The 537259-nt window shown below is 39.7% G+C and overlaps 15 protein-coding genes across 20 annotated transcripts; 7 read left to right on the top strand and 8 right to left on the bottom strand.

Annotated features, from left to right (window-relative positions):
• Positions 1-14206: 14206 nt before the first annotated feature.
• LOC117303916 (cell division cycle and apoptosis regulator protein 1-like) lies at positions 14207-48672 on the top strand. 3 transcript variants are annotated; one of them, XM_033788373.1, is made up of 20 exons: positions 14207-14351; positions 16601-16658; positions 17818-18113; positions 18537-18748; positions 19923-20037; positions 21410-21545; positions 23364-23721; positions 24185-24410; positions 25247-25527; positions 28900-29128; positions 31324-31401; positions 31528-31743; positions 32273-32458; positions 33475-33573; positions 34181-34291; positions 35615-35699; positions 36441-36634; positions 40440-40596; positions 42359-42553; positions 46817-48672. In XM_033788373.1, the coding sequence occupies exons 2-20, from the start codon at positions 16607-16609 to the stop codon at positions 47131-47133; spliced, it is 3543 nt and encodes a 1180-aa protein (XP_033644264.1). In that variant the 5' UTR covers positions 14207-14351; positions 16601-16606; the 3' UTR covers positions 47134-48672. The 3 variants fall into 3 exon arrangements, with proteins under 3 accessions (XP_033644264.1, XP_033644265.1, XP_033644263.1); XM_033788374.1 differs by having other exon boundaries at positions 21407-21545; positions 28900-29116; XM_033788372.1 differs by having other exon boundaries at positions 21407-21545.
• A 3499-nt stretch (positions 48673-52171) lies between these two features.
• LOC117303915 (leucine-rich repeat-containing protein 40-like) lies at positions 52172-57896 on the bottom strand. The gene is made up of 5 exons (XM_033788371.1): positions 57809-57896; positions 55883-56003; positions 55244-55387; positions 54562-54732; positions 52172-52823 (listed from the first exon to the last, which is right to left on the bottom strand). The coding sequence occupies exons 2-5, from the start codon at positions 55947-55949 to the stop codon at positions 52660-52662; spliced, it is 546 nt and encodes a 181-aa protein (XP_033644262.1). The 5' UTR covers positions 55950-56003; positions 57809-57896; the 3' UTR covers positions 52172-52659.
• Positions 57897-58220: 324 nt separating this feature from the next.
• On the top strand, positions 58221-65116 carry LOC117303913 (UPF0602 protein C4orf47 homolog). The gene is made up of 8 exons (XM_033788370.1): positions 58221-58455; positions 59492-59662; positions 60590-60809; positions 62276-62413; positions 62723-62798; positions 63354-63533; positions 64118-64293; positions 64750-65116. Exons 2-8 carry the CDS (start codon positions 59551-59553, stop codon positions 64793-64795), a joined length of 948 nt encoding a protein of 315 aa, XP_033644261.1. The 5' UTR covers positions 58221-58455; positions 59492-59550; the 3' UTR covers positions 64796-65116.
• A 7698-nt stretch (positions 65117-72814) lies between these two features.
• Positions 72815-91639, bottom strand: LOC117303863. Its single transcript, XM_033788256.1, has 6 exons — positions 91479-91639; positions 89452-89524; positions 88771-88893; positions 88008-88183; positions 85113-85186; positions 72815-73852 (listed from the first exon to the last, which is right to left on the bottom strand). Exons 1-6 carry the CDS (start codon positions 91520-91522, stop codon positions 73149-73151), a joined length of 1194 nt encoding a protein of 397 aa, XP_033644147.1. The 5' UTR covers positions 91523-91639; the 3' UTR covers positions 72815-73148.
• A 457-nt stretch (positions 91640-92096) lies between these two features.
• LOC117303626 (renalase-like) lies at positions 92097-99699 on the top strand. The gene is made up of 7 exons (XM_033787842.1): positions 92097-92318; positions 93097-93202; positions 94288-94439; positions 95372-95641; positions 96260-96433; positions 98007-98182; positions 99412-99699. Exons 1-7 carry the CDS (start codon positions 92198-92200, stop codon positions 99586-99588), a joined length of 1176 nt encoding a protein of 391 aa, XP_033643733.1. The 5' UTR covers positions 92097-92197; the 3' UTR covers positions 99589-99699.
• A 2779-nt stretch (positions 99700-102478) lies between these two features.
• On the bottom strand, positions 102479-118866 carry LOC117303627 (marginal zone B- and B1-cell-specific protein-like). The gene is made up of 5 exons (XM_033787843.1): positions 118658-118866; positions 117280-117411; positions 115075-115187; positions 113775-113879; positions 102479-104262 (listed from the first exon to the last, which is right to left on the bottom strand). The coding sequence occupies exons 1-5, from the start codon at positions 118769-118771 to the stop codon at positions 104082-104084; spliced, it is 645 nt and encodes a 214-aa protein (XP_033643734.1). The 5' UTR covers positions 118772-118866; the 3' UTR covers positions 102479-104081.
• An 8136-nt stretch (positions 118867-127002) lies between these two features.
• Positions 127003-147655, bottom strand: LOC117304128 (ras association domain-containing protein 2-like). Its single transcript, XM_033788630.1, has 9 exons — positions 147446-147655; positions 139082-139201; positions 137831-137912; positions 135958-136467; positions 135294-135447; positions 134657-134775; positions 132668-132765; positions 130018-130074; positions 127003-128228 (listed from the first exon to the last, which is right to left on the bottom strand). The coding sequence occupies exons 2-9, from the start codon at positions 139138-139140 to the stop codon at positions 128141-128143; spliced, it is 1167 nt and encodes a 388-aa protein (XP_033644521.1). The 5' UTR covers positions 139141-139201; positions 147446-147655; the 3' UTR covers positions 127003-128140.
• Positions 147656-148929: 1274 nt separating this feature from the next.
• LOC117303776 (inactive ubiquitin carboxyl-terminal hydrolase 54-like) lies at positions 148930-198189 on the top strand. Of its 2 annotated transcripts, XM_033788127.1 has the most exons (17): positions 148930-149122; positions 155802-155964; positions 157774-157866; positions 160654-160788; positions 161426-161539; positions 165496-165575; positions 169259-169364; positions 171387-171444; positions 173176-173270; positions 173833-173982; positions 182694-182856; positions 183595-185172; positions 186282-186408; positions 188001-188422; positions 194655-194664; positions 195890-195936; positions 197643-198189. In XM_033788127.1, exons 2-16 carry the CDS (start codon positions 155815-155817, stop codon positions 195933-195935), a joined length of 3327 nt encoding a protein of 1108 aa, XP_033644018.1. In that variant the 5' UTR covers positions 148930-149122; positions 155802-155814; the 3' UTR covers position 195936; positions 197643-198189. The 2 variants fall into 2 exon arrangements, with proteins under 2 accessions (XP_033644018.1, XP_033644019.1); XM_033788128.1 differs by lacking the exon at positions 194655-194664.
• Positions 198190-222209: 24020 nt separating this feature from the next.
• LOC117303718 (dual 3',5'-cyclic-AMP and -GMP phosphodiesterase 11-like) lies at positions 222210-379135 on the bottom strand. Of its 2 annotated transcripts, XM_033788015.1 has the most exons (20): positions 378042-379135; positions 354091-354258; positions 335270-335359; positions 318452-318589; positions 301379-301414; positions 296597-296667; positions 283391-283451; positions 282948-282995; positions 279980-280123; positions 277764-277856; positions 264218-264268; positions 245563-245709; positions 242898-243005; positions 232511-232620; positions 231196-231283; positions 229009-229109; positions 228521-228662; positions 227048-227122; positions 226459-226542; positions 222210-223507 (listed from the first exon to the last, which is right to left on the bottom strand). In XM_033788015.1, the coding sequence occupies exons 1-20, from the start codon at positions 378837-378839 to the stop codon at positions 223313-223315; spliced, it is 2748 nt and encodes a 915-aa protein (XP_033643906.1). In that variant the 5' UTR covers positions 378840-379135; the 3' UTR covers positions 222210-223312. The 2 variants fall into 2 exon arrangements, with proteins under 2 accessions (XP_033643906.1, XP_033643907.1); XM_033788016.1 differs by lacking the exon at positions 301379-301414.
• LOC117303719 lies at positions 344834-345687 on the bottom strand. Its single transcript, XM_033788017.1, has one exon. It carries the CDS (start codon positions 345496-345498, stop codon positions 345004-345006), a length of 495 nt encoding a protein of 164 aa, XP_033643908.1. The 5' UTR covers positions 345499-345687; the 3' UTR covers positions 344834-345003.
• LOC117303720 lies at positions 378867-381441 on the top strand. Its single transcript, XM_033788018.1, has 2 exons — positions 378867-378966; positions 380968-381441. The coding sequence occupies exons 1-2, from the start codon at positions 378888-378890 to the stop codon at positions 381369-381371; spliced, it is 483 nt and encodes a 160-aa protein (XP_033643909.1). The 5' UTR covers positions 378867-378887; the 3' UTR covers positions 381372-381441.
• A 9120-nt stretch (positions 381442-390561) lies between these two features.
• Positions 390562-461046, top strand: LOC117304126 (transcription factor A, mitochondrial-like). 2 transcript variants are annotated; one of them, XM_033788627.1, is made up of 8 exons: positions 390562-390711; positions 397464-397582; positions 412801-412871; positions 425376-425525; positions 427335-427427; positions 447901-447957; positions 453273-453358; positions 458909-458995. In XM_033788627.1, exons 1-7 carry the CDS (start codon positions 390602-390604, stop codon positions 453342-453344), a joined length of 672 nt encoding a protein of 223 aa, XP_033644518.1. In that variant the 5' UTR covers positions 390562-390601; the 3' UTR covers positions 453345-453358; positions 458909-458995. The 2 variants fall into 2 exon arrangements, with proteins under 2 accessions (XP_033644518.1, XP_033644517.1); XM_033788626.1 differs by lacking the exon at positions 453273-453358 and having other exon boundaries at positions 458909-461046.
• Positions 409347-411261, top strand: LOC117304127. The gene is made up of 4 exons (XM_033788628.1): positions 409347-409945; positions 410105-410360; positions 410472-410714; positions 410869-411261. Exons 1-3 carry the CDS (start codon positions 409634-409636, stop codon positions 410486-410488), a joined length of 585 nt encoding a protein of 194 aa, XP_033644519.1. The 5' UTR covers positions 409347-409633; the 3' UTR covers positions 410489-410714; positions 410869-411261.
• A 17625-nt stretch (positions 461047-478671) lies between the features above and the next one.
• LOC117303975 (carbohydrate sulfotransferase 11-like) lies at positions 478672-482125 on the bottom strand. The gene is made up of 2 exons (XM_033788444.1): positions 482105-482125; positions 478672-480739 (listed from the first exon to the last, which is right to left on the bottom strand). Exons 1-2 carry the CDS (start codon positions 482123-482125, stop codon positions 479912-479914), a joined length of 849 nt encoding a protein of 282 aa, XP_033644335.1. The 3' UTR covers positions 478672-479911.
• Positions 482126-505802: 23677 nt separating this feature from the next.
• LOC117303973 lies at positions 505803-509951 on the bottom strand. Its single transcript, XM_033788443.1, has 2 exons — positions 508397-509951; positions 505803-506002 (listed from the first exon to the last, which is right to left on the bottom strand). Exons 1-2 carry the CDS (start codon positions 509949-509951, stop codon positions 505803-505805), a joined length of 1755 nt encoding a protein of 584 aa, XP_033644334.1.
• Between the last annotated feature and the right edge of the window lie 27308 nt (positions 509952-537259).

The raw sequence follows: 537259 nt of genomic DNA, 5'->3' as shown, positions 1-537259 counted from the left end.
AGCCTGCTATCGTCAACTGCCGTCATGTTAGTCACAAAAGTATAGCAAGGAGGTGCATGAGTTGCTTAAGCTACAGTATTCGGTGAGTGATCTCCGGTATTCTTATTTAATCAAAATCGGCAACCGGCACGATAACAATCTATGCCCTCTTTCACATAAATTCTTTCTTGGGAAAAGTCGTTACGACATTATAGTCTAGGCGGATTTCTGAAAAAAGTAACTGATTGAGGCATTTTGGGGTAAAAGTGCGGAACCAGACTTTCTAATACATTTTTGGTGTGCTGAATCCGAAAAAAATGGTTCCCAAGCAAATTTTTGAATTTTTGACCATCCAATTTGCATAATCATATTTTTGACCTTTTGGAACAATTTTAAGCAAACCTCTGTAACCAGGCAAGCACAAATTACAAGCGATGAATCTGTACCTAGATGTTGAAGGTCACAGAATAGGATTAAAACATTTCCAAAGTAATAAGTGGTAATTAATAATCATAAATATGCAAATTAGTGCCGCCATTACAGAAAAATCATTTTTCTTAAATATCTCGGTGACTAGGAAAGCAAAGATGACAATTGAAGTACTACACCCATGTTTTGAAGATCTCATAAAACAATTAAAAAATGTATGAAGTTATTATTAGTGGTAAGCAACCATGATAAAGAAATGTTTTTACCTATGTTCTGAGGGTCAGGCAATGCATGTAGTGTGTTCATTGGCTTATGCAAATGAGTTGATATAGCTACACGTGCTTATTATGCAAATCAGCTAGTCTGACTACCAATACATTTCACCATTCATCACTTTTTGCTCAATCGATGCATCCCTACAATAGAGTTCTATTGCAGTTATGCAGTTTTAGCAATGATTGTAAAGACAAACCCAGGAGAACTATCCTCTTCTAAACGGACTCCTACTGCTTGGTTTGATGCGCCAAACCCTGTTTTAAACTGATTGGTAGAGGTGTAAAAGGCAATTTTAAATGGTGCCGAAAAAACAGATCATTTCGAGCAGGTTAGGCTCGTCAGCTATGGTTGACAGGCCACCTAGGAGAAGAAAAACTCTGATCACAATTCCGGGTAGGTAGAACTCGTAAGCCTAGATTGGTAGTATACCTAAGAGAAGGACCTCTTTGACCACCATTCCAGGTAGGTAGAATTCCTTAGCCTAGATTGGTAGTCTACCTAGGAGAAGGACCTCTCTGGTCACCATCCCGGGTAGGTAGAACACATAAGCCTAGATTGCTCCCTAGGAGAAGGACCACTCTGACCACCATCCTGGGCAGGTAAAACTCCAAAGCCTAGATTAGTAGTCTACTTTAGGAGAAGGACCTCTCTGATCACCATCCTGGGTAGGTAGAACTCCTAAGCCTAGATTGGTAGTCTACCTAGGAGAAGGACCTCTCTGGTCACCATCCCGGGTAGGTAGAACACATAAGCCTAGATTGCTACCTAGGAGAAGGACCACTCTGACCACCATCCTGGGCAGGTAAAACTCCAAAGCCTAGATTAGTAGTCTACTTTAGGAGAAGGACCTCTCTGACCACCATTCTGGATAGGTAGAACTGCTCAGTCTAGATTGGTAGTCTACCTAGGAGAAGGACCTCTTTGACCACCATCCTGGGCAGGTAAAACTCCAAAGCCTAGATTAGTAGTCTACTTTAGGAGAAGGACCTCTCTGATCACCATCCTGGGTAGGTAGAACTCCTAAGCCTAGATTGGTAGTCTACCTAGGAGAAGGACCTCTCTGGTCACCATCCCGGGTAGGTAGAACACATAAGCCTAGATTGCTACCTAGGAGAAGGACCACTCTGACCACCATCCTGGGCAGGTAAAACTCCAAAGCCTAGATTAGTAGTCTACTTTAGGAGAAGGACCTCTCTGACCACCATTCTGGATAGGTAGAACTGCTAAGTCTAGATTGGTAGTCTACCTAGGAGAAGGACCTTTTTGACCACCATTCTGGATAGGTAGAACTGCTCAGTCTAGATTGGTAGTCTACCTAGGAGAAGGACCTCTTTGACCACCATCCTGGGCAGGTAAAACTCCAAAGCCTAGATTAGTAGTCTACTTTAGGAGAAGGACCTCTCTGATCACCATCCTGGGTAGGTAGAACTCCTAAGCCTAGATTGGTAGTCTACCTAGGAGAAGGACCTCTCTGGTCACCATCCCGGGTAGGTAGAACACATAAGCCTAGATTGCTACCTAGGAGAAGGACCACTCTGACCACCATCCTGGGCAGGTAAAACTCCAAAGCCTAGATTAGTAGTCTACTTTAGGAGAAGGACCTCTCTGACCACCATTCTGGATAGGTAGAACTGCTCAGTCTAGATTGGTAGTCTACCTAGGAGAAGGACCTTTTTGACCACCATTCTGGATAGGTCGAACTGCTCAGTCTAGATTGGTAGTCTACCTAGGAGAAGGACCTCTTTGACCACCATCCTGGGCAGGTAAAACTCCAAAGCCTAGATTAGTAGTCTACTTTAGGAGAAGGACCTCTCTGATCACCATCCTGGGTAGGTAGAACTCCTAAGCCTAGATTGGTAGTCTACCTAGGAGAAGGACCTCTCTGGTCACCATCCCGGGTAGGTAGAACACATAAGCCTAGATTGCTACCTAGGAGAAGGACCACTCTGACCACCATCCTGGGCAGGTAAAACTCCAAAGCCTAGATTAGTAGTCTACTTTAGGAGAAGGACCTCTCTGACCACCATTCTGGATAGGTAGAACTGCTCAGTCTAGATCGGTAGTCTACCTAGGAGAAGGACCTCTTTGACCACCATTCTGGATAGGTAGAACTGCTCAGTCTAGATTGGTAGTCTACCTAGGAGAAGGACCTCTTTGACCACCATCCTGGGCAGGTAAAACTCCAAAGCCTAGATTAGTAGTCTACTTTAGGAGAAGGACCTCTCTGATCACCATCCTGGGTAGGTAGAACTCCTAAGCCTAGATTGGTAGTCTACCTAGGAGAAGGACCTCTCTGGTCACCATCCCGGGTAGGTAGAACACATAAGCCTAGATTGCTACCTAGGAGAAGGACCACTCTGACCACCATCCTGGGCAGGTAAAACTCCAAAGCCTAGATTAGTAGTCTACTTTAGGAGAAGGACCTCTCTGACCACCATTCTAGATAGGTAGAACTGCTCAGTCTAGATTGGTAGTCTACCTAGGAGAAGGACCTCTTTGACCACCATTCTGGATAGGTAGAACTGCTCAGTCTAGATTGGTAGTCTACCTAGGAGAAGGACCTCTTTGACCACCATCCTGGGCAGGTAAAACTCCAAAGCCTAGATTAGTAGTCTACTTTAGGAGAAGGACCTCTCTGATCACCATCCTGGGTAGGTAGAACTCCTAAGCCTAGATTGGTAGTCTACCTAGGAGAAGGACCTCTCTGACCACCATTCTGGATAGGTAGAACTGCTCAGTCTAGATTGGTAGTCTACCTAGGAGAAGGACCTCTTTGACCGCCATTCCAGGTAGGTAGAACTCCTAAGCCTAGATTGGTAGTCTACCTAGGAGAAGGACCTCCCTGACTGCAAACTCCGGTTTGCAGGTAGAGCTCGTACGTAACTAAGGTACTTTCACATCCTAGTGCGGACAAGGGAAGCAACCAGGGTAGTCCTGAGAGGAGTGGTGCCCCCCAAATCTTATTATAGCCTTTAAAGGAAGCTAATGGTAAATCGTATGGCAAAGCATTATGGCTACCTTCAACAAACACAGTGAGGAAGGATGCGAGGGTCAGAGTTATGGACCACTGTGCAGTGATCTTGGCAGGAGTCATGAAGGGGATACCCTCCCCTCAATTCATTTTCATCATTGACTTCGCCCTCAGACGTGCTTTTGGCAGACACAAGGTGGATCTTGGATTCACATTGATGCCAAGGAGATCGAGCCTCTATCCCATAGCAGCCATGCCCGACCTTGACTTTGCTGATGATATCAGTCTCTTATGGTGGCTTTAAAGGGACATCGCAAATATATATTGACGCCAATATTGACGCCAATATTTGCGACTTTTACCCCAAGTTGCAAATATTGACGCCAATATTGACGCCAATATTCACGACTTGGCCCAAAGTCGCAAATATTGACGCCAATATTCACGCCAATATTCACGACTTGGCCCAAAGTCGCAAATATTGACGCCAATATTGACGCCAATATTCACGACATGGGCCCTATGTCGCAAATATTGACGCCAATATTGACGCCAATATTCACAACATGGGTCAAATGTCGCAAATATTGACGCCAATATTGACGCCAATATTCACGACATGGGCCCTATGTCGCAAATATTGACGCCAATATTGACGGCAATATTCACGACATGGGCCCTATGTCGCAAATATTGACGCCAATATTGACGATAATATTCACGACATGGGCTACACGTCGCAAATATTTACGCCAATATTGACGCCAATATTCACGACATAGCCCAAGTCGCAAACCCACTCAGGCGTGAATTTTTTTTAAAGCAACTTGGGGAGTCAGAGCGCGCGAGCGAGATCGGGACCAGTGCGCCAGACTATTTTCTTGCCCACCCAGCTACCTAGGTTGCTAAAAAAACAATGAATACTCATGCCTGAGCGGGTTTGCGACTTGGGGCCCATGTCGTGAATATTGGCGTAAATATTTGCGACTTGGGGCCCATGTCGTGAATATTGGCGTCAATATTGGCGTAAATATGTGCGACGTGTAGCCCATGTCGTGAATATTGGCGTCAATATTGGCGTCAATATTTGCGACTTGGAGGCAATGTCGTAAATATTGGCGCCAATATTGGCGTCAATATTCGCGACTTTGGGCCAAGTCGTGAATATTGGCGTCAATATTCGCGTCAATATTCGCGACTTAGGTCATGTCGTGAATATTGGCGTCAATATTGGCGTCAATATTTGCAACTTGAGGCTATGTCGTAAATATTGGCGTCAATATTGGCGTCAATATTTGCGACATAGGGCCCATGTCGTGAATATTGGCGTCAATATTGGCGTCAATATTTGCGACGTGTAGCCCATGTCGTGAATATTAGCGTCAATATTGTCGTCAATATTTGCGACATAGGGCCCATGTCGTGAATATTGGCGTCAATATTGGCATCAATATTTGCGACTTTGGGCCAAGTCGTGAATATTGGCGTCAATATTGGTGTCAATATTTGCAAGTTGGGGTAAAAGTCACGAATATTGGCGTCAATATTGGCGTCAATATATATTTGCGATGTCCCTTTAAAGCCACCATAGTCTCTTCTTTAACACCACAGCCCAGGCACAAGAACTTCCACTCAATACTAGAAAGACAGGTGATTACATACAACCTCCCAGACCATGCACCCCTGACCACATTAGAGGTTGAGCTTTGTCATTGTCCTGATGAGAGATGCTGAGGCAGAGACCACAGCAGAGTTGGCTGCCTGCATAATGGACAGGGAGGCTGAGAGACGCCGCCGGAGATCCCGCCTGCCCGCGACATGATGATGGAGCAGGTCGTCCAGTTCACTTGCCGGTTGTCCTAAAGCATGTTGGGCTTCTGCCAAGTCCACTTCACTTGCTGAAAAGTTTGAATTTATAAGGAACTAAAGACAAACTTTGCTGAACCTACCAAAATGTCCTCCTGGAAAATGTCAATGACGAAACAAATTGCTGAAGTCGGAGAGTGCCAGCAATGGGTATCACTGACCTCGACTGCACTGATGGCATCCTCTTCTACATGGCGGACTTGGCACGAGAACTACTTGCAGCTCCAATTTAGCAGAGTATGACTTCATAAGAGAAGTTGATGTTAAATCTGACTTCAGTTGAACTTAAGGAAGACCAATGCGATGGCATTCATCTCAAAGACGGTAAGGACTAAATGGCGCTTCTGTCATAGGATGGATTGAGCGACATAAAAGTGAGGAACTCTTTGGAATGGAAGGCACTTCATTATGGCATTGGCGAGTGTATGGAAGAGATCTGGTTTGACCAACAACACCAATATATTTATTTGTATGGCTTCAGTTGAGTCTGTACCTCTTTGATTTGATTCAAGGTGTAAACTATGAAAGATTGATGCTCCCGGTTTCAATTTGATGCGTACTTCCTATCAATCATTATTTGGTGAATGTTCACTGTATCATATACCTGAGCTTCCTGGGTCCATGTACAATGGATGGGAACATGGTGACTCAGAACCACAGCCCATACTGATGTCAATGAGTCAAATCCCTAAAAGTTACCTGTTGGAAGATACTTTGTGTTCATGCCAGAGGCATGGGTTTCAATGCACATCAATGTGTGCATTTCAGCAACAGATTGGTGATGAAACTCGCTGTATGGCTACATGTTCCTAGGCAACAGCAGTTCATTCTATACCCAACTTAACATGAGAGATTGGTGAGTGACACCAATTGCTCTTTCGGGCTGTATTAGCATCAAGTAGTATTTCGGTGTAAAGTTAAGGAGCCTTAACATTAAGCATTCATTCATGAATTGTTATGAAATTCATTGTTAGTCATACTAGCTGATTTGCACAAATAAGCATTTTGAGCTATTTTACTAGGCTCGTTTGCATAAAAAGCATCTTGCTTATCATTGATCACATTGGTTCAGCCTCAGAACTAAGGAAAAACACTTCGTTTATCATGTTTGCTTGCCTAGCTACAGAGATATTGAAGAGAAATCATGTTTTTGTAATGGCGGCCACTAGTTTGCATATTCATGAGTACTAATTAGCACTAATTCAGAACTGTTTTAATCCTACTCTGTGACCTTCAACATCTAGGTACTGACGCATCACTTGTCATTTTTGATTGTCATGTTACAGAGATTTGCTTAAAATGGTTTTAAAAAGGTCAAAAATATGATTATGCAAATTAGATGGTCAAAAACTCAAAATTTCGCTTGGGAACCATTTTTTTCGGAATCAGCACGCCTGAAATGTATTAAAAGTCTGGTTCCCTGCTTTTACCCCAAAATGCCTCATTCACCTTAATTAGAGCTCTTTTTCAGAAATCCGCCGAGACTATTAGTTGCTAACAATTCCTGCATTTTTTTAAAACAAATGTGCGAACATCCTGAAATTTGTCTTTCACAATATTTAGAATGACTATCTTTATTGCCTTGTGGTCGGCCATCAGATAATTTAGTTAACCATTAATTTCTGGTCCTTATTTATTCGGCTTAGTGTGAGAATACTCTAAAAACTGAAATTGCATAACAACTTGGGTTTAGGTTATTAATGCCTCCTACCATTGCTATTCAAATAAGTAGTTGTATTATAGTCGTACACGTGCAGTAATTTATCTTTACAAACTCTGTCCAGCTCCAAGTAGCCATCATGGCTGTCCGTCCAGCAGTCTATGACCACTTTAGGTATATGTGTGAGCCACAAATAAAGCTTTGGTATTCTATACAAAGATAGTAATTTCATTTGCAAATAATGAGTTGTATGTAATTAATTGAATGTGTGTATAAGAGACTATTAAAAGTAAGAAACAATTATTTATTTATTTAGTATATACAGCGAGACACTTTTAATAATGTTCGAAATACTCGTTGTAGATATACAATGTTAAAGGCACTGGACACGTTCGGTAACTACTCAAAATAATTGTTAGCATAAAAACTTAGTTGGGAAACGAACATGGAGAGCTGACGATAATGGGAGCATTTGGGACGCTAGGGGGCAGCAGACTTACCAGGTTAATTTCCATTGTTTACGTAGTTCTGAGCGTGCGCACATGACCGAAAACAAGTGGATTTTACCAATTGAGTTCAAATTTCGCAGGTTTTTTATGTTATGCATTTGTTGAGATACAGCAAGAGAGTAGACTGATCTTTGACAAACGAAAGTGTCCATCTTTAATAAACTGTAAGGCCCTAACGTTTACTTGAAACCTGGGGGAAATGTTTATGTCAAAGATAAAAAACATGCGAAAGCCCAGCGAAAGTAAAAGCACTGTACCTCAATGTACTATTCATTACAGCGATATTGTTAAGTGGTAGATTAAACCTAACTCATAGTACAAAGTGCACGTCAATGCCTTTAAAGGCAGTGGACACTATTGGTAATTACTCAAAATAAATATTAGCATAAAACATTACTTGGTAACAAGTAATGGGGAGAGGTTGATAGTTTAAAACATTGTGAGAAACGGCTCCCTCTGAAGTAGAGTAGTTTTCGAGAAAGAAGTAATTTTCCACGAATTTGATTTCGAGACCTCAAATTTCGAATTTGAGGTCTCGAAATCAAGCATTTGAAAACACACAACTTCGTGTGACAATGGTGGTTTTCTTTCAATAATATCTCGCAATTTCGATGACCGATTGAGCTCAAATTTTCACAGGTTTGTTATTGTTTTGCATATGTTGAGATACAGCAAGTGGGAAGACTGGTTTTTGACAATTACCATTAGTGTCCAGTGTCTTTAAGTTATATTTTGTGGATAACAAGTCATCTCTATCATGTAATGTAATGACTGTCGCTTTGGATTTGTTTATAAATTGTGAGTGACATCGAGTATCATAATAAATTAACTTTTACACATCAATAATTTGTTTTGTCTTTGAATTCTAAAGTTGTCCCTGGCCTTCCTGCAATATAGCTTTCAAGATTGGTTACATTTTGCATGTTTGTCTTTAATAGTAACAATCACGAAAGCGCGGCACTATGTCTTTAGTACACCCAAACAACACAAATCAAATCTCAAAAGAATTTCACTTTTAAATTAAATCGAATATCAATAATATGGATATTATTGTATATCCACCGAGTAGTAGGGTAGATGGCCAAAATGAAGCACATTTTCCCGAAAAAGAATTTCACTTTTAAATTAAATCGAATATCAATAATATGGATATTATAGTATATCCACCTAGTAGTAGGGTAGATGGCCAAAATGAAGCACATTTTCATGCTGCGTGACACCATCCGAAATATTTCACGCGCGTGAAACGTGAACGTCAGAAATTGTGTCGTAAAAAACTCACGTTTTTAGCATACATGAAGTTACCATTTTTTCACGTAAAGTACAGATAAAACCTCGCTACTGTTTACATGGTACCTTTTTATTAGCACGATAAACAAAACAAAAGAATAACTTCATAAGTTATCGCACAACAATATCATGTACATTTTCATGATACGAATACTAATGTAATACCAGTACCATATGTGTAGATAATTAAGACCTGCTACGTGAAAATGAGTCAGATGTTGACAATTTCAAGAATTGAGTTGTATGCATGGCTGGAAAGAACACACCAGCAGCAGTAATTTGGTATAAGTCTAAGCTTCTGGGTGTGTCGCGTTGCTGAGTTACTCCCGTTTGAAATTAGCATATACATATTTTTTTCTGCAAAACGAATTACAAGTAAAGTGATGTTTTAAACTACCATTGCGCGCGAAAGGATACAAATAAGACATTAGTATGATCACAAAATTGTTGTTTTTTTTGTTTTTTTTACCACATTAAACTGTCCATAAATTAATATGCATTGGGCGACATCTGACTCATTTTCACGTAGCGGGTCACATTTAATCTTCCTGTTCAATGTGATCCCGGGTATAGGTCCAGTGGGGTCTGATCCATTTCTAGGTCAAAATTATGACCAGTACTCTGTGTCAAAGTGACCTTCAAATTGGTCAAAATTATCCTTTGGGACACCATCAAAGAACATGGTTAGAAAATTGTATTTGTTTCCAACATTACCTGTTTTAATTTGCAGGATGAAGGCAACAAATCGGTAGTATACATGAATTTGTTACTCTAAAATTAAATTACTTATTTGATTTCAGTTGATGTGACATCCAAGCAACTCCAGTGCTAAAGAAACTCCTCCCATCAACACATAGGCTCAATACGCACTATGGTAGCCACGATGCTCTGGTTAAACATTATTTGTGACTTAGATCGTGGGATCTTCACTGTTATCTTTGAATACCTGCAAGTATATAATGAATGTGTACATTTTAGTGATACCTAATATAAATGGGATTTCTGTAAAGTGTTAGTTTACACGCGTGGTATGTTTGAAATGGTTTTTTTTTAAGCATTACGTCTGTGTTTTGACATTAATAAATGTTGTAAACTTTCGATTCAAAACTATTTAAAATCTACTTCTATTCAGACCAATAACATAGCATCCATTTCCTTGTTTTTCAAACAATTTTTTTTACAAAAAGCCTTTTAAAAACCAACAACATCAACAGTTGTCTAAAGTGCAAATAAACAAAATCAAGTGCTTTTCAAGTGTATGTCCGCTGGATTCGAATACTTGTCTTTTAAAAGGAGTCCAACCAAACCATTGTTTGATTTGCTAGATTTAATGTGTTTATTTCAAGTTGAACTTCAATAGTGAAACAAAAAACAGTAGCCCAATCCAGTTATTTTCCAGGCTGTAATAAAGGCATTTTTATGCTGTGCATTTTATACTGTGAACAAGGATTTGAAACTTTGCATGGTGAACTCTGTGAAATTTTGCAACGCAAATTAACGCTTATTGAAAATAAAACAATGTAAATAAACAAATACAAATTAGAGGGCCATAAATCTGTGCAATTATTAATACCGACGCACATCTTAAGATCGATATAATCTCTTTGTGAAATCGAGCTCAGAAACCACTTTAAAGCCATTGGACACTATCGGTAAACAGTACTGGACACTTAGTGTATCACAACTTATATTGCTTTTCCCCCCATACCAATGCTAACTTGCCGCTGAGTCTTCCAGGAAGGATACGTGACGCAGTGTTCAAAACCATAATAGACGGACAAAATATCTAACCCATTTTTTTGGCTACTAAGCCATTTCTTTTACATTTTTGTTTTCGGTGGCGTAAAGCAGAAAATCGTTTTCTATAAGGTACAGAAATATACTCGCCATGCAATCATTTTTGGTATTTTCAAGAACATTTTTCCTATTTGAACGTTTTTATAATAATAATATTAAGAACACTTATAGTGCGCCGGTATCCACCACAAGTGGGTTTCAAAATTTCAGATATTTGTGTCTCAATGTAACGGTTTCTTGCCTACCAGTTACTTATTTCCTGACGTATAAACACATCCACGCCTATATCCTCACAAAAGACACTGGACACTATTGGTAATTGCCAAAGACTAGTCTTCTCACTTGGTGTTTCTCAAACATTATGCATAAAATAACAAACCTGTGAAAATGTCGAAGTTGCAAGATAACCGTGAAAGAAAACGCATCCTTGTCACATAAAGTTGTGTGCTTTCAGATGCTTGATTTCGAGACCTATAATTCAGATTTTGAGGTCTCAAAATCAAATTCGTGGAAAATTACTTCTTTCTCGAAACTACTTCACTTTAGAGGGAGCCGTTTCTCACAATGTTTTATACCATCAACCTCTCCACATTACTCGTTACCAAGAAAGGTTTTATGCTAATAATTATTTTAGGTATTACCAATAGTGTCCACTGCCTTTAAGTCCCCCATTGTTTCGTTTAGTATGAGAAATTCATTTCCAACCATTTTTTTCCCAAAACAAATATCAATGCATTCTTATTTCGACTTATCCATATGAAATAGTTTGAATACATTACCTGACAATGCAGACACCATCAGAAAAGCAAGCGCAGTTTCATCCATTCTCGAACACTCAACACCAGCTCAGCTTGTGGGCTTGTGGGTAGATGTACACTGCAAGCACCCACTTGCTCAGCATCCATTGTCGAACTCTCAACACCAGCTCAGCTTGTGGGCTTGCGGGTAGATGTACACTGCAGGCACCCACTTGCTCAGAAGAGCGCATTGTCAGAGTATCCAATCAGGAAGTCACAGCTTCGGGAGTCAGACGCAGTGGATTTTCATTGGTCAAGATCTTTCTAGCCGTAGTATACTACCTTTTACGAGAGGTGTTTTAACAAAAAGTTTCCGGAAAGACGCAGTCAGCTAAAATAGACCGACGACATTGTATTTGCAACGAACCGTTTCTTCTGAAGGATCAGAACCAACAAGGTCAATAAAAGAAAACACTGATTTAAAACGTTGTCTACATGTTAGCCTTGCTCACCAGCCACCATCATACATTATATCTGACATGCTACTTCCACATACCTCACCTCAGAGAGCCTCTTGCGGCCGAACATCGCACCGTCTCAGAGCTGGTTGTGCTTTTTGTACTGCTGCTCCAAATCTATGGAACTCATTACCATCACATCTTCGCCATGCAACATCACATTAACAATTCAAGAAACTATAAAGACTCACTTACACAGAAATAACTGAATGTTTTATTTCACTTTACATTGAAACATCTTGAGTTTGGACTTCTTTGTTACATCTTCTGTAGGCGCTTTGTAACCTTGGGAAAAAGCTCTCGAAATCAAATTTCGTGGTACTTCTTTCTCGAAAACTACGATAATAGAGGGAGCCGTAAGTTTCCCTATCAACAGCTCTCCATTGCTCATAAGTTTTTACACCAACAATTATTTTGAGTAATTACCAATAGTGTCCATCAGTGCCTTTAAGGAGCGTTCATGTACTGAAAACTAAAAACAATTTGTACTGAAAACTGAAAACAATTCTGCCGTTACCCATACACCGATGTGTGTTAGCACTGTATACTCAGTACTTTCCCGAGTCCTGTGAACAAACATCACAGGCATGTTACTCGGGAGGGATTCGAACCCACGACCTTTGCAATTCTAGAGCAGTGTCTTACCAACTAGACTACCGAGGTTGCCCGGTACCTAGAGGCAGTTCGAATCCTATGTTTTGGCAGCGGGTACCGCAACGATATAATGATGTTAAATTTGCATCGGGTATAAACAATATTATTATTATTATTTTTTTTTACCCATACACCGATGTGTGTTAGCACTGTATACTCAGTACTTTCCCGAGTCCTGTGAAAAAATATCACAGGCAAATCACGAGTGATTACGTAATGGAGCTTTTCGCGAATCTTTCAGCACAAGCACTCACTTGATAATGGATTCAAAATAATTGTTTTTTTTACACAATTAAATTATATTATTATAGTCATATGACTCGATTTCTTTTGAAATGTATTTTTATGGATCAGAACTTCAGAAGTACTTTACCAAGAAGAAGAACTTTGAAGTGGATGCGTTGGTGAAGACGCCAATGAAGAGAGCCAATGATGGGTGTGTGATGATTGTTTGCATATTATGTTTCTGCTTTAAAGGGTATATGTACCTTTTCCTAACAAAAAACACCATGTCCACAGATTTACATTAAACTTACACAGTTTGAAGATTATGGTAGTAGAAAGCTTCCCTTAAAATTTTACTTACTGAGGTGCTGTAGTTTTTGAGAAATGAGTAAAAGTAATAATTTTCGTCTCAGTTAATTTTAGCATGTAACAAAGTATTAACCAGTTATGCTATCGTTTTGGTATAATATCATAACTGGTTAAGGGGATTTTACATGCTAAAATAATTTTGGTCTCATGAGACCAACATTATTTCGTGACTTGTTTTACTCATTTCTCAAAAACTACACAACCTTAGTTAGTAATATTTGAAGGGAAGCTTTCCACTATCATTATCTTCAAACCCTGTAAGTTTAATGCAAATCTGTGGACATTTTGAAAAAGTACCCGAATCCTTTACAACAAAATTACAAAAAGTAAGCATTTGCATATGCTACAAGCATAGGCTGGCCTAGTTATATCGGGGGCAAATCATATAATACGAGTTTATTTTATAATAAATAAATAAATGATTCAAGTCAAGGTCTGATGCGATGATGTGGAGCTGATCAATACCAGAGTGTTCAGTAGTCATTATTCACTGTCAAGTTAAAGAAGATCTCACCATGGAGGTATGATCTCACTTACTAGCTGTTAGTGTTACCGGTGAAAAGTAATAATATAAGGGCATTGACATCCTTATGGCCCTTTTCGAAACCCTTTTCTCCTGCAGTCTCCTCATTCAGGGCTTGAGCGCTAAAAAAGCTCTTTTGACAGCGCCCTCTAAAATCAAATTCCTTGTTGAACGTATGGGTGGGGTAACCTTCTAATAACGACACTTACATTGAAATGGTATGCAGGGGGGGGGGTAACCACTAGCCAACCTACTTACCTTTTTTATATTTGAGGTAACGCTTATTCAAAAACAAATGATAAAAATACGTTGCTCGAAGACCTTACGGCTCATTTCAAGACTACTGGTCAAACGGGTATTACGTGTATACGTCATGCCTAATTTGCATAAATGAAACCTAAATCACAATCATGGCTGCCGTGCTTGAAAGTGGAATTCAGTGATAACAATGTTACCTATTTCTTCTGAAGACAGAAATCGTTTGTGGTAAACTATATTATTCTGTTATATTTATTGGGTCCTCCTTACCAAATTGTGGAGATAAACGGGTGAGTATTCAGTTTAATATTGAGAAGCACGGACGAAAAAGGGGTCCTTTTTCTCTCTGGCTAAAAAAAAAATGACGAGCTCGTGGCTGCCCGAATTCCGGACAATTGAATGCATTGTTATCATTCGTCTTGTTTTTGTCGGGAATACTCTTTTTCCAGACCTGTTTTGAGGGGGTTTGGGTTAAGTTCAAAGTAATCTGAATTTAATTAAGTGTACCGTCTTTGGGAAATGTTTGCAGGTGTCCATAGGAATAGGATTTATTAATATTAATTAATTTAAAGTTTAAACTTTAACTTTAATTTTAAACAAACCCCAACCCTGCCCAAAAATGAATATAAACATGATAAATATTAAATCAAAATCATAAATTTTCAAAAGGATAACTTTCTATATGACGCAACCACTTTTTCACTAATTTTTTACGGAAAAGTTTCCGCATGGCGCCACCACTTTTTCATTCGATATGAAATAATATAGTATCTAATTTACCTCATTGATATATCCCTTTTTGTAAAAATGAGTGAAAAAGTGGTGGCGCCATACGGAAAGTTACCCTTTTTTACAAAAAGGGGTATCTCATTGGGTTGAATTAGATTAGGCCATGAGAATGAAAGTTTTAGATTTGCGTCCGGGCTTTTTTTCATTTTTCATTATTCATTATTTTTCACACGAAGATGCGCAATCTTCAAATTAAGCAAACTGTAGCTCAATACATTAATTTGCCTATGTATTAGTATTGTGCATGGCGCAAATTAAAAATTTCGCAAAATATCTTTGCACAAATTTGTTGATTGCGCTCGAAAGCAGATGCATGTTTTACTGCAAATAAATCACGATCGCGGCGGAATGTCTGCCTTGTATAGTACTACTACTAAAATGCGTAATAACCTTTTACCCTTGTTCGATGATTTGAACTTGAACATTTGTGATGCAGAGTCTTTTATGTGAAAATAATGAAATTTTGTGAAAATAATGAAAATTTTTGGCGGTAGCTTTCAGAGCATGCGGGCGGTGGATGCAAATCTATCATTTTCATTCTCATGGCCTTACTATATTGTTTCATATCGAACGAAAAAAAGGTGGCGCCAATACGGAAACTTTTCCCATAAAAAATTAGGAACGGTCCCAACCGCTAGAGGGCGCTGTGCGCGCTGCACCAATTTCCATGAAAGAGAAATTGCGCTGCGATCTCACTTTAGTGTGCTAGCCCTGTAGTAGAATGTCAGTCAGTGCCGCCACTGGACTGACGTCCTGGGAATAAAGCTTTGCGAACAAGAATTTGAATACAATTTTCTTTATTTTTTTAGTTGAAATTACGTTTATATATTCGTACTCCTTAGTGTCCTTTAATACACTTTCAATGAGTTCACAGCTAACAAATATTATATCCATGGAAGAAATTATTTTCGAATATAAGTCCTGTATTGGCGATGTGATCATCATGAATAGACCTTATGCATTGACGTCATCCAGCGGCCATCTTAGTGGAAAAACGGTGATGAAACAATCAAAACGCACAGATTTGTACGTGCGGCGCACAGGATTGGCCAATGAACAACCTCCTTTTGACCTCTAGGTGAGGGCGCCCTACTGAAATGACGTCATGTGCACAAGGTCTATTGATATTGTGATCCCAAATGCGCATGGCTTTGAGTACAGTGCTGCAATTGGCATTATCGTGCAGTTAATCGCCGTCAACTAGTTAGGTGCCGTCAACTCGCCTTCAACTCCTCCAATAATAAACATTTAAAATCTAGGAGGCATAAAACTGCAACGTAGTTCAGCTCAAATATAATTTTCAGGTTAAATTTTTTGCCTTTATGCAGAAATTATTTCTAAGCATCAAAGCAGACTGCCGCCATCTTGCTTTTACAGGGCTTGTACATAATATGGACAACAGAGGGCGCTTTCCTGCATATGGAATAGTCTTGTGAAGATGTCAATGCTCGGTACCGCATAGTATACTATGTTCTGCGCTTCGTGTAAATTGCTCGCTGACGTCTTGGGTTAAGACTAACTCATCTGCTTAGTGGATGGTTGATGCGAGTTCACAGCGATTTGGTTGCAAATAGTAGACCGCCATTGATCAATGCAAGAAAGTGTTTACACGTAAGTTAGTGCATGATGTGCCTATGTGAAACATGTATGCTAATAATTAGTTTGAGTAATTACCAATAGGCCAAGTGTCCAGTGTCCACTGCCTTTAACATGTTTTAACCCATAATTACATTTCAAACCTTGGTTGCAGACAACCATGGCACATTACGGACAAGCAGCAAGGAAAGATCCTCCCTGGTCACAGCTAGGTGAGTGAGATCTCTATTGTATAAAGGCCCAGTCACACAGGCCTCGATAACGTCAGCGAGAATGTTAACAATGCGGGCCCTCGATTGGTTGAATGAGCGTCCATAGGCGTATCTGCGTGGAGCAATTCAACCAATGGAATGCGTTCTCTTTGCGTCGTTATCGTTATCGCTGCAGTGTGATTTGGCCTTAAAGGATTCGGGTACTTAGTCAAAAATGTCCACAGATTTACATTAAACTTACAGGGTTTGAAGATAATGATAGTGGAAAGCTTCCCTTCAAATATTACTAACTGAGGTTGTGTAGTGTTTGAGAAATGAGTAAAACAAGTAACAAATAATTTTCGTCTCAGGAAGACGAAAATTATTTTAGCATGTTAAATGCCATTACCCAGTTATGATATTACACCAAAACCATAGCATAACTGGTTAATACTATTTAACATGCTAAAGCTGAGACGAAAATTATTTGTTTTACTCATTTCTCAAAAACTACAGCACCTCAGTAGGTAAAATTTCAAGGGAAGCTTTCTACTATCATAATCTTCAAAGTGTGCAAGTGTAATGTAAATCTGTGGATATTGTGTTTTGTGTTAGGAAAAAGTACCAATTAATGCAGGGTTCTGCCCAGAATTTCTTTAGTGGTTGAAAAATGTTTCCCTGGAAACCATTGCGAAATGGATCAGTTACATGGTAGACAAATAGGCCTAGATAGACTTGAATCAAAGAAGTGCTCAAAATTCATGGCTTATGATAAATACCCAATTGTATATTTTGTTGAAATCCTTTTTGCAGGTCTGATGTGCTTGAATGTAGGCTTGGACGACAAGTAAATTTTACTGCGCGACCACAAATAGTTACGACTTTGACACTAGTCGCGACTAATTTTGAATTCCCAAGATCCATTACTGCATAATATTTTCTGACAAACCTGTAGAAGTTTGAGATTGATCGGCCACCTGGGTCACAAGAAAAAAGTGAAAACCGATTACACATTTTGTATGACATAAACTCAAAATAGGAAATTAGTTTTATTTATTTATCATCAAATATGACCTTTCAGACAGAATGTTTCAAGGGATGTTTTCTACTATCATCATCATTTTTTTCTTACTAATTCTGCAATGTTCCTTTAATGTTTTATTTGTGCATTTGTTTGTAGGTCAAGCAGTAATGTCTGCTCAGGGGCCCACTCTAATTGGAAATCCACAAGCTGGTGGTCCGGCTGGTGTCTACGCCCAGATGGGAGCGCCAGGGGTAGCACAGGGTATTCCCCAGGCTAGCGCTTATCAAATACAACAACAACAACAGCAGCAGCAACAACAACAACAACAACAACAACAGCAACAACAACAGCAGCAACAACAGCAGCAACAACAACAGCAGCAGCAACAGCAGCAGCAACAGCAACAGCAACAACAACTTCTGGTTCAACAGCAACAAATGCAGGTCAACCAGGTAATGGCAAAGTCAAATGGGAACTTTAAAAAAAAATCGCACCCATTTCAGACAGGCGCGCCAGAGTCGCGCCAAAGCAAATAGATTAGGAGCGACTTAAGGTCGACCCAAATAAATTTTGGTTTCAGTCAGGCAAACTAAACGTAACATTTACGTTAGGTTCGACTCATAAACAAGACCAACGTCTGAAACCAAGACGCTCCACAGTTGTACCGGAAGACTGCAACAGTCTATCTTTCAACTTTTAGCGGGTCCTGTTGCTTTTAACTGTTCAAGACGTCAAACTTTTCATGTACTTAATGTACTCATGCGGTTTGGTGCCTGTATAATTAGTACATGATGTTTCAAACAGAGAAGGTTGGTGGGGAGCATTTTGTTTGGTAAAGTACATTGTCTAAATTAAAAGTAACTGTTACATTTCAGATGAATGCCCTGCAGTCCAACATGGCAGCACCTGCAATCGCCCAGAATAACCCAGCCGGAGTAGGAGGAAATGCAGCCCAGCTGACTGTAAGCTACCCAGCACCTCGCTCCACCCAGGCCCCTCAGCCCAAGCAGAGGGTGTTCACTGGCACTGTCACCAAAATGCATGATACATTCGGCTTTGTGGATGAAGATGTGTTCTTTCAAATGACGTACGTACTTAATTGTCACAACAGTTATCAGGCCTGGAATTTCATCTTTGAGAGGGCATGGTTATTTCGGATATAGCACTTCCATTGGAAACCAAGTCGTTGAAGGGGCACCAAGGTCAAGACCAGAGGCTACAGAAGGCATGGCCTTTGTTTCCTTAAAGATGCTATGTCAGATTTTTGGTCGATTTGACCCAAGGTATTTTGATGGGGGTCGAGAAAGTTACAAGCTTTCATTTGAGCCATTGCTCGAAAATTAGTTTTTGTCGGGATCCCGACAATATATCACGTGACCAATTCTTATGTGTTTTATAAAAAAACGTTTTAAATTTTTGTCATGGTTCCTGACCATTAAAAGTAAAAGTTAAGCTTTTTTTTGTTAGAGCGGGTGATACTCTTTGCAATACCATTCACTCAAAAAAATATATTTTTTAATGTTTGGGTCCAAAAATCTTACATTTAGCATCTTTAATGTACATTGTAATTCCAGGCCTCTAATATGCACTATTGTTACTAGAAAAGCTGGGGGTTGTTCCATGGGGCATTCTGAGCCCAAATTGGTTAAGTTTGGCTAGAGCATGTGGAACTGCAACAAGGTCCTCAGAATGTTTCTTACTTTGTTTTTACAAGCCCTTCTGTGCAGTCTGGCGAAGTTTAGACACTTTTTTGTAAGCGTTTTTTTAATTTTTTATTTGATCTGAAGGCTCAATCATTTGTTTTAGTTGGTTTTTGTATCGACCGCAATTTGAGCATATCAGCACGCCATTTGCGCATGATGCGCATATCGGCCCGATATGCTTATTATGCGTATTTGTGCATGAGGAGACCCCTGACTCAGGCCTGTATGCTTTGATTCTGAAAGGGCAAGGGCACCAAGGTATTTTCTCTTAGGTAAAGGGCACCCTATTTGGAATTGTTAATTTCTACTTTGGCATTTTAAGGGCACCATGTCAGTGACCAGGGGGCATGGAGGCTATTGCCTCTGCTGCCGCCGTGAAAGATCAGACCTGCTGATTTCTATATGCTAATTACATTCAAGCATGCGTACAGACAAGGGTCACAACCGGGATTCGAACCCTCATTTTGCCAACCAAAATGTTAGTACACACGCGCAATTTATCGTTCCTTGGAAGGGTACAATATCAATAATTTATTTCTCTTTTCAATTTCTTGATAGCTCTGTCAAAGGACCTCTGCCCAAAGTCATGGAGAGAGTTTTAGTGGAAGCTACATACAATCCAAATATGCCCTTCAAATGGAATGCAACTAGAATTCAAGTTCTACCCAGTCAGGTAAGACAAAAATCACATATCCCCTTTCTTACCCTAAACCCTTATGGACAATGCCAGCGTTACATAGCGGTGCCAGGTGATATAAGGGTAGCTTCGAAGGAGATGGAAAAGATCGAGAAGTACCAGGACCTGGCCAGGGAACTTCGTAAGATTTGGCAGGTAAAGGTAAAAGTAGTCCCCGTGGTGGTTGGAGCACTTGGCACCATTCCCAAAGCACTGGGGAAACATCTAGATGAAATAGGGACAAATGTGAGGGTAGATCTATTACAGAAGGCAGCGCTTTTGGGAACAGCGAGGATCCTGAGAAAGACCCTTGAGATCTAAGGCTACGGGACGTAGCCCGGCTCGAGGAGTTACCGGCACAAAGGAAAATGAGATCTTTCTTTTGCATGCTGTGATAAAATGAAATAACAACAACAACAACAACAACAACAACAACAACAACAACAACAACAACAACAACAACAACAACAACAACAACAACAACAACAACAACAACAACAACAACAACAACAACAACAACAACAACAACAACAACAACAACAACAACAACAACAACAACAACAACAACAACAACAACAACAACAACAACAACAACAACAACAACAACAACAACAACAACAACAACAACAACAACAACAACAACAACAACAACAACAACAACAACAACAACAACAACAACAACAACAACAACAACAACAACAACAACAACAACAACAACAACAACAACAACAACAACAACAACAACAACAACAACAACAACAACAACAACAACAACAACAACAACAACAACAACAACAACAACACAACAACAACAACAACAACAACAACAACAACAACAACAACAACAACAACAACAACAACAACAACAACAACAACAACAACAACAACAACAACAACAACAACAACAACAACAACAACAACAACAACAACAACAACAACAACAACAACAACAACACAACAACAACAACAACAACAACAACAACAACAACAACAACAACAACAACAACAACAACAACAACAACAACAACAACAACAACAACAACAACAACAACAACAACAACAACAACAACAACAACAACAACAACAACAACAACAACAACAACAACAACAACAACAACAACAACAACAACAACAACAACAACAACAACAACAACAACAACAACAACAACAACAACAACAACAACAACAACAACAACAACAACAACAACAACAACAACAACAACAACAACAACAACAACAACAACAACAACAACAACAACAACAACAACAACAACAACAACAACAACAACAACAAGAAGTGTATTATACAACAAGGCATAAAAATGATTTATATAAACAGCAAAATCCTTTCTTTTTGAACTTTTAGCAGCAGCAGAGCATACCGTTATTGAAAGCTCCTCCCGGCCAAGGTCTAATGGGCCAAGCTCCCCCCTCTATGATGGGTATGCAACCTCAGGTTGGAATGGGACAAGGGGTAGCTCCACCTATAGTACCAACAGGACCTGGTAAGTTTATCTCTGAACATTTTACATTTAACTTAAAATGCACTGGACACTATTGGTATTTACTCAAAATAATCGTTAGCATAAAAATCTTACTTGGTAACGAGCAATGGAGAGCTGTTGTTAGTATAAAACATTGTGAGAAACGGCTCCCTCTGAAGTAACTTGGACAATGGAGAGTCTGGTCGGATAAAAATGTCAGCTACTTGGCTGCCCGCACAAGAAAATCATCATAACACAATCTTCCTTTAAGACCTGCTTGAACGAAAATGTCAAGTCGTGAACTTTGCTGAATTCCACCTAAAATGTTTTTGATGAATAAGGAAATCGAGTCATATGATTATAAATAGGTTTCAATTGTGTGAAAAAACAATCATTTTGTATGCCCTTGTTCAGAGCTTTTCAGCGAGATTTGCGAAAAGCCCCGTTACGTAATCACTCTCAAAACGTCATAAATAGATAAAGCCGCTTTGTTGCAGCGTGGATGTATAACAAAGCAAACTCCCACAAATGACGTCAGCGGCATTGTCCTTTGACGCCCGCTCTCAACGGCAGAAGTGTTTTTAGTTTTTCAAAAAACCTTTAGGTAGGGCCTGATTTTTAACTCGATAATTACGAAAAGTTCAGAAGTGTACACATATCAAAATTACATTAAAATGGTGAACAAGTGCATTATAAACAAGTAAAAATACAATTTCTGTTGAAAACATTCCGCTCAGGTAACTGTTTAAAGCTTTTGAAAAATAAATTTTGGGTAAACTTTGTTATAGTAAATCACTTGCTCTTTTCAAACTAAAAGCTAAAGTATGCTTTAATCCACCAGCTGTTTCAGATAACTCTTTTAACCTATTTTACTGTTGCTGGAAACACCCCCCCCCCCCAATTTTGATATCGACGTACACGTTAACTGTTACTTGTTGTGGTACGTGTTCTTGTTTTATGTTTGTTTTGTCCATTGTAAAGCTTTTGATTTGTAGGCTGTTCTTTGACGAGCTACGCTTTTTGGAACATGCCTCCACATTCACATATATTATTGCCTGTACTTTTTGATGATGACATTGAATTGAACTGAATATCATGTGAAGTGTTGTGGCCTGCATGTTGTTGTTCCTTCCTCCTATTGCTACGGTGTTTTGTTGTGGGTGCTGTTGTTTTTTTGTTTTGGGGGGGAAAAATGTCTTTTGTGTGCAGGGGTCTGGTTTTACACAGCTTTTGGTGACAGGTTTTATACTTTTGTTTTAACCTTGACAGCCCCTGTACAACTTGTACTTATTGTGTATGTCTCAAGATTTTAAATAAAATAAAAATAAAATAAAAGAACTCAAAAAGAAAGTGTTCCTGGCTGTAGCTGCTGATTGCGTCGTAGCATCTTGTAAACCCTTTTAAGGTGCTACCTAAATGGGTCTTAGTATTCATAACTTTAGTAACCTATCTTTCTGTAGCATACTAACATGACTTTAGTAACCTATCTTTCTGTAGAATACTAACATGACTTTAGTAACCTATCTTTCTGTAGAATACTAACATGACTTTAGTAACCTATCTTTCTGTAGAATACTAACGTGACTTTAGTAACCTATCTTTCTGTAGAATACTAACATGACTTTAGTAACCTATCTTTCTGTAGAATACTAACATGACTTTAGTAACCTATCTTTCTGTAGAATACTAACATGACTTTAGTAACCTATCTTTCTGTAGAATACTAACATGACTAAGCACCTTGGGTACCTTGTTGGTAGATACGTGCGCTATTTAAGACTTTAATATTATTATTAATGAAGAATTAACTGACCAGTCTTTAATTCTTTTCACGTACAGGTGGACCAGGCTTACTTGCCCACCCTCATGGCCCAATGCAGGTTCAGCGCCGACCTGAGCCTGTCCGCACTGACCCACTGCGTACTTCTTACGACCAGCGAGACCGCGACAGGGAATCGCGAAGACGCGAGCGGGAACTGGAGCGAGAACGAGACAGGGAACGGGAACGAGAACGCGACCGAGAGAGAGACCGAGAGAGAGAGCGGGAAAGAGAACGTGAGCGCGATCGACGACGTATAGAGCGAGAGAAGACGCCCCCTGCACACCACCGTTCCTATTCTCCTCGACGCTCACCAAAAAGGACTCGCAGACCTGCACCTCGCTATGTTGTACAGATTGCAAAACATTCCTTAGACATGTAAGTATATATTATGTAGGATTCGCATTCACCTAGTACCGGGAATTTCAACATTTTTGCTTACAAACAGTATTATTTTTCAAAACTTTTGTAATAATTTGTTATGACAGTTGTCACACAAAAGAAATGACTTAACCAAGTAGCAAAAATGAACAATCTCATGAAATCCTTCTCATAGAAATGCTTTCTGCCTGTTTGATACAAACTTTCAAGTCACAAATTTGGAAAGAATAATTCGTAACAGTTGTGCTTTGCTCAACTCCTGCGAAACATTTGCTTGCGAAAACAGCTCTGTGAGGTCAAAATTCACTTCTCATTCGCAGGGAGTATAAATTGGGCTTTAGAACACGAGACACACTAATAATACATGCGTTATTAGTAATAACATCAGCAGTCGTTACACCACAATATCATCGGTTTAATATCATTATACTTCTGATTTGTATCTTTTGCCAATATTCAGCTCGAAAACAAATGTCATCGAACTCCGTAAGCGTTACAGTAACATGTATATCCCAAGTGATTTCTTTGCGTCTAACTTCACCTGGCAAGAGGCTTTCCCCTTGCATCGTACTCTTGGGTTAGGCAACAGTTGTAGCTTCCATGTCATGAGTAAGGACGTTGAACCCCTGGAGAAGAACTCTGCGGTATTGGAACCGTCTGATGCAAGCTACAAATACAGTGCGAAGGTTTGTTGTTAATTTTGTTTAATGGTTTTGATATCTTTTTGTAGATCAAGATTTGGAATCATGAAATGAACCCTTACTCACGGTGAATGAAGATGTATGTAATAAAATTAGTATGTAGAAGTTTCAGCTTCGTTAGTCGTCAAGTTTTGGTGAACAAAAAGTGAAAATCACAAAGCAATGTTAAGTTTTAACTGTCTCTGCGCGGAATTCTCCCGCATAGTCATGGAGGGAGGGCAGTTTATCATGCTGTTTGACCTTAGCAGAGGTCTCCAATTCAATTCAAGTATTTTAGTAAGAAATTAGTTCTATCTCAAAAACTATGTCACTTCGGAGGGAGCCGTTTCTCACAGTGTTTTATACTATCAACAGCTCTTTATTGCTCGTTACCAAGTAAGTTTTTATGCTAGCAATTAGCTGAGTAATTACCAAAAGTGTTCAGTGCCTTAAAGGCAGTGGACACTATTGGTAATTATTCAACATAATTTCTAGCATAAAACCTTACTTGATAACGAGTAATGGGGGAGGTTGATAGTATAAATCATTGTGAGAAACGGCTCCCTCTAAAGTAACGTAATTTTCTCCGAATTTGATTTTGAGACCTCAGATTTAGAATTTGAGGTCTTGAAATCAAGCATAGAAAGCACACTACTTCGTGTGACAAGAGTTCCTTTTTTTTCATTATTATCTCGCTATTTCGACGACCAATTGAGCTCCAATTTTCACAGGTTTGTTATTTTATGAATATGTTGAGATACACCAAGTGAGAACACTGGTCTTTGACAATTACCAATAGTGTCCAGTGTCTTTAACATCTACCCTTATTTCTGCCCACCCAGGTCATGATGATGGCATCAAGCAACCTGGAAGACTTCTACGAGCAGTGTTGCTCAAGGCCACAGGACTCCAGCGATGTCCGCGAGAACTTCCAACATCCGACCCGTCTCATCAACTTCCTTGTCGGTCAGAAGGGTAAAAATGAAGCCATGGCCATCGGGGGTCCCTGGTCCCCGTCGCTAGATGGTCAGGATCCTCTGAACGACACCACTGTGTTGATCAAAACTGCTATCCGAACAACCAAAGCGCTGACCGGGATCGATCTGAGTGATTGTCTTCACTGGTATGTATTTATTTTTATTTTTTCCGCCAATAATTTATCTATTAAGACATTCACTTTAGTTCTTTCTTATGCAACATTCCTGCATGCATGTGTTCCGATAACTATGGTGTATCTGAAAATAGTGGTGTGTTCTTATCGAGGTATTGTAGATGTTTAGAGGTCAGGTCATCGCATCTTAGTGTGGTTCTCCAGAGATATGCGGTCTGCAAGACGCCTCATCCACGGTTTGTTTTGATGTTTATTTGAGGGTAACATTAATTCATGGAGGAATGGTTGATTACACCTTTAGAGCTAAGGGGCCATTCAGAATAGTAAATGTTAAACAAACAAATTAATTAATCCAGGAAAAGGCCACTGAATGTGACTGATGCTCAGGAAATAGAAATAAAGTTCATTAGAGGCATTACTTTGTTCTTTAGTGTATAGATGATGGGACCTGTGACATCACATGTTTACAAAAGAGCCACCAAGCCTGGACTTCCTGCAGGCATGATTTGTACACAGCCTTATGGAAGAAAACATAAAATCTTATATTTTATGGAGATTGCACTGTCCAATTTTTATCAACTTTTGATATGATAAAAGGGGGCGCATCTCAAAACTTGTCCAGCTTTTACTTTCATAACTCTTGGATTTATGTGGAAATTATGACACAAAGTGTAAACTTTCCCATATGACCAGTGCAGTATCTTGCCTGCCAGACTAGCCAAACAATGTGCAAGGTCACACTTATTTTAAACAGAGTTCACATGGTCTATAGATTATAATTTGGGGTGGATGGGTCAGTCATACCCATTATTTTAAACAAAATGTTAGAAATAACTATTGACCCTTTCTAATGGCCCATAACATCTTTCATTGTAAGGCCTCAACAGCAACCATGATTCGTGGTATGAAAGGTGACTGCTTAAACGAGAAAACTCTTAATGTTTACTAATGCCTCTGTTGACCTCGATGCGCAATTCCTCAATTTGTGAACTACAGTAGGCACAAAAATATTCTAGGAGAATAAACAAGTGCAATAAAAGATCATTTCCCATGGAGATTAAGTAAGAGAATGTCACTATGCGGAACTTTTATTACGGCCGACATTCTGTAGCAAAGCAAACATTTAAAAAGGTAAGTTTGAGTTGGATTGCAACAGCAAGTTGGAGTCGGCATGTAAGCATTGGGAGTTAGTGAAGTGAAGACCATGCTTTACTTGTTGTAAAGTTTGTTTATGGTAAGGATTCACCCGGAAGTAAAGCTACCATCAAGTCGATCTAAATTATGCAAGTACGCCCCAAACAAGGCTAAAAGCCACTCTAGGTAAGGGACTACAAGAAGAAAATGATTAAACATGAAAATTACTCAGGAGAGCTGGAGGCAGGAATTGATATTCCTTTTAGTACAATCTAGATTGTAGGATGGAGGGAAACATGCACCAGGCAAGGAGTTCCAAAGAGATGCAGTACAGTACGTAGAATAAAGCTGTGGGAATGACCCTCTGTTCTATGGCGGAACCATCGGGATCAGGAAGACAATTTAACGCTCAGGTCAATCACAATTGAGAAATTGTTTGAATGTCGTAGAACAAGAGTAACCCTCGGTAAAACCATGCTCGTGTCACCTACGATCAAAGACTGGTTGCTAAAGTGCGTTCGGAGTAAATGAATGTTGCGCGCAAGCTTATGCAGGCACTTATAACACAAAACACAATCAATGCATATGGTAATCAATGTTAAATCTCTAGACTGGGTTATTTGAAATGCATGTTGCGCGCAAGCTTCTGCGGACAGCAAAAAGGTACGCACTTATTACATTGTTTTTTTTTATACAGGTTGATGTTTGAGCAATTAACATGCTTTCTCATTGTGTCCACGATTGATTTACTTAACATTTCGTATAACTTTAAATATTGCTGGCTCTTTAATGAATGTGTATTGATGACTTGAAAATTGAGTTCAGCGGAACTAATGTAAGTTTTCTAACATTGTGTTTGTAATCTCGTTCTTTATTGAACAAGGATCATCAATTAAAGGGAAGGTACATGTTTGGTAGTTACTCAAAACAAATATTAACTTAAAAACTGACTTGGTAACAAGCATTGGAGAGCTGTTGATAGTATAACACATTGTGGGAAATGACTCTCTCTGAAGTAACTTAGTTTTTGAGAAAGAGGTAATTTCTCACTAAAATAATAAAAGACTTCTAGCTAGAAGTCTTTTATTCCTATCTGAAAGCACACAAATTCCTCCAACAAGGGTGTTTTTTCTTTCTTCATTTCCTCGTAACTTCGATGACCAATTGAGCCCAAATTTTCACAGGCTTTTTATTTTATGGTTACGATGAGATACACCAAGTGAGAACACTGGTCTTTGACAATTACCAAACGTGTACCTTCCCTTTAAGAATGACAAATGACATCAATTTTACTTTTTTTAAGTGGATAAGATTGTTTATGTAACAAAAAACAAAATACTACTGGGGGACAAGTCGATTAAAAAGTTATTTTGTCATTTCTTTGGTTAAAATTCTTCAAACTCACAGTGACATTAAAAAAAAGAATAATTTAATTAACCAAGTTATAAAACATTCATGGGGTACACTGGAGTTTAATTTAACCTCAGTATAAGGAAATGTTCATCACTTTAATTACCTCTGTAGATCAAGCAATAATCAATACATTGCATGCTTAATACTTCATGAAGTCGGTAAAGGCAATCACCTCTATGCCCCCTCAATGATGCCTTGATGCCTCTTGAAATGTCCCAGTAGATTTGTAACGTGCCCTTAATGTAGGAGTGCCCTTTTGCCAGAGGCCTTGCCCCCACAACAACAAAGTATCACTGAGGCCTGTTAATCACAAAGATTGGCTATATTTCAAAATATAAATTTTTGATTTTCATCGAGTATCTGTTTTGGAGACTCCTTGGTAACAGCACTGCTAGGTAATCATGTGTATTGCGCATAGATGCTCCCGCATTATGCATTTATAAATGTTTGTCATTTCATGTAGGTGTATATGGTTGATAACACAAAACTTACTGTCTGTGACTATTTTTTTTAGATCTACCAATCCTGTATTCTACCATTAACATTGAAACAGTTGGGTTCGTTCCGTTTAAAGTATAACTTTGGGGGCATAAAGAGGAACAGAGATGGAAATTTAAATTGTCCTCCTCACTTGTAACAAAAAAACAATGCCCTGTATTCTAAAATGTCACCAGCTTTCATATTTAAAATTCATTTCGACTCCAATCCTAGTCTTACCATTTTTAACCTCACTCATACTTTTTTCAAATGTACATCTAGACTATAAAAAAGACCCGCAGCTATCCCTTAAAAGGGGCTCGGGTTTCGTTAATGCACTGTCATTCAAACCCCCACCAGGTTCCGGTTTCTTGAGCTGCATTACCATCGCCCAGAGAGGATCTCCAAGGGCCAGCTTGTCCCCGCCTGTGTTGAAACTGTGGTTATTTTCCTTCCGGATGTATGGCATCTTTTACCCACCAGGGCGGAGTTCGAGGGGCTCGGAGCCCGTTACAAGCAGAAACTCCAGGAGCTGCAACAACAGCCTCCGGGGAAGACACCGAGCAGCGACTTGCAGGCACAGAAACTAGTATTTCTACACACTCACTTTTAACCCACAAAAAAATCATTTTCAACACATAACTTCTTTAAAAAAAAAACCATTTTTAATCTTTCCCCAATGTATTTCTATTTTATTGAAAACCAAAAATACCTTAACAAGTTTAATACCTAAATGTTTGCTTGTCCGAGCAGCATTGATACACCAATATTTTTTTAACTTATATTAATTAAAGTCGGATTACTATTTGAGGGGTCTTGTCAAAATTAATCTAGGACAGGTAGTCCGAGAACAATTCTCTGATGTCAAATTTTCGTTGGATTTTCGTCTGACTGTATTTCTATTTGAGACACGTTTGTTTTTCACTGAGCGGCATACAGTTCTCCCATGCACTAAAGACATGCCACTTAGCGCTCTCTGCTTACTGGCGAATTCTGCCCTGACAATCACCATTCTCTGCGTGACGTCATGCGCCCAATTTCTGCGCTAGCTTCGTAAGCGTAGAATGCCTAGTAACATGGAGTAAACATGTGCACAAGCCAAACTTACCCGAGTCTTGAAATATGTTGACGTAAGCACAGAATTCCCTTCATTTGGCCTGCGCCGATGTATGGCTTACATTAAGTAGAGCTATGAAATTTGGGCCTAGATTGGTTGTAGTAGAAACAAACTTGCGGATAGTTTGGATGTCATTCTATTTCAAAACTAAGATCTTAGGGTCAAGAAGTTGATTAAAGTGAGCCATCCTGCTTGTTTTCCTACAATACAATTGGTGGCCGAGTGGTTAAGAGCACCGAATTCAAACTCTGATGTTTCTGATCAGCAGAGTGTGGGTTTTCTTATCCCAAGCCATGACACTTGTGTCCTTAAGAAAGGCACTTAACCATTGCTTTGTCCTTCGGATGGGACGTAAAGTCGATGGCCCCATGTGTTGTGTAAATGCATGTAAAAGAACCCAGTTCACTTATCGTATTTAGAGAAGGGGTTCGCCCCGGTGAGCTTTCGCCGACACCCAATTTCAAACAAGGGGAATTTACAGCAGGTAAAAAAAACCTTGCCCTGGATGGTACTGGATCACTTGGTTGTCCTAGACTAATTTTGACATAGTCCCTTATTCATCTCAACATACAACCGTTGTCACCACACATCAATTTTAATGGAGCAAAACTATGCATTCGGAAAGATTTTACTCCTGAAAATTTTGACTGCTTTTTTTGTTCAGCGACTTTCTAAAACAACATGTTCTTCAAGCTGAATCAATTTGTTGCTTAGCTGAATGATAAAGTGCAACTAGATCAAAGGGGGCTAAGCCGGGCATTAACCATTCAAACTCATCTTTTCTTATACAAAGTAGGCATATACAGTATTTTTTTACAGCTATTCTACAGTCGGAGTGAGTACAAAGCTTAAGGCTTTCCGTGGTTCTTTCAGTGAGCCAATTTGAGCAACTCGTCAAAAATCTTCCAGGCATCATAACTTTTTTCCCTTTTTTCGGAGCACACCTTCAATTTAGATGGGTCGGGTTACAACAAAAGTTTTGTTTAACTTGGTTGATCTTTTACCATTTCATTGGGGACAATTTTGTCAATTATTTTTTTTTATTATTTTTATTTTTTATTTTTTATAATTCTAATTCTCAGCTTTGCTGGTAGCATGGGGAATAACACTTTTAAAATAAAAACACAATTGGACATTTGTTTGTGTTTTGAATACGAAGGGATGCCACTTTATTCATCGCAGAACTGAGGATCTATCTGGAAAGCATCCCATTGTCCACTCAGGACATGATCTTTAACTTCACTATTATATCCATCTCACTGACAGATAAGACACGACCGATTCCATGGCCTCTCGGAAATATGTAGACCAGCTTCTCACGAGAATATTAATATCTATAAATTCTAATAAGCTTTCAGAAAGAAACTCCTGAAATTATTAATCTACCAAAAAGAGTCCTTGGACTCAAACATCACAGTTCGCTTATTTTGTGAACCAAAAAAACAACAAAAATAAGCTTTTTTCCAACCAAGTATAAAAATATTGATCAACAACTATTTGTAGTTTTGTTTAGTTATATAATTAGCTTCTCCAAAGCTTCCTTGTCAAGAGAACATCTTATCCTTCTTTAGACATGTTTCGTTCATTTAAAAAAATAGAGTGAATTGATGTCTCATTTTAAAAATGGACCAAGTTTTGACATTTTGCCTTTTCTTTCCTCTTTTTAGGAGGAGGAGGAAGAGTCCGAGGCATCGGTTACCATGACGCCAGTACACTTCAGTCTTCTCGATCCCAAGACTATGAAGGTGAGTTTGAAGTCAGGAAATGAACCGGTTTTGCTTTATGCCAATTTGTGTATACATGCTGCTCTCACACTACGGAGAATAGGAATATTTGGCAACAACGGTTTTCTTCATTCGTCCTTTCTAAAGGTGAATGACCTTCGACAGGAGTTGGAGTGCCGAGGTCTGAACTCCAAGGGGCTGAAGTCACAACTTATCGCCCGCCTCACTAAGACGCTGAAGATGGAGGCCGAAAGGGAAGAAGAAGGAGAGGCTGCAGTGAGACCTCCAGGGACTGAAGATGATGTCACGTTCAAAGATAACACTAAGGACGAGGAGGAGATGGAGACAGACTTACAGAAAGAGGTTAGCATTTAATTAAACTGTTGACCCCTTTCATGGCACGCTTACCTTTTTGGTGGGCAATAGGTTTACGTGTTAAGTCGCCTAACGCACAGTGACATTGCCCACCAAATGGCGCTTCCAAGATTATTCTGATGATGACGTCGGGTGAATTGGGTCAACACAGTACCCTTGATATAATAATAATAATATTGAAGTCTTATATAGCGCACATATCTACCAACAAGGTACTCAAGGCACTTGGCATACATTTTTACAGAAAGATATATTGTTGGAGTTACGAATTCTGAGACCCAATTATGTATCACTTTATAAGAGTTTCTAAGGTGCTACTGCGCATACAGCCAGGAACACTGGGGCGAACCCCTTCTCTTTTCGATAAAGTGTACTGGGTTCTTTTACGCCTGTTACACAACACACGGGACCAATGGCTTTAGGTCCCATCCGAAGGATGTTCTGCGCCTCAGAATAGGGTTTTGTACACTAGATAGATGGCTCATTGTAAATGCATTTCTTCTATTTTTATTATTAGGACAAGAAGAAACTTGATGAGAAACAGAAGAAGGATCTGGAGCGTAAATACAGCTTACCAGAGAGTCCCTCTCTAATAGTCCATCCCTCCAGCACTGCAAAGAGTGGAAAGTTTGAATGCAACGTTGTGTGTCTGAGTGTTCTCCTAGATTACAGGATTGAAGACAATAAAGAACATTCATTTGAGGTAAGCACTTTTTTTTAAATATTAAGCTTAGCAGTTTTCAGTTGGGTAAAGGCCAAGTCGCACTGAAGCGATAACGTAAACGATAACTATCACGATGCGAAGAGACCGCATTCTATTGGTTAAATGAGTGGGGCGTGTTCTGCTTGGAGCACTTCAACCAATAGAATTTGTTCTCTTTGCGTCAGGTAGTCTGATAACAATTCTCATGTGTTAAACTGTTGATGGATTACCAACATCAAACAACGAGAACCATTAACAATTCTCATGTGTTAAACTGTTGATGGATTACCAACATCAAACAACGAGAACCATTAACAATTCTCATGTGTTAAACTCTTGATGGATTACCAACATCGAACAACGAGAACCATTAACAATTCTCATGTGTTAAACTGTTGATGGATTACCAACATCAAACAACGAGAACCATTAACAATTCTCATGTGTTAAACTGTTGATGGATTACCAACATCAAACAACGAGAACCATTAACAATTCTCATGTGTTAAACTGTTGATGGATTACCAACATCAAACAACGAGAACCATTAACAATTCTCATGTGTTAAACTGTTGATGGATTACCAACATCAAACAACGAGAACCATTAACAATTCTCATGTGTTAAACTGTTGATGGATTACCAACATCAAACAACGAGAACCATTAAAACGCAACCTTGACATGTTAAAGCAATGAATGTAGAACCAAAGTGGTCCCAAAATTACAACAACAAATTTGAATTCACATTACAAACAGTTTTTATTTGAGCAAGTGTTATTAATTTGCCTAATCCAAGAGAGAGATTGATCAATATACAATCCTAAAAGTTGTATACAATGGGTGTTTTCGATTTGTGTGTTATCAATAAAGATGCTTCTTGGAGACCTCCATCCTCACACAAAATTCTACTTATATTTTCCTTAATCATGTTAAGTTAATGTAAATTATATCACTTTTCTTTGTGTGTGGTGAAAATGAATGAATAAATGAATATCTTTGTCTGGCTTTTTTCAGGTATCTCTGTTTGCAGAGTTATTCAATGAGATGTTACAACGAGATTTTGCCTTCAATATCTACAAGGCATTATACCAAGCACCAGAAAAGAAGGAAAAGGTACATTACTAATCATCCTATAGACCTTTACATGCTTGCTGCCTCTTGTTCTTGTCCTCATATCCAATAACAATAATGAATGCTAATAATCATTTTGCATTTAGGAACCAGACTTTTTTGTTCTTCCAGCTTCGGTGTGGTAACATTGATATCAATGGGAGAAATTCAAGATGGCTGCACCGTGATAAGGGTCTATTGATTGTCGTGCAAAGGCCAAGCCGTCAAGCGCACTGGAATCAATCTTGGGTATTTCTGATCAGCAGTGTGTTGGTTCTAATCCTGGTCATGACACTGGTGTCGTTGAGCAAGGCTCTAAACCTCAACAATTGCTTCGTAAAAAGTTAAGAAGGTAGTGCATTCTGCTCTACCAGCCAGGCTCTAACGGGATGATACCCATTCCTATCCTAACGGACTGTGAAGGGGTAAACCCTGTATCAGCCGCAGGAATAGGTGGCAACGTGCCCCTGGTAGCAGTTGATTTGGGTCTACAGCCCAAATTAGTTAAGTGTAGACCGAACATTGGAGCGGCCGTTCGGCCTTGTAATAATAGGTGAACTTTTATAACGGCAAACTAAAAGTAACACATTGTGTTATTGTTTTTTTTTAGGACAAAGACAGAAAAGACAAGGATGAGCCAAAAGCTAAGAGACGGAAGACGTCTAGTGATGATAAAAAAGATGAGAAAGCAGACAAAGATGACAAAAAGGAAACAGAGAAGGTAAAACTGGTTCCACTTTATTTGAATTGAGATTATCCTAGGCCTGGTAATGCAAGAGACTCGTGACTTGTGCGCAAGGTGGATCCAAATACGAAAGTCACGCACATGCAGTTTTTTTCATGCAGGGTTTATTTGAATGTGTTTACTTGAGATTTTTGAATTATTCATTTAATATATGACCCCACTTTTAAAGGCACTGTACATAGTTGGTAATTGTCAAAGACCAGTCTTCTCATTTGGTGTGTCCCATTATAAGGATAAAATAACAAGCCTGTGAAAATTTGGGCTCAATTGGTCTTTGAAGTTGCGAAAAAAATGATGAAAGAAAAAACACCCTTTTTGGACAAATTTGTGTGCTTTCAGATAGGAATAAAAGACTTCTGGCTAGAAGTCTTTTAATATTTTAGTGAGAAATAACCCTCTTTCTCAAAAACTATGTTACTTCAGAGGGATTTTATTTTCCACAATATTTTATACTGTCAACAGCTCTCCATTGCTCGTTACCAAGTCAGTTTTTTTTTAAATATATTTGTTTTGAGTAATTACCAAACGTGTACCTTCCCTTTAAGATTGTCAATGATTTGTTTATATGTCGCTGGTTTTCATGATGGGTCTTTTTTCCAGGACCTTTAAATTTCACTGATTTGAATCTTTCAGGGATTTTATTGGTCATGTTTTCTTGAGTTTGTTGAATTATTCAGCTATCGGGTTGGTCCTCGCTGTCTACCTCTAGGACCCCTCTCTGAATCATGCCAGGGGCACTGCGTGGATTTGGTTTTCCCTTGAATAATTCTCTGGGGTTTTCCTCCCACATGTCAAACTGAAACTTCTTCTCTCCATGAGTTTCTTGGCTAGTACAGTGATTAAAGAGACTGAACACTATTGGTAATTGTCAAAGACCAGTCTTCTCACTTGGTGTGTCTCAAAATATGCATAAAATTAAAAACCTGTGAAAACTTGAGCTCAATTGGTTGTCGAAGTTGTGAGATAACTTATGAAAGAAAAAACACCTGTGTCACACGAAGTTGTGTGTTTCAGATGCTTGATTTCGAGACCTTAAAATCTAATTCAGAGGTCTCGAAATCAAAATCATGGAAAATTGCTTCTTTCTCATAAACTACGTCACTTTAGAGGGAGCTGTTTCTCACAATGTTTTATACTATCAACCTCTCCCAATGACTGGTTACCACGTAAGGTTTTCTGATAGTAATTATTTTGAGTAATTACTAATAGTGTCAACTGCCTTTAAGTACTTTTTTTTACTGATAATCCTGTGGCTTCACAACCAGAATAAATGAAATAAAAATGCAATTATTGTATCAGGATGAAGACAGAATGGAGGATGATGAAGATCAGGGAGATGATGAAGAAGAAGATGGAAAAAGTGACGCAGAAGAAGAGGAAGAATGTAAGTTTGGAATCACTGTCAATGTTTCTTGCCCTGCCGTGTTGCTGAGTTTTAAAACGTTCAGCCCAATGGCGTTAACTGTGCAACGGCAACTTTAGTGGACTGTGGGCTATACTCTACTTGACCCCCAATGGTGATTTGGTTATCAAAACATGTTGGAGCAAGTTTTAGTTTTGGCAGGAATGCCATTGGTCCTCTATTTAGTCCTTTAAAGACACTGAACACTGTTGGTAATTGTCAAAGACCAGTCTTTTTACTTGCTGTATCTCAACATATGCATAAAATAACAAACCTGTGAAAATTTGAGCTCAATCGATCGTCGAAGTTGCGAGATAATAATGAAAGAAAAAACACCCTTGTCACACGAAGTTGTGTGCCTTCAGATGCTTGATTTCGAGACCTCAAATTTTAAATATGAGGTCTCGAAATCAAATTCGTGGAAAACTAGTTCTTTCTCGAAAAACTACGTTACCTCAGAGGGAGCCGTTTCTCACAATGTTTTATACTATCAACCTCTCCCTATTACTAGTACCAAGTAAGGTTTTATGCTCATAATTATTTTGAGTCATTACCAATAGTGTCCACTGCCTTTAATAGAATGTACCCCTGCTTCTTATTGTTTGCATTGATGTGGAAAGTAAATGAAGGAATGAAAGTAGTTACCAAAGCATACCGGCTCTCAAAGTATAGATACGATTAAATAAAAATACTCAAATTTCCAACATTTTCACAAATCCCCAGCTGACGATAAAAAGAAATCTGACGACAAGAAGAAAGATCCCAAGAAGAAATCAAGACGTCCAAAGCTCGAGACGACAGACCCCAATCTTCTCCTGTCCTGTGTTTACTTTGATCAGAATCACACCAACTACTTAGTGGACAGAGACACCGAGGAAATCATACATAGTATTGGTCTACATCTGTCTAGATCACAGGTAACCTCCTTTTTGGAACCATTCAATTGTTTTAAAGCCACTGGACACCTTTGGTAGTTGTTAAAGACCAGTATGCTCACTTGGTGTATCCAACATATGCATGAAATAACAAACCTGTGAAATTTGGACTAGATTGGGCATCGAAGTTGTGAGATAATAGTGGAAGGAAAAAAAAACCTTGTCACACGAAGTTGTGTGCTTTCAGATGCCTTGAATTTAAGACCTCAGCTGAGGTCTCGAATTCAGTGCAAATATGTTATTGAAAAATAACTTCTTTCTTCAACAACTACAATACTTCAGAGGGAGCTGTTTCTCACAATTTCGTATACTACTAACAGCTCTCCATTGCTCTTAACCAAGTAAGTTGTTATGCTAATTATTTCAAGTTATATTCAAATATAACATGGTTTGAGGGTGACTAGTCGATATTAGCTCCCCGAGGTATTGGAGGTTGACAAACTAGTTTGTCAATTTCCAATACTGAGGGGAGCTCATCGACTAGTCACCCGAAATAAACCATGTTATAGTTGTTTTACTATACTTCATACATATTCAGTTACCGGAACGTGAGTTTTGAGCAAGAGAAAATGATGACTGTGAAACAAAATGCACATGATAAGTTTGTTCATGTGTTGGATGTCGCTAAGAGAGCACTGCCGTGCGTGTATACAAAACAGTACCACGACCGTAAAGCGCATGACCAGTAGAATGGCGCCCGGGGATGACGTCGCGCAATGGTAGTGCGCATGACAAGTAGAATAGCTTCCGGGGAGCTATTACTTGTCATGCGCATTTACCACTTGCGTGAATACTCAAGTGCGTCCTTGGTAATAAGCAAATTTAACACCTGGCACGTGGTGATGAATTTACCAATGAGAACTCGACTCTTGGTCATGAATATGTATGAGGTAGAGTAATGACCAATAGTGTCCAGTACCTTGAAGCCTTTCTGTGAAGTAGCCCATTGGGCCAATAGTGTCCAGTACCTTGAAGCCTTTCTGTGAAGTAGCCCATTGGGCCAATAGTGTCCAGTACATTGAAGCCTTTCTGTGAAGTAGCCAATTGGGCCAATAGTGTCCAGTACATTGAAGCCTTTCTGTGAAGTAGCCCATTGGGCCAATAGTGTCCAGTACATTGAAGCCTTTCTGTGAAGTAGCCCATTGGGCCAATAGTGTCCAGTACCTTGAAGCCTTTCTGTGAAGTAGCCCATTGGGCCAATAGTGTCCAGTACCTTGAAGCCTTTCTGTGAAGTAGCCCATTGGGCCAATAGTGTCCAGTACATTGAAGCCTTTCTGTGAAGTAGCCCATTGGGCCAATAGTGTCCAGTACATTGAAGCCTTTCTGTGAAGTAGCCCATTGGGCCAATAGTGTCCAGTACCTTGAAGCCTTTCTGTGAAGTAGCCCATTGGGCCAATAGTGTCCAGTACATTGAAGCCTTTCTGTGAAGTAGCCCATTGGGCCAATAGTGTCCAGTACATTGACGCCTTTCTGTGAAGTAGCCCATTGGGCCAATAGTGTCCAGTACATTGAAGCCTTTCTGTGAAGTAGCCCATTGGGCCAATAGTGTCCAGTACATTGAAGCCTTTCTGTGAAGTAGCCCATTGGGCCAATAGTGTCCAGTACATTGACGCCTTTCTGTGAAGTAGCCCATTGGGCCAATAGTGTCCAGTACCTTGAAGCCTTTCTGTGAAGTAGCCCATTGGGCCAATAAATAAACTCTGCATTTTACTTGCCCCCTGTAAATTTTAGTAGGCTGGAGTTTAATCATATATTGTGGAATGCCACAGTTAAAGGGTCTAGGTACTTTTTGCAGGACAAAAAACACAATGATCTCGTATTTATACTAAACTAACACAGTTTGAAGATAATGATAGTAGAAAGCTTCCCTGAAAATATTACATGCTGATGTGCTGTAGATTTTAAGAAATGAGTAAAACAATGGAAAACAATTTTTGTCTCGGAGATCATGAGACGAAAATTATTTTAGCATGTAAAATCGTATTTTCGTGCGATTGTTTTACTCATTTCTCAAAAGCTACCTACCTCAGCAACTAATATTTTAATATATGCTTTCTGGTATCATTATCTTCAAACGGTGTAAGTTTAATGTAAATCTGTGAACATTGTGTTTTGTGTTACGAAAAGTACCCAAATCCTTTAAGTGCCTTACGATGTTTGTCCTCAAGGAACCCAAGTCTCGACACTCATGGGTCGACAGCTCCTTTTCTTCAGCTGTGCCGTGCATCTAGAACTCTCTACCACTTCATCTTAGATCCCGCTTTAAACGACAAAATTTAAAACTTTTCTCAAAACTTATCTTATGCCACAGGTTTCAAGGACTAATTTGGTTGTGTCCGTTTTCTTAGGTTTGTTTTGTTGTGCCTTGAACACCCAACAAGTCTTCATTATTACAGGCATGAGAATCTTCCGGGTTAAACCGGAATTCCGTTTTTTTTCCTTTCAAAATTGTGGTCTCCGAGTTCGATGTGAATTTGCTATAAAATTCGGGGGGTAGGTTTTTGGCGGTATACATTTGGATTTCTCTAATCCCTCTTCTCTAGTCAGACAATGTCAGTTTACCTTTGTAATTGTTATTATCGCGGATCCACACGTACTGCGTTCATGAAAAAAACGGCACCTAAAAACTAAACAATAAATTGCCGTCCAGCAACTGGCCCAGTTTACGGCTTGTGGTCTTCCTGGCATCGCCCATGCATGCAGCAGCAGCGACAGATGTATAAACTTGCCTCATTCCATGCTTTGTTTATAGTGGTACGGTTCAATAATATTTGCGTGTAATGCGCTTGCTGCTGCAGCAAAGATAACACGTGTGGAGACTTTTGAAAGTCTACTGAAAAAACAATGCACGTGTTTGCACACTGTGTACTGTGTACTGTGTACTGTGTACGTGCAGGTTTGTACACGAACCAATGAGCGGCGCGGCATGAATCTGAGATCCCCGGCAGGCTATGGAAAACTGGTACCTGTTATTGCCTCACAACCAGCGAAAGATATATTGGGAACCAGCGAACACACTGTACGTCCGGACGACGTGCTTTCGTCATTGGTTCTATTTCTATGTTGGGGGTCTAATCTCAACCTCGTTCCAGTTATACCCTATGCTGAATAACAACCTCTTTCTCAAAAACACATCGCTCTCGCCAAATATATAGGCCTATATATATTTTAAAATGTGCGTCGCCGACGGATCGTTAAAATCACAAACATTTAATTGCAAAAGAATTTCTTTTACACGGCCGAATTTCAAATCAAGAACCTATACAAATGGTTGTTGGTGAGAAAAAAAGCATTTTCAAGGGCAGAAATAAGGGATAAGATCGTCAGAAAAATTAAAATATTATTACTATTATTTTTTTTTTTTTCCTTTCTTTTTCCGGAATTGTTACAAAATCGCAGGCGAACCCAAAATTGTTTGAATTGTTTGAGCTTTACATTCCTTATTTTCCCTTAAACCTATTTAACAAAAAAAAAAGGAAAAATCACACAAAAGTAGCTCACTTCTACCTGGAAAAATAGGTGTCAGAAATGTATCAGAGACCACCACAGAGCTTCTAAAATACCCAGAGCTCCCAGGGCCCTTAAGCGGGCCCTGGACCCCGGCCGTAGGGGACTTCGCGCTGCGCGCTTCGCACACAAAAATGATGGAATATTGACATTTCCGATCAACTGAATTTTTTTCCTGTTTTTTTATCATCACCCATTCTCATGCCTGTTATTATAACATTATAATATTTTTTATTATTAGGTAGCCATTATGTTACCACGTTAATTTTTAATTCGTTAGGTTCGGAAGATTGTTCAGAAAGTTGTCTCTCGAGACTCCATGTCCAGGGAGATCTTTAACTATCGCAAGCTGACGGATAAATCCACAGAAGAATCTGAAAGCAGTAAAGCCGAACAGCAAATAAACGGCAGTGTTTCTGACTCACTGCTGGCCAAAGGTAGGTGTACAACCCAACACCAGACGTCTCTTTGTCTTTAGTTCATTAAAGGGTTTGGGTACTTTTTGTACGACACAAACATCCACAGTATCGAACTTACATGGTTTAAAGAAAGCTTCCCTTAAAATATTACTCGCTGAGGTGCTGTAGCATTTGAGAAATTGAAAGAAAAATCCACTACCTTAAATTTTGTCTTGGTGAGACGAAAATTATTTTTGCATGTAAAACAGATTTCCGCGACTGTCCTGAAAACAATGCTAAGTGATTTTCACTTTTTTCTTTTAAAACTTGACGACTAATGAAGTTGAAACTTCTACAGGTAAATTAAATTACATACATTTTCATTCCCAGTTAGTAGGGATTCATGTAATAGCCACAACATTGATCTGCAAAAGGTACCAAAACCCTTTAAAGGAACACGTTGCCTTGGACCGGACGAGTTGGTCTATTAAAAATGTTTGAAACCGTTTGTTATGAAATCCATGGTTAGAAAGATGTTTTAAAAGTAGAATATAATGATCCACACAAGTATCACTCAAAATTGCATGGTTTTCCTTTAACGTCGCGAACTATCACAGTCGGCCATTTATGGTAGTCAAACTTTTGACTCCCATAAATGGCCGACCGTTTTAGTCGACGAGGTAAAAAGAAAACAACGCAACTTCAAGGCATATTTGTGTATATCATTGTTTTCTACTTTTACAATATCTGTAAAAATGATCCACACAAACTTGCCTCGAAATTGCTAAAGGAAAACCTTGCAATTTTGAGGTATGTTTGTGTGGATCATTGTATTCTACGTTTACAACATTTTTCTACCCACATGCATTTTATAACAAACGGTTACAAACGCCTTCCAAAGACCAACTCGACCGATCCAAGGCAACGTGTTCCTTTAAGTTTCATTCCCTTCTGGCAGGCATCCTGAACAAAGATATTGACATAGTAGGTAGGCCACCAACATTGGGCTGTATACTAGCTCAGTTGGTAGAGCACTGGCACGTTAATGCGGAGGTCGTGGTTTGAAGTCCAGCTCTATTCATTTTTTTTTGTTCAACAAAAAATTATGTTGTCTTGCGGTTCGTTACTTTTAACCTGAATTCATGTAACTGCAATGGGAGACTTTCTGGGACGATAGAGGGCAGCAGACTTACCGGGTAAATCCATTGTTCTCAGAATTATTCGCATGTTCAGAACTACGTAAACAATGGAAATTTACCCGGTATGTCTGCTGCCGCCTAGCGTTGGAAAGTCTCCTATTACATGTAGCTTAAAGACCAACGCATTTGCTGTACGTCGCACCGCCATTGCTGGGGTGATGGCAGCACAAGGGTTTTGTACACTTTTTATGCAAATTAAATGACACTGGGTGGAAACTGCTGAGATGTACTTTAAATGATTATTTTATATTTGGTTTGCGGTAACACTATGTGTGTGTCTACATGTCAGGTAGATTATGTTCTTTTGAAAACATGTCTTGCTTTTATATACTTAGTAGATATTCAGAATTTGGGAGACTTCTCAGTTCTTAAAAGAACTGTCCTGCTTTTTAATTACTACCTTGGTGGAAAGTAGAAAATCGACCAGGACTACTACTTTAAATGATCATCAAATGAATTTTATGTTTTATTTTGTCAATCTCTTTGATAAAAACAGGTAATTATGAACTGTTGAACACCTGTGAAAGGTGAGGTGGAAATTGCTAAGATGTACGTAAAATGAATTGTGTATTTTATTTTGTCAATCTCTTTTATAAAAAAAGGTAATTATGAACTGTTGAAGGCGAGCACTAAGACCTCACCAGTCAAGACTAAGCAGGATGAAGACGATTCAGCATACTTGGTAACTTACCAAGGTAGCGTCATTGACATCCAAAACCTACTCCTCAAGGTTGAGAAGAGTGAACAGGACCGTCTTATGGCCGAGCGCAAAATTGATGAAATGGAATTCATTGTTGGTATGTCGTTACTTGGTTTATCATGTCGGTTTTAAGGCCGTTGTCAAGTATGTTTTGGGTTGACCTTTTGGCTCTCCTCCACTTGGCCCTGTCCATCGCGCCTCCAAGCAGATCCATGTCGTTTGTCATGTAGCTCTGCCTTGTATTGCGCAGTCGGCCAACAGGTGCTGGTTGAAGTTGATTAAAGGAACTGCCTTGGATCGGATGAGTTGGTCTATAAAAAAGCGTTTGTAACCGTTTGTTACAAAATGCATATGGGTAGAAACATGTTGTAAAAGTAAAATACAATGATCCTCACAAACATGCCTTGAAATTGCACGGTTTTCTTTTTACTCCGTCGACTAACATGGTCGGCCATTTTTGACCGACCGTGTTAGTTCGCAAAGTAAATGAAAACCAAGCAATTTCGAGGCAAATATTAGTCTAGGTTCCTAGACCATTGGTGTTGCGTGGTCACACACAACCAACGTTCCGATTATGCGTTACTGTACACGCTTGTAATGAACGAACGCTAGCGGGCGCTCTGTTTCTCTGATTTCCTGTGCTCACCAAGGTCTAGGACATTTGCAACGACGGGTCTTAACTTTTTTGTTGTTTTTCGGCAAATCTCCCCCGACTTTCCGGTGGAGCCAATCAGAGGCTGCGTTGCGGTTGGCTCATGAATAATTCATCAGTGTTGTGCATGCAGTGTAAAATGCATGCAGTAATGCGTTGCATGACTTTTGCTATACTCTGCATGTGTGTGTGGGTATATGTTTTTATCGGAGTATAATAATGTCCAGATCAGTAGGATTTGAAACTTTGCCACATGGTGGAAATACGATAAAGAAAGGTTTGCGGTACCACCACAAACCTTTCTATGTATAATATCCAGATCCAGACTACTGCATTGCCATGATGCAGCTTGAAATGCGATTGTGGCGTTATGCTCCCGACGTGCCAGGGCCCACACTGATGAAGCCTGTATTGGCTAAACAATTTGCTTATAGTTAGCACAAAATAGTATTGCTTAGCAGAAACTGGTTACCAGCCAATTTTTAATTAAATTTGAAATGTTGTAGACTTATGCCTAGTGCCCACCTAAATTTTTGGATAGTAAAGAAATTTTGTACAGTATTTTCTGCCAAACAGATATTAACTGGTGGGCCCTGTAGTGTTATTCACAGTGAAAGTTTTTTAATCTTGGGGGAAGGAAATCTTGAGGGATTCAAAAGCGTCTTTGTGAGAATGTATTTTGAAACGTAACCGTAGCTGCAGATCTTGGAACGTAAGCGTAGCTTGACTCGGGATTGAAAGCGTACTTTTTGATATTGTAGCGTAACCTAAACGTATCTTGGAGTGTATAAGCGTAGCTGAGTAGCTGCGTAGCTTAAAACGTAACAGTATCTTTTGGAGCGTAAGCATATCTTGGAACGTAATTCGTAGCTGCGTATCTTGGAACGTAAGCGTAACTTGACATGGGATTGAAAGCGTACCTTTTGATATTATAGCGTAACTTGAAGGAACATAAGCAGATCTGTAAGCGCAGCTGAGTAGCTGTGTAGCTTGGAACGGTGACAACTTTTGGAACGTAAGCATATCTTGGACTGAAGCGTAGCATCTTGGAACATAAACGTAGCTGCGTATCTTTGAACGTAAGCATAGCTTGACTCGGGCTTGAAAGCGTACCTTTTGATATTATAGTGTAACTTGAAGGAACGTAGACCTAAGCGTATCTTGGAATGTAAACGTAGCTGCGTATCTTTGAACGTAAGCATAGCTTGACTCGGGCTTGATAGCGTACCTTTTGATAATATAGTGTAACTTGAAGGAACGTAGACCTTAGCGTATCTTGGAACGTAAACGTAGCTGCGTATCTTGGAATGTAAGCGTAGCTTGACTCGGGCTTGAAAACATACCTTTTGATATTATAGTGTAACTTGAAGGAATGTAGACCTAAGCGTATCTTTGGACGTAAACGTAGCCGAGTAGCTGCGCAGCTTGGAACGTAACCATATATTATTTTTTGGAATGTAGTCGTAACAATATCTTTTGGAAATTGCGAATTTTGATTGCTTGTCGGGTGGCGACTACTGCTATTCAACTCCCAGTTATTTGAGGCGAATAGTCAGGTCATAAATTCCACTAGTTGCCCAGTTTAATCATTACCTCAAAAATAACTCTTCATTCACAGAATTAAAAAATAATACTTTGTTTGGCAAAATTATGCTTTGAGGGAATTTTGTTTTAGCATTATTTTTATTTCAACCTTTTATAAAAAATTCTCATAATATTTTTAAGCTACTCACACAATAACACTGTCAATATAACCATGGAGGTAGATGCGATATTTCTACGTTTTGACATCATCAAAATTACCTGAAACTCTAACAAAAAGAAATTAGGGGGCCATGAATCAAAATGGAGCATATTGGAACGTTGCGATCATAAGAAACAACGGAGTCGACACCCGCAAGCTGGGAGTTCATAGCGCCCGGGATTTAACACCTCCAACCCCCACGAGACACGGCATGGGCGGTACGTGATATTCCACAAGGCTTATTTCACGTTCCGATTGCTCCACGCCGTGGGGCCATACAAGCGTCCGTTACACGGACTCTCTGAATGCATGGAGCAATAAACTAGTTTATTGCTCCATGCTGAATGCTAATCTTACGTTCGATTTTTGACCATTATTTACGATTTCAAATCGTCACGTATCCATAATCTGAATAGGTAGTCTATACTTAAAATTTCACTGTTTTCCTTTTAATAGGCCTATAATGACCACGGAATTACTCTTTGAGCAAAGATTATTAAAAATATCGCGCCGATCACATTGACCTTTGACTCGGTCTAGTTTGAATAGTCATCTTCAACCCGTCACGTGATATGAATAATCGAGTCATTTGCATAGTCTGGCCACGCCTTCAATTTGCAAATGTCCTAGACCTTGGTGAGCACAGGACATGGTGAGCATAGGAAATCAGAGAAACAGAGCGCCCGCTAGCGTTCGTTCATTACAAGCGTGTACAGTTTTTGCCGTGCATAATCGGAACGTTGGTTGTGTGTGACCACGCAACACCAATGGTCTAGGAACCTAGACTAGGCAAATATGTGTGGATCATTATATTCTACTTTTAAAACATCTTTCCAACCATATGCATTTTATAACAAATGGTTACAAACGCTTTTTTATAGACCAACGATCCAAGGCAACATGTTCCTTTAAAGGCGTTGGACACCTTTTATAATTGGTTTTAACAGGCATGATATTTCTCCTACTTTCGTTTGACTTCAGATTTTTTGCGCTATTTTATTTAATAGCCTGAAATGCCTTTTGTCTAGGGTTCTTTCCTTTTTTCCTTTTTCTTCTTTTTGTATGCAAGTTGCCAGACACACCAGGCCTGACAGCCACTTCTAGGTGTGGGCTACAACAACAATTTCCAGGGGGTCGTTGCCACATACTCCTAGGGCTGAAACAGGTTTGCCTGTTAACAGTCTATACGGATGGGTAGGCTTGGGTATTATCAATCAGAAGACTGGCAGGTAGTGCAGAAAGTTCTTTACTTATACCTCCCCTTGCACTCGGTAAAGGGTTCCTACTGTTTTCCAAGGATTAAATATCATGCCTGTTCATAAGAATTACAGTGTATACTTGTTATCAAAGCGTAAGGGAATAAAAGGGTAGCAACTAGCTCTAAAACAGGCAGGGGCGAATTGCTGTATGATAAAGGCCGGAGCCGAAGGCGAGGGTTTATCACACGTCAATTCGACCCTGCAAGGTCTCAAACGGCCGTGAAAGAAATAGTAGCTACCCTTTTATTCCCATTCATAAATGCCTTTTTGGTTAAAAGGCGTAATAAAGTAAGAAACTCTGTAAAACTTATCCGTTTCCGACGTGCTTGAGCTCTGCTCTGTACATGTATGTTTCTACCTCCATGGTATGTATATGTACGACGTCTGTTTGTTGCATTGTTATGACTGAGACACCTATTTCCGTTCGTGCGCATGCGCATAATATAGTCTTGGTGCAGCGCGTTCTGGTTTTCCTTTCACACGCAGTACGGCCAACTCACCGACAGCGCCTGCATCGCCCGTAACAAGAAACGTCTTGCACCAAGACTAGCGCGGAGTATCCGCTCACAACCGGTTATAAACACTGGTCATTATCAAAGGTTTAAAAAAAAAAAACGTGACGCGCTCTTCACCAATTGAAATAGCGAAACTGTCTGAGGTATTTATGAATAATAGTTTTTCTCTAAATGGTTGTGATATCTACAGATAGTCTGAGAACCAATGTGTCGTCGTCCGAGGCCAATGCTCAAGGTATGGTGGCGAACTTGGACGATATGCGGAAACGTCTCTACACCACGGAAAAACAGTTGAAGTCTGCCGAGAAACAAGCGCAGATGTACAAGGACGTCCTTCACTCCTCTAAAAAATCCCTGGGATCGGTCATGGGTAAGCTGGAAGAAGCTCTCGCCGACAAGAAAGCCGACGGAGACAAAGACGGCAAAGATAAAGGGAAAACTGAGATCAAGAAAGAGTTTGAAAGTACAAAAGATAAGGATTCAAAATCTACCAAAGATGATAAGTAAATGTTTTTCATGGTTTTTTTTTTTTATGGGGAGCCTCAGTTAGGTGAAAAAGTTACATTAAATTTTGTTATATTTTAATGTGTGTTAAAGGTGTTATACAGGATTGGGAGAGCTGACAAAATTGTTGCAGACAGCGTTCATGTTTTATGTGACTATCAAAATACATACAATAACAAAACTGAAAATTTAGGTGTAATCCATTGTGTTAGTCGGGAGAAAAAAGTTTAAAACATATTGGAAACACATTGTCCTTAATTTTGGTCGTAACAACCAAAATCAACTGTTGCGTTTTTTTGTATTTTTAGGTTTTCAGGTACATTTTTTGTGAATACCACTTCCTTTCAGAGGGGAACATTTCACTGAACAAATGTTTTCTGGAATGAACCTCATTATCAGTCAGCTTTCGGACAAACATTTAAAAATGATGTTCGCTATCCTTTCACAATCCTCTATGATACCTTTAATAAAGAATGTTGATTTGAAATATTTCAAAATATTGAATTTACTATAATTATTCAGTGAAATATCTCTTGTCCTGTGGTGCATATTGGTCTTATAGAGATATTTTTGCAGTCTAACAGTTTGTTTTTCCTTTTATCAGCTCAACAAACCATCCGTTGATCGATAGCAAAAATATGTAAGGCATATTTAAGAGTTTACTTTTTTTTTTTTTTAAACATGTAGGAATGATGCAGTGGTGGTTCAAAACTTGAAAGTATCTTTTGATTATGAGTATTAATTGTTACCTTACCAAGTATGTAAGGTTGTTTTTTAAGAAATTAACCAAAAAACATCCACCTGTATCCTTCAAAAAACTAAAGTGTCCTGCTGTTTCAATGTGATTTCATATTTCCAAACATTTGATATGACTGAAATATAAAGGTTTTTAAGACTGAGGTTAATATTTAGCATAATTATTCTGTTTCAAAGACGTTTCAATTTAGAAATGTGAGGGTGGTCATAGTATGATGTCGGAGCCAAAGAGATATTTTAATTATAAACAGATAGTGCTAAATCAAGTTTTTATAAGCCAGGTTTCAAGTTTAAGTAGAATGCCATTTTTTTTTTCACTAAAAACATCTCGACAAATCATTAATAGATTTTTCTTATGAAAGATAAAACTTCTGATTTTTACCCAGGGCAAACAAAACAAAAACAGGAAAGCAGACTAAAGTAGGCAGAGTATCATGCTAGTTTGGTTGCCATGTATTGTTGCTTCTGTTTGTGTACATGTACTGCATTTAGTTGAGAGGTAATTTGACAGTTATTGTGTGGGCTTGTGAGCTATAACCATACGTGTATACTGAAAATTGTCAGCAAAGTTCAAGCAAGGAGTTAGGTAGTTGAGTCAGTCAGTTCATGCTGTAGTTACAAGGTGCAAAGGAAATAATATATGCAAATTAGCTCCAATCCTTCCCCCATTCGGTGGAATTGTAACATTCTTGGCCTCTTCATGTAGGGGTTAATAAAGGCAGTGGACGCTATTGGTAGTTACTCAAAATAATTATTAGCATAAAACCTTACTTGACAAGGGTGTTTTTTTCTTTCACTATTATCTCGCAATTTGACGACCAATTGAGCTCAAAGTTTCACAAGTTTGTTATTTTATGCATATGTTGAGATACACCAAGTGAGAAGACTGGTCTTTGATAATTACCAATAGTGTCCAGTGTCTTTAATGGAGCTTTGCCATAATGGTAACGACTTGAGATGCTCCCTAGGCGAATAAGCGAAGAATTGCTACACAAACTTGTTTCCAGTTATACACAAGATAATTTCCCAAACTTAATGTTTCATTTGCTAAGTTGATTGTAATATTCTACTTAATCAATAGAATCAAAGTAGTTTCTAAATATTTTACAGTCAATAAAGTGTGCAAAGATAATTTCGATCTTTCTGTTGTTGTTTCTATAGAAGTGAGCATTTCAAGAGAAACTGTTGCACAGTGGGCCAGAATTGAATGAAAGTGCGCCAAAATTATATCTCAACATATTTTTGATGAAAATTTTATTTAAACATATTTATGATGGAGAGTTGGTTGTACGGGGTTTTCTGATACGTAGAATTTGATGGTCATGGTTTTAAAGGTCTATGACGTCATCTTAGTCCTGTATCGTGATTGGTCAGCAAGAGTTTAATAACTACTAATATTTCATTTTTTTTTCTTCAATTAAACCTAGGCATATTAAAGAAACAGTTTGTGAACAAATTTTTGCGATGCAAAGTGTGTTTTCATAAGGGTTTTCTAAAAGCGGTACTCATAAATGGTGGTCTTTCTGTGGTGCTGAACAGAGAAATACGACCGCTGACACACGCACGAGTCGTTACAGGTGGTTGAGTCAAAACAGGCATTTCTCACAGGGGTATACAACTTCAAAATTGAATAATTTCCAAAGTCGCAAAAAGTCGCAACCAAATTTGGTTTTAGACTGTTCCTGAAGGTTCAGGCTACTGAAAAAAGTTAGAATTAGAGGGGGAATCGACGGCATTTTATATTTCCTATGTCTCTGATTGAAATGAATGAAAATTAGGAGGCATTTTATGGGATTTATCAGACCTTTTCAAACAGTAAACAGAAATTAAACTAATTATTAATTTAATTTTCATGAAATATAGACTATAAACAACAATCGACACGGTTTTCATGGCATTATCTTTTATGAGCTGTTCAGGGCAGCAAGTTAAAATACCCATTAAGTTCAACGGTTTTGCCGCACTTTTTTACCATTTTGACTCGGGAAAGTACTGAGTATACAGTGCTAACACACATCGGTGTATGGGTAAAAACTAAAAAATTAATATTATTTATCCCCGATGCAAATTTAACATCTATTATATCGTTGCGGTACCCGCTGCCAAAACATAGGATTCGAACTGCCTCTAGCTGCCGGGCAACCTTGGTAGTCTAGTTGGTAAGACACTGCTCTAGAATTGCAAGGGTCGTGGGTTCGAATCCCACCCGAGTAACATGCCTGTGATATTTTTTCGCAGGACTCGGGAAAGTACTGAGTATACAGTGCTAACACACATTGGTGTATGGGTAAAAACTAAAAAATTAATATTATTTATCCCCGATGCAAATTTAACATCTATTATATCGTTGCGGTACCCGCTGCCAAAACATAGGATTCGGACTGCCTCTAGCTGCCGGGCAACCTCGGTAGTCTAGTTGGTAAGACACTGCTCTAGAATTGCAAGGGTCGTGGGTTCGAATCCCACCCGAGTAACATGCCTGTGATATTTTTTCACAGGACTCGGGAAAGTACCGAGTATACAGTGCTAACACACATCGGTGTATGGGTAAAAACTAAAAAAATTAATATTATTTATCCCCGATGCAAATTTAACATCTATTATATCGTTGCGGTACCCGCTGCCAAAACATAGGATTCGGACTGCCTCTAGCTGCCGGGCAACCTCGGTAGTCTAGTTGGTAAGACACTGCTCTAGAATTGCAAGGGTCGTGGGTTCGAATCCCACCCGAGTAACATGCCTGTGATATTTTTTTTCACAGGACTTGGGAAAGTACTGAGTATACAGTGCTAACACACATCGGTGTATGGGTAAAAAAAAAAAAAAAAAAAAAATTAATATTTTTGAATTCTGTCTTGTAGACTTGAGATCCCGGTACTTAGCTTCTATGTTTAGCATTAGAGCGGACAGCTATTCTTTTGGTTAGTTGACCTTTCCTATTTGTCATGGCATTACAGTCAAGTACAATTACAGTGGATATTTAAGAATAGTTAATAATTACAAAATGAGTCTTGAATGCTGTTGAAATTAATATTTTGGATATTAATAATTCCTTAATTTGTTCTTAGAAACACTCGCACCAATAAGACAAAAAAATGTCGCAGAAACCATAAATTAGAGAAAGTAGATTACAAAGATGTGGGCCAAACTCTTAGAATAAACGACACAAGGCAGATTTTATGTCAAGAAGCAGGTTTGAGAAATTTTAATTGGTTTGTACAAAGACAATTTACTGACAACAAAATAGCTGTGTCACTTCAGAGGAAAAAACAAAATAGTTAGTGGCCCGATATTTCTACCCTAGCAGAACCTTTCCAGAAGGCTTCAAGAACGAAGATTGATTTATAAATGCAATTCATAGGCAGTGGACACCATTGGTAATTACTCAAAATAATTATTAGCATAAAACCTTGCTTGGTAACGAGTAATGGGGAGCTTGTGATAGTATATAACATTGTGAGGACAGGCTCTCTCTGAAGTAACGTAGTTTTCGAGAAAGAAGTATATTTACACGAATTTGATTTCAAGACCTCAGATTTAGATTTTGAGGTCTCGAAATCAAGCATCTGAAAGCACACAACTTCGTGTGACCAGGGTGTTTTTTCTTTCATTATTATCTCGCAACTTCGACGACCGATAGAGCTCAAATTTTCACAGGTTTGTTTGATACATATCTTCAGGTACACCAAGTTAGAAGACTGGTCTTTGACAGTTACCAATAGTGTCCAGTGTCTATTAAACAATGTTTGTATGAGGGAGATTGGCTGTAGCCAGCTCAGCGTTAATATCCTCTTTTGGGAGTTTGCCAAGTTCCCTTGATTGGAAAATCAACAAACAAACAGGCAAACTTTTGGTAAAAGTTTTCCACAATGTCTACCTCAAAATAAAACAGTTCATACCCCAGTCTATCAAATTGTACATTTATATAGTATAAAACCCTGTACAATGAATACAGCGTTATACATTTTTAATATAAAAAATATTAAAATACATGCCTTGCTCTACTTCTCCCAATTGAACTCATGATTTGAGCTTTGCACCTTTTATTACAATCTAGTATATATCTGAAACAAAAAGTCACATCCCCTTAAGGTGATCCCTGTCTGCCGCTTCCCAGGTTGTATCGTTACCTTGGTGTGATCCCTGGCTACACGGCTGTTTGCGGTTGAATGGCTTCTGGCAGGCACCCCCCGAACAAAGATATTGACTAAATAGGGACACTGCCAATCAAGGGCTAGATAGCTCAGTTAGTAGAGTGCCGGCACGTTAATCCGGAGGTTCGAATCCCACTCTAGTCAATTCTTTGTTCAACCCCCAAAATCTAGTATAATGTCTGATTGATGTTTTTTATTAAAAAGTATGAGTACTTTTAAGGTTCCTTGGACAAGTTGTCTTATCATAAACCAGAAAGGAAACTGACTGCGTAAATGTTTGCATCCCATGAGGGTTGTTATCGCTAAACCTCTAACGTAATGCAAACACTACAGAGACGCTGAGGTTACACGCATGTTTTTGCGCACAAAGAATAGATACCATCCAACGATTTGTCTCCTTTAGCCTCAGTGAGGGCGCTTTTTAAGAGTGAGACTTCATATTCAAGGGTCTATAGATCTACTGCTGTTAAATCAGGTAAGGGGGAGGGGTGGAGGTTGGCTGGCTTGACAGACCAAACATGGATGTCGAGCTCAATAAAGTTCTTTTCAATAACTCATCTGCTGATTAGTTGGTTGGTGGAGGGGGTGAGATGTAGAGGTTGGCTGGCTTGACAGATCATCAGTCCAAGCTGTTGTAATCATCGTCTGGTTCACTTATTTTGATATTGACATCCGAAACATTTTGAAGGATGATTCTCGTTTCAGTAGATAAAGGGTTCATCTCCAGATTAATGTCAACGAGGGAGTTCCCAGAAGCTGAGACTAAGGACTGGCTGTCCACATCTGTCAATAAATTGGAATCAAACTACTTTGATTATGTAGAATAGAAATTGCAAGTATAGTTTATAGTTTATAGGGTAATATAGCCGAGTGTTTAAGAGCATCAAATTCAAGTTCAGGGCCCAATTTCATAGAGCTGCTTAAGCAAAAAAATTGCTTAAGCAGAAACATCCTTGCTAAGTAAAATCAGAGTACCGGCCAAGAATCAACTCATTTGTTAAATGCTCAGTAAACAACAGCTAAATACCAGTCAAAGCAATATATATGGCATGACATTTGGCCAGTAACATGTGTAAAATAAGCAAACATTTTTGTGCTTGAGCAAATTTTTGCTTTTAAAAGCAGCTCTATGAAATTGGCCCCTATCCGAGTGTGGGTTCGAATCTCAGTCAGGACACTGGTAGAGCGAGATGCTTTCCTAGAATTGCTTCTCTTCACCAAGGGGTTTAAATGGGATACCTGTTAGGGTAGAGGTTGAAATTGGCTTTGTGACAAATGCCTCGACTGTTTTATGTAAACCCTACTTAATTGTTTCAGAGTACTTTCAGCTATTTGTATTTTGCTTTTAGTACAAGTTTGCATCTTTAATTTAGCTCCTTTAAGTTAGCTAGAAGTTTTGTGCAGACTAGAGGAGGGTCTCAAGAGGGTGCCAAATTATATTTAAAATGTAAGACTCCAGAGAGGGCAGTATTTAGGGTGGTGCTATGAAGGAATGTTGGCATCTACTTTTATTGTTGTTAGGAAAGGGTTATTTAAGTATTGCATATTGTTCTGGTTGGGTGTACACCCACTGCACAGTGGAATTCAAGATGTACCAGCCAGTCTTAGGTTGAAGTTGGAGGAGAGCAGTCTGTCCTAATATTCACCAAAATCCAAGGTCCTGTGTGGGCTTTATATTTTAAAAGTTTGCCATCATGTGTGGGTTGAGAAGGAAAACTTCCCAGCGCTTTTCCTGTGTGGATTTTGTCGTTTCTGGATTCTTCAGAACTGTTTTGTGTGGACCCTCGTTAGCCCTTGAAGGACATCAGTCAGTTGCATGCAACGGAGGAATCCAACGTGGGCTAGACCCTCGCCAGAAGCCAAATACTGAGTGGATTTAGGCGAGGATACTGTAGACGAGGCGAGGTAGACTAGACCAACCATCCCCAACTCAAAGTCGTCAAAGACTTTAACTACATGTAGGACTTCATGCTGGAGTACAACAACACACCAAACATTCGTCTCCAGGAGGCTGGCATAAAGAGTTGCATAAATGCTAGAAAGAGATTTGACCAAAATGAAGGGAGAGAAGAGGGAAGCAGCCAAGGAGTCTACACCCAAAGCTACACAAAAAGGAGACTGGCAAGTAACACAATTTTGCGCATTCATATCTAACGCTTTTTCTACTGTAACCTTATGTACTGTCCTTCCGACACAAGAAGAGGCCCAGGAAGAAATACGAAAATTTCCGTATCCTGCCACCACTTTTTCACTAATTTGTACAAAAAACATTAAGAAAGGAATACCTTGTTTAGGTAAATTTGATACTATTTTCGGAAAAGTTTCTGGATGGCGCCACCGCTTTTTAATTCGATATGAAATAATACAGCATCTAATATACCTCAATGAGGTATCCTTTTTTTGTAAAAGTTAGTGAAAAAGTGGCAGCGCCATATAGAAATTATCCCTATTTTCTTTCATAGCCAAGGAAAAAGTGGTGGCAGGATACGGAAACTTTTCTGAATGAAATAATTTTATCTACCTGAAATTCTGTTATTTTGTAGATTTAGTTCCTCTATCTTTGGTAGATTTGAAACAACTGATACAGGAAAAACTCTCAAGCAGTTATTAGATGCATCAAGTTTGCGGAGAGAAGTCAGTTGGTCCAGGTTCTCTGGAAGACTTTCAAGTTTGTTGGCAGACAGGTCAAGAACTACAAATTAGAGAAAAAATTTAGCATTAAAAACTTCAACAGCATATATTTTCTTAGTTTAAGTTTTGTTGTGAAGCTAAAAAAATGCTATATAAATAAACCTTGAGGGAAACTGACCAGGGAAATTGTATCAAACTGTATCAAGTATCAGCCCTGGAATTAAACCCCTGGTTTTGGCCTTAGTGCCCCTAGAAAAGTTGCCCATGGGCATAGACTTAAAGAGGTTATGAAGAAGTGCCCTTTGAAAATGAAAATTGTCTTGTTGCCCCCTTAAAGGTGAAACCTCATGCCTGCAGTTTTTGAAAAGGGTACTGTTCAATTCAATTCAATTTAATTCAATTTTGTCATCACAGTTTACAAATAAATAGTGAAATTTGTTTTCCCGCTTTGCACTAAAAACATTAAACGATTACAAAGTTGAAGAAAAAATTACAAATTACAAACACAATACAATAGTCAATACTGGTACAACAATAACTTTAGCAATGTGCATTGTATTTGATTGTCCTACCTGTTAGAAGAGTAAATTTCTTGGCAAATTTAAGGGTCAGTTTCTTCAGCTCGTTATGTGATAAGTCACAAGACTCGACAGTTGCTTGCCTTGTCAGATGGAAAACGGCATCAGGGAAAGATGTCAGCAGACAGCGCGACAGGTCTGAAAAAATGCGTTGAAAATAAAAAATAATTAAAAAAAATGTTTTTTTCCATTGTTTTTTTGAGCAGCCTAGATTGATAATATTAGTCCAAAATATTATTACCATAAAAACTTCTTGGTGAGAAGCACAGCTGTTGATAGAATGTATTAGATTGAGAAAGGATTCTCTTTGAAGTATGGTTTGAATGATTATTCACCCCAAAATACGCTCGCATGAATCGCTTCTCAGATTTCTGTTGGTTGTTGTCTGTTCAGGAATGCTGCGGCCAGAGATGCGTTTGTTACCTGATAGATTTGACGTTCTTGTGACTTTTGTCACCGTTTTCTCAACAAGTAGGCACACTGTGCTGTATTCAACCGAAAGTTTTAAATGTGACTTTTGATATATTTTTGTTACAGCTTTAAATCAAAATACATTGACAAAAACCAATCGTTGCCCCTAACTTTGAATGCAACTCTGAAATATAAAGTAAACAAACAATGCTTGTCTCTCACCTAGTTTTCCATCTTCATTTGCCTGCTCACATCGGTGAACAACTCTTGTAACCTCTTCAGCTGCCATTTGTTAACCTTTTAAACCCCAATTGACGATGTGTTGTTTGATTATATTTTGCTTCTGTACAATGTAAAACAGATAATGGGGCTTTATCGGTAGGCATTTAGGCACACCTTTACAGTATACACCATCTTGATCAAGGGTAGTTGCGATAATCGTAACCCTCCATCCTCCTGATGGTCGGAGGCCATGGTCATGTTTACTTTGAACATGGGTTGCCATCAGCGCCTGCCCTTGGCGTGTATGTCTGAGCGCAAGCCACAAAGAGTGTTCGAAAATAAACAATGCCCCTCAATACTTGAACTATGGTGCATAGCTTACTCACTGTTCGTTGCGATAATCACAGTCTTCTTTTTCTTATACCATGGAAGGTTCTTACCCATTCTTACTTACTTTTCCTAGAATCCCAGTCTTTGCTTGTTTTATAAATATAGATTCAATCAATAGTAGAAGCAAATTCATAATTCAATTCAATTCAATTCAATTAAAAAAACTTTATTTATCCTTATAAAAATATTAAGAGAAATATACAATATACAAAAATATAAAAATATAACAAATATTGACAAAATGACAAGGCAGATATGTACAAATTATATACAAGTGAATACATATAAAAACATTAAAATTTGAACAATATTAAGAACCACAAAACAATTGCATAAACAGGTAAACAGTGGCGAACCAGACCTCCAAATAGTTGACATCCCGCACACAGTTGAAAACAAGTGCAAAACGTCAACCATTCAGCAGTCTGGTTGCCACTGGAGCGAAAGAGAACTTCCTTCTATTTGTTTTGCAAAGGGGGAGTTTAAAACGACGTCCTGAAGGAAGGAATTGAAACAGTTGTTTGAGTACATGACTATCACTGGTTAAAATCAATTGTGCTTTCCTAAGTACCTGTTGCTCACAGAACTGGGTCAGATCTCTCTGTGGCTCTCCGATAATTTTAGACCCAAGTCTGACAATTCTTCTCAAACTGTTTTTGTTCTTTACACTTAAGTTAAAATACCAGGAAATGAATGAAAAACACAACACACTCTCAATGAACGACTGATAAAAAAGACTAAGGATAGTTGTGTCAACAGAGAAGGACTTTAACTTACGGAGAAAATATAACCGTTGATGACATTTTTTAACAACTAAATCGTCCCATCTGAGTTTGTCATCAAAAATAGTGCCCAGGTATTTGTATTTAGCAACAATTTCTACTGCTTGATCGTGAACAATGGTCGTAGGGGCAACTACACTCTTTTTTCTGAAATCCACAATAAGTTCTTTGGTTTTCTGAACATTCAATTCCAAGTACGAGTCATCACACCACTCAACGAATTCTTTGAGAGCATCACCATGACTATTTTCTGGCCCCGTAAGGAGTGAAATCAGAGAACCATCATCAGCAAATTTAACTAACAATCTATCGTCATGGCTACTTCTACAGTTGTCTGTGTACAAAATGTACAAAAGTGGTGACAACACACAACCTTGCGGTGAACCTGTGCTAGTGAATATTACATTAGAAAGTTTACCAGTAACACAAACGGTTTGGGAACGACAAGAGAGAAAATCAATTATCCAAGCAGTAAGTTGGTCACTAAGATGAAAGTCAGTGATAAGCTTATTGGCTAAAATGTAAGGTTGCATTAAATTGAAAGCTGATGAAAAATCTGCAAAAAGAATCCTAGCATGACTCCGAGAATATGGCTTATCAAGATGAGTGTACAGTTTATTTAACTGAATAGCTTTATTTTTTTAGTTGTTTTAGTTCTAACTTCTAAATCTAGTTTAAATAAACTCAACTGCACTCAACAAGCATTTTTTTAATTTTCTCTTTTATCAACTTAATCCATCATCAATTTACTTACTTCATGGTTCATTCAGAAAAGAGTGTAATCCAATCCCTTTTATTAACTGCAGAAACTTGTTTACCACATTCGTGACATTCCACTGGTGTTTTTAGTTTGTTGTTGTAAATGTCGCCCTCTGTTGTCCTAATTTTTTCCAAAACAAAAAAATAAAACAGCGCCCTCTTGTGCCTAGAAATAATATATTATGTATATTTTAAATGTCGCCCTCTGTTGACATATCTTTTTCCCAAACTACAAAATTTGAACAGCGTCCTCTAGTGCCTAGAAATATAGCTGGTACCCATTACAGTGGTAAGCGTGCTTTTATTTCGGACACCATTGACAGTGTTGCCATGCGACAATGGTAAAGATTTAGATGTGTTTACTATTTACAAAGACCTCGTCGCCGGCGCCCTAGATCGTGATCTCGAGCGGCCATATACACACCACACACTGCACCGGTCGTTAATGCATTCTTTACGTGTACATTTTGATGGAGTGATGTAAAACAAATTTCTGAACACGATTTATAGAAGCAAGACCACAATATATATACGATTTGTCTAACTATATCTTCTTGCAGCACTGTATTATAAGATATACATTGAGAAAGAAGTCGCACCGTCGATTAGAACTGGTTTGGTTTTCTGGATTTGTCAACGGCGGTAAGTAAAGAATTTAGATGTTTAGCTGGTATTGGGGGGAAGTGATTTTAGTGAGTCAGTGTGCGAACAATAGCCAGCGCAGTATGACTTGAGCGGCCAGTGCATATCCACCACGGGCACAACTTCCTACCCTGGCCTACCCACTAACACTAACCACTTATTTACTCTCTTAAAAACTTAAGTTTATAAATAGACTGTCAGTCAGACTGACTGAGTCAGGCTGTAGATGGGGAAGATGTTTAACATGTTTAAAACTTTAATACACTTGACTTGACTGGCATCAGATCGGGGTTTTAAGCCTACCTATATGATATGGCGGGCCCGTCTGTAGTAATTTGTAAAGCATGTAAAGTATTGTATGGACCAGTCCATTATGAGGCGGGTAAGTCAGATTTAGCAATAGAGGGCGGGCGTCATGCACTGTGCACACTGCAGTGAAGGTCTTCACATGAAGCCCGCCCTCTGTTGTTGATAAGTGCTAAATCTATCCGTATCATAATGGTCTGGTCCGAACACGGTTTTTAAGCCAAGATGGCGTCCGACCGCTTTCCGTGCAAGTGAAGTTTTTTTCTGGGTAAAAAATACACACTTTTCGTGCAGTTTTTCCATTAAATTTATGTTTATATTACAGAACACACATAGTTCTAATATATCTATGGTTTATTTGCCATTTTTGAGGTATTTAAAACTTGTTGGCAGCGCTCTGGACTTTTTGTTGGCGTTGTCGGCTTGTTGTCGGCTTTGAGTAGGGCCGAACAATAACAAGTGCTTTTTAATTCCGCTTTTTTGTTAGACACGCGTCAATAATGGTAAATTATGAATATGATTAATGCCTAAGTAATGACCTCTTACTTTAAATTAGATCCTGCAACCACTGACATGTCTGACTTTTTGAGGAGCAACATAATTATTGTGGATGCTCTCTCAATCAAACTTCCAGTCTACTGTGAATTCTTAATAACTCTGTTTAAATATATTATTTAAAAGAAAACCTGATTATGATTGTTGATGTTTTACTCTTTTTCTTGATACCCAGGTAGAAAACCCCAAAGGGTAGAAACTTCTGGTGATCGGGTGTAAACAAACAGCTTCAAGATGGCCCCGGGTGAGAAAACCACAGGAGGAAAGACGGATATGGAGCGCATTGGGTTATTCCAAGAGATGGAATATGTTACCATTGGCGACAAGTACAAAATGGCTGGAAAAAGTGAGTTTTTTTGTTTTTATGGAGATTTCAGTTTTTATTCTCATCCTTTATGAGGTAACCTACGAGGGGTCGATTTACCAAAGAAAGTCCTAACTTAGAACTAGTCCTGTGAGTTAAAAAAAAACTTAAGGCTAGTCCTCTGAGTAGGCGGAGTTACTCATCCTAACTCAAGATAAGACAATTCTTAACTCTTTGTGAAATCCATCAAAGGGCCCAGTTTCATGGCTGATTTCTGCAGAATTCTGCACTTGCTATCACCATACTTTGCCAATGGGGCAAGGGCCCTATTTCTGCTCTACCTTTGAGAGCAAAGAATGGCTATTAATGTGGAGTATGCACATGCTCAGGCAAAAATTTGCTGCTCGCTAGAGATAAGTGCAGAATACCCTGTAAATTATGGAAACCATTCACAATTTTCAGCATGTTAACCATAGAGTTATATATTAAAGAACTAGAGGGCACACTGGTGATGCTTCTTGCACAAGTGTGACAGGACGGCAAGGGGACATGCCATTCTGTACGGGCGTTGAATATGAAGTACATGTTGGAATTTGGGTTTATTGAACGCTGACGCGATGCCTGTTTTGTCAACTTAGAAAATGGCCGCCTGCGCATGCCGGGTCGCCTATATAGGCCAGTTCGCCCTCTAGTTCTTATATATAACTCTATGATATTAACACATTGTCCATCCTTTGTTTTGTAACAACCAAAATCAGCTGTTAGCTTTTGTTAGGTTTACAGATACAGTTTTCTCGAATATGACTTCATTTCAGAGGGCAATATTTCACTGAATAAAATGATCCTCGTACGAACTTCATGTTCAGTAAGCTAACAAACTGAAATTAAACAATGATTTTGTTTTTATTCTTACCAATGCTGTACAAAAACCTTTAAAACAAATGTTTGATCACTTTTTGCATTTTGTAGAAGAGTTCAACACCGCCGCGTACAAGGGCAAACAGATGTTACCTGGAGGAAGTAAGACCCGGACGGCAGGGCAGGGAGGCTACTTCAGTGAGAAATTCACAAGGGTCATGGAATCAGAAGCTTACAGTGACCCGGTTAAAATGAGGAGACAGTACAAACTTAAGGAGAGCAAAAAGAACTTGGGAAAGGCGTTCTTGCCAAGCAGTGGAACAAAGATGCAGTAAGTTTTTCTGACCTGTATCAAAAAGGAAGGTGTTATTATTAGTCCAAATATGTATTTGGTGCTTTATATTTGGTATACTAGAAGGTCAGGGAACGATTTCATCTGGTAATTTTGCAAAGCGAAATATTTTGACTGAACAGATTTTGTGCACAGTGATTGCTAATGCTGAGTAGCAAATGGTAATTTTTGAGTAGCGACTGACACATTTTGCATAGCATTTTGCTCTGCTATACAAAGGAAATCGTTCACTGAATGTACTCCCTTGTTGCTCTTTATAAAAACGAGAGTTAAAAACGAGAGTTGACTGTATTAGGAAATAAACCGATACCTACTCGGTGTTGTGTCGTGGCCTAGCAGTTAAGAGCACTGGACACAAGCTCTGGTGTTTCTGATCAGCAGTAGTGCTGGGCGAATAGTGAAATTTTGTTATTCGGATACTGCTGGCCAACTATCCGAAATTAACCGGATATTCGAATAGTTTTTTCGCCGCTAGAGGGCGCTATTATAAAAATTATAAATAAAAAAATATAAAACAATTATTTTTTTTTGCCGCTAGAGGGCGCTGTTCGTTTGTGAATGAGATCTTATGGGCGGATTGATATTAGTTTTAGACAGTGTCACTCGGTTCATTCATAAAAATGACCGGATCTAATTTAAAGATGGGGATTTGCTTTTTCTTTTGATCGTGATTGACTCTACAAGAAGGAAAACTTTTGTAATCTTTGAACAAAATACGTCGGAAATGTCATTGTTTTAACTCATCACGGAGGTGAGCATAGTTCAATACTTAATTTATGCTGTTTTATGCTGTCTTAATAGAACTTTCATAAGGATTCAGACAAAACATTCATATCAGTTTGTCGCCCGACGTCCGCGGATATTCGGATATTAAAGAATATCTCACTTGGTTGTAATTACAGAACTATATCCGGTTTATAAATAGGTATTCGCGCCCTATGCGGATATCCGGTTAAGAAAAAAAAGGCATTCGCAGTTACGGATAGGAAAACCTATTCGCCATTAACCGTATATTCGAATAATTCGCCCAGGCCTAATCAGCAGAGGGTGGGGGTCGAATACCAGTCGTGACACTTGTGTCCTTAAGCAAGACACTTGACCATTGTTGCTAAGTCCTTCGGATGGGACATAAAGTCGTTGGTCCCAATTGTTGTGTAACGCACATAAAAGAACCCAGTGCACTTATTGTAACGAAAACGAGTTTGCCCGGGCGTTCCTCAGTTGATTGCACCACAGCACCTTGTAAACCTTTGCAAGGTGCTGTTTATAAAGTAGGTCTCTTAATTCAAAGTGTAGCCTTTCATACCTTGCAGGAATATACTGAATGTTAAAGCGCCTTGAGCGACACTGAGTGACGGATATGACCGCTATATAAGATGCCACTATTATTACTCAGTTTGATGCAACATTTCTTAATTACACACAAATTTCTTTTTTTATTACAGGAGTGGTCTTGGGAACCATTATGGAACCTTAGGGGGTGCTGTAGGAGCCTTCAGCCCAGTCAAGAAAGCAGGAAAACCCTACAAAACAGACGGCAGAAACTTCACAACCAATCCAGGAAAGATTGGAACAGGCTACGGGTAAGTTCATTTACAAATTTTGTTTCAAGTTAAATGCCAAAGATGCCAATTTGTCCAATGCATAGGCCTGATGCTTCGCGGGGGCAACAAAGGCGATTGCCTCCATGCCTCCTGGTCATTGCCTTGGTGCCCTGGAAATACCAAAGTAGAAATTTACTATTTCCTCATTTATAGGATGCCCTGAAAAACTGAAGCATACAGGAATGGATGCAGTCATAACAAGAATTCACTAAGTCTTTCATCATAATCACTCTGAATTCAAGAGATTATTTTAATTTAAACAGCTTTTCTTTAATTTTTTTTTCACAGATACCCAACATTAACCATCGGTAAAGGCTACACATATTCCTCAAATCCATACAACAAAGGAAAGGAGTTGAGAAGGGTGAGTGAACATCACACGAATATTCGATACAATGTCGCAGAATATATTCGCGAGGTGTAATCTGGGCTTTTCTTTTTCACGAGGCAAAGCTTTAGTGAAATGGATAAGCCAGATTTCACACAGTGAAGAGCAGGCTCGTTGAAATGTTAATACAGTCAAGTTAATAGCAAGAAGTATTCTCGATCCACTCAGCGAAAGTAGTAGTCCCGGCTGATTTCCAAACTCCCCAAGCAGTATTGATCAATGGGCAGTTCTTTTCAGAAGGAGGTAGTCACCTAAATTCAGAAATCTACTCCACAATAGATTATATAGCAAGACAAGTTCTCAAGAAAAAATATCAAAGCAAAGTAGATATATACACACATAGTGTTACCACAAAGCTAAAACATTGATACCTCACCATGCAATGCCACAAACCCACTACATTCCCAATGATCCATTTCAGACCTTATCACACCATGTTTTTTTTTTATATACCCAACACATTTTTCTTTCTGTTTGTGTGTAAACAGTTTGATATAATATCTGTATTTCTTTTCACTTTTCTACCAACAGAAAGAGCTGGAAGCGCATAAAAGCCAAACAAAAGGTGGCGCCTTCAAGCTGGGGATGCACCCAAGGTCCATGTTCGATCATAACCCGTATGCTACCGACAAACCCTTGCCTCCTATCAAGAAGACTGGCACACCGAAGAGGGATGTCAAGCCGTTCAGACCTAGCCATCCTGCAAAAGCAGTAAGTAGACTTTTTCTGAGTTCAGTATTTGACCCTCTGGGGAAAAATAGGGAGTTTATTATTGAGTGCAAGGGGCTGACATTGATGTGCGTATGATGTAGGCTTTTGTTAGACAAAACTATTTATTAACAATTTTGCTTTTTTTTTAGGGCTAAACAAATTAGAAATCAAATAAGAATTGGAAAAATATCATGCTTGCAAGTTGAACACTCATCAGACCTAATGCATGTGTAGTGCTTAACTTTTGGAAAAGGCGGGGATAAAGGCTCTTTCTATGAGTAAATCGTAATAAAAATCAGAGTGTTTCCCCCATTGTGGGTTTCCTCTCACATCTAAAACTCGGCATTTCTTCTTGTTTTCTATTCTTGATTGTGTACTAAAATTCAATTTTGAAAAGTGCATTTTAAAAAGTTGAATGTACTGAATGTAAGTTGATTGTATATAAATGAATGAATGTACACAGTTTGGCATTATAATAGTGTTATTTCTAATGTTATAAATACAAACTGTTAAAGTGTCACAAATAAAATAAAATAAAAATTGTAGCATTATCTTAACAACATCTACCCCTTTTTGTATTGCAGATCGGTGGTTCTAAAGCTGGCACATTTGACCCGTATCCATCACATTCTAATGACCCTTATAAACCAAAGAGGAAGAAGGGACCACCTCCAATGAACAGCACTGGCAAGATATTCATGCCATCACCAGGTCCAAAAACTGCCACCACATCGTCAATTATCGGCCAGAATGTTGTCAAGTAAGTTAAAAATTCTCTATTGTTTTTCAGGGGGTTTGGGGTTTGTTTTTGAGCTTATAACAACATCTGATCAATATATCACAATCAAGCCTGGTTCATGCGAATTTCGACATCACAAATTTGCAACAAACAATTCGCATCAGTATACTTTTGCTCAACTCTGCGCACCATTTGCTGTGAAAACAGCCAGGTGACGTCAAAATTCATACAGTAAATATGAACTGTAGCGATAGTATGACGTTGAGTTAGATTTGAACAATGACTTGCTTAGTTACAAGAATACATTTGAATACATACCACAGACTATAGAGACAACTTCTAAGTCAAATGTTTCTGGGCAATATTCCGATCTACTTATTGTAGTCAAAAACAATGTGAGCTCCAGGAGAAGAAAATATTAAGTTAATAACTTAATAAAATATTAATATGCCTCTCTTTTTTCCCCTTTTTTTTCAGGAGCATCAATAGTACAAATTACAGGCAAGTCGTTACATCGATGTAATTCCAGAGCTGATGTAGATTGCCATCTTGAAACTCTACTTCCCTACGACAGAATATCATGTGGATTCCGCATCCTGTCTTCTAGTCTCCTAACTAAAGTTATCTAAAGGAATGCCTTCCATTCGACTTGTACTAGTCCATCCGCTGTTTGTTGATCAGCTGTGTAACATCTTCCAGTAGAGATTATGTGTTTGAGTTCTGTGGTTAGAAGTATCTGTACCCCCTTCCACTCAGATAAAGCTTCCTAAACGGCACTGGACACGTTTGGTAATTACTCAAAAAATACATTAGCATTAAAACTGAATTGGTAACGAGCAACGAAAAGCTGTTGATAGCAACTGGTTGATAGTATTAAAGACAGTGGACACTATTGGTAATTACTCAAAATAATTATCAGCATAAAACCTTACTTGGTAACGAGTAATGGGGCGAGGTTGATAGTTTAAAACATTGTGAGAAACGGCTCCCTTTGAAGTGACAAAGTTTTCGAGAAAGAATTAATTTTCCATGAATTTAATTTCGAGACCTCAGATTTAGAATTTGAGGTCTCGAAATCAAGCATCTGAAAGCGCACAACTTCGTGTGACAAGGGTGTTTTTCTTTTATTATTGTCTCGCAACTTCGACGACTAATTGAGCTCAAACTTTCACAGGTTTGTTATTTTATGCATATTGTTGAGATACACCAAGTGAGAATAATGGTCTTTGACAATTACCAATAGTGTCCAGTGTCTTTAAACATTGATTGAGAAATGACTCCCTCTGAATTAACGTAGTTTTTTAGAAAGATTTCAGGCTTCAAGCCTTTCTCTGGCATCTAAAAGCACACAAATTTGTGCAACAAGGGTGTTTTTCTCTTATTATTTATTAGCAAAACCGATGACCAATTGAGTCCAAATTTGTTATTTGATGCTATTTGAATACACCAAGTGAGAATACTGGTCTTTGAAATTTACCAAAGGTCCAGTGCCATTAACCACTAAGCGTCAGTATGTTTTTTTTGTATTGAGTAACTATTACTTTCCTTTCAAATTATTATTTGCGGAAAAAACACATCATTCGATGACCGACATAAAGTGGTTAAATTATGAACAGTTAAAAATTCTTTTCCATGTGTTATTTACACATGTACAGCCATACTTTAAACAAATTTAATAACTGTTTTAAAACTATTATTTGAGCTGCATTGAATCAAATGAAGCTTGTGGATTGCATACTTTATATTGCTTCCTTAATTAAGTCCAAAATAGTTTCTGTCCTTTTTTACTTGCGCGTTCTTTGAAACAATAAGGACTAATATGTAAATAGTAAATATAAATTGTACATATTTATTTTAAGTACCTATGATACGGTTCCGTCCTTTTTAATAGTTTTTTTTGTACAATTCATAAGTCTGTTTGTATAAAGAGTGTTCAATCATTTCATGTTTTACATAACTAGCATGCACAATATTTGATTTGAAAAAAAATTAAATGGTCCATTTGATTTTTTGATTCATCCCATGTTTTCGGTTATGCCTAGCAGTACTTACAGTTGTAGAAAAGGGCTTCATTTACAAAACTTTCAAAGATAAGACTTGTGGCTTAAATCACGTGTGTGTAAAAGCCATTGGACACTTTCTGAACAGAACAAAAATTTAAAGTTCACAGATTTACAAATAACTTACAGGGGTTACAGAATGGTGAAAGACTTCCCTTGAAATTTTATTCCATGAAATGCTTTTTGAGAAAACATTAAAACAATTATCAATTCTCGATATCGAGAATAACGGATTTATTTTAAACACATGTCCTGACATGGCGAAACGTGCCGAACAAGGGTGGGTATCCCGTTACTTTCTACCGACTCCGATGACCGATTGAGCTTAAATTTTCACAGTTTGTTATTTTATATATAAGTTGTGATACACGAAGTGTGGGCCTTTGGACAATACTGTTTACCGATGTTGTGCGATTGCTTTAAGCATTTTTGGCAAAGTTTTGTGTCTTGAGATGCAGAGGTGAATAGGCAGATGGAGAGATATTGACCTGGTTGGAATTGGTGGCTGTGGCTTACGGCTGGATCAAGGCATTGAAGCACGAGGCAATTTGGTGGCTGTGGCTTACGGCTGGATCAAGGCATTGAAGCACGAGGCAATTTGGTGGCTGTGGCTTACGGCTGGATCAAGGCATTGAAGCACGAGGCAACTTGGTGGCTGTGGCTTACGGCTGGATCAAGGCATTGAAGCACGAGGCAACTTGGTGGCTGTGGCTTACGGCTGGATCAAGGCATTGAAGCACGAGGCAACTTGGTGGCTGTGGCTTACGGCTGGATCAAGGCATTGAAGCACGAGGCAACTTTTGCAGGCAACCAACTACAGTTCATACTAGTCCTAAGTTAAGCGTCCTAACTCAGATATGACTAGTCTTTGTAAAATTCACCCTGGGACTCCTTTGGTAGCACATTAGTAATCTTACTATCAGTGTCTTCAGATTCCCAACAAAAATATATGAACATTGAAATAAGAATGGATTTGCTTCTTTGAGATTGTCTGGAACTGGTTGCCTGTAAACTGCCTCATGTGACATGGCTCTTAGACATCCTCTTAGAAGTTTAGTACAGGTCTACAACCTGGGAACCAGCAGAGGAAATGCGACTTTTCAAATTGTTCACAAACGGAAAGCCCAGTCCTAATGCAATCAACTTCTACAATTTGTTATATAATTACTGGTAACGAGCCTTAAGTTTTCTACTAACAGGGATATACATTTCAACATGTAACATTTAAATCCAACAACCTATCATGTTAGATAAGATTTGTGGGTAAAGAACAAAAACTGTTCCTTTTGGAAGAATGAAAAGTACTATTAAAAACTGTGTACTGTATTGAAATACAATTTTAATTGTCAGTCTCATTTTTTCTTCTTATAAGTTTAACTTATAACGTCAACGTCTACTTTGACCTTATTTTGCACTTAAAACAAAATAATTAAGGCATGTGTATGCTTGTTATGTGTGACACTTGTCCCTTGTAAATGAATTGCTTCTTAACAAAACTTTTTAGTAAATTTGCTCTTCAAGGTCGTAAACACAGCCATTTCTTCCTTCACAAGATCCATGGTACTGTTACTTATATTAATGATTACACCCCTACGTTTGCACACTATTTTCCTACTCCTAGCGCGTAAATCATGAGAGATTTTATGAACACCTCGACAAAATTGCTAAGCTTGCTCTATGTGATTTTATCTCCGAAAAAAAACTGCATTACAAGGGTTATTATCCTCATGATTTTATCTCAAAGCAGTCAAAAATCAACAACATTGCAACCCTTGTGATTTTATCCCACAAAAAATGTCAAAAGCAACACTTTAATATTTTAAAGCAGTTGAAAGAACAAAATCACTAAGGCTTACCCCTTGTGATATTAATTTTTAATAACATTGAAATCGTGTGAATTTATCACCCCCTTAAAAAGTTACATGAAGAAAATTGTTGTGCTTTTGTAAAAAAACATTTGAAAATGTCATTTTATAATTGAAAAATATACACCTACAAACAGTTTTCTGAATGTAGGGGGTATGAGAGCAGCCTCCCTTTATACTAGGAACAATGTGAACAGTAAAACAAAGGAAACACAAAGCAGAAATGAGATGTTACCTCTTTATATTTATAGTAAGCTCTTTTTAACAAGACCCGACTGTACATACATGAAAGAACGGTAGAATTACAAATTAATTTATTCTACATTTTTCTTTTATTTTTAGCAACCCATGGAAGCAATTAAGGAAACATTTGATAATTTAACTAAAGCAAGAATTTCCTTGTAATAACGTTTGGTACCGATACTACATATTTTGACAAGCAACATCATGAACATCGAGTGGCATTGTCAACAAAATCACTTGGGCAGTCAGGCCTAGAATTTCATCGTTGAGAGGGCAAGGCCATTTTATTTTTTGTAAAGGGCACTTCCATTTGAAAATCTTCAACTCTATGGGAAACTTTTTAAGGGCCACAAAGGCCAAGACCAGGGCAACAGAGGTCATGACCTCTGTGATGGCCTCCGTTAAATTCCAGGCCTGGGCATTAATCAATTTAAAGGAACATTACAGAATTGGTAAGAAACAAAAATCATGAAGATCACATATCTACAAAAAACTTACACGGTCTAATGATGATGATAGCAGAAAACATCCTTTGAAATATTTCTGTGTGAAATTTAATATTTGATGAGAAACAAATAGTCTAATTTCGTGTTTGGAGTTTATCGCTCAGGGAGCGTTTTATTCATTTTTTGTTTTGGCAGCGATGCAATGCAAAATTTTGATCGGTTTTTCACTATTCTCTCATGACCCAGATGGCTAATCGATCTCAAACTTCTACAGGTTTGTCAGTTTATGGTGGATTACATAAAGTGCTTATCCTGCCAGCAACCTTTTTGCAAGCAAAACCAATTCTGTAATGTTCCTTTAAATAAAAAAAACAAGTTGTTTCTGTACAGTATAAAATATGTGACGGAATCTGCATTTACATGTAGGCCATCCACCATTGGACAAAATCACTAGCTGGTTGTCTTTATATCGTGGTGTACCAAACATCTATTTATGTTGGGAAAATTTATGCGAATAACTGTGGCAGGTTTTTCATCTTTGATTTATAATCATGACCCAGATAAAAACTACATAAAGGTATAACACAGCAATAGTTGTTCAACCATTTAGAAACCATTATAATAACCACAAGCGTCTGTACCAAAATGCCCATTAACTGCCACAAAATGGCCGCCAGGTTTGACCTATTTCCATTCATATAAAGGGTGCGTTCGTTTAGCTTCCCTAGGTTGACCCGGTGTGTGGCGGTTTTTTCTTCCAGGACGAACGTGGGTAATTACTCAAAATAATTATTAGCATAAAACCTAACTTGCAGGTAACGAGCAATGGGGAGCTGTTGTTTGTATAAAACATTGTGAGAAACGGCTCCCTCTGAAGTAACATTGTTTTCGAGAAAGAGGTAATTTTCCTTGAATTAGATTTCAAGACCTCAGATTTAGAATTTGAGGTATCAAAATCAAGCATCTAAAAGCACACAACTTGTGCGACAAAGGCGTTTTTCTTTCATTATCATCTCGCAACTTCGACGACTGATTGAGCTCAAATTTTCACAGGTTTGTTATTTTATGCATATGTTGAGATACACCATGTGAGAAGACTGATCTTTGACAACTACTAATAGTGTCCAGTGTCTCTAACATAGCACCCCAATTTATAAAGACAAAACTAAATTTGCTGATTCGTGTACATTTGCTGTCGACATTTTTACTGAAAATAATGATTTCTAAAGGGAAAACGCAATTTATAACTTCCATGCTCCAATAAAACAGTGCGTGTTATTGTGCTGAATTTTTAATTCCACCAGATACTAAAATTAAGAAAGCAATCTGATCAAATAAAGTTAACATTTCATGTTAATTTGTGGAAACAGTTTTTATGAAAAAATCGCCTGTCATACTTTTAAAACTGTGCAGGGAATATGCAAATATGTGATTTAAATATATTATTTAAACTGAGATAATAATAATAAATAAAATTTTGATCATTTGAACTGAAACAAATTGTACAATCTTTAACTTTAGAAATATTAAATAGCTATAAAAAGTTATCTTACTGCTTACAATTCAACCATGCACTATTTGCTGGCACAATATGATACATGGTGCTGTATCACTAGAACAGAAACTACTGTGATACCCTGATCCCAAACAAAAGCTACATATTAAACGTGGATGGATTTGACGTTCGTGTGATAATACCACAAGAGTTTTACTGTTTTCTCAGCGAGTAGAAACTGTATTCATCTGAAACTTTCACATGTGACTTTATTGTGCCGTTCTATATAATTTTGACTAAAAAATATCACTATGCTGACAAAAACCAACCTATGACCCTCCACCTTTAAGTGGCACTTCTTATGATATGTCCTATAACATGAAAGCGCAAGGTAGGTATAAAGAGGTACACTGTATGCATCATGATTTAGGATGCAATGTCAAACACTAAGTAACACCCGGTTCAGACAGGCGCGCCGAACCAAATAGATTACGAGCAACTATAGGTCAAGACCCAAATAACTTTTCGTTTCAGACAGGTGAACTAAACATAACATCTACATTTGCTCGGCTCATGACAAGATCAATATCTGAAACCAAGGCGCTCCAGAGTCGTTCCGAACGACTGCAACAGTCGATCTTTGGACTTCTAACGCATCCAGTCGCTCCTAACTGTTTCATGTACTTAATTCAGAATTGGGCTCAGGGCTACTCTGGAGCGCCTGTCTGAAACAGGTGTAAGCAGCACATTAATTTGAGATCAAGAATGGTTCAATCACACCTTGTGTAGTTTCACTTGATACTAACACATGCCTGATGCTTTGTTCTTGAAACGGCAAGGGCACCAAGGCAATTTTTCTCTCTTGACATTGTAAATTTATATTTTAAGCGTTTCAAGGGGCACCAAGGCAATGACCAAGCACCAAGATTTATCTTATGACGAATTGTCAGTATTACCACAGTGATGTGTACTGTGACATCACACTTTACTTATCAATTTAGATTGATGCACAGTTAGGAACAATCTTATACACAGTAAATTTTGCGAGTACAGCCGTTTGTTAATCGCTTATTTTTTTACCAATCCTGTTTAATACCTTTTTAAATAACGTGTTTATTGCCCGAGCACCAAGCAAGAAGTGTTCACCATAAATGTACCTCACAATGGCATATCTGTTAAGCAATGGTTTTCTGTGTGCAGCAAAACTTGGTTAAAGACAGTTGACACTATTGGTAATTGTCAAAGATTAGTCTTCACAGTTGGTGTATCTCAACATATGCATAAAATAACAAACCTGTGAAAATTTGAGCTCAATCGGTCGTCGAAGTTGCGAGATAATAATGAAAGAAAAAACACCCTAAAACACCCTTGTCACATGAAGTTGTGTGCTTTCTGATGCTTGATTTCGAGACCTCAAATTCTAAATTTGAGGTCTCGAAATCAAATTTGTGGAAAATTACTTCTTTCTCGAAAACTACGTCACTTCAGAGGGAGCTGTTTCTCACAATGTTTTATACTATCAACCTCTCCCCATTACTTGTAATCAAGAAAGGTTTTATGATGGTAATTATTTTGAGTAATTACCAATAGTGTCCACTGCCTTTAAACATCATCAATCCAGCGATATACAATAGAATAATAGTTTTCATGTTGTCAAGGTTACTCTTCCAATATATTATGTACATTTGCATTTAAAAATTGGACAACAATGGAGTTATTATATATTTGGTTTGTGGGTGTGTCTACTTGCCAATAGAGTTTGTTCTTTAGAGAACTGTCTTTGTTTATTCTACTCCCGCGGAGTAGATTTATCGGATGTTCGGGATATTTCGCAGTCGAAAATTGGCTAGGACTATTACTTTAGCTTTACATAGGATCGTTATTAACTGCGCTACGGCGGAGTCGGTTCTTGAATTTTTATCAAAGTATATAGGATTTGAGGAATTGCATGGTGAGGTATCAATATTGGTTTGCGACAACGGAGTTGTATGGATTCTCAGTTCTCGTTAAAGGGAGGGTATATCTTTGGTAGTTACTCCAAAATTTAATGACCAGAAAATCGTACTTATCAAAGGAACATTACAGAATTGGTTTTTGCTGACAAAACAGTTGCTGGCAGTGTAAGCACTTTATGTACATGTGTAATACACCATATACATAAACTGACAAAACCTGTAGAAGTTTGGGAGCGATCGGTCATCTGGGTCACGATATAATAGTGAAAAACCGATTACCAATTTTGCATTGCATCGATGCAAAAAAAAAAATGAATAAAACGCTCACTGAGCGATAAACTCAAAACGCGAAGTTAGATTGTTTATTTCTCATCAGATGTGACATTTCAGATAGAAATATTTCAAGAGATGTTTTCAACTATCATCATCATTAGACCATGTAAGTTTTATGTATCTGTGATCTTCAGGTTTTTTGTTTCTTACCAATTCTGTAACATACCTTTAAGAAGCACTGCAGCTGTTGATCATGTATACATTTTTGAGAAACAATTCTCTTCTAAGGAATGTGATTTTGAAGAGAAGGATAAAACAACTGTTCAGAACATTTCTTAGATTGTGTATCTAAGATTATTCTTCCTACTTAAAAATAACCGCCTAAGATTTTCTGTGATATCCCAAAAACCCTACCACCTTTTGATATGAAATTTCCACAGTACAAATGTAATCATTCACATCGGCTTAAATCAATTGAACAGCTCAAAATGAACAGCTCAAAAAACCAAACACTTTGCCTTTAAAATGAAAGAATCTCATCATTCCAGATCCAAATCTTCCAAGAACTTGTCAAAGTCAAAAGGATCTTCATCTTCAATTTCAGCAGCAGCTGATTTGTTCATTTCTGTCGATTCCTCTGTTCTGTTTTCCGATGACTTTGCAACTGATATGTTGTTGTTGACAGCATGTGAAGGAATTTGCTTATCATCTTGGGTTTTTGTAGATGCAACGCCATTTAATTTTGACGACTTTGTCTCGGATATGTTGTTGACAGGCTGTGAAGGAAGTTGCTTGTCAACTTCGTTGTTTGTCAGTACGATGCCATTTAACTTATTAGGTTCATTAACAGATTGCACATTGATCAGTTGTGTCATGTGACTTTTTGTCTCCTCGATCTCGCCAATAGTCTCTGTAGTTTCATGAGTTACAGTTTCCCCATAATGCATCTGAGCCTCAACGTCGGTCAGATTCGTTAACGGGGACGGCTGAGAAAAATTCAGTGCCTGAGACGCTTCCGTCACATGACTAGTCTGTAAGTCTGGCGTCGATGATACGCCTTCCAATGATGCACCGACAAAGTCTGGGACCCAGTCTGAGTCTGATTCCACCTGCTCACTAGGTGCGTCCTGAACACTGACTAATCCTTCGGAGTTACTGTTTGGAGTCTTTTTGGTTGGAAGAGGAAGGCGATCGTCAACACTGGAGCTCTGCGTAGTTGGGTATGAAATGGCTGCCAAACCAGCTGTGAAGAAAATATTAATAAAATGAAAATAAAATCGTCATAGAGGTTTGGTTGAGATTTGATGTTGAGGGCTTTGAAAATATGTTTGTGGAGTGAAGGAACACCTACCGTACGTATGTTTAGATAAGACTTATGGCAATGCATGGTGGAAAATACTAAGAAAGATTTGCAGTGACACCATGTAAAATCTCTTGTGAGTAGTGGTGGCTCTCAGAAGAGCCAGTTTGTACCGACATGTTGGTCAGTGTATACTGTTCTCTGATTGTCTTCTGGAAAATGCTGCTAATATTTACTTCCAAATCCTTTTAATGATCATTTTTCTGTAGGAGTTCATTTTCTCTCCAACACGCTCAATATTAGAAAAAAACTAGTTAAACTTGCGTGTGCAACTTAGTATAAAACTCATTCAAAAAAGTTCTGGGAAGAACCGATGTTGTCTCGACATTTCAAACAATATAATACTCTGCGTGTTTTAAAGAGAATGCTAGACTTCTGATGATGCTAAGGTTTTAAGTAGGGATGCAAATTTGGTGGGAAGGGTCCAAGCGGTTTTTGACTGGAGGTGCATGGGAGTTGACTGCTGGGCTGGATGTACTGCGTTGGAGTGTGACATTGTCGTAGTGAGGTGCTGCTGGAAGGATTAGCTTGTTGAGTAGTGGTGACCTGATGTTGACTTAGAAGCTAATGGTTTTTTTGGAACTGTGTTGTGTAACTTGAATTTGATGGCTTGACTCGGTGTTGTCAAAGCTAATAATTCTCCCAAAATAGTTTATACATGGATTCAGGCCTCATTTTTCACAGCGGCAATGAAGGCACCAAGGCCCCTGGTCAATGCCTTTGTGCCTTTGAAATGTTCCCGTAGAAATTTACAGGCCTGTTCTATACATATTTGGTTATAGTTGCACCCGCAGTTTGCCTATTTCTCTTATGATTTACACCATGCAAGCTTCAAACATCGCTCAATACTAATAATAAAAACTTCCATCTGGATTCAACTTACTTCAACAACATAATTATGCCGACAGATCATCAAGACTAAACATGCAAAATAATACAACATTCAACATGCTTTACAATGCACTTTATTTTTTTGATGAACAATGTAATTTAGTTGTCTCATAAATCTTTATGCATCTTGCTTTGAATTTTAAGTACTTACGTGTATGGAATCAGATTTGATGTGTCAGTGTAATTATTATGTCGTACGATAGAGTGAAACTTTTTTTCCCATATACATGTATGCATATAAGCAAAGCAAAAGAGTATGAAATTTCAAATGTTTTGCAAGATTCTTGAAATGTTTCAACAGAAATTTACAATTTGCTCATAGAGGTGCCCTTTACCTCTTTCAACAACGAAGCATTAGGCCCTGGTCATGTCAGGGCATACAATCACAATTGTCAATGATTTCATGTTGGATGGGAAGGGTGGTTGTCAATGTGTTTATAATGGTCTTGTTGCTTGTTGGTGATATGAAAAAAGGTGTTGTCAACATTTTTTAACTAATTGCATACATCATAAAGGAAAGCTTTACAGACACTGGACACTATTGGTAATTTTCAAAGACCAGTCTTCTTACTTGGTGTATCTCAACATATGCACAAAATAACAAACCTGTGAAAATTTGAGCTCACTCGGTCGTCGAAGTTGCGAGATACGTAACTATGAAAGAAAAAAAAACTTGTCACACGAAGTTGTGCGCTTTCAGATGCTTGATTTCGAGACCTCAAATTCTAAACTTGAGGTTTCGAAATAAAATTCATGTAAAATTACTTCTTTCTCGAAAACTACGTCACTTCAGAGGGAGCCGTTTCTCATAATGTGTTATACTATCAACCTCTCCCCATTACTCATTACCAAGTGAGGTTTTATGCCAATAATTTTTTTGAGTAATTACCAATAGTGTCCACTGCCTTTAAGTGTCAAGTAACGTCAATTTTTGTAACTTAAAACATCACAGTTCAGCTCACATTCTTAAAAACTCAAACAGCACTGATCATGTGCAACATTATACATCCATAAACAAACATTTGATTGGCAAGCACAAGGGTGAAATGAATCATTCAAATTTGCAACAAATACTTCAAAAATAGACAATGTTGATGAAAGTCAATGACAAACATCCTGCTGAATGTAATAGGATCCATTCTAGTCAGTTGGTGTGACTAAAAAAAGTAAAAGATCTTCAACCCTTTAGAGACCACCCAAGTGGCTCGTTCCAAAATGCCCGTAGCGGTCACAAACAGCGGCAAGATTTGACCAAATTCCACTCAAACAAAAGGGTCAAAGAGAAGTTATTGGACTGAATTGACATATTCAAATGTTTTGCATGTTATCATTGAATCTAACACAAAACCATGTATTTCTGGGAGTTGTTTTTGTTTTTGTTCCGAAGAAGTCTTTCGTGAAAATAAACCAACAAGATCAGCAATGTGTACAGAAATGAACAGACCCTTTTATAAAGGATTAAACTTGTTGGATCTTAATTTTGGTTTTACCCTTACACAAATGTGTGTTAGCACTGCTTACTTATGTAGTACTTTCCCAAGTTCTGTGAAAAAAAATCACCTGTAGGCATATTATTACTTGGGATTCGAACCAACAACCTTTGCAATTCTAGACTCGCAGTGTTCAATTTAATTCAATTCAATGGACATTTATTTTTCATGTCGACAATGTGATGAATGTGTCTTTCCAACTAGACCACCGAGATTGCCTGGTAGCTAGAGGCAGTTTGAATCCTACATTTTAGATTTGTTGAATCTTGTTGCATTCAGCATTGAGGTTGACAACATAAATCCAGAAAAAAATTTCATTCTCCAGAACATGAAGCAACGTTTCCCATCTACCTTGATACAAAATTCATGGCCATTCTACATCAGAATCATCCTCTGAAAGCATTAAAAGTCATTGAGGATAAGAAAGAAAGAGGAAATTATAGAAAAAGAGAAAAAACTCTGGAGAAGAAAAACAGCATGCAGTCATGATAAATATGATAAGATAACCCTGCCACAACAGAAAATTAAAGATAGAATCAAAGGTCCAATTTACTTTTGTGATTCACTCATTTTCCAATGAGTCCTTAAAGGCAGTGAACACTATTGGTAATTACTCAAAATAATAATAATTATTAAATAATAATTAGCATAAAACCTTACTTGCTACCGAGTAATGGAGAGCTGTCAATAGTAGTAAACATTGTGAGAAACAGTTCCCTCTGAAGTGATGTAGTTTTCGAGAAAGAAGTAATTTTCCAAGAATTTTATTTCAAGACCTCAGAATTAGAATTTGAGGTCTTGAAATCAAGCATCTGAAAGCATACAACTTTGTGTGACAAGGTTTTGTTTTGGGTGTTTTCATTATTATCTCGCAACTTCGACAACCAATTGAGCTCAAATTTTTACAGGTTTGTTAATTTAATGCATATGTTGAGATACAACAAAAGATAAGACTGGTCTTTGACAATTACCAGTAGTGTCCAGTGCCTTTAAGAAAATGACTAGGTTACCCTGAAAGTGAATGTCTGCCAGGCAAAGAGTAAGAAATTTCCTTCACCAATGTGATGCATGTAGACCAATCCATACGCGCAAGTGTTGCACGCCGCGCACTGCCATTGCTTGGATGGTGGCAGCACAAGGTTTTATTACAGTGGGGTGTAGCACTTGTGTGTATTGATCGTTCTACACTCAAGTAAATGAATGGTATGAGCAGAGGTTTCCCATTTGCAGAACTACTATAAGTGATCTGGACCTCAAATTTACACCATACATTTCAATTTATATTTTCATTTTCAAATTGAAATACACAACCTGTGATTGTCGTGGGACAATCTTTCTGTTGTTATTATTTTGTGCAAAATTTTTGTGATAAAGTTGCCAGATACACTCTGATAGTTTCTACATTTGGGGGGAACCCGGTGATCCGGTGAAGTGGATTATCTGTGTTTAAGATTACCTTCCTCCTCATAATCCCATTCCAAACCAGTTGTGGAATCTTTATGTGATAGTTTGTTAGTATGGCCCTCTTGTTGATGTGACAACATGGCCACTAAGGGTGTACAAAAATATATAGCAATATAGATTTAAATACTAACAAATTCAACCAGAATCCTAGATGTATTATGCAAAGCCTACCAGTATTTTGGGAGAGCTCGCCCTTAACAAAAGCCCAGCATTACATTGTCTAGTAAAAACTGCTGTGTGCTAGATAAACACTTCTGAACTTGCCCTGTGGGCAACTAAAAAACTGTGCAACATACAACTTGTTTAAACTGTTCATATCTGCAGCACCTTGTAAACCATTACATTTTGCTGTGTGTAAAAGGAATAGGTCTCATAATTCAAACCCACATACCTTGCAGGAAAATATTGTATGTAAAAGCACCTTGAGCGTCACTGAGTGACAGATGTGCGCGCTATATAAGAAGCAACTGATATTATTTCTTCCTTAATGTGAATATTCAACTTATTAATTTATTGTGTGTGAATGTAACTTTACTTTACCATGAAACTGGTTGTGATTGCTACCATTAACACATCAGAATATGACAAGTTTTAAATACGGGCACTAATGCAAAGTGCATTGACGAGTCATATTCATAAATACCTCAGACAGTTTCGCTATTCCTATTGGTGGAGAGCATGTCACGTGGGTGTGTATAAACCTTTGTTTATGGCCAGTAAAAAGTGTTGAGTCCACTTCAGGGGACTCCCTTACCTGTTAAACCTACAATTTGCATATTTCTCTTAGCCTTAGGCTTCCACGCTAGAATTTTATACCACAATAGGGCGCCCTCCATCGTCCGCCCCTGCCCACTGCCAACTCGTCCTCTTTTCTCTAGCGTTCAGCGAAGACAGACGTGTTTTTGTTACGGACGGATCCTTAAGTGATTTTTGGTATTTTCGGAGGAAGTTGTGAGTTTTTCCTTTAGTGATTATACTGTGCTTCTTACGTTTTATATTGTATAGACGTTTACTTACTGTACAGAGTACACTCGTTTTCTGTTTTTGGTAATTAAAATTACACGAGTTGTGTCAGTTCTTTATTTTTGAATTGTGAAAAGATTTCACGTTACATTTTCAGTTATTAGGATGGCGGACTCACGCAAAAGCAAGCGTGGGGTGACGCCCAAAAATTTTGTTCCATGTTCTTCTTGCCGACGTATTAAGCCCCGTCCCGAGCAAGGTTTACATGCCTTGTGCCCCCGTTGTAGACCGTGTAATCGGCAAGTGCCGTGCTCGGTTTGCAAGGACTGGGGGTCAGCAGATTGGGAGGCCGTAGCGGCATGGGTTCGTTCCCGGTCTCCCTCGGGTGAATCGGCAGCCAGTGCGTCTTCCGGAGCTGTGACCAGAGCCAAAAAGACGACATCGGCAGGACGATCGCCGCTTTCCGGGGTCATGCCTAAAGGGTCTCTGGCCACCGGTAAAGCATCGGGCCATACTACTAAATCCGTGCCTGTGAGGCCTCCGGAATTTAGTATAGTCACTGGCGCCGAGAGTCCAAGCAAGATCACTCAATCGGGGGAAATGTCCCAGGCCGTTTTGAGTGATGGATCCGACACGGCGCCCCCAGCCGGGCAGCCCGTGATCGCTTCCAAACGTAAGCAGGGGAAGAAAAAGGGTACTTCCCGGGCCAAAGCTGTGCCTGCGGTGCAGGTAGCGACAGGCCACGTTATCCCCGGTGAAACCGGAACAGACTCCGGTAAGACCGGAACGGTACCCGGAAACACCGGTGCCCGGCCAAAGACATTGGCGGGTGTTTATGTGGCCCCGGCCCCGAGCCACGGACAGCATCGGAGCCGGGATAAGTCCGATGGTGAGGAACGCCACCGGCGTAAAAGACGCCGAAGATATACTAGTTCCAGTTCATCATCCTCATCTTCCCGATCGCCACGGGGTCATCGCCGGCATCATAGTAAGCGGGAAGACCCCACATCGGCCCTTCTATTACAAGGGTTCCGTGAACTGACGGCCAGTATCACGTCACTAATACCCAAGCCGACAGCGCCGGCTCAACCGGTGGCTCCACCGGAGCCAAGGCAGGTTTTACCGAGGACGGAGGACGTAATGTCAATCACCGTCTCGGATAGTTTTTCCGACCCGGGCAGTGTGTCAGATAGGGATCCACGCCGTGTTTCAGCAGCGGTAGGGGTCCCAAACACCGAACAATCCTCGGGAAATGAGGAAACTGTTCCCCTGACACAGAGACGGGATAACCGGGAACGACCCCCAGGGCGGGAGGATGATTCCTCGGGTGATGAATCATCCTACCAATCCACAACCGACCAGCGATTGCGTATGGTCATGAAAGATATGGTACGGGTGTTGCACATACCTTCCAATGAAGAACCAGACCCGGTAGAGGGCGCTAGACAATCGTTTAAGCGTCGTACCGCGCCGGTCGAACCAAAGGAATTTTTTCCGGTTCTTCCAATTGATCGGCTGTGTGCCGATCGTATGAACGCACTTTCGGAAGTGAAAAAGATACGTCCGTTCGTGCGCCGGGAAACTCGCCCGTTCAGAGTACCTCAGGCAGACTTTGATAATTTTTTATCAGTGCCGCCCATGCCCGCTACAGTGCGTGATAAAATCACGGCGGATTCGGGCGGTCGAAGTACTTTGAAGTCACCTTTTCCGTCCAAGGAAAAAAATTTGTTTGAGGAGTCATTAATAAAAATTGATACGGCTTCACGGGCAGGAATTCGGGTGGCATGTTTTTTACAACTCCTTTCCGAATATTTGGTGTGTTCTTGTGAAGCAGATTCACCTGTATCACCAGAGGCAACCGAGACAGCTTTTCGTTGCCTTGACGACGGGCTACGGCTGTGTATGGACCAGTTTATGCGGGTGTCCTTGATGACAATCAATGCACGGAGGACAAACGTTTTGGATACGATTTTTGTTCCCTCTGATGGATTGAGGTCCAACCTGGAATCTCTCCCCCGGCTGAGTTCCGATTTATTTGGAGGAAAATTCCAGGAGGTCATGCAAGCCGAGGCGAAGCGAATTAAAGCCACAGACAAGATTAACCTCAATAAACAATCAAGTCAAGGAGGCAGCTCTCGTCCGGCAAGAGGCAACAGTGGAGCTACTAAGGGCAAGACGTCCCCCCATAAACCGTTGAAGCCGTTTGCTCCAAATCCATCGGGCTCTTCTTTCAAGCCCACTACAACTGTTGGACAGAGTCAGGCTTTTGGGTCGCGTATACGAGGTAGAGCCGGCTTCACCCCCCGCTCCAAAGCTTCGCGCGGAGGTTACCGGGGTGGTGCTTGGCGCCGGTGACGCCCCCCTTCCCACGACCCCCTTTCCAGGGCCCGTGGGGGATCGACTCATTTATTTCGCAAAGACTTGGGCCCTTTTGTGCAACGACGGGTGGGTACAAAAAACGGTAGCTTCCGGCTACAAAATAGAGTTTACAAGTACTCCCCCGTCTGCATACCTACCGAGAACAACACCGATTCCAACCGACCGAACCAAGCGTCATGCTCTGGAGTCGGAGATATCCGCCCTCTTGCAAAAACAAGCCATACGCAGAGTGCAAACAGAGGCTGCGAATCGAGGGTATTTCTCAACCTTTTTTCTAGCTCCAAAGAAAAACACAGGAGAATGGCGACCGATTTTAAACCTTCGGCCATTAAACAAATATGTCCGACCAAAACGGTTTCGGATGGAGTCGCTGCAGACAGTTTTGGATGCATTACCCATTCCAACCTGGGCAGTGTTGATCGATCTAAAGGATGCCTATCTACATGTTCCGATGTGGGCCGAACATCGAGCGTTCCTACGGTTTCGTTACGACCCAAAGGACTTACGAATTTCTGACACTACCGTTCGGCCTTTCCACTGCCCCGAGGGTGTTTACACGGCTGGTGAAAGTCGTAGCGGGAATCCTCTGGCGACGTCAGGTACAGATTTTTGTTTACCTGGACGATTGGCTCATTGTTGGGGAGACAAAGGAGGAAACAAGCTGGGCACTCAAACTAACTGCAAACATCATTTCGGAGTTAGGTTTTCTGATCAACATCGAAAAATCGCAGCCAAATCCGACAAGGCACCCAGTTTTCTTAGGAGCAAAACTGGACCTCCAGCGAGGACTAGCTTTTCCTACCGAGGATCGAGTCCACAATCTTTTGGACTGCATCACTCTGTTCAGAACTGCCAGTGTGGCCCCAGCAGTGGCATGGCTTCGGCTATTGGGCCTAATGGCAAGCATGGTGGACGTACTCCCATGGTGCAGGTTGCGGATGCGCCCGATACAGCTGCATCTACTTGCATACTACCGACCATGTATTCACCATATCCAGCGGCCAGTGCCAATCCCAAATATGATTTGCCCCCACCTGGACTGGTGGTCGCGGCGAACAAACATCGTGGTGGGACTGATTTTCCCACGACCGCGACCTACCTTAACCCTGGTGACCGATGCCTCCAACACAGGTTGGGGGGCACACATTGGAATGGAATCGGTAGCAGGCTCTTGGTCCCAGGCGGACAGTCAATACCACATCAATGTCCTAGAACTGCTCGCAGTTTTTCGAGCACTGAAACATTTTGTCAGAATAGTGACAGGGGAAGTGGTCCTCATAAAATCGGACAACTCAATGGTTGTCTCTTACATAAACCGCCAGGGCCGAACGCATTCCCCGCAGTTGTGCATGCACACATGGGAGCTTCTGCTTTGGTGCCAGGCGAGACAGATCAATCTTACGGCGGTCCACTTAGCCGGAAAGCTGAATATCATGGCGGATGCTCTGTCTCGGGGGAAGGTCCTTCCAACCGAATGGACTCTGCACCCGGCAGTGGTTCAATCGATCTTCCAAGTATGGGATCGTCCTCACATCGATCTGTTTGCGTCGGCACTGAACCATCAGTTACCGGTGTATTGTACACGCAACCAGGATCCGAAGGGATGGGCAGCAGACGCTTTTTCCATCAGTTGGAAAAACATGCTAGCAAACGCGTTTCCCCCGATCTCGCTTCTACCAAGGGTACTGACAAAGATCGAGGCGGAAGAGTGCAGAATCATCCTCATCGCACCATTTTGGCCACGCCAGCCTTGGTTTCAGAAAATAGTTCGCCTCTTGTGCAATCCGCCGATAATTCTACCGGTGCGATCAGACCTACTGCGTCAACCACGGTCCCTGATCCCGCAACCAGGGGTAGAGTCCCTCCACCTAACATCTTGGATGCTGTCAAGCAATCACTGCGATCAGCGGGCCTTTCAGCAGACGCTGCCTCATTGGCAGCCCAAGGCCGCAGACTGTCTACCCGTAGGACTTACGACAGCCGATTACGACATTATCATAGGTGGTGCGAAGAACACACTTATGATCCATGCACAACGCCTCTAGCAGTGGTTGGAGATTTCTTTATGTACCTGTTTCATAAGGATTTGACGATATCCACTATTCGGGGCTATAGATCAGCTATAGCGGCTGTCCATAAAGGGTTCGCAGATGGATCTACTGTGTCCAATAACACTAGCCTGGCTCAGCTCCTGCGGGGGATGTATGTTGAAAGGCCTCCATCTAGGAAGCTGGTTCCATCCTGGGATCTTGCACAAGTTCTTAAGGTCCTGGCGGAACCGCCATATGAACCATTGGCGAATGCCCCCTTATTAGACCTATCAGTCAAAACAGTTTTCCTGTTGGCTACAGCCACAGCTAGACGAAGAAGTGAGCTCCATGCCCTTTCAGTTGAACCAGGGCACATTAGATGGGAGCCAAGTGGAGTAAGACTGGTGCCTCGTCAGGGGTTTTTAACGAAGAATCAATCTCCTTCCTTCCTTCCTCCACCAATTTTCGTGCCGGACCTTAAAAGTTTTTCCTCGGTCCCACAAGATAAACTGTGGTGCCCAGTTCGAGCACTCAAGTGGTACCTGGCTCAAACAAAACCCTTGAGAGGAGACACCACCCAACTGTTTATTTCAACAAATAAACCACACAAAGCAGTCTCTGCAGACTCCATTTCCCGGTGGATAGTTACAGCTATCCAGGCATCTATCAAAGACTGGCCAAAGGTACCGGACATTCGGGTCAATGCCCATGACACCAGAGCCATGACGACATCATGGGCCTACTTTAAAGGTGTCCCCATTCAGGACATTTTGCAAGCAGCAGCCTGGAAAACACCATCAACATTCACATCCTGCTACCTGCGGGATGTTCTCCAAGCAGAAGGAAGGACGGGCCGTACAGCCCTCTCAATAGGAGCATCCAAGGAAGGTTCTACCCTGGAGTGATGGGGGCATTACCTCTGGATCAAGAAAGAATAAGCTTTCTGGTGAGTTCTGTTAGTTTTTTTTTTATTCATACCTTTTGGTATGGGACAACGCGAAGGGACATTAAGTTTTAGGTTTCCCGAGACGCGGTTTTTTGAATAGGCTCGCTCTGAAGCCCACCATCCATTTTTCGGGGCTAGTCTATGCAAATTGTAGGTTTAACAGGTAAGGGAGTCCCCTGAAGTGGACTCCCCCAAATCTAGGTGATTTGGGAGTCCGCGAAGGGACGATACTTACCTGTTAAACCCTCCCTCCCTCCTTCCCCACAGTGGCTCGCCTTACTAAGTTCTAGAGAAAAAGAGGACGAGTTGGCCGTGGGCAGGGGCGGACGATGGAGGGCGCCCTATTGTGGTATAAAATTCTAGCGTGGAAGCCTAAGGCTAAGAGAAATATGCAAATTGTAGGTTTAACAGGTAAGTATCGTCCCTTCGCGGACTCCCAAATCACCTAGATTTGGGGGAAACATGGGCGTGACACGCGAGCTTGCACCTGTTCTTATAAGACAGTTTCTTCATTCCTATTGGTCGAGAGAAACGACTGAAACAGTTGTGCCACATCACGTGATACGCGCGACACGCACAGCATTCCCTTATAAGGAGTTGTTTACCCGAGGGCGTCGGAGGGCTTTACCATTTCATAGCTGGAGGGGTGTTGTGTTGTAAGAAATCATTGAACAATTATAATTTTTGCATTTATTTTACTTTTTGACCAAAAATTGTTAATGTTTTTGACCGAAAAGGAATCGAAGTGTGTTGAATCAGTTTTCAACTAGTGGTTTAAACCCGCCGAGGCCTGGTTCTTGATAATTTACCTCAACTTAGTCTAGGTAAAATTATCAAGAACCAGGCCTCGTTAGGATTAAACCACTAGTTGAAAATCTCTTCACCACACATTGATTCCCTTAGTTAAAAATTAATGCGCTATTTATAAGAACTAGATAATAAGAACTAGTTATTACATTTAAGTTGGTTTGATAACTCACCATTAGCCCTGACTGTCTGAGACCGTGCCTTCACCGACTCAAGGAACATTTCAAAATCATCCTCACCTCCTGCTCTGTTTATGTTAAAACAAACATATAGAAAGACATTAATCAATTGAATCACATTGGGATGCATGCAAATTTGTGCAATAAGGGTGATTTTCTTTCAATTTTCTCTTGCACCTCCGATGACCAACTGAGTCAAAATATTAACAGGTTTGTTATTCAATGCATATGTTGGGATACCCCAAGTAAGGAGACTGGTCTTCGTCAATAACTAAAGGTGTCCAGTGCCTTTAATCTCCTTCTTGTATACATGCAAACTTATATGCATACTCCAGAAGAAAACAACATTCTAAAGCCTGGTTCATACTTCCTGCGAATGCGAAGCGAATGTTGACATCACAAACTTGCAATGAATAATTTAGCAGTGGTTCAACTCTGGTAAATTCACTTACGAATATCACTGCGAGGAGGGTTGTGACGTCAAATTAGCATCGCATTCGCATTCCCATTCGCAGGAAGTATGAACCGGGCTTTAATCATACTGGCAAGGAAAATGCATATTGCTTTCAGTACAAGGCATATCATTTATGCATGCATAGAACTCACACTTTCATGTTTTGTGAACCTTTGGATGGAACATTATATGTGAGTCTTTCCCATAACCTAGAGAACACAAACATGTTTTTTATTTTGAAAAAAAAAACAGCTGGCAAAAACGTGATTCAACTTGTTTGGGTTTTGAGATTTGGAAAACAAAGGTTAGATAATGACAGTCAAAATCTACAACTGTTAATGAAAAACGGTCAGGGGTGGGGTGAGAGAGGTTGCTTTAGACAAAAATGGATTAAGTCTACTTGCAGTGGCATTATTTTCGCACCATCAATGAAATTACTGCATGCATGGTGTTTTTCAGGGAGCTACACATTTTCTTAATAAAGATTTACTTGGACGAAAATGGTGCTCTTTGCAGAAATTCATTTAAACATATTTGAGATTAAAAACGGTTTTGTTCCCACTATTTTTTTCGTGACTCCAATGACCGATTGATCTGAAACTTTCACAAGTTTGTTATTTCATTATACAATTGTTGCACGCTGTGACGGGATCCATGGCGTTTTGTACACCCGAGGGGGAAAATGGCACCCGTGGCGAAGCTACCGAGGGTGTACAAAACCCATGGACCCAAGTCACAGCGTAAAACAATTGTTTTGTTATACCTTGGTAACATTGTTATTCCTCTTCTCGAAGTTCTGTTGTCATCTTCAAACATTATTACATGTAAGACGGAGCAATGTGTAGTTTAATCATGGTTTAATAAGCAGATGAACAGCTCAAATAAGAAACAATTCTTCACCTGTTCCCTCGAACCGGCGTGTGTTTCGTACAGCGCTGGAAATCGACCAACGGTGGGACTGATCAAGGTGATGGACACGAGTGTACATCACTTTTCTTGTTACCCGGCGCGCTGTGCATTAGCGCGCATCTTTAGACATGATACATGCGCATTTGTTGCACGGCACGTGATTGGTTCTCGACCAATCAAACTTCACAATCAGTACAGAGGTATAACAAGTATTAACATTGGGTCACACCATGGCCTTTCTAATTCTCGTTTTGGGCTCCAGCTCAGGCTTAGGATGCCTTTAACTTGCAGTTTGGAGCAGCGCGTATTGCACGAACATCAGAACACGGAGCCTGGAGCCAGACCCTAAGCCAAGGTTTGAGAAAGGCCCAATGTGTGGGTACTAATCTTTGACAACTACCAATGTGACAAATGCCCAAGCCATGACACTTGTGTCCTTAAGCAAGACACTTAACGTAGAGTGTCGCGGCCGAGTGGTAAATAGCATCGAATTCAAGTTCTGGTGCTAATTCACCGGAGTGTGGGTTCGAATCCCGGTCGTGACACTTGTGTCCTTGAGCAAGATACTTTACTATAATTGCTTCTCTTCACCCAGGGGTTTGAATGGGTACCTGCAAGGGTAGAGGTTGATATTGTGAATGAAAAGCTTTCTGAGCGCCACGGCAGCTCGGGGCTGTATACTCCCTAATGGGAGATTAAAGATTAAAGGGATGTTTATTGGCCCAATGACCAGGGGACTAATGTAAAGCGCATTGATACGGTTTATTGTGAAATGCGCTATATAAGAATTTGTTATTATTATTATTGTTATTAACCATTGCTTTGTCCTTCGGATGGGACGTAAAACCGTTGGTCCCATATGTTGTGTAACGCGTAAAAGAACCCACTGCACTTATCGTAAAATGAGAAGGGGTTCGCTCGGTGTTCCTGGCTGTGGCTGCTGTATGCGCCATTATACAATTGCTGCAAGTTGTGACGGGGTCCATTTTCCCTCGAGGGTGTACAAAACCCATGGACCCCAGTCACAACGTGCAACAATTTTGTTTTGTTATACCTTTGTATAATTGTAATTCCTCTTCTCGAAGTTCTGTTATCATCTTCCAACATTATTACGTCGGACTATTCATTGTTTAATAAGCAGACGAACAAGAAACAATTCCCTTGAACCCGCAGTTGATCCGTACACAGCGCGAAATCGACCAACGCTGGGAACGATCAAGGTGATGTACACCGGTGTACATCACTTTTCATGTTACCCGGCCCGCTGAGCCATGTAACATGCGTTTGTTGCGCATTACATGATTGGTTCTCGACCAATCAAACTTCACAGTTTGTTACCGAGGTATAACAAAGCACCTTGTAAACCCTTATAAGGTGCTAAATAATTGGGTCTCAGAACTCATCACTGCAATAACCTTCATTTCTGAAAGTTTGTATATACTCAGCACCCTGAGTACCTTGTTTGGTAGATACGTGCGCTATATAAGACTTCAATATTATTCTTATTATTAAATGCCTGCACTTACACATTCCATTCAGTCTCATTGTCCCCAAGCCAAGATGATTTGGCCGTGCCATTGGCTATGGGTTTACTTCTCTGCTGCTCTAGAGCCCTCGTTTGGCGGGCGGCTCTCGCAGATTCTCGTTTCGCTATATTGTAGGCTTCTTCTTCTAACCGAACATTATCTTCCTGCCTTTTAAGCTGATAAAAAGATTGATAAAACAATTTGTAACATCTATTCATTTTTTAACAAGTTAACGCTGACTGGTTAGGGGAAAAAAAACGTACACAATTTTCTTTAGACAAAACACATTATAATTTTTAAAACTTACCGTTGTTTAATACCCTCTTGCACTGTATAAAACTCCCCTATGAGTAATTACTTCTACTAGTTTAATTTCTATCTTCCAAATTTTGAGATTAAGGGATGCGAGTCTTGGCTGAGAGGTCTTAGATCACCATAATCAAGCTCTGGTGTTTCTGATCAGCAGAGTGTGGGTTCTAGAGTCATGACACTTGTGTCCTTAGGCAAGACACTTAACCTTTATTGCTTCGTCCTTTGGATGGGACGTTTACCTGTTGGTCCCATGCGTTGTGTAGTCCATGTAATAGATCCAAGTAACACTTTGCGTTGAGAAAAGGGGTTGGCCCTGGTGTTCCTGGCAGAGGCTGCTGAATGCACTGAAGCACCTTGTAAACCATTATAAGGTGCTACATAATTGGATCTCAGAATTCATAACTTGAATAACCTATCTTTCTTTAAAAAAAATTAAAAAAAATAAAAATACCTCAGCTTCAATTTCAGCATCCCTTCTCTTCTGGTCTTTGATGAGATCGCTGTATCTCTTATTCAGGAGATGATCTCTTTCACGATCTGTTACCATGTTGGTCTCAGCTTGCTGGGCCAAGTCCTGAGTAGTCAAAAATAAGGTAAATTAGAAAAACATCTTATTAATTTCTTTGGAATATATCCAGGTTTAGGGCTGGTTTTTCCTTTTATTAGCATCAGATTGCATTCCATTACAAAATAAGAAAAGCGATATGATAATAAATTAATAAATCAATTCTCAGTTCTCACATATGATAACTGTCTACTTTCTGAGAAAGATTCAAATATTTTCGGGTGAAAGTTATCCTAACCATCAAAGGGAATCCTTTCTCAAAATAAGTTTTACTTACGTAACCTCAACAGCTGCAGTGCTTCTCATCAAGCTTGTTTTTGTCGGTCATTAATTTTTGGAGTAAATTACTAATCTTTGACCCTACCTTAATACAAATCCAGTAATACAAGTTTAGGTTTTCCTTTCATATATCATAGTCATAACAAATATGAAAACAATTTTGAACATAAATAAACAAACCAATTCTCAGAACGAAAGGCATTTTTAATCAGTGTTGTGCAGGGAGGAACCTTTGCGATTCTGCAATAGTAACAAATAAACAGTGTCAGTCTCTTGATTTTTACTTACGTCTTCGATTAAACTTTCAAACTCAATCCCAACATTGTATTCTTTATATCTTCCCGTGAAGTAACTCGTCTTGCTGTGAAACAAAAAAAAGATTAAATTGATCTCTTCATTGAAAAAAAAAAAAAGGCAGAGAAATAAATGAAAAACAGAGTATGTGTTTGAGCATTATTTGATGCAAGTAATATGGACTAGACTCTTATAAGTCCCCCAAAACAGTCACTGTGTGGGCGCATGTTCATTGCTAGTTGCGATAACGTAACCCTCCATGCTGACGGCGAAGGTGGAGGGTTACGTTATCGCAACTTGAACTTGTTCATAAGATATCATATAACCGGCATCTTGCAATTAATATTGCAGAATCTCCTTCGAAACCAAATTCCAAACAAACTGACTTTTTTGTAGCTTATAAAATGTAAATAGGCCTAATATAAGTGTTATCTTTAACTAAAAAGTCCTTATTGATAATATAGTGTAGTGCTGGGCGAATAGTGAAATTTTGATATTCAGATACCGCTGGCCAACTATCCGAAATTAACCGGATATTCGAATATCTATAAAAAGAATTTTACAAAAAAATATTTAAAAACAATTTTTTTGCCGCTAGAGGGCGCTGTTCGTTTGTGAATGAGATCGTATGGGCGGATTGATATTAGTTTTAGACAGTGTCACTCGGTTCATTCATAAAAATAATCGGATCTAATTTAAAGATGGCAATTTGCTTTTTCTTTTGATCGTGATTGACTCTACGTGAAGGAAAACTTTCGTAATCTTTGAACAAATTACGTCAGAAATGTCATTGTTTTAACTCTTCACGGAGGTGAGCATAGTTAAATACTTAATTTATGCTGTTTTATGCTGTCTTAATAGAAGTTTCATAAGGATTCAGACAAAACATTCCTATCAGTTGTCGCCCGACGTCCGCGGATATTCGGATATTAAAAGAATATCCAGTTACTTGGTTGTAATTACAAAACTATCCGGTTTATAAATAGGTATTCGCGCCCTATGCGGATATCCGGTTAAGAAAAAAAAGGCATTCGCGGTTCAAATAGGAAAGCCTATTCGCCATTAACCGGATATTCGAATAATTCGCCCAGGCCTATCCTAATATAGTGTTTAAATATTTTATATAACGATTAACGTAACCCTCCTTGGCTGTTGGGAGGAGGGTTACGTTACCGCAACTGTATATGAAATTGAAAATGATTTAATCAAATTTACGATTTACTATATTATAAAATAATTTTATAGTTTCATTATTTTATTTTTTGTCAACTTTAAAGTTAAAGTTAAATTAGTCAGCAAAACTGCAATTAACTTTTAAAAAAATGGCAATGTAATTGTAAATGTGGATGCATTCAATCTGACGCAGGCTTCAAAGTTCCCTTTGATTTGAATTATTGTCTTTACTAATTAATATTATAACACACCTCTTGCTTGTTCTGTATTCTGGTTGGCTGAAACACGGTCACGTGGGATGACCTAATAAGGCTAGTGATCGCGCGCGCATGTTTTGCGGGAATAGTACCAGAGCGGGCAATAGTCTTTGAATATAGTGCCCGCGGTAACAGCGCCCTCTCTTGACTTGAACCGTGAACAACAACTACAAAATTCCTTTTTCTGTTCTAATTTGACATTTATTTTTAAGACAAAGCTGTGTTATAAAACACATATTGACTGGCATAATTCGGTACCTAGGTATAGGGGACCAGAAGAGTGACCAGAAGAGGGGCCTGGTGAGTGACCAGAAGAGGGGCCTACCATTTTCTTTCTTATATTTCCCTCGGCTTTCGGCCTCGGGAAATTGGTCGCTCTTCTGGTTACTCAAAGTCCCTCGTGGGAATAGACGTATCCGTTATCAGTCAATATGTGAATAATAATCATGATAACAGGCCCTACTATCGATTTTGATTTATTTTTTTATATTTGCTTATTCTTTTAGAAGTTAGCCCCATCCCATAATTCCATAAACCACGTCCGGGATTTGGGCAAACACAGTAAATTTTAGGAAACAATAATTTACTCACTTTTTTCGAACTGAACCGAAGCAAGACTCCAGGCAGTTCCCCATTATTGTGATTTTCTTTCTACAAAATTATCGATATAACACGATATTCTCATTCAAAATCATTGTTGATTTCCGGATACACAGCACCCGGTGTCAGCATTAAAAATACATAATTTTGTGAAGAAGTTGCTTTTTATAGCCCAATCACATGACTTTACTTATTTTTCACTGTAATGATGTGAGATAGAAGTTTTCAAATAGAGCAAGTTTGGGCGATTGAAACCGCAGTGATGTATCTGCGCGAGGGGCCACGTAATGTCACCTTTGACCTATTTCTTTGTCAACACGTTTCAACTATTTTTTGAAGGGGTAAAGTTTTCAAAAGCTATCAAATTCTCATCAGTTATTACATCGGAATATTATAATCCTTGTTTTTTAAACCATAAAATGTCAATTTTAAATAAAATCCAATGTCTATGGTTTCAAATTTTTGGCAAATGACATGACAGCCAGTGTGTTAAACTTAAACGGCTCTCTTGAAAATAAAAATTACCTTTTTAAGAATGGTAAATTCCGAAAATAACTTTATCTAGTTTTGTAGGTCAAATGGTCACAAACAATCGCTGGGGGGGCCAGAATCCAAACAGTGTGTGTACACGGCCGGCTTTTACACAACACATTAATGTCGGGGTCAATGTCCTCAATGTTTACCTCCTCCATAAAAAAACCAACAACTAAATGATGCCGAGAGTTCTTATAGCTGGTGCAGGGGCAACGGGGGCCCTTTGCGCCAATATTTTGAGGCAGAATTTGAAAAATAAAGTTGAGCTGGTGGTGTGGGACAAGGCGAGAGGAACAGGTTTGGCAGTTTAATTTTTTGATTTATTTATAAAAATAAGTAGATTTTGAAGATACTTTTGTAAAATGAAAATGCGCCCTCAATAGGCCACATTAGAGTTGTCATTTTGTGTTTTGGCAGCCAGCTAGAAAGTGTATGCAATCTTACCATGACTACGAGTCTTTTTGCCCGGTGAAACATGACGTATACCGTGTTTTGTCAGCAGAGGGCAGGGCAGTTTGAATAATAATAATAATAATAAACAACTCTTATAAAGCGCCTTACATTCATGACTGGACCCCAAGGCGCTGTACACATTAAAAATAGCTGCAAACAAGAGCAAAAAAAACCAAAGAGCATACAAGATTTCTAAAAATATAAACCACAAGATGGACCAGCCAATAGTTAAAACCACAAACAGCGAAATTTAAAAAGTTATGGAAAAGCACTACTATAAAAAGATTAGTTAAACTTACAATACTTTAAAAAGGTGTCCATATAGGAAATACACTTACAATTATATCATATCAGGGGTCGATCCCGCAAAGAGTCAGGACCAGTCCCTTTAAGACTAGTCCCAAGAGATATTAAAATGTATGGCCAGTCTTAAAATTAAGACGAGTAACTTAATGTAACGAGTAACTGAATGTAAACATAGGTCACATCGTCTATAGAGCTGGGTGTAGAACCATAGCACTCATCTACACCATCACAGACTAACCATGCCTGACCCTAATTTGTCGCTGCCTACATTACAATTTACAGTATTTAATTTGCCACTTGATGTCTTCTCATTTAGGTGGTCGTATGAGTACAAGTCGAAGTCCTGATAACCCACAGTGCACCGCTGATCTTGGAGCCCAGTACATCACTGTAACACCGGACTATGCAAAGAAACATGAGAGGTACAGCTCCCAACAGTGTAACACACATAATAATAGTAATTATAACACCCCTTGCAAGTATTCTGCCTGCTCATTGGTTTAGAGCGCGTCACATGACATGTCTTAGTTTCGCTAGACGACGGCCGTGTGATAGTGCGTCGGTTTGCCATGCGCTAGTCCGAAGACTAGCACACGGCGCCGTGTGCTAGTCTGACAGACTAGCACACGGCGTGCAGTACCCAGACGTCCGTTGCGTGTACGAGGATGATAAATTAATAGTCTGTAACCATTTCGGATTGCACGACACTACATGCAACACAGTAAGCAAAAGTGTTTGCAATCTGTATTCGCGTCGTCCGTGGATTGTAGCATTCAGGTCTGTAACGTAATAATAATAGTACAGTATTTAGAAATGTTTGGGGTGTTATAAAACAAATATTGACTGCTTTTACTCGTGCAATGGTTAAAAACTATGACTCCCTTGGTGATCCCTGGAGCGTTCTATTTTCCCTCGGCTTCGCCTCGGGAAAATAGAACGCTCCGGGGATCACCTCGGGAGTCATAGTTTTAACCATAGCACTCGAAGCAGTCAATATTTGTATACTAGTGACTTCTTATGTAGTGCTCACACCGTCATACTCTCAGTCAGTGACGCTCAAAGTCTTCAACATTCAGTATTTTTTTTTAAGGTATTGTGGAGCCACACTTTTTAGACCAATTTATTGACAAAGCACTTTGTTATTCTTTACAAGGTGCTGTGGTGCGATATGCAGCCAAAACCATGCCAGGGGTGGATTTCCAAAGAGTTTAGACTAGTCTGATCTCGAGTAACTTTGACGACCAATTGAGCTCAAATTTTAACAGTTGTGTTATTTTATGCATGTTGAGATACACCAAGTGAGAAGACTGGTCTTTGACAATTACCAATATTGTCAAGTGTCTTTAATGAAGACAGGTATGCCTGTACTGTTGTACATGTACGGTAAAATAAACAGGTTTTTTCATCAAGTTACTTGCTTCTTATGTGAAGATCTCTAAACTTTAGAATGACATCAATTTGTTTTAATTTACTTTTTCTTTTACTTTCTTCTTCTCCTTCTCATAAGCTACCACCAGGAACTTTTGACCAATGGTTTATTGCAACCATTGACAGCGACCATTGATGGTGCAAGAGATAGTCATTATGAGCAAGGTACTGTGCACTACGTCACACCTCAAGGAGTAAGCTCAATCGTCAAACACTTCTTAAAGAATTCAGGTATAAATCTTTATTTTTAGTATTTAAAGGAACATTACAGAATTGGTAAGAAATTTTTTTTTCTAAGATCACAGATTTCAGAAAAACTTACAGGGTCTAATGATGATAAAAGTAGAAAATATCCCTCGAAATATTTCTGTCTGAAATGTCACATTTGATGGGAAACAAAGAAAACTTATTTCACAGTTTATTGCTCAGTGAGCGTTTTATTCATTTTCTTTTGTAATCGATGTCATGCAAAATGTGTAATCTGTTTTTACACTTTCTTTCTTGTGACCCAGATGGCAGAGCGATCTCAAACTTTTACAGGTTTGTCAGTTTATGTATATAAAGTACTTACAATTCTGTAAAGTTTCTTAACTTGGATTGTTTTGTTGCTGTTTTAAAGTATGTTTTTTGTTTTAAGTTCAGGCATAATCTTTTGTTTATGTCTCAACACCCCTAACGAGGGGTCTGTCTATGTACTGTGGCCATGGTAACAGCTTCTTGACTTTTATATGTCTTTGCACAATTATGCCCTGGCGCCCACAGCAATTGCAGTGGTGCCCTGTGCTTTTGTTGCGGTGCCCTTGCAAAGTTTCATTACAAATTTACATTTTCATCATAGAGGTGCCCCCTACCAGAGGGAAATTGCTGTGCCCCTTCAGGGGTCAGAGAGTTTATCATAGCACCATTCATTGGGTCTCAGGGTTCATCACTGCAATTTCCTATCTTCCTGAAAGTTTGTATATCTCAGCGCCTTGAGTACCTTGTTTGGTAGATTTGTGTGTACTATAAGACTTAAATATTATATTATTATTATATTATAATAATATTTACTGCAAACCTCACCTAATTATACTCCCACCATGCACATTTCAAATCTTATTGGATGACACAAGTTAAAACCTTGAGATTTTTATTTTATTTTGATAATCCATTTTATATAACAGAATCCGCAGTGCAATATGAACGCCCTCTTGTCAAACTAGAAGCAGTGAACATGAATGATTCCACCCAACCACCGATTCCATCCGTCAAACTCTACATGGACTCTCAGCCCAATGTCATGGAGGGTGATTCAGTGACAGGAGAAACGCAGACGACCATCAAGATCATTGCTAACCCACAGGAAGATCAGTTGGAGGTATTCGATGCTGTCATCTTGACGATGCCAGCACCTCAAATTCTTCAACTGAAGGGTTTGGTTCAAGAAGCACTTGGTAAGAATAATTTGCCGAAAATTTATTATCAAGTAATAAATCATAGCTGCTCAGTCACCTGCATGTGTACATCCCAATATTTGGAGATTGTGCAGTAATTCACCAGAACCAGAACCAGATATTGATGGGGTAAATTTTATAGAATCTTTGGTTAAACAAAGAAAAAAATTGAGGTTTGCGACCTCCAGATTAATGTGCCAGCGATCAACCTTGAGTTTAATTCGAGAGTAATTTTTTTTTTTTTAATGATTTGGGATTGAACAAAGAAAAGTTGACTAAAGCAGAATTCGAACCAAAGACCTCCGGTGTAAAGTGCCAGCGCTGTACCAGCTGAGCTATCTAGGACCTATATTGGCGGTCTCCCTATTTTGTCAATATCTTTGTAAGGATTGCCAGTCATAAGCCACACAATCATTAGCTGTCGTGTAGCCAGGGATAACACCCAAGTTTATAATACAACCTGGGAAGCTGCAGCCAGGGGATCACCTTAACGGAATGCAACTATTAACCACAAGGGAAACTGACTGGGTAAAGAAATTTGGGGTTCTAGTCGCTTTTTGCCAGGTAGAGTTTGTTCTTAGAGAACTGTCTTTTTATTATTATTTCATTTTACCACAGCTAAAAACAGTGGAGTGAAATCAAAACTACAGTCTGTGTCATATTCATCCCGCTACGCCTTGGGGCTGTTCTTTGATCAGGGAACATCTCTGGATACTTCACCGTGTGCTCGCTATGTTCAGAAAGATCCTTGCATCCGATGGATCTCGGTAGACACAGAGAAAAGAGGAGTCGGTAAGATTCAACAATCTTATATTTACAAAAGTTCTCCATCTTAAAGACACTGGACACTATTAGTAATTGTCAAAGACCAGTCTTCTTACTTGGTGTATCTCAACATATGAATGAAATAACAAACCTGTGAAAAATTGAGTTCAATTGGTCGTCGAAGTTCCGAGATAATAATGTAAGAATAAAAAGCAGCATTGTCACACAAAGTTGTGTGCTTTCAGATGCTTGATTTCAGGACCTCAAAATCTAATTCTGAGGTCTCAAAATCAAATTTGTGGAAATTTCTTCTTTCTCAAAAACTTTGATAATTACGGATTTATAGTAAACACATGTCACATGACGCGGCGAAACATGAGGAAACAAGGGTGGGTTTTCCCGTTATTTTCTCCCGACTCCGATGACCGATTGAGCCTAAATTTCCACAGGTTTGTTATTTTATATATAAGTTGTGATACACGAAGTGCGGGCCTTTGGACATACTGTTTACGGAAAGTGTCCAATGGCTTTAAAAAAATTTGAATATGAGAACTGATTCATGCAGGGTGTCGTTGCCGAGTGGATAAGAACACCGAACTCAAGCTCTGGTGCTTCTGTTCAGCAGATTGTGGGTTCAAATCCCGGTTGTGACAATTGTGTCCCTGAGCAAGACACTTAACTATAATTGCTTCTCTCCACCCAGGGGTAAATGGGTACCTGTGAGGGCAGAGATGGTTCTTGTGATTGATTTAGCCGAGTAGTGCATATTAATGTTGCACAGGCTGCATACTCCCCACCAGGGAGCTGAGATGGTTTAAGGAGTGATTTAAGGCCCAGTGATCAGGGGTAATAATGTGAAGTGCTTTTGGAAGCCCTCCGGATGTGAAAAGCGCAATATAAAAACTGGCTATTATTATAATTATTATTTTGAATCGTCTCTCAGATTTCAGAGGGTTGGTGTCCATTAGTGAATGCTGCTGCCATATGTGGTTGGTACCCTGTGTCACCTCGCTAAATGTGGGTGGATTCTACATGTACATTTGTGTAAAAATACAGTGACTGTTTTGTTGCTGTTTTCTGAACAAGTAGACTCTGTATTCAGCTGAATTTTTACGTCCATTGTATCATTCTTGATCATTTTTGCTAGTTAATCACCATTACATTGACAGAAAGCAAAAACTTAACAATGACCCCACCTTTAAAGCCATTAGACACTTTCTGAACAGAACAAAAGTTAAAAGTTCACAGATTTACAAATAACTTACAGGGTTTACAGAAGGTAATGGTGAAAGACTTCACTTGAAATATTATTCCATGAAATGCTTTACGTTTTGAGAAAACATTAAAATAATTATCAATTCTCGATATCAAGAATAACATATTTATTTTAAACACATGTCATGACACGGCGAAATGTGCGGAAACAAGGGTGGGTTTTCCCATTATTTTCTCCCGACTCCGATGACCAGTTGAGCCTAAATTTTCACAGGTTTGTTATTTGATATAGAAGTTGTGGTACACAAAGTGTGGGTCTTTGGACAATACTGTTCACCTATGTTGTGCGATTGCTTTAAGACAATTGTTTTTTTCTACCCTACAGATTCCAGCAAACAAGGACCATCTCTTGTTGTTCACACAAGTGTCCCATTTGGTATAAAATACCTTGAGACGGACAAGGATGAGGTACAATCAATCATCATGCAACATTTACGTCAGCTGATGCCTGACCTCCCAGAACCAGCAAAGGTCAAATGTCAACGTTGGCGATATTCACAGGTAAATATATATATTATATTTATAAGTACTGAGTATACAGTGCTAACACACATTAGTGTATGGATAAAAACCAAAATTAATATTCTTTATCCCGATGCAAATTTAACATCGCTTATATTGTTGCGGTGCCCGCTACCAAAACATAGGATTCGAACTGCCTCTAGCTACCGGGCAACCTCGGTAGTCTAGTTGGTAAGACACTGCTCTAGAATTGCAAGTGTCGTGGGTTCAAATCCCACCCGAGTAACATGCCTGTGATATTTTTTCACAGGACTCGGGAAAGTTCTGAGTATACAATGCTAACACACATTGGTGTGTGGGTAAAAACCAAAATTAGTATTCTTTATCCCCGATGCAAATTTAACAACGCTTATAATATATATACATGTACTGTTGACGCTACTCGGGGCTTATTTGGCTCAAGATGTTGTGGCCACAGGTGTTTTCAATGTTAAAAATTTGTTTGTGCCATCCAGGCCGATCCTGGGCAGCAGGAACATGTGTTGTAGGCCAATGGCATTGAGGTTGTCTATAACCTGTGATATGTTGGTGCAGCGCAGGCTGCTTCCACCCTGTAGAAAGGGTTCAGATGTTTGGTTCTGTGGATTTAAGAAGGCACTGAGAGGCACCGCAGATATACCTACAGGTACTAGGCACAATAAGCCTTGTTGAGATATAGCGGACACAATGCTACAACACTATTACGCTTGGGTCAATTTGTGTGTATACCAAAAACGTTTGGTTACAAGGCTAGATGTACATCAACTTTCCATAGTATCAACCATTTTTACAAACATTTCATTTCAAAGTAATGTTGTAATGTAAAAATGTATCAGTTTTTACTGTTTGAATCTGAGAAGCATTACTGTCAGTAACATTTCTCAGATTGTGTTTTTCCAATAAGCCTTTTTAAAATATGGCGGACACAATGCTACAACACTATAAGGTTTGGGTAAATTTGTGTATATACACCCAAACCACTTAGTACATTCCTATCAAGTCCGCCATACCTCAAAAAGGCCTATTAGCTTCCTACCCGGACATATTCGCCCCTGATTTTCATCAATATCTTTTAAAAACGAATACCTTTTAGTTAGTTTTATTGTGTACATCTACATTATTGGATTGAAACAATCAATCGGACCACAAAACAAATACTTTGCCTTTAAACTGCAACAATGATATCTTTTCTTCACCATTGACATGCAATATTTTGGTGTGCTTGCTAGGTGTCTACTCCATATGAAGGCACCCCTGGAAGTGTGTTCCTGGCCCAGCAACCTACCTATGCAATAGTCGCAGCTGGTGATGCTTTTACGCATTCTAACTTTGATGGATGTATCTCGTCTGCAGAGACGGCGTGTGAAGCCTTGATCAAGTATTTCGAAGAAACAAATCAAGTATAGACGTTATACACTATTGATTTTGATGTGTCATTTGGATGGCATGGCGTTAAAGGCAGTGGATACAATTGGTAATTGTGAAAGACTAGCCTTCACAGTGGGTGGATCTCAACATATGCATAAAATAACTAATCTGTGAAAATTTGAGCTCAATTGGTCATCGAAGTTGCGAGATAATAATGAAAGAAAAAAACACCCCTCCCAAAAAGTTGTGTGCGTTTAGATGGTTGATTTCTAAATCTGAGGTCTCTAAATCAAATTCGTGGAAAATTACTTTTCTCAAAAACTATGGCACTTCAGAGGGAGCCGTTTCTCACAATGTTTTATACAATCAACCTCTCCCCATTACTCGTCACCAAGTAAAGTTTTATGCTAATAATTATTTTGAGTAATTACCAATGGTTTCCACTGCCTTTAAACCCACGCCTCTCACCACTGTGGCCATGGTTCGATTCCCGGCTATGGCCATATGGGAGTAGAGTAATGTGCTGATTCTCTCCTATGCCTCAAGGGATATTCTCCTGTGGCTTCTGGTTTTTCTTTCTCCAGAAAAATCAAACACTTTTGATCTCAAGCAATGTGTCTGGCTGCCGAAGTCGCCCTTAACTGATTGGCCTCTTAAATTATAAATTTTTACGGAGTAAATCAGAAAGGTCAAAAACCCGAGTCCAATTGGCTTGTGGAAGAATAAACTAAGATAAATGCCAGCCTGGTAATTTGTTTTCAGGGCAAGGAAGTTTTTTTCCCTTTGCAGGGGCACCTCTACTTGTGCTAAACATTGCAAGGGGCACCAAGGCAATGGCCAGGAACATGGTGGCACCAAGGCAATGCCATTGCATGCTCTTGCCCTTACAAGGGCAATCACATCCATTGCCTGTTACTGAGGTACTGTATCAACCCTACTAATGCTACCACCTTCATTCGGGCAGGGAAGTTGTTTTCCTTCGCAGGGGCACCTCTACTTGTGCTAAACATTGCAAGGGGCACCAAGGCAATGGCCAGAAACATGGTGACAATCACTTCCATTGACTCTGGACTGAGATACTGTATCAATCATTGTAATGCAATCACCTTTATTAGGCCAGGGCAGTTGTTTTCCTTCGTAAGGCACCTGTTCTTGTAGTAAACATTTCAAGGGGTACCAAGGCTCTTGCCCTTACAAGAACAAAGTAGCTGTGACTGAGGTACTGGGTTAGGCCTAAAATATGTCATCCCCTTCATCAAATGCAAGTTGTTTACTTCAAATACTGCTGATCATTCCAATTCTGCAAATCTTGTCAGGTTTTATTATTGATATTTTGAATGTGCCTTACCTCTAACTACCGAAAAGAATATAATCTTCAGACAAAGCATTACATTGTAGTCTATTAGTAGATTATTTGGTAATTTTCGTCGTCTTCTTTATTTCAATCATTTAGAGTCAAAAACATATTGCTTGAAAACTTACACTTTTAAATAAATTACTGAATTACTTATCAATTATTTTATGAATATTTGGAATGAAATGATGTCTTACTAGAAAAATTTAAAAAGTATTACTACTCTCCCACTACATTGTAAAGAAAGATTGTTTGTGTTTTTATGTACAAATGTGCACCTCACACTACACTATTAAAGTGAAGTACTTTTATTATAAGTAAAATCAAGAATAACAAAACAAAACAAAGCTAAATAAAAAGTAACTATGACAATGTAACCCATATCCACCTGACTGTTTTGTACGTCTTGCCCTTAAATGTGTACGCTTTTCCAGAAAACATGTGGCTGTGTGTAGTTTTGCCTGAAAATGTGTACAAGTTATAAGCCTTGTGTACTTTTTGTGTGAAAATGTGTACTATTTGCAGGAAAATGTGTACAAGGCTACAGCCTTGTGTACTTTTGCTCGAAAATGTATACAAAGTATAGCCTTGTGTACTTTTGTTGTGAAAGTGTGTACAAGACTAATTATAGCCTTGTGTACTTTTTGCACGAAAATGTGTACTATTTTGCGTGAAAAAGTGTATAAGGCCTTGTGTACTTTTTGCGCGAAAATGTGTACTTTCTGGTGAAAAAGTGTATATAAGGCTATATTTAGCCTTGTGTACTTTTTGGGCGAAAATGTGTCAAGGCTATAGCCTTGTGTACTTTTTGCTTGAAAATGTGTATAAGGCTAGCCTTATGTACTTTTTGCGTGAAAATGTGTACTTTTTGCTTGAAAGTGTGTACAAGGTTTTTATTAGCCTTGTGTACTTTTTGTGCGAAAATGTGTACTTTTTTGCATGAAAAAGTGTATAAGGCCTTGTGTAATTGTGTGTTTTTTATAATTTAGGATATGCAAGCCACACCCAGCTAAAACCACACGCAGCTAAAGCCACACCCAGTGAGACACATCCAGATAACATGTTGGCTGTCAACATGTTAATGAGGTAACATGCTATAAATTCATAAAATTCGTTAAATATTTATTTATCACACCCTCTCCTCTGGAAAATAGAATGCAGCAAGAATCATCTCGAGATTTAGTTTTAACACTGAGAGGAGTCAGTATTTGTATACAATGGACTGTATAAATAAACAATCCCAAAACAGTTTGTTATGAGAAACATACAAAATACAAAGAGTTAAACAAAGATAATGCATTAAAGGGAAGGTACACATTTGGTAATTAATCAAAGCAAATATTAACTTAAAAACTGACTTGGTAACGAGCATTGGAGAGCTGTTGATAGTATAAAACATTGTGGGAAACGACTCCCTCTAAAGTAACGTAGTTTTTGAGAAAGAGGCAATTTCTCACTAAAATATTAAAAGACTTCTAGCTAGAAGTATTTTATTCCTACCTGAAAGAACACAAATTCGTCAACAAGTGTGTTTTTTCTTTTTTCTTTTTCTCGCAACTTCGATGACCAATTGAGCTTGTTTTTTTATTTAAGAGAAGTGAGAAGACTGGTCTTTGACAATTACCAAACATGAACCTTCCCTTTAAGGCAATGAAAGTAGTAGTACCACAACAGAGTAAAGTAGCCTCCAAGATTTTGAAGATTTGGTCTTCGAAATGTTTGGTTGACCAGATATAAAGCTCTTTGGCAATCCTACAAATAAGAATTAAATATTGATGTGAATTTAAAGGTACGGTCAAAACACACAAAAGGAGATGGTAAGAGTTTACCCTGTGCGACAATAAATGCCCATGAAAACTTTCATGGTGAGAGGCAGTGTACCTGTTTTTAAAGGATTCCCTTCAAAGTAAAAAGGTTTGGAAAATTTTTCACCCTGAGAAAGAGTTCATAAATCATTTCTCAGATTTATGCACGTTGGTGTCCATTCGCAAATGCTATAAGAGATGTGGTTGGTACACAAATCACCTTGCTATACAACATGGTTGGATTCAATGTTCTTGTGAATATTCTGTGACAGTTTTTCATCGTTTCTCAGCCACAGTTCACATGTGGCTGTTCATGTACCTGTCTTAATATTGTGTCTATAGGCCTACATGTGAATCTACATAACAGTACAAAAACCAATCTATGACCCTATACAATGTACCTTTAATATTTACAAGGAGACGCATATAATCCTTCAAGGCAGTGAATTATGCAGCTTCTGCAGTGGTAACTTCCCAGTAATATGAACAACACTTGAACTTTGATTTAATTTTGGACAACTTAAAAAGAAAATGCAAAAACATACTACACTTTTAGTGAATTCATTTCATCTGCATTTGAATCTGTAAAAGAGTTGCCACAGTAAACAAGTTGTCCGGACAAAACAATATCACACATAATTTTATGTTGGTGAGTCCCAACAGTATTATTTGATCTTGTTTTAAAATAAATTTATTTTAAGTATTTTTTTCTTATGATTTTTACAATTTAATTGTCAACCTACACCCTTTATGAAAGACCTTTGTGTCAACAAGTAGACACACAGTTTCACAATAAGTACACATATCCATCTACCATGTCTGAAGGTATTATACAGGATTGGTAAGAGCTGACAAAATAGTCGCAGACAGTGTTATTGTTTTGTGTGATCAACCATATCAGTGGGTATTCCAATATCATCTCCCTATTGTACAAGCTGACTGCGGAGATCCAAGACGGGAAAAGAAACATAGACACAATGGAACTTCCCAACCCTTCATCTGGACAGTTGACTATCAGCTGCATTTCATACATAAATAACAAACTTCTGAAAAATTGGGCTTCATCGTTGATCGAGTCAGCAGCAAATAGTGGAAAACAATACACAAATTTCAGCATGTAAACACAATGTCCTTCAATTTGGATTTTCACAACCCAAATCAGCTGTTGCATTTTTAAGGGTTTCAGTCACATTTTTCTTGAAAGTTGACCTCATTTCAGAGCAAAATATTACACAGAGAAAAATTGGTTCCAATAAGAACTTCATAACCTGATGACTAAAACTAAACAATGATGTTTCCACCCTTACCAATCCTGTATTAATACCGTTTAGTTTGAAATACCTTACAACAAAAGTAAAATAAAAAAAATGTACTATAATTCCACTTTTTTAGCAGCTTTCTTGGTAGTTTTCTTCTGCTTCTTCTTATCTTTCTTCGCACAGTGGCGTCCCTCCTTGAAGCACAAAAACTCTTTCATCGTATTTTTCTTATAAGTGTCATAGATGGTCTCCTCCTCAAAATCTCCAATATACTGGTTGCATACTTGTTGCATCCTGGGGGGACAATTAACAGAAAAACATTTATAAAACTACACTTAAGTTTTTCTCATAACAAAAACAAGGTGTTCGGCTTCCGGGAGTCGAAAATACAAGCCTGGGGGACAATAAACAAAGCGACAAATCCAAGAAGTAATGAATTTTCAAAGCAGTTTACATGCACATCGGTTTAGACAGGTCAAAAGGTCAAGAGGAGGTCACCAACATACCCATTTTTGTGAAATAATAATAATAATAATAAGACATTTGTAAAGCGCCTAATGCAAAAGCCTCTAAGCGCATTAAAGAAACAATAAAATAAACAATTGGAGAAAGATACAAGATACAAATAGGCAATATACAAAAAAGAAGCTTTAAACAAATGAGTTTTCAACAAGGACTTAAAACATTGTAAAGTATTAGCTTGGCGAATATGCACAGGAAGACTATTCCAAAGAAACGGTGCGGCGTAAGAAAAAGATCTGTGGCCATAAAAAATGGATGAAGCTCTAGTAGCAGAAAGCAATGACTGTTGAGATGATCGTAAAGTCCGAGTAGGGGAATAATGATGAACAAGTTCAGATAAATAAGCAGGAGATTGACTTGTTTGAGCCTTGAAATTTAACTGAAGAATTTTGTAAACTGTTCGAAACTGCATATCGCGCGTGTGTGGCTAGTGGACGGACGTGTTTTTAACTTCCTCCTCGGAGGGTTTTTTGTTTTTTTTAAATCCAGTTTTATCTCTTTTACAAATTTGCCATCCAGTTTTTTAGCAACGTTTTGCTGTGTTTTTAACTTCTTATCTTTGTGGATTCGCGGTTTTGGTCTTCGTAGGTCATCTATTTTGATAGTTTGTTTTAGACGTTTTTATATTGGATCGCTGTGGTGGTAAGTGTGAGTGAATTAGCACGCGCTGGAACGTGAACATGGATCTCAAGCGAACACTGGCTGGTCTTTTCTTCATCACAGCTCTTCTTGCCAAGATCAACACATCCAGCAGACACATACACACATACAGGATTTCCAACTCTACATCCCTGCGATGTCATACCTGCACTCCGGTGAGCTTGTTCCATATTTTATCAAACCTTAACTCTAGTCCCCAAAATGGCGGCCATATTAAAGACCGGTACTTGTTGTACAGCAGTCCCCGTTGGAACATATTTAATAACAGATCTACTGCATATTCATTGACTAGACTGTCAGTGTCAATGGTATTGTTACTTTCTGGTGACATCCAACTCAATCCAGGACCAAGAATGGCTAAATTTCCGTGTGGTTTGTGTGGTAAAAATGTCAATTCAAACCACAAAGCCATGGAATGCGAGGATTGCGAAGTGTGGTACCACACTAGGTGTGTAGGCATGAAAGACATTTTGTACCAGGTGCACAAGCAACACAACTCTTATTCTTGGATATGTTGTCAATGTGGACTTCCGAATTTTTCAAGCTCCATGTTCGACATAGCAGATGTGGATACATCAAACTCTTTTGAACCTTTGTTTAACTTACTCGATGTTAATTATGGTAATGAGGAAAGTTTCAATCCAAATAGTACTGAACAATTAGGAAGCCCCCTACATTCTTCTAGCCCAAAGAATCGTAAACGAGGACAGAGTCCTAAAAGACTGAACAAGAAATCTTCGAAAAAGAAACCCACCGGTAACATTCTGAAGATTCTGAATATAAATTTCCAGAGCATCCGTAATAAGGTTACACAGTTCCAGGCCCTGATGGAGACTGAAAAGCCTGACATAGTGATTGGTACAGAAACCTGGCTTCAGGACTCGACTTACTCTAGTGAACTTTTACCGTCATCATACCAAATTTTTCGCCATGATCGCCCATCTGACACCACTGGCGGAGGGGTGCTGATTGCACTACGCTCGGACTTGGTCGCGATGGTAGAGGATCTACACCCTACACATTCTAGTGAAATGTTATGGACAAGCCTGCATGTAAAAGGTCGCCCTATGCTATACATCGGAGCGTTTTATAGGAAACACCATGGCTCAGTTACTTTAGACCAAAAACAGCTTGCAGACCTCGAAGCCGCCGTTTCCAAACTACCTACAAATAGCCAGATATTCTTAGCCGGAGATTTTAATCTTCCTGACATTGATTGGTCAAAGAACTGTTTTAAACCAGGGGGGAGATACCCCGCAGCTAGTAAACAGATGATCGCCCTTGCTCAGGACTACAATCTTCATCAAATCGTGTCAAGTTCTACTCGGAACGACAGCATTCTGGACTTAGTCTTCACAAACGTGCCGCTACTTGTACAGAATGTTAACATAATCCCTGGCATCTCAGACCACGACATTGTTTCTTCTGAACTCTTGCATTCTTCTCGCAAAATAAAACAACCACGTAGGAAAATCTACTTACTTCAAAAGGGGAATTTCGGACACATAAGCAATGATTTAAATCAGTATGCTGACTCCCTTAGGGATGAAACAGTCAATAACTCAACTGTAAATGATCTGTGGAAAGGATTCAAAGAAGCTCTTAATTCCGCCATGAACCAACACATACCCTCAAAACTTACGACACCAAGCAACAATCTACCTTGGTTTACAGGCACTCATAAGAAACTTAGTAAACATAAAAAGAAGGCGTATGACAAAGCAAAGCATACAAACTCCGAGTCTGATAAGAACATCTTCCGAACCTTGCGTCGATCCCTGGATCGCAGCCTAAGGAAATCCCGTGGTGATCACCTCTGCAATGTAGGTGAGAGCTTGACAACATGCAACACCAAGCCATTCTGGAGATTTGTAAAGAGCCTAAGGCAGAGCTCTACGGGAGTTGCCTCACTTGCCACCGGAAGCGGGATAGCCGCGTCCCCCCTCGACAAAGCAAATGCCATGAACAACCAGTTCCAATCGATCTTTACCCATGAAGATTGTCACAACCTACCTAGGAATAGCAGTACCACATCACCATCCATGGCCCCTATTACATTCACAAGTCAAGGAATTGTTAAACTGTTGAAGGAATTGAAGCCGCATAAAGCACCTGGCCCAGATGGGATCTTACCGTCGGTACTGAAGGAATGTGCCGAAAGTGTCGCACCGTTATTGCAGCAAATCTTTCAAAAGTCCATAGATACAGGAGAGTTACCTGAGGACTGGTTAAAAGCAAATGTCTCCCCAATCTTCAAGAAAGGTAATCGTTCAGAACCAGGTAACTACAGACCCATCTCTCTGACATCCATACCCTGTAAGATATTAGAACACATTATTCATTCAAATATCATGAAGCACTTTGAGAAATATGGTGTCCTCAACGATGAACAGCACGGTTTTCGAAAAGGACGATCGTGTGAAACACAGCTCTCCCTTACAGTCAACGATCTCGCCAAGATACTGGATCACCAGGGCCAAGCTGATGTCATTATTACAGACTTCAGCAAGGCTTTTGACACGGTACCTCACCGGAGACTTCTCCTGAAATTGAAACAGTCCGGCATTACAGGCCCGCTACACGACTGGTTTACCAACTTTCTCACTCAAAGATCGCAGTGCGTTGTGCGCTGGGACCTTTGTTGTTTATCCTCTACGTAAATGACCTGCCTCACGGCATTAACTCCCAAGTACGACTTCTGGCAGACGACTGTATACTGTATCGTGAGATAACGTCAACCGACGACTGCAAGACACTCCAGAATGACATCAATAAACTGTGTAACTTGGAGTCTGTATGGCAGATGAAATTCAACACGAACAAATGTTATGTAATGCATATCACCCACAAACGGAAACCTCTTCAAACCTGTTACAACATGAACGGTGAAGTTCTCAACCCTGTCACAAGTCACACCTACTTAGGCATCGAACTAAACAACAAACTAAGTTGGGCAGATCATGTGAACATCACTACACTCAAAGCAAACAAAGTTCTCGGCCTCTTGCGGAGGAACCTGTATAGCTGTCCCCGGAAGGTGAAGGACATAGCCTACAAGACCCTAGTCCGTCCGAAGCTGGACTACTGTGCATCAGTCTGGGACCCTTATACCCAAGATCAAAAGAACAGATTGGAAGCAGTGCAACGCAGGGCAGCCAGGTTTGTCTGTAAAGATTCTAGGAGGACTAGCAGTGTCTCATCAATGATAGCGGAGCTGGGATGGGAATCCCTTGAAAATCGACGAGCTACCTCAAGACTCACACTTCTGTACAAATCTATTCATCATGCTGTAGCCATTAACTCTGACGGGTATCAATCACAACCTGCCACAGTAGGAATTCAAACAAGGAAATCCTACGCAACCTCATTTCTTCACCCCACAACAAAGAAAGACTGTTATAAATTCTCATTCTTACCAAGAACCATGGCCGAATGGAACCTTCTCCCTGTAAACGTTCGCAAATCCCCTACTATAGACACTTTCAAGACAAGACTAACTGACATGCATATGTCTACCTTTATTCGGGGGGCCCACTACTAATCCACTACTAGCCACCACGCGCCTGCACCATTGATATCCCGATAGTGGAGTTTGTGTGCAGTACCATACAGATACAGAACTTAACTGGGAGCCAATGCAATTGCATTAGTACAGGTGTAATATGGTGAGAACGAGGCAGACAAGAAGAGAGGCGAGCAGCAGTGTTCTGTACACGTTGAATTTTAGCAAGATCTTTATCGGGGAGTCCATACAGAAGTGAATTGCAGGAATCAAGTCTAGTAGTGACGAAGGCATGAACAAGATGAAGAGTAGTCGCTTCATCAAGGTAGCGGCGAATTTGTGATATGTAAACATTATCAACATGTCTACTCATGCACAATGATGAATCCATAATAACACTGAGGTTACGGGCAAATTCAGATGGTTCAATGACAGACTGGGCAATTTGTATTGTTGGCGGCGAAATCTTTTTTGCGAAATGAGATCTCAAAAATAAAATCTCAGTTTTTGAGTCATTCAAAGCAAGTTTATTTGACAACGCCCAAGATTTGACATCTTGAATGCACACTTCAACTTTTGCAATGGCAGAAGCGCGATCAGCTGGATCAAATGTAATGTAAAGCTGGGTGTCGTAAGCATAAGCAACACTAGAAATACCATGGGCAGCAATGAGGTCTTGCAAGGGTGCACTGAACAATATAAATTCAAGTGGCCCAGCTACAGAACCTTGTGGAACACCACACCAGAGATGAAATACGTAAAGCTTTTGTGGTTAAGGAAACAGGAACTAATGAATAATGACGACTTTCATATGATGTATAGATTGTCAAAACAGCTTTTGTGGTTGAGGACATAGGAACTTTTATATAACTGACATACAGATCCCTGTCATTTGATTGGTGGAACTTACTTCACGTGACATTCACTATTACTCCCATCCGCACCGGCTATCAAAAAGACCTATTCGCCCATGGGGAATAGTATTTCCCATTCAACAGTTAGGATCATCCTTGTTCCCAAGGTTTTCGAGCAGTACAGCGCCGCCGCGCAAACAAAGGAGCACCTGTGCAAAAGGTTGTGATCCGATTGCTATTAAATTTGTTCATAGTTGCCACTACGCACCGCTCAATGATTTTTGGTTGTCAAACACAAGGATCTAGTCAGTTGAATAAAACAAATATTGAGTGGCTTTAATTCGTGGAATGGAAGGAATATTATCGCGTAGTCAAATTTGGACTGTTCCATTTCACGAGGCGCTCGGCTTCGCCTCGTGAAATGGAACAGTCCAAATTTTACCTTGCGATAATATTCCTCCCATTCCACTCTGAGCCACTCAATATTTGTATAATGTCACTGGAGGAGAGACTTACTAATCGAAAGGGAAATATTTGTTGAAAACGCCTTGAAAACCAGACTAAAAACTAAGCTATTTATATATAAAGAAAATATTTTAAAAAATTAAAAAATATTAAGTGGCCAAGTGGTCTCCCATCCAAGTACTGACCGGGCCCGATGTTGCTTAACTTCAGTGATCGGACGAGAATCATATTAATCTACGTAGTATGGTCGTAGTCAAAACCAAAAATGGATTTTTTTTTTTAACGAAAATATACAAAAATTTGAACCAGAAGACAAGGTCGAAATGGGGTCTTGTCTGCAAGGTGTTCACTTAGTTTTTAACGACCTTTCCGATGGAGTATGGATTGTATAAATCCATGGTGTGGATCAAAAGTTATGATTTTTTGAAATAATTAACTTTAAATATTCACAACTCAAAAATGGATGACGACATCATGATGTAACTAACACAGTTTTCCTCTCCTAGTGAATATCTGACTATGTACGAAGTTTCAAGTTCATACGAATTTGGGAAGTGTGCTTTTGTTCGAGGAGAAGGGACGGAGAGAAGAAGAAGATGAAGAAGCAACAACAACAAAAACGAACACTAACAATGAATCGTTCGGGCAACGCCTAATTATAATAATAATACGTGTATAGTGCGCCAGCATCCACCACAAGTGGTGCTCATGGCACAAGGAAAGAAACACAAAAACCTAATGAAAATCAGCAGTAAAAAAGTGAGTTTTGAGGGCCTCCTTGAACTTATGAACAAAAGACATGTTACGGATTATAAGGGGCAGATTATTCCAAAGTAGAGGCATGAGAAAAGCGCTATCTCCCAATTTCTTGTGGGTTTTGGGATCAACCAGTAACGAAGACGTGGATGATCTAAGACACCTAGAAGGATTGTAATGGGTAATTAATTGACAATTATACTGAAGAGCAGAACCATGTAAAGAATGAAAAACAAGCAGAAGTAATTTGTATTGAATGCGATATTGAACAGGGAGCCAGTGAAGAGCATTCAAAACCAGAGTGATATGGGTTCTCCTGGGGTACAAAGTGAACACCCAAGCTGCATTGTTTTGCAGTTAATGCAGACATGAGATTTTATCTGTTGTAAAAACAGATATTTGCAAGCCTTGTCCTTAAAGGGAAGGTATACATTTAGTAATCACTCTTAAAATTAATAGCAATAAAAACTATTGGTTAAAGGGAAGGTACCTGTTTGGTAATTACTCAAAACAAATATTAACTTAAAAACTGACTTGGTAACAAGCATTGGGGAGCTGTTGGTAGTAAAAGAAAGGATCAACAGTAGCACAGATCCTTGCCCTAAGGAGGATAATCGAAGGGGTAAAATCCAACAACCTACCAGCCGTGATGACCTTCATTGATTTTAAGAAGGCTTTTGATTCAGTGCATCGTGGCAAGATGATTAATATCCTGAGGGCATATGGTATCCCGGCTAAGCTTGTGGATGCAATCAGCGATAGTTACAACAACACCAGAGCTAAGGTAATATCACCAGATGGAGAAACAGACGAGTTCCCAATATCAGCAGGGGTGTTACAGGGTGATACTCTGGCACCATATCTCTTCATTGTGGTTCTAGACTATGCACTCAGACGGGCAATTGATGGCTCCAGTCATGATCACAGACCTTAATTTCGCAGATGACATCATTCTGATATCTGATGAGATTGAGCAGGCTCAACTGATTCTGCAAAGAACAGAGACCGAATGTGCCAGAGTCGGGCTATTTCTCAACACCAGGAAGACAAAGTACATGATATTTAACAGCAACACTACCACCCCCTTACAGACAACCGTCAGTTCCGAGCTGAACCGGGTAGCAGATTTCAAACACTTGGGCTCGTGGGTTAATGACACCGAGAAAGATGTGAAATGTCGTATCGCTCTTGCCTGGAAGGCACTCAACTCCATGAAGAACATATGGTCAAGTCAGATGTCCCAGTCCCTGAAGGTGAAGTTCTTTACTGCCACTGTGGAATCAGTACTGCTTTATGGATGAGAGTCCTGGACACTAGCCAGTCGTCTAGAGAAGAGACTGGACAGCTGCAATACGAGAATGCTTCGCTGTGTTACACAGATTCATTGGGAGAGGCATGTCACAAACCTGGAGCTCTACGGTGGGCTACCGAGAGTTAGCACCAAGATTAGGGCAAGAAGGCTGAGACTAGCAGGTCACTGTCTCAGACATGCTGAGCTGGCAGCGAGCAAGCTTGTGCTTTGGGCCCCTACTCAAGGTCACTGTTCCCGAGGTAGACCACAAACCACCTATGTGGACACCTTGTGCCGGGACTCTGGACTGCGTCGGGAAGAGCTGCGTACAGCAATGGAGGACCAACGTGTTTGGAGGGCCATCACTGAATGAATGGTGTAGGGCCACTGATTTTCCGTTTCAAAAAAGTGCAAATTCCGTTTGGCAAAAACATGAATTCCGTTTCAGGCACAAAAAATTCCGTTTCATGTTTTTTTAATTAGATAAAAGGTTGTTTAATACCCAGGGACACACTTATAAAAATCAATTTGAGATAAGTTGCACTGTTGACTTCGTAAAATGTTCATTTGAACTGACAAATTTCAAAAAAATACTTTTTTTTATAATTGTGGATTATTTTGTATACTGCTGTTCTAAAAAGGTTGCACTGTGACTGCAGTATCAATGCACATGATGTGATAGACTTGATTCCAAGTCTAAAACTGCAGTTGATTATCTGCATCAGCCACATTGTAGGCTAATGACAGGAATGTATCCACAAGAGGGCGCTGTTTCAGCATGATCAAAGACTTGGGAACAAGTCTATGGACGTGACCATTCTCCATCCACAAACAAAATGTCAGCCATTTTGTTTTCGCTTTGGCGACAGAATGTTGACAGTTTACGGTTTTATTTTAGACCTTTCCGAGATGAAAAAACATTGTATCTGTTCTTATAGATCATAGGTAAGCTAGTTTGTGTATTATTGTTGGTAAAAGAGAGGGAGAAAATGTAATTTGGGTGAACAAAAAATGTTTAAAACGTGCCGCGAATAATGCCCTTCGCTTAACCATGTTAACAACGTGTGTACATCATGTGTGTAAACATTGAGGATGGTGTGAAGTAGAACAGAATGATCCACGGTTACGATCTCGTACTTTTTAATGGTCTGATTTCTGATGCCTTTTTAGTTTAACAAAAAGAATCTTAATAAAGAATGCAATTTCAATAGTTTTGGCGTCAAGGAAAAAAAAAAAAAAAAATCAAATTTTCTGAAATCCCGTTTTCTGTTTCAAAGGGCGGATTCCGCGAATTCCGTCCGTTTTCCGCGATCGCGGAAAATCAGTGGCCCTAATGGTGAATGAAAATGGTAGTATAAAACATTGCAGGGAAACAACTCCCTCTGAAATAACATAGTTTTTGAGAAAGAGGTAATTTCTCACTAATTCCTATCTGAAAGCACACAAATTCGTCCAACAATGGTGTTTTTTCTTTCATCTTTTTCTCGCAACTCTGATGACCAATTGAGCTCAAAATTTCACAGGCTTGTTATTTTATGCTTGTGATGGGATACACCAAGGGAGGACACTGGTCTTTGACAATTACCAAACGTGTATCTTCCCTTTAAAAGCCTACAGCAGCTTTTGGTAGTATGAAGCATTTTGAGAATTAGTATTGGGTTATGTAAAAGTATTATGTGGAAAAAGTTTAATGCCCCAAAATCTGGGAAGCATTACTGCGACTCTGGAGCGCCTGTCTCAACCGGTTTTAACATACCTTCCAGGCCACTTGCCACCTCCTTGCATTATTCCAGGTACATCTTTGGTGTCAAGTCCAGGTCCAGATAATCTCTTCACTCCTTTGATTTCTTTTATTCCAATTCTGTCAAGAAAATAAACCAATAATGAATTTAGTTGAAATAAGACTTTGTTGTTTTCTTGTTAATAATAATAAAGACTTGTGATGAGCACATATCCACCCTGCTGGGTGTTCAATGTGCGGTAAAACAAAAGAAAACAGACACAACTAAATTAGTCCATGAAAACCTATGACATAAGATAAGTTTTGAGAAGAGATTTGAATTTTGCGGCACAAAGACAATATCTAAAATTATGTGGTAGAGAGTTCCAGATGAATGGTGTAGCTGAAGAAATAGAAGTCATTCACATACATGTACATAAATAATATGGTGGCTTTATGTCAGTTACCAAAACCAACCTAAATTCAAATTTATTTCCTCTTTAAGTCACAAGGATGTTTCTTGTCTGGTCAGTTCTTTTTTGTTTTGTTTTTTTTTGGGGGGGGGATTTTATAAAAACAGGATTATCAACTAAATTTCCATTTGTTGCATATTGCTTAATACTCAGTCAGCTGTTGTTTGCTTATCCTGAAAATCACATGGCAATTGGGCTGGTTATCCTGTTTTTATCAAGGAAGAAATTTCATGCTAAGCAAATTTTTGTGCTTAGCAGCTCTATGAAACCCCATAGACTTAAAGATTTTTCAATGGAAGTGCCCTTTGAAAAATGAAAATGGCCTTGTCCTCCAACCAGGCCTGATTATGCAGGCGCAATACCTGCCCCTTAAATGAAAATGGCCTTGTCCTCTCCAACCAGGCCTGATTATGCAGGCGCAATACCTGCCCCTTAAATGAAAATGGCCTTGTCCTCTCCAACCAGGCCTGATTATGCAGGCGCAATACCTGCCCCTTAAATGAAAATGGCCTTGTCCTCTCCAACCAGGCCTGATTATGCAGGCGCAATACCTGCCCCTTAAATGAAAATGGCCTTGTCCTCTCCAACCAGGCCTGATTATGCAGGCGCAATACCTGCCCCTTAAATGAAAATGGCCTTGTCCTCTCCAACCAGGCCTGATTATGCAGGCGCAATACCTGCCCCTTAAATGAAAATGGCCTTGTCCTCTCCAACCAGGCCTGATTATGCAGGCGCAATACCTGCCCCTTAAATGAAAATGGCCTTGTCCTCTCCAACCAGGCCTGATTATGCAGGCGCAATACCTGGCCCTTAAAAGAAGGTGGAAAATATAACTTTGACCTGTTGAGCACATAGACACTTACGAATTAAAATCATTGGTGCAAACATCCTCAAACCCATCAAGAATGTCCGACTCTGGGAGATTTTTCTTCAGCGATGGTCTCTTTGCATTCATCTTGTCAAACTTTTCTTGAAACTGCAGGGAGAAATGTTTTGGGATTGAAACAAAAAGAGAGCTCAGAGAGATTAATGGCAAGGTTAATTTGACAGCTACTTTAACAGTTCATGCATTTCTGTATGTTTTTTTTCCCAAAAGTAAAGCAACTGATATTATACAAATAGGCCTATTAGATTCATGTGAATGCATCGCTGCAGAATATAATCAAGAAGTGAAACCTGGAGTTATTTTTATAATATTTACGAGAGATTGGGGAGATTTATATTATTTATGAGAGATCGCTTAGCGGCTACTTCAGAGTGAGGGCTACACTTAAAGAAACCAGTGCCTTGGATTGGTCGAGTTGTTGACGAGGTAAAAGGAAAACCACGCATATTCTAGTGATACTTGTGTGGATCATTATATTCTACCTTTAAAATATCTTTCTAATCTAAATGCATTCTATAACAACTGGTTACAAACACTTTCCAAAGACCAAAGTGTTCCTTTAAACTATTTGGGCTGTCGGCCCAAACCAACTGCAACCACACGCAGGTTGCCACCTACTCCTGGGATTCCAACAGGGTTACCCCCTTCACAGTCCATTGGGATGAAGGCATGGGTATCATCCACTAGGAGCCTGGCTGGTAGAGCAGAATGCACTACCTTCCCAACTTATAACAAAGCAATTATGGGCACAAGTGTCATTACTGGGGTTAAAAACCAAACTCTGCTGCTGACAACACCAGGGCTTAGGTTTGGTAAAATAAACTGTTCAGCCTTGACACACCACTAGATGAAGCCGATTGAAAAGAAAAAAACAGATTTCACTGAGCCAATAATGCATGTAAATTCAGTAGACAGTATCAAATCTAGACAAGAACACTCCTAGGAAGAAACTATCGATTAAATAGTCAACTTGTGGGTGCAACCAAGTGAACATAATTTTGGGGGGGAGTGTTAGCTCTAAAAAGAGCCAGAGTACATGGTCTCGACGCATTGAACAGTGTACTCTGCTCATCTTCAGGAAAATGCTGGTGGTGGTTGAGCTTAACTATCGCTGGAGGGATGTTCATTTTGGTGAAAAGATTTCAAGCTTTTCTTGACCGGTATGGCTCCATGGTTGTACCCACACATTTACTGTTTATTCATAGTGTATTCCTAATTATCCACACCATGTAAAGCTTTGAACAATATATAAGAACTCTTCTAGCTCCATACTGCTAATACACTGACTCTCTCGTCTGACGTATTAGCAATATTTAAAGGGGCTAAAACTCACCATATGAGCCAGTACTAGGCAAGCATCACACAGTAGCTGGTCCGAAAACTCACCATATGAGCCAGTACTAGGCAAGCATCACAAAGTAGCTGGTCAGAAAACTCACCATATGAGCCAGTACTAGGCAAGCATCACACAGTAGCTGGTCAGAAAACTCACCATATGAGCCAGTACTAGGCAAGCATCACACAGTAGCTGGTCAGAAAACTCACCATATGAGCCAGTACTAGGCAAGCATCACACAGTAGCTGGTCAGAAAACTCACCATATGAGCCAGTGCTAGGCAAGCATCACACAGTAGCTGGTCAGAAAACTCACCATATGAGCCAGTACTAGGCAAGCATCACACAGTAGCTGGTCAGAAAACTCACCATATGAGCCAGTACTATGCAAGCATCACACAGTAGCTGGTCAGAAAACTCACCATATGAGCCAGTACTAGGCAAGCATCACACAGTAGCTGGTCAGAAAACTCACCATATGAGCCAGTACTATGCAAGCATCACACAGTAGCTGGTCAGAAAACTCACCATATGAGCCAGTACTAGGCAAGCATCACACAGTAGCTGGTCAGAAAACTCACCATATGAGCCAGTACTAGGCAAGCATCACACAGTAGCTGGTCAGAAAACTCACCATATGAGCCAGTACATAGGCAAGCATCACACAGTAGCTGGTCAGAAAACTCACCATATGAGCCAGTACTAGGCAAGCATCACACAGTAGCTGGTCAGAAAACTCACCATATGAGCCAGTACTAGGCAAGCATCACACAGTAGCTGGTCAGAAAACTCACCATATGAGCCAGTACTAGGCAAGCATCACACAGTAGCTGGTCAGAAAACTCACCATATGAGCCAGTACTATGCAAGCATCACACAGTAGCTGGTCAGGCATATGCATAGAGTGCTGGTCTTCATCGTCAAGATCCGGTGTAGTGTAGGACAATTTACCGGATGATGCAAAACCAGAATCATAAACCTATCAAAGCAAAATTAGTAGGGCCAGGATTAAGTATAATTTCAGGGTTGCACTGATACGTTAGTATCACTTCTGAAGTCAAAATTTATTGGGTCTAGTAAGAGTGTCCCAGTTACTGGGTCATAATTATAGTAGAGCACCCCAGTTCAGTTTCTTTGTCTAGTGCGTAAATTATGTAACCTTCAATTACTTCTAGAAACTACAGGGGAGCCAACCTTAGATTTTTTTTACAAGATTAACTTTTTGATGGCGCCACCACTTATTTCACTAATTTTTAGAAAAAGGGATATCTCGATGAGGTTAATTAGATACTTATTGAATGAAAAAGTGGTGGCCACTAAATGGTAAGAAGTTTTAACAGTGTTTTTCAACCAACAATTTTAAACAAAAAAATTATAAATTTCGCAGACAACCTTCAGGAAAACAGCCACAATTTGTTTGCTGATGATGTTTGGCACCTTATTTTGGGTTTGTTGGTTTAATGGGTGTTAATCTTCACATTTATCAACAGAAATTGGTAATAATGAGAAGTGATATAATTATTTGGTTATTGCAAAGTTGAAGTGATCCTGAACCGGTCAATGATCCCGAACTGGTCAAATGACTGTAGTGTTTGATGAAACTTTTTCGGTTGGCAAATATTTTTATATGGCCTCAACATTATGACATATATTTGTACCTTGTAGAAATGCCTGAAAATAACAAACTTTTTGCATTTACAAGTGCAAATAACCAGTGGAGCCTTACGTGTTTCTAAGTTTTGGCCAAGGGAGAGGAGACTCGTTGCTTGGCAAAAAAAAAACACAATTTTTATCTAGGGACTGTTTACATATCCATCGCACAAAGAGAGGTAAAAGGTTTGCCACGATTTTAGGGACACCTCGAAAATAGGACCTCCTACGATACGTTTTTTTGTTTTTTTAATGCTAGCCTACCACCTGTGGTAGGATTTATCTGTATCTGTACCTGTGAAAATCTGAAACAATCTCCACAGTGACCGTCACCAGGTCACTGGTTCTGGGGTGTCACGAACTAGTTGCTGGATGCAACAGTTGCTAAACTGCTAAACCACACTCCCACAGGTAGCAATAGCATTTAAATACTTTATAAATAGGCTTGCAATTTGCATTCATAGGTCAATACACCAACAATAATATCTCTTGTATCCTCGCAGCTAAATAATTGACTAATAAATACACGGTGGACATTTTATTATTTTTCACGGTAAAAACGTAACCGTGCTTACCTCGGCATTTTCATCGGGCTCAAACTCCATACCTCCCCCGGCAGCCACACGTCCAATAACACCAAGACTCATCATCGCAAACATTAACACTACGACACTGTTTTGTTTCGCCATTTTTCAGACGGACTTTTGGCAAGGTTCAGATATTTATTGTAACTGAAATTTTGACATTAACAGCAGTAGCAGACGGATAAACTACGCGTGGACGAATTACATTGGGACACGTACGCGCTCACACTGTTTATGCAGCAGGTGGATCGAGGCTATAAAAACAAAAACCAATTACCAGAAGTGCGCCCTCTGTTGTCACTCTTACTACAAAGTGGGTTGTTTCGCCACGCGCGCCGGCCTTCGGGGATCACCACTTTGAATTTGCATGGTACCTGCAGGATGTATTCAATGCATAGGTAACCATGGAACAATGACCAGTGGTTGACAAAATGGTCGCCACCCGAACTTGCCCAGTTGAACACCATAAAACAAAATACATCTTGAACACTTAAAGGCAGTGGACACTATTGGTAATTGTCAAAGACTAGCCTTCACAGTTGGTGTATCTCAACATAAGCATAAAATAACAAACCTGTGAAAATTTGAGCTCAATCGGTCACCGAACTTGCGAGATAATAATGAAAGAAAAAACATCCTTGTCAAACGAAGTTGTGTGCGTTTAGATGGTTGATTTCGAGACCTCAAGTTCTAAATCTGAGGTCTCGAAATCAAATTCGTGGAAAATTACTTCTTTCTCAAAAATTATGGCACATCAGAGGGAACCGTTTCTCACAATGTTTTATACCATCAACCTCTCCCCATTACTCGTCAGTAAGAAAGGTTTTATGCTAATAATTATTTTGAGTATTTACGAATAGTGTCCACTGCCTTTAAAATCGAATACGAGTATCCCGTTCAAATTAACTGTGCCGACGCGTGGTTTCGGCAAAGTTGTTTTCAACAATGCCCGTGACCCCCATCACAGGCATTGCATGCACTACATGTATATACTTCACACTACACACCACACACACTAAAAACAAACCACACACCCACCAACCTCCAACGAACACCGACCAAACCACTAAGAGATACTTTACAAAAGTTAGCAAACAAGAGTAGTGTCATTCAAAACAAAATAATACCAAAAATAACAACAGTTCCATTCCTTCTTTGTTCAATTCTCCTCTCGCTCCTTCCATCAAACTTTCCCCTTTTCCCTTCACACAGGAAAGTTGTTCAGGATGCTCAACTTGGTCGATTTGCACCGTAAAAACGCGATTTTCAGAGTTAATTGACTATTAGAAAAACAAGATGGCCGCTCTTCCCTTTTCACTGCCCGGGGAATAAACTTTTTAGAGCCACCCCGAAAAGCCGAATTACCGTGATTACTTCTTGCGGATACCTAATAAAACTTCGGTTTATAGTTCATTCAAAACCATTTATATGGTGGCTTCTTATAAGCCTCCTGTATCGTATTATTTAACTTTATTTAATAATAATAATTATAATAATTATTAATAATGATTAAATCAAGTTTTCTATATCATGTGTAAAGTGTTCTTTTATATACCTTTGACAACTGTCTTGATCCATCTGAATCATGGCTCTGAATCATGGGTTTCTTCCGGGATCTCTCTCAAATTAAACTCGCACTATATAGTTCATTCCAAACAATTCATATGATGGTTCCTTATAAGCCTCCTGTATCGGATTGTTTAACTTTTGATAATTATATATACCGATTATTCTATATAGTAAATCATTGCATTGGGTACATAGCTGATGCATTTTAATTTCACTCTATAATCAAAACTGTATGACGTATCAGTCTTGAAGATAAAACTAGTTAAAGTGTAATGTTATACGATTATTTTCAACTTATAGTAACTCCAATACTTATTCTTAATGGTTCGTAAGAATACAAGCATCCGAGTTTAGTGTTACTATTTTCTGATCTGAGGTACACAAGCTTGCTGTTTTGCACGATGAGGGAGTGCCGTAGACACAAATACATCTTCTCCCATTTGTATTGCATTTGAAAGGTATAACTTTGGGATGAAAACCGGGGAGTAATATTATCAGCAAGTCAGAAATGACTGTTATTGAACCATCTCTGAAGATGTCCGTTTTTGATATGAGAATAAAGAATGGATAGCCCATTTCTTTTTGGCAATTCAGAAATGTGGGTTGTGTCATCTCATGTCTAAAAAGTTATGACAATTCCAATGAAACAAACACGCTATTCTAAGATCCAAAAGGCTAATCGGACCCCAAATTTGTCAACTACTTTGTTTATACTGGTGTCAAGAGAAATTGGTTCTTTTTGCATTGGGAGATTGTGGAGTTAACTAGTGTTGTGTATAATACTTTGTACCGATGGTGAATACAGAATTATGTACCTATTTTATGGCAGAGGCTGAGAGAGTAGTTTGGCAATGTTTTTCTTGTGAACAAGGTAAGTTGCGACGATTTAGCTTTAAATTGAAAGTTTTATATCAATTTTTAATTCTTTCAAATACTTGAAAACGATTTCTACGGTTATACAAGTGCTATTTAATGTGCCAGTGGTCTTGGCCAATACAGCTTGGTTAAAAATTTGTTTCTTCACTTTAGTAAGACATTTTGGGAAGTTTGACCAAAAGGGTTGAGAGTAACTTATCTTGGTTATGTGACAAGTTTGCTTCTGAAAATGGTTATGTTTCATTGGTTATGTGACAAGTTTGCTTACAGAAAATGGTAACGTTTAATTGGTTATGTGACAAGTTTGCTTACTGAAAATGGTAACGTTTAATAGGTTATGTGACAAGTTTGCTTACTGAAAATGGTAACGTTTAATAGGTTATGTGACAAGTTTGCTAACTAAAAATGGTAACGTTTAATTGGTTATGTGAAAAGTTTGCTTATGCTAACGTTTAATTGGAGAACAAACCTCTTACCTATAAGTATTCACTTAACACTTGATTGATTCAAAATAATTACCTTTATTTATCAAGTTGATTGTAATATACATTTGTATAACTCAATGTGGCCCATAATTGGTGTAGTAAAGTGACCTTACAGTTACATGTTGTAACTAAAACACCTTCAAATCAAACGTGGAATATAAAACTTTGATTCACACTTGCGATGAGGTTCTATCAATTATAATTAGTTGTGAAAGTGAACCACAAATAATGAAAAAGTCACGTGTGAATAAATTAAATTCCATGTTCTTATTGATAACAGTGCATAGCAATACAGTTATCACTTGTAAAAACAAAGACATTGACAAGCATTTTCCAGTAAAAAAATTATTGTTGACTCAAAATGTCAAACCACAATATTTCATTCTCAATTCAAAATAAATGTTGGGAAAATTTATGTGTATGAGGAATTAAACAAAAATACAAAATGCTATTATTTCTAAACATGAGCACCTTTATCTATGGTTGTGATAGGTACTTTTTAAAATGTACTGAAGTACCAAACTTTGACTGTTTTGCCAAAAACATATTTAATTTTTGTTTCTGTGTATGTTGATTAAGTTTTAAACACAACTTATTACCCTTTAGAAGCAGTAGTTGAAGCTCATTCGCATTGAGCTATAGACACTGATCAACTGGTCTGAAATACCTTCATGACATGGACAAAGTCAGCTTCATTACAAAACACAAACTAAACTTATACTGGAGTAAACAAACAATATATGTTTAAATAATTAAAAAACTATAATCTGCCTTGTAATGTAAATTTGTTTTGATTAACAAAAACCAACACGTATGCACACAACTTGATGATGTCTTTTACAAAACCACATCTTGTACATTTTTTATATAATTATTTTAAAAATATTTAAAATATCATCTGTTATTGCTTTTTAATAACTTGCTCATCTGGGTGGTAGTTCTTTATACAACATATTTCTTACACAATTGACAAACATTTAACATTCTTTTCTCATATAATGACAGTTTTAGAGAGAATGGAGAGCGATACCTACTCTGCTGGTAAGACTGCTTGACAGTCTCATTAATCATGTACACATGTTAGGATGTTACACTCTATAAATGTAATAGTTAAGCTGGTCCAGCTACAAAGCTAGTGTAATGTCACACAAAAAACATTTTTGTATTTATTCATTCAATACAATTTCTTCAATTTCATACATACCTCAAGACATTTTCTTTTCCGGTCTGGCAAGTGTGATTGTGTCAGTGAAATAGTCACACATAGGAACAGGATAACAATATAGATTGGAGAACATCTGTATTGCATGTGTGAGGTAGGGTCTGCCAGGATGTGGTCTTACCACTATATTATACTAACGAGATATGGAATGCATGAAAGGAATTTAGTTATCCCTAATCTATTAATATATATGTTTACACTGATAAAAAGATACAAAATATCATGTAGTGTAATTCCATAGTCTTTACAATTGCTTGCATATGTTACAACATTACAATTTCATAAATTTACTCTTAAAAATATAAAACAATCTAACCTTAAAACTTTATATATTTATTGAAAATATATGTTTTAAATATTTTCTAGTTTATCAAAAGTATTCAGATATTATATCTAGTCATGTATAAAGTATTCAGATATTATATCTAGTCATGTATACATGTACAGTATGTACATCTACGAGTGTGCAACTTTCATTCCAAAAAACTAGAAGACTATTGGTTATTCCATCGCAACAAGGTGTCAGTGTCATGTTCCAAGACTTTAGATACAATGTACAAGAATTCATAACAGACATTTGATGTCATTAGGTGGTGCGGTTACCTCTATATGGTGTCCTTAAAGGCAGTGAACACTATTGGTAATTACTCAAAATAATTATTAGCACAAAACCTTACTTGGTAACGAGTAATGGGGAGAGGTTGATAGTATTCAAATATTGACTGCTCTGAGTGCTATTGTTAAAACTACGACACCCGAGGTGTTCCCCGGAGCGTTCTATTTTCCCGAGGTGCAGCCAAGGGAAAATGGAACGGTCCCAGGATCACCGAAATAGAGTTGTACTTGTAATTTTAACCATAGCACAAGTTAAAGCAGTCAATATTTTTTTATAAAACCCCAACAGACTATTTATCATCTTCGTACACGTAACTTTCGTACTCGCGTTTCAGATACATACATGCACAACTGATTGGGTTCAAGGTGGGTAAAAAGACGTCTGGGTACTGCACGCTGTGTGATAGTCGTCGGACTATCACACGGCAAACGACGCACTATCACACAGCTGCCGTTTAGTAAAACTAAGACATATCATGTGACGCACTCTAAACCAATGAAAAGGCAGAATAATTTTAAGGGGTGTTGTAATATAAAACATTGTGAGAAACGGCTCCCTCTGAAGGGATGTAGTTTTCAAGAAAGAAGTAATTTCTATCAAATTTGATTTTGAGACCTCAGATTTAGAATTTGAGGTCTTGAAATCAAGCATCTGAAAGCACACAACTTTGTGTGACAAGGGTGTTTTTTCTTTTCCTATTATCTCCCAACTTTGATGACCAATTGAGCTGAAATGTTCACAGGTTTGTTGTGTAGGGATCCCAAGTGCCCCTTTACTTATTAGCCTGTGTGTGCTGACCTTTTTGTAAACGTTGTGCACTGTGTAATGTAGGTTACATGTAGTGTATGTGTACTGTAGTGTTGTAACTTTTTGTATGTTTGCTATGGGTTGGAAGTATTAAAACCTGTACAGAAGAGATTTTCATACAAACGTAATTGGCTTACGGCATTTATTATTATTGATGGTATTTTGGCAAATGTTCGTCCTTTTTTAAGTAAAGGACCGGCTCTCTCCTTCCCGTCTCTCTCTCTTATTTCATGCATATATGTTAAGATACAGCAAGTGAGAAGACTGCTCTTTGACAATTACCAATAGTGTCCAGTGTCTTTTAATAATATTGTAATGAATTGAATGCTGAATGCTGTGTCCCATCACCTGGAGCTGTTCATTTTCAGATATTCGTTACTTATATTATCTATTCATAAATACCCAAGACAGTTTCGCTATTCCTATTGGTGGAGAGCGCGTCACGTGGGGGTGTATAAAAGTATGATAATGACCAGCAGGAGCTATATTTATAACCGGTTGTTTTCGGATACTGCGCACTAGTCTTGGTGCAAGACGTTTCTATTGGCGATGCGGGCGCTGTCGGTGAGTTGGCCACGCTGTGTGTGACTATCGTTTCGGTCATAACAATGCAACATATGGACGAACAGTAAAGAGCTCAAGCACGTCGGAAACAGATAAGTTTTACAGAGTTTCCTACTCGATTACACCTTTTAACCAAAAATGCATTTATGAATGGGAACAAAAGAGTAGTGAATCGTCCCTAAACAGCCATTTAAAACCTTGCAGGGTCAGCGCCATGCAATGGGCCTCGCCTTTGGCTCGGGCCTTTATCACACAGCAACGACCCTGCCGGTTTTAAATGGCCTTTTAAGAACTCGTCGCTACCCTTTTATTGCCTTATTCATAAATACCCCAGACAGTTTCTCTACTCCTATTGGTGGAGAGCGCGTCACGTGGGTGTGCATAAACCTTTTGTTAATGACCAGTAAAAAGTGTTAATTCATAAGCATGACACCCACGCGACCTTGCACCTGTTCTTATAAGACAGTTTCTTCATTCCTATTGGTCGAGAGCAACGGCGGAAACAGTTGTGCCACATCACGCGATACGCGCGACGCCCACAGCATTCCCTTATAAGGAGTTGTTTACGGGAGGGAAGAGGAGGGCTCTACCATTTCATAGCTGGAGGGGTGTTGTGTTTAAAGAAATCATTTTTAATAACAATTATAATTTTTGCATTTATTTTACTTTTTGACCAAAAAGTGATGATGTTTTTGACCGAAAAGGTATTTTGAATGGGAATCAAAGTGTGTTAAATCGGTTTTCAACTAGTGGTTTAAACCCGCCGAGGCCTGGTTCTTTATAATTTACCGCGACTTCGTTTCGGTAAATTATCAAGAACCAGGCCTCGTTGGGATTAAACCACTAGTTGAAAACCTCTTCACCACACATTGATTCCCTTATTATAACACACCACTTGCCTGTTCTGTACTCTGGTTGGCTGACACATGGTCACTTAGGGTGAACTTAGATAATCTAGTGATTGCCCGCACGTGTTTTGGGGGAATAGTGTTCGCCGGGCACAAGTCTTTTAAAATAGAGCCTGGTTACAGCGCCCTCTCTTGACTTGAACCCTGAACTTTCTTTTCTTATTTCACATTTAAGACCGAGGTGTGTTATAAAACATATATTGACTTCGGCCACCTGAAATAAGTCCCTCTTCTGGAGTGAGAATAGACGACATTATAACACACCTCTTTCTTGTTCTGTATTCTGGTTGTCCGAAACACGGTCACGTGGGATGAACTAATATAGTCTAGTGATCGCGCGCGTGTGTTTTGCGGGAACTAGTACCTGAGCGGCACTAGTCTTTGAAAATAGTGCCCGGTTACAGTGCCCTCTCTTGACCGTGAACTGTAACTGCAAAACTTCCTTTCTTTTCCAGATTTCTGTTCTTATTTGACATTTAAGACCGAGCTGTGTTATAGAACACATATTGACTGGCATAATTCAGTATCGGCCGAGGGAAATAGGCCCCTCTTCTGGTCACTCACAGGCCCGTGGGGGAATAGACGTACACTAGTTACCTCATTGCCAGTCAATATGTGTATACTAGTGCATGTAATTTGGTGCAGTTTGGTGGATAATTTGCATTTAAAAACAATTTAATAACTTGTTGCAAAAGGGCACTTTAAATAGTTTCACATTTACTGATTATCTCATTACTGATTATCTCATTAATAAAGTGTAATAATAATGCAATCTTATAACATGCCGAAATCTACCTAAAAAGGCTTTCAAGGCCCAATTGTGGAGATGCACTAGTAAAATAAGGGAATCAATGTGTGGTGAAGAGGTTTTCAACTAGTGGTTTAAACCCAACGAGACGAAGTCGAGGTAAATTATCAAGAACCAGGCCTTGGCGGGTTTAAACCACTAGTTGAAAACCTCTTCACCACACATTGATTCCCTTATTTTACTATGTGCATCAACACCTTTTGGTCAAAAAGTAAAATAAATGCAAAAATTATAATTGTTCAATCTTTCTTTCAACCCAACACCCCTCCAGCTATGAAATGGTAAGGCCCTCGGGTAAAAAACTCCTTATAAGGGAATGCTGTGCGTGTCGCGCATATCACGTGATGTGGAACAACTGTCCTGGCAGCTGCTCTCTACCAGTAGGAATTAAGAAACTGTCTTATAAGCACAGGTGCAAGCTCGTGTGTCACGCCCACGACACTTTTTACTGGTCATAAACAAAGGTTTATACACACCCACGTAACGCGCTCTCCACCAATAGGAATAGCGAAACTGTCTAAGGTATTTATGAATGGTTATTTCATACACATTTACTATGCTCAAACTCCCATCCATTTTGGCTACAGAGTTAAAAATAGGTTTTTTATTCAATTAAACTTCCAGTCTAGACCAGACGTTAAGGTAAGACTTGGGTCTGTTTGATTTTATTAAGTTTTCAAAGACCTTTCCAAAGATGTATAGATTGTCAAAATCCCTTGTGTGGTTTAGGAGTCGGGGTTTTCAAATATAAAACGTAGAATTTCAAATATTACTTTGACACTGATGACGTCACTGTTGAGGTGGCGTGTTGTCCGTTTGATGAGTTTCAAACAATGCAGTGTGAATATGCGGACAGCTTGACAAGAGACTACAAGGCTCATTAGGCTATGTAAACCGCTATCAACATGTACATGTACAATCTTGAAATGAACCATGGCTTGACATGTACCAAATGTAGGGTGTAGCAAATAGAAATGACACCAGCTTGTTTATATTTTGTAATCATTTTTGTTTTACAAATAAAGGATGCATTTGAGTGCAGCGTGACAAACCATAATCACCAGGTGAATTCTAAACTATTCCATTTCCAATCAATTTCATTGATTATATTCTGCGTCACAATGGACAAATAAAATGCATTCAATTTGTATTTTATATAACTCACACATAGATGCTTGTCTTTTGAAACTTGTTCATAGTAAACAATAAATATATTTTTAAAATGCCATTCTTTAAAAAACTTCCAAACAACTATGTACAGTGTAAATGACGGCATTGCATGGAGAGGGATCAATATACATGCTGTAGATAAAGACATGGTGTTACCGCAAACCCAATATATATCAACATAGATGACTCGATGTACCAACCTTTTCTGCCTTTTCAGAATCTTGACTCATTTGGAGCAGGAAATGTTTACTTTGTCACTGCAAAGTGTCCTTTAATTATCAGTATTGGACCTGTATGGAATGTCACAGCAGTAAAGTACATGGCAGACTAATGGATGGTACATGTTATACAAATCAATTGACAAGGATCTTTGTGTGTGGTACACAAAAGGATACTACCTCACAATGTAAATTAATTAATCATTATATGTTTAAGATTAAGTATTTGTCTCACTTCTTCTTCTTATCTTTGCCTTTGTCTTTGCCTTTCTTCTTGATTTTTCCCTTGTGTTTGGTTTGAGACTTTGATTCTTTAACCCTGCAGGAGAATATCAAAACATAGGGAAAAAAATTAACAAATTAAAAAGAGAAATAGGTAATAGGTGTTGGTACTATACGTTTTAAGCAACTAATTAAGGGTTTTATTTTTTAACTCAAAATTTCATTCAAATACCAGTGCTCCTCAAGTTTGTGTGTTCTCCTACATGTAAGTTCTTTTTTTCATTTCATTCTATTAACTACAGAATCAGTGATAAGGCATGTTTCATCAACAAATCTGCTGATCACATGTCACGGACTGGTTTGATTTCTATGTACATGTAAGACAAATCTTCCTACATAATTCAGCACTGAATGCGTCAAAAAACAAGAAATTGTGTTTGACTACCTTAAAGCCAAGACTGATATTGAATCTATTTGTATGGCAGTAGAGCTGAAATGGTGAATAAATGAAAATAACTTGGCACTTCTGTTGCAAGCAATTCGATATGGAAAATCAATACTATGAGAAACTTTTTGCTAAGGTCACTTAAGCCCTTTTCCCACTGCCAAAATGTAGCCAGGGTCCCTTGCAAATTTACAAGCGTGGATTGTTTATTTGTTATCACCATGTGTGACTGATTTTGTGAGCTTTCCCACTGCAAAGTTAAAAAAAAATAACAACCCTTGTGCGACATGAGAGTGATATGAAGAATTGGTAATCCTGATCAACTTGATTGGACAAGATACTGTAGCACCAACGATAGCAAGCACTGTATCCATGGGCAACAATAGCACGCGCTGTATGGGCATTTTCACCTAGAACGTCGTTCAATAAACAAGGTTTCCTTTCACACGATGATGTAGCCCACGTCCTTGGTCAAAACTTCCGCTAGTGTAAGATTTTGTCGTAGATCCGACCTCCGACAAAATGTAGCAATGTTGGACAAGATTTGACAAGGGACCCTGGACACTCCAAAAATTATTGTCCTTTCACACGAGGTGCATTTTGTAAAATCTTACAACCATGCCACAATTAAGCAAGGGAACCTTGCTAAATTGCTGTCGTGTGAAAGGGGCTATAGACACTCAACGTATTTTGTCCATAGCTTAAATCATTTAATGTTCGCAACAACATTTTATTTTATGTTTACCAAAGTGTTTAATACCTCATCTATTATGACCTTCTGCATCAATGTCTTGTGGTAGTCTTAAAACCATTCCAGTCATCGAGTGGAACAGGTCATCAAAATGGCTTGCAAAACGATTGGCATGATGTTAAATATTTACATTGCACGTTTGAATCTGCCATTATCTCTACAGCCTCGCGTCATTATGCAAAATCCTACCCATTCACTTTACTCTTCTCCCCCCCATGAATCCACACTAATCGCTACAGAATGTCATTCCTGCCTATTACTTGCCACATAGTCAACTCCAAATATAAAAGATAATCCCCTGCTTTTTGTCCCTGTATTCTTTTTCTTTGTTTGCTTCCTATTTTTGTAGACCTCCTTTTGTAGTTTAAATTGCTCCTTTACTTTCGGAGGTTTCAGTTTGTTGGGTGACACCCTTGTATTTTAGATGGTTGTAAAATACTCTTGTCACAGTGTAATTTGTCACTGTGTAATTTTTCTTTTTAATCTCTTTCATCCTTTATTGCAACAAGTATTCAAATATAGAGCATTGGCCAATGACATCATGTATGCATTAGGCAGAATGGATTCAGGATAGAGTAGTTGGTGTGTGTGGCCAAACCCAATCAAAGTATGTACATGTACACCACATGGCTCACATTGAGTGGTTGCATGTACATTAAGGATTCAGGAGGGATATTGAATGATACCTACACTTCTACTGGCAGGAGTGAGATCTTCTTCTGCAGATTAGCTTTATACTGAGAGTATCTGAAAAGGAAATAATATCAAATAAAAGTCACATTTGTTAATGATCATACAGTATGTGTGTAACTAATAATGACACTGTATGCATGATGGTCGATGCATAGGTTGTAGATTAAAGAATTCACTCTGTGGCAGTGAAGTCCACTCAAGCCACTAAGCAAAAGTAGTAGTCCCGGCAGATTTCTTAATTTAGGACAGTTCTTTTCAGAACTACAAAATGTCCCGAAGTTTTTTGAAACTTTACATGCCAAAACATTTAAATGCTTGTTCCAAGATAGGTTTTTGTCAACTGATGTATTCCTAGGATATTGGTATGCTTTACTTGGTCAAGATAGTCATGACATGGTGTTGCCGCAAACCTTTCCATATCGTATTTCCACCATGCCAAGTTTCAGATCCTACTTAACTTACACATGGTGTTACCACAAACTGTATACATCGATACCTCACCATGCAATGCCTCAAAAGTCCCCAAAACATGTGTCATGCAGCAATGTCAGCTGCAACATGTCAATACATGTCAATCACTATACAATGTACTCAATTATATCCTTGATCATAATTGGTAAGGCTGCATTTTATATTTCTATGTAATCCTTTTAAAGATTGATGTACAGTGTATTGCCTATAACATGTAGCTGTTAATTCAATATTGTCAACATTCATGTATTTTACAAAGTACATACGTATACGTACAAGTAAAGTGCTCCAGTACTATGTTCAGAGAATTTCATACAAAATTGCTTTTTATGACACTGACAGAGTCGAACAAAGTCAGAGCTGTATCTTAATTCATGAGCTCAAAGTTGCTGGACCTTCGCTGCATATTGGAGCAAGAAGAACTACAAACAGAGTTGGCTGCAATTAATGACACTTTCTCCTTAAAGAACTTGTAAAGGGTTTTTGTTTATTTCGTTTCAAGTTATTGTCTCTTGTAAAGCCACAAGTTCTAGCCCTCGGGTCGGACTTATTTTCAAATTTGTAAATAACACGGAAACTAATTTTTTTAAACCTTAGTTAATTGTTTATTCATACTCCACTCATCAAAACACATATTTTAGTGACAAGCTTCATTTTGACAAAATACCACTTCCAGGTGACTTTAAGTTTTAAAACTAAATTTAAATAAAAAACAGTACACATAAAGACAATTTACCGCTATCTTTGTGATTTGAGGCTCATGATTTTGTGATCCACAACGTGATCCATATCGACAACGCATTGCATACGGCGCTTGTGTGTACAAAAAGCGCATTCTACAAAATGTGCACAATCCGCAGATTGCACGCAATTATTCCAAATCATCAGCTACATGTACAATGTACTATACAAACAGAGTGTGAATGCAGTTTGCGCACGCTTTTCGGCACAATGCTGCAGAGCGCAAAATGTAGATTGCCCACAAGGTTGTCCCTATTCGTTTTATAAAATGCGCTCCTCGAGCATAGACTCGACAGGCAGATGTCATGATTGGGAGGATTTTGGACATCATTTTAGCCGGAGAGGGGGGAATATATCTTGCTGGTCTCTGACCTTGGCATATCTGCAAGTGGCAACTCCCCTAATTATGAGCTCGCATATTACGAATTACGGTTAATGCAAAGTTTTCTGCTGGTCCCGAACTGCCCCGTGCGTGTTTCAATAAATTAAAATATGGATTATAAGAGCACTGTAGTAGCGAGAACACGTTTACAAAGAGATAATTTCGTCGGCCCTTAAGAGCAAATAGTTGCTTTCAACCCTTTTGTAACGAAAACAATAAACAAAAAAATATTTAAAATTTACCCTCCAACAACAAAAATGTTATTATTTATGGCTGGTAAGACTATCAATAGAGGTGCTGACTGGATGTTAAAGCTAGCAATACTCATCAGAAACTGGAGTAACGAGTCAGTGAGCAGGGTTGTTCTATCAATACTCTGCACAATGGTGGGATTAGGAGGCATTCCTACCTCAAACAACGGTTTCAAACAACAAGCAGATTCCATATGAGTCAGTATTTATTAATTCATGTGGAATCTTCAGAGAAAAAAAATATTATCCATTGAGTTTTAAAAGTGCACTTTCACCGAAAATGAAAAGCTAAATTATTTGCGCAATTAATACTTAATGCATCAGCAAGATTTCCCTGATAGCCCGCGTTAGCAATGAACCATCAACATGTAGCATTACACTGGTGGTTACTGATGAAAACAAGATATTTGTTAACTGCAGCTAGCTGCAACCAAAGTTTTTCACCGTAACTTGGCTACTAAACAAGAATAGCAAGTTAAAATCTCAAACATTTTTGTTCAATGATGTAAATTTTATGAATCTTTATGTTTAACTTTCAAACTAAACGAACTTAGTTAAAACAGTTTTATTAGTCTGATTTTGGCAGTACATTCACCCTATGCTCATAATGTAGTTATCCATTGCAGCAGCCTTATCTATGTGTTCATGTGCGGCTATTTTGTCATGCACTTTGTGCATAGTGCATTGAAATTAGCTTGATCGGAAATATTTTGAGCTGCTGGAAACGGACCTCGTATTAACGAGAGTCGACTGTTTACTGATGATCCACACACTTTAATCACTATAAAGAGCAAGAATTTACCGTTGTTTAATCTTCAAAACTTCCTTCTCCTCCTCCTCTTGGAATTTCCTCAGAATGGCTTGCAACTCAGAGAACTGAAGATTGACATACTGTGCTACCTGTAAATAGACGTAGATATAAATTATACATCTATGTAACAACAATTAAAATCTACCTTACTGGAACAATGGAATCATTGTTTTTTATAATTTCAGACCCAAATAAGTGCATGTATTTTTTTGCATTTTTTGTAGAAGGTAGACTACTACTTTCAGTTCTTACTGAGCACTGTACTTCACACAGTTTGAGTTTAATAATAATAACTAGACAGCGAAGCTGCCACGGCAAGCTGTCAAACGCCAGATTGAACCAATGACTGACAGAAAAACCAATTATTTGATCAACTGATGGTCAAAAGGATGGAGACATTGACAAGTATGAAGTAATGACCATTTAAGATTTTCATTGCTTAAGCTCATTCAACTGGAACCAGTGATAAACTCTTTGAGTTTCATCTTTTTATATTATTATTATTATTCTAACTATTATTATTATTATTATTATTATTATTATTATTAAAGCTCATTCAACTGGAACCAGTGATAAACTCTTTAAATTTAAATTTTACGTATGAAGCTACATGCAAGAAGTTATATTTGATTTAAGTTCAAGTCAATATACATCATTGCAATAAGGAGTTATGACCATTTAGGGCTTCATTGTTTCAGCACATTCAACTGGAACCAGTGATGCACTCTTTGAGTTTTTTTTTTCATATGCATCTACATGTAAGAAGCAATATTTGATTTAAGTTTCAATTCAATACATCATTGCAATAAGGAGTTAAGACCATAAGTTTTTCATTGTTTCAGCTCATTCAACTGGATCCAGTGATGCACTCTTTGAGTTTTAGGTGGTATGTGAGTTGAGTTGTGCCTTGATTCTCTGCTGTGCCACAAGGGTTTTCCAGACCATCCGGTTTTCCTCCCTCGGGAAAAAAATCAAACACTTTCGATCTTTGGCTGTGCTCCGCGGTCATAATGGATTGATGTGGCTGGCAGCCAAAGGCGCCCTTGCATGCCAGCTTCTCGACACGTTGTAGCCGCGTCCTTCGCAATCCAGCTCTTAGCTGTGAGTAAGGATGATTAGCCCCCCGAATTATTATAATTAATATAAAATTTATCTTTTCATATGTATCTGTATGTAAAAAGCAATATTTGTTTTAAGTGTCCGGTCAGAACATCATTGCAATAAGGATTTACATGTATGACCATTTAAGGTCTTCATTGTTTCATCTCATTCAACTGAAACTAGTGACAGAGAAATTGATTTTTGTTTGAATAAATTATTACAAAACTTTAAGGTTTAACTTTGAGTTTGGTTCTTTAAAATCCAGATGTCAATGTTTGAGCCTGAAAATAAAACTTGCAAAAAATATTTATTCCAAAAACTTTAACATTTGTTTATTCCCAAAACTTCAACAATATTGGAAGACATATCTGAAAATTACTGACAAGTATATATAACAATCTCACTTGGGTTTGTACATGTACATACCAAAAATAAATCAACTCAAAGTCTGAAACTTAAACCAAAAACGCGGACGGCCAAACGGACAGACGCCGATCAGAAATTGGTATAACATAGGCTTGCAATGCTCTACAGCTTGCCAATAATAAAAAAGATTCCAAAAACACATCTCTTTTACTTAAAAATAAGTATTTCTACACCAGAACAATGTTTTGAATTTGTACATCTTTGCTATTATTTCGCAGCACACTGTTGGATTTGCATAGCAGTCTGATGCCAGATGACATGTCAATAAGCCAAGTTTCCCCCATACCAAGAGACATGACTTGCGTTGGTGCTGGGTCCAATGATACAAAAAAAAAACGGAACATTTTGATGTTATGTTAAATTTTTGTAACTCAGCCTCAAGCGTATATATGTACATTGTACATGTAATGAGCTAAACAAACATGTGACCCAGAAAAGGAAAAACAACTGTACCTCAGGAGATACTTCACCAGCTTTCTTCTCCTTGATGAATATCTTGGCCACGTTCTCATCAGGTCCAAGCTGTACTCTCTTTAACAATGGAAAGTCATTGGGCTGGAATGCATGGGTTTCTGAAACAAGAAACATGACAACCATTGCAAAACAAAGGTTTGTTCAATAGAATAAGATCTTGCTAAGATTGTACACAAAATAAATACAATGGAGAAATAGCAATATTGGTTGCAACAAAGAGAGAAAGAATGGCTGCTGCAATGCTCTAGCCGGTGATCTGTCAAATACTATACAAGTGCACTACAACATGTACAACCTGAGACACCAACCCTTTTGTTATGTACTATGCTGTAGGACAGTCCACTTATGCCAACCATCTTTGACTAATTTGGGAAAGGTCAGAGCCTATAATATTCATATTTTGAAGTAGAATCAAGAAAAACAAGATAAGGAAAAAATGAACATTGAGCAAGGTTAAGTGCATCTCGATTGTACCTTGCCAAGTATAAATGAATGTATCAAATTAATTTTGATAAAATCTATTATGCGTAACATCCAATGTAGGTTGTCAGTGGGTTTTTTGACCACATTATACCTTGTTCGTGTTGATTAAACTTCAATATCAAATGATACAAACCTCCATGCTGCAAAACCCAGAAAAGACTAAACTCCTCAGGAACATTTTCCACTGCAAACTTTTTCAGTAGCATACTGATGACTTCGGATGTTGTCTGTCTGCTTGAAACCCTGACATTAGAGATTGTTCCATACTTTGGTCTGAATACTGCTGTCTGGAAAGAATTAGGTGTAACTACGCTATTGAGAATAGATTCACAATTTCAATACTAACATCTTAAACAAGAGGGTTAGTTGGATTCAATCTGTTAAATGCACATCAAAAGTTGAATGCATTTAAGTTATAACAGAAGGCTTTAAAGCTTTATTTGTTACAACGTTGTATTATTCAAGATACAAGTATTGTTTTTTTGTAATGAACATAACAACGGCCTCCAGGTTAATATACTGGCACTCTACCAACTGAGCTATCTAGCCCCGTGTTGGCATTCTCCCCCTTTTTTTACCGTATCTTTGTTTGGGTGCCATTCAAAAAAGCCATACCACTATTACTGTCGTTTAGCTAGGGATCACACCCAAGTTTACAATACAATCTAGGAAGCGGCAGCCAGGGATCACCTTCAGGGGATGCAACTTTTATTTCAAATTTATTTTGTATTAAAAGAAAATGAACTACATGGTGCATATGCTAATCATGCACAGTAAAGGTGAAGTTAGTCCCTTACTTTGCTATTGTAGAGATGACCACTAAATGACATAGTTCTTCTCTGTAGGTTACACTTGCGAGGCATTGTTACAGAAAGTCCCATTCTTCCAAAAGATTCGTCCACTGTGTTTTCTTCATCCTCTTCCCCAGTGTCACCTTTCTCACTCCTTTTGTCATCATTTCTTTTCACTGCCTGTTTATTCCAATAATCTAAACCAGCATCTGAGTTACGATCTCTTCGTGCAGTAGTGTCTGAACTATTCTGGGTTCTTTCTTGGTCATCCTGGCTATCATGATCATTGCCATCATTAGCAGAGAACTCAGGCAGACTTTCATGCTGTCTTGTCAGCGAGCGTCTGTTTTTAGCACCACTTCCCATAGCACTCATCAGCTTTTCATCAAGCCCACTGTCATACCCGAGGCGTGTAGTCTTCCTTTTCCAACTCAATTCTTCTTTCTTCAGTCGTATCACCTTCTGAGTTCCCCAGTAAATCTTTAGCATTCCAAACAGAATGTAAACCCCATTCTCCTACAAAGAGCACACATTGCCAGTCAAAATGGATCTCAAATAAAGAATCACAAACAGTCGGTCACCAGCATGTATACCAATCATAAGTACATGTATACATCAAACTCACAAGTTTCTTTCAAAATGAGCATATATGCTAACTCAGGAGCCATCTCAGAAAAACAATTCATAAATACCTCAGACAGTTTCTCTACTCCTATTGGTGGAAAGCGCATCACGTGGGTGTGCATAAACCTTTTGTTAATGTACACTGGAGCTCTGTTTATGCACGCTGAGCTGGCTTCCGCATGTCGGGCGCGCAAGATTATCACGCGTAACGCGCAAATCAAAGCTACCAGCGCGTGATCTAAGCGCGCACGCGTACACACAACCCACGCGCCTCGTACAGATGCTTCACAAAGTTATGGAAAATAATATTTCAAACCTCAAATTTTCAATTGTTAAAGTGTCTATAACTGTATTTGTTTACGCTTTTTTAACAAAAGAACAATTATGAATGGGAATAAAAGAGTCGTGACTCGTTCTTCAATGTCTGTTTAAAACCTTGCAGGGTCGCTGTCGTGCGATAAAGGCCCTTGCCGACGGCCGCCGACCATGCCGGCTTTAAACGTACGTTGAAAAACTCGTCGCCACCCTTTTATTCCCTTATTTAAATGAGTAAATCAATGTGTGGTGATGAGGTTTTCAACAAGTGGTTTAATCCCAACGAGACCTGGTTCTTGATAATTTTACCGAGACGCAGTCGAGGTAAATTATCAAGAACCAGGCCACAGCAGGTTTAAACCACTTGTTGAAAACGATTCAAAACACTTTGATTCCCATTCATAAATACCTTTTTGGTCAAAAAAAAGTCAACACTTTTTGGTCATAAAGTAAAAAAAAGGCAAAAATTATAATTTTTCAATGATATCTTTTAACGCATTACCCCTCCAGCTATGAAATGGCCGGTTAACAACTCCTTATAAGGGAATGCTGTGCCCGTCGCGTGTATTGTGTGATGTGGCACAACTGTTTCAGCCGTTGCAACAGGTGCAAGCTCGTGTGTCACGCCCATGTTTCAACACTTTTTACTGGTCATAAACAAAGGTTAATACGCACCCATGTGACGTGCTCTCCACCAATAGGAATAGCAAAACTGTCCGATGTATTTATCAATAAACAATATGGGCACACATACATGTAGTAGTCTTGTAATAATGTCTGCACTAAAATATGTCTCATGTTTGTAATTGAATGTACCAAAAAGCAATCATCTTCAGGAAAACATTTCAAGTTAAAATCATGTACACATGTGATTTTAATAAAGCACTCACAGAATGCATTTTTAATGGCAGTGGGCATTAAACCTCGTACATGTACATACCTGTACTATTTGAAGCTGTTGATTCAGTTTGCTGTCACTGAAGTATATATTGAACGTTTTCAAATTCAGAGCAAATGATGAACTGTAAAATACAAACAATAAACAAATAAAACAAACAAAACAAGTACAAGGTTGGGACTACTTTGTGTACTTTAGCATCTAGGATCGTAATAAACTGCACTACCGACATAGTAGAATAAGAAAGACAGTTCTCTAAGAACTGGCAAGTATACATACATGTTGTTACCACAAACCAAGTTTCTATTGATACCCCACTATGAATTCCCTCATATCCTATATTCTCGTTAGCATAAACAAAATTAACAATTTGAAAGAAAAAAACAGCTGTCATTATGACGCAAAGGCAGTGGACACTATTGGTAATTACTCAAAATAATTATTAGCATAAAATCTTACTTGGTAACGAGTAATGGGAAGAGGATGATAGTTTAAAACATATTGTGAGAACTGGCTCTCTCTGAAGTGACGTAATTTTCGAGAAAGAAGTAATTCTCCACAAATTTAATTTCGAGACCTCAAGTTTAGAATTTGAGGTCTCGAAATCAAGCACACAAGTTCGTGTGACAAGGGTGTCTTTTTTTGTTGTTAATATCTCGCAACTCCGACGACCAATCAAGCTCAAATGTTCACAAGTTTGTTCCTGCTGGTTTAAGCCAGAGGGTAAATGTTGTACATGTTGTACATTGGGTTTTTTAAAATTCGTTTTTGGAATAACAATAATAATAAGTAGATAAGAAATTCATATCTAAAGAACTACACAAAAATTGTTCATCAACACGTGTAGTATAGTGTCACGCTCCATTTCCCCTTTCAATTAATTAGTCTCTTCTTTAGTCGTCAGTATTTCATAAGTTCATATTTCCTCAACCACACAAGCTATTTGACAATCTTAACATCATATGAAAGAGCTTCACGTACTTCATAAAAATGGATATGTTGGTGACCTTCTCTTGATCTTTTGACTTGTCTAAACGGAAGTGCCTGTAAAATGCTTTGAAGTAAAATGTATATCAAAAACCCAACAACAGAGGGCGCCAAACAAAATAAATACAGGCTCTCAAACACAGGGCCTTTCGTTTTTTGTCAAGTAAACTCAACAATGGTACAGAGACACAACACAGTGCATTGTCGAGAAAACTCGCTTGACAATGGTAAGGAAGTGCTTGCATTGCGTGGTCGAGTAAACTGGACAATGGTATTGAAATGGTGAATGATACACTGGGTAATTACCTTTGTACTATGGTCTTATACATTCTATCTCTATGCTCCTCTACCTCCTGAGAATCCATGCTGTAAAAGTCTCTTATGTGTAAATCAAGAATCAACACATCTCATCCAACTGCCATTCAACTGTACAAAAAAAAAAAGTTGTATAAATGTTTCATTAAACACATACTATCATTAAGATTAGTAGGCAGAGAGCCAAGGTTATTTCATCCTCAGAAACTAAGACTGAATTCCCTTTTATTATTGCCTACGATAAGAAAATTCAAATAATTTGTTTACTTCCAGTTTGGACAGCCATGGGAAGTCAAGGTAAATAATTATGTTAATTTGAGTTCCAAAATGAAAAGCATGGTGGACAGTAGTCATAAGTGACATGGTACAGGTATCCCCATGGGTTGTGTGAATTAAGCTAGGAGCAGTCTAAGCTAAAATGGCCAAACATAGTTTCATGTAAAATGCGAATTGTTGTGTGCTGTTGATTGTCAGATCATGCCTAGGTACATGTGTACAAATCAGCCTTAAATAGCGATTCCATGGACACACAGCAACAAGGATGGATGCATCAAATACTGTGTACTTACATAATGTTTAAAAAATGAGAAATATGAAAGAACTTGTACAGACATGACAGAAAAACTAATAAGTTAGGGCCATGTGAAAACCAAGCTGCACACAATCAACAATGCAGACTGTGTGTGACACATACCAGGGTAGGCCTACATGCAGGGAAGTGTATGAATGGCTGGGCAGGCATAGGGGAAGACACTATGGCACTTTTTGAAATGACTGGATTTTGCTTTGGATTCTGCTCAGGCTAGCTTAGCCCCGCAGTTGTTTTTGCGCATGCGTGTAATTCAGCGCCAAGGGTTTCAGACAAGAGAACAGAGCCTCAAGCTAAATCCAAAGCCGAGGCTTCGAGATGAGAAGGTTTAGCTCTTATTGTGATGTAAGATGTACAATATAGGTCATAGACATGTGTATACAATGTATAATTTATACACTAACAGCATTCTCATGTTGTTACAATGTTTTTCTAAACAATGTGTGCATACTCTGAATGACAAAGGCATGAATATGTACGTACATGTAGGCTTGTGATATTTTCAATGAGGAAGGAAGGTCTAACACACAGGACAATGTGTCGGAGGAAAACGAAGGATGGAAGAGAGTGCCAAATTGCCAAAGAGACAGAAGGTTTCTAGTAGCACTGCAACACACCAAGGCCCAGCAGTCACTGCTCACATATCTTCTACAAAGACCATTCCACCCTCTGCTGACAGTGGACAGGGCAAAAAAAAAAAAAACTCTTCACATTCACAGACCTGTAGCACAGCTAGTGCTGCACCAAGACTGTTAATTGCAAGTTCAAAGACAAGTGTTAGAGGTCAAGTGGCACACAAGGCTGTGAAAACTGCTGCATCTACAGGATCATCAAAGAGCTCTGGAGGAACATTGGCTGTTAAGAAGACTACACCAGGTCTGCTCAGTAGAAAGACGGTCACTTCACTCTCTATGACAGAAGGCACCACTTCAAAGAAGTCACACAAATCATCAGAAACTAAAAATGTTAGTACTTCCAAGTCAGTGCAGAGAAACAGTGGCACAGCAGGCAGTTCAGCAAGTGCATCTTTGAGTAAAGCTGCTGGAATTCATGCCAAACTCAATAACGATTACAATAAGCTGTACTGTATCTTTCTCCTGCAAACAATTCCTCTGTTCAACAAACTGAACTTGGAGCTTCAAGAAGACGCACCTAAAGTACACCTCCTTCATGAGAAGTTGCAAGACTTCCTACGTGACATCTTGCTTCGCTTTGTCAAACCAGCAGTGATTGTTAGTACTTCATCACTCAAGTTATGTGACTACAAGGAGAGATGCAATCAAAAAGCAGATGAAGATATCATTGTTGGGAAGAATGTAAGAGACTTTCTTGCAGCAGCACAGTTCTCATCCAAGGAAAGGGATGAATTCCACACATCTGTGAGAGAGTATTATGTTGCTGTCTGTAACTATGTAATCAGTAAGTTTCCCCTGGATGATGAAGTGCTTCTGCATGCAAGAGTTGCTAATCCAAATAACAGAATGGAAGTTACATATTCATCACTCTCCTTTTTTGTTAAGAGATTCAAGTTCATGGAAGAAGCACTGGATGAACTTGAAGTGGAGTTTGCACAGTTTCAGATTGATAAACTTGAAAATGTGTCTCTAGATAAAAGATCAGATGAAGCATGGGTGGATATCGCTGGTATAAGAGACAAGTCAACTGGCCAGCTCAAGTATGTCCATCTCCCAAAGGTCATGCTGGCAATACTCTCATTGCCCCACAGCAATGCAGATGATGAGAGGATTTTCAGTCTGGTGAGAAAAAATGCCACCGTATTTCGTCCAAGCCTCAGTACTCAGACACTCTCAGACTTCCTTACGTAGAAAATACAAAGTCAGTCCAAAAAGATATTGTGCCACCAGATGCAGTTCCCCGACAATCTCCTTCAAAACTGCAAAAAGGCAGCTGCAGTCTACATGTACAACAGGCAGTTAATCTTGTAGGTTTGAATTGTGAGGCCATTAGCTGTGATTATACGATAAGAATAGCATGCGTAAAGGTAGCTAAAGTACCAAAGGGTAGTCGAGTGGTGTCGCGCAGAAAAATACTTATTTCATTGGCAGAATACTGATCTTTAGGCTTCAGAATACTGATTTTCTCAATGTAAGGTTGGCAGCTCTGTATACCTCATCGGAAAGGTCTTGCAAAGAGCTTTGAACGCTTCACAGACATGACCCCACTGTGACCTTCACAACATGTTCAAAACATAAGTTGAAGATTTAACAAATCTATAGCCGCGCCTGTTGGATGCGCCTACATACAGCACGAATGAAACAGTAATGAGAATGTCGTCTGTTTACGCTGTTGTTTATGATTCCGACCGTGCGTGTTATTACGCTGTACCGATGATCAATGCATATAACAATATGGTGGAACTTACGCAACGGAAACGAATGCCACTGAATTTTATGCGTCAAATTGTTTCCTTTTTGCACTTCTGATGGCTTAATGGTGAAGGTGGTATTGAAGACAAAGCTACGCTGAGATGGCCACCTACTTCAGTGGTTCGTAATACTTCTAATTACGTGAGAAAATACAAGCAGAAAAAGACGCCATTGGTCGTGTTTTGATCAAACACAGAGAAGCAGAGACGTAACATTGATCAACCAGTGCCCAAAAGTAAAGGGTGCTTTGGACCGTTTAATGGCAGTCTACACGGTGATAATGGTAAGCTTTGCGTGAAAATCAATGCTTTCAAAACGAGTGTTATAAAGGCTATCCTTTATTATTAATTGGTGAATGTGGTAATGTTTTTGAACTAGGGAACGTTTGGTATTCATGACCATTGGCTGTCGAACGGTGAGGTAAAACTGTGTGACTTGTAAGAAATAATGGTCAGCCTATGTTAAGTTTTATGTGAGTCATGTTTTATGACAATTAAGCGTGTTTAAAAAAGCCTGCGGTGATGTTTTCCTTTTGTTTCATTTTTAAGTTGTGTGTTTCAAAAACAGTATAATTGCATTTTCCACTAACTTTTCCTTGTGTCAACTCCTAACTTTGATTTTTTTACTAGCCCCCTCAAACAGCTGGTTAACTGATTAATCTATCATAATAAATTTAAAGACTTTATTTTTAACAGTTTCAGCTTAAATTGATTTTCCTCGAGATACTTTGTTTAACTTTCTTGTTATTTTTGCCTCTTCAGCATACAGCAAATTATGAAAAAAATCAGCGGAATGGTTTTTGATCCAGTGACAGATTTCCACTCACTGTGTTGCATTCCTCATTTCCATGATACAACCACAGCCACAGGTAGAAATATTGCTTAACTCATTTTATGTTTTAAAGGGAAGGTACACGTTTGGTCATGACTCAAAACAAATATTACCTTAAAAACTGACTTGGTAACATAGCATTGGAGAGCTGTTGATAGTATAAAACATTGTGGGAAACGACTCCCTCTAAAGTGACGTAGTTTTTGAGAAAGAGGTAATGTCTCACTAGAATAATAAAAGACTTCTTCTAGCTAGAAGTCTCTTATTCCTATCTGAAAGCACACGGGTTTGTCCAACAAGGGTGTTTTTTCTTTCATCATTTTCTCCCAACTTCGATGACCAATTGAGCTCAAATTTTCACAGGTTTGTTATTTTATGCATATGTTGAGATACACCAAGTGAGAACACTGGTCTTTGACAGTTACCAATAGTGTACCTTCCCTTTAAGTCAAAATTGACGAGGGGCTTAGGTTTGCCATTTCCTCGATTTGTCTTCGTTTTACATTTTGATTTAAAACAAGTGCCTCTTTCAATAGTCTAAAGTTAACAATGGCATGGCTTATTTTGCTGTTTAACGAAAGTTTATTGTTTTGAAAAATCCTATAATTTTTCATGAGCAAAAAGATTTTCAGCTTGGCTTTTTCTTGTGAATATTTGTTGTATGTATGTTGTTTATAGATCCCGTTGAATATAGTGGTAGAAATAAAATAATTAAATGTATGAAAGTTATCCGTTTTCATTTTGATTTCTTTGCATTTTTACGAGCTATTAACAATTATTCTTTTCGATTCACTATACATTATATAAAAGGGCTTTACGTACGTAGACTGTTTTCAAGGCGTTTTCAACAAACATTTCCCTTCCGGTTAGTTAGTCTCTTCTCCAGTCGTCATTATGCATAAGGTCCTCAACCACAAAAGCTATTTTGAAAATCTCTACATCATATGAAAGGGCTTAACGTACGTAGTCTGTTTTCAAGGCGTTTTCAAACAAACATTTCCCTTCTGGTTAGTTAGTCTCTTCTTTATGCATAAGTTCCTATGCCCTCAACCACAAATGCTATTTCGACAATCTACATCATATGAAAGGGCTTTAGGTACGTAGTCTGTTTTCAAGGTGTTTAAAAAAAAATCCCTTCCGGTTAGTTAGTCTCTTCTCCAGTCGTCATTATTCATCAGTTCACATTTCCTATACCACAAAAGTAGGCCTGGGCGAATTATTCAAATATCCTGTTAATGGCGAATAGGTTTTCCTATCCGTAACCGCGAAATGCCTTTTTTTTCCGCGGACGACGGGCGACAAACTGATATGAATGTTTTGTCTGAATCCTTATGAAACTTCTATTAAGACAGCATAAAACAGCATAAATTAAGTATTTAACTATGCTCACCTCCTCCGTGAAGAGTTAAAACAATGACATTTCTGACGTATTTTGTTCAAAGATTACGAAAGTTTTCCTTCACGTAGAGTCAATCACGATAAAAAGAAAAAGCAAATCGCCATCTTTAAATTAGATCCGGTTATTTTTATGAATGAACCGAGTGAAACTGTCTAAAACTAATATCAATCCGCCCATACGATCTCATTCACAAACGAACAGCGCCCTCTAGCGGCGAAAAAACTATTTGAATATCCGGTTAATTTCTGATAGTTGGCCAGCGGTATCCGAATATCAAAATTTCACTATTCGCCCAGCACTACACAAAAGCTATTTTGACAATCTAAACGTCAATGAAAGGGCCTCATGTACTTCACACAAAAATGGGTATGTTGGTGACCTTCCCTTGACCTTTTGACCTTTTTAAACTGGAAGTGCCTGTAAAATGCTTTGAAAAGTGATTATTTAAAGGCTTTTAGATTGAAATGTACACTTTTTGATGCATTACCATAAAATTATTACACATCGAGAAAACTGTTTGGCTTTGATTTCTTTGCAATTTGACGAGCTTTTTTGAACGACACTTTTTTTCATAACACTGACCCAACAATAGCCGAACACCTAGTGTTTGTTTCTACAAACACTATATCTAGTTATTGTTTGCTTTCCTGTTTTCCAACATACAGTATTTTTTTTTCCTTTGTTTTTTTCCTTCTTATTTATTATAATAAGCTCGGCCTAACTATAATCTTATTTGCAAATACATAACATAGTACCGGTAATAATACCCCTTGATAAAGACACTGGACACTATTGGTATTCAGGCTAGTCTTCACAGTTGGTGTATCTCAACAATATGCATAAAATAACAAACCTGTGAAAATTTGAGCTCAATCGGTCGTTGAAGTTGCGAGAAGAAAGATAGAACACCCTTGTCACACAAAGTTGTGACCTTTTATGTGTTTTCAGATGCTTGATTTCGAGACCTCAAATTCTAAACTTAAATTGACTTGAGGTCTCGAAATCAAATTTGTGGCAAATTACTTCTTTCTCGAAAACTACATTCCTCTTCTCCTTTTAAGGGAAGGTACACGTTTGGTAATTACTCAAAACAAATATAAACTTAAAAACTGTACCGAGCATTGGAGAGCTGTTGGTAATATAAAACATTGTGGGAAACGACCGATCCCTCTGAAGTACTGTAGTTTTTGAGAAAGAGGTAATTTCTCACTAAAATATTAAAAGAGTTCTAGCTAGACCTCTTTAAAAATAACAACACAAACTTGTCCAACAAGGGTGTTTTTTCTTTCATCATTTTCTCGCAACTTCAAAATTTTCACAGGCTTGTTATTTGATGCTTCTGAATGATGGGATACACCAAGAGAGAACACTGGTCTTTGGCAATTACCAATTCCTGTTTTCAAGGTGTCCCTAAAATGGTGGCAAATCTTTTACCGCTCTGTGCGCGATGTACATGTAAACAGTCCCTAGATACAAAAATTTTTGTTTTTATTTGTCAAGCAAAGAGTCTCGTCCGGATACAGCGATTTCCACTGTTAATCCGAAACTCCTATTACGAAAAAAAATCAACTATTAGACATGTTAGACAGCATGGTTTTATGCACGGTGATTGGCTGATGATGACATCATCGACTGATATGGCAGCATGCTGTTTTTCGTTGGTATGGTACCCCGCCCACCAAGCCTAAGTTAGTCATTAATAAAAGCGCGCCCGTCTATACCATGGGCTGAATGAGGAATCAATCAACTTAAACATTAGCTTGGTGATTCAATTAACACTTTTTATTTTTACGCTTTATTATAAATATTAAGGGGAATTCTTTTGATTAAACAATAATTATTCACACTTTATTTAATTTTGAATTTTGTTTATTCTTTGCAAATTAGGCCTACCATGGTCATTTTTAAAATGTCATAAAAAATATTGTGAAATGAAGACAACTGCTGGCTCCACTGGTTATTTGCACTGGTTATTTGTATTTTAGCCATATTGAAGTCATACACAGAGTGTAAGAGAACACTTGCAGTCCCAATTCAAAGAAAAATGCATAATAATAATACTATAGTATTGTGGCGAAACAGTCGCATGAGGACGCAATTGTTGACCTAGTTCCAGAGTTCTTGCCAGCGGTGTGCCAGAACATGAAAGGTGTGTGCACGACGTGTGATCCCCGCGTGGGGATCACATGGACAGCATGTGCTGACCACAGGCCGTAGCAGTGGGCAATTTAGGCTGCGTTTGTTAGAAGTGATTTTGGCGGGCTGTGAGGAAGGAGCGTTTCCAGTGAACAGGTCAGTAATTGCGAACCCAGGGCTTGATTTAAGATTTGTGTTAATAAAAGGAGAGAATTAAAACGAATCATTAAAAGAAATAGAATCGACCAGAGAGAGAAGGAATCAAAATAAACCATTATCCTTATCATTTATATCAACGAGACATTTGGCTTCATAACAGTTATTTCTTTTATTGTGTCCGTTATTGTTGTTTGTTAAGCTGCAGCGAAGACTTTTGACCGCTCCAGTCGACTTTACAGTATTATTAATACTGTGAAAACTGGTAAGAGGAGGATGCAGTGCCTTTTAAAAGTGCTGCTTCAAAAATTTGAAGATGACCGCATTAATACTTCACTCAGAGGGAGCCGTTTCTCACAAAGTTTGATACTATCAACAAAATAACTATTTTGAGTAATTAGTGGGTGCGTTCGTTTACCTTCCCTTTTTTTTTTCCAGGATGAACGTGAGTAATTATCTGCACACGTTCGTCCTGGAAAACAAAACCGCCACACACCGGGGCTGACCCAGGGAAGCTAAACGAACGCACCCACAATAGTGTCCACTGCCTTTTTAAAGAATAACAGGCAATCCGATCGATGTTCAAATTGAAATTGCATTCCGATAAAAAAATTATTAAAATTATTATTATTATTATTATTATTATTTATTCAGCCAGTGTCAAAAACAAATACATACAATTACAAGTAAAACAAAGGATAATAAGAGTCTAATAATAAGACTTCAATTCAAAAAAGGTAACTACCTCTCCATGCTTAAATCATGGACTCATCATGGAGGAATATGCTTAAATACAGGGTAAAATAAACAATAGATTAAGCAAATCTTAACAATTTAGTTGGAATCCCCCTACTTACCTAAGAATAGGACTAGAAACACTTTCTCTGTTGAAAAGACATGATAGAAATAGAGTATGAGGAGATTCTGGAGCTGTATTTGCAGCTAGCTGAGCTTTGGAGAGAATGGGGGGGGGGAGGAGTAGAACGACTTGTTCTGTATTCTGTTAAGGGGAAGTTATTCTGCTGGTGGTTTGTTAGTTTCACCCGGCCCCCGGCACCAGCCTTATCTCATAACAGGGAGTGTGCTGGGACCGAGCGAATGTTTGTGTGTTTGAGATAGAGGTCGGAACCAGGAAGACCGCGGTGTAGTAGTAGGCCGTGTCCGAAACGACGACTTCGGCTACAGCTACGTCTAGATCAGCGCGTCTACCAGTGTTGAAGAATAGCAGACGCGCGCGATCTAGCCGTAGCTGTAGCCGAAGTCGCCGTTTCGGACACGGCCGTAGTACATGTATCATGTACATTACATTACTACGGAAGCCCATTAGTGCCACGTTGCGTTTCTCTTAAACGTGGTAGTGTTTTTCTTTCACCTGGTTGCCGCCACTCATTAACTGGCGGCCGCCACTTATTTAACTGGCCGTCGCCACTTAATAACCGGCGGCACTTAATAACCGGCGGCCGCCACTTAATTAACTGGCGGACGCCACTTATTAACTGGTGGTTGCCGGTTATTAGGTGGCGGCCGCCACTTATTTAACTGGCGGCCGCCACTTATTAACTAGCGCGGCGACTTAATAACTGCCTTTTTTTGTAGTGCCAGAAGTTGGACATCTTTCTTTTTTAACCTTTTTTGAGATGCTCGCCTTTGCTGTTATGAAATTTCATCTGACGACAACTACAGCGTGTATAAATCAGCTACGTGTGAACTGTGCTGTGATTGGACAATAATGACGTGCATTGACTGTTGTATAACAATTGTATAACAATTGTATAACAATTGCATAACATGTGTATAGGATTAGAGATATCCAGGTGTGCTGAGCGGATGCGGTACTTTTGTTGTTTTGGCGCGCTTTTGCTAGCGTGTATTGATTATTGCTGAGGCGTTCTGAAGCTGATGTTGTCCCGAGTGGACGTGTTTTTTAGAAGTTGAATAAAAGTTGGGAGTTAAGATTATCTGATTGTCGTTATGTTTTCCTGTTGGCGTTTTGTGACAGGTTTAATTAAACAAGATTAATTAACTGGCGGCCGCCAGTTAGTTAAGTGGTGGCCGCCACTTGATAACCGGCGGCCGCCACTTGATAACTGGCGGCCGCCAGTTAATTAAGTGGCGGCCGCCGGTTATTAAGTGGCCGCAACCAGGTGAAAGGGAAACACTACCACATGAAAGAGAAACCCTACAACGCTAAAGAGAAACGCAACGTGGCACTAATGGGCTTCCGTACATTACATTGTACATGTGGACACTGTACACATTTCATACACACTGGATGCACCCCACCGTACCGTACACAAACGTACACACAAGATAAATGTACGTACGTGTACGACGTCTTTTTTTATGTGTCAGTTTGATCGTGAATACTCAGTTCAGTACTACAATTTCTATATGAAAACATTTCGCTCTGCTCTCTGATGACAGGAAGCAACTCCGAAAAGTACGAAATAATGAACACATCTTTGGCGATTTCGTTGGATTCCTCAGTTTGCACACCAGTAATACTGCACGGCTGCCGTACTGCTTGGTGTTTGGTAAGTTGTATTAAGTTTTATATTTTAGTAATAATAGTATATAATAAATACAGTACGTTATCGACCCTCATATGTTTTCGGTCCCCAACTTTGATTCCCGTTTACCGCGAAATTGTGCAAGCTGCACCGGTGACAGAAGCTATGCAGTTCACTCACGGTCTGTATTTTCATCAGGCTTAATCATGCTGAGAATAAAGTTTCCTGTCGTTGGTTATTCTCAAACATTTATATAGTGATTGATTTTTGGTACTAATCACTAGTGCAATATTATGCCAACATTCAAATGAGTCAAAGAAACATCATCCAACCTCGAAAGTTCAAAACAAAATTACTATCTGCTAGATTGAGTTTCATTCTGCTTTAGTCACTAGATGAATCACGTGAGGTGGTTACTATTTAAATGCGTTTAAATGCGTTTAAATGCACAAAGAACAGCTATCGTCCAATCATTTGCCTCCTTTGACCCCAGTGAAGGCGCTGAACAGACGATTATTTAAAAGAGTCACTCATGGTCTCCAAGATCAGTAATGTGGATAACGCACGAAAGAGATGGGAAGCATCAAAAGCTCAAATATGGCCCCTGAACATTCTGGAAGTATCGCCGAGAGAAAAGTCACGAAATTTGGAAAATTTTAGCGGTTTAATTCGCTAAAAAAGGTATTTAATGGGAATAACAGTGTTCAGACCCAGTCTTCACTGTGTGGTAATGACCTTGGTTGGTGGCTAGTAATGACCTTGGTTGGTGGCTGGCTCGGTCCGTTAACAGCGCCAGCCAACAACCCGGTCATTACCACGCAGTGAAGACCAGGTCCTCGTCACTGTTATTCCCTAATTAATGCATTCTCTAGGCTACGAAAAAACATGTTTTTGTTTATATTTTGACTGAAAATTCAATTTGTTTACTTTTTTTTTCTTTGAAACACAAACTTTCATTTCTGTTTTACATAAAACCACACACCCTACTGATTATCAGCACTTTTGTTCAAGGGTTATAATCATGGTATAGCAATTGCCAAAGAAATTGCATTCATAGTGTACTACGTTTTCAAGGTACCATGGTCTTTATCATTGCTATGAAAAGGTCTCATTTTGTTCAGGAAAGGACACAAATTTAACAATTCACTTCATTTGGTAAAGTTTGATCTTTTGAAAAAGGCATTTCAAAGAATAAAACAATCAAACCAATTAAAAGTGGTAATAGAGTACCATATTATCACATGAACATATTTTATTTATTTTTGTTATGCACTGAAGATGGTAAAATGTGCGTGATACTAACCTGCACTTATAATGCATTAATGCAATGTAGCATAATTGTACATGGTAATCATTCGCGAGGCATTTTAGAGTAAATTGTTTATTCAGGGTAAACACAAGTTTTTTAAGTTGAGAAGTTATGCGTCTTTGTGAGGCAAATCAGTTTGTACCTTAAATGCTGTGTCCAACTGTTGTTTTTTTTATGTTCAGGAAAGGACATAATATTTATAAGGTTTAGTGCTCATAGAACCTTGTGCATTTCCTATGTTTAGTCAGTAAAGGTAGTAATGGCAAATGTTTTTGTTATAAATCACTGCAAGAGAAAACACTAGTTTAATTTGAGACAAGGATACAAGTGTATAATGCCCCATTAAGAAATACCTAGAAACTAATTATCAACCAGTGAAAATTGTTCCTTCATAAATACCCACAGTTTCGCTATTCTTATTGGTGGAGAGCGCGTCACGTGGGTTTGTATAAACATTTGTTTATGACCAGTAAAATGTGTTAAAAACATGGGTGTGACACGCGAGATTGCACCTGTGCATTCTCTTATAAGGAGTTGTTTACCCTAGGGCCTTACCATTTCATAGCTGGAGGGGTGTTGTGTTGAAAGAAATCATTGAACAATATATCATTTTTGCATTAACATGTATTTTACTTTTTGACCAAAGTATGTTGAAGTTTTTTGACCGAAAAAAGTGGAATGGGAATCAAAGTTTGTTGAATCGGTTTTCAACTAGTGGTTAAACCCGCCGAGGCCTGGTTCTTGATAATATACTTCGTCTCGGTAAAATTATCAAGAACCAGGCCTCGTTGGGTTTAAACCACTAGTTGAATACCTCTTCACCACACACTGATTCCCTTATTATTTATCGCAAAATATCAACAGTTTTTACCAAAAATGACCAACATGTGACAAAGCTCTGATAAATTTCACTTTTGAAATTTAGTAAGCTCATTCAATCATAACTTTTTAAAGACAGTGGACACTATTGGTAATTGTCAAAGACCAGTCTTATCACTTTCTGTATCTCAACATGCATAAAATAACAAACCTGTGAAAATTTGAGCTCAATTGGTCGCCAAAGTTGCGAGATAATAATGAAAGAAAAAACAACTCTGTCACACAAAGTTGTATGCTTTCAGATGCTTGATTTCGAGACCTCAAGTTCTAAATCTGAGGTCTCAAAATCAAATTGATGGAAAATTACTTTCTCGAAAACTACTCCACTTCAGAGGGAGCCGTTTCTCACAATGTTTTATATTACCAACCTCTCCCCACTACTCTTTACCAAGTAAGGTTTTATTGTATGCCAATAATTATTTTGAGTAATTACGTACCAATAGTGTCAACTGCCTTTAAAGAAACAATTAATTCAAATATTCTAAAACACTGTAACCAAAACAACTGTGACTGTCATGACTGCTCTTAGTTCTAACAGTAACCCCCCCCCCAATACGCCCAATTCTTTCTAAAAACAATCCCTTTCTTCTGTGTAGACACATACAAACATCAAAGAAATGTTTGTTTTTCAATGGCTTATTGTTTGGCTTTACAAAATACAGAGACCATTGTCTTCTACCAAAACAACATCCAAACAATCCTAGGATGGTTCATTACCAGAAACCATACCAAAACCATTTGCTTTCAAAGTCACAATGCTACTCTTGCGCTGGCTACTTGCTGAAATAGTTTCGAAGTTCCCGTACAGCCATAAACACATCGCTTATTCGCTAAAAACTGATAATATTGCCTGAACAAAGCCTAAGCACTCAGTCTCCTCCCTCCGTGCTCAGTCAACCTAATGTACACTTACATTGTATTTTTCTCTTGGCTTTGCCCTCAACCATTTGTTTTTGCCCCCCCCACCTCCTCCCTTAGTATAAAGAACAGTTCACTGTACATGACGCCTCATATGTTTTGTACATGATTCTCACTAAACTTCATTAACGACAAAGCTTTAAAAGTTTTCAAACTTTTGAGTGGGTTCCTTGCATGTCCTAATACAGAATTTCTAATTCGATGCATTTATCGACAATAAACTTTGTTGGCACACTTGCTTTTATCTCATGTTTTGCTGTCACATGGCTGCACATTATGACTGTACTCTGCCTTAGTTGTACAATTAAATGTTCTATTTTCCATAGGTAAAACTAGTTAAATTGATGTAGATTCCAAAAGATCTGTAAAAACAGTGTACAACATATGTTGTTAAAAAAAGGTGTCCTTTCCTGGGGTGGATTTCACAAAGGTAGTCCTAACTTAGGACTGGTCCTATCTCTTAGCATTGCCTAGGACTAGTCCTAAGTTAGGACTACCTTTGTGAAATCCACCCCTGAACACTTAAACAAACAGAAATTCAAACAAAAACATTCTAAAAAGTTAATTTTAATGATTTGACTCCAACTAAAATACAATTGAATTTAGTGGAAGGGGTTGGTATGAAACTTTAAACCAGCAAGTTCCTGACAAATATTGGATTTGGGTGCGACTTTTAGAGATTAATGTATATTCACAGATGTATTGTCCGTAAACGTGAGTCGGTAAATGACCTGTAAGAAAAAATCCCTTACAACCTCTTGTAATTTTGTTGGTTTAAATTTTCAAACATAAACTGTATTTCCAATGTAAGCATAGTTCATCCAATTTAAGTATTTTGGCTTTATTATACCAAGTATTTCGTTTAACTGTATGTTCAGGAGAGGACAATGCCGTTAAACGACGATGTCATGACAGCAAGCAAGGTTCCAGTCTGAATCTTTTTATAGTGGGTTAAATCTTGTAAGTGTAACCCTAGGTACATGTTTATATCCAAAATCTTTTATCTCTGACTTCCTATATAAAGAGGGGCGCCATGTTCAGGATAGGACACTTTTAACGTACTTTTGTGTAGCATACGCAACAGCAGCTATATCAAATTTACTTCTGATTTCCAAATTCCAATCTTTTTACATTTGATTACTGGAGTACGTACATGTAGGGTCATTTTGACAGGCAATACGTTTTGTTTCCTTTCTTTTAATTTTGGAATATAATACCATGTTCAGGAAAGGACATTTTGAAAAAAACATTTAACAGCTACATCAACATCTTACTCAAAATGGCAGAACAAAAAAATGAGTACATGTTGGTCGATCCTAATAAAATTTGGTATACAGAGTTTGGGGAAATACTCCAATGTCCTTGCAAGTCTGGGTGGTTGCAATGGCATTTATTTTTTATTTCTCACTAATTGCAGTTTCTAGAAAATGTGAGTGAGACTCCAAATCTTGTACTTTAGCACCTATATGAGCGTATCATTTGAGAACCGTAATACGTAGAGCTATGAAATTTGTTCTGGAGATTGCTACCACATACAGGTTCTAACACGACAAAAATCAGCAAATTCCAACAAAGTCTTCTTTTAAAATAAAGCACCCATTACCCATTTTTCATTTTGCAACCTTTCTCGCGAAGTTGCCCATGTACATTTATGTACTTGTATAGTACTGTGGCATGTCTAGTGCTACAAATGTACATTAGCCCTACATGTATATAGGACTCTTCCTCTGTACACAGATACAGAATCCTAACTATTAAGGCCTGTTTCTGGGCCGGAAAATTTCCAAAGCTTCATAACTCAAATCTTACCTGCAACAAGCCACTAATTTCAACAGATTCACATTCTATGGTGGCATACATTTTTCTGCGGTGGGTTTTGGTCGTCATATATTCTTCACAAATCTGTAATTTTCATGAAATGATGCAGCTCCCAACGTTAAAAAAATTCCTGTTTTGATCGTTTCTCACAGTGTTGTCTGCTGCCGTGTGTATGCGTATACATTCGCATGCAAGACGCATGATGCAAGCTTAGACGCATGAATTATTGGTCACTGTATCTTGACTGCACAGCGTTAACACACAAATGCAACGCAAGATTTTCGCGTCTTGCGTCTTGCATACACACGGCAGACTGTGAGAGTGCGAACAAAAATGGGAATTCTTTAACGTTGGAAGCTGCATTATTTCATGAAAAGGACGGATTTGTGAAGAGTTATGACGATCAAAACCCACCGCAGAAAAATGTATGCTGCCATGGAATGTGAATCTGTTGAAATTATTGGCTTCTTGCAGGTAAGATTTAAGTTACGAAGCTTTGAAAATTTTCCAGAAATGTACCCTGATATCCAGGACGTCACTGTAGTATAATACGAAAGTGTAAGGCTGCCAGGGCTAATGCTATACCACAAGCTGTTGAATGCAGGGTTTGGACAATGGGCTTGAGGTTGAACACAATGGGCTGGAGGAGGAACACAATGGCTGGCATCATCATGTTGATTTGGTCAAATGTGTAGCATTCTTGAAGAGTTGCTAGCTGAGAAAGCTGGAAATCAGGCTCAAAAATGTCCTGAAATTCACACAGATACAATGTAGCATGAACTCACAGTAGAAAGTTATCTAGAGTAGTCAGTGTGGCGTGCTCTTCCTGATGGTATAAGATTCAGAGTGTTTATGTATCTGAAACTAGGTAAAATGAGTAGAAATACATGTATCAGAGCAAGTCGTGGAGTGTGCACACTAAGCGCCATCTTACAACACACTGGGCGCCATCTTTCACATTGAAAAAAACAAAACAGGCAATAAACAGTGGAGATACCATTTTGAGAACAGATGGGCAAAGAGCAACCATCGATGTTATCTTCTGTTGATTGGTACTGCACCAATGCCCCTTCTCAGTCAGCCATGTCAGGGGACACAGGCAGGGTCAGTTGGTCGGATGAAATTGATGTTGTGTTGTTTAATTACAGGGAGTGTCGTGGCCGAGCGGTTAAGAGCACCGAATTCAAACTCTGGTGTTTCTGATCAGCAGAGTGTGGGTTCGATTCCCCAGCCGTGACACTCGTGTCCTTAAGCAAGACACATAACCATTGCTTCGTCCTTCGGATGGGACGTAAAGCCGTTGGTCCCACGTGTTGTGTAAAACGCATGTAAAAGAACCCAGTGCACTTATCGAAAAGAGAAGGGGTTCGCCCCGGTGTTCCTGGCTGGATTGGCAGCATATTGCGCCACAGCACCTTGTAAACCATTACATGGCGCTTAAGGATTAGGTCTTATATCTCAAAAATTCACCCCACTCCTTGCAGTAATAATACCTGGCGCTTTGTATCCTTTGGCAAAAGGCGCGTTATAAATACGGTTATTATTATTATTATTATTATTAATATTATTATTATTATTAGTTTAGGGATTTTTTTCAATGCCCTCCAGAAACATGGAGCATCTTGGAATTATGTTCCTGTGTGTCGAAAATATACGTGTGAAATATGGAAAATATAGATGAGGGACCATGATTCCCCAAAACAAAATTTAAAATTAGCCCTGCTCCTGATAAAAAAATGTACTTTAAATTTAGTGTGTATGTATTTTTTTTTTTGGCAGGTAATATTTTGAAATGGCCACCTGGTATCAAAGTCTTGCCAGTCAAAGCCGACAGACAGCAGCACATGTCTGGCAACCAAGAAACACTAGTTCAGTCATATTTTCAAAAGGATTACTGAATGCACCAGGAGAAAACAACTGCTTTCTAAACAGTGCAGTACAGGTATGTGCAAGTATACAAACCACGTGTGAAACATAATGAGATCATCACATCTTGTGGAGATGTCATTCATACAACTTTACAACCATCCATTTAACTTCAAAACGTGGTTTTGGTTTTTATTTATTATTTTGCAAAATCATTGATTTCAAAAAACATCTCACTACCTACTTTCTTGTGTGTTGATTGTACAATGTCCTGTAGTCCAGGAGAACTGAACATGAACTGTGACATTGAGTACAACTAACATTTTTTTGCTGAAATGAGTCCTCCAGGGGGTCCCTTTTAAGAATCTAATGCATGCCCAGCTGGCAGGGTTGAGCATTTTTTTTTATTGCCAAAAATCACTTTTCCCATATGTTTGTGTACAAACGCTCATCAATGTGTTTTATATGATAACAACAGAACTCTTCACATGTTTTCTCGACAAGGAATACTTTTAGGTGTGTACATACCAGATCTTACACGTAGATATTAATTCAGACACAAGGTTAATAATATTATTTATTATTGGGCATGCATTGGAATTGCATACTAGACACCTTGAGTTGCAGTCAATGTCACGCTTTACCTATATTTTGGGGTTTGGCTCCTGGACTACTGGTACAAAACCCCCTTGCCCCCTTGGATCTTGAGTTATAGTCTTTGTAGGGTCAGATCCAAAACTACCCCTACATGAACGACGTTGAAAGAAAAAAATTAGCTGCTTATATTCACAAGTCAGTTGTGCTCTATTATTGGAAAAATGTTTTATCTCCAACAAAAGACGTTGCCATGGTAGCGACCAAGTATAAAAAAGTGACGGGACTGAATGAAGAAATAATTTGGGGTCCAAAAATATGAAAACACATAAGTTGTTGATTTTTGACAACACTTATGAAAATGGTACATTGCAAAGTTTCATTCATAGATCAATTTGCTTTATCATAATACCAATTTTAACAAATGATGTCAAAACAGGACTGGACTGAATGCAGACTTGTTTGAAATGAAAACAATTAATACTTTTATCACTTCCTAGAGACAAGCCAAACTGCCAGAAGCACAAAGGTAAACTCCTCCTCTAGCGATAATTAAGGGAATCAATGTGTGGTGAAGAGCTTTTCAACTAGTGGTTTAATCCCAACGAGGCCTGGTTCTTGATAATTTTACCTTGGTAAAATTTTGACTGTTACATTTGCCTCGTGAAATGGAACAGTCCAAATTTTCACGAGGTAAATTATCAAGAACCAGACCTCGGCGGGTTTAAACCACTAGTTGAAAACCGATTCAACATACTTTGATTCCCATTCATAAATGCCTTTTTGGTTAAAAGGCGTAATAAAGTAAGAAACTCTGTAAAACTAATCCGTTTCCGAGTGCTTGAGCTCTGTATGTTTCCACCTCCATGGTATGTTCAGTATACATGTTGAATGTACATGTACGATGTCCGTACGCGTGTGTTTTCTGGTTCCGTTCGTGCGCATGTGCATATAGTCTTGGTGCATATTCGCTGGTTTTCCTTTCACACACAGCGCGGCCAAATCACCGACAGCGCCTGCATCGCCCGTAGCAAGAAATGCTTGCATCAAGACTAGTGCGGACAACCAGTTATAAACGCTGGTCATTATCAACGGTTTAAACACCCCAACGTGACGCGCTCTCCACCAATAGGAATATCGAAACTGAGGTATTTATGAATACATGTTTAACTGGGTTAATTTTTTACAATAATGCTTTGGACTTTTGGACACTTTACATGTATATTACCCAATATGAAGCAATGAACTATACTGCAACAGTACTCATCATTTGCATTTATAATATGTATAGGTTCTGTGGCATTTAGATGTATTCAGAAGAAGTTTCCGGGAGATGGGAGGTCATGCTTGCATGGGCAATGCCTGTATCTTCTGTGCACTAAAGGTGAGTTTATGTCAAATGTACAGTACGTAGGGGGAACATCATGTACATTGTAGGCAACCTTCTCCAACAGTGCAGTTAAAGGGTATTGTACTTTTTCCTAACAAAAAAACACCATGTCCACAGATTTACATTAAACTTACACAGTTTGAAGAGTATGATAGTAGAAAGCTTCCCTTGAAATTTTACTTACCGAGGTGCTGTAGTTTTTGAGAAATGAGTAAAAGTAATAATTTTCGTTTCAGATTTAGCATGTAAAAACGCATTAACCAGTTATGCTATGGTTTTGGTATAATATCATAACTGGTTAAGGGGATTTTACATGCGCAAATAGTTTTGGTCTCATGAGACCAAAATGATTTTGTGACTTGTTTTACTCATTTCTCAAAAACTACACAACCTTAGTTAGTAATATTAGAAGGGAAGCTTTCTACTATCATTATCTTCAAACCCTGTAAGTTTAATGTTAATCTGTGGACATTTTGAAAAAGTACCCAAATCCTTTAACAGCAATTAGCATGAACCAACAAAGTAACCTTAGAAAAATGTGTCATACTTGTGTTGACCATAGAAGAGATAAATATTTTTGTATAACAAGATGCCTACTTTTAATTTATTCTTTCTTTCACTGTTTCCTCAAAGCATAACTTTCAAGCATGGTGTGCCAATGCAAACAAAATATGTTGACTGTAAAGCAATCCAAAATCGAAAGTTCTCCATTTTTTTTCACAAGGATTGGGTACACACATCAAGAGAGAAAGGTTGAAGTTAATAATAAATTGAAGCTCCAGATACTTGGCAAACTAAAACAGCCACCCCTATGTTTTCACTGTTCAACCTACATACTATTTGCTTGTTTGTTTGTTTGGATGTTCGTTTGGGTGTTTCTTTGGGTGTTTGTTTGTTGTGGATTTTTGGTTGGTCTCAGTTGGGTTTGTTAGTTAGGGAGCGTCTCAAAAGTCGGAACGGCTATGCCCGCAGGAATGTTCCGCCGGGAATACTCGAGCGAATCGCGGAAACTATCCAATGTTCTCAGTGGGAACAGTGCGTATGCTCTGTGGATCTGTAGCGTGTTCCCAGTCAGCGATCCTGTGGGAACAACGAAAGCATACTGTATTCCCAGCGGACATTTCTACGGGAACATTCCATTCCTACGGGAATATTCACAACTGGGTTGTGTTGTTTCAATTGGTTTGTTATTTCACGTCAGTGTAAAGCGAACTCCCGGCAGTGCTTGTCGCGATCAATCATCAACAACACTGTAGAGATAAGTTTTTGTTTAATTTTAAAACTAAGTTTAATTTAAAGGCAGTGGACACTTTTGGTAATTGTCAAAGACTAGCCTTCACAGTTGGTGTATCTCAACATACATGTATGCATAAAATAACTAACCTGTGAAAATTTGAGCTCAATCGGTCATCAAAGTTGCGAGATAATAATGAAAGAAAAAAACACCCTTGTCACACGAAGTTGTGTGCGTTTAGATGGTCGATTTCGAGACCTCAAGTTCTAAATCTGAAGTCTCGAAATCAAATTCGTGGAAAATTACTTCTTTCTCGAAAACTATGGCACTTCAGAGGGAGCCATTTCTCACAATGTTTTATACCATCAACCTCTCCCTATTACTCGTCACCAAGAAAAGTTTTATGCTAATAATTATTTTGAGTAATTACCAATAGTGTCCACTGCCTTTAACATTGATGTACCATGGCAACACGATTAAAGCTGAACGCGGCGTAAAAAAACCTAAATACTTTTTGCAATATCATTCGTGGACAATCTAGGACCTCTAACGCATGCGAAATACTATTGTTCAAATACAAATCAACATTACACACAATGGGGATATACTGAATCAACGAATCGGAAGGACCAAATTTGTAAATTAATACATAGCTTAATAGTTTAACAGTTTTGAAAATAAAATCGTAATGAAAGTACAAATTAATAGAACGTTATTTTCAATCTCATTCTGTGTAATTGATAAATTAATAGGTTTTATTAACTGATAGGAATTGTCACTCGTGCCAATTCGTGATTGGGTTACTGGCTGCGTGCTTGACGAATTGATTCACAGTATGCCCGCGTATTCCCAGCGGAACGTTCCGCTGAGCATACTGCATAGTTCCAGCGGATCGTTTGCGTGTTCCCACAGGATCGTTGTCGTATGCCCACTGGATCGCTGTCGTATTCCCTGTGGAACGTTCCAATCGTTCCGACTTTTGAGACGCTCCCTTAAGTGTGATTGTTAAAATTTATTGTCTTTGTTTTTATCTAATTTTAGTTCTCATAGCGTCTCTTTTGACTTTCGCTTTTAAATTTGTAATGTTTCTTGTGTATAAATATTCACCTGTGCTTTAAAAAAATTTTATATATAAAAATGTAAATCTGTGTTTTAATTCAGTCTCTGGACTGCAACAAACAGATGTTTTTACAATAAACCAGTAATAATAATAATAATACTACACATGTACATGTTCAGATACCCCTATGTTCTGCTCAATCTATGTTCTGCCACCCGGGAGTGTTTTAAGTGTCATTTTTTGAGAAATGCTAGTTAACCTTAATTTTCAAAAACTGTTTATATTGAGTTCTGTTGAGTTATATTTCTGCTGTTAGTTTTAATGTAAAATTACTGGACAAGTTTTTCTTGATTTTGTATTGTAGTAATGATACCTTTAATTGTGATTCATTAGCTCATTCTGGACTAAAATTAATCTATTTTATTATAAACTCATGAATTATAGTCAAATGTCATTTATGAATTATCCAACATTTTTTTAAACTTAGGTATTGTTTACACAGCTGAGATATAGTGACAGACAGTCCCTACCTCCTGATGCATTGCGGAGGGCACTTGCAGTAGCCTTCAAAGATGAACTGCGCTTTCAGCTTGGATGTATGGATGATGCCGCAGAATGTTTTGTAAGATAAACTTAAAATTATTCAATCATTACATCAGGCGTGAGAATTCTCTCCCATTCAGCAATTTTCTTTGAATATTGGAGGCAAAAAAATTACCTCTCTGAGTTCAATGTGAATCCATTTTTTTTCTTCAATTAAGGGCGGAGAGGGGGGTAGGGGTTACACGATTACATGTGGAACCAACCGATCATCCGACGTACGCTTACATTTTTATTGTTCCGATAAATGTAAACAAAGTTACTGAAAAGTATCGTAAAAGGCTGACCAATGATGATCAACAATGTACATGATGTGCCCCAAATCATCTGCTTGCGTCTTTTGTTGAGTCCCCTTTATTTTGTGGTCTGGTCATTTGCGCAGTGCTTTGCAATGTGGGTATTTGCTGTTGATTACTTCATGAAACATAACTCCAACTCAAGTAACATGCCTGTAATATTTTGTTCACAGGACTCTGGGAAAGTTCTGAGTATAAAGTGCTAACACACACCGCTGTATTTTTTCATTCCTCTTTTTCATTCCTCAAGGTTCGCAGTATGACAACATGAATGTCATTCTGACTCCAGACCCAGCATGCTATCACATGCATCACCAGTGTATCAACTTGTCTAATATGCTAAATCTGTTTCTTGACTTTTAGGAAAACATCTTGTCACGTATCCATTTCCATCTTGCACATGAGACAAAAGAAGAATTGTGTGATGCTAAACATTGCATCCCCCATCGCAAGTTTGCCATGACTCTCATTGAACATGTAAGTAAATAGAAGTTTCTTTCCATATTTCTCATTAAATATAGCATGAATGATTGACATGAAAAATGATGTGAGCACCCCACAGCCATAACAATAGCTAAGGTACTTGTACATTGATTCAAACACAGCTTAAAGGATTGGGGTACTTTTTTTGTAACACAAAACACAATGTCCACAGATTTACATTAAACTTACACCGTTTGAGAATAAAGATAGTAGAAAGCGTAACTTAAAATATTAGTTGCGGAGGTGCTGTGCATGTAGTTTTTACTCATTTCTCAAAAACTACAGCACCTCAGCAAGTAATATTTTCAGGGAAGCTTTCTACTATCATTACATGTATCTTCAAACTGTGTTTTTTGCCCTACAAACAGTACATAGACCCTTTGAGCTGATGATTGTATAACAGTTGTCCAAGCTGATGGTTGTACAACAATCATCTTAACTGATGGTTGTACAACAATCATCCTAGATTAAGGTTGTATAACAATCATCCTAGATTAAGGTTGTACAACAATCATCTTAGATTAAGGTTGTACAACAATCATCCTAGATTAAGGTTGTATAACAATCATCATAGATTAAGGTTGTACAACAATCATCCTAGATTAAGGTTGTACAACAATCATCATAGATTAAGGTTGTACAACAATCATCCTAGATTAAGGTTGTACAACAATCATCCTAGATTAAGGTTGTTCAACAATCATCCTAGATTAAGGTTGTATAACAATCATCTTAGATTAAGGTTGTACAACAATCATCTTAGATTAAGGTTGTATAACAATCATCATAGATTAAGGTTGTACAACAATCATCCTAGATTAAGGTTGTACAACAATCATCATAGATTAAGGTTGTACAACAATCATCCTAGATTAAGGTTGTATAACAATCATCCTAGATTAAGGTTGTACAACAATCATCCTAGATTAAGGTTGTACAACAATCATCTTAGATTAAGGTTGTACAACAATCATCTTAGATTAAGGTTGTACAACAATCATCCTAGATTAAGGTTGTACAACAATCATCTTAGATTAAGGTTGTACAACAATCATCTTAGCGGATGGTTGTATAACAATCATCCTAGATTAAGGTTGTACAGCAATCATCTTAGATTAAGGTTGTACAACAATCATCTTAGATTAAGGTTATACAACAATCATCCTAGATTAAGGTTGTACAACAATCATGCTAGATTAAGGTTGTACAGCAATCATCTTAGATTAAGGTTGTACAACAATCATCTTAGATTAAGGTTGTACAACAATCATCCTAGATTAAGGTTGTATAACAATCATCTTAGGTTAAGGTTGTACAACAATCATCCTAGATTAAGGTTGTATAACAATCATCTTAGATTAAGGTTATACAACAATCATCCTAGATTAAGGTTGTATAACAATCATCTTAGATTAAGGTTATACAACAATCATCCTAGATTAAGGTTGTATAACAATCATCCCAGATTAAGGTTATACAACAATCATCCTAGATTAAGGTTGTACAACAATCATCTTAGATTAAGGTTGTACAACAATCATCCTAGATTAAGGTTGTACAACAATCATCCTAGATTAAGGTTATACAACAATCATCCTAGATTAAGGTTGTACAACAATCATCTTAGATTAAGGTTGTACAACAATCATCCTAGATTAAGGTTGTATAACAATCATCTTAGATTAAGGTTGTACAACAATCATCCTAGATTAAGGTTGTACAACAATCATCCTAGATTTAGGTTGTACAACAATCATCGTAGATTAAGGTTGTACAACAATCATGCTAGATTAAGGTTGTATAACAATCATCTTAGATTAAGGTTGTACAACAATCATCCTAGATTAAGGTTGTACAACAATCATCATAGATTAAGGTTGTACAACAATCATCCTAGATTAAGATTGTACAACAATCATCTTAGATTAAGGTTGTACAACAATTATTCCAGATTAAGGTTGTACAACAATCATTCTAGATTAAGGTTGTACAACAATCATCCTAGATTAAGGTTGTACAACAATCATCATAGATTAAGGTTGTACAACAATCATCCTAGATTAAGGTTGTATAACAATCATCTTAGATTAAGGTTGTATAACAATCATCATAGATTAAGGTTGTATAACAATCATCATAGATTAAGGTTGTACAACAATCATCCTAGATTAAGGTTGTATAACAATCATCTTAGATTAAGGTTGTACAACAATCATCATAGATTAAGGTTGTACAACAATCATGCTAGATTAAGGTTGTACAACAATCATCTTAGATTAAGGTTATACAACAATCATCCTAGATTAAGGTTGTACAACAATCATCATAGATTAAGGTTGTACAACAATCATCCTAGATTAAGGTTGTGTAACAATCATCCTAGATTAAGGTTATATAACAATCATCCCAGATTAAGGTTATACAACAATCATCCTAGATTAAGGTTGTACAACAATTATCTTAGATTAAGGTTGTTCAAAAATCATCCTAGATTAAGGTTGTACATGTATAACAATCATCTTAGATTAAGGTTGTAATACAATCATCCTAGATTAAGGTTGTACAACAATCATCCTAGATTAAGGTTGTACAACAATCATCCTAGATTAAGGTTGTACAACAATCATCTTAGATTAAGGTTGTACAACAATCATCCTAGATTAAGGTTGTATAACAATCATCTTAGATTAAGGTTGTACAACAATCATCCTAGATTAAGGTTGTATAACAATCATCTTAGATTAAGGTTGTACAACAATCATCTTAGATTAAGGTTGTACAACAATCATCCTAGATTAAGGTTGTATAACAATCATCCTAGATTAAGGTTGTACAACAATCATCCTAGATTAAGGTTGCACAACAATCATCCTAGATTAAGGTTGTACAACGATCATCCTAGATTAAGGTTGTACAACAATCATCCTAGATTAAGGTTGTACAACAATCATCCTAGATTAAGGTTGTACAACAATCATCCTAGATTAAGGTTGTACAACAATCATCCTAGATTAAGGTTGTACAACAATCATCCTAGATTAACGTTGTATAACAATCATCTTAGCTGATGGTTGTATAACAATCATCCCAGATTAAGGTTGTACAACAATCATCATAGATTAAGGTTGTACAACAATCATCCTAGATTAAGGTTGTACAACAATCATCTTAGATTAAGGTTGTACAACAATTATTCCAGATTAAGGTTGTACAACAATTATTCCAGATTAAGGTTGTACAACAATCATCTCAGATTAAGGTTGTACAACAATCATCCTAGATTAAGGTTGTACAACAATCATCCTAGGTTAAGGTTGTACAACAATCATTCTAGATTAAGGTTGTACAACAATCATCTTAGCTTATGGTTGTACAACAATCATTCTAGATTAAGGTTGTACAACAATCATCCTAGATTAAGGTTGTACAACAATCATCTTAGATTAAGGTTGTACAACAATCATCCTAGATTAAGGTTGTACAACAATCATCTTAAGTTTGGATGATTGTTGTACAACCATCAAGTTACATTACGATTATTTTAATTCAATGTATACCAATAATACATCGTTTTGCTAACCAGTATTCAAGATCTGTACAACCAGCGATATATGAGATAATAAACACCTCTGGTAATAAACACTTCATATTTTTTCTTAGCTGTTTCTTTATCAAGTTGTTCAGTTCGAAGAGGTATCAACTCTTCAGTTATGTACATTTTCTTCATTCTTCGATAACTCATACAATGGTTGTCCATTACTATTAATAACCATGGTTCATTCCCTGAGCCCATCATTGCCCTAGTATTAAAGGCTGTTTGTATCATGTTGTTTATTTGATTTGAGCTAATAAAGATCTGTACCACAATTTGTTTTTGTCCGAAACAGATTTTTGAAAATCATTGGGTGTTTTAAAGCTAACAATGTAAATACAATGTTTATTGGTTGCAGAGTGTCTGTTCATGTGGAGCCACTTCAGAGCCATTTCCGTTTACACAGATGGTTCATTATGTATCATGTACTGCATTATGGTAAGCCTTTATCAGATGTTTCACTAAGGACAACATGCAACAAAAGTTCTCACTGTATAGGCTCATCAGCCTTATAAGGTCATAATTGACACTTTTGTATCATCTTTGTAGTCATTTGTTTATATCAATTACATGAGGATATGATATACAGACTTCTTAGCCATAAAAGAAAACAATCATGAAGAGCATCATAATTGTTATATTAATTATTGACAATCGCCAGCGACAAGAAGAAGAATAAAAAAATAAAAAATAAAAAACAAACAAATGAAAATAAAAGGTACAGTTGTGTAACGCCTAAATAACATAAAAACATTTAGAAATTTACATAAATTTATAAAAACATATTATTAGGATATTCACATGGGCCAGTGACCACATTAAAACAACTAATTGCACAGTATAGCAAACAGTGTTGTAGTGGAGACCAAGACACGCCCTCCAACACGCTCTCCAACACGGAGACGTTTTGCAGTCCGCGACCGAGACCAAGGTATCGAGACCTACATGTACCTGGCGCATACAAACAATTATGTAAAACATAAAAATTAAGGTGATATCAGCTTTAAAACATACCGTGTATGCATGCTAAAGAAAACTATAGTTCTGCTAACAAGATATTAGAAAACACATAATCACATCTTGTTTCCCCTAAAACTTCACACTTGTTCATTTCAGGGCAGCATTTTAAAAATCTTTATATTGGTGTACATGTACATATTTGGCAAATCTTGCTGGCAGGAAGTCCAGGCTGTGACATCTCCCATCTTAACTTTTATGCTCTCCAGGGAATGCCACTGTTGTTTAACTTAAATTGTTAAAATATTTGTACTGTGTGTACTATAATATTTGTGAATGTTTTGCCCGAATATTATCTGCCCACGTTTATTCTGGAGAAAAAAAATCTGCAAAACCATCGCACTCAGGATTTGCCTACTTTGACGTCAGTGTGAGTAATTGAGTGACACGTGAAGCGTAGCTAGTAAGGCACCTTACACCGCATACATACTACAGCTGCTTTGTAGAAATTGGTTGGCAGCTTTTCTAACGCTTCACGTTGAATGATGCAGCGGCATGTGATGACTTGTTTGAAACAACGTGATCGCGGACGGCAATGTGCATGAAAATCGTTATTGGCTGAAGTCTCAAGGGGTCTCGAGAGCAAGACATTTGCAGCTTGAGGCCGAGATGTAGACCAAGACCAAGACCAGTACTTCCGAGACTGAGACCAAGACCAAGACCAGTGCTTCCGAGACCAGCCCTTCGAGACGGAGACATTTTGCATTCCGAGACCGGGACCAAGACGCCAAAAAAGGTCTTGAGACCGAGACCAGGTCTCGAGACCTACAACACTGAACAAGCACATAAAAATAGAACAAGAATTAGGATGGGAACGAAAAGGCATACCAAATCAATTAACCAAATAATTAATTAATTTAAAGGGAAACAGTTACAAGTGATTAAGCAATTAATAAAATATTACTTGATGACAAATTGAGGAGTTAAGAACTGCAATAATTAAAGTAAGACAACTACTGAGAAATAATCAGATTTATTAAGGGACGGCACTATCTCTGAGTCTGCTAGACTTACATTTTGGGGTAAATATCAAAATTAGTTTGGCAAAGAACCCAGTGATTCTTGAGGGTGGGAGGAGGTGTGTCATAGTTTGTTAAGCAGTTAACTCTGAGGCAAATTTTGAACACAGTGACCTTGGTGGTTTGCTTAGACTTGGTAAATTGAGAGACTCTAATGAACTACATGTAAGGTAGTCTTTGTAACCATCCCCTTAAATTAGCTTTAGGACACGTCTCTGGATTCTTTCCAATTGTTGCACATTATTGTTGAGTTAGTGCACCATTCCAAAGTGGTACTGCATATTCAAGGAGTGGTCTTCTGCTTTTATAACCAAGGACCAATTATGGTTACATGTCCACAAACCAAACTGCAGTATGTTGGAGTCTCGTAGAGGTCTGGTGATGCTTGTTACAGTTAGTATTAGCACTCATACAGCCAGTTTTTAAGGATGACCAAAATACATTACTGTGGTCACTCCTTCAGAGGGGGGGGGGGGCAAACCTGTGGCACAGCATATCTTGTCTAACGTTTTGTCCTCTGGAGTTGGCTTAACAAAAAGTTGTGTAAGACCCTGCTGATTGAAATCACCTATGATCACTATACCACTGATGGATGTTGAGAATTGTGTCAATAGTTCCATGGAGATGAACAAGCAAACAATTAGCGCCAGGACTGTTTGGTGGCAATGTGTGATATAGTTCTTGGTAGGCGTGTGGGATGGATCTTCAGCCACAACACTTCAAGATCATCAGGCCAGGGTATTAAAGGGAAGGTACATGTACACGATTGGTAATTACTCAAAACAAATATTAACTTAAAAACTGACTTGGTAACGAGCATTGTAGAGCTGTTGATAGTATAAAATATTGTGAGAAACGGGTCCCTCTGAAGAAGCATAGATTTTGAGAAAGAGGTAATTTCTCACTAAAATAATAAAAGACTTCTAGCCAGAAGTCTTTTATTCCTATCTGAAAGCACACAAATTCGTCAAACAAGGGTGTTTTTTCTATCATCATTTTCTTTATGACCAATTTAGCTCAAATTTTCACAGGTTTGTTATTTTATGCTTATGTTGGGATGCACCAAGTGAGAAGACTGGTCTTTAACAGTTACCAAACGTGTACCTTCCCTTTAAAGACCTGCTTGAACGAAAATGTCAAGTCGTGAACTTTGCTGAATTCCACTTAAAATGTTTTCGATGAATAAGGAAATCGAGTCATATGATTATAAATAGGTTTAAATTGTGTAAAAAAACAATCATTTTGTATGCCCTTGTCCAGAGCTTTTCTGCGAGATTTGCGAAAAGCCCCGTTACGTAATCACTCTCAAAACGTCATAAGTAGATAAAGCCGCTTTGTTGCAGCGTGGATGTATAACAAAGCAAACTCCCACAAATGACGTCAGCGGCATTGTCCTTTGACGCCCGCTCTCAACGGCAGAAGTGTTTTTAGTTTTTCAAAAAACCTTTAGGTAGGGGCCTGATTTTTTACTCGATAATTACGAAAAGTTCAGAAGTGTACACATATCAAAATTACATTAAAATGGTGAACAAGTGCATTATAAACAAGTAAAAATACCATTTCTGTTGAAAACATTCCGCTCAGGTAGCTGTTTAACATTTAGTTGATCAGTATCATGATCACCCTGAACATATTATGCAACACCACCATTGCGTTGAGCAATTCTTGACTTAGAGAACATGGTGCAAATAAAATTTTGGTAGCTGATAAGGTTGCCTGTAGTGAGGGGCTGCTCTTATTCCGACTGCGGCGATTCCGGTCTCCAAGAAAAAATAAAAAGGCCTTCCAAAATGATTTTTTTTTTAAGGGGGGGGGGGGGTTAGGCTTTGAAAAATTTTACGCATAGCTGGCATCTCTGTATCAGTCCAATAGTAAAAAAGCAGACTCATCAACAGAAAGATGAGATAAGACTTAAAAAACACAAGAAGAAAGAGTGATGGCATTATTATGGTACTCCTGAGTTTGTAAAGGGCAACATTGTAATATTGAGAGAATGTGGTTCAAACTGGGGGCCAAATGCTGGGGCTGTTGTCACAATTGTATTACTCTTGAACTCATTGTTTGCATATTGTTATTTCATTTTAGTGCTGAAGCCAAGAAGATAAAGCAGAAATACAAATGGAGTAACTCAGTCTGTTTTGGACAAGTGTTAAGAAATGCTGGTGCAATAGGAGATATAAGAGCTTGTCCAGTAAGTCACATTACATTTTACTTGAGTTTGTCATTTCAAATCAAACTGAGACGCTTAATTTCTTTCATGGGGTCTTTGTTGGGGCATTAGCCTGACAATAGATGAACTGTCTGAGCCACCATCTGTTACTCAGACTTTTGGGAATTTATTTCAACTTTAAACAAGTTTTAATTTGGTTCATTAGTGTAACTATTTGATACTTTTTTTGTGGCTCATATACAATGTACATGTGTACTTGAAGTGGCCTCAGTTTTTAAAATGTGCCCATGATATGGGCCAAGTTTGGGGGTTTGGGAAGGATGTTTTTATTTTAAAATTTGGAAGAGTTTTTTTATCATCTTCGAGACATATTACCACGCCAATATGATCCCATTAAATTGTCTGCGTTTTATGATTATATAGAATCTCAGGAACACATAACAAGCAAAAACACCAATATTTTCTGTGGAGAGCCAACTTCGAAGTCCTGTCAACATATTATCAAATGAACAAGGGCTCTATAATTAATTTGGGACAATCACATGTGCCTAGATATTATAAGTATATAAACATAAAGGATAGAGCCCTTGTTCATTAAATAAAATCTTGAAACGGCTCTGAAGTTGGCTCTTGACAGAAAATATCAAAAACAGCCATATTCTTTGTAACCTTTGACAACAGTTACCCACCAACATTAAACTAACACCATTTGTAAAAGCAAGTCCAATCTGTATCTGGAACAAATTTGTTTTGGAGACCCATCCCGTTAATGGTCTGCCAACATTTTGAAATTGAGGGATATTTCTCACTTTCTGTTGCCACAGCAATGCACAAGTATGAACTTTTGATCTACATGTATAATATTTGTTAGCGCCACTCAAATCCCATTTGGTTTTTGCTTTTAATGTGTTGCTAAGTATATAATCATAAAACGCAGACAATTTAGCGGGATCATATTGGCGTGTGGATTTCTAGACGACGCAAAATCGCCCGAAATAGGCAGTAGTGTAGTTTCATATGACCTTTGACCTTTGTTATATTGGTGGGCCAACATGATCCCAACTATTTTTCAATTGAAATCTGTTTAGGAACACTCAACTTAACCAAATACAAGAAAACATTGATGGGATCTTGTTGGCACAGACACTGACAGTGATGAGAAAAGCGAATGTTGTGCCAATTTAAGCCAAAATGTGTGGAATGGCAATACTCTAGAAAACTTTCAAAAAAACTTTTGACATGCAAGTTGCAGAGATCCCAAGATTCTTTTTTCATTTGTCATTAAGTGAAAACTGTTCCAACACCCGGTTGTCATTAAAACAAAATTGTTGATGTTGGCGCACGAGGTTACGGAGGTGCGAAAACGCAATATATTGGTAAAAGTTGAACTTTGACCTCTATTATCTCACTGCGCCAACGAGATCCCACGCACTTTTCACTTAAATTTGTTGAAGGGATGTAAGCTCTTTCATGTGAACTTGTTTAATTCATGGGATCTTACAGGCGCGTTGAATTATGAGGCGTTGAAAATGGCACGAGGGCACTGTTCGTCAAAGGCTCAGGTATGGTAGTATGATGCGCCACCGAGATTCCAATTTGTTTTAAATACTTTTGTTATAAGCCCAACTGGAGGTTTCAAAAAATGTTTTACTTTTGTTGGGACGAGCTTGGCGCACATTTTTGTGTTTACAGGGAATGTACTATTCGTTCCTCGAGGGTCTTTTGGCCCAAACTTTGATAACTGGTAACTCCAAAACCTAAAGCGTCAGCAAACAAAATTTTTTGATTTATTCGTTTGGTATGATGGTGTATCACTCTAATTTTTTAGAAGAAGATCTGTGAACCCATGAATCACACACCCCCCCCCCCCCCCCCCCCCCCCCCCCCCAGTACATTCTTACAGGCCTAGTTTGAGAAACATTTTATTAGACTAACATGCTCTAGAAATGTTTCATCCAGAAATGTTTCTATCCAATTAGAGGGAACTTGTTCAAGCCATTTTTGACAAGGTGATTAAAAATTGGTTGTCTTTGTTTTTAACAGAGCGAATGTGGCAAGAAAATCAACATAAGAAGGGTTCTAATGAACAGTCCTGATGTCGGTGAGTTATAAACCTACAAACTTATCAATGAATGATCTATGACATTTGATAAGAAAACTTGTACAATTTGTGCTTAGGGTATATCTTACCTGTTAGTCTTTTGGAAAAAAAGGAGTTTGTAATCTGATATTTGAATACAAGCTTCAATACCTCTTTTATTTTCTTAAAGGCAGTGGACACTATTGGTAATTTATCAAAATAATTATTATCAAAACCTTTCTTGATCACGAGTAATGGGGAGAGGTTGATAGCATAAAACTTAGTAAGAAACGGCTCGCTCTGAAGTGTCATAGTTTTTGAGAAAGAAGCAATTTTCCACAAATTTGATTTTGAGACCTCAGATTTAGAATTTGAGGTCTCGAAATCAAGCATTTGAAAGCACACAACTACGTGTGACCATGGTGCGACAAGGGTGTTTTTTTCTTTCATTAATATCTCACAACTTTGACGACCGATTGAGCTCAAATTTTCACAGGTTTGTTATTTTATGCATTTGTTGTGATACACCAACTGTGAAAATTAGTCTTTGACAATTACCAACAATGTCCAGTGTCTTTAACCCTTTCAATACCACATTGTTTATTGCAAGCGCCGAACCGGATACTGCATTGTTGACAAAGGTCACAATGCTGTGTACCGTATTTTTTCACACTAAAAAATATATAACTCAATTTGCAGTGTGTACTGTTTTCAATCTTGAATTTCTGTGGGAAGACATTATTTTTTGAAAAAACTTTGTGCATGCAATTTGTAGCATATGAAATGACCTTTCCTACGATGTCAAATTTGTATATTTATTATCTTAATTTTGTTTGCAAGATTTCTGGCTAAAACGACTTACTTCTATTTTTATTCAGGATTTCTGTCTCAAGAAAAACGACAAGATTTTCAACCTAATTTTCCTCAAGAAAAGTTTGTAAAAACTACTCAGAAAATATAATCGTTTTTATTATAAGCTTCTATTTCCATTTGTACCAAAATCGGAACCTATTTTGCTGAAAAATCTTTTCTGTTTTGAAAGTGTTCAGCCACCACGGTCACTTCGACCAGCACGAGTCGGTCGGGGCCCGCCCGCCATGCACGCCCAAGCCCACGGCGTTGAACGGGTGACGTGCTCGGTCCAGTTAGCTACCGTTGTTATAATAGTCCGGTTTTGTCATCATCTGACTGCATGTCTGGCGACGAAATACCACGATTGGCTGCCAAATGTTCACTAGATTCTCTCTCAGAACTTCCCAAGTCTTTTTATAGAGTCACTATAGGCAAACATATAAGCCAAAACCTTTGTGCAATGAGGAAACATGATGGTGATTTTTGTAAAAAAAAAACGGAAGCGTGAAATCTTCAAACGTACTTTTCTCGGAAAATCATAATAGCGACCCCCTATACAATACATACCATTGCAATGCTTGGTAAACAAGCAACCCGTCTATATAAAACCTAACAACAGAGGGCGCCAAACAAAATAAATACAATCTCTCAAAGGCAAGGCTTTTTTCTTGTCGAGTTTTCTCGACATTGGGACGGAGCGACTACACAACGCACAGTCGAGTTTTCTCGACAATGGTAAGGAAGCGCTTGCACTGCGCGGTCGAGTAAACTCGACAATGGTATTGAAAGGGTTAACAGAGTTGTAAGAATGACTTGCCTACAATGCTGCATCAACATAACTAATTTATGTCAATGTGGATTCTGTTTGTGGTGATCAACATGTTTTTGTTTCTTATTTAGTTGCCATTGGATTGGTTTGGGATAGTGACCGCCCTGAGAAGGATCATATAGTTGATGTAATTCAGTGCCTTGGTACATCACTTAGAATGCCTGATGTAAGTCAATTATATGTCAAACTCTGCTATAAAGTTTTTTACATTTCTGCATTACATTCTTTTGCAATGAAATTAAGTCTCTGTTTAAAGAAAATTTATTCAATGGTTTAAGCCAGAGATAGCTTAAAACGCACAACACAGCAGCCTATGCTGTAAGAGCAACACTTATGGCTTGCATGGTACTTTGACAAAACCGGCTACTTCAACTTTTTCACCTGCTACTTAAAAAACTGTGGACAACCCTGCCTGAATTCTACTTTATTGTATGCACTGGAGGAGGCCAACCCCGGATAGAATTAACCTACATGTATACCTCAAGCACATATGCATGGTCTCACAATTATATTTGAGATATTTGTGTGGTTCGAAATATGTAGTCTTGTATGTGATAAACCACTTGAAACCACTAGATCTGGAAACCACCTCATCTGTAACATCTGTGAGACTGTGGGTCCTTAATAGGGGGCAACCAAGGACAGCAAGCAGTTTGTCAGGAATTTTCACATTTTGTCAAATCTCTTCCCTGGATTTATTTATTGACTTTTATTTTGTGATTTTTCAGTTGTTTAATTCTGTTGTTGATGACAGTGCTAAGCAAGCTGCTCTGCATTTAGTGGGTGTTGTGACATACTATGGCAAGCACTACTCAACATTCTTTTACAACACAGCTCACAGACAATGGGTTTACTTTGATGATGCTACAGTCAAACGGGTAAGAACTATCGATCATATTTAAATGCCAAACTATAGTTTACAAACAAACATTATTTTCATGCAATTTTATCTGACCTTGACCCTGATTTGTACATGTAGCTCAGTATACTAGAGCTGTATGATGTCCGCTGATTGGTTAATTGTTGTGGAAGCGTCGTGGCCGAGCGGTTAAGACCACTTAACTCAAACTCTGGTGTTTCTGATCAGCAGCGTGTGGGTTCGAATCCCAAGCCATGACACTTGTGTCCTTAAGCACTGGGACACTATTGCTTCGTCCTTCGGATGGGACGTAAAGCTGTTGGTCCCATGTGTTGTGTGATCATGACAATACACCAAGACTGTCTCGTCCCTAAAGACCACAGTGAATTCTGATGTTGTGATCAGGACAATCATGACAATACACCAAGACTGTCTTGTCTCTATAGACCATAGTGAATTCTGATATTCTGATCAGGACAATCGTGACAATACACCAAGACTGTCTTGTCTCTATAGACCATAGTGAATTCTGATGTTGTGATCATGACAATCATGACAATACACCAAAACGGTCTCGTCTCTATAGACCATAGTGAATTCTGATATTCTGATCAGGACAATCATGACAATACACCAAGACTGTCTCGTCCCTATAGACCACAGTGAATTCTGATGTTGTGATCAGGACAATCGTGACAATACACCAAGACTGTCTTTTCTCTATAGACCATAGTGAATTCTGATGTTGTGATCATGACAATCATGACAATACACCAAGACTGTCTCGTCTCTATAGACCATAGTGAATTCTGATATTGTGATCAGGACAATCATGACAATACACCAAGACTGTCTCGTCTCTATAGACCATAGTGAATTCTGATGTTGTGATCATGACAATCATGACAATACACCAAGACTGTCTTGTCTCTATAGACCATAGTGAATTCTGATGTTGTGATCATGACAATCATGACAATACACCAAGACTGTCTCGTCTCTATAGACCATAGTGAATTCTGATATTGTGATCATGACAATCATGACAATACACCAAGACTGTCTTGTCCCTATAGACCATAGTGAATTCTGATATTGTGATCATGACAATCATGACAATACACCAAGACTGTCTCGTCTCTATAGACCATAGTGAATTCTGATATTGTGATTAGGACAATCGTGACAATACACCAAGACTGTCTCGTCCCTATAGACCATAGTGAATGCTGATGTTGTGATCAGGACAATCATGACAATACACCAAAACGGTCTCGTCCCTATAGACCATAGTGAATTCTGATGTTGTGATCAGGACAATCATGACAATACACCAAGACTGTCTCGTCTCTATAGACCATAGTGAATTCTGATGTTGTGATCATGACAATCATGACAATACACCAAGACTGTCTCGTCTCTATAGACCATAGTGAATTCTGATATTGTGATCATGACAATCATGACAATACACCAAGACTGTCTTGTCCCTATAGACCATAGTGAATTCTGATATTGTGATCATGACAATCATGACAATACACCAAGACTGTCTCGTCTCTATAGACCATAGTGAATTCTGATATTGTGATTAGGACAATCGTGACAATACACCAAGACTGTCTCGTCCCTATAGACCATAGTGAATGCTGATGTTGTGATCATGACAATCGTGACAATACACCAAAACGGTCTCGTCTCTATAGACCATATTGAATTCTGATATTCTGATCAGGACAATTATGACAATACCCCAAGACTGTCTCGTCCCTATAGACCTAAGTGAATTCTGATGTGATCATGACAATCATGACAATACACCAAGACTGTCTCGTCCCTATAGACCATTGTGAATTCTGATGTTGTGATCATGACAATCGTGACGATACACCAAAACGGTCTCGTCCCTATAAACCAAAGTGAATTCTGATATTGTGATCATGACAATCATGACGATACACCAAGATGGTCTCGTCCCTTTAGACCACAGTGAATTCTGATGTTGTGATCAGGACAATCGTGACAATACACCAAGACTGTCTTGTCTCTATAGACCATAGTGAATTCTGATGTTGTGATCATGACAATCATGACAATACACCAAGACTGTCTCGTCTCTATAGACCATAGTGAATTCTGATATTGTGATCAGGACAATCATGACAATACACCAAGACTGTCTCGTCTCTATAGACCATAGTGAATTCTGATGTTGTGATCATGACAATCATGACAATACACCAAGACTGTCTTGTCTCTATAGACCATAGTGAATTCTGATGCTGTGATCATGACAATCATGACAATACACCAAGACTGTCTCGTCTCTATAGACCATAGTGAATTCTGATATTGTGATCATGACAATCATGACAATACACCAAGACTGTCTTGTCCCTATAGACCATAGTGAATTCTGATATTGTGATCATGACAATCATGACAATACACCAAGACTGTCTCGTCTCTATAGACCATAGTGAATTCTGATATTGTGATTAGGACAATCGTGACAATACACCAAGACTGTCTCGTCTCTATAGACCATAGTGAATTCTGATGTTGTGATCAGGACAATCGTGACAATACACCAAGACTGTCTCGTCTCTATAGACCATAGTGAATTCTGATGTTGTGATCATGACAATCATGACAATACACCAAGACTGTCTTGTCTCTATAGACCATAGTGAATTCTGATGTTGTGATCATGACAATCATGACAATACACCAAGACTGTCTCGTCTCTATAGACCATAGTGAATTCTGATATTGTGATCAGGACAATCATGACAATACACCAAGACTGTCTCGTCTCTATAGACCATAGTGAATTCTGATGTTGTGATCATGACAATCATGACAATACACCAAGACTGTCTTGTCTCTATAGACCATAGTGAATTCTGATGTTGTGATCATGACAATCATGACAATACACCAAGACTGTCTCGTCTCTATAGACCATAGTGAATTCTGATATTGTGATCATGACAATCATGACAATACACCAAGACTGTCTTGTCCCTATAGACCATAGTGAATTCTGATATTGTGATCATGACAATCATGACAATACACCAAGACTGTCTCGTCTCTATAGACCATAGTGAATTCTGATATTGTGATTAGGACAATCGTGACAATACACCAAGACTGTCTCGTCCCTATAGACCATAGTGAATGCTGATGTTGTGATCAGGACAATCATGACAATACACCAAAACGGTCTCGTCCCTATAGACCATAGTGAATTCTGATGTTGTGATCAGGACAATCATGACAATACACCAAGACTGTCTCGTCTCTATAGACCATAGTGAATTCTGATGTTGTGATCATGACAATCGTGACAATACACCAAGACTGTCTCGTCTCTATAGACCATAGTGAATTCTGATGTTGTGATCAGGACAATCGTGACAATACACCAAAACGGTCTCGTCTCTATAGACCATAGTGAATTCTGATGTTGTGATCATGACAATCGTGACAATACACCAAGACTGTCTCGTCCCTATAGACCATAGTGAATTCTGATGTTGTGATCAGGACAATCATGACAATACACCAAGACTGTCTCGTCTCTATAGACCATAGTGAATTCTGATGTTGTGATCAGGACAATCGTGACAATACACCAAGACTGTCTCGTCTCTATAGACCATAGTGAATTCTGATGTTGTGATCATGACAATCATGACAATACACCAAGACTGTCTTGTCTCTATAGACCATAGTGAATTCTGATGTTGTGATCATGACAATCATGACAATACACCAAGACTGTCTCGTCTCTATAGACCATAGTGAATTCTGATATTGTGATCAGGACAATCATGACAATACACCAAGACTGTCTCGTCTCTATAGACCATAGTGAATTCTGATGTTGTGATCATGACAATCATGACAATACACCAAGACTGTCTTGTCTCTATAGACCATAGTGAATTCTGATGTTGTGATCATGACAATCATGACAATACACCAAGACTGTCTCGTCTCTATAGACCATAGTGAATTCTGATATTGTGATCATGACAATCATGACAATACACCAAGACTGTCTTGTCCCTATAGACCATAGTGAATTCTGATATTGTGATCATGACAATCATGACAATACACCAAGACTGTCTCGTCTCTATAGACCATAGTGAATTCTGATATTGTGATTAGGACAATCGTGACAATACACCAAGACTGTCTCGTCCCTATAGACCATAGTGAATTCTGATGTTGTGATCAGGACAATCATGACAATACACCAAAACGGTCTCGTCCCTATAGACCATAGTGAATTCTGATGTTGTGATCAGGACAATCATGACAATACACCAAGACTGTCTCGTCTCTATAGACCATAGTGAATTCTGATGTTGTGATCATGACAATCGTGACAATACACCAAGACTGTCTCGTCTCTATAGACCATAGTGAATTCTGATGTTGTGATCAGGACAATCGTGACAATACACCAAAACGGTCTCGTCTCTATAGACCATAGTGAATTCTGATGTTGTGATCATGACAATCGTGACAATACACCAAGACTGTCTCGTCCCTATAGACCATAGTGAATTCTGATGTTGTGATCAGGACAATCGTGACAATACACCAAAACGGTCTCGTCTCTATAGACCATAGTGAATTCTGATGTTGTGATCATGACAATCATGACAATACACCAAGACGGTCTTGTCCCTATAGACCATAGTGAATTCTGATGTTGTGATCATGACAATCGTGACAATACACCAAGACTGTCTCGTCCCTATAGACCATAGTGAATTCTGATGTTGTGATCAGGACAATCATGACAATACACCAAAACGGTCTCGTCTCTATAGACCATAGTGAATTCTGATGTTGTGATCATGACAATCATGACAATACACCAAGACGGTCTTGTCCCTATAGACCATAGTGAATTCTGATGTTGTGATCATGACAATCGTGACAATACACCAAGACTGTCTTGTCCCTATAGACCATAGTGAATTCTGATGTTGTGATCATGACAATCATGACAATACACCAAGACTGTCTCGTCTCTATAGACCATAGTGAATTCTGATGTTGTGATCAGGACAATCGTGACGATACACCAAGACGGTCTCGTCTCTATAGACCATAGTGAATTCTGATGTTGTGATCATGACAATCGTGACGATACCCCAAGACTGTCTCGTCCCTATAGACCTAAGTGAATTCTGATGTGATCATGACAATCATGACAATACACCAAGACTGTCTCGTCCCTATAGACCATAGTGAATTCTGATGTTGTGATCATGACAATCGTGACAATACACCAAAACGGTCTCGTCTCTATAGACCATATTTAATTCTGATATTCTGATCAGGACAATTATGACAATACCCCAAGACTGTCTCGTCCCTATAGACCTAAGTGAATTCTGATGTGATCATGACAATCATGACAATACACCAAGACTGTCTCGTCCCTATAGACCATAGTGAATTCTGATGTTGTGATCATGACAATCGTGACGATACACCAAAACGGTCTCGTCCCTATAAACCAAAGTGAATTCTGATATTGTGATCATGACAATCATGACGATACACCAAGATGGTCTCGTCCCTTTAGACCACAGTGAATTCTGATGTTGTGATCAGGACAATCGTGACAATACACCAAGACTGTCTCGTCTCTATAGACCTTAGTGAATTCTGATATTCTGATCAGGACAATTATGACAATACCCCAAGATGGTCTCGTCCCTTTAGACCACAGTGAATTCTGATGTTGTGATCAGGACAATCATGACAATACACCAAGACTGTCTCGTCTCTATAGACCATAGTGAATTCTGATGTTGTGATCATGACAATCGTGACAATACACCAAGACTGTCTCGTCTCTATAGACCTTAGTGAATTCTGATATTCTGATCATGACAATCATGACAATACACCAAGACGGTCTCGTCCCTATAGACCATAGTGAATTCTGATGTTGTGATCAGGACAATCGTGACAATACACCAAGACTGTCTCGTCTCTATAGACCATAGTGAATTCTGATGTTGTGATCAGGACAATCGTGACAATACACCAAGACTGTCTCGTCTCTATAGACCATAGTGAATTCTGATATTCTGATCAGGACAATCATGACAATACACCAAAACGGTCTCGTCCCTATAGACCATAGTGAATTCTGATATTGTGATCAGGACAATCATGACAATACACCAAGACTGTCTCGTCCCTATAGACCATAGTGAATTCTGATGTTGTGATCATGACAATCGTGACGATACACCAAGACTGTCTCGTCTCTATAGACCATAGTGAATTCTGATGTTCTGATCAGGACAATCGTGACAATACACCAAGACTGTCTCGTCTCTATAGACCATAGTGAATTCTGATGTTGTGATCAGGACAATCGTGACAATACACCAAGACTGTCTCGTCTCTATAGACCATAGTGAATTCTGATATTCTGATCAGGACAATCGTGACAATACACCAAGACTGTCTCGTCTCTATAGACCATAGTGAATTCTGATGTTGTGATCAGGACAATCGTGACAATACACCAAGACTGTCTCGTCTCTATAGACCATAGTGAATTCTGATGTTCTGATCAGGACAATCATGACAATACACCAAGACTGTCTCGTCTCTATAGACCATAGTGAATTCTGATGTTGTGATCAGGACAATCATGACAATACACCAAGACTGTCTCGTCTCTATAGACCATAGTGAATTCTGATGTTGTGATCAGGACAATCATGACAATACACCAAGACTGTCTCGTCTCTATAGACCATAGTGAATTCTGATGTTGTGATCATGACAATCGTGACAATACTCCAAGACTGTCTCGTCCCTATAGACCATAGTGAATTCTGATATTCTGATCATGACAATCGTGACGATACACCAAAACGGTCTCGTCTCTATAGACCATAGTGAATTCTGATGTTGTGATCAGGACAATCGTGACAATACACCAAGACTGTCTCGTCCCTATAGACCATAGTGAATTCTGATGTTGTGATCAGGACAATTGTGACAATACACCAAGACTGTCTCGTCTCTATAGACCTTAGTGAATTCTGATGTTGTGATCAGGACAATCGTGACAATACACCAAGACTGTCTCGTCTCTATAGACCATAGTGAATTCTGATGTTGTGATCAAGACAATCGTGACAATACCCCAAGATGGTCTCGTCCCTATAGACCATAGTGAATTCTGATGTTGTGATCAGGACAATCGTGACAATACACCAAGACTGTCTCGTCTCTATAGACCATAGTGAATTCTGATGTTGTGATCAGGACAATCGTGACAATACACCAAGACTGTCTCGTCTCTATAGACCATAGTGAATTCTGATGTTGTGATCATGACAATCGTGACAATACATCAAGACTGTCTCGTCTCTATAGACCATAGTGAATTCTGATGTTGTGATCAGGACAATCATGACAATACACCAAAACGGTCTCGTCCCTATAGACCATAGTGAATTCTGATGTTGTGATCAGGACAATCATGACAATACACCAAGACTGTCTCGTCTCTATAGACCTTAGTGAATTCTGATGTTGTGATCAGGACAGTCGTGACAATACACCAAGACTGTCTTCTCTCTATAGACCTTAGTGAATTCTGATGTTGTGATCAGGACAATCATGACAATACACCAAGACTGTCTCGTCTCTATAGACCTTAGTGAATTCTGATGTTGTGATCAGGACAATCGTGACAATACACCAAGACGGTCTCGTCTCTATAGACCATAGTGAATTCTGATGTTGTGATCATGACAATCGTGACAATACACCAAGACTGTCTCGTCCCTATAGACCATAGTGAATTCTGATGTTGTGATCAGGACAATCGTGACAATACACCAAGACTGTCTTGTCTCTATAGACCATAGTGAATTCTGATATTCTGATCAGGACAATCGTGACAATACACCAAGACTGTCTCGTCTCTATAGACCATAGTGAATTCTGATGTTGTGATCAGGACAATCATGACAATACACCAAGACGGTCTTGTCTCTATAGACCATAGTGAATTCTGATATTCTGATCAGGACAATCATGACAATACACCAAGACTGTCTTGTCTCTATAGACCATAGTGAATTCTGATATTCTGATCAGGACAATCGTGACAATACACCAAGACTGTCTCGTCTCTATAGACCTTAGTGAATTCTGATGTTGTGATCATGACAATCGTGACAATACACCAAGACGGTCTTGTCCCTATAGACCATAGTGAATTCTGATATTGTGATCAGGACAATCATGACAATACACCAAGACTGTCTCGTCTCTATAGACCTTAGTGAATTCTGATGTTGTGATCATGACAATCATGACAATACACCAAGACTGTCTTGTCTCTATAGACCATAGTGAATTCTGATGTTGTGATCAGGACAATCGTGACAATACACCAAGACTGTCTCGTCCCTATAGACCTTAGTGAATTCTGATGTTGTGATCATGACAATCATGACAATACACCAAGACTGTCTTGTCCCTATGGACAATATTGAATTCTGATGCATAGTGTATGTACTGTTTGTCTTGTGTAAAGAAATGGCTCATTCACTGGGAAGTAGAAATGCTGTTTTTGTTGGCCTCAACTGTAAATGTTATTTGAGAACTATCCTTTTGATTCCTTAGTTCTTTCTTTCGTTTTTCTTTTTCTTCTCCAAGGTTGGGCCAAATTGGCGAGACGTTGTTAACCGATGCAAAAGGGGACATTCTCAACCATTACTGCTGTTGTTTGCAAATCCCAATGGTACTCCAGTATCACCAGAAACAGCTCCTAGAGAATCCACATTATTACCTGGCTACACAGATACAAAGAGTCCAGCAGGTACGTATAAATACGGACATGAAATACACTGTCGTTAAAGCTACAAAAAACTACAAAGAAACAGATCAACAGGGGGTGTCTTGGTTGAGTGGATAAACGCACCGAACTCAAGCTCTGGTGCTATTGTTCAGCAGAGTGTGGGTTCGAATCCAGGTTGTGACATTTGTGTTTCTGAGCAAGACACTTTTAAGTGTTAAAACTACTCGGGGGGTAAATGGGTACCTTTTGGGGCAGAGATGGTTGTCGTGATTGATTTAGCTTAGTACATGTTGTGTTATACACATGTAGATTTGTTGCACAGGCTGTATACTCTTAAGGGAGCTGAGACGGTTTAAGGAATGAATTGAGTGGCACTGTGACCAAGGGTTATAATGTTTTACATAAGCGCTTTGAGATGCCCTTCCAGTGTAAAAAGCACTTTATAAAACTGGTTATTATTATAACTATTAGTCAATATTTTACATTCTTTGAAGTCTGTTTAGATCTGTGGGGAGAGTTGTTGCATTTTACAATTACCAAGCAAACAGAAATAAACTGTTGATCATTGTTTCCACTGTTATTGAGCACCTCATTTTGTTAAAGTGTTAGAGGCGCTTTGTAGAATGCATTAAGTCTCTATAACTGTTTTGCATTGTTATCTTCAGCACCATATTAATTCAAGGTATTATATTGATTGATAACTTTGGAGTGACTTAATTTTTCTGTCTGTAAACATTCACTTCTTTATTTTCTAAACAGCTGTACCTTCTTCTGGAAACCCATTGCAGTCAGTGTTTGAGTATGAACCAGATAAAGAACGTCAAGAAAAAACCCATGGGAGTAACCATGTTGTAGAGATAGGGCATGATGCCCTGAGAATAATGCAGTCAAAATATAGTGGTGGCAAAAGCATTAATCAGAGTAGCCAATCACAAGGGACCCAAACAGGACGTTTGAACATGCAAGAAACTAAAGAATTCCCAAGTCAGAGATATGAAGACATTAAGCCTGAATTCTCATACCCTGCTAAACCTGATAATAAACTGCCAGTAAAGTCTAAGTCCGCAACACCTTTCCTGTATAAAACTGTTGGGAATGGCACTAGTAGAGCCGATGAAACAGGGGGAAATATGCCTCTATCCAGATCAAGGGGTCAGCCAATATCTCACTTGGCATGCTTTGACTCGTCATATGCAAAGAACAAGCCAGCAAACACAGGAAAAAAACCTTATATTTCATCAGATCTTTGTCAAAGATACACTCAAACTAGTCATGTAACACATCCAAGAAAGTTAGAAAGACATGAATCTTGGAGCGGAAGATCAAGCCAACAAGCCTGTTATGATCCCAGATACTCCCAGTCAAGACATTCCATTTCCATTAATTGTCAAAACTCTTTCAATGATGCAGCAATGTCCAGCTCTCATAGATACAGTAGTGTTCCTGATTTACAGCAAGGCTATGATCAACTCCATCATAGAATGTTAAGATCTCAATCAGCAGTTGATTATTCAAAGAGTCATCTCATGTCACATGGCTGTCTGCAAGAGGGAAATAAGTCCCTTTCAGTCCAGAGCATTCCCATGGCAACTGAGGGAATATTAGCAAGTGCTATAAAAAACCAAGCCCAACAAAAGACGACACATTCCTTATCTAGCGATACATCCATGCGAGCCAACTCCAACATGCAGGATCCAGCAGTATGTGGATCATTAGCTGGTAGAGCCAACTCCAACATGCAGGATCCAGCAGTGTGTGGATCATTAGCTGGTATGTTTTATGACAGTACCCACTCAGTTGTATCAACGCAGTTGGATGAGCACCTGACTCAGAGTACCACTCAACAAACAAATGGCCAGAAGAGTGCATCAGCTTTAGAGTCTCCAGCATATGGTCAGCTTTCTAAAGTGTCACTTTACATGGACCAAGAACTGGAGAAAATGAACCAGACAAAAAAGATCCTTAATGAAAAAGAAATCCAACAAAACTCAACATTTCAGGAACATATTCCCAAATGTAGCCCAATGAAAAGCTTGCGCAACAGAGACTCTATTGCAAGCCGTGACTCTGGCTACCGGAGCAGAGATCGATCCAGTGCAAGCTCTATTGAGGCACCACATGTTAAAGATACAGAGGAGAAAATGGCAAGACATTCTGGTTTCCACAAAGCTCATGACCTAACTTTGCATCCAGCTTCAGATGAAAACATGACACCCAACATAAACAGTGTATGTGAAAAGCTGTTAGCTGAAGTTGTTGGTCTTCAAACTCAATCCAGAAAGATGGAGAATGACGGTGATCTGGCAACTGCTTTAGCTCTCTGTACCTCTGTAGTCAGTAAGTAAACTCTTGCATTTTTATTGGTATCAATATGTAACTGGTGATCAGTGTTCTGCAAAGTTTTTTTTTGGTGAGGACGTCTTCTGATTATCAGCGCCGTTGGTATAATGCCATAATCAGCTGTCATTTTTGGAAAGAAAAAAACTGAGATAGAGAGATAAATTGACAAGATAATTTTTGAGTAAAACCCAAGTTAATTTAGTCTCAATTGATGCGAGTCATATGATACTTTTTACTGCAGCGGCCGTCAACGAGCTCTGTGTGTATGCCGGTCCGTCTTGGGTGATGCCAACGGTTTGGCAGTCGAGGAGCTCACCGAAGACTGCTTGCATGTATGACAGCGTTCCGCACTGCAATGCGCCATATTTTTTACTGTGTAAGGGCGTTCTCAAACATTTTTGTATTACTTCCGAGGGTTTCATACCCAAACGGAATATTAAAGACTGGAGTACATTACCACCACAGACATATCCATCAAGGACATTAGGAGGAGCCTGTGACAGGTGCAGTTCCATGCTAGATCAAAATCATGAGCCTACATGTATGTCTTTGTCTAACTTAATAACAACAATAATAATATACTAGCGAAATTTACAAAGAAGTAAAGATCTAGCTTCATCTTACTCATCTATTTTTTAACAAAATCTGTTCAACCGAGTTATGGGTTTTTTAGCGTGCCATGTTCACTGTTGCTATGGGCCGCATGCGCGTACAGTGCAAGCAAAGAGTGGAAGGGGCACACAGTAGTGGGACAGGGGAATTGCACCTTTTGCCTTTACGAAGAGACAAGGGCATCCCCACCCCAACACCTAAATTTTGTTTTAATTCGGAGCCTGGAGACAAATATGACAACCTGAATAAAACACACCTTAAAAACAAGATTGGGCAGGGAGATTTGGACACAGTGGTACATGTATGTGGAGCATGGGGACATTCATTTTTATTTTTGAATACTGTAAACATTGATGGGACCGACAAAACTCAAGCTGGAACCACTCATACATGTAGCAGGTGACTCGTAACGCGTGTTTGCAAAAGAAATGCTTGATGATAACAATACTGCTGATAATTAGTCACTTCCTTCTTCCCCCTTTCTCTGTTTTCAGCAAAATTAAAAGGTGGGCGTAATCTTGAAGGGATATCTTCCCAGACTCATCAGGTTCTTCACAAAGAGTACAACAATGCTGTACTACAATCCAGAAACCTTGAACGACGTCTACATCTGTTACGAAGGCAAGAATACATTGCTGCTCAAATTTATCTCAAATAATTGTTGTCATTTGATAATACAGTATGATTAGGCCCCTATAGCGTCACCAAATAACCAAAACACTTTTGCTGTTAATATCAATTTTGAGTGATCATGATCTGTTTCAGAAATCAAGAAACAGGATTGATCATATTTAAAAAAGAAACTTTGAAATGGAGCAAAGCAACAGTTGTGATGGGAAAAAATAAATGAACCTGTACATCTTGCTTGGTCACAGACATACACTTCAGTCTTAGGCATCACATAATTGTTATCCTTTGGCTAATAGATTGTGAATTGTATTGGTTGATATAACCTATCCTGTGATGTGATATGTTATAAAGACACATTTACATGGCTCAGGGGAACATGTGTAATGCACACTGTCTTCGTGTTGATGTAACAATGAGGAGTCAGGAGACAAATTGCGCAATTAACTTGCTAATTTATGTAAGACTAGGCGAGAAACTAAATTAACACGTAATAAATAGATAAATAATATGAAAATACTTCAAATACTCATTAGTCGAATCAAAATTCAAAAGAGGGATATTTAAAGAAAACAAGCAATCAAAGGTTTCCTGAAAGATAAAAGGCAGTGGACACTATTGGTAATTACTCAAAATAATTATTAGCATAAAACCTTACTTGGTAAGGAGTAGTGGGGAGAGGTTGATAGTGTAAAACATTGTGAGAAACGGCTCCCTCTTAAGTAACGTAGTTTTCGAGAAGGAAGTAATTTTCCTCGAATTTGATTTCGAGAACTCAGATTTAGAATTTGCGATCTCGAAATCAAGCATCTAAAAGCACACAACTTTGTGTGACAAGGATGTTTTTTCTTTCATTATCATCTCTCAACTTCGACGACCAATTGAGTCCAAATTTTCACAGGTTTGTTAAGATACACCAAGTGAGAAGACTGGTCTTTGACAAATACAATAGTGTCCAGTGTCTTTAAAGATTGAAGAGATTTTCTTCTTAGGAGTTTGGCAACAGAAACTAGCCTGGGTTGACTACAGAAAATAAGGTGTAAACTGAACCAAACGGAAGAACCAGAAACAGAGGTGACTTAAACATTCCTGCACCCAGGTACATGTACCTAAGGTGATGGTATGAATAGATGGTCTGCCACACCCTGTACAAGATTCCTTAGATGCCAGCTGGTGATTAGACGATTAACCAACAAAGCAAATGGCTTTGCCTTGGTTGCTAATGCCCTTTTCGGCTGTACACCATGGACCCCCATTACAGTGTGCAGTTGAATAAGGTATTCTAATTTGCTTTGTACTGCTGTTGACATGTGTTATATACCCCCATTACAGTGTGCAGTTGAATAAGGTATTCTAATTCGCTTTGTACTGCAGTTGAATAAGGTATTCTAATTTGCTTTGTACTGCAGTTGAATAAGGTATTCTAATTTGCTTTGTACTGCAGTTGAATAAGGTATTCTAATTTGCTTTGTACTGCAGTTGAATAAGGTATTCTAATTTGCTTTGTACTGCTGTTGAATAAGGTATTCTAATTTGCTTTGTACTGCTGTTGACATGTGTTATATATGTTGCTTATAATAATACAGGCCAAGTCAAGCAGGTAGACATAGCAGAGATGAGAACTTGATTGACTTTCATGGCACTGTCCATCGAGTAGACAGACTCAAGCAACAACTTCAAGAGCTGTACATCCACAAAGGTACAAGACAGGAAGACTTTGCAGCACCTCTTAGAACAGAAACCACAACATTGGCAGGAACCAACTATGTAAAAGCATGGGATGAGGACTCTTGCAAACGAACTGTCTTACCAAACAGTATGTCTGTAAGAAGTAATAGAAATCAGAATGCATGTAATGACTCCTGTATGTTAACTGACTGCCAATCAAAAGCCAAGGAGAAACTTTTGATGAAGCCTACATATCAAAGCAATGAAGTGAAGAAAACCCAAGATCAGAATTGGACGGATCCTTGTCACCACAGGACAACAAATGTACATCAAACACATGGTAAGCCAAATACACCACAACTTACAGCTTTAAATTATAAGTAAACTGCAGCTATATCAGGTGTAATGATGGAGAATACTAGTCTTAGATGATGCTTAGATTTGAGCTCTCTGTGTCGACACTACCTTTATGTAGACATTTTCCAATGTTTCCCATGTCTGCATACTACAGGTTGAGGCAAAAAGAAGTTGAACAATAAACTTATGATTTAAAAATCATTCATAAATACCTAAGACAGTTTATCCATTCTGAAAGGTCAAGAGGGCATCACGTGAGGGTGTTTGAACAGATGATATAACACCAGTAAAAAGGGTTGAAACATGGGCGTGACACGCGAGCTTGCACCTGTGCTTATCAGATAGTTTCTTCATTCCCATTGGTCGAGAGCAACAGCTGGAACAGTTGTGCCACATCACACCATACGCGTACAGCAATCTCCTTATATGGAGTTGTTTACCAGATGGCCTTATCATTTCATAACTGGAGGGGTGTTGTGTTGAAAGAAACCATTGAACAATTATTATTTTTATATTTTTTATATATTTTTGGACCAAAAAGTGTTGATGTTTTTTTACCGATAAGGTATTTATGAATGGGAATCAAAGTGTGTTGAATGGGTTTTCAACTAGTGGTTTAAACCCGCCGAGGCCTGGATCTTGATAATTTACTAGACTTCGTCATTGGGTTGTAAGTAGCAAAGGGTAGAAAAAAAGTCATTCATTTGTTTTGTCTAGTGTTCCGAGGACAGCTTGCTAAGTTTTGTCTAGTGTTCCGAGGACAGCTTGCAAAGTTTTGTCTAGTGTTCCGAGGACAGCTTGCTAAGTTTTGTCTAGTGTTCCGAGGACAGCTTGCAAAGTTTTGTCTAGTGTTCCGAGGACAGCTTGCTAAGTTTTGTCTAGTGTTCCGAGGACAGCTTGCAAAGTTTTGTCTAGTGTTCCGAGGACAGCTTGCAAAGTTTTGACTAGTGTTCCGAGGAAAGCTTGCAAAGTTTTGTCTAGTGTTCCGAGGACAGCTTGCAAAGTTTTGTCTAGTGTTCCGAGGACAGCTTGCTAAGTTTTGACTAGTGTTCCGAGGACAGCTTGCTAAGTTTTGTCTAGTGTTCCGAGGACAGCTTGCAAAGTTTTGTCTAGTGTTCCGAGGACAGCTTGCTAAGTTTTGTCTAGTGTTCCGAGGGACAGATCTTGCAAAGTTTTGTCTAGTGTTCCGAGGACAGCTTGCAAAGTTTTGTCTAGGTTCCGAGGACAGCTTGCAAAGTTTTGTCTAGTGTTCCGAGGACAGCTTTGCTAGTTTTTGACTAGTGTTCCGAGGACAGCTTGCTAAGTTTTGTCTAGTGTTCCGAGGACAGCTTGCAAAGTTTTGTCTAGTGTTCCGAGGACAGCTTGCTAAGTTTTGTCTAGTGTTCCGAGGACAGCTTGCTAAGTTTTGTCTAGTGTTCCGAGGACACAACTTAGCAAGCTGTCCTCGGAACACTAGACAAAAGTCTAGTGTTCCGAGGACAGCTTGCTAAGTTTTGTCTAGTGTTCCGAGGACAGCTTGCAAAGTTTTGTCTAGTGTTCCGAGGAGAGCTTGCAAAGTTTTGTCTAGTGTTCCGAGGACAGCTTGCAAAGTTTTAGTACTACCTTTATTAAAGTACTAACTCCTCTTAGAAATTTCTTTCATTTAGTTTTTCCCAATAAGCAGAAAAGAGTACTTGATAAAATGTTTAACTGTGTTTCATTTGTTTGTTTTGAAAACAAATTCACATATCCCGTTCAACTTCTCTTTGACTCACCCAGTAATCACACTGTCAAACAACAGAATTTCAGTTGCATATTGGGTTTTAAGACATTTTGTACTAAACAAAATTCAGCAATTAACGAAAGTAGACTTGTTTTGGCATATTCTGATGATTAAATCGAAATGAGTGGTCTTAAAAGAGTTCACTGTTTAAAGATCAGAGGATCTACATGATTTTGGTACACATGGGCCATATGAGATCATAGATGAATGGCAAAATGTGCATTATACTCAGACACAATTTGCTACAGACACCATTGGAACGCCCGAGGGGATAAACTAGCCCTAACGAAAACGAAATGCGCTATTTACTAATAAAATGCCAATTGATGAATTACCTACTGTATTGTACCCATGGCATAATTCTAATTCCCCAAGTTGGAACGCCCGAGGGGAAATGTAAAGTACATGTAGCCTTTGGGAACTGAAAGGCACTATTAATAATGAATATTATAATATTTGGTTTATGATTAGAATGACAAGTAACTTTCCTGACAGCCTATTTACCAGCAAAAAAATTTCAGCAAAACAATACCAAACGCGCAAAGCGCGCCCCAAAGGTGAACAACAACTGCAAATCCTAACGCCTACCACAAAATACAAAACCACTACTTGTGCCGAGGAAAAATCCCAGGCCACACATTAAAAACTTTAAACTGACCCACACCCCTTAAAACAATTGGTCAAATCCTGACAAAAGGCTCTGTTGCCCGCCACTGACAAATGAATCCCATCAAACCTAAACAGTGACAAATCTGTCCTTGTGAACTGGGGATGATGAAGAACCCCACACCCAATTATTTCTGCATGAGCCCGAGCAGCCCGATTGATAGCCTTCCGCTGACGTTCCATGCTTTTCTGCGACCGGGCCCTAAAATAAAAAACCAGAGGAAGTATATCCGCCCATATGACCCTGGCATAAGGAAAGTGTACACGCACCTCCTCCATAAAAATAAAAATACTCTGCCGAATGGAGAAACATCATTTGTAACCAAATCATTGGTACCCAAGTGGATCAAGATAATAGAAGGCGGGGGAGAAAACAAATTCACACATCCCGGCCAACTTCTCTTTGACTCGCCTAGTAATCACAATGTCAAACAACATAATTTCAGTTTCATATTGGGTTTTAAGACATTTTGTACTGAAAAGAGTCGACAATTAACGAAAGTAGACTTGTTTTGGCATATTCTGATGATTAAATCGAAATGAGTGGTCTTAAAAGAGTTCACTGTTTAAAGATCAGAGGATCTACATGATTTTGGTACACATGGGCCATATGAGATCATAGATGAATGGCAAAATGTGCATTCTGTCAGTATGTGAGGTCTGCTCGTTACCATTTTAAAGACCAATATGCGTGTCATACATTTAATATGGTATCATTTGACCAAAGATAATTACTGTGTGATATCATTTTACCAAAGATAATTACTGTGTGATATCATTTGACCAAAGATAATTATTGTGTTATATCATTTGACCAAAGATAATTATTGTGTTATATCATTTGACCAAAGATAATTATTGTGTGATAGTATTTTACCAAAGATAACTGTTGTGTGATATCATTTTACCAAAGCTAACTGTTGTGTGGTATCATTTTACCAAAGCTAACTGTTGTGTGATATCATTTTACCAAAGCTAACTGTTGTGTGATATCATTTTACCAAAGCTAACTGTTGTGTTATATCATTTTACCAAAGCTAACTGTTGTGTTATATAATTTTACCAAAGCTAACTGTTGTGTGATATCATTTTACCAAAGCTAACTGTTGTGTTATATCATTTTACCAAAGCTAACTGTTGTGTGGTATCATTTTACCAAAGCTAACTGTTGTGTGATATCATTTTACCAAAGCTAACTGTTGTGTTATATCATTTTACCAAAGCTAACTGTTGTGTTATATAATTTTACCAAAGCTAACTGTTGTGTGATATCATTTTACCAAAGCTAACTGTTGTGTTATATCATTTTACCAAAGCTAACTGTTGTGTTATATAATTTTACCAAAGCTAACTGTTGTGTGGTATCGTTTTACCAAAGCTAACTGTTGTGTGGTATCGTTTTACCAAAGCTAACTGTTGTGTGATAGCATTTTACCAAAGCTAACTGTTGTGTGATAGCATTTTACCAAAGCTAACTGTTGTGTGATATCATTTTACCAAAGCTAACTGTTGTGTGATATCATTTTACCAAAGCTAACTGTTGTGTGATATCATTTTACCAAAGCTAACTGTTGTGTGGTATCGTTTTACCAAAGCTAACTGTTGTGTGATATCATTTTACCAAAGCTAACTGTTGTGTGGTATTATTTAACCAAAGCTAACTGTTGTGTGGTATCATTTTACCAAAGATAACTGTTGTGTGGTATCATTTTACCAAAGCTAACTGTTGTGTGGTATCATTTTACCAAAGCCAAATGTTGTGTTATATCATTTGACCAAAGATAATTATTGTGTTATATCATTTGACCAAAGATAATTATTGTGTTATATCATTTTACCAAAGATCGTTATTGTGTGATAGTATTTTACCAAAGCTAACTGTTGTGTGATATCAGTTTACCAAAGATAATTACTGTGTGATATCATTTGACCAAAGATAATTATTGTGTTATATCATTTTACCAAAGATAGTTATTGTGTTATATCATTTTACCAAAGATAGTTATTGTGTGATATCATTTTACCAAAGCTAACTGTTGTGTGATATCATTTTACCAAAGATAACTGTTGTGTGGTATCATTTAACCAAAGCTAACTGTTGTGTGGTATCATTTTACCAAAGATAACTGTTGTGTGGTATCATTTTACCAAAGCTAACTGTTGTGTGGTATCATTTTACCAAAGCCAAATGTTGTGTTATATCATTTGACCAAAGATAATTATTGTGTTATATCATTTGACCAAAGATAATTATTGTGTTATATCATTTTACCAAAGATAGTTATTGTGTGACATCATTTTACCAAAGCTAACTGTTGTGTGACATCATTTTACCAAAGCTAACTGTTGTGTGGTATCATTTTACCAAAGCCAAATGTTGTGTTATATCATTTGACCAAAGATAATTATTGTGTTATATCATTTTACCAAAGATAGTTATTGTGTGACATCATTTTACCAAAGCTAACTGTTGTGTGATATCATTTTACCAAAGATAACTGTTGTGTGATATCATTTTACCAAAGATAACTGTTGTGTGATATCATTTTACCAAAGCTAACTGTTGTGTGATATCATTTTACCAAAGCTAACTGTTGTGTGATATCATTTTACCAAAGCTAACTGTTGTGTGATATCATTTTACCAAAGCTAACTGTTGTGTGGTATCATTTTACCAAAGATAATGTTGTGTTATATCATTTTACCAAAGATAATTATTGTGTGATATCATTTTACCAAAGCTAACTGTTGTGTGATATCATTTTACCAAAGCTAACTGTTGTGTGATATCATTTTACCAAAGCTAACTGTTGTGTGATATCATTTTACCAAAGATAACTGTTGTGTGATATCATTTACCAAAGCTAACTGTTGTGTGATATCATTTTACCAAAGCTAACTGTTGTGTGATATCATTTTACCAAAGCTAACTGTTGTGTGGTATCATTTTACCAAAGCTAACTGTTGTGTGGTATCATTTTACCAAAGCTAACTGTTGTGTGGTATCATTTTACCAAAGCTAACTGTTGTGTTATATAATTTTACCAAAGATAACTGTTGTGTGGTATCATTTTACCAAAGCTAACTGTTGTGTGGTATCATTTTACCAAAGCTAACTGTTGTGTGATATCATTTTACCAAAGCTAACTGTTGTGTGGTATCATTTTACCAAAGCTAACTGTTGTGTTATATAATTTTACCAAAGATAACTGTTGTGTGATATCATTTTACCAAAGCTAACTGTTGTGTGATATCATTTTACTATACACCGACATAATTGTCATGTGATACCACAGGCCTTGAACTTCACCCTCGAAAGGGGCACAGCAATTTCCTTCTGGTAAGGGCACTTCAATGAGGGAAATGTTACTTGGTAAAGGACACCCCAGCAAAAGCACTTGGCACCACATCAATTACTGTGGGTGCAGTGGGTTTTATTTTGAGGCCTAATATAATTTGTCCATAGACCTACATAATTGTTGTGTGATCTCATTTGACCATATTATGCCTACATTGTGGTGCAATATCACTCTTACCATACACCTACATAATTGTTGGTTAACAATCAATACACACATGTACATAATTATTGTGTGATATGATTTGTATTATGCATCTCAAGTAGTATCAATATATTGCAGTCACTGTGAACACAGAGCTAAGACCATGCTAAAGTAAAGTAAAAGCAATACTTTGTATATTTAGCATTCCATGCCTTTTCAACTATCATTACATAACTTTAAATCCAGCTGTCTTCCATTTTACTTTATGCCTACATTGCTGACAGAATTGAAAAGGTAAAGTCAAATTGATCCAGTCAAGAGCTCCTTTTAATTAAAGCAGTACCAATTTCCTTGTGTTGAGTTTGTAACTCCCCTTTGTATTAACCTGTGAACCACAGTATAGGCCTCCCCTTCTTTTCCAATTAAATTTGAAGTGCTATTTTTGCTGTATTTGTCCTGCATGTTTGGGTACTGATGTCTGTATATGATTTTATGTTGTTTGACTGTGGATTAGCTTTTAAACTATCACATCATAAATAAACAAATGTTTCATGTGTTTAAAGGATTTGGGTACTTTTTCAAAATAATAATAATAATAATAATAATAATAATAATAATAAAAAGATATTTATAAAGCGCCTAATTGCCAAATAAGGCCTCAAAGCGCTAGATACAAAGGTAAAAAACAATATCCAAAATGTCCAGAGATTTACATTAAGTTCACAGGGTTTAAAGATAATGGTAGTACGAAGCTTCCCTTCAAATATTACTAACTGAGGTTCTGTAGTTTTTGAGAAATTAGTAAAACAAGTCACAAAATATTTTCTATCTCAGTAACACAACAATTATTTTAGCATGTAAAACCTATTAACCAGTTATGTTGTGGTAACATATCAAAACTGGTTACATGTACATGTATATCAAAACTGGTAAAATAATAAAATTTGTGAGATTAATATCAAAACTGGTTAATATATTTTAACATGCTAAAGCTGACACAAAAATTATTTTTGTGACATAGTTTTTCTCATTTCTCAATAACTACAGCACCTCAGTAAGTAATACTTTAAGGTAAATTTTTACGCTTTCTACTATAATCATTTTCAAACTGTGTAAGTATAATTTACATATATATCTATGGACATTGTGTGTTTTGTGTTGGAAAAGCGTACATACATGTACCCTTTAAACAACATCTTGTTTAGTTGATCAACAAAGTGTTACTATTGTAAGTAGCTGATGGTAAGCATTGACTGATTGTAATGCTTTTGGGTACAACATGAGCATGATTGAAAATCTTGAAAACAAAACAAAAACAGATTCATTCATATTTGATGCTTCTTCCTAAATGTCCTTAGAGAGCCCATTAATTTGTTTCTTGTTATTTCTCTATTTGTTCAGCGCCTTGATCTAGTGTCTAGGATATGTGCGCTTTATAAGAACTTTGTATTATTATTGCTATACAAATCCTCAAATCGTTACAATGTCACAATGTTGTTTCCTGTTGATGTTTTTACAGACACAGTGAAGAGTTGCAGTCAGCACTGTACAGCACATATGTCTGATGTAAGTTGCATGTGTTTGAGTTTTCTTACTACATAGTTTAAATATTTGAGATGATTTGAAATGTCCAGACAAGACTGTTTTCACCTACATGATTGCAAACGTCTTCAATTGTTTTTTTTCAAACGATACCTACATGTAGAAGGATTACTGTATGTCCTGCCGATAAGACGCGTCTTAGTTTTTGACTTTCAAAGGTCCCAAAAATCACTGCGTCCTATCTACCGATGCGCCTTATCTGATATCAATTGATTTCATTGTGATGATGGCTGCATGAAATCTTACATATTCAAAAATAATACATTGGTGTTTCTACTTTTTATAATTTTTCTTCAAATAAAAACCGCACTGTTCATGTTGCATAGTTTAAACAAGCTTTGACAAACATCAACCGGAGAACTAAGTCACTGCCATGCTGCTGCGCGCATTAATAATAATGTTGGGCGCAATTTATAAAGATGGAATTTTTGAAATTCCCAAAAGCTGCCTTTTTTTATGCTGCAATTGTTGTTTGAATATTCAAAATGCTTGCGTGATCCTCAAAGGCCATCTTCAAAGATTTTGCACAACAGTAATATCAGCACAAACCGATGACAGACGGATTGTTCCAAGCACACAAGTGCAGCACATGGCTTTGGATTGATCGTGACATGGATTGGTCGTGACAGCACTACATGTATATGTTTTGTACATGTCCTTGTCTTTTGAACTTTTCATGTGATTAATATTCTTTCTTACTGGTTTCCACACTTTCCCTGACAGGAGAGTATGAAAACAGTGGTTTCCCACTAGTTCACATAAAGAGTCAAAAATACCAAGATTTTCCATGTATTTGCGCTGCTGTGACCCAGCATTTTTGGCATCTCAGCCACAGAAAGCAAACAGCACTTGCGAGTGCGGGCTCAAATGGAATATGCGCACTAGATATTGTACAAGTTGTTCATGTATGTTATCGTGAATGCGTTTTCAGACTCTGCCAACAGAGGGCGTATGTTTTGTAAAAACAATACTAAGAAAGCATTCACTGTCTCTTGCAAAAAAGTCAATATCAAAGACTTGCAGTCCATTCATTGGGAAAAGTTTGGAAAATGTGACTGCACGCTTGTTGTGTGACAAAATAATTATAAAGCAACTTTTTTAGAAAACTAAAATGAAAAAAGATAAAATAAATAGAAGGGGTGTTTTATTTATCAGCGTGATAAATAAATGAAAAAAACCTTTACGTTATGACCCCATGTGTTGATCTACCAGCAGTGAATGGGATTTGGCAAGCCAGCCTGCGTTTATTATCATGTTGCGCCTTGTACAGCAATGCCCCTTATTTGTTAGACCTAAAATATTTGTTCAAAGATTCATATCCAGAAATTACGGTAAACAAACTAAGTTGCATGTATTTCAAACAATTGGGGGAAAAATGGCTCAGCAGAGTTGAGGTGTGTGATTGTGTTTACTGCATGTCCACTGGACTCCCAAGAACTTGAACAAAAGGGATAAAAATCTCAGGCTAGAATATCACAAAATCCTCCACTTTTAATGAACTAAGGTTGAAAGACATTGAAGCAATGTGTCTATTGAATCAAGTTTAGTTAGTTCTATAACACTTGACCATGCCACGGCAGTTAATTTCCAATAATTGATATTGTTCTTATTCCGTATATCTGACTTCCATTGCAGTTCATTTAATATTGAATGTTATTTCCTTTCATCAGTATTGATCCACTGCATCAGGGATGAGTTGATGAGTATGGTAACCCAAGTTCAACTGCATATCTACGATGTCTCCCGCTCTAACTCCATACGTCCATACAAAAGCTCTACATTAAATTAGGGGGTTACAGATGTTTTTGGTTACATGTATGTCCTTAAACAACAAATCAAACAAACATTAGATAAAAGAAAAAATAGTACTTATAAAAATATACTGTTTTTACCCTTACAACGACATGTATTAGGCACTGTACACTAAGTACTTTCCAGACGTCTGCGAAACAAATCTATAGGCAAATGACTCGAGTGGCATTAGAACCAACATAGTTGGTTATGTCCAAGTTTCATGAGCATAGTTTCATGTCCAACCCCTAGACCCTAGGGCTCTGTGTTTTGTAGACAGATCAGCCCGTAATGCACTAAATAATCACGTGGACCAATGCCAGATCTCTATTCACCTTTCTAGATCTAGTGTAACCAGGGGCCGATTTCACTAACTATGTTTGCGATCATCGTTAGCACACTTGCGATGAGATCGCAAACCTCGAATCCATCGCAATTGCGATGTTGCTAATTCTGCGTTTCACTAAAGTCATCGCAATTGCGATGACGTTAAAAGGGGACTAAAGTTTTTGTACGAGGCTAATAGTAGTGACCTTTGACATTCCGCAACAAAATCGTCGGTCGTCGCTCGAAATGAAATGGCATTGTGCAGTTTATATGTAAGTCGTTGTCATGTTGGTGCATATGAACTATTGTGGACGATGTTTAGGCATTCATTTACAAAGGGTTAAAGCATTTATAGGCCTATGGCCTCTATTATAATTTTAGATTTTAATAAACAGTTTTCGTAAATCTGTTGTTACGGTGGGGTTGATGAAAATTCTGACATATCTGTCTAATAATATAGCTTCACACTGTCAATTTGCCAATACATTACACATTTTTTCTAAAAATGATGGTTAAAATAATCGAACCCATATAGTATCTCCTTTTTACCGATATTAAGGGGCTCTTTGCTGCAGTTGCGTCGCTGATAGTTGTCATCGGCAATCTGAGTCTACCAGGTAAAAGACCGCAAGACTAAAATAATGTAGCGCCACTCATTTTACTCTAAATCACGGGCAATTTATACGCCAAAACGTACACCGCTATAACTATAAGCACATAATGGTGCGATGTACATGTATTATAAGTTTGCGATGAACTTTTACTTTGCGACCACTAACATGTCATCGCAAGATTGTCATCGCTAAATAAAACCCTGCGACGAGTATATTCATCGTTAAGTTTTAGTGAAATCGTCGGCTAAAAATCCATCGCTAAGTTGCGATGGATTTCAGATTTAGCGATCGATTTCGGCGTTTGCGATGACCAAAACACGTTAGTGAAATCGACCCCTGGTGCATCCTATCTCAATGTGTGTTCAATTCGTATGGGGCTTATGGGGCTTCTAAGCTAAAGGTGACTATATATTAATTTTGGTTTTAACCATATACACCGATGTTTGTAAGCACTGTATACTCAGTACTATCCTGAGTTCTGTGAAGAAGAAAAAACCAGGCATACATGTATTACTCAGATGGGATTTGAACCAACAACCTTTGCATCTAGAGCAGTGTCTGACCAACTTGACTCTATATTTCAAAGAATCACCCCTAGCTAATTCTGCTTGTACTATAGTTTCTATCCGGGGGAATGAGTAAACACAGATTGTCTATAATTGTCATGATGATACAGTCATTGACTGTGCACTGCCTCTGTGAAGAGTTAATGACCGGATGGTGCGTGCCCATCTTGTATATGGATGTATAATGCCAAATGCTGAATGGATACATTCATTAAGAAATCAGTTAGTGATCTAGCCATAATGATTGCTTATTCAATTGTAAATAATATCCATTTGATGGCGATTTCTGAATTTGTATTATTTTTATTTATAAAATAAAGAATTACAGATAGAAGAACAAACTTTATTTTCATGTAAATGTATGAATGTATTCTTGGTATTAAATCAAAGGTAATCCAGTTAGGCACAAACACATTTTAAGACACTGGACACTATTGGTTATTCCTAAAAGTAATGGCGAGCTGTTGATAGTATAAAACATAGTGAGAAATGGCTCCCTCTGCAATAACGTAGAGAAAGAAGACTGCTTTTTGACAAAGGTGTTCAGTGTCTTGAAATCAAGTCAGTGCAAGATAAAGACTAACCCGTTCATTAAATAATCACACTGCTGTACAATGTATGTTAGCCCTGGCTGCCTTACACTTTTGTACAATGTATGTTAGCCCTGGCTGCCTTACACTTTTGTATTACACTACAGTGATGTCCTGGATATCAGGGTCCACTTCTGGGGCGGAAAATTTCCAAAGCTTCATAATTCAAATCTTACCTGCAATAAGCCACTAATTTCAACAGATTCACATTCCATGGCAGCATACATTTTACTGCGGTGGGTTTTGGTCGTCATATATTCTTCACAAATCCGTCATTTTCGTGAAATAATGCAGCTCCCAACATTAAAAAATTCCCGTTTATGATCGTATTCTCACAGTCTGCCGTACGTACGCAAGACGCACAACACGCATTCTTGCATTTGTTTAGTCAAGGTACGGTGACCAATAATTAAATGTGTCTTGCATCCTGTCTCTTGCACTTGCACTTGAATCAATACGCCTAAGCACATCAGCAGAAAACACTGTGAGAGTACGAGCAAAGCGGGAATTTTTTAACGTTGGGAGCTGCATTATTTCACGAAAATGACGGATTTGTGAGGAATATATGCTGACCAAAACCCACCACAAAAAATTGCGCCATGTAATAGTCTTTATTACGTAACACCCAAGCAGATCCTTGTAATTTGATTAGAGGATTGTCCGTCACGTGTTAGGAAATAAAAGTACTATTGCACGCTACGTCACTCACCGTGCATTTTTTGTTCCATTCACTGCGCATTTTTCGTTCCATCCGAAAAGTACTATTACACGCCGAGTAAAAAACATCACTGCTTGCACGTGTCTATGGTAACGCATGTGTCTTTGGTAAAAATTGTAGGCGTACGCTTTGTTTGTTTTGAAAGTTGTATCCTCCAATCAAAATGACAAAGATCTACTTGGATGTTACAGTAGTATACATAAAATAAGTAATGAATGTTTTTGATTCTTGCAATAGTGCAAATAGTTTCATTCGTTGAAAGCTGGATTGTTCCATTCAATTCGGACCCGCCTCGTTGAATTGAACATTCCTCCTTTCAATTCATGAAAATATTCGCACCATTGCACTTATAATCATTCATTATTTGTATACAAATTCTCCGTTGAATCATCATTCAACAGTCAAAAAGTATTATTCAGTTTCACTACTTTAGCATTCACTGGTCAAATTCAGATCATTCAATTTCACTAGGCTGCAAGAATCATTCAATTTCGTAAAAGCCATGCAGGAAGACCTGGTCAACCATTTAATTTCGTATAGAGCCAAAAATTTCCAAGAAATGTTTGCATTCAAATTCTACATAAAATGTACTTTAATTTTTTTTGTTAGGTGCCTATTCAAAGGCAGAAAGGCCTACTTTGATGGAAATCTTATTTCTTCACCAGTTTGGCATTTTCTCCAAGTAAGCGATTTTGGCTAAAAAGATGGCTGCCCGAGGTCGGTAGAGAGAGTGAACCATGCAGATAGAGCGAGACTGGTTGAAGCTTTTAAGAATAATTTTTTTTTTAAAGTATAAACGACCCCTTTCTTTAAGCTTTGTTTCATTTAAGACATTGGTTAACCTCTTATTTTAAGTGGTCCTCACGTTAGCAGAAAAAACACAAACAACAAAATGTATACAAGGGCAAACAAATGTATCAAGGCAATATCAGTTTTGCATTTCAAAGTTATCAGGTGCAGGCTTTAACTTTAAGGAAGGACAACGTAAAAGAAACAATTTCATTTAAAGGCAGTGGAAACTATTGGTAATTTTCAAAGACCAGCCTTCACAGTTGGTGTATATGCATGTGCATATGCATAAAATAACAAACCTGTGAAAATTTGAGCTTAATCGGTCATCAAACTTGCGAGATAATAATTAAAGAAAAAAACACCCTTGTCACACGAAGTTGATTTTTAGACCTCAAGTTCTAAATCTGAGGTCTCGAAATCAAATCCGTGGAAAATTTACTTCGTTTTCGAAAACTACATTACTTCAGAGGGAGCCAATTCTCACAATGCTTTATACCATCAACCTCTCCCCATTACTCGTTACCGAGTAAGGTTTCGTGCTAATAATTATTTTGAGTAATTACCAATAGTGTCCGTTGCCTTTAAAACACATGTGAAAATACATGGAAACACCTCTAGTTTGAATGCATCGATTGTGAATTGGTAGTAAAAATTCAACTTGAGAATAGTCAAAGTGTAGTCTTGAATACCTATAAATGAAATAGAATGACTGAAGCGAATCTGAACGACAAAAACGCAATCATGTGTGCATGAAAACGAAATTGAATGCATCAAGAGCTAAAAAAAAAAAAAAACTAGTTTGAGAAGATATGGGGAAAATGCGTGGATTTGAATGCATGTTGATGAAATTGAATGATGTTTTGCTGAAATTGGCTGGGGAAACCTATATTTTTTTCAAAACTTCATAATTTTGTGCTCTAAAATTCATTTCACTTAAAATCATTTCAAAAAAAAATGTCCGCTTCAAATAAATAATTGCTTTAGGGAAATCATGTTGCTGTACTGATTATAAGTCTGTGTGAAACGGTGCTATTCTGGACTCCAATGTGTCAAACTATACATGTTAATTGTTATCCATCTCTTGTTGGTGGTCGTTGTTCTGGGTATTACAATAGACCCTTCCCATGAAATATGTAAATTGCACACAGCGCGTGCACACTAACATTTTGGTTGGCAAAATGAGGGAAAATCGCGCTGTTTTGTACATGGCTAATGGCTGCGTGACACAGACGCGCAATCGCGTCTGCTTAGTGCACAACTCTATGGCGTTTGCCAACCAATAGGGTCTGTACGCATGCGTAAATGTAATTAGCATATTTCATGGGAAGGGTCCATTACAACATCTACGTATCAACATTCCCAAGAACTGTTGCTTTCCAACGTATTGACCAGCTTTTCATTCCATAGATGCTTTTTGCATGTATAATACATGTTTGTGGTGTGGGTGAATAAAATGGGTCCGCAATATGTCGCAGGGCCGTTTTGATGTAGGTTTTCTCGGTTAATAATACTCATTCATAAATACCTAAGACAATTTATCCATTCTGATTGGTCGAGAGGGCATCACGAGGTGTTCGAATTGTTTGAACGGATGATATAACACCAGTAAAAAGTGTTATAACATGTTTACCCGAGGGCGGCGGAGGGCTTTACCATTTCATAGCAGGAGGGGTGTTGTGTTAAAAGAAATCATTGAACAATTATAATTTTTGCATTTATTTTACCTTTTGACCAAAAAGTGTTGATGTTTTTTTACCGAAAAGGTATTTATGAATGGGAATCAAAGTGTGTTGAATCGGCTTTCAACTAGTGGTTTAAACCCGCCGAGGCCTGGTTCTTGATTATTTACCGCGACTTCGTCTCGATAAAATGATCAAATGGTCGGCGCAGGTTTAAACCACTAGTTGAAAACCTCTTCACCACATATTGATTCCCTTATTAACAATTCAACAAAGCAGCATTCAAATGGCAGGAGCTTTAGAGGCGTGTGTTTATAGTCATTCAAATTCATTTATATGGGCCATTTCTGGAATGTTTGCAATCTTTTGTTTCCCTATTAATTTTTAAGGCATAAATACGGTTCACCTGTTGCCACTTGAGTCACTTTGCCAATGTACTTCAAAGACAAGATTTCGCTACAGTTACACGCATATTTCTAGTAATAGCAGCTCGTGGTTGCAATCTAGAGTGGTCCAGGTCGATCGAGAGAGGTTGAATGAGGATTTCAAAGGAAACAAGCAAGACTTCATTGAGCTTACTGCCAACTTGATTATCAACAAGTCCACAGCAAGATCAATCGTTGCAACATATTTGAAAACTGGAAGGCGAGAGACGCTGGCAAGAGTAGGAGCAGCGCTCAGTATGATCATGGAGGTATGACATGCACAACCTTCTGCAAGGCATCCTAACATGACTAATCCTTTCTTGACACTTCACCAAATGAAGCCTAGTTTGAATGGGCATCTGCCAGAGAAGCCCCAGGTCTCCAGCTACTGCTAATAGCCAGGGGCCTCATTCATGAAGCCTTCTTAGGCCTTAGTAAGCACTTACGTGTTACTAGTTCGTTCTTAGCGAGTTGCGTCATATTCACGAAGCACTCGTAACTTCAATCGAGTGCGTCAGTCCTTACTAGTGCTACGTGGGGTGTTTTCGGCTTCATAGTGTTTTCTTAAGCCCTTTTTCAACATTCCTGGCTGACATTTTCGGGCGAATTGAGCTTTATGTCAATTACAACAACTTTTAATATGTTCTACAATCCTTGCGACATATTCTCATACTTTCCCAAAATTTTTGAGAATTTACTTACCGATTTTTTCTCACTTTTTAGTAAATTTTTCGTGATTTTTTTATTTTATTTTATCATTAAATAATTATTTATGTTTATTTATTTAGTAAATAGTAATAATAATAGTGGACATTTATAATGCGCGGGTATCCATCTAAATATGCTCATGGCGCAGTGACACAATACACAGGAAAAAGTTATGAAGTCCTCATCAGATGAGGCTTGAGGGAAGTTTTGAACAAAGCTATTGATGGAGAAAGTTTAACATGATCCGGCAAGTCGTTACATAATGAAGGGCCAGCAGAAGTAATTGATCTTTCACCCCATGATGTTTTGGCCAGGGGTTTCCTTAAAAGATGTTTGCTATTAGATCGCATACAGACTGGCTGTTTGAAGTATGGGGTTGGAGTCCTTCTGAGAGATATGGTGATAAAGTGCCTTTGATATGAGCGATAGACATACACAAGGATCTTGAAGATGATTCTATCCTTAATGGGTAGCCAATGTAGATCTTGTAGGATAGGTGTGATACGGCTCTAGTGTTGGACCGGGTTACAATTCTGACGGCAAAATTTTGAAGACGAGATAAGCGGTAAATTGATTATTATGCAGTCCATAGAGGAGAGAGTTTCCCATGTCAAGTCGGGAGGTTACAAAGGTGCGAACGAGTTGCTCTGTAGCATTTACTTCGTTTACTTTATTTACTTCATTTGTTTGTTTATTTTATATTTTTAGTTTAGGGGTAACCAACTACATTTTGTACTCTCATTGCATGTTTGCGTCGTGTGAAAGCTTGCGAAATCTCTGAATGTCATCCCATTTGTGATGTACCACTTTGGTAGTTCTGAGGACTTTTCCAACACAGATGATTCTCCGCGATTTGCCCAGGTGTCGGCCTTTCTCTTCAGCGTTACAACATCTGAAAATTTGTTGTTAAGCACCTACCAATTCAATGCAACAAGGTCAACTAACTTCACTATCTCAGCAGGCGAGAAACTTCGCCTTCCAATACCCCTTTGCCTCCTCCTCGCGTTGAACGGTCTTCCTCCTTTCTTTAGTCTGGCTCTCCATGTTTGCAGGGTGACAAATATCTTCTAAGTGACTGTAGCCAGTCCAGTCACTGTATAAATACTTGTTCTGGACAATGAGATCACGCTCCAGTGAATTACATAACAAATCCATGACTGTTCAGCTCAAGCGCGTTCCCGCTTAAGAAGGCGTTACGAGAGGTTTAGTAAGAAACGCGGTAGTAAAGCAGTAAGAAGGCTTCGTGAATAACACGTAAGGGCTTACTAAAGTCTTACTAACGTCTTACTTAGAGCCGTGTAAGTGACCGATTTACGAGGGCTTCATGAATAAGGCCCCAGGGCATTGGATGGGATGATATTTACACTGAAACTAGTGTAGGACGTATCCCTGATGCAAGGAATTCTCCTGAAGTTCTTGATCAAGAGTCCAATATGGTGAATGGTTCCTGCAGCATGGTGTTCTGGCACATCTTATAGTCTTCATTCATGGATGAGACAGGTTACAACGTCTGGACTTGACGCTCCCCTGAGGGATCGCTACAAGACGAGGGAGAAACTGCACTGTCACCTTCTCAGTTTCTAGTGAAGTATGCATTATGCACCACCGAATTGCATTCGGCACAGAGATGGCACACTCTGCATTCAAGGCTGCAGTAAAACGCATCCTTGGGGCACCTGAGTGGCAACAACATGTAGGAGTCAGACAGGCTGTACAGCAAGCAGGAATGAACATGCAGCAGTGGAGATGCGATCTCCTACAACAAGCAGCCATTCAGAGTGTGGATGTCATCACCCAAGTGATGTGCATGCAGTGGTACAACCATACCATAACATATCACATAATGTCTAGCCTGCCAACAGATTGATGTTTAAAAAGAACAAAAACATTAAGAAACACCCCCATTCAAACACAAAACAAAATTAGGTCCCCCCACGAAAAGGAAATATATATACATAAAATGAATTGAACACGATTTAGAATTCGAGGTTTTGAAATAGTTTTTGAAATTAAATTACTGCATTGTCTTGCTCCAAAATCTGAGTGTCCATCTGTATTTTCTTTTTGCTTGAGAAGTGTTGCTACAAGCCTAGAATAATTTTGACATTTCAGGTTTTGTCAAGATGAAATTTAAATTTAGTTAAACATATAGGCTAGTATTAATTAAAATGACAAATTTCAGCATCTGGGGTTGCCTTTGAAACTTATAAATAACAAACATAACTTTGGACTTAGGCAATTAAAGCAAATGAAAACAATTTTTTCCAAGTATGTATTCAGCTGGCATTGGTATTGGGTAATTTTTAGGCCCTGTGGGAAAGTCACTTATTGGGACAAAGCTATTTGTGTATTCTATTTTAACCCCATACATGTACATGTGAAGTGGTCTGGGTATATTAAACACCATTGATAATTTACGCTCGCTAAATCATACCAAAACGATATTCTCTACAATTTATGATATGCTCCATTTGTTTGTTTATCACTATGAAGTAATGGAGTGTGGGAGCCGGAAGTCTCGCCGTTATTCGAACAACCACGCGAGACTTGCTTGGTATTTTGTAACCTTTCAGTTAAATTCATCTTTTGTTTCTCTTACAAAGATCACAGGCCATTACCAGTATTCTACCAATAAAGAAAAAACCAACCAAAACGATGTATTAGTTGTCCCCATCTGTATGAGTAGTGACACTTCGATCGTGATATAATTCACATTTGGTATGGTCTAGCCTAGTATGGTCTATACTTCGCCCATTCGAGCCATATTTCCCCTTTATAGATCATAAACTCATAAGGGGAAAAATGTAGCAGACATTGCTCATTCATTGGCTTTTACAACTTATCACTGTTTTTAATCTGAAACTGGATCAAATACTCCTCAACTCCTCAAATACTCCTTAACGTGCCGACGCTCTACCAGCTGAGCTATCTAGCCCTATGTTGGTGGTCTCCCAATTTTGTCAATATCTTTGTTCGGGGGGTGCCTGTCAGAAGCCATTCAACCGCAAACTGCCATGTAGCCAGGATCACACCCAGGTAACGATACAACCTGGGAAGCGGCAGACAGGGGATCACCTTAAGGGGATGCGACTTTTTATATCAGATATCAAATAATAAACCACAAGGGAAACTGACTGGGTACATTTTAAAATGATTTTGGGTACGTTTTTACATGTATATATAAAATAAATAAAGATGAAAACAAAGAAGAAGATAAACCTAATGGGGCCAATGTAAAATCTACTGAATTAGTGTATGCCAGTTTATCTGTTTATTCATATTTTTTGGCCGTACTTATTTTAATCCTAAGTTAGTGAAATCGATTGCCTCTTTACAAGATTGTCACAGATTGTCTTTGATTGTAATTTGTTCTTTGCTTTTTGACAAAAGGACGTTTATGATGAGAAAGAAATAGTAGCGTCTCATTCTAACGTCCGTTTAAAACCTTGCATGGCTGTGTGACCCTGCCGGCTGGAACAGCCCTAAGAACTCATCACCACTCTTTCTTTCTCTTATTGTGTGGAGGGATAATAACTCTTAAGTTTGGACCCATACACCTAGTGGAACAGAAAGTTTGTTGACCTAGAACAGCATTTGGCATTTAGTTCAGTCAGTCAGTAGAAACCAGCCTTATGGGATTTTACAACCATCCATTAATTGCACCATGCAAGGCCAAATAAATTCACCACACACAATATCAGAGCAGATAATTTAATAATTTGACAAAAGGGTTTTCTGTAAATACTCAAATAAATAAATATGTACAAAATATACTACAGTTTGACCTGAACCCAAAGTTATAACCTGTAAATGTATGTACTTACTTTGTTGGACTTTTTTAATCTCACTTGTTTAGAAGAAGAAACCAAAACCTAACTGCAACATCACCGTCATCTTTCAATATTTCAGAGATGTGCTGTCCCCTACATTATTATATAGTGCTTTTTTTAAATTATAGTACATTTATTCATCAGGTCACAAGATAGAGTTGGACCTGTATACTGCAGATCAGGGAAAACAAATGTTTTGTTGAAATTGTTTTGTTGAAACCAAAAATACTGTACCACATTTTTGGCAGTAATGATTCGTGCACAGCTAAAAATTAAATGAATAATTTATCCAGTGAACAAGTTCTAAAACTGGTATTCAGATAGAAACCTTTACTACAGTAAATGTTTTGGAAACTAAGCTTAGCATGCAAAACAATGTTTCAACAACTAAAATAAATATTACAAATTTGGTTTGCGGCAACACCATGTGTGTATCTACTTGCCATGTAGAGTTTGTTCTTAGAGAACTACATGTCTTGCTTAATTCTAATACCGCGGAGTAGATTGTTCGGGTGTTCAGGAGACTTCTCAGTTCTGAAAAGAACTGTCCTGCTTATTAACTACAGAGATGCCAACATTGATTTTAAAAAAAGAGTAGCATCTCCCAAATGTTTAGGGCGAGCGCAGCTTGGGCTCCCTATACCGATCTTTCTATTACTCTCTACAATGCTAATTAGCTCATTTTCAGGCATTGTTGTGAAATAACAATTACCTGTATGCATCAACAGAACAGCTACAAATGTTTATAGTGGCCAGTGAAACAAAAATTGAAAAAACCCTGATTTCCCTCATCTTCTGACTATGTTTCAAAAATAAATGTGTCATTAAAAAAGGTGGCCTTACTTAAATGTAACATAAAAAAGGGTGGTCTTCCTTAAATGTTTTTGTTTTAATGATCAGAAACGCCACAACAAGCTATTGGGAGAGAGAGAAAAAAAAAAAAAAAAAAAAAAAAAAAAACGTGTCCGGATTTTGGGCAAAAAATACGTGTCCGTATTTTGGGCATTGTCTGGACATCGACGCTACAATTACTGGTAGGAAAACATGGAAACTGTCTAGCTTAGACCTCACAGGCCACTCAGTTGAAGGTATTTTTGTTCAGATGGTCTCCTTTTTTTGTCGCCATTATTTCGTACTTTTTTTGCCAAGCTTCGATGAAGTACATGTACAGCCAGCGTGGGCACAATAATAGTGGATACATGAGGAATGAGGTTACTGTGACACGTTAGCTCACACACAACCTCATTCCCCACGCACGTGTGCACTATTCCCCATCGTGTAATAGAGATCAATGGGTACGATCTTGCAGAAATGCACTAGCGTAAAAAATGCACACTCAGCCGGCCAGCCAGCGGGGGAGGGCACGCAACAATCATTATGTCGAGTACATTGTTCGAGTGAATTCGCCGCTATTATTCAACACTGCGTTCTAAAATTAAAAGTGTTTATTTCTTTTCTGTTACAATTGTTTTGATATTTTTCTTAATTTTTATTTCCACTTAATAGTTCATTAGTTGTTTGCATGTATTGTACGATGTACTAAAATTATATTGGGCGGCTTGTTTAGCGTGTTTTATTGAGTATTATCGTAGCGTCGTAGTCACGGCTCGAAATCGTATTTGCTACGCCCAAATCGTGTATGTTGGTATCTCTGTAACTATTACCTGGGCGGTGGTACAGAAATAGACTGTGCCACAAGATATCTGTTATTTCATCAGCAGCATTTGGCATACTATCCTACCACCCTCCTCCTCTTACAACCCCAGCCTATCGACACACCTCACTACACCCAAGGGGTGTCTCACACAATGGGCAACCCTAACAATAGCCCTGAGCCCGGATCACCGGATCCTCTGAACCCCTATAAATAAGCCCACTTATCACTTCAGTCTCCTGAGGATGACTAGAGCAAGCTAGTCGAAACGTTGAGACCAACCCAAGAACTGAATCCGCGGTAGTGCAGTTAATTCTGATCCTAAAGTAGTAGTCCCTCAGCCTATTTCTATACCATCCGCCCAGGTAATAGTTTAATAGTTAATAAGCAAGACAGTTCTTTTCAGAAATGAGAAGTCTCCCTAACACCCGAACAGTCTACTCCACGGTAGTAGAATTAAGCAAGACAGTTCTCTACGAACAAACTCTACCTAGCAAGTAGATATACACATGGTATTTCTGCAAACCAAATATATATTGATACCTCACCATGCAATGCCTCAAATCCTATATATAAAAATATTGAAATCAATATAAATAAGTGTTGTTTATAAGTAGGAGTTGAAACTTTGCATGGTGGAAATGCGATTTGGAAAGGTTTTGCGGTAACACCATGTAATGACTATCTCTAATGAGTTGGGGTGGTTCTAAAAAGAACCGATGGTTTCAAGAATCGTTGGTTTCAACTCCAACGGTTGAAACCAACAGTTCTATTCAGAACCACCCCAACTCATTAGAGATATAGTCATTACATGATGTTAACGCAAACCTTTCCAAAAGTTGTTTATGTTTACTAACAAACTCCGAATGAATTAGGTAAAAGAAATTATTCACACTGGTCACATCCAAAACAGTTTGTACCTTCCATTGTTTTACCACTGGTTTAAACTGTTTGTAAATATATTTGAAACCCAATATTAATTAATATGCATTTATTCTGATACTTTGAATACACCTTGGTGCTTCATTGGTTGGATCTTAAATACAAGCCAAGCAACCAATAATAAAACAAAATGGTTCCAGTTTCAGAGAAATCCAAGAAGTAAAAATATACCTTAGCAATAAACATTGTGCTTGCCAGTGCGCCAAGTTGCCGCATTATACCTTAGCAATGAACATTGTGCTTGCCAGTGCGCCAAGTTGCCGCATTATACCTTAGCAATGAACATTGTGCTTGCCAGTGCGCCAAGTTGCCGCATTATACCTTAGCAATGAACATTGTGCTTGCCAGTGCGCCAAGTTGGCGCATTATACCTTAGCAATGAACATTGTGCTTGCCAGTGCGCCAAGTTGGCGCATTATACCTTAGCAATGAACATTGTGCTTGCCAGTGCGCCAAGTTGCCGCATTATACCTTAGCAATGAACATTGTGCTTGCCAGTGCGCCAAGTTGCCGCATTATACCTTAGCAATGAACATTGTGCTTGCCAGTGCGCCAAGTTGCCGCATTATACCTTAGCAATGAACATTGTGCTTGCCAGTGCGCCAAGTTGCCGCATTATACCTTAGCAATGAACATTGTGCTTGCCAGTGCGCCAAGTTGCCGCATTATACCTTAGCAATGAACATTGTGCTTGCCAGTGCGCCAAGTTGCCGCATTATACCTTAGCAATGAACATTGTGCTTGCCAGTGCGCCAAGTTGGCGCATTATACCTTAGCAATGAACATTGTGCTTGCCAGTGCGCCAAGTTGCCGCATTATGCTGCCAACTTGGAGGCATTTCTAAGCATTGAAATTAACAGTAATTCATTGTTGTGAAAGTTTGAACCCACAACGGACTCAAGTGTCTGAATAATGAATATTAAGAATCAAGAAATTAGCAAAGGTTTGGGAACTTATGTGTTTGCTCTGTTACATTTTCTGTTGTTCTGAAGTATTTGGTTTTCTATTTCTAACAACTTTTTTTTAAAAGCATTTTAAAGGCACTTGATACCTTTGGTAATTGTCAAAGACCAGTATAATCGCTTGGTGTGTACCAACATATGCATAAAATAACCACTCTTTGAAAATTATGATTCAATGGGTCATTGTAGTTGCAAGAAAATAATGAAAGAAAAAACACCCTTGTTGCATTACTTTGTGTGCTTTCAGATGCCTTTTATAAAAGGCTTCATGCCTGAAGTCTTTTATAACTTTAGTAAGAAAATGCTCTTTTTCAAAACTAGTTACTTCAGAGGGAAACGTTTCTCACAATGTTTTATACTATCAACAACACCCATTGCTTGTTACCAAGTAAGTTTGTATGTTAACTATTATTTTGAATAATTACCAAGAGTGTCCAGTGCCTTATAGAAATTGGTTGTGTGTAGACAAAATTTGGCCATGGGTATTTTCATAACTTTTTTGATTCCTTGACTTAATGTTGACTGAAACAGGTTTAATGTTAACACCACAACAAGTTATACAAAAGAGTTTCAGCAACTTTAAATGAGTCTAATTAACCATCTGTTTTAAGTTCTTTTGCAAATGTTAACGGATGTGGTGCATTTGGTCCACTTCAGTATGACAGTCACTACTGAATCATCCCTATTTGTGCTGTGTTATGTTAGAAATCAATGGTTGGTATTCTTCAGCTTCAAGACTGGATCTCCAGTCCACACTGTTTACTTTTTCCATAACAAACTCATTAATATAAACTTGATTCATTTACGTCATCACATTGCTAGAGGTGAAATGTGATGTAGCAATGTAAATTGACACAACTACACGAAGTATTGGCCAATGAGCTTTCTTCTAGCTGAGGGCACCCTACTCAAATGACATGATAACAAGGTCAACATCATATCAACACCATACATGTAGCCCCCAAAATGTAATGTGAAAAACACCAATTCATAGATCTTTAAGGGTTTTGTTGGGGTTTTTTTTCCAACGAAATTAAAATGTTTCATATATCATTTCACTCATGCATTACTCATGGGTACAGTACTTTATGCTGTCATTACTTCAATGACGACTCATGGGTACATAATATTATGCTGTCATTACTTCAATGACGACTCATGGGTACAGTTCAATGAAACAATGCCTCAGCTTGCACCTCAAAACCCAGAGGTGCCCTTTTTTAAAGAAATTGATTATTGAAATCAACATTACTCGTCCAACTGGAAATATATCCACTTTTGACAAAAAGCTTCAATAAATATAATTTTTGAATGACAAATTGTTATAACACAATTTCATATACAGATAAGAGATTTTGGCCAGTGGAAGGTACAATATGGGAAGCAACAGGATCGCAAAAATATAAATTGATCTTAAAAAAAGTCATTTGGTGTCAAGGATGATTAAACAATACCAAAATATGTTCGCATGAACCTTTCACAGGGCAAGTTTTATGATCTTAAAACCACAGGAATTCAAACAGGGAAAAAAACAACATTGAAATTGATCATGTGCACTTGTTTTTGTGAACTCATTCAACAATAAACACTCAGCAAGTAAAAACAATGGTTGAACCCACTTGTGTCATCACGTACATGTACAGGTACCTTAAAAGGCTGAACATTCTATATTTCTAATGAACTCATTCAACTATCAAAGAATAAAATGCAACTGCACACTAGCTCAAATTGTCCTGAATGAAATATGTCAAATCTTGGGGCACAAAGAATATACACTGAAAGTCTCACCCATATAATGTAGACTATAATATACAAATTGCTGAATGTTACATATAAAGTTCACCTTACCATATCCAAACTGACTAATTGTCATATTATTTATCAAGTATTTCAAACCTAAGGAGCAATACTATTTCAAAGAGAAAAAGCCATCTCAACGACTAGTAGTAGAAATGTCAACGAGTACAGATGTATGGAGAAAAACACAAAGATAAAAGCATATAAATGTTTCAAGACACAAAACTGTTTTAACTATTCATCTATTTATGTACATTGTTATTTTGAGTTCTTTCAATTTGTAGTTTGGCAATTAAGGGATTCTTAAGTGGATCCAATTTACATCCCAGACAAATCCTATTGCTTGGTGATTAAGACGACAGCCTGTCATACCATTCCACTCCAGTCTCTACACAAAATGTGTAGGGCCATTCTCATACGATAAATTGTATCAATTTTTAAAGGAAGGTCTGTCGCTATCTTACATATTTAAACATTCATAGGCTTATCCTGACTTAAAAATTGAATTTGGTCTTACAGTAACAAGGTTCGGCCATATGCCGGGCAAACTGATCAAAAATAAAGAGCAGTGCTTGATTTACAAAGTCAACAAGCATGTGTGAATTTGGGAGGCCCTCTGCACTGTGTCTAGTAGATAATCAGGCCCAATTTCATAGAGCTGCTTAATGGTCGATTTTGTGCTTATCGGGCGCACCTAGCAAATTTTTTCATTTCATAGCCTTGATTAAGCAATGTTGTATGCTTATAGCGGCAGGCAAGCAAGCAAAAAGGTTCCTTAAAGCTCCCATTTCTGCTTAAGCACCCTGTTTAAGCAGAGAGCCAAATTTCATAGAGCTGCCTGTAACGGTCGATTTCGTGCTTATTGGGGGCGCCTAGCACATTTTTCATTTCATAGCCTTGGTAAGCAAGGTTTTTTGCTTAAAGCGGTAAGCAAACAAAAAGGGTCCTTAAAGCCTCTATTTTGCTTAAGCACCCCATTCACACAGTGCATAGTGCAACATCATTGCAAACGTTGTTATTGTGCCGGAGCAGCGGTGTGTATTGTATGTGTTTGAATGGTAGGTGTAGCGACCCAAACGAGTGACTAAAATGCTTCAGAAATGATCGTACAATGTATTATCTTCTTGTTTACTTTCAAGTTTGTGTGTAAACATTTCGAGGGGCACTTTAAACCATTAAACAATAGTACTTAGACACAGAATGTGATGACTTGTTTTTATTGCCACTCCGCCATTTTGTCATCACCTTCCTTCTTTTTGCTGAAGCAAACGTCTAAAATGTTGCGTGGGCAGTTTGTTTACGTGCTGAAGATAGCAACCGCTCTTGAAATAGGTTTACGCTTAAGCAATTTTTGTTGCTACGTTAAAATGTCCTTACTGTTAAGCAGCCCTATGCAAATCCTTCACAACATAATTGCAAGACGTTGTTTAGTGTGGCGTGCAGCTGTGTGTATTTTACGTGTGTTTGTATGGTAGGTGTAGCGAAGTAAACGAGTCTCTAAAATGCTTCAGTAATGTTGTACAATGTATTAGGCCTATCTTCTTATTTACTCTCAAGTTAGTGTGTAAACCTTTCAAGGGGTGCTTGTAAGACAGAGAAGGCAAGGATTTTTTTTGTCGCCACTCTGCATTTATATCGCCCGCCATTTTGTCAGTAGGGGGCCTACCTTCTTCTTTTTTAATTAAGCAAACGATCTAAAATCTTGTGCGCGCTGTTTGTTTACGTGCTTAACCTTGTGAAATATGTGTACATTCCTCCATGGTTTCAGCAATTATTTTTGCTACGTTAAGACAAAAAAATTGCTAACCGTTAAGCAGCTCTATGAAATTGGGCCCAGACCTTTGACACAACTTGCCTCGTCACTTGGCCACTTACATGTAGGCCTACCCTGAACAAACTCACAAGACTAAAACAATCTAGGCCTACCCTGAACAAACTCACAAGACTAAAACAATCAAGTATGTGAGGATAACCCTTTGAAGATTAAATACTGTCATCAAACAGATTAAAAATTCCAACATTGATAAAATCAAAGTACGAGATGGAATATCTAGATTTCCCAATTCCAGGCCACACACATAACTGGATTTACCTGAAAGTTAAATAACTTAATACTACCTAACAAACCTTGCCATATAATTATTTCGTTCAATTCACATCACTCACTAAGGCAAAGTTTTCAAACAGCCTACCTCAGTTTATACAACATAATTATCACCCAATCAAACAATGCCAACTTGGATAAAAATGCTTTTTGCAATCGATCAATTAGTATTCATAATCACTCAATCAACATACCAGTATCACATCAACACAATCCACGCCAATCCACATCCACATTTTTCACAGTACACAATCGCTACTAGCCTATTAATTAATTAATGTAGTCATCAAATGCAATCCACAAGCACACATCAAAACCACAATCTATTTGTGACTAAGTATACAATGACCATTGAAGAAACTAATGCAGCAAAAGTGTGAAAGTCCCCCTGTCCTTAAAACAATATTAAATAAAATAAAAATGTATGTAATAAAAATATATAATAATATTAATAGTAATAGTAATAATAACAATAATACGTGGACCCTCCCAAAGTTTTAGGCGGGAAAACATTTCTAGGGCAGCTCAAGGCGACATTGAGGTTTAAGCCGGTTCTCCATAGAAATGCGTTAACAAAGAATTAGGGAGACCTCGAAATGTCTTCCAAAGTAAAATGTCCCCTTAAGTAACTTCTGAAACAGCAAATTGTCGCCCAAAGACCCCATTTATAAAAATAATAATAATAATAATGATCATGATCATAACAATGATACCCAAATTTTCTTGTGCCACAGCTAAGAACCTAAATATCCTTCAAGTGAGTAAACATTGCTGTATTTTATACTAAAAATTACTGAAGAAAAAAAAGAGGTAAATCTATCAATAAAAATATACACCTACATGTAAGAACAGTCAGAATTAATCAGGTTGGATGCAAACTACTGGTCACATGTACATGTATGTCATTAGTTAATAACCAGTTAACCATGATTTCTTTTAAATAACAGAAATTACATGTATATTATAAATCACTACACACATTTGGCTTTCTGATTGATCTTATGACGCAGCATTGCACATGAATATGCTGGAGAAGCAATCAGTCTGTCCAATGAGACACAACCATCATGGCAGTAGGTGTTTGGAACAATTGTTTAGCACTTGAATATGTGTCATCTATTACCAAGGTATTGAATCTGTGTCATCTAATACCAAGGTAAAGCTGGGCATGTCAGATATGCTTAGTACTTGAATCTGTGTCATTTATTACCTAGGTATAGCTGGGCATGGCAGATATGCTTTTAGTACTTGAATCTGTGTCATCTATTACCAAGGTATTGAATCTGTGTCATCTAATACCAAGGTATAGCTGGGCATGGCAAATATGCTTTTAGTACTTGAATCTGTGTCATCTATTACCAAGGTATTGAATCTGTGTCATCTATTACCTAGGTATAGCTGGGCATGGCAGATATGCTTAGTACTTGAATATGTGTCATCTATTACCAAGGTATTGAATCTGTGTCATCTAATACCAAGGTATAGCTGGGCATGGCAAATATGCTTAGAACTTGAATCTGTGTCATCTATTACCAAGGTATAGCTGGGCATGGCAGATATGCTTAGTACTTGAATCTGTGTCATCTATTACCAAGGTATAGCTGGGCATGGCAGATATGCTTAGTACTTGAATCTGTGTCATCTATTACCAAGGTATAGCTGGGCATGGCAGATATGCTTTTAGTACTTGAATCTGTGTCATCTATTACCTAGGTATAGCTGGGCATGGCAGATATGCTTAGTACTTGAATCTGTGTCATTTATTACCAAGGTATTGAATCTGTGTCATCTAATACCAAGGTATAGCTGGGCATGGCAAATATGCTTAGAACTTGAATCTGTGTCATCTATTACCTAGGTATAGCTGGGCATGGCAGATATGCTTTTAGTACTTGAATCTGTGTCATCTATTACCAAGGTATAGCTGGGCATGGCAGATATGCTTAGAACTTGAATCTGTGTCATCTATTACCAAGGTATAGCTGGGCATGGCAGATATGCTTAGTACTTGAATCTGTGTCATCTATTACCTAGGTATAGCTGGGCATGGCAGATATGCTTAGTACTTGAATCTGTGTCATCTATTACCAAGGTATAGCTGGGCATGGCAGATATGCTTAGTACTTGAATCTGTGTCATCTAATACCAAGGTATAGCTGGGCATGGCAGATATGCTTAGTACTTGAATCTGTGTCATCTATTACCAAGGTATAGCTGGGCATGGCAGATATGCTTAGTACTTGAATCTGTGTCATCTATTACCAAGGTATAGCTGGGCATGGCAGATATGCTTAGTACTTGAATCTGTGTCATCTATTACCTAGGTATAGCTGGGCATGGCAGATATGCTTTTAGTACTTGAATCTGTGTCATCTAATACCAAGGTATAGCTGGGCATGGCAGATATGCTTAGTACTTGAATCTGTGTCATCTATTACCTAGGTATAGCTGGGCATGGCAGATATGCTTGCGTCCCTGCGGCGCAAGCTGACAATTAAGGCTGTTGTACAAAGGATGCACATGCAACTAAACTGTTGTGGCAAAAGGGGTTATTTTACTTGGCAACTTGGAGAAAACCATGCAGCTGCACTCTGTGCTCAAGGGACACTTGTGTAGCACAAGGTATATTCTTTAGGCCGAAACTAACTATTTGAAAGAAAATAATGAGAAAACTGAAATGTGAATTAGTTTTCTGACTAGAATTTTCTTAGAGCTGGTTGCCTGTAAATCACACTGTGTGACATGGCAACCCAACAATGCAAATTAGTCTGGAGGGTGCTAACGATCGCCCCAGTTAAAAAAAACATTGTTCTTAGCATTTTTAGTCTACTGATGCACTTCTATTTATCTAATGTAGGTATCAATTCATTTTTCAGTTTGTAATACATTATTAACATGCATACACTTAAATTCTGAAATGTTTTAATGTTTGCACCGCCATTGCTGATTTTTGTGTAGTTTACATTGCTGTATGTAATGCCTAGGAATAACTTCAGTCACATTGATCTTTTTCAATGGGAGTTAAACCAATGACTACTACTATCTGTATAGTTATGCAAACTCTATCTGTTCATTACTACTCACCATATCATGCACATTAATCCCAACTAACATTACATGTATGTTATACCTGACAAGGTTAATACTCAAGTGTACAATATTCCATAAAGGAAACAACTCTGAAAACTGGTTTACAAAATTTCACATCAAAAAACGCATCCTATAGCTGCCGACTACAAACCAAGCATACAAAATGCCTCATTATTAATATCACTAAATACTTCAGTTTGACTAAATTTAGTTGCTCCGTATACAGAGTGAATGCCTTCAAGATGGTAATAAATGCAGTGCCTAGTGGCAACAAATGTTAGTTGGGCAATAGGTAAATATCAATATTTAAATGTCTGAAACTCATGATTTAATTGCTATTTCATGAAAACATACTTTAATTATCCTCTTTTTCTCTCAAGAAAGTTTATACTTGGCATATACATACTTAGCATATAATTATACGCTCAAACAAATTCCAAACAATACATTGAAAAAAAACCTTTACTCTTTAAAGCTTCCTTAACTATACACTACACTATGCTTTTATTACAATCCACTGTGACTATGGTTTCGCACACTATGCTTTTATTACAATCCACTGTGACTATGGTTTCGCACACTATGCTCTTATTACAATCCACTGTGACTATGGTTTCGCACACTATGCTTTTATTACAATCCACTATGACTATGGTTCCACAATCAGCCAATGGAGTACATACTGGATTGCCACACTCATCTCTTACTACAGTCCACTGTGACTATGGCTTTACAAACTCCCCACACACAATGTTTGACGTTCATGGAAAGGTCCAAATAATGCATGGACATTCTTTCTCTACAACCTTGCTTACAACCACATTTGGTTTCAAGAACTATTACAGTTTAACATGCTCATGTTTGAAACAGGAAGACAAATAAACATGGTATCTAAGACCTATTTATACTAATATTCCGCTTATACATTTAAATCAAAAAGTGCTCCCTTAAAAACTGAATATCTAAAGAAAATTTAGTATAAAAACAAGGTTGCCTGCTGAAACACACGATGCAGTTTCAAGTAACACAAGCCAGTCTTCACATTATCACACTCTTAGTTGTTAAGTGATCTTAGTAAAACATGACAAGGTAAAGTGCATAGTTTGGATACAATCTGTGAAAATCTTAACTGTTAAACTCAAGTTTATTGCTATAAGCATTTACAATCAATATATATAGTTAAACATGCCTGATAAAAATCACTGCTAAATATAGTACAGAAAACAAAACTGTAGTTCAGTTGAATAGCTGGATTTAAATGAATGCAATAATGGTTTACACAAAGTAGTTTAATACTGGAAAAGAAAACAATTCACGTTAATAATTTTTAAGATCATAGATGTATGAAAAAAAAAAATCAAAATTAGTAGTAATTGCTCGATCACATAATACAATAATAGTTATATCATTTCATTTACCTGGATGTGAAGCCAAGTACTCTCAGAAAAGCCAAGTTAATCACTGTACCCAATAACCCCATGGAGAGAAGCCAAGGAATGTAGGAAAGCCAAGTTAATCACTGTACCCAATAACCCCATGGAGAGAAGCCAAGGAATGTAGGAAAGCCAAGTTAATCAGTGTAGCCAATAACCCAATGAAAGAAGATAAGGAAGGAGGTATCAGTTTTAGATGTGGGTGAAAAACCCACAAAGAATTATTCCTGGGAAAAAAACCCACAAAATCAGGTAGGGTGAAAACCCTCTCCATGTAGTGCCCCCTGCGTGATTCGAACCGGGTCTTAGATATGGAAGGTGGGAAAGAAATCACTATGACAACCAACCGTCAATGAAATTTTAAACCCAAATCTTAGTCCCCAAATTAATTCAGTTGAAATGCATGCATTCATTGTGACCAAATTTTAGCAATAGTAATTTCGATTTAGCAAAATTACAACTGTACTTCACACAAAGATTCACTTCTGCTTTACTCCATGAGATCTTATTCACAACTTCTCAACAGGAAAAACTGGCTCTAATGAACATTTATAACAAGCAATTTACTTTCCTTGCATGGGTAAATTCAGCTGATGGATTACCAAATTGCCAAAACCAATCTGACACAAAGTCAAACACAATGTGGTTACTAAGATATCCTATACCCAATGTATATTTTCCAAGACGATCAGAGCTTAATGATCGAAATGTCGAGTTGAAACCAATGGTTCTTTTCAGAACCACCCCAACTCATATAGAGATTATCATTACACTTTGTTACTGCAAACCTCTTCTTTGTAACAATATATTTTGATTTTGAAGCTTTGGCTAACCCCTTACCATGCATGCAGAGTGTGATACATATTCCAAGAAAACATAAAGACTTCAGGTAACATTCTTATTGATTTATGGAGTTGAGTTCATTACATGTACCTAAAAAGCCAAGTATGGTTAAGGATATATAAGGAACCCCCCCCCCCACCCCACTCTTTGTCCTGACAAGTAAATGCCTTGTTTTCCTTTGTGATATCAATCGTTGTCCTATTGTCCCTTTTATAATATTCCTAGATTCAAATACCACTACAAGTACACATGCAAACACTAAGGCGCCTTGTCAAAACTACCCCAAGTATTCCTCCGCAGACAAGCTGCGGACTGGATGGCAACCGCATTGCAATGGACCTCAGACAATCCACTAAAGAACAGCCACGTGCAGTGAAGCACATATAAGTTAAATGAGCTATCCATGTCACGAACTATCGTTGGTATAACAATAAGTCTGATGAATAATTGAGTTCCATTTTCAGGTCATGAATGTCAGTAAAGAGTTAAATATCAGCAGCTTGCTCTCCCCAAAATAAAACATTTTCAACTCATGAACACCATCATCTTGGAAGCGGACAGGCCGCACCAACAAGGCTATTGCACCATGTACTGCTATACTCTGACACACACTTTTGCAACTTGGTGGGATAATGGCATAATTCATTAAAACTGTGGAACAAAAACCGGAGCTTGTGATTTAATGGCTGAACCACTCGGACCAGTGCGTTTCTGCATAAAATTTGTGTCAGTCGAAGCTGTGAATGAAGAATACAGTTTCCAGAATACATATGTTTCGTCATGTACATGTAACAAATGGAAGTGGAGTAAACTACGTTTAGCTACATTATGGCATCCGCCCTTTTTGCTTTTTGCCCTGCAAAGGAAAAGCCTTTGTTTACCATTTGCATTCCTCAGTGGTTCCGCTGGTCAGCTGCAATCATGCTTATTGATATTTAAATAAACTGGACCTCCAAGCAGCCTACCAGTCTCTCTACCATGCTGCTGGAATATTCATGTTTATTGCTAATGAGTAGTCCTGGCTGAAGACCTGCCCACTTGATAAGGGTCCTTTTGTTATCGAAGTCAGCGGAATTCTGCGGTTATGACAAGGCGCCTAAATCTATGCATTGACAGAGATCGGCTGTGGGTTCTTTTGGTTTTGTTTTACGTTTTATGACAAACTTTGCTGACAAAACACTGGCCAATCTATCGTTATGTTTTTTGAACTAGTCTAGCAGTTGTAGTGTTTGATTAATTGGAAATCAGATATTCCATTACCCCTTTCTTTGATTCCCAATTGCAACCCCAGCCCCCATTTGAGATGTTGAGGTTTGCATCACCTGCTCATGGTGGAAATAAGAATGAAGTTGTGGCTTCAGATTCAATGTTGTTTTTGATCTTCAGACTTCAGCTCATCTCTTGAAATTATAACATACTCCATTCAACTCCATTCATGAACAAATCCTCTCTTTTGCACGCATAAACATTCCTTGTTTGTATAGTATGTCTGAATACAAGTAAAACAATACCCAAAGAATAATACCATGAAGATCCACAAAACAACAATAGTATAACAAATTATAACAAATTATAACAATTCAAAACAATACAATGTTCAATATTTTACTTACAAGGGTCCAAACAGTTTAACACAAAATTTCAACAGTCCAAATTGCATTAAATCAACTTATCTGGCCAGACAAAACACGTTGACTCATAAATGAACTGATATACATGGCTTTGTGATGGACGTCATCTTAGCTGATGGGATATGCAGCAGTTTGGTGGCAAATTAAATATAGATTTTATGTTACATTATATTTAAACAAAAATGTAAACCTTTCCAACAAATTAACAATCCTGAAAGCAGAAAGTCATCCGGTAAAAAGTAAATACTTAAGGTTAAACTGGACCAAAATGTTATATTTTAGCACACATGATAAACAAAACATTTATTAATCTTAAAACTGTACAACTGAATTTGCAGGTAAAAGACCAAATCTTTGGCAGTTTGAGCATCTGCCACCCTGAGAATCAATCCATTAACATAAAATACTGTAGAATGAAGTAGGTGGGATGAACAACCCAGACTTAACAATCTACATAATGAGTTGCACTTTCCCGATAAATTACTTAGAAACCTAGACAAGGTTTCAACTATATACAAACATAAAGAGATAATTGTATCATTTCAAACATGACACTGGAGGAGTAACACCACTGACACTACAGAATACAGCCCAACATCTGGCAATCTTCAACTTGCAAATATATGTGCTCTAATATTAAGGTTAGTACCTCAGAGAATAATGCTCCTGATGAAGTTAGTACCTCAGAGAATAATGCAAACGCATGCAGTCATTTCACTCAATGATCAAACTTTTTAAAAGTACATGGGAAATTTCTCTATACTTATATCACAATGTAAAATAGTAGGTATAAATCTTTGAAATGAGTGATTTAAACTATCAATGATTGTTAGTGTGTTAGACTTTACTCTTTATTGCTGGACTGGTTGGATGTTTGGAGAGCTTCCGATTCATCAATATCCTTCTCTTCAGATGAAGCTTGTTCCTTAACCTCTACCATGGGTTGCTTACATTGCTCTGCTATATCTTGCCAGTGATCCCGATTTGCTTTGCAGCCAAGGAGTAAAGGTGTCATCTTTTCAGAGGTTTTCGATAGTGCCTTTATAAAAGAGCAATCATTATTGATGGGCAATTAATAGGTTTCAGGTTATTAATCATCCATTAAGCAATTGTCAATTCAACAATTACATTTTTATGCAGTCGTCAAAGAAATACTTGAGCTTGTTTTATTCAATAAAATACTTGTTCAAAAGAACTTGTTTTAGGCAAACCCTATATGAAAACATATCTTTGTTTTGCCTTATTTGCTGAATAATGAAGAAAGCAAAAATTACAAAAATGTCTTTAAACTCTTTTTACTTCTTGTGACAACTACAAGTAAGTTGAGGGGCTGTAACGGATGTGACATTTAGTATTCATTATCATCAAGAAATTAGGTATGAAGAGAATGTTTATGTTAACTTTAAGCACATTTCTGTACACATTTGTTTTTATGTTATATTCCTGTTTTTATTTCATCATTCATTGGAACATGTCCCCCTCACTTTATAGACTGGAGGGAACAGCATATCAGATGTCCCCCTCACTTTTTGATCGACTGCATTTCACATTTGACAAAAATTACACACCATTTTTCTTCGTTCTTGTTTTTTCCCCCTGATAGACCACATACAGAATGGTATTTTGGGCATTTTTGCGTTTCTATGATACAGACAATTAATGACAAGTTTCGTCCGAGACATGAACACAAATATTCGCTTACATTAATTGTTGGCATTCAAGTTGTCAGAGTCGATTGGTGATAGTTTGTTTTTAATTGTTTTACTGTTACTTTTTCGCGTTCTGACTTAGTTTTAATTCCTCATCAAACCTGTGGTCTGCACATGTTTTGCGAAATGCCGCAGGAGTCGAGTGCGCAAGAAACGCCCTGTGTTAAACTATGTTATGTAAGGGATTAAGATTAAGAACCCCCCCCCCCCCCATCTTTTTGACAAATGCCTTTGTATTTTTTCATTGAAACAGTTGGATAAAAGAGAGTTAATGTGAAAAGTGAAAAATATGTGTTGTAAAAGTTAAAAGCAATGTGAGCTTGAGAGAGAGAGAGAGAGAGAGAGAGAGCGAGAGAGAGAGAGAGGACGTGTTGCATGTGAGTGTTAGGTTTGCCGACCAAACCAGCAGGTGAGTGGATACAACCACCTTATCGGTATTAGGCCGGCCAACCAAAGTTATGGCCGAAAGCCACCTTCGTGTACTCAGTCAAGTGATTTGACCAATCTCTACAGCAACGTCAGCCTGAAGCCAAAGACTCCTCTCCAGCAAACTAAATACCGAAAGTTGTTTAGAACGCTTAGCGTGTTGCCGATGTGGCGGTTTCAGTCTTCCGTCGTGTTCAGTTTTCCGGGTGACGTAGCCGGATATTTCAGCAAGTAGTTCGAACGGTTTTAGCTTTCCGGCGTGTTCAGTTTTCCGGGTTGACGTAGTCAGACAAACATACCGCCGCGAGTACCCTGGCGAGTACTGTAGTTCTCTCGGTGACCCCAAATTGTTTCTATTAATTACGTTTCTTTTCTGTTTAGTCACATTCGCTTGTACCATCTGTACAACTTTAAGCAGGTCACACTACCACAGGTTAAATACAGGATAATTTGCTTCGTCTTCACACCAAATTTTCTCATACGATCCACGCGTTTGCCGCTCGTTGTACTCGTGGACGCCGCCATGACAGCTACCGGAGAGTAACACGGATGACTCAATACGGCACTAAAAATGTACTACTTTCGCTTGCTTTGCGCAGGCATCGCATGACGTAATGTTACCGTATTTGGTCATTCGGAAAACTGAACACGGCGGAAAGTTGAAACTGCCACACCGGCATTCACAACTTATGTCTTACAGTAGACTAACTACCGCATAGAGCACGGCAGCATATTGCCGACGATCACATGCAGAAGCCTAAAAAAAAGGGTGCCTCATCACGATGATTGTATTAAAAACTGCACTTGACATCGTAGCAATCCTCCTGCGGACGCAAATTTTATATACATGCGTACCGATTCCCATAAAGCCTGCCAATACGCCATTATAATAAGTTACGGGTACGCTATAGATATTATCTCGACGTAAGTCGACTTATGTATGATTAACTTACAAGTCGCGTGTGTGAACGTATGTCAACGATCGTATAATGTACAATTTTCGCGGAACATATGAGCCACACGCTGGCATACGTTCAGAATTGTTGCGCATGCACAAAATTTCTTGTAGACCTCGCCTTACAACGACGTATATCAGCTTTTTTCAGCATGCTCTTAACTTACAAAACTTACCCATAACATTCAAGGTACGCCAGCGTATTTGGCAAAATTGTCATACGTCTGCATACGCTGACTAAAACGTCAAAGTGTGACAGGGCCTTTAGATGGCCTGAATAGCCTAAACAAGCAGAGTTTGGGAAACTGCCTAGATGGCCTTAGATTTATGAGGTTTCCTCCTCTTAAATATTTGATGTACTATACCTCACACATATTCATGACCAAGAGTCGAGTTCTCATTGGTCCATTCATCATCACGTGCCAGGTGTTAATTTTGCTAATTCCCAAGCACGCAAGTGAGTATTCACGCAAGTGGTAAATGCGCATGACAAGTAATTCTACTTGTCATGCGCATTACCATTGTGCGACGTCATCCCCGGTGCTATTCTACTTGTTGCACTTTACGATCGTGGTACTGTTGTACACATGCGCGCACGAACATCGCTCTAGCAACATCCATCGCATGAACAAACTTATCATGGTTCATTTTATTTCACATGGCGTAATTTTCCCTTGCTCCAAGCAACTGAATCATGTATGAAGTATAGTAAAACAAATATAACATGGTTTATTTCTGGTGACTAGTAGATAGGAGCTCCCCTCCCTATTGGAAGTAGACAAACTAGTTCCCTCGGCTTCGCCTTGGGAACTAGTTTGTCACCTTCCAATACCTTGGGAGCTAATATCGACTAGTCACCCTCAAAGCTCAAATGTTATATTTGTATATTTTCATACATACCTCATATACTGGCATGCATATAGAATCCACAAAACCCACTTGCATCTTGGGTAAGAGATGTAGCTTTTCTCTGTTCATCATATCCTGAAATATAAACAATACAATTCCTCAACAGCTTATGAAATGCATGTATATAATAAAGGATGGACTTTGTGGCATGTTGTTGGACAAGTGTACAGTCCATTCAGTTGAATCTGCATGTCAAACCAAATAATGCAAATTCACATTTCACATTATGCTACTTCAGAGTAACTCTTGAAGCAAGAGTTTTAGAAGTTTGAGTTTAGTTGTTATTATTACGATTGACGAGTGTCACATTCCAAAACAAGTTTTTTGAAAGTACTAGGCTTCACTATGTCTATCACTTGCAACAGGCATCCATTATTTTGATGCAAATGGTTGCCATTTCACATAACCAGGGAAGTAAGAGATGTAACGTTTCAATTTTTGGTGCCTACAATCAGTTTAAAGGACCTCACTGCTCATTAAAACCATTATTGGGTGAATCTGTTTCCATATAAAATAAAGGATCCATATGTGATGAATGATATACCAAACACCCTTAAATAACCTTCATTTGTTTACATACCTCTGGGGTTTTGTTAAAATTCTGTCTTTCAAGATCGCCTTGCTCGAAGAACTCACCAAAAATAAGGTGGGCCACCTTTAAAACAAAATTAAGTCCTTTTTTTAAAAAGAATGTTATCACTTTGAATAATAATATTTTAAAAAATACTTTGAGATATTTATATAGCATAATGCAAGAGCCTCTATGCACAACATAAAACAATTAACAAATATAATAAAAGCAATTGTAACAAAAGAAAGATTCAAACAAATGAGTCTTTAAAAGTCCCTTGAAAACTTGAAGAGAGCCAGCTTGGCAAATATGAAGAGGTTAGTCGTTACCAAGGTGCAATGAAGTAGAAAGCTCTTTGACCAGAGAATGTATTGGAAAGAGTAGTTTGAGTCAGTAGGGATTGTCCAGCAGAACGAAAAGAAAGAACAGGAATGTATTTATGCAGAAGATCAGATCTTTAGACAGGAGATAGGCCAGAGCTTTGAAGGGGGAGGAGATTTAATTTATACACAATAAGTAAATTGATCAGGAGCTGATAGTATTCTTGTAAGATGAGGTGAAATATGCTGCGAACAATAGAAAATTGTGCCATGGTGATTGAACTCATTGATCAGAAAGTCTTGTGAGAAGAGAATTACATGGTTGAATAATTGACTGTCCACATGTTAATTTCAGTCAAGGCTAAGTCAGGAGTAGCCGGATTAAAAGTCAGATAAAACTGAGTATAATCTGCATAATAATCTGAATCCATCTACCGTCCATTCGTCCATATACAAATGTACATGTAAGTAACAGGTCTGTTTGTGTCTGAATAGATCAGGCTGCAAATTTCCATACATCCTTTTTTCGATCTGCTGATCATACTAAAGGGGGAATGATTTTTTTATTTTCTTCGTATTTCAAAATTTGCTTTAATTCACATACTTTTTTGAAGGTATGAAAACGCGGCTAATGGTTTACGATGGGTGTCTTCGTCATCAGCAGACCTCCTCTGGCCGCACGGGATATGCTACATGGGATATGCTACTGCATGCAGTTATTAGATGGTACAACCAGTGTTGTAGCCACGGTGGGCGGTGCTGGGCGGGCCTACCCAGAACTAACACATTTCACGCAAAATACACTGTGATGCCCAGCACAGATTTCCCCAGATTGCGCACTTCAGCAATGATGGCCACATATCTAAACACGAACCGCTCCCCCTTGGTGGACTAAAAAGGATAACAATTGATCTAGCTACCAGACAATGTGGATCTCAAATCAGAAGAAAACACAACATTTCCATTATTATTTTTATTTTCTGAAGCCATCAAACATTACCCTCAACCAATCACCACATGAAAATAAAATAACGTTTTTTGCAAGAAATAATAACGAAAACTGCAACATAGACAAGAGACCAACATAAACATCAATCACGTGTACATGTGAAAACAATAACCATGTTGAAATACAATAAACTCAAAAAGATATGACACTAACCTTTTTTTGCACATCCCAGGGTTTAGTGATTGCAGATACATCTGATGCAGTCATCATCATTCCACGTAGTAAATCTTTATGATCATCATCACTCCAGTCATAATGACCCTCTTCAACAAGACTGAAGAATTCACCTCGGTACCTTCAATCATTGCAAATATATTAAGCATATGTCAAGAGTCAATGAGCTGGACATTGTGACCAAAGGGTTTCAATAACGACAGGCTTCTGGGGGGAATCCAATGACAAATCACACACCAAGTTTTACGCTGACATTTGAGTTCTCATTAAGTTATAATTTGCATGCAGCCACACACGCACATGGAACACAAGCCATATAGCAACACACAAACAACCACGGACACACACTATAGACCCTACACGCACCCACACTCAGAGGCACATGCCGGGAACAGTATACCCCTACGGTGGCTAGTTCACCAACCGCGGCAACCGCAGCGGTAAAACAAATGTTTGATCAGACTCACTTGAAATAAAGTGCCAAGTCAGTGGCCAGTATGGCATGTTCTAGGATTCTCATTGCATGACTGTACTCCTCTGCTGTCAGATTCAGAAATATCTCGTTCCCCTTTAGAAAATTGATAATAGTGAGCACAAGTTAGACAACAATTGGAATCCTCTGTCTTACTGTATGTACAAGCCAACTCGCTAAAAGAATACATGGGAAATGGTTTGTTACAGCAACACATTAGGATTTTTAAGAAGTTGGGCCTTGCAGAGTTTTAAAATCATCCAACCACCACAATTTGCCATTCTGTTGAGCCTTACAATCTAATTTTTAATTTACCAACTTAATTTTTGAAGGAAGCTTCAGTTGTCTGATATGAAGACGTTTGGAATGGACTGTAAAAAGAACCTGCTAAGTAAGAAGATCCCGATAATGAGGAGAAATTTATCTTATGTGATTGTTATCTTATATAGGATTTGAGGCATTGCATGGTGAGGTTTCAATGTATATTTGGTTTGCGGTAACACCATGTGTGTATCTACTTGCCAGGTTGAGTTCGTTCTTTTAAGAGAGCTGTCTTTCTGTATTAACTGCACAACACTGCGGAGTCAGTTCTTTTGACATGCTTGCTCTAGTCATTGTCTCCTGATGATGACTAGAGCAAGCTAGTCAAAACGTTAAGACCAATTTAAGAAATGACCTTCGCGGTAGTGTAGCTAATTACGATCCTATAAGCTAAAGTAGTAGTCCCAGCCAATTTTCTATACCTCTGCCCGGGTAGTAGTTGAAAAGCAGGACAGTTCTTTCAAAACTGAGAAGTTTTTCGAACAGTCCGATAAATCTACTTCGTGGTAGTAGAATACAGAAAGACAGTTCTCTAAAGAACAAACTCTACTCAGCAAGTAGATACACACATAGTGTTACCGCAAACCAAAATATTGATTGCTGTCTTACCACTACAAAAACTTGACCAGCTCAAAACATTTTAACAAACACAACTACATGTGTAATACATTATCAATTCGCCATTGCACTATGCTGAATTGCACCATGTGTTGCACTTACATTTTTTTTATGGCAATAATCACCTTTTATAATGGCAATGCCTTTTACATGGTGATTTGTGATTATTAAGAAACTTTCTAGCATTCCCATAAGGATACAGGTAAATAGTTCTGTAACTGCCAAGTGCACCACTCTGAGGCTTTTGCCAACCAGTAAAGTCTGTACGTATGCTAAATGTAGACCTTAATTTGGGGGTTTTAAGATGCCAACAATAAAACCAGTAGAAAATTGTTTTATACGTGAACGCCAAGATGTTAAAGACCTGCTTGAACAAATATGCCAAGGCGTGAACTTTGCTGAATTTCATTTAAAATGCTTTCAATCAATAAGGAAATGGAGTCATATGACTATAGAGTCATACATGTACGACTATAATAAGATTATATTTGTGGTAAAAAAAAATCATTTTGAATACCCATATCCAGCACTTTTCTGAAAGATTCGCGAAAAGCTCCATTACGTCATCACTCATATTACGTCATAGTTGGGAGCTCCAATTTGTATAGCCACTTTGTTGCAGCGTGGAGGTATAACAAAGAAAACTTCCAGACATGATGCAAAGAATACGTGCACCATCAAGGGCAGAAGTGTTTTTAGTTTTTTTAAATCTTGAGGTTGAGGCCTAGTTTTTAAATCCATAGTTACGAAAAATTCAGAAGTGTACACATATCAAAAGTACATTTAAATGGTGAGCAAACGCATCATATACAAGTAAAAAATAACGCTTCTGTTAAAATAATTACGCTCAAGTAGCTGTTTGAATGTATTATTTTTTATGCTTGGTACAAAGGCCCGCTAGCATTATAAACAACACCCAGGCTTTAATGATAAAAGCGTTTCGCATTGAAAAAAATCTGAAAACGTACATTTAAAATAATTAGGCTAAAATATTTCACCTATGAAGAGGATCTAGATTGATGGATAAATATTTATTTTTTCGAATTTCCCTTTTAATCACTTGTTGAATGCAACTTTTTGAAAATTAATAGTTTTCTTCTTGATCTCTCTTTGTGGACATCCAAATCGATGGATCCAGTTTAGATTTCATGGCAACATTGAAATTAGAGTTGGTTGATCTACCCATTGACTAGATCTCAAATGACAAAGGAGATTAATTTCAAACGAATTGAGATAATGTTACCTTGCTATGGATTATCATGATGCATTGATCAAAATGATGGTGCTCCATGGTTGAAGTTGAATATAGCTGGGCCAAAGGTGATTCAGACCTATTATAAACACATCATCATGGATTTATTAAACAGTTCTATCCGAATGTCCTTTACTTTCCAGTACCTGCCAATAGTTTTGGAACACCATCACACACATAAAAAAGGTTTTGGAATATTGCTGTCAAAATGAACCCTGACTAAGCACTGTAAAAACAACAAACATTATGAAAACAAGTTTGCATGGCAAGCCCTCTTTATTTACCATGACTCGGGTATCCCTTCAGGCGATTATAGTCCATGGCCACAAATTGCCATTATGCATGCTAGATCTTGCACTTCTTAGTGCTAAGAACAATAAGAAACAATCGTGGATGCTTATCAACCTTTTATGATTCTGGTTTATGAGACAAAGAACAGAGTCTAGAATTTGGAATTACACAACTAACTCCGAGTCGTTTTAACTGTTGATTCAAGCCCCTTTTGTCCCTTTCTATACCTGGGCAGCGACGAGCAATACTTTGAGTACATTGTTTGATTCATGATACAATGAGCCTTCAATACATCCTCTGCATTAAACTCATCCCTCAAAAACATTTCAGATCCTATTATTATGTCAAGGCTACAGACATTTAAGAGTATACACAGCATGTATGCACATGGTTAAGTGCATTCGGTTTGCGTTTCATTGAAAACTCATACATTCATATTTACACATCATCTGGCGTTTAGCGGTTAGGCATCAACTCCACTATATGATCTAAGAGGTTTAGATAAAACCCTTCCCAACAACCAGCTTAGTCTTCAAGGAGGATTTTCATGTCTCCTTACAATACATTTGTCAGGAACTCATCAACAAATGGTATTAAGAATGGTCCTTGAAGGGAACTGAAGAAATGCGTGTCTTTCCAGCACACAAGCCCTACAGACATTAAATACATTTTCAACCGCAAAACATCTGCAAAAATCATTTTAAAGCAATTCTTGATAGAAACAAAGAAAAAGAACTATGAAAAGCAAGACGGCAAGTTTGCCAGGTTAAACTATTGAGTCGACTATTGGCTGCCAAGAGGAGGAAAACGCAAAAAAAATAAAAAATTGTGGCAACCATCCCATATTCCCCAAGCTGTTCAACTCAAGGTAAATAAAGCATTACAATACTACCTCAAAATGCTTTCTAAATAGTGAAGAATAAGGCTTTTGAGTTTGTAATTGTTCTTAGTATTAATTGCCTTACAGGTGAGAAAAATGTTTAAAAGTAACTTTAACAATATATCAACAACTTACATGATCTGATAATTATTTGTAGTTCCTCTATGATCCAGGTCATGAGACAAACAACCAACCAGCAAAGCCAGGCATTCTAGATCTGAAAGTATACCATGCATGCCTCCATTCTGAAACAGGAACAAGTAAATACCATACCTTGGCTTTAAAACAACATTAGTGTCTGAACCTGATATATGAACTGCTCCCAATGCATAGTTGGATCCATCATGTTTTCAATCACTCCAGTCTAACGTTAGTCATGGTTGCTGGTATCAATTGTTTACATTAATGCTACTGTTGTGAATGGCGCTATACTAGCAACATTCAGATATATAATTACGGATAGGTGTGTCGCACCGCTCTGAAGCCTGGGGATGTGGAGAAGCTCTAAGAGACACACAAGCAGACAGGTTGGTTTCAGGAATACGACTGGCGTGGCCAGGGCTTGCATGGTGCTTGGTGCACGCCCCGGTCACGCCTGACTGGTTTATTGCTAATCTCAGTGGTGCACTCGCACATTACAATATTCCTCCCCGTTTTATTATTTTTTGTTTAAGTGCGAATGCTTATTACTATTTGAACATACAAAATTCCAACTTTACAAATCAAAAAGTAAAACTCTGCAATATTAAAGAAAGCAGGAAGGATGAGTTAGATAACCTTCCATAAAATTGTCGTTTATCTTCTAACCAAACCTGTAAATAAAGCCGCTGGGGTTGGTTGCCTTTTCGGCTCAGTTATTATTTTCCTTCTTCTCCCTCTATTATTTACAGCCATTATTTACATCTTCGTGAAACCTCAAACTCTGTCACTCAATTTTTTTATTTTCTTTTTTAGCCTGGAAAATGGAACTTTAAATCAGAACTCTGAACTGGGATGGTTGTTCTACAATTTAAAAAAAAAAGAGGAAAAAATTAAAATGTATCTTAATCTGAGCCTTGAGAAACAAACCTGCTAAACAATTCTCTCTTGAAAACTTAAAAAAAAAAAAAAAAAAAACTTAAGTTGTTTCAAAAGAAAGCTCCTTTTTTTTCTTCTCTTTTTCTCTTGAAAAAACTTGTAAGTGCTATTTCCAATGAAAACTCCTTTGATATTAGAAACTGTTTTTCTCTACGAAACCTGTACAAATTGTTTCCAAAGAAAGGTTTTTTTTTAAGACTCTTTTTCTCTTGATAGCTTGTAAATTGCTTTTGTGAATGAAAAACTCCCCTTTCTTTTTGGAAGGGGGGCGAACGCAGGAGTTTATTTTTTATAACAATAACAACTGTTTTTCCCAGTCGTTTATACATGAAACATGCCATATACAAAAAATATCGAGTACTTTTCCCCTGTGTTTGCTAAAAACCAACAAGAATCAAGAGAAAGAGCAAAATATTTAACAAAAATTTACACCAAAAAGCCGGACGGTATTAGTGTAAAACTGGCTTAGCACATCTTCCACGCGCCGTCATCGGATCCGGGCGACCTCTTGACTGAAGATTTCCGCCATTGTCGGATTGCTGAAGGTTAAGCTGGGCGGTGACCAACGCGGCAAGAAGTACAGCGAGTCCGTCTCTAGTAGCAGACGGTCGAGGGGGATCATCCTTGCTACCTCTACTAGCTCCGGTACATTCCAGGTGATTAGAGGTGTTAGGCCAATGCACAGGTTGGGAAACCTCCTGCACCAATTTCGGCCGTTCTTCCAGTTATTGGTGTAGCAGTGAAGATGTATCTTCCACTGCAGAGGGAGAACTTCTGTAACGATCTGTAAGCAGTCGTCCTTGGCATCTGGGCAGTGGATTATCACAGGTTTGTTGAGCTCAACAGCTAGCTTCAGAAGTCGCCGGAAGACGGACTGTTGGATGGATTTAAACCTTTCATGACCCCGAATAATCTAATCCCACTTCTCCCAGGGCACAGGCCATCGGATGTTGCAGCGAACGCTGGATTATCCGATCTGTGTCCAAAGAGAAGTGGCGGGCATGTTTAGGATGAAACCCAAAGACATACTTGTCATCGACCAACTCTCTCCAACGTTTCTCATCCGCCAAGGTTTCCCCCGGAAGTTGGAAGTGTCGATCTCCTCCTCCGTCAGGAATTCGGTGAGGGTGCCCCTATTTTGCACTCTATGTAGGAGTCGATCAATGTGACAATGGGCATCAACGTAAAACAATGGAGACTCCGGTACTTGGGGAAGAATAGGAGATACCTGAGGAAGGGGTGGCTCTCGAGAAAGAGATGACTGCGTTGTTGATGGGGGGCACACCGCCAGTTGGGGATCTGGTGGAAGGGGTGGCTCTCGAGAAAGAGATGACTGCGTTGTTGATGGGGGGCACACCGCCAGTTGGGGATCTGGTGGAAGGGGTGGCTCTCAAGAAAGAGATGACTGCGTTGTTGATGGGGGGGCACACCGCCAGTTGGGGATCTGGTGGAAGGGGTGGCTCGCGAGAAAGAGATGACTGCGTTGTTGATGGGGGCACACCGCCAGTTGGGGATCTGGTGGAAGGGGTGGCTCTCAAGAAAGAGATGACTGCGTTGTTGATGGGGGGCACACCGCCAGTTGGGGATCTGGTGGAAGGGGTGGCTCTCGAGAAAGAGATGACTGCGTTGTTGATGGGGGGCACACCGCCAGTTGGGAATCTGGTGGAAGGGGTGGCTCTCAAGAATAGGAGATACCTGAGGAAGGGGTGGCTCTCGGGAAAGAGATGACTGCGTTGTTGATGGGGGGCACACCGCCAGTTGGGGATCTGGAGGAAGGGGTGGCTCTAGAGAAAGAGATGACTGCGTTGTTGATGGGGGGCACACCGCCAGTTGGGAATCTGGTGGAAGGGGTGGCTCTCAAGAAAGAGATGACTGCGTTGTTGATGGGGGGCACACCGCCAGTTGGGGATCTGGTGGAAGAGGTGGCTCTCAAGAAAGAGATGACTGCGTTGTTGATGGGGGGGCACACCGCCAGTTGGGGATCTGGTGGAAGGGGTGGCTCTCGAGAAAGAGATGACTGCGTTGTTGATGGGGGGCACACCGCCAGTTGGGGATCTGGTGGAAGGGGTGGCTCTCAAGAAAGAGATGACTGCGTTGTTGATGGGGGGCACACCGCCAGTTGGGGATCTGGTGGAAGGGGTGGCTCTCAAGAAAGAGATGACTGCGTTGTTGATGGGGGGCACACCGCCAGTTGGGGATCTGGTGGAAGGGGTGGCTCTCGAGAAAGAGATGACTGCGTTGTTGATGGGGGGCACACCGCCAGTTGGGGATCTGGTGGAAGGGGTGGCTCTCAAGAAAGAGATGACTGCGTTGTTGATGGGGGGCACACCGCCAGTTGGGGATCTGGTGGAAGGGGTGGCTCTCAAGAAAGAGATGACTGCGTTGTTGATGGGGGGCACACCGCCAGTTGGAGATGACTGCGTTGTTGATGGGGGGCACACCGCCAGTTGGAGATGACTGCGTTGTTGATGGGGGGCACACCGCCAGTTGGAGATGACTGCGTTGTTGATGGGGGGCACACCGCCAGTTGGAGATGACTGCGTTGTTGATGGGGGGCACACTGCCAGTTGGAGATGACTGCGTTGTTGATGGGGGGCACACCGCCAGTTGGGGATGACTGCGTTGTTGATGGGGGGCACACCGCCAGTTGGAGATGACTGCGTTGTTGATGGGGGGCACACCGCCAGTTGGGGATCTGGTGGAAGGGGCCACTCCTGAGGGAGAAGCAACTCCGGTAGTGGTGGGGGGACCAGTGAGAGTAGTTGTTGCAGTGTTCTCCAGTGGAAAACTGATGATAAACGCGATGGAGATATAATGCACCTGTTGTGAAGCTCCGCCAGACCGATAAAGTTGTCGTAGACATCCAATACTTTAATTTCTTCGGCACTAAACTCGGCGTTTCTGTCGGCAAGTTCCCGAGAACAGATAAATTGAAGAAGATCTTCCGAGGAGACCACATGTGATGCATAAACCTGTCGACAAAATGTGCCAATTGTGGAAGGTGTATGGTAACGTCGAATGGGCCATGAAGGCGGCAATGGCTCACTATCTCCCGTAGAAACCACCATGGACTGTTGCAGATATGCTGACGCACAACATGGCGTTTCATTTTGTTGGTCTTAAACCCACACCCTTGCTGGCTACAGGTGGACTTATAGACTTTGCTTGTATTACGAGGCTCTGGTCGTTGTTCCTCTGTGTGCTCGTTCGGGGTGACTGCAACAATGGCTAGTGGGTCCTCGCTAGCCTTCAAGACAGGCATCTCTGGTTCCTCTTCGGATGGGTGCTCGTCATAGTCGAGTATATTCTGCTGAGCTGGAAAAATAAGGTGTTAAAGGGGGCATTGTCTTTACAAGATTCACGAAAACACTAAAATTGTTAAGCGTTAAGACTCATCTTAACGTTTAAAACTCATCTCTAAACCTAATGGGAGGTTTAACTAGTCTACCACTCCTTGTGATGTGCCTAGGGGGTCAACCTTTTCAGCAAGTGCCATATTCTCTGTGGCAACATGCTCAATTCGGGGTTCCACCTGAGCAGCAAACGCCGCGTCAGTGGTATATATACTACTATTTGCTTGAAAAAGGGAATGTAGACCAACCTCGTCTTCTACGGATTCATTCTCTACCAAACCACTAACCAAAAAGAACTTGTTTTGAGCTTTACGGAGCCAAAGTGGAATTTCTTTGCTGTTGCAAAGTTTAATTAGATCATGGTGGACAATCTCTGTTCTTTTTCTTCCTTGAATTTTGTACAGAACTGGTGAAATAGATTTGACCACTAGTAAAGGAACGCGCCATATTGGCTGTAGTTTCCGTGACTGGCCAATTTTTGGGGCTTTGTTAAGTTGTTAAGTTGGGGCTTTGTTGAGCTCTGATTGGTGTTATGGTCATATTGTCTTTTTTCTATTGTTGCGATCCACCAATATTAGCTCTGGCTATGACGTGAACTTTACGCATGCGCTCTTTCAGATTTCGTACATACTGAAGAGGAGAAGCAGTTGAAGTATTAGCATTTGGGATGTCAAAAACGAGTTCTATTGGTTGTTTTACCTCCCGTCCGAGCATCATTAAATTAGGTGTAAGCCCAGTGCTGCGGTTTGGGAGAGAACGTATCGCTGCTGTAAGTAAAGGCTGGTCTTCATCCCATGCGGTTTGGGAGAGAACGTATCGCTGCTGTAAGTAAAGGCAGGTCTTCATCCCATGCGGTTTGGGAGAGAACGTATCGCTGCTGTAAGTAAAGGCAGGTCTTCATCCCATGCGGTTTGGGAGAGAACGTATCGCTGCTGTAAGTAAAGGCAGGTCTTCATCCCATGCGGTTTGGGAGAGAACGTATCGCTGCTGTAAGTAAAGGCTGGTCTTCATCCCATGCGGTTTGGGAGAGAACGTATCGCTGCTGTAAGCAAAGGCTGGTCTTCATCCCATGCGGTTTGGGAGAGAACGTATCGCTGCTGTAAGCAAAGGCTGGTCTTCATCCCATGCAGTTTGGGAGAGAACGTATCGCTGCTGTAAGCAAAGGCTGGTCTTCATCCCATGCGGTTTGGGAGAGAACGTATCGCTGCTGTAAGTAAAGGCTGGTCTTCATCCCATGCGGTTTGGGAGAGAACGTATCGCTGCTGTAAGTAAAGGCTGGTCTTCATCCCATGCGGTTTGGGAGAGAACGTATCGCTGCTGTAAGTAAAGGCTGGTCTTCATCCCATGCGGTTTGGGAGAGAACGTATCGCTGCTGCAAGCAAAGGCTGGTCTTCATCCCATGCGGTTTGGGAGAGAACGTATCGCTGCTGTAAGTAAAGGCAGGTCTTCATCCCATGCGGTTTGGGAGAGAACGTATCGCTGCTGTAAGTAAAGGCTGGTCTTCATCCCATGCGGTTTGGGAGAGAACGTATCGCTGCTGTAAGCAAAGGCTGGTCTTCATCCCATGCGGTTTGGGAAAGAACGTATCGCTGCTGTAAGCAAAGGCTGGTCTTCATCCCATGCGGTTTGGGAGAGAACGTATCGCTGCTGTAAGTAAAGGCTGGTCTTCATCCCATGCGGTTTTGGAGAGAATGTATCGCTGCTGTAAGTAAAGGCTAGTCTTCATCCCATGCGGTTTGGGAGAGAACGTATCGCTGCTGTAAGCAAAGGCTGGTCTTCATCCCATGCGGTTTGGGAGAGAACGTATCGCTGCTGTAAGCAAAGGCTGGTCTTCATCCCATGCAGTTTGGGAGAGAACGTATCGCTGCTGTAAGTAAAGGCTGGTCTTCATCCCATGCGGTTTGGGAGAGAACGTATCGCTGCTGTAAGCAAAGGCTGGTCTTCATCCCATGCGGTTTGGGAGAGAACGTATCGCTGCTGTAAGCAAAGGCTGGTCTTCATCCCATGCAGTTTGGGAGAGAACGTATCGCTGCTGTAAGCAAAGGCAGGTCTTCATCCCATTTTGCGACACCGTCCTTTAACTGACACCTAATGGCTTGAAGTAATGTTCTGTTATATCTTTCAATCTGCCCGTTTGAACATGGGCGGTAGGGGGTTGTCCTAGTTTTAGTTATCTCAAGCAGACTACATATTGAATCAAAAAGAGAACTTGTGAAATTTCTGCCCTGATCGGTGTGGATTTGATCTGGGCATCCAAATCTGGATATGAAATCATTAACAACTACATTAGCAATGCTTTCTGCAGTCGTATTTGTTATGGAACACCATTTGTTTATCAATTGACTGAGTTTGTGTGTTGCAACTGTCATCTGGTAGTTTGTCAACAGCGTTAACATTCTGATCAGCAAGCAGCGAACGCCGGATTGGACTGATCAAAGTGTTATCACTGCACGCAGACATATTTGCATTCGTAGCGGCAGCGGGCCCATGCCTTTGTTCGTTAAGTTTACACTCCAAACGAGTTGGTAAGTTTACAGGCGTTGCAATTTGACGCACGGCCAATGGAACGACATCATCAACATCTTCGTTGAATCGGTCCCATTGTTCATGGATTCGCGCACAGAAAAGGCAACCACCACATGGGAGATGGAGCATCGCAAAATTGTTGTTGGTTTTCTTTGTGAGATCGTATAGTGGTCTAGCTAGTTTTGCAAAATCCTTAATGTGACTTCTGTGATAATTAGCAAGCCCCATAAACCTTTCTACATCTTTTTTCGAGGCTGGCTGAGGCCAGTCTCTGACTACTTCTATGCTACTCGGGTTAGGTGCAATACTGATTTGACTCACTAGTTTGCCAAGGAAAACAACATAATCCTGAAATAAAAGACATTTTGCTGCCTTTAGTTTCAGGTTATGCTGCCGGAACCTATCTAGTACTTTACCTAACGTACTCATTGTGTCGAGTAGGGTTCAGGAGAAGAGTAACTCATAGCCCTAGTCTTTAGGTTTGCCAGAACTTGTTGCATATTTTCATTGAAATCTGACCGGTCTACCTGAATGTCTATGTTGTCCTTCCCAGTCTTATTAACTTGTATTTGTTGTACACTTTCGTGAGTTTTCAAAGGTAATTCGCCAAATGATACCTTCCTTTACTCTGATCTTGCTCGTTCTCGATAGGAGCTTGTGATTATGTGTCGCCGATAGGGTATATTGGATGGCTTGGTTCAATGTCTGTGGGTCACGTAATAGAGCAAGTTCTGCTGCATTATCGTCAGCGCACCCCTTTAAGAAACCTTCTTGCGCAATGACTTCAAATACTTCTGTATGTGCATTCGGGAAAGCGCACGTTGCTACCTGCCTTACGTGCTGCCCAAATTCTTCAATTGTATCAAGAACTCTCTTTGTCTTAAGGATCCCAGCTAGGCTTTATGAATCATAGGGTCTTTCAATTTTCCGAACATATTCAGCAGCTGAGACTTAACAAGTGGATCTCGTTCCTTACTTCTGGCTCTTGCCATGCATAACAATCAAGTGCCTTGCCAGTTAACAGGCCAACTAAATTAAGCAATTTATGTTGTTCGTTCCACTGACAACACTGAGCAACGACTTCGAACTTAGCTGTAAATGCATGAAAGTCTGTACTCCCATCATATGGAGTGATCTTTGGGATCGACTGGCTCTTGGGCTGGCTCCTACTAGCGAACGCCTGGATCAAGTCAGACCCATAAGCAATTGGTTGTTGACTGGCAGTTATACTGTTGCCATTGTCAGTGGTAGCCATTGTTACCGGATTAGTAATGCTAGGCTTTGCTTTGGTCTTGGAATTCGCCTTTGTTGCAGGATTCAATAGATGCGCTGGGAGGGGTGGGGCTTTTTCCTTAATCACCTTTAGATTAGCGTCTATAATGGCATCACCTGTTTGCTCAATTGGGTGGCGCGCCTCATGCTGTACAGCGGAAATTTTAATTTGCGCGGTCGCACCATGAGGCATTGTGTCACCCTTTATTAGATTTGCCAAGTGAATTTCGGACTGCTAGGACTAAATTTTTAGGTTCCCGTTATTGCTAGAGTGTTTTCTTGCATGATTTTCCAAATTCACCCATTTGTTTAATCAGAAGGTACATAGGAGGGTCAATTGATTCCGTTTGTTTTGTTGGTGGGTCAGTATTATCAGAACCGTTAGTTGGGAGATCTGATTGGAGATTTGCGATGTAGTCGATTAAAATCAAACCCTTTTCATTAAGCTCGTTCAGTTTAGTTGCAAGTGCAGGGAATTCATTAAAGTCATCAATAATCACATAGACCTGATCGAGACAATTATCTCGGCAAACTTTGCCCCAATACCCGGTAATGTAGTTAAATGTTTAACAGATGCTTTGTTTATATTGGTGGCCATGGCGGGGGTACTTCAATACAAATAATATTAATTTACAAATATGTCGAAATCTGCTATAATTCAGAAATGGTTTTGCACCATATCACTCGCTTGTTACTGCCAGCGCTACTGTCGGGAGTGATGCACGACAGCTTGACCTGACTAGCAGTAAATCGTTTTGATAGTAAAAAACACGCACTTTTTGAAAAACGTAAGCTCTTTTATTTTAGAAAGGCGCAAGGCTTAAATGGGTTATAGCAGACTTCAGTAAATTCATACAATATCAAACAAATATATTAACAATAAGAATAATAAAGACCTATTGCTACAATCATGTGTACTGATGAAGTTGCAAATTCAACGAACGCCGGACTTGCTAAGGTATAAACATTGCCGAAAATGAACATTAACTTTATATAAAATTTTGCTACGAAAGGCGGGGAGCTCAAACGTTGAAAATTTTCACCGTGTGTATTGCCACGCCCTTCACAAAGCAAAATACAAATTTATCCTCGTCGTATTTAGACAACGAGTTTATGAATTTTAGTAAGTTTGTCCTTGTCAAATTTGGACAAGGAGTTTATTAATTTTAGTAAATTTCTAGAAGATTTTCTTTCTAATTGCATGCCACAATTTATACTCGTCGCCAATGTTGTGAATGGCGCTATTATAGCAACATTCGGATATATAATTACGGATAGGTGTGTCGCACCGCTCTGAAGCCTGGGGGTTTGGAGGAGCTCTAAGAGACACACAAGCAGACAGGTTGGTTTAAGGAATACGACTGGCGTGGCCAGGGCTTGCATGGTGCTTGGTGCACGCCCCGGTCACGCCTGACTGGTTTATTGCATAACCTCAGTGGTGCAATCGCACATTACAACACTACTAATATCACCCAGCCCAGGATCCAATTCTGCTCCATATGGCAAATAATGTTACATCAAAACCAAACTATAACACTAGTCAAATGATTTGTTTCAGTTCACATTCAAGTCCATTACAGTTGCTAAGCACCCAATCGGATTATGATATTTAAAATAAAAGCAAGGATCTGCAAATTATTTTCTGGACTAACCCATAAATAAATTGGTTACTTCTGGACCCATCAAAAGTGTAGCTTAGGACTTGCAGAATAGAGGAAAGAGAGGTCAGCTTGTTATACATATAGCAGGTCAAAATGTCAATAAACATGATTGATTTAAGTCAAAGCAAAGAGGCTTAACACCCAGAGTATCAGCACAGTGTAAACAAGACTCATTTCCTAGCAGGGCTATTTAGGCTGTCCTTTTTGATGCGATACATATCTAAAACTATTGGCGAAACTCTACAGATGATGGTTTTGTTTATAATGTTGCCAATTTTCCTCACTGTGTAATACTTGTCCCAACGCAGTAAAAGGAACAGAAATAACCAGATCCTAAAAGCTTACACCACAAAACTCTAAAAAGAAATTTAAAAAATGATTCTCTGACAATTCATGTGCTACCTTTCAAACAGAGTTGGTGCCAAGAGTGAAACCAACCTTAATACTACATACATGTAGTACACAAATAATTTAAATATGGTTCTCCCATTGTATGCATATAATGGTTTGCTCTGTGTCTTACTTAGATGAGTGCGTTGAAAATCACTGAATACATGTATTTCTGATGATATATCTAGAATGAACAGAAAGTAGCCCTGAACGGACACTGATCGTTATCAGATGAATACTCACCTTCAGTATTGAATACATTGTCTGAGTTACAGTGAATGCATGACGCCAATTGTGGTACCTCACATTACGGTAGTTTTTCCTCACACTCAGTAACCACCTGCACAAAGTCTTCAAAATTAAAACAGAAAAGAAAATTCACTTTTAACACTAGCAACAGAATATCCAGCATAGAAATTCACTTCTAATCTTTATGGAAGCAAAATGTACTCTGTGCGTAAAAGAAATGTCAAAGTATGTAATCACCAAGAAAGGTCAATAATAACATATAGATTTTGTTCTCTGTAAAATATATATAGCTACATGGGCACTAAGATAAACCAAACTTATGCTTAAAAAAAATCATGTTTGATATTAAAATCAAATTGCCATCTTCTGCCCCATCTAAGTCTGCAATTTTTTTAATTCATAAATGCCCTCCTCTTGCCAAAGGTTTTTTTGTTAATGGTTCATTTTTATTTCTAAAATGTTCCACTTTAATTGCCTATCTTTTATTTCTAAACCTAAAGGGATTGTCCCTTTGGATAGTGATTTGATTCACTTTGGGCAATCCCTAGGCTTCTGTTTGCGTTTTCTGTTTTTGTTTGTTATGTCTCTCATTTTTTTTCCTAATGTTTTAAAATCTTACATTTCTGTTATTGTTGCTGTGTGTTTTTGATGTTTTTTAAGCCTGAAAGAATAAGTAAATAAAAAGGAGATGATTTCCCCAGACCTGAGAAACGCACCAGTAGTCACCATCTTTAAAGGCAGTGGACACTATTGGTAACTACTAAAAAATTATTATTAGCATAAAACCTTTGGCATGCAATACTCAACATGAATATAAATTAGCACAATCTACCCCCCGATTTTCTCAACGGATTCACATGATTCACGTTGGTTGACTTTTTAAATTGTTTTCTCGAAATCAAGCATCTGAAAGCACACAACTACGTGCGACAAGGGCGTTTTTCTTTCATTATTATCTCGCAAATCGACGACCAATTGAGTTAAAATTTTCAAAGGTTTATTACTTTCGTGCATTAAGTTGAGATATACCAAGTGAGAAGACTGGTCTTTGACAATTACCAATAATGTCCACTGTCTTTAAGATTCCTTTCAATCTTGCCCATTTGCATGCCAAAACCAAGACCACTGTGACTGCAGTAAATCTGCTTGAGTATGCAGATGATTGTGCAATAGCTTCACACTCAGAGGCTAAACAACTGAACAAAGGGAGGTACACAAACTGAAAAGCCAGCTCTCCGAAGCGTATAAAAAAGCAGAAAGTAACTACTACATGTGTACGTTATATGACAACTTCAACAGTAACAATCCATCAGCAGCCTGAAACACATAAGACCACATGAGAGACTGGTGAAAAGCACCAACCCATGGGAAGCTGAAGGGTAAAGCACCCGAGGAACAACAGAGACAATGAAAAAAAACAACATTTTGAAGCCCTACTGGGAGAACAACCGTCAAAACTATGTAAGAGCTCAAAGTGCTTTTCAAGGCTCCAACAGCTAGGGAGGCACCAGGTCTTGATGAAATACCCTTGGAATTCTGGCAAATTGAAGAGTTCAAAGTTATTCTCCTATCTCTTTTCAACTTTATAATAAACTCATCACAAATACCACTTGAATTTGCCAAAAGCGGCATAGTCCCACCACCCAAAAAGGGCAATCTGAATCTGGCCACCAACTACAGAGGAAGAATCCTGACCCCTATTGCAGCTAAAATATACATAAACTCATACTAAACAGTTGCAGAAGCCCTCTCGAACAGAAGCTAAGGTGGAACCAAAAAGGATTTTAAAAAGACAGGAGTTCAGTTGAACACATCCTCTCTCTAAGGCGCATAATGGAAGAAGCAGTTACCAATCTTCCCCTCTGGTAATATTTGTTGACTTTCCACAGGGGAGAACAGTTCAAAATACTTAGGATTCACGAAATACCAGTGAAGCTGGTCAGTGCAATCCAAGTCATGTGTGAAAACAATGAAGTGATTGTTCTTTCACCCTTCAGCCAAACTGATCTTTCCAAACAAAAACAGGAGTTAGTACAGGGCGACACTTTAGCCCCATTTTTGTTCATTATATTACCAATGGACTGCATGTTGAGGGAATCAACCACAGTCAGATGCGGAGCCACTAGGATTTAGGTTTCACATATTATGTAATAGACCACATATTTGATTTGAAAATCCAGAAATTAAACAAATCAGGAAGATTATCAAGCCTGCTGTCACCATTTACAAAAGTGGCAGAGTTTCAAAGGAAGTCTTGGAAATTCATATTTTGTTTTTCTAATTGAAACAAGGTTTTGTAATGCATGTTGATAATGCAAGCTGATTTGCCAATTCCAGAATTCTAGGGGCTGTGGTTCGATAGCCCTTAGCAACCCCTTTATTGAGTTTTGGTCTTAGAGTGGTGAAATGAATTGCTACAAGGGAGGGTTTCTTTTTTTGATATTATAGAAGAGCAGGGACAAACTTTGTCTTTGTTTCTCTAACAAAATACAATACAATTCTATCTCAATGCTTTTTTCCAACACTCTCGGGACAAAACAATTCTATCTGCTAAAAATAGAAAGTGCCACTGTGTCAATAAAAAAAACAAGACGTGTTTGGTGCATTAACAGAATGAAATACCACCAATACTTAAATGTTGATATTTGGTTATAATTACCTCATAATTGATATGAAAGCGATTGATGAGATCCAAGTCAATGAACATTCTTAATGATGCAGTTAGTGTCTCATCTTCAGATAGCTTCATGTCACTGAAGAAGTAGCTGTCAAGCCCTATTTCTGACAGCGTGGGAACTGCCATTTTCTGCAGAAAAAAAAAACACTTTAAATAATTGTTACATTAACAAATGTCAACCTGAATTCATCAGTCAAACAACTTAAGTTGTAGAGATGCTTAATAACCTATAGCACGCACACAATATTAAACATAGCATCATACACCTGTACATTATACAATTGTTGCACGCTGTGACGAGGTCCATGGCGTTTTGTACACTCCAGGGGGAAAATGGCACCTGAGGCGAAGTTATGTTGTCATCTTCAAACATTATTACGATGGACTATTCATTGTTTAATAAGCAGACAAACAAGAAACAATTCCCTCGAACCCGCGATTGTTTCGTATACAGAGCTGGAAATCGACCAACGCTGGGAATGATCCAGATGAGGTACACCGAAGTACATCACTTTTCATGTTACCCAGCCCGTCGAGCCATGTAACAGCTACACGTTGCACGTCACATGATTGGTTCTCGACCAATCAAACTTCACAGTTTGTTACCGAGGTATAACAAGTACATTTGTAACACTCCTCACTGCGCCATGATAATTAAATCGATTCCCAGCCGTACCCAGAAATCGAATCACAAAATTCAAGCTTTCAGTTTGGAAACATAAGGAACAGAAAAAAATTGAAAAACATTGTTTGTGATGAAGTGAAGGTTTGTTTACATGGAAAGTTGTGCCCTCAAGTATTCTCAACTGTACTGTCATCTGACAGATAAACAAAGCTACAAAAGTTGCTGAAAACAATAACAACATACCTTTAGAAAAGAATATGAATGCCTGACATTATTTTTTCTTAGTGCCATTTTTAGAATGTTGTCATCTTGAGATCACGCCCTACCGTTGCTTTGATATCGTGGAACTGTTCGCAAAACCTGAATTGACCGCAGTGATCACTGAGCGGTAATTGCTGAGAGTGCCCATGGCGAGCTGTTTGTGGAAGAGATAAACAAGGAATTTGCCAGCAACTCCTGCAGGCGCACTGGTGGAATCCCATCCCCACTGGTTCTAGGATTTGCTTTTTTAGGTTCTAACAAGAAATGTTACACACTTGACCTCATTCCCATGAAATTACTTATTGATTGTTTGGACATTCTTTTACAAGTTATCACCAGAATGGTAAATTCATCTCTTTGTTCTGGTCAACTCCCTGATGTCTGGAAGTCAGCTGTCATATAACCCTTGCTGAACAAATTCACCTTGCTTTGAAAAAATGAACTTTTCAGACCAATCAGCAACCTACATTTCATTTCTAAACTATTTGAACAAGTTGTTGCGAATCAATTACAGTGCCACTTATCCAAAGACAATCTGTTGCCTATTGCTCAATCAGCGACAAAAGTAACCCATCTAACTACAGACCAGTATCCATCACCTCCATCCGTAGCAAGCTAGCTGAGCATGTCATCTTTAGTAGCATAATGGACCACTATGAGACCAATAAAGTCCTTGTTGATGTCCAACACGGGTTCTGCCCAGGACGCTCTTGTGAGTCACAGCTCCTCATAACTGCAAATGACCTCTCCAAGGTACTAGACAGCCGCGAACAAGTCGACGCAGTGATTTTAGATTTTTCCAAAGCCTTTGACCGTGTCCTCATCAACGGTTACTGCTTAAGTTACACCAATACGGGATCAAAGGTTTTTTACTGCAATGGATGGATCACTTTCTTACCAACCGTAGTCAGCGTGTAGTCGTGGATGGCTAAGCATCAGATTGGGTACCAGTTAAGTCGGATGAGGCCCACTGTTGTTTTTGACCTTTATCAATGACTTGCCTGATGGTATTACTTCCAACCTGCGCCTCTTTGCAGATGATTGCCTTATGTACCGCCAGTGACAGTCTTAAACTCCAAGAAGATCTTGACCAATTACATCAATGGTCCAAATCCTGGCAGATGAAGTTCAACCTCGACAAGTGCTATGTAATGCGATTTACTCTGCGCCGCAACCCTTACATTTCAAATTACCACCTTGGCAGAAGAAACCTTGCTACAGTCACCGACCACCCGTATCTGGGCCTCACCTTCTCCACTATTGTCATGGCAGGAAACACATCAACAAAATCACAACTCGTGCCAACAGAATGCTGGGCCTTGTTCAACGCAATCTTAGGAACTGCTCCATCAAAATATGCCAGCAAGCTTATTTGTCACTCAATAGACCTCACCTAGATTACTGCAGCCCTGTCTGGAATCCATACACCCAGAAAGACACAACCAAAATTGAAGCCACTCAACGATGTGCTGCCAGGTTCGTTCTGCAGCTGTACCACCGCACTGAAAGCGTGTCGGTCATGATGAACTTCTTGGAATGGGACACCTTTAGAAAGGCGATGCCAGGCAGCCAGCCTCACCCTCCTCTACAAAATCCAGAACCAAACTATTGCAGTCAATCCAGACCTATACCTCAACCCAGCAGTCCCATGTAATACTAGATCATTCCACCAAAACAAATATCAGATCATCCCAGGTAGGATAGTCATTCTCAAACTCATTTTTCCCAAGAACCATCGTCTGGTGGAACTCACTCCCCGGCAACATCATCACCTCCCCGTCAGTTGAGGTTTTCAGGGGAGTGGTGACTGCTCACCTATAAGCAGCAACAAGTCTTTTTTACTTGCACCCCTGCACCGCTCATGGACAAGTAGTCCCTCGGCTTTACGTCCTGTCTTATGGACCCTACCAAGTATACAAGGGTGATAAGTTGTGGGGCTTGGGCAGTTGCGCGTGGGCTCAAGAAACCAGAGGTACAAGAGTGATAAGTTGTGGGGCTTTGGCGGTTGCGCGTGGGCTCCAGAAACCAGAGGTACAAGGGTGATGAGTTGTGGGGCTGGGGCAGTTGGGCGTGGGCTCCAGAAACCAGAGGTACAAGGGTGATGAGTTGTGGGGCTTGGGCAGTTGCGCGTAGGCTCCAGAAACCAGAGGTACAAGGGTGATGAGTTGTGGGGCTTTGGCGGTTTCACGAGGGCTCAAGAAACCAGAGGTACAAGGGTGACGAGTTGTGGGGCTTGGGCAGTTGCGCGTGGGCTCCAGAAACCAGAGGTGCAAGGGTGATAAGTTGTGGGGCTTTGGCGGTTGCGCGTGGGCTCAAGAAACCAGAGGTACAAGGGTGATAAGTTGTGGGGCTTTGGCGGTTGCGCGTGGGCTCAAGAAACCAGAGGTACAAGGGTGATGAGTTTTGGGGCTTGAGCAGTTGCGCGTAGGCTCCAGAAACCAGAGGTACATGGGTGATGAGTTGTGGGGCTTGGGCAGTTGCGCGTGGGTTCCAGAAACCAGAGGTACAAGGGTGATAAGTTGTGGGGCTTTGACGGTTGCGCGTGGGCTCCAGAAACCAGAGGTACAAGGGTGATGAGTTGTGGGGCTGGGGCAGTTGCGCGTGGGCTCCAGAAACCAGAGGTGCAAGGGTGATAAGTTGTGGGGCTTTGGCGGTTGCGCGTGGGCTCAAGAAACCAGAGGTACAAGGGTGATAAGTTGTGGGGCTTTGGCGGTTGCGCGTGGGCTCAAGAAACCAGAGGTACAAGGGTGATGAGTTGTGGGGCTTGGGCAGTTGCGCGTGGGCTCCAGAAACCAGAGGTACAAGGATGATGAGTTGTGGGGCTTTGGCGGTTTCGCGAGGGCTCAAGAAACCAGAGGTACAAGGGTGATGAGTTGTGGGGCTTGGGCAGTTGCGCGTGGGCTCTAGAAACCAGAGGTGCAATGGCGATAGGTGGTGGGGCTCGGACGACTCCACTCAACATACATGTAGCTGCCAAAGAGGCCGAGATGGATTGGAAGGCCGCCATACAAATTCATCACGGCTCTTTTTCCCCTTCAGCTGGGAGATATTTCCGAAGAAGAGCCAAATGAACAATGATAACCCGTTTTCTTCCCCTTATCTCTTCCCCAAGTGGGCGGGCTTTAGAGGCCAGGAGCCAGATGGCTGGGGGATTGAAAACCCGAATACAGAAAATAACAGCAAGAATAACTAGACATAGAATTTTTGTTAATTACAAAAACACGGTGTTCGGTTGGACGTCACGTGATGACGTAGTTCAAAAACATTGAACCATAAAGATGACTTTTTCTACAACGTGTCGTTAATTTTTATAGTTAAACTTGTATCACAGTTTTTAACAACTCCTTTTTTCTTCACAAATGCAATATGTTTGTGTGAGATTGGCTTTAGGTTTTAATTTGCAATTTATGGAAACCCTTTAAAAATTTAGCTACCCCTGCACGGGATGATGTACACAGATTTGATAATCAACAGCGCCCTCTTTTGTTGGACAAACAAGAGCGCTTTTGGGATTCCCCCAAAAACGTTCGCGCCATATGATTTTTACACATTTTAAACGTTGTTTTATTGTTATTTAGTATCTGATGACGTCATTATGACGTAATTAGGCCTGTGTTGTCTTAAAAACGCTAAGGTTCAACTATCTGTTGAGTTTCAAGGTTCAAATTGATCTCAATCTTGAGTTATGCCGTAGATAAGCTCAAAAGTGGGTTTTTTGATGAAAAAAACACGAAGGCGAACTTTGACCCAGGGTAACGACCCGGAAGATAAGGTCGTACGATTTTGGCGTTAACTTTTCAAATATTGTCCAAGTCTTTATCTATCCGATGCTGAAATATGAACATCATAGCTTTTTTATTCGTTGAGATACAGCAACAAGCAAACGGTCATTTTTCAAAATTAAAAACCCTGTCATGACCTCATCAATGACGTCATCATTCCAAAAAAGTGGCGGTTTCATCTACTCACTATTGCCTATGTACATAGTAAGTTTTAAGTTTGTACAAGCTTTACTTTTGTTTAAAAGCTCAAAAGTTGTTTTTTTGATGTAAAATACACGAAGGCGAACTTGACCCAGGGTAACGACCCGGAAGTTAAGGTCGTACGATTTTGGCGTTAACTTTTCACAAAAAAAACACATAACAATAACAATAGTTGTTCGGCTGTTGGCCGAACACCTAAAAAACCAAAAAAAACAACATAACAATAATAGTTGTTCGGCTGTTGGCCGAACACCTAACTAAGAGAACTCGCCCACATCTCCTTCATATTCCAAGATAACACACAATACTATAGAACCGGTCATTCACCACCACTGCTCCCACTCTCTTGAACAATCTCTCACATCACATTCATTCAACCACCTCTTTTGAAACATACAAAAGTGCCCTGAAAACTCACCTCTTTTCTATACATCATTAATTTACCCTGCTTGTGTGTAAACCATCCAGTCAATTGTACACATCACATCAACATGAATTAGGAGTGACCTCATGGGTCAGCTTAGACTTGTGGACAAGTCGTTAAATCGGCCCCACGCGCTGAGATAGTGGTCTCGCGAGATCACTGCTCTCGCGCGAACTGATGGCTCCCCGATTTCGACTCCTCATTAACGACTTGTACAAGCTGACAGCAGTACGTATTCATGTATTCAAGTACGAACGCGGTATACCTTCACTGTTGCCACGGAGACAATCGTGCAGACGAGTCCATTTTTATAAGAGGGTAGTAATAGTTTCTAATACTGTAAAGCTTGAACCGGAAGGCATCTGTGAATCTTTTTTATTTTGATTTAACTGCTTTATTAGTTGATTAGGGGTTAACTTAACAAAGTCATCTTCAAATGCATTACTATATATCTGTTTAATATCCGTGAGCTGCCTCATGCAAATAAATAATGCCCATAGTCAATGGTAATGGTCCAATGCAGTCCTTTAACCCGATGTGTTCTGCTCGGACTGTGTATAAATTAAACTTGCTATAATGCCCTGGACAGTACGTTACGTCAAATTACCAATCAAAATGTGTTTTAAATATGACAGCTGGACAAGTTGCAACATAAAATATAATATGTATTACTATCAGTCCCAAAATTCATTATTTGTTTCCTGACAAATGTTTTTTTATTTTAAGTTTTCATGGTCGACATGTGGAAGTTTGATATGTGAGTCTTGTGGACAAGTTTCACAGGGTAGTCGTGTGCGGATCGCAGGGATTCCGGAAAAATTTCAGTAACTCTTTTCAGATGTCGATGTATTTTAAAGATATTATAGCTATCATCGACATACACTCTACTTGCCCCAGAGATTGCAAGACAAGGTTTCATATGACACTTAGCAGCTGAACTTTTAATTTTTTTTTTAAGCAACTGTAACCACGAAAAATACTTCTCACTTCCAAGCAATCATAACAATTAATATAAGGGTCAAATAGGGTAAAGACACCGTGAAATGCAAAAAAGGAACAGTGACTCAAATTGTAGTTTGCCTCAAACAAAAAACAAGAAATATATTTATTGATAAATCGATCAACAAAAGCAAACCAGTGGTTGAAATAAATAAATTAAATTGAGCAATAAACAATGAAAATACCTTCAGACTAATGGATATTGATGGTAGAAACTGTAAATAAAGAAAATGTGGAGTGTTTCCCTTGCACCTCCAGGTTGCTATATCAACATAGTGAGTAGTTGACCACGGATTTTGCAACACCTGTTATTACAAAACACTTTAAACAATTTACAAACTAGTAAACTGGTCCGAAGGTTCAATAGTCTGAAGGTTCGATAGTCCAAATTGACAATACGGTCCGATAGTCTGAATTGACAATAAGGTCCGATAGTCCGAATTGACAATAAGGTCAGATAGTCCGAATTGACAATAAGGTTTGATCGTCGATTCGGACTATCGGACCTTATTCGGACCAGTGAACCTTCGGACTATCGTATCGAATGTACAGGTTAATGAAACCTACTTCATTTCGGGACTAATGAACCCCCTGTTATGGAAAATTTGTGCGTTCGGACAATCGAACCTTCGGACTATTGAACCTTCACACTAACGGACCTTCGGGTGGACACCGCTAGAAGACCGTAAAGAAATGTAAACAGTGGTGGATAGGGGAAAACTAACTTGAATGAGTATTTTAAACGGGTTTTCTACCTATGTTGCACAACCGCCTAGCCTTTATACATTATCAAACCCTCTCAGACTGTGCTTTGGATATTTAAGTATTTGCACCGCTGTGGGCGTTGAGGGCGACTGACTCTTTGTCAGTCGCGATTCTGGTGTCCACCGGATGGACGTTTTGGGCGGAAGGTCCCAAAGTTTTAAAAAGATTTATTCCTCGTGCCCGAATTACCATTGGGAAATCTGGAGTGGACGGCAATGGTGAAACCACTGGGTGGGTGTCGATGGCTTAGGACCAAGGTAGTATCTATAGTATATGCTTTCGGGAAGGAAAGGTAAATTTTCTTATTTTCGACTATTTAGACCCATGTGAGGGAACATGTGTTTCACTTGCCGGGCACAATGGCGGCCAGTCCTTTTGCGCTTGGGTGCATTTGTATGGGACATAATGGCACCCTTTGTAAAATCGTTGAGAGGTTAACAATGGCACGTTTCTTGGTGGTATCAAGGGTCCATGGTGGTCGGTGGATTGCTTGCGGGCCCATGGGTGTCGCATGAGTGGGTACATGAGTGTAAGTGCAAGTGCCAGCGCGCACACAGACATACAAGATTGATTTTATCGGGGTAGAGAGGACCATCGAGGATGGTGGTGTGTTGAGATAACTTTATGCGCCATTGAGGGTCGTGCTAGTTAGTTAAAAAATTCCGTGCGTGGCGCCAGGTTTTGTTCTTTGCCGTAGCTTGTTGGGGTTAAACTGCAGAGCTTTTGAGATCCGAAATATTCGGCGCTTCGGATCGGTACCCTAGATAATGGTCCGGAGTTCAGTGCTCCAATGGGGAGAGCCCCCCTTTTATTTGGTTAGCTTTGCATCCATGTTTTAGATAAACCCGGAAAAATTTGTAATTTAAATGGGAGTGCCTATCCTTGGTGAGCCTTGCATAAGGCATGGGTAGTGCCCCATAGTAATGAACATGGTAAGTGGGTGTTTTAAATTGGTAGTGCCCATTTTGTTTAGCTTTACATCGGGGAGTGCCCCAAGTAATGAACCCGAAACAATGGCCGTTTTAAAAGGGGGGTGCCCATCTATGGTTAGCTTTCCTTCGGGGAGTGCACCAAGTATAATTAACCCGGAAAATCGGGTGTAAATATGGGGAGTGCCCATTTTTGTTTGCTTTATGCATGTATCGGGAAGTGCCCCAAGTATAAACCCAGAAAATGGGTGTTTTAAACGGGGAGTGCCCATCGTTGGTTAGCTTTACATCGGGGAGTGCCCCAAAGTTACGAACCCGAAAGAAAATAAAAAATGGGTAGGGCCCATCTCTGGTTAGCTTTAGATCCGGAAATACCCCGAGTATGAACCCAAAATGTGTGTGTTTTAAATGGGGAGTGACCAATTTTGGTTTAGCTTTCCTTCGGGGAACGCCCCAAGTAATGAACCCGAAAAATCGGGTGTTTTAAATGGGGAGTGTAGTGTTCACGTGATCACACTCGGTTATGCAAATGAGTTGACCTCGTGTAAGGTCACACGGAGGCAGAATGGAAAACTGAGGAACAGAGAATAAAGCACATGTTGATGCAAAGAATGAATTCGTATATTATTGCTTTTAATAGTGTTGATTTAATTCGTTAGTCTATTAAGACATTACAGGAGTGCCTATATTTGTTTAGTTTTATGTTCGGAAATGCCCCAAGTATGAACCCGGAAAATGGGTGTTTGAAATGGGGAGTGCCCATCTTCTTCGGGGAGTGCCCCAAGTATTGAACCCTGAAAATTGTGTGTTTTAAATGGGGAGTGCCCATCTTTGGTTAGCTTTCCTTTTGAGAGTGCCCCAAGGATTGAACCCGGAAAATTGGGTGTTTAAGATGGGAAGTGCCCATCCTTGGTTTTCCTTCGGGGAGTGCCCCAAGTATGAACACGGAAAATGGGTGTTTGAAACGGGGAGTGCCCATCTTCTTCGGGGAGTGCCCCAAGTTTTGAACCCGGAAAATCGTGTGTTTTAAATGGGGAGTGTCCATCTTCGATATGTTAATTTTTGGTTTTTACCCATATACACCGATGTGTGTAGCACTGTATACTCAGTACTTTCCCCGAGTCCTGTGGGGAAAAAAAAAAAATTAAAAAAAATCACAGGCATTTTTACTCGGGTGGGATTCGAACCCATGACCCTTGCAATTCTAGAGCAATAAAAACAAAAAATTAATATTCTTTATCCCGATGCAAATTTAACATATTTGATATGCTTTCCTTCTGGGAGTGCCCCAAGGATTGAACCCGACAAATCGGTTATGTAATGGGGAGTGCCCATCTTTGGTTAGTTTTATATCCGGAAGTGCCCCAAGTATACACCCGAAAAATGGGTGTTTTAAATGGGGAGTTCCCATCTTTGGTTAGCTCCTTCGGGGAGTGCCCCAAGTATTGAACCCGAAAAATCGGGTGTTTTTAATTGGGAGTGTCCATCTTTGTTTAGCTTTCTTTCGGGGAGTGCCCCAGTAATGAACCCAGAAAAATTTGTGTTTTAATTGGGGACGGAATAGCCCATCTTCTTGTTTTGCTTTTCATCGGGGAGAGCCCCAAGTAATAAACCCGGAAAAAAAAAAAAAAACGGGTGTTTGAAATGGGGAGTGACCATCTTTGGTTTTTCATCGGGGAGTGATCCCATTAATAATACTATAAAATAAAAAAATAAAATAAAAAAAAAATAAAAAAAAAATAAAAAACCTTTGGATGGCGAGTGCCCCACTTGGGTAGGCCTTGCGTAATGAGGGATTGCCCTGAGTAATGAGCCCTGAAAATGGCTGTTTCTAAACGGGGAGTGCCCCTCTCTTTTGGTCTTGGCCGGCACTGGGGCGTCCCCCTTGCTTGGGCCTTGGAAGTTAGGGAAAAACGGGTAGTGCCCCCTTAGGTTTAGGCGTATTTTAGTTTAATTGGCCAATGGACGCTGGAAAATCTCTACAGGCAAAATGAGGTCTAGTATTTGGAGAGTGAATACATCCAGAGATCATGATTTGAAGCTTTTAGACGTACAAAATAAGTTTATATACTTGTGTAGAGCCAGTAGGGGAGATGACCTTAGCTTTTATCCACACGGGTCTTCGTCAGATGTATAAGCAAACACAAGCAACAAAGCAGAAGGAGGGCAAAGAACTATGGGAAGGCTCCGAAAAAGCGGAAATTATACCCATTCAAAGTTGTTATCTACAGACATAGGGTGGCTACGATCCCTTAAGAGTAACGCAGTGGGGACAGAATGATGGTCAATGGAAGGGTGGATTACCGGCCAAAAAGGCTAGCTAGTAGGGGAGTAGGACTTTCGTATCTTATAAAGTTAGAAATAAAAGGAAAGGCAACGGGGAATGCCACACTTCCGGTTTTGGCGGGCAGCAGGGGAAGGCCCTAGGAAATGGACTTGGAGGTGTGCACTCTGAAAGTTTGGTGCCTCTGTTGGTTTGGCCTTTGGCCTTAGTTAGCCTTGGTAAGAGGGCGGTATTTATAGGTACGGCTCAGGGGGAGTACCCCCTCAGTTACCCCTTAGTATGAATGGCGTTGCGTTTATGCATTGAGTATGGTCTGAGAGAGTTCTAAATGGGGAGTGCCTTTATAGCGGTTTTGGCACCATAATATACGAAACTGGCCCGGTTAATGGGGTTCCTATAAGACTAGAGCTCAATAAAAGAAGCTTCTTAAAGGAGGTTTGGCAGATTGTTTGCACTGGTATCACGTTTGTTCAATACAGGCAAAGTCGGCATTGAAAGTCCATAAGCCTGGCAGGCTTCAGTTGCTCAAGGCTTCCCGAGACCGGTTACGATCGTAACGTAGCTTATGTCATGGCTCTACGATCGTAACGTTGCTTATGTTATGGCTCTACGATCGTAACGTAGCTTATGTTATGGCTCTCCTTCGTAAGTACGTCTCCGAGTTCGCTCCTCTATCACCCGAGGACATCAAAGAGAAGCAGTTGTATGTGCCGAGAGACACGGATGTCTGTTTCCGTTGCCGAAAAAGGGGTAAAATTTTATCGAGACTGCAAGGAAATACTCTAAGTTTTCTTGAGCCGGTTTGGCATAATGGACTTTTAGTCAACGTACATCGGGGGAAGGGAGCCTCGGGATGATATTTGGGTTTTCTATGTGCATGTTCTAAAGTGGGGAATTATTAGATATTCAGGTTTGTTCGAGGAATGCCTCGCCCCCCCCCCCCCCCCCACTTACAAAAAAAAAAAAAAAAAAAAAAAAAAAAAGAAAAAAAAAAAAAAAAAGAAAAAAAAAAGTAAAATTGCACGTAGAACACCGAGTCGCTTGTAGTGTTTTGGTTTAGTGTGTCAAATAAAACAATTTGAGCGGTTGGCAGTTGGCGCTAAGAATGGCATTTCTATGTGAAATGTATTCATTATTTATTGTCTGAGTTTTGTTTCCTTTTTATATATTTTATAGATCGGTCGTTGGCCGTTGGAAATGTTTTACAAGCTGTGCTTTGAACGGTTTCTCTCTTGATTAAACCTAGGAGTATAGGCGGTTCTTGAAGATATTGGGAACCCATGTGTGGGAGCGCTCATCTTGCTACCCCTTTGACAATGTTGCAGCTCAGGCTGCAAGGCGGCGCAGAGGTTCGTGTTTCTGGGTAGATATATCATGAGTTGTTGCAGGGCCCCCCGATGGATCAGAGCCAAGTCCTGCTAAAGTTCTTTCAGGTGTTTGCCGGCCTAATTTTCAAGCCCTGCGGTTTCGAGACCCAGATTTATTTTGTAGCTGGAAGGTCTGCACGATCATCCCCAGGCGTGGAATGACATATTGACTGAGCGCCCTCACGCCGGCCAGCAGATAGGGCGATGGTTGCGTCAGGGCGTAGACCTGTTTGAGTTTTCCCAACCCTTTAGAGGGAAATACCGGGGTAGAACCTTTGACTCGGCTATCCTTCCACCCAGGTACTTTTCTAACGCCCCTATTTGCAAGGAATTCACCCCTTTCATTAATGAGACAATTTCGAAGCGCCTTGTAGAAGGGTCAGTGGAGCTTTTGGGGGCGGTAAAAAGCACGAAACCGCCGAGGTGTGTCAATGCGCTCACCATCGAACCACCCCAAAACAGACTAGTTTTGTCGATGAAGGGACCGAACATCTGGTGTAAGGATACACCTTTCAAATTAGTTCCATTGGGGGATACTGTGGAATCGATTAGTCGAGGTGGAAAGTTCTCGGGAATCGACGACGCTCAGGGATACAAACAAATCCTTCTAAATGAGAGGTCTAGGACCTTCTGTGGCTTCGAGTGGGCGGGATTCCATTTTGTTGACACTACTCTCCCGTTCGGTTTCAAAAACAGTGCCTACATATATTCCTCACTTGGGTTTTGTCTCTCAACCTGGTTAAAAAACAGGGGCATTCACACAGAAGTTTGGATCGTCGAACGGTTCATTGGAGAGTGTGCTGGAGAGGGGAAGTCTTGTTCCTAAAGGCAGAATGTTTGTTTTTGTTTGTTTGCAGGGCTCGATAAGCGACTCGAGTCAAAAGGCTGCTAGAGCGTTGTATGTAGTCTGTTACATGCAGTCACTTGGATACTTCATCAACCTGAAGAAGAGCCAATTGCAGCCGGTTTCATGGATGATGCATTTGGGTCTAGGTTTTTTTTTTTCTTCAGACTCCCTATCTTTCTGGATCACGGATAAGAAGAAGTGCTCATTCGCCCATGTTAGGGAGGACATGTTGAAAGCAGGTTCGGTGCTTCTGAAAAAGATGCAGCACTTTGTCGGAAAATGCCAAGCTTCATTTTAGTGTTCATTGCTACTTCCCTTTTGTCCGGGAGTGTTGCTCCTTTATGGTCGAGTTGGATGAGGTCACACCTGTTCATTTAACTCAACCGGTGCGCGATGAAGTGCTCTTTTGGCGTTTTGTCGACTCATTTTCAGAGCCTATCCCATGGAGGAAAGAGCGGCACCAGCGACAGTAAGGTTGGCGTCGGATGCCTCTGATCATAAAAGGGGTGGGTATTTGTCGCTTCCCGGTCAAACGCCATCACCTTCGGCGTTTATTGGTCATCTAATGTGCAATTTATAACAGAAATCTGTTACAAAGAGGCACTGGCTTTGTATTTTGTTTTGCTGTCAGAAATATATACACTCTTGGACAGAAGAGTCGATGTGCAGGTAGATTCACAAAGTCTCTCCTTGAAGCTAATTTCGGCCTAAAGTTGGAGTGGGTCCCAAGTGGGGAGAACCAGGCAGATTTTCCATACAGGGAGCTTTCTAGAGCGGGCGCTCGTCTTACAGCGTCGATGTGGCACTTCCTGCAAAGGGAGGTCGGTGGAAGTTCGGGGTTTTCTTGGGGTCTCACGACACTGCTCTCCAATGTTCCAAAAGGAAGATTCCCAGTTCCAGGCTCGTCAGGGGTAAACGTGTTTGCACAGTCATGCCCTCAGGGTGAGCAGCTGTATGTTTTCCCTCCCTTTGTGCTCATTCCAGCTCTGATCAAGCTTTTCATCGAATGGGGAGTGTGTCGGTGACAATAGTAGTGCCGAAGCACCACCATCCAAGGTCCTGTTGGCCGCGTTTAGTGTATTGTGCGACACGGTCTTTGCGCCTAGAGCGGAACTCGGTCAGACGGGCGTCCTGGTATTTCCGTCAAGGCGAGGATATGGAAAAACTCAGAGGGCCTTCGATTCGAGCTTTGGGCATGCGAGTGTCGTTTTCCTGCGGATGGTCGGATTTCGAGGGAGGTTCGTTTGCCGCTCAACACCCAGTGCTTCTAGTATCTGATTTGATGTTCAAGGGTATGAGGGGATTTGGTTGGCCAGCGTCGCTGGTTGCCAGGTTGAGGGTAAATGGCGGAGCAAGATTGGGAGTCTTGTGCAGCGTTTTGGCAGAGCCCTGTCGAGCAAAGAAGCCGGAGTTGGCGGTTCTAGACGGAGGTGTAAACGACATCAGCAAGGCTGGCGGTGCATGAGTAGAGGAGTTGCTGAGAGTTCTTGCCTCAGCGGGTAAACGTTTGTAAACCAAGTGTCAGGGGATAAAGTTTGTATTTTCTCTCCAATGATTGTATAACTCAGTCAGACCTAGTAGGTCAGGTTCATTTAACGGTTTGTGGGAGTATGAAATCACAGAGACGACTGCAAAGATGACTCAGGTCAGTTTTGGTCTTGCGTACCGGAGTGCACGTGGATTTAGATATTTAGCTCAGGTTCCTTTTACCCCAAACAGGTTTTGGTAACCGTACTGTTTTCTTTCCTTTCCTTGTCTCTCAAGCTCGACCGGGTCAAGGAGAGTCTTAAAGAGTTGGACGATCGTTTTGACAAGTTTGACATTCAATACGCAGAAAAGGAGTTTGATAAGCAGTTTGTCGACCTTTCTTTGGAGCAATCATAGCTCAGGCTATTTCACTGGCGGCGAGGGCTCGATTCAGCGACCCTAGAGGGTGTGGCTAAGTTTTTAGCGGATCGAGACTCAAAGGGTCGAACACAGGTTCATGCCTTGGGTTGCGGAAATTTTGGAAAAAGTGGACCTTTTGGCTGTGGGTGTGAGCGACATCTTTCAGCCGGAACAGTCGATTCATACATTGGTCAGCTCAGGGCCTATTTCAACACAGGTGGAAAGACACTTCCTTGGCGGCAGAATTCACAATGGGGCAACCCTTGTATTTCCTTTCGAGTGCGGAAATATTTAAAGGCAACGAGGCTTGAGCAAGCCCGGGTGACGCCCAGACAAGCAGTCCCCATTTTCTCGGACAGGATCAGGTGGCTCGCAAACGAAATCAGGAAGTGAATAACAAAGCTTCAGGAGACTGACCATGTACACTTCGTGGGGCAGTTCATTTTGTACAAGGACTTGGCTTTCTTCTTGTGCCTATGGTTGGCAGGAGGTAGGTCGGAAGACCTGGGGTGAACGAAGACCAGTGAAATCACTAAGATTTATGGCAGAGATCTTCTTCTCAGCCACACTATTGGCCAAACTGTGCGGCAAGGTGGCTCATCTCTCGTTGTAATCCCCAATTAGATAGTGAAATGGACCCGGCAGGGGCTTTGGAAGGCGTGGTCAGGTTTGCACGGGATACGGACATCTACACCGGATCACAGGTCGTTGACTAACAAGCCGTTCACTGGAAACGGCCCCACGAATCGCCTCAAACTATACTTCTCAGCTTCGTCAGATCCGGGTGACCGCGTCTTAAGACCCTACGGTGGAAGGGCGGGAGTAGCAGCCACTCTGCGGTTGCAGGGAGCCACGGACCAGGAAGTGACGGATCACTGCGGATGGGTGACACAGTGAGCGTACAGACACCACACTTGGATAGATGGATAGAGTAACCAGGCGCCGCACCACGGTTCTTTTAATAAGGAAGGCCATTGAGGATGAAGGAAAGGAGCGGCCATCGCCAGCAGACCAGGCTGGGGAGTTCTATCAGCCCTAAACTCCGGCTTCAAGGCTGAGAAGGCTTTTAAATCTCCAGCAGGGCAAGCAGCGACGGTGTGAGAGTTGGATGAGAGATGGGGGGAAAGTGGGGGACAGTGGCGTGCGGATCCTGGGAGCGGGTGAGGAACCTTTTCTACCCAGTCCTCAATCCATGTAGAGACCGGAGCCCAGGACGAACACAGCGGTGCAAATAATTTACTATTTGCACCGCTGTGGGCGTTGAGGGCGACTGACTCTTTGTCAGTCGCGATTCTGGCTGGGCTAAGGTGAGGGCGTCAATAGCGGTGGGACTGTCCGGCGGACCCCCTTTTTATATTTGGGTTTTGGGTTTTGGGGAATTCTTTTTACCCCACCCACCCTACCCCTTTTCGCTCCCGGTTCTGGTTTCTACGTTTAGAACCTTTTCTACCCAGTCCTCAATCCATGTAGAGACCGGAGCCCAGGACGAACACAGCGGTGCAAATAATTTACTATTTGGATTGGAAAGAATAAATTTTAACTAAGCGCACTAAAATGAGCAAAATAATATTTGGTAATTGCACAGTATGAATGTCATTCTTACATTTGGAACCATTCAGAATGCACCATCCACATCAGTCAAGAACCTTGGTGCATATTTTGATTGAATTGTCTATGACTGATCAAATAGACCTGCTTTCGATTTCGCCAAACTCTTTCCAACTTGTGTTAATCTTACGACTTGAGTTGAGTCCCAGCCTTGCACCATAACATGCAAATCCTAAGATTAACGTTTCGTGAAATCGGCTCCAGCTTTGCAAGTCTGTTCGATTTCATGAGTCACAGATTAGGAAGTATGTATCTGACGATGCATAACATCATAACATCATGTGATTCACAGCCATGTTCTTTCTCGGTTAGATTGTTGTAATGGGCTGCTTACAGAAATCCTACATGCATATTTTAAAAGAGACTTCACAGTTTGCAGAACTGGGCTGCTCGTGTTATATTTAGGTTAAATCGCCGTCGTGATGCCATGCTCCTTCTAAGATCGCTTCATTGGTTACCAATTAAACAGAGGATTGCAATTAAGATTATTTTATTTGTATGAAACTTTCTTTCTAAATCAGGCACCAGAGTAATTTAATGAGTGTCTTGAGTTGTATCAGTTTTTGCGTACAAATCTTCACTCCAATGCTGATCCATCTCGGCTAACTTTTCCCATGACTTGCAGTAAGGCAGGAGATCAAACTTTCAGTTTTTACAGCAGCTAAGGGGTAGGGGTGGAATGAACTTCCTTCCTCCTAAACGTGGAGTGTTTCCCTTGCACAGTCAGGCTGCCATGTGACCCTGTGGAGAAAAGAAAGAAACACACAATGTTGACCTGAACTTATGTTGATTGTGTAATACTATCCGTAGTATGATAGGCTAATACGTATTGCAAGCAAGTAAGTTAACGTAAATGTCAGAAAATTGTGTTGTTAAAATCACACATGAAGATACCATTTTTCACGTCAGGTACCTCTCTGTGCAGATGTCTTACGTGAGCGTGAATTAAGCCCAAAGTGGTGACGTCACCTAACAACACAATGTTTTGACCTTCACGTTCACGTGTTTGCTGGCATAACATGCAGCTAATAAAACCTACCTAATACTTACGGGCTAAAGTGAGGTTCGAGGCAACACCATCACAAATAAAGACTCTCATGTAATTTCAAATCTTATTTAAGTTTTAGTGTTTAAATTTGTTAAACATTTTTTTATTATGTTTTGTTATTGATAAAAAAAAACAGTGAATTTGGTACTTTTTTACATTGCTTGAGACTCTACTCTCTAGATACAAGAGTTGCAACAACAACGCAAAACAAGTAACCTAGTGTAGAACTAGAAGTAGGGGCTCAATTTTAATAACCTGTGTGTGTCGGTGCAACTGCCACTGACAGTGCTTTTTGTGGAACCCATGGAGGTAGAAACTACCTCCATGGTGGAACCAGTGAGTTATATGAACAATAACACATGTTTTGTTAAGTTTTACTTCAAAACAAAACTTGTTCTTTTAAGTAAGAAGCCCCAAACCAAGTTACCGGTAACTCCATCCCATGGAGGTAGATTTTCGTAATATTATTTGTCAACGCAAATTTATTAGTAAAGTAGTTTAAGAAACTTAACAGCAAGCTCACCATTTTTGATTTCATGATGTCAACACAGCATGCACCAACCATCACCAACTGATTACATCGAATATTCGGCCGGTGCAAATCATTTATTTACAAAAGTGTCATTGCCTTTCATCAATCAATACACGCTGTGTGCAGTGTGTGTGTGTTGGCATGATGCATATAAATGGCGGCTTCTCCTTCTTCTTCCTTGCGACCTGTCGTCAACGTGATCGTGAGCGGATCTCTTGCATGATGCATGCCTTGAGAAAACTGGCTTCTTGACAGCTGCTTCTATATCTTGTTCTTCAAGTTTATCAACCAAGTCCATGATTGATTACAGACCAAGTTAAGACGAAGTTATTTATTTAATATGCACGTCAAAGTTCCCGATAAAAATCCGTACTCAAAAGTACAACCATACACACACGACGCATATCAAAATACATACACACGCTGACAGGTTTGTTGATCGTTCATTTATACATGTGACTTCCCGAACCCATCCAATACAGGGTGTACTGTTTGATAGCATATACATGTTGAATATTCATAGATTTAACGACATCGACCAATCAGATGGGTCCGTACGATTTCGGCTGAAGTGCCCATAGGCTGTGCACAAACTGCTGTCAGCTTGTACAAGTCGTTAATGAGGAGTCGAAATCAGTGAGCCATCAGTTCGCGCGAGAGCAGTGATCTCGCGAGACCACTATCTCAGCGCGTGGGGCCGATTTACTGACTTGTCCACAAGTCTAGGGTCAGCTTGACTTCCAATTATGTGACCATTAACGACACTCCAAATTTATGCAAAACCAAAATTGTGTGCATGCCACAAAGAAAATTTAAACAGAAGGCACATTTCCCAAACAAGTAAGATTTTTTGTAGGATTGTTTTTTAAATTTTAGAAGTCTCACACTTTGTAATGGTTCAAATGTACTATAATTTTTGTCTTTTAGACTCACATATTTGTTTAAAAGTACTCATACATAGTGTAAAGGGAATATTTCCTTCAACCTTTGCATTTGTATTTTTTATTTTTTAATATATGTAGCTTTTCATTTTATTAATATATTACTCTTTATTTGTTTGTTTTGAAAAATGGCATACCTTTAACCTGACTGCTTCCTCCTGTGGTGCTGTTGCATGGTATGACAGTGTCTGTGGCAGAAAAACAAATACAAAACTCAACCTTTAAACATAGCAGAATATTCCAAATAACTGGCTATTTTTTCAGGGAAAAATTCAACTATTCAAGTGCATAGTAATAATGTTGAAAGATGACAACATGTCACAACTAGTGAAGACCTACATGTATCTCTCCTGTTCCAAAGACCAAATCAGAAATTTGATCTTAAACTAAAGTTCATTAAATTCAATTAGGTATTTTCCTATTTCAGTGTTTGTGTTTGTTCAATTTAAAATTAAAATGAAATGCAATGCTCAACCAGAAGTTAATAAAGAAATAATAAATATTTCACTTTCTAAACTTGGTTTCCTACTTTGCAAGGTTCTATCATGTTGGACTGCCTCTTTGGAGATCAACAGTAATCTTCATAAATATATATTTGGTTTGCAGTAACACCATGTGTGTATCTACTTGCCAGGTAGAGTTTGTTCTAAGAGAACTGTCTTGCTCTACTCTACTACCGCAAAGTAGATAGTTCGGGTGTTCGCGGTAGTAGAATAAAACAAGACAGTTCTCCAAGAACAAACTCTACCTGACAAGAAAATACACACATGGTGTAACCGCAAACCAAATATATATTGATACCTCACCATGCAATGCCTCAAGTCCTAAATAGTCTTATAAAAATGTTCAAACACTAAAAGCAGAAAATTTAAGGTAGACACACCTTAAAACATGTTTTAATGCAAATAAACAACATTAGTCAATCCAACATTTTCCTAGAGCACAAATTGCACAGGTGAAAAAAAAACTCAGGAGCTGCTATTTTGATGCCTCCTGTGATCAAAAGATTAAGTATGTCTTAGTGCAGTTGAGGTTACCGGGGTTTTTAAAAAAATTTTATTTGGGATGAAATTAAGAGGTCGTTCACAATCATACTAAAGTTGGTCTAACTCAACTAAGGGTATGTTCAGACAGCGTATTAAGTTAGACCCGAACCGGTTTAACTTTTACGAGCAGCGGGGAGTGGTCGTAAAAAATAAAACCCCTTTGCGTTCAGACAGCACAGAGTTAAACCCGATATGGTTTATCTCCGGTTTTAAGAGGTCAAAGCAGACGCGACCCCATTGCTCTAACATCCGATCTTATTCATCAAAATTCGCGCGCCAAGATACTGCTGACGAGTGCCTGGACGATCATCAGAACATGTTTATAATTGGATAAAAATGGCTCAATCGAATGCGGAAAATAGTTTTACCGCTGGGAGGATATGAGCACTTAAAAAATCATGAACACTACTGTAAAAATAATGAACTAAACAAACAAAACATGACTATTTTACAGTGTAAAGTGTAAATAAAATGGATACAAAAAAACCGCCGAGAAAACTCACCAAATTAGCATCCATATTCCATGAAACAGAACACGTTTTATTTTTGTGTTTTATACCACCGGTTCTGATTTAATTAATTCATAGTTTGTACCTCCATTGATTGGAAGTTGCAAACTCTCAAAAGCTGGTGCCGCAATTTTTATTCAAATTCGTTCACAAACACATAATACAAGTTACGTAAGTACCTATACTTTTCAGTATTTTCCTAACCACCCAACAACGTGGTGATAAGGGAACCCACGGCAGTTTTATTCTCCTAATTTGAAAGTGAAGCATGCTGGTAATGGTAACGGGCAATAGAAAAGCACATCCACGGGATCGGGTAACGGGCAATAGAAAAGCACATCCACGGGATCGGGATGGATAACTATGGGATATGAGAGATTGATCACTATGGGATGGCAGCGCTATGCATGTGAGAAGCATTAAGAAATGTCCATGCTCCTTCGCTGCGCTCGTAGTATACGCTAGTCTTGGTGCAGCCCTGATACTTCACGACGGCAACGACGGCAATTGCCGTCGTTGCCCCTACCGATTGCCGCAATGCCCTTCAAATAACCAATTTTTCACGGCAATGATTGCCGTGCCCTTTTCTCATCATTGCCGCCGTGCCCTTCCTCCCGAAAACAAATTATATTCAACGTTGTCAAAGTTTGAAAATAAACCAAAAAGTCCCGATGTCTGTGTAAATTTCACGCAACGAAATATACCCCAATTTCACGCACGTAAGGCACAACAGCAGATTTCAGGCCCGTTAGTCGTTGTTCTTTGCGTGCGACAAAAAAATACTCGAAACATCGAACGCTAGAGGGCGTTTCGGAACAGAGCGATAGCGTGAGAGTAAACGCCCTCTAGTGGTAAAATTACGCGAACCAACGCTAAACGCCTTGAGAAAAAGACTCGACGTGCCTTTGCATGCTGGGATAGTGGTTTTCCACATGCTTGGTACATGTGATGTACCATCATGTACAGCATAGTCGTCGCGCACCGCATGCATTTATTCTGTCAACATCGTGTCAAAATGGAGCAGTTACGTGGGAATTTTAGCGTCTCTACGAAAAACTACACAACGTGCATGACCAATAGTAGGATTACGTATGAACAAAAATTATTTAGGAATTGTGTATTGTAAGTAGTTGTTCTTTATTTTGTTGAATTAGATGAATGCTTTCTTTTTTCATTGGGTAACAGTTAGAAAATGGAAAAATTGGAAGAACTATTTTTTATAGGCAACTCGGAGGTTTTTTTTCAAACTGCCGTCGTGCCCTTCGCAACTTTTTATGATTGCCGTGATGCCCTTCCAAATTTTTGAAAATTGCCTTGGTGCCCTAAATTTTTACAAAAAGTCAAGGCAAAACTGCCGTGCCCCTTAAAAGCCGAAGTATCAGGGCTGTTGGTGCAAGACGTTTCTCGTTCCCTTTTCACGTACACCGCGGCCAATTCACCGACAGCGCGCGCACCGACTCACCTGACTTATAGTCCACTCACCGCCCCGGAGAAACGTCTTGGTCCGTGTGCTGATCGCTCGGGAAATTCCGAGCACATTCCAATCATGCCGTGCTGCGCTAGGCCTGCATTACTCTGACGTAGCAGTATCAGCATAATTTCCCACAGTCTGGTATCTGTACGTCTTCGGTGCAACGCAACCAGAAACAGCCAGGCTTCCTCGTATGTTAGTTGGTGGGTAGGGCTTGTACATTTACGTTCGTCTTTTAATTTTTGTAAACATGATTGCTGTAGAATGATGTGCGAATTTTAGTTTGCACTAAAACACGTTTTTGGGGAAGATTTTGAGAATTTTTGTAAGTGCGATTAATTGAGGGGAATGGAATCTTAAAATGTTATGAACGATGATGTTTTTTAGCAACAGAGCTAACAAAAATAGATCGATGTACACGAACATGGGATCTTCTGGCATTTTTAGTCTTAGTCCAAAGGGTAACTTTGTAGGTAAAAATAATTATAGGGTCACAGTGCCTGAAAGTACTTTTTATGCAGAAAAAAATAACACAATGTACATACGAAACTTCCGTATCATACTCACACAGCTTGGTCAAAATCAACCGGTGGTCGACCACCATTAAATATCTAAGCCTATGTGTAATTTGACACGTCTTCGCGAAGATAAGAAGCCCAGCCACAACACCATGTTGGCATTCGGTTGTGTACTGTGTGCATGTGTACAAGAAAGTACATGTACATGTCAGACATCCTTTGCCCACGCACTTGGCCACAATTAGACGTGACATGTAATGGAAGACAATTTTGGCAAACGATTGTGATCAACTGTGCTTTATAGTTAAGTGCCGATAGCCATGCAGGATATCTTTCTTTATTTTCGAAATAATGTGCAAATATACCCATACAAGTTGCAAAAGTTCTCTCATCTGCAAATAAAACACTCGACTGCTCGAGTCTTGCCGATGCGGTCAGCAATATTGTTATAGTATTTTTTCATTGACTGACAATTTCTTCCCTCTAACAATCGATCGCAATCGCTGATCTCTAATTAATAATAACATAAAGATCAGTGATCGCCTTTGCATGCGCGGGTTCCCGCCGTAGCATGATGCAGCGAGGCTTTTACTCGACACGTCGGGTGCATGCAAGTTACCAGGCTGGCCCGCTTGTCTGTTTCCAGTTGTGCGCGTGCGTAGTTTTTTGTTGACCCACACGTTGAATATGTATGTGAGGTCACATAACTCAAACATGCACACGGACCAAGACGTTTCTCCGGGGCGGTGAGTGGACTATAAGTCAGGTGAGTCGGTGCGCGCGCTGTCAGTGAATTGGCCGCGGACACACAACAAAACCTGCTAAGAAAATATAATTTTGGTTGAGAATTTAATCAATCATAGGCCTGGGCCGTTGTTAAACTGCATACACCGATCGAGAGAGTTTCGCCAACTCGGTAAGCAGCAAGAACATAAATACTTGGTGCTTTTCGGCATCAGAGGCAACAGAAACCGTATACAAGCACTCCGGGTCCCGGGCGTGTGCAATGGGTCGTCCGTTGTGAGTTAAAACCGGATGTCATTCTGTCCACATGCAGTGTTAAAAGATAAACCCGAACTGGTTTAGACTTAGACCGCCTCGCTGGACGGTTTAAGTTTTGGGGTTTAAACCCGATCCGGTCTAACTTTTTTGCGTTCAGACGCACAAAAGTTGAACCCGAACCGGTCTAAGTTGAGTTGGACCAACTTTAGTACGGTGTGTGAACGACCTCTTAGACCGGTTCAGGTTCAACTTTAGTGCATGAACACAAAAAAGTTAGATCATATCGGCGGTCTCACTCTAAACCAGTGCGGGTGTATCTTTTGACACTACGTGTGGACACAATGACATCCAGTTTTAACTCACAACAAACAACCCATTTTGTGGTTCAATGCACACGCCCAGGACCTGGAGCGCTGTTGTGGTATGCATATGGTCACTGTGCTCACTAGGGTTAAAAGAGTTTATTTTAGTATCAGGGATGAGATTAAGAATGTCCCAGCACAGTCGGGGTTAACAGGGTTTATTTTAGTATCAGGGATGAGATTAAGAATGTCCCAGCACAGTCGGGGTTAACAGGGTTTATTTAGATACATGTATAAGGGATGAGATTAAGAATGTCCCAGCACAGTCGGGGTTAACAGGGTTTATTTTAGTATCAGGGATGAGATTAAGAATGTCCCAGCACAGTCGGGGTTAACCGGGTTTATTTTAGTATCAGGGATGAGATTAAGAATGTCCCAGTGCAGTCGGGGTTAAAAGGGTTTATTTTAGTATCAGGGATAAGAGAAGAATGTCCCAGCACAGTCGGGGTTAACAGGGTTTATTTAGATACATGTATAAGGGATGAGATTAAGAATGTCCCAGTGCAGTCGGGGTTAACAGGGTTTATTTTAGTATCAGGGATGAGATTAAGAATGTCCCAGCACAGTCAGGGTTAACAGGGTTTATTTAGATACATGTATAAGGGATGAGATTAAGAATGTCCCAGTGCAGTTGGGGTTAACAGGGTTTATTTTAGTATCAGGGATGAGATTAAGAATGTCCCAGCACAGTCGGGGTTAACAGGGTTTATTTAGATACATGTATAAGGGATGAGATTAAGAATGTCCCAGGGCAGTCGGGGTAAACAGGGTTTATTTTAGTATCAGGGATGAGATTCAGAATGTCTCAGTGCAGCCTTGATGTTCGTTGATGAACTTTGACAAGTGTCCGAATAAAGAATCAGCCAGTCAACCAGGTACCTATAAAAAAATTCTGGTAAAGACCCTTGGAGGCATCGGGACTGGTATGTCTTGTGTCACTAATGGACTAGAAGTATCTCCAGTGATATGTATGACTCTTAAGGACAGCTCCTAGCATTTCCACCAGACAATACCTGGTTCGAATAAGGCACGAAGGGGCCGAAGGTTGATGATCTGTCACCACTGGTTGAAAATCTTGGGAGCCACAAGCAAGGAGATGAAGCCCGATCTAGTATTCAGGAAGAGGGGCTTAAGCTATATACATATATATATATATAGACCGCAGTTGTAGTCATGAACACACATGACTACATTGCTGAGGGCCTTAGACAGCTCAGTAACACTGATCATTACATTGAATGTGCTTCTGATCCCACTGAATCTTTCTCCCAAGATATCAGTGACACCCTGGTTAAGATTTATAATGCCAATGATATTGAGAAAGATACATTTAACTATCTCCTCCCACATGACCCCCGTACAGCAAGGTTCTACCTTCTACCTAAGATACACAAGCCCAATAACCCGGGGAGACCTATTGTATCTGGGAATGGTAGCCCCACAGAGCGCATTTCTGAGTTTGTTGATAGCTTCCTCAAACCCTTAGTCTGCCGTATTCCTTCCTTCATCAAGGATACCAAAGACTTTCTCCACAAACTAGATGAGGTCAAGCACCAAATACCTGACTCTGCTATTTTGGTTACTTTTGATGTTTCATCACTGTATACTAACATACCCCATCATGAAGGCATGAGTGCATGTGTCTCTGCCCTCAATGCTAGTAATCAGTCCCGCCCCTCAGTGAGTCATATTAAGGAACTCATGAGCCACATTCTAATGAAGAATAATTTCACATTTTCTGACAGGCATTTTCTACAGGTACAGGGTACTGCCATGGGTACCAAAATGGCACCCTCATATGCTAACCTATTCATGTCTCAGTTGGAGGACAGACTCCTGTCCTCCGCCCCCAACCGACCACTAGTTTGGTGGAGATTTATTGATGATATTTTCTCCATCTGGTGTGGTGACCAAGACAGCTTGGATGAGTTTATTGCCCATATCAACTCATTTCACCCCACCATAAAGTTCACTACCGAACAATCTCTCACCAGTGTGAACTTTCTAGATGTGACAATAACCAAGTCTCCTAATGGCCTTGTCACAGATGTTTACAGTAAACCCACCGACACCCACCAGTACCTTCTCTCCAATAGCTGTCACCCTAGTCACTGTAAGAAGGCAATTGCTTACAGTCAGGCCTTACGTATCAGGCGTATCTGTTCCACAGATACCCTGTACAAGAGGCGCTCATCAGAGCTAAGGAAACACCTTGTATCTAGGGGACACAGCGAACGTAGGGTCCAACTTGCTATCAACAGGGCTCTCAACGTACCTCGTCATACTCTGTTGACTAACACAGGAGCTAAAAAACCTCCTACCAATAGAGTTGCTTTGGTCACCACCTTCCACCCCAAACTACCCAAACTTCCCTCAATTCTCAATAATAACATGCCTATACTTCACTCCTCCAGCAGGTTACACTCAGCAATCACTGAGGTTCCCATGGTTGCATTCCGCCGCCCTAAGAACCTTGGTGACATACTAGTCAGGGCCAAACTTCCCCCAGGTACAGTCCAAACACAACCCCCGACAGATATACTGGGCTGTCACAAATGTACCCGTTCCAAATGCAAAACGTGTCTGCACATTAAGCCCTCACTTAAGGTGAAGAGTCATACCACTGGCTCTTCATACAACATCAAGACCGACTCTGAATGCAGCACGTCTAATGTAGTCTATGTCATATCATGTAAAAGATGTGGGCTACAATATGTGGGAGAGACTAAGACCAAACTTAGTCTTCGCTTTGCGAATCATGTCTCTTCCATAAAGACTAAGAAACCGTACCCAGTCTCTATCCACTTCAACAGCCCCAATCATAGTGTCATTGATGTTGAACTTCTGGTGATTGAAGCTTGCAATGGTGATGACACACACCGCAAGAATAGAGAATCACACTGGATTCACCAACTCAAGACAGTAAAACCCTTTGGACTTAACATAAACACTGGTGTTAAATAACTTCTCATTACCCTCCACTTCACTTCTGCCTAAGAACTCATATGTTGTATATATTCTGTACATAAAGTATAAATTAACCTAGTTTAAAGTTGTTTTTTATAAATTCATCACTGTAACTATCTGATGTAAGTAACCCCCCCCCCTTTTTTCCACAGGTCCCTCATACCTATTTTTAAAATCATCATACCTTTGATCTTGCTATTCTTATTAATTGACCATTGTTAGTTGCATCATGATGCAACTTGCTCTCTAATCCTACCCTTTCATGTCTCCCTCCATTGTTGTCGAACAATACATTTACCACTTTTATGGTCCAGTAACCCTTCCTTTCATTCTAAACATCCTTTGTCCTCGCCACTTCACTCCTATTGGTTCATAGCCCCCAATATTGTTTCTGAAATAGGAACTTTGATTGGCTGTTATTTTCCCGCTTCTTTCTGGATCCTTTCCTTAATCCCTTTCCCCCTCTCTTTTTCTATAGAAGTATATATATATATAATGAATAGGGTAGATGGCCTTAGCTTTCGATCCAATCCGGACCTTCTTCAGAGGCATAAGACAAGTACAAACAAATACATATCCATTTATAGAAAAAGAGAGGGGGAAAGGGATTAAGGAAAGGATCCAGAAAGAAGCGGGAAAATAACAGCCAATCAAAGTTCCTATTTCAGAAACAATATTGGGGGCTATGAACCAATAGGAGTGAAGTGGCGAGGACAAAGGATGTTTAGAATGAAAGGAAGGGTTACTGGACCATAAAAGTGGTAAATGTATTGTTCGACAACAATGGAGGGAGACATGAAAGGGTAGGATTAGAGAGCAAGTTGCATCATGATGCAACTAACAATGGTCAATTAATAAGAATAGCAAGATCAAAGGTATGATGATTTTAAAAATAGGTATGAGGGACCTGTGGAAAAAAAAGGGGGGGGGTTACTTAAGTATATATATATATATATAATGAATAGGGTAGATGGCCTTAGCTTTCGATCCAATCCGGACCTTCTTCAGAGGCATAAAACTAGTACAAACAAATACATATCCATTTATAGAAAAAGAGAGGGGGAAAGGGATTAAGGAAAGGATCCAGAAAGAAGCGGGAAAATAACAGCCAATCAAAGTTTCTATTTCAGAGACAATATTGGTGGCTATGAACCAATAGGAGTGAAGTGGCGAGGACAAAGGATGTTTAGAATGAAAGGATGGGTTACTGGACCATAAAAGTGGTAAATGTATTGTATGAATAGGGTAGATGGCCTTAGCTTTCGATCCAATCCGGACCTTCTTCAGAGGCATAAAACAAGTACAAACAAATACATATCCATTTATAGAAAAAGAGAGGGGGAAAGGGATTAAGGAAAGGATCCGGAAAGAAGCAGGAAAATAACAGCCAATCAAAGTTTCTATTTCAGAAACAATATTGGTGGCTATGAACCAATAGGAGTGAAGTGGCGAGGACAAAGGATGTTTAGAGTGAAAGGAAGGGTTACTTGACCATAAAAGTGGTAAATGTATTGTTCGACAACAATGCAGGGAGACATGAAAGGGTAGGATTAGAGAGCAAGTTGCATCATGATGCAACTAACAATGGTCAATTAATAAGAATAGCAAGATCAAAGGTATGATGATTTTAAAAATAGGTATGAGGGACCTGTGGAAAATATTTATATAAAATATATATATAATATACCTCGTCATACTCTGTTGACTAACACAGGAGCTAAAAAAGCTCCTACCAATAGAGTTGCTTTGGGCACCACCTTCCACCCCAAACTACCCAAACTTCCCTCAATTCTCAATAATAACATGCCTATACTTCACTCCTCCAGCAGGTTACACTCAGCAATCACTGAGGTTCCCATGGTTGCATTCCGCCGCCCTAAGAACCTTGGTGACATACTAGTCAGGGCCAAACTTCCCCCAGGTACAGTCCAAACACAACCCCCGACAGACATGACAGATATACTGGGCTGTCACAAATGTACCCGTTCCAAATGCAAAACGTGTCTGCACATTAAGCCCTCACTTAAGGTGAGGAGTCATACTACTGGCTCTTCATACAACATCAAGACCGACTCTGAATGCAGCACGTCTAATGTAGTCTATGTCATATCATGTAAGAGATGTGGGCTACAATATGTGGGAGAGACTAAGACCAAACTTAGTCTTCGCTTTGCGAATCATGTCTCTTCCATAAAGACTAAGAAACCGTACCCAGTCTCTATCCACTTCAACAGCCCCAATCATAGTGTCATTGATGTTGAACTTCTGGTGATTGAAGCTTGCAATGGTGATGACACACACCTCAAGAATAGAGAATCACACTGGATTCACCAACTCAAGACAGTCAAAGCCTTTGGACTAAACATAAACACTGGTGTTAAATAACTTTTCATTACCCTCCACTTCACTTCGGCCTAAGAACTTATATGTTGTATATATTCTGTACATAAAGTATAAATTAATCTAGTTTAAAGTTGTGTTTTATAAATTCATCACTGTAACTATCTGATGTAAGTAACCCCCCCCCCCTTTTTTCCACAGGTCCCTCATACCTATTTTTAAAATCACCATACCTTTGATCTTGCTATTCTTATTAATTGACCATTGTTAGTTGCATCATGATGCAACTTGCTCTCTAATCCTACCCTTTCATGTCTCCCTGCATTTACCACTTTTATGGTCCAGTAACCCTTCCTTTCATTCTAAACATCCTTTGTCCTCGCCACTTCACTCCTATTGGTTCATAGCCACCAATATTGTTTCTGAAATAGAAACTTTGATTGGCTGTTATTTTCCCGCTTCTTTCTGGATCCTTTCCTTAATCCCTTTCCCCCTCTCTTTTTCTATAAATGGATATGTATTTGTTTGTACTTGTTTTATGCCTCTGAAGAAGGTCCGGATTGGATCGAACGCTAAGGCCATCTACCCTATTCATTATATATATACATATATATATATAATATATCAAATAATAAACCACAAGGGAAACTGACTGGGAACATTTTTTTTTAAATGATTTTGGATTGAACAAAGAAAATTGACTAGAGCGGGATTTGAACCAACGACCTCCGGTTTAGCGTGCCGGCGCTCTACCAACCGAGCTATCCAGCCCTATGTTGGTGGTCTCCCAATTTTGTCAATATCTTTGTTCGGGGGTGCCTGTCAGAAGCCATTAAACCGCAAACTGCCGTGTAGCCAGGGATCACACCCGGGTAACGATACAACCTGGGAAGCGGCAGACAGGGGATCACCTTAAGGGGATGCGACTTTTTTATATCAGATATCAAATAATAAACCACAAGGGAAACTGACTGGGAACATTTTTTTTTAAATGATTTTGGATTGAACAAAGAAAATTGACTAGAGCGGGATTTGAACCAACGACCTCCGGTTTAGCGTGCCGGCGCTCTACCAACCGAGCTATCCAGCCCTATGTTGGTGGTCTCCCAATTTTGTCAATATATATATATATATATATATATATATATATAATGAATAGGGTAGATGGCCTTAGCTTTCGATCCAAACCGGACCTTCTTCATATATTTATAGGCAACCCCTGAACAAAGATATTGACTAAATAGGGAGACCACCAAAATAGGGCTAGATAGCTCAGTTGGTAGAGAGCCGGCACGTTTAACCGGAGGTCGTTGGTTCAAATCCTGCTCTAGTCAATTTTTCTTTGTTCATCCCAAAATCATTTTAAAAATGTACCCAGTCATTTACCCGTGTGGTTTATTATTTGATATCTGATATAAAAAGTCACATCCCCTTAAGGTGATCCCCTGTCTGCCGCTTCCCAGGTTGTATCGTTACCTGGGTGTGATCCCTGGCTACACGGCAGTTTGCGGTTGAATGGCTTCTGGCAGGCACCCCCCGAACAAAGATATTGACTAAATAGGGAGACCACCAACATAGGGCTAGATAGCTCAGTTGGTAGAGCACCGGCACGTTTAACCGGAGGTCATTGGTTCAAATCCCACTCTAGTCAATTGTTCATTGTTCATCCCAAAATCATTTTAAAAATGAACCCAGTCAGTTTGAAAAATGAAAGATGTCCATGAATTCATGAGCTCAAATGGAAGACAAAAACTGCCTTTCTCAAAAGTCACAAAGGTTCGTTGTGTTAGTTACCAATGAAACAAGTTGCCTACGTCACATTGGGTATGGCGTCGAGTTGGAGAGCTTCATTCAGAGTGCTGTGTTCAACCAGTTACATACAGCCTATGGTGTTCCGAGTGTCATGGTGTGGGTCGGTATAAGCCTTACCAGGAAAATACCACTGGTGCAGATTGCTGGCAACCTGACAGCGCAACGATATGTTGACGAAGTGCTGCGTCCACATGTTGCACCACTTGCTGCAGCCCATGGTGGAGCATTTGTGTACATGGATGACATTAATGCCCGGCCACACAGAGGGAGAGTAGCTAATCGAGCAATTGGTGTGGCCAGCCCCACACATAGCCTAACAATGGTTAGGAAACATGTCATAGAATTATTTCTTAATTAGTTGTATTGGCAAAATGTTTTACCTTACGATGTTATGACGAACTGTTGGGGGGGGGGGGGGGGACTTACTTTTGTTGATGTGTTAAGAACGGGAGTAGTGATCAGGAGAATGACGTCTTGGTGAACAAAGATCGTCTACAGGTGATCCACAGTGAGGTATAATTGGTGAGCGAGACCGAGAACGGGACCCTCTAGAACGGGAGCAGCGAAATGACGCCGAGAAAAAAGTGCGCTACGCGATGGTGGGCAGACGTCCAAGCGAGAAAAACCTTGTAATCCGGTGGCTGTTCCTGCGGGAAGTAGCCGGCAAAACTACCAATGGGCCATGAAAAACCTTGTAATCCGGTGGCTGTTCCTGCGGGAAGTAGCCGGCAAAACTACCAATGGGCCATGAAAAGGTATTGTAAGGTGTTGACTGAAATCTGTGAGGATCGCCACGGAAGAAAGACCATTTTGAGGGCTGGAAGTTGGCGGTGCGGTGTGAAGGAAATGCCCGGAACTCTTTCGCCGGAACCCGGTGTAGATGAGACTGTCCGGCAGAGGCGGGGAACATACGGTCAAAAAACATGACTGGAGAATGATAAATCTTCCAAAGCATCACAGTTCGCCCTTGACAAGTTGACATCCAGCAGGGGAGCTGGAGAAAACAGCGTTTGGTTAGAAGAACAAGTTGTATCTTGGAGAATCTTCGACAAAACCTGGAAACTCCCCGTTGAGTACATGTAGGTGACTTGCATGCCAGACTATCCTACCAGGCCGTAAAATATCTCAAATCCGCGGTAGACCAGCCGGACCAAGACCCGCACGTTTTTTTCTGCAAACAAACGCGGCATCTCTGACATGTTGCATGGACGTGCTACTCTAAGGTCGAGGGAAGACCACCACAGGATCTACATTTAACATGTTTATTTTTCTGTTAGGTTTCTTCTTTCCTTTGGTCAATTCTGACATCGTAAAGGAGTTGTCCAGAAACTGGACTGCTTGCCTATAGTGTGTAACGCTACGTTGTTTTCAGAGAGCTTGGGAAAAAAAACGACTTGACACTATGGGCGCTGTAAAAAGAAGGGCGTTATTTGTGTGTACACACGGGACCTGCAGTGCGAGGAGGGGTGCTTTGTTTTTGTTCAGCGGAGTTGCTTGCGTTTGTGCATTGTAAATGCATTTGTATGAATCGGAGGTGAGCTATTTTCTGTAATTGAATAAGAATGTCTCAGTGCAGTCGGGTGAATAAAAATCCAGGTTCTGTAAATTCAAGTGAAGATCAAATTCAGAGTTAATCAAAGTTGTATAATTTCTTACCTCTAATGCTACCCTCTGTTTCGCCACTGACCGACAGACTTTTTCATACATGTATGTGTTGTTAATTCCCATACCACAGAAGATGGAGAAAGCCTGTAAAAGACAAAGGAACAGTTAGTTTAATCTGCACTCCCACTTGTAAAGCTTAATTTAAGATAAAGGGACAGTGTCATAATTGTTTTACTAGACAAGGCACTAGGAAAGTACTGGGAAAGTACTGAGCATACAGCCTTACAAACATCAGTAAATGGGGGGGAATAATATTCTTTATCCCAGTTGCAAATTTAACATCTATTATAACGATATTCTAGAGTATTGTTACAAAAACCAGCAAAATTAATACAGTGCATAGGCAAAGTGAAAGAAGAAAAAAAAGTTACTTCAAATGGTTAAAGTGTTACATGTACATGTATGTTGACCTCGGCAACACTTTTTGTCAAAGAAGCCTCAATGTTATACTAGTACAACTGATTTGCTAGAGCCCCTTAAAAACAAGGAGAATTGCATGGAAGAGCAATGATGGAAGAATATTGGTTTTTCACATGCTCCCACACAGTACTTAAGGATCAGTGAAAATTCAAGCAAGTCATCTAGGTTGATTTACACATGAAAGATAACTGGATGTGCATTGTATGAACTAGAATATAGAGTAAAGCTCAAACCGTCTTTGCTTAATCTTTATCTTTGGTGCCCACTAGCTGACTAGATTGATCTGCGTGTTACTGTCAGACTGAACTCCTGGTTGCTGTGGCTATAGTCCCACGAAAGAAACCTCAACAAAAACCTGTGGGGGTTTTCACAGTAAGCCCCTTTTTAAAATCTTTGAGGAGGTCAGTACTGGTCATGGTGCTTATATAGGAAGCTACCAAAGAACATCTGTAATTTATGAAGAAAAGGTTGACAAGAATCCTGGTTTAAAGCCTACAACTTAGGTAGTCACACTATAAATGCTCAAGAAATCTTGCATCCATTGTTGATTACAATTCAACACGCTTCAAATGTCCCTCGAACGAGTAGAGCCGATTGAAGCAATAACGGCGAAAGTTCAAAATCAACAGAAACTGGGAAACATATGTAGATGATATAATCTACAGAGAAAGAAAGGTTCTCCGGAAATATGCTCTGCAAGTTAAAAAATCTGACATGTAAAAATTTACGTAGTAGAAAGCAACGGAAAGCACTGAATCAGAGCGCACAGCATTCTAGACTAGTGTGGCATGAAGTGTGGGCAAGATGAATAAGGACTGGTTTTTTGTTAAGCAAATTGTGTGCTTATATGCCACTAATTATTCAGTTTGAATTCACCACTAACTCAGTAACATGAGTTTGGTTTTTGTTCAACAAATGCTTTAGCCTGAACAAAAAAACAATTTTGTTTTCCAATTTATTTATTTTTTTAAATTCCAAAAACTTCAACATTAAAGGACAATCCCCCAGGCGCAGTCCATCGTCAGTATTGACGGACGGATCCCTACTACTAGTTGAAAATTATTATTAAAAACAATAAAACTTGATGAAAACAAGACCTGTTATATTTGTAGGTTTGAACAGTTTATAAAAATCTTGACGAAAACAATACCTGTTGCGACAGTACGAAGGAACAGTTAAAAAGGATGCGGCCTCAAAAAAGGATAATAATATTAATAATAATAAGACTGGTAATGCGCACGTATCCCCCTGCTGGGTGTTCAAGGCGCGTTAAAAACCAACAACAAACAAAACAAAACAAAGAAAAACAGACACAATAAAATTAGTCCTTAAAAACCTGTAAAATAAGATAAGTTTTGAGAAGAGATTTGAATGTTGTGGTACAAAGACAAGATCTAAGATTAAGTGGTAGAGAGTTCCAGATGCGTGGGGCAGCTGAAGAAAAAGACCTGTCTCCGGTAACACCATGTGTGTATCTACTTGCCAGGTAGAGTTGATTCTTTACAGAACTGTCTTTCTTTATTCTTTTACAACGGAGTAGATTTATCGGATTGTTTGGGATTCTTCTCAACTCTGAAAAGAACTTTCCTGATGTTTAACTTCTACCTGGGTGGGCGGGAGATATAGAAAATTGGCTGGGAATACTGTTTTAGCTTAAACATAGGATCGTTATTAATCGCACTACTGTGGAGTGAGTTCTTAAATGCATTACACATATTTATAGTATGCTCCACTCCAGTATAGTTGACACACTAGATGCGTTTACAATAAACCTTGGTTCTCCATACCTCAAACATGTCTTCATCATTCATGTTAAATGGAGTGCCGTCTTGTTTATTCACCAGAAGAATGACACCAAGAATAGACCCATATGCATTCTTTATGGGCATACTCAGCATCTGTCTAGTTTTATACCCTGTTTCTTCATCAATCTGGCAGTGAAACAAATTAAAAAAATTTGGATTAAAGAAAAGAAGATCATTAAAAGAAGAAGAACATTAAAACATCACAAATATTAATAGTGCAAGTATTCAAACACTTTCTTATTTTTGCCATTGGTTTCTGCCAAAAGTTAGTAAAGCAAAGTATGTGGGAAACTAATTGTTTCCAAAAAGTGTTCAATACGTGCAAAACTTGCCAATCTATTGGCCTACTCAATTTATCATTGGAAATTATACCTTTAAAGGCAGTGGACACTATTGGTAATTACTCAAAATAATTATTAGCATAAAACCTTTCTTGTTGACGAGAAATGGGGAGAGGTTGATGGTATAAAACATTGTGAGAAATGGCTCCCTCTGAAGTGCCATAGTTTTTGAGAAAGAAGTAATTTTCCACGAATTTGATTTCAAGACCTCAAGTTTAGAATCTTTGAAGATGGCCTGTTTTGAAATTTGCACAAGCTAACTTGGAATTTGCGTGAGCGCAATTTTTGAACTGAAGTTTGCCCACACAAATACACACATTCTAACAACGCGCGCCGCACCACCTTGCAAATTGCATCCTGTGGTGCGTTCCACTTGCACAAACGTTGCCAAGTTTGCACAAGTTTGCTACCGATCTCATTTCGAGTGGAACGAGCTGTGCGCCGCCAACGTTAGTGAAAGTTAGCAACGAGGCGAACTAGACTGGTTCCCTGTCTATAGCTTATCAGCAAGGAAAGACGTCAGATGTTCAGGCTAGCGATCGCGAATGTGTATGTGTATAAAGGCCGGTTTATAGTCGGTCGCGCGATGGTCGCGCGACAGAAATCTTGCGCGCAATCCTAAGACTGAGGCCTAAAAACCGTGTCTTTTTATGATCGCGCGTCAAGATTTCCGATGCCCGACCATCGCGCGACTGACTATAACTCGGCCTTAATAATGTGTGTTGCGTGGTGGTTTTGACATGGCTGACTGACAACAACAACCGAACGGTAAGCCGATGATATTATTATTGAACTATACAAATGGCCAATATGGTGAAACAGTGGTGAATAGTCAGACCTGGCGAAAACTGAAAAAGTGAAGCTTCACCTATGGAAATAATTCAAAGGGTGAAGCTTGGACTAACACATTTGCTGATAGAGTGAAGTGGTGGTGAAATCCTGACCCTATACATAATTGGCTCAGGTGAAGAAAGGTGATGACGTGAGGAGGGTCGGTCCACGCTTCAAATTGACGCCTGCATTGAGGTCTCGAAATCAACCATCTAAACGCACAGAACTTTGTGTGACAAGGGTGTTTTTTCTTTCATTAATATCTCGCAAGTTCGTTGACCGATTGAGCTCAATTTTTCACAGGTTTGTTTTATGCATACATGTATATTGAGATACACCAACTGTGAAGGCTAGTCTTTGACAATTACCAATAGTGTCCACTGGCTTTAAGCATTTATTGTAATGGCATAAGTTCATTATAACCTTTAAATTTCACACACATTGATGTTTTAATATGCTCTTGAAGCGGTTGTGAGTTAATGGGGGTTGGCGGGGCTTAAGACAGTTTTTACAAATTTAAGCCATATGTAAGTACACAAAACCACTTTCTCACAAGACTTTGTGTTTACAACATGTAGGTTTTTGTTTATTTCATTTAAGAACTATTTGTTGAGCAACAGGATAATAAAACATTGGAGGAAATTGTTAATTTCCAATCTTTGTACAAATTGTTTGTAATAGGCTAATGGACTTTTGGTACAAAATATATAAAACTGATTTAGAACTTGAGGTCTCGAAACCAACCATCTAAACGCACAAAACTTTTTGTGACAAGAGTGTTTTTTTCTTTGATTGTTATCCCGCAAGTTCGATGACCGATTGAGTTAAAATTTTCATATGTTGCGATAAACCAACTGTGAAGGCTAGTCTTTGACAATTACCAATTGTGTCCACTGCCTTTAAGATAACATTTGATCAACTTCATAGTCGGGACTTTCTGAGTCATGTAGATTCAAACACATGACCTTCTCACTAGAGTGTCAATGTTTGGTAATGTTGATTTTATAGAGGATGCCCTTAACTTTTTGTTAACTTACCGGCCAGAAAAGGGTTGCTCGCAAGTTTGTACACTAGCCCACATGTATTAACGACACAATTTTTGAAGTGTCAAAAATGTTAATTAAAAAAATGAATAAAATAAATAAAAACACGGAAGTGCACTTTTCCACTAATTTTGGCCCTCAATGGATTCATGATTTGAAGATTGGTTTAACAGAGCTCCCTTTTGCAATGCAACGCCGATCACTGGGAAGATACATATTCAATTAACTTTGGCCCATATTGCCCTTCATTAGCAACAAATGTCAACATGTAGCCTTAATCCCAGGCTACATCTACACAAAATGTAGACCATGTACACTGTATACATGTGGTACACATCCTGTCCAGCTTTTTTTTATCACTCAACAACACATTTATACTATAGAGTTGAAGTTTAGTCAAACTTTTTTTATGAATGTGGTTATTATCAAGAGCCAATCATAACCTGTGGAATGTTGATTAGCGTGGACCCTGGACTTTCTGTGTTGAACTGCTAAATACACAATGTGCTTTGTGTGCAAAGATGACCGGCAAGACCGATCATTATAGGTCAGTTGATACACAGCTCAATGTGGTTTTGTGCACTGTAATTTAATACTGTGATGAATGATCTTGATCACATTAAATCTTGAAAATATTGCGACTTTTCAAGCCGTTTAACTAATTTGAAAATGACCTCTCTTTGGGGTTTTAGTTTCCAGCTCTGCACGGCTAATTAAGACATTTTTTAATCTTACCTTGGGATCAAATCTTGAATCCTTGTATACATCAGCAATGTTCAAAGTCTAATTGTTTTTAAAAAAACACAAATGAAAAATCAGTTTAAGTTGAAAACTACAAAGTTATCAAGACAGTCTTGGCAGTTCTTAGGCACAGAGCGTTGAAGGTGTCAATGTTGAATTGCTCAGGTTATTTTTATTATATACCAAAGCTTGTGTTTAAGGCTTGAATAATGGTTTTCTGATAATGAAACAAATAGACCCTAAACAGTGCCTAACTCCGTGATCTTTAGGCCACCAAATGATTAGATGTGGGAAGAAAAACAAATAGGGTAAACCAAACCTGCAAGGCTTCAGTCAGGAGTTAGAGTCACTGATTAAAACTGACACCCCAAATCACAACTAACACTGTATAAATACATAGTGGAGGTTATCATGAAAGAAATTAGTATAAATCTTACCTCACCAGTGGTCGCTGTGTACCCTGTAATTCCTAGGTGGATAGGAAAACGACATTCTTTGCTGTAAATGAAAACAAAATCTTATGCTTTAAGTTTCCTCAACTGTGCTTTACTTTCAAGGATAAATATCACATGTACATGTATCTGGCTCACAACAAAGTGTTACATAGAGTTGTACCAATCTGAGCGAGATGTTGCTCTAGCACCTTCAGAATGAAGCCAAATGCTCCAATCAACACAGGGATAACTTTTACCTTCATTTAAGTTTTAGAGTTGTCTCACTCTGTCGTCCTGACTTGGAGGTCTGACTTGATCTTCCCCAAGACCCTTGGCAAGGTGCCATAGAGCTTGGCATTCATTATATGGGCCTTCCAGCTCACATCCATTTCCATCCTAAGCATCCAGCTGTATTACATTGATGGACATGGTCTGTGATGCTATTAGGGTTTATGCTTCACTACCGTAGAGAAGAATCGTTTCAACTGAAATGACCCCGCAATATTGGGAAAAGGGCAATCAAAGGGAAATAAGCATAAGCGGGAACGCGAGGGCGATCAGGATCTTACCCTGCAATTATGGTCCTCCCCTGGATTGGATTAAAGCGGGATCTGATCACCCTTATTGTGGATTTAAAAGGCAAACAAAGTCTATTGGGAACGCAAATGCCGATCAGGACCCCACAATTTTACCAACGTGTCGAGTACAAAGCTCATATAAAGCTATGGCCTGTTTGGAGATAAAGTTGGCACAAAAGAATAGGCAAAATAGCAAAGAATATACTAAAGTTATCTAATGTTCGTCATACTTGTAGTCCATTATATTCCTTGTGACAGAAAGAGAATACAGACAAAAGAAGAGGCCACTTTCGGATCCATATGATTTTGCTATAATGAAAGCCATGCGAAAAACATTTGCTACACAGCGACCACGTGACCTGATCATCCTCCTTCCCCATGCACACCAAACACACGCACTGTGGGACGGTGGCATTGTGCACAACATGGGTACTATTTTAGGACTAGGTGGTGCAGTGATCAATACAAAACACATTTCTCACTCCGATTTTTTGTGAATTAAAAAAAAAGAATGCTGCGAACTTCGAACATGTGTGATATATAAAAGCTCTGTAAGCCCACTTGTAGTTCTACAACAAAACTATAACTATCAAGTGGCAAAGAAGACACGCCTCATTGCGGGCAGGAGTCGGCATTCTCTGCAGCGTGCCAATTATAGTTTTGTGGAAGCTGCAATGGTAATAACGTCTTTTTCTTCGTTGTAAAATCAAAAACAAGCGGGGGGGGGGGGGGGGGGTGCTCACTATAACAAGGAGGATTAAGGCGAAACCCGATATTTATGTCTTTGGTATATTGAATTTCCGATATGTTTTGGTTATCATTGAACAGGCTTCAGAAAGGTTTCCATCGTTGGGTACGATGTACATACATGTACATGCGAGCTGCACACCTGAATGACCTTTCATTGGTGAACTTTAATCCACTTCCGTTGGCAAAGCGGGATCAATGCGCGATCATACTCACGAGGGAACGGGATCGGATTTCACAACTGAGATTAAATATTTGTGACCCACTCCATCATAATGCGGAATATGTAGTTATGTCCCGTTTCGTGTTATCTACACCATACATGTACATGAATGATCATAACAAACAAAAACTTAAAAATCAAATTTGTTATTTATGAATTAGGTTGCCTAAATTTTGGTTAAACTAGCAACGATCTTACCTTTTCGCTAAAAGATTAATAAAGATGTAAAACAGACGATTTCTGAGCCATGTTCTTGTCCTAATTATCCCACCCAAAAAATTAATAGTTCCCTTGAGAATAAATAAATGGGTTCGACTAAGCCCATTCATCAATAGCGCCACCAAGAGATACTATTGGAAAGCCAAGTCTGTCTATTTATAGCGCCACCATCAATACATATAGTGACTGCAATAAATGGTACAGGGGTCAAAGGCAAACCCTGTTTCATCAGTGACCTCTCTCATTAATGAACCCGCATCACGAGATTTAGTATGACTAACTGACCGAGGCCTCTGTTTATCCATGCAGTGTTAGAGGCTGATCACTGACCCACTGTTGTTGCCATAGCTAGCTGGTTACCATGTGACGTGCACCATACGACGCCGTTCACAGAGCGCGGGAACCATGCACGCGTAAGATACAAATTTTATAACAATGGAATGTCTGTCGAAGAATTGATGTTTCATTTCGTAAAATTTTTTTAAAGACTGTGCTAGATGTCGCATTTTTTTAAATTAATTTTTATGGTGTTTATGTTTTCCAAAACGGGTCGTAAAACTAAGCATCAAAGTCATCGAAAATTCCACATTATTTAAAACGTGAAGGTTGTATGATCTTGATGTTTATTTAATTTAAAATGTTGATATTTGCTTGTTGGGATGAAGATGATAAACTCAAAAATGAATTATACTCGATATTCCTCATTACGACAAAGCGGGTCACCTTTTTGCAAGATCACGATCTCGCAAGATCACGATCTCACAATTGTGAATCCAGTGGAAAGCGTTGTTTGATGAAGGTTCGTGATCAACTTGGAAACTTGCGGTCTGGTCTGGGACTTTTTATGTTTTGAAATAGTCCTTTTTTTGTGGCATGATCGTCTCAATTACCCAGTGAAATCTACAAAGTGATATCTACAAGGAGTTGAGCCCAGTGGCATCTACAAAGTGATACCTACAAGGAGTTGAACCCAGTGGCATCTACAAAGCGATACTCACAAGGAGTTAAACCCAGTGGAATCAACAAAGTGATACCCACAAGGAGTTGAACCCAGTGGCATCTACAAAGCCATACCCACAAGGAGTTAAACCCAGTGGAATCTACAAAGTGACACCCACAAGGAGTTGAACCCAGTGGCATCTACAAAGTGATACCCATAAGGAGTTGAACCCAGTGGCATCTACAAAGTGATACCCACAAGGAGTTGAACCCAGTGGCATCTACAAAGTGATACCCACAAGGAGTTAAACCCAGTGGAATCTACAAAGTGACACCCACAAGGAGTTAAACCCAGTGGCATCTACAAAGTGATACCCACAAGGAGTTGAACCTAGTGGCATCTACAAAGTGATACCCATAAGGAGTTGAACCTAGTGGCATCTACAAAGAGATACCCACAAGGAGTTGAACCCAGTGGCATCTACAAAGTGACACCCACAAGGAGTTAAACCCAGTGGCATCTACAAAGTGATACCCACAAGGAGTTGAACCTAGTGGCATCTACAAAGTGATACCCATAAGGAGTTGAACCTAGTGCACCTACAAAGAGATACCCACAAGGAGTTGAACCCAGTGGCATCTACAAAGCGATACCCACAAGGAGTTGAACCCATTGGCATCTACAAAGTGATACCCACAAGGAGTTGAACCCAGTGGAATCAACAAAGTGATACCCATAAGGAGTTGAACCCAGTGGCATCTACAAAGCGATACCCACAAGGAGTTGAACCCAGTGGAATCTACAAAGTGATACCCAAAAGGAGTTGAACCCAGTGGCATCTACAAAGTTATACACACAAGGAGTTGAACCCAGTGGAATCAACAAAGTGATACCCATAAGGAGTTGAACCCAGTGGCATCTACAAAGAGATACACACAAGGAGTTGAACCCATTGGCATCTACAAAGTGACACCCAAAAGGAGTTGAACCCAGTGGCATAAGTGATACCCACAAGGAATTGAACCCAGTGGCATCTACAAAGCGATACCCACAAGGAATTGAACCCAGTGGCATCTACAAAGCGATACCCACAAGGAATTGAACCCAGTGGCATATACAAAGTGATACCCACAGGGAGTTAAACCCAGTGGAATCTACAAAGTGATACCCACAAGGAGTTGAACCCAGTGGAATCTACGAAGTGATACACACAAGGAGTTGAACCCAGTGGAATCAACAAAGTGATACCCATAAGGAGTTGAACCCAGTGGCATCAACAAAGTGATACCCATAAGGAGTTGAACCCAGTGGCATCTACAAAGTAATACCCACAAGGAGTTGAACCCATTGGCATCTACAAAGTGATACCCATAAGGAGTTGAACCCAGTGGCATCTACAAAGTAATACCCACAAGGAGTTGAACCCAGTGGCATCTACAAAGTGATACCCATAAGGAGTTGACCCCAGTGGCATCTACAAAGCCATACCCACAAGGAGTTGAACCCAGTGGCATCTACAAAGTGACACCCACAAGGAGTTGACCCCAGTGGCATCTACAAAGTGACACCCAAAAGGAGTTGAACCCAGTGGCATAAGTGATACCCACAAGGAATTGAACCCAGTGGCATCTACAAAGAGATACCCACAAGGAATTGAACCCAGTGGCATCTACAAAGCGATACCCACAAGGAGTTGAACCCATTGGCATCTACAAAGTGATACCCACAAGGAGTTGAACCCAGTGGCATCTACAAAGTGACACCCACAGGGAGTTAAATCCAGTGGCATCTACAAAGTGACACCCACAAGGAGTTAAACCCAGTGGCATCTACAAAGTGATACCCACAAGGAGTTAAACCCAGTGGAATCAACAAAGTGATACCCACAAGGAGTTAAACCCAGTGGCATCTACAAAGTGATACCCACAAGGAGTTAAACCCAGTGGCATCTACAAAGCGATACCCACAAGGAGTTAAACCCAGTGGAATCAACAAAGTGATACCCATAAGGAAGTGAACCTAGTGCACCTACAAAGTGACACCCACAAGGAGTTAAACCCAGTGGCATCTACAAAGTGATACCCACAAGGAGTTAAACCCAGTGGCATCTACAAAGTGATACCCACAAGGAGTTAAACCCAGTGGAATCTACAAAGTGACACCCACAAGGAGTTAAACCCAGTGGCATCTACAAAGTGACACCCACAAGGAGTTGAACCTAGTGGCATCTACAAAGTGATACCCACAAGGAGTTAAACCCAGTGGAATCAACAAAGTGATACCCACAAGGAGTTGAACCCAGTGGCATCTACAAAGTGATACTCACAAGGAGTTAAACCCAGTGGAATCTACAAAGTGACACCCACAAGGAGTTAAACCCAGTGGCATCTACAAAGTGACACCCACAAGGAGTTAAACCCAGTGGCATCTACAAAGTGATACCCACAAGGAGTTGAACCTAGTGGCATCTACAAAGTGATACCCATAAGGAGTTGAACCCAGTGGCATCTACAAAGAGATACCCACAAGGAGTTGAACCCAGTGGCATCTACAAAGTGACACCCACAAGGAGTTAAACCCAGTGGCATCTACAAAGTGATACCCACAAGGAGTTGAACCTAGTGGCATCTACAAAGTGATACCCATAAGGAGTTGAACCTAGTGCACCTACAAAGAGATACCCACAAATAGTTGAACCCAGTGGCATCTACAAAGCGATACCCACAAGGAGTTGAACCCATTGGCATCTACAAAGTGATACCCACAAGGAGTTGAACCCAATGGAATCTACAAAGCGATACACACAAGGAGTTGAACCCAGTGGAATCAACAAAGTGATACCCATAAGGAGTTGAACCCAGTGGCATCTACAAAGAGATACACACAAGGAGTTGAACCCATTGGCATCTACAAAGTGACACCCACAAGGAATTGAACCCAGTGGCATCTACAAAGCGATACCCACAAGGAGTTGAACCCAATGGCATAAGTGATACCCACAAGGAATTGAACCCAGTGGCATCTACAAAGCGATACCCACAAGGAATTGAACCCAGTGGCATCTACAAAGCGATACCCACAAGGAGTTGAACCCAGTGGCATATACAAAGTGATACCCACAGGGAGTTAAACCCAGTGGAATCTACAAAGTGATACCCACAAGGAGTTGAACCCAGTGGAATCTACGAAGTGATACACACAAGGAGTTGACCCCAGTGAAGTCTACAAAGCCATACCCACAAGGAGTTGAACCCAGTGGAATCAACAAAGTGATACCCATAAGGAGTTGAACCCAGTGGCATCTACAAAGTAATACCCACAAGGAGTTGAACCCATTGGCATCTACAAAGTGATACCCATAAGGAGTTGAACCCAGTGGCATCTACAAAGTAATACCCACAAGGAGTTGAACCCAGTGGCATCTACAAAGTTATACACACAAGGAGTTGAACCCAGTGGAATCAACAAAGTGATACCCATAAGGAGTTGAACCCAGTGGAATCTACAAAGAGATACACACAAGGAGTTGAACCCATTGGCATCTACAAAGTGATACCCACAAGGAATTGAACCCAGTGGCATCTACAAAGCGATACCCACAAGGAATTGAACCCAGTGGCATCTACAAAGCGATACCCACAAGGAGTTGAACCCATTGGCATCTACAAAGTGATACCCACAAGGAGTTGAACCCAGTGGCATATACAAAGTGACACCCACAGGGAGTTAAACCCAGTGGAATCTACGAAGTGATACACACAAGGAGTTGAACCCAGTGGAATCAACAAAGTGATACCCATAAGGAGTTGAACCCAGTGGCATCTACAAAGCGATACACACAAGGAGTTGAACCCATTGGCATCTACAAAGTGATACCCATAAGGAGTTGAACCCAGTGGCATCTACAAAGTAATACCCACAAGGAGTTGAACCCAGTGGCATCTACAAAGCGATACCCACAGGGAGTTGACCCCAGTGGCATCTACAAAGCCATACCCACAAGGAGTTGAACCCAGTGGCATCTACAAAGTGACACCCACAAGGAGTTGACCCCAGTGGCATCTACAAAGCCATACCCACAAGGAGTTGAACCCAGTGGCATCTACAAAGTGACACCCACAAGGAATTGAACCCAGTGGCATCTACAAAGTGATACCCATAAGGAGTTGAACCCAGTGGCATCTACAAAGTAATACCCACAAGGAGTTGAACCCAGTGGCATCTACAAAGCGATACCCACAAGGAGTTGACCCCAGTGGCATCTACAAAGCCATACCCACAAGGAGTTGAACCCAGTGGCATCTACAAAGTGACACCCACAAGGAGTTGACCCCAGTGGCATCTACAAAGCCATACCCACAAGGAGTTGAACCCAGTGGCATCTACCAAGTGACACCCACAAGGAGTTGAACTGAGTGGTATCTACAAAGTGATACCAACAAGGAGTTGACCCCAGTGAAGTCTACGAAGTGATACCCACAAGGAGTTGAACTCAGTGGAATCAACCAAGTAATACCCACAAGGACTTGAACCCAGTGAAGTCTACGAAGTGATACCCACAAGGAGTTGAACCCAGTGGCATCTACAAAGTGATACCCACAAGGAGTTGAACCCAGTGGCATCTACAAAGCGATACCCACAAGGAGTTGAACCCAGTGAAATCTACAAAGTGATACCCACAAGGAGTTGAACCCAGTGGAATCTACAAAGTGATACCCACAAGGAGTTGAACTCAGTGGAATCAACCAAGTACCTTTGTAATACCCACAAGGAGTTGACCCCAGTGAAGTCTACGAAGTGATACCAACAAGGAGTTGAACCCAGTGGCATCTGCAAAGTGATACCCACAAGGAGTTGAACCCAGTGGCATCTACAAAGCGATACCAACAAGAAGTTGAACCCAGTGGAATCTACAAAGTGATACCCACAAGGAGTTGAACCCAGTGGCATCTACAAAGTGATACCCATAAGGAGTTGAACCCAGTGGCATCTACAAAGTGATACCCATAAGGAGTTGAACCCAGTGGAATCAACAAAGTAATACCCATAAGGAGTTGAACCCAGTGGCATCTACAAAGCGATACCCACAAGGAGTTGAACCCAGTGGAATCTACAAAGTGATACCAACAAGAAGTTGAACCCAGTGGAATCTACAAAGTGATACCCACAAGGAGTTGAACCCAGTGGCATCTACAAAGTGATACCCACAAGGAGTTGAACCCAGTGGCATCTACAAAGTGATACCAACAAGGAGTTGAACCTAGTGGCATCTACAAAGTGATACCCACAAGGAGTTGAACCCAGTGGCATCTACAAAGCGATACCCACAAGAAGTTGAACCCAGTGGAATCTACAAAGTGATACCCACAAGGAGTTGAACCCAGTGGCATCTACAAAGTGATACCCATAAGGAGTTGAACCCAGTGGCATCTACAAAGCGATACCCATAAGGAGTTGAACCCAGTGGCATCTACAAAGTGATACCCATAGGAGTTGAACCCAGTGGCATCTACAAAGTTACACCCACAAGGAGTTGAACCCAGTGGCATCTACAAAGTGATACCCATAGGGAGTTGAACCCAGTGGCAATCTACAAAGTGACACCCACAAGGAGTTGACCCCAGTGGCATCTACAAGGTGATACCCACAAGGAGTTGAACCTAGTGGCATCTACAAAGTGATACCCATAAGGAGTTGAACCTAGTGCACCTACAAAGAGATACCCACCAGGAGTTGAACCCAGTGGCATCTACAAAGCGATACCCACAAGGAGTTGAACCCATTGGCATCTACAAAGTGATACCCACAAGGAGTTGAACCCAATGGAATCTACAAAGTGATACACACAAGGAGTTGAACCCAGTGGAATCAACAAAGTGATACCCATAAGGAGTTGAACCCAGTGGCATCTACAAAGAGATACACACAAGGAGTTGAACCCATTGGCATCTACAAAGTGACACCCACAAGGAATTGAACCCAGTGGCATCTACAAAGTGATACCCACAAGGAGTTGAACCCAGTGGCATAAGTGATACCCACAAGGAATTGAACCCAATGGCATCTACAAAGCGATACCCACAAGGAATTGAACCCAGTGGCATCTACAAAGCGATACCCACAAGGAGTTGAACCCAGTGGCATATACAAAGTGATACCCACAGGGAGTTAAACCCAGTGGAATCTACAAAGTGATACCCACAAGGAGTTGAACCCAGTGGAATCTACGAAGTGATACACACAAGGAGTTGACCCCAGTGAAGTCTACAAAGCCATACCCACAAGGAGTTGAACCCAGTGGAATCAACAAAGTGATACCCATAAGGAGTTGAACCCAGTGGCATCTACAAAGTAATACCCACAAGGAGTTGAACCCAGTGGCATCTACAAAGTTATACACACAAGGAGTTGAACCCAGTGGAATCAACAAAGTGATACCCATAAGGAGTTGAACCCAGTGGAATCTACAAAGAGATACACACAAGGAGTTGAACCCATTGGCATCTACAAAGTGATACCCACAAGGAATTGAACCCAGTGGCATCTACAAAGCGATACCCACAAGGAATTGAACCCAGTGGCATATACAAAGTGACACCCACAGGGAGTTAAACCCAGTGGAACCTACGAAGTGATACACACAAGGAGTTGAACCCAGTGGAACCAACAAAGTGATACCCATAAGGAGTTGAACCCAGTGGCATCTACAAAGCGATACACACAACGAGTTGAACCCATTGGCATCTACAAAGTGATACCCATAAGGAGTTGAACCCAGTGGCATCTACAAAGTAATACCCACAAGGAGTTGAACCCAGTGGCATCTACAAAGCGATACCCACAAGGAGTTGACCCCAGTGGCATCTACAAAGCCATACCCACAAGGAGTTGAACCCAGTGGCATCTACAAAGTGACACCCACAAGGAGTTGACCCCAGTGGCATCTACAAAGCCATACCCACAAGGAGTTGAACCCAGTGGCATCTACAAAGTGACACCCACAAGGAGTTGAACCCAGTGGCATCTACAAAGTGATACCCATAAGGAGTTGAACCCAGTGGCATCTACAAAGTAATACCCACAAGGAGTTGAACCCAGTGGCATCTACAAAGCGATACCCACAAGGAGTTGACCCCAGTGGCATCTACAAAGCCATACCCACAAGGAGTTGAACCCAGTGGCATCTACAAAGTGACACCCACAAGGAGTTGACCCCAGTGGCATCTACAAAGCCATACCCACAAGGAGTTGAACCCAGTGGCATCTACAAAGTGACACCCACAAGGAGTTGAACTCAGTGGTATCTACAAAGTGATAACAAGGAGTTGACCCCAGTGAAGTCTACGAAGTGATACCCACAAGGAGTTGAACTCAGTGGAATCAACCAAGTAATACCCACAAGGACTTGAACCCAGTGAAGTCTACGAAGTGATACCCACAAGGAGTTGAACCCAGTGGCATCTACAAAGTGATACCCACAAGGAGTTGAACCAAGTGGCATCTACAAAGCGATACCCACAAGGAGTTGAACCCAGTGAAATCTACAAAGTGATACCCACAAGGAGTTGAACCCAGTGGAATCTACAAAGTGATACCCACAAGGAGTTGAACTCAGTGGAATCAACCAAGTACCTTTGTAATACCCACAAGAAGTTGACCCCAGTGAAGTCTACGAAGTGATACCCACAAGGAGTTGAACCCAGTGGCATCTGCAAAGTGATACCCACAAGGAGTTGAACCCAGTGGCATCTACAAAGCGATACCAACAAGAAGTTGAACCCAGTGGAATCTACAAAGTGATACCCACAAGGAGTTGAACCCAGTGGCATCTACAAAGTGATACCCATAAGGAGTTGAACCCAGTGGCATCTACAAAGTGATACCCATAAGGAGTTGAACCCAGTGGCATCTACCAAGTGATACCCACAAGGAGTTGAACCCAGTGGCATCTACAAAGTGATACCAACAAGGATTTGAACCTAGTGGCATCTACAAAGTGATACCCACAAGGAGTTGAACCCATTGGCATCTACAAAGTGATACCCACAAGGAGTTGAACTCAGTGGAATCAACCAAGTACATTTGTAATACCCACAAGGAGTTGACCCCAGTGAAGTCTACGAAGTGATACCAACAAGGAGTTGAACCCAGTGGCATCTACAAAGCGATACCCACAAGGAGTTGAACCCATTGGCATCTACAAAGTGATACCCACAAGGAGTTGAATCCAGTGGAATCAACAAAGTGATACCCATAAGGAGTTGAACCCAGTGGCATCTACAAAGCGATACCCACAAGGAGTTGAACCCAGTGGAATCTACAAAGTGATACCCAAAAGGAGTTGAACCCAGTGGCATCTACAAAGTGATACCCACAAGGAGTTGAACCCAGTGGCATCTACAAAGCGATACCCACAAGAAGTTGAACCCAGTGGAATCTACAAAGTGATACCCACAAGGAGTTGAACCCAGTGGCATCTACAAAGTGATACCCACAAGGAGTTGAACTCAGTGGCATCTACAAAGTGATACCAACAAGGAGTTGAACCTAGTGGCATCTACAAAGTGATACCCACAAGGAGTTGAACCCAGTGGCATCTACAAAGCGATACCCACAAGAAGTTGAACCCAGTGGAATCTACAAAGTGATACCCACAAGGAGTTGAACCCAGTGGCATCTACAAAGTGATACCCATAAGGAGTTGAACCCAGTGGCATCTACAAAGCGATACCCACAAGGAGTTGAACCCATTGGCATCTACAAAGTGATACCCATAGGGAGTTGAACCCAGTGGCATCTACAAAGTGACACCCACAAGGAGTTGAACCCATTGGCATCTACAAAGTGATACCCATAGGGAGTTGAACCCAGTGGCATCTACAAAGTGACACCCACAAGGAGTTGACCCCAGTGGCATCTACAAGGTGATACCCACAAGGAGTTGAATCCAGTGGCATCTACAAAGTGATACCCATAAGGAGTTAAACCCAGTGGAATCAACATAAGGTGCGTGCTTTTAGCTTCCCTGGGTCGACCCTGGTCTGCCCCGTTACATTCACATAGCTTTGACGGGCTCACCTGGGCCAGCCCCCAGTGCCCTGCTTGTGGAGTGGGTCACTTGGGGGTGACCTGAGGTGCATGCCGTCACCAGGAGAGGGCGAGTGTGATCATTCAAATAGCTCTTGTCAGGGACTCAGCCGAGTGAGCACTGCGGTGTACACACAGGGAAGTTAAACGAATGCACCCATTGTGATACCAACAAGGAGTTGGACCCATTGGCATCTACAAAGCCATACCCACAAGGAGTTGAACACAGTGGCATCTACAAAGCGATACCCACAAGGAGTTGAACCCAGTGGCATATACAAAGCGATACTCACAAGGAGTTGAACCCAGTGGAATCAACAAAGTGATACCCACAAGGAGTTGAACCCAGTGGAATCTACAAAGTGATACCAACAAGGAGTTGAACCTAGTGGCATCTACAAAGTGATACCCACAAGGAGTTGAACCCAGTGGCATCTACAAAGCGATACCCACAAGAAGTTGAACCCAGTGGAATCTACAAAGTGATACCAACAAGGAGTTGAACCTAGTGGCATCTACAAAGTGATACCCACAAGGAGTTGAACCCAGTGGCATCTACAAAGTGATACCCACAAGGAGTTGAACCTAGTGGCATCTACAAAGTGACACCCACAAGGAGTTGAACCCAGTGAAATCTACAAAGTGATACTCACAAGGAGTTGAACCCAGTGAAATCTACAAAGTGACACCCAAACAGAGTTGAACTTACGAGTTATGTGCTTTGAACCTGTTTACCGTGTTCTGGATGACAACAGAACTTACTAAACGCGTTTCTTACTAATGGCTACCGTATAATGGCGTTCCGTATTGGCAGCGTTAAGGGCAATTCAAAAATAAAAATGCCACCTGCCACCAACTCCTCCTCAAGAATCCATTCTTTGGAATTATCTTCGGCCTGATGAAGTTTATGTTGTGATGTCTCTTGCAGCTTTGATTTGAATCGTCAAGTGGCAGTATAAAGGGTATGACACATGATCGTTGGCGATAGCCTCAACGTGCTATGTATAAGACTATCACTGGGCGTTAGTTGTAAAAGCCGGCAACAGCCTTAGCATTCGTTGGTATTCATTGGTATAAGTTACTAAACGGTATGGAAAAGGTACAGTTACTACTACAGCATGTATACGTAAAACTTGTTATACGCCGACAAACGCTGGCTTAATGGTCAAAGTGTAACAGGGCCTTAAAACTCCAATTGCAGTTGCAGATATAATTGTTTTCAGAACATTAAGCTACAAATGATGAACATTGATAAAATTATTATATAGTCAGAAATCAATAATTAACTTCATAAAACATAATATTTGGTTTCATTTTAAAGAAAATTTCAAAAAAGTTTTAAACTTATATTTGGGACCTTTTATTGTCATAACATACAAAATATTTGTTAAATGATAAACTGTTTTATATCTGACCTGGTTCCATTGTAGGGGCCTTTGTTTTCAAGATCATCCACTCCCAACTCAAACACTTTTGAAAATATATGCTGCAGAAAATAAACAAAAACAAATTGTATTTATAATAACAATGTTGTCTCAAAATAAGTAATGTTGTACAATGTACTTCAACAGAAGAAAATGGTGTTAAAAGAAACTGGAAAAGACAAATGTAACCATTTAATCATACATGCAAAGGTTGGGGGAAATGAAAAACAATTGCTGAATAAAGATTGTAAGTTGATCAACATGTTTCTGTTTTTAAAACATTCTTACAGTGTAAGATTAGCGTCAAATCAGAAAATTGAGTCTGCAATAAAAACAAAAACTTTAATGACAATGACATTTTTTATTTTGTTCTCAATCTAAATCTGAATAAACATGGTTGTAAAAAAGAGTTACATCTAGCCTTGCTCAAGGCAGTCGCATTATTCACTCCGAAAAGACGCCGCCGTAAACCCAACCGTTTACACTATGCTTACTGTTTGTATTCACACCGCACTACCCAACCATATACATTTCGTGTACACCATGTACACCGTCACATCGCTCAACGCACACCGTACGACTACTGTGCACAAGTCATCCGCACTCATTCCACTAACCCGATGTGAAGGCCGCTAGGTCAACAGGCTTGTCGGGTCTGTAACTTCACGAGTTTATTGTGTTTCATGAAAAAAAAATCCACTATTGAAAAAAAAATTGGGGGGGGGGGGGGCTCTCGGATATTGCTAGTTATGTATGCAGCTCATGAATATGGATATCTTTCGTCAGACCTTCAGACAACACAGCATGTGAAGCAAATGAATTATTCATTTTGACGTCCAATCATGCACTTCCCTTATCACGACCTTTGAACCCTATCGTGCTCGCTGAGCATCCGTGGTGATGTAAACATGTCTCGTCTTTCGCGGGGCATTATGGTAATGAGTTGACCGTGGGAACTCTTCTTTCGCGCTGATTATAGACATGAGGTCAGTGGCTTCAACACAATGTCTCAGTAAAACATTGTAAATAAACAAATCAGTGTTAAACTTGAGAAGCATTGTAGATTTGTTAACGCAGATGGAGAGATTGATATCCTTGGATTATGTTCAATAACCTGAAGGTACAACATGTACAAGTATCAATGTTCCGACATGTTCTTGATGTGTGCCTTGTGTACTGTTTTGTCGTTGATGGAATAAAGAAACCTTCATGCTCGTGAGGGGATATATACTGTAATGAAATCCCTCCGAGTTTTTTCCCGGCAGATCTGGTGCCTCGGTGGGCTAGGGTGAGGGTTAGGGTGAGGGTTAGGGTGAGGGGGAGGGTTAGGGTGAGGGTGAGGGTTAGGGTTAGGGTGAGGGCTAGGGTGAGGGCTAGGGTGAGGGTCAGGGCTAGGGCTAGGGTTGAAGCTAGGGTTAGGGCTAGGGTTAGGGCTAGGGTTAGGGTTAGGGTTAGGGTTAGGGTTAGGTTAGGGTTAGGGTTAGGGTTAGGGTTAGGGTTAGGGTTAGGGTTAGGGTTAGGGTTAGGGTTAGGGTTAGGGTTAGGGTTAGGGTTAGGGTTAGGGTTAGGGTTAGGGTTAGGGTTAGGGTTAGGGTTAGGGTGAGGGCTAGGGTGAGGGTCAGGGCTAGGGCTAGGGCTAGGGTTAGGGCTAGGGTTGAGGCTAGGGTAAGGGCTAGGGCTAGGGCTAGGGCTAGGGTTAGGGTTAGGGCTAGGGTTAGGGCTAGGGTTAAGGCTAGGGTTAGGGCTAGGGTTAGGGTTAGGGCTAGGGTTAGGGACTTAAACATTTTGTTCATGTTGAAGCACACGAATTGCAAAGAGATATTTTCCACATATTTGCTAGGCTCTGGTCAGCTCTGCCATTTTAACTTCTCTGCCATCCTTTTTAAAAGCTCTGAAGCATGAAGATAGTGTAGCTACACTTCATATTTCTTAACTTGTCTATTGCTTTATCCTTTTACAGTTTCATAACAACTATGTGCAATCCCACAACTTACTTTAAACATACTATATTTCATGGGGTTATATATTTGTGTATATTTATTTATTTATTTGTTTGTTTATTTATTTGTCTACTTATTTTTGTATTTTTCTATTTGTTAATTTATTTGTTTATTTACTCATAAAACTATTTATTTACATATTTTTGATGGATTTTTTTCTTTTCTCTTAAAGGCAATGGACACTATTGGTAATGGGCCATATTTTTGACCGCGTGAGGGCGCTCTCAATCACTTCCGGGGGTATATTCATTCATACGCAAAACAGTTTTTAAAGATTGGAACACATTATAACCACAGACATCTAATCCATCACAGACAATAAGACTTTTAAAGGAGCCGTTATAATCCACCTCTAAAGCAAATTGAAACTACGGCGCAACAAAAGTGACAGAACGCCTATTAATTTGTGCAGGGCGAATCGCGTGTACCCCCGGAAGTGATCAAAATACTATTTATAGCGCCCTCGCGCGGTCAAAAATAAGGGGCATTACTCAAAATAATTATCATTATAAAACCTTTCTTGATTACGAGTAATGGGGAGGGGTTGGTGGTATAAAACATTGTGAGAAACAGCTCCCTCTGAAGTGCCACAGTTTTCGAGAAAGAAGTAATTTTCCACGAATTTGATTTCGAGACCTCAAATTTAGATGAGGTCTCGAAATCAACTTGCATCTGAAAGCACACAACTTCGTGTGACAAGGTTGTCTTTTCTTTCTTTATTATCACGCAACTTCAACGACCAATTGAGCTAAAATTTTCACAACTTTGTTATTTTATGTATATGTTGAGACACCAAGTGAGAAGACTGGTCTTTGACAATTACCAATAGTGTCCACTGTCTTTAATAGATTTGGTCACTTAAATTTAATTTGCATTCTACCAGGATATTCTTTTACGTTATTTAAGTTTTTAGGAATTATTCTGTTTTTGTTTGTTGTTAGTTAATGTGGGGAGGCAGGTCTATGGACCACAGTAATTATTTTGCTTTTGTTTCTCCTAGCCCATCATGCCCATCTGGAAGTATTTTTTGTATTGTCATGTATTGTTGAAATGGCTGAATAAATAATAATAAAATGTACACACTAGAAAATCACTCTTAAAACAGCAGAAAATGGTATCTGCACACTGTGCAGCTCTAGGGTTATTTGCGTTGTGCAAGGGGGTCAAGGGGGGACATTTCTCTCACGGTATGATCTGATGAAGAAGAGATCAAGGATTTCAGTGTTGAGAACTGTATCCCAGTTTAGGAACTTTGGGCTTCCAATGTCACATGGAGAGCAACAATCCTGATCTTTGCTAGAGCCATTCAAGCATTGGCCTGTGAGTGACTTCTTCTAGTAAGATCTCCCAAACATAGTGGGCAGCAAATGTCTGTAGGTCCATCGAAATCCCTCCAGGGAGTCTACACACACGTTTTCCACCATCCATCTCTACTATGTGCATGTCACAGGCAACTGAGCATTTTAAAGTTCTCCTCCCCATCCGTATCATCAGGCCAGTTCCATTAAGTGAAATTCTTTTGCATCCTGCATATTGTAGGCATACAATGTTGACCGGACTACAAAGTATTGCATCTTTAACCTAGGCAGAATAACCATATTACATGTATATTGTATTACTAGACATTGGTTGCCATGGTAACTAATATTGTTTTGAGTCTCAACAAGCCTATGAGTGGCTCATTGATTGCATCTCAGCAAGATCTAAAAAAGGTGTTTATAAAATTTTACTCACTTCGTCTTCATCTTCACAAACTTAGTCTGATTCCAGTTCTTCTTCTGACAAGTCCTTCAGCAGTCAGTATTTCACTTTTGTGTGTGTGCAAAGCTTACACTGCTTGTTGCAAAATGGTGACCCACATAAAAAGTATCACAAAACAGCGCCCTCATTCGGCTACTATACAATCATTAGGGTTTTTTTTACTTTTTTTTTTTTTTTTTTTTATAAAGGAAATTAACATGATCACAAGAGACCAGTGACCGCACAAAAGGGTTTTATATAATCAGAATCAAATCCACCATACTCCCTGAATTTTCTGTACACTGCCATCATACCATCAACATGTTGTCCAACATTGGATACTAAATACATTGCGCTACATTTAAGGTTGGGCTGGAAATACATTACACTTGTTTGCACAAACAAACTTGGGTTGGGAAGCTGCTATGGAAAACAATGTTAAATGCCCAAACCACTGCATACAAGGGTGTTTTAAACTGATAAGATAGTAATCACAAAAAACACTGGTTCAATGAAGTAATTATATAAAAAACACTGTACTTAATCAATATCAAGGCAAATAGATCAACTTGTTTCATTTATTTTATAAAAATAAACCTTTTCAATGAATGTTATTGGTTCCCAGCTGTGTGTGTTGATACAGCCATTAGTATAATTTGGCAATTTGTTGGTGGTCTAGAGTTTCTTTCTAAATTGATTGTCATACGCATACTTCAAGCACACTATGAGTGATTTTTGAAATGCTTTGTAGACTCAGAAGGCTTCACAAGTTTGCCTTTGATATTTCTATAAAAACAATTACCTGAATACAAATTACACTTACTCTGATTACTTGATCAAAATTAAAATATTTATAACAAAAAATTGCAAACAAATGATGAGTTAATCATTAGATAAATATGGTTAGGTTTAATTGTTATTTGGTAATGAGACAAGGCCACAACAAGCAGAGCAGAAATTAAAGCAAAACATCAGAGTGAAAATCATGCATTACAGAACAAGGGTGCACAAAAGGCTTAAGAGACATGTGTACCGTGTCTTTGCTTGTCCCCCGCTTATTTTTCCTTCTCTGTGAACATGAGAAAAACACAATTTTGCAAGGATTAAAATTTATGTAAGAAACAATACAATGTTTCAAAACACAACTGGGTTTAATTTTTATCATTGTGCTTCACATTTTTGCCAACATACATGCATGCACACTGATTGAAGTATTACTGCACAAGTGCTTTGTCTAACAAATTTTGGAGAAAGCAGCCACATGATTATGGGCAGCCATTTGGGCAAAAAAATGACAACTACAAAAATAAGAAGATTGCCAGCGATCTTCAGCAATAATGATATCAATCCCCAGAAATACATCAACTTCCAGAAATATATCAGTCCCCAGAAATATTTCAACCCCCACAAATAAATCAAGCCTCGAAACAATCCCCAGAAGTATATCAATTTCTAGAATTATATCAATCCCAAGAAAATATCATTCCTAGAAATATATTAAGCCTCGAAATAAGTCAATCCCTGGAAATATATCAATCTCTGGAAATATATCAATCTCTGGAAATGTATCAATCCCCACAAAACATCAACTTCCAGAAATATATCAATCCCCAGAAATATATCAATCCCCAGAAATATATCAATCCCCAGAAATATATCAAGCCTTGAAATATATCAATCCTCAGAAATATATCAACCCCAGAAATATATCAACCCCAGAAATAAATCAAGCCTTGAAATATATCAATCCCTAGAAAAATATAAACCCCCAGAAAAACATCAATTTCTAGAAATATATCAATCCCCAGATATATATCGACCCCCAGAAATAAATCAAGCCTCGAAATATATCAATCCCTGGAAATATATCAATCCCCAGAAAAGAACATCAATTTCCAGAAAGATATAAATCCCCAGAAATATATCAACCCCCAGAAATATATTAACCCCCCAGAAACAAATCAAGCCTTGAAACAAATCAAGCCCCAAAATATATAAATCCCCAGAAATATATCAATCCCTGGAAATATATCAATCCCTGGAAATATATCAATCCCCAGAAAAACATCAATTTCCAGAAATATATCAATTCCTAGACACACCCTGTCTTTCGATAGGGGTATACGTGTTTAGAATCATACTATGTAGTCTGCAGAGGAATTTTACCAAAAGGGAAGACAGTGCAGCCACAAATACAGTTTGGACTTTTTTTCACCAGGAAATGTGTACATCAAACAACTTGTTAGCGTACGTTGAGGCCTTGAGACAAACAAAAATCGCTAAAACTAGTACACCCTCACAATGTTCAAACTCCTGTTAAGGCACAATCACTAGAAAGTGAAGAGCACTTTTATGAAGCGGGCTATCTGAAACCATTTGAGGCATGTTATTGTTATTTAAACAAAGATTTGGACTGAAAGGATAGGGAAGGGCGGTGGGCGAGTGGTATAAGGGTTAGTGAGGGGGCGGGAGAAAGTGTGGTGAGGAACAGCATACATCTATGTAATACATGTTCATGTACATGTCCCAATTACTAAATTGTTGACATACTACATGTAAAGAAACATTTCAAGCAAGATGTTGTATCCTCTCATAACGTGTGATAATATGTCATATCTGTGAAGTTTGAATACATTAAAACAATATCCAAAGTGGTTAGGAGATACATGTAGTCTTGTTCCAATGTCAAATTGTCAAGTTTTTGAAGAACCTGTGAAGAGTCTCGTCAGGGTGTATAAGCTTTGTTGCCTGACAATGGGAAGCAAGACAAAATACATGTATTTTTAGATTTGTTGAGTTGTGGCCCTGCAACCACTGATGATGGGCCTACCGACAAACCGTGTTCTACTCGGAGGTTTTTCATGGATCTTCGGCAGTAGGTAAATGCTGGGTATTTTAATCTGGTGGTTGTGAGGGTCGAGAAACTTGAATATTTCCTTGGATATTATCTGTTCTTTGAACAGATTACATTAATATTTCTAGTGATTGATAAATTTCTGGCGCTTGTACGATTACGGCGCTTAAACGTTTATTGCACTTTACTACACACTTCTGACGCATAATTTATTTGTGGCACTAGGTTTATTTCTGGGAATTTATATAATTCTATGCTTGATTTGTTTCTAGGGTTGATATATTTCTGCGGATTGATATATTTCGGGGCTTGATATATTCCTGGGGAATGATATGGTCCCACTTCCGGTAGACCAGTAAGTGAATGTCAACATGGGGTCACGGCTACCACAGGCTAACCTGCAAGTTTGAAAATCGGTTGAGTAGATCTTGAGATCTGGGGTGCGTTCCACTCGCGCAAACGTTGCCACCAGTTGCGCACGTTCGCCAACAATTTCAAGTGGAACGAGTTGTTCGCCGCCGCGTCACAAACATAATTACATTGTATTTTCAGTGGATGATAATTTGGAATAACAAAGTTAATTAATTGATGTAATGATGTCAAAAAGAGGACTATTGCAGCAAAAACAAAGTAAAAAAAAAATACGTTTGGTGCGCGCCATCTTCATTTTAGGGCGCCGCCATATTGACATCGCGTATACGCACCAATCGTTCAAAAGATAAAAAACGTTTGCGCGAACAGTTGCGAGTCGTTTGCGCGAGTGGAACGCACCCCTGGTCCAATTTCCGGCTGACCCAGAAGTAGGGGTCAACATGGGGTTACGGTTTTTCAAAGTTAATTTAATGCGTTTTGAAGACTAAGAGTCTACTGAAAGAGCTTGAACATTAGCTGTATGTTTTTAGAGTATGGTCGCGCTTCCGGTTGACCAGGAATTAAAGGACAACATGGGATCAAAATTGTTTAAAACTAATGTTAAATGCCCAAGGAGTTTGGGCAATTAACTAATTGTTAATGCCTGAGAAAGAAGGAAATGACTAATAAACCTTTTATTTTGCCATATCCCTTTTCCCCACAGAAACCCCCCTTTTAGTATGAGCCTCATTCACTAATTAATTACTTTTGTCCTCACCTCTCCCCACCCTTAATAGTGTCCTTTGTGTTTCCATCTTCTTGTGGTCAGGCCAGTGCCTTTCCACTTCACTGCTTATGTTTCACTTACTGTATCTTCCTGTGGATTTTTACGTTTGTTGTGTTGCCATTTTAGTCCATGGGCCAGACCAGATATTGGTACCACCTGAGGTGGCAAAACATAAATGGTGCCAAATGCTTTGTAGGACCACCGTGTTTTCCCATAGGGTTACATGTTAATTGCAGTAGGCCCCCTATATGTACATTCCTTAGCATATGGGTTGGCATAAACTCATTTATACTGGTATTAAAGGTGATTATGGCAATAAAATAAAGACAGGCAGCTGGTATACAATCAAGCCAATGCCAGTAAGTGATTGTTTTTATAAATTTAGTTTCCTGTGATGTGGGGGGGGGGGGTAAACAGTGGTACGTCTTGCAAACTATTGCTATTGCTCTTGATGTATTTCATTTAAAAACTGATGCCCAATCTGATTGAACTTTTTGATTCAAGGCGACTGTTTAATTAAAATGTACATTCTTGAACTTTTATGAAGAAATGTTATTATAGGGATCAAAATAATGGGAGGTGGATTGAGCTCCTATTGACTGCTGATCCCTGTTGCAAACGGTGTAGTAAAGTATGAAGGCGGGTTTCTGGCGCCTTAAAAGGGCAGTTCCACGGGGTCGGACGTACATTTCGGACACTTTAACAGAGTGTATTATTACAGTGGTATAAATAAAAGGAATTTTTATTCTGGATAGAGGTATAAGGCAGTCACTAAAGTTATTTTATCAAAAAATAATTCATCCATGTCTTTGGATATAGACGCCATTCGCCGAAAACACCATGGTGTCGGACGTACTCAGAGAAACGGCTTTTTATGGAAACCAATATTTGTAGTTCAAACTCTGTGATGTGTTTGAACTTTAATGCAATTTTTTCTTATTTATGGATTCATCAGACCTCTGTCATTACACTTTACCATAAGACATTTGGTTTTTAAAATTTGAATTTTAAGGAACGGCATTTAATATATTGGTGTCGGACGTACATTTCACAGTGTCGGACGTACTTGTCCGAAATTGCATTCAAAAATAGGTAACAATCAGTTCAACTTTTCACTTTTGTTATAAAATAATGATTTAATCTACCAATTTGGTGTTGTAATATCAGATAAATCATTATTTGTTGAAAAAAGTGGTTTAATTGTCAACTTATACCACGTTTTGAGATCAATAGAAACAATGTGCATGTGTAATGCAACTTGTACATGATGTACATGCGTATCCTTATGCATTGCTGTGGCAACCAAAACTGGCAAAACACCCAAGTTTCAAAATGTTGCCTAACAATGAAAGATATGAGTCTGCAAAATAACATTTGGTTCAAATATATTGTAGATTGGACTTGTGTTTAAAAAAATTAAAGTTTAAAGTTCTTGGTGGGTAACTGTTGCCAAGGTCAAAGGTCACCAAGAATTTTGGTGTTAAATGTTTTGATATTTTCTCTAAAGAACCAACTTTAGAGCATTGTCAACAGTTTACTAAATGAATAAGAGCTCTATCCTTGCTTGGGGGTAACCACATGTACCTGAATTTAACAAATATACTGCAAAAACCAAGCTTTTCTTATATTAATTATAAGTACCAGTGGGTTTTGGAAATGGAAATTAAAATTTTCTGCAGATTAAAATTATTGTGTTTTTAGCAGCCAGTCGAAAAAAAGGGGAATGAAATACACTTGTTTTGAGGCAAGATTTGAGTGATTTGGGTGAGAGTTACCCTAGGTACCAAATTATAGCTTTGTATGATATTTTAAAGGCATTCAAAAAGGCTTTCACATAATTATTTTGGAGGTGTCGGACGTACTGGTGTCGGACGTACGAACAAAATGCACGTCCGACACCAGAATTTTGTACGATTAAGAAGATTTTTTTAAAGAAATAATTCCATGTTTAGATAGAGAGCATCAATTGTGCTTTGTAGTGTAAATTTGAAAATTTTCTGCCCACGGTTGAAATAGGGAGATTAAAATATTAACTATTTTGGTGTCGGACATACATCGGAAAAGTAAGTTTCCAAAATAGTGAATATCATAAAATTTTGAAAGATTTTTTTTTTTTTTTTCCATCATTGTGTTGTTACCATAGCAAACTTCGAACAGGTGCAAAACCAAAACAAACACTATTTAACCACAGTAAAAATTTTGATTAAATTGGCAAAACATTATTTTTGAGCCAATTTCACTATTTTAAAAGTATTTTTTCAGTCGAAAATAGCACTTGAGCCGCTGAATATTTTCAGTAACAAATTATATTTTATTAAAATTCATACAATTAGCTACAAAATGATGTCTCATTTGTCACATTAGTGCCATTTTGAAATTTTGGCACTGAGGTTTACATTTCTATGGAACTGCCCAAAACCAGATTGCTCTGCGCAGTTGGCACTCATTAACCTTGGATGGGAGTCAACCAAGCTAGGAGACAGCCACTGATTTCAAACACGGGTTGGTGAAGCTCTCAGCCTTGGATGGAAGCGTAGGAAAAGGATAACTCTGATTTCAAACCTTGATTGGTGGGGCTCGTTTACCATGGAAGGCAGCCCACCTTGGTGGAGCAAAACTCTTACTTCCAACCCGGGCAATACTGGCCTGCTTATGTCTGTACGGTCACGGATCAGAATAATATGACATTTCTCCCCACAGCGTGCAGTGGGTGTTGTCATGTGGTTGGCTTCATCAGAAGAAGGGCATCTGGCTGTGAAACTTTGCTTCAATATTCAAACTGTGGATACAAATATCCCCACTAGCCTACATCAAACATAAAGGTGGAGGTAGGAGATCACGCCACAGTATAAGCAGTGATTATTTTCGTTTTTGCTTTATGCGCGTGTGGGTATACTCCATGTTACAGCAAGGGTGCAGGGGACTGAGACCCACTACACTATTAGCAATGATTTAAAGAAAAAAAATAAATTATAAAGGATTGTAAACAGATGCAGAGAGAAAATGGAGCATAGTTTTTCTATGGAGATGCACTACTGACTTCTAAATTTTAATTTAAAATCAGGTTTACCCATAGGATATTTTTGGGGGAAAACAAACAGGGAAAAATTCACATGAACAAAAAATGAGCGCTCCCATCAACGACCAATCTTTTTTTCTTTTTTTTATCTTTCTTTTTTGACGCTTATTTTGTTACAGGCCTACATCATTTTTAGTGCACTAAAGACGAAGTTCTCAAGATCTTTGAGAAAGTTCACACTCAAAAATCAGCGGGTACCACAACGATATAACATATGTTAAATTTGCATCGGGGATAAAGAATATTAATTTTGGTGTTTTTTTTACCCATACACCGATGTGTGTTAATAGCACTGTATACTCAGTACTTTCCCGAGTCCTGTGAAAAAAATACCACAGGCATGTTACTCGGGTGGGATTCGAACCCAGTGTCTTACCAACTAGACTACCGAGGTTGCCCGGCAGCTAGAGGCAGTTCGAATCCTATGTTTTGGCAGCGGGTACCGCAACGATATAAGAGATGTTAAATTTGCATCGGAGATAAAGAATATTAATTTTGGCTGCCCTACAAAACAGCTAATTAAAAATCTTGAAGAAAACAATTCCTGCAGCTAATAAATGTGCAAAACCTTATTAGCAACTACTGTTACATGTACTTGTACATTGTATATAACAATTTTAAAAATAATAATACCTAGAAATATTGCATTTGTCCAAAATGCCCAGCTGTTTTGCAGAAACTTTTTTAAATTTCTTTTAAGTCTGTTTAAAAAATAACACATTTCGATTATAAATACCATGTACAGTAGCAATTCATGACTAACGGTAAAGGTGCAACAACAAATTAAAATCCAAGTTTCCAGATGATCACACCAATACTTTGGGACATACACAGTGTATTTAAACCTTTAATGCCCTGTCATTCAACCCGAAGAATTCATTCATGGTATTTATTACACTGTCATGATATGCCATGTTAAATGCATTTGAGTGGAGAAAACCAATTTAACCCCTTGAAATTTGACCTAGTTATTTGGAAAGTATACAAATGTCAAGGTCAGGTTTTTATTCACCCCTAACACAAACCTTGTCCATAAAACGAATAGTTTTAGAGATATACATTGTAATTGACCTTAAAGATTGCTAATTACCACCTAACATAAATATGCAAATTGGGTCACTTCTGGCTTGAAACTCTTATACGATTTTGGATATGCCATCAATAACCACCAAATAAACAAGAATCAACGATAAAACAAACTTTTGCAATTTGTGTGACTCAAAAGTCTAAATCTGGTCCTCTACAGGGAGAAAGAAGAAATGACCATGATAAAAAAAAATCATTTTCTCCTGTGTGACAATAATGACAACCTTGACATAAAACATGCAGGAGAAAAACAGTTGTTTGGGCCTTCAAATGTGTCATAAAAGTTTCTTTTTGTAAGTAAAGTGGTGATAACGTAAATAACATGAAATCTTTCAGATATCTTTTATTGACATTGACCAATGATATTCAAAAGTTTATGAAAGTTTCACGTACATTTTTTGACACAGAGAGCAATAACCTGAAGTAATTTTCCACTACCATTGATCACAGTTCTGATATACGTGTATGTATACATTTTAAAGCCATTATACACTTTCGGTAAACAGTATTGTCCAAGTCCCACACTTCGTGTATCACAACTTATATATAAAATAATAAACCTGTGAAAATTTAGGCTCAATCGGTCATCGGAGTCGAGAGAAAATAACGAGAAAACCCACCCTTGTTTCCGCACGTTTCGCCGTGTCATGACATGTGTTTCTATAAATCCGTAATTCTCGCTATCGAGAATTGATATTGTTTTAATGTTTTCTAAAAAAGTAAAGCATTTCATGGAACAATATTTCAAGAGAAGTCTTTTACCATTACCTTCTGTAAACCCTGTAAATTATTTGTAAATCTGTGAACTTTTTTGTTTGTTTCTTTACAGAAAGTGTATAATGGCTTTAAGTACAATTTAACCACAGAAACTTTGAGGAAATTCCTAAAATTTTTGCTCCAGAGCCAGTACAAAAACACAAGGCTGTGAAACAATAGTTTACATGTTTAGACATAAGGACACAATACTGGCAAAGAACAGGGGGGGAAAAAATAGGTGTCGATGGAAGTTTGAATTTACTCAAAATCCATACGAATGGACTACCTTCTACTGAAAAAAAAGTTATGGAAAGATAATGTGGCAAGTAGAAATTCCATCATGCAGTGTTTTTTTCACGATTGATGTGTAAATTTAACGTAAGTTTCGCGTTGTCCACTTTTCAGTCAGGTAAACAAAAATACAAGTGAAAAGAACAAGAAATTAAGTTAATTTGTTGCAGCTAATATTTTGCACCCATCTTCTAGTCGAAACTTTTATTTAAAGGGATAACTTTTGTTAAACAATAATATTAAATAAGGGGACACCGTAACTAACGTAACATTACGGTTTTGTACACAAGTGTTTGAAATGCTTAACCCCCCCCCCCCCACCCAAAGGCTAATCACAGCTAACTGATTTTAATATCATAAAAACACAAATTAAAAGTGTTGTAGGCTGTTTTTTCTAGACTTTTAACGATGGTTACTAGCAGACACGAGCGTGTTCGCGGTAACTAACGTAAAACTGGAGAAGTTATGAGGCGACAACAACGATTTTTTGAGGAATTAATCTTGATTATCTAGTGCAGGTCAACTGAAAAGTAAAAACTATTTGTCATGTAGTCGTGTAAAGAGGAAAAAGAGAAATTTAGTCACTTTTCTTGCGTTAGTTACAGTTTGACACTATTCAAATTCACAGAAAGTTATTTGACCATAAACATGACAAACTACCCCATTCATTATCCTATAAAATCGCTCTATTTAAATTGCAATTGGAACCGTAATCACAGATTAATACAATGAAGAAGTATCGTGACAAGTAGTCCATACCTTTTTGTTGCCTTTTCAAAGTAAATCTGGTAATTTCAAAAACAATCCCGACGTTGATGCTGTTTAATGTTAGTTACATTTTGACGCGAAACAGGGATATGGTGGACACCATCTTTAAAATGTGTTGCATTGGCAAAAATCATCCATACAGAGTACAGGTATAAAGCTATCCTGGTGACATAATGTTGATTACTCAGTTTAACTACAAAGTTATTTTACGTGGGTTACATAGTGGACGCCAAAAATAGTTGGCGATGTTTGTGTGTGTTTTTTCATCCTCATATTACTCGGAGGTATATACAGACTTTTGCAAAATAATTATGCAGTTTACAGTCTACCCGCAAACCATGTGTTTTATTGAGCTTTTGCCCGGTTTTATCTGCAGGGGTTGGTGTGGTTTTTCATGCATGACCTCGGTTTGAATATATAATTAGTCCAAAGGGCTTCTGAAAGTCTTTTCGGCCTTATCTGAAAAGTATTGACAGAAATAATATATATAGTTGACGCTACTCGGGCTGAACTCGGCTTGAGACGTTGTGACCATGGGTTTGTCCAATGTTAGAAATTAGTCTCTGCCATCCAGGCCGATCCAGGGCAGCTTGAACAGCTTGATCGTGTTGTAGGCCGATGGCGTTGAGGTCGTCTATAAGCTGTGATATGTAGCTATCCACCCTGGTGAAAGGGTTCAGATGGCTGGTTTTGTGGATTTACGAAAGTAGCGAGAGGCATTTCAGGTCTCCGAAGAGCATGGCCGATCAAACAAAGTCGACTTCTCAGCAGGGTTGTTGTGGCAGGTGTTATGCATGTGCGAGAGTACAAGTCTTCGTTGGACAGCCATACTGGGAAGTGCACACAGAGGCTGTACCGCATGAGAGCACGGTGAGACGCATCAAGATTCTTGGCCATGGTTTTGGTGATCGTTAGAGCTTCACAGCTGTACAAAAGCACTGTCTCGACTGTGGACTTGAAGAGCTGCATTTTGGCTTTATCGCTGGCTACCATCCCACACAGGTGTGAGTTTAAGAGCGGCGACCCATGCCAGCTGCCGTCGTCGCTGAATGGCACTTCGGCTGTCTGCAACGTTGCATCCCAGGTAGCAAAAGTCGTCACAGGATGCGAGAGGGACGCCGGCTGTTGTACATATGGTAGTGTGTGGAATGTCTCCAATGTACATGACCTTCGTTTCGCTGGCATTCAGACGCAGACCTACTTTGGCTGATGCTGCCTCAAAGTGATGTAGTTGCCCAGGTCAAAATTAGTTAACTGGGGTCAACTGGTTCAACTGGAAAGTGACCAAACTCGTCCATTTTCCATATTAACCAACTGGTTTGGACTAGGTTTAACTGTGTTCAACTAGGTTGAAATTATAAACCAGTTGGTTTCTGTCCATTTTCCATATTAAACCAACTGGTTTTAACTGTGTTTAACTAGTTTATCAACTGGTTTCAACTAGTTCCAGTTAAACCCAGTTTAACTAGGTTCAACTGGAATTTCGACCTGGGTGGCGTTGGGCTACGTCTGGATTGTCAGAAATCAGCGCGGCGTCATCAGCGTATGCAAGTGCGGGGATTTTCACGGCCGTCCATCGTGCCGACATACGTCTCCTCACAGTGTAAGCATCTTCTAGGGTGAGCGACTGACGTAAGATGTAATGTAGTCCATGACGATGACAAACAAGTAGGACGCCAACGTATCTCCCTGGAGCACACCAGATGTCGTGCCAAACTCGTCAGTGCAACCCGAGTATGTGCGCACACATGCAGATGTGTTGGTGTACAGTGACATTATTGCGTTGATGAAAGATGTTGGTATGCCGTAGAATGATAAAATCTGTCTCAGGGCTCCGCGGTCGACACAGTCGAATGCTTTGGAGAAGCCGACAAAGCTTATCACAATACTCCGCTTCCTTGAGCGGCACACATTTGTTTGTGGCGCTAACACAATCAGAAATAAAGTAGTAATTGAAATAAATATCTGTCGTTTTGTATGAACAAAATCGGTGCAACTCAAATTTTAAAAAGAGAAGTTTGTACGTAAAAATGGTGACCCTCATTCAGCCCATAATAGACTAACGCTGGACTGGTGGTCGGGCACCATACCAACAAAAAACAGCAAGCTGCCACATCAATGGATGATGTCATCGTCAGCCAATCACCGTGCAGAAAACCATCCTGTTTAATGGTTGATTTTTTCGTAACGTGGGTTTTGAACTACCGTTGGAAATCGCTGTACCCTGACTGGACTAGGTACGATCCAGTCTCGCTTTTAACATTTCCAGGAAAAAATAGTGTCCATGTATACAACTTTTGGACTGTTGCTGACATTCATAATGGGACAATCTGTTGTGTTTTGTTACTTGTTTTTCTTTCTTTTTGAAGCCATTTTTTTTTTCGTACAAATTTCTCTTTAAAAAATTTGAGTTGCACCGATTTTGTTCATATAAAACGACAGATATGCTCTTAGTTTCAATGAACTGCTACATTATTTCTGTCAATACTTTTCAGATAAGGCCGAAAAAGACTGAAGCCCTTTGGACTTATTATATATTCACACAGAGGTCACGCACGAAAAAGGATGAATAATTTGCACATAAAAGAAAAAGAAATTTGGTGACCTGCGGGAAGACTGTTTATTTTGAATAAAAATGGTTAACCTCGGCAAGGATGGGGTTTGCAAAAGTATTTATCTGGCCTGGAGAACATTGTAAATTTGGGTGGACACAAAGATTTATTGATCATTTTATGTGCTTAAAACAATTTTTGTGTTTGCATGTGTTGTGATATGGGACTACTTTATCCTGCCCATGTATATCGTACACCACTGTGTTCCTGCCCTTGTATTAAAGCCATTGGACCCTTTCGGTAAACAGTATTGTCCAAGGCCCACACTTCGTGTATCACAACTTCTATATCAAATAACAAACCTGTGAAAATTTGGGCTTAATCGGTCGTCCGAGTCAGGAGAAAATAACGGGAAAACCCACCCTTGTATCCGCGCGTTTCGCCGTGTCATGACATGTGTTTAAAATAAATCCGTAATTCTCGTTAACGAGAATTGATATTGTTTTACTGTTTTCTCAAAAAGTAAAGCATTTCATGGAATAATATTTCAAGAGAAGTATTTCACCACTACCTTCTGTAAACCCTGTAAGTTATTTGTAAATCTGTGAACTTTTTTTTTTTTTTCTGTACCGAAAGGGTCCAATGGCTTTAAGTGGTATGAAAGAATAAAGACTGTTGGTCAGGAGCTAGGAAATCAACCATCGTAATCGCCTTATTAACCTCATAGACACATATCACTTGCTTTAGCGTTGGCCTCGTTACTCACCGTACGACAGATATTTCAAGCCGAGAGGAACACTGACCACGGCGGTCCGACTGAGAGACTCGTTGCACGTACGTAAATCAGCCAGCATCGTTGCATGCCGCATGTACCACAAACGCTTGTGTACAGCATGTACAGTATAGTGGAACGTGACAGTCATCGGCGGTATTTCGAATCGTCTGTCGGACATAAAACTTACTGAAAGCACATACCAACTACTTTGTTTCAATCAGTTGCTGTGGTTATGAGTTTGTTTTAAAAGAGGGTACTACTTTCATAGAGGCCTTTTTAGTCGGATATCTCCTCTGCAACGGATATTATTGTTGAGGGGGAGACCATGCAGAGGCTCTTGCGAGCCTTTAGTCGAGCAAATCCGCGGCTATCGGTGTCTATGGATTTGTTGAGGAGGGAACCAAATACCACTGCCGATCCAAATTAATCGTATACAATTGTCTGATTGGCTCTTTGACAAAGACTTCACTATTATCCACAGGTATTTGAATTATACCCAATGCGCTGCTCAACACATTAAAAAAAGTGTGTCATTAAGTACATTTTTCGTCGACTAAGTATTTACCCTTACAGTCATCTTAGCGGGGAAATACTCAGTGCAGTGAATAAAATTAATACCATGACAAAAGCCAATTGAATTAAAACTCATGCGTAATATATAGAGGCGACAAATAATCCACATTTATACGGATAATGCGTAGGCCCGCTCGATCAACACTAAAATATCACCAAAAACCCTACATATCATGCCGCCATTGCCAAGTATACCCTTCCCAATATTAAAGCTCAATTTCAGAAACAAACACTAATTCCTTTAGTTGGAGAACGTAAGAGAGAAGGTGGGGAGAGGCAACGTTTCACAACTATGTTGTGCACACTCAACAATTTATCAAAAGACAATAAATGACAATACTCCATACTGATTATAAATACAATTTCTAATCCAATCCTACAAACTGATTGTTACCTCCTCATCTAGCGGGCTGCCGCTAGTACATGTAATTTATAGCTCCATGGTATGCTCGAGTCAATTTCCTTGGTATGTGTGTGTGCATTGAATTGAATAGAGACCTGTACCACCATGGGTGAAAACAACTTAACAAAATGGCATGGCATGGTGATTTATCTTCCAGTACGTGCTAATCCACCAATCAGATGCTCAAAGTGGAGGGTGATAAAAAAAGCTATAAACCTACTCCCAGTTTTTAGTATACTGCACACTGCGTATTTAGAAAGTCAATACGTCACGCTCACATTTAAATCACATTTAAAACTTTGCGCATATGCTGTTCGTCCCAAAATAACGTTCTGAAATTTTTAACTTTGCGTGTTGCACGTGAGACTTGAAGATAAATTTGTTATAACATGCGCGCTCATGGAATACAGAAAAATATAGCGCGCTTGCATCCCATATCCAACTCAACCTTAGGCCTCGTTGGATATGGGACGCAGAAGTGCTATAATATCCATATTCCACTCGCGCTTGTGTGATAACTTATATTTGTCGGCTCATTTTTCCGTTTGACACTTATTTTATTGGAATAATTATAATGTTTAACATTTCTAGTGCGCCGTGTCTGTCAAAGATGACACTCCTGGCGCAAAAAAACACAAGAACACTGCTAATACACAATGAACAAGAAATTTCCGAAATAGGAATGTTTTGAGATGATTTTTTAATGTGGAACAAGGATCTGCTTTTCTGAGTTGAAGTGGGACGCTGTTCCAAAGAGATGGTCCGGCATGTGAAAAACAGCGATCACCCCAGGAGTTCAGGCAACATGGAGCATTCAGGACAACGTGTTAGCTAGTGGGCCGTGCACGCAGTGTTGGTTGGGCTGAAAACACGGGCAAATTTTGATGCACGGCTTTGTTGAAGCCGTACAGTCTAATCATTTCAGTGAAAATTACTGAACTTCTTTTATTATTTTGTTGTTGTTGAACTGTTTAAAAACAGCAGTGAGTAAAACTAGATTTGGTTTTACCAGATTTCATAAAACAATCACTCGAAGTTGCCTCGAAAACGCTGACCACATCAAAACACTATACACATAGCACGTGCAGATTACGCAACAAGCAAGACACGCAGATTTCGTTTTAACGGTCAGTCGTCGTCATCGACTGTCATCAGCAGGCAGCTTGAACTCCATGCACGCCTGGTATGATAGAGGCAAATTCACATGCATTTTCGTTCGGATTATTTTAGGTACCAATCTCATCTCCACGATCCTACAAACCATCGCGCTCTGGATGTTTCTACTATGTCGTCAGTATCGGCAACTGAGTGATACGTGGCGCAGTGCACCTTATACCGAATACATTCTGCAGTTGCTTTGTAGATTGGTTTCGCAGTTTTTCCCAACTCGACGGCGGCAAACATGACAATCTTTTTTCCTTCTAGAAATTCAAGCGCACATCGTTTGCTCGTTGTCATCAGTGGCGTAACCAGAGGGGGGGCAGGGGGGCCGGCGCCCCCCCCCCCCCCCCCCCCCCCCGCTCAGAACCCTTGCCCCCCCCCTCTTGCCCCCCCCCCCCCCCATATGAAATCAGAGAAAAGTATATTCTTATAGGCCTAATATATAAATCGTTTAAGGCTGCATGAAATGCTGGCGTAAAAAGGAAAACTTGTATTCATATCAGTAGGCCCTACACAAATTGCCTTTGACCCAGTTTCAACAATTAAACAACATACCTATAAGACTGAAACGTTATGAAACCTAAACAATTACTAAGGAAAATATTAATTACCATGATCAGTCAGTTTAAATTAAGCAAACAATTATGGTACATGTACATGTAAATCACTCTTGACATTTTGATTGGTTGCAAATACTTGTGTAAATCATTATTTTACATTAATTAATTGATTGACTTGTTTAAAATAAATACAAAAACTATTATCAGCTTCTTGACCTTAGGCCTATAGTTCTGTAATCGAATGGACAAGAATGGATAGAAAATTAACATTGGTAAATGATAACTCTTAATTTATTCAATACCTCTTCATTTTTTTTTTTAGTCTTTAAAGCAAAAATTTGTATCAAGAGTAACACATGCCCAAAAATATTTTGTTGACAGCAAACTTGTACTACATTATTTGTATCGCTTTTATATCATTTCGGGCTAAATGGGTCCACGCTCCATGGTCCAAGTAACTGCTTTGAACTGGCCTAATATTGCCCCAGAAAACATTTTATAGAGTTTAATAATGTGTATTTGTTTTAAAGTTCAAATACAAACCATCTCAAACCATGGAGGTAGAAATAGCTCCATGGTCAAACTGGCATGTGACTAAAGTGACACAAAAACGAAGGTTGTAATCTGTTTGAAATGATTCATGTGTTATTTGTTGTTTGTGTCTTCTTTGTTACAATGTTTGATCATTATTGCAAAAAAGGAGCAAAAATAGTGGACGTCAATCACCTTTACAATATCTGTGCTTTAAAGCCTCTCATTTTCGAGTTGGAAAAAAGTTTAAAATTAAAGCAAAATAGTTTACTTGTAACAGAGAAATAGGTACCAGAAATGCTTCAGAAACCACCAGAGAGCACCTACAGTAGCTGGAGCTGTCGGATGCACAACCTTTTTTTTTAGGCCTTACATGAGCAGCATGATACATGGCAAAAAGAGACATCACTTGTAAATTTGTGCATGCAAGGCAGTTTAATACAAATGTGTATACTGAGTGACAGCTTGCATTTATAACGCCCCTTCCCAACCCCAGAAACCTTGTTAGGGTCTAGAAGTGAAAACTTACCTGTAGAGCCAAACATTTGCATATTATTTTTCATACTAGTCGGTAGAACTGACACACAATAAGAAATGTGGAGCACTGCAACTGACAGTGCATGTTGTAAAGTTCTTAACTATTTAGTAAGGAGCATGTGGGTTATGCAACAATCTGCGCATGTGTTTGCTTGCGGAGCATGATGGTACATGTTGTATGTGCGATCAGTCTGCAGAGAGATTTCCGGAAGAAACAGACAATGAACACATCCATACAAGTAGCAATTCAGCTGGCCTTACAGAGCCATCTTAATAATTATTATTATTATTAATAAGATTAATATTATTATTATTATTATTATTATTGTTATACTAAGGAAGCAACGACCGTAGACAAATTCAAAGCTAGGTTGCTAAACTATTAAACGTCAAGGACATCCAAACCTAGCCCACCCATTCATAAAACCTAGTTATATTTCTACACTGCCAACACTTCATCTGCATTACAACGGGTGTTTACGCAGTAAAGAAGCAAAAGTAGATACTCTAATACTGTAGTATTAAAAAGAAACAAAGATGCCACAGTGGAAAGCTGCATTGGTTTTTTCTTTAGTTGCGACTCAATTTTGTCACGGGTGCAGTCGGAAAAGTGTCTTCTTAACTTTTCCCTGTTTCAACCTCAATCTTGTCTTCAGTGCATTTGGCAGATAGACTTTGGTACAGTGGGAAACTATTCATAATCAGCCTGTATGAGGTGTATAAATATACGTAGCATTCTCAACACTTTCTTCCATTTGTTTACCCAGATACATGGCCTTGATCTTCTTAAGGCACACATGATCTAGCAGTAAGTAGCACAAGGAAGATCACCTCACCCTGTGCACAATTTGGTGCCAGGTAGTGGTGACTTTGTTAAGGGCCCAGTTGTAGCCTGTTGGATGCACTACTGTGTTAAACAAAATTAGCATTCAGCCAAATAGGAAATATCCAAATTTAATAGCTCTACAGGTAAGTACACATGTCAAAAATAGACTTGAATAACAACATGAAGATGTAATATAAGAATGAAAGGTAAACTTACCTTAGATGTCTCATCCACAAGCAGTATGGAACACCGTTCACAACGCAGTAGAGATATCGTTAACTCCATGATCCTCCGAACAATGTTAGAAAGAGTGCTTTGCTCCTCAAAAAGTACCTTTGCTAATTCCAAAAGAACCTGAAAAAACATGCAAAAATAAGTATAAAACTAGACATTAGGTGCTTGTGAACAAACACAAAGCTGTTCCATGTTATTTTGCCTGGATTATGTGCTTCAATGACCAAGGAGTCTATCACTAAAAGAAATTTAAAAATGTTGTTTAGTTCTTGATACATGTGTATATGGTCCCATTTCCGGATGACCCGGAAGTATAGATCAACACGAGGTCACGGTTTTCCCAAGTCAATATTAATACCTAAGAAGTCTATAACTGAAAAAAGTTTAAAAATCGGTTGTGTAGTTTTTGACACATGGTCCCACTTCCGATTGACTCGGACGTAGAGGTCAACTTGGGGTCACGGGTTTTCAAAGTTTATTTTAAATGCCTAAAGGAGTCTAAAACTTAAAAAAAGTTTGAAATAGGTTGTATAGTACTTGAAATTTGGTCCTTCTTCCAAAAATCCTGAAATCATTGAAGCCCAGGATCAAATGGTGCAATTCAAAGCAAACAGGGACATACATGTAGACCCCAAAAAATCAAATGCATCCTCGAACTTTCTTTCTATTTTTAAGTTAATGCTATCGGATGGAAGGACCAGGAATTTTTATTTATTTGTTCAAATAGTTTTTTTTTGCATTTTCCCATAAAAAAAAGCAGTTTTACAGAATTGTTTTAAAAGCAATTTAGTAGTATGACATTATCCCTTGGAAAAAAATAATAAAAAATCAAAATAATCTGGCCATGACTTTTCTCTAAGATATGTATGCAGAGAGGTATGAAGTTTTTTTTTTACAACTGGTTGTGATTGTAATGTTGGCATTGAAAATTTGCTTCTCCCACCAATACCAAGTATAAAAGCACCAAGTATAGGTTTTCTCGGTCAATTTCGGAAAATGAGCAGCCAATTTAACCACCAGCCTATTCTATTTCGCATGAAATCGAATGCTACTGAAAAGGGTCACTCGATGTGTTTTATGATTAATCAAATGTAATGTTACGTCATTCGATTTAACAAAATAATCATTCAATTTAACCATCCATCAAAGCAGCATTCAAATTCGCAGACGCTTCTTGGGGCGTATGTGTCACGAAAAAGAATGACGGTATGCCAAATTAAATAGAGTGCTAAAGGAATTTGACTCGACTAAAAAAGAAATTGAATGGCCGAATTCTGAATTTGAAACGCAGTAAAAACTGGAGAGGCAAAATAGCTTTAATTCGAACATGAAATTGGCTGCTCATTTGTCGAATTTGACCGAGAAAACCTATATTAAAACAAAATACCAACCACATTATAACAGGAGGCTCTTGAAATTTGAAATGCGAGTGACATGAAATGCGAGTGACGAAATGTAATGCGACTGACGGTACCATTTTCAATTATAAGAATGTGTGCAAAGATAGTTTTGAGGGAATGTGTATAATATGGCCAATTCCGCGGTAACTCGTGCTACACTTTATGGTGTCCTTTTTCATACTCCAGGCTCCAGTTATTAACATATTTGATTTGAATCTTAATGTTTTGTATTTTCAAAGCCAACATCCAAGGTTATCCTCATAGTAATTTGTTGAGAAAAAAATAATTGTCGTATGCATGGGACAGGTATGAATATCGGTAACTCGTGCTACGAGCAAGGACATGCTAAACAATTCCTCATTTTTATTTTTATTGTGTCCTAAAACAAAACCCAATCAAGTCTAATTGATTATATGATGAGTAACTATTATGCAGAAGTTTATTATGGTGTACCATAAAAAGATGTGCTCTTCTTAGTTTCACATTGACGCGCACAAAAACTTGGTAACTCGTGCTACGGAAACTCGTGCTACGGTAAATCATGCTACAGTTTGCCCGGCCATTGACGAAGTACTGTTATTTTACAAAATGTAAAAGCTTCTTTAAAGGGAAGGTACACGTTTGTACTTAGTGTATCCTATCATAAGCATAAAATAACAAGGCTGTGAAAATTTTAGCTCAATTGGTCATCGGAGTTGCGAGAAAATGATAGAAAAAGAAAAAAACACTCTTGTTGGACGAATTTGTGTGCTTTCAGATAGGAATAAAAGACTTCTAGCTAGAAGTCTTTTGTTATTTTACTGAGAAATTACCTCTTTCTCAAAAACTACGTTACTTCAGAGGGAGTCGTTTCCCACAATCTGTTATACTACCAACAGCTCCCCAATGCTCGTTACCAAGTCGGTTTTTAAGTTAATACTTGTTTTGAGTAGTTATCAAACGTGTACACTGTACCTTCCCTTTAAAGGCAGTGGACACTATTGGTAATTACTCAAAATAATTATTAGCATAAAACCTTTCTTGGTGACAAGTAATGGAGAGAGGTTGGTGGTATAAAACATTGTGAGAAACAGCTCCCTCTGAAGTGCCATAGTTTTCGAGAAAGAAGTAATTTTCCACAAATTTGATTTCGAGACCTCAAGTTTAGAACTTGAGGTCTCAAAATCAACCATCTAAACGTACACAACTTCGTGTGACAAGGGTGTTTTCTTCTGTTATTATTATCTCGCAACTTTGATGACCGATTGAGCTCAAATTTTCACAGGTTTGTTATTTTATGCATATGTTGAGATACACCAACTGTGAAGGCTAGTCTTTGACAATTACCAATAGTGTCCACTGCCTTTAATATAATTCCTCAGCAACTTGTAAAATACACAATTTATAACACAAAAACAGTGTATTTGTACAAAACCTTGCGACAGTGACATCACAAAGAAGTGTGAAAGACATGTATCCATGGTTTGCATTACGGCTTTGACCAGTTGAATCATGGAGCAGTTGCTGGTTGAATAAAACTTTCAACAACTGATTCTGGCAAAGATGAAAGAACTTCTTACAATGTCAAGTAGCCTAAATCTGTTCAAGAATCTTGTGAAGTTCGAACCATGGTAGTTTTCAGGCTCTTTCACATTTTTATTTGTATGAATTGTCAGAATGTTTTATCATCCTTTCTTATACCACTTTCAGTGACATGAATATCCAGCTCTGTAAACAACTGCAACTCTGTACAGTAATTTGCCCAATTTCAACAAATTCACCAGGAAAGTGGTCTCCTGTATAAGGCTTCATATTCAGCCACCAACCATCGACCATCAAAAATCTCAGTGTTAAGGTCTTTTTGGGAAGAACAGTGCCTATGCACTCACTCTCCTTCTGTCTCACATCCTCCCTCCCCATACATGTATCTATCCTACCCCTGATTAGATGCATTCTTTAAATGTCTCTGCTTGAATGCATTGCAAAAAGTCAATTGCTTCAAAAAGTCAATTGCTTGCATGATAATCACAACAGTACAAATTTCTCATCAATTTTCAACAAAAATCAGACTAATGAAGAAGACTTAAAGTTTCCTTTAGTTTCAAAGTTCTTTGACAACAAACGGTTTGGTTTGTGTAAGCCTTCTTGACTTCACCAGTCCAGATGTTTTTATCAGAAAACTGAAAAAACGTTTATGAGTGAAATTTAACTTGTTTTTCACAACTTATTTGACATAGTCTTTGAATCTAGCTGGAGTCTTATGAACTCTAGGAGTCTTCTGAACTCGATGGAGACAAGATTCCATTGAGCTGGGGCTTTGTGGTGTAGTCAGAGGTTTATCAGCATCAAGTGTTGGCAAGGTAGTGTCCTCTTGGGTAGGTGGTGGTTCTGCGAAGAGAGGTTGTTTTGTTGATGTGCTCTTCATAGTCTTCTGAAAAAGGGTGGTGGTCTGGCGGAGGGGTTGCAATCCTTTAGAAGTAAAAAATGTTTCGCTTAGTGATTTTCTCGCCTCGTCTGGCTACAATCATGTTTCCTCTTCACGTCATCACTTCAAATGGTTTGGGGTTGAATGGGGGAGTGTGTCTGAGGTTGCTCGGCTTAGCATGAAGAAGATTATCTGTGTATTCTTTCATCTGTGACTTCTGCTGTGCATCACGTTCTCTGAGAAAGGCGTCATGTTTGTGAGACTGCATTGGAGTCTGTAATTCAGGTAGCTCACACTTCAGCTTTCTAGAGTTCAGAGCTTCAATTGGAGATACATGTAAATTTATTGATGGAGAAATTTGTACAGCTGCTGATCCAGCTTACTCCTTCTGATTTGGCTGTGCGTATGACTTTTCCAAGCGTTCTGTTCAAGTGTTCGACTTTACTATTTGCTCTGGGCCATACATGTAGTGGTGTGACTATGCGATGAGTGAAACCAAGGAAGGCTGAAAACCTGGCAAACTCATAACCTTGAAATGGCGGGCCATTGTCTGTCTCCACCACATCAGGAAATCCTTGTCTAGCGAAAATCGCATCCAACTTTGGAATGGTAGCTTTGGATGAAGTAGAAGTAACAATTTCGACTTCGGGATAGCGACTGTATTTGTCAACAACCACGAGAAGGTATTCTCCTGGCGCATATGGGCCAGTGAAATCCACTGCAATTTCTTTCCACGGGGCAGAGGATAGAGGTGTCATTTTCAGTGGCTCTTGTCTTTCTGTACCACTAGGGGTTGCTGCTTGGTATGAAACTCCCCTCTCCCCCCACAGAAGTGTGGATGGGGTCTACGAACGAATACTTACCGGTAGAGTCGAATTACTAATTTGCATATTCCCTATGCCGCCAGGCAATATTGCTAAGAGTTTACACACAATAGCGCCCTCCACCGTCCTACCCACGAAGTCGTCCTCTTTTCTATGAGCCCTACCAAAATGTAAGCACCCAAGAACCGCGTATGTGGGGAAGGAGGGAGGGATACTCTATCGGTAAGTATTCGTTCGTAGACCCCATCCACACTTCTGTGGGGGGGAGTCTACTTCACTCTACTTACCAGTAGAGTCGAATTACTAATTTGCATAGACTCGCACCGAGGAAAGGCGGTGGGTATACGCGTGTCTTTAGGGGCGTAGGACCCAGGCGCAATCCAAAGTTCAGAGAACGCCTCGCGGACCCTAGGCCTGATTAAGGTCCATGCCCGAATGAATGGAGGTTTCGTCCCCATGGGTGAACAGAACTTATTGTAATGTTAGCCCTCTATTATATGGGAAAATCACATACAAGCGTGATCCCTAACGAGGTGGAGCTTCTTCACGCTTCACAGCTCGGCTGGCCGCCTGCAACACGGCTCGACCTGCTCTTCCATCCACCTGCAGACCGTCCTTCAGGTAGCAGTCGGAGAACATGTAAGGGTTCTTCCAGGAAGCCGCCCTTGTGATATCCTTCATGGGGTTTTAAAGAAAATCCATGAGGAATACGTCCCCGCATCTCGCAGGCATGAACCGGACCAACGGCCGCAGGCCACCCGCCTGGCACCAAACGAATAGCTGCGACTATCCAACATGCAATCGTATCGCGAGACGCCGGTCGGAATGGTGGAACCGTGGACACCGGTTCAGATCGACTTTGTGCGGTCGACATACCACCTAATGCCCGTACAGGGCACCAAACGAATAGCTGTGACTATCCAACATGCGATCGTATCGCGAGACGACGGTCGGAATGGTGGAACCGTGGACACAAACAGTCGTTTGTGGCCGGTTCTGATTGACTTTGTGCGGTCGACATACCACCTAATGCCCATACAGGGCACCAAAGTCTGTCGACCACGACCGCCAAAAAAAGCTTTAAGGTCGGGGACAAAGGTGTCTGAGGGTTCTAAAGAATCGGACTGAATCTCACCCAAGAACCCCGCAGAAGGTATAAGGCGGACTCCTCCAAGTTCCCCCAGGATGTGTCCAGCCAACACTGTAAGGAAGTGGAGTTTGCTACGTCGGGAAGACGTAGCCACTGCCACCAGAAAGCCACCTTGATAGACAAGTGCAACAATGTGGCCCCACAATAGCGGTTCGAAGGGGGTTTGGTTAGAACTGACAATACGCTAAAGAGGTCCAAGGGTTGGACCATCTTGCACACAGGGGGACGGGTTAACAAACATCCCCCTAGTCAGCTGCCGGATTGCTTGGTTATCGGAAAACCATCGATCCACCGGCAAACCCCGCGTGAAACGCTGCGATGGCTGACCGGTAATCCTTCACCGTGGCCGTCGCCAGCCCGCTTTCAAAGGTACCAGAGGAAATCCCTGATGTATTGGCGGGATGTATAGCTCGCCGTCTACACTATTTAAAGAAATAGTGTAGTCGGCAATCATATAATCTCCGAATGGAGGCCCTCCAAGATTGGGCGGCGACCTCCGCAGCCCGTCTCGAGAGGCCCACTGCTCTGAGGGGTCCCCAGACAGCGCCCAGCATGTCAGGTGCAGGGCCCCCAAAGCCGGATGAATCACTATGGGTCCGGGCTGGTATATAAGGTCCGGTCGTTCAGAAGGACCATCGGCCTGTGTACCAGGAGCCTGACCAGCCCAGGGAACCAGGGCTGTGGTGGCCAGATGGCGATCAAAGAACCTTGCAGGAATCCTGCTCGATCTCGGTCAGCACCCCCGTAATGAGGGAGATGGCATAGGCGTACGTCGGCAGCCCGTCTCAGTGCATGGCCAGTGCGTCGATCTGCCAAGCCTCTGGCACAGTAGATCGGCAGCTGCTTGTTCGCCAGAGGGGCAAACAAGTCCACTGAAGGCCAGTCAATCAGCAGAAAGAGAGGCTGGGCCACCCAGGCAGAGGGACGGAGTGGGCGGAGGGACCACTCTGTCGAAATAATCCGACCCCGGGAGAGGGCGTCGGCTGTACCATTCTCCTTCATTGGGATGGAGACCGTCGACAGAAAAGTCCCCTGCTGTATGCACCAGTGGAGTTAAACGACTGGGTGCCCCCCTGGTGGTTGATATACGCCGCGACTGTAGCGTTGTCGGAATGCACCAAGACGGCTTGCCCCGTCAACTGCGCCAGGAAATGCTGAAGGGCATTGCGGTCCACCAGCATTTCCAGGTTTGAGAGATGTTCTGGGCCCCATACCCCTGCTATCTGGCGAGGGTAAAGGGTCACCCCCAGCCATACAGAGACGCATCGGTGACGATGGTCAAGGACGGACGGGGCGGACAGAACGCTCGACTCTGCGTGAGGTTGGCCATCCACCAACATAGGTGGGGGGTCAGCCAAGGCACGGTAGGCACCGGGGGGGGGGGGGGGTGGATCGAATGGCGACTAGGCCGGAAGTAGGTGAGGAGACGAAGCTGAATAGGCCTCATCCCTCGCCTGCAAAAATTGATTAAATCCACCATGCTGGCTATAAGGCCCAGGAATCTGAGCCAGGCCAGCTTCAGTGCCACCGCTGCCCGAGGAAAAAAGGGGGGGGGGCCACGCATTGACGCAAGTCCAACACCTGGTCCACTGATGGGCGGGCCAGCTCCTTCTGAAAGTCGAGGGCCGCACCGATGAAGATGGGCACCTGAGAGGGGATTGGGTGCGACTTCTCGTCTGTCACCAAGAACCCCAGGTTGGGCGTGAGGTGTCAAGTTATCTTGAGCACCGCTGCCGTCGCCTCCCTGGACCGACCCACGATTAACCAATCGTCGAGGCGTTGGAAAATCATCACCCCTCGTCTCCAAAGTGCTGCCCAATCAGCCCCAGCTACTTCGCCTGTGGCGTGGAGGCCTGTGGTTTCCTCAGGTCCATCCCGTGGCCTTAAGGCGTTTAGCCTCGGACTCCATGGACTCCTGAAAATTACCCGCAAACAGGACTTTCCCCATCAGAGGGAGCGCGCCGATACGCTTGTCGTGCCCCGCGACCGGTGAACAAAAAACGCATCTTAGACGTGCAGCCCTTAGGCCAATGTTGCTAGGGTCAAAACCTTTGCAAACTGGTCCAGATCGGTATGCAGCCTGCTGTCAGACAATGGATGGAAGCTACCAACATGTCTGCCGGAACCGCTGAGTCCTCAACACCAGCTAGTGTGAGGTACTCGGATAGAAGGAGTCGGAAGGACGATGTGCGCATGCCAAAGCGTGACGTTGAGTCCCTCTTTCCGACTACCTCTTCCACTTCCCTTGGGCTTTGTCTGCAATAGGAAATTTTGAAGGAGCTGTCCCCCTATCGGCGGCAAGTCTATCTGACGCCGAGTCTGGTAGAACTGGGTTCAGAAAATATATATTGAAGTCCACCGTGGGGAATCGATAATAAGTCTCCGCCCACTTGGGAGTAAGTATTCCCAAATGGTTGCCAACATAATGCCCTTGATACGGTCACTGCAGACACGATCGAGTGGCATAGCTGGAAAATTATTTCCGCTCCGCAGAGTCAGGCCTGTCCTCCACTTGAATGATTGTCGTTCAGCAGGAGGATCCTCAGATTTCACGACGGGAAGGCCCGGCATCCGAGTCCTGTCCCGCTTGACAAGGCGCAATTTAGTATTGGTAATTGACGACCGCTGAATGCTAGTGGCCAACTCGTCCTTTTCCAGGGACGAGTAGCCAGCCGGACTCAAAAAAGGGTCGGAGGCACCCAGCAAAGGCGTGCCACCAAATGGCTGTGCCCAAACCATGATGGTCCGACCCCTATCGGACACGAAGGACCCCGAAGGGTGCAGGCTGATCCCCGGCGGGGATGGTGCCCTTGTACCCAAGTGCGTGACGGTCCATCCTGCCCCGCGCCACCCCACGTAAGAAGTGTGTGGTAGGTGCGGAGCAGTGGCTGTGAGGGGAGGCCGGTGCACAGCTAACCAAGCCCTTGGGGCCTCCCTGACCTGAGTGCACCCAGTCGTGACCGGAAAGGTCGGGCTGGATGTACAGGCCTGGTGGGGCAAAATTCTTAACCTCATGTCGGCCGGAAATGCATTGCAAGCGCCCCACAGCCCATGGCGTGGGCGGGTGTTAATCGGGTAAGGCGGCCCTGCAAAAGCCCGTCAACGACCGTCGTGGGGGAACCCATGTGGTCAGCGAGGGCCGGGTAAGCCGAGCCGTGTGGAGAGGGGGATGCCCTCCGGCTGCAGCAACCCCGAGGCCGGGTCGAGCAGGGCACGGTGCGCTCCGGATTGGAGCCACCCCTAGCCCTACTTCTTCTAGTTACCGCCCCAGCACCAGCTTTCTTTGTCTTGCTTGGGCGTTTAACCTTCGATTGGGTTAGACCATGGAGGAATAATTAGGAATTAATCTTTCTCCATGGGTAGACCCACGCACACTGCTGACCAGAGAAGTGGAACGGAAGTCTCCCCTCCTTGAGAGGTCCGCCAGCCGGCGCAGCCGACTGAGGCTACGGGGGCCGGTTGAGTGAATTGCATTTCTGGGAGCCAGACATAGACGCGTCAGATCGCTTGACGGTGAATGTCGGGCAAGACGGTCTTTCTTGGTATTCTGTCTCTTGTGCAAATATCGGTCCCGGGTCGAATCTGAGGCCCTCTCGGAGGAAATCTGGGTGACCGGGACGCCCGAGTAACGGGTAAAACCCGAAGAGGAGGACGGGCCCTGTGAGCGGGGTGTGCCAGGGGACTCCCAGCTACCCGACTCCACGTCACCAATCCTTCTACCCATCGCAAGCGCACCACCGCCTATGGCGTGGGCGGGTGGCGATCGGGTAGGGTGGCCTCGCAAAGGCCCATCAACGACCGTCGTACGTCGTGGGGGAACCCACGTGGTTGGCGAGGGCCGGGTTCACTGAGCCGTGTGGAGGGGGGGGGGATCCCTCCGGCTGCAGTGACCCCGAGGCTCGAGAGAGGGCGCGGTGCGCTCCGGAACGGAGTTACCTTTAGCCCTACCTCTCTTGGTCGCCGCCTCGGCACTAGTTTTCTTGGACTTGCCGGGGCGCTTGATCTTAGATTGGGTGGACCCACGTACGCTGATCGAAGAGGGGGAGCGGGAAGGCTCCCTCCTTGGTCAGTGGGTCCCCCAGCCGACGCAGCCGACTGAGGCTGCGGGGCCGGTTGAAGGGCGAGCCCAGCGACGGAGTGTCACTCCGCGCAGCCCTCCGAGGGCTCCGACTGTCCCGGGGGAATGGACGTAACCCCAGTTCCAACAGTCGGAGCCCTCCCCAATTTCCATTGAACTACTCATTTATAACGATCTTTATCTAAAACACTTCAACTAAATAACAACTCTACTATCTTCAATCTCAGTCTTTATTTCAAATCTCAGCAATAAAGGTAAGGTGTTTTTATTTCATTTAAAAACAGTAAACTGTTGGACACAGAATTATTTACGTCCTCACCCAACTGTGGCTAAGAGAAAAGAGGACGACTTCGTGGCAAGCATGTCATGGGGCTTTGTGGGTAGGACGGTGGAGGGCGCTATTGTGTGTAAAGTCTTAGCAATATTGCCTGGCGGCATAGGGAATATGCAAATTAGTAATTCGACTCTACCGGTAAGTAGAGTGAAGTAGACACATTTTTTTACTTCGTCTTCCACCATATCATCTTTTCCCTGAAACCAAACATTCTCTCTCAGGAATGTTTTTGTCTTCACGATCCCTTGGTGACTGGCATGAGCAAGATTTACAGCTTTGGATCTCAGGGATGTGGGCATGACTAAGCGATTGGCTCTCAGAATCAGTCCATTGCAGATTGTTAGCTCGGATCCAATTGGTTTGAATCATGGCATGTTGATGTCATCCAAGTCATTTGACTTTCCAGATTGAATAGTCTTCATCAGCCTTTGCATGACTTCATCAGCTGTGGTTTCTTGGCGAACTTCATCAAGGGTCATACTCATTGCTTTAGGAACTGACTGTATGTTACACGTAACATGGTTGGTGTTGAAGGAGATTAACTTCAGTTGTTTTGCTGTTGAATAGGAGAGTATGTTCCATGTGTCGGTATCAAGATGTGGAACCCGGCGGTAACATCAGCAGAAAAAACACTGAGTACTGGCAAAGGTGTTGCAGTGCCGTGCCTTTCAACCTGCCCACCTATGTGTGACACACCACAACATGACATGCTGCAGTACAGCAGCAGCAGTTTGAGAGCCATAGGGTTAAGCATGTCTCCCCTTGATATGAGGTTGCCTAAAGATGTGTATCAACTTACTCTTGACCTTGGAATCGGCAAACGACATCATGTTCACAGAGGCAGCAGAGGTGGTAAAGCAAAAAAGTCGAAATCTGGCTAAATCTGCCAATAACTTATTTGCAAAACCTACTAGCACATCCATATTAACTCTTGGTCTTTAAAATTGTCAATCTGCTTGTAACAAAGCTAATATACTCCAGGACCACATCAAAGACAATAACATACATGTAGATGTTTTAGCTCTAACTGAAACTTGGTTCAAACCAAAAGACAACTACGCCCCTGCTGAAGGTACGCCCAGAGGGTTCAAACTTGTCCACGCCCCCAGGAAAGGGAGAAGAGGGGGTGGCGTTGGCGTATTGTACAAATCGGGGCTGATCGCGTCCGTTGCTACACCACTTGACAACCAGGCGCTTGCGGTCACTTCTTTTGAACTTACTGAGTTGAACATTATCTACAACAATAAACACGTGCGGATCATTGTTCTGTACAGACCACCTTCTTCACAGAAGAATAGAGTCCCATTCAGCACATTCATCAGGGAATTTACAGAAGTTCTTGACAGACAGGTATTGTTCCCTGGAATACCCATTATTCTAGGGGATTTTAACATCCATTGGAATAAGTCTTGACAGACAGGTATTGTTCCCTGGAATACCCATTATTCTAGGGGATTTTAACATCCATTGGAATAAGTTCTCGACCGACAGGTATTGTTCCCTGGAATACCCATTATTCTAGGGGATTTTAACATCCATTGGAATGTCAACACAAATGAGACAAACCTTCTTAAGGATCTGCTACTGAAATATGACTTGCAACAACTTGTTGACTTTCAAACTCACAAGTCTGGCCACACCATCGATCTTGTCATTACTCGCCAATCAGATACTCTTGTTCAATCTGTATCTGTATCAGAGTACGTCTCTGATCACCGTGGAATCAATTGTCTACTAAATCTCCAAAAGCCAGAGTACACAAAGCGCCTACTCAACTACCGCAAATTGAAATCCATTGACTTAGACAAATTCGCGGATGACGTCATCTCAAACCTTGCTACATGTACTACGATAAACGATTTGACTCATCAATACAATGCTGTGCTCAGTAAACTGGTGAATGACCATGCACCCATGCAATCACGTCACATCATTGACCCGCCCGCCCTTCCATGGTGCAATCAGCGTTTCATACATAAAAGCGCAGACGTCGCCAACTATAACGGAAATGGCTCAAATCGAGGCTTACTGTCGACCATGACACTTTCAAAACTCAGCGAGACAATATGTAAGCGCATCCTCACCGAAGCAAAGACTTTGTAAATGAGAAAATAAAGGGCTGTGGGGGAAACCAAAAAGAATTGTTCAAGATCACAAATCATCTCATGCACAGAAAACAGATCTCCAACCTTCCCACGGAGATGGCTGCAAAAGAACTAGCAAGGACAACTTTGTATTTCTTGGTTTGACAAGAAATGTGTCAATGTCCTCACCACTGTTGGTGATTGTACCACCATGAACAAGCGTGTACGGTGTCGCCATGGTGTAAATGGACACCGCGAAGTTATCAAGCCGAACTCAATTGATGACTACAATAAAATCATGGGAGGAACCGACCTAGCCGACCAGTTCTTCCAATATTACAATCACGGTCACAGAAGCGTCAAGTGGTGGAAACAAGTTTTTTTCCATCTTCTTAAAGTATGCATAGTGAACGCACACATCGTCTACGCAAGTATTCCCGACAACGTCAAACTTACGCCACTGAAGTTCCGACAGGCAGTCATCAGAGGACTTCTTGAAGGCTGGGATTGTGACCAAGCGCGTCGAGGAAGACGATCGTCAAGAGAAAACTTGCCCGCACAGCTCACACAGCGTGGTCATTTCCCTGGCCGTGCTGCTGACTACCCAGACTGTATCGTGTGTAGCGACCACTTAAAGAAGGGCGGGCGAAAACAAACAAAAATATGCTGCACTAAATGCGATCGTCCAATGTGTGCAGTATCATGCTTTGCACGCTACCACACTAACTTGCATTGGACATTTATTTTGCAGAAGAATGACTTGCCCGAGTTTCATTGTCTGTTATGTGCAAATCTAACCACGGTTACACGTACATGTAATATAGTATTTCATTCTGGATCAGGCCAAAAAAAAACAAAAAAACGTACCTTGCCAAAATATAAATAAAGTTCACAAGCAATAAGTCATGTCACAAAATAGCCATTTGTCTGTTTGTGCATCCACTACTCTTTGTCAATGAAGTATTACATGTACATACATGAATAACATATTTCTCACATGAAGATCTATAGTTGAATATCGTGCCTTCAGTAAGCATTCTGAAGGGTACCTTTCTTTTGAAACCATTTAGTAAACAAGTTTCATCATTGTTTACATTATGCTTTTGTTCAATGACTTCATGTTATTTATCAATCTTGAAGTTGAATTATATTATGTTTTTTGGTGCTTGGACTTATAAAAACAATGTGCTATAACAAAATGTATAGCCAAACAACTTGTTTTATTTTTCCGAAATTGTTGATGTAATAGTTATATGTCTTTATTGAGTAAAAAATGCATTATTGGTTGGATGTTTTAGTTTATTTAGACATTGTAGTCTGGTTCCCAGACCCAAAAATCTCCGACTAGGCTCTGTCGAATTTAGGGTCCGGTATCACCCAAAATCACGTGACCAAAAAGGAGGAATTCCTCCTTTTTCGAAGTTATCCGAAATGTTCCGAACGTGTTGTCGTCAACATTCGGACAGTATCGTTGATGTTCGTTATGGACTCGTAATGTCAGTCCTGTCGGCCGTGATCCAGGAGTTTTTATGGCAGTTATTGCCAATGCAGGCATTGTGCCTAAATAAAGCGTTTGCAAAGTGATGCGACAAGTTCACAATATATAAACCTGGGAAATCGCTCCACGATCTGGTAAGTTTTTGTCCTTTTTCTTCAAAAATATTTTTTCATAGGTGTTTTGACTTGAGTGTTCATTAGACTTTGAATGATTGAGGATTAAGTTTCATGATTTTTGAAAGTGGTAAAAATGGGGCAAATCTGGTGACTAGCTGTCGAAATTATACGTGTTGAACCAGATTGTCATTAATTGCCGATCAAAATAATCTCGTAACCCTCCGGCCTGGCAGCCGTCGGGAGGAGGGTTACATTATCGCATAGTGCAGACATGGTTTCCCTGGAGATGACCCCGACCCTGACAAGTTGCGTCATGCTCTATTTTTAACCGTTGGTGATACCTGACCTAAGATTTTTAACAAGAGACGTCAAGGAATCTTTGGTCAGGGGACCAGACTATAGACATTGCACATTGCATGTTAAATACATGTATAATCGTCTAACACTTTTACAGATTTTACTGACCAAGCTAAATGCAATCTCATGTACATCACGTTTGTAAACGTTTGTGATTTTAGAATAAAACAGGACTACTGCTTTCATGTTATTATTCTTAATTTGATTTTATGTTGGGACATGCTTGGACTGACAAAAAACAATGTGCTAAAACAATGATATTAATATAAAATTCCCAAACAACTTATTTACTTGTTGGATACTTGCATCTCCGATAATAGTAAAGTTACATGTCTTTTTTGAGTTAAAAAAGTTCAATGTTACATTAGTTGAATGTTTTAGTTCACTTAGACATTTTATGTGTAGCCTACCTGTATGTTATGTAAAAGTTGTTTATCAAACTTATGCAATACATGTACATTTATTGATTTTATTATGCCATTTCTTTTGCAAAGGTTTCTATTTGAATGAAATGAACCAATCTAGATGAATGAACTAAGACTTGCCGAATAGTTGATCTGCTACATGTTATAAGCAAAATGCTATAAGGAGAAAAAAAATGCGGTACACAGCAGCTGCAGTGAGACCCCCGTTTACAATGCGGTATCCGGTTGGGCGCTTGCAATAAACAATGTGGTATTAAAAGGGTTAAAGGACATGTGTTGCTGAGAGCTGCCATCTTTAAAGAAAGTACGTATGTACATATTCATTCTTTAAAAAATGCATAACAAAATCGATTGATATGCGTTTAATGTAGACACGTAATACAGAACGTGTAGTTGGTATCGTCACGTGACGTCAATACTGCTGTATGCTTTACTTACAATTCTTATTTGTCCAAATACAAGCTGTGGCTACTTGTATTTGGGTGGTGTGTGCTGGGAATAGAAGAGGGAAAAAAACCACTGTTTTTGTGCCAGTCGAGCCTATCGGATGTTTGCCCTCAAATTGCGTGGTCCTGATCGACTTTTCCATTCCAACTAGCCTTTTGATCGCCCATTAATCCACTAGGGCGATCGGATCCCGTTTTAATCCTAATCCCGAGGAGGATCAAAATTGCACGGTCAGATCCTCATCTCCCTTGCGTTTCACTTACGCATACATCTCTTTGATCAACCTTTGATCTCCCTTTCGAGGTCTTGACCGCCCTTTTCTCGAATTGCGAGATCAATGCGGGGTCCAGTAGGAACGGGGCCTTATTAATTACCCTTTCTCCCTCTTCCTGCTCTAGATTATGTCCTTGGTGTTTCCTTAGCTTCTTGTGTTCAAATCCTTTCCAGGACTGTGAGTGGTCATTTAAAAAAAGCAGAAAACTGTGTCCCGATTTTGGCCCATTGGGAAACTTGTCTGGATTGTGGGCCAACACTACGAACGTAAAAAGCTTTAAACTGCAGCGTAGACAGAACATTCACAGAAACATAGGCCACAATTCTTATATGTAACAATGTGTTGTGCATCCTCATTTTCAAGATATTTGTGTAGCATTCCTTAGAGTAATTCCACAAGTGCGATGTGGCAAAAATACATACACACACACACAACGTACGTCTTGTGGAAAAAAACATTTGTGCCTAATCTTGTCTCAAGGTGTTGGATTTTTAATTCAGCTTTTAGTGAAGCGCCCTCTATTGGTGCAATGGAACAATGACATTTAAATACACATATAATGGACATCCAATGGACATCGCGCAACTCGAAAAATTAACAACAACGGCTCCAATGACAGAACTGGGTCTAGCCCCCGACTCACACGTCAAAATCAATCTAAATTAAAGTGCTTCCTGATTCCAGGTACGTACTGCTTGATAATCTATTTCGGATGTTAAAACAACATTAGATAAAAACCGAACGGGAAAAAAAGCGGAGCCTGCAAGAAAAACATGGAATGGGAAAATAAAAGTAAATTCCCCCCAAAATGTGATGCGAACTCGCCCAAATAAGGCTTGCTACCATGACAAATGCGATAGTACAATGTGTTTTGGATAAAGACTTTTGTAATGGTTTTGGAGGGGAAACGGCGACCATTTTGTTTTTTGACCCAAAAAATGCACTTTCGCCGGGTCAAATATTTATACACCATCTTGATTCATGATCAACATGTCTTAACGCACATTTTTATGTAAAAATATTGGAAGTATATTTTTCACCACATTATTCTGTTCAACCAAAACTATATGTGACCCGCTACGTGAAAATGAGTCAAATCGCCCAATGCATTGTTAAGTAATGGACAGTTAAATGTGGGGGGGGAAAAAATAAATTTTTAAGATCTATATTTGCACTTGCTTTTAGGCAATAAAGCTATGAATACAACAAAAATGAGGAAATCATTGTGTAATCAAAAAGCTTCTGTACATGTATACACCTTCAACAATGAAACGTGTATTGCAGAGGCTTTGCTCCATTACACAACAGGCCAATCTGTTATTTAGTGAAACACTAGTACAAATAGTGGCATTTCAAAAGCAAATGTATTTGGTGCAAGTGTAGACAAAAGTAACACATGACACACCTACCTGATTTCGCCTTATTTCCATTGTTGCCCTTTCATAAATTCTTGCATTGTTGATACCGATTCCACAGAACTGCAGATATTGAGCAAATACCTGCAAAAACAAGATAGGAAGGAAAAGGATATCGTGAATATACATGTAATAAGCCATCAGATATCACAGTAACTATTCCATTCCCCCTAAAAATAAATTTATACAGTTAACAGTCAACAAAATTTACAATATATACAAATAATACAATATTATTTTAAAAACAACACTAAATAGTATAGAAAAAGCAGTCTAAAAACCTCAAAAACGGTATAAAATTTAAACTAAACAAAACCACCCAGAGTGAACCATGATTAAAAAATACTAGGGCTGAGAGGTTACCAACACCTCGCCCTAACATCAAGAACCTTAGCAACAACATACATGTACATGTATGGCATCTTCTTTATTATATGGACCATTTGTAAGTCTGAAATTCGGACCCTGATATTTTCATAAGTGAAAGCTGTTTTGTTTATTTATACATTGTAATAAACTAAGAGGTACATGTACCTAGCAAGATATCATACACAAATTTGACGGCCCATGCCTTTCAAATAAATTAAGGTAGAAGATTTTGAGTCCCTGAAGTAAGCATTTTTGACAGACCTCAACAACCTCTTAGATAATTGAGGTATTTAAATGATCAAAAGTTCATATTTGCAGGGGCATTTATTTACCTTTTGAATGCGCAGGTGGTGGGGGATGTTGACAAATAATTTTAACAGCAAAAGACAATCAAATCCGACAGTTAAAAAAAATAATATAAAATAAATCTGTAAATGTCCATTCGTCTCTTTTTTTCCGTCAAAAATATCAACAATAAGAGACATGTGATATATACTAATATTTAAGACAGTCAATGAGTTCGAAAAAAATACAATGAAAATACGTGTAAATAATAATTATTTTGTAACAATGATTGCTGCGATACCTGGTCAACTATCAGAGCAATCGGTGTTTCAAATCTCCAGCGATGTAATTTTTCCTTGTCTGTCACTTACTTCTGCGCGACGTTCATGAATTTTCCGATCGGCCTGTAAGCTGACCTTTGACACGAGACGTACCCAACTTGATTTCAGTTGTCAACAAAATTAATTGACTTCCCATTCAATGTGGATGCTGCAAAGGATGACATACACTGATAAGTAGATGCCTCCTTGCACTAAGCTGTTGTGATACCAATGCATAAAAGACAAGAGTGGCTGTTTCAATATCAATGGCCAACTCTTAATGAAATATGAATACCAAATCAACAATATTAGACTACACTGCTAAAAATGGTATTCTTGAAACAAGAAAAACATCTTATTTTGAGAAAATATTTCTTGTGTCACTCCCTAGAAAAAGTTTGTGGGGAGTGACACAAGAAATATTTTCTCAAAATAAGCTGTCTTTCTTGTTTCAAGAATACCATTTTTAGCAGTGTACATTACTAAAGTGCCCTTCAATCCCTGAACTATTTGTAAAAAAGTGAAACTTAAAACCATTATACACTTTTGGAACAGAAAAAAAATAAAAGTTCACAGATTTACAAATAACTTACAGGGTTTACAGAAGGTTATGGTAAAAGACTTCTCTTGAAATATTATTCCATGAAATGCTTTACTTTTTGAGAAAACATTAAAACAATTATCAATTCTCGACAACGAGAATTACGGATTATAGCATGTATAGTATACACATGTCATGACACGGCGAGACTCCGATGAGCGATGGAGCTTAAGTTTTCACAGGTTTGTTATTAGCTGTTCCGACCTACCGTCGGAACAGGTATCGTTTTCGTCGAGATTTTTATTATTAGCTGTTCCGACGTAGTGGTCGGAACAGCTATTGTTTTTGTTAAGATTTTGATTTGTTTTTATTTTTAACATTATTATTATTCTTTGTATCCGTCAAAAGCCCATAGGTTTAACCAGGGCATTTTGTTAAAGCCTAATCTCCTAAACCATAATACGAAAGAGTGAGTTTATTATACCAAATTGAAGCTTTACTCAAAATGTAACAAATGTTAAAAATCTTAATTAATTAACCACGTAATCTTCATTTGAATATAACTGGATTCAGTCACTTCTATGTTATTGTTAAACATCATCTATGGTAAATGCTATGCAGTATGTACCTATCATGAGTTGTGACTTCTTGAGAGGAGTCTACTCATTTGAATATAACTGGATACCGGCTTCCGGACACATTACTTTGTGCTTGTACAAAGTACGAAGGTTTAGGGTTTTCGTTCAAATGAACGTGCGTAATTAAATAGGGTTTTTCGACGACGACGACACACCATCGTGTCCAAAGATGTACACTAAAGTTAAACAGTTTGAAGATAATGATAGTTGAAAGCTTCCCTTAAAATATTACCTGCTGTGGTGTTGTAGTTTTTGAGAAATGAGTGAAAAAACTGTCAACGTATCAAGCTCTTGACTGGGGCCGAGTTGGTTTGGGACCGAGTTGACCGGTACCCAACGACGTGGACTGGGTTCGTTTCAGGCGACGATCGTGGACGACGAAAATAGACCGCATGGGATTTGGAATGTTTTACGGGTGAGTCACCTTGTTCGCGCCGGGGACCATTTGCCTAAACTTATTCCAGTATTTTGCTTTACTTTCTGAAATTAGACCATGACAAACAAAAACTCTTTGACAGGAATACAAAAGCAGAGATTTTGTTTTGCTGACGTTTCTAAGGGGGTTGAGTGGCTCAATGTTATAGAGCTGATAATGAATGGGCAAAACATTTTGCTGCAGATGAGCAGAATATTACCTTGATTCACAACATGTATTTGCTGTGTTTAGCTGCTTTTTGAGTTTAAAAAGCTATATATAGTTTGGTTCTGGGCCAATGGCTTTTAAAGGAAAGAATCGCAGCGCTTACGTAATCATGGAATTGTGCTTACGCTAAGCGTATTTAACAGCTTAGCAGGGAATGTGTTCTTGAGCCTCACAATTCGCAACCAAAAATTTGCTACAGTTGACTAATTGTGCTCAACTCCTGCAAAACTTTCACTGCGAAGACAACAGTGACTTAAAAATTTGCATTCGCAGGATAATACCCGTGGTTTACTTGTGCAAAAGTAGGCTGGGGCGACTAGTGTGTTAAGTGTTAAAGTTGCGACTACAAATTATTATTTGAGTCACGACTACTATTTTTCTCTACTCCGTTATAATCGTGCTCAAATTCAGACTACAAAAATTGTCCCGACTACCTGTCTGGTGAAACAAGTGAGTTGCTTCTTACTATTCGTGACATATAAAATGTTGCGCTTGCAACACATTGCGGCACAAGTCTTGAGAATCCGTAATTTATCTCGACAAGTGTCGTAGTTGGGTTTAAGGTGCGACTATTGTCGAGTAGTAAATTTCACTAGTCACCCAGGCCTATCATGATGGAAACTTGCTTAATAAGGTTTATCGCGAATTGCAAAATATCAAGAGAAGCGCTGTTGAACCCCCACAAAGGTATAGGCGTTGCATGCGCGAGTCGTAGAAACTGCATAAACACAGCCCCATATTCCTTTCCACATAGCATTGGGGTTCTGAATCGCGATAAACCTTATGAAAAATCTTTTGCGAATGGGCCCAAATGTCATGCTCTGCTCTGGAAGCCAAGATTCAATGCTTAGCAGAAGCAGTGAATTCTGCGCTTACATCAAACGAAATACACTGCTTAGCAGGGATTTCTTTTGTTTGTGTGCTTCCAAGCTCGCACATTTTATTTTGCGCTTGCACATTAAGCAGAAAATGGTGATCGTAAGTGCAGAGTTTGGTGGTTAAGAGTTCAGTAAAATCCACTCGTACTAGATCAAACATCAAACCACCAACCAAAAACAAGGATTTTATCCTTAAGTCGTTTGTCACATGACAATGGACTCTTAAAATACTGGCATGAACTCAAGAAACCAACCAAATCAATCAAACAAACCTGAGTCAATACAAGTTTTTACATTATTCAACTAGGGACCACTCATCTTATATACCGCCCTCTATTGACGAGTGACAGTGAAAATCCTTGCAGCACCATATCTAAAGAAGTACAGGACCAATTTTTACACTGTCTGTAGTTAAAGACTCCTTGGGGCATGGACATTAATTTTGAAAAACTGTGACCTCAAGTTGACCTCTACTTCCGGGTCAACCGGAAGTGGGACCATATCTCATGAGTTACACAACCGATTAAAGAAAATTTCAGTAATAGACTCCTTAGGTCTTACAATTTGTTTGGAAAAACCGTGACCTCATTTTGACCTCTTCTTCCAGGTCAAGTGGAAGTAGGACCATTTCTCAAGAACTACACAACAAATTTTCAAACTTTTTTCAGTTATTTAGGCATTAAAAATTAATTTTGAAAACCGTGACCCCATGTTGACCTTTTCTTTCGGGTCAACCGGAAGTGGGACCTTATTTCAAGAACTAGACAACCGATTTTCAATTTGTTTCAGTTTAATTAACTACTTTGACATTGGACAATCGCATTGGCTAGCCGTGACCCCATGTTGACCTTTACTTCCGGGGTCAACCGGAAGTGGGACCATATATCAAGAACTACACAACCGATTTTCAATATTTTTCAGTTTTAGACTCTTTAGGCATTAAAAATAAACTTTGAATAACCGTGACCCTAAGTTGACCTCTTCTTCCAGGTCAACCAGAAGTGGGACCATATATCAAGAACTACACAACCGATTTTCAAACTTTTTTCAGTTACAGACTCCTTGGTCGTTTTAGCACATAATCCAAGCAAAAGAACACGGAACAGCTTTGTGTTTGTGCACAAACACCTAATGTCTAGTTTTTATTATTATTAGCTGTTCCGACCTACCGTCGGAACAGGTATTGTTTTCGTCGAGATTTTTTAAACGTTTTAGAAACGTTTTTGTTTGTGTTATAGGTTTAACGCCATAGGTTTAACGCACGTAGGTTTAACGCCATAGGTTTAACGCACGTAATTTTGTGGCGACGTAATCTTAGAAACGGTAGAAATGACAGACTTGAGTTCTTTGTTAAATCGAAGCTTAGTACGTAACTTAGTTTTTTACGTACGTTTTTTAATCTCTTAATCAATTAGCCGAGTTATTAATGATATGAATATTTAATTAGGCAATCTTGTTAACAGCATATCTCCCAAAATAAACATCCGATTTTCATTTTTTTTTCATATTTTGATTCTCTTGGTATTGAAGATGTGCAAAATGAAGTAATTTTTTGTGTCACGTTATCTTGAAATTATTTTTCATAAATTTATATAATTATTATATAAAGAATAAAATCACTGCCTCTGTGTTGATGATCCGATGGGGCCGCAGTTAAACGCGGGTGCTATTACCCAAGTGATCAGAGTTCGAATCCTCCGGAAATCTCGACGAAATCAATATAATAACGCATACATTTTACTTCTTTTTTTACAATAAGAAATATGTACCTACATTAAGACAATCGGTACAACATGCTCTTATTTTTCAAATTTTTGGCTCATTAGAAGCTTCTTTCCTGGAAAATAAAACGATCCTGATTTTGCACGCACTACTAAGGAGGAAGTTCTACGGTTCTACGTACATGTACATATGGTTCTTCGATGTATTACGTACGAGGTAGAAACATGGAGCAACCACCTTTTCGCTAATAAATAGCGCTATTTTGCAGTTTTTCGCTCAATGTATGTTGTCAAACAACACAAAGTGCCAGTCTTTTCTTTCTAAACCTTACCACTGAGGACAAACCTATGTGAAACATAAAAACTTGTTTCTTTACTTATTTGGCTTCGATCAAAGGCATCATGTACACGTACGACTACGAGTAAAAGTGGACCGTGCATGGACGAATACACCTGCCTGAGATTTGGAAGTTTACACGGCATACACATTTTATAAATGACCATCGATGGTAGGCCTACTATCAATGCATCAATCTTGTGGTGAATCATAAAGATGTAATTTTAACTTTTTAGTATAAAGAGTAATTTTTCAGATCCTTTAGGTTAGGCTTTATAGTTGTTTAAGTAGTAAGTATTTTTATTGGTTTCATTTAAGGTATACAGCTGGTATGGCCTAATTTTATAATTATTTGTTTTGGAATTTATTGGGGAATATAGGCCTTTAAGTTTTTGTTTTCTTGTAATGCTTTTCATTTTGAGGAATGCCAATTCATATTGCGATACTGTTTTATTATTTATTATTATTAGTTAACAATTTTCACAATCTTTATCAACAAGCGTAATAGTTACGAATGAAAGATGAGCGAAATCGTTACTAAGGCGAAATGGTTGCGAAATGGTTGCAAAATGACAAAAAATGATTCAGAATAAGCGAATGATTTCCAAATAAGCGACATAATTCAGACTAAGCGAACTGATTCCAAATCAGCGAAGTGATTCTTAGTACACAAATTGATTCATTCACATCTTTTTATTAATGAAAAATTTAAATGGTACTATCGTTCATATGTGTTGTGGTGAAACATTGAATGACATGGATGTATTGTTGATTGTAATTACCTTTACAATTCTACATCAACAAGCATCTGTGTAATGAGTAAAACTGTAACGAATAAGCAAAATGGTTTACGAATCAGCAAAAGTATTCAGAAAAAGTGAAGTGATTCTATATTGATACATGGCTCTGCTTACCATAAGGGAAGAATCGGCGCTTACGGAAGCAGGCAATTATGCGCTTACGTTAAGTGTATTTTACAGCTAGCAGGGAATGTATGCTTGAGCGTGTTTATATCCTCGCTTATTCGCAAGTTCGCCAGATATTTGACACTAGCACAGTAAGCGGAGAAAGGTGAGCGTCAGTGCGAAATTTTGCGGATAAACTGGCCCGGGGCCCTATAGGCCTATACGTTGGGTTTACTTAGCCTAATTCGCAGCTCGGTTCATACTTGAGGAATAACAGTGCGACTCGGTCTTCATTGCGTGGTAATGACCGGGTTGGTGGCTGGCGCTGTTAACCGACCGAGGCAAGGCCCGTTATTAACAGCGCCAGTCACCAACATAGTGAAGACCAGGTCCGAACACTGTTATTCCTATTAACATGATTAATAAATACCTTTTTAACGAAACGAACAGATACAATTTTTCAAATTTTGTGATTTTCTCTCAGTGATACTTCCAGACATAATCAGGGGCCACATTTTAGCTTTCGAAGATTCCCTTCTCTTTTGTGCATTAATCACAATACTGATACTTTGAGACCACTGACTCTTTAAAAGAATGGTCTGTTAAGCGCCTTCACTGGGGTCAAAGGAGGTAAATGATTCAACGATAACTGTTTGTGCATTAAATCACGCGTATGAGCTCAGCGTCCATGTAGCATTTCGCTGTAAACAAGACCATATAGACAAATGAGTTTATACGCGCGCACCTGTTACATCAAAATTGATACATTTTCAGCGTGTACACGCATGTGTGCGAAGTTGCTATGAAACTATGATGAATAAGCATGCGATACAGTGCAAAGCGCAAACTATTTGTACACACTGTATGCTGGTTTAGGGGCGATTTATTTACTGTTTTCCAAAGCTGGTCCTTATCATCCAATAATAATGATCGGGTTTTGACCAATCATGACTGGAAAATGTAAACGGTTGACTTGTGCTCAACTCTTGCGAAACTTTCGCTGCAAAAACAGCACCTTGACTTGAAAACTTGATTCGCATTAGCGGGAAGTATGAACCGTGCTCTACCTGTTTGGTGAACCAGTTGTGTCCCTTATTTACTACTATTCACAACAACATATAAATACCCCAGACAGTTTCTCTACTCCTATTGGTGGAGAGTGCATCACGTGGGTGTGCATAAACCTTTTGTTAATGTACACTGAAGCTCTGTTTATGCACACTGAGCTTGCTTCCTCGATCGGGCGCGCAAGATTATCACGCGGAAAGCGCAAATCATAGCTATCACCAGCACCTAATCTAAGCACAAGGTTTTTTTTACGTTTTTTATCATAAGGGCATTTATGAATGGGAATAAAAGAGTAGTGACTCGTTCTTAAACGTATGTTTAAAAACTTGCAGTTGCCGTGCGATAAAGGCCCTCGATCGCCTTCGGCTCGGGCCTTTATCACACGGCTGCCGACCCTGCCGGCTTTAAACGTACGTTGAAGAACTCATCGCTACCCTTTTATTCCCTTAATTAATTATGTGCTTGCGGCAGAAATAGCCACAATTCTTTAGAATCAAAAATTAATCGTGACAAGTGCCATAGTTGGGTTTGAGGTGCGAATAGTCAAGTAGGAAAATACCCTAGTCATCAGCTTCACATGAACAAATCCTGTGCAAATAGACCCAATGTCAAATTGCTCTGCTCTGGAAGCAAAGATCCAGCGTTTGAATTGTGAGGTTCCGTAAAGCGTACAAATCTTAGCAGGGATTCATTTTGTTTGTGTGCTTCTAAAAATTCCGCGCTTGCACATTAAATTCCGCGCATGCACAGTAGGCCCCCTAAGCGGAGAATGGTGAACGTAAGCGCATGTGTAATAAGTAGGATTGCTGTAGGCCTACATGTACACTTCAAACATGTGAAATTTCTTGTTGTGTACAAACTATCTTGTGAAACTGTATGGCCCAATTTAATGACTCTGATTCACCGTAATCAAAGAATTTACACTTTAGAAGCGTGGAAATTGTGCCCTTACATAAGGGAGGACCTCGTATTCTAACATGCGGTAATACCTTGTTGTACCACGGTGTACAAAAGGTACAACAAGGTATTGCCATCACAAGGTTTTATGAATGGAAATCTTGTGGTTCATGAATACTCCGTATTCAAGAGGTCAAACAGGAGGAGAGTGAGGCTCATTAAAAATGGCTGCGCCGTCACAATAGACGTCTTGATGAAAGGACTTGAGGGGGAGAGAATCCTTAAACCAGTCCACCTTCGAGCGCTATTGTTATGAGATTAAGGGGGATTGAGGGATTATTGGCTTACAGCCATAAACGTCATAAACTGGAGAGGCAGAAAGTGATACATGTTTTTAAAGTAAAATCTTTCTCGACATGGGATTGACAAGTTATATTATTTTTTATATTTATTTGTTTGTTTTGCTAAGTTTTATTGTTTGTTTAGCGTTGGTATCCTTCGGGGAAATGTAATGTCTCTTAAATAAAACATTAACAAATCTATCTTAAAACCTCCCCCTTTAAACAAACCTAAACAAACAAAGATGCATGACTGATAAATATTAGAGGGCGGGGAATTTAATATGGGACTGAAAATTAACCGGGCGCGGAAAAATATTTAGGAAGAAGAAATATCCGGGCTTGGAAATATTATTGGACAGGAAACGGGACATGCAAAGTATTACGAGACTGAGAAATAAGTATGCATACGGGGAAATAATACTGGACTTAGAAATAAACCGGGCCTTGAAAACATTCGGGACAAGAGACGGGACTGAGAAAACCCGGGAGGGCGTAATATTATGGGCGGGACTGAGAAAATTCTAGGGAAATTTAACCAGCATTATTATCCGAACTTAAATTAAAATAAGTATTAATTAAATAAATATATAGACAAAAAACAAACACTGCCTTTCTATACATTTTGTTTAATTGCCACGATAAGATGTTTATTGCATCATTACTCTTTTCCATTTTTGTCTACAACTCAATCGATATGATTTAGATACCAGTCTACGAATTAAAAAAAATCAAACATTATCAAAATATTTACAAAGTTGGCCTGGAGAGATGTTTAAGAATACTGTTCAGGTGTGGCGACATTTATCATTAATTGAGGCCCGTATTTTGGAGAACGACTTCCGATCAAAAACATGACCAGAATATTCTAGCTCCGCTTGGTCCAAAAGGGACATAACAAGCCGCCGGTCAAGTTTGTCCTTCTTCAATGGCTCTTGGTCCTGCCTAAGTACAGTGGTACCTTCATAGTTTGATCTTCTCAAAACGTCTTTCTCGAAAAAATATGGCATTAATCCCCGCACGAAGGTAGGTGCCGTGGCTGACCGATTAAGGATCGATGTATAGTCATCAGCAGGAATCCCGACCGGCTCGTACACCACCCCTGGCCGGTACTCCTCATGCCGGATGGGGATGGACACAAACCCGTCCGCCAGGTCTGCTACGGCCTTCGTCAACCCTGATGTAGTCTTCTCGTTGTCTGGTTGGGGTTCGTTGTCTGGTTGGGGTTCGTTGCTGGTGAGACGACTTCTCTTATCAATGCGTCCTCTGAGCAGGCCGTACATGTTGGAGACGGTTGCTGATACATTTTGAATTTTGGATTTCGTTGCTCTGTCTTTCTTGCAGACGGGCCTGTTCGTCTAAGATCGCCGCTTGTCTCTCCTGCTCTGCGCGAATCTCCATCAGCAGTTGAATGATGGTTTGGGTATCCCGCCCATGTTGCTGTTTTCCAGTAAGGGATCGGTCATTGGCAATTAAGGCGAGTGGGGCATCGTCTTCGCTGTCGGATGACTCGTCGACCAATCTTGGTCTTTTTGCTGTAATAAGAAAAGCAGAAAACATACATAAATATTAAAATACTAAAATATGATGGAAAATTTGCATCGGGTTCATTCTGGGTTTTACTGGGTATATACAGTGATAAACACTCATCGGTGTATGGGTAAAAACAAAATAATTATTTATAAACTGTATGGACTATTTTTCAAATTTAGTATAGACACCACAATTTGTGGAAGTCGCGTCATTTATGTTTTAGCCTCCAAGTTGGTTATGTTTTAATGTACATTATTTGGGTTATATAGAAATAGAAATTCCACCAAAAATTATATACACACTTTAAAACTTATAAATCGTACTAACCTGTGTCCATGATGAATGATTGATCTTTGGATGTGCTAAAGAATTTGGAGGATAAATTCAACAACAAAAATGCGTCTTGAGTAGAAGGAACTTTTGTATAAAGTGAAAATGCCTAGTCGATGGTGTCATCAGGAGAGTATGCGATGAAATTGACAATAGTGTCAAGTGTGATCATTGGCTCAAACAGCCACCGATCAAGAAAGCTACTTTTTATAGATTAAGATGCGTTGCGCTTGACCACACGGTTTGTCAAAAGGACCGCTTTCAATAAAGAAAGATGCACTCTCCAGATGGGAAAGAAAGATCAGTGATTAGCTGTAGAATCTTGTGTTGCTTAGTAATTCTCTAGACCATATCAAGTAAGAAACACCTCTGCAAGAATCAAAATCATTAAATTGATAAAGCGAACAGACGTACACATCATCTCTTAAAGTATAGTTTCGATTTATTCTGAAGTATATAGTTCACCTTTATAACATTGGCAGATATTGATCAGAATGAACGAAATGGACAACGACTTTTTAGATTTATTGCTTGATCCATCCCTTGATAGCTCAAACGACTCGTGGCTGTTTGGCGAAAGCGATGATGAGAATCACTACGTCTTCAAACCCGGAAAGGTAAGCTATGGAAAAAAGCTCAGACTATATGTGTGTGTGTGTGTGTGTGTACATGTATATGCCCATTTACGCAATAATAGTTACAAAAACCCGCATTTTGGTATCCACACAATCCACAATCAAACGCAAAAATAATCGCTGGTGTCCATTGAAATTGTATGTTGGAATTATAGTTCACTGGTACCTGCACCTGCAAGCGAATTTTGCTCTGTGTCGCAGGGCATCCTGACTACATTTTTAGCCGATGAACGGAACCTTGTATCCAAGACTCAATTGAGTCGATAGTGCAGTAATAAATTGCGCAATTTGCCGATAGTTTAGTGATAGTGTGCGTAGTATGCCTGTAGTGCAGGAATAGTGTGCGCAATATGCCGATAGTGCAGTAATAATGTGCGCAATATGCCAATGGTGCAGTTATGATTTGTGCAATTTGGCGATCGTGCGTGAAATATGACGATCATGCAGGATTGATTAGCGCCCGCATAAACGTTAAGCCTAAGGAGAACCTTGAATCCTCAAAATTGTTAAATTATCTTTTATTTTATTTTAAGTATTCCCTTTTTATTTTGAAACAACAGTTTAATTAATGATCACCACACATATTTGTTTTCAGGTGCCATCTCCATTCCGGAAAGGAAAAGATTTCAGGAAGAAGAACAACTGCCCACGGAAAGGAGCTGGTCGTAAACCACTTCACGAGAAGTTCCCTCAGGTTGTGGAAACGGCAACTGCGTTCGTGACTCAACAAAGCTACGCTGCAGACTCACGGCGCCGATCAAGTGTGGGTCGTGCATGCAGAACGTCGATCCCCTCCCTAAAGAGACACCTTGAGACGGAGATAACCGGTATGTCCATCAGTACGACCACTTGCTCTCGGTTGATGGCACCACCTAGTAAACATCGAAAGTCGGGAAAACTTTACAAAGGGTTGATCGAGGCTAAAGTGGCCCTTAAGAAGAATGACGAGCGTGCTTTCCACATGGACTCCCACTACTGTAGCTGTAGGGTAAAGTACCGCCTGGAGTTTGCAGCTCAGTTTTCCAACGAAGTCGTAGCTCTATCATGTGACTGCATGAACAAAGTACACGTTGGCGGTATGGCAGTTAGTCGGTACCATCAAGTAAAGAAAGTCCACATGATCAACGACTCCCCAAACTACCCAGATCATGACTTTCCTCAAGGATCTGGATACCTGATCACTCCATGTGGGTACATGGAGCTTCAGCAGAAGAGCGATGCACCGACAGAGGTACAAGATGAACTTGGGCGCAGCCATCTATACACACCGAGAACTGGCCGTATGCATATTGTGAACAGATCTCAAAAGTTTCACAAGATGACGATTCAAGAACACATAAACGATCTTCTTCCTATTTTGGAGAATTCTGCCAGCGAAGGAAAGACAGGGGCAGTGCTCGTTGTTGATTGGGGACCCGACTGGAACGAATCGTCGTGGACAGTTGCAGTCTTTTTGTCTCGCCTCCTTCGCCTAGTTGACCTGGATTTTCTGTGCTTAACCAAATATGCACCCAAAAATTCAGCATCGAACCCCATAGAGCATGGATGGGCTCCTCTGAGCAAAATGCTCACATCAGTAAGACTTCGAAGCACATTAGACGGGGAGACGCAGCCGCCCTCTGTCCAGTCGGGACTCAACTCGGACCAAAGAGCAGAAAAGGAAGCCATGGTTTTTGACAACGCTATGGAAGAGATCAATGCTTTTTGGAATGGCCGGAAGTTCGATGGACATGAGATCTCTTCAAGTCACCAACCTTGCCGAAGGCAATCAGCACCATATGACGATTATGAAACTGTGCATAAAATCATCTCATCTGGGTCTAAAGCAAAGATTACGGAAGATGATGAACTTCATCAAGAATTGCTTTTTGCCATCCAACATTTACACAAGAGACCGAGAGAACTATGTATCGTGAAGTGTGACAAGGACACTTGCCTCCACTGCTCAACTCATCCCGTCCGAGCTGTCCAAGCTGTTAAGACAATCCGCGAGAACAAGGGTCCCTTGCTTACACCAACTCCTTCAACAGTTTATCCCGGACATTTCATGACCTACTTAGAGACGTGTCAAGTCCAAAATCAGACCACTACTTGTACCATGCCGTCCTTCATGGAGAAGAGTCTGGGTACCTGTCCATTACTGGATTAATGAAAGCAAGGAATATGTGATGATATTTTGGTATCTGACTTGGCTAAGAATAAATAAAGTTGTAAGGCATTACAGAGAAGTAATGATACTGAGAAGAAATGATAATTGTTTGAATTTATTGGATTATATTGGAAATATTACTGCATTCAAGAAAACCTGGGACGAGGAAACAACCCCGGACGGAGAAATATTAAGGGACATAAACCTGGGACGGGGAAACAACCCGGGACGGAGAAATATTAAGGGAAACAAACCTGGGACGGGGAAACAACCCGGGACGGGGAAATATTAAGGGAAATAAACCTGGGACGGGGAAATATTAAGGGAAATAAACCTGGGACAGGGAACCACCCGGGACGGGGAAATATTAAGGGAAATAAACCTGGGACGGGGAAACAACCCGGGACGGAGAAATATTACGGGAAATAAACCTGGGACGGGGAAACAACCCGGGACGGAGAAATATTAAGGGAAATAAACCTGGGACGAGGAAACAACCCGGGACGGAGAAATATTAGGGGAAATAAACCTGGGACGAGGAAACAACCCGGGACGGAGAAATATTAGGGGAAATAAACCTGGGACGGGGAAACAACCCGGGACGGAGAAATATTACGGGAAATAAACCTGGGACGGGGAAACAACCCGGGACGGAGAAATATTAGGGGAAATAAACCTGGGACGAGGAAACAACCCGGGACGGAGAAATATTAGGGGAAATAAACCTGGGACGGGGAACCACCCGGGACGGAGAAATATTAAGGGAAATAAACCTGGGACGGGGAAACAACCCGGGACGGAAAAATATTAAGGGAAATAAACCTGGGAGGGGGAAATAACCCAGGACGAGGAAAATAATATTATGAGACTGAAAATTTTTCAGAACAGGGATAACAGGCAGGACATGGGCAACAACTATTGCAACTGGGTGTTATTTTCAAACTCAGGGGCTGCTAAACGAGGTGTTATCACCCTTTTGTTAGATTACTCCCAGATTAGTGGGGATTAAGGTCATATAAATTGGTCCCTTTGTGCCTCTACCTTGACTGGCCAGCCTGGGTTCGGTCATGAATATGCGTGTGACGAAATGCAGTGGTGTGCATTGACCCGAAGATAATTTCATTACAGCCAAGTAATACCTTCAGCTCAATACCTCGTGTACACCGCGGTACAACAAGGTATTACCGCTTGTTAGAATACAAGGTCCTCCCTAAAGTGCATTTCATTGCTTGGAAGGGATATTTTTGCATGTGCGCAGGGAAACTCATCGTAATCATTGATTCGAAGCCTGCGCAAATATTTCACTTTCAGAGCTTGCACAGGAAGCTGAGAATGGCGATTGTATGCACAGAGTTGGTTGAAAGCATCAAGCTGGGCCGTGTTCTAAAGCGGGTTTATAGAGGGTGTGACCTTTGACATCAAAAGAACCAAAGAGCCTAGACACCTACAGGCACGATTTGTACACACCTCAATGGAAAAAAACATAAAATCTTATATATGGAGATTGCACTGTCTAATTATTTTCAACTTTTGATATGATGAAAGGGGGCACATCTCAAAACTAGTCCAGCTTTTACTTTCACAACTATTGGTTTTATGTGGAAATTACGACACAAAATGGCTAGTTGGCAAATTGTGCCATGATTGCGCAATCACAGCTTTGTGAAAACTGCCTTGAAATTAGCCTTGTCCAAGGCCGGCTCTTTACGCAAGCACCGGCCCGCTCTGACTTCACGAAATGCATAGATACTACCACACGGCACATATCAGTACATGATTCCGCGGGGTCGAAGCACGGCTTTTGATGTATCAACGAGGTTACTCCACGAGGTTACAATGTTTTGTAACCTCGTTGATACCTCGTATCAAGTACTGTTGTGTGCCGTGTGGTATAGTTTAATTAGCAAACCTAGTTAACACCATATCTCAAAATATACACCACCGATCCTGAAACTTTTTTCAGCTATACTAGTTGGGTCCGGTTAAGGTGATAGCCGGCATAAAATCTTTGACGACGTCACCATGACATCAGGTATTGCACATTTTGTGTCTGTGCACAAACACAATGGTTCTTCAAATGTCAACATTAAAATGGTCAAAAACACAATAACTTCAAAATAATTTATCTGTTCGTTTCCTAAATTTGATAGTCTGTGTTTAAAAATACACTGATCCTAATAACATATGTTTCAGTCCCTTAAAAGCTATCATGATACGTCTATGATTAACGAATAAATTAAAATCTTGGCCGAATGGGTACAACATAGTACTTGTGGATGTACATGTAGTCACTTTACTTGACACTATTCATGACATTGTTTCACCTTTTCTATAGTTCTGGCAACACAGTGAGGACTCTTGGGTTGAGGACTTACTTGTGGGGAGTCTACGACGCTGTCCTGAAGTTGGCATCTTTTTTATTTATTTTCTAACCGCGTTCAGGACTTATTACTCTGTACACACTCCATTGGATTTGTACACAACCAATAGGCCTACTTACGTTTCCTACGTACGTTTAGGAATTTCGTTAAAAAGAACGTCATTCTAATAGGGTTTTTGAAAAGGCACTGGATTGGGATAAGTTACATTACATACCATCGTGTACCTTATGAAATTTATTAGTATGAAAAACACAATTTTGATACTGTGACGTCATCACGTGTCAATTAATATGGTAATTAGAAGCTTTAATGATTTTTTTTTGCAGCACTATTTCTCAAGAAGTAATGTATACGGCCGATTTCAAAGTTTTTTTTCAGCAATAGACTCCTTAGGCATGACAGATTTGTCTTGGGTAATCGTGACCCCGACATCCAGAAGTGGGACCATATCTCAAGAGTTACACAACCGATTAAACAAATTTCTTCAGTTAGAGACTCCTTAGGCATTACAATTTTTGAGGAAAAACCGTGACCCAATTTTGACCTCTACTTCCGGGTCAACCGGAAGTGAGACCATATCTCAAGAACTACACAACAAATTTTAATTTTGTTTTCAGTTATAGACTCCTTGGGCATTTAAAGGCAGTGGACACTATTGGTAATTGTCAAAGATTAGCCTTCACAGTTGGTGTATCTCAACATATGCATAAAAAAACAAACCTGTGAAAATTTGAGCTCAATCGGTTATCGAACTTGCGAGATATTAATGAAAGAAAAAACACCCTTGCACACGAAGTTGTGTGCGTTTAGATGGTTGATTTCGAGACCTTAAGTTCTAAATCTGAGGTCTCTAAATCAAATTCGTGAAAAATTACTTCTTTCTCGAAAACTATGGCACTTCAGAGGGAGCCATTTCAACCTCTCCCTATTACTCGTCACCAAGAAAGGTTTTATGCTAATAATTATTTTGAGTAATTACCAATAGTGTCCACTGCCTTTAAGATTAGTTTGATACAACTTTGACCCCATGATGACCTTTACTACCGGGTCAACCGGAAGTGGGACCATATCTCAAAAAGTACACAGCCAATGTTCAAACTTCAGTTAAAGACTCTTGGGCAATAAATATTAACTTTGGAAAATTGTGACCTCACGTTGACCTCTACTTCTGGGTCAACCGGAAGTGGGACTATATATCAAGATCTGTAACAACCGATTTTTTTACTTTTTCCGTGATAAACTCCTTGGGCGTTGCAGATTAGTCTTTGGTAGCTGTGAGCCCATGTTGAACTTTACTTACGGGTCAACAGGGAAGTGTGACCTTATATCAAGAGCTACACAACTTTTTTGAAACCTTTTTTCAGTGATAGATTCCTTGGGCCAAAGAAGCACATAATGTAAGCAAAACAACACGTAACAGCTTCGTGTTTGTTCACAAACACTTAATGTCTAGTTATTGTTATTATTCTTTGTTTCTCCCTTAATCCCATAGCGTTTGTAGGCCGGGGCGTCTAGTGTGCTTTAGTGTTAAAGTCGCGACTACAAATTTTTAGAGAGGTTTCGCAGAGTCGCGGATTCGAATACGTATACAGATATTGAACCGTACGCGTTCGCGTCAAGTGAGCTGTGTAGTTTTGTTTCGCAAAATTCTAACGAATACCCTAAACTTGAGGCTCCAGAGGGAGCTATTAAGCAAATGGCTGCGCCCATGGGGGTCGCCATTTCTCTTTTTCTGAAGCATGGTGGGTAACAACATGTCCAACTACATCCATGTATGATACCTATAATAGACATGGTGAAAACCTGGTACATTAAAAAATAACAATCCGCTACAAAAACATGAACAAAATATACTCGTTGTTTACTTACGTGTATGGCGACAGATTCCCGTTTTGAGCGACTATTCTAACTTGTGTACAACAGTTATACGTCACATGGACCTCAACAAGTGATGACGTATTATGACGTATCCGTTCACGTAAGAGTATCTGTGACTCTGCGAAACCTCTCTATTATTTGAGTCGCGACTACTGTTTTTCTCTACTCATAATCGTGTCCACACATTGACTAAAATATTTGTCCCGACTACCTGTTTGGTGAACCAGTTGTGTTGCTTACTAATATTCGCAACATAATTAATATTGCCCTTGCGGCACATAGCGGCACAAATCTTGAGAATTTGTATTTTATCTCGCCAAGTGTCAGAGTTAGGTTTGAGGTGAGACTAGTCGAGTAGTAAATTTCACTAGTCACCCATTCGCAACATAATTAATATTGCCCTTGCGGCACATAGCGGCACAAATCTTGAGAATCCGTATTTTATCTCGACAAGTGTCGTAGTTAGGTTTGAGGTGCGACTAGTCGAGTAGTAAATTTCACTTGTCACCCAGGCCTATCATGATGGGAACTTGCAGAAGGAGTGAATTATGCGCTAACGTCAAGCAAAATAGACTGCTTAGCAGGGATTTCTTTTGTTTGTGTGCTTCCAAGCTTGCACATTATATTCCGCGCTTGCACAGTAAGCGGAAAATGGTGATCGTGAGCGCAGACTTTTGAGAACCATGAAATTTTGCCCTGTAAGTAGGTTTGGTAAGGCCTACACTTCAAACATGTAGAAGTTTTAAAAAATTGTTAGTACATCCATGCTGGAAATTACCCACGTAACATTTTGACAGACAAATGGAGCACAAAGCTTCAATTACCCTTTACTGTAGAAAGACCCTATTATTATTATAATTAAGTCCAGTGCACTCAACCACTTGGCCACAACACGCCAAAATTATTTTCTGAATACGAACACAGTTGTTCAATCTTTCACAATGTACATAAATGTAACAATTAAATTACCTTTTCATCACTATCTGTGAAAGCTTCATGCCGATCTTTACTGCCAATCTTGTTAATGACCTGCGCCACACCTATCACCTCCCCTAGAGGGGCTTTGATGGGCATAGACAGCATACTTCTTGTTTTGTACCCTGTTTGCAGATCAATTTCACAATTGAATCGAGGATCCTGTAACAGATTTAAAGATGAAAAAAAGTCAATATCAACCAGGAATTTGTACTTCGTGGAAACTTTTAAAGTTTAACATACATACGTACACGTAAGATCACCAAACTCAAGCTCTGGTGCTTCTGTTCAGCAGAATGTGGGTTTCCTTCCTCCATGAATAAACTAGAGCAACACCATGATACAACCAAGCGTTTGCCACTGATAAAAGTCATTGGGTAACTGTCACAAAGTGGCGAGTGTAGAGAATCTTGATTATATTGATTGAATCTGTATAGTTTGTGAACACTTAATTTGCTCTGAACAAACCTTAACTCAAAACTTGTTGTTATGCAGGGATCCTTCTTCCTGCTATTTCATCAATTTTCTTGTGTCACACTTTTTGAAGGGCAGCCCTTACAAACTACATATTGCCTCACCAAAATCCACTTTGCATTTGCATTCGAAGGAAGTATGAGACTACTTCAACTAGAACTACAAGGTTCGTTTCGGAACAAACGATAGCGGAACGCACATACTTCTAGGAGTAATATGAGCCCAGCTTTATGTGAGGTTGGATTTGTCTGACTTGATTCACTATCACTTAAATGCACACAGTTGCATTAGGCCTATCCCTTGATTTGAAATTGGCTCATTAGGCCTAATGCCCGACATTTTTTGTTTCTAACTGACATTTTTCTTCTAGGTGTAAAAGCACCATTTAAACACTTGTTTGCCTTTGCTATAGTTTTGGATTTATTGATGATCGTAACCCTTGACGGTCGAAGGTTGTTGCTTTGGCACCCTGAGATGCCTTCTATTTCCTTGCTACTCGGTGGTTGAGATTTCTCATAAGTTGTAGCACAGGATGTTTTTAGATGATTTTGACCAAAGCTGCACTCTCTTTTTGATCACATTTGACAACCTTTTGATCACAACTCTATGCAGCCTTTACAAAACTGCGTCTATTAAGCTCCACATTTACGCATGTTTCATTGCACATGAATAGCGCTTACAAGAAACTACAAGCAATTGCTGGGCTACCTTGAGGAAAAGCAATTTGTAAAAGCAAAAAGTTATGTACCTGTATACAAATTTAATCAATTGCTTTTGCTTCAGCTTCTGCCTATGAACTTTTGCTTTTGTTTAGTGCCTGTGCTTGTATAAGCAATTGCTATTTTTTATGAATTCGGCCCAATTATGTATTTTATTCATTTTATTTATTTCAAATCTTTAGACATGCACAATAGTTACAAGTTGTACAGGGGCTGTCAAGGTTAAAACAAAAGAATAAAAACTGTCACCAAAAGATGTATCATAAACTCTGCCACGGACATCTAGTAAAAGTGTATTTTGAAATGTTTTTAATCTGCTGCTAGAGGGCGCCCTTAAATTTAGTGACATCATCAATCTTAGGCCGTATCCGAATTGGCAGCTAAGGCTACGGCTACAGACAGGCTGGATCGCCGCGTCGTCATGCATTGAAGTATAGGACGCCCTTAGCAACACACCTGGCAACGGTCGTAGCCGCAGCCATAGCCACCACTTCAGACACAGCTTCTTCTTCTTTTTTAAGCTAGACCTTTGCCAGACTATAACACCATTGAAAACATCTCCAAAAATATATTGCCAGTATTAAATTATAAGGAAGTAGATGTCACACAAGGTTGTATAATGTTGTAAAATTCCGCCAAAAGCAACCCAAGGTCTCTAATCGTTGTAAAACCTCTAATCGTCTCTAAAACCTTGTAACTTGACACCTGGTGACGTATTAACTGAAACGGTTTCATCTCCTAATAGATAGCTAACGTTGTGTGAAGTTCATATGAGCTTTAGGAGGGTGCTTTTGTTCGCGGACAAGGGAGCAGTGACTTCTTAGCAGAAGAAGAAGTACTAAAACTAGACTTAAGTTTGTTGTCAAAAACAAGGTGTCGAAATGCTGTAACATGCATATCCTAGTTTGCTCAACTCTGATATTAAAAAGGCTTGTTCACTCATGTCATTCTCTAACAAACTGAAACGACACCTCTTTAATACACTAAATGTACAAATACTGTTGTTTTGATAATTATTTATACTGACCAATCTGGTCCATGTCATTGTTTTATCCATGGGCGTCAATCAGAGGGGGGGGGGGGGGGCAGGGGGACATGTCCCCCCCCCCACCTTTTGGAGGGTGGGGGACACAATATCAAATGTCCCCCCCCCCCCCCCCACCTTTTTGACCACCTTTATCATGAATCCCAAGTTTTGCACAATGTAAGATGAAACCCTGTGTCCCTATATGGGCATTAATCCTGTGGGCAAAGGATGACACAATATCCCCCTCAAAATTGGCCCAGATTGCATCACAGAGCATCTAAATGTAAAATTTTCCCGGGCCCTTAATCGGGCCCGCACCCCATGCCATAACGGCTTCTTGGATGCATGCTCTATCGTGACAGATTTGCACCTCCCCTTGCAAGAGTTGAAGGGACGTGTACCCAACACCACTCACCCCATTTTTGAAGGGTGGGGGACACAGTATCAAATGTTCCCTGTGTCCTTTGACCACCTTTATCATGAAAATCGGACCCATGCCGTAAAGGTTTTGCACTCATGAGCTCACTCTTCGACAGATTTTCCCCCTAAAACTTGGTTCATAGATCCGCACTTGAAGATGCTGTCAACCCAAAAGGTTCTACTGCTGCTCACATTTTACAGAAGTTCTGACAGATTTGCCCCATAAAACATATTTCTTAGGTCTGGTGATGAAAGGGATGAAACGCCATCTGAGCATTAGAATGCAGAAACAATATGGGTATAACAACGCTATAAATGAGTTGCTTTTAAGGTACAATAACCATGATAGCAAGAATAGGTGCATCGTAGTTTGAAAAAGGCATTAAATTCCAACATCTGAGAGGGGGGAACATCACCCCTCAGATTCACTAGATTGCACCAGAGAGCATATGATCTACGGGCTAAAAAAATTCCCCCGCCGTAAATGTTATGTCCCCCCCCCCCTCCCCCCCCCCCACCTTTCAAGACGGATTGACGCCCCTGGTTTTATCCTTTTCGTGTCCAAGTCCTTGTCTGTCAAAGGGAAATGTACAAAAGCAAAACAAAACTTTGTCCCAGCATGTTGAATTATGTGGTATCCATCTCTTTTCAAAATAACATATTGTTATTTGTTTTCAACTGTATGTTTAATTGTCCTTGTCAACATGAAAAATAAATTTGCGTTGAATTGAACTGAATTGAATACATGTACATTACATTTATACTGCAGCCTTACTACACGCATATGAAATATGCACCCTATTTGATTATGAAGCATCCAAACATTTAATGTACAAGTATGTACCATGTACATGTAAGTGTAGCTGAATGGAATGTATACAAGTCATTTTGGGGCCAAGGTTCATTCAAATCTACTGCACGTCATGCAGTTATTAGTTCAGAAATTCAGGTACAAGTGCGTAATAAGCCTTTATACCTCAATGCATACTACGTGTATACGTAGGCCTACCTCGATGCATACCACAGAGCTCTTTATAACTAGTGTTAACCTCACACAGTGCCTGAAAATTATAATAAAAAAAGAACAGCACTGTCTAAAGCTTGCAGTTTTGACCTTTTCCAAAACAATGTAGGTATGTACATGTAACTACAATGTACAATACTACAAAAGATGCAATTGCTTGTTTTTTACCGAGACAATTAGCAATTTTTTCATTAGTTTCTTTTTTAAGTAAAATTGAGAATTAAAATGAAAGATGTAAAACTCTACACACAAATAACAAACGGTTTCAAAAACGTATACACACATAACCTGAGCAGTGAAATTTGTTTTGTGTAGGATCATCTCATTTTTCTAAGAATTAAAATTTGAATATAAAAAAACAATAAAACCAAAACATCAAAAATTGTAATCTTGAGCTCTCTAGAATCATAAAATTTTGTTTGTCAAAAGAAAATAACTGACACACGATATTTTGTGCATTGTATAACTTTTCAGTTTGTATATAAATGCATCTTGTGTCCCTCTCAAGAACCATTGTAAATGCATTAACAATGTCTTTATATTTGTTCACTATTTACCCCTGTAATTATTTGTTACCATGTGAGTACTTCTTTTTATAATTTATTTAGTACTGTGCTTTTACTTTTTGTAGTTCACATGGACGTTATTTATTTAATAACTGTGCCTAATCATGAAAGACAGATAAAAAGACTTTGTATCACAAATCAAACAGAAGCCTGAAGATTGCGCAAACCAAACACCTTAAAATGTGATCCCTACTATAAAATATGAAGAAGAAAAAAACAATGTACGGTACTTTAAAATGTAGTCTAAAATGATTTAAAATGTGATCACACATTTCAATACTCAAAAAGAGGCCAGCAAACACCCCCCCCCCAAACAAAAAAGTAAATTTAATGTACATGTAAAGAAAAAAACAAGGCTATCAATCACATTCGATAGTTTTGCAATGCTGAAGAAGATTGCTTGTCTTATAAGAACAGACCATTCAAAATATATTAAAAAATTAATAAAAACAGAATACTATGCTAGTAATGGAAAACAACTTCATTACATGATTAGTTATTTTTTTGCCCCTTTAAGTCATTGACATACCCCCAATTTGACCTTAAATGTCTTACGGTTCAACCCAGAAGTTGAAAATTTAAAATATTAATAATCAAGAACTCTGTATTTCCCCAATTGGTAGTGCATAGGGAGAGTCAATGTAAAAATGACCTTTTCTTGACCTTTTGACCTGTCTTAACCAGAAGTGCCTGTGAAATGCTTTGAAAGATGTTAATTATTTAGCTTTTAGGTTAAAATTTTTTCCCTTTTGATGCATTTTCATATTACAGATCTATATACGATATAAGAGATGTAACAATTGCGTCGGGGATAAAGAATATTAGTTTTGGTTTTTACCCATACATCGATGTGTGTTAGCACTGTATACTCAGTGCCTTCCAAAGTCCTGTGAAAAAAATATCACAGGCATGTTACTCGGGTGGGATTCAAACCAACGACCCTTGCAATTCTAGAGCAGTGTCTTAAACAACTAATCTATCGAGATTGCCCTGTAGCAGAGGCAGTTCGAATCCTATGTTTTGGCAGCGGGTACCGCAATGATAACAGATCATTGCATCAGCAATAAAGAATATAAGATATTCTCAAAATTTTTTTTATAATGATAGGTCTGGAAAATCCGCACAACCTGCACTGACACAACCTGACTTTGACCTTCACTTCTGGTCGTTTATTGCTGGTCTTTTAAAAGCTAAAACAAAAACAAGCTGTAATGATTTTTGTCGTCGTCTAGATTCGGCATAAAGAATAATTTAAAGCAAAGATTTGATTCCATAAAAAATAAGTGGTGTTTTCTTGCTCCAGTGAGCGCGAAACTTGCAGTCTATAGGAGATGATCTGGGGGAATGCCTAAACACCTATAGAAAGTTTCAATCATCAACAACAAAATTCTAAACATGCTGAGATCTACCTACAGAGCTACAGTACAGTATTTCTGCTGCAGACTTTGATGAACCAGACAGTTTCCCGTTATAATACGATCTTTACTTGTCCACAGACATCAGCATTACAATTATGCATCAGCCACTGCACTGTCACCTTAGGTTTTGATACTTTTAGAAGACAAAAAACACATTGTCCACAGATTTACACTTAACTTCAACAGTTTAAGGATAATGATAGTTAAGCTTCCCTTGATAAAGTATTACTTGCTGAGATGTTTCAGTGTTTAAGAAATGAGTCGAACAGTGTCACAAAAATAAATGTTTGTCTCAGTCAAGTCGATGAAATAATTTTAGCATACGACATAGCGTCGCTCCTGAAAACCTTGCTCTGCTACCCCAATTTCGTTTGAATTTATACCATTCAACATGGTCAGTTTCCCTCGTGGTTTATTACTTGCTGTTCTAAACTTGAGTTTATTTTGATGATCACTGTGTGAAATCTTAAACTTATACTTTAGAATTGTACCTTTATTTCGTCCAGGGTAATTCTACCTGTAAACATAATTTTTCTTCAAATAAATCTTGCACAGTTCATGTTGTGTAGTCTACACAAGCTTATTTAAATTGCAAGTGAGTTTCTGTTGCCCGCCTATTTGTTTGCGTATTATTATTATTATTACTATTAGTGTTATAGCTCTGAAAACCTGTGCCCCAAAACATTCAGTGCTCTCCTCAGTGAGAGTGTTGGACTTCACCCTGATTCAATAGCATTTCACATAATCAGTCTTACAAAGGAATGTGTGTCTTTGATTCTGTGTGTTTGAATCCAATGCTTAACTAACATTTACTGCTTCCACTCTGTTTAAATCCATGTGTATGACTCGTTTGATGTTAAAAACTCAAACACAAAAGTCGGGTCTATCACTTGGAGATTCTAATGCAAATGTTGACGCCTTAACATAACCTGGAAGATATTTTTATTAAGCATAATGTATACTCTGTTTGAAAAAAAAACGAAATTTATTTCCTGGTGAACTTCCTTTTCTGAACTACAAAAAAAGTAGTGTGTTGGGGGCAAGGGGGGGTAACAAAAGAGGTGTAGATGCTGCGAGGTTTAAAATAAAATTAATGTCCCAATGCATAAACTTTTAAGCCATTTTTATTCAGGTTTTCCAAACTACAAAGAAAGTTGTGTGTTTGTGAGGGGGGGGGGGTAACAAAAGAGGTGTAGATGCCGCAAGGTTTAAAATAAAAAATTAAGGTCCCCATGTTTAATATTTTAAGGCGTGTTTTATTCAGTTTGTCATAATTTTCTTTAGAATGAATGCATGCTCTGAAAAAATGGAGCTGCGTGTTACAATGTAGGTGCCAACTCTAAACGGATTTTGCTCCAAAATATTACCTTTCTTCCGTGGAAATTTGGGGAGTTTGATGCAGTATCCAGGGAGGAGATCCAATAACATACAAACACACACACACACGATTCGGCTATTTATAAAGAGATGGTGAAGATCTCAAAAGCGTCTTGTCCGCTGAGCATCTTATCTGCAGGAAATTACCGGTACAGTATGTTTAGCAAATCAATGTTTGTTTGTGTATACACACTTTTAAAGAAGTTCCTCCCAAGTCCTGTGTACCTGCCTGCTGTACTTCACTAGGCTAACAACTGGTTTGATACAGACACAGGATGTGTACATGTACATTGTATCAAGTGTAAACTTAGACATAATTGCATTTGTGCACAAATGCATAGCTGTTTCTAAATAAAATTTTCAATTTTCTCAACTGAGTTTTAAATTTGTTGTGTATTCATTTTTGCCCAATGTGGCATAAATTTAAAATAAAAAATTGGATTATACCATGTTCAGATAGCAGTTTTAAATGTGTTAAAGGTGCAAAAATGGGAAAAAATCATACAATTCACGAGAACTTGCCAATATCTAACAATCTACAAAGTTTCAACATAATCGCGTCATACTGCTTCAAGAGTTATGTACCTGTAATGTACCTGTAATGCCGTGTCACGTTACTCCTAGAACTGTTTCGGTTTCGTCCGGCTATCGTAGACGATAGCCGGACGAAACCGAAATAGTTCTAGGAGTAGTGTCACGTGACCCCCAATGACATCATTGATCTGAAACTTCACACACATGATGCCTTTCTGGCAGATAACGTGTGTGTAAAATTTAAAGTGATTACACAAAACTTCACAACAGACATCTTCAAAAAGTCCATTTTGAAGAGTTTTCAATCTGCCGCTAGAGGGCGCTGTTGCAATTTGTGACGTCATCAATATTTCTTTTGATCTGCCCACTGTTACTAGACACTCACGTCCTTGAAAAGCAAATTCATAACTTTTACCACTTTTGAATTACAGGGCACTTCCGTTTTTGACCCTTTAGGAATTGCTTTAACTGCGTGCGCTACGAAACCTACAATGCCCTGCATTGTGAACATGTGTAGAACCTACAAATGCTTCGTTTGATACATTGTACACGATGTAAATATTTTGGTACACACTTTAATGCACACAATGCAAACAATTACACTGTGGTTTCCATGCCATTAGATGTACATAATGCCTACATTTTTATGTACGTGTAGCATCAATATCAGTAATGCATGCATAATGATGAAGGGGCTGTAGATGTTTCACATCATAGACCCTGCTGTGCAATGAACGTTAGCATTCGTTACACGTATTGGAGACAGGGAACATGACCAAAATGGTGACAGCGTGTAAAGGTCCATAGCCATCAAGGAATTTTGGGGGCACAGGGTGAATTTCAATACCATGAAATGTAAAGCAAAAGAAACTGGGAGTTATTTTATTTCACAACAAATAAACTCTAACAAAATAAAAATGGTACTGCAACTCACACATGAAATCAAAATCAATTTGCTTTTAAAAACAAAATAGGTACACTTCATGGGCTTTGGAGAAAATTTAATAAAATATCAGCTCAGTAGTTTAACCAGAAAAAGAAAATCTCTTGGCTATGGTATCTGGAATCATCAGAAATTAAGATTTAGACATTGATTTGGAAACAGATTTGGTTTGCAGATGACGTCGCCTTAATTACCTCTTCATGCAAACTCAATAAATTCACCTGGACAAGGAGAGCCCCCAAAATGGACTGAAAATACACACAGGGTAGCAAAATATGGTGAATATGATTTATATAAAACACTGCCATTAATTTTGTTATACTTTTTAGGTTAAAAATATAAATTTAATCCATGGAATTTGTGTAAAGATGACTACAGCTCTTTTTTTAAAAGGCGAAAAACATAATAGTGTAACGACACAGAACCATTGAAGAGGGCGCAATGTGAAATAAGAAGTAAAAAGAGGATTACAAGTTCATGGCTACATGTAGCTGTTCAAAGGAACTGTAACAAAAATGTTGAACTACCTGATATCTACATGCAAGTATACATGTAGCCCTAATGCAAGCCTGAATACATGAGTGCAATACATGTAGTCTCATCAATTTAAACAAGATTAATTACGATTCTCTCAATGCATACATGGTTTTAACTTACTTGCTGTACTTTCTTCAGGAGACTACATAGTACACGTATCAGAGTATCTTGGAGCAAGGATTGAATTACTGAGGCAAATACTGTGTAATAACTGAATTTATAGCACAGCCAGCAGAAACAGCTCCACACAATTGCTGCTGAAAAGATTTCATGCTGCTACGCAGAAAAAAATACTAACAATATTTCATTGTGTGTTTTCATTTGCTTTTATAGCTTTATGAAAATAAAGGTCATCCACATGATCAACAGGATCCTTTGGTCACATTCACAGTAGGCCTTTTGACAGGGCTACTTTTTTGTTCATAATGTAGTATACATGTACACTGCATTAAATTCAATGTCAGATTCCAACAGGCAAATGCCATTCCTCTCTCAAATCAAGGCCATATTACAAGTGATGTGCAAGCCAGATAGCCTACACGTATGCCATTACCAATGCATTCAATGGCAAAAATGCAGCCCGCGCATAGTCTGTGTACAAGTTATACATGTAGGGCCTAAATGCATTCATTTTTAAAACACTGTACACATGTGATTTCAAAGAAGTCCTCTGAATAAATTCGCCAGTTGACCACGAACTGACCTAACTGACTCAAATAACACATTTTTGAATTTTCTTTTTTAAACAAATTATTGACAAACTCAATGCTGTTAACATTATCTGCAAGTTTCAGTGCCTAATATGTAATAGTTTGGTAATTACACTAATTAGTAAGAATAACGTATCGCTAGATTTGCCATTTTGTCTTTTCACAAAGTGACCTATCTAGATACGTCGCTTTACCAATGGTTAAACTATGCGCTACAGTGGGCGCGATTATGGCCCGCGTGCAAATTTTCGGACCACGAAGTGACCTAACTGGGGAGCGTAGTATTTTTACAAAGTGACCAATCTCGATAGGTCTCTATAACGCATTGGTTTGTACACAGCGCGCTGCAGGCAAAAATTAAATTTTCATTTTCACATAGTGACCTATCTGTTTAAGAATTAATTACTAATTAAAAAAGTTATAGGGATGAAAACACATCATAGTTCTGTATGAATAAAGTATTCAGCTGTGTTTTCGTCATAAAATAATACAATAAAGTTGGTAAGCTGAGTCCGAAAGAGCAGTTTGAAAAGTTGTGCAACTTCAATCGTGATTTTCTCCGAACACGTTTTTTAAAACAGTAAACGAGTTAGGTCAGTTTGTGGTACAAACGACGAATTACACAAAATCAAATGTGTCAACAAAAATCACATTCAATGAATAATGTCATGCCACATTTATTTACACTTATTTGCTGTTTTACTACATTAATAATAATAGCAGAACAAAATATAGAATGTCATTTATAACTTCCACTTACACACAATAATTAAATACAATGTACATACAAAGACAACTTGACGACTTTAAAAGTCATTGGTAAAAATAGATTATATTTTTATATTTTTTCAAAGAAATCAAGGGTCAAGTTATGTTTTTGTTTCAAAGTAATCAACGGTTGGTAATTGTGATATGTGCACATTTTAATACAGGGTTACTCACATTTTCATGACATTGGTGTACGTACATGTATGTACTCTGCTTTGGATTAATTAGTTAGGCTTTTAAATCACAGCAAACCAACCAATGGATGTAAAGTGAATGTATTGTTCCTTGATGTTATTGTCTCCTTGATACAGTTTATTTTCATTGTGCACTTCAGTTTTCTTTATTGCATCATAGTTTTTAATACTTGTACTAATTTTCATCAGATTTGAATCGATTGCAAACATCGTCTTTTTCTCTCATTGTTTGTATGTCTGTTTTGTCTGAATTTATAAGAAATGACAATTAAAAATTGTGTTGTATTTATATTGTATGTTCCCAGCGCCTTTTCTAGATTTTCTTACAGTCAAAAATTAAACCTACAGTCCCAAATCCATCAAAATCAATCGATTGAATATACTTGATTTTGTAAGATTTGATACAGCACCAGATTGAAAATTTTGCTGATTTTAATTGAGTAGGTCTTTTTGTGTTGAAAGCAGTCTGTTATTTAGGAATTAACAATGTGGTGCTCAATACAATGACTTGGGCAGGGCATACCATAGAGCAAGGCCAAGTGTTCTATTGTTTATTAGGGCTGCCAGTTCCAGATTCCTGAAATGGCAATGCGAACAAGATAATATTATTGTGCCTATCTACGCACTTACGTGTAGGTCAGTGGGCAGGAGGGGATTACTGAGTGTGGCAGACTATCTACTGAGGTCAGTGGGCAGGAGGGGATTACTGAGTGTGGCAGACTATCTACTGAGGTCAGTGGGCAGGAGGGGATTACTGAGTGTATGGCTGACTATCTACTGAGATCAGTTGCAGGAGGGGGTTACTGAGTGTATGGCAGACTATCTACTGAGGTCAGTGGGCAGGAGGGGATTACTGAGTGTGGCAGACTATCTACTGAGGTCAGTGGGCAGGAGGGGATTACTGAGTGGCAGACTATCTACTGAGGTCAGTGGGCAGGAGGGATTACTGAGTGTGGCAGACTATCTACTGAGATCAGTTGCAGGAGGGGGTTACTGAGTGTATGGCAGACTATCTACTGAGGTCAGTTGCAGGAGGGGGTTACTGAGTGTATGGCAGACTATCTACTGAGGTCAGTGGGCAGGAGGGGATTACTGAGTGTGGCAGACTATCTACTGAGGTCAGTGGGCCGGAGGGGGTTACTGAGTGTATGGCAGACTATCTACTGAGGTCAGTGGGCAGGAGGGGATTACTGAGTGTATGGCTGACTATCTACTGAGGTCAGTTGCAGGAGGGGGTTACTGAGTGTGGCAGACTATCTACTGAGGTCAGTGGGCAGGAGGGGATTACTGAGTGTGGCAGACTATCTACTGAGGTCAGTGTCCGGAGGGGGTTACTGAGTGTATGGCAGACTATCTACTGAGGTCAGTGGGCAGGAGGGAATTACTGAGTGTATGGCAGACTATCTACAGAGGTCAGTGGGCAGGAGGGGGTTAATGAGTGTGGCAGACTATCTACTGAGGTCAGTGGGCAGGAGGGGATTACTGAGTGTGGCAGACTATCTACTGAGGTCAGTGGCCAGGAGGGGATTACTGAGTGTATGGCAGACTATCTACTGAGGTCAGTGGGCAGGAGGGGATTACTGAGTGTGGCAGACTATCTACTGAGGTCAGTGGGCAGGAGGGGATTACTGAGTGGCAGACTATCTACTGAGGTCAGTGGGCAGGAGGGATTACTGAGTGTGGCAGACTATCTACTGAGGTCAGTGGGCAGGAGGGGATTACTGAGTGTGGCAGACTATCTACTGAGGTCAGTGGGCCGGAGGGGGTTACTGAGTGAATGGCAGACTATCTACTGAGGTCAGTGGGCAGGAGGGGATTACTGAGTGTATGGCAGACTATATACTGAGGTCAGTGGGCAGGAGGGGATTACTGAGTGTGGCAGACTATCTACAGAGGTCAGTGGGCAGGAGGGGGTTACTGAGTGTGGCAGACTATCTACTGAGGTCAGTGGGCAGGAGGGGATTACTGAGTGTGGCAGACTATCTACTGAGGTCAGTGGGCAGGAGGGGATTACTGAGTTTGGCAGACTATCTACTGAGGTCAGTGGGCAGGAGGGGATTGCTGAGTGTATGGCAGACTATCTACTGAGGTCAGTGGGCAGGAGGGGATTACTGAGTGTGGCAGACTATCTACTGAGGTCAGTGGGCAGGAGGGGATTACTGAGTGTGGCAGACTATCTACTGAGGTCAGTGGGCAGGAGGGGATTACTGAGTGTATGGCAGACTATCTACTGAGGTCAGTGGGCAGGAGGGGATTACTGAGTGTGGCAGACTATCTACTGAGGTCAGTGGGCAGGAGGGGATTACTGAGTGTATGGCAGACTATCTACTGAGGTCAGTGGGCAGGAGGGGATTACTGAGTGTATGGCAGACTATCTACAGAGGTCAGTTGCAGGAGGGGATTACTGAGTGTGGCAGAATATCTACTGAGGTCAGTGGGCAGGAGGGGATTACTGAGTGTGGCAGACTATCTACTGAGGTCAGTGGGCAGGAGGGGATTACTGAGTGTGGCAGACTATCTACAGAGGTAAGTTGGCAGGAGGGGATTACTGAGTGTGGCAGACTATCTACTGAGGTCAGTGGGCAGGAGGGGATTACTGAGTGTATGGCAGACTATCTACTGAGGTCAGTGGGCAGGAGGGGATTACTGAGTGTGGCAGACTATCTACAGAGGTCAGTTGCAGGAGGGGATTACTGAGTGTGGCAGACTATCTACAGAGGTCAGTTGCAGGAGAGGGTTACTGAGTGTGGCAGACTATCTACTGAGGTCAGTGGGCAGGAGGGGATTACTGAGTGTGGCAGACTATCTACTGAGGTCAGTGTGCAGGAGGGGATTACTGAGTGTATGGCAGACTATCTACAGAGGTCAGTTGCAGGAGGGGATTACTGAGTGTGGCAGACTATCTACTGAGGTCAGTGGGCAGGAGGGGATTACTGAGTGTGGCAGACTATCTACTGAGGTCAGTGTGCAGGAGGGGATTACTGAGTGTGGCAGACTATCTACAGAGGTCAGTGGGCATGAGGGGATTACTGAGTGTATGGCAGACTATCTACTGAGGTCAGTGGGCAGGAGGGGATTACTGAGTGTGGCAGACTATCTACTAAGGTCAGTGGGCAGGAGGGGATTACTGAGTGTATGGCAGACTATCTACTGAGGTCAGTGGGCAGGAGGGGATTACTGAGTGTGGCAGACTATCTACTGAGGTCAGTGGGCAGGAGGGGATTACTGAGTGTATGGCAGACTATCTACTGAGGTCAGTGGGCCGGAGGGGATTACTGAGTGTATGGCAGACTATCTACTGAGGTCAGTGGGCAGGAGGGGATTACTGAGTGTGGCAGACTCTACAGGTATTGATGCCGACGTCAGGGCTAGGAGGGGCTCACCCCATTGCTGCACAAACTGTCGCTTGATAATAGTACAAGATGTTAATAAATATTAATAGTAAACTTGCGGGTACAACCATGGTAACTATTTTGAAGGAGTGGTGGCTCTTAAAAGAGCCGGTTTGGTCTCTACGTTTCTAACAGTATACTCTGCTCATCTTCAGGAGAATGCTGGACTACTGGAGGTGGTGGAGCTTATGTATGACTGGAGGGATGCACTTTTGGGCGGGAAGGATCGAAGCTGTTCTTGTCCGGTGAAGCGTGTGAGTTGGTTGCTGGCTGGATGTGTGTGTGTTGGAGTGTGTCAGTGTTGTGGTGAGCTGCTGCTGGAAGTGTTGGCTTGAGAAGTGACGACCAGATGTCATTGATGAAGAATCCGATGTCTTGTGGAACTGTGTTGTGGGCCTTGATCTCGATTGCCTCCCTAACTCTGAGTTGGTGCCAGAACTTGACTGGAGCGATGAGCTGGGCTTGTTTCCATTTGATGAGGTGATCTTGTTCGTGTGAGTGTTTGATGATTGCTGATTTGTCTAGGTGTCCTAGTCTGCCATGTGCTTGATGTTCCTTGATTCTGGTAGATATGTTGCGGCCGGTCTCCCCGAGATGTCGTGTGGCACTGGGTTGTGTCCTTCTTGGCCAAGAGAAGACAGCCCGTTACTTTAACACTGTCTTCGAGTATTTTCCCCAGGATTTCTTACAACCTCATAGTTAAATAAAATTTGATTGGGCTGATGCCAATAGCCTCTGAGTTTTTTCCAACTTTGAATTAAAATTTTGGCTCAACGCATAATAAACTTTCTATCGTCCTCATGTCTAGCCATGGTGGATCTCTCTTCGCAGCGCTGAAGCAGGACGAACGTTCTTGAAAAGTTTATGTGCTGAGTGAATATTTATGATGTAGGCCTGATGTTTCTTCAGCCCTGCCATATCATGGAGCAGTATCCATCACCTTGATCCCACGGTTATTCTGGTACTTTATCAATTCAGTGTTGTAGCCAAGTCCATGACCTTCGAGGCCAAGGCCGAGTCCGAATCATGGGTCTTCGAGGCCGAGTCCAAGGCCAAGGTCACAATGTCCGAGGCCAAGGCACAGGCACAGGCCAGCTAAATTATTATAATATTAAATACAATACAATACAATACAATAATCTTTATTAGATCCCAAAAAGGGTAATTCAAATGCTCGCATACAGTAACAACATTGACACATTAAAAACATTCAAAAAACAGACAATGCACACACACGTAGAAAAAGCAAACATTTAGGCAAAGGTGATACTTTGAAACGGGATTTACCTTTTCACCGATGAAGGTACAATTAGACTGACTTTAAACTACAAGCAATTACATTAGGGACACGTTGCCATGGCATGGATTGGGCAATTTGGGAATTTTTTGCTGTAAACAAATTCTTTGGTGTGATTGTGATATGAAAAATAATGGGAAAGATATTTTAAAAGTAGATTCCAATGTGGGCTGGTCATCTCGCCCCCTAGCCAGCTCGCCCCTAACAAAGTCGCCCCCTGCCAAGTCGAAGTGAATTTTTACTTGGTCAACAAGCTGATAATATTTTAGTTCAACGTGTGCGCAGTAGACGATGTTAGCCATGTTGCATGCGCACAGTGCTACATTAGAAACTGTAGACTTTGAGCTTTCTACTGAGTTTTGAAGCAAACAAATCGGCCTTTCCTGTGATGAGTTGTGACACTTGTTAGGTTTTGCTAATCGGAAAACTAATGAAATATGTAATATTGATTTTTTTTATCATGAAAAGAATGTCGGTGATCTCCAGCCGTTGAACACTACTTGAGATTGTTTGCAAACATTTTTCCTATCGGGGGATATATTTAAACGGGGACACAATTACACACAAACTGAAAAAAGGGAATATAAAATGGATTTTGTTTAAAGACAATTTTGGGTGTGATAATTTTGGTTAAGAAAATTGAGAGAGCCGTAATTGTTCAACTGATTTTGTGTTTGTTTTATGAGAATATTTCAAAGAGGTAATTCCTATTGCATTTTCTTTTGCTAAAATCATTGAAATGTCGTTATTCTTAGCTAAAATCATCCTTGCCGTATGCCGTTTGGTTGAGAAAGCACTTGAACGCAATGCACTTTCTGTGACGTAACCACAGACATATAATATCTAGTTCTTTATACTAGGAAATGCACCCGCAGATGTTTCTGTCGATTAGCGCTGGTCGTTTGCTACGATTCATGGGACCGTAAAGATGAGAATGGTATCTAAAGTAATATGAACGAAAATGCGTGTGAATTCGCCGCTATCATTTGGAACTGTCTTGGCCAAAGACGTAATGATCGGTACCGCGTGCTTAATTATGAACTGTGCTTCTTGTAAATTGATCGTTGACGGCGTGGTAAAGACTAAACCACATCCCAGCACGAACACAAGCGAGTTGACTGTGAATATACGTAGCACGAACTTGTGCAGAGATGATTGTGAAGGCATTGGAATAAGAATAGCGGCACCAGATTTTTAGAGATCGCAACATTCCACTTGGTTGAGGTACAACTGAGGTTCAAATATTTTAAATAAAAACCTTTAAGGTGACGTCATGTTACGGGTGATGACGTCGTCATCATACGTCAGTGTAATATGCAGCAGAACCTTGCAGCAATGTCTTTTGCATATTATAACTGAAGTGAAAGTTTCAGTGCAATTGCTTACTGGGAACATTGCAAACAAGTGCTGAGAACGAAACATGCGTTATTTCAATGACTTCCTGTCTAAAAAATACAATATAAAGAATTAAAATAAAAACTTTCACAAAACCAAGAACTGTTTCGCTGCACTGTGCTACGAAACAGCTAATTTAATGAGTAACAGATTTTAGAAGCCATTACAACAGCTTTTAAAAGAGAGCCTGTAAAAATAACATCAGAACAAAAAATACAAGGTTTAATGTTTGTTACTAGGGATATTGTTTTAAAGCCATTGGACACTTATGGTAAACAGTATTGTCCAAAGGCCCACACGCCGTGTATCACAACTTTAAAAAAATAACAAACCTGTGAAAATTTAGGCTCAATTGGTCATCGGAGTCGGGAAAAAATAACGGGGAAAACCCACCCTTGTTTCTGCACGTTTCTCCCGTGTCATGACATGTGTTTAAAATAAATTTGTAATTCTCGACAACGAGAATTGATAATTGTTTTAATGTTTTCTCGAAAAGTAAAGCATTTCATGGAATAATATTTCAAGAGAAGTCTTTCACCATTACCTTCTGTAAACCCTGTAAGTTATTTGTAAATCTGTAAACCTTTTTTTTTTTCTGTGGCGAAAGTATACATGTATAATGGCTTTAAAAAGGTGTTCAACTCGGACCATTGGTTTAACCGACAACTCAGCCTACATGTATATTCCGACAACTCAGCCCATATTCAATAGCCCTTTAGTTCCAACACCCCTATATTCCGACACCCCTACATATATATATTCTGACGACCCTATATTCTGACACCCCTATGTTCCGCAGCCCCTATGTCCAGAAATCTCAGCCTACGTATGTTCCGACAACTCAGCTTATAATATTCAATATCCCTATGTTCTGACACCGACACCACTATTCCGACACCCCTCATCTAGATGTTTCGACAACTAAAACCTACACATTCCGACACCATGTTCCGACACCCCTATATTCTAACAAGTTATTTTTGCACATAAATACTCTGATCAAAAACACAACTTAAGTCTGAACATTCATGTTGAATTTATACTATTTTTAAAAGTGATGGAATCAAGATATTCTAATCACACATGAATTTAGTATACACGTATTGACTGGCAATGAGGTAACTAGTGTACATGTACGTCTATTCCCCCGCGAGGGACTTTGAGTGACCAGAAGAGCGACCTAGGAAATAGGCCCCTCTTCTGGTCACTCACAGGCCCGAGGGGGAATAGACGTACACTAGTTACCGAATTATGCCAGTCAAAGGTTTTATAACACAGCTCGGTCTTAAATATGAAATAGGAACAAAAATCTGGAAAAGAAAGGAAGTTTTGTAGTTGCTGTTCTTGGTTCAAGTGAAGAGAGGGCGCTCCAACCAGGCACTATTTTCAAAAACTAGTGCCCGCTCGGGAACTAGTTCCCGCAAACGCACGCGCGCGATCACTAGACTATATTAGTTCATCCCACGTGACCGTGTTTCAGCCAACCAGAATACAGAAAAAGCAAGAGGTGTGTTATAATGCTTGTTAAGGCATGTATTTCATTTGATTTTGTGGCTATAGCCTAAACATGAGTTGTGGCTACCCCCGAGTAAGCCAACAATAAAATATTTGGTAAGCCTACTTTACTAATTGTTCTTTGTTATATGCGTGTCTGTGTTGATTACATTTCGTGGGCCTTCAATTTATTCTAACTTTCCCTAGCCTTAATAAAAATAATAATAATAATATAAAATTAAAAATTTATATTGCGCCCCAATACAAAATGATCAAAGGTGCAGAACAAAAAGAGTACAGAGTGGAAGAAAAGGACAAAGAAAAAAGACTGGTCACCAGGCCAGTGCCCAAACAGAGAAATATGGGGATACATCTGTCCCGCCAACAGTGAACTAAGTAATAGTTACTTATTACATAGGCCTATCCCTGCTGGCATCAGTAATGTTTTGACCTTTTCAGGAGACAGACACCTCTAACCCTAATGCTAAAATTCTAAACTAACTCGTACACGTGGGTCAAACTTGATGGGCTCGTACAGTTTTATCGGAATTCCGATAAAAGGGCATGCATGATGTGGGCTTGTCATTCTAAACATTGGCCAATCACAGGCGCGATTGAGAATGACGACGTATTACTGCTAGCAATCATGCCATGTCCATGTGTGTATGTATACATTGTGTATATGCTGTACGCTAGCTGTATGGACATGTACTGTACACATGCTTTTTATAGAAGTGTCGGGAGCGTGGTGTCGCTATGATGTAAGGGGTCTGAATGCGCTGCCTGACGATATAAGGCTACACCGGTGAGCCGGACAAGCCTTGCTCAGTCAGTACGGTGTTGAACAACTTACATGTAGAAGAGAGGAGGGGTTCCTTGGCCCCATTGTCTTGCGTTTCATTATTACACGAGGACTAGCATCATAAGTATGTAGCTGGTAGATTTGTCCGTGAATTGGAAGCTGCTTTACTATAAGTGTAACGTTGAAGTGTAGTAGTATGGCAAGAGTTAGTTTATGAAATTGATCTTGTTTTTCACACGCCATCTTCTACCGTCTGGTATGTTTTCGACCAACACGTAATTTATTTTTGATCCCCAACTTTGATTTACCGCGAGAAACGTAACAAATAATAAGTCTACATTAAAGACAAAATAAACAGCTGGGTTTCTTATCTCATCTACCATGTACTGGTCTGAAATGGGAAAAACAGAATGTTATTAAGTGTTTGTGCTTTAAGGGATGGGGACGTGTGTTGTACTGTCATATGCCCAACATCTAAGAATTCTAACCAAGTAGCCATCTTGCCGGAAACCCATGACACATGGATACTTTTTTAACCTTTCTCAAACACATTTCACACACTGTATGGTGTAATTGTCTTCCTTCCATTTCTAAATCCATGATTGATGCAATAAACTTGGTTGTTTTATCTTGTTGAAAGCTTCTGTAGTTCCATTACCATTTTTTTGCATACAACATGCACGACGAGCACGTGCGAGTGCTTGCAGAACGTTGTGATTGACATCGCAGCGAGAGGTTATAGGTCAACCAACAACCAATGAGAACGGGTTGTAAACACTAGCATAATGAGCTCCGCCCTAAATTTTGGCAGATAAAAAACCATCAAGGCGCTACAGTACGTGTACCATCCCATACAGATGGTAATATACAATGTACAGTACGTATGTGTGTACCATACAAAAAGCTGTACACGTATCATGCACTGTGTTATGGGGGTGCGCTGGCGGAATTCAGTGATGGGGACTGGGATTTTGCAGGTCGCGGCTCGGTGTACCACCTTGATCAAGGCTATAATCAAGAAGACTGGTCACAAATGAATTCGTTTTAAAAGAGTCTTGTGTAAGGAACTGACTAATGCGTTTGATGTTATGAAGTATGAAAAAAGGCAGCAGAGCAAGCTTTTTTGATGTGGGTGTTCATTGTAAGTTCAGAATCGAACCAAGACCCCAACTTACAAACACATGTTGTGGGAAAAACAGTACAGTGTAGCTTCACCAATAATAATATCGGAAAAATTAATTTTCTTCAACTGCTGTTTTGATCCGATGATCAAAAATTCACTTTTAGCATCATTAATTAGAAGCTGGTCATGTAACATCCATTGCTTGATGTCCTTTATGCAATCTTCGATTATAGTCACAGCAGCTTGACAAGATTTGTCGTCGTCGGGTCTAAAAGATAGATACAGCTGTGTGTCATCGGCATAGCAGTGAACATCAGGCAGATGGTGCTCAACGATGCCAAACAATTTAGAGGCATAGACAATAAATAGGAATGGTCCCAAGCAGAATCCCTGAGGAACACCACAGTTGATGTTAACTTCTCTGATAAGGTACCTTGAATGGATACACGTTGACTTCTATCTGACAAATAGGACGAAAACCAATCAAGGGCCTTGCCAGTGACTCCACATTTAGACTGAAGACGTTTCAACAGAATTACATGATCAAAAGTATCGAACGCTGCACTCAGGTCTAAAAGGACAAGCAGAATAACATGTTGGGAATTCATCCTCATCAGTAAATCATTTTTAACCTTAATAAGAGCAGTCTCTGTACTGTGATGCTTCAGGTAAGATGATTGGAGTACCAGAAACATGGAGTGTTTTGAAATATACATGTATGACTATAAAGTTGGTCACAAACAGCACTCTCAGTTAATTTAGAAATAAATTGTAAGTTACAATTCAAAACTCAGCTCAAATCCTATTTGTTTTCTATTGCCTACAGTTCAGTTTAATCCTTTTGTTTGCTTATTGTTAGTGTATTTATTGTTAATTGGTTGCTTAATTTTTGTTTGCCTTTTGTTTTTTGTAAAGCGCATTGGTATTTCTTTCAGTTATGAAATGCGCTATATAAGAATTAGCTATTATTATTTATTATTAAGTTACTGATTGGGCGGTAGTTTTCTAATTTCATGTCAAGATAGGGTTTCATTAATAAAGGGCATATAAGCTTCTTTCCAGTCAGTAGGAAATGTACCAGAAAATAATGATGAGTTTAAAATGTTGGTAGTTACTGGAAGCAAAACATCAAGGCACTCACCAACAAGGTTAGTGGGCATGGAATCCAGAATGAAACTATCAAACAGGTAATTACTGGACATTGTTTTAGGTGTAAAAGAAAATGGTCTGTCAACAGAGGTTGAAACTTCCAAGTCATCAAGTTTAGCATGAATAGCCTTGTAGATATTTTCTTCACAAAAAAGGTACCCATATCATTAGCAAGAGTAAGTTTATCTTTAAAAGGTGGATAGAGGACGTCAACACTATGCCCAAGTAGCTTTTTAGATGCTTTAGATAATTTCATCTGGTCGGAACTATTACTTTCGATAAAGTCTTTGCAAAAATTGCAGCGAGCTTTGTTAAGAAGAAAGGTAACCTTATTTCTTATAAGCTTATATTATTGCGCCGGTGTGTAATTTCTTTCATTTGCCCCCCCCCCCCCACAAAAAAAACTAAAAAGAATAATGCTATGTTAAAAATTAATAATATTCGCGCGTGTACACTCATTTGTCCATAAAAGGGTGTTGTTTCCAGCAATATCCTACCTGGACGCTGAATTCATGCGCGCGTTTTAACGCACAAAGAACAGCTATCGTCCATGATCATTTGCCTCCTTTGACCCCAGTAAAGGCGCTGAACAGACCATTATCTCAAAGATCAGTAGTGATTAACGCACGAAAGAAATTGGAGCCATCAAAAGCTCAAATATGGCCCCTGAACATGTCTGGAAGTATCGCCGAAAGAAAAGTCACAAACTTTTGACAATTTTAGTCGTTTAATTGGTTAATATCGAGAATAACAGTGTTTGGACCCGGTCTTCACTGCGTGGTAATGACCTTGGTTGGTGGCTGGCCGTGTTAAGGTCCATTAAGATCACCGTGGCTGGCGCTGTTAACACTAACAGACCTCGCCTCTGGCTCGGTCCGTAAACAGCACCAGCCACCAACCAAGTCATACCACGGAGTGAAGACCGGGTCCTCGCACTGATATGTTATTCCCTAAATAGCAACCACTCCAGAACTCGGTTATAACCACATTATATTGAGGACCTGGGGCCTATTTCACAAAGCAATATTAGGCCTATAGACAAATTGTAAGTATTACCCTAGTGATTTGTATTGTGACATCAAACTTTACTTAGCAACTGCGATTGATTTGCAGTTATAATCAATCTGTAGCTCTTTGTGAAATCAGCCCCTGGTCAATGAGGCGGTCCATCAATAGTGGTCAGTCACCAACCAAGGTCATAACCACACTGTGAAGAAAGAAACATCACAATGTTAATTCCTAACTATAACAACCCTTACATCACATTTTCACTAGAAAGCCGCACAAACAGATAGGGCCTACATGCATTAAACATCATGTGTAGTAAACTAATGGCACCAATCTGTTGCAACAGCAGCTCTCCGAGTCTTGGTACAGAACAGGCTCATGTTGATGCCTGTACAGTATCCTGGTGTCATGTGTTTTCAGTAGGATAACAGGAAAACTGAATGGGTTTTTTTTCAATTCATCTATCAAATTTTTTAACAATAATATTTACACTTCATGGTGTGTTGAAATTTTTTAAGTTTTGGTTTTACGTTCGCGAGACAGTCCGCCATTAACAGTGCTTATATGCATGCCAACATTGGAGCAACGTCATGTTTTCACACCTTTCATTGGTTGGTATTTTATTGAATATTCGAAGCCAGTATGGCGTGCAAAATAAATCCAAAATATTATTCAATTACTACTTAAAAAATTGAATTACATTTTTTTCCTAAGGCATTATAAATGGCTACTATATTAGAATCCAGAGATATCATAAGGCATGAAAGTAAAACAACCCACCCCCCTTGAAGCACACACACACACACTTCATAACAATCCGTTTTCCTCCATTTCAGACCAGTAATGTTTGGTTTCAGGTGATAAGAAACCAATCTATGATAATTTCTCTTTAATGTAGACATAATATTACGCCTATCGGAATTTATTACAGTATGCAGTTAATAAAATAAAAATTGTTTTAAAGTATTTTAATTTTTCCCCATATTGGCACACCATAGAATCCAAAATAGTAACCACCTCACGTGATCCATCTAGTGACTATAGCAGAATGAAACTCAATCTAGCAGATAGTCATTTTGTTTTGAACTTTCGAGGTTGGATGATGTTTCTTTGACTCATTTGAATGTTGGCATAATAATGCACTAGTGATTTGTACCAAAAATCATTCAATCGTTTGAGCATACAAAAAACCAACGACAGGAAACTTTATTCTCAGCTTGATTAAGCCTGATGAAAATACAGACCGTGAGTAAACTGCATAGCTTCTGTCACCGGTGCAGCTTGCACAATCTCGCGGTAAACAGGATTCAATGTTGGGGTTCGAAAACATATGAGGGTCGATAAAGTATGACGCTACGAAAGGTAAAATGTAGGTGTTTGGGATGTTTCAAAACATACATGTACGCATGATCATGAAAAAAACTCAAGACTTATTTCTATTCTCCCTCGGCTTTGCCTTGACCCTTGGGAATATAGGACGAGGCAAGATCGAGTCACAGCTTTAACCATGGTAGCACTCAAATGCAGTCAATACATGTAGGACTTTGTATCAGTACATGTACATTTATTTTTACCTCGTAAGCATTGGCAATGTTAACTGCCTCTCCTGTTTTAGCAACGTATCCAATTATTCCTTTCCCCCAAGACACTCGTACTTCTTCCTTTCCAGCCACTTCTACAGTAGATTCGCTTGTCACATCAAATAACTTTGAGCCTAGATAACACTGTTCTGTTCCTTTTCCATAAACGAGAAAGAGTGATCCCCGGTCAGCCTTGGTAAGGATCAACACATTTTGAAGAATTTTGTGGCACAATGAGTTCAAGTCAAGGTCATTAGCAATATCTTTAACTAGTTCCATGAGCACTGCCCTATCGTCCAGTTGCTTAAGCTCGCTGATGGACTTCCGTGATCGTGTTGGTGACGATCTGGAATTGCCTTGGAGGTGAAGATGGCTTGTGCCGAGGAAGCTTGGAGCCCCATCGACAGTAGATATCATTCTACCAAGTGAACCACCAGAACCCTGAACTTCAAATTCGGATGCAGAAACCTTTCGCACTGGAGTGTTACTTCCAGAGGAGCTACTAGGTGAATGCGGAGACTCAGCTACTGGGGGTTTAGTGGTTTGAGAAACAGCTCGAGCAATGTACCATCCGTCGATCATGCTACGGGTGGCCTTACGTGCAAAGTAATCGTGCGAGAATTCTGGATGCGAGTCCAGCCATTTTTCCATATGATCGTACTCACCGCTACGATCGCCGTTGTTGTCGGGTATGGGGTCCCCGTTTCCCGGTTGCGGCCCCATTATTGGCCTTAATAACGACAACAGATTCACTCTTTGTTCAACCCGGTCAGGCCCAGGTGACCGAGCCATTAGTTCCTGCAGATTCCAGTTTATATTGCAATTGTTTCTGGCTACATAATGTTGATAGTAATTCTTGTTGGCGGCACGGATATCATCATCAAGATCTCAAGCTCCATCTCCTCGGCACATCCTACATGTAATGTACATAAGTCGTAGTACACGTTGAACGTACAAAAAACATGTTCAACTTATTACTACACAACACTGCACTGACGACTTTCCCACCGTCAACCTGGCACTACGTACATGTACATACGTGTAGTAGTAGTAGGGCAGCCTGTCTGCTGTATGTGATGATGATGCTGTGGATGAGCTACCTAGCCTTTTAGTGTTTTGACTGTGTTGTTTGTACGTGTGGTGACGTGGTGAGGATCGGGTATACACATGGTATAATAGGATGGATGGGCTGCCAATCTTGAGTAGAGTAGATCATGTGACCGTTTTCCGTTTGTGCTTATGATAAGTAGATGAAGTTGGTTGACATTGACATCTGCGTGAGATGATGGTGAAAAAAGGTGGAGCACTTCACCCAAGAAGTGAGCAACACTTACGTCCAACAATTTGTCTAAAAATATTAATCAAAAGTATACGAGCAATTCCATTCTACTCGAGAACGACAAGTGTTTTCTTTTGCAAGAGACTTAATATGCTATATCCTTAAATATTCTATATCAGATTTTTTGCCGATTTGACTCAACATTTTTGATTTAAAATTCAATCGGTATTTTGATGGGGGGTCTAGAAAGTTACAAGCTTTCATTTGAGCCATTGCTCAAAAAAGTCCGCCAGTTATTAGTAGCAGTGAATAGATAAAGTGCTCAAATGATACCGACAATATAATACGTGATCAATTCTTATGTGTTTTATAGGAAACGTTTTAAATTGTTGTCATGGTTCCTGACCATTAAAAGTAAAAGTTAAACTCTTTTTCCGTTAGGGTGATACTCAAATACCATTCACTCAAACAAATCTAGTTTACACTATTAGTACTTGTCAAAGACCCGTCTTCTCACTTGGCGTATCTCAACATAAGTATGCATAAAATAACAAACCTGTGCAAATTTGAGCTCAATTGGTCATTCAAGTTGAAGATAATAATGGAAGAAAAAAAACTCTTGTCACACGAAGTTGTGTGCTTCCAGATGCTTGATTTCGAGATCTCAAATTCTAAACTTGAGGTCTCTAAATCAAATTCGTGGAAAATTACTCCTTTCTCGAACACTACGTCACTTCAGAGAGAGCCGTTTCTCACAATTTATACTATCAACCTCATTACTCATTACCAAGTAAGGTTTTATGCTAATAATTATTTTTAGTAATTACCAATAGTGTCCACTGCGTTTAAGTAGGATTTGAAAACTTTGCACGGTGGAAATACGATATGGAAAGGTTTGCGGTAACAACACCATCAATTCCTTCAAACGGGTAAATTAATGTGCACTTGGTCGGGTTTGAGTCTGTCAGTTGAAGTTGTAAATTGAGAATAGAAATGAGGGGGGAAACATGACGGTCGATAGTTTGATAAAAGTATGAAAAAGTTTCTGATTGACATGCAAATAAAGCAAACTAATAATACTTTACATTTTTGTCGATCAAATGCCCTAATAATTTTTTATGAAAATGACATTATTTCTAAACAAAAACTCGGACGAGAAATTGTATTGGATTCAGGTACATGTTTTTTTTAATTCTTTCAGTTCATTGAGAAACTGACAATAAATTAACTTAAATACAAAACAAGAGTCGCTCCTATAATTAAAAATTCGAGTAGGCCTAAACTAAGACTAGAGTGAGAACTACATATCCTGGTGTCATGTGTTTTCAGTAGGATAACAGGAAAGTTGTTCACAATCAAAAACTGAATGTGTTTTTTTAAATCATCTATCCAATTTTTTAACAATAACACTTACACTTCATGGTGTGTTGAAATTTTTTAATTTTTGATTTACGTTGCGAGAGACAGTCCGCCTTTAACAGTGCTTAATGCATGCACGACATTGGAGCAACGTCATATGTTTTCACACCTTTCATTGGTTGGTATTTTATTGAATATTCAGAAGCTAGTATGGTGTGCAAAATAAATCAACAATGATATTCAATTTCTACTTAACAAATTTAATAAAATTTTTGTCCAAAGGCATCCAGAATGTCCAACGCACCTCTGCTCATGTCATTGTCAAGCGCAAGAAGTACGACTCCATCACATCTGAACTCACTGCTCTTCACTGGCTCCCTATACAACAGCGTATCAAATTCAAAGTTCTTCTTCTTGTGTACAAAGCTCTCCATAAACATTTGCCATCCTACATATCTGACTTACTCTGCAACCACAACGCAGACAGCTTAGATCATCCACATCTTCTAATCAGTTTATTATGCCCAGAACCCATGCTGTGTCATTTGCAGATCGCTCACTCTCCTGTTTTGGACCAAAGGAATGGAACAGTCTCCCTAACCACATCAAGGATGCTATTAAACACTATTCTCGTTTTCAAGAAACTCCTCAAAAGTTTACTATTCCAACAAGTGTATCAACATTAACTTCATCCAACTGTCTTGAGCGCCTTTGACCACCTTTGGTTGATTTTGGCGCTATATAAATTATCTCTGATTGATTGATTGATTGATTGATTGGCTACTATATTAGAATCCAGAGACATCATAAGGCATGAAAGTAAAACACCCGTTTTCCCCCATTTCAGACCAGTAATGTTTGGTTTCAGGAGACAATAAACCAATCTATGATATTTTCTCTTTAATGTAGACTTAATATTTATTACGCTTATCGGAATTTATTATTATGCAGTTAATACAAAAAAAACCCGTTTTTGTCATTTTCACTTCAAATATTTAAAAAAAATTCCCCATATTGGCACACCATAGAATCCCAATTAATAGTAACCACCTCACGTGATCCATCTAGTGACTAAAGCAGAATGAAACTCAATCTAGCAGATAGTAATTTTGTTTTTAACTTTCAAGGTTGGATGATGTTTCTTTGACTCATTTGAATGTTGGCATAATAATGCACTAGTGATTTTTACCAAAAATCAATCATTTTATAAATGTTTGAGCATAACCAACGACAGGAAATTTATTCTCAGCATGATTAAGCCTGATGAAAATACAGACCGTGAGTAAAACTACACCGGCAAGTGCAGAGTGTAGTCTAGATTTCAAGCCGTCCAAGTAACTAGATCATACCGTGGCGGGCGCACTTTGGCAATTCAATCGCGCGTAGTACACTATCCAGAATCAAGCACCATAGTCTTGGGCCAAGACTATTTGGTCAGGACTCTGCAGGATGTGCACTTGCCAAATCCGTTTTATTAAGCAATCGGCCGTCGGGTTGAGCCCTCATGTGCGGCTGAATCGGGTACTATACATTTTCACGAATTTCTCCATACAAAATTAACCAAACTGGACGAACAAACCCTCAAAATAACAAGGCAAATGTTTTCTAAAAGTGAAATAAGTGAGAGGACGTAGGAGTAGTTTTAAAGACCAATAAAATTACAGTTTCTATTTTAGTTTGTATAGGGTTCCAGAGATATGATAACATATAAAATTTGATGTTTTATCAGGGGACTTCGTCACGCGGGGCGCGCGCCACGGCGGATGTTGACCAGAAAGTTTACATGAGAATTAATTGATATGAGAGAGGCCGACGCTCTGTTACTCCCCAAAAGCGGTGGTAAAAACAGTAGATTATCTGTTGCACAGCATGTTCCGAAAACTCGCTTTATTTGGTGCTCCGACAACTTTGTATGCGTCGTTTGACGTACGCTCGATAAATCACGGTGGGGGCCTAAGATTCTAAAATCGTGTGAACGTTATTGGAAACAAAGCAGCAAATCATTATTATAGCAAGAGAGGGTACCACTTTCATACAAGCCTTTTTAGTCAGATATCTCCTCTGCTATTAGACTTGTGGACAAGTCGTTAAATCGGCCCCACGCGCTGAGATAGTGGTCTCGCGAGATCACTGCTGTCGCGCGAACTGATGGCTCCTCGATTTCGACTCAAGTCTACTCTGCTATTAGCAGCAGTGATTATTGTTGGGGGGGGGGGGAACAGACTCTTGCGAGCCTTTGGTCGAGTAAATCCGTGGCTATCGGTGACTTCGGAATTGTTGCGGAGGGAACCAAATACCACTGCTGGTTCCAAATTCATCGTGATATACAATTGTCTGATTGGCTCTTTGACAAAGACCGCCTGTTGTCGGCAATATTATTTGAGTTATACCATGGAGGAATAAATTCTAATTTATTCCTCCATGGTTATACCCAACAACATTGTTCGTTTATCATCATATCACATCAGGGATATAGGTAAGATTCGCAAGTACTTGGACAAAAGTGCCACTGAAAAGGTCATTCACGCATTTGTTACTTCTCGTCTTGACAACGGCAATACTCTTCTCTACAGTCTTCCTAACAACCAGATTTCCAGACTTCAACGGCTCCAAAATACTGCTGCCCGCATTGTGACACTGTCTAGAAAATCCTGTTCTATCACCCCCATTCTGAAACAACTACACTGGCTCCCTATCTCTCAACGAATCATCTTCAAGCTGATGCTCATTGTCCACAAAGCTCTTAATGGCAAGGCTCCCCACTATATTTCTGAACTGCTTCAAGTTTACACTCCATCAAGGAATCTTCGATCAAGTTCTATGCTTCTCCTCATTGAACCCACGTCTCGACACTCATGGGGTGACAGGTCTTTTTCTTCAGCCGCGCCACGCATCTGGAACTCTCTACCACTTGATCTTCGATCTTGTCTTTGTACTGCAAAATTCAAGTCTCTTCTCAAACCTTATCTTATGTCACAGGTTTTCAATGACTAATTTTGTTGTGTCTGTTTTTCTTTGTGTCGTGTTTTGTTTTTGTTTTGTTTTTGGTTTTACTGCGCCTTGAACACCCAGCAGGGTGGATATGTGCGCATTACAAGTCTTATTATTATTATTTATTATTATTATTATTATTATTATTATTATTATTATTATTATTATTATTATTATTATTATTATTATTATTATTATTATTATTATTATGTGCTCAACACAATAAAGTGTGTCATTATAGCAGTGTATATGGGGCGCCGTTTATGACTTTATTACGAAACCAATATATATAGAATGGAACCAATAGAATGAAACCAATATATATAGAACGAAATAAATATATGCAGGACGAAATAAAAATATATAGAACGAAATATGAAATATGTAGGACGAAATAAATATATAGAACGAAATAAAATATAAATAGAATGTAATAAAAATATATAGAACGAAATAAAAATTATATAGAACGAAAATAAATTATATAGAACGAAAAATATATAGAACGAAAAAATATATATAGAATGAAATATATATCTTTATAACGAAATAATATTTGATATGTAACGAAATAATAATATAAAAATAATATAGAACAAAACAGAAATATATGGGACGAAACAAAAATATATAGAACGAAGCGCCCCCTTCGACGAACAAGGGCCAGGGGTTGTACAACATTAGCATAATAGCACGAACATTAGCATAGTAGCACGAACATTAGCATAGTAGCACGAACATAAGCATAAATAGCAGGAAGCGCCGCCCGCGCGACGGACCAGTATTTTAGACTTGAAATCAAGTCGTTAGATAACAGAGTCGTCGTGCACACTTCCTTACTGCTGATAATAAACGTTGAATTAACTATCGCTGTTGTAAGGATGGCTACACGACTGAACACGTTAACTAATAAATGTCAATGACCTTTGGATAATCACACAGCCACAGAGAATTTTTTCCAGAGTTTGGGGAACAAACTGCAATGGTGAATCCAACTTTCAGAGTATTAACACTAGTTTAACCCGTTCTTTTACATCAGGGTCTTGTTAACCCCATTTATTCGCAGGTTTATTTTACTTTTTGCTTTCACGTCTGTTAATTAATAATCAATTTTGTACAGGATGTATAACCCGTTCTCTCCACAGGAATGATTCATATTTCCCCTTGACTGTATTTCCCCATCCACTATGGCACTTGCTCCCGACACCAAGTGCATTTTCCGCAAGCTTCGTAAGCTTAAGGAAAAGAACACCCGTTACATCTTGAAAACTACCGTTTTTATCGTTTGTCCCGTATCATTCCCAAAGGCCTACAGATCAAGTGTACCCCTTCCTTTGGGGATCTTGACCCATCCTTTTTGAAGAAATGGAACAAGACACTCACTAATACGTCTTTCCGTTTGATCAAGTTGCTGGAAAATCAATGCCAACAATTCATTGATAACCAGTTGCTTGAGATAACAGACACTGAGTCTCAACTCCAGGAGTCATGCTCTATTGAAGAGTTTGAACAGTTACAAGATACCATACTATGTAACGTCAAACACTTAAGGTCCACCCTAATGGACACACAGAACAAGAAACGTATGAATGTCCAGGCTAACCATAAGAAACACACCCATAGACGTTTCCACAGTAAGAGAGCCACCATTGCTCCTCGTACTGTTAGGTCGCCAGAGACCAATACTGTAGTTAACCTGTCTGACATGGTCCTTACTGACCCACAGGTTAAACTCCTCTCAATGGGTCTTAAGTTTTGCCCCACACCCAGAGAACCTAACCAACTTCTTTTCCAACAGGACATGGCCCAATTCAATCGTAGGTTACGCCTACGTGAATACTTTCATGTAGAGCCCTCCATGGATGACGAGTCATTTGTGGAGACCCAACTTATCCCCCGCAACCGCTTCAGGGAAAAGAGTACTTGGGTACCCCCTAACAACCGAGATGTGTCTCTAGAGACATACATCAATTCGGTTAACTCTGAGGTTCTTAAGGCCCCCAGTACCCCTACTCCCAATAACCTCCCCCAAGATGAGCGGCACGCCCTTACACAACTCCGCCAATCACCATACATAGTGATTAAACGGGCTGACTACATTGCTGAGGGCCTTAGACAGCTCAGTAACACTGATCATTACATTGAATGTGCTTCTGATCCCACCGAATCTTTCTCCCAAGATATCAGTGACACCCTGGTTAGGATTTATAACGCCAATGGTATTGAGAAAGACACATTTAACTATCTCCTCCCACATGACCCCCGTACAGCAAGGTTCTACCTTCTACCTAAGATACACAAGCCCAATAACCCGGGGAGACCTATTGTATCTGGGAATGGTAGCCCCACAGAGCGCATTTCTGAGTTTGTCGATAGCTTCCTCAAACCCTTAGTCTGCCGTATTCCTTCCTTCATCAAGGATACCAAAGACTTTCTCCACAAACTAGATGAGGTCAAGCACCAAATACCTGACTCTGCTATTTTGGTTACTTTTGATGTTTCATCACTGTATACTAACATACCCCATCATGAAGGCATGAGTGCATGTGTCTCTGCCCTCAATGCTAGTAATCAGTCCCGCCCCTCAGTGAGTCATATTAAGGAACTCATGAGCCACATTCTAATGAAGAATAATTTAACATTTTCTGACAGGCATTTTCCAAAGGTACAGGGTACTGCCATGGGTACCAAAATGGCACCCTCATATGCTAACCTATTCATGTCTCAGTTGGAGGACAGACTCCTGTCCTCCGCCCCCAACCGACCACTAGTTTGGTGGAGATTTATTGATGATATTTTCCCCATCTGGTGTGGTGACCAAGACAGCTTGGATGAGTTTATTGACCATATCAACTCATTTCACCCCACCATAAAGTTCACTACCGAACAATCTTTCACCAGTGTGAACTTTCTAGATGTGACAATAACCAAGTCCCCTAATGGCCTTGTCACAGATGTTTACAGTAAACCCACCGACACCCACCAGTACCTTCTCTCCAATAGCTGTCACCCTGCGTCACTGTAAGAAGGCAATTGCTTACAGTCAGGCCTTACGTATCAGGCGTATCTGTTCCACAGATACCCTGTACAAGAGGCGCTCATTAGAGCTAAGGAAACACCTTGTATCTAGGGGACACAGCGAACGTAGGGTCCAACTTGCTATCAACAGGGCTCTCAACGTACCTCGTCATACTCTGTTGACTAACACGGGGGCTAAAAAAGCTCCTACCAATAGAGTTGCTTTGGTCACTACCTTCCACCCCAAACTACCCAAACTTCCCTCAATTCTCAATAATAACATGCCTATACTTCACTCCTCCAGCAGGTTACACTCAGCAATCCCTGAGGTTCCCATGGTAGCATTCCGCCGCCCTAAGAACCTTGGTGACATACTAGTCAGGGCCAAACTTCCCCCAGGTACAGTCCAAACACAACCCCAGACAGATATACTGGGCTGTCAAAAATGTACCCTTTCCAAATGCAAAACGTGTTTGCACATTAAGCCCTCACTTAAGGTGAAGAGTCATACCACTGGCTCTTCATACAACATCAAGACCGACTATGAATGCAGCACGTCTAATGTAGTCTATGTCATATCATGTAAGAGATGTGGGCTACAATATGTGGGAGAGACTAAGACCAAACTTAGTCTTCGCTTTGCGAATCATGTCTCTTCCATAAAGACTAAGAAACCGTACCCAGTCTCTATCCACTTCAACAGCCCCAATCATAGTGTCATTGATGTTGAACTTCTGGTGATTGAAGCTTGCAATGGTGATGACACACACCTCAAGAGTAGAGAATCACACTGGATCCACCAACTCAAGACAGTCAAACCCTTTGGACTCAATATAAACACTGGTGTTAAATAACTTCTCATTACCCTCCACTTCACTTCTGCCTAAGAACTTATATGTTGTATATATTTTGTACATAAAGTATAAATTAATCTAGTTTAAAGTTGTTTTTATAAATTCATCACTGTAACTATCTGATGTAAGTAACCCCCCCCCCCCTTTTTTCCACAGGTCCCTCATACCTTTTTTTTTTTAATAATCATACCTTTGATCTTGCTATTCTTATTAATTGACCATTGTTAGTTGCATCATGATGCAACTTGCTCTCTAATCCTACCCTTTACCACTTTTATGGTCCAGTAACCCATCCTTTCATTCTAAACATCCTTTGTCCTCGCCACTTCACTCCTATTGGTTCATAGCCACCAATATTGTCTCTGAAATAGAAACTTTGATTGGCTGTTATTTTCCCGCTTCTTTCTGGATCCTTTCGTTAATCCCTTTCCCCCTCTCTGTTTCTATAAATGGATATGTATTTGTTTGTACTTATTTTATGCCTCTGAAGAAGGTCCAGATTGGATCGAAAGCTAAGGCCATCTACCCTATTCATTATATAAGAGCAAACCCATATATAAAGGAGCAAACCCGTATGCATAGGAGCAAAACCATTAAGAGCAAACCAATATATTTAAGAGCAAAATAATAAATACAGTGTATATAATGATCAAAACAAATATATAGAAGACCACCGAAAATATATAAAGGATCAACGGCAAATATATATAAAGGACCACAAACCTCAAATATAAATGTCAAACACAAATATATTTAACAGCGCCCTCTATATTGGACGTAGTTTCATATAATTATATAAGACATGTGCACCCATATATATAAGACATACTAGCTAGAAATGGTCAGCCGATCCGATCTGATCATTGTGCATGCTGCACGTACACCGACAGCGATTCCTCTCTTCAATACTATCTCCATGATACTATAGTATAAAATTAAATTAGGATAACAGTAAAATTGTTCACAATCAAAAACTATCATAATCAACTATCCAACCTTTTTACACCGTGTGTTCGAAATATTTAAAGTTTTGGTTTTACGCTGTGAGGTAATCTTCAAATTTTCTGAAGCAGCACTTTAAAAGGAAGAAGACGAGAGATAGTCCGCCATTTACTTTGCTAATGTATGGACGACATTGGAGCGACGTCATATGTTTTCATTACTTTCATTGGTTCTTATTATTATTCTTATTCTTTATTGGGCCATTAAACAATTACAAATACAAGCAGACAGTATGTGAATAGATAATAATAAGTACATGTACAAAAGTAAAGCAAGAAAAACAGTAAGGGCACAGGAAATTATAAAAACAACCCTGATGTGATGGCCAGGATCAACAGGTATTTTATTGAATATTCAGAAGCTAGTATGCCGTGCAAAATAAATCAAAAATCTCATTCAATTATATTAAACAAATTAATTACAATTAAAGTCACGCCGTCGCGACGTGTCGGTCCCCCTCTCCCTTTCCCATTCCCAGTGAAACGTGCGCAATGATTACCAAGTGCCAGACAAAGGATGAGTTTACGGCTCGGTGATTTACGTTCCCGATTTTAACCTTTGACAGCTGTTGACGTCCTTTGTATGAGACTTTATGTCTTATATATATGGGTTAGTCTGGTTCCCAGACCCAAAAATCTCCAACTAGGCTCTGTCGAATTTAGGGTCCGGTATCACCCAAAATCACGTGACCAAAAAGGAGGAATTCCTCGAGTCTTTCGAAGTTATCCGAAATGTTCCGAACGTGTTGTCGTCAACATTCGGACAGTATCGTTGATGTTCGGTACGGACTCGTAATGTCAGTCCTGTCGGCCGTAGATCCAGGAGTTTTTATGCCAGTTATTGCCAATGCAGGCGTTGTGCCCAAATAAAGCGTTTGCAAAGCGATGCGATGCGACAAGTTCATTTGAACTTCAACATATATAAACCTGGGAAATCGCTCCGGGATCTGGTAAGTTTTTGTCCTTTTTCTTCAAAACTATTTTCAAAGGTGTTTTGACTTGAGTGTTCATTAGACATTGATTGAGGATTAAGTTTCATGATTTTTAAAAGTGGTAAAAACTGGGGCAAAATCTGGTGACTAGCTGTCGAAATTGTACGTGTTGAACCAGATTGTCATTAATTGACGATCAATATAATCTCGTAACCCTCCGGCCTGGCGGCCGTTGGGAGGAGGGTTATATCGCAACTAGTAGTACGTGCAGACATGGTTTCCCTGGAGATGACCCCCGACCCTGACAAGTTGCGTCATGCTCTATTTTTAACCGTTGGTGATACCTGACCTAAGATTTTTAACAAGATACGTCAAGGAATCTTTGGTCAGGGATCTTGGGTGCACATGTCTTATATATATGAAACTACGGCCAATATAGAGGGCGCTGTTAAATATATTTGTGTTTATCTTTTATATTTGAGTTTTTGATCCTTTATATTTATTTTTTTGCATCGATTATATATTTGCCGTTGATCTTTATATATATTGTTTGCTCCTATATATATATGGTTTTGCTCTTATATATATGGGTTTGCTCTTATATATATGGTTTTGCTCTTATATATATGGGTTTGCTCTTATATATATGGTTTTGCTCCTATATATATGGGTTTGCTCATTTTATAGTCATAAACGGCCCCTCATATTATGGGGCATTTTATGCTGTGATGGCTATTGTCAATAAACCTTTTATATATCTATCTATCTATATTTTTATTTCATTCTATATATATTTTATTTCGTTCTATATATTTTTATTACATTCTATATATATTTTATTTCGTTCTATATATTTATTTCGTTCTATATATTTCATATTTCGTTCTATATATTTCATATTTCGTTCTATATATTTTTATTTCGTTCTATATATATTGGTTTCATTCTATATATTGGTTCCATTCTATATATATTGGATTCGTAATAAAGTCATAAACGGCGCCCCATAATATTCGTAAAAACGTTGACGACATTACGTGGTAAAGAGCGCCCTCTCTTGGTGATTGGCAGAAAGTTTCCCTCTAACACGAGGAACGTCTTGAACCAAAGCAAGAATAAAATGGCAGCGCCCATCTCCTTCAACATGATCAACTTGGTTAAATCATCACGGGCACTGAACAGTTTGTTATGTAAAACCAATAGAGTGCTCACCACATGTTTTACAACAAGGTAAACCTTGGATAACTTTCCGTATGGCGCCACCACTTATTCACACATTTTTTACAAAAAGGGATATCTCATTGAGGTAAATTAGATACTATATTATTTCATATCGAATGAAAAAGTGGTGGCGCCATACGGAAAGTTATCCCAAATCACTAGTGCATTATTATGCCAACATTCAAATGAGTCAAAGAAACATCATCCAACCTCGAAAGTTCAAAATAAAATTACTATCTGCTAGATTGAGTTTCATTCTGCTTTAGTCACAAGATGGATCACGTGAGGTGGTTACTATTTGGGATTCTATTAGGGTTTTCAGCTCTCCACTGCGAAGTGAAGACACGCATGCACACAGACCACCTCATCTAGCATAAAATATCATGTTTTCAACTCGTTGAAAAAGAAATAAAACATTATTCAATTGCGACATTTTTTATACGAACGGAAAGCTTGAACTCTCAGCTTTGCGATCATGTACACAAACGTATAGAAATGCCGATACCATAGCCCTGAGAAATTCATGAATGAACGGCCGTTGCTCCGCCCAGCTTTACCGAACACACGCCGAAGCTACACGAGACGCACTTTTCGTGCCGGGTTTTTCCACAAAATCCAGCGCTCGGCCAACTTCGACCCGATCCGCGAAAATTGACGTCACTGTCGGGTTAGACGGGTTTCCCAACCTTGCCCCTGATGCCTCATTGACACATGAGCGTTTACTCGATGTCGACAAGTAGTACAGAAGCCGAGATACGATTGTGTGAAGGAAAATCGACAAAAAATTCCCAGATTCTGTCCGATTTCGACACCAATTTCATCGTTTTGATTTTTCAAGTGAGTATATTTCAATTCTATGATATATTAGGCAGAACATATCCCAAGGATTAATTGATTGCGTGCAGTATAACGCCCGGAGAGTGATTTTTGTGGCCCATGTTTTGTCATGAAATGTAAAAATTTTTCATGTGTACGCGGATGCTTCATCGATCACGATACCTACGTGTTTCAATGGGCACAGTTTATTGCCGGTGAAAACGGCGTTTTCTATATTTAATGAATAAATAATCCTTCAAATTCAAAGTAGTATTTTATTATTTATTGAATTGTTACCTAAAAGTGGTGTTTTTAATAATTTTTTAATGACAATTTATAAAAACTATTTAGTAACGCTGCCCCATCCCCACCATGAAATAAATGGTACCGCCCAACCATGTGTATACCTAAGCGGTCACATGGGTCTAGCTGGGTTATTCCATGTATCCATATAGGAGTGTGTTTATTTAAAAGTGGGGAGGTAGTGTTATTGAAAACATTTATGCAGGCTGTCCAATTTAAAAGTATTTTGAATTTTCTTTTCATAATTATTGAGCTTTTGATTAATATTAATTGAACAGCAACTAGTTTTGTTTTTAGCTGTTACAAAATTACAAAACTTGATAAAATAGGGAGGCGTTTTTGTACCAGTAGGCCTATCGTTCTAATTTTTATTTATAAGTTAAATTATTTAATTATTTCTTTGAACAATTTTTCAGATCATCTTGACAATATGGCAGATGACGATGGAGATGACGTGTGTCTCCTTGGTCCATTTTCCAAAGAATGTGGATTGACTATGCTAGACCTAACCAACCCGGCTGCGTGGAAGATCTTAACCATCAAGATTGGTCTAGTGGATTGGAGAGTGGATTGTGAAACAATTAACTCTGGTTCGTCTATTCATGGTTTCCATGGCAACTGGGGAGGAAAACATCACACTACAAGAGTTAATTGTTTGTATTTATTGAATGCATGCTACATACAGCCTTTTCAAAAAAGTTTGGTGATGATACCTTAGAAATGTAAGAATTGTTCACAAATACGTGATTTTCTTTTAAAATTGGGTCGTTGACCTTCATACAGTTTCCATGGCAACTGAGGAGGAAAACTTTACACTACAAGAGTTAATAGTTTGTATTTATTGAATGCATGCTACATACAGCCTCTTCTGAAAGTTTGGTGATGATACCTTTAAAAATGTAAGACTTATTCACAAATGCGTGATTTTCTTTAGAAATTGGGTCGTTGACCTTCAAACGGTTTCCATGGCAACTGGGGATGAAAATCTCGCTCAACAACAGTTTTTTAAACTTATTTATTTGATCCCCATTAATATCACCATATTCTGAAAATTTGGTTTGGAAATCTTAATAAATGTGGAAATGGTGTTGAAAACAGTGTTTTTTATTGTCTTATTTAGGTCTAATTAGGTATCATAGGCCCAGTAGATAATATGCTGTGAATACGTCCTCATCCTCAAGACAATATTACGGATTCGGGGTGGACACTGCTGGAAGACCGTAAAGAAATGTAAACAGTGGCTAGGGGAAACTAACTTGAACATTTATAAAGAATAAATTTAAAAAGAATAAATTTATAAAATAATTGTTGGTAATTGCACAGTATGAATGTCATTCTTACATTTGGAACCATTCAGAATGCACCATCCACATCAGTCAAGAACCTTGGTGCATATTTTGATTGAATTGTCTATGACTGATCAAATAGACCTGCTTTCGATTTCGCCAAACTCTTTCCAACTTGTGTTAATCTTACGACTTGAGTTGAGTCCCAGCCTTGCACCGTAACATGCAAACCCTAAGATTAACGTTTCGTGAAATCGGCTCCAGCTTTGCAAGTCTGTTCGATTTCATGAGTCACAGATTAGGAAGTATGTATCTGACGATGCATAACATCATAACATCATGTGATTCACAGCCATGTTCTTTCTCGGTTAGATTGTTGTAATGGGCTGCTTACAGAAATCCTACATGCATATTTTAAAAGAGACTTCACAGTTTGCAGAACTGGGCTGCTCGTGTTATATTTAGGTTAAATCGCCGTCGTGATGCCATGCTCCTTCTAAGATCGCTTCATTGGTTACCAATTAAACAGAGGATTGCAATTAAGATTATTTTATTTGTATGAAACTTTCTTTCTAAATCAGGCACCAGAGTAATTTAATGAGTGTCTTGAGTTGTATCAGTTTTTGCGTACAAATCTTCACTCCAATGCTGATCCATCTCGGCTAACTTTTCCCATGACTCGCAGTAAGGCAGGAGATCAAACTTTCAGTTTTTACAGCAGCTAAGGGGTAGGGGTGGAATGAACTTCCTTCCTCCTAAACGTGGAGTGTTTCCCTTGCACAGTCAGGCTGCCATGTGACCCTGTGGAGAAAAGAAAGAAACACACAATGTTGACCTGAACTTATGTTGATTGTGTAATACTATCCGTAGTATGATAGGCTAATACGTATTGCAAGCAAGTAAGTTAACGTAAATGTCAGAAAATTGTGTTGTTAAAATCACACATGAAGATACCATTTTTCACGTCAGGTACCTCTCTGTGCAGATGTCTTACGTGAGCATGAATTAAGCCCAAAGTGGTGACGTCACCTAACAACACAATGTTTTGACCTTCACGTTCACGTGTTTGCTGGCATAACATGCAGCTAATAAAACCTACCTAATACTTACGGGCTAAAGTGAGGTTCGAGGCAACACCATCACAAATAAAGACTCTCATGTAATTTCAAATCTTATTTAAGTTTTAGTGTTTAAATTTGTTAAACATTTTTTTATTATGTTTTGTTATTGATAAAAAAAAACAGTGAATTTGGTACTTTTTTACATTGCTTGAGACTCTACTCTCTAGATACAAGAGTTGCAACAACAACGCAAAACAAGTAACCTAGTGTAGAACTAGAAGTAGGGGCTCAATTTTAATAACCTGTGTGTGTCGGTGCAACTGCCACTGAAAGTGCTTGTTGTGGAACCATGGAGGAGGTAGAAACTACCTCCATGGTGGAACTATTGAGTTATATGAACAATAACACATGTTTTGTTTAAATTTTACTTAAAAATAAAACTTGTTCTTCTAAGATTAAGAAGCCCCAAACCAAGTTACCGGTAACTCCATGGAGGTAGATTTTCGCAATATTATTTGTCAACGCAAATTTATTAGTAGTTTTAGAAACTTAACAGCAAGCTCACCTGTTTTGATTTCATGATGTCAACACAGTATGCACCAACCATCACCAACTGATTACATCGAATATTCGGCCGGTGCAACCGTGCAAATAATTTGTTTACAAAAGTGTCATTGCCTTTCATCGGTACACGCTGTGTGTGTGTGTTGGCATGCATATAAATGGCGGCTTCTTCTTCTTCCTTGCGACCTGTCGTCGTTGGAGCGGATCTCTTGCATGTTGCATGCCTTGAGAAAACTGGCTTCTTGACAGCTGCTTCTATATCTTGTTCTTCAAGTTTATCAACCACGTCCATGATTGATTACAGACCAAGTTAAGACAAAGTTATTTATTTAATATGCACGTCAAAGTTCACGATTAAAATCCTTACTCAAAAGTACAACCATACACACACACTACGTCGTGTAGGCATATAAATAAACGCTGACAGTTTTGTTGATCGTTCATTCATACATGTGACTTACTGAACCCATCCAATACAGGGTGTATTGTTTAATAGCATACATGTTGAATATTCATAATTTAACGACATCGACCAATCAGATGCGTCTGTACGATTTCGGCTGAAGTGCCCATAGGCTGTGCACAAACTGCTGTCAGCTTGTACAAGTCGTTAATGAGGAGTCGAAATCGGGGAGCGAGAGCGCTATCTCAGCGTGTGGGGCCGATTTAACGACTTGTCCACAAGTCTATTCAGTCACATGATTTGATCATCGTGAATTGTGAATTGAAATAGTGTTTGATGAAGCTTTTTCGGTGGGCAATTTTTTTAATATGGCCTCAACATTATTGACATATTTTTGTACCTTGTAGAAATGCCTAAAATGCCAAACTTTTTGCATTTACAAGTGCAAATATGTAACTAGTGGAGCCTTACGTGTTCCTAAGTTTTGGTCAAGGGAGAGGAGACTCTTTGCTTGGCAAATAAAACCACAATTTTTGTATCAAGGGACTGTTTACATCCCGCACAGAGAGGTAAAAGATTTGCCACGATTTTAGGGACACCTCAAAAATCAGGACCTCCTACGATACACTTGAATTGAAAAATTGTTTTTTTTTGCAACCCAAAGTTTGTTTGATCCCCCAAAAGTATACAGATTCTGTATGTTCACCTCCGGCGACCGCAACAAACTGGTCCAGGGCCCAATTTCATGGCTCTGCTTACTTCTACCTAGAAACTACATGTATAATGCTCCCCTGTGACTGTGAGCAGGGGAACCTTTCTAGAACTTCTAGAAGTAGGCTCTGCTTAACGTAAGAACAGATTCGGCGCTTACGGAAGCAGGGAATTCTGTGCTTACACGGCAAGCATATTTCACGGGTTAACGGCGAATTTGGGCTTCTGCGCGTGCGTACTTCGTACAAGGCTAGCGCAGAAATGTGGTGCTTGCATGTGATCCTAAGCGCTGAATTCGGCTGTAAAAGTGTAAGCAGAGCCATGAAATTGGGCCTGGGTTTGTCCCTATTTCTGGGGGTGGTTAAGTGTCCAAAACGTCACCACAAAATTGTTCACAGATTTTGTTTTCATCACCTGGTTGCATCTCTGATTACAGGGTTTACAGAAGTGAGAAGGTAAGGGTGAAAGACTCCTCTTGAAATATATTATTTCATGAAATGCTTTACTGTTTGAGAAAACATTAAAACAATTATCAATTCTCGATATCTAGAATTACATATTTGTTTAAAACACATATCATGACACGGCGAAATGTGCAGAAACAAGGGTGGGTTTTCCAAACTCCTACATAGAACTATTACGGTTTCGTCCACTATTGTCTCCCAAAACGAGACGATAGCGGACGAAACCGAAATAATTCTATGAGTAGGTTTTCCCGTTATTTTCTCCTGACTACGATGACCGATTGAGCCTAAGGTTTCACAGGTTTGTTATTTTATAAGTTGTGATACACAAAGTGTGTCCTTTCGACAATCCTGTTTACCGAAAGTGTCCATGGCTTTAACATTTTCCAAAGCCCAATGAACCAAAAAATGGCGCCGCACTTTCACCGACATGGAGTCCATCATTCATGGTCGCAATTATTTAGTGCGGCCCTAGCTTAAACGACGCTTTAAAAACTTAATGACTGAACACGGTGCGGACGGCAAATTTCCCGGTTGAAAATAAATCTTTAATTATTTATTGATTTATCAAAAACCCTAGCAACAATAACGGAAAATGGAGGATTTTCAAAACATTAGGAAACCATTTGATTGGAGACATATCATTATAAAAAACAAACAGTGCAAAAAAAAAAATATATATTATCTATTCTAATTAACCACAACTTCACGAGGCATGTAAACCAGGAATTTATTGATTTGAAAAAAAACCTTTTTTTTGGGGGGGGGGGCTTGAGGGTGGGGGGAGAAGTATCGGCGTGTTAGAATTTGGCGTGTGATGGCTAAAGTAGCAGCTTGGCCCACAAGCGAAGTGAAGTTTGGAAATTGTTTTTTGGACGATCTTCCCCCTTAATTTCGGTGACTGCTCTATATTCCGACATCCATAGGGTTCCGACACCCCTATGTTCCGACACCCCTACACTGTATAAACCTCTCCCCATTACTCGTCACCAAGTAAGGTTTTATGCTGATAATTATTTTGAGTATTAGTTACCGACAGTGTCCACTGCCTTTAAAAACAAGAATAAATATTTCAAGATAGATTGAGTTAGTAACATGTTCATGTAGTGTAAAGTGTGTTTGATGATCATGATGCTTGATCTTATCTCTTTAGGATTTCACCAAGATATGTGACTTCAAAAACAGGTATGCCACAGAAGCCAAAGAGACCTATGGGTAAATACATGGTATTCAGTCAAGAGAAGCATCCACAAGTGCGAGCTAAGAACCCAGGTAAGGTAGTGCATTACATTCATTCACCTTTTATTGGTTAGAAAAGGTGTGTGCTTGGTTTAACCTTTTCATACACTGCATGTGTGTAAGCTATAAAGATAATACATCTGTTAAATGTACATGTGGTTTGGAAGATGCAAATTTGAAAATAATAACATTGAATGAATGTAGTTTTACACCTGATGATGAAATGATTATCAAGAACCAGGCCTCGGCGGGTTTAAACCACTAGTTGAAAACCGATTCAACACACTTTGGTTCCCATTCATGTATACCTTTTCGGTCAAAAAATATCAACACTTTTTGGTCAAAAGGCAAATAAAATGCAAAAATTATGACTGTTCAATGATTTCTTTCAACACAACACCCCTCCAGCTATTAAATGGTAAGGCCCCTGGGTAAACAACTCCTTATAAAGGGAATGCTGTTCGCAACGCGCGTATGGCGTGATGTTGCACAACTGTTTCAGCCGTTGCTCTCGACCAATAGGAATGAAGAAACTGTCCTATACGCACAGGTGCAAGCTCGCGTTTCACGCCCATGTTTCAACACTTTTTGCTGGTGTTATATCATCTGTTCAAACAACCCCTCGTGATGCCCTCTCGACCAATCAGAATCAGAATGGATAAACACCTAGGTATTTATGAATGCCTCATCAACCAGCAACTTATGGATCCCTTGAGAATGAGCTGAGCCACTAACCAGTGTTCAATATGGTTATACTGGCACACTACTTGTCGCCTATGACCACTGAGCACCATATTAATATAGACCTGTTGCTAATATTAGCAATTTTGAGGTATGGTGGACACCAACGTGTTAGCTAGCGAGCCGTGCACGCCGTGTTAGCACGGCCAGTTGGGCTGAAAACACGGGCAAAAATTTGATGCACGGCTTGGGTGAAGCCGTGCTGTCTAATAATTTCACTGAAAATTACTGAACTTCTTTTTAGGTGTTCGGCCAACAGCCGAACAACTATTGTTATTGTTCTGTTTTTTTAGGTGTTCGGCTTTTAGCCGAAAACCTATTGTTATTGTTAAGTTTTTTTTTTTCTCCGTCTTCTTCTTCTGCCTGAACGTTCTCCGCCAATTTTGAGAAAAACTGAAACTTGTATGAACTTGAAACTTCTCATGAACATCAACCTCGGTGAGTAGACGGCACCGCAACTTTTTTGGAATGGTGACGTCATTGATGACGTCATTACGTTAAATAAACGTGAAATAAACCTTAAATAATTAGAAAAATCATATCTTCAAAACCAAAAGAGCTACGTTCAAGATTCTTTTTTTACATAAAACCTCTTATAAAGATCTACAAATGCGGTGCACAACGTGACCCCATTTGACCTTTACTTCCGGTCGAAACCGGAAGTTAAAGTAACAAATCATGTTATTTTGGGCTCTAGAGCCTAAGTGAATAAAAATATGAAAAAATGTCCAATGCATAAAATTTTTTTAAACTCAAGAGCATTCTAAAAATATAATGTGTGACGTCATAGCTACGTCACAACGAAAATGGTACACGAGGTCGAAAAAAAAATTATTTTGCTATCTCAAAAAATACAGCATGTACGGACTTGAAACTTACCACGTACTTAGACCAAAGCGTGTATATGACAAAGAACAAAATTTGGAATGATGACGTCATCGATGACGTCATTATATTAAATTGAAGTTTTTTATTAAAATACTCATATCTCCAGAATCAGATATGCTACATACGTGATCTTTACACCATATGAAAGGTCATGAAGTATTAAACAAATCTTACACAGGGTGTGACCCCATTTGACCTTTACTTCCGGTCGAAACCGGAAGTAGTAGTTTGTTTTATAAAAAATCGTATCTGAATAATATTATTTTGTGTATTAATATAATAACTTAATTTTAAGGCCCTTCGACGATTCTACAAATGTTTACAATGTGTGACCTCATTTGACCTTCATTTCCGGTCGAACCCGGAAGTATAAGTTTGTACATACAAAATTGTGTATCTTATTAATGAAACGTGGTACATTAATAATCATTACATCAATTTTGAGCTCTCTGGCAATTCTATATGTTTTGCACAAAGTGTGACCCCATTTGACCTTTAAATCCTGTCAAACCGGAAGCTGAAGTTTAATATGACAAACCTTCATTTCTCCGTCTTCTTCTGCCTGAACGTTCTCCGCCAATTTTGAGAAAAACTGAAACTTGTATGAACTTGAAACTTCTCATGAACATCAACCTCGGTGAGTAGACGGCACCGCAACTTTTTTGGAATGGTGACGTCATTACGTTAAATAAACGTTAAATAAACCTTAAATAATTTGAAAAATCATATCTTCAAAACCAAAAGAGCTACGTTCAAGATTCTTTTTGTACATGAAACCTCTTATAAAGATCTACAAATGCGGTGCACAACGTGACCCCATTTGACCTTTACTTCCGGTCGAAATCGGAAGTTAAAGTAACAACTCATGTTATTTTGGGCTCTAGAGCCTAAGTGAATGAAAATATGAAAAAATGTCCATTCAAAATTGTGTATTTTATTAATGAAACGTTGTACGTTAATAATTATTACATCAATTTTGAGCTCTCTGGCAATTCTATAACACACAGCATAGCTCACTATCTCCCCAGTCAACTAAACTTAAAAAGTGATGGCTCGTTAATTCAGGCCAGAAATCCGAACACCTCGAATTTGTTATCAAACAAATTCTTATGTCTAGTTTGTTTTGTTTTTTTTTCCTTGTGTTCTTCTTTCCCTGCGAACCTTCTCCAGCAATTTTAAACAAAAGTAAAGCTTGTACAAACTTAAAACTTACTATGTACATAGGCAATAGTGAGTAGATGAAACCGCCACTTTTTGGGAATGATGACGTCATTGATGACGTCATGGCAAGGTTTTTAAAGTTGAAAAACGACATTTGCTTTTCGCTGTATCTCAACGAATATGAATGCTATGATGTTCATACTTGGGCATCGGATAGATAAAGACTTGGACAACATTTGAAAAGTTAACGCCAAAATCGTATGACCTTAACTTCCGGTTGTTACCCTGGGTCAAAGTTCGCCTTCGCATTTTTTAATCAAAAAACAACTTTTGAGCTTTAAAGCAAAAGTAAAGCAAAAACAAACTTAAAACTTACTTTATATATAGGCACTAGTGCGTAGATGAAACTGCCACTTTTTTGGATTGATGACGTCATTGATGACGTCATGGCAAGGTTTTTAATGTTGAAAAATTACAATTTGCTTGTTGCTGTATCTCAACGAATATTGAAGCTATGATGTTCATATTTGAGCATCGGATAGATAAAGACTTTGACAACATTTGAAAAGTTAACGCTAAAATGGTACGACCTTAACTTCCGGGTCGTTACCCTGGGTCAAAGTTCGCCTTCGTGTATTTTACATCAAAAAAACAACTTTTGAGCTTTTAAACAAAAGTAAAGCTTGTACAAACTTAAAACTTACTATGTACATAGGCAATAGTGAGTGTAATAAACCGCCACTTTTTGGGAATGACGACGTCATTGATGACGTCATGACAGGGTTTTTAATTTTGAAAAATGACCATGTGCTTGTTGCTGTATCTCAATGAATAGAAAAGCTATGATGTTCATATTTCAGCATCGGGTAGATAAAGACTTGGACAATATTTGAAAAGTTACCGCCAAAATCGTACGACCTTAACTTCCGGGTCGTTACCCTGGGTCAAAGTTCGCCTTTGTGTATTTTACATCAAAAAAACAACTTTTGAGCTTTTAAACAAAAGTAAAGCTTGTACAAACTTAAAACTTATTATGTTCATAGGCAATAGTGAGTGGAAGAAACCGCCATATTTTGGGAATGATGGCGTCATTGATGACGTCATGACAGGGTTTTTAATTTTCAAAAATGACCATTTGCGAGTTGCTGTATCTCAACGAATATAAAAGCTATGATGTTCATATTTCAGCATCGGATAGATAAAGACTTGGACAACATTTGAAAAGTTAACGCCAAAATCGTACGACCTTAACTTCCGGGTCGTTACCCTGGGTCAAAGTTCGCCTTCGTGTATTTTACATCAACAAAACAACTTTTGAGCTTTTAAACAAAAGTAAAGCTTGTACAAACTTAAAACTTACTATGTACATAGGCAATAGTGAGTGGATGAAACCGCCACTTTTTTGGAATGATGACGTCATTGATGAGGTATTGACAAGGTTTTTAATGTTGAAAAATGACCATTTGCTTGTTGCTGTATATCAACGAATATAAAAGCTATGATGTTCATACTTGGGCATCGGATAGATAAAGACTTGGGAAACATTTGAAAAGTTAACACTAAAATTGTACGACCTTAACTTCCGGGTCGTTACCCTGGGTCAAAGTTCGCCTTCGTGTTTTTTTCATAAAAAAAAAACAACTTTTGAGCTTAACTACGGCATAACTCAAGATTGAGATCGATTTGAACCTTGAAACTCAACAGATAGTTGAACCTTCAAAATGACGTTATCGGGTATTAAATAACAATAAAACAACGTTTAAAATTTGTAAAAATCATATGGCGCGAAAGTTTTTCGGGGAATTCCCAACAGCGCTCTCTTTTTGCCAAGCAAAGAGGGCGCTGTTGATAATCAAATCTGTGTACAGCATCAAGTGCAGGGGTGAGCTAGATTTTTAAAGGGCTTTCATGAGTTGCAAACAAAAAAACTGATGCCAATCTCACACAAACATATTGCATTTGTGAAGAAACAAGGCGTTCAAAAGTGTGATACAAGTTTAACTATAAAATAACGACACATTGTATAAAAAACATCTTTATGGTTCAATGTTTTTGAACTACGTCATCACGTAACGTCCAACCGAACACCGTGTTTTTGTAATTAATAAAAAACACTATGTCTAGTATTATTTTGTTGTTGTTTAACAGTTTAAAAACAGCAGTGAGTAAAATTAGATTTGGTTTTACCAAATTTCCTTCTTTTATTGAATCAAAATTTCAACGACGCAACCATAAAACAATCACTCGAAAACGCTGACCACATTGCGACCACACAAAACACAACGCACAAACCACACATTACACAACGCGCATGCAAATTACACACGCAAGCGAGACACTCAGACTTCGTTTTAACAGTCAGTCGTCGTCATCGACCGTCATCAGCAGGCAGCATGAACTCTATGCACGCGTGCTATGATAGAGGCGAATTCACACGCGGTTTTCGTTCAGATTATTTTAGGTACCAATCTCATCTCCATGATCCTACAAACCATCGCGCTCTGGATTTTTCTACTATGACGTCAGTATTGGTAACTGAGTGACACGCGGCGCAGTGTACCCTTTACCGCATAAATTCTGCAGTTGCTTTGTAGATTGGTTGCGCAGTTTTTCCCAACTCGACGTCGGCAAACATGACGATCTTTTGTCCTTCTAGAAATTCAAGGGCACATCGTTTGTTCGTTGTAGAGTTTGTTTGAAACATCGAGATTTTTTTGGATTTCAATGTTTGCATCTCTTGGGTGTTAATGCAGTTGACAAAACGATGTTTATTTTCCGCTCGAAAGGTTCAAAAACTTGTTCATGTTTCTTTATAAATCTCAAGTCGGTTTTGCTGTGGACCTCCAAAATTTATTTTTCAATGCATGCATGGTACGTTTTTTTGCCCAGTGGTTCGTAACTCGTTTGTTCTTTATTCTCCGCAGACTGTTTACAAATTGCCTTTCACCCAGTTTCAACAATTAAACAACCTATAATACATTAAGGTTATGAAACCTAAACAAATACTAAGGACAATATTAATTACCATGATCAGTCAGTTTAAATTAAGCAAACATTTATGATACATGTAAATCACTCTTGACATTTTGACTGGTTGCAAATACTTGTGGGAATCATTATTTTACATTAATTAATTGATTTTTTTAAAATAAACACAAAAACTATTATCAGCTTCCTGACCTTAGGCCTATAGTTCTGAAATCGAATGGACAAAGTGGAAAGAAACTTAACATAAGTAAATGATAACTCTTCAATACCTCTTCATTTTTTTTAAGTCTTTAAGCAAAAATTTGTATCAAGAGTAACACATGGCCAAAAATATTTTGTTGACAGCAAACTTGTACTGCATTATTTGTATCGCTTTTGAATCATTTCAGGCTAAATGGGTCCAGGCTCCATGGTCCAAGTAACTGCTTTAAACTGGCCTAATATTGACCCAGAAACATTTTATAGAGTTTAATCATGAATAGTGGACGTCGATCACATTTACAATATCTGTGCTTTAAAGCCTCTCATTGTCGAGTTGAAAACAAAACAAAAATTAAATCAAAATAGTTTACTTGTAACAGAAACAGGTACCAGAAATGCATCAGAAACCACCAGAGAGCACCTACAGCAGCCAGAGCTTCCAGGGCCCTTAAGAGGGGGGGGGGGGGGGGGGTGAGACAGACTTGGCGCTGCGTGCTCGTGTTGTGTGTGCTTGGCACACGATGATTCTATTTTTTGGAAGTGATTTTAGGTTGCACTCCCACTTTTTCAGTTTGCACTCCCACTTTCCAAATTCCTGGCTAAGACACTGGTGGACACAGATGACACTATTCCATGCGGGTTTGGCTAAACTCTTAACACCCAAACCAAACAATGCTAATTGACATGTACGTAAGGCTGTCAATATACAGGAGTTACCCATAAATTTAACGCTCGCAGCGTTTCTGGCCAACTTCACAACTTTTTCTCAAACTTTCTTTCAAAGGCGCTTTGCGTACAAGATGAAGTACTCAAAATTAGAGAAACAATATTTTTGTCCAATGACAAGGCGCTGGACAAGACGCAATTTGTTAACTATAGGCTTGCACTAAGATTCATCGTACTATGAGTTGTCAGTATCACCATAATGATTTGTAATGGACATCACACTTTACTAACCAACTACAATTGATTTGCACTTAGGATAAATCCTAGCTCTTGTGACATTGACCTCAGGTTCAGGAATTTTTATTTTATTTGAACCTATCCTGTTTTTACTGGTAGCAAAGATTAATATGGGTTTATCTTTTTTAATGAAATGTTCCAATTTTTGAAAGCTACAAGACAATACAACCACAATGTTGTTTTGACATGTGATTAAAGGGTCTATGTAACTTTTATAGGACAAAAAACACAATGTCCACAGATTTACACTAAACTTACACAGTTTGAAGATAATGATAGTAGAAAGCTTCCCTGAAAATATTATGAGCTGAGGTGCTGTAGTTTTTGGGAAATTAGTGAAACAATGTCATGAAAATAATTTTTGTCTCATGAGACGAAAATTATTTTAATCATTTACAAACGTATTTTCATGACATTGTTTTACTCATTTCTCAAAAACTACAGCACCTCAGTAAGTAATGTTTGAAGGCCAGCTTTCCACTATCATTATCTTCAAACCCTATAAGCTTAATGTAAATCTATGGACATTTTGAAAAAGTACCCAAATCCTTTAAGGAGATACATGTATTATTGTTTCATTTTGGAGCTTTTTACCGGAAGTAAAGGTCAAGGTAGGGTCATATTTTGAATTAAAATGTTGGGAGTGTTGAAAGCGAGTAAATATTTAAACTTTTTATTACTCAATTCGAAGAGTAAATTTAATCAGCCTTGAATTATTATTTTGTTGCTATCCCATGTCATACAAATTCAGTGCAAAATAAACATCCACAGACAAACAGAAAGATTTAAAAATAAAAATAAAAATCCACAAATGAATGATTAAAAATGAATGGCCCTCCCCCACCCCTTCAACAACAAAAAATTCCTGTTTACTCAGCTCTTACATGTTGCCATCTTTTTGGGGAAAAATGAAAAGTTGTAGGCCTAAAGTAAAATCATGTCGCAGAGAATGAGATTGTTTATACTTTTATAGTAATCTTTTGTCAATACTATAGTTATAGAAAGATAACTGAAAAACAAAACATTTGTGACCGACATTTTTCAATTGTTTTGTCAATCATATTTTTTGGGGCTGTTTCACAGACGCTATTTTTCAATTGTTTTGTCAATCATATTTCTTGGGGCTGTTTCACAGACGCTATTCGGAGCCATTGTCGTTTGTATGCAACATAAATGTAAATTATTAGTTCAACATTGAAAGACAAAATTAAAATAGTATTTTTTCTATCGTGGGATGCAGACATTCCTACACGCAACCGCATGCTACCACGCTGAGAAGTACATGTAGCACATTTGATTACTTCCCTATAATCAATGCACAAAACACAATCTATTTTGTCATATCGTTTTTATTAGCTGTTCCGATCCAGTTGGAACAGCTATTGTTTTTGTCGAGATTTTTATTATTAGCTGTTCCGACCTACCGTCGGAACAGGTATTGTTTTCGTCGTGATTTTTATTATTTTTATTATTATTATTATTAGCTGTTCCGAGCCAGTCGGAACAGCTATTGTTTTCGTCGAGATTTTTATTATTTTTATTATTATTATTTCATTTTATCACAGCATGCAAAAGAAAGATCTCATTTTCCTTTGTGCCGGTAACTCCTCGAGCCGGGCTACGTCCCGTAGCCTTAGATCTCAAGGGTCTTTCTCAGGATCCTCGCTGTTCCCAAAAGCGCTGCATTCTGTAATAGATCTACCCTCACATTTGTCCCTATTTCATCTAGATGTTTCCCCAGTGCTTTTTATTATTATTATTATTATTATTATTATTATTATTATTATTATTATTATTATTATTATTATTATTATTATTATTATTATTCTTTGTTTCTTCAAAAACCCCATAGCATTTGATAGTAATCTTCATTTGAATATAAGTGGATGCAGTCGCTTCCATGTTATTGTTAAATATTCTCTTTGGTAAATGCCATACAGTATGTACCTATCATGAGTTGTGACTTCTTGAGAGGAGTCTACGCGTTTGAATATAACTGGATGCAGTCACTTCCATGTTATTGTTAAACATTCTCTATGGTAAATGCAATTCAGTATGTACCTATCATGAGTTGTGACTTCTTGAGAGGAGTCCACTCAAGTCTCCTTTTCTTGTTTTTCTACTTACGTTCTGGACCACAGCGAAATCTCTCTTTATTCGTTTCCTAACCGAGTTCTGGACCAATATACTTTGCACACGAATGTGTAGGGTTTTCGTTTAACGAACGTGCGTATATAAAAAGGGGTTTTTGGCGACGACGACATACCATGGTGTCCACAGAATTACACTAAACTTAAACAGTTTGAAGATAATGATAGTTGAAAGCTTCTCTTAAAATATTACTTGCAGTGGTGTTGTACTTTTTGAGAAACGAGTGAAAAAATGTCAAATTTAGACTCTGAGGTGGCGTCGTCCGGGACAAACGTGCGTAATTTAGATATGGGTTTTTGACGACGACGACGTTCATATTTATAAACACTTTGAATGTCAAAATTATGTAAGTCTAGCGGCTTTCTTTATGGCAAATTGAAATAATGACAAAAATTTTATTGTCATCCGGGACCGATATATTAGGTTATGTCTTACAATAAAGTGGGTTGGATCACAAAGCGCGAGTGTGAGTATAAGGTACGAGATAGCTGCGGAAGAAATATAGTCGGTTGCCTTTCCACCAGCGTGTTAGCTAGCGAGCCGTGCTGGCCGTGTTAGCACGGCCAGTTGGGCTGAAATCACGGGCAAAATTTTGATGCACGGCTTGGTGATGTTGGTTCAAGCAGTGCTGTATAAATTTCAATAGTTCAATGAAACTGACCTTTTTTGTTAAGTTTTAAAATCGCAGACGTTAATAAGCTGAGACTTCAGTTTTTATCTGTTGTCCTTTTCGAATCAAAATTTGATTGAATAATTGCACGTTGACACAGACGTGACGGACATTGTGCTGGTGATGAGTGTCAAACCAAACGAACTCGTTTATATTGCGCTATGCGATGTGCAGCAAGCTTGGTCTGGTAATAGGTTTTGGTAAAAACAATTGGTGCTCAAATGCACACATTTAACACAAGGACCCAGACTGCGACCATAAACTTCCTCCAGTCGCTTCCGACCAATATTTGCTTCCGAAGTTCGGAGTTCCTAATTGACCTGTCAAAATAAGTACATCGATCATGTCGTCCTCCAGTCAAAAGCCTTCCTCAGTGACTAAGATAACGGACTTCTTCTCAAAGGTAAGACAAACTTTGCACGTTAATTTTATAAAAAAAGGAAATTCGAGATTTATACAAGTTTAACAAGTTTAATTATGTAGGCCTACATCAGGATTTGGGTTCATGATTAAATAATAACAAAATTGTAGGCCCCCCCCCCCCCCCCCCCCCGGGCTCAGGGCTATTGTTAGGGTTGGCCATTGTGTGAGAAACCTCTCGGGTGTAGTGAGGCGCGTCAGTAGGTTGGGGGTTGTTAGAGGAGGAGGGTGGTAGGATAGTATGCCAAACGCTGCTGATGAAATAGCCGATATCTTGTGGCACAGTGTCGTGTCTGTATATTTCGATAGCTTCCCTTATGCGCCTTGTATACCTTGTATACAAAGATATTGATTGTCGAAAAAAATTGTTTTTTGGTATATTTTTTTCATGTTTAATAAACACATTAATACAATACAGAAGATCCGGTTTAAACAGTATTGTTTTCTTATAAATATAATAATCAAACTTACATTCATTAGTTGTGTAATGGTTAGTTACAGATTGAGTAGCTTATTTGCCTTGCATACTCAGGTAAAAAGTGTTAAATATTTAGCCATCTACTTTCAACTTAATTTCAGAAGCGGGCGAGTGGGGCAACCTTAGAGGATTCTTCGGGTTCAGAATCCGATTATGAGCCAGACTCTGACTTTTTGCCAGAAGATGCTAATATTGATGATGCTGATGACGATAAAGAAGAGCAAGACCAGGGTGGTCCTCCTACTCTACAGAGCAACTCGGTCTCTTCAGCCAAAAGGAAGCAGCCTGACGTGGATAGTGATGATGCTCCCCCACAACGATCTGCTGTTCGTATAAAGAAGACGAAAAGAACAGTCAAATTCGTGATGGGATGGCTGACCAAGAAGGCTTATAAAGATTGGCTTGTGTTTGATGTGGGAACCAATCGAATGTTTTGCAGTTTCTGCAAGAAGCACGACAAAGAAGGCGTGTGGGCTACCTGTGGCACAGACAACTTCAGGTATTTTTATGTAAACAATTATATGAAGAAAAAAACAATATTGCTCTATGTCATCCTTCATAAGGCGGTTTACTGAAGTACTTCACAAAAGTTTATGTTTTTATCCTCAATTTCTTAAACATTGCTGTATTTTCATATAGATTGAAAACGCTTCAGTCTCATGTGAATTCATCTGCCCACATCAAAGGAGCTGCTGCAGAAGATCCAAAACAACGGACCCTAATCAATTTGAAGAATGCTCTTCAGGAGCACGAAAAAGAAGCATACATTGCAGCACTTAAAACAGTATACTGGATCGCAATTGAAGAAATTTCAAATAGGAAGTACCCCAGCCTTCTTGAGCTGCAGAGACAACAGGGAGTTCAAGCAATAACAAGTTTGAGGCGTGGTGGGAACTCTACAAAAGAATCTCCCCAAGTATTCAATGAACTGCTAGCAGCCATAGACAAGGTAAACAATAAATACTAAATTCCACTAAAAAAAATTTTTTGAAAACTTTTCAAAACAATGGCACTTACTCACCTCACCTTATTTCCTAAAATATTTTAGGTCCTTGTGGATGACACAATTTCAAGTTTAAAGAAGAGTCATTACATCGGCGTCGGCATTGACGAGTCTACCGATCGCTCCTCTGAGAAACATGTTGTGTTCATCGTGCGCTACGGCTCTGTTGAAGGAATCAAAACAACGTATCTCAAGGCAGAGGCCATCCCTGATGGCAAAGCACAAACAGTGTGCAACACCTTGCAAGCTGTTTTTAATGGATATGGTATACCAACAAATAAGGTAAAACAGACAATCTAAATCTGGCAAAATGTTTGATAATATTGTAGCCCTTATACTACCTACTAATGTGCTGATTTTATCTTTATCTGTTATTTACTTACTTCAGATTCAAGGATTAGGTGTTGATGCGCCAATGTGATGTTGAGCAAGCAGAATGGTGTAGCTGGGCTACTACAACGTAGTAACCCCTTCTGTGTTGTGGTACATTGTGTGTGCCATAGGTTGAACTTAGCTATGAGCCACGCAACCAAGGAGGTACAAGGTGCCAACCAGATACAGACACTTCTCTCAACTATCTATCAGCATATCAATAACTCCCCGAATCGCCTTGACAAATTCAAAAACCTCGCATCCATCTTGAAAGCAACTAATGAAGTGGGTGATCAAGCTGAAGATGATGCTGACAATGAGGTTGGCCTCCCGTCATACCCCTTTTTGAAGTTTAAGAAGGTACTTTGACCTACTGTTACATTAATAATGTAAAGTGCGATGCTTATTATGTAAAAAAGGGAAACGAACCTTCTTGGTGCATATTCTTTGTCTAACATTTCTGCAGTGAGTTGGACCATAGCTGCTATTTAAGCACATTTTTGCCCTTTTTCGCTTCAGTTGTTTGAGATCCGATGGCTGTGCATGGGAGAGACTGTAAGGGCAGTCATTCAGAACCACCACCCTTTGGTATTGCTGCTTGAGGAGGAGGCTGCTGAGCCTGAAAGCAACCCGGTTTCAATTGGTCTCTTAACACAGTTGACCAACTACAGAATGGTTGCTTTACTTCACTTCATCGGTGACGTTCCAACAACAAGACATTCTGAACAAGACATTCCAACAGCGCAACATATCCTACCACAGCATCAAGCACCAGGTAATAGCAAAACTTGTTATCTCAATAACAATGAGAATTACTTTTGGGCAGGTTTTTTTTAAGTACAAGGTGAATTTACTAGTAATTTATTTTCTTGGGTTTTTATTCCAGATCCAAGCTGTTGTTGACAGCTTGGAAGAGTTTCGTCACACAGACGGACGATTTCTCAGGCCTTTCCTTGAACAGACCGAGAACAGTGACTTCTACTTTGTGCAGCTGAAAACCAGAGCTATGGGACGTCAACAACGGGACAAGAGAGAGCAGTTCAATGAAGATAGACATATTATCATCACAGAGATAATCAAACATATCCGAGGACGGTTTCCTCAACTGGACATGCTAGATGCTATGAAGGTGAGTGATCGATCATTACACTTACAGTTTTTTTTATAGTTTTTTTAATAATAAAAACTAGTTATTTATAAAACAAACACACAAATGATGCACAACATGGTACATGTAAGCCCATTGTAAGATTGTAATGTAGAACTATAACTTATTTTTGTAGATATTTGAGCCAGCAGCCTATCCGGAAGGACCATTGAATTATTGGGGGCTTGATGAACTGGAAGTTCTACTGACTCATTATGGCCAGCGCAAGGCATCAACAACCAGGATGGTAGACCCTTTGGTTGATGCTGATGGAGCAAGAGGCGAGTTTCTGATGTTCAAGCGTCTGGTTGATCAGAACAAGCATGCAACCAACCCTGATGCTAATCAGTTCAACCATCCTGATGAGTTATACAAGGTCATATTCTGTGGGGCCAATCAGCAGAACCGAAGAATATTCAGAGGTAACTCTTTATGTAACTCTTTTGTTGCTTAATTTTACATGCCATAGTTTTTTCTTTAATGCAATTGCTTTAATGCTTTGGTTTGTATTACACTTCCTTCCTCAGAGATGCACTAGTTGATGCTGCTGTCACTAACCATAATGCCATCCAATGCGGAAGCTGAGAGGGCATTTAGTGTACAAAATAGGATCAAGACCAAATTGAGGACAAGGCTTTCAATCTCTCGACTGGACCAACTTATTCGTATCTCCTACTGCAAGAAGACAATGCCAGCATTCCCATTCGCCCGTGCATTGGATATTTACATGCAACAACCCCACAGATGGTACTAGTGGCCATTTGCAACACTTATTCACTGAGTTTTTTCTCATTAATTTATTTTAAGATTAATGTAACTGTAAAACTTTCAGTCAGCTTTTATTTTCACAGTGATAATAAGAAACTTCACTGTAGATAAATGGTTTCAACTCTAGGGCATCTAATATCTAATTGTAAAGAGATCACTAAACAAAAACAAATGATATGAGTTGTCTGATAATGTACATATACCCTTACCACAAAGCTAACCACTGAACCAAAAGGGTGGCCATTGTCTATAAACCAAGCTTTAGTGCTCATCATTATTTCAAAATAATTCACCTTGTCCTTCCATTTCAAAGATATACTTCACCCTGCAAGGCTTGCCTTAAACATGTTGAAAACATTTTATAGTGGTTAATATTATATTTATTTATTTTTATGTTGAAAACATTTTATATAGTAATATTTATGTTTTTTATATTGTATTTGTTATACAAAGTGATCCAAATCCAACTAAAAAGTGATTGACTGAGGATTGGCTTAATGTACATCAGTGTTGATCGTGTTGATGTACATTTAACTGTGTATAAAGTCTTTGTTGAAGAACAACTAACAATAAAACAGACTTTGTTGTAACCTGTTGAAATGATTCATGTGTCATTGTTTGCTTCTCCCTTGTAAGTTTTAACAATGTTCGTTATTGCAATCACAGAGCAAAAATAGTGGTCGTCTTTTATCTTTGCAATCTATTTTTGCTGTAAAGCGTCTCTTTTTTCATTTCAAAAAAGAAAAAATCTAAACAAAATAGCACACATTTACCAGAGAAATAGGTCCTAGAAATGCACCAGAAACCACCAGAGAGCACCTACAATAGACAGAGCTCCCAGGGCCCTTGAGCGGGCCCTGGACCCTGGCCGAGAAAGACTTCACGCTGTGCGCTCGTGTTGTGTGCTTCGCACACAATTTTTTTATTTTATTTTTAGTTGCACTCCCACTTTTTCAGTTTGCACTCCCACTTTCTCAATTCCTGGCTAAGACACTGCTTTCCACACAGATAAAAATTACACGCTACATTGAATGTCTTTGCGAAATAGGTTACTTCTGTGTATCGGCTGCCATAGTAAATGCATTGTACAGATGACGTTTTGAGGTGGTGTATGTTTTTTAGACTGAGAGTGAGGCGTGGGTATGAGGTTAGTTATCAAGATCAGTTGAGCCAAACCTACAGAGAGTTTAATTGATAATGGGTGATTTTATAAAAGTGCTTGGAAGGTTCAGGGTCACTGTGAGAGGTAACATGTGTCATACATAAACAAAATTTCAATGTTATACATCTTACTTTTCAGATCTAAGTTTTACTGAAACAGCGAAAGAAATTGCAAGATTGTGGCGAGAACTTCCAGATGAAGAAAGAGAGGTAAATAGTTAATGTTTGATTGGAAACCCGATTGCAATTTTGGAGTCTTTCTTCTTTTTAGAAATATAAAATGAACACCTTTTAATTTACTAAACACATCTCTCATTTGACATATTTTACTCGCAACATAAACCATGCCTTGTATTGGCACTATTCAGAAAATAAACAGTTAAAGTTAAAGAAATGTATATACATATTCTTAAAACAATGTTGCTTTGTTTGACCTTGAGAGGTTTGTCCTTGTGGTGAACTAGCTTCAGTCTCAGAGTATTGGTGGGCTTGAATGAGACAGGGATTTGATGTTTGCTGAAAATTTTCTAGTTTTTCCCCAAAAGTACAGACGTATGGGACGATGGTATTGTATCGTTGAATCTCGATTTTAGCAGTGGTTTGCTCTGAGGTCGTAGTTTAGACTTGTGAAGAGCTTTCTCAAATGTCCAATCGTTGTATCCGCAAGCTCCAAGAGCTGATTTCAAGTGCTTGTGTTTGTTCACTCTAGCGTCCTCATTGGAACATCGGTACATGTGTTGTGCCCGATGGAACAGTGTTATAACGACACCCAGTTTGGACTCGAGGATGGTGCGAGTCGAACAGCAGGCATAATGGATGTCTTTTCTGTAGACTGAGGTGTGTAGCTGACATGTCATAAGATGTAATCTTCTCCCCTTTCTGTAACTGAATGTCTTTAATTTTGTCCAAAAAAATGATGATACTATAGTGGGAAACTGGCGCTAGGCGCGGGTCCCGCTAGAGTTTTGCGCTAATTTGATTTCACAAAGCACTAAGATTCATCTTAACTTTGTATCAATTTTAATTGCTAAGCAAAGAGTGACGCCACAATACCAATTACCCTGTCCCCCTTTGTACTCCGTTTCGTTTTTTTTTTCCCCAGTTCAGTTGATTTTGTTCCTGTCCCGTCTCATTTATTAGTCCCTTTTCTTCTTTCTGTTCCGGTGTTATTTCCCCAGCCCCGTTAATTTTTTCCCTCCTGCTGATATTTTCATGTCCTGTTTTTCCCGTTTTGTATTATTTGTCAGTCAAATAATTTTTTTCCCCTCAGCCCGTTCATTATCTCCTGTCTGCGCACTTGTACGCGTTTTTGCAATTTGTTTTGTTTTGTGCAAATTCCTGTACTGCGGGTCCCGCTAGACAGGTAAACTGGGCAGTTAGCACACCTGAATACCTGCTTTGCATAACAATAAGCACTGTTGATGATCGGATCATAGTGCAAGGGGGTGATGCGTTACACAATGACCACGTGGCGACAGTATGGTTGCGATGACATCAGATCACATCAAGAAATCAGTGTTAGTGTTAGTTTTACTGTCAACTGTCACTTTAAAAAAAAAAAAAACATTCAAGAAAACAACTGGAATCAATAGAAAGTAGACACAACAGAAAATGTCAAGAGAGCCAAACAACACAATGAATAAATAAAACATCACCTTAAATGAGGAAAACACAAAGAAAAAACTGGAATCGTTAATGTTTCGACAATGAAAGAGACTGCAGAAGTGTCATAAAATCGTTAATGTTGAAACTTAGAGAATAAGCCAAATCACCTTGTATTGAAAACTCGACTGAAAAACAACTGGCATCAACAGACAGTAGACAAAACAGAACTGCCAAGAGAGCCAAACAACATAATGATTACTTAAAACAATCACCTTATGAGGAAAACAGTAGTACAAGAAATGGAACCATTAATGTTTCGCCAATTTCTGTTGTGTCTACTTTCTATTGATTCCAGTAACTGCGGAAGTGTCATTATATCGTTAATGTTGAAACTTAAAGAATAAGCCAAATCACATTGTATTGAAAACTCGACTGAAAAACAGCTTCAGAATTCCACGGTTAGCAGTGCCATTAAATTGGGCTCAAATGGGTTTTAAATTTCTTAAAAATTTTAGCTTTTGGCTTATTGTTTAATTTCAACATTAACGATATTTTGACACTTCCGCAGTTACTTTCATTTGAGAAACATTAACGATTCCATTTTTTTGTATTAGGGTTGAACGTGCTAGCGTAATAATAAAAACATTTTGAATTGAATTTGAAATATTGTGTTAGTGTTTTGAAATTTATAGAAAAAGCCAATATGCCAAAGACTTTAAGAAATTTAAAACCCATCTGGTTAAACGTGCTAGCGTAATAATAAAAAAGAGTTTGAAATAGAAATATGGTAAATAAATGATGGCGCTGTCCAGTTCAGTGACATTTTGAGACTGTTGACTTGATACCATAGGTTTGCAAACCATAAATGTTTGCAAGGTGTATGGGTTGGGCCCATGTCAGTTTAATATATATCTCTGCCAGTTGGCTTACTGTGACCGTAATTAGTGTCTCCATGTGTAAACATTTAAAGCCATTATACACTTTCGGTAAACAGTATTGTCCAAGTCCCACACTTCGTGTATCACAACTTATACATAAAATAACAATCCTGTGGAAATTTAGGCTCAATCGGACATCGGAGTCGGGAGAAAATAACGGGAAAACCCACTCCTGTTTTCGCGCGTTTCGCCGTGTCATGACATGTGTTTATAACAAATCCGTAATTCTCGCTAACGAGAATTTATATTGTTTTACCGTTTTCTCAAAAAGTAAAGCATTTCATGGACAAATATTTCAAGAGAAGTCTTTCACCAATACCTTCTGTAATCCCTGTAAATTATTTGTAAATCTGTGAATTGTTTTTTTTTTTTCTGTACTGAAAGGGTCCAATGGCTTTAAGGCATGTATTTATTAAGTTTGTCATAATTTGCTTGAGGACGGATGCATGTCCTGGTCCTGAAAAAATGAAGCTGCATGTTAGGTACCGTTCCCCGTGCCCCTTCCTCTCCCCGCCCATGTGCTCTAATGCCTGCGTCCGTTCTCCATGATCCCCGTCCCATAGCAACATTTAAATAAAAGGTGTCGTTCCCCCGTCCCCCCCACTGCCCCTTCCTCTCCTCGTCCCACGTGCTCTAATGCCTGCCTTGGTTCTCCATGATCCTTCCCATAGCAAAAGTTGTACTGTACGCGCGCGGCCCATAGCAACAGTTCTTTGCTTGCACTGTAGGCGCGCGCTGCCCATAGCAACAGTGAAAATGGCGCGGAAAACCCCACAAATTTTGTTGTTTTTTTGCTCATAAATCTATCAATTTTGAACGGATTTCGATGAGTGTCAAGACGAAGTCAGCTCCTTTCTTCCGTGTTAATTTAGCGAGGTATGATGCAGTATCCAGGGAGGAGATCCAATAACACACACACACACGCACCAATACATGTGTACACTGCAGATTGAGGACATACTTTTCATACTATCCAATGGAGGATAGATTTTGGTCTAGGGGGGGTAAACAGGGAATAGGACCAGCATATGCAAGAGACCTACAAGAGATATAGGCAGTCAAAAATATTAGAAACTTACTGGCATCAACACTGTCCTCCAAAGCTGGGTCACACGAGTCACCTGAATCACTGCTGTCCTCATCGCTGGTGAAGCCTTCTGCAATAAAAAGAAATTAAACTTCTACAGTTAGCTTTGATTGGTTTCTGGCACACAAATAACAATGTGGGCCAATCCGTTGGGTTGGGTGTGTGGGGTTTGGGGTGTACAGTGAATGAGGTTCAAAGGGGGGGAGGTGGGGGGTTAGGTGATGACGGCCACAGGCCGAGTTATCAGGCCCCCAAAACAAAGAGCAATTGTTACATTTAGGTATGCTTGCTTTTTGGCGTACACACCTAAACATGTTGGCCAATCCATTGGCCCGCCTCATTTGCATATATGCTCGTAGACAGTCGCTTCCTCGTATATGACCTGAGCCTCCGTAACAACTTCGTGCGAATAAGAATATATTGTCTTGTGCTACTCCAGCTGCATTTCTATTTGCGACCAGAGCCTTCAACCACGCCATCACATCAGTACCAAGAAGCACAGGAACAGTTCTGCCCCTCTTACCAACTATTTCAATGACTTTGAACATTTTACAGAGGTGCCGTTCAAGATCAGTCATCACGCAATCACCATTCACAATGGTTGCACTACTGCGCTTGTGAAAATCTTCCAGTTTCATTTTGGATACTTCCCCCTGTCGTCTGCGGTTGAAGATAATGAGATGGCACAGTGTGACTTCATTCAATTTCTTCCAAGCTGGTGTAATTTCATGGCCCTTAGCAGAGTGTAGGAGCTGCACTTCCCTGTTGCCAGTTTCATGAAGGAACGATGAGATTTTCTCCACATCTGCATTTGTGGGGAGATCGGCACGTTTGTTGCGCTTTCCTTGGTACAGTGTTCTGTGGGCATGGGTTGACACAAGTTATGGCCACTTAATTTCACATAACTGCCTAAACTGTTCGGCCTGTTCCGCTTTTTGCCTAAGATTAAACTCTAAAGCACTTGCTTGCAGTATGAGTGCACATCTCTTGATGGAATGTCCAATCTTGAGTGCTAGAGATGGAACGTGATACATCTGTTTTCCTTCACTGAAGCCGGCGACATCATGAACAGCCTTGACGATATCATTCAGATGGCGGGGATGCACGAATACTTCCAGTGATGCATTTGGTTGGTGGGTGTTTTTTCTCAGTTGTATAACAAGACGACCAAGTTCTTGTAGTTTGTTCCGAATGTAGCCATGTTGTGTAACATCGTGGCCAAGTCTGAGGTATTCACGTTTGGCAACTTCCAGAATCAAAGAATCATTCTTGACAATCAGACCAACATTGTCTCTCCTCATAGAACTAAGAACCTTGTTCAACTGGAAAGATACACCAGCAGGGGGTGGTTTTAACAAATCACTATTGTTAGCTACTCGCCCCCAACACGACCTATCCTACTGCTACCATCAGTCTGTGCAGTGAGAGCAGGCTTAAGTGGGCACTGATGACGCCAAAGATCAAGACGCACGTAATAGCCATAACAATGTATGCATGGTCCATATGCATGTGGAGATGCTTCATGATTTGGTCTGTATACTATAATAAGGACACCCTTTCCCTCTCTAAGGACTTGGCAATTGTGTCTGTGATTACCAATATTGCGGATGTATAACAGAAGTTTCTTGCGGGCAGTAAAGTCCGTCTCCGATGCTATCTCTACAACTTCCCTCTCCTCTTTGTGACGCGACTGAAGATGACGGGGTAACTTGGCCTGAGGCTCATCACAGTAAAAGCAATAGTATTTTTTGTCCCATTTCCTTTGTCCACCGACATTATCGGTCTGCATGACTGTTACGGCACACTTCTCACTAGAATCATTTGTTTCACATCCTACAGCTTCATTGCTTTGGTGAAGCTCGGCAGTTTCTAAAATAGCTTGTGGGTCATCGTCATCCCAGGAACTGGTGTTGGGGTTGACAGAACTTGAAGGATCAGACTGAAAAAAAGCTTGTGGGTCATCGTCATCCCTGCAATTGGTGTTGGGGTTGACAGACCTTGAAGTATCACACTGAAAACCTGATGTTTGATGGGCCAGCTAGCAAGGAAAAGATAAATGACATAATTAACACCACTGAGATATGATTAGGATTATGACAGGAATTAAATATATACGGTTGAGTGGATCAGCGTGCCCTTAAATTGATAGGCAAATAATACATAAGCACTGAGCTAGTCAGAACTTAAAGGAACACGTTGCCTTGGATCGGTCGAGTTGGTCTATGAAAAGCGTTTGAAACCGTTTGTTATGAAATGCATATGGTTAGAAAGATGTTTTACAAGTAGAATATAATGATCCACAGAAGTATCAGTACAAATTGCACGGTTTTCATTTTACGTCGCGAACGAACACGGTCGGCCATTTATGGGAGTCAAAGTTTTGACTCCCATAAATGGCCGACCGTGTTTGTCGACGAGGTAAAACGAAAACCACGCAATTTCATGGCATATTTGTGTTGATCATTGTATTCTACTTCTACAACATCTTTCTAACCATATAGATTTTATCATAAGGGTCGCACTAAATACCGACAACTCACGACCCCTCACAACGTAAAAAGGTCAACTCGTACCCAAGTCAACTCGCACCCAAAATGTTGTACCCGAGTCAACTCGTACCCGAGTCAACTCGTACCCGAGTCAACTCGTACCCGAGTCAACTCGTACCCGAGTCAACTCGTACCCGAGTCAACTCGTACCCGAGTCAACTCGTACCCGAGTCAACTCGTACCCGAGTCAACTCGTACCCGAGTCAACTCGTACCCGAGTCAACACGTACCCGAGTCAACTCATACCCGAGTCAACTCGTACCCAAACCAACTCGTACCCGAGTCAACTCGTACCCAAGTCAACTCGTACCCAAGTCAACTCGTACCATATAACGTACAATGTATGCCGAAACGGAGAATTCCCGTGCGGCGTGATTTTATATAAGCGATAGTAAACCGTGTTCTACTTTAATACTTGCTTCATAACATAATGTCGTTTTTAATAATGTTAGATGTTCCTCTCGTTTCTGCTGAAAATCATTCAGATCCACTTTTTTAAGCAAACAAACATGTTTGATGTTCATCTCTTTTCTTAAAGACATAGCTATAGACATAGGCCTAAAAATATACGTTTCGTGTCATGAGATGTGTTTTAAACAAATCCATTATTGAACTTGTGGAATTCCAACTGGGGTACGTATTATTAGGGGTTAATTCTTAATCACATGCATAAACTTAAATGGGTAATGTCCTAAATCATTTAACTATGTGTTTGTTGACAAGTGTAAGGAATCGTTAACTGGTCAAACGACTGTATATAGTGATGTAGTCAGTACAGTAAGGATTATATGGAAATTTATTTACACTCAGATCACTCACCATTTCTTGTCTTCTCTCGAGAGCTGCCATGGGTCGAATGCTTGTCTCTAGGGTCCTGGTGGATGCAATGCACTCAATGTTTATGATGCGTCTCCATGACAGCTGCAACCGGCCACGCTACCCGACTCAAATCGAATAAGCTAACTGTCATGCATAAATGAGCTCAGGATTAGAAATGGCCGCCTCTACTACCTACAAGAAGGAAACTTCATATCAACAGAGGGCGATGTAACCATCCAAGAGTGCTAGCCGGCAACAGAATGGTGTTAACTCACACATACTCCTCTCGTAAATGACGTAAACCGAGGATTAGTCCCAAAAGCTTAGATATCTCAGTGGCGTCCAAACTGGCTATAATGCTGCATTTATCACAATTTTTCAAAGCGAGGACGTCCTCGCTGTGCTAAAAGTCCTCGATGTGCGAGTGTGTATTCACACAGAAGACCTCGCTTCCCGGCGATGACAAGTACACACACACGCATGTTTATGGTGTAGACCGTAGACTTCTCTTTGTCCTCCCATTGTTTGGACATACATGTAAATTATTTTTCAGACGTCCCCATTGGTTTTGTACACAAAATCTACCGAGAACTGTCCCCGGTGTGACTTTTTCCCGGATCCCTTTTGTCAAGTCCTTGGTTATCAATAGGAGACATGCCCACCGTACACACAGCTACAGCACAGCTATAGTGTACATTAGATGACAATGTATTGTACTTTCTGTTGTTCCTGTATTGAAGCAATCCCCATTGGTTCTGTACACGAATGACTAGTGAGGACACCTGAAAACATAGAACCGACTAGTGAGGACCTATTTTCCCTTTTGTTAAATGTCCTCGCAGGGTAGGCCATACAAACACACACACACACACACACAGACAGACAGACAGACAGACAGACAGACAGACAGACAGACAGACAGACATACATGATTTGGCTATTTATAAAGAGATGATGGTTGGATTTTCCTGCTAGCGATCCTATTATGTATGCCAGATATTTAGCTACATGTACATTGTATACAAACGAGTGGGCTTATAACAAAGTATTTTGTTTGTGTATTTTTGGCTGACCATAGAATTTGGGTACTGTCTCCCCCGGGTACAGTTTGTGGTACAAAGTGCTATCATTAACTTCCAATCTATCAAGTTGTAGCAGTTGTCATGGAGGCCGTAGATATAAAATTGTGGTGGCTGAACATCTCCACAAGATGAGAACAAATCCTGAAGTACAAGGTATTTAAAGTAATACATGTACATGACTATAGGCTATCAATTGCATTTCAACTGAAGGTTGCAAGACTGCTGGATAACTCGAGGTGAATTATTTCCCTTCCAGTTTCCAACAGATATTTAATAAAATAAAGGTCTAAATTTGGTTCATTTAAGAATATTTCATAGGCCCTATAAGACATAAATAAGATGTTAATGTTAGCAAGACTTCACCTACATGTACTCTGCATGTTCTACATGTTAGCCAAATATCGACTCGACAGATAGTTGTAAAAAAAATGTAACTTGTTAAAGGCAGTGGACACTTTTGGTAGTTACTCAAAATAATTATCAGCATAAAGCCTCACTTGTTAACGAGTTATGGGTAGAGATTGATAGTATAAAACATTGTGAGAAACGGCTCCCTCTGAAGTGACGTAGTTTTACAATAAGAAGTAATTTTCCACGCATTTGATTTCGAGACCTCAAGTTTAGAATTTGAGGTCTTGAAATCAAGCATCTCAGAGCACACAACTTCGTGTGACAAGGTTTTTTTTTTCTTCATAGTTATCTCATTATTCCGACAACCAATCGAGCAAAAATTTTCACAGGTTTGTTATTTTTTGCATATGTTGAGATATACCATGTGAGAAGACTGGTCTTTGACATTTACCAATAGTGTCCACTGTCTTTAAAGAAACCAATTGATTGATATATTGTGAATCAACTTTGATTGTTGTTTAAAGTCAAACATTTGTTTCTTTCAAGACCAGTATACAATAGTTGCATGCTGTGACAGGGTGTCCTGCAGCCGATTTCACAAAACTCGAGTTAGGACGAGTAACCCGTCTTAACTTAGGATGGGTTCAATGCTTCCTACGTAATTGGATCTGGAACTCAACTCGTCTTAAGTCCTAAGATTAATCCTAAGTTAGGAAGAGTTTGGTGAAATCGGTGTACTGGTGTACAATTGCGTGCAACAGTTGTCATCTGTTGTCATCTCCAAACATTCTTTTGACGGAGTATGTATAGTTTAATAAGCAGACAAACAGTTGTTCAAATAAGAAACAATTCTTCACTGATGCCTCGAACCCGTGGCTGAGTACCGTTAGTACAAAGCGCCGAAAAATTGACCAATGTTGGGAACGATCCAGATGTACACCGGTTAACAACACTCCTTCGCACTTGGTTGGTTCTCGACCAATAAAATATCACAATATGTTACTGATGATTGTTGTAACAATAAATGTGTACCTTTGAATTAAAGCCATTGGACACTTTTGGTACAGAAAAAAAATTAAAAGCTCAAAGATTTACAAATGACTTACAGGGTTTACAAAAGGTAATGGTGAAAGACTTCTCTTGAAATATTATTTCATGCTTTACTTTTTGAGAAACCATTAAAACAATATCAATTCCCGATGTCGAGAGTTACGGATTTATTTAAAACACATGTCATAACATGGCGAAACGTGCGGAAACAAGGTAGGGTTTTCTCGTTATTTTCTCCCGACTCCGATGACCGATTCAGCCTAAATTTTCACAGGTTTGTTATTTTATATATAAGTTGTGATACACGTGTTGGCCTTGGACAATACTATTTACCGAAAGTGTCCAATGGCTTTAAAGGCACCTGGAAATAGATTTTTTTCAAACATAAGAGTATTACTTATGAATAATAAAGCAATGTTCTGTAATTATTTGTGTATGTGTTTAAAAATGAGATTAAGTTGTTTGGGGGGGGGGGGGCGCGGGGTGACTCCGCTTATCACCTTTTGTGGCGTCAATCAAGGCAGACTTTGCGTCGATCTAACATCGACCCCCCTCCAAGTCATGAGTTTGTACTTTTCGAAAAAAGGATTTTCTTACATTTTTCCGTCAATGCTGACCAGGTGTATTGCTGCTTGATGCAGCAAAACAACTATAAAGATGTGGTCAGTTACAGCATTTAGCATCTGTTTCCTGCAGATCCCAAGTAAAGTCTGCGCTGTGCAGCGAACACTGCGAGCCGTTGTGATTTGAACCCTGAATACACCACACATTACTTTGTCATAAAGAGAAAAGTTATACTAAAACATGACGCCATCCCAAAAAAATTTCCAGCTAGTGGAAAGTCGGAGATGAACCTATAGGCCTAATGGAGCATTTTCCATTTTGAAAAAAATCGAGTAAGTTTGAACTTTGAGGGCATGTTTTTAGCTTAAATGCAAAGCAACACAACTTTTTGTTGGCACTGCATGCGAGTCACCATGCAGGGTAATCCTAGTGGACCGTCCGCACAGCAGCCATAGTGCGTGCAGTCTGCTCCGTTCTGTACGTAGGCATCGTACAGATCAGGTACCCTGACATAGTGTACTGGGCCAGACTACACATTTTCTCTTTAAATATCGCACCTCAATTGACGTCACGAACAGCACCCTCACAGGTCGGGCCTACTCTTAAATTTGTAAATGAAATAAAAACAAATTTTTAGAACCTTAGTTAACTGTTTATTCACATTCCACTTATCAAAACACATATAATTTTAGTGACAAAAGCTTTAGGAGTCTTTTTTTATATTTTTTTTTACATGTTTGCATTTTATTTATACCAATGCCAGAAATTGTATGTGTGTTGTACATGTGAGGATCAAAGAGTCAACAGAAATAGAACCATCAGGAGAGCATTTCTAATGATAGTTAGAGATCAGGTCAGTTTTGCATTATATCAAAGAGTCAACAGAAATAGAACCAAGTAAAAATTGACAAATTAAGAAGGTGTTGAAGAATGAAAACTTTGTGAAAAATGACCCAGCTTGAAGATGAATCATTGAGAGATGGGGAGCCATGAATTTGTATCAGAATGGGGCTGATACAACAGGATTATGTTAACAATGTCACAATGCTGGCTGCGGTGTTTTGGAGGCGATGACTTTATTCATTAATATGCCTTGTTGCATCTTTGGGAAAATTGTTGCTCCAGACTTGGTGGTGGAGTCGCAACAATGGTATTCAGATATAATTTTTTTATCATGTCAATAGACTACCTACAGTGTATAGTGAGCGATAAATTTACCTGACCGGCCATCAAGCCATCCAAAAATAAGATGGTGCATTCAGAAGACGCCTGGATGCATGAAGGGAATCCACTACTCCAAGAAGTGGTTCATTGAAGATGAAGATAACCATGGGAGTTGTCTCCTCAAGGAGGAAATTTACTTGCAGGACTTCAAACTTCTCAAATTAGTACAACTCCCAATTAAATACAGAAAATCTTTTTTTGTGCGTGTCACCAATGACAGACTAAAGCCCAGTTCATACTGAATGCGATTGAAGGCGAACGTAAATGCGCTGCAAATTTTTGCAACGATTAATTAGCAACAATTGGACTGTGTCCAACTTCTGCGAAATCCGTGTAATGCCATTAGATTCGCTTCGCATTCGCAGGAATTATGAACCAGGCTTTAGGGACAACCTGTGCCAAAGTTGAATCATTTATGTACTTTCACCTCTACATGTACATCAATGACATTGATCACGATAATAGGTCTGAGCTTTGTCCCTGGAAATCCATATGTCATTATACATTTTAGTCTGATGTACATGTACCTGTCATTTCATCGCAGATGGGCACGAGAATATTTTGAAAATAACAACAGTATATAGTAATAATAATAATAAGTTTTTATATAGCGCTTATCACAGCCCGAAGCGCTTCTGACATTATTATCCCTTGCGGCCTAATATACTTGGTACTTTCCCAAGGCTTGTGAGTTAATTTATTTCAAAGGTTGTAGGTTGGAACTTATACCGGAGTAATATGCCTGTGAATTGTTTTTACAGGACTCAGGGAAAGTACTGAATTTACAGATCTATTGAACTACATTCTTCATCTTTATTTTCACTCTTTTCTACTTGATTGCTTTTGTTGGGCAAGTATATTGTCTGTGTGATGTGTTGTCATGTACATGTAGCCTTTGAGAAAGACTCTCTACAGGCTTGAAACTTGAGGCTGCAAACCACTTCACTTCGGTATTTAAAAATTACCGAAGTAATTTTGCCTTTGTTTGCTTGAATTTCACAATGCTCAGATCAACTGGCTCAGACTTCCCTCCCATTAAACTGAATATAATGGAAAACAATGGTGGCAGTCTGTCCATTCTAGTATACCCCATTTGTGTCACAGCAGGACAAAGCTCTGGAATAGGGAGGAGGTACTAATTAACCCCTAGAAAGAAGCATGTTTGCTGGAATCTGTTTAATCTCTTAGTAGTGAAACAAAGCGGATGTGGTATGTGCCTGCACACTGGTAAGTCTGGCTGGATAAAAATGTCAGCTGTTTGGCTCTTAAGTTGGTCTGGCATTAAACAAATTCTGCCTTAAGCCTCTCCCCAAAAATTTGAAAAAACCCTTGAAAAAAGTGACCAACAATTATTTGCTTTTTAGTGATAAATTTTCAGGCAAATAGTCAACCGTTTTTGTGTTTTGGGATCATTGTAGACATAATATATCAATACTTCTTTACAGTCTTACACAGCACAAGCAAAACAGTTTATGGAAAACTACAACGAAGAAATGGCAGGTTTTAAAGCAAGTCTGACGGAGGAAGATGTAAAGATGATTGCTCAGCATAAGCACCAAAAGAAACTGATGAATATTAACAAGAAAAACAGACAGGTACATAACATTTCATCTGTTTGTTAAAGTTCACTTGACATCACTTGCTTGAATGTTCCCTGAGCAAACGAAGTTCTAAGCCAAAAAGCTTTCAGTGTAGCTGGGTCAATGATTTGGATCAATCTACCGTTATTAAGGGAACCTGTTACTCTATCTGCATTTCTTAAAGTCCCATGAAGAATCCCCTTTTCTGTGTTAATTGCATTTTAGTGCTTTTTTGTTCTATTTCATTCATCACAAAACATGCACAAGTTTTAAATCCAAATTAACAGTTACACCATGTAAGAGAAGAGTGTGTTTGATTCTCTATATTTTGAGATTCTGTGTCCTAACAAGTTTACAAGTTTCCTAAAGTTTTCCAGTTTAAGGTTTATACAGAGATGAGTCTGAGAAGAATGTCATTTCATTTTGTTGATTGCTTATGACATTTAGTAGTTAAACTAAAAATAGCTTGAAACATGAAGACTGGTTAGTTCTGAAGTTTGTTGAACCAAATGATGCATTACAGGTTTTCATGACTAACTTTACCCATTTATAGGACATTCATGTTTCTCTCATCAGACTCAAACTCAAACAACAATTTTAACTGGGTCGCTTAAGTTGCGATAACGTAACCCTCCTCCCGACGGCGGAGCTGGAGGGTTACGAGCCAAGCGCGACTTGTAAAGGGTGAAATGGTCTAGTCAATAGATTTGCTCAATTTTACCACTTTCAGAAATCATGACACAAATTCTACGAACACGAACTTAATCCTCAATGTCTAATGAGTAACACTCAAAAACACAATTGAGAAAATATTTTGAAGACTTACCAGATCCCGGAGCGAAACAGTCACAAATTTCCTAGGTTCTTATTTTGAACCTGCCACATCAAAGGTTTTTACAACAGTAAGGTTTTTACAACAGTAAGTTCCTCGTCAACAGTTTGTAATAACGTCAATACAGCATGTCCCCACATCAACGCCAACAGCAACCTGGCTCACCTGTCCCGTCTTTTGCAAGTTTGCAAGTTCAGTGGAATGCTATCCCACAGCAGCGTGTCACCAGACTGATCAACACTATGACCATGGAGGTAGATCTGGGCATGGAAAGGGCAGTTTTGGTCTTCCATTTGAGCTCATTCAGCCATGACTTCATGGACATCTTTCGTATTTCAACAACACTTAGGAAACATGTCATAGAATTATTTCTAAATTAGTTGTATTGGTAAAATGTTTGACCTTACGATGTTATGACGAACTGTTGAGGGGGGACTTACTTTTGGCGATGTGTTTATGTTCAACGCTTTATTTTTTGGTCACCAAGCGCTAAACCGCAGGTACTACCCAATTGGATTGAGGAACTGTTACAAGGTAGTGCGACAGTGCGTGCGCGCTATATGTGTGAATGACGGGCATAGTAAACGGACAGCGCACACGCACTGCGGCACTGCCTTATAACACCCCTTTTACAGAATGGTTTAGTCCAACACGGCTCGGCAGTTCGTCATTCCAATTGGTTGGTACCTGCGGTTCAGCGCTTGGTGACCAAAAAATAAAGCGTTGAACATATCGGGAAGTCACAAAAAGGCGATGCGACATATCAACCTGGGACATTGTGACTGTTTCGCTCCTTTTTTTCTCAAAATGTTTTCTCAATGGGGTTTTGAGTGTTATTCATTAGACATTGAGGATTAAGTTCGTGTTCATAGAATTTGTGCCATGATTTTCGAAAGTGGTAAAAATGGAGCAAATCCGTTGATTAGCTGGCGAAATTGTACGTGTTTGACCATGTCGTTTTTCTGGTTTTCACTATTTGTATTATTATTTAGGTACTGACCAAGCTGGAGAGGCCTAAGAGGCCGTTAACGGCATATGGTATCTTTGTACAGTCACAACTCAGCGGCATTTCAGGAAACATCACGGTAAGTTATACATGTGTGTGTAATGTAGTGAGCCTAACACTATAGGCAGGAGATAGTTGTTGTTTTGTTGTTTGGTTAGTTCATTGTGCCATATACGTGAGGTATTTGTCAATAGTCTTCTTTCACTCAGTAAGCTACATCCCTCACCTTGGAATGGAACTTCCATGTGTTAAAATGTGAACTACGGTTTTGGCAAAGATAAAAGGAGGTGAACAAACCCCAATTAGCAAGTAGGACCTAAATAAAACTGAACAAATGAACTGGTAAATAATGATCAAGAAAAACTCAAATTAAGTCGGCAAACTAATCACATCAAAAACCAGCAAAGCCATAAAGACACATTGTAATTATTAAGAATGTGGTGTTTGTAATCGTTTCGGATGTAAACATGATGTTTTGTTTAGAAAGGTTGGTACGGGTAAATTCTTCGCGAGGGGAGTAAGAATGAAGGGAACAATTTATAGTGACCAAAGAGGCCGGGCTATTGGGAAGACTGTGGTGGCCCAACTTGAACAAGAATACACAATTGATGATTGAAATTGTCACTGACCCTAAAAGTTTTGATTTGACTTAATAGAGAGGATCAATATGGGCTAGATAATGGGAGTATAAATAGAACTCTGTGAACAACACTTCCAGAAGCATTACCCCAAGATAAAGAGAACTCTGTGAACAACACTTCCAGAAGCATTACCCCAAGATAAAGAGAACTCTGTGAACAACACTTCCAGAAGCATTACCCCAAGATAAAATGCCATCATTATGTAGGACAAAACCAAAGTGTTATACAAGGAGAATAAATGAGAATCTAAGCCTAATGCCAATGTTACAAGCAACACTTTTACATAAATAATCAACATGAGGTTTCCAGGAAAGCTTACTGGTCAATGAACTAGATCAAGGAGTGGAGTTGCCATGGCAGAGACATATATTTCTTTGGCGCAGATATTTCATTCCCTTGGGTAGGACTTTCAGATGTTACAGATGTTTCTTCAGTTTTCAGAATTTTCAATGACTTTAAGACCACATCATAGGTATACTAGAATATACGGTCTGTAGTTCTTCAATTGATTAATATCCAAAGATGGTTTCTTGAGGATGGATGTGATGACAGCCTGCTTTAGCACATCGAAAAATACACCAGTTGATTAGGATTATGTGCTTCAATGACCAAGGAGTCTATAACTGAACAAAAGTTTGAATTTGTTTGTATTGTTCTTGATATATGGTCCCACTTCCGGTTGACCCATAGGTAAAGGTCAACATTGGGTCACGGTTACCCAAGAATAATCTCATATGCTTTAGGAGTCTATAACTGAATTTGTTTTGAAAATAGGTTGTGTAGGTCTTGAGAAATGGTCCAACTTCCGGTTGACCTGGAAGTAGGGGTCAACATGGGGTCACGTTTTTTCAAAAATAATATTTAACTATCGGGATGCCGCGCTTCGCGTGGCACCCCGCTAGATGAGGAGGATTAAAGTATACAAATGTTGTAAAAGGTAATGTGGGGGTAAGGGAGGTATTCTTACAGGTAATAATCATTTCGTAGGATTGGATTAGAAATTGTATTTATAATCGGTATGGAAATTTGTCATTAATGTTGTATTTTGATAAAAGCTAATTGTTGAGCGTGCACAACTTAGTTGTGAAACGTCCCGACGCGTCGCCTCCCCTCCTCACCTTCTCTCTTGCGTTCTCCAACTAAAGGAATTGGTGTTTGTTTCTGGAGTTGAGCTTTAACATTGGGGATGGGTATACTTGGCAATGATGGTACTTGGCATGATATGTAGGGTATTTCGTAATATTTTAGTGTTGATCGAGCGGGCCAACGCATCATCCGTAATGTGGATTATGTTTCGCCTCTTTCACGCATAGTTTTAATTCAATCGGCTTTTGTAATTGTATCAATTCTATCCACTGCTCTGAGTATTTCCCAGCTAAGATGCCTGTAAGGGTAATAATGCTTAGTCGACTAAAAATATAGCACGTACACTGCTCAAATGACACACTTATTTTTATTGTGTTGAGCACATTTGGTATAAATCAGTTACACTTGGCAAAATGTACATCCTGATTCCCGCCCAAACTGCTTTCATTATAGTTACAAACTTTGTGAAACATTTGCCTTGTTATTTTGAGGGTCTGTACGTCCAGTTTTGGTTAATTTATATGGAGATGGGCCAATCGGACAATGTATAACACGCTGAATTTGGAATCAGCAGTGGTATTTGGTTCCCTTAGCAACAAATCCATAGTCACCGATAGCCACGGATTTGAGTGGTCTAAGTCTGGTCTCCCCCCTCAACAATAATCATCCGCTGCTAATAGCAGAGGAGATATCCGCCTAAAAAGGCTTGTATGAAAGTGGTACCCTCTTTTAAACAAACTCATAATCACAGCCACTAAAAGCCGCGGAGTTTATCTGAATGAAAAGGAAGCTTCGAAGAAGTTCTGGTATACAGCAGATAAAACAAAAACGCGCCAGTTGGTATGGACTTTAACGACAAAGTCAATTTTTGCAAAATTTTATTGAAAATAAATATATTTAATGATTGGTTGCTATAACTGTTGAATGATTTTTGCTTTGTTTCCAATAACGTGTACACAATTTTATAATCTAAGGCCCCATTCATCGTGATTTATTGAGCGTACGTCCAACGACGCATACAAAGTTGTCTGAGCAACGCAAGTTGTCTGAGTTTTCGGAACATGCTGTGCAACATCTAATCTACTGTTTTTACCACCGCTTTTGGGAGTAACAGAGCGTCGGCCTCATTAATTTGTAGTTTATCTTCATATCAATTAATTCTCATGTAGGCCTAAACTTTCTGGTCAACGTCCGCCGGGGCGCGCGCCCCGCGTGACGAAGTTCCCTGATAAAACATCCAATTTTATATGTTATCATAATTATCTGTGGAACCGTATACAAACTAAAATAATAGAAACGGTAATTTTGTTGGTCTTTAATAACTACTCCTACATTCTCTCACTTAGTTCACTTTCAGAAAACATTTGCCTAGTTATTTTGAGGGTTTGTAGGCCAGCTACCCCTACATCCACTCACTTAATTCACTGTCAGAAAACATTTGCCTTGTTGTTTTAAGGGTTTGTATAGGCCAGTTTGGTTAATTTTGTATGGAGAAATTCGTAAAAAGAACCCGATTCAGCTGCACATGAGGGCTCTTTCGTTAACAAAACCCGACGGCCGATTGCTTAATACAAAACGGATTTGGCAAAATCTACATCCTGAGTCCTGACCAAACTGCGTTCTAACAGCCGTTGATGTTTCACAAAGTTCGTAACTATGAAAGCATACTATTCTTTAACGGTGATTTCATGTACTCTTTTGTAGGTTTAACTGGCAAAACCTATACAATGTACATGAAAAGAATCAGTAATGTATTCACTTTAATTTTGAAAATGTTTAAATTGTTGCGTGTATACGTTCTGTGTGTGGGGGATGACATATGGACCACTAATGGTGCAGAGTTAAATGGAACAAATAAAGTTTCACAACAATGGGTTGCTGTTTGATGCGTTTAAAAAATGCTGGAGAGTTGGGTAGGCCTACATGAGTGACTTAATTGTAATAAACACACATGTAACAGATGCATGTATCAAAGCCTAATGTTTTTTATTTAACACGCGAAATTAAACCCCCCTGTACGAAATGGTATATACACAATGCCATTTACCACTCTGCGAAACATCAATGAGTCCCTCTGGAATGTTAATGGGAGTCCGAGGTTGCCACCCACTTCAAACCTAAAGAGGTGGCTCTGTGTGCAGCCTACGGCTTCCCCCCTTAGACCAACAGGTGGCCCATATCAAAACCAGACAACCACACATGTAAGGATCAGTCATGCAACTCTTCCGCGGTTCCGCGGAATTCCGCGTTTTGGGTTTTTTTTTTTAAATGGAAAGAAAAAAAAAAACCCAAAACGAGAGAAAAAAAAGAGGAAAAAAAAAACGAAAGAAAAAAGAGAAAAAAAACGGAAGAAAAAAAACTTTTGTTTTTTTAAAGCCTAATATATGCCTGGCATTAACAGTGTACAACTACAATCATGTAAAATAAGCCTAGTACATGTTAAAAATGCACCTAAGGGCATAATAAACCTCAACATTTTCTAGTGTACCATTGTGGGTATCATGTCCCGTGGTGTTTCGGCTGCCTCGCTCCGCACTTGCGTTGTGCCTTTGAAAATTTTCCTCTTTTTTTTCAACGGGCAGTTTCATGCCTGAAGGATATATCGCTCGTGACTCCAGCCAATCATACGGCTTCCCCCTTCGACCAACAGGTGGCCCTTATCAAAACCAGACAACCACACACATGTAAGGAGATATTGCTCGTGACTCCAGCCAATCAGACAACTCGTAAGAGGGAGTTCGGGTCAGGGTTTTGTAGACTTGCAACCCGTCGTCTGAAACGACACAACCGTGTTGAATTCCACAAAGATGCCATGCCACTGGAGCTTCTAATTTCAATCCAAGATGGCGCGATGGTTATGGCTTTAATAGTATAGATGCCTAATAAGGAGTCTATAACTGAATCAAAGTTTGAAAATTGTTGTGTTGTTCTTGATATGGTCCCACTTCCGGTTGACCCATAAGTAAAGGTCTACATGGGGTCATGGTTACCCAAGGCTAATCTCATCTAGGCTTAAAGGAGTCTATGTTTGAAAATCGGTTGTGTAGTTCTTGAGAACTGGTCCCACTTCCGGTTAACCCGGAAGTAGAGGTCAAGCTTCGGTCACGGTTTTTTCATTCATTCATTTCATTCATTCAATGGTTTATTAAAATTCTATTCAATTCGCTGCCAGAAGCAGAATTACATGAACAAAATAATATGTAATGCTTAAAAGTTATAGGAGTCTATAACTGAAACAAAGTTTGAAATCTTTTGTGTAATTCTTTAGATATGGTCCCACTTTCGGTTGACCCGGAAGTAAAGTTTCTCGGGGTCACGGTTACCCAAGGCTATTCTCAGAATGCCTAAGGAGTCTATTACTGAAGGAAAAAAGGGAGCCAGTCTTCACATACATGTAGCCGTGATTGCACCCTGTTAGAACGTACGTTATCCTTTCTCCGTTTAGGATTCCCATCAAGGCAGTCTTCACATAGCCGTGATTATGCAATCACGGCACAATTTGCCAGCTAGCCATTGGTTCCTATTTCTCATTGTTAATTATCTTGTCAATTAATTGTACCTTGATTAGTTTCGATGGACTGGAGTAACTCTTAGTGAAATAATGTGTGTTTAAAAACACAAATTGTATTTAACTCTCACAATTTTGTAATTGTACATGCCTTTCCTACTCCTGCGGATAGGGGTCGCTCTAAGGAGACATATCAATTCAATATGCAAGATTTATGCAATGTCAAGTTAAACTTCCCCTCATATACATGTAGGCCTCCTATTAACAAGGAATTTCACTTCACAAATTAGTGAAGCAAACCATAAACCCACTTCTGTACGAACACGGCCCAGCTAATGATCGACCAGCTAATGATGGCTCTGCTTTCAACTAAACTCTGTGCATACACTCACCATTCTCCGCTTCCTGTGCTGAAATATCTGTGCAGGCTTCGAAGCAAAGATTACGTACGATGAGTTTTCCCCCGCACAAGTAAAAACATCCCTGCTAAGATGTGAAATACGCTTTATGGAAGCGTCAATTTTTTGCTTACGGTTAAACAGAGTCATGAAATTGGGCCAGTTTCACCAGATTAATTTGTACACGTCAATAAACTTCACATGTTTGAAGTGTGGGCCTAACCAATCCTACTTATTACATGTCAGAACAGCAAGTACACAATGTACTTGCTACAAAACTGGTACAATTATTAATTTTAATGCTAAGATTTGCTTAGCCTCCTTAATGAGCTAAAATGACCTAATAGTGGAATGCAAATTTTTTTAGAAACATCAAAACTTAAATCAATGATTTAAAATAAAATTGAGCAATTGAGTGAGTGCTTGTTTAAGTTAGTTTGATTGAAATCCGCCAAACCTGCTGATAAAAAAACATGAGGGATGGAAAGATGGGTAGCGCTGTGTAGACTTTAGTCTAAGACTGTAGTTCAAACAAAACTTTACAAAATGGTCAAAATTCACCACTTATCATGGGTTTTGAGATGCTGCATAAAATTGCTAATTGTGTTTGTTTGTACCACTCATGACAGTAGATCTACAGAAGTTACAAATAGCAGCCCGTTCATTTGAGTTTGAAGTATAAATATTGTATGCAAAACTCACAACTCAAGGACTAATCCCACTACTGGAAGCCGCCATACTTGTCCTGTCAATAATTTACGTATCTAGGTCGAAGCCACACTCGTGCCCAGCGGGCTTTCCTTTTTGAACGTAGCTACCTGTTCGCTCATCAATGTGCTGGGCAAAAGCTAATAATAATATTAATAATGAACGGCACTCCCGAAGCGCTTCACAAAAATTAATGAGTAAACAGGAAAGTTTTCAGCAGATGTTTGAAATGTTCTCGTTCGGTGCAGTTCTGATGTTTTGCGATAAGTTGTTCCAGATTGAGGGTGAAGAATATGAGAACGAGCGGTGGCCATAAGACTTTGTGCGAGTGATGTATGGGCCTAGTTGAGAGGTAGAGCTGGAGCGGAGGGTACAATGAGTTACATATGGATGAAGGAGTTCTTGAAGATAATGAGGTGCGGATTGGTGAATTCTATGCGTTTGGAGACGGGTAACCAATGAAGTGAACAAAGTACTTGGGTGATATGTTGTACTGTACTGACTCATCATCTGTGGTCAGCTTTGTTCCATCACCATCAATTGTGCTTGGTGCTTGTATTCTCCCAAAGACACATCTAGGACTTATCCAGCACCGTAGGTATCTGATATGCCCTATTTCTTACTACATGTATGACAACTCCCCAGCCACTTTTCACTTGGAAATTGTGATCTTTGGTGACATTGCTGTAAATCTCGGCCCTGAAGGTGAAAATAACCCAAACTCAGCAGAAGCTAGTCCAAACTCTGCAAATTCCTACTCACGAAACAAGCTTCTCAGTCTCCGTTATGCTCCACCCACACGTGCTACAACTCTGCTGCCTTCCTGTATATTAACATTGCAGAACCTTGGCCTTTTTGTAAATCCCAGCACTGTTTACCGACCTAACCGACCTACTCATCGTGGTAAAAAAGCTGGTCGCCGTAGAACTGTTCATAAACCCCCTGTACCTGAAGTTACACTCCCATCTGTTCCAGCACCAGTGACTCCAGCCAAATCTCAACTCAGCCTTTGTGTTTTGAACACACAGTCCATCTGTAACAAGTATGACGATTTTGCTGATTTTGTTCTGCAAAAAGATCTGGACCTTGTTGCTGTTTCAGAAACGTGTCTGAGACCAGATGACAATTTAACAACTCGTCAGTGTACCCCTGCTGGCTACTACTTTCATCACATCCCAAGACCGGTGGAAGAGTTGCAATACTGTACAGATCTACTTTATCTGTCTCTGGGAAAAGTAATGACGTCCAGTACACAACTTTTGAATCTCTTCATGCTGAAGTTTCCTTAAACTCTAAATCTGCTCACCTTGTCATTGTATACAGACCTGAAAGAGATTCAAATGGCCAACATGTGACTTTCTAAAGTTTTCTTAGGGAGTCTCCTGGTTCAATGATGATATGGTACAGCGAGAAAGATCTGTTGTCAACTGGGGCGAAAGTGGCGGAAAAATGGCAAATTGGAAATACAACGACAAGAATATCGCAACCAATGTAAAGTACTTAGGAATTTGATCAACCAGGCAAAGATCACCCATTATTCATCTCAAATACAAGAATCCTCAGGAGATCAAAAGAAGCTTTTCAAGATAATTGGTAAGTTGTTGCTTAAACCCAAAACCCCTGTCCTTCCATCCACTTACATTGCCAAATCTTCAACCAGAGTGTAGACTATCTGACCGTTGCTGAGATTCAGAGGGTTATTATGAAATCTCCTTCAAAATCCAGTGAGCTGGATCCATTGTCAACATCCATGATAAAGCAAAACATTGATATATTTTTACCCTACATCACTAAGCTTGTAAACGAATCTCTCAGTTCCGGTTGTTTCCCCGATAGCCTCAAAGTTTCCTACATCAGGCCGCTCATCAAGAAACCAAACCTGGACAAGGAGATATTCAAAAACTACAGACTGGTTGCAAACTTAAAATATCTGATCACATTAATACTTTCAACCTGTCTGACGTGTTCCAGTCAGCATACAAGCCTTTTCACGGGACAGAAGCCACAGACGACATTCAGCTGTACATAACGTTTAAATCTTCTCAAGAAAACGCCAAGGCATCTATTGCAAGACTTGAGAAATGCAACGAAGAGATTCGACGTTCGACACAACAAAACTTCCTGAAGTTAAATGATGATAAGACAGAGTTCCTTCTATTTGGGTCACGTCAACAGTTAACAAAGGTTTCAGTGCCATACATTTCCATCGGTGATGCTCCCTCGCTGAAGCTTTGAACTTGGGGGTTATTTTTGATTCATCGATGACACTTCAGCCACACATCAACAACATTGTTCGTCTGTCATCATATCACATCAGGAATATAGGAAAGATTAGCAAGTACTTGGACAAAAGTGCCACTGAAAAGGTCATTCATGCATTTGTTACTTCTCGTCTTGACAGCGGCAATGCTCTTCTCTATAGTCTTCCTAACAACCAGATTTCCCGACTTCAACGCCTCCAAAGTACTGCTGCCCGCATTGTGACACTGTCTAGAAAATCCTGTTCTATCACCCCATTCTGAAACAATTTCACTGGCTCCCGATTTCTTAACGAATCATCTTCAAGCTGATGCTCATTGTCCAGAAAGCTCTCAATGGCAAGGCTCCCCACTATATATCTGAACTTCTTCAAGTTAACACTCCATCAAGGAATCTTTGATCAAGTTCCATGCTTCTCCTCATTGAACCCAAGTCTTGACACTCATGGGGTGACAGGTCTTTTTCTTCAGCTGCCCCACGCATCTGGCCACTCTCTACCACTTAATCTTAGATCTTGTCTTTGTACCACAAAATTCAAATCTCTTCTCAAAACTTGTCACAGGTTTTCAAGGATTAATTTAGTTTTGTCTGTTTTTTTTTTATTTCTTTTTTTTTACACTGCACCTTGAACACCCAGCAGGGTGGATACGTTTTGAGATTTGAGCGGTTGGAAGACAATGGAGGTGGCTGTTGCAGAAATCCAGACGGCATGAGATGAAATCGTGGACCAGCCTTTCAGTGGTCTGTTGGTCAAAATAATTCTGTATCCTTCCGATTTTATGGAGGGCTAGTGACGAGGAACGGCAAATGTTGTTGATTTGATTTTTCATGCAAAGGTCAGTAGTGATGATTGTCCTGAGGTCACGAGCTTTGTTTCCAATGGTGATCTGTAACTCGCCAATATGTAGGCTCTGGATTGCGTTACGGTGTCGATGTTTGGACCTGATATGAAGAGCTTCCGTTTTGTTGTCGTTTAGCTGGAGCATGTTTATAGAAAAACCATGATTTTATGTGACTGATGCTAAAGGGGGCAGACCAGACAAGCGAAGTCTCTGGCCACACTTGACGTAAAAATTTTTACTTTATCATTTTAGTCAATAGCTTCTGACTTTGTTGTTACATGTGTGTAACATGTTATTTTTGGGAAGTTTAAAGTCAAGTCACATGGCATTTTAATGCAAGACCATGTCAAGTCACAAGTTACACAAGTCAGTGCTGAAAGTTACATGTACAAGTCAAGTCGCAAGTCAAAAAAATAGCGACTCGAGTCCGACTCGAGTCAAAGTCACTTGATTGGAGTCAACAACTCTGGCAGGAGTATATGGCATTAGCATATTTTTTTTTTTAAAGGTATCGAGAGCAAAGGTTTTGGCAGGCTTTGTAGATGATAGGATACAATTTGTAATGAATCCTGCGAGTTATATGTACAGGCAGCCAGTGTAAGGATCTAAAAACTGGTGTGATATCTAGTACCAGCAAGAATCCTTGCAGCCATATTCTGAATTTGTTAGGGGCGAGATATTGCACACTGTGGAAGACCATGCAGCAGAGCATTACATGAGGCCAAGCGTGAGGTGACGAAAGCATGAATTGCAGTTGCTGCTGCTTCATGAGGTGCTTTTTGTTTAGTTTTATGTTGTACAGCTGATGATACGCAGCCTTGCAAACCGAGGTGATGCGTTGAAGACGATACCGAGGTTGCGAACATGATCCTTGGGCAGGAAAGTACAGTTAGGTAAATCAATGCTTGGTTGATGAATCTTAAAATAAGCAAAAATTCAGTCTTATCATTGTTCAGCTTGAGTCTGTTTAGCACCATCCACTCTTGAATCTTAGCAACACACTCTCCAACTCCCAAACAGGGAACGGTAGAATTAGATGAATTTAATAAATGTTAACAAAGTCCAATGATGAAGGATGGTAAACAAAATGGGCCCAGCACAGAACCTTGGGGAACACCACAGGAGAGGTGGAATGGTGATGGGAGCAAATCATTCACACGTATTGCTGCATCCTATCAGTGAGGTAGGATGGAAACCAATTTAGTGTGCCTGATGTTGATCCAAGTCTGTCTGACATTCATTGAAGCAAGATGGTATGATTCACTGCATCATCAAAAGCGCCCGTCTATTCCATGGGCTGAATGAGCTGATTCCCCATTCAGCCCATGGTATAGACGGGCGCTTTTGTTATTGACTAACTTAGGCTTGGTGGTCGGGGTACCATACCAACGTAAAACAGCATGCTGCCATATCAGTTGATGTTGTCATCGTCAGCCAGTCACCGTACAGGAAAACCATGCTGTCTAATAGTTGATTTTTTTCGTAATAGGAGTTTTGGATTAACGGTGAAAATTGCTGTATCCTGACTGGACTAGGTACGATCCGGTCTCGCTTTTAACATTTCAGGGAAGAATATGAATAATCTATCCATAATATTTAGGACTGTTGCTGACATTCATAACAGGACAATCTGTCATGTTTTTGTGACTTGTTTTCTTTCTTTTTGAAGCCATTTTTTACGTACAAATTTCTCTTTTTAAAATTTGAGTTGCAGCGAATTTTTTTCATACAACACGACAGATATGCTCTTCATTTCAGTGTACTACTACATTATTTATGTCAATACTTTTCAGATAAGGCCGAAAAACACTGAAATTCAGAAGCCCTTTGGTCTAATTAGTATTTAAACCGAGGTCACGCATGAAAAATCACGCCAACTCGCGCAGATAAATCACAAAGGAGACTTGTTATATCGAGTGTACTGCGTGTAGACTGTGGTGGGGACGTTAACATGGAAATTGAAATCACCGACCACAAGTAGTTCCTCTGGTGCAATGATACAGTCATCAAGTAAGTTAGCATACTCCTCATAAAACACTGGCAACGCTATGCAACCACCATGACGATCATCCCTTGAAAGGTGTATCAAATAGTAACCATCTGGTTCAGTTTACCTTTAGTATCGTTATGATAAGAAAACAGCCATGGCTCAGAAGTCAAGTTCATTGTCCACGGTGTAATGTGTAATTTCAGAAGATTGCTGACGACAAAATTGAGCATTCATCAGACCAAACTTCAGTGGTTTAAATTTTAATATTCGGGTTGAGTTGACCATTTGCACGGGCATCATGTGGAGCAGAACAACCTCTGTTTTGTATTGTTTGCAATCCTCTATGTGTTAAGACAGCGGCGTCGCTGTGAATTCCAAACTCTTTAATGTTGTTCCATAAAGAGCTAGGAAGTCCATCTAAACCCAATGAATACAATTGTAAGCTTTTGTACATGTTCACCATGATACACTACATGTAGGTATACAAACTGGCTACATAAAGTGTGTTAATGTACATGTATGCAGCACAAGCCCAAGCGCACAACAATACACTTTAATGCACTGCATAAGAAGTGCTGGTGGTTTGGGGAACATAGATTCAGCCATGCAAGATTTTACACTCCAAGGAAATGCAAAAACAATCTGGCTGCTGAAACTCCACATCCAATTGTATGTAGGTCCCAGGGTGGTCACCAAAACATCAGTAAAAAACTACATGATTGCATTTGTGCACAAATGCATAGCTGTTTCATTAATAACGTTTTATAATTAATTTATTTTTTACTGAATTAAAATTATTGTTTTATTCAAAGCAGTTATGACAAATCCAGTCTAATGTTGCGTTCCTCGCATGAGGCGAGTGTGTAGGCTTATCATACGGGGAAGACAATAATACAAGTAATATTATAGAAGTTGCAAGAGTCTGACTTATTCTGACAAAACATGAACTGGTTTATTTATAGCTGAATCACTGATGACATTACAAAATGTGGTAGCATAAGAATGCCATTTAATCATGAAAGAAGTAACAAGGTACTAGACTGAGTCTATGGAGTACTTGAGTATATCTGGAACATATCTGGAATGTATTTCAAATCATTATGGGGACTGGTAATCTGGAGTACATGGTTTATTATCTGGAGTTGTTATGCCTGAACGAGGAAAATCCTCTGTTTTCTATGGCTACAAGACAAGAAAACATCATGCCCCCCAAACAAAGATGCACCAATGAAACACATCCAGAGGGCCAATTACCAAACTGCCATTTGGAGGCGCTGCTTAGAGAGCCAGCCAGATGTCCCGTCACCAGTTGGGCAAGGTTGGAAATCAGTTGATGGGGGCTTGGAATTGACTGGATGGATATGCAACCTGCTCAACAGAGCATCAATGAACTGACTTCATGCAAGTGCAAAAAGTCAAAATGTAAAGTCACAGAAGCAGATGACCAGTGTTGTGCGTCTTCGGGACTTCCCTGCACAGAACTGTGTGAGTGCAAGAACTGCAACAACATGGCTGCGCCAGATGAGGAACCTATCATTGAAGAAGAAGAAGAAGAAGAAGAAGAAGAAGAAGAAGCAGAAGCTAATGGAGGTGACAATGGTGATGATGATGAGAATTTTAAAGAAGAGGAGTTATTTTAACATGTTCAGGTTGGTAGCAGAAATTCACATATCCCGTTGATAACAGTCTTATTTTTTATAGGAAATGAATAGTTAACAGGTCATCATTTAGGGATATGTTTATGTGAGAAGTTTTATTTGAAACTAGTTTTATATTGAGGAATATGATCATTGAATTTTTTGGCTGATTGATTTGTTACGTTTTGATGCAATATTTTTGTACATGAAGTAAATGCGTTGTTTTCAAAGTATATAATTTGCTGCAGTAAACAGCCAATTTTCTGCTTCATAATTTAGTATTCTCACCTTGGTTAGAACAGCCAGGTTTTGTGCAAAGCAACCAACTTGAAGCTGAAAAACAAAGTTTATATGTCATTGAAGAAGAAGCTAATGGAGGTGACAACAGTGACTCTAATGGTGGTCCAGAACAGGGTGCCTCAAGATCTTTTCAAATATAAACACAAACAATTTTGAAACAATAAACAAAATACAATGGTTATTTGTACATGTATATGGAATATAAAACCCATGCACTTGATGTTGATTCAATAAAGTGACATTTTTGCAAATATTACCTCCCTGCAGCCGATTTCACAAAACTTTACACAACTGCGTGAGTCCACTTGCGCAACGTTTATGGCGCAAGTTGCGTAAAGTTTTGTGAAATCGGCTGCTGGTCAAAGACATGATGTTATTAAAATTTGGGATGTGGCTGTTCAGCATGAAGTGTTTTGGTAATGCAACGTTGGCGAAGGAGGCTGTTTACAAGTAATTACAATGAATGAAAGCTTAAATTTGTGTTTCCTTATTAAATGTTTGTTTACACATTTACTTTGTTTCCTTTTTTTTTTTTTTTGGGGGGGGGGGGGGTGGGGGGACACATCAAAATATCATGTAACAAAACTGGACTGCTTTGACAGTACATGTGTATATTGTTATACATGGGTCATTCCATGTCAGACCAACGCACTTTTTTACCTCATGTCTTCCGATTTTGATAAAAATTGCTGTGCTTGTAGGTCCTAATGAGCAATGAATGCACACCAATTTTCAGCCCGATCGGACTTTCCATGTGGTCAGGGCAAAAACCACTAAAATCTGACATTTTTAGGGTAAAATACCACCTTTTTGGTAAAAATATGTCATAACCATGTCAATTTTTATCACATATATGCAAATTTGGTATCAAATTGATGAGAATTGCAATCAATTCTTTCATCAAAAATAAATTTTCTGAAATGTAGGTCACTGTAATCTTTAATATGTTATCGTGACCTTTGACCCCGTTTTTGAAATAATGTATCATTCCAAAAATCAACGAAATAAAAATCATTTGATAGAGCATGTCTTCCTCTATCAGAATCCACTAAGAAACAGTTGGGCTCTTCAAAATTTACAAGTTTATGACTATTTTTGTACAAGTCGCTATGATCTTTAATATGTTATCGTGACCTTTGACCCAATTTTTGAAATAACGCATCATTCCAAAAGTCAATGAAATGAAAATCACTTGATAGAGCATGTCATCCTCTATCAGAATCCACTAAGAAACAACTGGGCTCTTCAAAATTTACAACTTTAAGACTACTTTTGTACAGTTGGTAGGTTACAAATTAGTCAATTTATACATGTACTTTACTTTATAAATAAAAATAAAAAACTTTCCAAAGTTACTAAAATTGTTATTGGTGAGGGCTGATGTGGTCTAACCAGAATCATACTTTAAAATACCAGCAGTGACGCACCCAGGATTTAATTTGGGTTGTGGGTGGAGGGGGGTGGGGGGGGGGGGGGGGGGAGGGCATTTTCTGAAACAAAACTCTTTCCAAGATGGTAATAAAAAAAATGTCACCATGCTGCAACTCTGACTTCATCGGAAGGTTAGCATGCCTTTTCGTGTGCTATACGGTTAAATGGAAATCGCACAGTTAGCACAAATTCTGCTGCTGGGCAGCTCTATTAAAATGGGCACTGAAGTCAGAGTTGCAGCATGGTGAACAAATTGTTCTTGAGGATTTCTCAGAAAGTTACTATGCATTAATTTGTTGTTCAAGATTCATCACAGGGGGGTTAAAGTAAGACTGCATAAGTTTGTGATCTACTGAAGAAAGGCAGACAGCTTCTCCATCTCAACCTTGATGTAATCTCTAACTGGGATCACTAATAATCACAGTGGTGCACCCGAAAGGGGGGGGGGGGTGGGGGACGATGGGTCGGGGGGATTGATCCCAGCCCCTCCAAGGTATTCAATTTGTTTGTTTGATTTGTTTTGATTTTTTGTTTTACAGTCTTCGAAAGAAATTTTTGGGGAAAATATGGCCCACCCCCCAAAAATAATAAATCCTGGGTGTGTCACTGCTGATAGTTTAAATGCTGATTCTGGTTAAACCACATCAGCCCTCAACAAGAAACAAATCGCAAACAATGAACACTTTAAGTAACTTTAGAAACAGAAGAGTGAGGTTTGTTGGTGGATTAATTATGTAAAGTATATAAATTGACTAGTTTTTGACCTAACCACTGTACAAAAATGTTAATAAAATTGTAAATTTTGAAGAGCCCAGTTGTTTCTTGGTTGATTGTGATAGAGGAAAACATGTTCTATCAAGAGATTTTTATTTCATTGAATTTTGGAATGATACATTATTTCAAAAAAGGGGTCAAAGGTCACGATAACATATTAAAGATTACAGTGACCTACATTTCAGAAAATTTATTTTTGACAAAAGAACTGATTTGAGCATGCAATTCTCATCATTTTGATACCAAATTTGCATAATATGTGATGAGAATTGACATGGTTATGACATATTTTTACCAAAAAGGTGGTATTTTACCCTAAAAATGTCAGATTTTAGTGGTTTCTGCCCTGACCACATGGTAAGTCCAATCGGGCTAAAAATTGCTGTGCATTCCTTGCTCATAAGGATTTGTTGCCAACATGGCCTCTCCTGTTGTGTTGGCATCTCCCTACAGTTGGTACAAACACACCAGCTTGGCAAGAGCTTTGCGGAGGTGGATGATGTGGACTTGGAGGCGCCGGGTTTGATGAGGTCTCCAAGATGTTTACGCCAAGTCCTGGCATCTGCTCACATAGTACCTTCAACAAGAAATTGGTAGCCATTGATATAACTTATTAGTTCTTGAGAATTTTATTTTTTATTGTTTGAAAGGTCACACTTCTTTGAAAGAATTCGGGTTGACTTGGGTACGAGTTGACTTGGGTACAATATTTTGGGTAAACTGTTAAAAACATACAAAAAAACATTTAATAAATCTGTACTATTTTTAAAATGTACTTTTTTACAAAAGCCCTCCCCTTCCCAGCCAGATAAACAACTCTTTTAAAGCCATTGGACCCTTTTGGTAAACAGTGTTGTCCAAGGCCCACACTTTGTGTACCACAACTTCTATATCAAATAACAAACCTGTGAAAATTTAGGCTCAATCGGTCATCTGAGTCGGGAGAAAACAACGGAAAAACCCACCCTTTGTTTTCCGCGCGTTTCGCCGTGTCATGACATGTGTTTAAAATAAATCCGTAATTCTCGTTAACGAGAATTTATATTGTTTTGCTGTTTTCTCAAAAAGTAAAGCATTTCATGGAATAATATTTCAAGAGAAGTCTTTCACCATTGCCTTCTGTAAACCCTGTAAGTTATTTGTAAATCTGTGAACTTTTTTTTTTTTGAACCGAAAGGGTCCAATGGCTTTAACTCTGCCAAGTCATTAGGACGCTGGACACTCGATTCAAATCCCCACCCCCATCTATGCACCGCGTGAATAGATATACAAAATTACATGTAAACTTGTCATAGTACATGTACGTACTCTCACAACTCACACATGCCAAACTATTGGTTTGACCATTCTACCTCCATGGTTTGACAGTGCTGCGGCTGTCATGGCTGTGAATTTACGTGTCATGTCCACAATAATAATTTACTAACATTGCATTGGGTATAAACAAGTCACGGTCCGTTCTCTCTCTCTCAGCTAGTCCATGTTTCATTACATTATTCTTACCCTGATTGGCGAGGTGCCTGTTTCTTCATTTTGGACGTTGCTTCAATCATCTGTTTGCGTAGAGCAAGACGCTGAATCTGTGTGTTTTTCGGCGATCCGTTTTGACAGCAAATGGTGTGTTTACATTTCACACAACGTCGCGAGGTAGAGAACGGTATGTTTACCTCGTGTTCTTCTGGTAGGTTTACCAGGCCATCGGCTACGGCGCCAGCCTAACTGTGTTCATCGCGCATAAACAGACGATCGTTTTGATGGCTTAAAAAACGTATCATTTCGCGGGACATGTTTCAGGGTCAGAGGTCAGGTTTTTTTTGTTTATTACCATTCACTAATTATAACACATTAAATGTGTTTTATTGCAAGAACAACTCTTAATAAGTATAAGGAACACCCTCAAACGTGAGATTTCGTGAAATCTGAAGGCAACGTTTGTGTTCCTTTAAGAGTCATGCGAATCAATGACCTAGCTGAGATTCCAACACTGCTCTTTTGGATGCAGTTTTTTATCGTAAAAAGGTATATTGAGTCAGGCCTGTATGCTTCGTTTTTGAAAGGGCACCAAGGCATTTTCTGTTTGGCAAAGGGCACCCTATGAGGAAATTGTAAATTTCTACTGGAGCATTTCAAGGGCACCAAGGCAATGGCAACGGGCAACGGAGGCAATCGCCTCCGTTGCCTCCGTGAAGTATCGGGCCTGTTGAGTGCATAGGGATCTTCAAATCTTAGTATCAAATTCAGTTGAGTTGTCACAAGTGAATGTACAATTAAAAGGTTATTTTTCACTGAAGACTTTCATTCAATTCAGTTGACCAATACTTTGAAGCCGTCACAATCTTATGTACAATCACAAAATAATTATTAGTTGAGGACTTCCAACCAGTTCAGTGGCTAAACATTATTCAGCCATCAAAGTTAACATTAATCTTGGTTCACCACGTTGAGTGCTGGTTCTTCAGTCTGGCCTTTAGGTGTAGGTGAGGGTAGTCAATGTCTTCACTTGCCTAGCCTTTGTGTCTTCACTTGCCACGCCTTTGGCTTCTAGGAGTCTGCAATCAGTTTGCACTTTGGAAATTGGCCTTCTCGTGACAGATCAACATACAGACCAAAACTCGGTAGTAAAATACCTCTTAGCCCAGAACTCGGAACTATCTATATACATGTAATTAAAACAATCAAAGAATCTCGGAATAATATACAATGTATTGCTCAAACAACCTTCGTAGATCAATACTTAACAAAATCAGGTAAGACGTACAGTAGTCATCATTTTGAAACACGTCAAAATATCTGTGATCATCTGTGGCATACTTCAGTCATATTTACACGCGAGTTCTACATGATGTAACAAATCTTCCATTTAAATCAATCTGCTGTTCGTCTGTAGATATTAAGTACAATCAATGATTCTTGTATTTTATTCAAAACTGTGTAACTTCTATTTCAACAAATCTTCTATTTAAATTAAACAATCAGCTATTCGTCGTTCGCTGTGTTGAGTACAATCAATGACTCCCATCTCAATTCAAAACTGTGAAACTTAGGATTAAAGACATATAACTTGAATAGAATTGCTACATCATGGTGTGTTTTAAACAGCGACAGCACTGGACCTGAAAAACTTCTCAAAATAAACAATTACGAATAAGTAATGCCTTCAACACTATATAAAATTACAAATATTAATGTCTTCAACACTATAGACAATTGAAGTTAGTAATGTCTTCACAACGCCGCTGCCAAAATGATGTCTGCTATAGCAATATGCTACATCTGATGACAATATTATAAAGGCACGATCAATCTCACATCTTGCTTGATTAACTTAATCTTGATTCAAAAATCATTCAATCTCCCTCTCTCTCTATACTAGAACTTAATTTACTAGTGCATGACTGTTGTCAACGCAAGACCCTAAAGTAACTATTGTGAATTTGAAACTTCCCTTTTAATGCAAAGTGATTCTTTCTCAAGCATGACAACCCTAAATAGCGATTTGCTGACTCAGCGTACATTGATTTTAAAAGTAAAAAGCAATTCGAATCTAAAAGTAAAAAAGCTGCATGCTGCATACTTTTTGGTTTTCTTAAAGGCAGTGGACACTATCGGTAATTACTCAAAATAATTATTAGCATAAAACCTTACTTGGTAACTGTTGATAGTATAAAACATTGTGAAAAATGGCTCCCTCTGAAGTAACATAGTTTTTGAGAAAGAAGTAATTTTCGAAGAATTTTATTTCAAGACCTCAGAACTAGATTTTGATGTCCTGAAATCAAGCATCTGAAAAAAAAACAGAAGTTCGTGTGTCAAGAGTGTTTTTTTCTTCTATTATTATCTTGCAACTTTGAGGACCAACTGAGTTCACAAGTTTGTTATTTTGTGCATACATGTATGTTGAGATACATCAAGTGAGAAGTCTGGTCTTTGACAATTACCAAAGGTCTCCAGTGCCTTTAAGTCATAGATTGTTAACTGGACATGGTATTTATAACCAAAATTCTTCTTTTTTTGACAGGCTTCATACATCAAAACTGCATGAAACACAAACAGATTTTCATATTGTTATGACATACATGTAGGTTACATACTACCATCAAATTCATTAGTATGAAAAACACATTCTTGTTACGGTGATATCATCAGGTGTCGAAATATGGTAGTTCAAAGGTTAACTAGTAAATCATGACAGCACCATATCTCAAGAAGTAAATGGCCGACTTTCAAATTGTTTTTATTTATAGACTTCTTGGTCATTGGAGAGTAGCCTTGGGTAACCGTGACGCCATGTTGACCTTTACTTCAAGGACATCCGGATATGGGGCCATATTTTAAACAGCACACAGTAGATTTTAAAACTTATTGACTATTGACTTCTTGGGCATTGGAGATTTGCCTTGGGTAGCCGTAACCCTTTACTTGAGAGTCAACCAGAAGTGGGACCATACATTGTATCTCAAGAACTACTCAATGTACACAAACAATTTTAAATTTCTTTCTAGTTATACTGTAGATCCTTTGAACATTGGAGATGGTCAAGAGTCTTCTATTTTTAAATCAAACCAACTTTAAAGCTTTAAATGAATCACTTTATGTCTAGTTATAGCTGTTTTAGTTTAAAGTATTGCATAAAATAAACACTTATTTTAATTCTAATCAACAAGCCCACATTTTATCAAATGGATCTTTGTGAATTTAGTACGCCTACAACTAGTTCCCGGTTGCACCATTTGTTAGTCAGCTTTCCCATGTTTGTGCCGAGTGTGTTTTTGGTTGTGGTAAGGTTAGAGGGACACCATCAACTTTAGATTCAGTTTAACTTACAAAATTGCAGACCACGGGCAGTTCAAGAAAATACATACAAAACGGTCAAAGAAAACATTGTGATTAATGTTGCCATTGTTGTAAGAATGCAAATTAAACTGTGTATGTACATATGTAAAATATGTTTGAATGTAATCTATATGTTAATCTACAGAGCAAAATGGTGGCTGTTGGGGGAGAATGGAAGCAAATGTCAGAGGATGAGAAATCAGTAAGTATACAAATCATTCCATATTGTTATAAGGCAATGGACAGTATTGGTAATTACTCAAAATAATTGTTAGCATAAAAACTTACTTGCTAACAAACAATGGAGAGCTGTTAATAGTATAAACAATTGTGAGAAACGGCTCCCTCTGAAGTAATGAGTTTTTGAGAAATAAGTAGTTTTCAACAAATTTGATTTCAAGACCTCAGAATTAGATTTTGAGGTCTCGAAATCAAGCATCTGAAACCAAAGAACTGTGTGCGACAAGGGTGTTTTTTCTTACATTATTATCTTGCAACTTTGAGGACCAATTGAGTTCTAACTTTCACAGGTTTGTTATTTTGTGCATATGTGGAGATACACCAAATGAGAAGACTGGTCTTTGACAATTACCAAATGTGTCCAGGGGTCGCTTTCACAAAGAGTTAAGATTGATCTTAACTGTGTATCAATCTTAATTGCGAAGCAAAATGTGATGTCACAATAAAAATCACTGTGGAAAACAACTCGTCTTAAGTTAAGATGAATCTTAATGCTTTGTGAAACCGACCCTAGTGTCTTTAAGTCGTAGGTAATGGGGGCAGGCTTTATACCTGTTGCTTGATAAGCTGATAAGGGACTCTCAATGAAAGAGTGCTCTGATTTGACGAAGGAATTCCTTTGACTTACAACTTCACCCAGTCCTAGGGCGATAGCTTCCTCAGGATTCTCAACACCTTGACTTGCTAGCCAAGGTAGGTGATTGTAAGCGAGGGTGGTCGGTGTAAAATCTCTCTCCAGCCCCATCATTGCGTTCCAGGCACTACGCTGGTCCCCCGCCTGTCGGGCAGGTGGGACCAGGGTAAGAAGCTCCACCTCCGCTGCCCCACAGAGTGAAGGAATCCCAGTCAACCTCATTCACTGATTGCTGCTCGGGAATACTGATGATTGACTCTTTATGGGAGCTTTCCAGGGAGTGTGGCTTCAGACAAGAAGACCAAACAGAGGCGTTCAGTTTCCTCTTTTGATGATTCTTCAACGAGACCGAAGATCAAGAAGAAGAAGGAAAAGGATGCCATATCCCCGGCAGCCATTATGAAGGCATTTGATTCCATAATGACCTCATTGGCAGCCATCCCCAACAGCGATGGGGGGCGGCACCCACCTCACAGCGAGCTCCCCCACCTCACAGCGAGCTCCCCCACCATACAACTTTCCAGACCCAGACCCAGGATTGATTGTTCAGGGGCCAATCAAAGCAGCTCCAGTCAAACTCGTCTGAGAAAATCCATATTGGGTCGAGGTGCCTCGCACTCCGGGGCGTGACTGTCAACCACAAGGTTCTCCTACAGCCAACTAACTGCACCCCTCAACAACCCTCGAGGCAATTGACGGGGAGGACCCCATTGAGGAGCCCGAAGGGGAATGGAACTCATGTGAGTCACGCACACGCTCTGATGAATACCAGCCCGCAGACCCAAGCAGTTTCTCATCATTCGAAACTCAGCTTTGGTTGGTACGTGACGTCCTCAAGCTACCGACCGATGATATCCCAGAGGATTCATCGGGGCGTCGCTCCTTTAAGACCAGTGTAGGAGGGGAGGAAACACATCGTGCATCGTTATCAACCCTCCCCTTGGACCGCCTTTGTGTGGATCGCATCAAGAGCACAGCCTCTCTGAAGAAACGGATCCTGCACTCGAGAAGATCAGAGAATTATTTTCAGTACCCACAAAAGGACTTTGAAACCCCTTTTGTAAATCTACGCCCATATGTTAAACTACTAAACAATTTTGTCTAAACCAGCTATTATAAAAGCTGGTTTATGCGCAGACGCACGATGGTAGAGAGGGCGTAAAATTAAAGCATGCCGCGTTAACTTTGAGTTTAAGTGGTATTTGGTCAAAATAAAGCTTTTGTCACTAAAATATGTGTTTTGATGAGTGGAATAGGAATAAACAGTTAACTAAGGTTTACAAAAACTAGTTTCCATTTTATTAACAAATTTAAAAGTAGGCCCGACCCGAGAGGGCGCTGTTCATGACATTAGTCGAGGCGCGTTGTTTGAAGAGAAAAAACAAAACAAAACAAAACAAAACAAAGAAATACACAGCAAAATTAGTCCTTGAAAACCTGTGACATATAAGATAAGTTTTGAGAAAAGATTTGAATGTTGTGGTACAAAGACAAGATCTAAGATTAAGTGGTAGAGAGTTCCAGATGCGTGGCGCAGCTGAAGAAAAAGACATGTCTCCCCATGAGTTGAACTTGATCGAAGATTTCTTGATGGAGTGGTAACTTGAAGAAGTCCAGTAATATAGTGGGGAGCCTTGCCATAAAGTTTTTTGTGGACAATGAGCATCAGCTTGAAGATGATTCGTTGAGAGATAGGGAGCCAGTGTAGTTGTTTCAGAATGGGGGCGACGGAACAGGATTTATTAGACAGTGTCACAATGCAGGCAGCAGTATTTTGGAGGCGATGAAGATGGGAAATCTGGTTGTTTGGAAGACTGTTGAGAAGAGCATTGCCATTGTCAAGGCGAGAAGTAACACTAACAAATGCATGAATGACCTTTTAAGTGGCACTTTTGTCCAAGTACTTACGAATCTTACCAATATTCCTGATGTGGTATGATGACAGACAACAGATGTTGTTGATGTGTGGTTGAAGTGTCATCAATGAATCAAAAATAACCCCCAAGTTCAAAGCTTCAGCGAGGGAGCTATCCGAGCATCACCGATGGAAATGTATGGCACTGAAACCTTTGTTAACTGTTGACGTGACCCAAATAGAAGGAACTCTGTCTTATCATCATTCAACTTCAGGAAGTTTTTTTGTGTCCAACGTCGAATCTCTTGGATGCATTTCTCAAGTCTTGCAATAGATGCATTGGCGTATTTCTTGAGAAGATTTAAACGTGATGTAAAGCTGAGTGTCGTCTGCGTAGACATGGTAATTCAGAGTAAATTTCAGGATTATGTCACGAATCGGTAAAGTGTACAGTGTAAACCACTGCGGGCCTAGCACCGTCCCCTGTGGCACAGAGTAGTTCAAAACAACAGGGTCTGATATCGCGGTACCAATACATACATGCTGAGTTCTATTGAAGAGATACCAAGCTAGGGCTGTGTCCTCTATGCCAAGGTGATTCTGGAGCCGAGAGAGAAGGATGTAGTGATCAACAGTGTCAAAAGCAGCACTCAAGTCTAGCAGGACTAGTGCTGTCAGGTTACCATTATCCATTGCAGAAAGAATATCGTTGCTCACACGGACTAGTAAGATAAGATAAGATAAGATAAGATAAGAACTTTATTATCCCACACTGGGGAAATTAAAACTGGCCATGATTCACAAACAGATAGATAAAAATATTAATTAAGAATATCAGGTATAAAAATATGTATCTAGCATGGATTAAAAATTATGCACAGCAATATTTATAAACAAGGTAAAATGTACACAAGAGAGGTCCTTAAAACCGACAACGCATAAAACACAGCAGACTTAAGGGCCATTGTAAAAACGGCTTGCAGTAGGGACAAAGGAGTTGTTGTAGCGTTGTGTCCTACAATGTACTTCTACGTTGTAAAAGGCGATCCTCCCGCCGATGACTAAATAAAAACTTAGGGTAAATGGGATGGGATGGGTCAGACAGGATCATGTTTACTTTATAAGAGTCCCTGCCTGTAAGAGTGTACCAAGTGGTGATTCATGGGTTCTCAGATCTTCTTCTAAAAAAGGAGTGATACATCATCATACCAAACGAATAAATCCAAAATTTTAGTTTGCTGACGCTTTCGGTTTTGGAGTTACCAGTTATCAAAGTTTCGACCTAAAAGCCCTCGAGAAACGAATAGTACATTTCCTGTAAACACAAAAATGTGCGCCAAGGTCATCCCAACAAAAGTGAAACATTTTTGGAAACCTCCAGTTGGGCTTATAACAACAGTAAAAAAAAATAAAAATTTGGGATCTCGTTGGCGCATCATGTTACGCGCACCTGAACCTTTGACGAACAGTGCCCTCGTGCCATTTTCAACGCCTCATAACTCAGCGCGCCTATAAGTTCCCATGAATTTAACAAGTTCAAATGAAAGAGCTTGCATCCCTAAAACAAATTTAAGTGCAAAGTGCGTGGGATCTCGTTGGCGCAGAGAGATAATAGAGGTAAAAGTTCAAATTTTACCAATATATTGCGTTTTCGCACCTCCGTAACTTCGCGCGCCAACAACAAAAAATTGTTTTTATGGCAACTGGGTATTGGAACAGTTTTCAACTAATGACAAATGAAAAAAGAATCTTGGGATCTCTGCATCTTGCATGTCAAAAGATTTTTTGAAAATTTTCTAAGGTATTGCCATTCCACACATTTTGGCCTAAATTGGGACAACATTCACTTTTTTCATCACTGTAAGTATCTGTGCCAACAAGATCCCATCAATGTTTTCTTGTATTTGGTTAAGTTGAGTGTTCCTAAACAGATTTCAATTGAAAAATAATTGGGATCATGTTGGCCCACTAATATAACAAAAGTCAAAGGTCATATGAAACTACACTACTGCCTATTTCGGGCGATTTTGCGTCGTCTAGAAATCCACGCGCCAATATGATCCCATTAAGTTGTCTGCATTTTATGATTATATAGATTCTCAGCAACACATAAAAAGCAAAAACCTAATGGGATTTGAGTGGCGCTAACAAATATTACAGATCAAAAGTTCACAATACATGCCTATACATGCATTGCTGTGGCAACCGAAAGTGAGAAATATCCCCCAATTTGAAAATGTTGGCAAACCATGAAGGGGAAAGGTCTCCAGAACGAATTTTGGTCAAGATATAGACTGGACTTGTTTTTACAAATGGTGTTAGTTTAATGTTGGTTGGTAACTGTTGCCAAGGTCAAAGGTTACAAAGAATATGGGTGTTTTTTATATTTCTGTCAAGAGCCAACTTCAGAGCCTTTTCAAGATTTTATTTAATGAACAAGGGCTCTATCCTTTCAGTTTGGGACAGCCACTTATAATATCTAGGCACATATGGTTGTCCCAAATTAATTATAGAGCCCTTCCTTATTTGATAAAATGTTGACAGGGCTTCGAAGTTGGTTCTTAACAGAAAATGAATTACAAAACGCCAATATTTTCTGGGTTTGAGCAACAACCTACCTATTATCTTGAAGAGCTTCTTTTGATCTCCTGAGGAATCTTGTACTTGAGATGAATAATGGGTGATCTTTGCCTGGTTGATCAAATTCCTGACTACTTTACATTAGTTGCGATATTCTTGTCGTTGTATTTCCAGTTTGCCATTTTTTTACCCACCATTTCCGCTCCAGTTGACGACAGATCTTTTTTGCTGGACGAATGTCATCATTAAACCTGGAGACTTCAGTTCGGACCTTGACTGATCTCGTTTTCCCAGGTGCGTACTTATCCAAGATGTCACTGACAGTACTCTCATATTGGCTTGCATAGGAATCCAAGCAGTCATGATCGACTTTTAGCTTTGCCAAATCAGTTTCTATGTCACGGAACACTTCAGGACAACTCACATGTTTCCACTGTCGGCTCTTTACAGTAACAGTTGGGACTTTTGGCTTGCACAGACTCAAGTTACACATGACTGCATAATGGTCTGATAATCCAGGTAGAATAACTAAGTTTGAGACAATAGGTGGGGTGATGTCACGAGTTATGACAAGGTCCAGGCAATGACCGAGACGATGAGTCGGCTCCTTGATATGCTGGGTAAGACCGAAAGCCTGAAGTAGATGCTTAAACTGGTTTGTATTGTTGTTGTGGATGTCATCAACATGAATGTTAAAATCACCGGTGATGATGATTTCTGATGGATGAAGGAGATATTCCAAAATCAGATTCTCAAACTAAAGTAAACTTAAGATAGTCACATGTTGGCCATTTGAATCTCTTTCAGGTCTGTACACAATGACAGGGCGAACAGACTTAGAGTTTAAGGAAACCTCAGCATGAAGAGATTCAAAAATTGTGTATTGGACGTCATTACTTTTCACAGAGACAGATAAAGTAGATCTGTACAGTATTGCAACTCCTCCACCGGTCTTGTGGGGTCTTGGGATGTGATGAAAGTAGTAGCCAGCAGGGGTACACTGACGAGTTGTTAAGTTGTCATCTGGTCTCAGCCATGTCAATATCTTTTTGCAGAACAAAATCAGCAAAATCGTCATACTTGTTACAGATGGACTGTGTGTTCAAAACACAAAGGCTGAGTTGAGATTTGGCTGGCGTCACTGGTGCTGGAACAGATGGGAGTGTAACTTCAGGTACAGGGGGTTTATGAACAGTTCTACGGCGACCAGCTTTTTTACCACGATGTGAAGGGTCGGTAAACAGTGCTGGGATTTACAAAAAGGCCAAGGTTCTGCAATGTTAATATACAGGAAGGCAGCAGAGTTGTAGCACGTGTGGATGGGGTATAACGGAGACTGAGAAGCTTGTTTCTTGAGTAGGAATTGGCCGCAGGAATCACATCCTTGACCGCAGCTTGTATGAGAAGTGTAAACTTGTCCCAAGTATCTTCTATGTTGGATTCATCGTAGAACAGGTCCCAGGGGATGCACTCTAGAGTCCGCTTGAAATCTACAGAATCAGCTTTGTGGAACTGTAAAAATGTTCTAGAAAGTTGTTGATTAGGCATATAGAGAGGTTAAGTTGAAAATAAACAGAATCATGATCACTAGTCCCCAGACCAGCACCTCTGCTTATGTCGCTGACCAAGTTAGAGTTGTTACAAAAAATGAGATCCAACATGGAGTCCTGGCCGTTGTTGTTACGCCGAGGTGGAAAAGTCACCAACTGCGAAATGTTGAGCAATTCAGTTAAGCTGATAATGTCGGTTGCACATTTGTTCAAAGTAGGAGGAAATTCCGGGTCGATGGTGAGCGGCAAGTTTAAGTTGAAGTCTCCGGTGAGAACGATGGATTTGAATTGGTTACAGTGTGGCAAAATGCGATCTGCCCGACAAACTGGCTGAAAAGAACAGATTTGCAAGCAAATAGAACTCCTCCACTGATACGGTTTCTGTCTATTCGAAATATTTGGAAGGAAGGGTTGAGTCATTCGCCATCCAACATTGTGTCAGTTAATAACCAGGTTTCTGTAACAGCAATTATGTCCAAGTTGTCTGTGGTACACAATACCTGCAAATCATGGAGTTTACTTGTGTATCTTTAGCCCGACTGATCTGGCAGCTTCTGAGATCTTTAGCCCGACTGATCTGGCAGCTTCTGAGACCTCTAGTATGCGCCCTCCAGGGCATACATTTCAAACATGTGAAATTTCTTGTTGTGGGTATAAATTGATCTACATGTAGTGAAACTGGCCCAACATAAAGCGTATTTCCAGCTTAGCATGGATATCTTTTCTTGTGCGCGGGGAAACTCATCATACGTAGCCTTTGCTTCGAAGCCTGCACAGATATTTCAGCACTTGCACAGGAAGCGGAGAATGGTGAGTGTATGCACAGAGTTTAGTTGAAAGCAGAGCCATCAAGCTGGCCTGTGTTCTAAAGTGGGTTTATAGTTTGCTTCACTAATTTGTGAAATTACTTGAGGGGAAGTTATAGCTTGACATTGCAGAAATCTTGCATATTGAATTGATATGTCTCCTTAGAGCACCACGTATCGGCAGGAGTAGGAAAGGCATATATACACTTAAAAAATTATGAGATTTAAATACAATTTATGTTTTTAAACATGTATTATTTCACGACTAAATGATCAATCCACCCTAATGTCTAGCTGGCAAATTGTGCCGTGATGCGCAATCACGGCTATGCGCAATCACGGCTCCCTTTTAAGGCCCTCACAAAAATGTGTTTTTCATATACTAGTAAATTTGATAAGGTACATGATGGTTAGAGGATGCAACTTATCCCAATCCAATGCCTTCAAACAAAAACCCTTTATCCTCTCTCCGTTTCTGATGTTGGCATCCATGTATTTGTTTTCTAACCGCGTTCTGGACCTACATGTATTACTTGTACATACTCCATTGGATTTGTACACATACTGTACATGTAGGCCTACATTGGAATCCTACGGTGGTTCAGGGTTTTCGTTTAAACGAATGTACAATCTGATAGGGTTTTTGTAAAAGGCATTGGATTGAGGTAGTGGGACCTTATTTCAAATACTACACATCTGATTTTCAAGTTTGTTTCAGTTATTGACTCCTTTGACATTGGACATTCGCACAGGCTAGCCGTGACCCCATGTTGACCTTTACTTTCGGGTCAACCGGAAGTAGGACCATACATGTATCTTTAAGAACTAGGGCCTATACAACCGATTTTCAAACTTTTTTTCAGTTATAGACTCGTTAGGCATTAAAAATAAACTTTGAAAAACCTTGACCCCAAGTTGACCTCTACTTCCGGGTCAACCGGAAGTGGGACCATATCTCAAGAACTATACACAACCGATTTTCAAACTTTGTTTCCAGTTACAGACTCATTGGTAATTTTAGCACATAATCCGAACAAAGCAACACGGAACAGCTTGTGTTTGGTCACAAACACCTAATGTCTAGTTATTATTAGAACTGTTTGTTTATTTACTTGACCTCTGACCTTAACATAAATCATGGAGCACCTGATGTATCCTGATGCATGATCACTTGGATGTATAGTGCATTGGATGTATAGTGCATTTTGAGAAACATTTCATTTCGAAAGTTATTCGGTTATGGAAAATTATATATCTTTTTATCCTCAAGAATTTCTTAAAACATAAGCCTAGCTTGACTCGGGATTGCAAGCGTACCTTTTAAAATTACAGCGTAACTTGGAATGTACATGTATAAGCGTAACTGCGTAGCTGTGAGTGTAACCATATCTTTTGGAAGGTAAGCATATCTTGGAACGTAAACATAACTTGAAAGCGTACATGTACCTGTTGATATCATAGCGTATCTTGAAGGAACATAAGTGTATCTTGGAACGTAAGCGTAGCTTAGTAGCTGCGTACATGTATAGCTTGGAACGTACATGTAACCATATAATATATTTTGGAACATAGTCGTAACCATATCTTTTGGAACAACTCATGGGAAATTGCAAAATTTGATTGCTTAGTCGAGTCGCAACTACTGCTATTCAACAACAACAACAACAACAGCAGCAGCAGCAGCAGCAGCAGCAGCAGCAGCAGCAGCAGCAGCAGCAGCAGCAGCAGCAGCAGCAGCAGCAGCAGCAGCAGCAGCAGCAGCAGCAGCAGCAGCAGCAGCAGCAGCAGCAGCAGCAGCAGCAGCAGCAGCAGCAGCAGCAGCAGCAGCAGCAGCAGCAGCAGCAGCAGCAGCAGCAGCAGCAGCAGCAACAGCAGCAACAGCAGCAACAGCAGCAACAGCAACAACAGCGCATTTCACAATAACCGTATCAATGCTCTTTACATTAGTGCCCTGGTCATGGGGCCAATAACATCCCTGTAATGTTTCTCAGCTCCCGTGGAAGTATACAGCCCTGAGCTGCCTGTAAGGCGCATGTGGCTTTTTCATACACAATATCAACCACACTCCGGCGAATCAGCACCAGAACTTGAATTCTAATAAAAACCTTAAATGATGTTTTGACTTGAAACTTAAATCAAATAATGCTTCTTACATATAGATGCATATGAAAAGAACATATTCAAAGAGTGCATCACTGGTTCCAGTTGAATGAGCTGAAACAATGACAATCTTAAATAGTCGTAACTCCTTGTTGCTATGACGTACTGACTTGAAACTTAAATCAAATATTGCTTCGTACATGTAAATTCACATGAAAAGATGAAACTCAAAGAGTTTATCACTGGTTCAAGTTGAATTAAAGCTAAAACAATGAAAACCTTAAATGGTCATAACTCCTTATTGCAATGATGTAAAGATTTAAAACTTAAATCAAATATTGCTGCTTACATATAGATTATATGAAAAGATGAAACTCAAAGAGGTTATCACTGGTTCCAGTTGAATGAGCTAAAACAATGAAAACCTTAAATGGCCATTAGTACTTGTAAATGTCTCCACCCTTTGACCATCAGTTGATCAATGAATTGGTTTTTCTGTCAGTCATTTGGGTCTATCCCTGATCTGGCGATCAGCAGCTCGCCATGGCAGCTTCGCTATCTAGTCTTCTTCATGAAACATTTTTTAAGCTACTCACACAATAAAACTGTCAAAACTATAACAAAATGCGGTATTCCTACATTTTGACATCCTTTTTTAATTACCTGAAAACTCCTAACAAAAAGAAATTAGGGGGCCATGAAACAAAACAGAGCATATAAGAACGATGTGATCATAAGAATAAACGGATTTGACACGAGGTGTACCGACTGACAAATCCACGATGACAAACATGTACTTTGATGTCTGGCTCCCTCCCAAGCTCACGGCAAGACTCGCAAGCTGTGAGTTCATAGCGCCCGTAACTACACCTCCAGCCCCCATGAGAACCAGCATGGGCTTACGTTCTGATTGCTCCACGCCATGGGGCCATATGACAAGTTTACGTTACACAAACTCTCTGAATACTAATCTTCCGTTAGGTTTTTGACCATGTACAATTTGTATCCATAATCTGAATACGTAGTCTACATATTTTGTAGCCAAAATAGCCCAATTCAGCCGGTGTGCCCCTTTAACAAAGCTTTTTATACCCAGCGGTGGTCTCTAGTTGGATCATAACTGTTTCCTCCTGTTGACATCATTTTCATTATTTTATGAGCATGTTTAATGCTTGTCCGACAAATGAAATAAACATATATATACATGTATTTTCTTTCCTTTTGGATTTTCTCATTAAGCATAAACATGATAAAGACAGTGCAGTTTTAGTGAATAAACATGGTGTGGAAAGTGCTACATGATGTACAATGTAATTACATGCAGTTAAAATAAAGACCCCTGCTTGGTCTTCAGTATGTAACTTGTGTTCTTCTCTTGTGTTCAATAGGATTACTACACCTTGGCAAGCAAGGCCAGAAGAGACTACCAATTAGCAATGGATGCTTGGGAAACCAAAATGTCGGACGAGGGAAATATTTCTGTGGTCAGGAAAAAAAGCCAACTGTTGGAGAGACAAAGAAACAAGACAGAAGCTTCAAAAAAAAAAGCAAAATATGAAGAGGAACCATTTTGAAGCATTTTCTACATGCTACAAGTTCTCGAGAAGCTTATTTTTCAAGTCACTTTGCCGTTTGGCAAAACTTGTTGTCATCTTTTCTTTGCATTGGTCCCCTTACAGAAGAAGACATACAGTACTTAAGCAGCTGTTCATGCAATACAAACAGTTGGCTTAACCTGGCAGCCAATAAGAAGATTGTATAAGTGCACAGCAGTTTAAAAGGAATTTTACATAATTAAACAATATGAAACTGACCTGAAACTTTGGACATGGTGGATTAACTAAAGCATTTTATGTTTTATTTGTTTGTTTTTGTGTGTTGTTTTATTCACTGAAACTTGTTAACAAAACAAGGAATTATACACATTAAGGGACACAGCTTTTAAGTACACGTACACGTACATGTATAGGTTTTCCCAGAAGTGTACATGTATATTGGCAAATAAGCAGTCAATATAAATGTTGCATCATTCTATTTTGGCACAAAATTTAAAAGAACCTCGAAACAACTTTATAGTCTAGTGGGATTTCTGAAAAAAGAGTCCTAAATAAGGTGATTGAGGCATTTTGGGGTAAAAGCGGGGAACCAGACTTTTGTTTTACAATTTTGGTGTGCTGATTCCGAAAAAATGGTTCCCAAGCGAAATTTTGAATTTTTGACCATTGCATAATCATGTTTTTGACTTTTTAAAACCATTTTAAGCAAACCTCTGTAGTATGACAATAAAAAAATGACAAGTGATGCATCTGTACTTGGTTAAAGTCACTGAATAGGATTAAAACATTTCTGAAGTAATTAGTGGTAATTAACACTCGTGATTATGCAAATTAGTGGCCGCCATTACAAAAACGTCAATTCTCTTCAATATCTCTGTAACTAGGCATAGTTTTTCCTATGCTCTGAGGCTGAACCAATGTGGTCAATGATAAGCCAGATGCTTTATAAATATGCAAACGACCTAGTAAAATAGCGTCAAATGCTTATTAATATGCAAATCAGCTAGTATGACTACTAATGAATTTGATAATCACTAATCAATGCTTAATGTATCTAAGGTTAATCCTAACTTTACACCGAAATACTACTTTATGTCAATACAGGCCGAAAGGGCAATTGGTGTCACTCACAAATCCCCCATCGAGTTAACTGCTGTTGCCTAGGAACATATAGCCATACAATGAGTTTGATCACCAATCTGTTGCTGAAATGCACACATTGCTGTGCATGAAACCCATGCTTCTGGCATGAACACAAAGTATCTTCCAGCATGTAACTTTTAGGGATTTGACTCAATGACATCAGTATGGGCTGTGGTCCTGAATCACCATGTTCCCATCCATTGTACATGGGCTCAGGAAGCTCAGGTATGGAACAGTGATTATTTTCAAAACATTGCTTGATAGGGGGTACCCATCAAATTGTAACAGGGAGTATCTCCTAGTTCAAACTTTTCAGCCGGCTTAAGGACAGCTGCAAGTAAACAAGGTGTTGGAGGAAGTTCCATCATCATGTCGCTCGCAGGCGGGATCTCCGGTGTCGTCTTTCACCCTCCCTTTCCTTTATGCAGGCAGCCAACTTTATTGTGGTCTCTGCCCCAGCATCTCTCATCAGGACACCGACGAAGCTCAACCTCTAGTGGTCAGGGGTGCATGGTCTTAGAGGTTGTATAATCATCTCTGTCTTTCTAGTGGAAGCTGCTGGACTACTGGAGGTGGTGGAGCTTATGTACATGTATGACTGGAGGGATGCACTTTTGGGCGGGAAGGATCGAAGCTGTTCTTGTCTCATCCAGCCAGCAACCAACTCACACGCTTCACCGGACAAGAACAGCTTCGATCCTTCCCGCCCAAAAGTGCATCCCTCCAGTCATACATAAGCTCCACCACCTCCAGTAGTCCAGCATTCTCCTGAAGACGAGCAGAGTATACTGTTCGAAACGTCGAGACCAAACCGGCTCTTTTCAGAGCCACCACTCCCTCAAAAGAGTTTTGACCCATGGTTGTACCCGCAAGTTTACTATTAATATTTTTATTTATAGTTGCTCTTAACCTACCAAGTTTTAATATGATCGTAACTAATACTTCCCGCGGATATTGCTTTTTAAAGTGCCCATTTAATGCCCTGTCACTTGACCCCTGATGACGTCATTGATCAGAAACTTGACACATACCGTATAATGGCTGCCTGACGATCAACATGTGTGTACATTTTGAAGTGATTACAAATAACTTCTCCTTACACATCTTCAAAATGATCTCTCTATGGCTGATTTGATACAGGTTTTTCAAATATTTAAAATAGAAACCTTTGACGTCACTTGACAGATGATGACGTCATCATTATATCAGTGTTTATGGATCAAAGTTAGACCATAGAGCAAGAAACAGGAGTTACAACTAGTCGTCTTCCATGTGTGTTATCGCGGTCACAAACGACCAGCGCCAGTTGGCAGAAACATCTGGGGGCGCATTTCCTAACGAGCGAAGTATAAAGAACTAGGTATTATATACACAGATTGCATTGCGTTCGATTGCATTGCGTTCAAGTGTCCTTCTCAACCAACGGCATACGGCAAGGATGTTTTTAGCTACATGTACATGTATGAATAACGACATTTCAATGATTTTGGCAAACAAAAATGCAATAGGAATTACCTCTTTGTGACATTCTTACAAAACAAACACAAAATCAATTGAATAGTTACGGCTCTCTCAACCAAAAATATCCTACACGAGATTGTCTAAAATAAAAAAATAAAATTCATTTTATATTCCCCTCTTTCAGTTTGTGTCCAAATGGTCTACCGTTCAAATGCATATCCCTGCTAGGAAAAGCATTTGCAAACAATCTCAATTCGTTTTCAATGGCCAGAGACCACTGACATTCTTTTCATGATAAAACAATCAACACCACATATATTTCATAATTTTCCCGGTCAGCAAAACCTAACAAATGTCATAATTCATCACAGGAAAGGCCGATTTGTTTGCTTCAAGAAGCTCAAAGTCGACAGCTTCTAATGTAGCATTGTGCGCATGCAACGCGGCTGACATTGTTTACTGCGCCGTGTTGAACTTGTGTGTTGCTACTTTACCATTCCAATAATTATGAATGGAAAACGATGTGATACCAGCGAGGGCAGCGAAAGGCGGTAACACACATGGGGTACAAAGAGCTCGCTGCGGTCGGAATGTATACAGCCTTTTACAGGAGCTGCGGTTCACATCCATAGTGTTTCCACTGGAGGTGGGAGCAGCACCAATCGGATTAATTTAAGCTTCGGGGATTAAGACTGGAGTTGTAACTCCTTCTGTTCCTTGCTCTATGGTTAGACCATGCTTCATTTGATGAATCATTTGTCTTTTGGATCGAACCATTACAAATTTCACTTGTTAATGCTATGAGAATTTTCGGAGAGAAGTGTATACACTAGAATTCTGTTGTTTGTGAAAACAAACACAGATGTGTTTCGGGTGGTGGTACAACATTTACATTGTGTAAATCATATCAATTGTTTGGTACAAGTAGGTAGCACTTACCAAGAGATGTTACTACATGTATTTCATGTTCTTATAATTATTTTTATATTTATATACATTTACTTCATTAATTACAACGTGCTGCTCCGCATAAATATAAAAAGTTAGTTTTAAGCATGCACAATCTTTTGCTCAAGCTGGTTCCGCTATTTGCTTTTATATTTCATTTAATTGTCTGGTTATATTTTGCTATAAAGAGTTACAAGTAAACTGCCTTCCCTGGGCGACCCCGATGAAAGTGCAAACCTTTATTAAAATCATTTCAACTATTGGAAATGCTATAAACTTTCCGTGTCCATTCATTTAAGTTGTTTGTGTTTTAAAAGGGAAGGTACACTGTTGGTAATTGTCAGAGACCAGTGTTCTCACTTGGTGTATCGCAACATATGCATAAAATAACAAACCTGTGAAAATTTGAGCTCAATTGGTCATCAGAATTGTAGTACATGTAGACCAGCCAAGCTCCCAAGCTCCAAACTCCCAACTGTGGTCTCATTACATTGAGATGGTGGAGATTGAGATCCAGGACTCGGAAAGACAGATCTATACTATTGAAAGCGTAACCCGCGCCATCTTGGATTGAAATTAGAAGGTCCAGTGGCATGGCATCCTTGTGGAAATCAACACGGTTGTGTGTGTGGAATTCAACATGTTTGTGTCTTTTCAGACGTCGGGTTGCAAGTCTACAAAACCCTGACCCAAACTCCCACTTACAAGTCATCTGATTGGAGGAAGTTAGGACGGCGACCGTGTGTCAACCACTGGTCGATGTTGTTACCAGACTTCCTAGAAATCTTTCTGACAGGTGACTCATTGGGCAGTGTTTCGCAGATGGTTCTCCGGATTGGTTCACTCATTGCCCCTTGCCCGCCCACCTGCCATTCGATCCGCCCTTTTTGGTCGTTTTTTTTTCGTGTTGTACTAAGCATGGTTCTCCGGATTGGTTCATTCATTGCCGCGCAGGGTCGAAGAGGCTGGGTGCCAGGACAAAACCGAAACAAATCTCACGAATTTGCATTGAATGAATGAAGTAACTCACAGATAGATGTTTCGCAGGCGACCATGTGTCAACCACTGGTCGATGTTGTTACCAGACTTCCTAGAAATCCTTATGACAGGTGACTCATTTGTTGAAAAGATTAAATTTAAATCGAGAATATTTATAAAAAAGCAGTCACTTCCAAACGGCATGAGAATTATGGACAAGGCGGATGGGATCAAATGAAAGCTTTATAATTTGGAAACATTGGGTAGGGCTATAGGTTGGAAGGAGCCTGAAAGGTGTCTATTAATAACATTTTGGGGTTTGGGGGAGGGCTTACACAAATAAAGTAAGCATGTGAAATCAAGCCCAACCTCACATTCTGGTCAGTGTATTGTGAGTGGTGTGTTGTCTGGTTTTGAGACAGGCCACCTGTTGCTTGGTGAAGGAGGTCGCCGTGGGACCACTTCAGGTTGAAAGTGGGTGGCGACCTGGGACTTACAATAAATCTCCATACAGAAATTGCACTATTGATGCAAAACGTATCTTGCTGTTTTTAAACTAGGGACACTATCTTTATAGAACAAATTATTTACAAGAAGAGAGTGTATACATTCTGATTCTTTTTGCCAGTAAACTCAAACGAGTACATGAATACCGTTTTAGAATATGGTTTGATTATTGAAGTATAGTGTTGCAGTTTCAGAGTTTACCCCATCACGGAAGTTTGTGAAACTTATACACGTACGTCAAAGGCTGTTTTGAAGCTGTAAAAAAAAAACTTTGCATTTGGTCAAAGTTGTGGAGCAAAACGACATTAAGTTTCCTTTAGAATAAGTACATTCACAAAATTGGTTAGAGCAGTGTGTTGGTCAGGTCTCAGAATGTACATTTTGCCAAATCCATTGTGTAGCCTACTTTAGCAATCGGCCCGTCGGGTTGGTTACTGGAGATAATGTTAACAAAAGATCCCTCATGCGGCTGAATGGGGTACATTTCTAGGAGTTTATCTATTACAAAATTGACCCAAACTGGACGTAACAAACCCCCAAAATAACTTGACATGCTTTCTGAAAGTGAAATAAGTTAGAGAAAATTAAGAAGTGATGACGAATTTACCGTTTTTATTTAGTTTGTACAATAAAGGGTTCCAGAGATATGGGATGTATGGAAGTTTGTTTCTAGAGCAGAGTGAACATGAACGGTCAGAAATTGTGTCGTTAAAATTTTGCGAGATGCAATAAGCCCAAAGTGACAATAAACAATACACTAATTGACGTTCACGTTCACGTTTAGTGCTCCCGTAACCTCCAGCCTATTGACCAGAAAGTTTACAGGACAAAATAATTCAGATGAGAATAAACTAAAAAGAGGCCTACGCTCTTACCCCCCCCCCCCCCCCCCCGAAAAAAAAAAACCCCAAAAGCAGCGGTGATAAAAAAGACAGTAGATAGATTAGACTTTTGGCACACAGCATGTTCCGAAAACTCGCTTTATTTAGTGCTGTAACAACGCTATGTATCATGGGACGTGACGCTCCATAAATCGCGATAAATAAGTAAAGGGCCCAAGAAAGACTGGGTAAACTTTTAAAAAAAAATCAACCCTGAAGGCAAATTGTGTTAATTATGGCATACAAGTTTGTTAACGGTATTTAGGGGTGCTGAGCTCGAATTTGCTGTATGCCAAGCTCAAAAATGTCCCATAATGCCTCAAAATCCCAAATCCAATATGGCCGCCACAGTGCGTGCAAGCTTTATGCATGAACGGCGGGTATTGTAAACGAACAGCACCCACGCACTGCATGCTGCACTGCCTTGTAACACCGCTTTCACACTGGCAGTTCGACTCGGCCGCGGCTCGGCAGTTCGTCGATCTACATGTAGTAGGCTGGTGCGATGCAGCAGAAAAACAACAGTGAGTACCGAGCAGAAAATGTCATTTTTTGACAATGTTTTTTAATTTCACTCAACAAAAAGGAAATGCAAGCATTATGAATGTTTATTGAGTGTGTGTGGAAAGTTTTGGTAGTGTGGTACAAAAGAAACTTTAGTTATTGCTGGCTAACGGTCGTAAAACTTTCACCTATCAACGCTGATTTGAAAAACGTATAGCGTTAAGGAGGCCCAAAATATTAGACCCCTATAAGGCTCACGGGGGAGCATAATAGTTTCTAGAAGTATGCATATTATACGTCGTCTAACCCAAAACGAGGTGGGCGCAGCCACTGCAAGTAGTTGCGGACATGCGCAATAGCTTCATTTTGGGTTAGAATGATGACCCTCACCCACATTACATTTCAAAATATTTGTGTAAAGGATTTTCATCATCTAGCGGGGTGCCGCGCAGAGCGCGGCATCCCGCTAGTATACTTGATCACCAATCTGGGAGACTTTTCCGCAATGCTGCCGTCCCCATCATCTATGACCACAGTAACTTTGATCATTAGGGATGTGTTCATCTGGCAGATATGAAACTCCTCAAGAAGACAGAGATGTTGATGATGTTTAGAATCTTTCATAACAAACAGTTATACTAAGCTTTGATGTGTTCCGACTAAATCCAACCTTCGCGAAGAAGATGACACAGACTCTGATATTGTTAGAGAGATACCACTGGTATCTTTGCCAACCAAAGACATTGCACCAGTTGATGTGGTAAGTGATCTTCTAACAACTCCAGATCATGGAATGCAGTGCAGTATATGATGACCATCTGGAAGCACAGTCTGATTCAAGAAACTGTTGGTTTTAGTGACGCCCTGAAAAAAACTGTGCGCAAAAACTTTTCCTGATCTGTACAATACAAATGTTTCAACCAAACGAATTATGTACAGTACAAAAGTCTATCAAAACGGACAGAAAGTTACTGCAACAATTGCTCAATGCTGCCACTGGAACCTACAACGTGGTCTTGATCACTAGATTGGAGACAGAGGGTTCCACCAAGGCAGTGACACAGTCGAAGAGAATGGGAAAGAAAAAGCCAATTCGAAAGGTCATCGATAGACCCGGGTTCCACTCCTTCACGTCAGGTATACTATGTCAGAAGTTGTCAGTAGTTTTCGTAGAGAAGGAGCACAGGCGGGGTTCCTTTATGTTACGGAAGCCATGTTCCTTTAGGAGAGATGATGTTTTGAGGAACCTTAGCAGGCTGACACCAGGTTGATGCTCCATGCATAGAAGCAGTCAATGAAGGATAAGAGTGATTTGCAGGTGGAGAAATGTCACTTCTGGTGAACTTAGTGTGAGAGACTTGCACAACCTGTAAGGCAGCTGCCATGCTCTTACATGATGCAACACAGCCTCTCCTACATGACCATTGGGAAAAGAAAGTCTCTGAAAAGCATAGTTAGTGTCAAGGGAATCGGCGGTAATGGAGAACTTGCTCTCATTGAGCAGTTTGGTAACACTTGTGCACCTTGGTAAAAATCATCAACCTTGTCAGGCAAACTCTTTGGTAAATAAGGCGAAGAAGTGTTTGGAGATGTTACCGCCAACAAGAGATGCACTGAAACTTCACACAGCATAAACTAGGAAAACATACATGGACGTCTCATCTCTCACAGTCACTGACACAGACACACAGGAGCTTAAAAGAAAGAGTGAGGTTACCTGGAAGACTACCCCTATCCCAAATGCTTGATTTGAGTTAGTTTTATAAGGATGCAGTCAAAGGGCACCATGTCAAACTGTAAAACTATGTCAAACTGTAAAACTATGTCAAACTATTCCGCGTGAATAGCATACAAGTACCTTCTTGTTTCATTTTACTACATAAGAAAGTTTGATATGATTTTTTTTCAATGCCTTGGTATAATTGACCTTTAAAAAAAACAATGTTTTCAGATAATTATATGCATTGCTGGGATAGGAAGTGCAAAACACTCTATAATGCTCAAGACACATACTTTTTGAGAAAATCGCACTTTAAGATTTAATTTTCCTATGCGTTTGTGTACAAGACAAAAGATTAACTCATAATTTCACAGGCTTGGCATGTCAATATGATGATGAAACTATATTTTATGAATAGATCTATCAATTGGGGTCAGTTTGGGGATATTTTAAAAAATGCAAAATGTTTGCCTTTTTTGAATTTCTGACCTTAAAATGAGTCGTTATGACCCCACATGAAGGTGGTATTTGAATTATTTGTTTTTCTCAAAAACTGCCTGGGTATATTTACCTTTCAAAAAAAGTTGTTTGAAACCAATATATGCACCAATGAGGATGGGGAGTGCAAAAACAATTGGTGTACTCAAAATTCCCCCCCACAGTAGTGTGGGTAGGGTCTACGAACGAATACTTACCTGTAGAGCAAATTACTACAATTGCATATTCCCTATGCGCCGCTAGGTAACACTAAGACTTTTTTACAACAAGTGCAACAGCGCACCGGCGCGAACGCCATGCGCAATCGCCCTCTTTCTCGGAAACTCATACGTACAAGTATACAAGAACCAAGTATAGTGGGGCAGGCGGGAGGGATGCTCTACAGGTAAGTATTCGTTCGTAGACCCTACCCACACTACTGTGGGGGGGGGAGTCTACGTCACTCTACTTACCTGTAGAGCAAATTACTACAATTGCATAGACTAGCACCGTTTTGGAAGGCGGTGGGTATACGCAGGACTATTGCACATCATACAATTATTATGGCGTCATGGCAACGAGGCGCGACCGGAAGGAGGCACCAGCTGTTGCAAGATAAGAAACGCAAAATATGGGGCCACATTGTCCGCCCACGACCCGGGGGGTGTCGTCCCCATAGGACAAGGAAAAAACACTACAATGTTAGACAGTGGCATAAATATATGGCATACAGACAAGAACTCACCGAGGGTGAAGACTTGATGCGAAGAGGACTAGCGGGAGGATGACCCGCGGGAGGCCGACTGCAACACCGCCCGGCCTGCCTGGCCGTCAGTCTGGAGTACGTCCTTCATGTAGCACTGTGAGAAGGTTGTAGCACTCTTCCAACAGGCTGCCTTGGTTATCTCCTCTATTGGTATACCTTTAAAAAATGCCCAAGAGGACGACACCCCGCGTACGTCGTTGGCCCGGAACGGAGCCGATGGCGGTAACGATCCAGCGGGCTATGGTATCGCGCGTTACCGGTTGGTGAGGGGTTGTCGAGGCCAAGAATAGTTGGTGATGGCCAGAGCCGATAGGCTCGGTGCGGCTTATGTACCATTTAAGCGCCCGGAAAGGGCACAAAAGTCCGGAACAAAAATGTCCGGAGGCTGAAAAGAATCAGATTGATTCTTCGTCAGAAAACCTGCGGAAGGAACCAGCCGGACACCACCGGGTTCTCAACGAATGTGACCCGGTGCCAAAGTCAGGGCGTGGAGCTCGCTACGTCTGCGCGACGTAGCAGCCGCCAGCAGAAAGGAAACCTTTATCGACAACTGCAGCAAAGGAGCGTTGCTGAGGGGTTCGAATGGGGGACCTGTTAGAGTGGAGAGGACACTCTGGAGGTCCCAAGACGGGACAAGTTTGCGTACCGGAGGCCGAGATACAAACATGCCCCGCGCCAGCTGAGAGATCGCTTGATTGGAAGAAATCGAGGAGCCATCGGGAAAACCCTCATGAATGGCTGCGATGGCCGACCGGTAATTTTTGACTGTGGCGGTCACCAGCCCACTTTCGTACAGGTAGAGAAGAAAATCCCCTACGTCCCTCAGAGAAGCACTGGGGGGACGTATAGATCGCCGTCTACACCATTTAAAGAAATGGCGTAGTCGGCAATCGTAGACCTTACGAGTGGAGGCACGCCTCGACTGGGCGGCAAGCTCTGCAGCCCGGCGTGAAAGGCCTGCTGTGCGGAGCGACTGGGTGATAACACCCAGCACGTCAGGTGGAGTTCCCTCGGGGCCGGATGAATCATCGCGGAACTGGTTTGATAAAGGAGATCCGGACGTTGAGGCAGGACCACCGGGCGGTGGACCAGGAGCCTCACGAGTCGAGGGAACCACGGCTGACGCGGCCAGAACGGGGCTATGAGGAGCACCCGGCAGTGGGCGGTCTCTATCTTGGTCAACACCCGGGGGATGAGTGAGAATGGCGGAAAGGCGTAAGCCAGGAGGCCCTCCCACAGAATCGACAGGGCGTCGATCTGCCATGCGTTGGGGTCTGGAACCCTTGAGCAATACGTTGGCAGCTGATTGTTTGCCCGTGAGGCAAACAAGTCTACGTGGGGTCGATCGATCAGCCGGAAGAGGGTCTGTGCCACCTGAGGGAGCAAGGACCACTCTGTCGGGGCAATCCAGCCCCTGGAGAGGGCATCCGCTGTCACATTCTCTTCCCCCGGGATGTGGGCTGCCGACAGAGCAACGCCCTGGCGGATGCACCAGTGAAGGAGCTCCCAAGTCAGGGCGCACAACTGCGCCGACCGGGTGCCTCCTTGGCGGTTGACATAAGCCACGACCGTGGTATTGTCGCACCGCACGAGCACCGCACGTCTCGACACTGCAGTCTGAAAATGCCGAAGGGCATTGAAGACCGCCATCAACTCTAAGACATTGATGTGGGACGAGCGGTGTTCCGGGCCCCACTGTCCCGCGATCTGGCGCGGGTGGAGGGTCGCCCCCCAGCCCTGCTGTGACGCATCGGTGACAATGGGCGGAACACGCGCCCCTGAGTGAGATGGGCCTCGTCCAGCCACCACCGCAAGTGCGGGCTCAGCCAGGGAGTAGTGGGTACCGGCAGGTGGATAGGGTGGTGTCGAGGGCGGTAAAAAGACAGCAGATGGAGCTGAATTGGCCGCATCCAAAAATCCACCAAGTCCACCATGCTGGCCATAAGGCCAAGGAGCCCGAGCCAAGCCCTTGCCGGAGCCACAGCCGCTGGGAGAAAGAGGGACACGCACTGAAGAAGATTCAGTACGCGGTCCTCCGTAGGGCGGGCTAGTCCCCTCGGTGGGCGGAGATCGAGAGCCGCTCCGAGGAAGGTAGGGTTCTGCGAGGGTATCGGGTGCGACTTTTCGGCGTTCACTAGGAACCCGAGATCGGAAGTGAGGCGCCAGGTGAGCCTGAGTGCCGCATCCGTCGCCGCCCGCGATGGCCCCACTACCAGCCAGTCGTCGAGGTACATGAATATCATGACCCCGCGCCTCCGTAGAGCAGCCCCGATTGTCCTCACTACCCGGGTGAACACTCAGGGCGAAGTGGACAACCCGAAGGGCAGGGTCGCAAACTCGTACATGACGCTGTTGTACATAAAGCGTAGGAATTTGTGATCCTCGGGCCTGATGGGCACGTGGAGGTACGCGTCCCTCAGGTCCAAGCTCGCCCCCCAGGCGGGTGTGACGATAGATTCGAGAATGGTCCGCATCGTCTCCATACGGAAGTGCTGCGGACGTATGAATCTGTTGAGGGGTTTCAGGTTTAAGATGGGGCGCCACTCGCCCACCTCCTTCTTGGGAACCAGGAAGAAGGTGGACATGAAACCCGTCCGCGCCCCTTGCATGGGAGCGGCGTAAATTGCTCGTTTCTGGAGGAGGGAGGAAATCTCCCCCTCGAGAGCAACCGCTTTCCCATGTCGGAAGGAATCGGCGTGGGCCGAATTATCATGTCCGACGGGGGGGTCCCCGTGAACTCGAGCGCGTAGCCGTACTCGAGTGTCTCGAGGACCCACCGGTCGGAGACAACCTGTCCCCAGGACCCCAGAAATTTCTGAAGGCGGCCCCCCACGGGTCCGTCGGTGGGAGGCCGCCTTGAGGCAAGCGAGTCACTTGCGCCATGCCCCCGGGAATCGGGGGTTTGGCGCGTGAAAACCCCGCCCCGCTTAAGGGCGCTGGTGTCCCATCTGGGTCGGCGCGGCTCGGACACTAGATTGAGTGTCGGCCCTGCCGCGAAACCCACCACGGGCGGGCCGCTGAGGTTGACGCCGTGGTATGGTATAGGAGGCTTGCTTCTTTGCCTTGGCCTTGGGCGCAGCCGGTTTCTTCAAATTAATCTTATCCACCGCCTTTATGCGCTTGGCCTCAGCTTCCATGGATTCTTGGAACTGGCCCGCAAAAAGGTCGGGACCTGTGAGCGGCAAGGCGTCAAGACGCTTGCGCGCTCCCACTGAAGGAAGGAACAGTGCGTCCAACACGTTCGCCCTACAGGGAAGACGTAGCCAGGGCAGAAATACGTGAGAACTGGTCCAGGATGGTCCTCAAGCCATCATCAAGGCAGTGCAGGGCAGCGACCACGAGATTGGCGGGAACCGCCGAGTCGCCGTCAGCGCCCAAGGCCAAATACTCGGAAAGGAGTAACAAGAAAGAAGTGGACCGCATCCCAAAACGGGAGGCTGAGTCCAACTTCTTAGCCACTTCTTCCAATTTCCCACGGGCCTTATCGGCGAAGGGACGTTTGGAGGAAGTAGCCCCCCGGTCGGCAGTGAGTTTATCCGATGCCGAATCTGGGAGAACGGGCGTTGCAAAATACTTATCGAAATCCCCTTGGGGAAAACGATAGTGAGCTTCGGTGCGTGAAGCATGCGCCCGCCATTTCCCTGCGTCGGAAATGTATTCTGGGCCGATGGAGCTGGACCCGACCTCTTCTTGAAAGACTGTCGTTCAGAAGGAGGGGGGTCGGCCACGGCCGGCAGGTTCAGCGCTCGGATCATGTCCCGCTGAACGAGCCGCAACTCAGTCTCACGAATTGACAACCGCTGCATAGCGGACAACTGGTCCTCTTCCGGGGACGAGTCATCCCCAGTGCCCAGTACTTTTATCATGGCCCACAGAAGAACCCGAATCAGAAAATTCTGAAGCCGGGTGCAAACTGATCCCCGACAGGGATGTTATAGTCCTGGCGGTCACAGGTGGCCCCACAGGGGCCAGGGATACCGCTGGGACACGAGTCTGCGTCGGCACCGGTACTGAGCGGTGGTGCGGCGGAGACTCCGGGGCCCTGCTCACGGTATGAGGGATACAGCTACCAGAGGCCACCCACTGGTGGTCGAACGGGACCGGTGCGTCGCCCCGGGCCGGGAAACCCGGCGGGGCTGACACGCCATGACGGGCCGGCAAAACGGGCGGAGCCACTGGGCCATGGCCCTGCTCCAACCTGCCCGCCAGGGTGGCGGTCAACGCTTGAAAGGCCTCCATGAAATCGGCCCGTGAAAGCGAGTCACCGCGGTGACGTTTGCCCCTGTGGGAGGAATCACTGGAGCTCGAAGAGCGCCGTGTTCTTTTCCCCTTTTTGGCCTTTTTCCCTCGGGAAGAAAGGGATGGGGTGGCCTCAGAATTTTTGTTTTCTTGCTTGTGCCCGGGCGTTTACCCTTGGACAGGTTGGACCCCTGGACGCTGACCGACGAGGGGGAACAGGAAATGTTCCCCCCGAAGTCAGCGGGATCCACGACCGACGCAGCACGCAGGGGCTGTGAAGGTTGGGAGGACTGCGCCGACGACGGATCGTCAACGGCGTAGCCCCCCGAGGAGTCGAGCTGTCCCGGGGAAAGGGAAGTATCCCCGGTAGCGACAGTGCGACCCCTCCCTGCCTTTCTAGAACTCATTTTATCAACTAAGAAAATTAATAAAGACGACACACACACTCTACAAACACGTCTTTATCAAGGTAACAATAATGAAATATACACAATGTATTTTATATCTCAAAGAGACTCGGTTTAACGGAAAGTAACAATTTTCTAGGGAGCCTAAAAAATTTACGTGTCACCTGTTCGGAGCTAAGAGAGAAAGAGGGCGATTGCGCATGGCGTTCGCGCCGGTGTGCACTGGGCGATGGAGGGCGCTGTTGCACTTGTTGTAAAAAAGTCTTAGTGTTACCTAGCGGCGCATAGGGAATATGCAATTGTAGTAATTTGCTCTACAGGTAAGTAGAGTGATGTAGACTTACCCTTTTCAAGATTATCACATTTTTACATTTTGTTTTGCTATACATTTGTGTACAAGGTCAAAGTTTATACGTTAATTACATGCTTGTAGTATCAACATAAAGTTAAAAATACATTTTATGGATAGACCTATCAAATGAGTGTCATTATTTTGAAAATATTGATTTTTTACCTCGTTAACCTTTTGACCTTAAAATTCAAAATCAAGCTGGGCATCCACCCTACTCGTCTTCCCGAGTCCATGATCCATACATCAAGCATGGATGCCAGCCATTAACAGCTAGAAGTCTTTTATTATTTAAGTGAGAAATTAACTCCATTTCAAAATCTATGCTACATCAGAGGTCGCCGTTTCTCACTTTCAACAGCTCTCCAATGCTCGTTACCAAGTCAGTTTTTAAGTTAATATTTGTTTTGAGTAATTACCAAACCTGTACTTTCCCTTTAAGACAACTATATGTAGTGGCATTTCAATTTTTGGAGTGTGGAGCGCCGTTACAGTATTTTTATTATGACTACTTTGGGAGAAGCCCAATTACTGTGCTCTACATGTACCTTAGATAATACACAATTATCTTGTATTTCGTTGGACACTTTCGGTAAACAGTCTTGTCCAAAGGCCCACACTACGTGTATCACAACTTATATATAAAATAACAAACCTGTGAAAAGTTAGGCTCAATCGGTCATCGGAGTCGGGAGAAAAAAACCTGGGAAAACCCACCCTTGTTTCTGCACAATTCGCCATGTCATGACATGTGTTTACTATAATCCGTAATTCTCGATGTCGAGAATTGGTAATTGTTTTAATGTTTTCTCGAAAAGTAAAGCATTTCATGGAATAATATTTCAAGAGAGGTCTTTTACCATTTCCCTCTGTAAACCCTGCAAGTTATTTGTAAATCTTTTTTTTCTTTCTTTTTTCTGTTCCGAAAGTGTATAATGGCTTTAAGTTCTTGTTCAACCTTGTCTCTCAATGCAATAGAACAGGCTGTGCCTTGTAGAACATTGATTTGGTTACATGTGTACTTCTGGAATTCTCACAGAAGAAAGTGAAATCCTTGATTGGGTTTCCACACTCTGCAAACACTTCCTTGTGTTTTAGCAAAAAGTCTTTCACTGTTTTTGCGGTGGGAGCTACTGTTGTCTCCACCTTAAAGATACTGTTCCAATCCACCTTGAATGCTTCTAGCACTGACAGCCAAAAAGAGCTGGTTTGTCCCCAGACACACAAACAAATTGTAGTTGGCGCTCTAAATTTGAAAAATCCACAACATCAACTTGTTATGCTTAATTCCATTCTATTTTTAATTAGAAATTTGTTTCTGCCTTTACATGTACATCAAATTTACAATAAACTTAATTTTACCGTATAGGCCTACAGTAAACAATACAACAAACTACAACATTTCTCTATAAAAAAAAATACAAAGACTAAATAAATTTATGACATATTAATTAGGGAATCAATATGTGGTGAAGAGGTTTTCAACTAGTGGTTTAAACCTGCGCAGAGGCCTGGACTTAATAATTTTACCGAGACGAAGTCGAGGTAAATTATCAAGAACCAGGCCTAGGCGGGTTTAAACCACTAGTTGAAAACCGATTCAACACACTTTGATTCACATTCATAAATACCTTTTCGGTCAAAAAACAACCCCTCGTGATGCCCTCTCGACTAATCAGAATGGATAAACTGTCTTAGGTATTTATGCATAATGAATGGTTATGGAGTGCAATGGTGCGAATATTTTCATGAGGTGAAAGATGGAGTGTTCTATTCAGCGAGGCGGAGCCGAATGAAAATGTTCTCACTATTGCAGATGAAAATCATTCATTATTTGTTTCATATAAAATAAAATTAGATCTTTGTCATTTTGATTGAAGGATACAGGGGCTGTATTCACAAAGCCCTCGTAAACTGGTCACTTACCTGGCTCTTAGTAAGACTTAAGTAAGACTTTAGTAAAGCCCTCAAGTGTTATTCGTGAAGCATTCTTATCGCTTTACTACCGCGTTACTTACTATACCTTTCGTAACGCCTTCTTAAGCGGGAACGCGCTTGAGCTGAACAGTCATGGATTTGTTATGTAATTCACTGGAGCGTGATCTCATTGTCCAGAATAAGTATTTATACAGTGACTGGACTGACTGACGTCACTTACAAGATATTTGTCACCCTGCAAACATGGAGATCCAGGAGAAAGACCGTTGTCCCAAAACGCAAGGAGGAGGCGAAGGGGAATCACCGGAAGGCAAATTTCTCGCCTACTGAGATAGTGAAGTTAGTTGACCTTGTTGCATTGAATTCGTCGGTGCTTAACAACAAATTTTCAGATAATGTAACGCTGAAGAGAAAGGCCAGATTTTCGCGGAAAATCAACTGTGTACATGTAGGAAAGGTCCTCAGAACTATCAAAGTGGTTCATCACAAATGGGATGACATTCAGAGATTTCGCAAGCTTTCACATGACTCAAACATGCAATGAGAGTACAAAATGTAGTTGGTTACCCCTGAACTAAAATAAATAAATAAACAAAGTAAATTAAGTCAATGAAGTAAATAAATACATAAACAAATATATAATGATGAAATGAACTAACACAAATCAAGGAGAATTTATTAAAAATAGATACAAAATATGTTGGTACCTTCTCCAAAATTTCGCAATGTTTGAGAAATTTTTGCAAGGATTGTAGAACATATTCAAAGTGGTTGTCCTTGGCGTAAAGCTCAATACGCCAGGAAATGTTGGCCAGGAATGTTGAAAAAGGGCTTAAGAAAACGCTATGAAGCCGAAAACACCCCACGTACATGTAGCACTCGTGAATATGATGCAACTCGCTAAGAAAGAACTAGTAACATGTAAATGCTTACTATAAGGCCTAAGAATACGGCCTAAGAATTCTAAACAAATAAAGCAAGGTACATGTAGGCCTACAATTTCTAATTGTGACAATAAAAACCTGTTTCTTGGTTCGGCCTGATGTATTTTAACATTGACTGTGCGTTCTTCAAGCTTTTTTGAGACATGCAGACTTGAATGTAGTATGTGCCTTGCAGTGTTAACACTGCCTGCTACATTACTTAAGACGCTCACAATGAATTGTTCTTTTAAAAATATGTTTGTTAATTATGAATCATAATTACATTTGTATTACAGGTAAAATATACATGTGTAAGTAAAAACTATCATTAGCTTTTACTAGCCTTCTACTTAAATCCTCATGAGTAACAGTAAGACTTTTTGGCTAGTAAATGGTCGAACTACATGTTGAGGGACTCTTCTTATTGAGATGTAAATAAAACCGACCTTTTACTATTGTCCTGTAGCATTTACTTGTAGTTTTACAAGATAAAAGGTCCAACATTGGCAAAAGGTTGATTAAAGTAAAAGATCAGGCATGAGCATTTGCTAAAATCTCTATAAATAACCTTTTACTGGACTAAACACCTTTTACTTGAACAGATTAGTAAATGGTAAGAGAAAAGCACACTAGCGGGGTATTCAGGAGTATAACAATAGCGGGCATGGACTCATAGATCAATAGCAATTATCTGAAATACAGGGTGCCGTTTCCACTTAGTCAAGTTTTTGATGGCGGCAGTGGCTATGATGAGTGTGACAGGAATAAAACATGCCCCCCTTATTTTGTTAATCGAGAGCCCTCAACGTCAGGTTTTCGGGTGCTCCCATAATTCCAATGAAGACAGACAGCCGTTTAACAGTCTTTTGATTGTCTTCATAATTTCAGATTGGTATTAAAACAGAGTAGAATCCTCAGAAGTCTAATACATGACCCATTATTTAAATGAGTGTCACACGAGGAAACAGCCACCCTCTCCGTGCCAGAGCTCCAAAGATTGGTACTTTTAGAGCAATTAAAGTACACACCAGATTTAAAAGTAACACTATAAATTGATCATTAGGCTAAAGGAAAAATAGCCCTTTATTACTGACCCGGTACAGTGCCATATGCGCAACACTGGTGGTTAAGTAAAAGCCCAAGCTCCTCATGCAGTAGCTTGTAAAAATATAAGTCATTGCTACAGGTTATTAGTAAAAGTTGTTATTATTATTTATATGTCTATAAGTTAAAGGTAATCCAACAAGCATTTACTTAAAATAGAAGTCATTGCTACAGGTTATTAGTAAAAGTTGTTATTATTATTTATATGTCTATAAGTTAAAGGTAATCCAACAAGCATTTACTTAAAATAGAAGTCATTGCTACAGGTTATTAGTAAAAGTTGTTATTATTATTTATATGTCTATAAGTTAAAGGTAATCCAACAAGCATTTACTTAAAATAGAAGTCATTGCTACAGGTTATTAGTAAAAGTTGTTATTATTATTTATATGTCTATAAGTTAAAGGTAATCCAACAAGCATTTACTTAAAATAGAAGTCATTGCTTTTTATTTATATGTCTATAAGTTAAAGGTAATCCAACAAGCATTTACTTAAAATAGAAGTCATTGCTTTTATTTACTAGTGCGACCATTTACTTATCCGAGTCAAGTAAAAAGTTAGTGTAAAAGTAAAAGGTTATTTATAGAGATTTGAGCAAACACTCATGCCTGATCTTTTACTTATCGACCTTTTGCTAATGCTGGACCTTTTGCTTGATAAGTAATTGCTAGTTTTTATTTATACGGCCCATTGAATGAAATATACAATAGCAAAAATTAGACAAAGCACCAAGGTACATACACATTGTTTGTTAGCCAAATAACCAATTGTACGAACTTCACCATAATCGGTCTTTTCCCTGCAATGGGCCACTTGTCAGTCAATACAAGCTGAACAAGTGGGATGTGACAATCTCAGGGACAGTTTCTTCCTTTTACGTCGCAAAGAAAATTAGTCATGTTAGTTCGCGACATAAAAGGAAAGCCATGCAATTTTGAGTGTTCTTATGTGGATCTTTACATTATACTTTTAAAATATCATTCTAACCATTTGTATTTCATAACAAATGGTTTCAAACGCTTTTCAAAGAACAACTTGCCCAATCTAAGGCAACGTGATAATTTACCTTGACTTTGTCTTGGTAAAATTATCAAGAACCAGGCCTCGGCGGGTTTACACCACTAGTTTAGGAACACGTTGCCTTGGATCGGTCGAGTTGGTCTTTGAAAAGAGTTTGTAACCGTTTGTTATAAAATGCATATGGGTAGAAAAAATGTTGTAAAAGTAGAATACAATGATCCACAGAAATAGCCTCAAAATTGCAAGGTTTTCCTTTTACCTCGTCGACTTACACAGTCAGCCATTTTTGACTCCCATCAATGGCCAATCGTATTAGTTCGCAAAGAAAATGGAAATTTGCGTGGACCATTGATTCTACTTTTATAACATCTTTCCAACCATATGCACCTCACCGCAAACGGTTATAAACGCTTTTTATAGATCAATTTGTCCGATCTAAGGCAACGTGTTCAGAGATGCCAAATATAGAGGCCAGCTTTTTTTACTTGGGTAACGGAATCACCGCTGGAGAAAAAAATCTTGGTCCGGGACCACCCCCAAAAAAACTTTCTTTGTGCATAAAATTATTTGTTGAGAAAAAGGTGTTTTCAGAATGCACGTACGATTGGGTCAGATTATTTCCCCCAAAAAGATAAATTTCTGGCTTAAATGATGTCAAAAAACCTCCGCTCACGACTTCTACCTTCAATAAATCTGCTAAGAAATTGAGACAAACTTGTTTTGCGCTCTGCCTAATTGCCGACTGAATCTTCTGAGAGAGCAAAAAGCGTGCGCAATCTTACAAAATTTGCGCTATGTTTTAATGCCAGTTTAAGTTGATAATTCTGAAAAACTGTGTGCAATCTGAAGATTGTGCGTTATTTAAAAAAAAAAATCCCGGTCTGGCCCCAATGCGTGAGAAAATGGTTGTGGTGCGGGAGAGAGTGACTCAGACCTACACGGGAATAAGCCGAGTTCTTATTTGCCAAAATTGGGTTCATTCCTTGTCAACAACTAGAAATAAATTGATTTCATATGTTACATGTAGCTATAACTTCAAAGTGGAAAAAAGTGGTGTAAAAAATTGTTTTTGCTGTCATGTCTATGTTTGCTTGGAATTGCCCATATATATGGTTTGAAAGATGTTTTTAAAGTAGAACATAATTATTCACACAAATATGCCTGGAAATCGCACTGAGTGCAGCATGCAGGAGTTTCAGAAACTTCCTTGCATGATTTGTTGGTAATCCATGGATGTGTAGACGCATTACAATGTTTGATACAGCTCAAAGCCAAATCCCCAATGCAAGAAGGAGTCTTTGCTGCTTTTTCTTTTTGGCTAGGGCATCCCCAGTTTGAGACTACCTCAAAATAACTCGCTACATGTACATGTAGATGAACATAGCTGTGGAATGATGCACAAATCTGGAGTACAAACACCACACTAGAAGACATTCTGGAGCTTTGTGCAGGACAATACAATTCACTATTATGAAAAACTGTCTGGAATGTCATAACCAAAAATAACAAAGTCTGCTTTATATATAGCACACAATTTTTGTAAAAGTTCTCTTGGTAACTGTGAATAATACATGGCCAACAAATTTTTCTCGGGTGTCTTTTTGGGCTGTCCTTGTTTATACTTTACAAGATGGTCAATTTGAAGACTTTTTAACACATAAGGAATGTCATCAGAAGCCTCCTCTAGTTTTCCTATAAAGTCAAAGTTGATCTCACATGGGAAATTCTGGTTGAAGATTGGCTTCCAATGTGGATTTGATCGATGGGCAGGTGAATCAACAAGGTATTTAACAAACTCTGTGAAAGTCACATTTCCAGAAGTTACTTGATTATGTTCTCTATATAACATAATAATATTTTGTCCCATTCTTGTGAAGACACTGTTATGATGGTCAACAAACTTATCTCTATAAGCAGAAAGAATCCGAGCTAGTGGATTTCGTACAAAAATAAATATTTTGTAACTGTTCAGACGACTTTCAATTTGTGTGGAATTGTACCTCCTTATCCAGTGTAATGCTTTGTGACTGTATAACTTCTGATTAGGAACATTCTTGAATCCACCAAGATCTTCAACCAGTACTCTCTCCCAATTGGAAGATCCCACTTTGTAGACAATACTGTAGATGAAATGATGGTCATCGTTTACTATCAAGGGACGAAGCTTACTGGGATTTGCTGCAAGTGACCTTTCTGATTTCAAAGAGATGTTGAAGTGTTCCATACATGCTTTATGTACAGCCTCTTTGCGTGCCTTGTGCTTTTCATCCATCCGTTCCAACCACGCTTTACCAGCCTATAAAGACAGATCCAAAAAGTTTGGTATTATTAGAAAGTTTACTTTTGTAAGTTTGGATACATGTAAGTACATGTATGTATAATTGCATTGCTTTACATGACTGAAACATGATCTGAGCGCCCTTGTGGATTAAAGATAGTGGACACTATTGGTAATTGTCAAAGACTAGTCTTCACTGTTGGTGTACATGTATCTCAACATATGCATAAAATAACAAACCTGAGAAAATTTGAGCTCGGTCGGTTGTCGAAGTTGTGTGATATGAAAGAAAAAACACCATTGTCACACGAAGTTGTGTGCTTTCAGATGCTTGATTGGTCAAATTGCTGGAAAATTACTTCTTTCTTGAAATCTATGTCACTTTAGAGGGAGCTGTTTCTCACAACGTTTTATACTATCAACCTCTCCCCCTTGCTTGACTCAAGAAAGGTTTTATGATGATAATTATTTTGAGTAATTACCAATAGTGTCCACTGCCTTTAAAAGGGCCATCAAAGTCTACTAGAAACACAAAGGGCGATTAGGACCCCGCAATTTGAGATCGAACATCCGGTGGGCCCAAAATGGCATGTAGGATTGACACTCGCATAATTTTTTTTTTTACCCGCCATGGAGGAGAAACATAACAAATTGTAGCCTAAGAAGAAACACCTGTCGTCTACGCTTCGAGTACGAAGCTGCTTTTGTCTTAAAATTTGGAGAAGTTATAGTTTACACAACATACTCGGCAAAATAGCAAAGAATATATTCAAGTTATCTAATGTTCGTTGTACTTGTAGTCCATTATATTCCTTGTGACAGAAAGAAAATACAGACGAAAGAAGTGGCCACTTTTGGATCTTAATTATTTTTTTATAATCAAAACGATGCACAAACATTTGCTTCACAGCCGACCACGTGACCTGATCATCCTCCTTCCCCATGCACACCAAACACACGCACTGTGGGACGGTGGCATTGTCCACAACATGGGTACAAAATTTTAAGACTAGATGATGCAGTGCATATTTAATGAACAAAACAAAACACATTTCTCATTCCGATTCCTTGTGAATTAAAACAAAAATAATTGCAGCAAACTTTGAATAAAGCATGTTACTTGACATGTGTATTATGTAAGCTACTCTTCCAGCCAACATAGATTTCTTCAACAGACCTATATTCAGTGGCAAAGAAAACATGACTCACTATGGGCGGGAGCCCGGTAGCGTTCTCTGCAACATGCCTAAACAGTAGCGGCAAATTTTCTTTGTTGTCAAACCAAAAACAAGTGAAGAGGGACGGCGATTGCAGAGGATCAAGCCGAAACACAGTATTTATACATGTATGCAAGCCACAAACTGTCCGTCTTCGGAAACTTACGCATGTTTTTTTGGGCGACATCTTTCATTGAATATATCAAGTATACTTGATATTAAGTTTCTGTTATGTTTATGACAACAAAAAGGTGGCTGGCGATGGAGCTACATGTAGCATCATGCAGAGCTTGAGTGGTCGTCATGGGTACATGTATGTTGCACATGCGAGCTGCACACATTAGAATTAACTTTCGATGGTGAACTTTTATAACACTTCCATTTCCAAAAGGTGGATCAACTCTCGATCATACTCAAGAGGGAACGCGACAACGACTTCACGTCTACGACAATCCTTTTGCTGGGTCATGATCTCACAATTGTGGATCCAGTGGGAACGCAGTCTTTAATGAAAGGTCATAAAGTAACACAACATGAGGTGTTGAAGTGTAAAAAAACATATTGCGCACTTTTTGGATTTCACAAAGTAGCACAGAACTTCTCTCGAGTTTAGTTTCATAATTAATCATGCAAATGAGTCACAATAAGATTTATTTTTAAGTTCAATTCATCAAGTATCTACATTTAGAAATACTTTGAAGTTTTGAAGGAAAACAGGTCTCTAAAAAGTGTACAACTTCAGAGGCTTTTTTTTCTCTGATTGCTGTTGTTTGCTGGTATAATAGCAGTGTGTGCTACTTTGTGAAAATGCTGACGAATTTAAGGATAACGCCAAAAAACGATGCTTAATATAACAAACCAACAGTCTAAACATTTAGGTTACATAAATACCGGTTTTTGGCTTGATCCTCATGCACTCGTTATAGTCCCGACAATATCAAATTGCGCCATTCCTCCCTGCTGGTTTTTGATTTTACAAAGAAGATTACACGTGATTACCAATGCCGCTTCCACATATTGGCATGTTGCAGAGAACTCAACATGGCTCCCGCCTGCAATGAGGTATGTTTCCTTTGCAACTGCATAAATATAGTTTTGTTGTAGAAATCTACAAGTTGGCCAAAGCTTAGGTTACATAATCTGATCTAATCTATTCATTTATTGGTTAAAGTGTACCACATACATGTATAATAATGTCAACACACTGTACATAGTGACAATAAGACACGTAACATGCTATCAGAGTTACAAGCTATTCTATTTATTAAATTCACAGATAATCGGAATGAGAAATGTGTTTTGTTTAGGTCACTCAATGCACAGCATCATTCAATGTTACAATTTCGTACCCATTAGTGCACAATGCCACCATCCCACAACATGCCATGTGTGTGTATGGGGAGGAGGAGGATCAGCTCACGTTATAGGCAGTGAAGGAAATGTTTTTGATTCGTTTTGATTATTAGCAACATAATACGAATCCAAAAGGATGGCCACTTCTTTCGTCTTATTCTCTTTCCGTCACAAAAGGATTGTGGTGATGGACTATGATGGACATAAGCTAACTTCAGTATATTCTTTGTTGTTTTTCCCAATTATTTGGTGCCAACTACATCTCAAAACAATAACAGCTTTAAGATGAGCTTCGTACACGACACGTAGACAACGGGTGTTTTTTCAACAGGTAGAATTATAAAATAGCAAATAATAATAATAATAATAATACCATTTACATAGCGCCTTTTCCTAAGGTTACAAAGTGCTCAGAGAATGACAGGAAAAAAACAAAGAAGGGAGTGCAAACAAAAACCAAAGGTGTCATAGCCTTGCTCAAAGCAGTCGCATTATTCGCTCCAAAAAGATGCCGCTGTAAACCCATCCGTATACCCTGTGCGTGCGATCACACCGCATGACCCACCCGTATACACACTGTCACATCGTACGACTACTGTGCACACAGGTCATCCGCACTCGTACCACCAACCGCATGCGGAGGCCGTCAGGACGACAGCTGTGTCGGATCTGTAACATCCGGGTTTAATGTGTTTCATGAAAAAATTTCCACTAGTGGAAAAAAATGGGGGGGCTCTCGGATATGCTAGTATGCAGCCCATGAATATGTATACCTTTCGTCAGACCTATCAGACAACACAGGATGTGAGGCAAATGAATTATTCATTTTGACGTCCAATCACGCACTTCCCTTATCACGACCTTTGGACCCTATCATGCTCGCTGAGCGTCCGTGGTGGTGGTGTGTGCTCGTCTTTCGCGGGCATTATGGTAATGAGCTGAACGTGGGAACTCTTCGCTTATTATAGTAATGAGGTCAGTGGCTTCAACACAGACCCTACAAGGCTGTCGTCCTGACGGCCGACGCATGCGGATAGTGTACAGGGGCATCGTGTCGTGCAATGTTACGCACAGTGAATATGGGTGGGTTTTTATACAGCAGCGGTCTTTTTTCGGAGTGAATAATTCGACTGCCTTGAGCAAGGCAGTTGGTGTCAATACTTCGCACTATCGAGCCTACAGGAGATTTGCCCTCAAATTTGCATTCCCACTAGACTTTAATTGCCTTGTTAATCCACAAGGGCAATCAAATCCAGCTGTAATCCTATTCCCATCGTAGATTGCAGCGTGAGATCAAATGTCTTTGTACAGAACGTGTGGTACCGCCAGTCTGCGCTCTTGCCTGCTTGTTAAGTTGAATCATTGGAGACAAGAATTGTGAATATGGGTTGTTCTTTAAATAAGGAGGCCAGCTTGTGACATTGGTACAAAATTTTAAACATTGTCATTTGAGAGAAAAATTAATTTGATATTAGTAAAATATGTAAAATTTTTGAAAAAAAAGGAAATATTGTTGTGTTGACATGACCCGAATGACCATAGGAAGCATTCCAAATGGGACGCGTCTGGTAAATTCCCCGTGTAAAAGGGACACAAAAATTGAACTTTGTCACAGCAAGCACTCTCAGAAGAAAAAACATTCCTGCCAGGTAAATACACATTTGTTAGTACATCATGACTGCATTCAACACAAAATACATTTCTATTGAGACAAATCCCCAAATTTGGGTTGATGTTTTTGTTATTTTGTTTTTAAAATGGGATTTTCAGCTAACTTGCAGTATTATTTAAAGGCAGTGGACACTATTGGTAATTGTCAAAGACTAGCCTTCACAGTTGGTGTATCTCAACATATGCATAAAATAACAAACCTGTGAAAATTTGAGCTCAATCGGTCATTGAACTTGCGAGATAATAATGAAAGAAAAAACACCCTTGTTACACGAAGTTGTGTGCGTTTAGATGGTTGATTTCGAGACCTCAAGTTCTAAATTTGAGGTCTCAAAATCAAATTAGTGAAAAATTACTTCTTTCTCAAAAACTATGGCACTTCAGCGGGAGCCGTTTCTCACAATGTTTTATACTATCAACCTCTGCCCATTACTTGTCACCAAACAAGGTTTTATGCTAATAATTATTTTGAGTAATTACCAATAGTGTCCACTGCCTTTAAGAACTCAAAAATAAAGACACAATTTTTGGAAAGCTTAATACTTTAAATTAAGAGTACATTGTACAACAAGTACTGAAACTGTCTTTAATTCATCAAACAAACACCACCTATCAAACTCCAACAAAAATTAATCTTGGAATGAGGTTCCACGTGTAAAGGGGACACCAAAAGTGTGAGGTTCCACGTGTAAAGGGGACACCAAAAGTGTGAGGTTCCACGTGTAAAGGGGACACCTAAAGTGTGAGGTTCCACGTGTAAAGGGGACACCTAAAGTGTGAGGTTCCTCGTGTAAAGGGGACACCAAAAGTGTGAGGTTCCACGTGTAAAGGGGACACCAAAAGTGTGAGGTTCCACGTGTAAAGGGGACACCTAAAGTGTGAGGTTCCACGTGTAAAGGGGACACCAAAAGTGTGAGGTTCCACGTGTAAAGGGGACACCTAAAGTGTGAGGTTCCACGTGTAAAGGGGACACCTAAAGTGTGAGGTTCCACGTGTAAAGGGGAAACCAAAAGTGTGAGGTTCCACGTGTAAAGGGGACACCAAAAGTGTGAGGTTCCACGTGTAAAGGGGACACCAAAAGTGTGAGGTTCCACGTGTAAAGGGGACACCAAAAGTGTGAGGTTCCACGTGTAAAGGGGACACCTAAAGTGTGAGGTTCCACGTGTAAAGGGGACACCTAAAGTGTGAGGTTCCAAGTGTAAAGGGGACACCTAAAGTGTGAGGTTCCACGTGTAAAGGGGACACCTAAAGTGTGAGGTTCCAAGTGTAAAGGGGACACCAAAAGTGTGAGGTTCCACGTGTAAAGGGGACACCTAAAGTGTGAGGTTCCACGTGTAAAGGGGACACCAAAAGTGTGAGGTTCCACGTGTAAAGGGGACACCAAAAGTGTGAGGTTCCACGTGTAAAGGGGACACCTAAAGTGTGAGGTTCCACGTGTAAAGGGGACACCAAAAGTGTGAGGTTCCACGTGTAAAGGGGACACCTAAAGTGTGAGGTTCCACGTGTAAAGGGGACACCAAAAGTGTGAGGTTCCACGTGTAAAGGGGACAACTAAAGTGTGAGGTTCCACGTGTAAAGGGGACACCTAAAGTGTGAGGTTCCACACGTGTAAAGGGGACACCTAAAGTGTGAGGTTCCACGTGTAAAGGGGACACCTAAAGTTTAGTGTCCTTTTACACAGGGAACAATAACCCAGATAATTGCCCCACAGGGTAACAATGAGTAAATCAACACAATGGTGTCAGTTCATAAGTACTGTCTAACACAACCAGTATTTGGTAATGACTCAATTCAATTTTGGAAATCAGTGGGTGCGTTCGTTAAGCTTCCCTGGGTCGACCCCGGTGTGTGGCAGGTTTTTTTTCCCGGACGAACGTGGGTAATTATCTGCACACGTTTGTCCTGTAAAAAAAAACGCCACACACCGGGGACTACCCAGGGAAGCTAAACGAACGCACCCAGTGTCTAAACAGTTCTAAATATATTACATGTACCCGCAACACAGTATTGCAGTAACTGTCAATTTCAATTTCAATGTCTTCATACATTTGTAGTATGTTCACTCAAACATGTCTTCCTTAAATTGTATACCTTCAAGAAGCATATAAACTATTTTGAAGTACCAAAGCAGCAATCTACTAATTCTATTAGTGAGAATGCCCATGTAATGAGTATTGGTTGTGTATGAGGTTCCATGTGTAAATGGGACACCAACACAGAGGAATTCAACATATTTTTGCAATGTTTGTTAGACCTTGTAATTTTGAATGTCCTTATACACATAATAAAATTAAAACACACACCAAGTTCAGAATTTCATGGACTTTTTTCTCTTGGAATGATATTTTATCAAAAGTAATTATGAGCTGAATCACCAAAAGTTTCATTCATTGAACTTTCTCAGTAGATTTTAAATACATGACATAAGCTGCCCTCTGTCTTAGAACTGGTTTATAAGTTGTAACTGAATGGTTATTTTAGCAAGAATTGTTCATTTGATGTGAGATCCTCAAGCTCTTTTGGTATTTGAATTGCTAGTGATTTCTACCAATATTAACCATGATGGGGGTAATCGTGATTTTAATTAAGTTTTCAAAAGGGTAAGTTTGCAAATAGAGGCTCAGAAGTAAACTCCTAGTGGCCACGATCAGTTCTTCGCAGAAACCTTAACCACAGGCTGTCATCTTGTCTGTCAGAACTAACATATATTAAGCAGGGACAAATGAACATTTTATTGCAACTATTTCTCTTAAAAATATTGATGTTGCGACCCCAAGCAGTATAAAAAAAATTCCAATGAATTCCTTCATTTGCACCTTTATGTGAAATTCTAATGAATTCCTATATTTGCACCTTTATGTGAAGTGTTTTCCCACATCAATCAACCCACTATATGAGGACCTTTTTAAATATTTTTCTTTTCTTTTGTTGTATTTTTTTAATTTCCCTTTTTTTTTTTTTCAGAGGTTCGTCTTACCATGGCCTTGTGGATGTCTTGGTCATCCTGCTATTAAAATGCCTTGCCAACTTTGCTGCCACAAAAGAGTTGAAGAACCCAATAAATGTTGTTTTTTAGTCGTTATTACCAGCTTCCTTTTTCGCAAACGTCTCAATATTTATTGTTATAATGAATAACATAACAATATAATTATATCCATAATATGAAATATATCCATGGATGAGTTGATAAAACAATTAGGCCTTATTTAAACAAAAAAAACTGCAATTAACAGGAAATGTATTGCATATTCAATTTTGATGAAAGAACGTTGTAGAAACCCCCCCCCAAAAAAATTGTTATTCTTTTTCCGAGCTTCTCCTTTTTCACGACTATGTCTATATTTGTTATTAGTGTATGAAAATTAACAGTATATCCATGGATGGCGAGTAATTAACCAAATTATATTTTAATGAAAATAATGTCGAAACCCAATAGTTTTGTAAAATTGTTTTTTCCTTGTTCCCGCCAGCTTCCTTTTTCACGACTGTTTCAATATTTAGTGTTAATGTATGAAAAATAACATACATAACCATGGTTGGTGAGTTAATAAACCAATAGTAAAGCCATGGAGGAAGGGTAAGGCCTTTATTAAAATAAAATAAAAATAAAAAATGTAAACAAAGTGATACAACTTCTTCGTCACGTAAAGACAGGCTAGAGACCTTTAAAAAGATGTATTGTGTTCCATTTTCAGGGTAGTGATTATTTTATTATCGGCCTTATTTTATGGAACGCAAAATATTGTATGTAATTTCTACTCTAATTGTTCATAATTCCATCACACAGTGAAATGTTAAAGCCCAACCGCGCGAAATCAACTACGAATTCAACGCACCACTTCGCCCCCATTTACATGTAAATCACACGTACTTCAACACGTGTGGCATTTTCGCCCCAAAGGTGTAACTCGAACCCAAATGTATTCACCCCTAACGTTATTACCGCGCAAAAAGCGCTGATCAATTTTGCCACGTACAAGGATGAGCGTGATTGCGGACTCGGGGTACTAACAATTGAATTCGCGCCGATAGAATTTGTGTCCCAGGATTTTCATTTACGTTGTGTGAATAATCGTGGACTATTATCTGTTTTAACTCATAACCACTCGTTTACTTCGAACAAAACTACATGCTTGAAATAAATAATGAAAGGTAGAATTCATTTGTTTAACTAATTGAGGATACTTATTGTAATAAAAGTCATAAGAGTCACATATTCATTTCTTCGTAAACTTGGTACACAACAATTCCCGCGTCCCAAATGTTGTTTCCTTGATAAACGGATGTTCTTGAGGCGCACCAATGTCCCTACTCATTGATATTTTTCAAACTGATTCATTTAATTAAGATCAACAAATTTATAATAAAATAAGTATAAAGACAGCTGTTTTTACTTCCGATTCTTCGTCAAATGTGGATCACAGCGTAAACTTCAAACCATGTGAAATATACGGACACCAGAAATAAGGTAGTTATATTTTTTGGAGGAAAGCAGCATGACGAGAAAAGATGGGTGCATCCGGGACCTTTTCATCTCAAAACATGATCCGCTAGGTGCCGCTGGATGTTCTTGGCATCTCCAGAATATTTCACACGTAAATAAATTTCGGGACACCAAATTTACAACTGAAACCAAAGTTCTAGATTTTCAAGACAAGTTGTCACAGGGCTTTCATATAACTTCCTGTCGGTTTTCAGAATTGAAAATGTAGTGTAAAGAACGGCAGTTAAATCAACAGCCATTTACCAAAAAAATGTTACAGCATGGGAAACCCCCAAATTTCTTGCGTAAATCTGGGGACACCATTATTTACGTTGTAATACTTTTTTTAACACGTTTTGATACTAACTCTTGATGTTTCTTTTATATTACATTTAAAAACAAATTCAAACAAACCAACGTAATTTTAACTTGCTCAAAACATTTATACGTTGCATGTCACACACAAATAAGAAAAAATAGGGGGACACGATCAATAATTTCAGCTCATTGGTCACTTAAAAAAAAAAATGTTTAGCTTAAATTTAATTATAGTATACATTAATAAATGGGCAACAGAAATATAAATATGAAAATCATACATATAATTCAACTAAAATGTTAAACCATTGTTTTTTAGATCATATAGCAAAACCACAACTGGCCTCCACAAAAAATAATAACCCATATTACGTGTTTTCATTTACCGTTTGTGGTGTTTCACGGAAACATCAAGGCATATTTTTACATTTTTTGTGACTTTCCGGTCACTAGCGGTGGTTCAAAATTTGGGTATTAATGTAGCACACGAGGGTGGTTGGTATTCAATTGTGTTTTTCGATTTGGTGGGCACAAGTGTACACAATTTGTATCAGGTCTCAAAAAAGTAGTTTTTTCTGTATTATATCCATACGACATACGACACCACAGTTGAGTGAAGAACCAAGTGCGCACCCGCAAACTCACATACGCAAGATCACCCATTGTCTGTATAAGGTATGTGGGTGATTACAAGGTGTCGTTAAATGACCACGGTACCACGGGTTCAAATTTTTAAGTCCCTTCGTTCGAGCTCCTTCTCTTCCTTCCTCCATGGTACAACATTCCCATCGATGGCGACTTTTCCATTATGGCATCTTCTTTGAAATATGGACCATTTTACAACCTCAAGTGTCATTTTTCTAAAATTATTTTTGACCTTTTCAGATATTTTAAATAATTGTATACATCATATTAAGGTTGACTAAAATGTTCATATAAGGATAGTTCAGTTAATTTTAATTGTGTGGTAAACATTTTAAAAATGTAGAGTCTGCAGCAGTGAAACCTGTGGTTATTTATAATTAATTCACAACTAGTTTTGAAGTAAATCACAAGGAACATTCATTGTTTACTATAATGCGGCCCAAAAGATGTACTTTCAAATAAAATCAGTAAAAAATCAACAAAACACCAAACACAGAAAATATAAGCCTGACAGAGGAGGGCAAAAGGTTGACAGAAAAACAAAGCAAATATTGTCTGTAATTTTTTTTTTCTGGCACAAGACTACTGTAATTTCTCTGATTATCCCGGACAAATAATGAAAGACTCATGACACAAAGTATTTGTTGTTCGCTGTCTAGCACGGACAGGGTCAAAATTTATTTCTCTCAATTTACTCTTTTGTTCAACAGAAAACATTTCAACAATGAAAGGAGTCAGCCAACTCGAAAGGTTACAACAAAAGTGGACAAAATGCCACTACACACAATTCTTTTCCTGCAGTGATAATACTTGAGGAACTTCCTGATGTCTACCAGGAATCCAAGAATTATTCAATTCAAATAAAACAAATTCAAATAAGTTCGCCGCGGACTTACAAAACCTTGCATCCCAATAAACGGCTTTGGAAGTGTCTACTCCAAAGTACTGACTCCACCACCCGGTGTATGTTACCGGTGAAGCCAAAGGGACCAGACAATAAAAACAAGCATGCATTATGAGATTTAATGGCTGACACCTTAATTCTTGTCTCATACATAATACATCACCTGCTCCAGGTGTCTGCCGAAGCATTTCTCACAGAAGTCTACCTGAAAGAAACTATGAATTCAAGCTAATTATTTATATTTTATCATAATTTAAGTCAGTTTTTTGCAAACCACCAAACAAGTTGCTTGTCATGCAATGCAAACAACTTGCTAAATCCCCCCTCCCCTTGGTGCTACAAATAACTGGGGTTTAATTCATATTTCTTTATTTATCTTATTATTATTATAATTAACTATCCTTATATCCTTATAACAGTATTCTCTGCTGAATTTTAAGAATATTAATGCTTGTGATTGCGTTTGTCTGAATACGTGGTAGCCAAACTTTGATTGACTTGAATTGAATTGAATGGTTTATTCGTCAGGTATTATACAAATACATGAAATTTACAATCCTTTTGTACAGCAACATATAAAGTATAAAAAAAAAGATGAGTGCCGTCCCATTTGTATATATGGGCTTATCTTCTACTCTTAAATTTGTTCTATTAAGGACACTTCCGTGGTTGATAATATGAATGTTTGATGTTATTTCTCCTCTACAAAACTTGTGAGCTATCTTATTTATATTTCTCGTGGCTGCTAGCCCTGCCCCTGTTCATCCTTAACACAGCCATAAACACAATACATGTACTTCACTTAAACGCTCTATAACTGCCAGAAACTCAAATAGAGTGTTTTGTTTTTTGCTGTATCACTTTTCCTGATACAGATGACAACTACGGTCCGGGATTAAAAAACCAGAGATAAAACTTGAAAAGTGCAAAACTCTGGAAAAACCCTCGGCCACGGCTTAATAAGCCGCCTGGAACACATACATGCTGATGTCTACACGCCATTTGCGTGGTTAACTAAAAAATTAATAACATCTTGTTAAAACAAAAAACGTGCTAGTCATCTGCTGTGCAAGGCTAGAATGGCCCCCCATTCGGTACACGCCCTTCATGCATCATTGCCTCTGAACATATTTAAATTTACCCGCCGCTCGGCGGACCATAACGTTACATACAGTGGCGCTCAGAGTATAAGCCTTTAGAAACACAATAAACACGATCCAAGCCAAGCGTGTTAGCTTGAAGTGTGTGAATTAAGACATGATGGGGGATTAGTTTGGATTATAGTAAACCTCTATCGCTCCCTGTGCTACACGCTAAACACGCTCCAATACAGGGCATGATATGGACTGAAGAAAACACACATCCGAGATTTGTCCAGCCATCAATAAAGCCGTCAGACCGACCAACGACCAACATGACGCATACATTTGGAGGGCTTCAATCAGCTGGGAGTTGGGGCAACTAAGATTGTTATCATCACTAATCCAAAAGACTAGGATAATGAGTGATATTATATTTCAAATATTTAGAGTTGTAAAAAGTTATCAGGTTTTCTTTTTTGAATGGGTAAAATCCATCAAGGAATGGCAGAGAAGCAAAATTAATTTCCAAGTGTTGTTACACTTGCATCAATTTTAGGACAAGTTTAGTGTAACATTTCCCCTTCCCGTTTTTTCGCCAGTCCTGGGTTGTTTCCTGTCAACCCCGTCCCTTAAGTTCCTTAATTTCCCGTCCCAAGTTTTTCCTAATCCCATGTTTATTTCCCCATCCCGGTTTTTTCTCTGTCCCTTAATTTTTCCCAGGACTGTTTAAGATTGTTTCCAGTCCCAGGTTTATTTCTCCCTCCGCGTTTTTCCCCCCCTTAATATATCCCCGTTCCCTTCCTAGGTTTATTCCCCACATCCTGTAGTCTAGGCGGATTTCTGAAAAAGAGGTCTAGTTAAGGTGATTGAGGCATTTTGGGGTAAAAGCAGGGAACCAGACTTTTTAACACATTCTTGGTGTGCTGATTCCGAAAAAATGGTTCCCAAGCGAAATTTTGAGTTTTTGACTATCTTATTTGCAGAATAATATTTTTGACCTTTTTCAACCATTTTAAGCAAATCTCTGTAACATGACAATCAAAAATGACAAGTGATGCGTCAGTACCTAGATGTTGAAGGTCACATAGTAGGATTAAAACATTTCAGAAGTAATTAGTGCTAATTAATAACCATGCTAATTAATAACCATGAATATGCAAATTAGTGGCCGCCATTACAAAAACATGATTTCTCTTCAATATCTCTGTAGCTAGGCAAGCAAACATGATAAACGAAGTGTTTTTCCTATATATGTTCTGAGGCTGAACCAATGTGATCAATGATAAGCAAGATGCTATTCATGCAAACGAGCTAGTATATAGCCTAAAAGGCTTATTTGTGCAAATCAGCTAGTATGACTACCAATGAATTCCATAACAATTCATGAATGAATGCTTAATGTTAAGGCCCCTTAACTTTACACCGAAATACTACTTGATGCTAATACAGGCCGAAATAGCAATTGGTGTCACCCACCAATCCCTCATATTAAGTTGGGTATAGAATGAACTGCTGTTGCCTAGGAACATGTAGCCATACAGCGAGTTTCATCACCAATCTGTTGCTGAAATGCACACATTGCTGTGCATTGAAACGCATGCTTCTGGCATGAACACAAAGTATGTTCCAACAGGTAACTTTTAGGGATTTGACTCATTGACATCAGTGTGGGCTGTGGTTCTGAGTCACCATGTTCCCATCAATTGTACATAGAGCGTTTTCGAATCGAAGGCTCAGGCTTGAGGCTTCAGGCTTGGGATTTTCAGGCTCCGGCTCAGTGAGGCTCAGGCTTCACAATTAAACAACATTGCGACGAAATTGTTTCGAACACTTCGGCTTCACGGGCTTAGGCTTCATGTGGCCCGCGTGGTGGGTCATGGGGGAAATAATAATGCACGAGAACAAACGTGCGTCGTCTGCTTTTTGTGTGTGAGGCATTTAATTAATGATTAACACCACCACAAAACACATAATCATACCATTTGTATTGTAACAAACGCATATTTGCTTTCTCATGGTTTAATATTGTAAAAATACCCCAACAACTTGTAATAATTAAAGCAGCCCACTTTTTAGTTTCACTTGATTGAAAAATGACTTATTTTAGTGAAAGCCAACAAATGATGGTTGTTTTCATCAACAACGAAACGGACCAAAAATTTTCTGAAAACATAGCTTTATTTTGTTGTAATATATGTCAACATGCCTTGCATTGAAACTGGAAAGCAGGGAAATTTCAAAAGGTATGTTCTGTTATTTGAAAACTATAGTATTCTTTTAGAATAAAAATAACATTACTCTGACCATCAAGTAAAAACTGCATACAAGCTATACTGCACTACAATGAAAACTTTATTTTATCATAAATTGAGTTACTTTTAAACAAAAGAAGTATCAATTTACAGCAATTGATTTTTTAAATAACTTTTTTAAGATTACAAAGACGGTGCTAATCAATAATTGTTTGTGTTCTCCCAATAGGCTGGGAAAATGTTAGTTTACTTAACAACTTTTAAGTTCATTGCAATTATGATGATCTCCACTTTAAAGTCAAGAAACATGATTATTTCGTCAACTGTTAGGTTAGTATTTCGGAATTGTCAAGCTTTTTCTAACTGTATTTTTCAGCTGTAGAATAGTTGCTAGAAAAAATTAGCAAATAAGGACAGGTCAGTTTGCTTTATGTTACTTTACAGAGTTAGAATTGAGCTTTATATCTTTATCGACACTGGTGAAGTTTCTTCTGCTTAATCACCAGTGATATTTCCTCTACCGATGACTAAGCCTGAGCGACTAGTGTGACAGACAAGTGTCGAAGTGGAGACTATTGATTGCCTTGTCGAGTTACAAATACCATTTTTCAACTACTCAGTTACTCGACGTGCTACCATGACTACTACAAAAACAGTCACGACTAGGAGACTTTCTAGGACGATAGGTGGCAGCAGACTTACCGGGTAAAACCATGTTCGCAGAATTATGCGCAAGCTCATAACTACGTAAACAATGGAAGTTTACCCGGTAAGTCTGCTGCCACCTAGCGTTGGAAAGTCTCCCATTGTGTCGCTCTTGACTATTCCCTACAACTTCAATCCTTTTAGCACAAATTTTACTTGATTGGGCCTGCGGCAAACAACTTGCCGCAATGTATCTTAGGAGTTTAAAATAGTCACAACTAGTGTCAAAGTCGTGACTACAATGTTTTTGGCACTAGATGAGTAGTAAACTTCACTTGTTGCCCAGGCCTACTGATGACATCTTATATTGTTCTGAAATGAACTAACAGGTCTTTTGCTTTGATGCTGAACTGGCTAGCACATGTTACGCTTCTCACATTGATGCTTTTCTGCAGATCCTTGTAACTGAAATGAGAAGAAGATACAATCTTATGAGTATGATCAAATAATCAATGCTTGTGTACATGTATGATCAAATAATCAATGCAGCCCTCAACATTATAAATTGCAAAATTATAGCATTAATCAAACCATTTGGGTGATCATTGTACAATGTATTTAAACAAAATTGATTTTTAGCTCTTGGGATTTAACGTTGGTTTAGAGAGTTTTCTTTCTCTTACCCCCCCCCCCCCCCTTAGATATAAAAAACAAAGTATAACATTCAAGAGGGGATTGACTTGGAAGTCTCTCGAACTCCAGATCACCACTGATTATCGGAAACATCTCAAAAGGATGTCGGGTTAGCCTTGCTAAGCATTGCTAAGGCAGTCAAATTGTCACTCCGAATGTGGTGTTAGCACTATATACTCAATACTTACCGGAGTAAAAGCCAAACTGAATACTCGTAACCTGGTGCAATTTTAATATCATTTGCAGTTCCGGCTGCTAAAATATACAAAAAAACTGCCTCAGCTACTGGGCAAACTCGGTGGTCTAGTTTAGCATGAAACTGCTCTAGAATTGCAAAGGTTGTGGGTTCGAATCCCACCCGAGTAATTTGCCTGTGAATTTTGTTTTCACAGAACTCAGGTAAGTACTGAGTATACAGTGCTTATATAACACAAATTGGTGTACAGTCGACTCCCGTTAATAAGAGGTCCGGCAGACTGGCCCAATTTCCTTGTATTATCCGAACCTCGTCTTAAACGCAGCGCGCTAAATATAGATACACACGTCATCATTGTGCATGCACACAACACGTGTACGTGCATATACACTAGTACACAACACGTGTACGTGCATATACACTTGTACACAACACGTGTACGTGCATATACACTTGTACACAACACGTGTACGTGCATATACACTTGTACACAACACGTGTACGTGCATATACACTTGTGTTAGCCTGCACGGAGCTGTTTGCGTATCAGAACAGCTATTACGAGCATCTTGTACACAAGAATATCATTGCTAAATGTCTTTTATTGAGTGATTAATCAGGGAAATGTAATATTTTGTACAATTTATGATAACAATATAGCAAAGAGATGTCAACTTGCCGTTTAGAGCGAGTGGATTCTGCCGCGTAGCGCATGGTATGAACATGATGCATGCACTGAACGTTCATTTTCGTTGGTGATCGACATGGAGTATCATGATAACAGCATGTCAAGCGTGGGACACCAGCGAGATGTTTCTGGAGTTCCGTTGCACATGGACTGAAGGGAGTGATGATTGTATAAAGGAGCTTGTTTCAGTTACTTTGCCGTTTCCTTTTTTAATAATATTGTATTGTTTCATTTTTCAATTTCTCCTTTTAATTCTTATTACAGTATTTAATTCATTAAATCTTTGTGTATCTGTGTCTTTTAAAATAATTTTCTTTTTGATTGATATTATTGATTTAATAAAATCTTTGCGTATCTGTGTCTTTTAAATCATCTCTATCTTTTGATGTGATTGAATTAAATATTCCGGACGAGCAACCTTTGTTTTTTTCTTTCTTTTCTTAAAAAAAACATTTTTGGAAACGGGGGAATCTTTATTCATTTAACTGTTATTATTGAATTAATAATAATATTTTTAATTGAAAAAGGGGCTCTACTAAAAAAAAAAACTCGAACAGCGGTGACGTTTTTGAAGTTTTGCATGGATGATACGAGCAAGGATTAATCATTAGAACCCCCAAATACTGCCGAGTGCGTTCGCCGACATGAATTTATTAAGTAAGCGGCATGTTTTTGAAATTGAGAAGGATTGTCAGTGACTAAACAGTTGGTGGTTTTGAGCCACGCGCGTGATTTAAGCCCTCTATTGTCTGCTTGGGTAAACCAGTCCGTTGAATAGACTGGTGGCACTCTACGAGCACCATGCAATTATCACCTCTATTGTATTGATCACGGGTTTAAGGGCTTCATGTAATTTCTCAACCTTGACGAAGGTAAGCTTTTTTTACACACTTATTCCAGGCCCTCGCTACAAACGTCTGAAAACAATACATTTTGTCTCCAAGGAACCGCAAAATTACCTCGTTATAACCGTGTTCTCACTACTTCCGTGCTCGTATAATCCATATTTTAATGCATTGAAACACGCACGGGGCAGTTCGGGACCGGCAAAAAACCTCGTAATAACCGGAACCTCGTAACATGCGAGCTCGTAATAACGGGAGTCGACTGTATATGGGTAAAAACCAATTATGTGATTCATACCGTACCTGACAGATATGGGCAGTGTTCAAGTATCCTTTTGCCCCTATTAGACTTGAACCTTGGCCGGGTGGTTTTCCTCAAAGTCACTCTTCCAACTCTACATTGTACTTGTAGGCCTACATGATAAAATAAAACAATGAAAGTTAATACAAGTAAGAATGTTGATGAATGCCAGTCCTCTTCTACAAAAAAGTTGGAATCCTTAATGCACAAGCAAAAGGTATTCTTCTAGCAAAGTCCCCCCACCCCAACACCCAACCCACATAGCCCCTGCTTGATAAGTTGATGCAGGTGTACATGTATCATCATGCATTCATTCATGTCTAATATTTAAATTTATGTAATCATGTAACCTTTTTTTTAGTTGCCAAGAAATGTATTTCCCTTCAGAAAACTCAAATAAATTACTATCCGGTACATCAGTCAGACTCAGAAGTAAACAATATGAAATATTATTATTAAAAAAGTAGGCCTGCAACAAAACAAATGTTTAAAAAAGGGAACAAAGCGAAATATTATTCATAAGTAACAACAGTGTTCAATGTAATGTTTATATAAAAGAATCGGTTCAACTTAAACGAAACCGCAATATTTATAACTAATAATATCACTATCCAGCTCTCGGCCTGGGGATTATAAAAAATAATAAACAATTTCCGTTTTTAATCAGCAGACAAGGAATTTTATGTCTGCCAACGAAAAATAAACCATAAACAAGTTAAGAAGACAGGCCCTTCTTTCACAAATATTATCCTGTCAAATAATTCCCGAATGTAGCTTATCTACATCAGTAAATGTTGAGAATAAAACCAAAAGACAATTTTCACGAATTAGATGCAGCACTAAGTTTATCGGCCACACGTACTTGTATCCGTCATTTTTAACGCGCAGTAAATTATCATAAAAAATTACATTTTATTTCAAAACTTACCTTAATATCATTGATGTAAATTGTTCGCCTTCTCATGGGTGATATATCAGGTAAAGACTGTTGTTATTAATAGTTAAACACCCTCAAAAGAGCCAAATTTGTCAATTTTATTGAACGGTATCCGAGGATTTTAATGGCTGTCGCAAGAAAAAGTTTTATCATCACGAATCTGATGTCATGAAGCCTGGCGAAGCCACCTCTTGAGGAGGCTTCGCCTGGCGCTGTTTACAGCCAAAATCGAAGCCTCAAATTCGAAGCCCGATCCGGAGCCTCCGATTCGTACGCGGCTTCAAAATGGCTGCATCAGTCTGAAGCCCAAGCCTGAGCCTGAGCCTTCGATTCGTAAACGCTCATAGGCTCAGGAAGCTCAGGTATGGAGCAGTGAACATTTCACCAAATAATGATTGATAGGAAGTACGCATCAAATTGAAACCGGGAGCATCAATCTTTCATAGTTTACACCTTGAATCAAATCAAAGAGGTACAGACTCAACTGAAGCCATAAAAAGAAATATATTGGTGATGTTGGTCAGACCAGATCTCTTCCATACACACTCGCCAATGCCATAATGAAGTGCCTTCCATTCCAAAGAGTTCCTCACTTTTATGTCGCTCAATCCATCCTATGAGGGCACCAAGGTACTTGAACTTCTCAATGACGGAAGCGCCATTTAGTCCTTACCGTCTTTCGAGATGAATGCCTTCGCCTTGGTCTTCCTTAAGTTTAACTGAAGTCATATTTAACATCTTAACTTCTTTTACATGAAGTCATACTCTGCTAAATTGGAGCTGCAAGTAATTCTTGTGCCAAGTCCGCCATGTAGAAGAGGATGCCATCAGTGCAGTCGAGGTCAGTGATACCCATTGCTGGCACTCTCCGACTTCAGCAATTTGTTTTGCTCATTGACATTTTCCAGGAGGACATTTTGGTAGGTTCAGCAAAGTTTGTCTTTTAATAGTAAGATCATCTCCTTATTCAAACTTTTCAGCAAGTGAAGTGGACTTGGCAGAAGCCCATGCTTTAGGACAACCGGCAAGTGAACTGGACGACCTGCTCTCTATCATCATGTCGCGGGCAGGCGGGATCTCCGGCGGCGTCTCTCAGCCTCCCTGTCCATTATGCAGGCAGCCAACTCTGCTGTGGTCTCTGCCTCAGCATCTCTCCTCAGGACAATGACAAAGCTCAACCTCTAATGTGGTCAGGGGTGCATGGTCTGGGAGGTTGTATGTAATCACCTGTCTTTCTAGTATTGAGTGGAAGTTCTTGTGCCTGGGCTGTGGTGTTAAAGAAGAGACTGATGTCATCTGCAAAGTCAAGGTCGGGCATGGCAACTACGGGATAGAGGCTCGATCTCCTTGGCATCAATGTGAATCTGAGATCCACCTTGCGAAGTCACTGATGAAAATGAATTGAGGGGAGGGTATCCCCTTCATGACTCCTGCCAAGATCACTGCACAATGGTCCATCTCTCTGACCCTAGCATCCTTCCTCACTGTGTTAGTTGAAGGTAGCCATAATGAGCGGCCTCCTGTATCGCAGATCGCATTGGACTTTGGGCTGTCGTCGGATGACCTCCTCCGGGAAGGGGGGGGGGGGGCAATGCCATTCTGTCAGGCCAAGACCTGGCCAGCACACCTGTCCGCAGCATCGATCCTGTCTTGAAGTAAATGCTTTGCCATAAGATTTACCATTAGCTTCCTTTAAAGGCTATAATAAGACTTGGGGGCATCACTCCTCTCAGGACTACCCTGGTTGCTGCCCTTGTCCGCACTAGGATGTGAACGTACGTTAGTTTACGTAACAAGCTCTACCTGCAAAACGAGTTTGCAGTCAGAGAGGTCCTTCTCCTAGGTATACTACCAATCTAGGCTGAGGAGTTCTACCTACCCGGAATGGCGGGCAGGGAGGTCCTTCTCCTAGGTATACTACCAATCTAGGCTTACGAGTTCTACCTACCCGGAAGTGTGATCAGAGTTTTTCTTCTCCTAGGTGGCCTGTCTACCATAGCTGACGAGCCTAACCTGCTCGGAATGATCTGGTTTTTCGGCACCATTTAAAATTGCCTGTTACACTTCTGCCAATCAGTTTAAAACAGGGTTTGGCGCATCAAACCAAGCAGTAGGAGTCTGTTTAGAAGAGGATAGTTTTCCTGGGTTTGTCTTTACTGTCGTTGCTAATGTTTTGCAAAAACTCTATTGTAGGGATGCATCGATTGAGCAAAAAGTGCATCAGAGATGTAAATGTATTGCAAAAACTCTATTGTAGGGATGCATCTATTGAGCAAAAAGTGATGAATGATGAAATTTATTGGTAGTCAGACTAGCTGATTTGCATAAATAAGCATGTGTAGCTATACCAACTCATTTGCATAAGCATCTGGCTTCTGGCATCTGGCATCTGAACACACTACATGTACATGCATTGCCTGACCCTCAGAACATAGGTAAAAACATTTCTTTATCATGGTTATTTGCCTAGTTTCAGAGATATTGGAGAAAACTCATTTTTCTGCTATGGCTGCAACTAATTTGCATATATTTTGTTAAAATTACTTACCACTAATAATAACTTCTTAACATTTTTAACCGTTTTATGAGACCTTCAAAACATGGGTATAGCACTTCAATTGTCATCTTTGCTTTCCTAGTTACTGAGATATTGAAGAAAAATCAATTTTATGTAATGGCGGCACTAATTTGCATATTTATGATTATTAGGTACCACTTATTACTTTGGAAATGTTTTAATCCTATTCTGTGACCTTCAACATCTAGGTACGGACTCATCGCTCATAATTTTTGCTAGCCTGGTTACAGGGGTTTGCTTAAAATGGTTCAAAAAGGTCAAAAATATGATTATGCAAATTAGATGGTCAAAAACTCAAAAATTCGCTTGGGAACCATTTTTTTTTCGGAATCAGCACACCAAAAATGTGTTTAAAAGTCTGGCTCCGCACTTTTACCTCAAAATGCCTCAATCAGTCATTTTTTCCAGAAATCCGCCTAGACTACTGGGTGTTTTCTCTGTCTCGTAATATTTCCCGTCCCAGGTTTATTTCTCCATCCGAAGTTTATTTCCCCTTCCCTGCTTTTCTTTTCAGTCCCGTAATATTTCCCCGTCCCCAAGTTTTTCCACATCCCGGTTTATTTCCCCTTCCCGTTTTTCTCAGAGTGCCGTAATAATTATTTCGCCTTCCAGGGTTGTTTCCCCGTCAAAGAAGGTTTATTTCCTCCGGGTTTTTTCGCCCTTAATATTTCCCCGTCCCGTTCCCGTCCTAGGTTTAGTCCCCCATACCGGATTTTTCTGTCTCGTAATATTTCCCCGTCCCAGGTTTATTTTCTCCTCATAGGTTTATTTTCCTTTTCCAGTTTTTTCTCAGTAGTACTTCCCCGTCCCGGTTTACTCGGCTAATTTCCCCGTCCCAGGTTTATTTCCAGAGTCCCGTTTTTGTCTCTGTCCCTTAATTTTTCCCCGTCCAGGATTGTTTCCCGTCTAAGGTTTATTTCCCCCTCCAGTTTTTTTCTCAGTCCCGTAATAAATATTTCGCCGACCTGGGTTGTTTCCCCAGTCAAAGAAGGTTTGTATCCTCCTCCGGGTTTTTTCCACTTAATATTTTCCCGTCCTGTTTCCGTCCTAGGTTTATTTCCCCATCCCTGGTTTTTCTCTGTCTCGTAATATTTCCCCCTCCCAGGTTTATTTCTCCATCCAAAGTTTATTTCCCCTTCCCTGTTTTTCTCTAGCTCGTAATATTTCCTCGTCCCAGGTTTAAGTTCCCCGTCGCAAGTTTTTCAACATCCCAGGTTTAATTTCTCGCCCGTTTTTTCTCCGTCCCTTAATTTTTCCCGTCCAGGGTTGTTTCTCGTCTTAGGGTTTATTTCTCCTTCCCGTTTTTTCTCAGTCCCGTAATAATTATTTTGCCGACCTGGGTTATTTCCCCATCAAAGAAGGTTTATTTCCTCATCCGGGTTTATTCTCCCTGAATATTTTCCCGCCCCTTAACTTTTCCCCGTCCGGGGTTGTTTCTCATTCTAGGTTTATTTCCCTTCCCGTTTTTTCTCCGAAATAATTATTTTGCCTTCCCGGGTCCCCCGTCAAAGAAGGTTTATTTCCTCCTCAGGTTTTTACTCCCTTAATATTTCCCCGTCCTAGGTCGTTTCCCGTCCCAGGTTTATTCCTCATACAATCCTGGGTTTTTCTCTGTTTCGTACATGTATAACATTTCCCCGTCCCATGGAGAAATCTCCATCCAAAGTTTAGTTCCCCTTCCCGTTTTTTTTTTATTATTTTGTATTATTTCCCAAAGAAGGTTTATTTCCTTAATATTTCCCAGTCCCAGGTTTAATTTCTCGTCCCGGGTTTATTTCCCCTTCCTGGTTTTACCCAAGTTGTATTCCCCCATCCCGGTTTATTTTTTTCCCCGTCCCAGGTTTATTTCCCCGTCCCAGGTTTATTTCCTATTTCCCCGTCCCAGGTTTATTTCCCTGTCCCAGGTTTATTTTCCCCCGGTTTTTGTGTCCCCATCTTGGGTTGTTTCTAAACCAGAATGCCCCTGTGTCAGCAACTCCTGGGCTCTAGGTAAAATGTGAAAAATTTCCCTTAGATGTGCGCAATACTTGGAAATTTTTGCTTTGTACGCCGCCTGTCCACATTGACCAAACTTAATGCTGAGACTCCTGCTCATTTTGTGACTCACTGGAAAATAAACCTGGGACTTGGAAATAAACCTGGGACGGGGAAATAAACCTGGGACGGGAAAATTAACCTTGGACAGGGAAATAGGGGACGGAAAAAGGGAAATGGAGGAGAAGGGGAAATGAAGGTGAAAATAAACGGGAAGAGGGAATAAACCTGGGATGGGGAAACCGGAGGGAAAAATGGGACTGCGAATCCGTGACAGGGAATTATTGCGAGGCAGGACACGGACAAAAAAACGACAAAAAAACGATGACAGCCTCAGCCCTACTTCTGTTACTCCCCCCCCCCCCCCCCCCCCCCCCCCCAAAAAAAAAAAGAAGAAGAAAGAAAGAAAAAATAAGAAGATCTTTACACTTTCCCCCAGCTAAGGGCATGAGTAATTTTCTGAATTTAGTTTTCCAGGAATTCATCTTGAACTCCCCCCCCCATTCAGCTTGAGTGCCAAAATCCTATTGACACAATGGTCATACATGTATAAGCAGTCTCTCTGGAGATGCCCAATCTGCCAACACCCCCCCCCCCCCAAACACCACATACCCCAATCAGGGATGGGAGCTTTTTTGTTATCTTTGAAGTACAGACAAACAGACTGATGGGTTAATTTAGGTGAGTTAAATATACACAGTGCACCCAAACTCATGTTTAGCTTGCCAAAAACCTTCATGACAAGCTCTTTTCATAACGAACCTTTCATTATAATGTGGAGGAGATGCCTTCACACATTCCAGTGCACTTTAGATCCGAGCAAGAAATATTAGGCTTAAATTTAGATAAGTTTCAACAAGACAAATTCAAAACATTTTAACCTTCCTGGGCCTATTACTTTTTTTGTCAAAGCTCGCAACGATTCTATTTCATTTGAATTCCAAGTGATTCCGAATGAGAAACTTCGTTTTGGTCTATATTACAATTTCGTCCCCATAATCTAGTGCGCGATATCATCGAATCACGTACGGCACATTTCGCTCGGCCCCAGCGGCCAGTCTATCCAGGACCACTGAATGGGCTGATCGCTTGCACAGATTCTTGTTCAGGAAGTACGTCATGTATGCAGTGCATAGAAATAATGGTGCAGTGTGAGTGTGATGCATGATGGGACTGCGCATTATTAAACCAACGTGCCTGCATGATAAGTTTGCCCATCCCAGCACCTTTGGTTAAAGCAAGGCGCTGGGGACGAGCGAAACGGCACATGTGCTGCAGTGAATGGGAAGGAGGATGATCACCTCGATCAATTGGCTGGCCGTAGGAAATGTTTTCAGATAGGTTTTATTTGCAAATGGATAGTAAAGGTGCCGATTTGGTCGTCTTTTTAGTATGATTTAACTGTCATGATGAATACAGATGGTATGACAAATATAAAAACTTCAATATTTTTGCGCGAGCAAGTAAAAAAAATCAAGGCCTCTACCTGCAACACCAGGAGAAAAAAAAAGGCGGCGAATATCGCGCTGAAAATTCGGAAAACATTAGGTTTATACAGCCAAGGTCAGTTGTGTGTTCCTTATCTGCAGACAATGTTTCAAGTTTCACTGTCAAAGAAAGATGAGTTGGCAGCAGAAATGTTCCTGTAAACTGGAGTTGCAAAGAAGTGTTGGCAAACTGGCATTCGGATATAATCTATTCAGTTAGCTCAATCAAAGATACCTTGTTTTGAAACAAAATGTTTGAGTCAATTGAAGCACCAATAATTACCAACGAAGTACAACTATTGAAGGTCGGTTATTCATGGTTATTCATTGTCTGGCTGCTGACTGTCAACTGTAAACGAGCGTGTTACAATAACACTATGAAAACGATGGCGGCGCTCTGCGATAACTTTGTCCATTGTTCACTAAATGCATTCATTGTCATAAGTTGTGTGGTGAACAGATTAACACTCCAGGTTTACGACCGTGTTTATCGTGATTGTGTTGCACGTTCCACTAAAATAGCGTGTTAGCCAACACTTATATTCTGAGCGCATCTGTAACCATTGTGTTCCCACATGTCAAACGTATAAACCATGTTTACCTGCTACCTGCAGGTAAAAAACATTTCTTAATTTCATCTGCGTATGCTAATCTGATCAAAATAGCTGACTAGTGTGAGCAAAAGCTGGTGGATACCCTTAATATTTTCTTTTACCCGTTTACCTATCTCCCATGTGGGACTCTTGAGGATGTCATTGGTCCCTATGTGGAGAACAAGTGTCGTCGGAGCCTGGTTTCTGTGCAATCAGCCTCCGTAACTGACTGTTCAGGTCAGCACACCTTGCCCCTGACAGACTGGACCCGATAGTGCGACATCCCCCAGGTAGTTGGTCTCCATTCTTTCCCGCATTGGCTACAATCGAATCGCCCATTATCCATGTTGTCATTGATTCTGAAAAAAGTAAGAGAAAGAAACACAGCAGCAACGAGCACATACTTTTTGATGCTGTATTTAGCACATGTTTGTTTGTTTGTTTGTTCGTTTTGCTAGTAAATCCAATAGGTACCTTTTTATTTGATGAAAGTGTTATACTTTCAGCATTCCACATGTTGTATACCTACGGACGGACAGATTAAGTAATTATTAATTAATTAATTGATAAACGCCTTTTCATTGTTCTAACAGGATTTGATTGTCGTGATTATTAATTATATCTGAATCACAACATTCGGTGTGGTCTCACGTAAATTTGAAACGCGGAGGACTTCCATCGTTCCCATGTACTATTGCTACTGCCACTAATATTGTCTGATCTCAAAATTATGCGTCTTTACTAAATCCACGTGGTCGTATTCCGGTAGTGTAGTTACTGCCAGTAAATGGTTATGGTGTCATGTATAGTGCCCAAAGTTCACTATCTACCATCGCCCAACAACGTTGTGGACTTTCTTGCATTCTCGCCCTAAATTGTTGGTCATAAATATGACCACCAAAACCCGACGGCAGTTCTAATCAGATGCATGTTTTCGAGTAACTCTTGTGTTCGGCTAGGGTGTGCATTCAAATATATGGATATAGACTAAAAGGGATGATGTCCATGCATTGATGGATGTTAAAAATTGCTTTGGTTTATTACTTTTCCACACAATTTGACCCTCCTGGTTTACTGATAAAGCTATGCCTTGGGTTTCTTGATGTTGCAAGTAGGGGTCCCTTTTTTCTAACAATGTCACCAAAACTACGGTACTACATGTACTACGTATTCTCCTTTGATAATCTTGGTTTTCCGCTTTGCTGTATACTTGTTCCAAGTGGGCTACACAATAAATGCTGATACCAGGGGTGTAAAACCTAACTGTTGTTGCTGGAATAGCTTGTGAACAGGGATCCCAAAAGTATGTCTGTGTTATTGATCACTACTGACTATGGGCAAGTAATTGTTACTATAGAACACCCATACTTGGGTTGCATTGTTACCACCTATACTATTGTGATTTTGGGTTGCATTGTTACCACCTATACTATTGTGATTTTGGGTTGCATTGTTACCACTAATCATCCTATTGTTATTGACCACATCCACATCAAACTTACCTCAACGGAAGTTGATTTAGTTTCCAAAAACTAGTGTTCTGAAGTTTTTCCATTGATAATCATCTGAAAGACGTTTTGGTTTTTCGTCTGGAGCTGTCCGATGGATTGTCGAACGGCAGTAAATGCCAACGTCATTTTCTTGACAGAATTATTTTGCCCGAGTATAAGATCGCGCAGAAAAACATGTGCTGATCGCGCGTTCCGTAAAAACACTGAGGGTGCCTGACTACAAGCAGACGTTTGAGGGGGTACGTCTCATGTCAAAGGTCATCTTACAATCCGATCGGAAAATTCATGAGTGTCGTGCGGAAGTAAATGACAGACAAGGAAAATTTACATCGCTGGAGATTACCGATTTAAATTTTTTTTTTTATTCCCGGACTTTGATTGTCCTTTGCTGTTAAATTATTTGTCAACATCCCCCACCACCTGCGCATTCAAAAGTTTAAATTCCCCCCCCCCCCCCACAGTAGTGTGGGTAGGGTCTACGAACGAATACTTACCTGTAGAGCAAATTACTACAATTGCATATTCCCTATGCGCCGCTAGGTAACACTAAGACTTTTTTACAACAAGTGCAACAGCGCCCTCCATCGCCCAGTGCACACCCGCGCGAACACCATGCGCAATCGCCCTCTTTCTCGGAAACTCATACGTACAAGTATACAAGAACCAAGTATAGTGGGGCAGGCGGGAGGGATGCTCTACAGGTAAGTATTCGTTCGTAGACCCTACCCACACTACTGTGGGGGGGGGGCAGTCTACGTCACTCTACTTACCTGTAGAGCAAATTACTACAATTGCATAGACTAGCACCCTTTTGGAAGGCGGTGGGTATACGCAGGACTATTGCACATCATACAATTATTATGGCGTCATGGCAACGAGGCGCGACCGGAAGGAGGCACCAGCTGTTGCAAGATAAGAAACGCAAAATATGGGGGCCACATTGTCCGCACACGACCCGGGGGGTGTCGTCCCCATAGGACAAGGAAAAAACATTATCAATGTTAGACAGTGGCATTAAATATATGGCATACAGGCAAGAACTCACCGAGGGTGAAGACTTGATGCGAAGAGGACTAGCGGGAGGATGACTCGCGGGAGGCCGACTGCAACACCGCACGGCCTGCCTGGCCGTCAGTCTGGAGTACGTCCTTCATGTAGCACTGTGAGAAGGTTGTAGCACTGTGAGAAGGTTGTAGCACTCTTCCAACAGGCTGCCTTGGTTATCTCCTCTATTGATTATACCTTTAAAAAATGCCCAAGAGGACGACACCCCGCGTACGTCGTTGGCGTGGATATTGCCCTCGGCCGCCGGCCACCCGCCCGGAACGGAGCGGATGGCGGTAACGATCCAGCGGGCTATGGTATCGCACGTTACCGGTTGATGAGGGGTTGTCGAGGCCAAGAATAGTTGGTGATGGCCAGAGCGGATAGGCTTGGTGCGGCTTATGTACCATTTAAGCGCGCGGACAGGGCACAAAAGCCTTTCAGCCGCAACCGCAGAGAAGGATTTTAAGTCTGGAACGAAAATGTCCGGAGGCTGAAAAGAATCAGACTGATTCTTTGTCAGAAAACCTGCGGAAGGAACCAGCCGGACACCACCGGGTTCCCAACGAATGTGACCCGGTGCCAAAGTCAGGGCGTGGAGCTCGCTACGTCTGCGCGACGTAGCAGCCGCCAGCAGAAAGGAAACCTTTATCGACAACTGCAGCAAAGGAGCGTTGCTGAGGGGTTCGAATGGGGGACCTGCTAGAGTGGAGAGGACACTCTGGAGGTCCCAAGACGGGACAAGTTTGCGTACCGGAGGCCGGGATACAAACATGCCCCGCGCCAGCTGAGAGATCGCTTGATTGGAAGAAATCGAGGAGCCATCGGGAAAACTTTCATGAATGGCTGCGATGGCCGACCGGTAATTTTTGACCGTGGCGGTGGCTAGCCCACTCTCGTACAGGTAGAGAAGAAAATCCCCTACGTCCCTCAGAGAAGCACTGGGGGGACGTATAGATCGCCGTCTACACCATTTAAAGAAATGGCGTAGTCGGCAATCGTAGACCTTACGAGTGGAGGCACGCCTCGACTGGGCGGCAAGCTCTGCAGCCCGGCGTGAAAGGCCTGCTGTGCGGAGCGACTGGGTGATAACACCCAGCACGTCAGGTGGAGTTCCCTCGGGGCCGGATGAATCATCCCGGAACTGGGTTGATAAAGGAGATCCGGACGTTGAGGCAGGACCACCGGGCGGTGGACCAGGAGCCTCACGAGTCGAGGGAACCACGGCTGACGCGGCCAGAACGGGGCTATGAGGAGCACCCGGCAGTGGGCGGTCTCTATCTTGGTCAACACCCGGGGGATGAGTGAGAATGGCGGAAAGGCGTAAGCCAGGAGGCCCTCCCACGGAATCGACAGGGCGTCGATCTGCCATGCGTTGGGGTCTGGAACCCTTGAGCAATACGTTGGCAGCTGATTGTTTGCCCGTGAGGCAAACAAGTCTACGTGGGGTCGATCGATCAGCCGGAAGAGGGTCTGTGCCACCTGAGGGAGCAAGGACCACTCTGTCGGGGCAATCCAGCCCCTGGAGAGGGCATCGGCTGTCACATTCTCTTCCCCCGGGATGTGGGCTGCCGACAGAGCAACGCCCTGGCGGATGCACCAGTGAAGGAGCTCCCAAGTCAGGGCGCACAACTGCGCCGACCGGGTGCCTCCTTGGCGGTTGACATAAGCCACGACCGTGGTATTGTCGCACCAGAACCGCGCGTCCCGACACTGCAGTCTGAAAATGCCGAAGGGCATTGAAGACCGCCATCAACTCTAAGACATTGATGTGGGACGAGCGGTGTTCCGGGCCCCACTGTCCCGCGATCTGGCGCGGGTGGAGGGTCACCCCCCAGCCCTGCTGTGACGCATCGGTGACAATGGTCACCGAAGGCTGAGGGGGGCGGAACACGCGCCCCTGAGTGAGATGGGCCTCGTCCAGCCACCACCGCAAGTGCGGGATCAGTCAGGGCGTAGTGGGTACCGGCAGGTGGATAGGGTGGTGTCGAGGGCGGTAAAAAGACAGCAGATGGAGCTGAATTGGCCGCATCCGGAGTCGACAAAAATCCACCAAGTCCACCATGCTGGCCATAAGGCCAAGGAGCCTGAACCAAGCCCTTGCCGGAGCCACAGCCGCTGGGAGAAAGAGGGACACGCACTGAAGAAGATTCAGTACGCGGTCCTCCGTAGGGCGGGCTAGTCCCCTCGGTGGGCGGAGATCGAGAGCCGCTCCGAGGAAGGTACGGTTCTGCGAGGGTATCGGGTGCGACTTTTCGGCGTTCACTAGGAACCCGAGATAGGAAGTGAGGCGCCAGGTGAGCCTGAGTGCCGCATCCGTCGCCGCCCGCGATGTCCCCACTACCAGCCAGTCGTCGAGGTACATGAATATCATGACCCCGCGCCTCCGTAGAGCAGCCCCGATTGTCTTCACTACCCGAGTGAACACTCGGGGCGAAGTGGACAACCCGAAGGGCAGGGTCGCAAACTCGTACATGACGCTGTTGTACATAAAGCGTAGGAATTTGCGATCCTCGGCCTGATGGGCACGTGGAGGTACGCGTCCCTCAGGTCCAAGCTCGCCCCCCAGGCGGGTGTGACGATAGATTCGAGAATGGTCCGCAGCGTCTCCATACGGAAGCGCTGCGGACGTATGAATCTGTTGAGGGGTTTCAGGTTTAAGATGGGGCGCCACTCGCCCACCTCCTTCTTGGGAACCAGGAAGAAGGTGGACATGAAACCCGTCCGCGCCCCTTGCATGGGAGCGGCGTAAATTGCTTGTTCTGGAGGAGGGAGGAAATCTCCCCCTCGAGAGCCAACCACTTTCCCATGTCGGACGGAATCGGCGTGGGCCGAATTATCATGTCCGACGGGGGGGTCCCCGTGAACTCGAGCGCGTAGCCGTACTCGAGTGTCTCGAGGACCCACCGGTCGGAGACAACCTGTCCCCAGGACCCCAGAAATTTCTGAAGGCGGCCCCCCACGGGTCCGTCGGTGGGAGGCCGCCTTGAGGCAAGCGAGTCACTTGCGCCATGCCCCCGGGAATCGGGGGTTTGGCGCGTGAAAACCCCGCCCCGATTGAGGGCGCTGGTGTCCCATCTGGGTCGGCGCGGCTCGTACACTAGATTGAGTGTCGGCCCTGCCGCGAAACCCACCATGGGCGGGCCGCTGAGGTTGACGCCGTGGTATGGTATAGGAGGCTTGCTTCTTCGCCTTGGCCTTGGGCGCAGCCGGTTTCTTCAAATTAATCTTATCCGCCGCCTTGATGCGCTTGGCCTCAGCTTCCATGGATTCTTGGAACTGGCCCGCAAAAAGGTCGGGACCTGTGAGCGGCAAGGCGTCCAGACGCTTGCGCGCTCCCACTGAAGGAAGGAACGTAGCCAGGGCGGAAATGCGTGAGAACTGGTCCAGGATGGTCCTCAAGCCATCATCAAGGCAGTGCAGGGCAGCGACCACGAGATCGGCAGGAACCGCTGAGTCGCCGTCAGCGCCCAAGGCCAAATACTCGGAAAGGAGTAACAAGAAAGAAGTGGACCGCATCCCAAAACGGGAGGCTGAGTCCAACTTCTTAGCCACTTCCTCCAATTTCCCACGGGCCTTATCGGAAAAGGGACGTTTGGAGGAAGTAGCCCCCCGGTCGGCAGTGAGTTTATCCGATGCCGAATCTGGGAGAACGGGTGTTGCAAAATACTTATCGAAATCCCCTTGGGGAAAACGATAGTAAGCTTCGGTGCGTGAAGCATGCGCCCGCCATTTCCCTGCCTGCATAACTGCATCCATACGATCCGTGCAAACACGATCCAGGGGCAGAGTCGGAAATGTATTCTGGGCCGATGGAGCTGGACCCGACCTCTTCTTGAAAGACTGTCGTTCAGAAGGAGGGGGTCGGCCACGGCCGGCAGGTTCAGCGCTCGGATCATGTCCCTGCTGAACGAGCCGCAACTCAGTCTCACGAATTGACAACCGCTGCATAGCAGACAACTCGTCCTCTTCCGGGGACGAGTCATCCCCAGGGGGACGACTCGTCCCGGGCGAGTGCCCAGTACTTTTATCATGGCCCACAGAAGAACCCGAATCAGAAAATTCTGAAGCCGGGTGCAAACTGATCCCCGACAGGGATGTTATAGTCCTGGCGGTCACAGGTGGCCCCACACAGGGGCCAGGGATACCGCTGGGACACGAGTCTGCGTCGGCACCGGTACTGAGCGGTGGCGCGGCGGAGACTCCGGGGCCCTGCTCGCGGTATGAGGGATACCGCTACCCGAGGCCACCCACTGGTGGTCGAACGGGACCGGTGCGTCGCCCCGGGCAGGGAAACCCGGCAGGGCTGACACGCCATGACGGGCCGGCAAAACGGGCGGAGCCACTGGGCCATGGCCCTGCTCCAACCTGCCCGCCAGGGTGGCGGTCAACGCTTGAAAGGCCTCCATGAAATCGGCCCGTGAAAGTGAGTCACCGCGGTGACGTTTGCCCCTGTGGGAGGAATCACTGGAGCTTGAAGAGCGCCGTGTTCTTTTCCCCTTTTTGACCTTTTTCCCTCGGGAAGAAAGGGATGGGGTGGCCTCATATGTCCCTTCGGACAAGGGTTGTGTCACGGGGACCCCAGAGCAACGGGTAAAACCCGAGGATGAGGACGGACACACCGAGCGCGGGCATTGGCAATCTGCCTACCGACCGCACGAGCGCCCAGCCCGATGGCATGAGCGGCCGGGTTACGGTCGGCAAACCCAACCCCGTCCCCCACCACGGCCACCGAGGGAGATTCGGTGGGGCTGGATGGGGAGTGGCGTACTGAGACTCGCGGAAGGGGGACCCCCTCCGTCCGCAGTAGGCCAGTGGGTGGCTTAGCGGCAGGCGTGGAAGGCCCCGGAACGGGGTTTCCTTTGCCTGCCTTATTTTTCTTGGAAACGGCCCGGGTAGCAGGAATTTTTGTTTTCTTGCTTGTGCCCGGGCATTTACCCTTAGATAGGTTGGACCCCTGGACGCTGACCGACGAGGGGGAACGGGAAATGTTCCCCCCGAAGTCAGCGGGATCCACGACCGACGCAGCACGCAGGGGCTGTGAAGGTTGGGAGGACTGCGCCAACGACGGACCGTCAACGGCGTAGCCCCCCCGAGGAGTCGAGCTGTCCCGGGGAAAGGGAAGTATCCCCGGTAGCGACAGTCGACCCCTCCCTGCCTTTCTAGAACTCATTTTATCAACTAAGAAATTAATAAAGACGACACACACACTCTACAAACACGTCTTTATCAAGGTAACAATAATGAAATATACACAGTGTATTTTATATCTCAAAGAGACTCGGTTTAACGGAAAGTAACAATTTTCTAGGGAGCCTAAAAAATTTACGTGTCACCTGTTCGGAGCTAAGAGAGAAAGAGGGCGATTGCGCATGGCGTTCGCGCCGGTGTGCACTGGGCGATGGAGGGCGCTGTTGCACTTGTTGTAAAAAAGTCTTAGTGTTACCTAGCGGTGCATAGGAATATGCAATTGTAGTAATTTGCTCTACAGGTAAGTAGAGTGACGTAGACACCTCAATTATCTAACAGGTTGTTGAGGTCTGTCAAAAATGCTAACGTCAAGAACTCAAAATCTTCTACCTTTATTTATTTGAAAGGCATGGGCTGTCAAAATTTTTATAATTTCTTGCTAGGTACCTCTTAATTTATTATACAGACATTCTTTTTTTCATATGAACTAATTTATTGTCCAACTGCATATGTCCCATAACGACAATTATTGTTAAAAAGATGTGAGTTTGGACATTTTCTATATAAAACATTTTGTTAACAATACTCGAAAGTCTCAGAACGGGATTATTATTTAAAAGACAGTGTACAGACATTCTTGCCACTAATTAAATTAAAGACGGGGTAGGCATATCTCAACGTCCTTTTTTCCATTTAAAAAAAATTATTGTCCAAGTCAGGGGTGAGAGTCATTACAAACGAAAAAGTCTGAAACTACATGTAGGATACAAATTCAAAGGTACATGTATGTTGAAATGATGCCATTTCCACTTTCTGGTAACCCCTGGGGTTGGAAACAGTATCTAAAGCACCAGAAAAATAAACCAATGAGCTGGATTTCTTTATTTGTGGGAAAAAATAGGCCTATTGCCTGATTTTCTTTACTAGGCCAACATAAAAAATCTAAATTCAGCCAAAAGTCTGAACAATCTCATCCCTGCCAAGTGCAAATGTCCCAACGACAATTATTATTAAAAAGTTAGGAGTTCGGATACTTTATATATAAAACATTTTGTTAAAATACCAGAAAGTCTGAGAACGGATAATTATTCAAAAGAGGCCACAACGATGGAGGAACTAACTGCCATACTGCTGGAACTGTCGCCAGACCACGAAGGATTTTCTGACAGTGCTTTGTGTGGTCGACACCAGTCAACTGTGCTTTGTGTGGTCGGCAGAAGACTTTATGGACCATGTTTACGCAGTTACTACACTCAGATCAGTCCGCAAACAGGCACCACTGAAGAATTCTCTACAGGTCATTATTTACGCAAGAATGCTCCTCTTTAGCCCTTGTTCAACATGGTAAACGGGGTACTCCCCAAAAACACTCGCTTCCGCTCGTAACCACACGCTATCGCTCGAACCCGCTCGAACTCGCTTGTAATCGCTAGTGATGTAACAAGTTCTTCCAAATGACTCGCTGGTATCCGTTCCCCGTTTTGATAACTACCTGTTATCATAACTGTAGCAAACTTCAAACAGGTACAAAACCAAAAACAAACAGTTTGAAGATAATGATGGTTAAAAGCTTCACTTAAATTATTACTTGTTGAGGTGCTATGGTTTTTGAGAAATGAAAAAAAAAACAAGTCACAAAAATAGTGTCTATCCCACTCTATCCCACTCTTCGTGAGACGAAAATTATTTTGCATGCAAAAACGCATTAACCAGTTACAGTATGTCATGGTAAAAAAACATAACTGGTTAATAGGTTAACATGCTAAAACTAAGACTAAAATAATTTGGTGACATTGTTCTACTCATTTCTCAAAAACTACAGCACCTGTTAAAATCTACTGTTGGAAAAGACTTACTGTAAGTGTAGTTGAAATGGAAGGTATTTACTTACCTCTTGATCCACATGTATGTCACCTTCATGTATACTTTCAGAAAACCCTGACTTCAACTCTTGTCTCTTTGCAATAGATCCTGACAACAGAATAAAATCAATTTAAGAATAATTGAAATTTCACAGATCAAACATGCAGAAACAATTTTGTGAAAGTCATCCGTGTAATTGTTGAAATGATTGCTCAAAAAGTACTATGACAACATGAGCTGACAGAGGATGTAACTGTAATAGGAAAGTCGTGACAAGCAAATGGTTCTCTTTGCACTTCATATTGCCATTATCCAATAAACTCCAAAGAATGTTTGGGAATTACAACAATGTAATATATTGGGAATTTCTTTAAATTTAAGTAGGATTTGAAACTTTGCATGGAGGAAATACAACATAGAAAGATTTGCGGTAACACCATGTAATGAATGAGTTGGGTGAAACCTGCTGTGTAGCCTTGGGTGTTGTGTATTAGCCCACCACTACTTAGACTACTTAGACTGCTTTGGGTCATCTATACCCTCAGTCACCTACATTGTAGGCCCCCACTCCATTATTGATTTATTTATTAGCTTTTTCATAGCGAAGCACAGCGAAACAGCTCTTGTTTTTGTTAAAGTTTTTTTTAAATTTTTTTTTAGCTGTTTCGTAGCGAAACAGCTCTTGTTTCTGTTAAAGTTTTTTTTAGCTGTTTCGTAGCGTAGCGCAGCGAAACAGCTATTGTTTTTGTTCGGTTTTTTATTTAGTTGTTTCAGGATTATTCAGTACTCGTATTTTTTTGCATAGTTCCTAAAGAGCAATTGCAATGAAACTTTCAGTGATGAGGGGCATTGGTGCAAGGAGCCTGAGGGTCCTAAACGCACCATCTCTTTTCTTATCATTGTGGGGAATTCTTTGCTTGAGTTGTTCTAAAGAGACTTTGAATTCTTGGTGAAAGAGTCTACCCAGAGTCTCAGTGTGGTTTCAAGCCAACTGTCGACCATTGATATTCTCCAACAGGCATTTGCAAGAAAAGTGTAGGGAGTAGGGAAAGCCACCCTACATCGCCTTAGACCTCACCAAGGACTTTGACCTTGTGAGCATAGACAGCCTTATTTAGATCTTGGCCAAGATTGGTTGCCCTCCTGCTCTGCTTCGCATTGATAAGTCCTTTCAAGAGAACTTTAAGGGGTCCATAGTTTCAGTGGCTCAACATCTGAACCCTTCGACCTCTGCAACAGTGTAAAGCAGGGCTGTGTCTGGCTCCAACCCTTTTTGGCATTTTCTCTGTTCTACCCAAGCATGCTCTTGTGTCAGCCACAGAGGGCATCTACCTTCGTATGAACATGGATGGAATCCCCTTCGACCTTCCAAGACTCGGAGCAAAGACCAGAGTCCGAACGAGATGCCTTAGAGATTTCCTGTTTGCAGACGACACAGCCATCACTACACACTCACACCAGATGACCTGCAGCAGCTCATGGATCGATGTTGTGCAGGTTGCAAAGACTTTGGACTTACCATCAGTCTAACAAAAACGCAGGTAAGGGGCCAGGATGTTGATGAACCACTGTCTACCAGCATCGCCAACCATGAGCTTGAGGCTGTCCATGAGTTTTTGTATCATGTCTCAACCATCCCCGACAATCTCTCGCTTAAAGTAGAACTCAACAGGCGTAAAGGAAAGGCTGCCACAACACTCTCCACGCTTACAAAGAGAGTATGATGCAACAAAAAGCTTTCAGAGCATACCAAAGTCCAGGCCTCCAAGGCTTGTTTGGTGAAAATGCTCCTCTACGACAGTGAACCCCGTACCCTAGGCTCCCGTCAAAAGCATAAACTCGACGCCTTCCACATAAGATGCCTGAGGCGCATCCTCTGCATCTCCTGGAGAGACCTCATACCAATAACACATTGCTTGATAGAGCGGCAAGTCTCCATGTTTACCACCCTCAAGTAGAGACGCATGCCTTGGCTGGGACATGTCACCAAGTGGAGGACGGACGTATCCCAAAAGACCACCTGTATGGAGAGCTGGCATCACTGGGAAGAGGCCATTCGGAAGACCCAAGCTGCGCTACAAAGACACTTCCAAGTGTGACCTCAAGTCACTTGTCACCAATACAACCACCTGGGAAGCAGCCACTGCAGACCGATGCGCCCGGAAGGAGGAGGTGCAGAGAGGTTTTTCCAAGTTCGAGGAAGACCTGTCGCAACGAGCAGATGAGGGATGACTCCCGAGGAAGGCCCAGCCTCAAGCAGTTAGAACAGCTTCATCTTTCATCTGCAGTTACTGCTGTAGAGACTGTCATTCCCACATTGGACTCTTCAGCCACACCCTAGCCGACATCCAACGGCACAACTCCGTGGTTCTCAAGGATTGACGGATGCCTACTACTATTGATAAGACTTTTTTTTGCAACCTTTCCTGTGAAGTTCCCCATATGCGCTATTCAACATAATTAATCTCCCCTATAACCTACAATGTGCATCCGGTCAGAATCATTGTATTTCATTGTGTTAATGGGCAATTCCACACAAGTGCGACACGAGGGTCAAAATTTTAAAATGCTTTTCTCTCAAACATCTTCGGCAAAATTTCTAGAAATGAAAAATAAAATGATCCAGACCAAATATTTTGAAAGTTACAGCACTCTGAAGTTGACGCTTACGTTAAATGGCACCAATCAAGGTAAGAACACAAAACTTACATATTTCGGTGTTTTTCATGAATCTAATGGCACTCATTTTATTTTGTTTGGTAAAAATAACAACTCTTAGTGTCTATCTTTAGGAAAGTAACTTAATTAAAGGCAGTGGACACTATTGGTAATTACTCAAAATAATTATTGCCATAAAACCTTTCTTGGTGACAAGTAATAGGGAGAGGTTGATGGTATGAAACATTGTGAAAAACGGCTCCCTCTGAAGTGCCATAGTTTGCGAGAAAGAAGTAATTTTCCACGAATTTGATTTCGAGACCTCAGATTTAGAACTTGAGGTCTTGAAATCAACCATCTAAACGCACACAACTTTGTGTGACAAGGGTGTTTTTTTCCTTCATTATTATCTCGCAAGTTCGATGACCGATTGAGCTCAAATTTTCTCAGGTTTGTTATTTTATGCATATGTTGAGATACACCAACTGTGAAGGCTAGTCTTTGACAATTACCAATAGTGTCCACATTATATACACTTTCGGAACAGAAAAAAAAAAAAAAAGTTCACAAATTTACAAATAACTTACAGGGTTTACACAAGGTAATGGTAAAAGACTTCTCTTGAAATATTATTCCATGAAATGCTTTACTTTTTGAGAAAACATTGAAATAATTATCAATTCTTGACAACGAGAATTACGGATTTATAGTAAACATGGTAAACACATGTCATGACACGGCGAAACATGCGGAAACAAGGGTGGGTTTTCCCGTTATTTTCTCCCGACTTTTTTTTCTTTCAAACATAAGAGTATATGCTTACGAACAATAAAACAATTTTTTTAGTAATTGTTTGTCACGACTTATATGTTTAAAAAATATATAAAGTTGTTTGGGGGGCTGACTCCGCCTACCCCTTTTGTGACGTCAATCGAGGCAGACTTTGCCTGCAATGCGTATAGTAAACACACGTGCAAAGTACATGTACGTCCAAGTCGTGAGTTGGTACATTTCAAAAAGTGTTTTTCTGCATTCAGCAGCAATACAACTGGTCGGCATTGCCGGAAAAAAACAATTTTTTTTTTTTTTTAAACGTACAAACTCACGACTTGGTCCGTACATGTACTTTGCAATTGTGTTTACTCTACGCATTACAGGCAAAGTCTGCCTCGATTGACGTCACGAACAGCGCCCTCTCGGGTCGGGGTCTACTTTTAAATTTGTAAATAACATAAGAACTGATTTTTTAAAACCTTAGTTAACTGTTTATTCACATTCCACTCATCAAAACACATATATTAGTGAAAAAACTTTATTTTGAAAAAATACAACTTCCAGGTGACTTTAATAAGCAGAGAACAGCTCAACTAGCTGATCTATCTCCTTCAAAGTTGAGGATACTTTAACAGCTCCTACATACACTAGATCGATGGATACAGAGTGCTGTTTTTATGGGAAGGACATGACTGTTTCGTGAAATATTGTACTTGAATGTGTGCAAAGTAAATGCAAACTGATTTGGAGCCAAAGCCAAAAGTATGGTTTATGTGACAGGACGGAATTTGATGTAGTATTTTCAGTGCATTTAATAATAGAACCATTAAAACAAAAATAAATTTATGATGGTTAAACAAGGAACCAACTTACCCAAGCAAGCTCCAAAAAAAAATTGAATAGTATTTAGATTGTTGCCATAGTAACACAAATTTATACGCGCGATAGGACAGATCAATAGAAACATGTGTTTGAAACATTCAATTATCTTTTAGATTTTTATCAAATTTAATGCAACTAAATACATTGTTTTATTTTATTATCAAGTATACCCTCATATACCCTAACCAACAGAAAAAGAATAATTTTTGCATGTTTCTTTCTTTCAATTACTGGAGGATTAATTATGATATACATGCGACAGGACGGAAATGTGACAGGACGGAATTTCGTTCACATGGTTTTAATCAACAATTAAACCATTATAAAAATGGGTCTAATTAAATGTTTTTAATCCATTTTAAGCCAGTGTATAAATAACCATATAAAAACAAAACATACGATGGGAAATTGACTAAATAATTCTGTCCTGTCGCACTTGTTTTCCGTCCTGTCGCACTTGTTTTTGTCCTGTTATGAACACTACGGATTGCCTCATTAAGTTAATTGGAGGAATTAATTGAAAGCAAATATGCCTAAAGTGTCACACACAATTGTCATTGATAGTTTGGAAGAATTCATACAAATAAATACAAAATTAAGCATTTGAATTCTAATTAATAGATCAAAAAATGCGACAGGACGGAATTGATACCTTTAGATTTTGCATATTTGCATAAATTTAAAAAAATTATTTTAAGTATTTGAGTTAGATACTATGTGCTCCATGCCCAGCTAATCTATACAAAAATAAGAAAACTGATAAATCTATTAATTAAGTTATTATAGTTTTAATTAATCATTCCGTCCTGCCGCACTCTAAGCGCTCGTTTCTCGTTTAAATCTCTTCATAATTAGCATTAGAGGAGACTGTATCTCATTTTCTTTTTTTAATCCTGAAACTTTAGATATTACTCTACATTGCTACATACTTATTTCACCCAAAAGAAAGACTTGAAAATTTAGAGCTCAGGATGACCACTTTTGGCTTTGGCCCTTTGCTACTCCACTAGGGTGAAGATTACAAAGTGGTGTTGGTTGGTTCAACCTTAAATTATGTCAAAATTTAACAACACAGGTCTCAAAATACCCACTCCACCCACAGAAATTGCCGCCGTGCCTGTGCTTTTTGCGTTGGTGCCCTTCTCCAAAGTTTCAGTACAAATTAACATTTTCCTCGCAGAGTGCCCATTTACCCCAGGAAAATTGCTGTGCCCCTTCAAGAGCAATGTTCAAGCCCTGGTAACAATGTAGCCAATACCTTGGAACCTGACCACCCTCTGACAATGTTAGTGTTCAATGTTTTGTACTTTCATATATGGTATCTATTTTTATCTAAGTACATTTTATAGATCGGCTCGTTAACTACACAATTTTCTTAGCAATAGTTAAGTACCGTAGATACCACATGGTGTATTGCAAATTTAACAAATAAAATAAATAGAATCTTACAGAATATTGCTTACTGGCTAGGATGAAAGAGTCCATGTAAATGTTTTGATTACAATCTAGTAGGCATGTGTTTTTAGCAGTCATGTTAAATATATCCACATGCTTGAAAATTTTGAAATAGCAGTTTAACTTTCCAGCCTTTTCTTCTCTTAATTTGTGCATGCATGTGAAAGGATCCATACAAACACAACTGTTATTATGCTGACAGAGTTTATTTTACTAAAAAAGGAGCACCAATCTCTTCCTACATATCCATTTGTATTTACAATAAAAGCTTCATCCCAATTTCCAAACGACAGCTTAATTTTTAGCTTTTAAATAATATGTTGTATGTATTTTATAATACCTTTTATCACGTGAGTCCCTGCCTGTAAGAATGTACCAAATTAGGGGGGGGGGGGGGTGATTCATGGGTTCGCAGATCTTCTTCTAAAAAATTAGAGTGATACACCATCATACCAAAACGAATAAATCCAAAATATTAGTTTGCTGACGCTTTCGTTTTGGAGTTACCAGTTATCAAAGTTTGGGCCAAAAGACCCTTGAGAAACGAATAGTACATTCCCTGTAAACACAAAAATGTGCGCCAAGCTCATCCCAACAAAAGTAAAACATTTTTTGAAACCTGTAGTTGGGCTTAATAACAAAAGTATAATAAACAAAAATTGGGATCTCTTTGGCGCATCATGTTACGCGCACCTGAACCAAAAGTTCACAAGACATGCCTATACTTATGCATTGCTGTGGCAACAGAAGTGAGAAATATCCCCTAATTTCAAAATGTTGGCAAACCATGAAGGGGATGTGTCACATCGATTTACAAAGAAAGTAATATAGTGACATACGCATCAAATGAACTCAAATAAATTGACAGGATGAACACAATTCTTCTTCTTGAAATAAACCAAGTTCTTTAATAATAGAAGGGGGATTAATATTTACAGAAATTTACAGAAAATATAGTACAGTTTGTTAGGTCGTAACCTCAAGGGGTGTTTTCTTACGCCCTTGTTGGCTGAAGAAACCAATGAATTAATTAAATCACTTAAAATATACAACTTTCTTCTTGGATAACTTAAGGGTGCTTGTTTCAAGCCTTGGTTGAAACAATAAACACTTACAAATCACAACTTTTCTTGTTCCAAATATCATGACCAAATAAGGAATTCTCTGAACCTCGACCCCAGAACAATAAACAAACTTTTACTACGCGTAACAAAACACAACTTAAAACGGACCATGGGCTGCCTGACCAACTGTTCGCGAACTGAAAAGACTAAAGAATTCCGCGCGACAAAAACTAAATACTTTACAAAGTTCCACAAAATGGAAACACTTTGACAGGATGGGTCTCCAAAACAAATTTGGTCCAGATATGGATTGGACTTGCTTTTACAAATGGTGTTAGTTTAATGTTGGTGGGTAACTGTTGCCAAGGTGAAAGGTTACAAAGAATATGGCTGTTTTTGATATTTTCTGTCAAGAGCCAACTTCAGAGCCTTTTCAAGATTTTATTTAATGAACAAGGGCTCTATCCTTTATGTTGGGGAAAACCACTTATAATATCTACACGTAGGCACATGTGATTGTCCCAAATTAATTATAGAGTCCTTGTTCATTTGATGATATGTTGACAGGACTTTGAAGTTGGCTCTCCACAGAAAATATTGGTGTTTTGTAATACATTTTCTGTCAAGAACCAACTTCTCTTGATAACAGAATTAGTTTTGTTTTTTGTTAAATTGTTGTTACTGTCATTACAGCAAATGTTATGAATGCATAATGTCAGTCACGGTAATGTCAGTCGCGAAGATTAATTTGCATAATTGTCGAAAAATTCAAGAAGAGTTTTTCCCATTTAACTACAAATTTTAATACGATATAATGTTTATATGGATTTAGATCTGTAGCACTTTTAACTTGAAGAGAAATTTTAAAAACATACACAACACTTTTGTGTTGCGTCACTTTTTGTAATGTCAGTCACGGCAGATAACAACACCCCCAGTCAGAAAAGCTGAATATTAAATTTCAAAGTTTCAATTCTGTATTGTGTATTCCGGTCCTAGTATCCCCAATGCCAAACATGGTTAAGATGGCTGTCATTGTTTAGTCATGAGAGCTGATTAGATATTCAAAATTAGTAAAAAATGTAATGTCAGTCACGCTGGAATTGCCCCAATGTGTTTTGTTTTGGTTGATAGTATTGTTTATGATATCATAATAACATCACGGTATCTTATAGATCAGTGCCATGGTAACTGTACCATATGAACACAAAAAGATTAGCATTTTGGCAAAACCACACGACATTAATTTTGTTTTCAAACTTTGTGTTATTTGTGTAGTGTTGATGATGATGACGTTATAATTACATCAATATACTCACCATAAAGGATATTATTTTTACAAACTAATACCACCCTAATTGAATTCCTTGACCTTTAGAAACATAATTTTGGCAAGTAGAAATCCCATTGCATGGCATTTTCCTATGCTTTATCACATAAAAAGAGGTTATGACGTCATAATGACGTAGCTCAAGGTGATGCCATACATGATGTACTTTTGTATGCATCCTAATGCATTGTCGTTGCAACCAAAAATGGGCAAAATACCCCAGTTTCAAAATGTTGCCTGAACAATGAAAGAGATGAGTCTGCAAAACAACATTTTGGTCCAAATATATTGTAGATTGGATCAAATAATAAACCACAAGGGAAACTGACTGGGTACATTTTTAAATGAGTTTGGGTTGAACAAAGAAAAATTTGGCAAAACAAGCAATTTGCAATGAGTTCTGATATATTTATATTGCTGACTAAATGATAATGCATTGACCAATCTAAAACTATAGCAAGCACATGTCATTCGGGTCAATCCCCACTAATAATGCATACATTTGTGTGACTTAGGAAATAAGAAATCATTGCCATTAATTGTGAATTGTTTTCACACTTACATATCCCTCACCAACTAATACATCAGCTTAAGACAAAAAAGGATAACTTGTTGAATATTTCTAAAATTTTGCTGCAGTTATTCTTGAAGATGCAACGTTTGTCACATAGACAGACACTTTTCAAAATCATCTCTAATTAGAAATGCTTTGATGGAATGTATGAAATGTGTGGTGAATATATTCCAATACCTTGGTAATCATCGTCATTTTACAAAAACTTGATTTCTTCTGGAAACTTAAGACATTTTGAAGCAATGTTTTTTTGCATAATGTTTGTCACAGGACAGACAAAATCCAGTTTTTTGAGCTGCTTTCACAAAAACTTTGGTTCTCATAAGACATTATAGTTTCGCAAGATCCCATTTCAGTTTATTGTACCAGTAAAAATTTTCAAATGGGCATTTCCATGAAGAAACGGACATGACCTCAAAATTTAGAATTGTGTTTTCTAAGTCAAAATTGATACATCAAATATTCAGGAAAAAATGGTTTTATTGTCATGTCTTTGCAAGAAAGATACAACAAAAAATTGTTGTGCCAACGATGTTTTCTCATGAAATTATGTGTACAAAAGTTGTGCAACTTCAATGCCCCTTATTTTTGACCGCGCGAGGGCGCTATAAATAGTATTTTGATCACTTCCGGGGGTACACGCGAATCGCCCTGCACAAATTAATAGGCGTTCTGTCACTTTTGTTGCGCCGTAGTTTCAATTTGCTTTAGAGGTGGATTATAACGGCTCCTTTAAAAGTCTTATTGCCTGTGATGGATTAGATGTCTGTGGTTATAATGTGTTCCAATCTTTAAAAACTGTTTTGCGTATGAATGAATATACCCCCGGAAGTGATTGAGAGCGCCCTCACGCGGTCAAAAATATGGCCCATTGACTACTGAATGGGGAAGATTACATGGTATCAAATCAATCTAGTCATATTTACTCATTGATTGGACCTACACATTGGCTGCAATTAGTCAAAATTTGCGATTGTGAAAGATTCAGACCATCAACTGCGAAGCTTGTACCACATTAAAGCCTATGTAACGTAACTAACCAAAACTTCTGATTGTTTTCGCCTCTAGAGAAGGCAATCAATTAAAATGTTGATATCTTGAATTTTCCTACTTGGTGCAATCCTTAATTGAAATAAGGAAAGAAAAATCATAAAAATTGTACCATGTGGAAAATAGAAGCAGTCAAAAAGTGTAACGTAACTAACTATGTAACGTAGCTAACCGGAGTGTAACGTAACTAACCGACATAAAGACTATTAATATGCTGCTAAGATGACACAAGCACAAGTTTTAAAGGGTTATCCTGAAAGTTGTATGTCTCTTCCATACTAAATTAATGAGAGTTTGTGTACAAGTGCTGCATGTAGAATTCTTACACTGTACGATAGATGTGTAGTTATAGAGGTTGCAATTTTCAAAAATGTTGATTGACTTTGTTCTTTTTTTTTATGTCCATAGATCAAACAGGCCATTATTAAACAAGAAAAAGCAACAGCAACACCAAGAAAAGGTAAAGGCAGCTAGTCACTATGATGAGAAATACAATGAGAAAAAGGCAGTGACTGTCAAGACATTTTGTGACAGAAAAAACAGCAGAGAATATGCTGTCTAATCGTCAACAATATCAGCAAAAGCAAACATGTAGCCCTGCGCAAACAGACCATGAGATGAGAAAAGTGTGACCACAAAAAAACACATTTTGATATGTACATCTCATAGAGATTTTTTACAAGAACAGTTAAAGCACAAAAAATAGTAGGACTGGAAGTGTTCAAGAAAGTTTAATATTATAAAAGTCTTCCTTTGTACATCATGTACATCATGTACACTATTTGAATTAAAGGCTTTAGTTCTTAATTAGGGGGGGGGGTATGTAGTAGAAGGGGAAAGAGGAACTGGTGTTGGTAGGGGTGGGGTTTGGAAAGGAGGGAGGGTGTGATGAAGAGAGAGCCTGCCCACTTTTAAAGCTTTACACTGAAAAGCTTTGTGGAGCGGGATAGCTGCACCTCAAGAGAAGCACATTGATTAAAAATTCACTGGAATTTCATCTGCACCTCTGATAGCAAAGGTCATGTGGATGGCATGGGAGGGGCAGTTATACATCTCGTGTAAAATGGCCCACTTCAAATGTTTGTATCTCCTATACAAAGGACAAAATGATTTGGAGCTAGTTGTGCCAGAAATGTCAACAATTGCGGGCATTTAACATTTTCTATTGAACTTTAAGACTAGCATCCATGACCAAGATTCAAGAAAAGGAACTAATTCAACATCCTTTCTATTGTTTTGTTTTCTTTGGTACTAGGCCTATGTAAAAGAGAAATTCACTTGGTTTATTGTGAATTTAAAATACTGCACGTGGCTTAATGACAAGTTTGTATGTTAAAGACATCAAAATTTTGCAATAATATGTGACCCAGGTTTATGATATGGCAAGGTAATGGCTTGTTATACCTTTTTTGCAATTATAGGGCCTATTAGCAAATATTATTTTATTCCATTGTTTTTTTGCTTAATTGATTTGGATATAGTGTATTATAACACACCTCTTGCTCGTTCTGTATTCTGATTGGCTGAAACACGGTCACGTGGGATGAACTAATATACGCTAGTAATCACGCGCGTGTTTTGCGGGAATAGTACCAGAGCAGGCACTAGTCTTTGCAAATAGTGCACGCGGTAACAGTGCCCTCTCTTGACTTGAACCGTGAACAAACTACAAAATTCCTTTTTCTGTTCTTATTTGACATTTTAAGACGGAGCTGTGTTATAAAACACATATTGACTGGCATAATTCGGTAACTAGTGTACGTCTATTCCCCCTCGGGCCTGTGAGTGACCAGAAGAGGGGCCTATTTCCCTCGGCCATCAGCCTAGTTACCTCGTTGCCAGTCAATATGTTTAGTATTGCATACTAGTTACTATTATAGACCAGATTAGAGCTGAGAGTGAAGTGTACAAAGTGTGTATCACAAGTAATATTAGTCCCGGACAAAGTGTAGCGTAACTAACTGTAACGCTAACCATGAATTTTGAGCAATGCCTGGAACTGATAAGAGTTATTTTATTTTTGTCCCTACCAAAACATTTGCTAGTACCCTTGTTTATAGAAATAGTAAAGTTTGTTTCAGCTGTACCCTGTTTGAGGAAAATTTTTGTACAAAGACATGCAATTTTTTTCCATGTCCCTTTTTTGTAACGTAATTAACCAAAATTAAACTGATCATAACAACCGAATAAATGTGTCTAGAAGTTTGTAATTTTTTTGCTTAATAGGTCTAGGCAAGATGTAGCCATGGTACAAAAATGGAGACTTAATAGGCTTTCATGTTAATATTGGAGACCACAGAGCTGTGCTAAGCAGCTAAAAGTGTAACGAAACTAACCATGGAATTGCCCAAAAGGTCAATTAAGTAAATTTATGTGACTTTTCTTAGCGTAATGTTTGTCTCATGGACAGACTTTTGGTAGCAGAACAATGTAACGTTTGTCACAAAGACAGACATTAACCCAAACTTAAGGGAAATGTGCACTGAAGATATGGCATCTTCTTTATTACACCTATGTGGACCATTTATAAGTCTGAAATCCGTACCCTGATATTTTCATAAGTGAAAGCTATTTTGTTTATTTATTTAAACATTGTAATAAACTAAGAGGTACCTAGCAAGATATTATACACAATTTTGACAGCCCAGGCCTTTCAAATTAATCAAGGTACATGTAGAAGATTTTGAGTTCCTGACGTTGGCATTTTTGACAGGCCTCAACAACTTGTTAGATAATTGAGGTATTTTTAAAATGATCAAAATTTCATATTTGCATGCCATTTATTTAACTTTTGAATGCGCAGGTGGTGGGGGATGTTGACAAATAATTTAACAGCAAAAGATAATCAAAGTCCGACAATTAAAAAAAAAATAAAAATCGGTAATTTTCCGTGCGTCGTTAATAAGAAACACGCGAGTTAACCAATTTTTAAGACGTTCAATAAGTTCGAAAAAATACAAAGAAACCACGTTTAAATACCGTAATTTTCGGATTATAAACCGCGGTTTATATGTTGATTTTGACATTTTTTTGAACTCTTGCGGTTTATTCTCCGGGCGGCTTGTAAGCCGACGTATAAATATTTAAGAGAAAAAACGGCATTTTTTAAAAGAAAGATCGTTTGTAAAATATTCTAATTAATGTTTTTTGTTCTTAAACGAGAACAAAAACCTGCCTGTGTGATGACAAAATCCTGTTGAAAATCCCACCACAATTGTATTCGCATATACGCCGACACCTAAATATTTTTTTGTATATTTTGAGGAAGTGCGGTTTATACGCCGCGCGGTTTATAATCCGAAAATTACGGTAATAGTTATTTTGTGACAATGAGTGCTGCAATACCTGGTCAACTATCAGAGCAATAAGTTTTTCAAATCTCCAGCGATGTTATTTTTCCTGCATGTCTGTCATTTACTTCCGCGCGACGTTCATTAATTTTCGGATCGGCCTGTAAGATGACATTTGACACACGCGTACCCCCTCAAACGTTTGCTAGTAGTCAGGCACCCTCAGTGTTTTTACAGAACGCGCAATCAGCACATGTTTTTCTGCGCGATCTTACAAGTTACACTCGGGCAAAATAATTCTGTCAAGAAAATGACGTTGGCATTTACTGCCGTTTGACAATCCATCGGACAGCTCCAGACGAAAAACCAAAACGTTTTTCAGATGATTTTCAGATGACGGAAATACTTTCTTCAGAACGCTAGTTTTTGGAAACTAAATCAACTTCCGTTCAGGTACGTTTGATGTGGATTACGCGAAGGTAATACAGTCTGGAACGTCATTTTGCAACTAAGTCCGTCTATTTTCCGGAACGTCATGCAACATTTTTTGGCGATCGTAACTTATCTGTCAAAATCTGTCAAAAATTACGTTCGAAACTGACGTTTTTTATGTTGACGCTTGACAAAGTTTTTATTTTTTATAAATATTAGGTATGAGAGTCTGCAATAATCAGAGAAACTACAGTTCTTGTGCCAGAAAAAAAATAATTACAGACAATACTTGCTTCGTTTTTCGGTCAACCTTTTGCCCTCCTCTGTCAGGCTTATATTTTCTGTGTTCGGTGTTTTTTTGGTTTTTTTTACTGATTTTGTTTGAAAGTACATACTGTTGGGCCTCATTATAGTAAAAAATGAATGTTCCTTGTGATTTACGTAAGCTTGTTTTGAATTAAATATATATATAACCACAGGTTTCACTGCTGCAGACTCTACATTTTTAAAATGATCACTACACAATTTAAATTAACTGAACTATCCTTATATGAACATTTTAATAAACCTTGTAATATGTATACAATTATTTGAAATATCTGCAAAGGTCAAAAATATTTTTTTGAAAAATGACATTTGAGGTTGTAAAATGGTCCATATTTCAAAGAAGATGCCATGCATACATGTAATTCAGCTTTTGCATTCTCGTCACTTCAGAGAATTGTTGGATGACATTTGTACACCTACAAATCTTTCTCAAAGGACTTTAAGTTGAGGTGCTGGGATCAAAACCACAGTATTTATCCATGTTAAGCTGGTAATTATCCACACGCTTAATTTTAAATGTAAGAAGTTTGAGAATTTGAGTGGCCATTACAACATGCACGCATTGAATACACACGTAATGAACTATTGAGTTTCCGCCGGTCACCAGCAGCTTCTGCCACACCCAGTTTTGATATTCCAGAGGAATTGCTATGGAAACCACGCAAACAGGGCAAGAAAGGTGGACTTCGAGTGCGTCTCCAAGACGGAAGCTAAATCCACCACTTCCTACAATTATTACCGGTAATGCCTGTTCTCTCTGCAATAAACTTGATGAACTTAATGCAAATACAAAGTACTTACAATTGTACATGAGTATAGAGATTGCAGTTTTATTTGCTTCAGTGAAACCTGGTTTATATGCATACTTCGACTGATATTGATGGCTTCATATGTGAACGCATGGACCGAACCCAAAAATCGGGAAAACTATTGGCGGTGGAGACTGTATTTACGTGAATCGTAAATGGTGTACTAATATCTTTATTAAAGAAAAACTCTGCTCGCCTGATATCAAGCTTATAACGGTGGGGTTAAGACTATTTTATCTACCAAGAGAATTCCCTCAGATCTTTGTGACTGTTGTTTACATTCCACCTCAAGCTGATGCTAACAATGCTGTGGCCAAAATCGCAAGGATTATACTCCAACTGGAAAAGAAATCACCCGATGCAGTTAACATAATAACAGGTGATTTCAACCATTGTGATCTTGAACCAGTGATGCCCCACTATTTCCAATATGTGGACATTCCCACCAGAGGTCAACGTACTCTTGACAAGTGTTATGGAAACATTCCTACTGCATATTGGGCATATAATGGAAAGGCACCTCTCGGCATGTTTGATCATGACATGGTTCACCTGCTTCCAAAATATAAACAGAAACTTAAGCAAACAAAACCAGTCATCAAAAAGGTAAAGAAATGGGACCAACAGAACATCAAAACCTTGCGATGCTGTTTCAAAACCACGAACTGGAACAACTTTATAGATCTCCTGCTTCAATTGATCAATCTACTGATGTCATCACTGACTACATAAAGTTCTGCGAAAACCTAGTCATCCCAGAAATTGAAGTCAAAATCTACCCCAACAATAAAAACTGGCTAAATAAAGAAGTTTGTCATCTCATAAAACAAAAGCACCGGGCACATTACAATAATGAGGATCAAGTGAAACGTGAGTTAAATTCGGAAATCAAAGAACAAATCCGTCTCTGCAAGAAACAGTATGGCAAGAAACTTGATAGAAAGTTTAATGAGGGTGACCCCAAAAGTGTAAGGAATGCCATGACATCACAGGTTATGGAAATCGTAACAATCGTAACAATCGTAACAAACTGTGTGCTACGTTTGTTTCAAACATCAATGATAACAATAGAACTTTGCTGACAACTGCCCAAGTTGAAAAGTCCTTCAAATATATCAAACCCAATAAAGCTGCAGGACCAGACGGGATCTCAGACAACTTCTCCAATGGTCCCTCGACTGTCATATCGTCCCAAGGATTTGGAAAGCATCAACCATCACTCCTGTCCAGAAGATGTCAAAGCCAAAGGAGTTTAATGACTTTAGACCAATTGTCCTCACAGCCACCGTGATGAAATGTTTCAAACATATTATTAAAGATGTACTTTTAGATGAAACTAATAACTTGTTGGACCTCTTTCAGTTTGCCTACCGGGCAAACCGTGGTGTATCGGATGCCTTAGCTACATTATTGCATAATACTTACGAACATCTCGACAAACCTAAAACCTATGTGCGTACTTTATTCATTGATTTTTCATCGGCTTTCAACACCATTAAACCGCATATTCTTCTAAGTAAATTGCTTAATATGAATATTAACCCATATCTTGCCCTCTGGATTGCTAATTTTTTAAATTTTCGGCCACAAAGGGTACGATTTGCCAACACGTTTTCTGACATCACTCACATTAGCACAGGTGTTCCCCAAGGTTGTGTTTTGTCACCATTGCTATTTTCTATGTATACCAGTGAGTTCCATTTAGATAATAATGAGTGTGTTTTTTCTTACAAAATATGCAGACGACACAGCCCTAACAGGGCTCATTACAAATAATGATGAAGTTGGGTACAGAAATGTAATAACTAAATTCCTTGTTTGGTGCGAAAACAACTATCTAGTTCTGAATGTCAAAAAAACTAAAGAAATTGTGTTTGACTTCCGTAAAACTGCTAACACTATTGAACCTGTGGAAATCAAGAACGAATCTGTTGAGATTGTCAAAGAGTTGAAGTATTTGGGTACATTTATTGATAGCAAACTAAACTGGAATGCAAATACTACCCATGTGTATAAAAGACCTAATCAACGGCTTTACTTTTTAAGGAAACTGAAATCATTTAATGTAAACACGAATATTCTTAAAGCTTTTTTATCATAGTACAATAAAAGATCTAATCAACGGCTTTACTTTTTAAGGAAACTGAAATCATTTAACGTAAACACGAATATTGTTTAAGCTTTTTTATCAAAGTACAATTCAATCTATTTTAAGCTTTTGTTGTGTCTGTTGGTTTAATTCCCTCTCCCAATCTAACTCTAAGGAGCTCCAGCATATTGGAGCTGATGTTAAAGGCATGTGGGAGATTATGGAGGATTGTATCATTTCTCAAATCAATAAGATCAATTGCGACCCCCAGCCACCCTCTGCACCCTCACATTAACCAAAACCACTCAGGCAGGATCCGACAGCTATGCTTAAAGACCAACAGGTTTATGGATTCCTTTCTCCCAAGTGCAATTAAGCTTTTTAACAGTAGATGGTCGAGATAATTTGGTTCACTCTTATTTTGTACTTCTTACATGCTCCCCACATATTTATATCTTGATATTTGTATATAGACTGTACGTATATTGTAATTTTATTCTTGTTGTCCATTGTTGCTATGCCTTTCTTGTATGTACATGTAATGTAGTCTCCTTTTATGGAAGACGAATTTCATGTTTTTTATCATGACAATAAATATTTTTAATCTTTAATCTTTAATCTTATAACACATTTGTATTGGCGATGTACAATTGTATGAATTAGTGTGGATAGACCCACCATTCACTTTAAAGGTTTAAATTTAACACAATAGGGCAGTTCCATGGAAATGTAAACCTCGGTGCCAAAATCGGCGGAATCCAATTACATTTTGCAACTTTGATGTACTATGAAGACTATTTACAAAAATGATATAAAAAAAATCTACAGTACCCCCCCTGGAAAATAATGGTACCTCCTAAAAATGAGCCCAAAATCATGTACAAGAAAGAGCTTAAAAACAGTTTACGTCAAATTTATAGAAGGTACTTCAGAAAAACTAAGCAACCTTTTGATCTCAAACAAAAATAGTTTTAATGTGCATACCTTTGTGCTTGCACACACAACAGTACAGATGCTAACTACTTTAGCAACATTTTTTTTCTGTTACACCAAATTACTCCATTTTGCAAAATTTCATAAAAGGGAAAACATTGATTTTTTGCCCTTTTTTGAAATTAATCACAGTTAATATTCAGTTTAATTTATCTTTTTGACTGAGAAAGATAACACCAGCATCGAAAAAGTATTTCTCCGCAGTGATAACGCCGGGTGTTATGATAATGCTCACTTACTGCTAGCATTGACCAGTATTTCTGAGAGTGTTGGCCTAAAGATATGCCGCTTTGACTTTTCAGATGCACAATCTGGTAAAGACATTTGTGACCAGAAGATATTACCTATGAAATCACATATGAAATTCTGGGTAAATGACAAGCATGACATTACAAATGCAGAACAGATGAAGGAAGCTCTAGACTCCCATGGTGGCATCAAAGGATGCCAAACTGCTGTTTGTCAAACCAACTAACAGAGACAAGAGGGGAGTGGCAAGTGGGAAAGAATAAGTCTGCTGAATAACTTTGAATTCCGAGTTAAGGAAATTCATTGCATGGAAGGCATATGAAATAGGAACTGGTAAAGACTTTGAAATAGAAGCAATGGGAAAAAATTCCGAGGGAACACATCACTTCAGATTTTGAGCCACCACGAGAGTTGGGAACCATGCCAAGGACATCGATGCCAGGCAGGAACAGGTAGATCAAACCTGTTTTCTTGTTAAGAACCAGGTTGCTACCTATGCTTTCGAACACCTCAAGAAGTAAATATCCACATGGATACTGGAGTTCATGTAAGAACACTTGAGCAGGAACCAACGTACGATCGCATAAGAAAGCAGTGGGCGGACAAAGATTCAGTGCCTCTGATACCAGCAGCTGAGAAAGAGTCTAGCACCAGCTTAGGAACTGCAGCTTGATCAGCTGGGAAAATGATAATACAGAACATGGGATGGGCATTGAAAGGTCCAAGAAAGGGATCAGCTTTGTCTGAAAATGTCAAATCTTTTCTGACTGATCAGTTCAGCGCAGGTATAAGAACTGGGCACAAAGCCGATGTCATGCACGTTGCAAAAGTCATGAAAACCTTGAAAAATATTAATGGTCAGTTTGTTTTCCTTCCCGCAGAATGGCGGACTGCAAAACAAATTTCAAGTTTTTTAGTAGGCTTGCAGCTGCTCAGATAAGGCATCAAGCAGGCCAAGGTCATTATGATGTGGACGTAGATGCCAGTGAAGAAGACTTTCATACTTGGGAAAGTTCAGAGAATGAAGAAAGACTTCGCAAATCAGTTTATGCTGAAATAGACACTTCCCATCCAATCATATTTGGTGATAGCAATGTTTGTACTTTAATTACACAGGGCAAAGGTAAATCGAAACGCATAAGTGAATTGAAAGATCTGTGTGAAAACTTTGGATTGAAAGTTGAAGGACCCGAATCGCGCAAAGACAGTTTCATCAAAGTACCGAACAGTCTTGTTGGTCAATGTAAATGTGACTCCGAAGATGAGACATACATGTAATCATCATATCGTACGCCCTTTCACTTTGCAGAAAACCAACAATGTAACTAAATATTACAACAAATTGAAAAGTGTTTATGACGATTAGCAAGGTCCAAAATACAAAATGCTTATAATTAACAGAGTACAGTGTATTATCAAAAGTACCTATTTTTTATATTTTTTTCCAATGTAAATGAATCAGAAATATAAAAAGGTATAACAGGTCAAACTGATTTATTTATGTCATATGTCTCAAAAGTGTTATAGATCAGAAGTTTGAAATGCTATTACAACTGCAACTGTTTCTGATATCGTCATAGCGTCTATACCATTGCATGCATTCACTGACTTGTGAATGTGATAGTAGAATAGGTTCTCCCTTGAGTAAAAAAAACCCACTAATATTTATAATGTACATTTGTCATTACAATAATTTGTTGACTTAAAAAATGGCCCTGAACGTTTTTCTTGAACATACAATTAAATTGCTTAACATATTTTGTTGTTGCTGTATCTTAAGCTAATATTATTTAAAAAAAAAATAAAGATTGTTTTTCTCATGATAAAGTCTACCGCTCACAGACTCGCTTTGACCCTTAAAATATGTCGTCAGCATAAATATTAAGGAGAGCGTATTGTGCACAATTAGATAAACCACGTGGTTGGGAGGGTTAAAACCCCCTTTCAAGGAATGTCAATGGAATGTTCCAAATTCATTAAAATGTATTTTTCTGTCAAAGAACAATGATGCTTTGTATCTATTTAGTTATTAGAACTCAAAAGTGTCAATAAAAAGGAAGCGGTAACTCAATCAAACTGGAAAACACGATTTGTTGCTTCCAAATAAGGGTAAATATGACCCATATACAAAATTCCCTACCTCAACAATTTTGAAAAAACCCAAATGTTCAACTTGATATCCTTCAAGTACACAACATAACCTCTTACAAATGTGAGTTTCAATGTTGAACTAGCCTGAATAAAGAAAGTACATTGAATTCAAATTTCAGTAATTTCGGATATTTTTGCGTAATTTAAAAAACGTAAGTTTTATGCCATTTTTAAAATTCACTAGCAAAATTCCTAAATCAAACAAGCAAATTCAAGAAATGCTATGTTATTATGATATAAAACACTACAGACATGACTCAAAAATTGTAAAAATCGGTTGGGTTTAGAGCACTTTTCTGTAAAGATAGAATTTGCATTGGAGGTGTCCAAATTCAGGGGGGTCTCACCCAAGCTAACAGAGGGGTGCCATGAATGTTTTAACATTGCCAATGGGGAACCATTCACCCCCCTTGATGATCCCCAAAATATAATTGAAATTCGCCGACCTTCATCTTTCAACTTTTTCAACACCCTGCATGAACCTTAAAAATTTTGACACTTAAAACAAAAATTAACAAACGATTTTCTTTCAGTTCTTTTTAATCAGTGTGGGAAAAAGACCTGGAAAACAATTGACAGAATCATAGTCTGGTTTCCAACATAGTCACGTGTGATTAGCCGTTATGAGAAGCAGTTCAAACAAGATGTTAGTCTCATTTTATCAAATTGGCCAGTAATCATCACGTAAGGCGAGCGAGGAAGCAAAGCTAGCAGTACAGATTGTTCTCAACATTTTCACAGTTTGTTTAAACCATTATTGAAGCCAATGGACACTTTCTGAACAGAACAAAAATTAAAAGTTCACAGATTTACAAATAACTTACAGGGTTTACAGAAGGTAATGGTAAACCTGCCCAGGCCTGGTTCTTGATAACTTCACCTCCTCGGAGGGTTTAAACCACTAGATTAAAACCTTTTCACCACACATTGATTCCCTATTATTATTATTATTTTGAAGTTGACATTTGTGATGTGATCAAGCAAAATGAGTTTTTTGTCGACCCTTGTCATTTTTTTTTTTTTTAACCTGAAAAGAGCAAAAGCTTGGCTTTACTCATTTGAAAACTCCATGTTTATACAACTTTTTGTTCAAAAGTTGTGAAAGGAGAAACACCGAAAGATATGAGTAACTGAAACATAGAGAAAGGGGTTGAACACCCTTTTTTAGCGTGAAAAAAACATATCACAGGCGCCCCCCGTATTACTTTTAATACCGCGCCGAATGCTTTTGAAGTTTGTCGAGATGTAAAGTTCTAAACATGCGATTAACATGCAGGTAACAGCTGTAGATAGAAAGCAATCTCAACATGAAAACAGTCTAAAAAAAGCACTTGGTGCCCATAGCAAAACTCCCCTGAAGGGTTCAAAGGTCGGAAATCCTGTAATCACACCGCATGTGAAGCAGGAGTTGCTGTTCGATCTCTGTGTGTGTACAAACCGTGTTGTAATGTGCCATTATCGCACGTGTAATTTACACAAAGTTGCCATCTCTGCTTTTTTACATTAACTTATTGGTGTTTTTACACACCGAATACAGGGGTGTGCCAGTATTTGTCAAAGGGTTTGAGGTGCAGAAGTTCTGTAGGTAACAAAGACACTCATATTCAATTACAAAGGTATGTTGTGGTCGTCTTCAATCACTTTTGAAGTTGTTTTTTTCGCCGTTGAGATGACAGCAAATTTAAGAGAACTTCTGTGCAGAACTTTCCATGTAACAAACCTACGTACGCAAAATGAGTTTTCAAATTTGTTTTGATTTCTTTCTCACACAAGGTACATCAGCAAACTTTATTCCCATGCTAATTTTAACCCCTTGATGATGTTATTTATCAGAAAGGAAGTAACCAAAGTAAAATAAAGATATTTTGGCACTTGAATCTA

This window comes from Asterias rubens, chromosome 20 (assembly GCF_902459465.1).
Source record: "Asterias rubens chromosome 20, eAstRub1.3, whole genome shotgun sequence".
NCBI classification, from domain to species: Eukaryota; Metazoa; Echinodermata; class Asteroidea; order Forcipulatida; family Asteriidae; genus Asterias; species Asterias rubens.
This window is presented reverse-complemented; position numbering and strand designations above follow the sequence as displayed.

Coding starts and splice junctions, on each gene's coding strand:
- LOC117303975 (XM_033788444.1), bottom strand. CDS start 482,125: ATGTCGCCCAAAAAAACATGC. Junction 480,740..482,104: donor TGTCGCCCAAAAAAACATGC/GTAAGTTTCCGA, acceptor CTGTCTTTATAG/GCTGGTAAAGCGTGGTTGGA.
- LOC117304128 (XM_033788630.1), bottom strand. CDS start 139,140: ATGGATTCTCAGGAGGTAGAGGAGCATAGAGATAGAATGTATAAGACC. Junction 136,468..137,830: donor AACAGCTTCAAATAGTACAG/GTATGTACATGT, acceptor TGCTCTTTGTAG/GAGAATGGGGTTTACATTCT. Junction 135,448..135,957: donor GTCATCTCTACAATAGCAAA/GTAAGGGACTAA, acceptor AATTCTTTCCAG/ACAGCAGTATTCAGACCAAA.
- LOC117303627 (XM_033787843.1), bottom strand. CDS start 118,771: ATGGCGAAACAAAACAGTGTCGTAGTGTTAATGTTTGCGATGATGAGT. Junction 115,188..117,279: donor GCATAGTACTGGCTCATATG/GTGAGTTTTCTG, acceptor TTCTCCCTGCAG/TTTCAAGAAAAGTTTGACAA. Junction 104,263..113,774: donor GGTGGCAAGTGGCCTGGAAG/GTATGTTAAAAC, acceptor TTGTCCCCCCAG/GATGCAACAAGTATGCAACC.
- LOC117303718 (XM_033788015.1), bottom strand. CDS start 378,839: ATGGCTCGGTCACCTGGGCCTGACCGGGTTGAACAAAGAGTGAATCTG. Junction 354,259..378,041: donor ACATTGCCAATGCTTACGAG/GTAAAAATAAAT, acceptor AATCTGTTACAG/GATCCTCGATTCAATTGTGA. Junction 232,621..242,897: donor CAATGTATTCAATACTGAAG/GTGAGTATTCAT, acceptor TTCCTGTTTCAG/AATGGAGGCATGCATGGTAT.
- LOC117303913 (XM_033788370.1), top strand. CDS start 59,551: ATGGCCCCGGGTGAGAAAACCACAGGAGGAAAGACGGATATGGAGCGC. Junction 59,663..60,589: donor GTACAAAATGGCTGGAAAAA/GTGAGTTTTTTT, acceptor TGCATTTTGTAG/AAGAGTTCAACACCGCCGCG. Junction 63,534..64,117: donor CTAGCCATCCTGCAAAAGCA/GTAAGTAGACTT, acceptor TTTGTATTGCAG/ATCGGTGGTTCTAAAGCTGG.
- LOC117303719 (XM_033788017.1), bottom strand. CDS start 345,498: ATGTACGGCCTGCTCAGAGGACGCATTGATAAGAGAAGTCGTCTCACC.
- LOC117303915 (XM_033788371.1), bottom strand. CDS start 55,949: ATGGCAGCTGAAGAGGTTACAAGAGTTGTTCACCGATGTGAGCAGGCA. Junction 55,388..55,882: donor AAATGAAGATGGAAAACTAG/GTGAGAGACAAG, acceptor GCATTTTTTCAG/ACCTGTCGCGCTGTCTGCTG. Junction 54,733..55,243: donor GAAATTTACTCTTCTAACAG/GTAGGACAATCA, acceptor TCTAATTTGTAG/TTCTTGACCTGTCTGCCAAC.
- LOC117303916 (XM_033788372.1), top strand. CDS start 16,607: ATGGCACATTACGGACAAGCAGCAAGGAAAGATCCTCCCTGGTCACAG. Junction 23,722..24,184: donor GCAAAACATTCCTTAGACAT/GTAAGTATATAT, acceptor GCCAATATTCAG/CTCGAAAACAAATGTCATCG. Junction 31,744..32,272: donor AGACAGACTTACAGAAAGAG/GTTAGCATTTAA, acceptor TTTTATTATTAG/GACAAGAAGAAACTTGATGA.
- LOC117304127 (XM_033788628.1), top strand. CDS start 409,634: ATGTTGAGCAAGCAGAATGGTGTAGCTGGGCTACTACAACGTAGTAAC. Junction 409,946..410,104: donor CCTTTTTGAAGTTTAAGAAG/GTACTTTGACCT, acceptor TTTTCGCTTCAG/TTGTTTGAGATCCGATGGCT.
- LOC117303863 (XM_033788256.1), bottom strand. CDS start 91,522: ATGGGGAACTGCCTGGAGTCTTGCTTCGGTTCAGTTCGAAAAAA. Junction 88,184..88,770: donor ATGCTGAAATTGAAGCTGAG/GTATTTTTATTT, acceptor TCTTTTTATCAG/CTTAAAAGGCAGGAAGATAA. Junction 73,853..85,112: donor TCAGACAGTCAGGGCTAATG/GTGAGTTATCAA, acceptor TTTTCTTCACAG/CTGGTTTGGCAGCCATTTCA.
- LOC117303973 (XM_033788443.1), bottom strand. CDS start 509,951: ATGGCGGTCTTCAATGCCCTTCGGCATTTTCAGACTGCAGTGTCGGGA. Junction 506,003..508,396: donor CTCTTGGGCATTTTTTAAAG/GTATAATCAATA, acceptor TACTTTTTTCAG/AATCAATGACAACATGGATA.
- LOC117303776 (XM_033788127.1), top strand. CDS start 155,815: ATGGCCACCTGGTATCAAAGTCTTGCCAGTCAAAGCCGACAGACAGCA. Junction 160,789..161,425: donor ATGATGCCGCAGAATGTTTT/GTAAGATAAACT, acceptor CTTGACTTTTAG/GAAAACATCTTGTCACGTAT. Junction 182,857..183,594: donor AGATACAAAGAGTCCAGCAG/GTACGTATAAAT, acceptor TTTTCTAAACAG/CTGTACCTTCTTCTGGAAAC.
- LOC117303626 (XM_033787842.1), top strand. CDS start 92,198: ATGATGCCGAGAGTTCTTATAGCTGGTGCAGGGGCAACGGGGGCCCTT. Junction 93,203..94,287: donor TATGCAAAGAAACATGAGAG/GTACAGCTCCCA, acceptor CCTTCTCATAAG/CTACCACCAGGAACTTTTGA. Junction 96,434..98,006: donor CACAGAGAAAAGAGGAGTCG/GTAAGATTCAAC, acceptor TCTACCCTACAG/ATTCCAGCAAACAAGGACCA.
- LOC117304126 (XM_033788626.1), top strand. CDS start 390,602: ATGGCAGCGCCCATCTCCTTCAACATGATCAACTTGGTTAAATCATCA. Junction 412,872..425,375: donor TTCCAGATGAAGAAAGAGAG/GTAAATAGTTAA, acceptor ACTTCTTTACAG/TCTTACACAGCACAAGCAAA. Junction 425,526..427,334: donor TTAACAAGAAAAACAGACAG/GTACATAACATT, acceptor ATTATTATTTAG/GTACTGACCAAGCTGGAGAG.
- LOC117303720 (XM_033788018.1), top strand. CDS start 378,888: ATGTTGATAGTAATTCTTGTTGGCGGCACGGATATCATCATCAAGATC. Junction 378,967..380,967: donor CTCCTCGGCACATCCTACAT/GTAATGTACATA, acceptor TTTTGTCCAAAG/GCATCCAGAATGTCCAACGC.